Source organism: Bicyclus anynana, chromosome 21, assembly GCF_947172395.1.
Source record: "Bicyclus anynana chromosome 21, ilBicAnyn1.1, whole genome shotgun sequence".
In the NCBI taxonomy this organism is placed as follows: Eukaryota; Metazoa; Arthropoda; class Insecta; order Lepidoptera; family Nymphalidae; genus Bicyclus; species Bicyclus anynana.
The window spans coordinates 2999490-3441340 of NC_069103.1; the positions used below are offsets into that span (position 1 = coordinate 2999490).

General features: G+C 37.1%; 25 protein-coding genes and 2 long non-coding RNA genes across 44 annotated transcripts; 13 read left to right on the forward strand and 14 right to left on the reverse strand.

Moving 5' to 3' along the window:
- Positions 1-19491: 19491 nt before the first annotated feature.
- On the reverse strand, positions 19492-37346 carry LOC112047221 (nose resistant to fluoxetine protein 6-like). 2 transcript variants are annotated; one of them, XM_024084250.2, is made up of 13 exons: positions 36990-37346; positions 34718-34938; positions 33985-34199; positions 32964-33049; positions 30613-30794; positions 28926-29077; positions 28439-28607; positions 26049-26242; positions 24002-24149; positions 22894-23077; positions 21661-21803; positions 20377-20486; positions 19492-19705 (listed from the first exon to the last, which is right to left on the reverse strand). In XM_024084250.2, exons 1-13 carry the CDS (start codon positions 37294-37296, stop codon positions 19567-19569), a joined length of 2250 nt encoding a protein of 749 aa, XP_023940018.2. In that variant the 5' UTR covers positions 37297-37346; the 3' UTR covers positions 19492-19566. The 2 variants fall into 2 exon arrangements, with proteins under 2 accessions (XP_023940018.2, XP_023940019.2); XM_024084251.2 differs by lacking the exons at positions 19492-19705; positions 20377-20486 and having other exon boundaries at positions 21684-21803; positions 22898-23077.
- Positions 37347-44350: 7004 nt separating this feature from the next.
- On the reverse strand, positions 44351-63927 carry LOC112047230 (MDS1 and EVI1 complex locus protein EVI1-A-like). The gene is made up of 5 exons (XM_024084266.2): positions 63788-63927; positions 54988-55706; positions 50767-50961; positions 46536-46784; positions 44351-45895 (listed from the first exon to the last, which is right to left on the reverse strand). Exons 2-5 carry the CDS (start codon positions 55639-55641, stop codon positions 45728-45730), a joined length of 1266 nt encoding a protein of 421 aa, XP_023940034.2. The 5' UTR covers positions 55642-55706; positions 63788-63927; the 3' UTR covers positions 44351-45727.
- Positions 63928-112899: 48972 nt separating this feature from the next.
- LOC112047211 (senecionine N-oxygenase) lies at positions 112900-121206 on the reverse strand. Its single transcript, XM_024084240.2, has 8 exons — positions 121001-121206; positions 118250-118452; positions 116925-117063; positions 116596-116767; positions 115763-116038; positions 115038-115201; positions 114481-114624; positions 112900-113088 (listed from the first exon to the last, which is right to left on the reverse strand). Exons 1-8 carry the CDS (start codon positions 121001-121003, stop codon positions 112900-112902), a joined length of 1290 nt encoding a protein of 429 aa, XP_023940008.2. The 5' UTR covers positions 121004-121206.
- A 22948-nt stretch (positions 121207-144154) lies between these two features.
- On the forward strand, positions 144155-159840 carry LOC112047196 (senecionine N-oxygenase). 3 transcript variants are annotated; one of them, XM_024084214.2, is made up of 8 exons: positions 144155-144420; positions 148839-149041; positions 155542-155680; positions 156244-156415; positions 156879-157154; positions 157531-157694; positions 158394-158537; positions 159222-159840. In XM_024084214.2, exons 1-8 carry the CDS (start codon positions 144343-144345, stop codon positions 159414-159416), a joined length of 1371 nt encoding a protein of 456 aa, XP_023939982.2. In that variant the 5' UTR covers positions 144155-144342; the 3' UTR covers positions 159417-159840. The 3 variants fall into 3 exon arrangements, with proteins under 3 accessions (XP_023939982.2, XP_023939983.2, XP_023939984.2); XM_024084215.2 differs by lacking the exon at positions 144155-144420 and adding an exon at positions 146348-146614; XM_024084216.2 differs by lacking the exons at positions 144155-144420; positions 148839-149041 and adding an exon at positions 149076-149199.
- Positions 159831-182303, reverse strand: LOC112047195 (senecionine N-oxygenase). The gene is made up of 8 exons (XM_024084213.2): positions 182038-182303; positions 167637-167836; positions 166304-166442; positions 163903-164074; positions 162513-162785; positions 161822-161982; positions 161285-161416; positions 159831-160913 (listed from the first exon to the last, which is right to left on the reverse strand). Exons 1-8 carry the CDS (start codon positions 182119-182121, stop codon positions 160701-160703), a joined length of 1374 nt encoding a protein of 457 aa, XP_023939981.2. The 5' UTR covers positions 182122-182303; the 3' UTR covers positions 159831-160700.
- A 2700-nt stretch (positions 182304-185003) lies between these two features.
- Positions 185004-209613, forward strand: LOC112047212 (helicase SKI2W). Its single transcript, XM_024084241.2, has 21 exons — positions 185004-185159; positions 185248-185415; positions 186475-186733; positions 187398-187568; positions 188217-188503; positions 189785-189897; positions 190399-190630; positions 191219-191402; positions 192424-192561; positions 193514-193628; positions 196844-196970; positions 197772-197876; positions 198175-198331; positions 199982-200126; positions 200458-200780; positions 201162-201290; positions 201667-201799; positions 203025-203199; positions 204304-204747; positions 205908-206060; positions 207251-209613. Exons 1-21 carry the CDS (start codon positions 185121-185123, stop codon positions 207395-207397), a joined length of 3744 nt encoding a protein of 1247 aa, XP_023940009.2. The 5' UTR covers positions 185004-185120; the 3' UTR covers positions 207398-209613.
- A 539-nt stretch (positions 209614-210152) lies between these two features.
- LOC112047214 (proteasome activator complex subunit 4B) lies at positions 210153-248775 on the forward strand. 2 transcript variants are annotated; one of them, XM_052888041.1, is made up of 25 exons: positions 210153-210683; positions 214540-214680; positions 215335-215451; positions 217965-218090; positions 222935-222979; positions 223673-223883; positions 224656-224809; positions 225638-225815; positions 225988-227412; positions 227544-227718; positions 228037-228330; positions 229142-229404; positions 230421-230666; positions 231824-232068; positions 232888-233015; positions 233643-233831; positions 236093-236288; positions 237026-237225; positions 238235-238353; positions 239176-239309; positions 240335-240504; positions 241391-241544; positions 242066-242260; positions 243518-243693; positions 245196-248775. In XM_052888041.1, exons 1-25 carry the CDS (start codon positions 210454-210456, stop codon positions 245568-245570), a joined length of 5886 nt encoding a protein of 1961 aa, XP_052744001.1. In that variant the 5' UTR covers positions 210153-210453; the 3' UTR covers positions 245571-248775. The 2 variants fall into 2 exon arrangements, with proteins under 2 accessions (XP_052744001.1, XP_052744002.1); XM_052888042.1 differs by lacking the exon at positions 217965-218090.
- Positions 248776-249570: 795 nt separating this feature from the next.
- Positions 249571-250909, reverse strand: LOC112047229 (transcription initiation factor IIA subunit 2). The gene is made up of 4 exons (XM_024084265.2): positions 250703-250909; positions 250495-250622; positions 250037-250143; positions 249571-249736 (listed from the first exon to the last, which is right to left on the reverse strand). The coding sequence occupies exons 1-4, from the start codon at positions 250775-250777 to the stop codon at positions 249717-249719; spliced, it is 330 nt and encodes a 109-aa protein (XP_023940033.1). The 5' UTR covers positions 250778-250909; the 3' UTR covers positions 249571-249716.
- A 372-nt stretch (positions 250910-251281) lies between these two features.
- On the forward strand, positions 251282-259311 carry LOC112047207 (complex I intermediate-associated protein 30, mitochondrial). Its single transcript, XM_024084234.2, has 5 exons — positions 251282-251725; positions 256644-256861; positions 257264-257449; positions 257962-258106; positions 259191-259311. Exons 1-5 carry the CDS (start codon positions 251431-251433, stop codon positions 259268-259270), a joined length of 924 nt encoding a protein of 307 aa, XP_023940002.1. The 5' UTR covers positions 251282-251430; the 3' UTR covers positions 259271-259311.
- Positions 252919-255488, forward strand: LOC112047206 (uncharacterized). The gene has a single exon (XM_024084233.2). The coding sequence runs from the start codon at positions 253156-253158 to the stop codon at positions 254509-254511; it is 1356 nt and encodes a 451-aa protein (XP_023940001.1). The 5' UTR covers positions 252919-253155; the 3' UTR covers positions 254512-255488.
- Positions 259312-260081: 770 nt separating the features above from the next.
- On the reverse strand, positions 260082-276289 carry LOC112047192 (zinc finger protein 37). Its single transcript, XM_024084211.2, has 15 exons — positions 275959-276289; positions 275355-275526; positions 274921-275013; positions 274535-274669; positions 274014-274227; positions 272601-272852; positions 271333-271655; positions 270082-270212; positions 269483-269557; positions 268668-268803; positions 268011-268111; positions 265653-265770; positions 264841-264966; positions 263516-263716; positions 260082-261392 (listed from the first exon to the last, which is right to left on the reverse strand). The coding sequence occupies exons 1-15, from the start codon at positions 276045-276047 to the stop codon at positions 261219-261221; spliced, it is 2340 nt and encodes a 779-aa protein (XP_023939979.2). The 5' UTR covers positions 276048-276289; the 3' UTR covers positions 260082-261218.
- A 478-nt stretch (positions 276290-276767) lies between these two features.
- LOC112047204 (transforming acidic coiled-coil-containing protein 3) lies at positions 276768-282763 on the forward strand. Its single transcript, XM_024084231.2, has 2 exons — positions 276768-277072; positions 277175-282763. Exon 2 carries the CDS (start codon positions 277264-277266, stop codon positions 278230-278232), a length of 969 nt encoding a protein of 322 aa, XP_023939999.1. The 5' UTR covers positions 276768-277072; positions 277175-277263; the 3' UTR covers positions 278233-282763.
- Positions 282764-284473: 1710 nt separating this feature from the next.
- LOC112047205 (probable cardiolipin synthase (CMP-forming)) lies at positions 284474-289896 on the reverse strand. Its single transcript, XM_024084232.2, has 5 exons — positions 289368-289896; positions 288488-288625; positions 286579-286794; positions 285746-285841; positions 284474-284795 (listed from the first exon to the last, which is right to left on the reverse strand). The coding sequence occupies exons 1-5, from the start codon at positions 289773-289775 to the stop codon at positions 284643-284645; spliced, it is 1011 nt and encodes a 336-aa protein (XP_023940000.2). The 5' UTR covers positions 289776-289896; the 3' UTR covers positions 284474-284642.
- A 343-nt stretch (positions 289897-290239) lies between these two features.
- LOC112047208 (zinc finger FYVE domain-containing protein 26 homolog) lies at positions 290240-318513 on the forward strand. Its single transcript, XM_024084235.2, has 18 exons — positions 290240-290397; positions 293446-293528; positions 294198-295854; positions 296148-296266; positions 301862-303571; positions 303718-303816; positions 304086-304603; positions 305213-305507; positions 306254-306528; positions 308374-308508; positions 309151-309278; positions 309981-310390; positions 310988-311452; positions 312949-313177; positions 313569-313863; positions 314212-314346; positions 315022-315148; positions 317030-318513. The coding sequence occupies exons 2-18, from the start codon at positions 293463-293465 to the stop codon at positions 317198-317200; spliced, it is 6834 nt and encodes a 2277-aa protein (XP_023940003.2). The 5' UTR covers positions 290240-290397; positions 293446-293462; the 3' UTR covers positions 317201-318513.
- Positions 318514-318695: 182 nt separating this feature from the next.
- Positions 318696-320727, reverse strand: LOC112047210 (signal recognition particle 14 kDa protein). Its single transcript, XM_024084239.2, has 3 exons — positions 320507-320727; positions 320349-320421; positions 318696-319742 (listed from the first exon to the last, which is right to left on the reverse strand). Exons 1-3 carry the CDS (start codon positions 320528-320530, stop codon positions 319516-319518), a joined length of 324 nt encoding a protein of 107 aa, XP_023940007.1. The 5' UTR covers positions 320531-320727; the 3' UTR covers positions 318696-319515.
- Positions 320728-320942: 215 nt separating this feature from the next.
- LOC112047209 (mitochondrial amidoxime-reducing component 1) lies at positions 320943-339205 on the forward strand. 2 transcript variants are annotated; one of them, XM_024084237.2, is made up of 8 exons: positions 320943-321141; positions 323372-323603; positions 324268-324427; positions 325661-325755; positions 334441-334552; positions 335447-335652; positions 335968-336042; positions 337038-339205. In XM_024084237.2, the coding sequence occupies exons 1-8, from the start codon at positions 321129-321131 to the stop codon at positions 337165-337167; spliced, it is 1023 nt and encodes a 340-aa protein (XP_023940005.2). In that variant the 5' UTR covers positions 320943-321128; the 3' UTR covers positions 337168-339205. The 2 variants fall into 2 exon arrangements, with proteins under 2 accessions (XP_023940005.2, XP_023940004.2); XM_024084236.2 differs by having other exon boundaries at positions 320944-321141; positions 323369-323603.
- Positions 339149-356186, reverse strand: LOC112047220 (DNA polymerase alpha subunit B). Of its 2 annotated transcripts, XM_024084249.2 has the most exons (12): positions 356029-356186; positions 355672-355885; positions 355428-355473; positions 352370-352443; positions 351036-351206; positions 350599-350722; positions 343807-343931; positions 342789-342937; positions 341569-341803; positions 340197-340400; positions 339532-339709; positions 339149-339348 (listed from the first exon to the last, which is right to left on the reverse strand). In XM_024084249.2, the coding sequence occupies exons 1-12, from the start codon at positions 356102-356104 to the stop codon at positions 339217-339219; spliced, it is 1728 nt and encodes a 575-aa protein (XP_023940017.2). In that variant the 5' UTR covers positions 356105-356186; the 3' UTR covers positions 339149-339216. The 2 variants fall into 2 exon arrangements, with proteins under 2 accessions (XP_023940017.2, XP_052744171.1); XM_052888211.1 differs by lacking the exon at positions 339532-339709.
- Positions 356187-356838: 652 nt separating this feature from the next.
- LOC128199287 (uncharacterized) lies at positions 356839-359620 on the forward strand. Of its 2 annotated transcripts, none has more exons than XR_008251937.1 (3): positions 356839-356973; positions 358166-358261; positions 359062-359620. It is a non-coding gene; the product is annotated as an uncharacterized LOC128199287 (long non-coding RNA). The 2 variants fall into 2 exon arrangements; XR_008251938.1 differs by having other exon boundaries at positions 358175-358261.
- A 7-nt stretch (positions 359621-359627) lies between these two features.
- LOC112047225 (trafficking protein particle complex subunit 6b) lies at positions 359628-362381 on the reverse strand. Its single transcript, XM_024084258.2, has 3 exons — positions 362176-362381; positions 361743-362006; positions 359628-360892 (listed from the first exon to the last, which is right to left on the reverse strand). The coding sequence occupies exons 1-3, from the start codon at positions 362260-362262 to the stop codon at positions 360767-360769; spliced, it is 477 nt and encodes a 158-aa protein (XP_023940026.1). The 5' UTR covers positions 362263-362381; the 3' UTR covers positions 359628-360766.
- Positions 362382-363261: 880 nt separating this feature from the next.
- Positions 363262-368527, forward strand: LOC112047191 (uncharacterized). The gene has a single exon (XM_024084210.2). The coding sequence runs from the start codon at positions 363511-363513 to the stop codon at positions 364519-364521; it is 1011 nt and encodes a 336-aa protein (XP_023939978.1). The 5' UTR covers positions 363262-363510; the 3' UTR covers positions 364522-368527.
- Positions 368528-369039: 512 nt separating this feature from the next.
- Positions 369040-370047, reverse strand: LOC112047190 (tRNA-specific adenosine deaminase 2). The gene has a single exon (XM_024084209.2). The coding sequence runs from the start codon at positions 369751-369753 to the stop codon at positions 369265-369267; it is 489 nt and encodes a 162-aa protein (XP_023939977.2). The 5' UTR covers positions 369754-370047; the 3' UTR covers positions 369040-369264.
- A 1450-nt stretch (positions 370048-371497) lies between these two features.
- On the reverse strand, positions 371498-374862 carry LOC112047222 (single-strand selective monofunctional uracil DNA glycosylase). The gene is made up of 5 exons (XM_024084252.2): positions 374315-374862; positions 373831-373950; positions 373489-373632; positions 373106-373261; positions 371498-373029 (listed from the first exon to the last, which is right to left on the reverse strand). Exons 1-5 carry the CDS (start codon positions 374573-374575, stop codon positions 372922-372924), a joined length of 789 nt encoding a protein of 262 aa, XP_023940020.2. The 5' UTR covers positions 374576-374862; the 3' UTR covers positions 371498-372921.
- A 168-nt stretch (positions 374863-375030) lies between these two features.
- On the forward strand, positions 375031-389367 carry LOC128199288 (uncharacterized). Of its 10 annotated transcripts, none has more exons than XR_008251943.1 (12): positions 375031-376743; positions 376948-377182; positions 378151-378290; positions 381773-382068; positions 382619-382707; positions 383022-383109; positions 383424-383512; positions 383909-383997; positions 384394-384482; positions 384797-384885; positions 386532-386661; positions 387284-389367. It is a non-coding gene; the product is annotated as an uncharacterized LOC128199288 (long non-coding RNA). The 10 variants fall into 10 exon arrangements; XR_008251945.1 differs by having other exon boundaries at positions 375032-376743; positions 377041-377182; XR_008251939.1 differs by lacking the exon at positions 376948-377182 and having other exon boundaries at positions 375037-376743.
- Positions 389368-389763: 396 nt separating this feature from the next.
- Positions 389764-396645, forward strand: LOC112047219 (HSPB1-associated protein 1). Its single transcript, XM_024084248.2, has 6 exons — positions 389764-390191; positions 391265-391401; positions 391665-391789; positions 392614-392738; positions 394050-394160; positions 395824-396645. The coding sequence occupies exons 1-6, from the start codon at positions 389871-389873 to the stop codon at positions 396214-396216; spliced, it is 1212 nt and encodes a 403-aa protein (XP_023940016.2). The 5' UTR covers positions 389764-389870; the 3' UTR covers positions 396217-396645.
- Positions 396646-398845: 2200 nt separating this feature from the next.
- LOC112047224 (elongation of very long chain fatty acids protein) lies at positions 398846-407386 on the reverse strand. 2 transcript variants are annotated; one of them, XM_024084256.2, is made up of 7 exons: positions 407231-407384; positions 404957-405052; positions 403686-403876; positions 401695-401829; positions 400792-400897; positions 400392-400528; positions 398846-399294 (listed from the first exon to the last, which is right to left on the reverse strand). In XM_024084256.2, the coding sequence occupies exons 2-7, from the start codon at positions 405015-405017 to the stop codon at positions 399118-399120; spliced, it is 807 nt and encodes a 268-aa protein (XP_023940024.1). In that variant the 5' UTR covers positions 405018-405052; positions 407231-407384; the 3' UTR covers positions 398846-399117. The 2 variants fall into 2 exon arrangements, with proteins under 2 accessions (XP_023940024.1, XP_023940025.1); XM_024084257.2 differs by lacking the exon at positions 404957-405052 and having other exon boundaries at positions 407231-407386.
- A 1157-nt stretch (positions 407387-408543) lies between these two features.
- Positions 408544-424291, reverse strand: LOC112047213 (aldo-keto reductase family 1 member A1). Its single transcript, XM_024084242.2, has 6 exons — positions 424093-424291; positions 417266-417446; positions 414463-414650; positions 410460-410698; positions 409436-409586; positions 408544-408890 (listed from the first exon to the last, which is right to left on the reverse strand). The coding sequence occupies exons 1-6, from the start codon at positions 424162-424164 to the stop codon at positions 408732-408734; spliced, it is 990 nt and encodes a 329-aa protein (XP_023940010.2). The 5' UTR covers positions 424165-424291; the 3' UTR covers positions 408544-408731.
- A 4529-nt stretch (positions 424292-428820) lies between these two features.
- LOC112047193 (homeobox protein MSX-2-like) lies at positions 428821-433575 on the forward strand. Its single transcript, XM_052888192.1, has 3 exons — positions 428821-429150; positions 431207-431370; positions 432444-433575. The coding sequence occupies exons 1-3, from the start codon at positions 429015-429017 to the stop codon at positions 432792-432794; spliced, it is 651 nt and encodes a 216-aa protein (XP_052744152.1). The 5' UTR covers positions 428821-429014; the 3' UTR covers positions 432795-433575.
- The last annotated feature ends 8276 nt before the right edge of the window (positions 433576-441851 follow it).

Below are 441851 nucleotides of genomic sequence, written 5' to 3' on the forward strand. Positions count from 1 at the left end.
ATGATGATGATGATGATGACTATGATGATAATGACGATGTTGCTCAACGGGAATACTGCCGACAGTCCCTCGATCCTGACCTGATTCATAGATTAAAGCTCATGAGCCTATCAATTCACCAGCAACCATTTCCCATGATACCAACATTGTGAATCTGACAGTGACGAGACGAGCAACAGAGACGAGCAGTCTTGACAGCGACGACGACTAAGATTGAATGTGTTTAATTCCTTTTGAAAATGTCGAAAGAATCAGAAAAAAATATTGGAATTTTTATTTCAAGGGCCGATCAGCTTCGTCTACGTCATGACAATATGGTACATTCCTACAATAGCTCTTACAGAAGCCAATCTAGGTGGTCTAGAATTCGTCGTTTCTAAAATCTAGAAGGTAGTATGTAAGATTATATGTAAAGTAATTTGTTCTTATTATGAAGAAATATACATCACAAGACAGACAAGCTTTTCAGAGGGTTAAGGTTATTTTATTTTTCCGATTAAGTATATGTGAGTGCCGTAGGCTCCTCAATGGGATCTCAGCGGCTTCACCGGTGGTTTTGTGAGCGCAGAAGGGCCCGGAGCCGGGGCCCGGAGGCAGAAGCATAAGAGATAGGAGGAATGACTGTCTACGGGAGTCTCTTCTTATTCTGCACTGTATCTGTATCTTGGAGGAACTCAAAAACGTCTTGAAAGATGAAGGGAAAAGAAAATTACAAAAAACAACTGTCGAAAACTGTGTTTTATTCCCATGTTTCCACGGAAATTAACTGCGAGGTTCTGCTAGACAAATCTTTTATTATCGACTCACAGTCAGAGTAATTTAATAATCTGAGAAATCAAAATGAACTTTCAATGTTTTGAATTTCATTTAACTTTGCCAACAAAACAAATAAATATCTTCATTTTTATGATCCTAACTCGTATCCAATTCCGTGATAGTACCTCCAGCGGATATTTCCATTGAGCAGCTAAATGAATTATTCGGGGTAGTGGAGGCTACCCACGCTTGCTCCGGCGGGGGTTAGATCGATGTCGGCGCACGCGCGAGAGCCTGCGAAGCCTGGAAGCCTGGCTGTGACAAGCTAGCTCTTGTCTGTATTTAGCTTGATTTACAACCTGCATCTATCTTTGCAAGTCCTATGGTCAGGGGTTGCCTGCTAGAGATTGCTTTTAAGAATATAGCTGCCTAAGCATGCTAATTCTTAGTTTAAATTATTAAATTTTAATGTTTTTTTTTTGTATTTTTGTGTGCAATAAAGTATTTCTTCTTCTTCTATCTGTCAACTATGAGTTTGTTTTCTAATATTGTAAGAGGCGTTACATAAAATAAAAAAAAAAACATTTTATTATAATAAAATGTTTCTTCATTTTAAATTCCTTAAATTTGGTATAACCTGTACTTACTAGAAACACTCGTGTGTTTCCTTAAATCCCGTGGGAATTATTCAATTTTCCGGTATAAAAAATAAGCCTATATATTGCTTAATAATTTCTTCTATCTTCAAATGAAATCCCGCTGAAATCAATTCAGCCATTCCAGAGATACAATAGGATTTTTGAAATCAGTAAATGGAAAGGGGCACTTTATAATAGAAAATTTTCAGTATTCATTTTACATCATTGTATCCCGTCTTGGGTTCGATTTTGGGTTTGATTAAGAAAGTTTTAAGTAGAAGCCTAAATCCGAAAGATGACAGTGTGACATTTTTAAACTAGAGAGAAACCTTTAAGTACTTTGTAATAATACTTTTGATATTTATTTTTAGCTCAAAAGGTACCTAGGTCTATAACTCGAAGATCAATCTGTCACTGAAATTCATTAAATTTGGTTCAGTCAGCATCTTATGGGCGATCTAATAAAGATACAGTTACTATCGCAATAACAATGTAACTACGGGTACATTTCTAAACGTTTATAGCACAGTATAGTTCTCTATTTCACTGTGGAGGGGAGGGATGAATACGTAATGGGGGCAACGTAGCTGCAGCGTCAGTTTGAGCTTTGTTGTAACTTACACAATGTGCAGCGGAGGCAATATGTAATGTATTACATAGTATGCGGCTTTACTAGCTCTATAACTTCGCTATTGAATAGGAGGCTGGTTAGGTAATTTTGTTTTTATGTAGTTAATTATTATCGGACGAAACGATGAAGTTATAATGTATCTAGTATATCCCAATTATTTATTCCCAAGTAGAGCATTGTACTTTTTAAGTACAATGCTCGTCACAAGTATTTAACTTAGAACAAAATTGCCAACAACATAATTTCAGGATATGTCACAGTTTTAATATAATGCTCAATTAATGTAGGTGTCCACTTATCCGCATCGTACGTATTGGACGCATCAACCGGATTTTTAATTTTACTGTAGGTAGATAAAATCCGTTCGTTGCGATCCGTACGATGCGGATTAGTGGACACACTTACTTATATGAATATTTATACAAAGAATACTAAAATCCGTTTTTTTTTTATTCTTTACAAGTTAGCCCTTGACGGCAATCTCACCTGATGGTAAGTAACGATGCAATCTAAGATGGAAGCGGGCTAACTTGGTAGGAGGAGGATGAAAATCCACACCTCTTTCGGTTTCTACACGACATCGTGCCGGAACGCTAAATCGCTTGGCGTTACGTCTTTGTCGGTAGGGTGGTAACTAGCCACGGCCGAAGCCTCCCACCAGCCAGACCTGGACCAATTAAGAAAACCTCAATCGGCTCAGCCGAGGATCGAACCCAGGACCTCCGTCTTGTAAATCCACCGCGCTTACCACTGCGTCACGGTGGCCTTCAAAAACTACGATTCTATACAAAGAGAAAGATAGAGGGAAATTCAAAACTCGCACTTGCGAATTATAAACACTGTTACAGAATAGTCTTCCAGGACACAGTATAGATGTAAAGAAAAACACAGTATAGATGTAAAGAAAAACACAGTATAGATGTAAAGAAAAACACAGTATAGATGTAAAGAAAATGTGAAGTAGGTACGTGTAACAATTTTGCGGGCGTATGGCTGGCCTTGCCCTTGTGGAAGCAAAATCGATAAGCGCGCGCTCCCTACAGCTGAGCCTGGGACGAGTGGGTACGACACCCACTTCCCTTACACGAGTCACGGGAACGCGGGATTAGCTACGATGTAACACATTGACTTAGACACACAGACACACACACACGCGTGTTATTTATTGCAATGTCATTTGTGTAATGTCATGTTTGGCACATATTGATGTACACAGGGTGGCAGGACGTGTTCATTGCTTGCCCTGCAAAGTAGGGAGGGTTAGTCATAACACAGATTGTTATGTATTGTAATGTCATGTTTGGCATAAGGCACAACTACGCTTCAAGTTGATGGACACAGTGTGGCATTAAATAGGACGTGTTGCATGCCCTGCGAAGTAGGGAGGGTTAGTCATAACACAGATTGTTATGTATTGCAATGTCATGTTTGGCATAAGGCACACCTACTCTTCAAGTTGATGGACACAGTGTGGCATTATGTAGGACGTGTTGCTTGCCCTGCGAAGTAGGGACGGTTAGTCATAACACAGATTGTTATGTATTGCAATGTCATGTTTGGCATAAGGCACACCTACGCTTCAAGTTGATGAACACAGTGTGGCATTATGTAGGACGTGTTGGTTGCACTGCGAAGTAGGGACGGTTAGTCATAACACAGATTGTTATGTATTGCAATGTCATGTTTGGCATAAGGCACACCTACGCTTCAAGTTGATGGACACAGTGTGGCATTATGTAGGACGTGTTGCATGCCCTGCGAAGTAGGGACGTTTAGTCAACTTTACTCCATATCTATCTATCTATACTTATAATGAAACTGCTCGAATTCTATACATTTGTTCGCAATTTGATTTGATGACTTTATATGTGTGTACACCACAAAATAAAAAAAAAACATAGAATAAACAATACATGGAAGAATCAGTACTTACGTACACAAAGGCTGCCTTCCTTATCGCTACACTGCGATTTCTACAATAATACTCGTACAATTAGAAAATTAATAAAATCGTTTTCGATTCAGTTCTACGATATTTTAACAATCTTGTCTGTAGTGAAGGGTAAAAATAGAGCTATAAAATATTTGTTCTAAATATAAATGGCTATAATGTAATCCAACTTAAACGGAATACGCGCGAGTTTTTTTATTATAAGTATAACAAATGATACTTACGTAGGTACAATAATATACTAAGAGCTAGTCAACGATTCGTTGGTCTATTTTATTTGAATAAAACGCATTGGCACCATCATCTTAAAAATATCGTGTCAAGGTGTTTGTAGTGAAACTTCTCGGTAACGACGAAAACTAATAGATTTTTTTTTAATGGCTTGCGCTTCTAAGTAGAAGTGCGCTTGCCTAGAAGATGCCTATTCACTCTTGCCTTGAATGTATAAGAGACGAAAGGTCATTCCACACTTTTTCTCTGCAGGTGCACTGTAAAAGAGAGGCAATGCAGCTGCTGTACAAACTTTTTTCTGTTATGCTTATGCTTCATCTAAGAGCACGGTAATGCCTCCGCCAAGTCGAGCATAAAAAGCGGCACGGCCGTACTATACTTTTCTCGAAGCAATTCAAGCTATTTTCGACCTCCTGTAACTTCGTAATAGATGAAACCAAAACCCTGAATTTTTAGTACCAAAGTTCTTCAAGTTTTTGAGAATAATATAATAAATCGCATAAGAAGGATCAGAGTCACTCAAGCGATAGAGCGAGTTATGCTTTCTAGGTATTTCCGAGTGATCGAATCGGAAATAAGAAGATCCGCAGAAGAACCAACGTCACTGACAAGTGACACTCAATGAATCGCGATACTGAAGTGGCGATAGGCGGGGCACATAGTTCAAATAACCGATAGGCGTTGGGGTCAAAGGTGTTGGAATGGCGACTCCCACCGGAAAGCCGTGTCGGTCAACCCCAACTAGCTGGACAACATTAAAGATTGTGATGATTGGAAGTCTAGTAATAAGAAAATCAAGCAGTGAACGATCATCTGCTGATAATGATAATGCTTCACTCTGTTTAAGCCAGAGAGAGTTTAAGTTTAAGTGGAGATGTAGAAGTTTTGCATGCTACATGAGTCTATTTAATATAGACTCATGTAGATGAGTAGCAGAAGCCGCGCGGTTTCACGGTTCCCGGAGGAATACGGGGATAAAATATAGCCTATAAAACTCTGGGATAACGTAGCTTTCCAACAGTGAAAGAATTTTTCAAATCGATTCAGCAGTTTCAGAGCCATTCTATCAATGCAAACAAATTTCCTAGGTTTATCCTAGAAGGCAAGATAGTCAGAAAAAGGGCACGAGGACGACAGCGACGCAAATGGGTGGACGATATTAACAGCGCCGAGAGCAGACCGAAGTAAATTTTAAAATGAAGCGAGATCCAATTATGGCGCCTTTCCTGTTTGCTCCTAATGATATGTAGATACCTATATCACCTATACCAAATATACCAAATTATGAGTATAAAGTAAGAATAGAACGCGAAGATCTCGACCATACTCTGGGGTGACCAGTTGAAAATCAGGCGCAGTACCGTCTACGGTTGACTAGGATTATCATTTAGGCGCTCTCTAGCATTTGGCGCCTGAATCGACTGCTCCGTTCGCCGTATGGACGGGCCAGTCCTGGATATTAACGAGTGGACCCAGAGTAATTACAGCCAGCTGAAAAATACGTCTAGTGATCGGAAAAGTTTTCTCCATCTGTGTGCCTAGTGGGAGTTTTCAATATTTTCATACTATTTCTATCGCGTTATGGAATTGAAACAGTTGTGCAATAGTGCCACTTAATGGCACTGTTTCAATTTCTTAGTAATTCGCGTTTACGTTAACGCGATAGTAACAGTATCAAAAATCAGTGAAAAAAAAGGCCCTCTGACCGCCAAAGTTCAGTTTGAAGAGGGCACCTGATGATGATAGAAGTATAGATAACTGGCTCTTGGACTATGTTTCTTACACATGTAAAATGAACGTTCCAACCGGTACGCGCCGAGTCTCGCAAAAAACCAGCACATGCGGACAAAGCATGAATTCAGTTTGGAGGACGCTCACTTGATTGTGCACTGACTCAATGCCGCTGTTTCCAAGCAAGCTAACACTCTATTAGCTACAATACTTTGGCAGCCAATAACTCGATTTAGGGCGAAGATTTTATGCTTTTAGATATGTTAGTAGCGCGTCAAAACTGAAGCGAACAATGGTGACTAATTGTCTTAATTTCATTTAGTCGCATAGTAAAAAGAAAAGTTATTTAAACAAATAATACATTAATATTGTCTACAATGTCGAGTTGTATGTTCAGAAAATGCTAAAACTATTAATACATTAAAGACAAAAACCTTTTAGTGTTTTTTCTAATTTTGTTAATTTTTATTAATTTAGGTTTATGAATTGGACATAGTCAGCGACCAAGTCTCGGATCCGTAGGTTATCATTGGGCTTTATCCATGATAAAGTGGCCATAGAATGGTACTGCCCATAGAATGACCACGCTGGGCATGCGGGTTGGTCATTCGCAGGGCTGGATTTTTCTGTACCGGTGTCACTGCTGCCCGACACCGGCCTGTGCCATTTATAAAAATTAAGCCAGTTAAAAATGCTTATACCGCCATTAGTCGGTCGCCAGAGCCTCGTCGGTCCATCTGCAGGGTGCACCACAAGCAGATGAGGTTGACCGTTGGGAGGCTGACTGGTACTAGCCTCCCCCTTACACCCTTTACACTTGGTCGCTGACTATGGGCCTTATTAGAAGGCTCAAAGTCACTCAGCGGGCGATAGAACGAGCTATCCTTGGAGTTTCTCTGCGTGATCGAATCAGGAATGAGGAGATCCGCAGACGAACCAAAGTCACTGACATAGCTCAGCGAGTAGCGAAGCTAAAGTGGCAATGGGCTGGCCACATAGTTCGAAGAGCCGATGGACGTTGGTTTCCCAAGGTGCTGGAATGGCGACTCCGCGCCGGAAAGCGCAGTGTTGATAGTCCCCCCACTAGGTGGATCGAGCATATCATGCGGGTTGCAGGGAGCCGCTGGATGCTGGCGGCTCGAAACTTGTGCTTGGAGGTCCATGCAAGAGGCCTATGTCCAGCTGTGGACATCTATTGGCTGATAAGGTAAGGTAATTTTAGAATTTAAACTATCGTGAGTGTTATTCATATTAAATGATTATGAAACACGGCTAAAACTCACGTGATATTAGGTCGGAGTATGTCCGACTAGTTTCGAACCCATACGGGGCCCTTAGTCATAAGCTGGCTCTTGCATCGCGGCACGATCCAAACTTTTGGACCAGTTTGGGTACGAAACTAGTCGGGCTTACTCCGGCCTAATATCACGTCGGTTTTAGGCGTGTTTCATAATCAATTAATAAGGTAAGGTAAGGTATGAATTGGATCGTAGTAGCGCAGCACTGTCTATAAGATTAATTGGAAGGGAAGAGATTTATCACATTATTTAAAAAAAAAATACGTGAGGCACTCGGGGACTTATTATATAGACTATAATTATTTATTTATTTTATCTATGCAATATTTTTTTTTCTTTAGAACAGAATAAAAAATAAAAGAATAAATAAATAAAAAATGTCTTTACTTTGAGTTGCAATCGCACTTTGGTTTAATAAGTTTTAGTTTCACACCAGTGAGTCGATATTATAACGTCGAAATGTATTAACTTGATGCACGGCTTGGGTGTTAGGTTTGTTTTCGTTACGGAATTTCTTGATTCGGTCGCCTCGTTCAAAGCCCGCTATAAAAGCTATGCAATAGCTTAAAATTACCGCTAATGTTTTTTATTAAAAAAACAATGTCTCCTGAGACTACGGGTGACTCGTGACTCGTGCATTTTAATCAAAATTCGGTCAGGTTGTTACGTAAAATTAAGAGCAATTATCAAATTAACTCTCAGTATAAACAACCAGTCGACCAATACCAATAACCGCGACTGATCTACAAAATATCGTCAATAATCACGCGATTTGTATCGGAAATTAACATAGTTTTCGATTACAAAATATCTATATTCCATATCGTATAACGCGCGCTAAACGGTGCTTGATAGATAAATCTATCTATATTTGAATAAATTAGGTGTTTTTACAAGTTTTTCTTATATTATGTTGATTTAGTCTATATTACCTACTCTGCGAAAAAACGAGGTATCTAAGCGACAACGTCACCCAACATAACAAACGTAGATCTTACAAACTTAGGTCTATAACAATAAACTTAAATAAAAATAAACACATTAACTGTGAACCTAACCAAACATTCACACTCCAAATCTACTACACTCCTAGATAATAGGGTCAACAAAAAACCAGCTACCTGTCATTTGTAAACCAAAAACCAAGATGGCGTACGTATATCTCTCTCTATATTATGTATATACAACCTCAATCCGCATTAATCATGATTGCAACATAACGTTCACACTCCAAATCTACTACACTCCTAGATAATAGGGTCAACAAAAAACCAGCTACCTGTCATTTGTAAACCAAAAACCAAGATGGCGTACGTATATCTCTCTCTATATTATGTATATACAACCTCAATCCGCATTAATCATGATTGCAACATAACGTTCACACTCCAAATCTACCACACTCCTAGATAAGGTCAACAAAAAACCAGCTACCTGTCATTTGTAAACCAAAAACCAAGATGGCGTCTGTATATCTCTCTCTATATTATGTACAACCTCAATCCGCATTAATCATGATTTTTTTTTTATTGTTTACAAGTTAGGCCTTGACTACAATCACACCTAATGCTAAGTGATGATGCAGTATAAGATGGAAGCGGGCTAACTTGTTAGGAGGAGGATGAAAATCCACACCTCTTACGGTTTCTACACGATATCGTACCGGAACGCTAAATCGCTTGGCGGTACGTCTTTGTCGGTAGGGTAGTAACTAGCCACGGCCGAAGCCTTCCATCAGCAAAAATATATATAAAATATGATTGTAACATAACATTCACACTACAAATCTAAAACACTCCTAGATAAGGTCAACAAAAAACCAGCTACCTGTTATTTGTAAACCAAAAACCAAGATGGCGTCCATGTATCTCCATGTACAGAATCTCAAATCGCATTTACCGTGAAGAGTCAATAAACAATTTTTTATCTGTGGGACGGTAGAGACGGTCGATAACGCCTGCACCCCCACCCGCCTCCCCTGACCTACATAGGGGATGAGAGTACGCAAGCGTACTACGCACACATCTGAAGATTATTGTGTGCTCGGATGAATTATGGCCTGGGCTAGGGGTTCATCTTTGATTGTATGCAATCCAAGTGTTATATAGCAGATCATCAAAATAGCTAGCTGTTTGCTGGATATTTTACTGAATTTGGATTTTAACTATAAGAGAGAATGACACAGAATGAGTCTTTACACGCCGCGCAGTGAAGCTGGTGAAACCCGTAAATAAAAACAAAAGTCACGCGTGCGTCTTGACATCCGTATAATGTTGTTGTCTACCTTATTCAAACTTTTCTCATAATTTGTATTTCGCTAACAATAATAACGAAATTAATATCATAGTAGACTAATAATAATCAATAACCAATACTCCATCTTTTTTAGTTTTTGTTAACGGTTTTTAAAATATTTAAAAACACAAGTAGCCATTTTTCTTGAATAATATTGAATTTATTGATGCGACGTTTTGTGTCGTACTGACTCGAGAATGTATTCGTTTTGAATTTGTATTTGGAATGCCGTCATCACTGCCAGGTTCCGTGCGTTCTATCTGCCTATTATTCTTTAATCTTTGAATGTAACTTACATTACTTCAAGAGTTAAGCTAAGTTACAGTCACAGATTCAGTTAAATTGCTTTACACACGCTTTGACTTGGGTAACCTGGTTACCCAAGGTTTGGTTGGGTAAACTGCGAACGGAAGTTGAGAGGCAGAGCTAAAGAAGTTTTACTTCAGTTGTGTTTTAAGTGTTTTTGAAAGATTTTTTTTTTTTATTTTGACCATTTAAGAAATTCCCCGCCAGTTACTCGGAAAAGACGATACGAAGTGGGTAGGTACGACAATATACCAACTACTTACATAATATATAACATACCCACTATGTAACATAGGTACTATAGCTTAAGATATTATTTATTTATTAACAAATTTTTCAAAATTCTACTCTTTTTATAAGATTTTTTAATATAAATCGTTCATGTTTAGAGTTCTAGTTTTGTAAAATTAGAAGTGAAAATTCTCTGATATGCAGGTTTCCTTACAATCTATCACCGTCTGAGACACGTGAATTAGAACCAACACCCTCCGGAATCGGAGGCAGAGGTCACATCCACTAGGCTATCACGGCTAATTGTCAGTCAGTAACTAAATATTATCCACCGTATACCTACAGTAACTTAATGTGAGTAATTATGAGAGTATCTTTCAGCGTAGTAACCTAAGCCTATTACTCGTACATACATAGAAGCCTACGGTGTTGTGTTACGACCTTCGTCTCGTTACCACTTCCGGATATGATATTATTTATTATCTGTTAACTACACGTTATGTATACTAATATTATAAAGAGGTAAAGTTTGTGGTATTGTATGGGTAATCTCTGAATCTACTGAACCGATTTTGAAAATTCTCCTAATACAAAGCCACGTTATTTTCGAGTATAAGGGGCTATATTTTATCCCCGTATTTCAAGGTGAACAGGAACTACGCGGGTGAAATAGCTGGCGTCGGCTAGTACTCTAAAGTAAGACCGCTACCATCTTACACTAAATCTCTCCTTAGCATGTGAGATCATAATCAAAGACTAACTTGCCTATAAATAAAAATAAATAAAGAAAACCTCGTCTTAGAACTTATAGACCGAGTCGCAATAGTTTAATTTTTGACGGAATTGTTTATTTGAATTGCGATGAATACTTTCTATCTTCTATTTACTTCTATGTCTACGGTCAATTTCAATTCAATCGTTCGAAAAGTGTATACTTTTCGAACGATTAAATAGACAATATAGATTCTCACATAATGATGAGTCACATTAGTCTCATTTTTGAAGAAATGTGATGAATACTTTCTATCTGTCTATTTACTTCTATGTCTACGGTCAATTTAAATACAATCGTTCGAAAAGTATACAGAATAGACAATATAGATTCTCACTTAATGAAGAGTCACATTAGTCTAATTTTTGAAGAAATGCGATGAATACTTTCTATCTGTCTATTTGCTTCTATGTCTACGGTCAATTTAAATTCAATCGTTCGAAAAGTACACAGAATAGACAATATAGATTCTCCAACAGATAATAAATATGCTTATATGGTTTTATTTTCCGCAAATAGAATAACAATTCACTCTATGAATGTCACGTAGCGATAGATACAGTAGAAGATCATTATTATTTGTTTTATTATTCACGTAGTTACAATACTATAGGCCCCAGAGAAGCCAGCCGACCGGTTTCAACGAATATAATAATATGAACAAAAACATTATACCTACTAATGCTATAGCCAACTCTAATTACTTCTAATGTTTATGCGAACGAGCCTGTTGTTTTTTGGAGAACCTTATAGAAACGATTTTCATTTATGGCGACAGATATTATAATTTAATGGGCAGAGAAATTCATTACATTATTAAAAAGCGGGAGACTATGACGTTTAGAGATGTAGGCAGTAAGACATATCCCTTTACATTTAAACAGAATCTAACACAGCTATTTTAGCAAACATAAAATAGACAACTCTGAGTTGCTGAATAGGGTAAAACTTGCTGTGCCGAACAAAAATGCTAGATCTCTCATTAAAAATAAACTAACTTTTAGGCCAGGAATCACAAAAACTAATCTGGGGAGAAATGCTCCTATTGAAAGAATAGTGAGTGAATAGTTTTAGTTTTTTTTAGTGGTAGGAAGATTTAGTTTTTGTTTCTTTTTTTTTAATGGTAAATTATGAATTGTATTAAAATAAACGCATGTTGAGTTAGCCTGTAAGTGGGGTGTACATGTGTGTGTGTAGCATGTTATGTTTAATTAGTCACAAGTTTTTTGTATACAACGTTGGCTTCCGAATAAATAAATAAAATAAACATAACACAAGCTACGCTTCCTTTGGGACTTTTATATAATGATGTGTGTATTGTCCACATACTTATATTTATTTATAGGTATTACCAATACTAGCAGACGCCGCGCGGTTTCACCCGCGTGGTTTCCGTTCTCATATGAATGCGGGGCTAAAATATAGCCTATAGCACTCAGGGATAGTGTAGTGTTTCGAACAGCGAAAGAATTTTCCTAATCGGTTCAGCAGTTTCAAAGCTTATTCAATGCAAACAAACAAACAATCACATCTTTCCTCTTTAAGCTTCTCTCTCTCCTAAACACAGATTTGAGAAATACTTGAAGGTGTATGGCTGGCGTTACGTTACCTGTACGATTTTACTTTGTGATCATTAGTAGGGGATTAAAAGGGGATTTTTGGATATACGTGGCGTGGCAAATGAACTTATGGGAAGATATATTGCATGTTGTTGAGTAATTCCAAGTATGAGTCCTCAAAGTTAGGGCAACTTTGAAAGCTCATACTTGGAATTATTTTATTTTATTTTTATTTTTATTTCATTTTTTTTTTAATTTTTTAATTACTCCGGTTTTTTCCGCTAATTACCGGTACGATGCCTCATAGAAACCAAAAGGGGTGTGGATTTTCATCCTCCTCCTAACAAGTTACCCCGCTTCCATATTAGACTGCATCATCACTTACTATGAGGTTAGATTGTAGTCAAGGGCTAACTTGTAAAGAATAAAAAAAAATTACCCCAACCGTACTACCTAGCTACTTATTTTACTTTATACAAAACTATTTTTTATTATATATTAACGATTAAACCTCAATTACAGCGATGGTATAGAGCTAACCTCAAGGATACTGAAGGCATAACTTAAAATGCTAAATTCTTAATTGACCTAAACTAGTAACCAAATCCAGGAAGTCTTTATTATAAACAAAACATTACCAAATAAAATACTTTAAATAAAAAATATTTATACGTATTTTGTTAAATTATTAATTTTAGTTAAAATCCATGTTTAATGTGTGTAGAGTGACCATTACTTACGAATCAGTCGGATTTGTCCCGTTTCAAATTCTGGTAATTTATATTTTTTTATCCCAACTTTTTCAAGATAATGGTATTATTAATTTTATTATACTATAAATATTATATAGAATCTCAGATTATTTGTTTTCTGAGATATGTATTTTGTCTTTAAGTTCTACAACATTAAAAACATAACAAACTAATAAACCTTGTTCATAGTGCATTAGAAAAGTACACAATTTTAGTCAATCGAAGTGATTGTACATAGCAACTAATAAACACATCAAATCCGTAAGTTTTATAGCCTATTGTTGAAGCCTTCACTGAAGAGTGAAGACCTATAAGTAGGTAGTAAGCAAAAATCAAATAAGAATCCCGTTAAGAGTGACAAACAAAATGAGTATTGCGAAACATTAATAGGTAGTTATATCAAACACTGGTGATAAAAATTATCGACAACACCATGCGGATAGAAAAATAAACATAAGTTTACCATTTAGGTATAAACGGATTATGTCGACATAAATCGCTTACAATTCTTTACGAAAAGTATAATTAGAATACGGTGCCATTTTGTTACTTAATCTTCCAGCCCTGAATCCTTGAACTTCATTGACAAAGGTTACATGCGTTGTGAACCGCCGTTTGTTAGGTAGGTAGGTATTCCATTAACGTATTTATCTTTAATTCCATTACCAGCTTCTAGGTTGGTAAATGGTATTACAGTACATAAAAAAAACACCAAGCAACAAACAAAATTATGCGCAGCTGTTTGTCAGGGTCGATTTTAATAACTTACGTAACATCCTACCTTTGTGCGGAGGCTTAGGTCTTGTGAACACAAGCGGAATCGTTTCAAAAATGTGTTATAGAGCAGTTTGTTTAGGCGATTAACGCTGCCCCTCGGTGCGGTGACGCGAGCCACGTAACACTGACGCAAGGTGAGGCGGCCAATTTTCCAAATGTCCGCCCGTAAATCTGTTTTTTGCAACTATTGCAGGCAAAATAAACATACCAAAACCAGAAGCGCCTTTGTATCCGCTAATCGATCGACGCTTTATCCACCGTGTGTACATACTAAACTTATTTATATATTGCTTACAAACATTGCCCGTTTCGACTGAAATCGGACCAGGGCGAATCGGAAAGGTTATATAGGTGAAATGTTACCTTTTGCGGATGCGGTGGGGTGGTCGTGGGTGCACTCGCGGCGTGTACTGCGCATTTAGCCCTCATAGAAATAGTTTCGATAAAGAGGGCACGCAAGACTTGCCGACGCGGCGGCGCGCGGCAGAATCGCGCGGCCTCGACCTTGGCCGTCAAACCGGCGCATGCGCCCCGCACCGCCCCCCGTCTCTCCTCCGGCAATTATGTCATTATGTTCGCTGCTGTTGTGTTGCCAAACAGAGACGCGCTCCGCTGGACGCTGGATAGATTCCTAACATGTTTCATGTAAAGATTTGGCGTCACTAGATTTTGATATTCGACGCAAATGACTCTCCCTCTGACTCTTTATCACATTTTACTAACTTCGTCACATAGATACACAATTGAAGATAATTCACGATATAAAAATCGACGTCAGAAAACAGGCAATTTGCCCGTGTGCGTAATTTTTTGCAACAAACAATAACTTATAACTGTTGTTGCATTATGGACAATGTATCTTACAGCATGAAAAAACTCATCCGCAGCAATTTCTTTCCGTCAACTTAACAAAACTTATTGTCCACCAAATAAAGAATTCATAAAAAAGATGTTTTACGTTATGTACATTATCTTTCAAGAAGATTTTGTGCACGTGTTTTCTTCAACGACTTAATGCATCGTCCCATACAGGTGATGCAACATAAGTTATGCGTTCATATATAGGTACAATAATATTGTAATTGTCAAGGTCTTCAGTGTATGGTATTGGTACGTGCTAGGTAGGTACACATTACGACCTAACAGGTGGTAGGTAATGTGATGTCAATTGATTATTATTATTGATATTATAAAAGATTTTCCTCTATGGTCCGCTGATATTTATTACTTTTAGTTATAGAATTTATGTTAATTTGCAATGCCAAAATACCTAGTACTCGTAATGCTTAACTCATAGATTTCATTCTGGTCTGATATTTTAAATAGTGTACTTAATTCTATTTGAATAATTAATGTATATTTATAAACGCTACAAATATAGCGACAATCGTCAACACCAGCGACATTACGTTAGTTTCAAAATTATTGGACTGATTTGCAATGCAATCATTTTTTTAATTGATACTTAGTTACGAGTAATTTTAGGGAGAAGGTTCAGTATTCTTATGATATTATTCATCAATTAACAAAAATCATAATCTCAGTTACAATATTGGCAATCTGAATATTTGAAGAATTTAAGAAAACGTCTAAAGATAAAATAAAACTAATTGCTTTACTACCTTTATACCATTACGCAACACGTGAACTTATTTTTAAAGTTTAAGTTGTCAGCTAATTGTCGTGCGTGTGAAGACGCTCTAACTCTGTATAAGGAATGTACACGTGCTAATTCATGACACATATTTTACCTCAAGTGATGTAAAGTGGCTTCGGTAATTAAATATTATGATAAAAGGAAACCTTGTGTATAAAAATCTACATTAAATCTGTTCACAATAACAATTACGTATTTATGATGAAACTTCACAAACGATTTATTGTTCTAGGCACAAATTAATTCCGTAAGAGATCCATTGTTGGAAGCAACTTCGACGATACCCATAGCCATAGATTTATTTATTTGCTAGTAGACGGCTCACCCACGTAGTTTCCGTTCCCGTGGGTATACGGGGATGAAATATAGCCTATGTTACTGATAATGAAGCTTTCCATTAGTAGAAGAAATTTTAAATTCGGTTTTGTGGTTTAGACGTTAAAACGTAATAAACAAATAAACTCGTATTCACATTTATAATAGTAGGTAGTTAGGTACAGTTATATATCACAGCAAGCAAAACACGAATACAACGAAGAAATAGAAAGTCTACAGTTTAAACGTCTAGGAAACAATTTTTTAAATAAATTACATTTTAAGTTTTAAGTCAAAGCCAAAATTCATTTATTTGAAATACTTTTAAAACATTTATTAGTTAATGGTGATAATTAGTTTGAAAAAAATTAAAATTACGAGGGTTCCAAATGCGCCTAACTCAAATTAATCATATTTATATACGAGTAGTGTGCTTAAATATATTTACTTGTATTGTTGATTATGCAAGTATTTTTGTCATGAAAATTTCGGGAAAGTCTCCAAAAATACAGTCAATGTGCTATACCTAATGCATTACCAGGATTTTAAAATCTAAGGGCCGGTTTTACCACCTGGTAAGGATATTGTAACTGGTGTAACTGTTGGACATTTTCTTACTTTAATGTCAAATGTCAAAGATAAAACTTGTGAAACGTGTGAAACTAACTTGTTAACTTTAAAGTTATCAGACAGACATCAGCAAATTAAGCTTATGCTTTGGTGGTAAGAAAATAAAAATATGAAAATTCTAAGAAAGCGTATTATTTGCATTTCCGTTTCATTATCATCATCATCATCATCATCATCATCATTATCATCATCATTATTAACAATCTTTAACGACCCATATTGGGCACACTGTAGAGCAGGAATCTCCTCTGGGAGATTAGGCTAATTGCTAAGGCTAAAACACTCTAGCCCAATGTGGATTAGCAAGTTTTACATAGACGTACGTAGAGAATCGGGAAAATTCTCAGGTAGGTATGCAGATTTCCTCACGATGTTTTTCCTTCACCATGTGAGAAACGTGGAAGTTAATTTCTTAAAATGCATATAACTGAATATTTTGGAGGTGCATGCCCCGGATCTTGACACATAGATACGTGTAAGAATATGAAAAATCGGAAATATGAAATCGTCGTCATCAACCCATATTCGGCTCACTGCTGAGCTCGAGTCTCCTCTCAGAATGGAGGGGTTAGGCCAATAGTCCACCACGCTGACCCAATGCGGATTGGCAGACTTCACACACGCAGAGAATTAAGATAATTCTCTGGTATGCAGGTTTCCTCACGATGTTTCCCTTCACCGATTGAGACACGTGATATTTAATTTCTTAAAATGCACACAACTGAAAAGTTGGAGGTGCATACCCCGGACCGGATTCGAACCCACACCCTCTGGAATCGGAGACAGAGGTCAAATCTCGTCACTGGGCTATCACGGTTCAAATATGAAATATTTGTTAAGAATTACTCGCTTTTACGAAGTCTTAATCTAGACCTACCTATTTCTACTATTGTTATATTACACGACATCCTACCGGAATGCTAAATCAGCGGTACGTCTTTGCCGGTAGGGTGGTAACCCACGGCCGAAGTCTACCACCAGTCAGACCTGGACCAATTAAGAAAACCTCAATCGGCTCAACCGGTGATCGAACCCAAGACCTCCGTCTTGTTCACTACACAGACCACTGAGGCCGTCAAAAATAGAGGCCGGAAAAAATGGGGCGCAAATCGAACCTAGTTCCAGTGTAGAGTCCGGCATCTTTTCCGTGGAGCTACTAAGGCTTCTAAAGGCTTCTTTCTAGTTGAATACAAATGTTATTAAATAAATAAAAATGATCGTTTTAATGAGGTATTAACTATGGTTTGTTACGCTAAAACAAATTGTATGAAAATCTCAGACCAATTATTGAAGGACCTGTATCACACTCATAGTCACGAGCAAAATTGTCTGTCAATTTCTGAGTAAAACGAGCTTATATTTGGTATATATCTTATACTAAACTAGAAGTTTTTGCCCGTTTTTTACACCATTCAACTACACAAAAACATTTTTACGGAGCTCTTCAATCGACGAATACGATTACAACTATTTAACATCGATTCTATAGAGACAGTTTTTATAATCGCATTAGATCGTTGATCATATACTTTGACAGAAAAGTAACGTCTAGCGAGGCAGGTCCTATACAATAATTGGTCTGAGATTAAAATAGATGAACCTTATTTACTTCTTGCGTTTATGTATTTTATGGTCCATATTCGTAGTTTATTCTAAATTCTATTATTAATGCCGCATCACGCCCGCTGGTGACGTCACCCCGTGATAATTGTTAATTTACCTTCAGCTTACGTAGGTAGGTAATGAATTGCGATTATAAACATACTTTTAAAAGAGGATTGCTAAACATATATCGAGAAATTTCCTATAGAGGCCTTACAGACTACTTTAGTATTTTAGTCGAGTACGAACAATTTTTGGATTTACCGCCCAAAAATTGTTCGTACTCGACTAAAATACTAAAGTAGTCCGAACTAGGCCTTACTTCTACTTGAAGAACAGTGAACAAAGTTAATTACTTAACTCTTTCATAAATAGTGCCTAATGGTTTTATTTTCCTATTGTTTTATGATATTTGTAACTGCCCGGGCCCTGGAATCACAGAATAGAATAGGTACATAACAATCCGGAACCAGACCTAAGACACAAGAAATAGTGTTGTCCGGAACTAAATATACGCACACGCCATCTATTGAAAACTACTGTATTTATGATGATATTATGCATTGTAAGGACTGTAACTTGGATGACGTAGTAACAGTGTTTTCAAGTAGATGGCGCTTTTATATAAACGATGGCTATCAAAAAATTTAAAAAAAAATGAAAAATGGATCAGGGCTTTACAAATTTTTAATTTAAAAAATTGTGATATTGGTAGCCTGGATTTTATAGATATTACTGCTTATGGTAGAAGAAAAAAGTGTGTGTCAGCTCCGACGCACGAATGGAGTTTACTCTTTCCGATCGACTGTCTAAAAAAGTGTATGTTGCCCCGCAGCATATCGCTATGTAGCCGCAGCAGCTATGTACGTCTAAAAAACCTACGCTTGAAAAGTGATAGGTGCGCAACCGAGGAGCAGCAGGCCGCGGCAGCGCACGGTGAAAGGTGCGCAGAATAGGTTGCGCTCAAAAAACGTACCGCTGTCATTCGTTCATCGAACTTTACTGCCCATATTTTTTTTGTAGGTACATATGTCTTCTGTGCCGGGGACTCCGGGCTATATGTATATTATGAAAAATCAATGCGTAAGGAGTAAACTCCAAAACAATTACAATACCAAATAACTTAATAATTTATAACATTTAATTATCTGTAGATATAGTTTTTATCGGTAATATTTTTGTTTTTTTTTGCGACTACCCGTCTAATTGGTTTAAGTATATGCTCCTTCAAGTTAAGTAACTTTGAAGATATCACTATTAGCACTGCATTTTATCCTTAGTTCTAAGATTTTGTATGTCTAAAGGTATGTTTGTTGCAATAAAGTCATTTAAATAAATAAATTTATTTATAACATTTAAGTACTTTTATTTCCGTGTTTAACCTAACTTACTATATTTTTTTATAACCTAAATAATAAATCTTAATAATATCTATTACATTTTCGAAGATATAACGTAAACAGTCGACGGTAAATTTTCTTCTAAGTAACCACTTTCTGAAGTTCTCTTGTCAGTAACCTTATTTGTATGATTACTTTCTACGTCTGCTCTTTTTTCTTCCCTTCCACTACTCCTGGAAAAGAAATTAAATCTTTATTTTTCTCATCTGTAAATACACGTACACGACATCTATCGCAAGTAAGTGAATTTGCGTTTATAAATAAAGCGGTCACTTAAACAAGTGGTTGATATCGCAGGGTGACGTAGTTCCAGAATCTTTACATAGATGGCGCTATAACATATACATAAAGACCTCTATTCTGAGTTTTATGGAAACACAATAGACAGTGGCGTAGCTTGCCTTGGAGGGGCACTGTATAAAAGTTAGTTGGGGGGCCCAATAGACAAGTGCCAAACTCCAAAAATCTCTAATTTTTTTTTTCGTGAACCACCAAGTTAAGTGAGTTTGTGGTTTAAATTTTACAAAATTTTTCCTTTTACTCTTAGAGGCCCCTGTAGCTCGGGGGCCCCGTATCATTGATACGGCTGATATGGCGATAGCTACGCCCCTGCATCTAGAGTCCTTTTCGTGAAAGAAGTCCGGCGGCTAAAACTTGGACTAAAATTAAAAAATTGATAACCTCTTACATAAATGACAATAAGACCGCCATTACCAAATGACAATGAGCGCCATTAGCACGGCGTCTGGGGGAATTTTTTCATGAAAAGGACAATAAGTGATTGTCCTTTTTACACAGAAATTACAATATTAGCAGAAAGATTGTAGGTTATGATTGTATTTACCTCGGACTAAGGCAAAGGTTGAGCACGTTTAAGACAGGCGCTTCAATAAACAGTGTGATGAGCAGGGCGGCCATTGTACCCTCGCATATGACTCCAATGCAGGACGTCAACTGAAATGATAATAGAATTACATTTAAAACTAATACAAAGTTATAAAAATATATCTATTTTTAGTAGAAGGCTTCATAAGTGGTTTATAAAAAAAATAAGAAAACCAGACCAAAATAAAACCCTAGAATGACCTTGAGTGAAGTCACGCACTTGTGAACGTTGTGCGTAGCGTTAAAGAATCCTTTGACAGTTAACAAACACTCCCCTTTACCACTCAAGTCACTCTCCCCGCCTATCCCAACTAACCCATAAAGAATTACGTAACAAGAAATGTGGACGGCTCGAACGCCACGAGCATACTGAAGCCGACCGTATGACGAGCGCCTTATATCGCAAATCATTGCCGTTAACCGATTGCTACCACTCTCTAACTCCCTACTCTTTACGGAAACAAGTCGTATTACCTAGCGTAGGCACGAGCAAACACGAGATCGAGCGATGTCGTATCAGTCTCAGACTACTGTTTCCTAAACCATTAGATTTGATGAAATTAACTTTTGTCTAATTTCTAAAGAATTGCAACAGTTGTACAGAAGTGCCACTAGGTGGCGCTGTTTCGATTCCTTAATATCTAGCGCTTACGGTTACGCGATCGTCACAGTATGAAAACATTGAAATCTTCCAGTATGCACACTGGTCCAAGTGAAATACTTTATTTTTTATCTGGCGCAGTCAATAGTGACTACAGTTTTCAACACTTCCACAAAGATGTCCTGGGTAGGATTTTTGGGCTCAAGTCAGATTAGGATTTAATGTATTCTAAACTAGCGGACCCGGTCAAGCTTCGGTTCTCCCGTTTTCCCAACATTTTCCTTCACTGCTCCTATTAATCGTAGCGTGATGAAAAGTATTTTGTTTCTATAACGAACATACAGGCAGACAGACGGACAAAAATTTTACTGATTGCATTTTTGGCATCAGAATCGATCACTAATCACCCTCTGATAGTTATTTTGGAAATACATTTCATGTACAGAATTGACCTCTTTACAGATTTATTGTATTTATTTATTGTATTGATAAGAAGTATCTTGAAAACCGCGGTAGAAAGATGAAATTTGATAGGGACGTAGTTTGTAGTTAGTAGACGTCCGCCAAGGACGTATTTTGCGACAGCGCTGGTATATGGAGATGTAAGGCGTCCGCTGCCCTAATATTAGAAGCAGAACTCACGTTATCAAAGATGTCATTGTGATGCGGATTACGAGTGACGTAAACGTTGCGCGCTATGAGCGTGGTGTGGAACAGGTACAGTCCGTACGTGAGGCGGCTCAGCGGCACCCACGGAGACCAGCTCAGGAAACCGGTGATCAGAGCTGAAGGTGAGAGATTGCATCAAAATCAAAAATCAAAATTCATTTATTTTAAGTAGGCTCAATTTACAAGCACTTTCGACACGTCAGTTGACTATTTGTAAAGATTCTACCACCGGTCCGGAAGGCAGGTTCTGCTGAGAAGATACCGGCAAGAAACTCAACAGTTGCTCTTTTGAAATGAAAAAGTCATACAGTATTATAATTTACAATTGATAACAATTACAATTTCTTATAGTTTTACTTCCTGTGTGAAGGTGGAAGCTGATCCAATGGCCTCCAAGCACCTTTGTCGTTAAGGAACTCATCAATAGTGTAGTAACCTTGACTAAGTAAATGTTTTTTAACACATTGCTTGAAGTTGTGCATTGGCAAGTCCATCACAGTCTTGGGGATCTTGTTATAGAAGAGTACACCCATCAGAACGAGTCACTGACATAGCTCAGCGTGTCGTGAAGCTATGAGCAAGGCATATAGTTCGAAGAGCCGATAGACGTTGGGTCTCAAGGTGCAAGACGACTGTTACCGGAAAGCGCAGTGTTGGCTGATTGAGGTCATAAGCTGGATGCAGGGAGCCGCTGGACGCTGGCGGCTCGAGACCGTTGGCTTGGAAGTCCATGCAAGGGCCTATGTCCAGCATTCGACGTCAATTTGTTCTTAATGCTGATGATGATTGGTTATTGACAGGGGCGAGCACTTAATACATGCATCAAAGTACTGATTATGCATACCCTAAGAGTTGTTTCTTTAGTGCTTACCTTGCTTAAAAAAAAACCTTGGCTGAGTTTGTTGTGGGCTCTTCTTGGACCAAGGAGCGTTTGGAACCCTCGTAACTGTAGTTTTAAGTTTTCGACTATTATTACCGCCATTAAATTAAATTAAATTATGACAAAATCTTGACCTTTCAAAAGTGCTTGTAAACTAAGCCTAATTGAAATAAATTAATTTTGACTTTTTTTTTTTGACTTTGCTTATTATGTGAAAATCTTTCCAGTTTTGTTAATTTTTCTTAATAGTGCATACCCTGTTCGAAAACCTTATGCACGCCACTGGTTATTAAGTATTGAATAAATATCTATAACCGATCACTTACGCACATGTCCCAAAGAGCAGCACATGACGAGCAGCGCGACACTACCCGCCCACACGGGCCGGTTGAGCGCCGCGTACACCGCGCTCTCCAACGCGTTGTAACTACGCCACAGGAATGTCGGGCCGGAGAAAGTCATCATAGTCATCATCAGGAGGCTCAAGGTAGCTCCGAGAATCGACCACTTCTGGAATTGCATTAATTGTTATTATTGTAAAGGACTAGCAGTGCCTAGGATCTAGAATTGTCAATTGTTAGGCGCTTAATCCTACTGGCAGGTTTGCCTGAAGTTTAGGAGCTAACAAAATACGGTGAGGGTGGCCAGAAAGAGTTTTTTTTTTTTAAAAAAAGAATATTCGCCAAATCTTTTTTTTTTTTAAGATGACCAATATTCCCATTTCCCTCCATCGCGGATCGAGCCACCACCCTCAGTGATGAGTACAACCGTTCTTACCGTTGAGCTACTGAGGCTATAAGCTATTGAGGGTTTTCTTGGATAAGTCCTACATAACCCGCCTTCTCGTCCCTCTCCGCTCTCAATAGTCCGAATGATAAAATATTCTCACACACGTTTCACTCCGATACTAGATCATTTTCAGACGACTCGATAGTGATCAATTATGTCGTTAAATATATAAACGCTATATGTTTAAAAAAAAAAAATTAAAATACATCTTTTAGAGCTACAAAAAATTTAAACCAATATTTTGCAATACATTTTTTCTTCCCCACTATTTATTATTTATTATTACTCCGAAACTTTTTCTATAAGCTTGGTAATGTAAGATTAATATGTATTATGTACTAATCGTATATTATTTTATATAATTTTATTATTTAATAATTACTGTTAGCGACGCAGCAAACGTATTTCCGATCGGTCCGTGAGCTCACCCTGGGGTCATGCCTGAAAATCAGCACTACAGCTCTCAACTGTAGTAACGAGCTGAGGCAGCGCCCCAGTCAGCTGAATCTCTTAATTATATTATACTAAGTACAGACAGAGGAAGTTTGTAATTTAAGTAGATATCTTTAGGTACCTTGTAAGCTCTGTTAGTATTAGTTTGTAATTTCTCCTTTTTTTTTAATTTGTTATTATTAAATAACTCACTTTTGAAATCCTCTTCAGATTTCCAGAGGCAGTTATCCGGCTAAATATGTATCCGCTGAGGAAGCCGATGAGGTAGGCGGCGTACCGCGTGTGACTCTTTATGTACGTCAGGTGGAACTGTATCGGTCCGCGAGGATTTGACACGAAACTGAAACAAAAATGTATTAGCTCTTTTTACACGCTTTATATTCACTTGTAACTATGTATGTAAGAAAATCTTGGAATCTTAATTTGACCCACTTCCTTGTTTTCGATTAGGATGAAATTTTGCACACGCTCTGGGTTCTGATGACAGTACATGACCAGCTTAGAAACGTTACGAGTTATGACTTCAAAAACTACAAAAGTCTAAAAGTTAGAAATATCACTGTCATATAAATAAAGCACGCATTTTTGTTTCTTTTGTGAGAAATCTTTACCCTTAATTTAGGCCCCCCAACAAATTTTGATAAAAGGACTTCATTTGCTTAAGCCTATACAGATACTTATTTAATTATTTTTATGATGTAGCTATAGTTTTAAATTCAAAAATAAATCAAAATTCATTTATTTCAAGTAGACTCAGTTTACAAGCACTTTTGATACGTCAGTTGACTAAGTATTTGTACCACCATCTTAGATTTATGACGTAAAGATTCTACCACTTTAAATTTATGACGTAGAATGGTTTGTACGGAACACTAGATAGGTGAGCATGACTCGTTCTATTCCGATTTTTACGTAAACATAGAAACTCAACGGGAAGAAAAAATATACCTTAATTAGATTTGCATCAAGATGAGTACTAATCCGTGTTGGTAATTAAAGTTTCATGAAGAATCAACCATCTACATTGTTACATTAATGACACCTATTAACGCGTCAAGTGATTGGATGATCGATTGTTTATCGTTCTAAATATGCAAATCTACGTATTTACAAGTGATTTACAATAATAAAAATGATTGCATAGAATTTGTTACGTCTTTTAGGATACCTCATGCTCTAAAATGTTAATTCTGTTAATTCTGTTATCGAAAGGTGTTAAAAAAACATATGCACGTATAGTGTACGTAATTTATGTTAAATACCTAGTGGAAGCATGTGACAGACATCACAGGACATCAGACCTCATTTTATGAATGCTGAAAGGAGATGTCAGTAATTGGGTCCACATTTTTAGAACGATACAGAAATGTTAATGTACTAAAAATCTTGTATATTTTACTTAATTACTCCATTAGAATCTTAGCCGAAATAATATTCGCCAACGTGCAGAAAATAAGATTTCATTATTTTCACACCGATCATAGTGATGTAGATATCCTCGTTTATACGTATTCAATGATTAACAATTTAACCCCAATAATTATTGTATACTCAGAGGCACAATAATCGGCCACTTTAATATGACGAGAGTATATGAAAGTGGCCGATAATTGTGCCTCTGAGTATAGAATATTTATTGATGTTAATTTTTTTTCATGTTAACCTCTTCCCCCTCAAAAACGATAGACAATGTAGTTGGTGAATAAAAGTTCATACGTATTTGTATTTTGTATTTTTTGACGACCTCCGTGACGCAGTGGTATGCGCGGTGGATTTACAAGACGGAGGTCCTGGGTTCAATCCCCGGGCCGATTGAGATTTTCTTAATTGGTCCAGGTCTAGCTGGTAGGAGGCTTCGACCGTGGCTAGTTACCACCCTACCGACAAAGACGTACCGCCAAGCGATTTAGCGTTCCGGTACGATGTCGTGTAGAAACCAAAAAGGGGTGTGGATTTTCATCCTCCTCCTAACAAGTTAGCCCGCTTCCATCTTAGACTGCATCATCCCTTACCATTAGGTGAGATTGTAGTCAAGGGCTAACTTGTAAAGAATATAATTGTAGCCTAGCAGACATACCTTGTTTTATAAAGGCTGAATGTTTGTAGGCTCCACAACAATCAGTTCAATAGTTTTAGCCACACACACATCTTTTTTAGTATACAGTAATGACATTATTTTTCACTATGTTGCAATAGTTGGCTTGAGAAGTCTGAGATTGGCTTTTAAATGGTCACTTACTCGTAAGTAAACATCTGTATAGCGGGTAGGGAGTTGAGGTAGTTGATCACGCCCGGGGTAGCCAATGCTGCCAATAGCACCGCCACAGCAGCAGCGCGGCCCACGCGTGGGTGGCGCCGGTACAGCCAATACAGCAATACTGTGACCACGAAGAAATGGTAGTCGCAGGGGATGTACCAGCTTATGACTAGGCACTGGAAATAAAATAAAAAATCCATATACAGTGTAAACTCCATGTACGTTTAAAATCCGTTACTCAATTAAACAAGAAATTCGCTAAAGCGTCGCCATCACATAGTTATGATTGGTTGAGCTTGCCTTCCATACAATTACAATGATACACTGTTTAAAGCATCACGCCCACTCTCAATAACGACAACAATCAATTAGGGCAACTTGAAAGTTTACACACTCACTTGTATGTATTCATATTACATTCACACTCATTTGAATGTATTCGTATTAGCTGTGACGTCACACGGGTCTCAGCCGAATATCAGCGCCGTGTATTATGCTTGTATGTGCACGGCATATGCTGAGCTGTACACCCTTTCTTTTTATTAAAGGTTACACACAGACTATGATAGTCGTTATTATAGAGTTACCTATCTACTTTGTTTACAAGACAGAGGTCCTGGGTTCGATCCCCTACTGGACCGATTGAGGTTTTCTTAATTGGTCCAGGTTTGGCTGGTGGGAGGCTTTAGCCGTGGCTAGTAACCACCCTACCGACAAAAACGTACCGCCAAGTGATTTAGCGTTCCGGTACGACGTCGTGTAGAAACCGAGAGGGGTGTGGATTTCATCCTCCTCCAAGCAAGTTATCCCGATTCCATCTTAGATTGCATCATCACTTACCATCAGGTGAGATTGTAGTCAAGGGCTTGTAAAGAATAAAAAAAAATCTAATCTAATTCAATTTTCTGCACGATTTTCTCGATTTTTCGTGCCGTAAGAATACTTTAAAAGATAAGATACATTCCTTTATTCAAGTCGGTTAAAAAAAACCAGTATTTACGTGAGGTCTTGTAGAATAACGCAATCTTAATAGGTAGATTAATTTGTGATACTAAGATATAGTTTGCGGTTATTCATTTCCGCTATGGCATAACATTGTATGGTGATTTCATAATTGCTACTATTTATATAAAATGAATACTAATGAAGTGAGATTAAATGCAGAATTATTTCTTTGTACACACTATTACAATATACGATAAGGCTTTTTAAGTGTTTTTATCAGCCGCTCTAGCCATGTATAACGATTCTCTATCTACAAATGTTAACGCTTCGAAAATTGGGTAATGTACGGGAATCAGGTATATTCGTTGGCGACCATTATTTAGAAAGTTAAATGAAAAATCGCTGAAGCGGCAGATGCTATTACTTTCAATAAATATAAAATATAGACTAAATTTACGACGTCTATTATAATTAAATCTAATCATATTTTTTCATTTATTTATTGAGATAGAAAACAATACGGTACCCAAGCTTACTTATCTTTATACTGAGTGGGAGAATTTTATTTGGTCAGCGTGCTTTTCTTTTTCATAATATAAAAGCTTTAAGTTTTAAGTTTTTACTGACCAATTAAAAATATTTTTCTTTCTTTCTTTATCTTTTATTAGATTTACAAATCATGCTCATGTACAAAAGTGATCAGAATATGGATTGTATTTCCTCATTGGTACAGTCAGATAAGATGATTTATTCAGATAAGTAGACTATGCTTTGTTCAAAAAATGACACCAGTAGCTGCGTTAAAATGATTCGTAACAAATTTTCGGCACTATGCGACGTGCTACTATAATTCGCTTTTTTTACTTTCCAAAAGGGCCCCCCTTTTAGAAAGTAAAAAAAGCGAATTATAGTAACTTTTTTTAACAAAGTATTTTATTACAGGAAATTAAACACAGTATTAGTAGGTCTTAGAATACTGTTGGTTTTTTAGTTACGATAACGATAACGGTTACATTTGGGATTTTTGTTGAGCAAAATCTTCTATTAGGTCTCAATATGTTGAAAGATATAGTCAGTCCTTCGGGGCCCCCCTGAAAATGGGGTCCCTGGGCCTGTGTGCCCTTATGGTAAAGATGGTATTGCCTGCATCTGATGGCGAAGTTCAGCGCTAACTTGTCAATCTATACTAATATAATAAAGCTGAAGAGTTTGTTTGTTTGTTTGTTTGATTGAACGCGCTAATCTCAGGAACTACTGGTCCGATTTGAAAAATTCTTTCAGTGTTAGATAGCCCATTTATCGAGGAAGGCTATAGGCTATATATTATCCCCGTATTCTTACGGGAACGGGAACCACGCGGGTGAAACCGCGCGGCGTCAGCTAGTAATATAATAAAGAATTAAAACACAACGATTGATAATGCTTACCATATTCTGGCTGTTGATGTAATTGCTGACCATGAGCAGGTTGAGCCACCAGTTCTCGCGGCACGGCTTCGTGTCCTCAGCGATGGCCCTGTTCCACAGCGGGCCGGAGCCAGTGTGGGGAAACACCGCGCAGATGTAGAATATCACCACCGCGTACGTCACGATCAGTCTGTCGAACATTCACAATAGAAACATGCCTTCATTTGTAGAGATTCCGTCCGATCATAACCTACACTAGTGTAGTGTTTGCCCACCGTCTCAAAACGCCCCTTAAGCCGCTCGAAACATTGCAAAACCGATTTCTGCGACAAATCACGAGCGCACCGTGGTTTAGCAGCATAATCAATATGCTGAGCTGGGACCCTTTTCTAGGTTATGCTACTTACCGCAGGGTATTTTCTATTCTAAGATAATTGTGATGTGTGGCATAATGGTAGCAATAAAGATATTTTCTTTCTTTCTTTCGTTCTAACGGAAAATTAAGTACCTCATATAGCGCTTGAAGAAGAGCACGAAGATATTGGGCATCCTCGCTAACTTGCCAAGAGCGGCCGCCGTGAGGAATCCGGACAGCAGGAAGAACGTGTCCACCACTATGTCTTCGTGGAGAATAAACAGTCCGGCCACTGACAGTGCGTCCTAGAATATTGTAGATTTATTGGTTATTTAAGAAATTAAATATCACGTGTCTCAAACGGTGAAGGAAAACATCGTGAGGAAACCTGCATACCAGAGAATCATCTTAATTCTCTGAAGTCTGCCAATCCGCATTGGGCCAGCGTGGTGGACTATTGGCCTAACCCCTCTCATTCTGAGAGGAGACTAGAGCTCAGCAGAGAGCCGTATATGGGTTGATGACGAATGAACGAATAAACGATTGTTTATTTTAGTCATTGGTAAGTATTTGTCTACGATCTCATATTTGACGGCCTCCGTGGCGCATTGGTATGCGCGGTGGATTTACAAGACGGAGGTCCTGGGTTCGATCCCCGGCTGGTCTGGTTGAGGTTTTCTTAATTGGTCCAGGTCTGGCTGGTGGGAGGCTTCGACCGTGGCTAGCTACCACCCTACCGACAAAGACGTACCGCCAAGCGATTTAGCGTACCGATATGATGTCGTGTAGAAACCGAAAGAAGTGTGGATTTCATCCTACTCCTAACAAGTTAGTCGTCACTCACCATCAGGTAAGATTGTAGTCAAGGGCTAACCTGTAGATGTGATGTAGAACCATGTCCCAATAACCAAACCTAGACCAATTATGAAAATTTCAATCGTCGCAGCCAGGAAAGGATCGAACCCAGGAGCTCCGCCTTCGACTAAGATTCTAATGGAGTAATCTTAAAGAATATACAAGATTTTTAGTACACATATCATTTCTGTATAGTTCTGAAAAGTTGACCCAATTTCGGACAGTCGGGAGTCATCGAATGTGTTGAAAATTTCACCATTTCACGACACTCCACCCTCAAGCTTTCTGTACCTGTTCATAAGACAGCAGCTTTTAAGGGAAGCTTTAAGTTTGCTGCTACTAAATGTTGGAACGATTTGCCACCACCAATAAAGTCTGTTAAATCTACTTATGCTTTTAAACATAAATTAAAAAAATATTTAATATCTCAGCAGAAACAGAATTTTTGATCATAAAGTTCCAATATTTAATAGAGCTAAGTAGGCAGTTTTATTTTTTATTTTTAGTTTTATTTTTTAGTTTTTAGTGTAGTGTAGTACTTGATTTTTATTATTTTTAGGCATTGTTTATTTAGTTATATTTTATATTTTTGTAGTTATATTGTTTTATGTCATTTTGTTTGCTTTTACTTATTTTATTATTTTTAATAACAGCGCAAACAACGCCTGTGATGTCACCCCTTTTAAAGGCTTCCACTGAAAACCAGCGCTGCAGCTAGCTGCAGCTTTAAGCTGAGTGGGAGACCTTTATTTGGTCAGTGCGCTTTTACTTTCACTTTTCTTGTTCTTTGTAAAATATAAAAGTTTAGTTTTAAGTTTACTGACCAAATAAAAATATTTTTCTTTCTTCTTTCTTTCTATTTTTGAGGTTATTTTTTGATGTAAGTTCGTCAAACGAAATAATAAACGGATAACGTCATTAAAGTTTAGAAGAATCAAAGGTTTACAAGCAGGCAAAGTGCGCTACATATAGATAAAATTCTCACCTCATCAACTTTGACCCCATTGCTGACGGGTCCACCATTGGTGATCCCGTACTGGTGACCAGACACCACGATACACATGGACAGAAACTTGATGCCGTACATGACGTCCGTGCCTTGGTCTGTTCTGTTCAGTAACTTGTTCGCGTTAGTTTTTAAGTCAAACGCTTTTATTATTTGGTGTTCTGGAAATAATAAGTAAGATTACTAATAGATAATAATTTATTTATTTTGCTATAATCCGCGAAAAGCCGACGAAAGCAAAATAAATAAATTATTATCTATTCATGATGAACTTCCGCAAAATAACGCCTGCTTCTATCCAAGTTCTATTCTTCTATTTAGCTGGAGGCTTCGGCCGTGGCTAGTTACACCATACCGACAAAGACGTCCCGCCAAGCAATTTAGCGTTCCGGTACGATGTCGTGTAGAAACCGAAAGGAGTGTGGATTTTCATCCTCCTCCTAACAAGTTTGTCCGCTTCCATCTTAGATTACATCATCACTTACCATCAGGTGAGATTGTATTCAAGGGCTAACTTGTAAAGAAAAAAAAATAGTAGGATTACGGACAGTAAGCAAAACGCTTATGTAAAAAAAATTTTTTATTAAAGAAATTCAACTGACTTTTGGCTGACTACCTTCTGATTACTTTGTAAACGGTGCCAAGCCAGTGTCGTATTAGTTAAAGCCGTTTCTGAGAGAACCACGGGAAAGAACTGTCTGAAAATCCTAAAACTTTATTATTTAAACGGCATGCGTTAATGCACTGTATTGGCACGGCTTTTTCGCTTTTTAGTTTAATTTTTGTCATTTTGTTGTCGGTTGATTTTTTTTGGAAAGTTTTTATTTTACTGTTTTTAGTGTGTTCTAGCATAGTGAACGAAAGTGCCACAGACGGGCAATTTCGTTATTTTAACACATAATTACTGAACCGATTTACATGAAAAATCAATCAATCAATCAAATCAACCATCCATCCCATTTATTTTTATACTTATACTTATGGAAGTATACTCTTTCAGATAACAAAAAATAATTTTCAAAATTGGTTAAGAAATGACGAAGTTATGAGGTAACAAACATTAAAAAAACATACGCGACGAATTGAGAACCTCATTCTTTTTTTGAAGTCGGTTAATAACTTAAACACGAAAATTGTTTACTAAATAAACTCTTGAATAACATTATATTTTGTGTTTTTTTATGATTTAAGTACAAATTTTTAAAACTATAACTCTAATAATTAAGGACTTTCCATACAAACTTTCAACCCCTATTTCACTCCTTCTATTTTTATTTTAGGATCAAAAAATACCCTATGTTTTGCTCCAATGTATCATTTACGATTATACCAAAATTCATCTTGACCGGTTCAGCCGTTTAGTTGTGAAACAGACAAACATACTTACTTTCGCATATTAGTACCTATAGATGACATCATATACAATAAATGTAGTTCTATGAATAATAAATATGATATTATGTACTCACATAATGGGGATGATGACTAGGTTTGAATATATTGTTTTTTATAATACATTCGGGTAAATAAGGTCAATGTTAACTAATTTATACATAAAAAGCAAAGATTGTCTGGATATTTGCAAAATAAATGAGATTATAAAATTTCAAAATCTATTAAAAATATTTTATCGTAATTAGATGAAAATCATACAGTTTTAGCTTCCTTACATTAAATGTGACATTTTTTAATATATGAACTATAAGCATAAACGCACAAATAACAAAGATATTAGTAATTTTGTTTGAACGCGCATACAAATCTAACAATATCATTACATTGCCTATGACGTCATATTTTCGAGCCATTTTGTATGGGGCGTTTCTCAGGGATCCGCGGCAGCGCCGCAAATCTGACTCTTTAAATCCCTGTAGCTCCGAAAGTAATGATCGCAGATACCCTGTTACTTTTACAAAATTGCTTTACTATTAGTATACTGTTAATTTATATACAATTTAAAAAAACTGTCATCATCCCTATTATGACAATAATAAAATATAGTGTACTTAATGTCTAAATGATACGAGTAGCTTAATGCTCGGTAATGCTTGGTGCTATTCTGTAACACATAGTTACAGAATAGCTGTATCGTACCGGAACGCCATCGTTTGGTGCTACGTCATTGTTGGTAACTAGCCACGGCCGAAACCTCCCACCAGCCAGACCTGTACCAATTAAGAAAACCTCAATCGGCCCAGCCGGGGATCGAACCCAGGACTCATGTTAATCCACCACGCATACACTGCGCCACGGAGGCCCTCAAACATATGGATGGCTGGATGTATAGACATAGTTATTGGACTAAATTATTGAATAACACTATGACTTACTGAAATTGTTTTCAGCTGATCGCTTCCACTTGTAGGTCAGAAATGTACATATCAATGTGATGACCACTGAACAAGCTGCCACAGAGCTAAAATAGAACAGACATAAGGTTTAAGGTTATTGCTATTATTGTTTAATGGCGCAGTGGTATGCGCGGTGGATATACAAGACGGAGGTCCTGGGTTCGATCCCCGGCTGGGCAGATTGAGATTTTCTTAATTTGTCCAGGTCTGGCTGGTGGGTGGCTTCGGCCGTGGCTAGTTACCACCCTACCGGCAAAGACGTACCGCTAAGCGATTTAGCGTTCCGGTACGATGCCGTGTAGAAACCGAAAGGGGTGTGGATTTTCATCCTCCTCCTAACAAGTTAGCCCGCTTCCATCTTAGACTGCATCATCACTTACCATCAGGTGAGATTGTAGTCAAGGGCTAACTAAAAAAAAAACATTACGAGTATAACTAAGAAATGGCACTTTAAAAACAATTGAAAAGAAATATCATAATTATTAGGTACTTACAATCGCTCGTATCGATCATTAATTAAGGATATTTAAAAATGAAATTGTTCTACCATACGAAAACTACAAAGAGGTTCCAGATTAATAGGAAAAAAAGAAAGTCGCCGCGCATACCACTGCGCCACGGAGGTAGTCAGAAGTATAAAAAGAGTTTCTTAGATATATGGTCGGTCGTCGTCATCAACCCATATTCGGCTCACTGCTGAGCTCGAGTCTCCTCTCAGAATGGGAGGCGAAAGGGCAATAGTCCACCACGCTGGCCCAATGCGGATTGGCAGACTTCACACACGCAGAGAATTAAGATAATTCTTCAGGCAGGTTGCCTCACGATGTTTTCCTTCACCGATTGAGACACATGATATTTAATTTCTTAAAATACACACAACTGAAAAGTTGGAGGTGCATGCCTCGGATCGGATTCGAACCCACACCCTCCGGAATCGGAGGTAGAGGTCATATCCACTAGGCTATCACGGCTCTATGGTCGGTAGCGAGCTACAACTTACATGAACGCATAGAAGAGCTCGTCGTAGCGCAGAGGCTCGTCGGCGCGCTGGCAGGAGTCACTGACGGCGATTCTGGCGCGCAGACCCACGGCACCAAGATGGCTTCGCGCCAGCATGACCCCCGCCAGCCGCTCCACAGAGCGCGGCGCGCACACCGCTGGCACGCACACACCCCATGTCAGCCGGTTTAGTGGCCTCTTTATCGGCGATTGGTACTAATAAACCAAAAAGTTAATCAGTATTACCAAATCCGCCATATCGGATTTAGTGATGTCACAATATTTTTCAAGTTAGGCCTTTCATTTGATACCCATATTGCAGAACTGCATATAAAACTTAATCCGCCCTATATAAGAAGTCTGCCATATTGGATTTAGAGAGACGTCACTATAATTTTCGAGTAACTCTCAGCACGCCATTTCATTTGATACCCATATTATAGAAGTGTATAAAAAACTCAGACATTTATAAGAAGTCTACCATATTAAATTTAAAATGAATTAATTTTTTTTCTGATATGCAAAAGAAGCAATCATTATAATGATGACTAGATTCATGACATAAAGCTGGTAAAGCAAATGCCATTAAGTGGGTCTACACGAACGATCCGCATTGGATCGACAATTCCGAGTTTCAGTCGAGTTTCTGTCACATCGCATTAAGTTACATTCTGAAATGTATAATTAAATAACTAAATAAATAACTATTACAAGTTCTCAATGTACGTTCATACCTCTAGCACATTCAGCGCCGACTCATAAGGGTCGAAAGGATCAGTGGCTTTCTTCACAGCCCGATCAGTTCTCTCTAGCACTATATCTGCCAAACAGTACTGGGAGCGCAGCTCTGGATGCTGTCTGTACCACGGAGCTCGCATGCACTCATCGAAGTTACCCAGTTGGAACCTGTTCCCGTAGAGAATACCCTCTGGCTCTGATGATATGGAGTCCCAAGCTGTGACAGAGTTTGTTTGTATTAACGTTTTATGGTACAAAGAAAAACGTGTGAAACATAATGTTTTTTTTTATTTTCTAGCTTAGAGCAGTTAATAAACAAATGTTAATAGGCTAGTTGACTCATGTCGAACGGGAATGGCCATCGGTCTATACAACATCGGCCCAGAGAATTCAGGTATACCCCCGTATAAAAGTATATGAAGATGATTATATGATGAATAAAATTTAATTGTATTTTCCTTAAGAAAAATACATTCTCGGGCAAAATGTTCGCTGGTGTACCAAAGCGGCGAAGTAACATTTGAAGCTGTTTTATTTAATTCTTCAAAAATAACAAGCTTAATAAACAAGAAAACGAACAAAAATACCAATCATAAGTCTTCAAAAAGTATCGTAAAACTCAGGCCGTATGGTCAACAATCTTAGCTTGTCCCTGTTAAAGATGATTTAAAAATGTCGTAAAAAGTAGTAGCATTTTTTATTTGATAAAGTTATGATTTCATTATTATAGTAAAATTATCATTTTTTTTGATAAATAAGTGAGCCGGGTGGTTAGGGTAGGCCTGGGCCGGTGGTGGCCAATTCCCTTTACTATAAACAATATTAATTTAGTGTATGTACTTGGAATAATGGTCCGAAATATACCAAACTTCATTTAAATACATAATAAATATTTATGTAAATTATAATGTTTTCCTTTTCTATAAGACAAAAATTTTTGGGCTAAATGAGATTGGCGAAAGTGGGAGTCACACTCTGAAGTGTCGTACACTCATACATTTGTATTGATTAAAACTATTATTTAGTAACATGCTTGTAAAAAAAATATTGAGATTTTACAGAACGGGAATCAAAAGAAAAAAGTGCATTTTATAAACAAAAAAAGTCGTTTGCAAAAACGCCTTGTCGTATTTACGAAGCAATTGTATGTCAGGGGTGGTGTTTTTCACATTTATGTATAAATAAATTAAGATGTATTTTTTGATATAATTTAACCTTCTAATTTAAGATAATATCTTTTTTCCCTGCTTTTTAAGATTGCTTACCATTAACTTTTTTCTTAGTTTAATCACGATAAACAACTATTGATAGGTTTTTATTAGGCACGCTACTTCTATCAGCTAGTCCCAAAATACATGCAATCTCGCCATTCTCCTTTGCCGCCCTAGGTGTCTCAGCCTACTTAGCCTCCTGGTCAATCCGTCACTGCTGAGAGAAATTCAAATGAATTTCTTTCAAGTTGATTTACAAGCACTTTTAAACGTCAGCTTATGTTATCTATGTAAACCCGAAAACTTAAAATTAAAGTTGCGAGGTTTGGACACGTGCCTTGATCCGAGAAGTGCCCACAACAATAACAGTCACGGTTTTTTGAAAATACAATCATTTACATAATATAATAATAATGATTTTTTGTATAAGCTTACGCCACAGAATACTTACCTAATACTTAGTACAAGCTTACGTTTAATAAAACCTTGAATTTATTAAGAGAGATGCTCGTGGTTATATGAAAAGACGCGGGCGTCCGCTATTCTTAAAATAGTAATGGATAATTTAAATAACAATTCGTATTGACTATCGAATAGTTTTCAATCGATTCAAAATTAACATATAACAATTTTACTTTTAACCAACTTTTAAAAATAAGGAGGTTGGTATGTTCGGCTGTATATGTTCAAATTCAATTTAAATTTCCTTATTTGCAAATTATAAATAAACAGACCTTGATACAAATTTTGAAGCATCAATTTGCTAAAAAAAAGCAAACAAATTTCAAAATCTCAAAACCAAATTAAAAACCATGCGTTTTTATAATTTGTTTAAATATTTTTTTTGTTTGTGAATACATTATTAGCTGCTGTACTATAAGTATTAAACTCAGTTATTGCAATATTTTCACTATAATTTTGAGAATTTACTCCGATGTTTTTAAATTTGGAGGGCGATTTCAGTCTCTACTTTCTCTCTAATTAGCCAAACTCTAATCTCAAACTAAAACTTAATTTGATGATATTGAATTTGAATTTTATCAAGAAGAAAGCTTACCCCAAACAGCCCATAACGTGAAGTTCTGCAAATTGCGCAGCATCAAGAGCGTCCTCTCCAAACATGGCTCTTCATCTGCCGTCCAATTCTGATTCTTCAACACGAACAATACATCGTCCAAATAAACACGACTTTCATTCACATCAAACGTTTTATAGACCTCGTGCTTTTTACTACTTTTAGCTTCCGCAAACTTCTCTTGATTCCCCGATGTCGTGGTTTCATCAGCGTTTTTCGTCGATTTGACGACCGACGAATTTACTACGCAAATACTCGTAATTATTACGAACACTATTATTGTATTCATGTTGATTTACTTCAAGAGTCGTTTGTTTATTGAACGGGAGCTCAATCGAGATGCCGTTTCATTATACTAAGTGGAAAAAAAATTGCATAACCGAGTCAGGCAATCTTAGGAGTCATCGGTAATTAGGTACCTATTGCATCTATTGTGTTGGATTTTTATAATCGCAATACCGTCTTCGTTGAATGAAATGGAATGGAAAATTTGTGTTTAGTATTTATTTTTATTGGTCGTGACAATTTTTGAACATTCAGAGTTAATAATGCGTGTTCCCAGGTAAGTGTATAGTCTACGGTAAGTAGGCAGTAGCTATTCAAGATGATTCTTTCACCATTAGGTATTTTTTTATTTATTAATTATTTTATTATTTGATGATATTATTCATTTTATTTTTATTTTAAATATTTATTTTATTTTACATTTCCAGGCAAACCGCCACGAGGTAGATCTCCAACCCGAAGCCCGCACCTTTTACAGTGCCGTCCATATGGCCAGCGACCGTACTCAATGGAGGAGCATTATATACCCTAAAGATGACTCGCCAAGGTGGTCACGATCCTCAGTCATGAGGGACCGACTAGAGAGAGAGAGATTTCATTTTATTTAATAATAATTGGTACATTTAATAATTTAATTATTACCTTTTTTTTGGTACCTTAATAATTAATATTTGTCATTGAAAATAATTTTTAAACATACCTTCACAAGTTTAAATTAAAGTTAAAGTTTAAGTATTTAATCTATTGTTATTGTTATATTTGTAATTAAACTATACATGTAATTTTTATGAAATTAAAAAATTGCTTTACTTTTTGTCTTTACTATTACACATATAATTAGGTATATCCTACTAATGTTATAAACGCGAAAGTTTGTATGGGTGTCTGGATGTCTGTTACTCTTTAACGCCGCTACTACTGAAGCGGTTTGGCTGAAATTTGGAATGGAAATAGATTTTACTCTGGATTAACACATAGAAAAAAAAATTATAGTCTAATAGATTAAAAAAAATAAAAGTCTAAACAGAACTCAAAATACCAATTTTTTATTTTAGTTTCATTTTAAAATATTTTAAATAAGGTGAAAATATTATAGGGCTCTATAAACGAACATCAATATTTTGTTATAGATCAGTTGTAAGAAACAAAAATCAGTTATGATCAGAGTTTGATGCAGACAAAATCGCGGTTATCTTATAGTCATTTGAATCAAGATTTACGAGTATCGTCATTTTTTCTAATCAATGACAATGTCTGCTCCTCGTGTAGCTGATCAATTTCGTAACTATTTACAATGTCATGTAATGATTTGCGTCCGTACTTCTATTTACTTCCTTCCTTTATAACATGGTACCCAAGCAGAGTAGGGTAGTTCAATAAAATAAAATTTAATATTTGCCTAATAGTTAGCCTGTAAATGGGGTGTACGATGTAGTATATTATTTTTTAATGCATGTTATGTTAAATTAGTCATAAGTTTTTTGTATACCTACAACATTGGCTTCCTAATGAATAAATAAAAAAAAACACTGCTGAGCTTGAGTCTCGTCTCATAATGAGAGTTCTTTAGTAGATCAGTTATTTAGTCGACTAATATGTCAAAATGAAAGCTTAATTAATATTTAATTTAACTGTATTAGGTTGTTTTTGGTCAAGTTCATGGTTTATTAGACTTTGTATGAAAAATGTGCCTGCCCGCAAATTAACTAGGTATTATTTGCATTGTTTCACTGTGAACATTATCTATCGTCTATTTCTTATCACTAATAAATAACAAATGAGGGTATACCGTGTAATAGCCGTGATAGCCCAGTGGATATAACCCCTGCCTTCGATTCCGGAGGGTTCGAATCCGGTCCGGGGCATGCACCTACAACTTTTCAGTTGTGTGCATTTTAAGAAATTAAATATCACATGTCTCAAACGGTGAAGGAGAAACATCGTGAGGAAACTTGCATACCAGAGAATTTTCTTAATTCTCTGCGTGTGTGAAGTCTGCCAATCCGCATTGGGCCAGCGTGGTGGACTAAGGCTTAATCCCTCTCATTCTGAGAGGAGACTCGAGCTCAGCAGTGAGCTGAATATGGGTTGATAATGATGAGAGTATATTTATATTTCTAATGCCGAATCTTAGACCATAGTATCTTGACATACAGTAAGACGATGTAATCTTACGGATCACTTTTACTTTTTAGGTAATCATCAAAATCGTAGTCTACTTGATTTTTAAATAATGCACAACATTTTCATTTAATATCATTTATTGAGTTAATAAGACAATCATTTTCTAATAATTTAAACATATATCTACATTTAAACATATTTGTTTTGCAACACTATAACACCTACTCACTACTTACATAAAATAGTGCATTTTAATTAACTAAGTACCTTACCCTTAATAATTAATTAGTGTGAAATATTAAAAATAATAATTAAACTCTAAAATGACAAATCTTATCTTAAGTTACAATAATTTTTTTATTAAAATGGATGTAAAAAAATGTCTACATTCTAATAAAACCTTGTGGCGTATAAATAGTAAGACAATTTAGGTTATATAAAAAATATTTTTTGTGAAAATAATGAATTCATAAAGTAAAATAATGTCGGAGTGATTATCGTGTTATTAGGTAAAGGTTAATTCTGTTTATAGTGAGGTATATATAACGAAATCCTAATACAAAATTAAGTAATTACCAAAAAAAATATTTGGCTAAATTGTTGAATAAGATAATTTTTTTATATTTAAAAAAAATATTTAAATAATATGTTAAAGTTGACTTATTAACTGATGGCAAAAAACTTTTTTACTCGTAGATGCAATAGAAAATTATTCTCTTAAAGAGAATAGTGCAAAAGGCTACTTTTTTAATATTTACAGGTAATTTACTTAAAAAATCTTAAAATAACTTTTATGATTAAAAAAATTGTTAAAAATATTTACATAAGTAAATTAAAAATAGAATGCATTTATTATATTTATTTTTGTCTTAAATTATAATTCAAACTAATTAAAAATTGGAAAAGCCAATATAAATGTGCAACAAAATATTTTGCAAGCTAATAAGAAAAAAATCTGTGAAAAAAATATTATTACAAAAAAATATAAAAAAAACTCTAAAAATAAATACAATCTACTAGCGCCACTCTATTATATGTACAAATCTTTGGAACGCGTTACGAAGAACACACTGACTAGATTTCCACTCGACTTTTTTATTAAATACTATATTTTTAAATAGAAATACTTTGTATTTTTAATATTTTTAAATAAATTCATCCAATATTTACAAGATCCAATAAGACTGATATGTTATAAGATTAAAAATATTGTTAAAATAGTTAATTCTAAGTTTATCTAAAACATTTCTTGGCATATTATTGTATTAGGTACTTGGATAATTTTACCATAGGTACTGAGGAACCTATTTGTAATTTACCCGAATTGTATTTGCAGAAGATTTTTATTTTTGATATGGTTATAAACGGAACGGTTACGGGAACGTAATAAATAGATCTAATTTTAAGAAGTTGTTTTGAAAAATATTTTTTCAGTTGTATTTAGTAAGAAAACTTGGACACTGGTACCAGTTACGGCAATACAACAATAATTTTACATTTCAAAATAATAAAATTATATGATGACTAAATAAGACTAGAATAAAGTGATAAGACTAGAATAGTTAAAAAGATTTTACAAATTTTTCTTTTTGTTTTATTTGGTGACTCTGACTAGAAATTTATTTTTTATATTATTATTGACTAGATATTAATTTGGTAATAAATAAAAATCCTTAAATAATATTTTATGCATGACTAGTTTACAACTGAGATGAGATCGAGTTAAATGTAGAGATTAATAAGACTAGAATAAACACTATAACGACTAGAATAAAAATCATATTTCAATTATTTGAATTTCTGTAAATTAATTACTTGACTAGATTAGTTGAAATATTTATATTATACTAGGTTTTTTTTAAATTTTTTTGTTTTATTTGGTGACTCTGATTAGAATTTTTTTTTTATTTTATTTATGGACTAGATATTATTTTGGTATAATATTAAATAAAAATTCGTAAATAATATTTTATGCATGACTAGTTTAGAACTGAGATGAGATCGGGTTAAATGTATAGATTGAGTTAAAATTATTAAAAAATAAATTTTGTTGTTTTTGAACTATTATCATAAAATGTGTCTTATAAATAAAAATGACTAGACAATAAAAATGACTACAAATATTGACTAGACACTGTGTATATCATTTTTTTTTTTAAAAATAAAGACTAGAAATGGACTAGAGATACTCGTGTAAAGATGGAGATCATCAAGATAATTTTGTAAAAGTAGACGTATTTTAAATTAAATAAAAAATATAAGGAAAATATTCTTTTAAAATATAAATGACTAATAAATCTGACTAGATTTTGTCTAATAAAAAGATGACAATTTATTTTATTATATTTTAAATACTTTTAATATCGATTTAAATTTTAAAATGACTAGAATACAAAAACTAATTTTACTTAATTTTATACTGGTTAATTTTGGTTTTTGCCGTGATAATTGCTGTATTGCCAATTACTGGTATTATAAGTTTTGGTTATGTGTATCTGTTTGTCAATCCTACAGACTTTTGTACTGATTTTGGATGCGGATTAATTTCAAAGAAATCTAATTTTGGTTCTCAATTATTTACGATATTAACGGATTTTTCTAATTACGTTAAAGCTAATTTCCGACACAGAAATAATTATTTTAGCGAACTTTTGACTGTTGAGGGTTTTCAAAATATCTGATTTAACTTATAAAATGCTATTGTTTTATTAGCATTCTAAAGCTATTGTTGTTGAAGACCATAACCATGATGGTGAAGCTATTTGTAGCTCGTAATTGTGACCTACCTCTACTAGAAAGCTGCTATGCGGTGATGAAAGAATTATGAGATGGCCAGCAAAGCATCTAAAAATATGCTCTACAATCGATCGCTTACGTTAACCGTTCACGACATTCGAATTTAAATTAATCAAGTCTTTGATAACGTGACTTCTTTTTATCCGCCATGTTAATCAAACAAAGAAAAGAGGTAATAATTCGTGATGCATCACGATATAATACCTCTGATGTATCTCATACAATACAACACATCGCAATAAATAATGCACCAAACATATTTCGCAAAAATCTGAATAATCAAAATGCACTTGTGCTGTTTGTTCGTTTAAAGTTTCCGCAAATAACCTCAAAATTATTAGGATATGCAAAACATGCATTGTTTTTCCATAATATATAAAAATTAAGACAATTAGAGTTTTTAGGATGTTAAAGATTCACAATGTAATAAACACGAGGGAAGAAGTTAAAAAGTAATCAATAGTTAAATTAAAGTAAGAGTTTCATAGGCTTCGAAGTTAAATTAAGGTGTCAATCCTTACGGAAGCGGTAAAAATTAATGAGATGGCTCGTTCGGTGCATCTAAAAATATTATGTCGGACGGTCGATCGATTGAGTGACCTACGTCTTTCTACATGCGATCGAAATGCAATTTGCTAAGAAAATTTACTTTACTGAACTAGGTTTGTCTATAGATTGCGTCTTCATTAATGTAGATAGTTTAGAATACAGATATTCAATATTAAACTGTTAAATACAGCAAACTTTTAATACCCATGAAAGATTTTCTAATAATAAAATATTTTTGGACTTGGGCGCTCAAATGTCCCGCAGCGGGGGGGTTAATTTTTTTTTAAGTTTTTAATATGTATTAATAACATTGTTAAAAAATATAAAAAATACGAGTATTCAATGAAGAATAAGAAAGAGAGACCATAAGTACGGAAAGACAATCACGTTCGGAAAAGACAATCCATAAGACAATCAAATCACTTTCCAATTACGATAAAAAATACTAAAATCATCAATGTAGTTAAATTGTGTTGAGAGACTTTCAAAAAAGAGAGACTACGAACGAACAGATTTTTTTAAGTTGTCTAAACAGTGAGTATCTATTTACATATAATATGCCAAAAATGTTCATGTTTATCGCAAGCTGCTACAAACCGTATTTATCCACTTATAAATATTTCATATATATATCTACTGCATGCAAATCTTTTTGCTGATCTAATTCGCACTTTTGCTGCTCATGTGGCCGTGTACGACTAATTTGGGTTAACTTTAATTAATTGAATTTTTATACAGGAAAATTATTTTGTTGATTCGAAATTATGCGTCTATTATTATGTTATCTTGGTAAAAAATTAAAATAAATGATTGATCTATTAATGATGAAACTGTCCGATACAGAAATATCTAAAAAAAAATTGCACAAGAAAAAGTATCTGTTCGTAATTTTTTTGTAAAATAAAATTATTTATTTTGATAAATAAATCAAATCTTTCAGCGCTACTAGCAAAGAAAATAAAATATTCCTTAATTTGAATTTATTAAATTCTATTAATAATTAAGTTTGACGTTGTACATAAAATAACTAGCAATTCTCCACGACTTTGTCTGTGCAGTTTTTTTTAAATATACCGATTTCCATTTTAATTTTTTTTTTTACATGAAGAAATTAGTTGAATGAAGTTCAAATACAACCAATTTATTCAAGCCTTTTCTATTCTAGGAGCGCCTGTAATAAAATATATACAATCATATTACTACAATATTTTATATACCTACTTTAATAAATCATATATCTATCTAATCTCTAACACTACGAAAGATGTTTGACATCTACGTATTTTTTTTTTACTTTTTACATATTTTGGAATGTTGCTGTAGGAGATCCTTTTATTTACAACTACCTTCACTACTTAGTTAAATAATAATTAAATAAAGTTTTACTTAAATTAAATTATATCAAATAAATATTTATATACATTACTACGTGTCTACTGAATGCCAAAGTTATTTTATTAGATGATCTATCCTTATATGAAGTATATATATATCTTTTTTTAAATTTCAACGAACCATTTCACCGCGGCCGGCTAATTGCCTCAACTGACAGAAGGGCTGGCTCATTTTTTGCGCATAGGATCAGCCTGGCTGTCCAGCGCGGAAATGCAGCCAGTATTCTTGCCGCCATTCCACGTGGGCATGATTTGTATAGTTATTAGGATAAGTTAGCTTAAGTTCCATAATGTAAATAAAAAAAAACTTTTTTATGTAATATAAATATTAGCGGCTTTAATTAGTTATTATTATTGAAGAAAACATTTTAAGAAATTAAATATCACGTGTCTCAAACGGTGAAGGAAAACATCGTTCAACATACACCTGAGAGTTTTTTTAATTCTCTGTGTGTGTGAAGTCTGCCATTCCGCATTGGGCCAGCGTGGCCGACTATTGGCCTAACTCTTCTTATTCTGAGAGGTGACTCGAACTCAGCAGTAATCCGAGTATGGGTTTGATAATGATAAAGTCACGCACTTGTGAACGTTGTGTGTAGGGTTAAAAGTACCTTTGACTGTTATCAAACACTCCCCTTTTCCACTCAAGTCACTCTCCCCGCCTATCCCAAGTAACCCATAAAGAAATACACAACAAGAGATGGGGACGGCTCGAACGCCACGTGCACACTGAACTGAAGCCGTCCATACGACGTACGCCTTATATCGCAAGTCGTTGCAACGCGGCGATAACATACCGTGACATGAGTTAGTTAGAGTATTTTATATCATCGACAACAAGCCATATTCGACTCACTGAGCACGAGTATTCTCTCAAAATGAGGGGTTAGACTAATAGTCCACCACGCTGGTCCAATAGTAATTGGCAGACTTCACACACGTAGAGAATTATGAACACTCTGAAGTATGCAGGTTTCCTCACGATGTTTTTATTCACTGTTTGAGACACGTGATATTTAATTTCTTAACATGTTTTCTCCAATAAATAATAACTAATTAAAACAGCTAATATTTATATTACATAAAAATGTTTTTTTTTTAATTGAGAAAGAATTCATTATGGAACATAAGCCAACTTATCCTAATAACTATACGAATCATGCCCACGTGGAATGGTGGCACGAATACTGGCTGCATTTCTGCGCTGGACAGCCAGGCTGATCCTTTGCGCAAAAAATGAGCCAGCCCTTCTGTCACCAGTCGAGGCAATTAAATCTAAACTTTATTTCTTAAAATATAAACTAAAAAGTTAGAAGTGAATGCCTCGGATCGGTATTTTGTGTACACAATTAACTGACTTCCAAAAAGGAGGAAATTCTACGTTCGGCTGTATGTATGTTTTTTGCTGTATACATTTTTAGTGACGTGTAATTTTCAATTATTTTCTGTCTTACTGTGCTTAAGGTATTACGATATCTATGAGAAATACAACGTATTTTCATGGCCATACGTATATGGGTACATGTTGTTGATGGTATAGGGAAACCGCGGCACAGGCCGCAGGATGCGACGTCACCCGTCCGTCCCGCCGCCCCCCTCGTCCTCGGACCCCGTCACGTCCAGACTTCGGGAGTCCTCCGAGGAGTAGGCGGACGGGCAACGTCTGACGTCATCCCAGCTCTGCTCGGTAGGAGGTATCTTGTTCCAGAAGGTATTGAAGTTGGTGTCTCGGATTGGTTCCTGCTGGAGAAAATTTGTTATTATTTATCTAAAAAAAAATTGTTTTTATTATAATTTTTGTATTTTATAATAATTGTAAGTAATGTATTTTTAGGATTATTTCAAAAATTCTAACTGTTATTGTACCTATGTATTCGTACTAGAGAAGTCTTACCTAGTTTAAGGGTCAGGACGTCATTGTAATTTGTGTACCGAGTTTTTTTTTAAATAAACAATTCTTATTCTTATCTATATTTATCTATACTAATATTCTAAAGAGGAAAGATTTGTATTTGTGAATGTAACAAACGCAAAAACAGGACCAATTTGAAAAATTCACCACAACAGAAAGCTACATTATCAGTGAGTAATCAGATCAGATTTGGGAAGTTGATGGTGTGTTGGTCTGCACCATTACATCTGGTAACAATAATTAATGATCGTTAACTATAAATAGTCAAAAACAATATCTCCCTGAGCCTGCCAAGCCTGACAAAGGACACTCGCTTAGTTCCCGTTTCCATTGAAAAAGGTAGGCCTATGTTACTCGCTGATAATATAGCATTCCATTGGTGAAAGAATTTTGAAAATAATTTAAATGGTTAAGGCGTGAAAGCGTATCAAATAAACATTTACATTTATAATATCAGATTACACATACGGGTTGGTAGGGGTACTCGACGTGGACCTGCCGGAACGCGGAGGGTTCCTTCTCCACATCGGTATCTGGTTGTTCGTGGGCTGCCAGGTGCTTCCTCAGGTAGGCCTGTCTCCTGAACATCTTCCCACACTTGTGGCACGGGAAGCGACCGGAGTCAGGAGTTGGAGCTTCGCGTCGCTTGGCTGTGCCTGGGACCCGGGGCTTGTGCCAACGTCGATGTGATGCCAGGTTGGCTGGGCAGTTGAATACCTGCAAGATTATACGGTTAGACTTGGAGGACTAAAGAGAAGCGGGCGATTAAGTGAGTTATGCTCAGAGTTAGAGCCATTATAACCCATTGGATACACCTCTGCCTCCGATTCCGAAAGGTTTGAATCTTGAACGGGGAATGCACCTCCAACTTTTCAGTTGTGTGCGTTTTAAGAAATTAAATATCATGTGTCTCAAATGGTGAAAGAAAAACATCGTGAAGCAACCTGCATACCAGAGAATTTTCTTAATTCTCTGCGTGTGTGAAGTCTGCCAATCGGCATTGGGCCAGCGTAGTGGACTTTTGGCCTAATCCCTCTCATTCTGGGAGGAGACTCGAGCTCAGCAGTGAGTCGAATATGGGTTAATAATGATGATGCTCAGAGTTAGATATGAGGAGGTCTGCAGTAGAACTAAAGCAACCGACATAGCTCAATGAATCGAAGTAGTTTGAAAAGTCAATATACGTTGGGGTACCAATACTTTCGTACCAACCTTCGTCCGTTGCAAGATAGTGCAGTTTTGATCGGTGCCCCCACTATGTGGACGAACGATAAAATGCAGGCAGCAGAAAGTTGCTAGATGCAAACGGCTCAAGAACGTATAGAGTGAGTTTGGCGGGAAAATCATAGGAATCACATGTAGCTCTCGTTTTATTTACATTGATTTTCTGCATTATATTGCATAAAGAAGAATGAATTTTATTTAATACTAGCTGACGCCGCGCGGTTTCAGCCGCGTGGTTACCGTTCCCGTAAGAATACGGGGATAATATATATCCTATAGCCTTCCTCGATAAATGGGCTATCTAACAATGAAAGCATTTTTCAAATCGAACCGCAGTAGTTCCTTAGATTAGCGCATTCAAGCAAACAAACAAACAAACTCTTCAGCTTTATAATATTAGTATAGATTATCAACCTCTGATAGTTCATCATTATCAACCCATATTCGGCTCACTGCCACTGAGAATGAGAGGGGTTAGTTACTCCACAACGCTGGTCCAATGCGGATTGGCAGACTTCACACACGCAGAGAATTAAGAAAATTGTCTGGCAGGTTTACTCAGAATGTTTTTCCTTTATCACTTGAGACACGTGATATTTAATTTCTTAAAATGCACACAACTGAAAAGTTGGAGGATGCCCCAGACCGGATTCGAACCCACACCCTCCGGAATCTGAGGCAGAGGTCATATCCACTGGGCTATCACGACGCGACTACGATTCGACGAATGTTTGAATTTTGACGGCCTCCGCAGTGGAATGCGCGGTGGATTTACAAAACGGAGGTCCTGGGTTCGATCCCCGGCTGGGCAGATTGAGATTTTCTTAATCGGTCCAGGTCTGGCTGGTGGGCTTCAGCCTTGGCTTGTTACCACCCTACCGGCGGCACGTACCGCTAAGCGATTTAGCTTTCCGGTACGATGACGTGTAGAAACTGAACGGGATGTGGATTTTCATCCTCCTAACAATTTAGCCCGCTTCCATCTTAGATTGCATCATCACTTACCATCAGGTGAGATTGTAGTCAAGGGCTGACTTGAAAAGAATAAAAAAAAATGTGACGCAAGATGAAAATGAAAACGCACGTGCGTCCCTTTGTGGTCTCACTGGATGGCGTGTCGCGTGATTGTAAAGTAATTCAACGCTGTAACTGTTAACCTGTTCGCATTACAAAATATTATAAATACTGTTGCACTAAGGTCGCGTTGCATATTCGTGTTAAAATACATCTTTGCTCACTTAAGCTAATTGTTGTGCTGTTAACTTTACTTAAGTTTGTTTCTGGATTAAACATTTAGATAGACATATATTTTTTTTTTCAGCTAGGTACATTGTATTTTTCAATATTATTGATTTATTTTTAAAAACGAAAGATGGCAATGAAATGTGAAAATTAAAGTTCAGAAACCGTACAAAATCTATATTCGTTAGTACACTCAGCATTTAGATAAAGATTAAGTAATTAATTATTATTATTTTGATTAAAAACTGGACATGCTGTGGTAACGTTCGAGAGAGAAAAGTCGTTGCAGATCAGATTGTTTTTTTACATAAATTAAAAGAAACGTAAATAAAAATATTCTTTACGAGTATTAACACTAAAAAATATTTTTGGAGTTTACTCCATAAGAATCGATTTTTCATTTAAAACCCCCGGTATGAAAAAATATGGGCACTAAAATTCGATGAACGATTGACAGCGTTACGTTTTTGTGCGCAACCTATTCTGTGCACATGGTTTTCTTATATTGGCTCTTTTCAGCAGATTCAGCCTTCCAAACCAGAGACAGTCAAAAGTTGCTATAAAATCATCGTTTCAAACAGTACTTTTTTTTCTTTTTCTTTACAAGTTAGCCCTTGACTACAATCTCACCTGATGGTGAGCTAATAGTTTTACACTTAATACGTAAACGTAAAAATGTATGGAGACTTAAAGCAATTTGTTTTTAAATTAGCTAATATATACAAGACGAAAAACCGCGCTCGAATAGCATGGTGGGTCTAAGCCATAATCTCCTGTGAAAAGGGAGGCACGGCCTTAACATGCCGTTAACGTAAGCTGATAAACAAGTTATATACAGACACAAGTCCCATAAAAGTTTCATAACAGTGTCAATAGAACAGATAATAATTACATCGCCCCATCATCGAGATAACCATCAACCGTCACGCACCAACTAAAGTATCAATTAAGGTGCACAAACATTGTGAGGTCATGGCGTAGTACGCAGCAATTCCCATGGAAATACGCAAGTGTTTGCAATCACCATGCCCCCCTGCTGTATACGTGTTCCCACACTGTACGGTACTTATCAAATGCTTTTGTGTCAAAAAATTTAAGTGGAATCGGTAATTAATAAAAATATCGGAGACTATGTGATCCTATATTTATATCATTACGCATTAGTGTTATTTGATACTAGCGGACGCCCTTTACTTCGTCCGCGTGTAATTCAGTTTTTCACAAATTCTACGGGAACCATGGATTTTCCGGGATGAAAAGTAGCCTATGTGTTAATCCAGAGTAAAGTCTATTTCCATTCCAAATTTCAGACAAATTGCTTCAGTAGCCGCAGCGTAAAAGAGGAACAAACATTCATATACACTTACACACAAACTTTCGCCTTAGTTATATTAGTGTGATAGGTATGTACACGTATTATGTATACAGGGTGCTCGGGAGTAATTCCCATAACTTCACGGTATTAACATGACCACTTATAGGAACCGAACTGCATAACTAATATTTTATTAACTACAAAAAAATATGTTTTCCTACAAAGTAATTCAAATAATACCGACTATCCATGTAACACACGCCTTTAGATAACAAAGAGACATTTTACGTTGCATTTTAAAATATAAATACGTATAATATTATAAGGATACATGTTTTGCAAAAGAAATATTAATTACTCCGAAAATATTCATTTTAAAACACATGTTACTTGAACATTTTAAATTATTTTTTGTAAATAATATAACCCTAGTGTTATGGAAAATACTTCCGAGCACCCTGTATAGAATTTTACATCTCAATATACAGGTTGACAGGAAACAAGATACATTCCTTGCACAGGCTTAAAGTAGAGAACATTTGCTACTAATGTAGTCAAATAATATCCCGTCCGAAACAGAAATTTTTGAGTGGAAGATTCAAGGATTTTAAGGCTTTATATTTTGACTAGCCAACGCCCCGCGTAGCTTATGTTTCCTTGAGAATAACGGGATAAAATATAGCGTGAGATACTCACGAATAACCTGGCTAAAAGAATTTTTAAAATCGGTTCAGTAGATCCAGAGATTACCCCCTGCAATATCACGAACTTTACCTATTTATAAATAGATAAAAGTATAGAGTGTTTTTTTTAATTCCGTATTTTTTTCAGTAGCAGCTCAATCTTAGAAACTTAAAGGAGTTGCATCTCGTTCCTTTGGAGGAAGAAAGAATATTTGTCATACTTTAAACATCTTACCTTATCACACTCTGGACATCGGTATTCGATATGCACGATCCTTGAACAACGATGCTGCGCGAGGGCGAACGCGTCGTTGTACAGCCGTCGACACAGCCTGCAGATGTAGCGGCCCAGTCTGTTCTCTATGGTGGCTATCAGAGCTTTCGCTTCGTCCGTCACTTCCACAACGTTGAACGCTGGGTCGATGTCGCCCTGGAGGTTGAAATCGATACTTTAATATAAATTATTAAAAAAAATAGTCTGCATAATAGTAAACGAAAATCCGGGAAGTACTATGTAACTCAGTAAAATGTCTCGAACCAAGGTCCTTGTAAGATGAGATCTGAACCCTTAAGGTCGAGATGGATCATCCACTAAACTAGTTACATACTTATATTCAAGATATAAGAACAAAAATAAACATCTTTCGGCAATCAGACAGAAATTAAGCCTCGTTAAGGCTATCTTCAAGTTTTTGTCCTGCTTTAACGGACAGAGATGTACCTACAATATGAAACAGTTTACTTTAGATGCGTTTGTGTGTTCAGATTCTTGTTATTCAATTGAGAAAAAACGTATTTGAATGTTTTTACAAACAGATAATTGAAAACCATTACGAAGCGCAAAAGTCGTAAGCTCTACAGACATTAAAAACCCATATTCATCAACTGAAAAATAAAATACACTGCAAAAAGTGTAAGCCACGTTTTCTAAATCTTTCTGTACAGTTTATCAAGACCAATTACACAAAAAGAGCAATAAAGTTTTGAACTGGTTTAGCGATAATGAAGAAAAGTGTTAGGTCTGAATTCCTGAAACGGATTTATTTCAAATCTAATGTCCTCAAAGCCCGCCCCCCGCCGGGAGCTTTGCGGTTTGCCCTTACAGCTGTTATTAGCAAAAACACAACACAATAAGCATTAGGCGTCGTTCACAATAGGACTAAATAATAAAAAATAGTAGATTGTTATACAAGGGGCTAAAATGACCGAATATACGAGGTATTTTTAGGGCCTGAAACGTAAGGCGAGAGCCGCTAAATAAAAACCGAGTTTATAATGGGTTTAGCCCCACGTGTTACACTATACTTGTCACTACGATTGCGAGAAAATAAAATAATTCAGTACAGTATTCAATGTTAAAAAACTTTTTACAGACGTAGCTCGCAACTCAATAAAAAATCAAATAAAAAAAATTACACATTCCACAGACAAGAAAGCTGCATTTCCTTCGAATTTCAAATTTTTATCAAACAATCAGGGCCTTACATAATTATGTACTCGTAGTCTCGTACCCAGTACGCACATAAGAGTATTTATTATATTATATATACGAATAAAATCTCCTTCGTTTCATAGAGGTCATTATTTTAGTATTTACGAATTAAACCTTTTTCGTTTTATAGTATGCTAGTACTCGTAACAGTCAAAATAAAAAAAAACATAATTACTTTAGCCCCTAGAGACTGAAATGCTTGTTTAGCCCCGCTGTGGAGTGGTAATATGACAGTGTTTTTGAGCAAGAGTAGTGAAAATACTTTTTTTTATTCTCTATAAGTTGACTACAATCTCACCTGATGGTAAGTGTTGATGCAATCTAAGATGGATGATCTAACTTGTAGAGTAGGATGAAACTTAGATTGGGTGGGATAATGGTTCGAAATACTTTCTGTGTGAATCCCACTCGTAGTTGGCATAGGTTGGATATTGCCTATGGGATATCATGAGGTATCATGTCTCCAGACCTTCATAGCAACTCTCCGCTAGAGACCCTTAAAGTTTGATTTCTATATTTAATTAACTGCCTTTACAGCTCTGAGTTCTAAGTATTTGAGATTCTCAATTTATATAAATGAAAATTATACATAGATAAATAGCTATTAAAGGAGGATGGCGAAAGTGGGAGTCACATTCAGAAGTTTCGTACACTCATACATTTATATTAATTAAAACTATTATTTTATACGATGCGTGTAAAAAAATATCGGGATTTTACAGAACGGGAATCAAGATTACTTCTATACTTAGCATGGTAAAATTGTTCTACTTGTTGCCTGAGACCGAAACGCCTTGTCAAATTTATAAAGCAATCACGCAGTTGTATGTCAGCGGCGGTGTTTTTCAGTATAAAATTCACATTTATTCGTATTCATAGATAGAGTCCCTTCTAATTTTAATGTATATCTTTTTTCTCCCTGCTTTTCAAGATTGGTTACCATTTGCTTTTTTCTAAGTTTAATCACGATTAACAACTACTAATGGGTTTTCATTATGTACGCTACTTCTATCTGCTAATCCTAAAATACATGAAACCTCGACATTCTGCTTTAAAAATTAACTTGCTTGTAAATTTAAAAAAAGTAATAGAATGTATTGACTAAAAGCTGCTACTGTGAGCTTACGCTAAGCGATTCCATAGCGTATAATTGTTATAGCGATAAGGAAAGTCGCTTGAGCCCGCACTAATGGCACGGTTAGAACGTTTAATTAACAGTTCCTGTGCAGCTTTGCCGGTTGTTTTGGCACGAATAAATGATGAGGTTCCATTCTAACGGCTCGAATTATATGCAAGTGGTGTTTTCTTTGTTAATGTTTAGCAGTTTTGCCTAGTTTGACTTTAACTTAAAGGAGATGGTCCATTTTAGGTCCACTCTTGTACCCCGTATCATTAAAATTTAAAAAATACAGGGTATTTGTTAAAATCTAAATAAGTGAATAAATGTAAATAAATAAAAAGAAATAAATATAATTAAAACCCAAGTTTTCGAGATAAATCAAGATGGAGCCCATAAAGCAACAATGACATGACAATTGACAGCAAACGTCAAATCGATTATTGCATTGAAAACGTCATCAATCCGCCATTATTACCCGTATTAGTGTTGCACTTCTTGTGAGAAATTGAATATTATTTCGAAAAATTAAAGTAAATTCGTAGAATTGTATAATAAAAAAAAGTTAAAAAAATATTTTCTTTTATTTCCGCCAGGGTACAATAACTGATCCTGGGCTCCATACAATTTTGGACCATCTCCTTTAAAAACTTTAAGTCAAACTAATACTCTATAATTACATACATCTCTAGTATAAAATATCATTAATACAACCCGTACTCTACAACTATCCTACTTCTAACCTACCCCTACCCTACCCTACCCCTACCCTATGCCTATCCTGCGGCTACTGAAGCGATTTAGCTGAAAGGAATGAAAATAGATTTTAATCTGGATTAACACAAAGGCTACTTTTCATCCCGGAAAATTCATGGTTCCCGCGGGATTTGTGAATAACTGAATTCCACGCGGACGAAGTCGCGGGCGTCCGCTAGTTATATAATAATAATGATTGTCATCAATCATATACGTTATATGTTAATGGAATGATGACTTAACTCATTTAAAATAATAACTATTTGAAATGAGTTCTATGTATTGAATAGAAAATAATGATAAAAAATAATAATGATCTGGTTTTGAATTAAAAAACCGATTAAATCACAGTGAGGAAAATGATAATGAAACTTTTGTAAAAATATACAAAATACAATTTTAAATTATATAAAAAACTAGCTGACGTCGTGCGGTCACCCGCGTGGTTCCCGTTCCCGTAGGAATACAGAATATATAGCCTATAGCCTTCCTCGATAAATGGGCTATCTAACACTTAAAGAATTTTTCAAATCGGACCAGTAGTTCCAGAGATTAACGCGTTCAAGCAAACAAACAAACAAACTCTTCAGCTTTATAATATTAGTATAGATTGGATTTATAGACCAATCAATTAGTTATAGAGAATATAGATATTTCGAAGAGTTAGAGTTATTATTTGTGTGCCAAATTTCATTCAAATCCATTCAACTGTTTTGACGTCTATACACAGTAACGAGAAAACAATATTAATGGGAAAATTACGGTATTGTGTTCATTGACCTCTTATAATAAAAGGACGCACAATCATGTAGAAAATTTCACTTAAAAACTGGCCAATTTTGCTTTGACAGTTTTAGAATTATTGGTATAGAAAATTATACCTAAAGTCTTTTAAATATAGTCCAATATTCAATAAAATCCCAAATTCAGAGCAAAGTTAACCTTAAGGATTTGAATTAAAGGTTGAATTTGCAAATGCGACTACTTGAATTGAGTGCCAAGAAGTTGTGTTTGACACTCATTGAGTGGGGACGTTTTTTGGTCGCTGATTGTGCATTCACTTTTTAATAGGAGATCGACGATAAAAATACCTTTCGAACTACTAGAGTTTCGTCCTCCGCAAGGTCTCGTATGATGGTCCCGCTCACTGGAGATGTTTTGTCTTCATCAAACATCAACCTCCTCACTACTTTACTCTTCTTCAACGGCTGCACAGGCTTCGGCGACTTCTTCGGTCGTTCTTCCACGTCTCTTATTTCTACGATATCAGGGGAACTCCTCTCACTCTTATCACAATCTTCTTTAGGTAAACAACTTCGAAGCTCTTCGAAGAATTGTTTTGTAAATTTCAGTTTCTTCGCCTCCGGTGAATCGCTATCATTGGAAACATCGTCATCAAATTTCCTTTTTTGAATTTTCTCTAGCGATTCGTCGTTAGCATTGTCGTCTGACTCCTCGAAATGTCGGAAAATTTTTGGTTTTTCATTTTTGGTGTCTGCTTTTCGTTTTTGGATAGGCGGTGGGGTGCACGGTGGGGTGATAGGTGAAGGGGCTTTTAATGATAGGTCGAGTGGCACTAACGGTTCGTTGTAGTAGGCTAGATATTGCTGCAATAGTGTCGGGTGTTGCTGGGGGATCAGGTCGTGGAGATAGTTGCTGGATATACGCGACGGTGGTGCATATTGCTGGTAGAAACGCGAGCTAGCTAGCCGATGGAAATGTGGTAGTGCTGCCTCCATTATCATACAAAAGGTTTCGTCGTTTCCTGATTATTTAAAGGCATTGTTCCATTTGTTTGCTTTGTTTGTATCTGTAACAAATGAGAAACATATTGAAATAATATATTAAGGAATATAATAACTAAAAAAAAGTTTAATTAATTAAGTAATATTTATTTTATTAGGCAGATAGGTACTCCTTTATTATCCAACTAGCTGACGCTGGCGGTACCACCCGCGTGGTTCCCGTTCCCGTAGGAATACGTGGATAATATATAGCCTATAGCCTTACTCGATAAATGGGCTATCTAACACTGAAATTTTTTTCAAATCGGACCTGTAGTTCCTGAGATTAGCGCATTCAAACAAACAAGCAAACTCTTCAGGTTTATACTATTGGTATAGATTTCTATGTTTCGTAATTTTATTTAAAGTACAGGATTACTGAAACTCTGTTTTTGCTCTTTTGTTAAAGCGAAGATGTTTAACTTAAACCTCTTTTTATTAACTTCATCTTATTTAACTGTTATAATTAGCTTGATGATCGTTAATTGCTATCCCTACGAAGGCTACATACAATGTAGCCTCACTAAAACTATGTTTTGTGAAAGAAGAATAATAAGAGATAAACATCTTGGACTGAACTTTTAATAATAACTACTAGTGCTTTAATCTTTCAACATTGCTTTTATACCTTTAGCAACAACTGCACAATGCTACTAAATAAATTCAGAAATAAAGTTCGAATAAGAAAAGAACAACACAATTTCTCGACTAGTGTTGAAAGTGTCCATTTTCCTGATTGTAACTGCGCACTTCAAGTAAATAAATTGCTCCTTTTACAAATTGATGTGGCGCACAAAAGAGGGTAAAATTTTTTGATTTTCCGCTAAAGTGATTATTTATTTATTGTTACTGTATCTGTTTACTCATATTAATAATTCAAGATAATAATATAGAAAAGAAAAGAAAAGAAAGGACGGCTTTTAGTATTCGATTTCTTACTGTAAAGAAATGCAATTCAGAAGGCAGCCTATATCTCAGTAATATCTAAGAAACCCTAGGATTAGAAAAATATAATGCCAACAAAATGGTGAGTTATTTTTATAAACATACTACTATAGTATTATGTCTGGTACACAAGTGATTACAATTCATTAAAACCTATTTTAGATAACTAATTAAAATATTCAACGCATAAGCGCTGAATATTTTATTTAGTTTTCGTTAAACTGGCTTGCTTAGTTAAAATTATTCACAAAATACGCAATAACTTTTTTGCATAACTGTAACTTTTTGAAAAGATAACTAATAGGTAATACTAGCTGTTTAGCTTTCATACAAGAAATAACTTAGTTAAGATCACAATCCTCTTTAAATAGTAAATGTTAAAAGTTTTCATATTACCTGTTCAAATAAGTATAAGAAAGCCAATTTCCACGCAGACGAACCTGTGGTTGTCAGCTAGTATTTTACATTTATGGATAAAATAAGCTGGATAATGCAAGGTTAATAGAATGGCGTCTAATTACTGACGCCGAGATCGCTCCCACGCTCCCCTATTTTATGTTACCCCCAAGGGTTTACCCTGCTAAGCTGATACACCCACTGGCTACGGATACGTTATGTATGTATTTCAATATCTCTGAAGCTGTGATCCGTATTTTTTGGATATCTGCAAAACAAGCGCCTTATGGTGGGCGTTCACAGAACCACATCGTACGTATCGGACGCATCGCATCAAACTGATCGTAGTATTCTTTGTATAGAAAGTCATACAAGTACGTCCACTGATCAGCATCGTAAGCATTGAGCGAATCTACAGTAAAATTTTTAATCGCCTTAATGCGATGCGTCCGATACGCATTTGTACGGTGCGGATCTGTAGACGCCTGCCACTCACTCACTCACTCACTAGATTTTCACATTATTCTCATTAGATTTTCATAAGACTTCTTTTTCATAATACTGACAAAATATAAAGCAAAAAAAAAACATTAGGAGCTCATTGAGGTAGAATTCGTCTAAGAAAAAGTATTACCACCTACTAAATAAAAATAAATATTACCATATGCTGGTAAATACTTCAGTTTGAAGTATGTTATTGACTATTGTCGATGTAATTACATACACACACCTTAGATTGACGCAAGGTAGCTGAAGATGTTGGATTGTCAACTTAATGCCGGGAATCGATAGTGACGTTCTAAAAAAAATAAGTTTACATCATAAACTCTAGAAAAGTCTCCGTAATCGGAACTACTATCGATACAAAAGGCAATTGTAGTTTACATGTAACATAAAAAAATACGTATTAAATACAGTCAAAAAATATGACCGGTAGGCAAACAGCTTTAACTTACACACACGACCCTCTTTATTTTTTCGTGTAGTTTAAGCTAAACTAAATAGCGTGAATAAGTTATGTGTATTGGTGGCTTTATGGTGAGGCTGAGATCTCATGGTGCTAATATTTACAATGCTAATATTATGCAAACTAGAGTATAGGGTTCACACTTTAAAGGGTGAACGGAGAGTATATACTTTAACTGCTTCGTTGATTCAACCCATAGAGTTGAATGTTTTTTATTCTTTACAAGTTAGCCCTTTATTACTCATCTGATGGTAAGTGATGATGCAATCTAAAATGGAAGCGAGCAAAATTGTTAGGACTAGGATGACAATCCACGCCCCTTTCCGTTTAAACACGATATCGTACCAGAACGCTTAATCGCTTGGCGGTCGCTTGTCGGTAAGATGGTAAGTAGCCAAAACCGAAGCCTCCCACCATCCAGTCCTGGACCAAATAAGAAAACCTCACTCGGCCCAGCCGGGGATCGAACCCAGGACTCCGTCTTGTAAATCCACAGCACAAACCACTGCGCCACTGAGGCCGTCGAAACAGAGGATCTTATTGTTCCACGTCACAGAAGTAAACTATGTATTAGCATCAAGGTGGTACCTATAGCTTAAGTCCTCATTCGCATGTGAGCTTTTTTAACGGATGTTTAAAAAGGTATCGTGCGAATGAGACTTAAAACAGATCATCTACATCATCATTATTATCAACCCATATTCAGCTCACTGCTGAGCTCGAATCTCCTATCAGAATGAGAGTCCACCATGCTGGCCCAATGCGGATTGGCAGACTTCACACACGCAGTCAATAGTTTTCTGGTATGCACGTTTCCTCACGATGTTTTTCCTTCACCGTTTGGGACACGCGATATTTAATTTCTTAAAATGCACACAACTGAAAAGTTGGAGGTGCATGCCCCGGACCGGATTCAAACCGACACCCTCCGGAATCGGAGGCAGAGGTCATATCCACTGGGCTATCACGGCTCTTTACTTCTAAACTTAACTTACGGCTAAACTATATTCCAAACATATTTTTCCATCCAATAAAAAGTATTCGTAGGTAAGAGAGAAAATGTATGGAACATATTTTTCGACAGGGCGTGGCCGAGCGGAGATAAGCTTGTGGGCGGAGAATAGGGCGGGAATCCCAATTTTATTGTCTTATATTTATACTACGGTTACTACGAAAAGCCGTGATAGCCCAGTGGATATGACCTCTGCCCCCGATTCCGGAGGGCGTGGGGTCGAATCCAGTCCGGGGTATGCACCTTCAACTTTTCAGTTGTGTAAATTTGAAGAAATTAAATGTCTCAAACAGTGAAGGAAAAGCATCGTAAGGAAACCTGCATACCAGAGAATTTTCTTAATTGTCTGCGTGTGTGAAGTCTGCCAATCCGCATTGTGCGAGTGTGGTGGACTATTTTCCGAAACCCTTTCATTCTGAGGAGACTCGTGCTCAGCTGTGAGACAAATATATCTTGATAATGATGATGATGATGATGATGATGATGATGATGATGATGTATAATATTCTTATAATAGCGGTCGCCCGTGACTTTGTCCGCGTGGAAGTCGGCCATTTTCATTTCAAATTTCAGCCAAATCGCTTCAGTGGTAGCGGCGGTGCAAACATCCAAACAAACATACATCCATACAAACTTTCGCGTTTATAATATTAGTAGGATTTACTTTTAAAAATATAATAAAGTTAAAGAAATCGACCGGGACCGGCGGCTTGACGTGCTCTGCAAAGTACCTACGAAGAAGAATGAAAACGGTTTATAGCCCTACCTAGGATTCGAACCCTGGTCTTCGAACCTGAACCAATGATACATTTAGTTAGTTTAGTTACTGTTATCCATTCTGAGGAATAAAACAATTATTTAATCTAACTTTCATATAGGTAACTTCCCAATTTATAATTAACTAACTAATAAATTATTTCTATTGTAAAATATCGTCTTTATTTTAACATATCAATCAAAGGTGTCAATTAACGCCCTGGTATAAATGTGGGTGTGTCTTTATTATAGGGACACCTCATACTGGTTAAGGTTGTAATAAAATATTCAGTATTACTGCTCAACTAGTTATTATAAAGCCTTGGTCTTGTTCTAAGAAAGTTTGTGACGTTAAATCAACGAAATATTAAAAGGATTTTTAAATTTACACCAAAAATACCAATTCAATATTTAATTTATGTTGCGTTTGAATTTCAAAAAATGTTAGTCTTTAAATTTAAAATGAGAGTATTAAGGAGAAACGGTCCTCATAAACAATCTGACGGACGAACAATAAAATAATAAAATTAAACAAAAATAATATAAATCATTAGAAAACATTTTCTCACAAACTTGCAAGCTATGAATTTCTATTCCCTCGTATAAACCCACATACATATCGCTCAAAATCATTTTTTTTTGGTTTTTAAATAAATATAAAAAGATATTTCCTCATAAACAAAAATTGTTATTAGTCTAATTGGTATATATATTCGGAAATGAACCGAGAAATCTGTATATTGGATAAGACGTGGAAACTGGAAGCCTAGAAAAGCTTAACTTCAAATTCACAACCAAGATTTACTATGTTAGTTTTAATAATAATGAGTTTTTTTAGGCCATGTCATATCTGAAATTCAGCTTTCTCGGTACACAAATGCAAATGCATTTCTAACCCGAATTCTCCGACATGATGACTGTAATACAAAGTAATGAAAGAGTCAAAATTCCAAAGTAGTAAAGTATCTTTGAATAAGAAAGTAATGATTGACGGGATGGTCACTTACCATCAAGTAAAATAAGTGAAACAATAAGCTCTACTACGACTAAATAATCTTCATAAAAAAAATATTTGTCCCTAATTTAAAATATATTCACTATTCATATTTCCTATAATGCCCAGCTGTGGGCATCCAGCTCTGGAGACGATGACTCACTATCAACACGCATTAAAAAATAGTACTTAATATAATAGCAAAACTCCCCCAATCTAATAAACGACACTCGTAATACTAGAATAATTTTCACTTTTAAAAATTTTATAATTAAGCAATTTTAAGCATATTTACTTACGTTTGCCGCACGATAAACGATAACCAAATGTCACACAACATTTACCTAAACCGAGGGTGCGATTTCACATTTTTAAACTAGGGTTATTCGTAACTAGCCGTTCCTTTGTCGGCAAGGGGGTAACGTGCGACTAAAAGGGGTAAATCGCACCCATAGTTGGAACGTGTCAAAAATGTTTACGACACGCGCTGTTTCTTATCTATCGCATTCCGGATATCATGACCAACGATATGGTATTTATCAGTATAAAATTATCAAAAGTGAGAAAAATAAAGGCTGGATAGGGTTAATTGTTACTTAACATGCTCTACAACGCTTAGTTGCTCTATCAACTGACTAATTTCAGTACAATTTATTGGTAATTTAGTTTGCGTAGAAGTAAATACAAACGCAATCTGTTATCTTACTTGCAACTTTTTCAATTAGGTACATCCAAACTAATATTAGATGCTAGCCGACGCCTCATTGTTTTAGCCGCATAGTTTCCGTTCCCGTTAGAATACGGGGATAATAATATATACGGGGATATAAATAGTCTATAACACTCACAAATAAAGCTTTTTAGTGGTACTCACAAATAACATGGCGATATAGTGGTAAAAGAATTTTCAAAATCTGTTTTCAGTATATCCAGAGTTTACCCCCTACAATATCACAAACTTTACCTCTTCTAATTATTAGTTTAGATAAAAGCGAAAGGAAATCTGTCTGTCTATTACTTTTCACTAACACTAACTCACGGGTGCTCCACAGTAGCGATTTGATGAAATTTGTTAGGTAAAGAGTTATAGTAGACTCGGAGCCATTTTTTATTCCGAAAAAATCATGGTTACCGCGGGATTTGTGAACTTAATTTCATTTGGATAAATCGCTGGTGAAAGCTAGTTTTCAAAGAAAATTAATATCCGTTGTTACTACAAACTGGTCAAGAACAAGTTAAAGTAAAGTTCATGTATGCAGACAAAACTTCGACCACACTACTAAGTTATTACCGTAATATATACTGTTACACATTCAAAGTTTCCAAACTCGACGCAATCTCCAGTTTGTTGAGACTTGAGAGAGCCACAGCTTCTTCGTAACCGATACTTTAACTTTGTTTTGGTAGTATCTTTGCGGCTTCTCACTCGTATTCCACCAGATGAAGTTAACGCTAAACTATACAGATATGGACAGTGCTTTGTACATGTATTCTGTTATAAAGATAGTAGCCGACGCCCGGCGGTTTCACCCGCCTAGTTCCCATTCCCGTGGGAATACGGGGATAAAATATACTCTATAACACTCACAAATAATGTAGCTTTCCAGTGGTAAAAGAATTTTCAAATTCGGTTCACTTGATCCAGAGATTACAATACAAACTATATCTATGTAAAATATATAAAATTAAAGCGACGTTTGATTGGGCAGGGATTTAAAATTTTATGAGTTTAATTTACCATTAATAATATTTGTATGGCTATAACAGACCCTGTAAACTAAAATAGAATCACTTCGTGACTTTATATTAGATTATACAGATAGTTGCCTATTGGTACCAACGCAATGACACATAGAACTGGTCTGATGATGGAGACAAAAAACCTGAACAACAAGGTAAAGTCATCGAAATTGGGCTTGTTTGTTTTAACAAAAAAAGTTGTGCTACATATTAGAGTATCTATACAAAAGCTTCTGTCTGTCGCGATTAACTCAAAGACTTTAGGTACTAATCATACCTATGGTTTTTGATGCAGTTTTCACCAATAGATAGAGTAATATGAAGAAGAATTTGGTATATAGTTTGTCAAGAAAATAAAAGCAAAAAGAAAAAAATGTAGCAAGTCTCGGAAAAAGTCAAGGGGCCTTGGAGCTTACTAGAAACCTTATCAATTCGAGATACAATAAAAATGATGCTTTGCGGAATATTGTTCTTTTAAAGATCTACAAAAAAGTATGCGTATCTATCTCTTATGGATAACCCATTTTTGTTTTCTGAAAATGAAAGCTTTCTCGTAAATTTTCTCACAGGCCAAGTCCGCTAGTAAAAATAAAATGTAATGAATTTTATACGCTAATAATTATATAATCCAGCTTAGGAAGTGAATCAAAGAACTTCTACATCCCTTAAATACTTTTGACATGGACGCTAGTCCGATTCTTATGTAAAAAAGCTCCGGTACTCTATACTTATCTTATTATTTAAGGATTAGCTTTTATTAGTTTTAACATATGTGTATAATTTGTATGTAAGCACTAGGTTAGGTAATTTTTTTCTAAGTTTTGTATCTTGCCGAAAGTAAAAGAAGACTTTTTTGAAACAGGCATTTGTCCTGTAAGAATCTTATAAGATTTATCCTTTGCTTTTCCAACAACTTCAGTACAAAAACTTTCAATTTTCCATTACATTCAGACAAACTATTTTATAATAATTATTGAAATAAAATAAGTAATAAGTTATTTTTAATTTGATCAGAAATATTTTTAAAAATATAGGTATCTCAAATATAATATTTCTAACGAGGTTTATTCTTATGACGTAATTATTGATCCACATTTTATTTATAGATAAATAATGCGCTGAAAAAAATTATAACAATTAAAACCTTCATGCATTACAGTGCTTAAAAACCTAGAGCTTAAATTCAAACATCGTAATAAATAAAAAAAAAACCCTAGTCCACCTTCTAGCGGGCATTTTACAACATTCGCGAACTCGAGTTTAGGGTGTTACTATGGAAAGATGAGTCATACCATACCTGTGTCGCTGACTCAGCCGGCTCACCCCTGGCACCTCCAACTGGATGTATTAGAAAAACTGTTTGACGTTAGTTTGAATTTGGAACGTGTGGTTTGGATGTGGGTTTTTGTTGGGGTGCGCGGCCGTCCGCTCGGCGGGGCGGTTCGGAGTAGACTGAATGGTCGGGACAGGGTGCGTTCTGTGGCGCGTGCTACGGTACTACGATTCAACCCTCTTACAGGGTGTTCTGATATTAATTGTGTAAAAAGTGTTATAATTTAAGCGATGAGTTTTACTAGCTAACGTTATTTCTTTTTTAAGCTTTACTAAATAAGTTTAAATAATATAGTTATATTTATGCTACTTTTGTATTAACAATAAGGTCTATATGCGATTTAACGAATTTACAAAAATATTGTCCTAAGCAAGTGTGGAGAGATTGGTTTCTTGAATGCCAAGAACTTCGTAATTTAAGCTTTCGACTATTTATTACCATTATTTTATAACATTACCTGACGTTTGAAAAGTTCTTTTGTTGTGTTAAACCTAATTAAAATTAATTAATTGGCTTTCGAAAAATCTTTTCAAATCGGCAATTACAAAGAAAAATCGCCTCCTCTTTTAGTTTAAATCAAAATAAAAATATACCAGTTGTACATAATATAAAGCTTATGTCTATAATATGAATTTATTGACATCTTTTCATCAAAATCGGAAGAATAGTTGAGCCGCGTTTAGAAATACACTTAAATACAAACCTTCAGTCATAGACTGCTAAAATCATAACCCTTCCTTTCGCGACTTTGCCAATCATAATCCTCCCTTTCATTTGGCTTCACCAATCATAACCCTCCGTTTCATTTGACTTTGCCAATCATAACTTTTCCTTTCATTTGATTTTGCCAATCATAACCCTTTCTTTCATTTGACTTTGCCAATCATAACCCTCTCTTTCATTTGGCTTTACCGTAATCGGACAAAAATTGATCACTCTGTAGAGCGCGGTGGAGCATGTCATGTACGCACGAGCCGACAATGTGTTCCGCGACCCCCATACATCGCGGCGTGTTCGCTCAGTTTTGTACTCTTTTACCACTATACCACCTTTAAGATAACAACACAGACTGTGAGTAAATATAGACAGAAAAGCTTTCAAGTATTTAATAATATTCTCCTATTGATTTGGAGCTTTTATTTTACTTGAATTGTTAGTGTGTTAGAATCAGATTTTGTATGCCAAATAGCCTCTATTTTGGTTTGGATTTTTAAACGTCTTCAAAAAAAAGGAGGAAATTCTCTATTTGACAAGTATGTTCATTTTTTATGTTTCTTACCTCATAACATCGTCATTTCATAACCGATTTTGAAAAAAAATTTTCAGAAACGGCTTTAATTAATACGTCACTGGCTAGGCACCGCCTTCAAAGTGATTAGAAGGTAGCACATACGATGTTATTTTTCGCTTTTTAGTTTATTTTTGCGATTTTGAAATCAGTTCAAATTTTTTGTTAAAAATATTTTATTTTAAATATATTTTGTATACTAAACTTTTTCTCCAGTATGTTCTGACGTTCGCGCTAATCTCAGGAACTACTGGTCCGATTTACTTGTATTACTCAACTCCTACCGCCGCATCCATCACTCAGTATTATTCTGAAAATTTCTGAAAAATAACATCGAATGCCTTTTTTTATTGACCTAACCTGGGGCTCAAATCCAGGACTTTATGGTCCACAACCAAACCAGCTAATCACCAAATCAAGGCAGTCGACAGACAACATAATTAATTATTTCTCCATTTTCCGTCTGTTTACTAATAATCCTTGGATAACACCCGCATCTTACATCAGCTACTTGTCAACAATTATACCTGTCCCTGTCCGTAGTTGTAGTTTAGAGCAGGCTGAGGATATTATCATTATGTGAAGCCATGAACTTGGTTACAATCCAAGGTGGTTATCGCTTGTAGATAACACTGTTTTGTTAAGGTTTGTATAGTAATGGCATGCGCGGTAAGTTATTTTAAATCCCTAGTGACAAAACAGGTTAACTGTCTCGTTGCTCAGTGGTTAAAATCAATATCAAAATCAAAAATCATTTATTTCAAGTAGGCTCAGTTTACAAGCACTTTTGACACGTCAGTTGACTATTTGTAAAGATTCTACCACCGGTTCGGAAGGCAGGTTCTGCTGAGAAGAAACCGGCAAGAAACTCAACAGTTGCTAAAACTATGCAGCCATCATGACTGGGGTTCCAGGTTCGAGTTCTAGGCCGATCAATGTAATATTTAATAACATAATTTAATGTTAGAAAAACAATACTGGGCTTTTCTTTCTTTTGAAAATTTTAACTGCAGCTCGGATTTGGAAAATTGTTGGTGTCAGTCATTACGATTTAAATTTGTAGTGCCAAACGTTATTATCCTACGCCCGCCGAACAATCGCCGAAAAACACCAGCTTGGTGGGTCTAAGCTCTAAATCATCATCATCATCATTAACAACCCATATTCGGCTCACTGTTGAGCACGAGTCTCCTTTCAGATGGAGAGGGGTTAGGCCTTAGTCCATCAATTGCGGATTGACAGACTTCACACACGTAGAAAATTTAGAAAAATCTCAGGTATGCAGGTTTCCTCACGATGTTTTTCCTTCACCGTTTGAGACATGTGATATTTAATTTCTTAAAGTGCACATTAACAGAAAAGTTGTATAAAAGAAGATAAAAGCCCTAAATACTCTTCTATAAAGGGGAAGATCTGACCCTTAAATGGTAAAATTGGATGACAATGAGCATGAAACATAAGTTGATTACAAAATGAACGTTGAAGCTTGTAAATATGAATAGCTGATGTTTGTTAGTCTGAAAGAAATTGTGTAATTTATCCAAAATAAACGATGAGCGAAAATCAAATTACTAACCGAAACTTTTGTTCCAAAAAAAAATACGCTTTGTAGTTGCAATTTTGAGGGCACCTTTAGTACCTGCTATCTCCCAAAGCCTTCATGACCCAAAGTCCATGGTTATCATGTTTACCAGTGGCGAAAGATAGAATTTTGACAAAGGTAAGCCGTCCCAAAGAAAAGGAAATTCATACCGCTTGATACAAACTCCGTATTCCTTTTAAAAATCCTTAATATGTATGTGTATACATATTTATTTGATTCAGAGCCCCTCCAAGGCATGCTACGCCACTGCTTAGAGTTTTTAAAACATGTCTGGTCATCATAGTTTCTTACTCTAAACAAAACATCGAATTATTTTCCAAGATCGAGAAATATACTAAGCTCACCAACCAGCATTGAAACAGCGTGATGGATTGAAGCTCCATATTCCATTTCTAATTAAGGAGGCCAGGGCCTGTAGCTAAGTGGCACGACGATTCTTTTTCTATGATCGCAAACGCTTTGAAAACTAGAAAAATGTATGGGAATGACAGATCTTGATCACGTGACCTGTCGATAGTAAATGGCACCCAAGAGAATCGACGTGCCACTTGGCTATAGGTCCTGGCCATTAAAATTACTTGATGGTACAAGATGCCCCAGCTTAGAAGTGGAAAAACATCGCCTTTAACAAAGCAACATTAATTCTCTAACTTTGACGTATGTTATTTTTTTTTAAAAGAATATTTGCCATATCTTTTCAAATATACCTAACCAATATTCCCATTCCCCTCCAACTAGTCGAGAAAGACTGTGCTAAGAGTGGGTACGACAATAAACCAACGGGGCTGGGATTGAACCACCACCTTGTGATGAGTCTGGCCGCTCTTACCGTTGAGCTATTGAGGCTATAGTTGACATTTTAGTATACGAAATTGAGATTCTACGTAACACATGTCATCCGCTGCCTACTGGCAACCCTTCGTGGATATCATACAGTAGGTAGATGTCATTTCTCAGTTGATTTGATGTTTATTTTAAAAGGTCGTTAATATAGACCAAATTAGTGAATAGGCCCGAAGAACTTGTCATAGATCACGTCAAGAGTGAATAGGCACCTTCTAGGCAAGCATGTCCCATCTTAGACTGTATCTACGCTTACCATCAGGTTAGATCATGGTCAAACACGAGCCTATTTGCATTTAAAAAAATGTAATGCACTGTACCGCGCCTGAAAACATAATTAATTATTAAGTTTCACGTGACTGATAACCATAGCCACCATTCAGTTTGTAACAAAGCATTGCCAGTCGGGATTTTTTTCTCTGCAGTTCAGAAAATTCATTCTGAATATGCAATAAAACCTTTCATATTTTACAATGTGTACTAAATAAAAAATTCCTCTCCGCTACAGGGATACGGAACGGCAGATAAAACCAAAAAGCCGGAGACAGCGTGGGCGGGCCCCGCCCAGCGCCGCCCAGCCGAAGCTCCGCCTTCCGCCCGCCCTGGTACAATAATTGGACGTAATCGAATCACCCTGTATTCAATTAATTTGGCTAATTGTGCGATTGTTTGCGCGGATGCTGGTGCAAATGTCTGCATTCAGAGATGTCTTTGCTGTTATTTGGTTATCATAGAGTTGCGAATTCGCTAAGTTAATTTTTCGTTTTCATTCACGTTGATATTGGGAATATTATTTGTATTAAAAAATAAATTAAGAAAAGGAAGTAAAATATGTACCTCGTCATTCTGTGGGTAAATTACTGTATATATCAGGGCTTTTTCTTAAAATATTTTCTTCAACTTCTGTTACTATTAATATTAATTCAACTTCTGTTACTATTAATATTTTAAACACAAAAAGATTAAAAAAAAATTCTACCTTTATAAATATTGTTTGAAAAGCTTTATTTTATTAAGCTTTAAGCTTTATTACTTACATTGTTTTTATTTTCAAAAAGACCCATTTATAAAAACCTCAATCGGCCCAACCGAGGGTCGAACCCAGGTCCTCTGTCTTGTAAATCCACCGCTGAATACCACTGCGCCTAATAAACTAAACTGCGCTAATTGATGGAAACATTATTATTGTCTTATAATACTACTAGCGGCGACTTCGTCGGCGTGGTTTTCTGTTTTTCACAAATCCAGCGGGAACCATGGATTTTTTCAGAATGAAAAGTAGCCTTTGTGTTAATCCAGAGTAAATCTATTTTCATTCCAAATTTCAGCCAAATCGCCGCAAAATCCCTTTGGGGGTAGAATTGATCAAAATCCTTTCTTAGAGGATGCCTACGTCATAACATCTACCTGCATGCCAAATTTCAGCCTGATCCATCCAGTGGTTTGGGCTATGCGCTGATAGATCACTATGTCAGTCAGTCAGTCACCTTTGAGTAATATATATTTAGAGCCGTGATAGCTCAGTGGATATGATCTCTGCCTCCGATTCCGGAAGGCGTGGGTTCGAATCCGAACACCTCCATCTTTTCAGTTGTGTGCATTTTAAGAAATTAAATATCACGTGTCTCAATCGCTGAAGGAAAACATCGTGAGGAAACATGCATACCAGAGAATTATCTTAATTCTCTGCTTGTGTGAAGTCTGCCAATCTGCATTGAGCCAGCGTGGTGGACTATTGGCCTTAACCCTCTCATTCTGAGAGGAGTCTCGAGCTCAGCAGTGAGCCGTATATGGGTTGATAACGACGACCACGACGAATTTTACTCGTGGCTGCCTTACGCTAGTTAATCCTGGTTTACATCTGATAGTATCGGCGCTATACTTCATCAATATTGTAGTTAGAGGGTATAACTATATTAGAAAGTTAAGCGGTCGAACCTGCTCTGAGGCTACGGCTTCTTCATTATCAGAAGTGAAATTAAGTCTGCTCCGCCGATATATATTTAGATGGAGTGGATAGAATAAAAATCGTAATCAGTACATTTCCACCCCGCGACGGTCGCTCACCCCTGTGAGCAGCACATGTGGCGGAACTGGGAAGCCCCACTCGGCACGCGCCGGAAGCCTGCGCCCGCGCATCCTACTCAGTACTTACACCTAATTAAATACAAGTACTCGCTTTGTATCGATTACAGTACGTACGGTAACATACATACTAGATACGTATATATATATCGGGGCATCGACCATATTCCACTTCTGATATCGGCGGAGCCGTACTAAATACTAATTCTGATAACGGAGAAGCCGTAGCCCCAGGGCAGGCTCCAAGCTTTATTTGTCAAGGATGGCAAGATACACAAAGTAACACTATCGGTCATGATTATATAATGATTTATTTATTTTGCTATCATCCGCGAAAATTCGGCGAACCCATGCGACAACGTCACCAACTATCGGTCATTATTGGAACGACTATTTAACTAGCTAATACAGTTCTACCCTCTATATTGATCAAGTACAGCGCTTTTACCATCACATATAAACCAGGGTTATCTATGATAGAGCAAGGAGTCAGCCACCAGCTGATGTCAGACTTGTAACTGATCCAGTTGGGTTAAAGGGCCCTTTTACAGATATCTAATACTCCCCCATTCTCAGTTGGTGTTGGCTCCCAGCTAATTAACTAACAATGCAATGGCCTTACTTCTATTAACTCACCCACTGAAGTTCGGAAACACTATCACTATTTTAACACTGCACCATTACTATTTAACAAATAGAAGACGAGTATCCATTCCAAGAACTTGATTACACTAAACTACTCAACCAACAGGCCACAGAGTGGCAGGCACCTCCACTCCGTAAAACGTCCCGCCTAGGCGCCATTTTAACGCAATACAATTGGACGAGAGTCACGTGATCAATCTTTCACAGTCTTATTTATTTAAACAGTAAATAATTAAATCCAATTCCATGAAACCTGATTCTAATATTATCACAATAATTAACGTAGATTTTGCTAACTGTTTAAATAACTCACTCAGCGACATATACTTTTTTATTCAAAGACAAGATAGCCCTTGACAGCGATCTTGCTTGATATTAAGTGACGATGCAGTCTGTAAGGCTTACGCTTAATTGTTTTATGTTCTGTAGTAAAACCCTTAGTAACATGTTGCTCAATATTGAATTAGAAGTTCAGGTAAGTTGAAAATTACAGCCGAGGCGTAAGAAAGCAGAGGCTGTAATTATCAAAGCGCGCGTATGTCATACGACGTTTTATAACACATTTGCGAGAAAACACACTTTAAGCACACTTTCTGAAAATGAATTTGCATCTTTGCCTGTTTTCCATATGATGCATTTTGATACGCTTGTAATTTTTGCACAGATAGCGAAGTGCGCACACCAGCGTTTGTTTTTTTTAGACAAATGCACCAAAAACAGCCAGTATTTCTAATAAAGTAAATTAATATTTTTGTTAAATGGTTGACATTCATTGTCAAAATTATTAAAATTAAAAAATTACCTGTTTTTTTATTCTTTACAAGTTAGCCCTTGACCACAATCTCACCTGATGGTAAGTGATGACGTAATCTAAGATGGTAGCGGGTTAACTTGTTAGGAGTAGGAAGACAATCCACACCCCTTTCGGTTTCTACACGGTATCGTACCGGAACGCTAAATCGCTTGGCGGTACGTCTTTGCCAGACCTAGAGCAATTAAGAAAACCTCAATCGGCCCAGCCGGGGATCGAACCCAGGACCTCCGTCTTGTAAATCTACCGCGCATACCACTGCGCCACGGAGGCCGTCAAAATAAACATAAATGTTTTTTTATTTAATTTTATCTCACAAATGTAATTTTATTCATAAAATGTTGAGCACTTTTCTATCACTGTTCATTTTTAGACGGATGATTTTTTTTACATAACGGCACATGTGCGTAATGAGATACATTAGGATATTGAAATTGGTGAAATAAGCGATACTTTACAAGCAAATGTGTTATAAAAGATTTGATATTTTCTTTAAAAAAAATGTAAGAGTAGTGTCGATAGGTACCAACCTAAACTATTTTTTCCGTAATAATAGCACGTGTGAAACACTGTGTAATCCAATTGGCACCTCGTTACACCTCGCTTATCCCTAACGCGTAACGAATTACCTGTGCGTTCCCACGATGTCATCACTACTACACACTCATATCAATATCAATAAATACTAATTAAACAATAAAACAACTGCCTTCAGTCGTCGTCATCAACCCATATTCGGCTCACTGCTGAGCTCGAGTCTCCTCTCAGAATGAGAGGGGTTAGGCCAATAGTCCACCACGCTGGCCCAATGCGGATTGGCAGACTTCACACACGCAGAGAATGAAGATAATTCTCTGGTATGCAGGTTTCCTCACGATGTTTTCCTTCACCGATTGAGACACGTGATATTTAATTTCTTAAAATGCACACAACTGAAAAGTTGGAGGTGCATGCCCCGGACCGGATTCGAACCCACACCCTCCGGAATCGGAGGCAGAGGTCATATCCACTGGGCTATCACTGCTCTTAAAAAAAAGCTAAGCTAAGCTAAAAGCTAGCATAAATGGTAGCCTCCTGTTAAACGTATGTGTGACTCACAACATTTTTTTTAAATTATAATAAGTTGATGGACCAAGTGAGTCCGTGATAGCCCAGTTGATATGACCTCTACCTCAGATTCCGGAGGGTGTAGTTTCGAATCCGTTCCAGGGAATACACCTCACTTAATAATTAATTATTATAGAAAAAGTTGTGTGCATTTTAAGAAATTATATATAACGTGTCTCAAACGGTGAAGGAAAAACATCGTGAGGAAACCTGCATGCCTGAGAATTTTCTTAATTCTCTATGTGTGTGAAGTCTGTCAATCCGCATTGGCCCAGCGTGGTAGACTAACCCTCACACATTCTGAGAGGAGATTCGTGCGCAGCATTGAGCCGAATATGGGTTGATAATGATGATGGACCAAGCTGATGGTCTGCCTAAACTTTTGCTTTGTATTCATAGAACAAAGAAAGAACTTCTTAAATCACAGATTTTATTATTATTATTTGGCTATCTGGTTCCTTTCAAGCCCTGCGAAGCCTTGGTCTATTTTTAACCGACTTAAAAAAAGGACTTCTCAATTCGACTATATCGATATATACTGACTTGAACAATCCTTTTTTAACCACAGTTTTCTATTAAACATCAGTTTGGCTACTGTTACTATAAAAAATATACCGCCGAGTACACATAGGAAGCTACCTCAATAATTACAAAAGGTGTTCGCTCACCGTCACCGGCGGCGAGCACTCCGCACTCCACAGTGTCAATAGCACACATCCTTCCGACCGGTGTCGGGTTCCCACGACCGCCGCGCGGGCAATGACAGACGACCCTTAGTTCCCATTCGGTTTTAACCTACTTCGAAAAGTTTGATTTTGTACAAAAATATATGTTTTTCAATATGACTGGATTCCCTTTTCCTGTCCAATAAATCGTAAAGATTGTGATTGGAATAGGAATTGCCTAGTGGGTCCAGTGGTTATCTATGTGTGTTCGGATTAGCTTTTAAGAACTTGATTGGTTTTTGTGTCGGGCTCCTTTTTCTTTCCTAGACCTTTTCCGTACGTACGTCGATTCATTTGGTGCTGGTCCCCGCTGGAGTCACTCCAGCCAACCGAGCACGCTCCAGAAGCTTAGCAGGCCACCCAGGTCGCCGAACGCCTCTTGGAGTGTTGCTGGGGATCCAATGTGTACTGCACGTTGTTCAGATACACCTCTGCATCTAAGCATAACATGTATCGGGGTTTCTTCTTCCTCCATGCATGCTCTGCACGGAGGGCTCTGTCGGTTATACCTACAACTGAAACGTGTTTATTAGTGAGCAGTGCCATGTCATTAGTTCTGTTACTATTTTAAGTTTGCGATTAATTAATTCTTTTAAGAAATTTACAGTGGGGATTGTAAAAGTGGTAATGCTACACCCCTTGACTTCGGTCTCGTGCATTATCATTAACATCTATTAGTGTAGTAGGTAGGTAAAGCTTAGTGTCGCCTTGACCGCCAGTCCACATTATCTCTCTTTTATAGAGGGAGGCTCGTAATATATATTTTTTGGTCCTCTAAAAATAGAATGATAATATTGATTTACTATGCCCTGTGTTAGATAGCCCAGTGATATGAACTCTGCCTTCGATTCATAAGGCGTAAGGTCAAAGAACAACATCTTGAGGTAACTTGCATACCTAAAAATTTTCCGCAGTGGACCAGCGTGGTGGACTAGTCGAATCCCTCTTATTCTGAGAAAAGACACGTGCTCAACCTGGAGCCGAATATGAATTGTTAATGATGAATGATTTACCTACTGTAGTAGATACTAAAATTTGGTCAATTTGTGAGATTCAAACCTGACCTCTTGGTGTGGAGTCCATTTGCCGTAGAGCTACGTTTTTATACACCTTTTTTTTTTTTTTTTTTCGTGGGGAAATCCTCATGGATACCTCCGCGCCACGGGGAGGCGAGGAGGTATCCATGATCCATATCGAGGTATGTCGGACTCTTACCGACTAAAACCCCATGTTCCATCTTTCCGCCATGAGATTGGGCCACGGGTACTTCGACTCTTCCGCGACCCAGTCAGCGTCATCTCAAGGAGAATCTTCACTTAGAGACACATGAGTCTCTTTACGCTATAAAATCGCCGGAGTACCCAGCACGTTATTTATCTTGAGAACAAATGCTCCGTCGGACGATAGGCTCCCCGTGTCTATCGCCCGGAGGTCCTCATCAGGGGTGCAGGCGTCGTTCGTAAGCTCGCTGCCTGCGTCCTGGTCTTCTGCGGCGTATTGTTTGAGACTCTGGGTCATCTTCTCTAGCCCGCTCTGCCATTTCCTTCTGTGATTTATCAACCTCACAGAAATTGACCACTGCTTCCCAAGAGCTCTCGCTGTCAGCCATGGCATTGACGACGGCCGGCAAAGAGAGATCCTGACCTACTACGGCAGATAAATCCACCCGTTGAGCTGCACGTTTTTATACACCTAACCTAACTATTACAACCAAAATCAGAGCCGAATTTTCTTCTTAAAATATTCTATTAATTCTTTATACATATACTAGTGTAATTACCGGTCGAATCTATAAACAATCGCCTACGCATATTTCGAAAACCAATTTTACTGGGGTCCGACTAACTAACCATAAACACGATTCACTGCAAAGGATTCGCCGTTACATGGCATTTCGGTATCGATCACCGAGGAAATCAGTGAGGGTGCGTGCGACCAATCACCGGCGTTACCCAGACAGATGCGCGCGCGCCATTGTCTCGCCATAGAACCATGGGGTGTGCGTGAGAGCTACCATGTGAGTGGAAAGGTGAAATGAGTGGTCCGTTACTCTTTTCGATTTAGGTACTTGGGCCTGTTGTTGCCTAGTCCAGTTGATAGTTGGGCTTAGGATCAGAGGCCTTAGCGGTAACGCTTCGAAAACTAACAATATGTATGGGAATGACAGATCCGATCGACAAGTTGAATCACGTGATCGATAGTGAATGTCATTTTCATACATTTTTTTTAATTTTCGAAGCATTAGTAGTTTGTAGAAAAAGAATCGCCGTGTCATGACTACTTGCCCAGGTCTTTGATTCATCGAATCATTTCGATTCATGTCAAATAAACATCAGATAACATCCATACTGTGTAATCTATAGTTCAAATACTTATATTATAAAGTGTTGTAGGGGGTTATCTCTGCATATACTGAACCGATTTTGAAAAATTTTTTACCACTAGAAAGCCACGTTATTTGTAAGTATAACAGTCTATCTGCGTATTCTCACGGGAACGAGAATCACGCGGGTGAAACCATGGGGCGTCAGCTAGTATTAAATATAAAGATATGTCCCATGGTGTTTGAATGGCGACCCCGCACTCGAAAGCGCAGTGTTGGTTGACCCTCCACCAGGTGGACTGACGACATATTCAAGCGAGTCTCAGGGATTCGCTGGATGCAGGCGGCTCAGGATCGTAATGCTTGGAAGTCCCTACAAAAGGCATATGTCTTGTATTGGACGTCCATCGCTGATACCTTAATAATAAGAGTTAGTTCGTTTGGTTGCGCGCGCTATTTTCAGAAATTTATGTTTCGAACTGAAAAATTATTCGTGTGTTTGCTATTCCATTTATCCAGGAAAGCTATTAGCCTATTTAATTTTAATTACTATTCTTGCATTCTTTTCTATGTTTTATACTGGGTGGGGTAAAATGTGGCGAAAAAAAATTATTGCTTTTGAGAGCTTCCGTTTCGTTCGATAAGCAAACAGTTATAATTGCACAAAAACCATGTACTCGTATGCCGGCATTTTTCCCGGCATTTGACTTTGACCTATCTTTTAAAGTTAACTTTTGTCAAAGCTTTCGACTCGGACGAAGTCGCAGTGGTCCGCTAGTACTCTTAAAACATCAAATAACGCAGTTTAACATTATATTTCAACAACAACTTAATACTGAATAAAAATTAATATGGAAGGTAATCCCATCTTCTCAGGATGCATCAGAAATTGTTAAACTGTTTATCAGTAGCGTTGCCAGGCAACCCCCGGCGCAGGTGCGCGGGATTTAATCAACTGATTGTGACTGACAGCAAAGTCACCCCTACACAACTATTGCACCGTACCTCGTCTAATGTTGTCCAATTAGTTCTTCCACCGAAAGCTATCTCTTTGATAGAATCACACAGAGAACATCGAAAACAAACCTGTGCTAACTAGAAGCTGATGTCGTATGCTTAAGGGTCCTGGGTTCGATACCTGGCTGGGCCGATTGAAATTTTCTTAATTGGTCCAGGTCTGGCTGGTGGGAGGCTTTGGCCGTGGCTAGTTACCACCCTACCGACAAAGACGTACAAGCGATTTAGCGCTCCGGTACGATGTCGTGTAGAAACCGAAAGGAGTGTGGATTTCATCCTACTTCTAACAATTAAGCCCGCTTCCATCTTAGATTGCATCATGACTTACCATCAGGTGAGATTGTAGTCAAGGGCTAACCTGTAGAGAATAAACCGAAAAGCCTTTTATAAAGGCGGGTAATACGATAAAACAAAAAGCCTCCTCTTTTATAAAGTCGGTTAATACAAGAAATAATAATAATACTCAATTATGTTCTCACAGAATTCAATTAACGTCGCAAAAGCAAGCCATACAAAATATGTGATGTAAACACGAAGGAATTCTTCCGAACTCCCCCAGCGATAGCATAATAGTGCAGTTTAGTGAATTCATAGTCGATTAGTTAGAAAATGTGAAAGAGAATAGTGAGCGTACTTTGTACACTGAGAGACCACAGTCGGAAGTATGACCTACATTCGTACTAAATAATTAATAAGACGTGTATAATATAACATATTTACAAAACAAATGAAATCTATTTCGTTTATTTCAAACTAGTGGACGCCGCGCGGTTTCACCCGCGTGGTTCCCGTTCCCGTAAGAATACGGAGATAAAATATAACCTATAGCCTTCATCGATAAATGGGCTATCTAACACTGAAAGAATTTTTCAAATCGGACCAGTAGTTCCTGAGATTAGCGCGTTCAATTAAACAAACAAACTCTTCAGCTTTATAATATTAGTATAGATGGGCATAGAACACGTTAAGCCGTGAAATTAGGTAACAAAAAGTCCACTAACTACAGTGCCAGGAGTCCCTAGCCATTGGTCATTCAAATAATGTGATAATCATTATTATGTGACTATTTTAACTACCTATATTTTAGCTAGGCATTCCTCCTTAGAGAGAGAAAGGATAACGTGTTATCCGAGGCACGGTGGTGTAACACCACAAACCTTCCCTTTTCGGGAGGAAAATTCACTTAAAGTTTCATAAAAGAAAGAAAAATTCCTCATAGTTTAACCCCTGGATTATCGAATCTGATAATGATGATTATTGTTTATTCGGTCTATCAGTGGCTGGCCAGTGGCATTTAGCTGGTGGGAGGCTTCGTCCGTGGCTAGTTACCACCTACCGGCAAAGACGTACCGCCAAGCGATTTAGCGAGCCGGCACGATGTCGTGTTGAAGCCGAAATTTTCATCCTATGCCTAACAAGTCAGCACGCTTCCATCTTAGACTGCATCATCACTTACCTGCATCAGTTGATTTTTTTTTGTCTGATTGCGTAAGTGTCATAGGCTCCTTAATGTGACCTCAGTGGCGTCACTGGGGAGCCCAGAAGCATCGCCTGATGGGGCCCGAAGACAGAAGCAGATAAGATGGGCGGAACAACTCTCTAAGGGTGTCTCCTCTAAGACTCGGACCTCGGTTTAGAGGACCGTTCGGGAAAGGTGTTTTGGCCTGAGTGTATCAGTCCGGTTAAAAATTCCACGTATGGGTGACGTCAGATATTGGAACCTCGTCTACGCCGGCGAAGAGTGATATTGCAGTCAAGGGTTAACTTGTAAAGAATAAAAAATCAGTAATGTCTGTTGTCTCTGAGACTATAGCGTAAAAAATCCTTGTAAAATAAAGAGCACCTGAATGCGTCGGCCATGACAGTGCAGAGCGCCGCGCACGCGCCCGACACGCGACGCACGCGGCTCCCGCTATGCACCTTGCTACCGACTGCAAAAAAAAAATCAAAATATTAAATTAAAAAAAAAACAAAATTATATTTCCCTTACAATGAATAATAATTTAATAATAAAGAATAATTTTTCTTAAAAAAAAAGGTTAAATAGCTATCCAAACTTAAAAAAACCGAAGGTTCGTACATTGCAATATTATTGTACCTGATTTATAACAATAAAACAATAAAGCATTACAATTAATTGCAAAAACTCAAAGTCTTGATCATCGCTGGAAAATTGCCAGACTTCGAAGTTAGTAGGTGAAGTGTATTTCAGATATCATGGATACGGCGACAGTTGCCTTATGACGTTCATAATACATACTTTTTTCGTGAATCGCGGCAAACTTTCAATAGTGAAACAACTGTCACCGTACCCATGCTATCTGAAAAACACTGTACTATAAATCTATCATCATCATCATATCAGCCGATGGACGTCCACTGCAGGACATAGGCCTTTTGTAGGGACTTCCAAACATCACGATACTGAGCCGCCTGCATCCAGCGAATCCCTGCGACTCGCTTGATGTCGTCAGTCCACCTGGTGGGGGGTCGGCCAACACTGCGCTTACTAATGCGGGGTCGCCATTCCAGTACTTTTGGACCCCAACGTCCATCGGCTCTTCGAACTATGTGCCCCGCCCATTGCCACTTCAACTTCGCAACTCGTTGAGCTATGTCGGTTCGCGGACGATGTAGTCATCATGGCAGAGACTCTGGATGACCTTAGTACCATGCTCAATGACCTCAGCAGAGTTTCTCAACAGGTGGGCCTAAAAATGAACATGGCCAAAACGAAAATAATGTGTAATGCTCATGTTTCGCTCCACCCAGTTATAGTTGAGAACGCTGCACTCGAAATTGTAGACGAATACATATACCTAGGACATCTGATCCAGTTAGGTAGGTCCAATTTTGAGAAAGAGGTGAACCGTCGAATCCAACTCGGCTGGGCTGCATTCGGGAAGCTTCGCGACATCTTTTCGTCCGAAATTCCTCAGTGCCTGAAGACAAAAGTCTTCGAACAGTGTGTGATGACCTATGGTTCCGAGACTTGGTCGCTAACTATGGGCCTCATAAGAATGCTCAGAGTCACACAGCGGGCGATGGAACGAGCTATGTTAGGAGTATCTCTGCGTGATCGAATCAGAAATGAGGAGATCCGCAGAAGAACCAAAGTCACCGACATAAATCTATAATTAACACATAATATTATTCGAAATCACACCGTAAAAAGATAAATTGATCTTTTGTATGTCATAAGTGGATGGACAGATATTATTTTAAAGTAAATTTCAAAATAATTTCTTTAAGTAAGTAATTATTTTTCCAACGACTAAAAATGCGTTATTTTGCGAACAGTACCTACATCAAACTTCATACAAAGCATTGGATTATTTTATTGTGTTTTTCGGCGTACGCTACGAGGGGCTTCTGTGCGTGCCCTTCTAATCCACGGACCGTTATTTTCAGATTTTATATACGTACATAACTGTACCGTCGTTAAACTCAATGCTTTCCTATTCGGTATAATTCAATGAAGTGTAGATTTAAGAGTAAGTATAAGTAGCCTCCGATTCATTTTATGAAATTCAATATTACGTGTCTCAAACGGTGAAGGAAAAACATCGTGAGGAAACCTGCATACCTGAGAATTTACTCAGTAAATGCATAAGAATTCACTTTGCGTGTGTGAAGTCTACCAATCTGCATTGGGCCAGCGTGGTGGACTAAGGCCTAACCCTTCGCATTCTGAGAGGAGGCTCGAGCTCAGCAGTGAGCCGAATATAGGTTGATGATGATGATATATTGATATTATAAGTCGATACCTGTATTTACTAAAACATAGATATTATGACATAGTGTCTCGCTGGTGTTCTTTACTAAAATATGACCTGTGTTAGACCAAATTCCAGACCAAAAGTTAAGAATTCAAGTTCAGGTTAAGTTAAGTTACGTCTATATAGTATAGTCATTTGTTTAAAGATAGACGATAGAATCTAACTTTAGATAAACCAGAGCTGGGGTATATTTGGCCCAAAGGCTTAGATTTCATCCAGAAAGGTACCTAATACCCTGCCTATGGATCATGTATCTATATTTGCCTATATATTTACTTAAAAAAAATATACTGTAGTTTCTCATTTAACTAATACAATATACAAATGAGCTTGCACGGGCTCTGAGTCGCGAGGGTGGACTCCGTTTTGCTCGGCTACAAAAAGGGGGAGCAGCTGACAGGGAATCTGCAGCAAAATAGCTCTCGAAGAAATCCTTGAATGATATGATGATATCAGATACATGAATGGCTTATTGCCTATGAGCAGATCGCCATGTCGCAGAAATTACAAAATACAATAGGTGTGGATTCCTTGTTTTGATGTAGTGTACTGTGATTATAATTTAATTTTATTATAATTTATTGTTGTGTTAAAGTATAATCAACTGATACGAATAAATTTTTCGTAGCAACAACATTTTATATATTAAAATTACAAATGTATAAGACAAGAAAGTTACATAATTGTCCATACCAAAAGCTCTAACAAAAACAGTATGCAAATGGGCACTCAGTCAGTAACCGGGCACATTATCTCGCGAATAATGCACGCTTATCTGTGCCCGGGCCCGCATGGCAGCTGCAGTGATATGGCAGGTGGGCCCTGGCTTGGGCGCGCACGATTGGGGTCCGACGATTCAATATTTGAGGGAAAAAATGCTCTTTTATACCGGTTATTTGTAACTTTTTGCTTTGATAAATAAATGTGCTTTTAACACCCATCGTGGCAAAGCTTTAGTTTATTTTTTTAATGGACAATTTACGAGTAAAACAAGCAGTCATAATACAAAGTTATACATAATACAAAGGTTATTGTTGAGGAAATTATCTTAAATGGAGTAACTTCTCCCGTTTTCCAAACATTCCTCTTCACTGCTCTGCTCCTATTGATCGTAGCGTGATGAAAAGTAAACTACAATCTGCCAAGGAGTAGGAAGAATAATTGTAGCAAGTTTCGTTAAAATCCGTCGAGTAGTTTTATTTTTATTTTATTTTATTTTATATATTAGTTTTTGTATTATTAGTTTTTGTTTCTATAACGAACATACAGACCGACAGACAGACAAAAAGATTTATTATAAGTATAGATTAATATTATTCTGTGCCATACATTTAAGACACATCAACACACGTAGTCACAAGTTCAATGAATGTATGTGCTACATGCCAAGTTATAATATTCTAGATCTAGAGACACCCAATATCTAGTTTAATGACGTCATCCATACGTCATCGTAACAATTGTGCTGCAATAATTGTCACTGCAACTCAATAGTGCAGTCCAAAGGGGATGTTCGGCACAGCAGTATTGGGTTACAGCGGTTTTGACAGCCACAGAGCTTAATGTTGGTGGGATTATGTCCCGAATATTGTAATGGGGTTGACATTTGGTGTATTTTAGCATCTACATACTTGGATACACCGTGCTTGGGTATTTGTTTGTGGCATAATCCACATTAGTACATACATTACTTCAATAATATGATTATAAATCTGAATAGTTTGTTTGTTAAATCTTATGTATGAGAGAAAAAAGGAACCGCTATTTGCCATTTTAAGATCCATAACTCTTTAAAATCTGAATGTATTTTAAATTAGGAGACAGTCCCAATTTTTTTATTTTTTTTAATCTCTACAAGTTAGCCCTTGACTACAAACTCACCTGATGGTAAGTAATGTGCTATCTTAGATGGAAGCGGGCTATTTTGTTAGTAGGGTGAAATCGAACTTTCACATGAAATCCTTTCGGTTTCTACACAACATCGTACCGCAATGCTAAGTCGCTTGGCGGTACGTCTTTGTCGATGGGTGGTAACTAGCCACGGCCAAAGCCTCCTACCAGCCAGACCTATACTGAGCCAGACCTATAAATAAATACTGAGAGTATTTTGTCGGACCTGGGTGATGGTTCGTCGACTTTTCGCGGATGATAGCAAAATAAATAAATCATTATATAATCAATTCAGAAAACCTCAATCGGCCCCGGCCGTTATTTTTTTTAGTTCCTATAAATTATAAAATACTCTTCTAGGAAGCATATAGAATATATCTATCTATAATAGACATTTAAGAACCTAAATATTACAACTACTAATTCATTTGAACTCTGACTGTGCTTTTTAACCACAATGAAGTTAAATGTAAAAAAGCTAGCGACTGTATGTAATATAAAAAATACAATAGAATTAAAGAATAAGTTATACAACTATACAACTATTCCCCCTATTCTTTTTGCAAAATAGCATCAAAATGGGTCTCATTACAAGCGCTCTTATAACTCCAGCACGTCGGAACAATAAACTACAATGCAAAGTACCCGTATACATAAAGTACTTACTTACCTACTTGTCAAATACCTATAGTTGCTCAGTGTTTTGTTTCCTTAATACAATGCCTATACAGGATATTTGTACAGGTAATTCGCCATGAAGGCATTTTGAACACTAGGTTTTAAAATTAGGGTCCATTAAAATAGTGTAGTTACCTTAGACATTAATAGGAGCTCAGGATCCTGGTGTTTGGAAGTCCCTTCAAAAGAAAGGCCTATATCCTGCAGTGGACGTCCATCGGCTGACATTATAATGATGATGAGACCTAGATCTCAAGACCAATATCGGGCTAAAAAATAACTATTGGCTTTTTTTACTTAAATTCATGAGGTCTTTGCTTCGATTCCCATAGATTTAATAAGTTCTATTTTCGTACATTAGCGTTTATTTAGATTTTATAGAATAAAAGGAAATATTGATCATAGGTAGGTACCTAAAATTTGTATGTATATCTGTATAAGTATATGTCACTTTTTTGCTGCTACACCGATTTGTCTGGGAATTGAGATAGATTATGATCTGGGTTATCCCGGAAAATTCAAAAGTACGAACGGCTTTGCCCGTTTACACTAGATGAACAAATTTAAAATAAATACTTCAAATTCGGGACTTCCGAAACTGTCCAATTAGGCAGTAAGCTAATAGAACTGATTAGAAATGTCCAAATAACCACCTGACCTTCGATAATATTAATGAAAATATTGTACAATTTGATAAGAATCAAGCCCCTTAAAATCAAAGACGAAGGATATACTCGTGTAAGCACCGCGTCCCCTAATTCCTTACCCCTCGCGAGTTCAAGGAGGGTGCAACAAGTTGAACCTTGACCTATTTCTTACGACATGTGTGCACTTGTTGGTGTCGGCTGAATTAATGAATCAGGTGTCGAGTACTTTTGATGAGGGAAGTTTTCTGTGGGAGTTTCTTGTGATAAGTATAACAGTAAAAGTTTATAAAATGTGTATGACTTATACTTACTTTGTGTCGCCGTGATAGCCCAGTGGATATGACCTCTGCCTCCGATTCCGGAGGGTGTGGGTTCGAATCGGTCCGGGGCATGGACCTCCAACTTTTCAGTTGTATGCATTTTAAGAAATTAAATATCACGTGTCTCAATCGGTGAAGGAAAACATCGTGAGGAAACCTGCATACCAGAGAATTATCTTGATTCTCTGCGTGTGTGAAGTCTGCCAATCCGCATTGGGACAGCGTAGTGGACTATTGGCTTAACCCCTCTCAGAGAGGAGACTCGAACTCAGCAGTGAGCCGAATATGGGTTGATGACGACTACGACGACATATGACTTAGTTTTTCTTTAAATGTCTGCTTTATACTGTACATTAGACAAGATGACATACATCATCATCATCGTTATCAACCGATAGATGTCCACGGCTGGACATGTGCCTCTTTTAAAACCTTAAAACACCACGATCCCTGCGATTTCTTGTTAACCGCTTGATGCCATTGGTCCTACATAGATGGGGATCTACCTACACTGCACTTTTCGGTGCAGTGTTGGTAGATCCCCATCTAGAGACCTATATTTAGCGATAGGTCTCGATTCGGTAAGTGATAACTATTTGATGACTAGCATGCTAGTATTGCCCTACCGATATCTTTATTTCAAGTATGTTTTGAAGATACTGATAAGATACAGAGACTGTATAGACTTTACCACCGGTTCGGAAGGCAAGTTCTGCTAAAACGCTATAAAGCTAACTCTTTTTTGCTCTATTCTAATCATGAGCAGGAGATTTATGGCGGAACCGACGGCTTGGTGTAGTTACACTCTGAGGTACCATACTTCGGAGAATACGTTGAAAATTTACATAAAAATATTTAGGTACATTAACTTTTTGATAATTGAAATGATTTCGTGGAACCATATTATAGACTTTTCTACCCCTAACCTAAATGTTCCGTGAAACCTACTCTAGGAATCGCCTCTTGAATTAACAGTCCCCAATGATTAGATTTCTTGGCAGAATTTTCGTTCGTCGTATTCAAGCTTTTCAAATTCGAATGTGTTTAGGGGTCCGTAATACTCGTACACACATCGGGCTAACAATGGCAGAAACGAATGCGACGCGAACATAAGGCCTCGTCCACGCGCGCGGCGCACGCTCAGATTTATCATCGGCGTATAATTAAAAGGCGGCACATTAGGCGGCGGGTGCGTGCCGCGAGCAGCTGTCGCCTCGCGTGTAGTGAAACCGAACTGGCTTGATACTTTTGTTGGGGTGGTCAGGGAACGCAAGGAATAACGAATTTGTTATATTTATTGTTTAAACGACTTCAAAAAAAGGAGGTGGTTACTTCATAACTTCGCCGGTTATCAACCAATTTTGAAAATATATGTTTTGTTTGAAAGAGTGTAGTTCCAGATAAGCCCCATTTGCCAAATGATTTTTGACAATGACATTTACAAAAATTTAAAAATATTAATTTTTACAAAAATTGGTTCAATAATATAAACAAATAAGTGAATGAAATTGCTAATACCGTGGCGTTTACGGTCACAATGCAAGGACACACTAAAAACAGAAAAATAAAATCTTTTAAACAAAAAAATTTAACCAATCATCATCATCACATCAAAGATGCATTACCCCAAAAAGCGAAAAATAACAACGTACGTATGTCCTTTGTATTGATCGGTTTGAAGGTGGTGCCAAACAAAAACAAAATAAATTTTCAATTTCGCCTTAAACTGAATTTAAACTGAAAAAGCAAGGCAATAAAACCAATAAAAACTACGTGTTTGACGACTCATGAGCTCTTATATTATCACGCAGAAAATATCCCAAAAATCTTCATCATTAATTACCAACCCATATTCGGCTTACTGTTGAGCACGAGTCTCTTCTCAGAATGAGTGGTTAACTATCACCACCAATGCGGATTGGCAGACCTAATTAAGAAAATTCTCAAGTCTGCTCCTCACGATATTCACCGTTTGAGACACGTGATATTTAATTTCTTAAAATACACCCAACCGAAAAATTAGAAGTACATGGCCCGAATGTATTCAAATCTACTGCCTCCGAATCGAAGGCAGAAGTCATATCCACTGGGACCATCACAAAAATACGTTGTCCATGCACGTTAATCGGTCAGTCCCGCACTTAGTATCTGATAATGACCTAAACCCTAGGAAACTAAAGGCAATAAAATAAACAGAGTGACTAAAGTTTCCGTTAAAAACACTTTGAAAGTGTTGACATTAGAATTGATACAAGTATCAAAACGACTGTGCCGAGTACATTTAAATCGCGTGACGTATCGTGATTGTCTAAGCCCTGACAGATGTGTGGCGGAATGTAATTGTTTGCTCGTAACTTTACATTTTATATCAGTCGGTCTCGGTACGCACCCCAGCGGTGGGATTCATTCACCTCGTCAGATGTTCAATGGCCCGAACTTTGGGGTCGGAAGTGGGTAGACGTTTTTGCCAAAAATGTTTACTTTTTTTATAAATTTGATTTATTTTATGATAACGGTCATGGAGCTGTCAGTATTATTATTAGATTTCTATTAAGTATCTATGTATTTATAGATAGAATGCAGAATTATATTATTAGTAAATTAGGCATATGTAGGTAAATATACCTATAAATTTTACCTAGCACCGACACTCGCTCACACATTGTGCTTTAGGCGGCCTATTTACTAATTTGAGCTTTATTCAACCTATTAAAATAAACTTCAAATCAATTAACAAAATATCATCTACCTACGGATAGTAAGCACCGGATGACATCTGTTACCTAGAGTCTCAATTTCGTAAATGTCAACTAGCATACGTCAAAGAAAGTGAATTAGCCAGCTATTTGTCTATAAATTATGACACTTTTAATCACTTTACAGTGCTGCGTTATAAAGAGACATCCTATCAAGTAGATGCCGATTTACGGAAATATTCGATTTGTAGAGGTTAAGATTCTTTATAACTTGTTTTGAGTTAGAGAGGCTAGCTAGGCAAATAATTTAAATTGATTCAGTAGTTAAGTTGTACAATCAAAAAATATTATGTTTTTGATTATATTCGAGATACACAGGTCCTTAGTTTTTCAATTGAAAAGGAATATACGTACCGCAATGATTTGTAGAAATATCAAGAATTAAAATTTCAAGTATAGGTAACTAATGGAGATGATTTTGGAGGGAATAAGCAATTTTCGAGTTGTGACATATAGTGCTTAAACTGTAAAAACATAAATTTTACTACTACTCTTGAGAAGCCGGGAGTCATCGTTCAATTATAAGAAAATTTTCTTCACTCAAGAGTTTTATTACAACGGTTGTCGACAAATTAAAACAACCCTGGCTTCATTAACCCATCCTTGGCGGAGATTTTAATTATAATTACCGTTCAAAGTTAAGATATAATAGAGGGCGATTGCGAGAGTCCTTCAAACTTTTGATCTGTTACACTGTCGGCTGAACGTTTATTGATGGTTTATTAAATAAAATTCTAGCAATATTTTATCAAATTTTAAGACCTTATTATGTCTTAAAATTATGTACATATTACATCATAAAAATTAAAAAGTAATTATGACACTGAGAGCAGAGCAGACTTTTTAAACAATGAGATAATTTAACACTTTCTTATCAATAGACAACACTAACAGTTTTGCTTATTCCAAAAAAAAAACAATCACAACGTTACGGGTTGCAAATAAAAAAAATATAAAATTACCTCAACTCCTAATTACACAGCAGGGGGTGAAAATAATTGCATATAATGAAGTGCACACGAAACCCGACAATTGGGGAGACAGGATTTTGTATTAGGGCTGTGAAATTATTACATAATAGTCGAAAGTCGACTAAAATATGTCCAAATTTAAATACTATATTTTTTTTACTTCAGGTTCGGAGACAAATCTAATGACACATGTGTAATATATTGATGAAATTCAACACACTGGTTAGCTGTCACACCTGACAAAGAAAGTACTAACATGAACTGTGCGAGTAACCAATTTGTTTATGTAATACTTATGGTTTGAAAATTTGACAACAAATAGTATTTTATGTCTCTAATATTAGATTTCTTCGAGTGTATCTTATATTTGACTGCCTCGTTGGGCCAGTGGTTTGCCTATGTGGTTTCGGATTCCGAGGTCCTGGGTTCGAAGATGGGCCAGGCTCCGAGTATATGAGATTCTGAGTTTTTATTTCGTCTATGAAAATTTCAGTTAAAATTCTCAGCCTGGATTCGGAAAGTTGGTGGTGTTACTGCCTCGTATTTCAGTGAGCACGTGTCCGATCACTATCATTAACATCTGATAGTTTCGTTAATTAATTTAACATTATCATCAACCCGCATTGGGGCAGCGTGCTGAATCTAAGCTCTATTTTTTTAATTCTTTACAAGTTAGCCCTTGACTACAATCTCACCTGATAGTAAGTAATGATGCAATCTAAGATGGAAGCGGAACTTGTTAGGAGAAGGATGAAAATCCACACCCCTTTTGGTTTGGAACGCTAAATTTCTTGGTGGTACGTCTTTGCCGGGTGGTAACTAGCCATGGCCAAAGCATCCTACCAGCCAAATAAACTGGACTGTTAAAAATGGGCTAATAATAATGACAGACGCTCAACAATTCTGCTCCAGCAGTTTCACATTTTAATAAAAAGTTAAATCGATCATTTTTCATCGATTCGATTTCTTACATGCAAATAGCCGGCACATCCCTACGAGGGCGGACTCAACACGTGCGGTAATAGCGGTGACATACCGCGCTCATTACGACGCAGGTGCATGTCACATTACTACCTTCGAGTGCAGTGGTAGCTTGGACAGCTGCGGTCTTTGACGACCAAGATTCGATTCTCCATGCTAATCTCGTCTACCACTAATAAGAATACATTTAATGTTTTATAAAAAGATGGAGTTCAAAGTGTAATAAAGATGGTTTGTGTATGTGATATGGTGAAACGGGTCTATAAATGCATTAAATGTTTTTAAACTACCAGCAGGGTTAAGGAAAACATAAAACGCTTAATTGTATGATGATAGATGTTTTGAAGTTTAGATTTGACAAAGCAAAAATGAAGCCTTAGCCCTCATTCGCATGGGAGCTTTTTTAACGGACGTTAAAAAAAGCGTTCAATTGAAGTATGACGTTCAATTATATATATGACGGTCTATTTCCAACGCCTAAAATTGAAAATGCAACACTGCTCGATGAAAAAGAGTATTGTTTTAAAAACGCTGTCGTTTGAACGTATACTTGAAAATGCATTTGTTGTATTTGAACGCTTTTTAACGTTCGTTAAAAAACTCTCGTGCGAATGAGGGCTAAGGCTTCATTTTTGATGACACATGATACATGATGACACATGATATTTAATTTCTTGAAATGCACACAATTGAAAAGTTGGCGGTGCACGGACCGGATTCGAACCCACACCCTACGGAATCGGAGGCAGAGGTCATATCCACTGGGCTATCACGGCTCTATTAAAATATATTATTACCTACCAAATCGAATCTAGGACCTCACATCTAATAAGAAACATACAACTGAAAAGTAATCAAAGATCGAAAATGTCTACAAACAATCACAAAGCTCCTTTGCAAAACAAATATCTCTAAGATAAAAGAAAATGTCAAGAGCATCAAATGGATTTAAAGGTTGGTAAACGTTGCACAGGTTTTATAAGCATTTCACGTGGACCCCTTAAGTAGGTGAAATCATATTTGCGAAGAGGACCACCGACCGGAGCAACTATTAGCTGGAAGACCCCTGGGTCTTGTTGATAGGGCCCGCACACTTTTTCACTCTCTTAAGACAGTCCGGCAGACGTCTGCGATTTCGTTCGAGTGGAAACCCCTGTTCTAATTTCAAATAACAGACTGTCATATAAACATATAAAACTTTTGACGGCCTCCGTGGCGCAGTGGTATTGGTCCATTTGATCCAGGTCTGGCTGGTGGGAAGCTTCAGCCGTGGCTAGTTACCGCTCTACCGGCAAAAACGTACCGCCAAGCGATTTAGCATTCTGGTACGATGTCATGTAGAAACCGAAAGGGGAGTGGGTTTTCATCCAACTCCAAATATTTTACCCCCTTTTCATCTTAGATTGCATTATCACTTACCATCAGGTGAGATTTTAGGCTAACTAATAAATAATCTATATTTATATTATAAAGATGAAGAGTTTGTTTGTTTGAACACGCTAATCTCCGGAACTACAGGTCGGATTTCAAAAATTCTTTCAGTGTTACGTAGACCATTTATCGAGAAAGGCTATAGAATATATATTATCTTCGTATTCCTACGGGAACGGGAATCACGCGGGTGAAACCACGCGGCGTCAGCTAGTAAAAAGTAAAAATAAAAGTAGCGGACTCAAGTGGGGGGTCAACACTACACTTTCCGGTGCGGGGTCACCATTCCAGCACCTTGGGACCCCAACGTCGATCTCTGTACAATATTAGCATAGAAATAAGAGTTTGTAAATATTGTGGTCACCCTACAGTCCATCAAGGAACAAAGTAAAGGACGCCTGCGATTGCGGCTTCCGCCCAGACCGGACATGTAGTCTTTGCTTTGTGATACAGCTACGGTCTACGGATAGTATTACTATTTATTTATTTATTTATTTATTTTTAAGAAAAATCAACAGCGTTACCAAGAATACAATTATACAATATTTCCTGTATGATACAGCCAATTACAGATTTTCCATAGTTAGAACAATTTATAAAAAACACAATCTGAGAATACATTGAAGAAAAGGAAATAATAAAGAAAAAGAGAGAAAATAAAATCACATTAAAACGTATGTATGAGTGAACGTTGGTATAAGAAATTGTGTGTGTGTGTGTGTGGTTGACTGTGGTGTGAGTGTGGTGTGTGTGTGTGTGTGTGCGTGTGAGCGTGTGCGTGTGTGTGTGTGTGTGTGTGAAGACAGTGTGTGCTAAGTAATTAACTATTGGTAGGTAAATATTAAATTTATCACAGCAAGACAATTTTTTTTTATATACGAGTACAAATAATATTTAGGCGGCGCGGCGGTTTTTTTATATAAGATTTCTGATCCACAAAGCCACATACAACCTCTTAGAGGTAATATTACTTTTTTTGGTAATAAATATCTGGGATTTCTATATACTTTTTTTTAGTAAGTTAATAACTGAACAAACAGCTCAATTAATTATTTCACATTTTGTTGCTAACAACGCTTTTAGACTTCTTAGAACCGTTAATCTAGTGGATATAAAGACTCCATAAACCTACTCGTATCATCTAATCTACCAAATGTAACAGGTAGGACCGCGCGAGTAAATCGCATCATGATATCCTCTACTATAAATTGTTATGTCTAATTACAATTTTTAGTTTATATCGTCCTGTCGCACACACAGTGTGTGAAAGCAGAACCAATTGTTCTCATAAAGGAGATGGTCCAAAATTGTATAGAGCCCAGGTCCAGTCATTGTACCCTGGCGGAAATAAAAGAAAATATTTTTTTTAACAAATCTACGAATTTACTTTAATTCTTTCGAAATAATATTCATTATCTCCCAAGAAATGCAACACTACTAAGGGTAATAATGGCGGATTGATGACGTTTTCAATGCAGTAATCGATTTGACGTTTGCTGTCAATTGTCATGTCATAGTTGCTCTAAGGGCGCCATCTTGATATAACTCAAAATCTTGGGTTTTAATTTTATTTATTTCTTTTTATTTAGTTACATTTATTCACTTTAATAAGATCCTTGTATTTTTTTTAAATTTTAATGATACGGGGTACCAGAGTTGACCCGAAATGGACCATCTCCATATTGTTGTTGAGAATTTTATGTTTGTCTATTTTATCAAGCGTCATAAACAAATTTTTCCATGCTGACATCCGCTATCTTAAACTTTTGTTTTAATATTCTTATTTTGCATTTGGACCATGAAATCTTTACAGCCGTTAAATATGTACCCACAGCTAGTTGTAGTACCGTTGATATCCATGGAAACAAACAGACAGGCAAGGTGACAAAGTTCATACACCGGAAGCAAAGCTGCAAAGTGCCCAACGCCCCAAACGTACCATAATGCACGAAGAGTTACACGGAAATAACAACAGCAAATTTATATTTACCTCTGATGAATCACATTTTAGGCTTTATTGCTGGAGAATTAAGGGTGATTTGTATTTTGGGAGATGTAAATGAAATGTTGTTGCTTTTAGGCCATCAATATGACGTAGCACTTTGTTCGTTCCGTTAACATTTGCTTACAATGTTTCGAATATCACATAAGGTATATGAATATTAGAGCCGTGATAGCCCAGTTGACAAGACCTCTGTCAATTCCGGAGGGTGTAGGTTCGAATCCGGTCCAGGGCATGCACCTCCAAATTTCAGTTATGTCCCCTAATAAATTAAATATCACGTGTTCCAAACGGTGAAGGAAAATCATCGTGAGGAAACCTGAGAATTTTCCTAATCTACGTGTGTGAAGTTCGCCAATCCGCATTGAGCCAGTGTGGTTTGCTATTTCGCCTAACCCCTCTCATTCTGAGAGGAGACTCGAGCTCAGCAGTGAGCCTATTCGAATACTTGCATTTGAAAGTCCTATTTCATCGGAGTCGTCGTGTGTATTTAAAAACCTCGATAATCCAGGCCGTATATATATAATGAAAAGAAACCGGAGCCTATTGAAACCTGCCCCCCCAGCCAAGTGGCACGTCGATTCTCTGTCTACGATCGCTAACGCTTCGAAAACTAGAACTTGGCTAGGAGAGTTCAAGCCAGAATCTGTCGATTATAAAGCAAGGCAATCCCAACTACACCCATAAGGTCCTCAAAAATGTACTGCATTGTATTTCAGTATTGTAGCCGTGGGCACATTCGTTAATGCAGTAACTCAACACCATAATGCACGCCGCGAGCGCTGTTTTCCCACAATAACGCATCCAAATAATATAATATTTAAGAGCATCCATACCTGATATACCAGGCCAGGTGCACTCCATGTTTTAGCTAGAAGCTACAACCTATTCTGTAACTGTCCCACAGAATGTAGCGTGAGGAAATCTGCATAGCTGAGAATTTTCTTAATTCTCTACGTATGTGAAGCCTGCCAATCCGCTTTGGGCCAGCGTGGTGAACTATTGGCCTAACCCCTCTCATTCTGAGAGGAGACTTATACTCAGCAGTGAGCCGAATATGTGTTGATAATGATGATGATGATGAATAGCACATAATACATAATAGTCCTGTTGCGTTGGTCCCGTGGCTACACTATGTAGTTTCAGATCCTGGATTCGAATCCTGTGTCGGGCTATTAGATACTGAGTTTTTTTTCTTCTAAGAAATTTTCAGTTAAAAACAGTCTGGTGTTCGGAAGTTAGTGATGTCTTCCGTGGCAGGAATAGTACGTTAAGCCATCGGTATTTCTCTTCAACACCGAGGTCGTTAACGAATTTAACATTGTCACCCTACGCCCGCCAACCCGCATTAGAACTGCGTGGTGGGTCTTACTTTTTAACCGACTTCCAAAAAGGAGGAGGTTCTACGTTCGGCTGTATGTATGTTTTTTTTTTTTTTTTTATGTATGTCCAGCGATAATTCCGTCATTTGTAGACCGATTTTGAAAATTCTTTTTTTGTTTTGAAGGGTTTGATTCCAGGGTGGTCCCATTTTTTTCATGTCAGGATCTGATGATGGCATCCTGGAGAAATCGAGAGGAACTTTCGAAAATCGTAGGGACGGCTAGTGCGTTTGTTAGTGTTTCCATAAGGTATTTTAAACAACTACAATTTTATGAAGGTCTGGAGTTGGTCTGATGATGGAGCCGATACACAGACGATGGAACTCGTCAACGATTTACAGCAGGTACCTTTTGTTTGGGCTTGATTTATTTGTATTGATGAGAACTTTCCACCTAGATGGTTGTGACTGTATTAAGGGTCTGATGATGAAGACGAAGGACAGTGAAGAGAACTCCTCGACGGTTCACAGTAGCTACTTGATAAATTTGTATTGATGAGAACTTTCCACCTAGATGGCTTGTGACTGTATTAGGGGTCTGGTGATGAAGACGAATGATAGTTAAGGGAACTCCTCGACGGTTCACAGTAGCTACCTTGTGTTTTGACTTGATTATTTTGTATTGATGAGAGCTTTCCACCTGGATAGGTTGTGACTGTATTAGAGGTTTGGTGATGAAGATGAAGGATAGTTAAGGGAACTCCTCGACGGTTCACAGTAGCTACCTTGTGTTTGGACTTGATAAATTTTATATTGATGAGAACTTTCCACCCATATGGATTGTGACTGCATAGGGGTCTGGTGATGAAGACGGAGGACAGTCACCTTTCACGTTTTTCTGAATATTCATATTACGTGTGGATAAGGGGGGAGTGAAATTTTGTATATGAGTTAAGGTAGTCTTTATATTTAAATTGGGATTGTAGGCCTTACATACTTATCATACGAAAATAACGTTTCAACTAATTGCTCATTAATTTTTGTTCACACTCAGTTAGGTCTGCTAACACTAAAAATTAAAAAATAAAAATTTTAATAAAAAAAATTCAACCGACTTCCAACTCAAAAATTAACCTAAACTAAAAAGCAAAAAATAACATCTTACCTATGTGCTACCTTCTGATCAGTTTGAAGGCGGTGCCAATCCAGTGTCATGTTTTAATTAAAGCCGTTTCTGAAAGAACCACAGAAATTGTGTTATATAAACGGCTTGAATTAAAACATCACTGGCTTGGCACCGCCTTCAAACTGATCAGAAGGTAGCACATAGGTAAGATGTTATTTTTTGCTTTTTAGTTTAGGTTAATTTTTGAGTTGGAAGTCGGTTGAATTTTTTTTATTAAAATTTTTTTAAGCTCTATATTCCCCTTCCTATAAGAACAGAGACCTGCACGGATATTCTCTATCGATATTTTGTATAACTCGCACATGCGAGTTCCGAATTCACCGCTATCTTTTTCTTTCTATAGTATCGTGTTAAACAGAGAGAGATAGAGGTAAATTTATTATTATTTAAATATCGTTACAAAATAACCTAACAGCACGGCTATTCTCTAACGATGTTTTGTATACCTCGCACGGGCGAGTTTCGTATTCTCCGCTATCTTTTTCATTCTTTAGTATCGTGTTAAACAGAGAGAGGCAGGTGAAATCGAAACTCGCACTTGCGATTTATAAGAATATTGTTACAGAATAGCCTAGCAGTACGGTCATTCTCTAACGATGATTTGTATAACTCGCTCGTGCGAGTTTCGATTTCACCGCTATCTTTTTCATTCTATAGTATCGTGTTAAACAGAGAAAGATAGAGGTGAATTCGAAACTCGCACTTGCGAGTTATAAAAATATCGTTACAGAATAGCCTAGCAGTACGGTCATTCTCTAACGATGGTTTGTATAACTCGCTCGTGTGAGTTTCGAATTCATCGCTATCTTTCTCATTCCACAGTATCGTGTTAAACAGAGAGAGATAGAGGCAAATTCGAAACTCGCACTTGCGATATATAAAAATAACGTTACAGAATAGCCTTGCAGGTGAGATTTTAGTCAATGGCGAATTTGTAAAGAATTAAAAAAAAACTGCTACAAGAGCTACAAGTTTGTTTGAACTCTGTGCTACGAAAAGCTACTTACTGCTACGAGAGCTATTGATGAAACAATATATACCTGTCTAGTTTTTTTTTTAAGAGCCGTGATAGCCTGGTGGATATGACCTCTGCCTCCTTTTCTGGAGAGTGTGGGTCCGAATCCGGTCCGGGGATGCACCTCCAACTTTTTAGTTGCGTGCATTTAAAAAAAATAAAATATCACGTGTCTCAAGGTGAAGGAAAAACATCGTGAGGAAACCTGCATACCAGAGAATTTTCTTAATTCTCCGCGTGTGTGAAGTCTGACAATCCACATTGGGCCAGCTTCCCAACCACTCTCATTCTGAGGGGAGACTCGAGCTCAGCAGTGAGCCGAATATGGGTTGGTAAGGTAGATATATTTTAACAATTACTATGAGCGACAGTATATAATTATTACTTTGCAAAATATATTTTCATACTTATTGTAGGGGATGTAATAAAAACAGAAAGCAATTTGTTAAATTAAAATCGCGGATAATTGATGCTTTTGACGCTTCGAGGGCTTTTTATTAAGAATTGAGCTTAATTTAATTTATTATGCGAGTTAACTTTGACGCCTTGAATTATATTTTCTTAGAAATTACAAGTAGATAACAAAAAATGAATCTTTTAGAAAATGAAAATAAATAAAAAAATACTTTAGTTTTACTTTTTAAAGCTCATTCTACAATGAGCTCGAAAAACGGTTAAAAGCGATCTAAAGTCTACGCTTTTCGGGTATTTTCCTTAACTTCAAGACATAGCTTTTTGTTTGTGACTTACATTTCTAACCTCCTAAGAGGGATAAAATAAAAATCATTACGTTAATAAAAACATACACGTCGTATGACAACCACCTCCTTTTTTTGAAGTCGGTTAAAAAGAGGGACCTCTGTTTGTGTGTCTGAGTATCTTTCTGTCTATTTGACTGTCTGCTTCTAAACGAATCGTATTGCATCACATTATTTATACGAACTCATTTTAAAAGCGACCTTAACTGGCTGATTTACCGAAGCAAAAGAATCTTTCCAAGCAAGTGAGATGAAAACCCTCTACCGTCTCTACATAATTATTTATTCATTTTGTGACGTCACGATGTTATTAATAACTAATAATTTTGTCAAACACTAAGCCATTTGGTTAAGGTGTAGTGTTTACGGGACATTATGAAACAGATAAAACATAGACCATCGATGGCGGATAGATTTTTGGCTCGTATTGACAAAAATATATTTAAATATTAAAAATTTACGTATTCATTATTGTTTTTTTTTCAAAGAACGATAATGAGCTATTTAAGAACCTATAAAAAAGTGCCAAGTAGCCTATTATGGGTAGTAAACAAATACGAAAATTAAAACACATTATAAGAATGTTCTCGACATTGTTTTCAAAATGTTTTTCCCGAGCAAGGCGCTAATTTGCAAGTTTAAAGTGTAATTAGGCAGAGGGAAGCGTCGGCCATAGCTGAGCCAATTATGCGGAACCAATATACAAGGCACAATTAACTCCCTTTAACTCCGGCATTCGCGGGGGCTGTGACGAAGATGTAATTAATTGTGCTCGAATATTTTGCTTTTTGATACAAGCTAACTGACCTGATAGTCTAAGATCCGTATTAGGAACGAACTTCACCCATTTGTTTAATTAGATCAAAAATATTTTATATCAAATTTAGTTGGTACGTTGAAAATAGTAGATTGTTATACAAGGGGCTAAAAAGACCCATTATATACGAGGTTTTTTTACGCCTAAATAGAAACCGAGTTTATAATGGGTTTAGCCCCACGTGTTACACAATACTTTTCACTACGATTGCGAGAAAATAAAATAACTCGGTACAGTATTCAATGTTTTATTTTATTGAAAATCAAAATGTAGGTACAAAATGCTACAACTTCGGATGTTTCGGGGAGATGCTTTTACCCGGTAACTTAATTTCCGACTACAGTGAAGTTGAATAATGAGTATGAGTGGTAAACATGTTAGATAATTGTTTAAAAAATACCATGCGTAAGTTGTATGTAAGAATGCACTTGCACTTGTTGTTCTTTTCTCCACTTATTAAATTTTTCGTAAGTAGGTGTTTAATTTGTAAGTCTTTTTTGATCCATCTCCAAATTAGGGTCACCATTCTCACTAGATGAAGACATAACAACTAATGTTGCAAAACATGTAAATTACGGTCACAAATTCACAATGAATTTATTTAAAAATATCAAGTAATTAGATTATTCACGACAATAATTGTTTTTAAATTCTCGCTTTAATTTTATTTTCTTTATTAATATATTTTTTTCCCATGAAGAAAAGGCAAAGGTATTAATTACACCGTACAACCTTGTCTTCAAATCTCGCTCTATAAATTCGCAACTCAATAAAAATCAAATAAAAAAAAATAACCGCATTAAACAGACAAGAACGCTGCATTTTATTTCAATTCCAAGTTTTATTTTTATCAAACAGTCAGGACCTTACCTCTGGTTCAATCGCTCGACGCGCGGAGCCATATAACCAAAAGAAGAAGAAGAAGAAGGGCCTTACGTACGATGATTCTATTTACGAATAAAACCTCCTTCGTTATAAAGTAGGCTAGTACTTGGCTAGTACTCGTAACATACACAAATTAAAAAACAAAATTACTTTAGCCCCTAGAGGCTAATATGCTTGTTTAGCCCCGCTGTGGAGTGGTAATATGACAATGTTTTTGAGCAAGAGTAGTGAAAAATATATTGCAAGTAGGATGGCTAAAATTTCGTTGCCAAACTATTATTAACTATTATTCATTATCAACCCCTATTCGAACATGCTGAGCTCGAGTCTCGTCGACCCGACGAATGAGAGGGATTAGGTCAATAGTCCACTACACTGGCCCAGTGTGAATTGGCAGATTTCACGTAGAGAGTTAAGAAAGTTCTCTGGTATGCAGGTTTCCTCACGATGTTTTTACTTCACCGTTTAAGACGATTAAGAAGAATAATGATAGTTTGGCCTGGAGATTTTTATGGAACATATTTTTAACGCTTTAGTATATAAAAAAAGCAATGCGATAATAATGTTAGGATTCGTTAATAATAACTTTAAAACGGGATTTAAAATTTTGACGGCCTCCGTAGCGCAGTGGTATGCGCGGTGGATATACAAGACGGAGGTCCTGGGTTCGATCCCCGGCTGGGCAGATTGAGATTTTCTTAATTTGTCCAGGTCTGGCTGGTGGGAGGCTTCGGCCGTGGCTAGTTACCACCCTACCGGCAAAAGACGTACCGCCAAGCGATTTAGCGTTCCGGTACGATGCCGTGTAGAAACCGAAAGGGGTGTGGATTTTCATCCTCCTCCTAACAAGTTAGCCCGCTTCCATCTTAGACTGCATCATCACTTACCATCAGGTGAGATTGTTGTCAAGGGCTAACTTGTAAAGAATAAAAAAAAAATCTTCGTTAAGTTTTAAAACACGAATTTGTAATTTACATCAAGTTTTCCATATGGCAGCACTCACGTTAGCTGACGCAAATTACTGTAAAATGCATCCTTGACTTAACTCCCTTACATTTAATATAAATATTAACTTAAACGAGACCTTTGTTCAGGTCTACTTCATTGGAAATAATAAGCACGAATAGTATGCGCGGTGGATTTAAAAGACGGAGGTCCTGGGTTCAATCCCCGGCTGGGCCCATTGAGGTTTTCTTAACTGGTCCAGGTCTGGCTGGAGGCTTTAGCCGTGGCTTGATACCATCCTGCTGGCAAAGACGTACCGCCAAGCGATTTAGTTTAGGAAACGAAAAGGGTGTGGATTTTCATCCTCCTCCTAACAAATTAGCCCGTTTCTATCTTAGATTGCATCATCACTTACCATCAGGTGAGGTTGTAGTCAAGGGCAATTTATAGAAAATGAAAAAAAAAACACCAACCGAAGTTCTTCATGCTCATACATGTCTCAGTGAGCACGCAAAGCCGCCGTGGGCTCACTATCTTCCCGACTCCAGGCTGTTAATAAAAAATTCTTGAACAAAACCCTCATCATTATCATCATATCAGCCGAGGGACGTCCACCGCTGGACATGCCTTTTGTAGGGACTTCCAAACATCACGACCTGAGCAACTCCCTGTGACTTCGGACCCCAACGTCCATCGGCTCTTCGGTGCCCCGCCCATTTCCACTTCAGCATCGCAACTCGTTGAGCTACGTCAGGACTTGGTTCTTCTGCGGATCTCCTCATTTCTGATTCGATCACGCAGAGATTCTCCGAGCATAGCTCGTTCCATCGCCCGCTGTGTGACTCTGAGCCTCATAAGAAATGAGGCCCATAGTTAGCGACCAAATCTCGGAACAATCACTGGCAACACGCACTGTTCGAAGACTTTCGTCTTCAGGCACTGAGGAATTTCGGAATGCATGAGCATTCTTTCTATTTTTTTAAATTGTTATTTGAATATATTTTAAATTTATTTAAAGGTATTTTAAATTGTTATTGTTATAGAGTTATGTGAACTTCAGCCATCATTATGAGTGTATTTTACTGATGATTTTATACTTACTTAAAGTTATGGCCTCTCTCCTCATAGGAAAATGAATTATCTTATGGTTCGTACAGTTGCTCCAATATGGGCTGAAAGTTTTGGATATAATGTTTGACTTTGTAATAAAATAATCGGGATATATTTTTCAATCCCAATTCCAAGCTTCTAATCAGAACGACTTCGAAGAAACAAAAACCCATTTTTTCATAGACCACTTAGGCTATCCACTTCTCAGGCAATTAATGCTATTTATTTATTGAATTATGAAATACAAAAATTCCTTTTCTATTATTTTTTTTTGCACTTTTGACCGTTGCACGGAACAAATGGTATACTCATACTTCAAAAACTAAACACTCGAAAGCTTTTGTTTATGAACCTCTTAAAAAACAATCACATTTGGCACCCTCGTCACAAAGCTCGCGCCTACAAAATTGGACGCTAAATGGTGAATAAAGTTATTTGCCATGAATGCCTCCGGGCACAAATTTCAATTATTGTCGCATCCGAATACTAACGTGGGGTTTGTGGTACTGTCATCGCCCGAAGATTCAAAGAAGATTATTTATAAAAATTCTTGTTTAATAAAAATTTCATCCCTACGAGGATGAAAATTTAAATTATTGGCACAACCAAATACTAACATGGGGTTCTGTCACTGCCTAAACATTCATCGAAGACGATATAAAATGGTTGTTTTAAAGAATTCATCCCTACGAGGCTGAAATAATACCTAATGAAAATTACAATTGTCGCTAAAACTAACGTGGGGTTTGAAGATTCGTTGAAGATGATATAAAAAGTGTGTTTTAGAAATATTCCTATGGGGTTAATTAGAGACGAAAGTTTCGTTTTTTGAAACCGTTCTCTCGTTTGAAGTCATCTTCATACAAAAAAAAAATAAATTGAAATCGCTACATCAGTTCAGGAGCTATGGTGCCACAGACAGACTGACTGACAGACACGTCAAACTTATAACACCCCTCTTTGCGTCCGGGTTAATAAATGACTAAATATAATTTGTACGCGAGCGTACAGGATAGTGGGCGTATTCGTCTAGTAAAAGGGTCAAAATACTTTATTAGCCTTGCGATTTTAACCGTGTAGCGGGGTGCAAACTAGATTACTGGCAGACTCCGGCACATGCGATTTTAAATCGAGTGTTGCTTGAACAACATTACCCGCGACACTTAAGAGCGCGCAGCGCGTCGGTACGATATGGATAAAATTCGAAGCGCAAACGAGACGCCGAATTATTACTTTAACGTGAGTGAAAAGCACGGAGCGATTGACGCGCGACGCAAATTTTATGGCCAAAACCATTTTTACCTAATTGCAAGTAAATTAAACAACATAACGAAAAACAAAATGGCCATGTTCAAGATATATACCTAATATTCTATACAAAACAAAAATTTAAGAAAATAAGTTTGCTTTTCCTGAGATTGAAAGCAAAATGTGAGCAAAACATGTATTTAAAAAAAAATAAACTATCGAGAAAAGTTTTACAAATTGTGTATTTTGTATAGTCATAACGAAGCTAACACTTAAATATCATTTACCCAAATATCAGGCTCCTAACTTTTCCAGAATCTGAGATCAGAATCACCAAATTACATATTGCACACTCTTAAGCCTCTAACTCTAGGTTAAGAAACTACTAAAATTTGAGAGGGCTTCTCTGAGTTTTTGGGTCCTGATTCCTATTGTATACCTTAGGTACCTACTTAGGTACTCTTTACAAAATTAAGCTTAAGTTTAGCTTTAGTGTCATTATCATCATCATTATTTTTTGCAGGGCTCTACAGTGGAAATAAAAACTATTTGACAATAGCGGATGCCCGTGACTTCATCCGTGCTTAGACCTCCATAACCCGGCCCTGTCGCAAAATCCGTTTTAGCGGACGACTACTAACTATAAACTGCCTAACTAACTATATATGTAGGTCAAACTCGCAATTTACCCGCGTAGTTCGCCTGCCGAACACGAGAAGAAAGAAGGCTGAAAATTCGGCTTTTCATTGATAAAATAATTTTTAATATCGGTACATAGTTTTTGAGTTTATTCTTTACATACAAATACAAATATTTCCTCTTTACAATATTAGTACCTATAGATGTCAAGAATTTGATCATAAATCACACACACAGAGATCCATTGTTCTATTTAAATCTACATACTTCATACTTCTAGAGAAAAATAATAGTCTAGTTTAGAACATAAATTATTATTACTCCTTTAAATCCTAAAAGTACTCGATGTTATAACCTAGCCAATCTGCAAGAATGCTGGTACGCTAATTTACTTGGTATGGCGCTGACTGCAGTAATAGGATGCGGTTTGGAGACGTATTAAAATAGCAGTCCAATAACTTTGGTTATTAAAATAATGATTAAGGTCTCTTATTTTTAGCCGACTTCAAAAAAAGAGGAGGTTCTCAATTCGATGAGTATGTTTTTTAATGTTTGTTGTCTCATAACTTTGTCATTTAATAACCATTGAAAATTCTTTTTTTGTTTGAAAGAGACTCCAGATTGGTCTCATTTCATTTTATGAAAATCGGTTTAGTAATTTTGTGTTAAAATAAAATAACTGAAATACGTCTTTGAAGTCGGTTAAAAAGATGTAAATTGACTGCTAAAGAACGATTTACGACCAGATATTTGTATGTTCTGTTTGTTTATTTTATTTTATTTTATTACTCGTGTGTGGACAAATAAAGATATAATCTATTCTATTCTATATTCTATTTAAGTTGTAGATTCCTAGACCACTTAGGCTATCCACTTCTCAGGCAATTAATGCTATTTATTTATTGAATTATGAAATACAAAAATTCCTTTTCTATTATTTTTTTTTGCACTTTTGACCGTTGCACGGAACAAATGGTATACTCATACTTCAAAAACTAAACACTCGAAAGCTTTTGTTTATGAACCTCTTAAAAAACAATCACATTTGGCACCCTCGTCACAAAGCTCGCGCCTACAAAATTGGACGCTAAATGGTGAATAAAGTTATTTGCCATGAATGCCTCCGGGCACAAATTTCAATTATTGTCGCATCCGAATACTAACGTGGGGTTTGTGGTACTGTCATCGCCCGAAGATTCAAAGAAGATTATTTATAAAAATTCTTGTTTAATAAAAATTTCATCCCTACGAGGATGAAAATTTAAATTATTGGCACAACCAAATACTAACATGGGGTTCTGTCACTGCCTAAACATTCATCGAAGACGATATAAAATGGTTGTTTTAAAGAATTCATCCCTACGAGGCTGAAATAATACCTAATGAAAATTACAATTGTCGCTAAAACTAACGTGGGGTTTGAAGATTCGTTGAAGATGATATAAAAAGTGTGTTTTAGAAATATTCCTATGGGGTTAATTAGAGACGAAAGTTTCGTTTTTTGAAACCGTTCTCTCGTTTGAAGTCATCTTCATACAAAAAAAAAATAAATTGAAATCGCTACATCAGTTCAGGAGCTATGGTGCCACAGACAGACTGACTGACAGACACGTCAAACTTATAACACCCCTCTTTGCGTCCGGGTTAATAAATGACTAAATATAATTTGTACGCGAGCGTACAGGATAGTGGGCGTATTCGTCTAGTAAAAGGGTCAAAATACTTTATTAGCCTTGCGATTTTAACCGTGTAGCGGGGTGCAAACTAGATTACTGGCAGACTCCGGCACATGCGATTTTAAATCGAGTGTTGCTTGAACAACATTACCCGCGACACTTAAGAGCGCGCAGCGCGTCGGTACGATATGGATAAAATTCGAAGCGCAAACGAGACGCCGAATTATTACTTTAACGTGAGTGAAAAGCACGGAGCGATTGACGCGCGACGCAAATTTTATGGCCAAAACCATTTTTACCTAATTGCAAGTAAATTAAACAACATAACGAAAAACAAAATGGCCATGTTCAAGATATATACCTAATATTCTATACAAAACAAAAATTTAAGAAAATAAGTTTGCTTTTCCTGAGATTGAAAGCAAAATGTGAGCAAAACATGTATTTAAAAAAAAATAAACTATCGAGAAAAGTTTTACAAATTGTGTATTTTGTATAGTCATAACGAAGCTAACACTTAAATATCATTTACCCAAATATCAGGCTCCTAACTTTTCCAGAATCTGAGATCAGAATCACCAAATTACATATTGCACACTCTTAAGCCTCTAACTCTAGGTTAAGAAACTACTAAAATTTGAGAGGGCTTCTCTGAGTTTTTGGGTCCTGATTCCTATTGTATACCTTAGGTACCTACTTAGGTACTCTTTACAAAATTAAGCTTAAGTTTAGCTTTAGTGTCATTATCATCATCATTATTTTTTGCAGGGCTCTACAGTGGAAATAAAAACTATTTGACAATAGCGGATGCCCGTGACTTCATCCGTGCTTAGACCTCCATAACCCGGCCCTGTCGCAAAATCCGTTTTAGCGGACGACTACTAACTATAAACTGCCTAACTAACTATATATGTAGGTCAAACTCGCAATTTACCCGCGTAGTTCGCCTGCCGAACACGAGAAGAAAGAAGGCTGAAAATTCGGCTTTTCATTGATAAAATAATTTTTAATATCGGTACATAGTTTTTGAGTTTATTCTTTACATACAAATACAAATATTTCCTCTTTACAATATTAGTACCTATAGATGTCAAGAATTTGATCATAAATCACACACACAGAGATCCATTGTTCTATTTAAATCTACATACTTCATACTTCTAGAGAAAAATAATAGTCTAGTTTAGAACATAAATTATTATTACTCCTTTAAATCCTAAAAGTACTCGATGTTATAACCTAGCCAATCTGCAAGAATGCTGGTACGCTAATTTACTTGGTATGGCGCTGACTGCAGTAATAGGATGCGGTTTGGAGACGTATTAAAATAGCAGTCCAATAACTTTGGTTATTAAAATAATGATTAAGGTCTCTTATTTTTAGCCGACTTCAAAAAAAGAGGAGGTTCTCAATTCGATGAGTATGTTTTTTAATGTTTGTTGTCTCATAACTTTGTCATTTAATAACCATTGAAAATTCTTTTTTTGTTTGAAAGAGACTCCAGATTGGTCTCATTTCATTTTATGAAAATCGGTTTAGTAATTTTGTGTTAAAATAAAATAACTGAAATACGTCTTTGAAGTCGGTTAAAAAGATGTAAATTGACTGCTAAAGAACGATTTACGACCAGATATTTGTATGTTCTGTTTGTTTATTTTATTTTATTTTATTACTCGTGTGTGGACAAATAAAGATATAATCTATTCTATTCTATATTCTATTTAAGTTGTAGATTCCTAAGGAAAGTACTGGAAATCATTTTCTAAACAACCTGTAGTATCTGTAGTTCCTAAATTAATTTCGCGTATTTATACCCATCAGAATGTGTCTAGACCATTCTAGACCACACATTCCATGAAATTCGACAAATAACAATAATTTTATCAAACAACTTAAACAAAAAAGTGAATTAACTTTCTTCGTAACAATACAATAAAAAATATACCATACACAATGTAGAAATTATAAAACCTCTACATTGATTTGAGGTGGAAATAGAACAAGAAAAACAGTCAAAACCAAAGTCACAGTTAAAAGTGTAAAGACTAGTCAGAGATCGTTAACAAGGCGTGCGCCTGACACCGCGCTCTTTGTCGGCATCTCGATTAGCGCTCTAATTATGTGCTGCGTTTGACGTGCCGACAGTGTCGCAGTGTAAAGTATAAGGCTGGTTTTACAGTCACGCTGACAAGACGCTGACCGTCAGCGCTGACGGACGAAATGTATGAACTCCTAGGGAGCGTTTCAGAATAACGCGTAGCTATCAGCGCCTGCGGGACGCTACGCGCTGAGCTGTTAGCACGTAGCGTCCGGTCAGCGTGACTCTAAAACCAGCTTAATAAAAAGAAATCCTTACTATTTAACATCTACTCGTTTATTAATATTATAAATCTGAAGAGTTTCTTTGTCTGCTTGAACGCGCTAATCTCAGGAACTACTGCTCGGATTTGAATAATTCTTTCAGTTTTAGATAGTCCATTTATAGAGGACGGCTATATTAACTCGGGAACGGGAACCACGCGGGTGAAACCGCGTGGCGTCAGCTAGTACTTAATAATAAGCGCGGGTAATCTCTGGATTTACTGAACCGATTTCGAAAATTCTTTTACAAGTAGTAGTTATTTGTGAGTGTAATATATAGCTTCTATTTTTTTTTAATCTTTACAAGTTAGCCCTTGACTACAATCTCATCTCTCCACATTCTCATGAGAAAACGGGGATAATATATAGCCTGCACTGCAATAATTTTTCAAATCAAACCAGTAGTTCCTGAGATTAGCGCGTTCAATCAAACAAACAAACTCTTCAGCTTTATATATTAGTATAGATATGTCGTAAATATCGTAGAGTCATTAATAAAAATATGGACAGAACCACTGACCTAACCTTGGTCATCGGCTCTGCCAATTACAATAGGTATGCTATGCTTAACCTCACTAATCGCTTACACAATAAACTACTCTTAATTTTACTATTTTACCCTGGTAGTTGTGGTAGAGGAAGTACATCGAGCAAGTCCCAGGACTTGTGACCATTGGGTGTGGTTTACAGAACCACTGACCTAACCTTGGTCATCGGCTCTGCCAATTACAATAGGTATGCTATGCTTAACCTCACTAATCGCTTACACAATAAACTACTCTTAATTTTACTATTTTACCCTGGTAGTTGTGGTAGAGGAAGTACATCGAGCAAGTCCCAGGACTTGTGACCATTGGGTGTGGTTTAAAGGCGCCTTTTAATACCAGTAAACACTCACCAACCCTGCCCGACATGCTCTCCATGCCCACAGTAAACAATTTAAGATCAATAATTACGTCATCACGAAACATTATCGAACAAAATCACTAACGCTACAAGCAGCATGACGCCTCAAGCTGCTCAACAAAGAATTGAACCAATTAATAGCCCAAGTCACTAATCACTTTCCTTTTCTTAATAACACTACTTAACACTTCACTATTTCACTATACTTAACAAGTAGAAGACGATTATTCCATCTTAAAAACGCGATTAGAACTGAATTACTAAATCAGCAGACTACGGAGACAGACGGAGGCAGGATGCCTCACTAGAGTGAATACACAGTGACGGAACACGCGTACGCGCCATTTGGGACGCGATGCCATTGGATGAGAGTTACGTGATCTCCTATTGGTCGATCGCCGCCACGTTCGTTATGGTGGTAACGTTTTACAATCTTAATTACTTCAAGAGTAAATAATCAAAACCTAATTACATGAAAACTTGATTCTAAATTTATTAAATTAATTAACGTAGATTTTGCTGACCATTACGACAGCAAAATCTCAACACAGAACCTAAAGAGTTTCTTTTCTACTGCTGTCACCTGTCATCATTACTTGAGAGACTAATTATTAATTAAATCAAAACGGGACAGTATTTTGACTGCAAAATGATCAGACCACTAGATAACAAGTCGATTCGAAATAACCACAGAGCAAACATGACAACTATTAGGTCTGAGGCCATAGAGCCCTCAGTGAGCCAAGCTTCCCCGGCGACAGATATATATTACGAAATAATATGCTTACTTTATTTATTTTTCGTTTTTAAATCAATGAAAATTTGGCTCAATATTTAGTCAATTAAAGCAACGTAGAGGCTTAAATCTTCGTAGGAGTTCGCTGCGACATCCTCGGGGGAATCCTTTCCTTTCAATTTTCCGTGAAAAATTCAATGTGTCCGGAAATGTGGAGACGAGATCTGATGTTAATGTATGTGGATTTATAGAAGCTTTTATTATTTATTATATCACTATAAATATTTCTTTTGTAAACAGATATTTAAATCTCTTCGCCCTAGACAAGTTTTAAGTATTTTAAAATGTAAGGATAGGTAAAGGCGTGTTACATTGATAGCCGGATTTATTTGAATTACTTTGTACGAAAAGTATTTTTATTATTCTATCTATTAGCGAAAACCGCATGAAAATCTGTTCGTTAGTTTTTGAGTTTATCACGAACAGACAGATGCGACAAAATACTAGCCGACAACCCGCGGTTTCATCCGCGTAGTTCTCGTTCCAGTAAGCATACGAGTATGGATACTCACAAATAACGTACCTTTCTATCTAGCTTTTAACAGATCCAGATATTACCCTCGCAATACCACACACTTTATAATATTAGTATAGGTATAGATGTAAGTAAAAAAGTAAAGCTGTGATAGCCCAGTGGATATGACCTCCGGAGGTTGTGGGTTCGAATCCGGTCCGAGGCATGCACCTACAACTATATTCAGTTGTGTGCATTTTAAGAATTTAAATATCATGTGCCTCAAACGGTGAAGGAAAAATATCGTGAGGAAACCTGCATACCAGAGAATTTTCTTAATTCTCTGCGTGTGTGAAGTCTGCCAATCTGTATTGGGCCAGCGTGGTGGACTATTGGCCTAACCCCTGTCATTCTGAGAGGAGACTCGAGCTCAGCAGTGAGCCGAAAGTAAGTACTAAGTTAACATTCGAGAAAAAAAAAAGTCAAGTCAACAACAAGAACAAGGGTTCGTTATTTGGCTGTGGGACCCTAAACAAGGTCTCGATTCCCGTCGCTCCCTTGATAGTTATTTGATATGATTTATTCATACGCGCGTCCTGAGTTTACTTAATACAAAATACTTTCTCGAACGTATTTATAAAGCCATTAAGTATATTGTGAGGTTGCGCGGTATGCTAATGAGGGGTTGCGATGTTTACTCCACTGGCTACGATCGTTTGCACACGCTCGCACTATGTTTCGCAAATGTTATCGAGATGGGAGCATTCGCAACGATTATTGAGTAAACACGGAGCAAAATTAGCTAAATAATGTGCTTACAGACTCCGCGCCACGAAACAAGTCCCGTAGACGCGGTGCTAATGTCTTAATGGCGCTCATTCAAAATCAAAATTCATTTTATTTCAATTAGGCTTATTTTACAAGCACTTTCAAAACGTTAAGTTATGTCACAATTTAATTTGATAGAGATAATTATAGTCCAAAATTTAAAATTATAGTTACGAGTTACATTGTCATTTGTGTAAGAGCCGTCCATTTTAGTTCAGGTTTTAGCCGCGGGGCTTAAAGGGCTGTTCAGGTAGGGTGTTTCAACCTGAGTGTAATAGTCCTGGCGCCCTCAGACTTAAAAAACCCAGTCCGGTTTGGTCTTCACCGGCGAAGACGCTGTGTAACTTGTGTTGGTGTTGCCTGGGTAGTTATTCCGTGCGTTATGTCATCGTCAGGATCGCAAAGGACGTTTTTTGGGTGTCTAAATCTTAGGCGTTGGAGTCACGGTGCAAGCCTATATACAGCTATAGATAAATGTGTATGCTACAAATAAGCCTTTCCTCCATTGTCAAGTGACTGGAATCAATACCAAGAAGTCACGGGTTTGACCCTCACCTGGGTGTATTGCTTGCTTTATGTTCTGTGGTCGTGACGACAGCCCATAAAGCTCTTAAACTCCGCGCCAAGAAAGAATTCCCGTGGCTAAAACCTAAACTAAAATTGACAGCACCTTACACAAATGACAATGTGCCATTAAGACATTAGCACCGTGTCTACGGGACTCTTTTCGTGGCGTGGAGTCTAGGTGTGCTACCAATGACATGCACAAGGTGTTTGACTAGGGTATGCACTAGGTATATGTACAATTTGTACAAAATGGAAAATTCCTTCTCTAATGCAATATCTTAATCACAGCATTTTCGTATCACTGTATGCTACGCATACGCGGGCATATCGTACACATTCCTTGTACGATCTTTCCAAATAATAAAATTTAAGGGAAAATGGAATATTGAAGATATAAAAAAATTATGGACTTTGTTGCATCTCTTAAATAATGTAAGCTTTGCTGGATCTTATCGACTAAAAACCTGTGTTTACTGTAATTACATGTGAAGACTTTTTATGAAATACAGATGGAGCTATAGACACATGACTTCTAAAGCCGGATTTATGTTTGTCTGACTTGTCGTGTTGTGACACATCGAGATTCTCCTTATAAAATCATAGCATACATCAATAATTATTGATATAAAGCAACAGTTTATGGTACTTGAAAACAGAGTCAAATATTACTTTAGCTCCATAAAGCTTATATCCCATCTACCTACATATTCCATCTACCTTGTGGTCCCCGCTTGCAAAGCTTAAAAGTTTATCCATTAACGTATGCTCAGTCAAAGCACAGTGATAAAGTATTCAGTTTTCATTCCGCCCTCGGCGACCGCCACTGGAGGATCGCGTCCCGCCCACTTTACCAGCTTATGTAAAACTTGTGAAACATTGTAATTCAATTTTACTATACTTCACTACATATCTGTAGTACCTAGTATCTATAGTATATCTATAATATTATATCTATAATATCTATACTATCTTCTATGCTTATAATAAACTGGTCGAAATTTATACATGTATTTGCAATTTGACATTTTACTTATACCATTTGTAACAACAAACGTTAGCGTGGCATAACGGACGACAGCGCCATCTAGATAATTTATATAAATACCTAACTCAACAGGCATTCTACAGTGTAAATGAGTATTTAAGTTGATATTATTGTTATTTTCATACATATTTTAATTTTTTTTTATATAGGTTAGGTACATATACAATATTATTTTTTTTCTTCTTCTTCATCTTTTCCTATAATAATTGAATATTACATATTTAAAATATACCTACACACTAACTATTTTTAGTAATATAATTATAAAATGTTTTCTTATAAAATTATTGTAAAGATGTAAATTTTAAATGGCGAAATTGTCATTTGAATCATTAAATACTTAATAAATAATTTGCATGCCAAATTGGCAAGATACATTTACCATCTACATCTACCGACCACCTGTATATGTATATGATGCATGCATCTGCAAATAAATAAATTGATTGATTGATAGAATCTATACTTATAACACGAAACGAATACGAAAAATCTCTGTACATTGAAGATATTTTGTAAATTTTTGTTGGGGGGCATTATATAATCTATACTGAAGCTAAAAAAAAGTTATATTATAGTGTCAATGATTACTTAGGTAAAAATTAAATTAACCATAATATTGACAATTACATTATAATTCTGACTTTTTTTATTATTATTTGTAAATTAATTTGTAGATTAACTATATCTTCCACGCCAAGCATGGCAGGTTATTTGTTTTAATACAATTTATGAGACCTATGTATGAAATTAACTATATACTACATTATATATATATATATATATATATATATATACTCGCACTTTTAGAATTATTGAAACCTAATGCAAAAAAAATCAAGTTTTTGGAAAACAGCTAAACCGATTTGTATAAAATTTTGCAAAGAGAGAAATTTGACCTTTGAGCAGAACTGCTACTTCTTATCCTGGAAAAGTCCATGATTCCCGTGGGATATTTAGAAAGAGAATTTCACACGGGAGTCACAAGCATCTTCTAGTATCCAATAAAACAGATTTAAGTAAATAAGGACTTTGTCATTTGTTGGTGCTGCAGACGCGGTAGGGAGGCACTGGGAGGCGCATGCATATTTGATGCTCTTAATGCTTCCGTAAGCGGATTGTGGCAGCGCTAACCACTCTCCTTGTAAATGCAGTATGTTGCCATAAATAAGCATTATAAATCAGCATGTTTCGCAAATAATAATGATATCTATTAGAACAGATGTGGGTTGTTTACACCATTATACCGCTAAAAAGGGCTGTTTTGTTTAATCAAAAACTTAAAAATTGTTTAGAAAATAAATTTCTTCCCATGTACTACGAAATGGAATGGCTTAACTGTTAATATTTTAAGAAGTTTAATTGCAAACGTCAACGTCCATAAATAAAAGTGAACGTTCTATATGAAAATTCCAAACATAGATACTCGTAGCTTAGCTCTGCAAAATTATTTCTGACCTACTTGTACATATGTTTTCTGTGCCTAAACAAAATTTTAATCAATTGACTTTATTTTAATAAACTTTTTCATTAAAATTACTTCAACATCTCAACAAAACAGATCTAAATATTGCAATTTCAAGAGGCTGCTTTGTTTTTATTTTTTTTTATTTAGTGTTACGACTTCTACTCCTTTGAGTGTACCGAACAGTTTTCTTACGACAGTTAATTTATAAAATGACAAATCACAATATTTTACAGACAGGAATATTTTACGGAGAAATATTAAATATTGTTCTAAGCGGAGAGATTGGACAGTAAATATCTATCATATATCGATGTTGTTATTCTCGGATAAAAACTTGCAAACATACTTTTTTCTAAATTCTTCTCGACACTTCACTTAAGTACTTATTACTTCGATATGGGATCATCTTCAGTAAAAGTTGACAAGATTTGATAAGATATTTTTATATGCTCGATTATAATTCTACGATAATAATATCTTTATGTAACTGAATATTGGCGGTGTAGATTATTATGATTAATATTCTTAATATGATATTAAGATCACGATCTCGGCTGTGACCTCTACCTTCGATTTGGAAGGGGTAGCATCGAATCTGGTCCGGGCATGCACTTCCAACTGTTCAGATATGTATGTGCTTTTTAAGAAATTAAGTATCACGTGTCTTAAATAGCGAAAGAAAAACATCTTGAAGAAACCTACATACCCGAGAATATTCTTAATTCTCTACGTGTGTGAAGTCGGCCCAGCTATTAGCCGAACGCCTCTCAAGGCGTTAGGCTAATAATCCACCTCAGAATAAGTTCTAAGAGGTGACGCGTGCTCAACAGTGAGTAGAAAATGGGTATGGGTTGTTAATGATTAAGATCGTGGTCAAACAAATTTACCAAGGACTGACCAAGATCCCGGGGAGCGTTTGCGGTAACCTGTACAACTAATTACGTAACCAATGAGGCAGTTTAGTTTATTCAAGAGGAAGGTTTATACTCGTATGTGTACATAATTATAGTACAGAATATTAGAAATTTAAAAAGCTGGCGCGGGGTGTGCCATAAAGATATCCTGTGGTATAGACTAATCATAAACTAGCATGTAGTTATGTACATAGCATCTATATATCTAGTGAGAAAATAAAACTCCACAAGACCATTACAGATATGTATTCTCTGTTTCTAAAGTACATGTCACGTTTTCATCATCCACGATAGTGTAAACGTAGTCTCTAAACGTGTAGAGGTCCTGGAACATGGTTCTTAAGAGCATCTTGTGTATCTTGATCATATGCCGCGGGACACGCGCTATGCCGGACTCCGCCGTCAGGCTCGCGTAGTAGTCGTCCTGAACAGAATTATTAACATTTGTCATTGTATCGTAGTCCTAGGGCTCAGGCTTAAAATATTTATTCAAGAATTTCTTGGAAGGAAGAAAAACCAATACTTCTTAACTTAACCCAAGATTTTTCTTTTGAAGTCTGCCAATCCGCATTGGACTACAACGTGTTTCAAGGCGTTAGGTTAATAGTCTACCTCAGAATGAGTTCTGAGAGGAGACTCAACATTGAGCCGAAAATGGGTTTTTAATGATTAAGATCGTAGTGAAACGAATTTACCAAGAACTAATCAAGATCTCGGAACCGTTTGCCGTTTGGGTTTGCCTAAACGGAACCAATAAGGCAATTTTAGTTACAAATGTATTTTTTTTTTTATTTTATACAAGTTAGCCCTTGACTACAATCTCACCTGATAGTAAGTGATGATGCAATCTAAGATGGAAGCGGGCTAACTTGTTAGGAGTAGGATGAAGTACGTACGCCTTTTCGGTTTCTACACGACATTGTATCGGAAAGCTAAATAATCGCTACGTTTTTGCCGCTAGGGTGGTAACTAACTACTGCCGAAGCCTCCCACCTGCCAGACCTGGACCAATTAAGAAAACCTCAATCGGTCCAGCCGGGGATCGAACCTCCGTTTTATAAATACACCGCGCATACCACTGCGCCACGGAGGCCGTCAAAAAGGCCTTTAAGGTTCAGGCTTAAAATATTTATTCACAAATTTCTTGGAAGGAAGAAACACCCAACTTACTCAACCCAATATTCAAAACCAGTTCTCATGATAGCGGAACAAGTTAACCACTTGGCTAGTTACCACATCGGGAACTCAGTATGGTCAGAATAATTTGGATATCCAAGTAACATCTTCGACTGCATAGTTGTTGACCAGTGGCGTGCATAAGGTTGTCGATCAGGATATGCACTAGTTACAAAAATTAACCAAACTGGAAAAATCTCAATTTAATCGTCGTTATCAACCCATATACGGCTCACTGCTGAGCTCGAGTCTCCTCTCAGAATCAGAGGGGTTAGGCCAATAGTCCACCACGCTGGCCCAATGCGGATTGGCAGACTTCACACACGCAGAGAATTAATAAATTCTCTGGCGTGCAGGTTTCCTCACGATGTTTTCCTTCACCGTTTGAGACACGTGATATTTAATTTCTTAAAATGCACACAACTAAAAAGTTGGAGGTGCATGCCCCGGACCGGATTGGAACCCACTCCCTCCGGAATTGGAGGCAGAGGTCATATCACGTATCTGGATATATTATCTGGATATATCTCAATTTAATAAGCATTAAGAAAACAACCCTTAGCGTATGCAGTACTTTAATGCTTCTATGAAGTGCACGCCACTGTTGACAAATATAATCCTAATATTTGGTATTCCTCACCTCCTTGTCACCTAAAACGTGTAGGTCAGCTAGTGGCCGTTCTTTCGACCGAATTTCCTCGACTTGTTTGTTCCACTCCTCCAACATCTTCTCTTTGGTAGGAAGCGTGAAGCGTCCTGCTGCTAACGCCGCAGCATATCTGGCCTGTAACATTGTCAATTCATTTCTAGACTCAGACCAATTATTGTATAGGACCTGCCTCGCTAGACGTTACTTTTCTGTCAATCAACGATCTAATGCGATTATAAAAACTGTCTCTATAGAATCTAAGACGGAAGCGGGCTAACTTGTTAGGAGTAGGATGAAATACACACTCCTTTTCGGTTTTTTCATGACATTGTACCGGAACGCTAAATCGCTTGGCGGTACGTCTTTGTCGGTAGGGTGGTCACTAGCCACGGCCAAAGCCTCCCACCAGCCAGACCTGGACCAATTAATCGGCCCAGCTGGGGATCGAACCCAGGATCAAGTAAATCCACCGCTCATACCACTGCGCCACGGAGGTCGTTAAAATCTATAAATTTAAATTGCATATTTTATAATGAGTATAATGTTACCTGGGCATCCAATGCCACGAATATGCAAGCCTTTACAATGGCACCTAGAAACAGCATCGTGGGCTGGTTGATATTCACCATGCGGTGATGTAGCGGCATCACGCATTCCTGCCTCCACTCCACTTCGCAACTCTTGTCTAGGAACGGGTAGTAATACTGATACCCTAGAACAAAGATACCAAGATGTTGTGGTACCTACCAAATATTGCAAATGAAAACGTACGTGGCTAGATTTTGAATGGATATGCTGGTTGTCTTTGTTAAGTTTTCGCGGAAAAAACAAATTAAATCATTTATTTACCTACTTTTCATAATGAATATCACTAAAGTATCGACAAAGGAATTCCAATTTCGAAGAACTAAACTGCACAATTATCCAAGATCGTAGCGCAATGACTTCTATTGGTCCTACTTTTTCTTTAGACATGACAAAAATTAAAAGAAATATGTAAGTCTAAAGTCCTAAATTAACATAGCTTGGAATCTAATGAAGAAGGCTTAATCGTACGTCTAATTAATTTCCGGACTAATAAGAATATACAATTTATCAAGTTACTGTAAGAATAAAATATATTTAATCGTACGGTTGCTGTATGAATAGTCATTTAAATTAAGAATCTCCTGTTAATAATGGAATCCAAACAAATATTAATTCAAGAAATATTATTAAATAATAAAATATAAAATGAAATTTAATTTAATTTAATTTAAAAAAAAATTCTCACCAGTACAATAAATAACATCATCAATATCTTCGTAACTGCCATCTTCAAACACGACACCGGTAGCATTGAACTCCTTTATATCCGGCTTCTTTTTATAGTTCTCGGGAAAGACAGTCTTAAAAGGGGCTTTGGAGTGGTGACTGTGTATCAAGGCCTTGGAGACATTCGCCACGTCGATGGCTATGTCCAGGCCTGATGGTCCTGCACCCACTATGAGGACGCGACGGTCTTTGTATGTATGGCTTTCCTTAAAGTCGTGACTGTGGATTATTGTACCTGGAAATGTATCACTAGTAAAGATACTTTGGCTATATCAGAGTTCTTTTTGATTTAGCTCGTTTGAAAACTTACTTAATTCTGCTATCAAATTTTATAGAAAGATGTCCTTAACTTTTAATATTTATAGCAGAATCTTTATACAAGTAAATATGTATCGGTCACGTAAGCAACTAGCTACATATTGTTATATTTTAATTTGTACTGAAGAAGCTGAAGTTACAACTACAGAATATGAACTAGAATGATGTGTTACCTGCATTAATAAAATAAGGACCTTTGATTTTCATCTGTAAACGTTTTAGTACATGAACTCTCCTTTCCCTTATTCTACTTAAGTGGGGTCGGAAAAATATGTCAATCTTTTTTTTGATATATTTTTAATGGAATCGACTAGTGATTTTAAGACCGGCCATCTGCCTGACGTCAACCAATCAGTACATGAACTATAATGTTAGTTATTATTTTTATATTTGTAGATTCTTTTGAAATATTAGTCAAATTACAACATATTCCGTGCACATATACTACATTTATTACATTGAAACTAGAAATACCAGTAAACATTTCTTCTCCAGGAATATCCGGGTAGTTTGGCTTATTAAAGTGTCCCGTGCCAACGAAAATGAAATCATACTCGTCTTCAAACTGTTCGCCCGTCACCACGTTTTGGTGTTTCACCTTCCATAGGTTTTCCTCTCTGGATATTAATATCACGTTGTGAAGAAACTGGAAGTATAAATAATAATAATTATTTTTTAAAGAATGTTTGCCATATCTTATGACCAATATTCTCGTTCCGCTTCTGTACTAATACAGACAGACAGACTTTTTTTCGCGATGAACATTGGCTATTAGTTTGGAAGTATGAAAATGAAAAATTTACCTTAATATTCTTTTCTAAGTCAAAGTGCTTAACATAATCCTGAATGTATTTATACACTGTTTCCCATTTCATAAACGAAGGAGCTTCCTTTGGGAGTGGAAAACCATTCAGTTCCATTGTAGGTTTGGGGAGATTTGTTCTGGAAATAATGACTGATCATTTTATTATGATTAAGACGAAATTTTGTGTGTAAGTGTGAATTCTTGTTCTTTTGTCATGCAAAACCTACTTTAGGATTTTGATGAAATGGCACAGACATTGATTAAGGTCTTAAATAGCACATTATACCGGAAAACTTAAAATATATCGCAAAATGTTAAATTTATGCAGACAATAGTTAGTAGCCAGTATTATATCAACTTAAATTACCTTACTATGACTAAGTCGTAACTAACTACTGCTGAAAAGCCTTCATTTATATAAAATTAAAAAGAAAAATTGTTTCTTCCTTGGGCTTAACTAACGCTCTCAACAATTTCCAGCTTCCCATCTATTTGTAAAATGAAAGACATGAACTGACATTTAATACCTATCAAGACGAGACAACTGAAGTTGACTCCTTACCGTTTCTCAAACCGATGCGGCGTATTTTTAATTCAGTCTAGATTATAATTACTGTTAAGGTAAAGTGCCTGTTGAAATTGGTATGCAATTGTTACTCCTACGATAATTTGGTCTTTAAGTGTAACAAGGCGTTTGGCAAAGCTTTTTTTAAAGTTTTCGGAATTATTATTTGTGTAACAAAAAATTATGGCCTCTATAGAATCTCAACGAGTCCTGCAACTGCTACAATTCATAGTTTAATAGAGTTTACGTACTAAACAGAGTGTAGTGTCACCATATCTTGTTCTACTTATAATACGATACTAAAATGTATACATAAATATTTTTAACAGAAAAACATAAGACATTTTACTAGATTTTTTATTAGATAAAGATCATTGCATTTTTATGCATCATTAGCTATAATAATACTTTTATCATTTATGAACTGACAAGCTGTTTAAAACTTGTCTGAACAATAAAGTAGTCGTTATCGTGATACAGTCGATTAGATAACAATATTTGCTATTGAACATATCGCTTACTACTTCAAGATGAAAGTATAGGTTGAGATGAACATTAAACAATTTTTTTTTCAAGTAAAACTTCTTTACACAAGCTTAACTTGGGGAGTAAGCTGGTGAATGCGTTACGAAAAGTGTAATCGGACGAAGCGAACGGACGTGAGAGGCTGAGTTGAAAAAGTATTGATACCATCTACCTCCGGCAGGTATAGCGACGTCAGCCCTGCAATACACACCCGGGGATTCTTGTTAACTAACCTCAAATGTTTATACATGCTGGTGTGCAGAGGCAGGCCGTTCTCGTCGGTGCCGACCCGCGGGTCGTACCGCCATGTGCCGCCCACGTACCGCGTCGCCTCCAGCACCGTGAAGCTGATGCCCTCCTCCTGCAGGTACCGCGCCGACGTCAACCCTGCGACCCCGGCGCCGATGATGCACACGCGGGGATTTGGCACCTGTGTCTGTGATTAATAACAAACCCATGAACTGCAAGTATGCAGGAGATATTATAGTGAATAAGTATGATATTGATAACATACTGATTCACTAATAGGCTATATTATCTACTCTTTCACAAATAGGCTATATTATCGTTACGAGCGCTGAGACTTTTGTATTCTTTTCAGATGTAATACAACACTAATAATATAGTATGTGTGTATATTTGTTCCTCCTTTACACTGCGGCTAATAAAGCGATTTGGCTGAAATTTTAAATGAAAATAGATTTTACTCTGGCTTTTTACTTTTTATCCCGGAAAAATCTATTATTCCTGTGAGATTTGTGAAAAACTCCACGCAGACGAAGTCGCGGGCGTCCACTAGTAATAGTATAAAATGTAGTACAAATGCTTTCGTATTATCTATCTATCTTTAATGAATTTAAAGGTATTCAAAAGGATCCAAAGATACAGTTGCAATTGTTTTGTCTTCAATTATTGTCTTTTAAGTTTTTGTGAAGTAATTTTTATCTATTGAATTTTCGGAATAATGAGAATATCCGGTAACCTAAAATATATGTATTCGTACGGTTGCTGTATGAATAGTCACTTCGAACATTTAAATCAGATGCTCTTTAATTATGTTTACGTATGTTATCTTCCTTTGATTTTCTTTAATAGACGCAGCTAGGTACTAACACATCTATTAGATAACTAAGTAATATATAGGTAATAAGTAAATAGGAAAACAACCGATTATTGCAAACTATTAGCTATTTAAAAGATAGGTGTTACAAAGATGTAAACCGTTGTTCAACGAGTCGTAAAACAAAAGTGGCAATAAACGGGACAAATAGTTTGAAGATCCGATGGACTTTAAGGTTCCAAGGTGTTGGAATAGCAACCCCCGCCGAAGAGGGGTGTGTTGGTCGACAACCGATATTGGGCGGAATGCAGGGTGCAGGCGGTTAAATACCTTGTTTAGAAATCCTCAAGGAAGCCTTTGTTCAGCAGAGGACGTCCATCGGCTGTTAATGTGATGAATAAACTTACTTACTTATTTTAATCTACTAACTAACTGTGTCATAATAATCAAGTATTTTAATAACTTGAGCAAAAAACTTCTTTTGCCTTCACCTCAATCTACACTAATACTCGTATTATAAAGAGGAAAGACTTGTATTTTTGTATATAACGAATAAACACAAACTTTTTTATATCCCAAGTTAAGTTAACCCATGACTACAATCTCACCTGATGGTAAGTGATGATGCAATCTAAGATAGAAGCGGACTAACTTGTTGGGAGGAGGATGAAAATCCACACACCTTTTGGTTTCTACACGGCATCGTACCGGAACGCTAAATCGCTTGGCGGTACATCTTCGCCGGTAGGCTGGTAACTAACCACGGCCGAATCTTCCCACCAGCCAGACCTGGAGCAATTAAGAAAACCTCAATCGGCTCAGCAGGGTATCGAACCCAGGACCTCCGTCTTGTAAATCAACCGCGCATACCAAAAATTCTTTCACTTATAGAAAGCTACATTATCAGGGAGTAACATATATTTTATATTACCACGAGAGTACTATGCGCGGTGACGATTAGTTAATAAAAGTTCAGACTACGCAGTTACGTATTTCTATACTCTTGTAGGTAGTAGCCAGTAGGTATATTTTCTCTCTAAATGCACAGAAAACATATTACAGGTAATCTTTAAAACACTTTAAAAATCGTTAACCGATTCTGGGCCGACGACTACTGCATCTCGTAAATTTTCAATTAGAATCTCAAAAGAACTGAATAAAATACTTACGACCTCGAATATGAAATCTAATTTTGTTGTTTCTCTTGGTGTGAGTCGTCGTGAAAACATAAATTAGCGGACGCCCGTGACTTCGTCAGCGTGGAATTCAGTTTATCACAAATCCCGCGGGAACCATGAATTTTTCCGGGATGAAAAGTAGCCTATGTGTTAATCCAGAGTAAAATCTATTTCCATTCCAAATTGCGGCCAAATCGCTTCAGTAGCCGCAACGTAAAAGAAGAACAAACATACTTACACACTTTCACACTTACACACAAACTTTCGCCTTTATAATATTAGTGTGATATTATTACAAAATAATAAAACTAGCCAACATGTAATTGTACCACCGGCAGGTAAACTGGAAGTACCTGCCTTCCGGTGGCACACACAGTCAAAATTGATGTCTTAAAAGTGCTTATAAACATACTACCTGAATAAAATATATAAATTAAAACTAAGAATTACACAGTACATTAAATTTAAATTTATAATAAATAAAATAATTATAACAAATACACACCATCTAATTGTTCACCCAGAGGCAAGGTACCCAATACACTAGCGCTATTACCCCTCTGGATAGCAAGGCTTAACCTTTGGGCCAAATAAGTTAATAATAAGTTAATAAGTTTTAATTTATATATTTTATTCGTCATTCTATTGTATTGAGTGTTAATGTATATAAATAAAAATCCTACTTGAAATAAACGAATATTATCGACAATATTTTAAAGTAATAACTATAAAATAAAATAACTTACCATTGTTTTGCTTAAAACGATCACTATACACTAACACTGCACGAATGGAAAGTAAATTGACTGGTTTTCATAAGACTATTGTATAACCAACTTATACTTTTTATTATAGAAACTCTTCTAAGTATTATGCAACCAAATTATAATATTTTATATTATAGAAACCAATGTCGGCATTGTACTGAGATGTAGCGAATATATTTACGAGTATTAATACTTTGAACAAGAAAATTGATAATAAACGTTATCTATTACGACTGTAAATTATCTCTTCGCTGCTGACATAATGGACTAGCAGTTTGACAAGATCAGTGCGAAGGTACTTAGCCGCACTGTTCCGGGTTCGATTACCGGATAAACTTTGAATTTTAGGATGAAAAAAATATTAAATTACCTAGAAATGTTATTTCTAGATTATTTAATAACATTATATTATAGAGGTATAGATATCGCAAGCTTAAGCTCAATCGGGTAACGGAAAAGTATTAAATAAAAAATAAAGTTAAAAAACTATAACCCGACTACGTAAAAAGGGGTCTAAAATTACACGAAACAAGAAAATATTTCAGATTGAAATAGATAAATGCTTAGGAACAAAAATGGTCATGGTAGAGCCGTGGTCGCACCCTTATATACCTCACATGTACCTATGTTTATTTTTGGCTGGTGGGAGGCTTCGGTCGTGGCTAGTTACCACCCTACCGGCAAAGACGTACCGCCAAGCGATTTAGCGTTCCGGTACGATGCCGTGTAGAAACCGAAAGGGGTGTGGATTTTCATCCTCCTCCTAACAAGTTAGCCCGCTTCCAAGTAAAAAAAAAAAAAAAATTTACTCTACCTTGTATATATTTTTACTGTGGCTCTGCCATGAACATTTTTGTTCCTATGCATTTATCTATTTCAATCTGATATATTTTCTTGTTTCGTTTGTTGCTTGGTCTAGTATATACTAAAATGTACGTCCAAGAAATATATACAAGAACTTCAGAACGCGTTATAGGTATCTCGCGTCACACGCCGAGGGACTGCGTCTGGATGATAGAGGCACAAATTAGATTCGCGAGGGGCCATTCGCTTCCGACAACTGTATTATATTTTAAATTGACCATGAAAAAGAATTTGAGTGGAGGTTGCCCCTGAATATTACAGGCTATGGAAATATTTTAGATAACTGAATATTTTGTTTAATTTGCCATGCATAGTAATACTGCGGCATAAAGGGCATTATAAAAAAGAATTAATAAAAAATAACATACAAAAATAAATAAGTATACAGTACATATACTAATATAAATACTTATTGGCAAGTATCGACATCCTATGAGTGGACTCGTCAACACCTTAAAACTATGAGAAACACTCCCCAGTACCCTGTATATACACACAATGTACGTAGGTAGCTTCAATTTAACATTGTTTTCAAAACGTTGAAAAGAACAAAAAGCTTTGATACAAAACAATGGAACAAGCATTTATTTTTTAATGATTGGTATTCTTATAATTAAAAAAAACCTGAATTTAATACGGTCGAAATGGTGGTCGACTGCAAATATTCAAATAAATAATTTTCAAGGATCAGATTTATCTAAAGATTTTCCATATCCAATTTGGCACGCCCGCCCCTCCGTAGATTAGCCAGACGAACTTGAGGGTGGCGAATCACAGGCCATTCATACGCGAGATTCCTACTTGATTCATATTTTTTAATCTCTCTTCAATTTGACCTCGTCCTCTTCTTACGCCTATTCATCTTATGAACTAGATTATATTTATTTGCATTTTTTTTCTCTCATTCAGAAAATAATTTAACAAAACACAATTAAAAATATTTTTGGGTTGGATGGCTTAACGAGTAAGAAAGGTCGACGATGAAGCTCCTAGTCCTTACAGAGGAAGCTCCTCACAACAGGTATAAGCTGTCTCAAGGGTTGCCGTCTTCTGTATCCTCATCCTTTAATTACCATTACTGTCTTCTGGGCCCTTGATTCAATAGCCAAGGATGTTCTTCCAAGGGCTTCCTAGGGATGACAACAGTTTTTTAAAATGTATATAAATTAAGAGTATGCTAATAGTAAAGCAATTTTGTAAAAGGAACAGGGTATCTGCGATCATTACTTTCGGAGCTACAGGGATTTAAAGGGTAACATTTGCGCCACTACCACGGGTCCCTAAAAAATGCCCTATTCAAAATGGTACGAATTAACGACGTCAAGGTACATAATGATTGTTAGATTTGTATGGGCGTTCAAACAAAATTACTAATATCTGTGTTATTTGTGTATTATGTTTATAGTTCATATATAATAATAAAATATCATATTTAATGTAAGGAAGCTAAAACTGTATGAATTTTCAACTAAAAGATTTTTACTAGATTTTGATCTTATTTATTTTGCAAATATCCAGACAATCTTTGCTTTTTATGTACAAATTTGTTAACATTGACCTTATTTACCCGAATGTATCATAAAAATCAATATATTCAAACCTAGTCATCATCCCCATTGTAGTGGTAAAACAGACTATAAGCGAAGACGATTGTCACAGCAAAACTATTAAACACACATAGCGCTAAAAAATTAAAGACAACCAGACATACTCTAACTCACACAATATGTGACTTTCCTAACCCGACCCAGAATTTAGTCTCTTCATTATATTTATCAGTACCTAATATTCTTCCCCAAATGCCTCTATAATAAGTTCAGGATTACATAACGAGAAATTCTGCTACAAATTAATAAACCTGACAGTATTCAGGCAAATTTCAGTTTGATTAGCAGTTATCAACGCGGTATGTGCCCATAACTCGACGATGGATGCTCGCTGTATTAAATATCCCGTTAATTGACAAATACTTGACCATTGATGTGAATAATCGAATGTTCACACAGATATCATCTTGCCATCGTACAATAGATCGTGTTCTCTGGTAATTAGGTCTAACTTTGTGTGCATTGTGAGCTCTGTATGGGATGTTCATATCGACAGGTCATCACAGTGAGGCACCTACTGTAATTTGTGAAACAATTTCTATTGAGTTTTGGCTGGTTCTAATATATGTTTCAGATTTTTTATACTCACTAATGTATTATGTACCTACCTACTAAAAACTATCGCATTACACTAGGGTTCATTAACACGTGCGGTAACTCTACCGACGACCGCAGTCGACTGCAGTCAGCGACGTCTCGACGGCAGGCGACGGCGTCGCCAACTGCAGTCAGAGACGTCTCGGCGGCAGCCAAGGGCAGTCGACTGCAGTCAGCGACGTCTCGGCGGCAGCCAAGGGCAGTCGACTGCAGTCAGCGACGTCAGCTAGTGGCGTACTTGTTAAAGCTGTTTCTGATTTAAGCGGCTTCAGTTAATGCATCACTGTATTAGCGCCGCCTTCAAAGATCAGAAGTGAGCTACATACAAACGATGCTATTTTTCTCTTTTCAGTTTATTTTTGTGATTTTGAAGTCGGTTGAATTTTTATGTTAAAAATATTTTATTTTTCTATTTTTAGTGTGACCTAGCATCGTGAACGCGCCACAGTACGAGCAATTTCGACATTTAATTTGAACACAAAATTGTTGAATTGAAATTAAATTATCATGAAAATTAAATGGGTCTAATCTGGAAGTATATTTTTTCAAACAAAAATACTATTTTAAAAATTGTTTAAGAAATTATGTACTAAGTTATGAGGTAACAATACAAACCCTACTATATCCATGCTATCTGAAAAACACTTACAATGAGGAATTGCTGCGACGCGTAAACCAGAAGCGTTACGATGGAGAACGATATTACTGTCCAAATATAATGGCATATAGATTCTCAAACAAAATACACCGCGTTACAAAACCGACTTCAAAACAAACAATTTGACGGTCAAACGCATCTCCAGGAAGCGAATAATATTAACGATCATTAAAATAATAACACTCAAGCGAACTGACACAAAAGTTTGCGCAAAACCGCAGGTGTGTGGTCACCTTTGTGATACCTTTGTCCGAGGTTAGACGAGCGGCACTGAAGTTTATCCATGTGGAAACTTCCCAGCTGTAGAACTTTATCATTATTATGTTCTGGGGTAGAACCTTTATACTGAACACTGAGTGTGAAAATAACGGTACATTTATTACAATAGGGATGATGACAGTTTTTTAAATTGTATATAAATTAAGAGTATACTAGCAAAGCAATTTTGTAAAAGTAACAAGGTATCTGCGATCATTACTTTCGGAGCTACAGGGATTTAAAGGGTCAGATTTGCGGCGCTGCCACGGATCCCTGAACGCTCCATACAAAATTAGGTTTGTATGGGCGTTCAAACAAAATTACTGATATCTTTGTTATTTGTGCGTTTATGTATATAGTTCATTTATTGAAAAATGTCACATTTATTGTAAAGAAGCTAATTGTATGAATTTTCATCTAATTACGATAAAAGATTTTTAATAGATTTTGAAATTTTATTATCTTATTTATTTTTCAAATATCCAGACAATCGTTGGTTTTTATGTATAAATTAGTTAACATTGACCTTATTTACCCAAATGTATCATAAAAATCAATATATTGAAACCTAGTCATTATCCCCGTTACTGCAACATATATGGGTACAGCCATGATAGCCCAGTGGATATGACCTCTGCCTCCGATTCCAGAGGGCGTAGGTTTAAATCCAGTTCGAGGCATGCACCTCCGACTTTTCAGTTACGTTCATTATAAGAAATTAAACATCGCGTGTCTCAAACGGTGAAGGAAAAACATTGTGAGGAAACCTGCATACCAGAGAATTTTCTTAATTCTCTGAGTGTGTGAAGTCTGCCAATCCACATTGGGCCAGCGTGCCCTAACCCCTCTCATTCTGAGAGGAGACTCGTGCTCAGCAGTGAGCCGATTATCGGTTAATAATGAATATGGGTAACCTCATCGACCGTAGATCGTTAGATGGGCCTCAAAGCGAAATTGTCATTGGTTTTGTACATTGAGTACGTCATCACTCGTAACACATTTCTCTTTATTCATGTTGTGGCTTGTGTTTTTACACTTCCAAAATAACAACGAAGGGATTAAAATAAAAAAAAACAGTAAATATATTTTCTTTTGAAAAAGTAAACGTTCTATCTAACATAGTGCCTAAAAGGCTGTTTTTCATGGGCAGATTAAGCCAAGCTTGATTTTTAATTTTAGGCTTTTTACATAGCAATCCACGCCACCTATGCTATCTAGAAAAGAGCTGCTAACAGATTTTCACGGAATTTTCCATTAGATGAACAAATTGCGCTCCCGCTTCCCGTAATGTGCCGACGACAAACCTATTTTTCATTTATTTCTTGTGTGTACTTTATATATGATGTAATATAATATGTTAGTTATTATGTAGGTACTATTTACATCTATAATCTTATAATTCTTATTGTCTCTACTAATATTATAAAGAGGTAAAGTTTGAGATATTGTAGGGGTAATCTCTGGATCTTCTGAACTGATTTAGAAAATTTTTATACCAATATAACACCACGTTATTTGTGAGTGTCATAGGCTACATCTTATTACCATATTCTCACGGACGGGAACTACAAGGGTGAATCTCGGGGCGTCGGCTATAATAAAACTAGCTATAAAACTAGCGGACGCCCGCGACTTCGTCCGCGTGAATTCAATTTTTCACAAATCTTGCGGGAACCGTGGATTTTTCCGGGATGAAAAGGATTCACAAAACAGATCTCCAAATTTCAGCTAAATCGCTTCAGTAGTAGCGGCGTTAAAGAGTAAAACATCGATACTTTTCGCGTTTATAATATAAGTAGGATTATACTTATTTTATAAGGAGTTACTTGTTTAATAGAGAGTAGAGTAGAATACTTATTTTATATAGGTGTATATATTACAATACACCAGTGGCGAAGGATGGAATTTTGACAAAGGTAAGCCGTCCTAAAGAAAAGGAAATTCATATGGCTTGATATATAATCCGGTTTATCATAGTTTATCCATAGATATATATTCACTACATTAATGAGTATGTATATATGGGTTTTTAAAAGATCACCCGGCGGGAATCGGCCTGTATGGGCTCTTCGCCGCTGATATACACCTATATATAACTGTTGTACTAAATGTTTCACCTGAACGAAAATGTAATAAACCGACTTTCCCGACGATTTCCCGCCGCCACCTCATCCCACGTGTTTAACGAGATTACTTTTCTCCTTTAACAAAATAACAAAGCGAAAGGAATTCTTAGACATGTCGCACAATAGTGTCTCGTGCGACAATGTGGGTATTACAGATGCCCTTACAAAGCCAGTACGTCCACAATACCCGGACAAGCCCCGGACAAGCCTCGGACAAGCCCCGGACAAGCCGCGGACACCGGGATTACCGCACAAAGGCATTGTCGGCTTATTGAGGCTTGACTTTTTATATGTCTGTATTAGTTGATAACTTCTTTGTGCTCTGTACAATTATTCTATTGTAGATTTTCGTCTACAAAAAGCATGGTGGAAATAAGCTCTATATAATTATGATGATGATACGGGTGGGTAATACAGTGTTTTGAAACCTCAAACGTCAAACCTTACCAGTTGGTAAGCGACTATATGTATAACAAGAAAAGGCATTTTAATCAGCGCAATGCTAACGAAGCATTTATAATCCAATTACCTGAAATCTGAAAAATATGTAGTGCCATCAGAACACTGATGAATGTAACTCTCACTAAGAAACATAAGCTACATAAATGAGCTACTTACGTAAGGAGCTTGCAGCTTACTACTTAATATAGGTGCAGCATACTCGTAAAATAGATGCCTCATTTGGTGCAGCTTCTTTTTTTTTATTCTTTACAAGTTAGCCCTTGACTACAATATCACCTGATGATGCAATCTAAGATGGAAGCGGGCTAACTTATTAGGAGGAGGATGGAATCCACATTCTTTTGGTTTCTACACGGCATCGTACACGCTAAATCGCTTGGCGGCACGTCTTTGCCGGTATGGTGGTAACTAGCCACGGCCAAAACCTCCCACCAGCCAGACCTGGACTAATTAAGAAAATCTCAATCTGCCCAGCCGGGGATCGAACCCAGGACCTCTGTTTTTTGTAAATCCACCGCGCATACCTGGCTAAGTCTATATCAAATAATTTCGGTGGCTTTTATTTTCTGAAAGCGACAGCTCGTATTATAAAAAAAATCGAGTATAATATTATATCAAAAATACTCGTAACTACCTACCTAAGTTCGAGTAACTCTAATTGAAAAAGATCATCTGATCGCATTGTACTTTTAATAGATAAGTATCAACAATAACTATCAGTTCCGAGTGTTCTACCCTCCGCAACGCGTATTGCCCGCACAAAACATCTCCACCTAATACCCTGTAATTCTTAATGGAATCAAACAGGTGATCGCCTTTACATTTTCGCTACTTACTAGGGATTCTCAAAGTATTCGACCATTTACGAGTAAGTATTTGAAAGTTCCTTGCATTTAATATTATATTAAACGAAGTTTTGTTTGTTCAACTTTGAAAACTCACCTGAACCGTTTTTTATTTAAGGACTACTAATAAGATATTCCTCAAACAGCGCGTGTTGCCAGTACGAGACTTGGTCGCTAACTATACATCATAAGAACTAAGAAAGCTTAAGAGTCACACAGCGGGCGATGGAACGAGCTATGCTCGAAGTATCTCTGCGTGATCGAATCAGAAATGAGGAGATCCGCAGAAGAAGAACCAAAGTAACCGGTATAGGTCAACGAGTTGCGAAGCTAAAATGGCTATGGACGGGGCACATAATTCGAAGAGCCTAGAACGCGCAGTGTTGGTCGACCCCCCACCAAGTGGACTGACGACATCAAGCGAGTCGCAGGGATTCGCTGGATGCAGGCGCAGTATCGTGATGTATGGAAGTCCCAGCAAAAGGCCTATGTCCTGCAGTGGACGTCCATCGGCTGATATGAAGATGACGATGAATTAGATATTTAACTACATTAGGACTATGTTGTTTTCGACTATCATTAAGTAAATAACTAAATTACTATGTGGGTTTTTTTTAACATTTAATAATTAACTACTGTATAGGTTTTAACTTCTAAGTTTAGGTCAATATTTTAAATGAACAGTAGCAAAGAGTAGTTATCTTATCGTTTATTAGTTAAATATTTTCCTAACAACTACATAACGTTAAAACCCATGATTATATAATGATTTATTTATTTTGCTATCATCCGCGAAAAGTCGACGAACCCATGCGACAACGTCACCCAGGTCCGACAAAATACTCTCTACATACGTTTCACCACGCAACCGGAGCATCCTCAGGAGATTTTGACTCTACAACGTGTAATTGCAAAGTCTTTGCGGATGATAGCAAAATAAATAAATCATTATATAATTATGATGAACTTCCGCAAAGTAACGCTTGCTTTTATCCAATAGTTAAAACCCATGTTTTAACTTAGGTACTTAAATAAACATTACCTACTTCGTTCAAATGAAAAAATCTAATACATAATTAAATATTTCTTTCTGATTTTATTTCGATAGACTCTGTACTAACGTACACACGCGGATAAAAAAAAACAGAAAAAAAGATTCCGACGAATTCGGGTTAAAAATCAAATTCTATCTATTAATCCAGGGTAGGTAGGTAGATAGTTTATGAATTCATCTCCAGCTCCAGTTTCTCGTTTTTAAACGACTTCCATATTCTGATTATACAACATACATAAAAAACATACCGTTTTTTTATGTATGTACAGCGATATTTTCATCATTTGTAGACCGATTTTTAAAAATATTTTATATACGCATATATGTGCGTGTGTGAGTGCAAATGCATACAACAAACTTCTTTGATTTGTGACGAAATACGATACGAATACGATTGCATCGACTGCATTTTAAAAGCAAACCAAATCAAATGCTCTATCCACACACTACTAAAACCATATTTATGTACATCCTTTATACTGCATCTGATTAATAACAACATGAACTTTGAGAACCACATTAGCCCCATATAATCGCCAATACTATAGCCTATTATGAGCGCGCATTATGTCATAGAACCCGACCGCGTCTAATGCGCGGAATCGAACGTTCGATCGCATTATTCACTAATACGCTGATGCCTTCAAAGGCGCGGGCGGGGAAAAACGATGAATAGGGCTTATGGAATCTAATAAAGTGGAACATTCTTCGCAGACAGCTCCGTCTCGTCTAATTTCGCTTTGCTCTCCCAATCTTGTTCGAACTCTATCGAGGGTTTTTTTATTCAACACTGCACCCGATCCGATTGGCATCATTCTATAGGTTCTTCACTATGGGCCTCATAAGAAGGCTCAATCAATCACTCAATCAGAGAGTGATGGAGCGAGCTATGCTTGGAGGATATCTGGTACGTCTTTGTCGGTAGGGTGGTAACTAGCTACGGCCGAAACCTCCCACCAGCCAAAAACGTGATGCACCTACTTTTCTAATATGTATAGTAAAATAGTTGAATAGCCTTCCGGTGTCTGTATCTGTTGCTTGTTGCCTTAAATCATCATCAAGGCAAAAGTGAATAGTCCTTTAGAGCTTTAACAATAGGGTGGTTTTAACTTGCCGACTCTAGACCTGCAGACTGATTCACTAACTTTGACGTATCTATGTTAGTTGACATATTCGAAATTAAGATTCTATGTAACAAATGTTTTATAGTGCGTACTGACAACCCGTTCTGGATATCAAAGAGTAGCTAGATGACATTTCTAGCTGATTTTATGTTAATTTTAATAAGTTGATAATAAAGACCAAATTAGTGACATTCTAAATTAAACCAGACTCAAAATTGAACCCAGGAACTTTCTGTTGGATTCCATAACACGACCAACTATGCTTCAAAGATCGGGTAACGCCCTAAAAAGGTACGTGAATAGTTAAATATCTCGGTCTGCATCCACTGCCAGCGTAATGGAAATGACAGCAAATAGCGGTTCCACAATCGGCTTAAGAGATTACATACCGCCTACTTAATAGCCATCAAATATGAATGTGCCCAGTGAGATGTTACCTCTAGAGCTCCGGATATATTAGGGGCCAGTGCCTTTTTATTACTTAACATTTTTGTACTTGTTATATGTAGGTATCTAATAAAGTTAGTGTGAGAGTAAATTCAAAAAAAAAAACATAATAAAGTCCTCGATCCCTAAAATTTTGTAGAAAAATATGCAAAATAAAGCTGATGCCCGACTTATTCATTGCAAGAGTATTGCAACAAAGTAATTAAATAAGTAGCCATTTAGAAAGTAGGACATTTTGAAGATAGAATCTTCTAAATGTCTACTTATTTACTTACTTTTTTGCAATACTCTTGCAAAGGATTTGTAAAGGAAAACAATTGGTTCTAAATACCAAAAGTAAGGTAGGTACTTACCTATTTCTCTCAATTATTTCACCGCGGCTAGTTGCCTCAACTGGTGACAGAAGGGCTGGCTCATTTTTGCGCAAAGGATCAGCCTGGCTGTCCAGCGCGGATAAGCAGCCAGTATTCTTGCCACCATTCCACGTGGGCATGATGTGTATAGTTATTAAGATAAGTCAGCTCAAGTTCCTTATTGTATTTCTCAATAAAAAAAAAGTAAGATTAATAAACTCTAGAACGGATTGAGGCGCAAAAAGTAGGCCTTCTTATGCAATTTTTGACCCATACCATAAAATACACCCATAGCTTTTTGTAAGGGAAATGCTGTAATATAAAGGCATCAGGACGTTTTCATAATTATTATATTACCGTAAAATCTTAACACGAAACTATTATTTGGTTTTTTTAAGTTCGGCACTCGATAGATACCTACGTATAAGGGCTTACTTACTTGGCATAATTGTGATAAATTGTTGTTAAAATGTGTTGACAATTAAGGGATAGGTACAGCACATAAGCACCATAATCTGACAAAGTGGGCGGGGCGCGATCCTCCACTGGCGGTCGTCGTGGGCGGAATGATAACTGAATACATTATCACTGTGCTATGAATGAGCAGAACTTGAATATTTGCCAAAAGCACAGAAAACATATGTACAAGCGAAAGTTAGTAGACACGGAACTAGGTGTATACCTACTGTCGACTTCTGACAGAAGTCTGTTAATCTTTGATCGAGTAAAGTGTACTCGACTGTACTGTGTACTTAATCTTTGATCGAGTAAAGAGAAACGTATGATAGTAAACACCATAACAGACAGCGCGTTCATGTGTAAAACTATAATACTGTAGGCATTCTGATTACAATTTTGAACTCAGAAAAGCATGCAGATTTCCGTATAATTAAAAAAAAGCACTCAGGGACTGCCGCGGCAAATCTATTGCATACATTTTTTTATATATGCAGTATTTTTTCTTTAGAAAAAAATAACACGGCTTGGGTTTTTATTTTCGTTACGGAATTTCTTAATTCGGTCCCCGCGCTCAAAGCCCGCGATAAAAGCTATACAATATTTTGTATAGCTTGAAAATTAATATTACGAAAATATGCTGTGTTGTAGAAATATATAATCGACTGCCTACAGACCCCCTCTTCACGCGAGTTCAACTCACACTTGTCCCGACAATAATAATTTCTATATCTTTTAAGTAAACATAAACAAGAATATTTTCCACATTTAAAAACAAAATTCCCCTCCTCGGAACGACATTCGGAGTACAACAATAGTCCAGCAGACTAGGAATCGAACCCATGGCCGGTGTGGAGCCCGAGCCTCTTTATCGTTGAGCTATTACTCTTACCCTTATTTAACTTTTCTATAACATTATGATTAAAAAACGCATAATGGCCTTATAAATACGTTCAGGAAAGTGTTTTGTATTAAGTAAACTCAGTCGACGCGAGCGTATGAATAAATCATATCAAATAACTATCAGGGGAGAGATGGGACATTGTTTTTTTCTCTTTGCAGTTTTCGTTTCGTGAAGGGCCTATCTGTTTTTAGATGAGTTGGTATCGATAGTTTTTTAATGGGGATTGGTTGAACAGAGCTTTAGCCCTACTTTTACTAGTATTGTCTCGGGTCTTCGCCCGCATTTTAAAGGCCTACAATAGGGAAAGACTTTCGTCAATTATGCTTTTACGGATTTTAAAGTTCTTTGGCCACATCTACACGATTCAATTGCGCGGTTGGTAGTGCAGGGCCAAGTCGAAGGCAAAAGATCCAGAGTCCGATCCCCAACCCGCTGGACGGATTTAGATCACGGTAAAGACGTACTACCAAGCGATTTAGCGTTCCGGTACGATGCCGCATTGAAACCGTCAGAGGTATGGGTAAAACGAACTTGTACATCTTCCAAGTTAGCCCGCTTCCATCTTAGACTACATCGTTACTTATCATCAGGTAACATCACAGTCAAAGGCATAGTCATTGAATAAAAAAAAATACGTAGGTACTTACGTACACCGTGCTTATAGCACGCACTGTAGCAAGGTGCGGGTGACAGTTCAGTTTGCCGCGATTCACGATAGTAGTACGTATTATAAACGTCATACGGCAACTATCACCCGCACCAAGCTACAGCGCATGAACCATGAGTCAAAAGTTAACTTGTAATTGAATAAAAAAAATACATACTTACGTACACAAATAATATAAATTCCGAAAAAATACATACTTACGTACACAGATAATATAAATTCCGAAAAAAATACATACTTACGTACACAGATAATATAAATTCCGAAAAAAATACAAACTTACGTACACAGATAATATAAATTCGGAAAAAAATACATACTTACGTACACAGATAATATAAATTCCGAAAAAAAATACATACATACGTACACAGATAATATAAATTCCGAAAAAATACATACTTAAGGACACAGATAATATAAATTCCGAAAAAAAATACAAACTTACGTACACAGATAATATAAATTCCGAAAAAAATACATACATACGTACACAGATAATATAAATTCCATGTTTACCTATACGCATCTTTCAAAACAATCCATTCACCTAAAACGCGCCGAGTTCCACATTTCGTCGGCTTTACATCAGATCTCGTCTCCACATTTCCGGACACATTGAATTTTTCACGGAAAATTGAAAGGAAAGGATTCCCTCGAGGATGTCGCAGCGAACTCCTACGAAGATTTAAGCCTCTACGTTGCTTTGATTGACTAAAGATCACAAGTAAGGAAATAAAATACACAGAGAGAATTATTATTATTTTTTATTTTATCGTAACTTTCGTCGGTATTCAATATTGTTGGTATAACATTTGAAAATAGAACGACGCTATAACTTTTTTTCGAAAGAAGATAAGTACTCGTGGAAGCTTTGGAATCCAGCTCTTTAGTTTTTTATGAGATAAAAGCCAAGCAGTGTGTTATTGACAAAAATTAGGCTTTCATCCTCACACAAGAAGTACAGAATTATTTTTATGTTGTTATAATTAACATTGCAAATCATGATGTTTTTTTTGATTGATTGATTAAACGCTTGTTTTCTCAGCAGTGTGCCTTACAAACCGGTGGTAATATAGTCTTTACAAATACGTTGAATAATGGCCTAATTTACAAAAACTTGACGTTTTAAGTGTTTGTAAATTAGGCCTACTTAAATTAAATGAATTCTGATTTGAATATTCTGTAATTTAATTGACATTAATACGAAATATCATGAAGTTTTTGAACTATTTGTCATGAATGAACGGTGATTAAGCACATTGGGAAGTAAATCGAGCGTGCGTCTGACGCAGTCATTGTCGACGTTTCATTCTCAAGCCCTCTAATTACTGCGCTGAGTCTGACGTGCTGCGGGAAATACAAAAATATCGAGCAAGTTATCAAATATTCTGTTCCATTTTTGAACAAGCAGTTCTGATAATATTTTGAAAACAGAATTTAAAATATTCTGTTCCATTTTAGAAAAAGTGATTCTTGCGCTTCGATATTTAAAAATGGAATGTAATTTCAAAATGAGAAGTAGCACTTTCATAATTTCTATTCGTAGCGATGAGGCTATAGACTATACAGCTTTGTGATATAACTTGTCCGGGAAAGTACAAGTATAGGTACTATCGTTAATTAATATAATTAGTATTAACTTATCACTTGTGTGGGTGTAAGGGGGAAGCTACCAGTCAGCCTCCCCAACTGCCAACCTCACCTGCTGTGGTGCACCCTTACGATGGTCTGACGACCGATAAATGGCGTTATAACCATTTCAATAGGGTAGTAGGCTCATATCAAATTGAATATAAAAAATATTAATTTCGTGTAGTACATGGAATAAAGGTACCTATCGATATTAATTAACAAAAGTTAAGGATTTCTCATAAAACTTAATTTAAAAATCATGTGGTTTATAAAAAAATCCAAACGTCAAAAACGCTGTCTTCAAATCTGTGACGTCACAATGTTACGTGATGTACTAAACGTCAAACTAATTGTTAACTATTATTTTTGTCAAACGCTTCGTTTGTAAAACAAAAAGCCATTAAATACCAGATTTCAAGCTTATAAAGAGGGCGCCCTGCCTGTCGCGGGAACGAGCTCATGAATATTTTAAATGATTCATTTTATGACAGATTGACTTCATCTGCGACGGCTCGGCAAACACCGGGAGGAAAATTGTTTACATTACCATTATCGGTTTAGGAGTTTTAAAAGTTTTTCAAATAGGGTCCTTAAGTGGTACATATTTTTTATCAACTTAAAGAAAACATTCTTTAAGTTTTATAGACACTACTCATATATCGCCAATCTGTAGGACTCATATTACTTACTTCTAAGTCTCTAAAGGACTAGAACTCATAGCCGTAAAAGCAGTTTAAAAAATATTTCTTCTTGGTAAGGCTTCGCAAGTCGAACGATAGTAGGTACTTATTAACACGGACGGCTTAAACTTAGTTGTACAAAATTACTAGTTGTAGACAATAAAATCGTTGGTTTATGCAAAAACTATTATGATAATATGATGATTGATGATGATGACCTAGCGGCCTTAATCTGAAACTTTTAACAGTTGTAGCAACAGGACGACATTGTCATACAATATCATTGCACCTTGTCAAAATTACTGGAGATGGAATGTGTTGATTTAGTTTTTTTTTAATTTATTATTTACAAGTTTGCCCTTGATTACAATCTCACCTGATGGTAAGTGATCATGCAATCTAAGATGGAAGCGGGCTAACTTGTTACGAAAAGGATGAAACCCACACCCCTTACGGCTTCTACACGACATCGTACCGGAACGCTAAATTGCTTAGCGGTACATCTTTGTCGGTAGGGTGGTAACTAGCCACGGCCAAAGCCTCCCACCAGCCAGACCTGGAGCAATTAAGAAAACCTCAACCGGCCCAGCTGGGGATCGAACCCAGGACCTCCATCTTGTAAAACCGCGCACACCACTGCGCCACGGAGGCCGTCGAAAAAAGTTCAAGTAGAAGTACAAGGTTTGTTTACCTGAAATGTTTTCGGGCAGTTTTCAAAATCTATAAGTTTAATTATTTTTAATACTCCCAGAAAACATTCCAGTAGGCATAAGTAGGCAGTGAAGGTAGAAACCAACACGACAAAATGAATCACCGCTGAACAGTATAGAATTTGGTAGCTACAAGCATAGACTTACAGAATGAGAGTACAGATACTTGTTCCACATTTAAAAATCGAATGGCACAAACAAAGACAATGGCTGTAGGGTGTGAAGCCTTTGCCTTTTCTCTAAGAGAAAGAATTAAGTTAAAAAAACAAAAGTTAGTCAATCTATGTACGTACTTGTTTTGCGCGCCGGTATCCTGGGGCCCGCCAATAATCTAGTTTCTCGCTGGCACCCCCGCTACTCGGTTAAAATCGCAAGGCTAATAAAATATTTTGACCCTTTTACTAGACGAATACGCCCACTACCCTGTACACTCGCGTACAGTTATTGCTCTACAGATTACTATATATTATATACTTTTTTATGATTATACTCGTTGAACAAGCATGATCACCTGATGTTAAGAGAAAAACCATTGCCTAATGGAGCAACCTGCATGCAAATTACAACTTATGCGCTGATCATACTGCATGTAACTTAAGCAATTACCTTATTGATCAAAACGCAGCAATTTCCTTGCAACAGAATAAGTTGTAGCAGGAGTAATTACCTAGACGAGCTCTATCCAAAACCTCAAGACGGCTTTATTTTTTACTACAAGATGTCAGCGACTTCTGTCGAATTAAATACATTTAATTGTTTAACTTTATCGTAAAGAAAGAAAATTGTAAAGAATGCACTGTATGTAACACTAAAATAAGAATAAGGCATTTCTTTTCTTTATATGTTTGTTTTTACAAGAAGGTACGTATATTTTTTTTTTAACATAACAGGTTGTGTTGTTGACAGTACAACAAACCCCACGTTAGTATTCGGATGCGACAATAATTGAAATTTGTGCCCGGAGGCATTCATGGCAAATAACTTTATTCGCCATTTAGCGTTCAATTTTAAAGGCACAAGCTTTTAAACAAGGTGTCAGCATTTTTGTACTAAATCGAAATTATGACCTTTGTTTGAGCTTTTAGTTTCAACGGAGTCATCCCTCGGAACTAGGAATGCATTATTTTACGATATGTAGTATTTCCTAATCTATCTACGTACGTGTGTGAAGTCTGACAATGTGTATTGGGCTTCACAGTGAGCCGATAAGGGTTGTTAACGATGATGATGATGATGATGATGATGATGATAATGATGATGATGATGATGATGATGATGATATAGTATAAATCATAAAGTTAGGTTCTGGGTTGGGTTATTCTTTCTTGCATAAAATCTCTGTTGTATATTTAATTGGCAATTTACTAGTGTTACAAACTCGTATGTCGGCGCATTATTGTAATTCATATACCTCTGGTATGGTCAAAAAGGTTGACACTAAAACAGACCAGCAAAAATTCTATATTTCAAAAATCATTCGAGTCTTAAATGTTGATACAACAACGACATATGTCCGAAGATCTTTGCATCATAATAAAAAAAATCCAACATCTTACGGAAAACCGATCTTCATAGTATATACATCTTGGTTACATCAGCTTTCAAATAAAAATCCCCATCACAGTCGGTGTTTGGAAGCTACATGGAACAATGATAGTTTTATACTATAGATAGATTACGTCCATACAAAATCACCGCAAAAGTGATCTGAATTTACCTGCTACACCACTAAGAGCAAACATGCATAATTTTGTCTTTAATTCCATTATATTTATGTATATAATATAGTTTTTACACTTCCTGAACACACAACTTGACATTGTAGACGATAATAAGGTATTATTTGTTTAAACAACGTTCGTTGTTTATTAAGCGACTAAATTAAATTAAGTCAATTTTCCACATTTTTCCACCTCAGTTTTAATGCGCTAGTGCCCCATCTTTAGTCTAAAATATCATTGTCATGGAAATTATGATCCCTTAGACGGACAGAGACAAGCAGAGAAACTCTTTGAGTAACGTTTTATTTAGTCAAGTATATAGATTTAGATGTGAGTGCAGGGTCCCACAGCGCCCAGGCGCGAGACTGCTGTCGATTTTCCTGGAATTTTTCCATTATCCGGACAAATTGCACTCCCGCCTCCGTAATGTACCTACTCGGGAGCTAGAGCTTATTATTTATTTGACAACTTGATGATAATGTGAGAAAGAATACAATAGGGAACTTAAGCTAACTTATCCTAATAACTATACAAATCATGCCCACGTGGAATGGTGGCAAGAATACTGGCTGCATTTCTGCGCTGGACATCCAGGCTGATCCTTTGCGCAAAAAATGAGCCAGCCCTTCTGTCACCATTCGAGGCAACAAGCCGCGGTGAAATGGTACGGAAAAATTTTTTGGCACTGCGACTCCATGGCCCAAGGGTCTCCACGGCAAAAGGTACAAATATGTAACTCTCTGTCAGAGAGGCATACTTGAGCCACTTATGTTACATTTTGTTTTTTAATACTACGCCGTTTTTAATGAACGAGCTATATCCTGCGGTTTCATCTGTTGATCCAATTCATATAGGAATATAGGAAAAGAAGGTGATAAAGAATAAAAATCAAGTAACATCTGTACCATGGGTATCAAACTGTCATAGTCTGATATAGTAATCAGTTTGATACCCATAGTACAGATGTTACTTGATATTTTTTTGTTTATCTGTATGTCTTCTACTCATACTACTAAACTACTTACTGCTTTCACAGTGCGTCGGAATTTCGAAAAAAAATTAAAAGAAGACGGTTGGATTATGTCAGCTTTCATACAAAATGTTCAAACCCCTTTTATCTATAAAGTTTATTAGGTTTACAAGTTTAATTTACTCGTATCTCCGACTGTTTCTACGCAACATCGTACTGGAACGCTAAATCGTTAAGCGGCACGTCTTTGCCGGTAGGGTGGTAACTAGTCACGGTCTAATGACTACGACCAGACCAGACATGGCCCAATTTAGAAACCATATAATCCTAAACTCGAATCGAACCCAGGACCTCTCTGTAGAGAACCACAACTACCAACTGCGTGAGAGAAGTCGTCGAGTATTCGAGCAATCAACGTATAGGTAATCAAATACCAATTTGATTAGTCTTCGTCATCGTGGTATGTGTCCATGGTTCGGAGGTTCTGTGTATGAAATTTTGTGTTAATTGGTAAATACTTGACCAACTGATGTGTATAATCGAATGTTCATACACTGTTCGTTGTTTATGTAAAATTGATTTATATTGCGTGGTGATAAAGTTCAAATTTGTACTACTAGTATTACTTACCAAGTGATGCAGAACTGAATCTGGGAGGGTCATAGCGATAGGTATCTGTATTACCAGTGGTGTGAACAAGAATTTTAATAACGGTAGTGTTATCGCCGTTTAGTGTTGGAAATAGTAGTCTGTGACGGATATGACGTCGCTCGATCTCGTGTTGACTTCAGTGTGCACGTGGCGTTCGAGCCGTCCACATCTCTTGTTGCGTAATTCTTTATGGGTTACTTGGGATAGGCGGGGAGAGTGACTTGAGTGGAAAAGGGGAGTGTTTGTATACAGTCAAAGGCGCCTTTAACCCTACACACATCGTTCGCAAGTACGTGACTCCACTCAAGGTCATTCTCTGCCATTCTAGGGTCTTATTTTGGTTACAGTTTGATTTGTTAATTAAGCTTTTTTGGTACAGCTTAGCTTTTTTGGTACAGGGCGGAACACCCTCGTTTGCTGCCCTCAGAGCATAAAGGGAGAGATTTGGGTTGTCCCAATGATAGTTTTATACTATAGATCGGTTACGTCCCTACAAAATCACCGCAAAAGCGATCCGGATAATAGGCTAGAAAACCGAGCTCACACATGCACAATTTTTACTTTAATTCTATTATTTACTTATGTATATATAGTTTTTACACTTCCTGAAGACACAACTCAATATCGTAGAAGATAATTAGGTATTATTTGTCGTTGTTGACCACAACTAACTTTGAGTTGTGGAAATTTCCTCTTTTGAGCGCCTCATTTTTCATGACCTAGTAACACATCTAACAGTATTTAACATCTTTGGGTTGTCCGAGGAAATTAGTACTTGCAGTATGCTTTCTAGGAATAGACCATCATAAAACATAGTTACTAAGTTATAGGATGTAGTGGCCTAGTGGGAGCCGTGCCAGCCTAGTGGATAAGACCTCTGCCGTCGATTCGGAGGGTGTAGGTTCGAATCCGGTCCGGGGCATGCACCTCCAACTTTTCAGTTATGTTCATTTTAACAAATTAAATATCACGTGTCTCAAACGGCGAAGGAAAAACATCTTGAGGAAATGAAAGTCATACAAGGAAATGTCATACATGACAATTTTCTTAATTCTTTGTGTAGGTGAAGCCTGTTAATCCGCATTAGGGCAGCGTGGAGAGGAGACTCGTGCTCAACAGTGAGCCGAATATGAATTGTTAAAAAAGATTTTTTTTTATTCTTATTCTTTACAAGTTAGTCCTTGACTACAATCTCAAGCCAGACCTGGACCAATTAAGAAAACCACAACATGCCAAGCCGGGTATCGAACCCAGGACCTCCATCATGTAAATCCACCGCGCAAACCACTGCGCCACGGAGGTTATCAAAGATGATGAAGTTATAGTATAAGTGCGCAGAGCTTCCTCTGGTTGCTCGCATAAATAAGCCTGGGACCAAGCAATATAATTTTACATTACAATTTCAGAATATAGAGTGTTAGGTAAGCCTAAATATAAATATTTCGACTACCTACATAAATATTTATACATGTATTAGGAGTATACGAGTAAGGTCAATAGGCAATCAATAGTGTGGATTTTCAACCCAGCTTTTTGTAAGAGGAAAAAATTTGTATGTACCTACATACCTACATACCTACTACTAGTTGTGTCTTGTACAGCGGGTTCCGTAGAATTAGCTTAGATCTTTAAAGTTAAAAATCACTAAGACACATACCGTCATCGTAAAATAGTAGGTAATATAGATAGATAGATATCGTAGATAAAAGAAATTGGTAAATAAATGCTGTAGCCATAATCAAACAAAAAACAAACAAACTCTTCAGATTTATAGTATAGATTTAGCCTCATTTTATGAAGTCCGAAAGTTGAAAATGGGTTTTCGTTCTATATGTATATAGATACAATAGTAAAACATAAGCTCAAATAGGGATGTGGCATGAAAATTATACTGTTTGCCCAAATTTGATGGGTTTATCTGCCTTAGTTTAGAACTTCTTACAGCCATGTTTCATCAGACCATCTCCATATTAGGACCCAAATTATTGGTTTGACACTGAAGATACTCAAGATGCTAACTCGTATGCTAAACTAGAGGACGCCCGCGATTTCCTTCGCGTGGAAACCCTTGATTACCATAAAAAGGTTACAATGTGTCAACCTTATCAGAATCTATACTAATATAGTTATGTTCCAAACATTTTTTAGAACTTTTAAAGAAGAACACTTCCTTTTCCGTCTCCGTCAGCAACTCTATGACCTTCTGGAGTTGGAGCTGCTGCACACATCGCTCCAAAGTATATCCGCTAAAAACTGACAGACAAGCTACATTGCGAGAGTGGTGTATAGTTTGCAATTTCATGTGTGAATGGTTCATCACCAATGATCCTTTTAGCGCAGCGAAGTATCGCCATTCAAGCCAATCATGAATTCATCAAGCTTATACTTAGCAAACTTGGTCGCTCACTATGGGCCTCATAATAAAAGCTCAGGGACTCACACAGCGGGCGATGGAACGAGCTATGCTAAAAGTATCTTTGCGTGATCGAATTAGAAATGAGGAGATCCGCAGAAGAACCAAAGTTACCGACATAGCTCAACGTGTCGCGAAGCTTAAATGGCAATGGGCGGGGCACATAGTTCGAAAAAGCCGATAGACGTTATGGTCCCAAGGTACTAGAATGCCGACCCCGCACTACAAAGCGCAGTGTGGTCGACTCCCCACCAGGTGGACTGACGACATCAAATGAGTCGCAGGGATTCGCAGGATGCAGCAAAACCATTCAAAAGATGCCTGATAAAGGTTTACAATTTGTTTGGTTGTAAAAAACCTTATTATTCCCAGTTATTTATCGTGGAAAGTGGAAGCCTCCTTGGAGTATATATTCTTTGGTAAAAGCCAAAGAGAAATTATTACAATCGTAACCAACAGCGGCATCTACGGAAAAGTACGAAAACTTTTGTTTTAATCACGTTTACATAGATGGCGACGCTGACGCTATTACACAAAAAATATAACTTTTCTCAAAACGAAGATAATATTCTGTACCACTATTCATTCATCATTTTCATCATTCATTAGCAACGCATATTCGGCTCACTGCTGAGTTCGAGTCCCCTCTTAGAATGAGAGTGGTTAGGCCAATAGTCCACCACGCTGGCCCAATGCGGATAGGAAGACTTCACACACGCAGATAATTGAGAAAATTCTCTAGTATGCAGGTTTCCTCACGATGTTTTCCTTCACCGTTTGAGACAAGTAATATTTGAAATTCATTTAGGCCTCTTTCAAAATCATTTATTTTAAATACGTACTCGTAGGTTTATTAACAAGTCTGTAAGGCCTAGTTCGGACTACTTTAGTATTTTAGTCGAGTACAAACAATTTTTGGGCGGTAAATCCAAAAATTGTTTGTAGGTACTCGACTAAAATGCTAAAGTAGTCTGTACGACCTATATGTGAATACGTAGTGACACTCCCACCGGTTCGGAAAGCAGATTTTTGACTTTTAGTTGCAGAGATAGAGAGAGAGTATACTGCCTATCAGCTTGTAAATAGAATTAAATTGTTACTAAAATATAATTTGTTTCTATATTTTTTTTTTGTGTATTCTAACTGTTTAATAATTATTAATAATTTTTGTGAATTGTTAAATTTTAATTTATTTGAAATACTTAATTTTTAATTTATTTAAATTGATTATTTTTAATTTATTTTGTTTGTATACTCTTTATTATTCATAATAATTCATTTTGTAATTTAATATTTATTGTTATAGTAATTGGGAAACTGTAATGTCTCTCATATTTCATGTAAATAAATAAATAAAGGAGAATTAACGTTACTTTTAAAGTCATAGCTAATTTTCTTCATAAAAAACTGTAAAATAAGCCTACTTTTAGGAAAACAATTGAATTTAAATAAGGGAACCCTAAGACCTTATGTAGGTGCCATCTTATAGATAATATTATCTCACAAAGTCACGGACAAACACTGGCCTACAATGATAATTTTATACTAGATCGGTTACGTCCCTACAAAATCACCGCAAAAAGTGATCCGAATAACAGGCTACATTACTGAGCGCTCATATGCACAATTTTGTCTTTAATTCCATTATATATTTATGTATATATAGTTTTTACACTTCCTGAACACACAACTCGACATTGTAGACGATATTATTTGTTTAAATAACGTTCGTTGTTGACTACAACAAAGATTACAGTGTGGACCACAACTAACATTGAGTTGAATATAAATTTCCTCTTTTGAGCGGCTCATTTTTCATGCGCTAGTAACACATCTAACAGTATTTAATGTCATTGCTGGCCTACGTAGTGTTATATCTGTACATAAAGTATACAAATACGTATTATATTCAGAATAATCTTTAGAGGTCCAGTATTACGTTACAAACTATACAGCTGTCAAGGGCTCTTCTATTATCTGTGACTGACAATTATTACTAATTTAATTAACGTAATTTAAATAACTATACAAATACAATTAATTATTTACTCATATTATTGGCTATTGTCCAGACGTTAATTTAATGAGTTGACATTAACTTTGTGCTAGTGTAGGAATAATGAATTTGTTATACAGTGTTTTGGTTAGTATTTTATTAGTGGATTTTAATAATGCTGTACCGTCTAAAATTAGTAAGGTAAGATTTTAAACAAAAAGATTTATTTGATTTAAATACCTTTGATTTGAACAATTTGCGAGGACTGGATACTAGCAAATTGTTCAATATTAACTTGACCAAAAAAAATTGGTAAATATGTAAAGGGTGCATCTCGAACAGGAGGGGAGGCTTCGCAGATGCACTTCGCTAGGAGACATACTTAGGCATTATAAAATATGGTGATTAATTGTGTCCCTTATGTATTTTATATAACAAATTAACATAATTGTGGACTCGCCGTCCTCACAAAAACGTCAAGTTTATGAGGATGGCTTTTTATGTACCTAATTATATAACACTTTTTGTATTTTGTACAATAAAATAAATAAAAAAAAACCTAGTAGGTTATATTATTTTTCTACGTAGTTTATATTTATGAACATATATATACCTATATATGGAATAAGTAGTTAGAAGATATATAATATACTAGCAGCGCACTGTGGTGTTACCCGCGAAAAATAAATATGTATTTTTTCCGGGATAAAAAGTAGCCTAAGTGTTAATCCAGGCTATAATCTATCTCAATTCCAAACTGCTAATTCGGTTCAGTAGTCACGACGTGAAAGAGTAACAAAAATTCACACTCTCATAACCATCATTTTTCGCAAATCTCGCAAATACCATGGATTTTTCGGGATAAAAGTAACCTATGTATCGTATCTAGGGTATAATTTTCTGTGTTTTAAATTTCAACTAAATCGATCCAGTAGTTGCGGCGTTATAGAGTAACAAACATACAAACTTTCTCGTATAAAATATTAATAGGATTACGTTACTAAAGTATGTATAATCATAGATATAATACTTTTGTACGTTGTTGTAACCAAATATATGTAAATAGGTAGATAGGTCCCTACCTACCTACCTTAAAACAGTTGACGATAAAAAATATATTGAGTCTTTAATTAGCTTAAAAAACATCTTTTAAACGGCTCAATCGATTTTCATCAAACATGTCTAAGAACACTCGCGCATAAGTCACCTTTACAAAAACTAAATTGAAATCACTTCATCCGTTCGGGAGTTATGGTACCACAGACAGACAGAAAGATACGTCAAACTTATAACACCCCACTTTTTGCGTCGGGGGTTAAAAATGGTAGAAAACAAAAATTAAAAAACAAATTAAAAAATATGTAGACAGTATTTTTTTTATATAATTTACTTAGTAATCTTTGTCATTAATTTTGGAACAAATTATAAAATTATCGTCACAACATATATTTTGAATTAGGTAGATACTTAAAAATTAGATCTACCTATCTACATAATAGGTACCTGGGTAAATAATTAATCGACCAATCGAACGGCAGTGGACGCCAGTTTTTTTTTATTACAAATATGACCCCGTTTGTCATCTCGCAAAATTATAAAACAACTTTATGTATATAACTTACCTAACTACTAGTAGACGCCCGCGACTTCGTCCGCGTGAAATTTAGTTTCTTATAAATACCGCGGGAACAGTGTATTTTTCGAGGTAAGTATAAATAAAGGGAAATACTGGGGAGTATTTCCCTTTACTTTTATCTCGGAAAAATCTCTGGGGTTATATTCTTTACCGAAAATTAATTAAAATGTTCAAAAAACATGTTTGTGTTCTAAAATTAATATTTTCGTAGTAAATAATATTTACTACCCAGCACCCTGTATATTGCTCAATAACCTACTCGTACCCAATATTCCAATGAAAGAACCATTAAAATCCAGATCTAGCCGATTCAAAATTACGCTGGACGGACAGACAAAAATTAAAAAAAAAAATAATATCGTGACAAGCACTCAGAAGAATACTTTTGAAATCAAAGACATACACTTCAATTTTACTTATTTATTTATATAATTAACTACAGCAAACCACTAATTCAAACTCACTTCCTAATCAATCGAGATATTATTTACATAATAGATAGCACGTATCATACGTTTGTTTATTACCTATCTACTTATCTACCTAAAATTCGACAAAAAGATCGACTCATCTCAGTGTGTATCGACTAGCGCCTCGATAAAAACATTGTTCGCAGTTCGCAGTAAATATTTTAATTTGCATGTAACGCTACCAAAATAAAATATATATGTACACACCTATGTAGATCTGTATTCTGTAATTGCGCGTTAAAACACCATTGTTTATTGTAGTGACAGTGTCAGCCATATCAAAGGAATGGTAAGATATATAAATGTTAATTAAGTAAAAATTAACCATTAGTTTAATGTAAAGCATAATCTACAATCATCTTAATTCTTCATTCATAAGATTATAGTTCTTTTTACTCTGATTATAAGTAGAATAACTATGACATTAACTTTGTTTTTGTTACTGATAACCTTATCAATAGATGTTGTAACAATTCGGTCATTAAGCTAATTTACATTTTTTTAAATCGTAATGAGTCACTCACACATAAGTAGACATGCAAAAGCAAATAATAACACTAATTAATAAAGTTTCTATATTTTGTAGTGATTATTGACGTAAATGTAAAGTAAGTGACTAATGAGTGAGCTGTTGTTGCTGTTCTGTGGTGCACTCTTTATTGTCTATGTACTAGAAATAGAATACTAAACTGAGAATATTAGCTGTCTCTTACTCTCTAAGTTTTCCGAGGTAGAATAAAAAGAGATCGAGATTCGAGAACATAATGTAAGTTGTTATTCTACTAATTAAGACCGCAGACTAATAATAACGATGTGCATTTACGAAGACAGATAGAATTATTCTTGTTTTATTAATTTATTTTTTAATTTTTTAATTAATATTCCTTTGAACCCATAAATTATTTAAATATTATCATAATAATAGCTAATGATAATTATTATCTATCTACCTCTATATACATAATTATGTATTTACAAAACAAAATATCAACTTCCACAAATCCAGCCATATCAAGGAATAAGGAATTGATAAGTAATAATTGTGAAGATTATATAATCTGTTGACATCTGAACTTTTAGGATTCATGTACCTATACATGGTATACATATGTTCTGTAATATTATAAGTAATAGCGGACACCCGCGATTTCGGGTGGAAATCTTTCTACCCCTATTTCACCTCTTTATATTTTTGCATGTTTTATATTTTATATATGTAAATAGTCCAATAATCATTTGACAAATCTATAACTCAAATCATTAACGATTTATTTTAAAAAAACTTCAACCCTTAGGGGTAGAATTTTGAAAAAACTAGGATTATGTTATTTTTAGTAGGTACACATAGGTACCAATTTTTACAAAAGAAACTTGAAAACTGACTTTCCATACAAATTTTCAACACCTGTTTCACCCCTTCTGATTTAAGTCAGAATTTGACCTGTTACAGTTTTATTATTAGTATAGATTACTAGATGGCGCTGTATTTAAACTAACTCACGCGTACGTTTTACTTCCTGGGGACCATAAGAACTCCGCATCAACGTTTGACATGTGTGAGATTTGCAAGTGCAAAAACTGCAAACCCACACTGGTGAAAAGTGTTATTTTTGTAGACGCATATCGCGAAGCGGTATGTGTTAAGTTTATAATGAAAGATGATGTTTGCCCAACTTTACCTCATAAGGTTTACGATCATAATAATCTCGAATCTCGATTCTCGATGTAATAAGAACTAAGAAGTCCGGCACTCCGGCAATCTATAACTAGTGCGCATTTACTGGGCACCTGGCGACCAAGCATAACCAAAGAAACACAGTAGTATAGTACAAACATCATTCGCGCCAGGTGTCAAGTTAATTCTCACGAGCTGACGCCTGTTACCGAATTTTGCTTTACTTCTCTTTAAGAGACTCGTTACACGTGTTCGGTAAGTTTGAATTATGATGGGTAGATGTGTGTAATGTGCTTACAGAGTTTCCCAAATTTTAGGCGTCGTACACAAAACAACGAACTTCAGGTTAGCACCTTCTTTTAGATAGTATAGACGTTTATTAGCCTCTAAATATAATTTACAAATAATAAAAAAATCATCGTCACATTTTCAAGACTCATTTTCTTTATTTCTGTAAGCAAATATGCCGCCCCCTAAAATCTGCCACCCTAGGCTCCAGCCTACTGGTAAATCTGACCTGTGACTGTATTATTTGGTTGTGAAGCATGTACCTAGTGGAAGACCTACGTAAAAAGCTGGAAACCTTTGAGATGTGAACTTATCGTAGCTCCGCATAATCTGGAAGGCGAAAGTGTCTAACGCTAAGGTTCTTGCCAGAATGCAGAAGAAGACCGAGCTTGTTAAAACCATCAAGCAGCGGAAGATCGTACTTCGGACATATTTTGCCGCACGATAGATACCGTTTGCTTCAAACTATTATGATGGGCAAGATTGAAACAAGTAGGAAGAAACAAACCTAGCGTAAATAAAATAATTAGGTACTTGCTTATCCTAACAGAAAATAGTACCAAATCCCCGCGTGTGCGTCATCGGCGCCGGAGTCGCGGGGCTGACGTCGGCGCGGTACCTGCAGGAGGAGGGCATCAGCTTCACGGTGCTGGAGGCGACGCGGTACGTGGGCGGCACGTGGCGGTACGACCCGCGGGTCGGCACCGACGAGAACGGCCTGCCTCTGCACACCAGCATGTATAAACATTTGAGGTTAGTTAACAAGAATCCCTGCGTGTGCATCGCAGGGCTGAGATCGGCGCAGTACCTGCAGGAGGAAGGCGTTAGCTTTATGGTGCTGAAAGCGACGCGGTACGTGGGCGGCACCGACGAGAACGGCCTCTGCACACCAGCATGTATAAACATTTGAGGTGAGATAACATTATAGTCCACGTGTGTGTACCATTCTCGTTTGCTTAGTTTATTTAGGATGCCAAAGCCTCGATGCATCCCATCATCGTGACAATTCCGAGATCCCGAGATGGGTCTTCTTCGGCGGCTGACGGAGTATGTGATCTTGTGCGTGCGTAATGATCCTTGTCTTAAATTCAATTACGTGTATGTACATACTTATTTTTCGCGGGTACACCGCGGGGCGCAGCTAGTATATAAATAACCGTATTATCTTAACCCGAGAAAATTTTTACACACCTGATTTATTAGCACCAATTTATGGCCCTGTTAACTATTTATAAGGTTCCAACAGTATCTAGATTGTTTCTAGAAATCTTGATAACAGCCACCGGCCACATGTTATAAATACCTGCGTTTGGAAACTCTGCTATTTGGCCCATTATCAATAACTATATCGATAAGATAACGAAAATTGTTATCAGCTACGTGAGGTGTCCATGCATTACTCATGAGAAAATGCATAATAGCCGAAATAAGATGTCTTCTCGGATCTTTTCAGAGATATCACTATTGTTGAAAATGTATCTAGTATCTACCGTTGGGGTTCAAAGGTTCTGAAATGGCGACCCCGCACCAGAAAACGCAGTGCTGGTCGACCCCCCACTAGGTGTATCGAGGATATCAAGCGAGTTGCAGGGAGTCGCTGGGTGCTAGCGGCTCGACACCGTTATGCTTGGAGGTCCATGCAAGAGGCCTATGTCCAGCTCTTCGTCACATATTTTTAACTAGCGGACGCCCGCAACTTCGTCCGCGTGAAACTCGACGTAAACTTTCAATCCCCATTTCACCACCTTCTAATTTTATTTTCGCGACAAAAAGTATTCTATAACCTTCTTCGTATAATGCTCTCAAATGGCGCCAAGTTTCATCTAAATTTATTCAGTAGTTTCAGCGTCAACAAAAAACAATTAAAATGAAAATCTTGAATAATACTGCAACTGATAGAAGAAACTACCTTTCATTCAGCACACTTTGAACTACTGAGACTCTACAAAATTGTGAGCTAATTGTAAATTAGATATTCTACGAAATAGCAAGTGTTAGTTATTATTTGTTTCGTATCAATGTCCGGAATCCATCTTGAGAGAAGCACCTGTCTTTCCTTGCCGGATGTCAGCTAAAATCACCTCTCCGATGGTGGCGCCCCCTTGCCGCAACCTAATACCTATGTACAAGTGACCGTAGCGAGCCGAGTGAATGTTCGCCATTAAGCGTCGTTTTTTCACGCCGTTCACATGTCAGCCATTGTGATCACGGAAAAAACAATTTATACCTACATATTAGGTGCACATTTTATATTTTCTGTGTGAATAAACCTCTCCGAAAATGGAGAACGTAAGTGATTTTGTCAAAAGTGAAATTAAAACGTGCACGTTCTCCATCGTCGAGTTCCAGCGGCAGCGGCGGTAGTGATCCTACGAGAAGTCGCAGAGCAGAGCATGTAAGGCTTTGCAAACCGTGAGTTACGTACAGTTTAAATTTTATTACAACACGTCACATTTTCAACAAATCCTATGAATAGAAATAGTGAAAATACGTGTACAATTACAGACTAAGCGACGGTAGTAACGATTGATCTTGGCTGCAAATTAGTACGAAATTGTTGCAACTTTATAGGAATCTATTTACTAAAGCGAGTCATAAACCTCATGAATTTATTCAAACATCGTTTTAAATACGAGTATTGATAAACTATATATTGTTGATTTTCCCTTTGTTACGACTTTTCTTCACTTAAAAGAAAAATGTGGGTACCCACATTTTATCATTCACACCCGGAGTTAGTATGAAAGAAAACGTTTAAAGGTACATAATTATGAAAGAATTGCATTCAAATATACTGGAATGTTCTTTCGCAGCTTTGTAAAACTTCTTAAGTTGCCAGACTTTAGACTTATTACTCCGAAAGGTCATCTATACATACAAGTACAAAACAATGGTAGGTGAAATGATTTTATCAATTTATTTTTACGTGAAATGAAAATTTTAAATATGATGTTTTGTATAAAATGCCTCCCAAGTGCAAAGCGATTTCAAAACAAGGGGGGGGGGGGGGCTAAAAAACTTACCCTTGATACACTTAGTTCCAGAAACAGAGCAAAACTGTCTTGTCATCATCAAAACTTACCGATAATTCAAGCTAACGTAACGAAAACATTACATTACATTTTAAGACGGATGTTTGATTAAAAAAAAAAAAAAAAAAAATTAGTTTTGAAATATGTGGACCATCAGACATTTTTAAATGGTGTTCATATCTTCAGACCATATCGTATACCTATTTCAGTTTTAGTTTCTACTCATGCAGCGTTTCAGAAATAAAACGTACACTGTGTATGTATACTCAATACCTATTAACTTTTGCTACACAGGTATACGTAATGTTTATTTTAGAACTGGCGCAACACAGCTTTGTCCGTTTTGGTTTTGGTACCAAGACTGAACCAAACATTCCGACCAATCCTAAACTTGACTTAACTGAACGCAACTGATGGAAAGAGAAAAACCGCTTTCGCCTATGCAACCAATTTTGCACCGCATATATCTAAGGCTCGATTAGCACTGAAGTTTAGACAAACAACAGCTACTTCAGCTGGCCTAATTGACATTCGGTCTATAAGCACCTAAAAACCTTTGCAATAACAACGAATTGGGTTGCACGATTCCAAGAAATCGAGGAACAAGTGTACCTTTTCTAGAATACACCCTTTAGACTGTAAGTCGGTCCTGGTACTGACACAATACCTCGGGATTGTCGGCATAACTTGGATACAAGCAATGTAAAGTCTTTGTAGGAGTCGTATGTGCTTAACGCTATGCAAGACACTTGAGCGACATCTTCTTAAACGTAAGAGGTAAAGCAATGCTAATCTCATATGGACTGGACTGACCCTTCCACAATAAGGACTGTAAACATTAGAATGGATAACCAACTCCGAGAAGTCTGTGCTGACTCCGATACTTTGCCTCAAGTTTCTTGGCAAACTGGGACGCAAGACGCAACGCAAAGTCCCCTTGTCGGAGTCGAAGTGCTTAACGCTACGCAACAGCGCTTCAGCAACAGCTTCTTAGTCGTAGGTGGTCTCTCTGACAAATATCAATCTCTTAAAGAGAGGCTGACCTTTGCGACCTGTGTGTGTTGGGCCACAGTCCTTCGAGCAGCTAAGTCAACAGGTTACGTTTACAACACGCCTGTTGCACTGCCTAGGACGGATAAGCAGGCTACACAGTTGGACAATGCAATACTACAACCGACTGCTGCCGATAAGTCAACATAGGTGGAGCAGGGCGACTATTCCTATACCGTTGTGCCCAGATATAGATTAATAGGTCAAGAATACCTATAGAACACATGGCAAAACACCTATTGGCCATGCCAACACACAGTCATATTGGCTTTCAGATGTGGATTGAAAACTCAATTCAATGACATGAAATTCACGATGTCTTGGACGATTGACTCGCATGGTACGCACACCACAAGAAAATGTACTGCGATATTTTACAGCATTGTCGATTGCAAAGTGCTTAGATGCTTCTTCAGATCTATAACCGATACGTGGATTGCTTATATAAACAGAACAGAGTTATCTAGCAGTCACATCAGGTCCTTACAAAATTAGACAAATAAAATATTTATATAATAGCTCAATATTTCCTAAACGGGTTTAATACAGAGTTGTCCTCTCGAGTCAGCAAACTTGGTCAGAATGATTTTTCTTTTTGACGTGCGACAGCTATATTATTTCAAGTGTGAGACACGCCCAAAACAAGCGTCTTGTGTAGGAACTACTCATGCTGAATAACCTTTCGAGAGCAGATGATCAGGACTAGTAAGCCTTATACACAACAACACGTTATGTGTACTAAAGAAGCACAACTGGTTGTCTCTTCCACCAAACCTCATCGTACACGGCCACCGGAATCATTCCAGTCATTTTGAGCGGAAAGCTATTAAATTTTAATTTTTTAAATATGGCGATCACACACACACCACAAAACAAACAGATGCACATGCCCCAGTGATTCAAGATTATAATTACTGAGCCTCACCGATTTTGAGTGACTAGAAATGTTGATCCATTGACCTGATCAAGGGCAGCAGTTATTAATATCCAGCCGGCGCTACAATCATATGATAAAGCCAGTTTGAGACAGATGTAAAGAAATGGTGTATCCCACAAACCATTGAATTTATATTCTACAATGTTGGACATATAGTTTGCTATCTGTCTTGGATGACAAAAGTATGCCAATACGGAAATCGGTACCTAATATAAAAAATTTACTAATTTGACTAGTAGGTGAGATGGGCTTATATTAATGCTTCTTCACGTTGGTATCGATACCCAAAGCTATTTCAGTATCGGAAGAGAAGTTAAATTGGTATCCTAAACTTACCACCGTATTATATAGTTTCACATGATCCTGACAAAATCAATAATTTCTACACCCAGCTTAGCAAGGGCTTCTTCACCGTTGAACATGGATTGTCATAATTTTATCAATCAAGATACTATACTTATAGCATTAACAACTGAGTCTTAGGGCCATAAATCATTTCTCTATATCTATCTCGCTTGCACTTATGGGTCTTATGGAGCCGTCTAGTGAAGGGTGTAACAATGAAAGACATATTATCGATAAGTAAAGTTTATTATCGTATCTTGTTCACAAAATTAAAAAAATTAACAATATTTGATTTAATATAATACATATTTCATATTATATAATTATTAACTAAATAAAATTAATCTTCATCTGAGTCTTCATCATCAGAATCTTCGTCTTCTGCCAAATTTATTATATATTAGTATCCATAGTGCGCAACGAGTAACACATGAATGTATTTATTTAATTGCAGTAAACACATTTATAGCAAAAAAAATACGCAATGCAATTACATTAGAAACCGACCAATCAGAATCGTCCAAATCATTATTGACTCATCATTAGCACGTGCGCAGGTAGCCGTTTATCGATAATTAGGGTGCGCAGGTAGGCGCGCTGCACATTCCTATCTTTTTTGACTTTTATGACCGGACGACTCAGATGATAATGCGCATACTATAGTACAATGAACAGCAGTGACGTGCACCTCATACATGCAAAGGATTCGCTTCTACCGGACTCATTTACCGTCATCATAATCAGCCGGGCCTGCCTACTTATGGGATATGGAGCTTGAATCCACCATGCTGCTACAGTGAGGTCTATTATTTAAATAAAAGTAATTAAAATTCATTTATCGCCAGAATGATGAATCTAATGATATTAAATTACATTTTGATGTGGCACAATCTGTCTGATGGGTTGTGGTAAGTAGATTATTTATAGGTACATATCCTAGTTCCTGGGCGTGTCACTGTTGGCTAACATATTTGGACTCTAAAGTGCAGAGTATCATTAAGAAGCAATTCATATAGAGTTTTGAAATATAATCGGTAAAAAATCCAAGTATGGTTTATGGGTTTAAGCAAACTGCTTTGTATTGCTGTAACTGAATGGCAAAACATAACTAAATTAATAATACTAGGAGCTATGTTACGCATGCATCTTGAACAATAATAGGTTAAATAAAATTGTTTTACAAGATCTGTAAAGCAAATCTTTCATCAGATTCTATCCATTTCTAGAAATTCGGACGGATTTGGAAGTCAGATTTAATTACTAACATCTAGAATTCTAGAAAATCACTGATTATGAATTCCAAAATAGATATACATAACTGGATTACCTAGGCCACTATCAAATTCCTTAACATACATATTAAGAGTATATTTGTTCTTCAAAATTGAGAATTTTCATTTATTCAAAAATACTTTTCAGTATAATTCACATTAAAGCGTCAACCTTGCGAGCACCAGGTGATAACAAACACTTCACTCAAGATGGATTCCGGACATTGATACGAAACAAATAATAGAGAGATTTAACTACCAATAAAACTTACCTATTATTTTTTCATCAATGTCCGGAATCCAGGTAAGGCCTACCTGGTGCATCATGAGTATAATAATGGCGAACATTCACTCGGCTCGCTACGGTCACTTGTACATAGGTATTAGGTTGCGGCAAGGGGGCGCCACCATCGGAGAGGTGATTTTAGCTGACATCCGGCAAGGAAAGACAGGTGCTTCTCTCAAGATGGATTCCGGACATTGATGAAAAAATAATAGGTAAGTTTTATTGGTAGTTAAAACTCTCTATTTTTAATCACTTTCAATGTGTCGCTTCGCACATGGGTATTTCATTAGGTTATGTTGTGTCATTAAGTGTCTATTTCTGTAAACTTTCAGGACAAATCTTCCAAAGCCTACAATGGAATTGAGGGGATTCCCGGTGCCAGAAGACATGCCCTCATTTCCCAGTTGGAAAGTATACTACAAATACATCCAGGATTATGCGAAACATTTCGATTTGGCAAGGCATATCAAGGTAATGGCTTGTATATTCATCGTATATCATTATACCTATTTTATCGGTCCAGAACAAATACCTACCAGTATGTAACTCTCGATCATTATAAAGGCATACTTGTGCCACTTGTCGTTGCAGCTTTTCCTGCTGCGGCTCCCAGTCTTGACTCTGCCTCCCTGATATGACATGGAGCTAATGTGTCAACGCAAGTATATAACGTCTCACATTAGGGCCCGCCCCATTTCCCAGGAAACCAGTGTCAATCCATCAGTTCTCATCAGGCTCGTACAGAGCTTGAAAATTTATGGTGGCAAGAACCCTTTTGTCCTCTTTATCTCACATGGACAGTGGTGTTCCCGATATGAGACTTAGAACCACACTAAAACTTTCATTATCTAATGATGTGCAAAGATTTTTCATGTCGAAAAATGAAGCTAATACCAAGATTCTTATTCTGATAAAGTTAGAAACCTAACTCGGTGATGTAAAGGTGTTCCTTATAGGCGTCTGCGTTTTTATTTTAATGTAAATATACATTGTTCATGTAAACGTTTCATATAAAATTACTTATTGTTCAACAGTTCCTACATAACGTAATATTAGTATCACGAGAAGACAACGTGTGGAAAGTGAAATATCAAAACGTGCTAAGTGGCGAGGAGTTCGAGGAACAGTTTGACTTTGTGATCGTTGGCACGGGACATTACAGCAAACCGAAATACCCGAACATGCCCAATGAAGAGCACTTCACAGGTTGGTCAGAGTGGGAGAGATGCTATCTTTTATTAATGACGACATTCATAAATTGTTTCACAACTGAACCATAACCAGTGAAACACAACAAAATACTGATTGTACCTATAATTTAGATTTATTTCAAAATAAAAGAGGGATACGGTTCCTAAGTGAGAAGAGAAAAAGGAAACCTTCTCACAATTTGCGCCGTCTTAAGGATTCTATCTCCGATCCTTGATCCAGCCGCCAAGCGAAAATTTCTTTGAGTATTAACAATAATTATTAAATAGAAAATGGGGCTAAACCACACATGATTGTTGTCGAAGTATGCCTGTCTAGTTTCACACCAATACGAGGTATTTAGTCATGAGCTAGTTCATGCAACGCGGCATGAGCCAAACTCGAAGTGATAGTCGAAGGTTTTCGCTAAAAGACTTTAAAAGACACCCTAATATATTAATATTAACCTTATTCTTATCAGGTACAGTAATACACAGTCACGACTATAAGGAGCCTGAAATTTACAAAGACCGTCGGGTCCTCATAGTCGGCGCCGGTCCCTCAGGCATGGACATCACCATAGACGTGGCCAACTACGCTAAGACCTTGGTCCACAGTCATCACTCCAAAATCAAATTCAATACAGTATTTCCTAAGAATTACATAAGAAAGCCAGATGTAAAGGAGTTCAACGCTACCGGTGTCATATTCCAAGATGGCAGCTACGAAGATATTGACGATGTTATATATTGTACTGGTGAGTTTATGAATAGTTTGAGGCTATTTTGAGGTTAGCAAGTATTCAAAGAAAAGCAGTTGTCTATTATTTCTGAAGCTTATGCAATGTTAATAAAAAATGGTATACTTGGTATATTGATTATATTGATGGATTGATTGAATTTAAGCTTCACATAACTGGCAGACACCACGCAGTTTCACCCGTGTAGTTCCCGTTTCTGTAGGTATACGGGGATGAAGACGTCATCTAACCTGTGACACTCACAAATCACGTGGCTTTCTAATGATAAGAGAATTTTCAAAAACAGTGTAGTAGATCTAGAGATTACCCCCTACAAACTCACAAAGTTTACCATAGCTCCTGTGTTAGATGATAAGGGAAATATATTTTCCAGGTTTCCAGTACTACTATCCTTTCCTGGACAAGAGTTGCGGCCTGGACCTGAGTCCGAAGAGCGTCACACCGCTGTACAAGTACATGGTGAACATCCGGCAGCCCACCATGGTGGTCATGGGGCTCACCGTGCGCGCCTGTCTGGTCGTCGCTTTAGATGCACAGGTAATTTTGGGAAACTGATTTACAATATCTGCGAGAATATTTTTTCCACAAAATCTTTCTTTTTAGCTCGGATCATAATGAAAAATGTTATCTTTTGTGAAAAGTCTTTTAACTGGATTTTAGGACTGAATGGTCTGTACTATTATTCTATTCTTAATAAATATAACACAGAGGGGATGAGAAGAGAGTCAAACATGACTTTCAAAAACAGATTGATGATACTAGTTTACCAAATCCGCAAGAGAGATCTTCAAAAATTGATGCTCCGATAGCTCCACGGTTAAGGGATTTCAATCGGGAAATCCAAGAGATTCGATTCCATCCCCGCTGGTATACCTATTGTCCCAATACTAGGACAGGCTTTATGCTTAGTAAGTAGTTAAGACTTGGTCACTAGTTAAGGAATTAGGAGATCTGCTAAAGAATGAAAGTCACCAATATAGATCAAAGAATCGCTGCTGAATCTGAAGTGGTATTTGGCGAAACGGAGAGTCGATGAACTTTATTGTCTCAAGGTGCTAGAATGGCGACCCCGCACCGGCACGTACTAAGTAGATCGATCAAACGGGCAACAGGGAGCGTGGTGTTAAGAAGTCCTCACAGTCCATAGGCTTATAATAACGATACTGATAATATTGTTTTACAAAATAATTAACATGATTTCCTCAATAATCTACGATCGAAATACGAAATCCACAGTCCCGCTACGCCACGGCGCTGGTGAAGGGAAACTTCACGCTGCCCTCCCACGACGAAATGATGGAGGAGTGGAACAGACGCGCTGACGTCATCCGCGCAAAGGGGCGGCCATTGTCTGACATACACTTCCTAGCTGAAAAAGAAGTAAGTAAGCATGTTCTAATAGATATATCTACTAGTTACTAGTTAGTATCATATCAGCTGATGGACGTCCACTCCAGGACAAAGTGTTACAAGTTCCTCGATTACAGGTGGTAATAACATTCATTATTTATATTATTTTAGAGAAGGGTATCAGTTGGTATAAATAAGAGGGTATTTGGTGACTTGAGCTTAGTTGTTTGTAAGGCAGCGTAGACACCGTCACGCTGCCAGTCGCGTGTCTGCCAGTGATTTTGTGCAATAACGTTTTGTGTTATAATTATTGTTTATCATAAATTTGTTTAGTGTGGATATGGAGAACATATCGGCCAGGGAAGGTGAGCGTTGATCCCGTAAATCTACTTCCAAGGCCACAAGTCCTGGGACCTGCTCGAGGTGTTTCCTCTACCACAAAATAATGGTACATGGTGGTACAATCACCCTCGCTGCTACCCGTCACGACACAATAAACCTTTTGTAGGGACTTCCAAACATTATGAACCTGAGCCGCTTGCATCCAGCGAATCCCTAGTACTCGATGTCGTCAGCTTGATGATGATGCGCTTTCTAGTGCGGGGTCGCCATTCCAGCACCTTGGGACCCCAACGTCCATCAGCTCTTCGAAGTAAGTGGCCCGGGCAGTGCCACTTTAGCTTCGCGACTTAATGAGACTACGTGTTCTTACAGGACGAATATTACGCCTCTTTGACAGAAGAGTCCGGCATAGAGAGGGTCCCGCCGGTCATGTTCAAAATCCGCTCCGTGGACACTCAGGCCAAGCTGGACGACCTCTACACGTATAGAGACTACGTGTACACCATCATTGATAAGGACACCTTTGTGAGGACGTTAGAAGATAAGGACGTTAATAGAATAAGGTAGATTTTGAAATAGGAAAACAAATAGGGAAATAAGAAAGAAAACCTCATATTGAAATAATTTATCGATATTAAATTAAATTGGTAAAAGTAATTTATTGGTATTAAATTAAATTGATAAAAGTTTATTTTAATTTATTAACAACGCAAAAATGCGAATATGAATTTAAATCAATAAACTTTTAGGGAAATAGAAATATTTAAATTTATTGATTTGATATTTCATTTTTCAAAGAATATTAGTTGATATTTATCGTATGTTGAAAAAAGTTTTTGCAGTTTTTAGTAAATGCCGACCTAAATATATTTTCATAGTAATAATATATTTTGTAACGATAGGCACACCTAAAACTGTCCTTAAAGTAACTACCTAGAACGTAAAATTAATATGTAAGCTTTGTATTAAAATAAAACTGTATTATATGGAGTATTTTTTTTTTAATTTCCTTATTTCCTTAACTAAGATAAAGATTTCTTATTGTATTTTTTACAATTTTTTTACATTTCATACATATAATATCAAATTATAGAGATTCCCCAACTTAATATATTAAACGTTATTAGTAAGTATAAATATAATATAGCTGTGAAACGAATATACGAAAAAAATGGTAACAATAAATCTTTCTGTAACTCTTTAGTCAAATAAATTGAATTTGCGTTTGTCCAGACGGCATCAAATCATAATACCTACTGTTACAAGTTCTTCGATTACAGGTGGTATTAACATTCATTATTTATAATATTGTAGAGGGGAGGTATCGGTGTTGGTATAAATAAGAGGGTATTTGATGACTTGAGCTCAGTTGTTTGTTCGGCAGCGTAGACACTGTCACGCTGCCAGTCTGCCAGTCGCGTTAGTGGTTCTATGCATTAATGTTTTGTGTTGTAATTTGAATTGATCGATTTCTCTTCACGTCGTGGTACCTCTTACAGGTTGTGTTTTGTCTTGAACGCATTTGCCACTTCTTCATAGAAGAACTGTCAAGTTTTACTTACTAAATTACGCACTCTTTTACTAGAATAAAAGAGTACGTAATTCACTAACTTAAACACACCCAACCCAACAGTTCCATATTGTGCGGATTTAAGTCACATTAGTAAATCTACAATTCTATTAAAAAAAATTATAAGCGCACAGATTGTCGACATATATACAAAAAAACATCGTCTATAGTTTGTACATAGGTATACCTACAATATTGATGTATGTTCATACATTGGTGCAATGTGAATACCATTCATTCACCAAATCTTATTCTATTACATATTTATTACTAACACGATGTTAACTTTCCTCTACAGGGCACTCTTCTGCTCTCTTCCCTCCTCCGTTATACCATCGTTTATAAGATCGATTGTCAATGATCTCATAGTCAAAGTCTCTGTAGTTGAACAAATCCTCTAGCCTGTTCTTTGCATTAAAGTCTCTGATGTGAGTTAGCACTGGTGGGTTTCTTGTGATACCGGCCTCTTTTGATAGCTTCGCAAAGTATTGGTCCTGGAAGAAATTAAGACTTGAAATCTATGACATAAAGTATTTGAAAATTAAAAGAGAGTTATGTAAGGGTCATTGTTGGGTCCTTATTCCTTTTTCTTCTATACAAGTGACCTAAGGGTCGATCTTAAAATAATAGCCCTTTTAATTTACAATTTAGGAATATTTAATACAGGAAAATTCTAGAAATTTAAAATTGTTAAAATAAAATCTAAAGCTAAAACTATAAATAGGTAAATATTCAATTATAAATATTATAATTAAGCACAGGAAAAGGGTATTCTTGGAAGAAAGACTTCATTTCAAATATCAAAGCTCAACATTCTAGAACATAATACATTTTCTAACTTAACCTATAATTTCTGAGCACTTACCATCTCTGGCCCTACAGTGTTAATTTCTTTTGCTACTTTGTGTCTGTAGGCGTGATCGAACCAAGCGTCCAGCATCTCTTGCTCTGAAGGTAATTTAAATTTACCCGCTATCAATGAAGCTATGTATGCTGCCTGAAAGAATGGATATAAAAATAGTTAGTAAAATAAATAATGTTGTGAAACGATTTATTTTATTACTTTTTTTTTACTATTTCTGAAGAAAAATTCAGATAGATATTACACATTACAAAATGCACAAACGCTCTTAAAATAATGAATTTTAAAGCCAATTGAACCCAAATGAAAGCAAAGTAAGAGAATATTTTAAGAGTCTTATAGTGTTCGATTACTTTTCACTCTACAAAATTGTGGAGTGAAACGTAATCGAGAACTTGAGAGTTTTTGTTGGGTCCGATTAAACTTGTTTTCGAGGCTCGTCCTCGATCGACAAGGAACTTCCGCAACAAACGCCTGCTTCTATTCCATAATTGTTTTAAGCATATAGCGTAATAAGTAAATGAGAAATGTGAAGTTTACCTGTGCATCCATAACTTTAGTGATAACCTTGTTGACAACACCGATGAAGGTCATGGTGGGGCGCCTCATGTTGACGATGTGTTGGTACAGCGGCATCACGTACTTCCCCGATCTGGTCAAGCCGCTTGTTTCATCGAGGAACGGGTGGTAGTATTCATAGCCTGTAAAGGACGCAAGTATTTGAATAGCATGCTACATTTAGTTGATGAAAAAATATTAATTCTTATTTTGCGCTATAGATTGTTGCTTATTATTATCTAGAAGCAACGCTAATGCAATAAGCGTTCAGATAAATACTGGATACTGCATAAAACATGTGGATAAGTGATCAATTATCGAAGAATAGGACGAAGGGAATAAAGAAACCTATCAGGCCAAAGTAGTATAATTGTTAGAAGTAATAGAACACTCCTGAAAGGTCAGGCAGAGAAATTTACTTGAAACAATATTCAATAAATTTCCAGGATAGCACGTTCCCAAATTAAATTGAAAGTAAACAGTCAAAGATCGTAGAAAGAAATTACAGAGAAAAAATGGTTAATGACTTGACCGTCCTGATGTACTTAATGCACACAAACAGTGATCCCAGAAAGGTAGGCCAAAAGAACCAGGATATAAAATCTTTCAAAGAACTTACAAGTACCCACGCTTTCATTTTAATTTAAGTATACATCAAAATATCAGTACCCACCTGTACAAAATATAATGTCATCCACCTCTTCAAAACTGCCGTCCACGAATATAACACCATTCTCCACGAAACCATGGATATCAGGCTTCTTTACATAACGCTTGGAGAAGTTAGGCTGATTGTACTTCAAGTGATGGCTGTGTACCAGCTTCTCTGTTATGTTGTGAAGCTGCACCGCCAGATCTAAGCCTGAAGCACCAGCGCCTACCAGAAGAACTCTTCTATCAGAATAGGGTTCTGGAGCTTTGTAGTCGTGGCTGTGGTAAATTGATCCTAAAAACAGAAGAATACAATTTTAGAAAAACAAGCCTTTTTCTATAGAAATAAATCAGCAAGACAAAATTTAGGGGAAACAAAGTCAGTTTCTTCTAATTCTAACCGTTGGGTAAAATATTAGAGAAATAAAGACTACTTTATGCTCAGTTTAAAAAAAAGAGGCGGCACAAATTAATGGAAACAAAGCTAAAGCACCACTGTGAATTACACTGTGAACCTCCAATCAACGTCATTTGTGGGAAAGGAACAAACTTCAAAAATGTCGCTATGGGGATTCCAGTTTACTGAAGAGCCCACAATAAACGCCAGAACTGTTCACAAATTTCCATAGAAATATGGATCTGTATTCAAGCCCACTGTCTCTCTGTCTCTTACTCTATAGCCTACTGTCTCGTTTATATATCACCCACGACTCCATTCACAAGAAATTCTGTTTTTACAAATGAAAAAAACAATTTTTTAGGATAAAAGATGTCTATGTTCCATCAAGGTCCAATTTATCTCTATACTAAATTTGATCTAAATCAATTCAGCAGTTTGGCCGTGAAAAGGCTTACTTATAAACAGCTGTCTCTCTGTTCATAATATAAGTATGGATTAAGGTAGATAGTAATAAAGATTTAATTATATAAATATAGGGATTCAAGAGGATTTTGACGGCCGCATGGCGCAGTGGGTAGTGACCCTGCTTTCTGCATCAAGCATGGGTGTTTTCCAATGTCTGTGTGTATTTATGCATTATATAAGTATTTATATGTAGTATATAAATGTATATGAATATTATAATATCAACTATCTTAGTACCCATAACACAAGCTACTCTGTATGCTTACTTTGGGGCTAGATAGTGATGTGTATTGTTTAAGTATATTTAAAAATAAAAAAAGAGGAGGAATTCGTCAGAAGACAAGCTGAATCAAAATACCGAACGTTTGCCAATATTTAACATGGGTAAACTTAAAAAAAATAATCTAGATGCAAAAACAACTAAAACAACATTAAAGGCTTTTTTAGTAGGGATTTTGAACACGTCTATTGGATGCTTTAGACCGAAATAGCAAATATTTTCCAGGACAAACTCACATCATCAAATTCACAGTGAACTCATACCAACCTTGATACTTATCAAGTCCGGGATACATCGGCACAACGGGGCGCACATACTGGCCGTTGGCGACGACCACGAAGTCGCAAGCGACGGTGTGGTCACCACGCTCGTCCGTGCGGAAGTACGTCAGGTTCCAGTGGTCGTCCGCCCACGTCACTGACGTCACCAGGCTGCGGACCTGCATACATTTTTGTGTTAAATAATAATCACCATCAAAATATGTTTTAAGGGAGGGATAGTAGAAGAATGCATGCGAACGAAATGCGTATTTTGAGATGAATGTGTGGTGTGACAAGAATGGATAAAATATGAATGAATGAGTGCCGAAGACTTAAGGAGTAAAGGGTTAGCTTGGTATGGTCATGTAATGTAGAGGGACGAATGTCATATTACCTACCAGAATAACGTTGACATTGCAAGAAGGACAAAAGAGGAGAGTAAGGCTATGGTTGGAGTATGTGAATTGATCATTTTGATATTAAACTTAAATGTATCAAAACCCCACTTAAGCACTTAAGCGGGATTTGATAAAGGAGTTAATGATACAAACGTATAAAGCAATGACCAAGGCCTAACCCCTCTCATTCTGAGAGGAAACTCGTGCTCAACAGTGAGACAAATATGGGTTAATAACGATAGTGCTACAATTAGTTTAAGGCTGCACCCTCCATAAAATTGGCAACTTTCCCTGGCTAATGCCCATAACAAGACAAATAAAGAAGTTAGATAAATCACCCTCTATCCCTGACCGCCAGTTTCCCTCTAACTCTTTCTGTGACTTTATTTTCAGATACGATAAAAAGGTGAGAGATCCATCGTTCAGTTTTAGCCATTAAGGCTTTAGCAAATTGCATCATAAATAAATGTCAGGTAGGTAATTGTAATACTTTATTACTGAACATAAAACCCTAATCAATAACCCTCTTAACTTGCCTTAATATAGAAATCGTAAACTCCCAAAATTGATCCGCATAAAATATACATAATATGTTTACTTTAAAAGCTTACGTAAACGACAGACTTATTTTTTAGAATTATACCTAATTATGTATCTTGTAGTTCGGGGAGACGCATTGGGCAGCTATAATATCTCCGGGTAAATAATTTCTATGAATAAATAAATCATCATATCAACCGATGGACGTCCACTGCAAGACAATACGCCTTTTGTAGGGACTTCCAAACATTACGATCCTGAGCCGCCTGCATCCAGCGAATACCTGCGACTTGCTTGATGTCGTCAGTCCACCAGATGGGGGGTCGACCAACACTGCGCTTTCTGGCGCGAGGCCATTAATAAATAAATAATAGGTTTTATTAGCGAATGTCAGGATTTACCAAGATGTGTCGGTAAAAGACATTTGTAAAAGAAAAAAAAATGTTGGTAAAAGACAGAAATTGGTTGATAAGCCGGGTTTACTAGAAAATCTTGCGAGTTTTCAAAGTTTTACTGTAACATTATGGAAAAAGAGCACTTACTAATCTACACTAATATTATGAAGGGGTAAAGTGTGTGGTTGTTGTTTGTATGTATGTTGATTTTTTAAAATTCTTTTACCACTAGATAGGCAGGCTATTTGTGAGTATCACATTTTATCCCCATATTCTCATAGTAACTGGAACTACTGGTGAAATATTTCAGGGAGTTGGCTAGTTAATGACTAAAATTGTCAGAATACGTTTAAAAGGATTTTTGTGTCTAAATGACCTCTTTGTGATATTTTGACTGACTAATGCTGACTAACATTATTCTCAGAACAACTAACGAAAACAGTCGTAGGATCTCATTATAATACTTGCCACCTATAAAAAATTGTCCTTTGATTTTACATCTATTTATATCATTGTTCAGTTTCTTATTACTGTCGCTTTCAACGGCCTGACAACAATGGTCTAATCTACATCTTCGTCATACATGTTCAGATCACGTCTCAGTATGCTCGTTTAGCGCTTCCGTTTGTTGATATAGCTATAAAAATAGCTTTGCTAATTTTGCTGCAATTTGGACTGTGGTGAATTGATTGAATCGTGAATCTGGAAGTAGGTAGGAAGAGGTAGGTAGGTCTGGTTTTAACGGTCCAGATCTTCAATCGTCCAAGTAAAAAGTGTATTTTGGAAGTGATAACTTCTTATCACTAAAAGGTAAACCGCCTCTGTCTGCAGCGCAGTGCGAGTCTCAAAAGGAATATCTTTCCCACTTTTACCATATCTCTAGACGCTTCGCTTTTATTAGTCACAGCGTGATGCTATTGCCATCGTCTTCCTCGATAAAAGGACAAAAATACAAACACATAAGAATTATTTTTAATTAAAACTAGTAGTTCCTGAGATTAGCGTGTTCAACCAAACAGACTCTTCAGCTTTACAACATTAGTATAGATAAGCATTTGAGGACGTACCTACTTACTTGTATATTGGGCAACAGGTCGAATTTATTGACGAACGACTTGAGGTACTTGAAGAAGCACGGCCCGCTGGGGTAGGAGGGGGTGCTCTCGGGGAAGGGGTACCCGTCGAACTCCATCGTCTGTCTCGGAGTATTCACCCTGAGGGCAATAAACAAATAAAGATTCATCATCATCATCAGCCGATGGACGTCCACTGCAGGACATACATTGTAGGGACTTCCAAACATCACGATCCTGAGCCACATCCAGTGAATCTCTGCGACTCGCTTGATGTCGTCAGTCCACCTGGTGGGGGGGTCGCCATTGCAGCACCTTGGGACCACAACGTCCATCGCTCTCCGAATTATGTGGCCCGCCCATTGCCACATCAGCTTTACAACTCGTTGAGCTATGTAGTGACTTTGGTTTTTCTGCGGATCTCCTCATTTCTGATTCGATCATGCAGAAATACTCTGAGCATAGCTCGTTCTATCGCCCGCTGTGTGACTCTGAGCCTCCTTTTGAAGACCATATTTAGCGACCAAGTCTTGGATTTTTTTATTAAGATTTTTCAAATAATGATTAGAATAATTTGAAAAACCTTACTTAAATATAAGAAAACTTATATATAAGCGACGATTATTTCCATCATCTAAGACGGAAAGAATAATATATTTTTAAAGCATTTTTTGGGTGATAATATAAATTGTGTTTAAAATATTTATAAAATCTGTATACTTTAACATTTAATTTAATAAATACGTATTAGAAAAACCGAATTTGCAATTTGTCTTATTTCCTTGTAACAATCAAGCATGCAATGCCGGTAATGCGGGTAGGAACAAGACTAATAATGCATGTTTGACTTTGCTGACCAAGGTACTTGTGACCAAGGTGAACACGAATTTAAATATACAAACAATTACTTATTTAACTGATTAGGATACTATAGGTATCACTATTAAATGTAAATGATAAAAACAGGGACCGATTTCTTAACATGCTAAAAATGTTCTAATAGAAAGAAAGGCTTCGCTCGCGTTGAGATCTTTTTCAAGATAGAAAAACTTTGAAGTTAGAACTTCAAAAATTTTCGACATTTCCAAGATACCCAATTTACACAAAACCTTGATAAATGTACCCAACTATTGGATTGGATTATTTGTGCCTCATGTATATAAATAGACGAGCCCCGCTTGAGACTGTGAACACACATCATCATCATCATCATGTCAACCGATGGACGTCCACTGCAGGACATAGGCCTAGGTAGGGACTTCCAAACATCACGATATTGAACCATCTGCATCCAGCGAATACCTGCGACTCGATTGATGTCGTCAGTCCACATACCTCAAGTATTTGTACTGGCTGGTGAAGACGGGCGCGCCGTCGGCGTCTCTCCCCACGTGCGGGTCGAAGCGCCAGGTGCCGCCGGGCTCGCGCGCCGCCTCGAACGCCGTAAAGTTAAGCCCCAGCTGTTTGAGGTAGCGCGACACCGCCAACCCTGAGTAGCCCGCGCCGATTACACATGTGTGTGATGATTTTGGCGGCTGAAACAAAATAGGAGATCATGAAATCGTTGTAGATATAGGATATATATCCCGTATCATTCTTTTTTTTTTATTCTTGACGAGTTAGCCCTTGACTACAATCTCACCTGATGGTAAGTGATGATGCAGCCTAAGATGGAAGCGGGCTAACTTGTTAGGAGGAGGATGAAAATCCACACTCCTTTCGGTTTCTACACGACATCGTACCGGAACGCTAAATCGCTTGGCGGTACGTCTTTGCCGGTAGGGTGGTAACGGCCGAAGCCTCCCACCAGCCAGATCTGGACCAATTAAGAAAATCTGCCCAGCTGGGAATCGAACCCAGGACCTCCGTTTTGTAAATCCACCGCGCATACCACTGCGCCACGGAGACCGTCAAAACTCTACTTTATGTCAACTCATGGTAAGGTAGTAGACAAGCTACCAATGGAAGTTAAGAATGTAGATACTTAAACAAATATCTAGACATCGCTGATCGCTAACAAGTAGGAAATTTGTTGTTTTTACTATCCACTCAACTCAACGTACAACTAACTTTATAATTTAATGTTTGCAGATGCCCTTTTTTATGTCTACAAGGATATAATTATGTATAATACATATAAAAATCCCAACAAAAAGTAATACCACTGAGTATTCTCACTGATGTTATGTTTATTTGAGATATTCTCAGAAACAATTAACCTTCAACTAAAAATTGCGGTTTTTCCAATTATGTGATAAACGAACTAATACTAGGAATATTTTGCATAGACGCTTACATCAACTAGGTTAAACAGTTTTACCTTACTCAATTGAGTAAGCTCGAAACAGGTGTTAATATACGTAATTCTGTTTCAAAGGCGAAACTATGTAATGATTTTTGAAGCAAGAGCCCGAGATATGTAATTTTATAAAGCCTGAAGTACGTTATGCTCCTACCTTAGGTACCTACCCTCTACAACCTCCACAAACACAAAAACTTTACCTCTCTTTATTTTAGTATAGAACTTCTTACACGTGTTTGCTTAGTATTACATAAAACAAAATTATCTTGTTATGCACTGAATTGTATTGTTAGAATATTGATCACTTATTATGTTAATAAATAATATATTATTATTTATGTTTATTTTATTACGCTCTGAAGATATAATTTATTTAATTCAAGAACAAATCAATAAACTAGGTAACCTACTTATAATAAAAATGGTAATATATATAGATGTACCTATGCATATTGAACTATTGAACAATACCTACCTAATGTATTTGATTATTTTAATATATCTATATATTTAGCAGACTCAGAAGTGTATTACAAAAATAAGAAAACTAATGTCGAACGATTCACAACATTTGTCAGCACAACTTAATTAACAAATCAAACTGTAACCAAAATAAGACTTTAGAATGGCAGAGAATGACCGTGAGTGGAGTCACGCACTTGTGATCGTTGTATGTAGGGTTAAAGGCACAGTTAATCAACACTCCCTTTTCCACTCAAGTCACTCTCCACTCCCTTTTCCACTTAAGTCACTCTCTCCGCCTATCCCAAGTATCGAATAAAGAGTTACACAACAAGAAATGTGGACGGCTCGAACGCCACGAGCATACTAAAGTACGATGAGCGTCTTATATCGCAAGTCGTTCTCGCCAACTGAACGCTACCCCTCTCTAACTCCCTACTGTTTAGGAAACAAGTCGCGCCACCGTCAGCACGAGCCATCACGATATCTAGCGACATTGTATCCTTCTCAGACTACTATTTCCTACAATATCATAAAATAACTTCATTTTAGTTAAAACAAAATCTGTACATTTAGATAAAACTATGGCTCAATTTTTTGATAATAACTCAAACACTATGTGCTGTGGTAACTTTGAAAAATTATCCCTAAAGAGGAGAAAATTTCCTATCAGAAATTATTATTACTCCTAAAACTCTAACATAATCATGTGCATAATGTGCATTTTGCGATAATATTACGCTGAAAATAGTGTTCCGCACTGTATCCATGTTATATCCGTGTTTTAGCAAACCACGGATATAAAAAGCAGCTTCAGTAAGTAACAGTGGCGAAGGATCAACTTTAGACAAAGGTAAGCCGTCCCAAAGAAAAGGAAATTCATACAAAATTTTTGTCTGTCTCTCTTTCTGTATGTTCGTTATAGAAATAATAGGAGCATTGATAGCCCAGTAAATATGACCTTTGCCTCCGATTTCGGAGGGCGTGGGTTCGAATCCGGTCCGGGGTATGCACCACCTTTTCAGTTGTGTGTATTTTAAGAAATTAAATATCACGTGTCTCAAACGGTGAAGGAAAAACACAATGAGGAAACCTGCACACCGGATAATTGTCTTAATTCTCTGCGTGTGTGAAGTCTCCCAATCCGCATTGGGCCAGCGTGGTGGACTAATGCCCTAACCCCTCTCATTCTGAGAGGAGACTCGAGCTCAGCAGTGAGCCGAGTATAGGTTGATAATGATGAGATTTTTAACAGGTTAATTCGGCAGGAATCGGTCTGTATGGACTTCTTCTAACACAAAACAATTTTGATAAAGAATATTTCAACTTATCTACTAAAAAACAAGCAAGGCGTCATCACAAAATATTCCTATCTACTTATTCCTATTAGATACTTACGAGTTACTACTGGACGTGACTAGAGAGATCATTAACTGGTAATGTTTAAACTAATATAAAACGAGGTTAGCTCGATAGCCAGTTACGTCATTTAAACGGTCACATTCTTGTAAAGCGGTTAAATATTTAAACCTTAACGGCTATAAGTTCACAAAATACCTAAAAAATACAATACTAGTCAAACCGGCAAACGTACCGACATAAAAACACCTTATCCATTATTTGGCTTGTTTTAAGATAAATATACTAAGGTACTGGTATCAATATTCAACCCATAACGGCACTCCTGAATCCTGAAATTAGTATAGGTTAGGTAGGTATCTACTTTCCAAAAAAAACTTGTTTACAGTCCGTAAATCCACAACCTATATCGTACATTGGGACAACACTTTTCTTAATGATGAGCGTTCACAGATCCGCAACGTAGACGCATCGGACGCATTGCATCAAACTGATTTTTAACATTAATTTACTTACATTCTTTATCAACCTTTTATCAACCCATAGTCGGCTCACTGCTGAGCTCGAGTCTCCTCTTAGAATGAGAGGAGTTAGGCCAATAGTCCACCACGCTGGCCCAATGCGGATTAGCAGTCTTCACACACTTCTTTGACTTGCAGGTTTCCTCACGATGGTTTTTCCTTCACCGTTTGAGACACCAATATTTGATTTCTTAAAATGCACACAACTGAAAAGTTGCAGGTGCATGCCCCGGACCGGATTCAAACCCACAACCTCCGGAATCGGAGGCAGAGGTCATATCCACTGGGCACACACGAACTTTTTAACATTAGGGTAGATCAAACCCGTTCGATGCGATCCGTACTTACGTTGTGGATCAGTGGACGTACTTGTATGACTTTCTGTACATATATTTTTTTATACTTTACAAGTTACAAGTTAGTCATTGACTACAATCTCATCTGATAGTAAGAATACTAAATCCGGATCCGTACAATGCGGATCTGTGGACGCCTATCGTAGGGCAAAGTTTATTTAACAGTACGGAATTCTGGGTTCGTGATGTCTACTCGCACTTGACTATTTTTAATCTAATAAGCGAAACCGCGCTACTATCAAAACACCCATTCGATCACATTTTTTTTACATTTTCTATTGTTCTGTCACGAGTTAACATCATGACAGGCAAATTACCAAAATTAGGTTTAGGTTAAGCTCATTAAAACCATCCGGTAAACAACCTACACTGCCTTATTCAATGTTCAATGATTAAGCCATTTCATAGAAGGCAGTACTCGTATGGTACCAGATAGTTTCAGAGAGTTATGACCTCCATGCATATTATCCCGAGTGCTACGATTTATCTATACTTATAATAAAACTGTAATCCAATTCTGTACAATGAAAATATTTTCGAAAATTATAAGGGTACCTACAGGGTTACAGGTTAAGTCGACCTAGATCCTTTAGGGGGTTTTAATTCAAAGAGCCGATGGCCGTTGGGATCCCAAGGTGCTGCAAGGTGTGAAAGTGTTGGTCGACCCCCACAAAGTGGACTGATGACATCAAGCGAGTTGCAGATATTCGTTGTATGCAGGTGGTTCAGTATCGTGATGTTTGGAAGTCCCTAGAAAAGGTCTATGTCCTGCAGTGAACGTCCATCAGCTGATATGATGATGATGATGATGATGATGATGATGATGTGTATAGATGATCTCTACCCCAAACACAAGAATTTTCAAGATAAGGCACATTTAAGATTTTAGAAAAAAAAAATCAACTTTTTGTTCATTATTCAAGCTTTCTGGATTTTGTGTCTATATTTTTTTCCCCGCGATTTTTGCGTTCTAGATGAGTTGTTTCTTTATTCTAATCACTAAAATAGTAGGTATATGAATCAACTTGGCTGTAGTATTTTTTTTTTGTCGAATTAGAGTACGTTCACATCGAGTTTCACGCAGCCGAAGTCGCAGGCTATGCTAGTAGTATCACATAACTAGCATCAGTGGCAATCAGTGCATGCTGTCATTTCATATTGTCCATGACACAGATATTCTCTGTGGAACATCCCATAATGGAGATATTCATTTTAAATTCTGTCATGTATACTTTAATAGTTAGAATTTAATTACTGCGATTCCATTATGTGGTAAGCTCGGCAACCGGTTATGCATACGATGACGGGATAGTTAATTAACATTTATCTGTTAAACGTTATATTTAAAGATCGATTCACGTATTCTGTTTTGTGGAATTACTCACAATCAAAATCATTGACAAGGGAACGCTTAGATGCTATCTAAATGTAGTGCCAAAACCTGCTGGCCTATTCACTATTTTGGTGTTTATTATAAACCTATTAAAAAAATCGGTTGTCTGTAAAGTCGGTTTATTGACGATAGTTCAACGTGACAACGTCATAAGTAAATACTGATGGAATTGGTTGCATTTTAAAAAAAAGAATGTTCTTTTTTCTACAATACTGTTTAATAATCTTCATAGACCAGTATAGGTATACTTTATTTCTTGTACAAAAAGTTGTCAACCCTAGAGCGAGGGAACGACGCATGACGTCATCTTTTTTCGAGTTTGCATCTGGCTTAATCGAATTATAAGCAAAAACAGCAAATCAACTGATAAAATATCATCTACCTACTGATGATATCCACCAGTAAAAACGGAATATCATTTGAAACATATAATCTTATTATGCCAACAAGCATACGTCAAAGATAGTGAATTAGGCTGCTGACAGGATTACCGCTAGTGGCTAAACTAATTATTTGGCCAAGGTACCAACTCGTAGCTACCAACTTTTTGGTAACCGGTAGAATCGATCTCTTTTTTTATAATTCAAAAATAATTGTAATCCCCGGTCTCCACGACCGGTCTCCATCTATCTATGGTATTTAGACCAAAACCAACAGGCTTGCTATTTAAGCATCATTAAAAATTTAAAATAAAATATAATGAAAAATAAATACGCAAAAGGAAAACGGTGCAGTGTAACCTAATGTCGCTTGCTCGCAGCCAATAAATAAGGCAACGAAGACATTCCGATGATAAACATTGCAGTTTATTTAGATTGCGTAAACCCAGCCTCAAATGGACCGGTTTGTTTCCAGTTTATAAAATATTCGGATTTATCTGCGTTCATTGATCGGTCATAACGATAAGAACGACCTTAATAGTTTCATTCTAACTAAAAAGAAATGTTGAAGGCCTTTGACCGCTAGTAAGGCAAATGACAAATGCAGTTGGGAAGCAGTTTTGTTACCTGGAAATGTGCAGTTCGACTAGGTCAGCTTTCTACAGCGGTTTGAGAATAACAGTTGTAAGACCAATGATGATTTTATACTATAGATCGGTTACGTCCCTACAAAATCACCGCAAAAAGTGATCCTAATAATATACATACTACAACACTGAGCAATTTTGCACAATTTTGTCTTCGATTCCGTTATAAATGTATGTACCTATATATACAGATTTAACACACAACTCGACATTGTAGACGATTTTTAGGTATTATTTGTTTAAATATCGTTCGTTGTTGACCACAACTAACATTGAGTTGACTATAAATTTCCCCTTTTGAGTGCCTCATTTTTCAGTAACACATCTAGCAGTATTTAATATCATTGTGTGAGACTAGTACAGTGTTAGAATTTGAATTGTAAATGCATTTGAGACAAACTGAACTATTACTTTCAATCAGTTTGACAAAACATTATAATTAAAAATAAGAAACAGACATACTTTGGCTAGAGCGATTAACTTTGTGTCAGAAATAACAAAAATAATGAATAAATTAATAACAAGAAAATGCTGATGTACTTTTTTTCAAATTGACGTCAATATTCATCGTACATAAGATTACGGAATAGTTTTGAGGTAGCTTTTAAGGGTTAATCTCTGAGTATACCCTAAGTTCTGTGTTTTGAACGTATTTTATTAGATAACTTAGATTGATGTAAAAAAGCGACTGTTGAGTTTCTTACTGGCTCAGTAGGAATTTCTTTTCCTTTTCAGTAGGATTTAAAAATCGGTGGTAGTCAAAGCAAACCACTGGCAAACAGTCAAACTTGTGCTGGTAAACTCAACCTAATTAAAATAAACGAATTATAATTTGAGAAAGCTGCACTAATATTGAATAATTGACTAACTAATTTTGACGGCCTCCGTGGCGCAGTGGTATGCGCGGTGGATTTACAAGACGGAGGTCCTGGATTTGATCCCCGGCTGGGCAGATTGAGATTTTCTTAATTTGTCTAGGTCTGGCTGGTGGGAGGCTTCGGCCGTGGCTAGTTACCACCCTACCGGCAAAGACGTACCGCCAAGCGATTTAGCGTTCCGGTACGATGCCGTGTAGAAACCGAAAGGGGTGTGGATTTTCATCCTCCTCCTAACAAGTTAGCCCGCTTCCATCTTAGACTGCATCATCACTTACCATCAAGTGAGATTGTAGTCAAGGGCTAACTTGTAAAGAAAAAATATTACTGCAGCCTGCAAGAATCCCGTGTTTCATACATTCACATATATCGACTATACAATCATAGACTAGACTAGATAGAGACTAGACTATTATAATCATTGTGGTAAACTAAGTTTATGGAACTCTTAACCTGAAGAATACAAAACCTCGTTACTCTTTGTATTCTTTTTCGTGGTAAGTTAAGTCTTTAGAACTGGTATCGGTCTCACCATACTTTGATACAGTTCTGAACACGAGTCGTATCGTTACGCGGTAAACAAAAACTTATCCCAGTTAATAAGCTACATAGTTGGGCGTGTTTTAATCTTTATTTTTTATTTTTTACAAGTTAGCCCTTGACTACAATCTCACCTGATGGTAAGCGATGATGTAATCTAAGATGGAAGCGGGCTAACTTAGGAAGAGAATGAAAATCCACACTCCTTTCGGTTTCTAACCGACATCGTACCGGAACGCTAAATCGCTTGGCGGTACGTAATCTTAGAACGGACTCGGAGTTTGACTCTATAACCACCTCTTGTTGAAGTCGGTTACAATAACTCGTATAACTTCCTCATGCGATCTATCTAGCACGGACGCAGAATCGTGATGACCGATGAGGCAATAAAGGCCTTTGCACAAACATGGAGAGACACGCGAGCCGGTTACGAAACGCTTCCCGTATCGCCTTGAGCTGTGTGTGACTGTGTGCCGTTCACACCATGTGACTTGTGACTATGTGTTAGACAGGTTCTGCGGAACTGAATATGTGTCACAGTATCGCGCATATGTCTAACTTACGATCCATAAAATTATGATATTTTTCGATTCGAATATCGAAATATTGGCGACAGGGGCAGTATACAGCTATACTTTCGTATCAGCCGTATTAATGATACTGGGCCTCTGGACTACAGGAGTCCCTTACGTGTTAAAGCAATACATACCGCAGGGACCCAACTAAAAACACGTCTTAGACGAGAAAGCGTATTAAACGGGATATGCGTGGGAGATAGTGAAAAATAGAACGACTGATGTACACATAGGTACATAGTTATACAGTTAGTGTATTTGGTGTAAAGACAACCTAATTATGGTACTTGAAGTAATCAACTGTTTTGGTATGAAAAATAGATTTTGATGCATTAGCAATTACAACATTTTCAATTAAATTTTACTTTTGCAGTGCGTCTTTATTTTCAGTTTAGAATCGCATCATGTCTATGGTCGTTTGCTGTCAGGGACGGTTTAAGCGTGCGCCCAAAGCTTGAAACATCTTACATAGGATTTTTGATTGTTTTGTGAGAAATCTTTACCCTTCATTAATTGGGCCCCCCAACTAATATTGATACAAGGCTCCTCCAAGGCACTCTACGCCACTGTTTGGCGATTATTAATAATAATTAATATACGGTTAAATATTTTAAAAATCAGACATTACTAAGTCATCTAACCTGTTAATAACCCTTCTTGGCAACCGGGTAAAAAATATGATCTAAATTAGCACTCCATGACAGAAAGGTCAATAAACTCATAAATTATTTCTTAATTCGATTTATACTTGGTAGGTATTTTAATATTATGTATAACAGTTATATAATATTGTTATGTATTTTGTGTATAATTTTCTCACGAGTTTTAATTGAGCAATTCTTATGCAAAATGGAATTAATAAGTATAATTATTTATAGCAGTAATTTACGGTTCACCGATTATTACCTACCTGCTGGCAACACAAATTATGTGCTGTATGAATTAAAAAAAAATGTTTTAAAGCTATAATCCATTACTGCTCCGGTGGGATCGAAGAAACTATTGTAAGTCTTCTTCTTCCTAGCGTGGTCTTACTATGTGGAAGTGGGGTCCGCTTTCCGGCTAATCTCGCCCACTTTGCCCGATCTTGGGCATCCGACTTCACAAGTTTGTTGGCTCGAAACCATTGTAGGTGATAGGATAAATAACCTACCTGTACCCATTTAAAGTTAACGATTATACCTCGTTTCTTTTTAAAGATTTTTTTTCTACAAGTTAGCCCTTGACTACAATCTCACCTGATGACGATGAAGCAATCTAAGATGGAAGCGGGCGGTGCTTGTTAGAAATCCACACCCCTATCAGTGTCTACACATCATACCGGAACGCTAAACTACAGCTCGGTTGGCCGTACGTCTTTGCCTCCCGCCAATTAAGGACCTCAATCGGCCCAGCCGGGGATCAAACCGAGCACTTCCGTCTTGTAAGTCCGCCGCGCACACCACTGCGCCACGGAGGCTGTCAAAACCCACGACCTGTCGATGTTAAGTCCAGTCACTTTATCATGGAGCTACGTGGAGAGCCATCATTATGATCCATTATCGAATAGAGCCGTCATAGCCCAGTGGATATGACCTCTGCCTCCGATTCCGGAGGGTGTGGGTTCGAATCCGGTCCGGGGCATGCACCTCCAACTTTTCAGTTGTGTGTATTTTAAGAAATTAAATATCATGTGTCTCAAACGGTGAAGGAAAACATTGAGAGGAAACCTGTACACCAGAGAATTTCTTAATTCTCTGCGTGTGTGAAGTCTGCCAATCCGCATTGGGCCAGCGTGGTGGACTATTGGCCTAACCCCTCTCATTCTGAGAGGAGACTCGAGCTCAGCAGTGAGCCGTATATGGGTTGATATCGATCGAATAGAATGTAAGAGATCGAAATATCTATTGTACCAGTATGTTAATAAGAAGCTAAGTGGAGTGATGATTTCTCATGATAAAATTCTAAAGATTCGTATAATGTAAGTAGTCAGTTTACCTGGGTGGTCTAACAACGGAAAGAGCTTTCCGGTATGGAATCGCCGATCTATCATTTTTATTTTCCTATGCCATGTCTAAACATAGCCGATACCTACTCGTAAGTCTCTTTCCTCTACAACTATCTACTAAGAAGAAAAGTCTGCGCTAGCATTTTTCGCAACATTAGATAAATATGCACTTTAGTCGCGTTAGGAGCCCTCGTAACTTTAATTTTATGTTTTCAACTAATTATTAATAACACCATTTGAATTTGAACAGGTAACTTGTTTGATTTGATTTGATTTATTGAATAACATGTCATTGTAACACATGTCGCGTCCAGTAAGCTCTAATCTTTGTTTTATTAAAACTAGTCGTGTATTCTACGTAACAAACATGTAATTTTGAAACTACCCGCATTTTAGCATTTATTTATTTGATTTTTTGTATGTAAAATTCAAATTAGTCTGTACACACGTAATTACCATATTACCTTATTTTTCATATATGCAAATTTAATGTAATTTTTTTGAGAAAATAAAGATCTTAAACCAAGACTACGATTCAGTATTTAACTCAAAACGTCTCGTACATGAGGTTTCTTGAGTGCTTTGCGTGAGAAATATTGATAAACGTTAGGGCTTTAGGATCTCCGATTTCCATTAGTCTTCCTACCTATTTCCATTAGTCTTCCTACCTATTTCCATTAGTCTTCCTACCTAATTACTATTAGTCTTCCTACCTATTTCCATCAATCTTCCACGCTTCCAGCTTCGAACTACTTATGCTATCAACGTATCCGTTGTTTTGTGCCCTGAACGGATCCTGATTTAATCCGGCTTTTATAGCGTACCTAAATATTATTATTTACGCCAGCGTGTAATTCATTTTAATTACAACATTGGAGATATGAGAATCGGATAGTAAAAGTGGTAAAAGCGTGAAAATGTAATGTTGCTGTTCTGCTATAGTCCGAGAGGACATGGATAGTTTCGAGGGGATGTTCAGACTTTTAAAATGTGTTTAATAAATGTATAATTACATGTCCAGTAACGTATGCGCACCACGACATAGATATCTTGAGACTAGAGAGACAATCGTCGAATAATAGCGCCGGAGTCGAAAATAAATAAAAAATATCCTCTCTTTCTTCAGAGGTAGCAATGTTTTTGATTCTGGCGGCATCGTTATTGTGATGAGTATCATAGGCCTAAATGTTCATATACTTTCGGTTTATTAAATGTTGATTTCACGAGTATAAGACCCCGTTCCATATCTACATGTATCGGGAAAAAGTCGTGTAACTCGTATCGTGTAAGTCGTGTAAGATCGAATATATGAAAAGAAAAAGCGATTCTAAAGTTCGCGAGATCAGAATGGAAAACTTAACATTACTTAACATTTAGTCTTAACGCATTCATATCTGAATAAGGTAATATAAACCTATCAAATGCTTTATGACAGGTTTTTGATTTGTAATTTACTCTTAAAATTGCGTTTTATTTCGTTTAAATCACTTGTGATTTAGTTAATAAATTACGAAGACAACAAAACAAAACAACAAATTATACAAAGAGAAAACATACTGTGATAACTGCATAAGTTGCAGCTATAGGTCCGTGAATTACGTAGAGATAAAGCAAATGTTCCATGTGTTCTAACAAAGGGAACAAAAAACAGTTATCACGTAGTACTTATGTATTGTGTATATGGTAAGACCACAGGTAAGACGTAAATGCATTTGCCTGTTTTTGTACAAATGTCTATGTATGCTTTAATGAGATAGATACACATGTGTAAATTACGTGTGAATAGGATAATCACTATTTTATTAAATCCTCCTTTCCTCATAAGATGTGGATTTTCTATAAGATTATTTATAACAAAAAGAGTTTAAAATAAATGTATCTATAAATAAAGAGTTAGCCTATTATAGCTATGAGTTTTATTAAAAAATATTATTATAAGTAATACACATTAATAACATAGTAATAATCATTTTTATTTAACACCCCTTCAAAACTAACGGCGCCCTCTTGGTCAAATGCGTATGGTAGGTATACGGGTGTGAATGCCACTTGGTAATTATCCTTTCATTACAACATTATTATTTCATTTATGTAACAGCACGAGTTAATATACACTCAATATTTTAATAAGTCCTCCTTTCCTCGACGTGACATTTGTCAAAAATTCTTTATAACAAAAAAGTTAAGAACAAAATGCGATCGACTTTTATTCAACACCCCTTCAAAACTAACGGCGTCCTCTTGGTGTAATGCGGGTACACGGGTGTGAATGCCATTTGGTAATTATCCTTTCACTACAACAGACAACAGTATTTCATTTATGTAACACCACGAGTTATTAACACGTTCCGTGATATTTATACTCTAACATAGATATTTTTTTTTTCATTTTAAGGCATAGTTTTTACTGCGAATAGAATAGTTTTGAGACATACATAGACAATTTACGTAGACTTTAGATCTTGACTATCCTTTATAACAGCTAACATACTACATACTAACCTCGGTTTTCATACTATCTCTAAAATAATTTGTCATTTGTATTGATTTGAATGGAACTTAGGTACACAAAATTAACTGCCTCCACTGAATGTTGGTCCAATGGTTAGCCTATAAGGCTTCGGATCACGAGATCCTGCGTTCGAATCCTGGATGGCTTTTATTTTTTCCTAGAAATTCTCAGCCTGAAGGGAAGAAGTTTGCTACACCCCCTTGTCTCGGAGAACACGTTAAGCCGTCGGTCCCGATCATTATCATTAACACCAATGTCAACCACTGACGATCAAGTAATTTCACATGCCTGCCGCGCTAACGGCTTGACAGTCAATAAAATTTTGTGTTGTTCGCGATGTGCATTTTATCATGGCTATCGCGACCACCACACGCGCACAATTTTATTGGCTGTCAAGCCTATGGCCATGAAAGATTACTTGATCGTCAGTGGCTGATATTGTAGAGTTCGTTATAGAGTTCAACATAATAAACCGCCAACCCGCATGGTAGCGTGGGTCTAAGCTGGATCTAAGCTGGATCTAAGCTGGATCTAAGCTGGATCTAAGCTGGGTTTAAGCTGGGTCTAAGCTGGATCTAAGCTAGTATAAACTGGGTCTAAGCGTGAATCTGAGTTCCAACTCCCGTCTAAACAAAAGTGTCCTGGGCCTCGAGTAGGCTGTTTAAATTATTTAATCTAATAATTTTGAGTACACAAAATGATTAATATTATAGGTACTTAGAAAAATAGACAAACCGTCTTATTCATCCATTTAAATTTTTATTCAAACTTATTTTATTAAGAAGTCTAAATGATGATATTCATCTACATGATAAAGTAATGGTGATAAACACAAAGTCGTTCTGTATGTCATAGTCTCTATTTGTTAAATAATACAGGATATAAGTTATTGGTAATTTGGCAATTTTCGATTAAATTAATATCGATAGCTATTAAAGTTACACACGTCACGTCTTGCTTATTGCTAAAACGGACACCAATTTATGCTAGACATTTCCTTTAATTAATTATAATTATTATTACCCGACTGCAAGAAGGGTTATGTTTTTCGCGCGTATCTTGTATGTATGTTTGTAATATTCTTTATTACTTCATATCTTCCAAACTCCAAAAACAAGCTCAGTTCAGAAGTGTAGAAAGCAATTAAAAAACAGTCGGGACCTTAGATATTGGATAGAATAATTTTCTTATTATTAAATAGGACCCGACTGTTTTTTAATTGCTTTCTACACTTCTAGACTGAGCTTGTTTTTTTTTTCAGATTTTTTATACTTTATGCAGTCGGGCTTTTTTATTTGTTTAATTTATTTATTTATTTACAAATATGTTCATTTTTACTTAACAACTTTACGTTCTATATATTAAGTATGGCCTTAGAACGTTATTAATGGTCTAAGAGTATGGCCTAAGTAGGCACTGTTATTATTTTAATAAACCGATTTTTATTTTTTTAGACGCCCTGTAGTTTCCTGTTTCTGTTTCTGTATCAGAATGTACTACAATAGATAGGTACTTATCAACAAAAAAACTGTGCTCTTTGTTTTTTTTTTCTACTTACGATTGTTCTCATGTCAGTTGTAAAATATAGATCTACTCTACGACTGTGATCGATTTAATATGATATATCTGCTATTTACTATATGAATATTTGTAATTTAAGTCATTAAATAATTAATTATTGTTATCATTAGGTAAAGAATTTTTCGAACTTTTCCATTACCTACATGATTTTTTATATTTTTTTGACGTTTTAATAGGATTTTTTACTATAAAATATTTTATCAAGATCTTAAATGAAAAACAGAAAAATTAAAAAAAAAAGCTTACCAAAGACAATCCGTTGGATTTACCAATAAACACAACATTCAAACACAACAATAATATAGTCCGTAAACTTTTTAACAAAAACATTTTGAATTTATTACGTTAGATTTCAAAATATTTATATTTTATTGTTACAAAAAATTAAGACCGCGAAACTTTTGTATTTTTTTTAAATCACGTCGCGTTGTAATCTATGGTCGGAGGCAGCATTCGTTTTTCGAACGGCTCGGCACCGAATGAGGCTGCGAGGGCTGATCGAGGGTCCAGCCAACCTCACCTTGGCGATCAAGGCTCAATGAATCATGTTACGTGTACCGGTTGGTCTCGACGTCAATAAAAAACAATCAACACTCGACTTTTGTATGTGGTTACTTAATTAAATTTTAATCACTTCTTGTTTCTTGCTCATTGGTTTTTTTTTACTCCATGTATCACGTACGTAATGTCGGACAAGCAAATAAGATATCTAGCGAACAATTGATATTTTTATGTGCCTAATGTTCCTTAATGTAACAATTGAATTTTTATTTATTAATTATTAATAAAAATAAATAAGCTCTTCCTAGGTAAGCATAAATAGCAATATAAGTAGATGGAACTTTAGTAACTACTACTCTTGTAAGTAACTACTAACTACGAGGGTTATTTATTTTATCGAAATAAATCCGTAGGTATATAAATGCAAGTATAAAATATAACAACTTTAACATCATGTCTATGATTTCCTACAGGTACCTTTAAACGATAGAAAGCTTGGGAATGAATTGCACTAAGTAACTCGTATATGACTGGGTACCTACTTAGTTTGTACAATATTGTGAAATGATGATAACAAAAAAAAAAGTGTGTGTCAGCTCCAACGCACGAATGGAGTTTACACTTTCAGATTGACTGTCTAAATAATGCCTAAATATGTTGCCCCGCAGCATACACTATCTAAGATTCATTACTACGCCTGAAAAGTGAAAGGTGCGCAACCGAGGAGCAGCAGGCCGCGGCGTGCGCCCGCACGTATGTGTACGTTGTTGGCGGCAGCGCACGGTGAAAGTTGCGCAGAATAGATTGCGCACAAAAGACGTAAAGCTATCATTCGTTCATCGAATTTTACTGCCCATATTTCGATTCTTCGAAACTCCAAAAACTGGCCATATACCTACATAACGGGCCACGCACAGTGTAGGTTGATGACATTGACTTTGACTTTGTTGAAAGGGTTCTTTATGGTAGGCGTCCACTGATCCACATCGTACGTAACGGTAAGTCCGTTACTATGTGTCGCCTACGTTTAGCCTGTAAAAGTAGGTAGTTAAATATTTTATCACACAAAATACTTAATTAAGTTGAATAATAGGTACAAATCGTATTAAATATTTGTTGATTGGATGTATGAAATCCTGATTTCGTTAATTTATTTATCATTTGAACATCATCCTCACAAAATCTTTGATCCTCATAGTATTTTTTTCTAGTTCATTAATTCATTTTGCGTTTCTTTTTTCGACTCGTCCACTCGTCGAGATCTTAGTATCTGTTTCTCTTTGAATGGATGCAAAATTTAACTAAATTTATTAGATTATAACTATACTCAGTGGCAGATTTACAGATTTGCCGATAGTAAAAGCAAAAATTGATAACCAAACTTTTGCCGCCCACATTAACCTCTGAAACTCTAATTTGGAATAATAATATTATGTAATCTACTATATAAAAATAAGTCGGGTTTTCCTTCCTGACGCTATAACTCCAGAACGCACGAACCGATTTCCACGGTTTTGCATTCGTTGGAAACGTCTCAGGCTCCGTGAGGTTTATAGCAAAGAAAATTCAGGAAAAGTTTCAACGTATGGTAGAGGTAGGGTAGGGTACGAGTAGGGTACGGGTAGGGTAGGGGTAGGGTAGGTGTAGGGTAGAGGTAGGGTAGTGGTAGGGTAGGGGTAGGGTAGGGTACGGGTACGGGTAGGGTAGGGGTAGGGTAGGGTAGGGTAGGGTAGGGGTAGGGTGGGGGTAGGGTAGGGTAGGGGTAGGGTAGGGGTAGGGTAGGGTAGAGGTATTTGAAAGTTTACATCGAGTTTCACGCGAACGAAGTCGCGGGCATCCGCTAGTCTACTATATAAAAATAAGTCGGGTTTTCCTTCCTGACGCTATAACTCCAGAACGCACGAACCGATTTCCACGGTTTTACATTCGTTGGAAAGGTCTCGAGCTCCGTGAGGTTTATAGTAAAGAGAATTCAGGAAAAATTTCAACGTAGGGTAGGGGTAGGGTAGGGTAGAGGTAGCTGAAAGTTTACATCGAGTTTCACGCGGACGGAGTCCCGGCGTCCGCTAGTTACGTATACAATTTATTCAGTCCATAAAATATGGAAGCGGACTTACTTGGAAGAGGTACAAGTTTATTGTACCCATACCTCATTTCTACGCGTACCAGAGTGCTAAATCGCTTGGAGATAGGTCTTTACCGGTACTAGGTCTTTACCGGTAAATAGCCACAGTCGATGCCTACCACCAAACTCGACCTCAGTCAATTTAGAAAATATAAAAACCTAAACTAACCCGAGCTGGGTATCGAACCCTCTCTGTTGAGATTCACAGCACTAGCAACTGCGTCAGAGAAGATTTCAATAGCTAGGGCCGTTACGTACGTAAAAGTCATTAATGTTTGTTGTTTTATGCGCAGCAGTATTTCCACGTAATATGAACTCATATTCAACAATTAAAAAAAAAAGAATTTTTCGGTTTGCCCACGATGCCAAAATCCACCACAATTTCACAAAGACGAAACATTAATTATAAGCAAATTATTTATGTATCTAAGGTAAAATTAGAATAATAGAAAAAAAATCGAAATGCGCGCCCTTCCACATTTGGTGTGCATTTACGAAGACAGCCGCTAAGCTTTCGTGTTTAAATTATCTGTGTATCTCAAAAGTCAAACTCAAATCTTTATCTTTCTTTGTCTATGGCTATATGTCAAATGTCACTTGTTATTTGTTTTTAAAATTTCAAGTTCTAATATTTTTTTAATTCAAAGAGCCTTTAGAAATCACATCATTTTTATGGGAAGTAAATAGAATTTATGAACTTAAAATGTCGCGAAATCAAGATACGTTCTTTTCAGATATTAAGGTGAGTTTCTGAAATTACCTTCGTCGTATTTATTGAACACTACGTATGTTAAATTATCATCCAAAATATGTCTCGGTATTTTTTTCAGCCGCCGCCTATTTTTGATGAATTAGGCGACAGAATAAAGGACTATATATTGAAACCTGAAAGTCTGGCCATTCACAAGTGGGAGAGATCACAGACAAACTGGAATAGATCTATCAATTTAGATTCGCTGTTCGAAACAGATGATTTAGTGGTTGACACTACCCTAGAAGTAAGTATAAGTTAACATACTATAGGATTACAAATAATGTGTTTCTCCAGTCCTCCTTACTCCCATGTGAAGGTGATACTGAGAAGGATTTCAATCTACATATCAAAATAAATGAAATAACCTATAAACCCCAAATCAGCTGATTTTGTAGTACCTACATTAGTGACTTGCACAACCTAGCGGTTTCACCCCAGTAGTTCTCATTCCCTTGGCATTATAGGGATAATATACAGCCTGTTATTTGGCAAGGCAGGGAGGGCAAAAGGGGAGTGTTAATTGATTGTCAAGGAATTCCTCAACCCTTCACATCGGGTCCAACAAGTCCGGGACTCTGCTCGGAGTTTTTCTCTCTTCCATGAGATGGACCTGACACCTGCAAGGTGAATCCATGGAATTTTAAGATACCCATCTCACTATCTGAAAATGTTATGAAACCAGTTAAGTAGTTTTTAAGTTAATTCTTTACATACAAAAATATGTAGTGAAAAGTGTAGATTGCAGCTTCAAAACTTATTGTAAAAGGAAATAACTTTTCTATAATATTATAAAGAGGTAAAGTTTGTGGTATTGCAGTGTGTACAATGATTTACTGAACCAATTTTGAAAATCTTTTAATCTTGAAACTTGAAAGCCATTGTACTTGTAAGTTTTTTTTTTGTTTTCTTTGGATCTGCGATCAGTCGTTAGACTTTAAGCAGGTGAGTTGTGAGACGCAACTCAAACGCAACATCCCAATCGTCTAGCTAGCTCATTGGTGGTAGCGCCGCCTGAAGCGAGCTGACATGCTCGATGACTAGGTGACGGCAGAGCTATGGCTCTCCTGTCACCCTAAAGTCTCACAACTCACCTGTACTTGTAAGTGTCGAAGGCTATATTTTATCCCTATATTCTTCTCTTCTTACTGGACTCCATCTATTCGACTTATTGTTGTTTATTGTATAAAAAATATTTTTTTACTTGGTAATTAATGCAGAACTTTTTACACCTGGTTTATTCAGAACTTTACTGTTTAAATTGATGAATTAAAATTTTCCATACTATATTTATAGTAAATTGTAGGTTGTTTATGACCCACTAACTGGTGAAATATCAGGCCTTCAAGAGGTAAGTGTACCAGTAGAAGAAGATGAAGATGGGTTGTCCATGTCCAGAGCTCCGTTACCACCCAGCCAGGCCACCAGGGGCAGCACTATGCAAGATCCATTCCTACCTGCAGGCTTCGAGGAAGAGCTCCAGAAAATGCTTGATGAAGCTACTAAAACTGGTGATATGCTGATTGATTTGGATAATGATGAGCCAGGGAAGTTTCTTGGAGAAGGTATTATCAATACTCCAATCTACAGTAATATTATAAAGCTGAAGAATTTGCTTGAGCATGCTTAGAAACTGTAATGCAGAAAAGCTAGGCTATAAGAGGAAGGTGGAGGATGGTGTTTGATGGTACACTCTCTGAAAGGCCTATTTCAGCATGGATGGATACAGGCTGACAATGATAGGCTATATAACATAACACTAAACAATAATAATTTTACTAGAGTAATAACTTGCGGAGCACTGCTAGTTTTTAAAACTAGTCATGTCTGGTTAAACAAAACTCCTCTTAGGATGCAAAGGCCCCCTATCTCCTCTGTGTTATCCAAATATGTTTGTTTCCAACCTGCTTCAATGATCATATCAGACTTAAAAGGAAATATTATTTAGACTTACTACTATAAACTAAAAACAATGGAGGAGGAGGAGATGTACTCACTGTTAAATACCCAGCAACATTTTCATGAAATATGTCTGTTTAGTTTTTTACTGACACTTTACACTGTTTAGTCATTTGATCGGATTATGGTCCAGAGACTGATCTCCAATAGACCAAGAAACAAGAGAGAAAAAAAAAAAACTTTACACAGATAAACCCAACTATCAAATAATAAATACCCATTGTAAACCAAACTAATGGGTCTTTAAAATCAATGCACTTATTGTTTCAGATTTAATTACAATAGCTCCAGGGGCTAGTGAAAGTGTATTATTTGCTGAGGATGGCTGTACTTTACTCAAGGATATCAACAAAGATGAACCTCTAGAGCTACAGAAGGAAGTGCTTGAACCTATCAATATTAATGTTGAAGAAATGATTGACAGCAATACACATTTAGCAGGTAAGTAGTACAGTTTGTTTCATGTAGGATGGTGCGGGTGACAGTTTGTTTCACTCTTGAAAGTTAGCTGTGATTCATAGTAATAGTACATATTATAAATGTCATACAGGCAACTGTCACCATATGCATGCTATCTGAAAAACACTTTAGTCTCTTATAAATTCTCATCCATAAAGGGCTTTGTTTTATCTATTGACAAGAATTAATTTCTCCTATTTTCAAAATTGATTTACTACTATAGACAACCATAACTATGTTTTGAAGGGATTTGGCAGTGTTTTTGATGAAAGCTCCCAGTTGGCTTGTCATATAACTTACTCTTTGGTGGCTTGGGTTTTCTCAACTTCCACACTTCAAACAATAACTGTCTTATTTTAACTGGCTTACACAAAATTGACAAATTATACTCTTACTTTCCACATAAATCGCTCTATCTATTGGTGAAAAATCAATCTTGGATAATTGGATGAAACAATTATTTCTTAATAAATAATTTGAACCCCTTTTTAATTTCGATTTATACTACATTACAAACTTGTGAGCTCATTCATTTAGTGAGTAGTACTGTCAAAAACTGTGGGTAAATTTTGGGCCTAGATGGCATTGTATATTATCCTAATTTATTAATTTATTTCTAAACATTTAAAGGTCTATGGCAAGACGACAATGAAAAACAGGAAGAACCAAAAAGGCCCAAACCAAAGAAAGTAGAAATAGAAATAGAGAAAGATGACAATTTCCTTGAATGTACCGTCATACACCAACTGCCAGAGATACCAGTGTTGAATATTACAAGTTCAGCAATTAAAATGGGAGTCACATCGACGGAGTGGGCAGAAATGATTGATGTCTCCAAGCCTGTGCCAGAGTTTCATGAGAAAATAACAGAGATGGCGCACAAATATCCTTTTGAGTTGGACACTTTCCAGAAACAGGTAAAGGTTATGAGTGTGACCTTTATTTGTACATCATCTTAAGAAAACTTTTGACTTAATTTAAAATAATCAGATATACTTACTTATATACATAATTATTTAACTGTGAGGTAATCGGTGTAAGAAAAGGACCGCTTCATATCTTCCTGCGGATGTCGTAAAAGGCGACTAAGAGTAAACGTCGCATGTGGGAAACAATATAACACATTACACGGTAATAGTGTTTGTTACCCACATTCCGACAAAGGGCCCACTATCAATGAAGTGTCCATGGAGCCGAAAGGTAGCGGTTATAAACCCACTGAGAATTCCCAAGGAGGGTTGACGTCAGGCAGGCGACAGGTCATAAAATCACTAGCCAAAACCGTTAAAAATATGTCAAAACAAAAGATTGACATATTTTTCCAACACCACATATGGGAAAGGAGATAATGATGATACATAATTATTTAAGTTTCTGTTGATTATATTGATAATAAACATTGCTTTAGAAATAATTGCATTGAAATCATTGCTGAAATTCTAAATCGCTTACAAATGTAAACTATTTTAGGTCAAAGCAAATAGCCTAATAATTTTGCACTTGTAAAATTGTGATGTTAGTCCAGTTGTTAGCCTATGTGTCTTTGGATTGTAAGCTTTCTTTTGTGGATGAGATCACTGATCTTTTTAGGTAATTTGTGGTGTCACCCCGTGCCTTGTAGGGCACATTCTAACTATCAATCTCTTTCATTATTTGATCATCATCATATCAGCCGAAGGACGTCCACTACATGACATAGGTCTTTTGTAGGGACTTCCAAACATCACTATCCTGAGGCGCCTGCATCCAGTGAATCCCTGGGACTCGCTGGATTTCGTCAGTCACCCTGATGGAGGATCTACCAACACTGCACTTTCTATCGCAGTATCGCTGTTCTAGCGCCTCAGGACCCCAACGTCCATCGGCTCTTCAAACTAAATTTCTTGTCCATTGCCACTTCAGCTTCGCGACTCGTTGAGCTATGTAGGTGACTTTGATTCTTCTACGAATCTCCTCATTTTTGATTCGATCAGGCAGAGACACTCCGAGCATACCTCGTTCCATCGCCGGCTGTATGACTGAGCCTTATTATTATTTGATAGAGTTCTTAAAGAGAAACGTTATCAGCCTCAAACTCACCCATCTAAATTGGTACAGCGTAGTGGTCGAAGCTCCATATCCTCTCTCCTATAAGAAGGCAGGTCTGGCCTTGTGGACGTGGTATACATTTAAGCAAGTTTTACACTTAATGTCACCAGGCTATATTGAAGTTAGTGGAAGGACATCACGTATTCGTCGCGGCGCACACTTCAGCGGGGAAAACTGTAGTCGCTGAATATGCGATCGCTTTGTCCAGGAGAAATTGTACCAGGTAAGTGTTTTTAACTATCTATCTGGACTAATTATTATTAACAACACACACCAGTGGCGCAGGGTGGAATTTTGACACAGGTAAGCCGTCTCAATTAAAAAGGAAATTCGTACTGGTAGGTACACACTTGGGTTTCTCATACTTCCATACATGTTTATTATAACCATGAATATGTATAAATAAATTTTTAAGAGGTAACCCCGGCAGGAAACGGCCTGTATGGACTCTTCGTCACTGCTACACACACACACACTCCCACCATTAGTAAGCCCAAGATGCGTCAATGACGCATTTTATGTTCACAAAAAAAGTCGTGAAGCAATAGTGGCGGAGTCGAAAATAGGTTCTCTTTCGTTATTATGGGAGGATGGGACAAATTAATTTTTCTTTTATGGTTGACTTTTAACGCTACGGGGTTTTACGCGTAGGAAGTCGCCTGTGTTCACTAGTTTCTTATAAATTCGTAAATACAATTAGATAAAAACTTATAGTGTATTTCAGGGCGATCTACACGTCGCCAATAAAGGCCCTATCGAACCAGAAGTACAATGACTTCAACAAGACATTTGGGGAGGTGGGCCTGTTGACTGGTGACCTTCAAATCAACGCCACGGCTTCATGCCTGGTCATGACGACTGAGATCCTGCGCTCCATGCTGTACTGCGGCTCTGACGTCACCAGGGACCTGGAGTTCGTCATATTCGACGAGGTCCACTATATCAATAACGCCGAGGTATGAATGTTTATCCAATTATTTTTAGACAAAAAAAAACACTGTGACTTTCAGAAAATATTTATGAGTATGTGTGTATAAAATATAATCAATACAGGATCAAGTGATGGATTTTCTTATTTTTACTATCATCTTGATGAATAATGATGATGATGATGAAAGGAATCTTACTAATCTTACTAATATTATAAACACAGTATGGATGTTTGGATATTTGTTACTCTTTAACGCCACTACTAAATAGTACTGAAGCAATTTGACTAAAATTTGGAATGGAAATAGATTTTACTCTGAATTAACACAAAGGCTACTTTTTATCCCGAAAAAAAACCATGGTTTCCCGAAATTTGCGAAAACTGATGATTTTAATGATATTAATGTTTGTTACTCTTTTATGCCTCGACTACTTAACCGAATTAGCTGAAATTTGGTATTGAGATATATTATAGCATGGATTAACACATAGGCTATTTTTTATTCCGGAAAAATCCATGAATCCCGAGGGATTTGTGAAAAACTAAATTCCACGCGAACGAAGTCGCGGGCGTCCGCTAGTGTGATATAACAGAATTTATATATATATTTCAGCGTGGCTACGTATGGGAAGAGGTGCTGATACTGCTGCCAGCTCACGTCAGCATAGTGATGCTGAGCGCCACCGTGCCCAACACGCTGCAGTTCGCCGACTGGGTGGGCCGCACCAAGAAACGGAAGGTGTACGTTGTTTCCACGCCCAAACGACCCGTGCCACTTTGCCATTATTTATATACAGGTATTTTTCTTAATAAGAGTTCAAAATTAAGGCCTGTTACACCTGTGTGTTCCAAGATTTTTCAAACACTACTAATTGGGGTTTTCAAAAGCATATTATTCACATTATCTATACTAATATTAGTGAGCCGTGATAGCCTAGTGGATATGACCTCTACCTCCGATTTCGGAGGGTGTGGGTTCGAATCCGGTCCGGGGCATGCACCTCTAACTTTTCAGTAGTGTGCATTTTAAGAAAAATGAATATCACGTGTCTCAATCGTTGAAGGAAAACATCGTGAGGAAACCTGCATACCAGAAAATTTCTTAATTCTCTGCGTGTGTGAAGTCTGCCAATCCGCATTGGGCCAGCGTGGTGGACTAATGGCCTAACCCCTCTCATTCTGAGAGGAGACTCGAGCTCAGCAGTGAGCCGTATATGGGTTGATAACGACGATACTAATATTATAAAGCTGAAAAGTTTGTTTGTTTGTTTGTTTGATTGAACGCGCTAATCTCAAGAACTACTGGTCCGATTTGAAAAATTCTTTCAGAGTTAGATAGCCCATTTATCGAGAAAGGCTATAGGCTATATATTATATCCGTATTCCTACGGGAACAGGAACCACGCGGGTGCAACCGCGCGGCGTCAGCTAGTAATTTATAATATGTAGTTGGTTAAGGGTTGGTTTCAGAAGGCAGTATTATCCGTGACTATTACCGCGCGTATTGTAAGGAGATTTCTCGCTCTGTACTCCAACATCCAGTTGCTTGAACACAAATTCACTGTTGAAAACATTGGTTATTTTTTTTTTAATTTTTACAGTGTTTTGTTTTATATTTTCTATTTTATAAAAACGGTTAAAATAAAAAAAAACGTGTGTCTGCTCGACAGTAGTGCTAACCTGCTGCCGTATGTGTGAGAGAAAGGGAAGCCAGACAGAGTGACGCCGTAACGGGTTACGTTACGAAATGGTTCACCCTCTTATAAGAAGTTATCACTTCTAATTTAAAAAAGTATAAATGAATATCAATATTTTCAGGTTCTGGCGGCAAATCGAAAAACGAAAGGTTTTTGGTAATCGATCAAGAGGGCAACTTTCGTCTGCGCGGATACAACGACGCGGTCGCCGCTAAGAAGGCCAGAGAAAACGAATACAAGAAAAGCTTTGGGCCGAAAGGTAATTGAAAACAAATTAATTATTGTTTATTAACTGTTTTTGCCGTGATAGCCCAGTGGCTATGACCTCTGTCTCCGATTCCGGAGGGTGTGGGTTCGAATCCGGTCCGGGGCATGCACCTCCAACTTTTCAGTTGTGTGCATTTTAAGAAATTAAATATCACGTGTCTCAAACGGTGAAGGAAAACATCGTGAGGAAACCTGCATACCAGAGAATTATCTTAATTGACCTAACCCCTCTCATTCTGAGAGGAGACTCGAGCTCAGCAGTGAGCCGAATATGGGTTGATGACGACGAACTGTTTTTGTGATGTTTTTCATTTGTAAATATTTATTTGTATTTAAAAACACATAAGTTTTACCTATTATTTATGAATAAACAGCCTTTTGCCTTCGGTTCTGCATGCCTACAAATTGTAAGACAATGAATTGTTTTATACTGCAAGAGTAACTTTATTATGGCCTGTTGAGAGAGTTTTAAAAAGTAAAACAGATTTATTACAACTTGTTAACAACTTTAATAACTCTGTCTATGAGACCAGGCTCAATTCAGAAAGATCTTAGGTTCACTCTCTGACACTTGGACTATTGTAGAACTAAACTCTATAGCACAGTATTTACGAGTAATTGGAACGAAAAGATAATATTGGTCATTAAAAAATATATATATTTTTACTTTTTATTAGTTTTCTAAAGAAGTAAAATTTGTGGGTAGAAAAGAAGTACTAAAGAAGTAAAATAGGGAATAATCTCTGGATCTAATTAATTGATTTTGAAAATTTCTTAAAACCAATAAATAGAAATCTGCTTTCAGAGAGGAGTTTTTCATTTCGACGACGTTTTTTTTTTATTTTAAAAAACATGCAGTGGCCGTGGGCAAAGGCTTGTTTGTTTATGGGTAGAAATATATTTTTTTTATATACGTATTCTGAGCACATTGGGTGTCTGTACAGGTGGCAAACAGTTCGGAAACTCGAAGGCAGAGCAAACCATGTGGGTAGCTTTTATAGACCACCTTAGGTCCAATGACAAGTTGCCAGTTGTGGCCTTTACTTTGTCCCGAAATAGGTGAGTTCAAATCGCACGCGAAATTTAAAAAAAAAAGCCAAAATCCCGACTGCGTGAAAACATTTCAAACTCAAGGACAAGATAATAAGCTTTATTTATGTATAGGTACTTAGGACCTATGGAAAATGAGAATAGTATAACATTAAATCTTTATAGATCCTGGAAGGTCATTTCAAATCATAAATGTTCACCATTTAAGCCTAATAATGATTTTCAAATATATTCTCGCACAATTATCTATCCAATTTAATATACTCGCGTCATATTAAAGTAGGCGGATAATTGTGCCTCTGAGTATACCATTCATCTGTTCCTCCATTGAACCATACCCCACGTGAAAGTTTGTCAACTTTTTTTTTCTTTATTCACAATATGGTGTCTGGTTCCCGTCATAATGAGTTATGATTGTTATTGTTGTGTTATGTAACATTCGCGAGATTAATACGAATCGATGGAGGTAAAAATCAACAAAATCGGTTCTACCGTTGAGTATTTACAGCGCCACGAAGAAACAAACAAACATACATACTTGTCCTCCGCCGCGTTTGTATGTCTGAATGGGGCGCTGTCTCAGCTCTACGCTCTATATTTGTTAACCGATTTCAAAAAAAGGAACAGGTTCTCAATGAGTCGCGTGTGTTTTTTTATGTTTGTTACCTTATAGCTTCGTCATTTATTAACCAATTTTGAAAAATTTTTTTTTTTTTTTGTTTGAAAGAGTTTAACCACCAGATTTCATTTTCATCGAAATCAATTTAATAAAATAACTGAAATACGTATTTGAAGTCTGTTTCATTTTTATGTTAATAAGATTATTATGACTCCTTTAATAAATCTACAAAAAAGTACTCGAGGACACATATCTATCATTCAAAGATAACTTCTTATATCCATTTACCTTCTAAAAATGGTCATGTACAATGAAAGCTTAGATCAATTTCCTGGAAATTAAATCACATGCAACCGCTAGTAGACTGATAAATACATAACAGTCCTTGGCGTCGCGCAGTCGGGTAAAAATGCTCGCTTTGCTGAAGTGCTAAAAGAAAGTGCCCGTTCACGTATTGACAAATAAACAAGATTTGCTGCCTCTTTTTCTGCACTGCGAATTTGAATTGGATTTCTAGTTAGGGCAAATTAATGCTGCTGCTAATGTATATATAATTTATAATAGTTGTATTATATGTATATTTCAACGAACAATCGTTGTATATTTTAATTAAATTTAGTGGTTATTTTTAAATTACTGCTATATTTAAAGATTATTTTTAAATAATTAAAATTATACACTAAAATTTATATTAGTTACTAGCGGACGCCCGCGACTTCGTCCGCGTGAATCCCTACTACTACTCTACCCTACTCCCACTCTACAGCTACCCTACCATACAGGGGATGAGTAGGGACTCAACCCTACTCTACCCCTACCCTACCCTGTTCTACTCCTACCATACCCCTACCCTACCGCGACGGAAGCTTAAAAAATGGAGTAACTTCTCCCGTTTTCCCAACATTTCCCTTCATTGCTCTGCTCCTATTGATCGTAACGTGATGACTATAACCTGCCCAGGAGTATGAAGAATAATTGTACCAAGTTTCGTTAAAATCTGTCGAGTACTTTTTGTTTCTATAACGAACATACACACAGACAGACAGACAGAAAGACAGACAGACGAAAATTTTACTGATTGGATTTTTGGCATCACTAATCACCCCCTGATAGTTATTTTGGAAATATATTTCATGTACAGAATTGACCTCTCTACAGATTTATTATAAGTATAGATTAGTCGTATATTATTCGTGTCTCAAAAACAGGCACCTGTTACAGTCGAAAAGGTAATTAAATCAAAAAAAAATGTGTATGAAACATTTCTTTTAGGTTTATCCGTTGCTGTGTCTTTACAAACATACATGGTTTTACACAAAATAAAATGATTTTTTTAACGCCATATCTTATAGATTTTAAGTATACTTAAATTTCATTTTCATTTGTCAACTGATGCGTTAAAATTCTAGGTGTCCATACCTACCTACCTAGCTAGCGGACCCGGTCAAACTTCACATTAACTTATGTGCGCTTCTCCCCTACCCTACCCCTACCCCTCTCCTACCCCTACCCCTCTCCTACCCCTACCCCTCTCCTACCCCTAACCTACAGCTACCTTAAAAAGAACTCTCCGTAAAAACCATCGTCGTACTTCAAGGAATATTCTAAAGCCGGTTATAATCTAAAGTTAAAAGTTTGATATTCGGTTCAGCCGTTCTCGAGATTTGCGCTTAGCAACACATTTGATACATTAATTTTTATATTATAGATTTTATAATTTTAGTGATCTAAGAATTTTAGTATAGTAGTGCCATGTTTGGAGAATTCCTTAGAAAATAAACTCAACAGTGCATTTTAGTTTATAGTTTGTCCTCAAATAGGCAAGAAAACGTTTGCTAACTATTATTATTTGAATTTAATTATTTTAAAATGATAAACCAGACCAGTAGCTGGTATTTTCAAATAATTAGAAACTTTATAAGCTGGTTTTATTTAAAGCATGGACTCAAAGTTGATATGTACATACATTTTGGCTTTTTGCTTAAATTGGGATTGATAATTTTAAAAGACGTGACTAACATACATACCTATACTAAAGCCATACTCCATGTACACTGTTTACTAACAAACAAATTAGAAATGAAAGTAGAAAACGCATGTCATTTCATAAATTATTTATTTTATAATAACCATTTAAAACCATAAAACCATTTAATGGAAAAAATGATACATATTATAATTATGTATTGTTTTTTTCATTAAATGGTTTTCAATATAAATATTAACTACTATATCTAATTGCTCTAAAATCAAATTTATTTTCATTAATTTAAGATCAACTTAATTTTATTTATTGTTAAATGACCATCGATTTATACCCTCATTTTTAATTTGTTTGTTGGTATATGTTGCACATTGAGAATGGCATAAGTATACATACATAACACCCTCATTCCCGCAGTGACGTTCATTCCATGTCAATCTATATCTTCCTTGCTTCTTCCATGGGACACCTTGGTTATTCACAAAGGCATGACTAACAGTTATTAACAAAAAAATCTTCTAACTAAGAATTAGACAATTGAACAAGCCTTCAAAGGGTTTCTTACTATTTTAAAATTTAGGAAAAGTAATTTACAATGCTCTGATGTGTCTTGTCCCCAAGATGTGACCAAAACGCCGAGAACTTGATGTCGGTAGACCTCACCACTGCGAGGGAAAAGAGTCACATCAGGTCGTTCTTCAACAAATGCCTGCAACGATTAAAAGCACCAGATCGAAGATTGCCTCAAGTAAGTAGTATTGATTACTATAAATTTCATTTAATTTAAAAGTTATACAAGTTTAGTCTTTGTTGAGTTTGAGTTTCCAGCAATTTGTAGACTATTTGTAATATAATTTATTAGTTTATCTTGATATTGTTGCAGAGACTCTATGTTCAATTGAGATATTTGAGTTTTTAAAATTTTCTTTATACACTTCGATTTCTACTTCGCTTTCATGTGCGCTGTTTTTCTTATAAACAAATCTAATCTCAGCTCATCTAGATAAGCTATTGTATTGCTTACGTCGTACCTACCTACGATGATGTAGATGGGGAGTCCTATGAAATCTTCTTCTTTAAGTGCTTCTCCATTAATGAAGGTCGGCGGTCCGCTATCTAAATTTCTTTATAAATTTAGAAAGTTGACCGCCATTTGGTAGCCAGGACTTCTTCTTTCTTCCTACTCCTCCTGCAATCTTGCCCATCATAATAGTTTGAAGCAAAAAATGCAATTTTTAATATTTTAGTACTTCGCAATCAATTGCAAACCAGGATACTTAGAAATTTCAGAATTCAGTAGGGGCTACAAAAATTTAACAGCCTACTGGCGGCGTAAATCCACCACTGACGGGCCATATGTAACACTGTAGTTTTAGAGAAAGTTGACGACCACAGAGAACTTTCTTCATCTTCATAAAAATGCACGAGCAATCTCTATGCGGACCCGGATGTCAGTGTCACTCTTCCATGAAACTTTTTAGCCTATGATATCGTAATGTTGTACACAATCAAAATGCAATGCCATTCTAACAACGAACAATGTCTGCAGGTAATCCGTCTGCAACGCGTGCTGGAGAACGGCATCGGCGTGCACCACAGCGGTATACTGCCGCTGCTCAAGGAGATCGTTGAGATGCTGTTCCAAACCGGACATGTAAGACTATTATAGTATAGTATACACTAGCTGACACCGCGGTTTCACCCGCGTGGTTCACGTTCCCGTGGAATATGGGGATAATATATAGCCTATAGCCTTCGTCGATAAATGGGCTATCTAACACTGAAAGAATTTTTGAAATCGGACCTGAGATTATCGCGTTCAAACAAACAAACAAACTCTTCAGCTTTATAATATTAGTATAGATGATTATTATATTAATTATATAAGATGTATTATGTATATAAAATGTTAATTGTATAATTAAACGTACCACTTAATTAACGAACATCAGGTGAAGCTCCTGTTCGCAACGGAGACGTTCGCAATGGGCGTGAACATGCCGGCGCGCACCGTCGTGTTCGACGACATCACGAAGTTCGACGGCGTGCAGTCGCGCAGTCTGGCGCCCGCCGAGTACATACAGATGGCGGGCCGCGCCGGCAGACGAGGTAGACGTGTACCCACAGTACCATCAAATCAGGCTGTGGGAGAGATTCCCCCGGGGAGTGATTTCAGTGGACTGTAGTTATATACGAATGTAGGCGCTGGTTGAAGGAGTTTATTCGAAGGTTTCCTCCATTCTAATGGGCAGGCTCCTATCACCAATACGAAGGGTAATTCTAACAAACCACCTACCTTTCGAGGATCTTCTTCTGCCCAGCTGCTGGAGTCCAGCTCCCACGCCAACACGTTGCTGACGCACACACGCACTTTTTACACCGTGTCTTTTTATCACAAGATCGAACAAAGTCAAATATTAAATAATAAATAAAAAAGATTATTGTCACCCGAATTGATCGCCCGTTTCGAGTTAACGGGCAGCGAACAACGAAACGAAAAAAAATGTCCGACGAATAGGCGAAAGGTCGACAATACAATGGCGGGCGACCGACGGCAGGGCGCTCACAGCTCCGAGCGCGGTGAGGCAGTCTGTCGAATACCCTCAAAATCAGCGACAAAAGTACCCACCCAAATTGAGGAATTTTCGAACTCCGAATTAATCGAATATTTACGAACACAGGCCAAAACATGATTAATTAATTTATATCGCCGCGTTGGCCGCTTTTAAATTTACATGTTAATAAATAGTGTAGGAAATAGTAGTCTGTGACGGATATGACGTCGCTTGATCTCGTGTTGGCTTCAGTGTGCTCGTGGCGTTCGAGTCGTCCACATCTCTTGTTGTGTAATTCTTTATGGGTTACTTGGGATAGGCGGGGAGAGTGACTTGAGTGGAAAAGGGGAGTGTTTGTTAACAGTCAAAGGTACCTTTAACCCTACACACATCGTTTACAAGTACGTGACTTCACTCAAGGTCATTCTCTGCCATTCTAGGGTCTTATTTTGGTTACAGTTTGATTTGTTAATTAAGTTGTCCTGACAAGTGTTGTGAAACATAACCTTTGTTCGACATTAGTTTTCTTATATTTGTAATCACTTTTGAGTCCTACAATATTAACAATTTAGTTTTGTTTTGTTGTTTTGGTTTGATCAACCAACAAAGTCCACACCAATCGAGAGAGTGAAATTAGAAAACTTATAGAATATATCGTTTTGTTATCAATCCATATTTGGCTCACTGCTGAGCTCGAGTCTCCTCTCAGAATGAGGGGTTAGGCCAATAGTCCACCACGCTGGCCCAATGCGGGTTGGCAGACTTCACACACGCAGAGAATTAAGAATATTCTCTGGTATGCAGGTTTCCTCACGATGTTTTCCTTCACCGTTTCAGACACGTGATATTTAATTTCTTAAATGCACACAACTGCAAAGTTGGAGGTGCTTGCCCCGGACCGGATTCGAATCCACACCCTCCGGAATCGGAGGCAGAGGTCATATCACGGCTTTTTTACACACATGTAACACACGCCTTTATCTATCCTCGCATTTTATTATACGTAAAACTTGGCTACGTCATAATAATGATTTTAAGCTCTTTTTACAAAAGAAATATTATTTACCCCGACAATATTAATTCAAGAACAGATGTTCCTTGAACTATTTTAATTAATTTTCGGTAAAGAATAAAATCCCAGAGTTATGGGAAATACTCCCGAGTACCCTGTATATATAGGCTAATCCAGGACTGATGTCCACAGGTCTGGACGACACTGGCACGGTGATACTGCTGTGCAAGGAAGGCGTACCCGACCAGGTCACGCTGAAGGGCATGATGCTGGGCACCCCGCAGCAGCTGTCCTCACAGTTCCGGCTCACCTACGCCATGATACTCAGCTTGTTGCGGTGAGCCTTTATACTAATAGCACTTACGTGCGCAAGGTTTTTAACTAGGGTAAGCACTACGTTAAAAATATACAAAACTTCAGGCATTATTGATGGTCCTAAGCCCAATAAAGTATGAAGGAAAAATCGGTACTCAGTTTGATTGATTGAACGCGCTAATCTCAGGAATTACTGGTCCGATTTGAAAAATTCTTTCAGTGTTAGATAGCCCATTTACCGAGGAAGTCTATAGGCTATAATTTGTCCCCGTATTCCCACGGGAACGGGAACAACGCGGGTGAAACCGCGCAGCGTCAGCTAGTAAAGGCATAAAAACTCGGAACTTTTTCAGGGCGGCAACAGTGTCAGTGGAGGGTATGATGCAGCGGTCGTTTCGCGAATTCCACCAATTGTGCCAAGCGGACAATTACCGCAAACAACTGGAACTGGCCGAGCAGGAGTACTCGGAGAAATGTTCAACCCCTCTCTCCTCCCACCTGGCTCCCTTAGCGACGTTCTACGACACCGCGACGGCTTATATAGATGTGCTGAACGAAATTATGCCGATTCTGCTTAACCAGCCCAAAGTTGTCAAGGAGTTTGTGCCGGGGAAGGTGATCATACTCTCTGCGGGGCCTTATATCAACCAATTGGGTGTTTTTTTGATTGGGAACGGTGAGTATTTTTGGTACAATTTTTTGTTTAAGTTCCAGGCGATGTACATGGGGTCCCAATGTATTGGAAGGGCGACCCTGCACTGGACCATTTTGTCCTAACGCAATGATAGAAATATTTTCAATATCGTCGCTATTTGGTAGTCATTAAAGAGGTAGACTTGTTAAATGGTCCAAAAAACACCATAAAACCATTGGGCTTTACGCTTTAGTTAGTATAAGTCCGACATAACCTTGCATGGTAAAAAGTTATCTTTAGATTTCGTCTCGTTATAAGACTTACAAATTATAATTTTATAGAATTCAGCTGTTTTCCCTAAGATCACAAGGTTATTTGTAAAGGGTAAAGTCAACAACCATCAACTTGTATGAATTCGTACAGGGCCCCGTCAGACGCCGTACAAGGTGCTAGTCCTGAACACTGCCAAGGAAGACTCGGTGCGCTACAACTTTGATGTGGATGACAACTGGTATCGGATGCTGAGCTTTTCCGCGAGCTACGATAATATAGGTAAGGTTGAAATATTTGCTGTGTTCGCATATTGTTTGACTAGCCGCATACACGCAATTGTATCTAAATAAGAGGTAAAGTTTGTGATTTTTTTTTTTTGCACAAAGGAGGTTGTCTGGTAAATGAGAATTTATTATAAAAAGGAAATTTAAATAATAATATACCTCGCTTTTAGAACGATAAATCGCATGGCGGTTCGTCTTTTCCCGTAGGGTGGTATGAAAATATTAATTCTTAAACTGACCTGTGCTGGGAATTTACCCTAGGACCTCTGTGTTAGAGAACGACAGCACTACCAACTGAACCAGAGAACCGAACAACTACAAGTTTTATCAGGTGGTATCAAGTTCTCATATTATAATACTTTCGTTTAAAGGTACTGAGGAGAGCACAATGGATCACACAATATTGTGTATAGCGCCAAAGAACATCATCGCTGTCACCAAACTGAATCTCAAAATAGACGCCAACATGGTCATACAAGACTTTGAACAGAGACAAATCCCGAGGTAAATATGGACCGTGCGCAAATTGTTAGAAGCGAATTGACTGAGGACGAAGTTGGCTAGGAATACTTGCACAGACATAATGAAATAGCCAAGGTTATCCACCAACAGCTTGCTCTTCAGTATGGCATTATCGATACTGAGACGCCTTACCCAGCGTCAGTCCTTGAAAATAGCAACGCATTGCTCTACTGGGACCGAAAGATTATCACTGACAGGTATATTGTTGCCAATAGACCTGATAAAGTGATAGTCGATCGGTCGGTGCGCCGTGCAATTGGGGATATCACTGTTCCACATGACGATAATTTGGTTAAAGTTGAAAAGGAAAAAATATCAAAATACTTGGACCTTCGTTTTCCATAGTTCATATTTGGAGTTTCGCATTATATGACCCAGGTATTCCAGTTTCCTCCTTTGAACTTGATGCAGAAACTTGTCTTTCCCATTCTTAGCGGCACAGTGTTATTGCGTACATGATCCCTCCATGATATTCGCAGCGTCTGCATGTAAATGTAGGTAATATTACCCTTAACCCCAGACTAATTACAGGACCTGACTCGCTGGACGTTACTTTTCTGTCAAAGTACATGATCAACGATCTAATGTGATTTTAAAAACTTTGTCTATAGAATCGATGTTTTATAGTTGTAATCGTGTTCGTCGGTTAAAGAGCTCCGTAAAACTACATTTCTGTGTAATTGAATAGTGTAAAAAACTATCAACAACTTCTAGTTTAGTATAAGATATTGTTACGAGGATTTGGAATTAAACACCTGGCGACTCGTATAAGACTATATTCCACTTTATGTGTCCAAGTATCAATACACACTTCCAAACGTAGGCAATTCGTAGTCCAAAATCGTAGCCGAGTTCACTATAGTTTACTTGTATCGCTTGTGTCACTCCGATGTTCACTTCACTTCATTCTAAAGTTAACTGCCATCATTGGCTGCGTGGCGTATTTATACCCACTCAGAACGGCTCCAGATCTTTCTGTTCACGTGTGGCTTTATTCCATGGAGTTCGCCAAATCAAACAATAACAATAGGTAAGCGATCAAAACATCTCGACTTGTAAACAACTCGAAAGGGCGATTATGAACCCTATGTCTGTAGTAATAGGGTTCTCCGTAACAATATATACTAGTAAACTAGAATTTGTTGTAATCTAAGCTCATTTTCCCATAAAAATGACCTGAGCCATAAACGTATAATAATACTTGAAGGTTCAAAGACGCACCAGTAGGATCAAAATGCGCAAGCGCAGTGCAGGAGTTGTCTCGAGTGTCGCACGCGGTGCGCACCGGCGCCACCGCGCTGGACAGGGTCAGCCTCACGCAGTCGCTGGCCGTCTCCACGGGGGACATACTGCACACGCTCGACAAGATGAACAAACTGAAGGTACGTAGCAATCTCGATATCTATATATATGCGTCATTAGGTTTTAACTGCGCAATAACTAAGCTAAAGGCTTGGATCGTGCCGCGATGCAAGAACCAGCTCATGGCTAAGGGCCCCGTATGAGTTCGAAACTAGTCGGGCATACTCCGACATAATATCACGTGAGTTTTAGCTGTGTTTCATAATGAATTAATATGAATAACACTCACGATAGTTTAAATTCTAAAAAAGCTAAAGGCTGCTTTCAAATTTTTTTTTCATCATAATATGAGCCAATCGACGCCTCCAATTGGATATGGGTTTTGTATAGGCACTTATTTTATTTATTTATTTATTATTCTACAAAAACACATCTGAATTGAGCCTAACCATAGTGCAACACAAACCACAGTTGGTTTTACTGTGCAATGGTTATTATTATATAAAACAATATTGAAAAACAAAAATAATTAACAAACAAAAGAGAAGAAAAACCAAGAACATCATTAAAGGGTAGTTAAATAAATATCGTAACAGTATGAGTGAACCGCTGCTGCGACGCTACACAGGCCGTCCCAAAAAGTATTACTTTAGTTTCCGCTTGTGTACGTTCGTAAGTTACTAATATATCTTTTAAAAGATTCTTGACCGTATCCGGAAAATCGTTAAAAATTTTTGGAACAATATATTCCACAATGTCTTCTAACTAGAAAGGCAACTCTTTCACTCTTCCTAGACGTCTACGCAGTATTTATTTCACTTAGCATTTACTCTATATAATTCTGACAATGTTTTAACACGGACGCAAAATAAGTGTTTAAGTTTGCAATCTTTGTCGTCGTAGTTTCAAACAGATAGACCAATTTTCAAGCTTCTAACCGGGCTTTGAAATTTTGAAGTGAAGCTATATACAATGTAGATCGTATAGTGAGCCAAGCTAGTCAGAGGACATCGTTATCATAATATAAGGAGATTTTGAAACAAAAGATACGTAATGGAAGACAATTAAAAAAACTGCTATCAAAATCAATTGGTGTTTTTGTTACGTCCTTATTAATAGAAACACAAAAAGAGCCAGTCTTATTTAAATAAATACTACATAATTAACTTAATTTGATATTCCAGGCTGAATTGGACGCCCAGAAGAAATCAACAGACATAGCGAACTTCAAAAGCGAATTCGCCATTGTCTACGAACGAAAACAAGCTGAAAGGAAGCGTGATAAATATAAACGCCTACTATCATTTGAAAGTCTCGCTTTATACCCTGACTACCAAAGACGACTTCTAGTTTTGCGCGAATTAAACTACATAGATGAACATGATAGTGTAATCATAAAGGGGAGAGTGGCTTGTGGTATGGGGACCAATGAGTTGATAATATCAGAGTTGGTGTTCAGAAATGTCTTCACTGATAAGGATCCGGCGGAGATAGCCGCTTTGCTCAGCTGTTTTGTGTTCCAAGCGAAGACCAGAGTGGATCAAGTTCTGACGGACAAGTTGGCTGCAGGGGTTGCCGCTATACAGAAAATCGATGAAGAGTTGTGTGCTATTGAGTCTAAGTACATGGTGAGTGTTTTGCCTAAATGTTTTACCAAAAAGAACTACACTGCACGATTTCCGTGTCTATTCCTTTGTACAAACTATTATTGGAGTACGTTTTTCTAAATCCGATTAGGCGTTATGTAGATAAATGGTGTTACTAAATTTTACGGATATAATGTGTGAAACTGATATAAAGAAGGGTAGGTAAATGGTTTGAATATGGTAAATAGTTTGTCTATTATAAGTAACCAGAAGTTGTCCTAAAAGACAATACCAGCTGAACATAGAGGCGTGTTCGTGCCAACAATTATTTACAGTAGTAAAGGTTGGATATTGCAGGAGAAGTATAAATAAATGCGGTAGTGAAAAGGGCTAAACTAAAATCGAGGAAGGTTTGCTGAGATGATGCGGGCAAATAGAAAGAATGAATTTAATGAGTCTAGCAAAATGTAATTAGGGAGGCGAGGTTAATAGAAATGTTGAAAGGGAAAGGGCAAGGCGAACGTTCTTGGATTGAATGCAGAATATTCTCAATAAAGGCCAGCCATGTCGGGCAATAGCAGCTAAATCGAAAATATTGCACTCTCTTTCATTGCGATAGGATAAAAGAGAGAGCTATTATCGATTCCGCCAAATAGGTCGACAATATGTCTTTTTTCGAGATATGTCTATGACGCATCCTAGGGACTAAGACTACAAGTCAAGAGTACCCTAAACCGACGAGCTTATGTGAAAAGATTGATAGAAATGGAAGAAGCACTTGGAAAACATGATCTCTGTCTACCCTTAGAATAGGGGCACACGAGCGGTGCGGCGCCGCAACGTTGTTATGTCGCAGAGGCGCCGTAGCAGCGTTGGACAGTCTGTTAATAAAGTTATGTTGTGACGCATAAACAACTGAGCGGTGCCGCTCCGACGTCGCAACGCATTCACCCCTCCCCGCCTCGTCTCGGTGCTTGCAAGTCACTAAAGGTAGACAGAGACTATGTTTCCAAGTGCTTCCATTCTCATCAATCTTTTCTATGTAAGACGACGTAGCGACACCGCTCAGCCGCACCGCCGCTGCAACGCGTCGTGTGTCCCCGTTCTCACTGTGGAGGCGTAATGATATGTATATTTACGAATATTTTGGCAGTCTTGGTTTATAAAATATTGCTAAAGGTATTTTACTTCAAATGATATAGGTGGGTCAGTTCGAGGGTCAGGGCGAGCGGCTGAACTTCGGGCTGGTGCGCGTGGTGTACGAGTGGGCGCTGGAGAAGCCCTTCGCGGAGATCGTCGAGCTGACGGACGTGCAGGAGGGCATCATCGTGAGGTGCATCCAGCAACTGCATGAGGTACTAACTGACTGACGTATGTCAGGTGAAACCGCGAAACGTCTGCTAGTGTGCAATAAAGTAGTTTTAATAAATATGAAAAAAAAAATCTATACGTAATATTATAATGCTGAAGAGCTTGTATATTTGATCGCGCTAATCTCAGGAATTACTGGTCCGATTTGAAAAATTATTTCAATTAGATAGCCCATTTATCGAGGAAGACTATAGGTTATATATTTATTTATTTATTAATAAATTAATTAATTAATTTATTTATTTATTTATTTATTTACTAATTTATTTATTTAATCAATACCCGGGAAGACATTACAGTTGCCCAATTCGTCTTCCCAGGCTATACATACATTAGAATAATACAAACATAATTACAAACTATAACAAAAATAACATAAAAGAGAAAAAAAAAGGAAGAAAACATTAATAATTTAAATACAAAAAACATTAATCAATAACAATAATATACTTAACAATTTAACAAAACATAAACATATTATCCCCGTATTCCTACGGGAACGGGAACCACGCGGGTGAAACCGCGCGGCGTCTGCTAGTAGTTTAATAATGTCAGAATGGACTCAGGGCAGCACTTTGTAGGACGTATACCCTGCGAAGCTTTACTCTCTTTGTAAGCGATAGTTTTTGACTCATCATAATTGACCCAAAATATTTAGTAAATACAAAATTAGATTATACTAGCGGACGCCCGCGACTTCGTGTGGAATTCAGTTTTTCACAAATCCCGCGGGAACTGTGAATTTTTAACAATAAAAAGTAGTCTATACGTTAATCCAGGCTATATAATCTATATCTATTTCAAACTTGAGTTAATTCGGTTTAATAGGTGTGAAAGAGTAACAAACATTCATACCATCAAAATCATCAGATTTTTGCAAATCTCGAAAAACCATGGATTATTTCGTGGCAAAGAGTAGCCTATGTGTTAAGTCAGAGTAAAATCTATTTCAATTCTAAATTTCAGCCAAATCGGTTCAGTAGTTGCGTCCTTAAAGAGTAACAAATATCCAAACATACAAACTTTCGTGTTTCTAATATAAGTAGGATGTTGTTGACTAATAGCGCCGAACCGGAAATATTGTTACTCTTTCTTTGAGTTGGGACAAAAGAGAACGATGTTTCTGGTTCGGCTGGTTTTTACTTTTTTAATCTTATTAAAAAAAAAATTGCAGCTTCTAGTGGACGTGAAGGACGCAGCGGTGGGCATCGGCGACACAATGCTTCAAGCCAAAATGATGGAAGCGTCCACCGCCATCAAGCGCGACATAGTGTTCGCTGCCAGTCTGTACACGACGCCCAGAGATACTATCACTTTATAATTTGATAGCTTTTTTTTCTTCAATATAACCAATATCTCAGTCAGGAAAGACTGTGCTAGGAGTGGGTACGACGATAGCCCAACGGGGCAAGGATCGAACCACCACCCCTCGGTGATGTGATGTGAGTCCAATCGCTTACCGTTGAGCTATTGAGGCTTCAAGCTTTTGCCCTCAACTCCGTCTGTGGAGTAAACAGTTTTTATTATAGGCTAGTTTGACACTTTTTTTTTATTGGTCTTAAATTGTTCATTATCATTTTACTAGATTGAAAAAAAAATATCATATTTTTTATTTTTTTAATGTTTTTTGTCAATGCGAGCAAAAACGCTGTCGACCGTGATGGTCTATAATATGTTCATAACTGTTTCATGACGTGACGTTAACAAATCCTTTACCAATACTTTGACGTTTACATCTAGTAATATTGTGACGTCACAAAATGGACGACAACGTTTTTGACGTTTGGAAAATTTTAAAAAATAACGTGATTTTTAAATTAACTTTCATAAGGAATTTGTTACTTTTATTTATTAATATCGATATATTTCGGACCCTTATTCCATTTACTACTTACTAAACGAAATTCATATTGTTTTTATTAAGTTTGATATTGAGTCAACTACCCTATTTTTCTATTCGACTTTAACGCTAGATTAGTCTTTTAACTGTAAGCCTTAAGTCCGTAGTACAACATCTTTAGACCTAAAATACGTCAAAGATATCTAGTAAAGAGAGAAAGACCAATAACAGCCAAATGAAAATATCGCTCTCCCTTTTCGTCCTATCGCAATGAAAGAGAAAGCGATATTTGAAATCCGCCGTTATTGGTCAACAGGTATTGACAAGATATCTCGTGACGCGCATGATGTACTCACTGTAATGTATTAAAGTAAGTAAACTAGACTCGATGAATACAGAATATTTATCAAGAGATTTGTTATGACATAATTTGTGGTTATAACAAATCTCTTGAAATATATTGACTGTTGATTTTTTTTAAAAACCCTAGTGATTTGTTGATTGCCATGTTGCTAATCTGTTATGCATTTATTTTAGTTTCGTATATTTTTTTATCTTTGTCTCATGACTCATACTACCACGTTCTTGTTCAGTAATCTTTTTTTTTTTAATATCGAACTTAAACCACCTGTATATGTTAATGGATCAATCTCCTATTTAATTATGTAAAACTAATTCGATTGGTTTTGAAATAGAAATTATAAATAAATAGTTATATTTTTTTTAACTTAAATCTGATTAGAAAGAAAAGATTTAGACAACTAGATCCACTATTTATATAAGACATACAAAAAAATGTTACCTAATTGAAATTACTATACCTGCACCATCCTACATTGAACACGCAATATTAAATATTAAAACAAACAATTTGTACTACCCCTACGCATAAAGAATGGCGGTATATCTATTCACTTCTCGCTCGCACATTATTTGTGTCTATACTCCTATCCTACTCATGGGTAACGACTGCCAAAATGACGTTAAGAAACTTGAAGTCGCTCAGAGATCGCGTTTGTGTCACTTGGTAATGTCACAAATTAAAGAATAATTAGCAGTTAGAACGCACGGAACACTACGGTTTCGTAGCCGTTCCAAATAAAAAATATAAAAACAAAGCTTCACATCAGTAATTTTCAAAATTAGGTATTTAATAAAAATGGCGTCGTTTGTTTTAAGTATTTTAAAAACTGTCCACCAAAACTAAAGAAAGAAGATTGAGTATTTATGATTGGTAATTAATTATTATTATTATATTACGTAATTGTTGTTAGTGTTAAATTTTGAAATACAAAGTATAAAAAAGTTTGTATAGACGGATGTCAAGGAGACGTCATGGTTTGCTTTTTTTATGAATTTCACCGGCTTCACCACGCTGCTTGTTAAGACTCATTCTGGACATTCTTTATACTGTGGGTTTGGGCTAAAGATATATTTAATTAACAAATTTAAAATAGTAAGACTGACCGGTGTCAAAAACGCAATCTCTGAGCGGCCGGTGAGCCATTCTTTATCCGCACGCGTAGTATTCACATTAGTGCCTATTACGATGAGCAGTGCTAAGCATGATAACCAAAAGCAATAATAATCCAACCATAGTGTGTATTGTAATAAACATTAAACATAATAGGTATTATTATGTATTGAACCTATTCATTGTTATTGTAAGTAAATAAATATGTCAGTTGATACACATACTTTTTCTTTTATTTTACAAGACTAACCTAAGTATAATAAAAATATTCTGATTATGATACTATGTTACGAAGCGGTTTAGAAGTTATCAATTCAAAAATCCAACTGCTATTTTAAATGGTAACGCTTCGGCTAATGATAAAATTCGCAAGGACACTTCTATACGTTTATAAATATGTCATAGGAAATGAATTGAAACCTTGGATAAATAGATAATATATAATTATTTAGCAAATAGTATATTTTTATAAGCCAAGAGCAAGAGGGTCTTTTAGTGGTACCTTAAAATGAAAGAATATATTACTTCAAGGAGCATTCAAGCAACATTTGGTAAAAAAGTAAATTTCATAAAATATATCATGTAATTGTTTATATTGTAAGAAAAAATCTTTATTAATTAAAATATTATTAAAATAAAAAAGAATTCTAATTTTTTTATAATTATTATAATAGAATGATAATTGTACTATGCGTAAAAATAGTCGCACGGTCAAATCAAATCGACCTTTTCATTTGACATTTTCACTGTAATGACATGACATTGCAATTTGGTCATGATCAGTGATACGTCAATCTAAATCGTAAAAGTGTATAAAAATCGTAAAATGGAACGTTAATATTTTATGAATGAACCTTCAATTGAATAATATATTCGGGTTTCTTTTCTTGCTGTATTTTATTGATGACTTGCTTTAAATTCAATGTTGTTTTTCATGTGGCGGTGACTAGACAAGTGCTTACTAAACAAAGTTCGCGTTCCAAAGTGTGGTGGATAAAAATCTTGGTTCAATCTTGAACTGTATTACTGTAACTGATGTTTCCGTGAATACAAAACGTGCAAAATGTTATTTGACGACGAAAATGAGTCGTTCTTTGCGACCCCAGAGCGGATCCAAGCTCTGGGGTTCAAGCCGCAGAAGGAACTCATCACCAACCATTTGCTGCCCTATGCAGCCAAATTGGATGAAGAGTCAAAAGTATTCCTTGAGCAGGTGAAGACCAACCTGGCCAAGTCGGTCATGCTGCGGGAGATGAAGCCAGCCTGCGGAGTGTGGTCGTCCAGGCTGATGAAGTATGTAAATAATAATGTAGTCATAACAGTTTATAGTCCTATATTTATCCCCAGACTAGCGGACGCCCTGAATTCGTCGGCGTGGAATTCAGTTTCTCACAAATCCCGCAGGAACCTTGGATTTTTCTGGGATGAAAAGTAGCCTATGTGTAAATCCAGATTAAAATGTAATTCCATGTCAGCCAATTCAATTCAGTAGCCACAGCGCAAAAAAGGAACTAACATACACACTCACACTCAAACATTTGCCTTTATAATATTAGTGTGATACACCATAATGTAATGCATGTATGAATATTGCTGACAAACATTACTGAGGAATGATGGTTACTTTGCGTTATTTGACACCTCTGTAGCTTTATAATGGAAATGTTATTGAAAGGTTATATGAACATATAAACTGCTAAGTATAATATATATGCTTAAATTACTGCTATGTGATTTATTTTATTGTAGACTAGCGACATGGTCGAGCTTTGACTTATACACACTTTTTCCCTATTGTTACTCTACACTACTCTACCCCTACCCTACCCCTACCCCTTGACTCTTAAATGTTTGTATGGGAAATAGAAAAGTGTTGTTTTTATGGTTTTCCTGGCAATTTCTAATTTTTCTCAACTTTAAACCTTTCCTATACCTCCACAAACATTTCAAATCTGGTTTTCAACCTGGCTTTGGATCACAAAGTCCTGGTTTGGGCTACTTCAGATAATGGTATGGATAATAAAAGGGCTATGAAACATTGAGCTATTCTTTCTTTCCAGTAGTTTTTGTAAAAATTCTCAGCCAGTAATTTGAAAGTAACTAATCCACCCACCGTCCAATAAGCCCACATGCCTGCAGTGCTAACGTATTGACATCATGTAGATTGCGACCAACACACAATCAGTTCTATGGATGTCAATCTGTTTGCGCTACAAGCATGTGGGCTTATTTGATGATGGATGGCTGGCATGAGTTAAAGTCCTGATAATGATTGTTACAAATATCAAACAATACAGATCTTTGCCTGCCAACCTTCAAAGCAGTAGGATGGTAGGTCTAAACCTCATGTCCACTCTTCTATAAGGAGGGAGGACCGATCCAGTAGTGTGCTGATAATGATGATGAACTCTTAAACATTAACAAACGCTGCACCATTTCAGCAGTGTGGTTCCCGTTCCCAGGATAAAATATAGCATATAGCTCTCAGGGATAGTGTCGCTTTCCAGCAGTGAAGGATTTTTCAAATTGATTCAGTAGATTCAAAGGCAACTACTGAACCAACCAAAAATTCAAGCGCATTTCTTGTAGTAGAATCTGTAGGTCTAATTTTGCTCATACTAACTTTCCCAATTTGATTTTTTTATCTATTGTTTTGTTTTCTTGAAGATTTCCATGTTTAATCCATTACTCCAACTAAGTGGTAGGCAGGCAAAACAGCAGGCATGAATCAAACTTAGAACATTGAGTCTGATCCATAACTGGAACTATTGTATAGGATTTTGATAGCTACTAACAATGTTGGTCTCTTTAAGTCAAGATCAAATAAGCATCTTCTAGACAAGCATGCTTCACTGCTGCTGCAACATTGTTTACTGTCAGTTGTCGTTGCAGATGACAACCACAACTGACGGTACACTTGACTGCGATTTCATCTCATGTTAAGTGACAATGCAGTCTATGAAGAAAGTGGGCTAACTTGGAAGAAATATAAGTTTATTCTACCAATACCTAAATATAGATAACTTCTATCTATCTATCTAGAGAGTATTAGAGATTATGTGTAGTTGTCAATGCTGCTACTTAAATACACTTCATTTAATTTGAAGATGTTCATGTCATCCAAAAGCTATTTTATTGTCATTAATGTACTATGTAAACTTAAAGTCATACTATGCAAGCTCATCTATACTTAACATTATAAACAGGAAATATATGCTCTGAAACTACTGGATTTATTTCAATTCTTTCACCATTGCCATTCTACATTATTTCTGATGAACATAAGTTATATTTTATCCCCATATTCCCACAGGAACTGGAAACCACAGGGCATCTGTGTAGAAAATTACTGATCCAATTTGGATGTGATTTTCCTCAATTTATGCATGTTTGTCAATTTCCTGTGTAGGGTAAAGCAAAATATAAACTATTATTATAAAGAGGAAATGATTTGATTGTTCATTTGTTTGTATTAAATAGGCTCAGGAAAGTCTGTGCTGTTTTAAAATATTCTTTCACCAATCCCATATTGTCCCTAATGAACATAAGCTATATTTTGTACTCTATATTATTCTTATGGGAGTGGAAGACTATGTGGGCTAGTAATACTAATTTTGAAAAAGTTTCTCTTCCAGATTCCTTATTTTTTTTTTAATTCAGTGTTTTAATTTACAGATTTGGCTTCAATAGGATTTCAGTATACTTATAGAATAGTACATTCCATATTATGCCTAAACAATATAAATTTGGCGTCACTCGAACTAACCTTTGGCAGCATACGTTGTTCACAGATCTGGCGTCTTCCCAGAACTTCCTGACCCAGACACTTGGCATTGGAATGCACTATACTATAACATACCTTTGGTTACTATCAATTGAGTTGTAAATGGAAATAAAATAGTTTTAAAATTTTATTTTTTTTACTGTTTTACTAAAGTGTTTTTCAGACAGCATGGGTACGGTGACAGTCGCCAGTATGACGTTCATAATACGTATTATTATCGTGAATCGGGCAAACTTTCAAGAGTGAAACGAACTGTCACCAGCACCATCCTACAAGAAACAAACTGTAAAATTCTATGAAAAAATAATAATTAGTCTATATTCAAAATTATATTTACACAGGATGTCCCATACATTGATGAAACACAAGTGGAAGATACATCAACTATCTAAAACTTACTTAATTGTATTTGTTTTTAATTAACAGTTTTTAGGCCAAAAATTTTTTAAATTTGAATTTTTAAAATTTTTTATCACACGTTTTTTTTTTTTTTTTTATTCTGTACAAGTTAGCCCTTGACTACAATCTCACCTGATGGTAAGTGATGATGCAGTCTAAGATGGAAGTGGGCTAACTTGTTAGGAGGAGGATGAAAATCCACATTCCTTTCGGTTTCTACACGACATCGTACCGGAACGCTAAATCGCTTGGCGGTACGTCTTTGTCGGTAGGGTGGTAACTAGCCACGGCCGAAGCCTCCCACCAGCCAAAAAAAAGCCACGTTTTTTTTATGCTGTAATTAGGACTTATATTTTAATGGATTAAATCACCAATGTAAATTTTTAGGATTCCATACCAAAAGGGTCAATTGTGAGCCTTATTACTAAGACTGTTGTCAGTCAGTCAGCCCGTATGTCCGTAATGAGTATGAAATTTAGACGGCCTCTGTGGCGCAGTGGTATTACAAGACGCAGGTTCTGGGTCCGACCCTCGGCTGCGCCGATTGAGGTTTTCTTAGTTGGTTCAGGTCTGGCCGTTGGGAGCTTTCGGTCGTGGCTAGTTACCAACCTGCTGGCAAAGACGTACCGCCAAACGATTTAGCTTTCCGGTACGATGTCGTGTAGATACCAAAAGGGATGTGGATTTTCATCCTACTCCTAACAAGTTAGCCCGCTTCCATCTTACATTGCATCATCACTTACCATCAGGTGAGATTGTAGTCGAGGGTTAACTTGTAAATAATAAAAAAAGAACCCTTCATGTGCAAATCTGACTCACACTCACACAACATTATAAATAATGTTAATATATACATATAGGTATTATAATATGTGGCTTGGTTTTGTACAAAAAGATATTCAAAGATTTGTGATCATGCAGGCTGTTTAAGTATTTAAATGAATTAAATTTTCTTTATCATTACAGATATGTGCGAATGTATGGCTTGAAGTTTTCAAAGGAAGATCATCTGACGTTTATTAAACTGGCGTATGAACTTGTTCTTATACCTGAGCTGGAGCCGTGCAAAGTCCACAAGTTCGCCACTTTGTTTGTTATGCTCACAAAGTAAGTTTATTACAGTAGTTTAATTATATTTTACTTTAATGACCTTAATATTAAGTATTTTTTATAGACTTATGTAGAAATAATGCATGTTTGTGACTAACAATGACCTATTTTGACAGTATAGTACCATCAATAAATAACTCACCACCCTTGGCCGTGTTCTTTGGATGGGGAAAAAAACTATCACCTTTTTTTTATTTTAGATGGCTTATGAAGTTATGACTTATATGAGATTACAGCCTTGCAATCTGAGGGTTCCCTTAATACCTGGACCCTAGATATATTGCCACTTGTCAGCAATGCCACCCTATAGTACGCAACAGAGTCAAAATATCTTAAATGATGTATTAACTATTTGTGGACTAAACAACTAAATTACTATAGGTGTTTGTAGCTGAAAATTTCCTTATTCGATAACTTTGTTAGGCCTGTTTGAATGGGTACTGTTGACAAATTCTGAGACTGCAGCTAGAAGACCTACCAACTTAATTTCACTGGCTTTCTTTTCTTCATTATAAATAATATTATACTGAATTATTTCGAATAATTTTAAATTGAAAATATAAAATGAATAATAAAAATTAAAACAGCTCATGGACTTTCGCAAAATTCCTTTGTAAAACTTAGCAATTTTAATTTTGTTTTTACTTTTAGAAAAAAATTCCTCATATCACCTGAAGAACTGACACTACAATGGAGGCCACTATACGACCTTGGGATCAGGATTTTTGAGAAGAGTTCGTCAAATATTGGGATGTACCACTACCACGCGTATGTTAACTTTATTAATTTTTTTTAGTTAGTTTAAGTCAGAAAAATCAAAGAAAAAACCTTATCACCGTATTTATCACCTATGTAGTGCTGCCCGCTCTTTTATACCTTATGTCCAGAGGCGTAGCTAGGTAACCAAGGGCCCTGGTGCAAACAAAAAAATGGGGCCCCACTACTATGTAAACTGGTTCGGTATCAATTGAAAATATTAAATATATACAAACTATCGGACGCCCGTGGCTTCGTCTGCTTGGAAGTCGATGTAAACTTCCAACCCCTTTTTCACCACTTCATTTCATATATTTTTTTATGATATGAACAAATTTTTAAAACTGTAACGTACTTCCATACAGACTTTCAACCCCTATTTTACCCCCTTCCCTTTTTAAGCTACATGAAAATCTGTCCATTCATTTTAAAGAACAGACATTCAGACAAAAACCTTTAAACCGCTATGAATATAACGGTAACATGTTTCGAAAATAGTAAGTCGATTTAATTAGGAGTAATGTGTCTAAGGCCGCGTCTATACTAATAAAATATAGTGTGGGAGTCAGTTAATGATAATGAGTCATGACTCTCGTGATTTGACGGCCTTCGTGGCGCAGTGGAATGCGCGGTGGATTTACAAGTTGGAGGTCCTGGGTTTGATCCCCGGCTGGACCGAGGTTTTCTTAATTGGTCGAGGTCTGACTGGTGGGAGGCTTCGGCTGTTAGTTACCACCCTACCGGCAAAGACGTACCGCCAAGCGATTTAGAAACTAAACCGAAAGGGGTGTGGATTTTCATCCTCCTCCTAACAAGTTAGTCCGCTTCCATCTTAGATTGCACCACCACCACCAGGTGAGATTGTAGTCAAGTGTTAATAGAATAAATTGAAAATTTAAAAAAAAATGACCTCGTCTGAAGGATAGTGCAGGTTAAGATAAAAAATTCATGCCCGGTAAAGCGTTTTGGCATCGCGTCCTATCATCTAGACCTAAAGCTCAATTCACATTGGCAGTTGAAGCGAAGCGTTGCGAATTGCGACATGTATTTAAACTCTTATCTCAATATACGAGATTTATCTCGTATTATGACCATTTGCTTGATCCTTCAATCAATATCAAAACTCAAATTCATATAAATAAAATTGAAATGTATTTCTGGAATTTCAAAATAATGTATTTTCTCAATTGCATAAAGTTAAGAATTTTGTCTGTCTTTCTTTTTTTTTATTCTTTACTAGTTTGCCCTTGACTGCAATCTCATTTGATGGTACGTGATGATGCAATCTAAGATGGAAGCGGGCTAACTTGTTAGGAGGAGGATGAAAATCCACACCCTTTCGGTTTCACACGACATCGTACCGGAACGCTAAATCGCTACGTACGTCTTTGTCGGTAGGGTGGTAACTAGCCACGGCTGAAGCCTCCCACCAGCCAGACCTGGACCAAATAAGAAAACCTCAGCCCAGTCGGGGATCGAACCCAGGACCTCCTTGTAAATCCACCGCGCTTACCGCTGCGCCACGGAGGCCGTTTGTTCGTGCTAAACTCTAAAACGAACTTTCACTTTAGGATAGAGGAGATTATTGAGCATCATCCCCGAAAACATCCATGGTTACCGGGGTATTTGTGTAATGCTAAATTTCGCGCAGACATAGCCGTGAGCATCCGCTAGTTAAAAATATAAAAAATCGTACAACACATGAAACTATCACACACGTAATATAATATCACCCACACATACGATGTACTTAAAATAACACGTGGAAGTTTATTTTGTCTCTCAATGATTTCGTTCAATAGGTTTGTAAAAGTACCTAAAGATCGCGGCTGCATACGTGACGTGTGTTATCTCGGACGGGTCAAGGACAAGATTGGAAATAGCGTTTCATTATCATTGTCAACCCATATTCAGCTCACTGATGTGTTCGAGTCTCCTCTCAGAATGAGAACGGTTAGGCCAATAATCCACCACGCTGGCCCAATGCGGATTGGCAGACTTCACACACGTAGAGAATTAAGAAAATACTCTGGTATGCAGGTTTCCTCGCGATGTTTTTCCTTCACCGTTTGTGATAATTAAAAATAATAAATATCTCACCTGATGGTAAGTGATGATGCAGTCTAAGATGGAAGCGGGCTAACTTGTTAGGAGGAGGGTGAAAATCCACACCCCTTTTGGTTTCTACACGGCATCGTACCGGAACGCTAAACTCTCGCTTGGTGGTACGTCTTTGCCGGTAGGGTGGTAACTAGCCACGGCCGAAGCCTCCCACTAGCCAGACCTGGACTAATTAAGAAAGTCTCAATCTGCCCAGCCGGGGATCGAACCCAGGACCTCCGTTTTGTAAATCCACCGCGCATACCACTGCGCCACGGAGGCCGTCAAAACATTTTTATATTAAGATAAGTCAGGGACGAAGAGACAGGACGGCTACTTGGTGATTAGATATAACCACGTACCCATCCTCGTCTGGACGAACCCCGTTCCATATGCAGCAACTTAAGTTAGGCCTATTTGTTCAGGAGCAATAAAGAACCCGAAGCACCGACCGCAGTCGACATGATTCGGAAATTTATCACGTGGAACAGTTTAGACGGTGCTGTCGGTTTGTTTGGACTCGGGTTGGGGGAGGAAAACGAACAACCAACGTAAAAAACTTTTTGAATAATTTGCGCCCGAATACTGAAACGCTGCTTAAACGGAAACATGCATCACTCGTGTATAAGACGTCGTGTATAATGTGTCGTCGACTATAACAGTGGAATTCAGTCGGTCCTGCGCCTGATCTCTCACCGGTCGGTCTGCCGTTCCATCGGATTTCGAGAGTGAGAGAAGAGAGAGTGCACCTGTGCTTGCGCATACACTTGTGCACTATAAAATCTCCTGCGTACATGGTTAATCTCACCATGAGATTAGCCGCCGTGATCGAAAAAGTCGGTCGGAAGCATATTATTATTATTATTATTATTGTATACACGTATAAATCTACATTTACTGAATTTTATTTATTTCCAATATAATACGGTATAATTATATGTATAGTTCTCATAAAAAAAAAATCGAAACAATCCGCCTGATCAGTACTTGCGGAGTGTTTCGATTTTTTTATGAGAAGTACAAGTATATATCATTCGTAAAGTTCTATTATTCTACAGATGTACAGTAAGCTAACGCAGTAAATATATGGGACATATAGGATAAGTGTGGTGTAACTAAGTCTCACATTCTCGAAAAATCGAGAGAATCTGTCTCATTCTTTACGAGTCACGAAAAAGTACGAATAAGTCGTCATTCGATTCGGTAGAAAACGTAGATGATTCAGACTAATCTAAGACCTTACGAATAGGATATTAAATAGGACAATATTAACCGTTACCTTAGAGCACTATTTTTGCTTAACTACGCAGTATATTATTTTGTTGATAACATCTAAAGCGTTTCTGTATTCGGATAAGGGTCGCTTATGTGTTTACTGGTAGTTGGTTCATCTCTCATTGTAATGCACCATAATTTATTCAACGAAAGGCCTCGACACACGGATGCGTATTCAACGCGCGTCAAAGTGCTAGAATGACAGTTGACACCGAGCTATAGACGCAACATTATATTGTATAGTATTTTTTTCCTTACATGGCATAAAAGGTAAACAAAGATCCGTCGTCACGACATTCACATATTTCTCACAAACCGTCCGTTTAAACTAAATCATTTATATACACATCACTTCATTTAACGCGCACACCGCGAATTACATAAAAACTGCTTGTAATTAACTATTATATCACATTTATTTCACTAAAAACGAAATCACAACAAGTTTTATTTCTACAGATTAACGAAAATGTTGCGAATTTGACATTTCGTAATGCTAGATTGTCTATGAATTGAAGAGACGGGAAAGATACATGAAATTATAACTTGTCGATAATTATGTACATAATTTTTAATTTTAATATTTGTGTCCTTTGTGGCTTATAAATAAAATAAATGTGTATCTTTATTAACACAGCACCAAAGAATATATTATACTCCATGGAGAAGAAGTAAATCTACATACATGAAAACTTTGGACATAGCAGCGACATTATTTCCGCATACGAATATTTTTTCATAAAGTCAGTGGCAATTTTAAATGGAGATTTTTGATTTTAAAATAGTTGAAGGACCTAATTGAGAAAAAACAAATAATAATTTTAAAAAATCTGTTGTTATCTTTCCCTTTTTAGTTTCGTGGGTACGTTAACATTTTGAAGTCGGTTGTATTTTTTCATAATATTTTTTTTTTATATTTTTAATATACCTAATAAATAAATCAATCCATATGAAATTCAACCTAAAATCCACCCATCTGAAAGTCGGAATTTTCGGTTAGTTATATTATTGTTAGTCATATAACAACCAAACAACAAATAAATAACAAGACTAACAATTGCAAACGAAACAAATAAGTAATGATGATATGGAACAAACATTGGCACGACCTCACTGTGAGCATGGAAGCGACAATGTGGCACTTTTTGCTCGCAGTTAACTCATCCTAAACCGAGCTTAACCGATCGCGGCGCGAGTGCTCCCGAATGTTTGTAATTATATAGCACGATCAAAAATTATTAAAAAACCGATAAACCGAATCTTCAACCACTTGCAAAATTTTTAAATTAAGAATAAAGAAAACAATACACAAATACGACTTGAATATTATGATTGCTGGATCAGAAAAATAAATAAAAGATTTGAAATACTAATGGAAAAAAAATTATTACTTTTGTTTCGCAACATGGTGAGATTTTTATTTTTCTGGTATACGTAAATCGTGATAGTCAGAGTTATTAGGATATTATATAAAGAAGTTTGAGAGATAGTGATGTACAAGGGGCCGAAACTTTAGTACAAAGGTTTTTGAATATATGACATTATGCGGTAATAAATTTAGTAGGTTCTAGAGCTAGAAAAATGTTACGAATACGAAAAAAGAGACAGACAGTAAGTGTACATTAATTCCAATTATGTTCTACATAGTCATTTGGACTAGTGGTGTATAACCAAGGTAAAAAAAGAAAGAAATAATAATCTTTAATTCAATAGAAAAATATTTTTGTCGCTTTTTTGTTTTTCTCAATTGTTTTCTTCAACAATTTAAAAATTAAAAATTTCCATTATAAATTGCCACTGACTTTATTTCAAAAATATTCGTATGCGGAAATAATGTCGCTACTATATCCAACAAAATGAAATGAAATGTTAATGTTTTTTAACTTTTGTAACTTTTGTATCTTTTGTAATTTTTAAAAATGTAAACTGTAAAATTTTTGTAATTTATGTACTTGGAAATAAAGGCTATATTATTATTATTATTATTATTATTACTATATCCAACATTTTCATGTATTTCATGATTCACTTCTTCTCCTTGGTGTATATATTCTTAAAATGATATTTAATTTCCTAAAATGCACACAACTGAAAAGTTGGAAAACGAAACGAATATGGAACGTATTCGTTTTTTAAGATGACGTATAGTAACGGATATTTTAGTTTAGTTATTTCAGATTTAACGATACCTACTTGATATCGTTACGATGCCCGCGGTTAACTTCTCAACCCTACTGATTGTCTTTGGTTCATAGTCAGCCATTATTGTTGTTTAAAATTGACATCTTAGAAAATTTCAAGTATACATAAACTGTATTTACGTCGTTTGTGCTGTACCTAATGCTGTAGCAAGAGGAAAGCCTGGCTCAGTAATGGGTCCAGGCTGATAATAATGATGATGGTTTTAGCTGTCAAAGAAGCGCTAGAAGTACATATCGTCGTATCTACGCAACGTTCTGTTGTGTTAGGCGTATTTGACAGCTAATATCGTCATACTCCTAGTTGACTCATATCAAATTTAAAGTAAAGAATATTAATTTCGTATCATGGAATGATGAAAAAAATATATCGTTGTTAATATTAATAAAAGTTAAGGATTTCATAGAAAACTAAATATAAAAATTATGTATTTTTCCAAACGTCATAAACACTGTGGTCCATAATTTAGTGACGTCGCAATGTTATTTGATGTACTAAACGAATAAACGTCAAATTAGTTAATAACTAATAATTTTGATAACCACTAAACCGTTTGGTTAAGGTTTAGCGTTTATGTGACGTCATGAAACGATAAAATATAGAGCATCATGGCCGACAGCGTTTTGGCATGTATTGTCAAAAATACATGATTTTTTCAATCTAGCAGAACGAGAATGAACTGTTTAAGAAAATATTTTAATAATAAAGTGTCAACTAGCTTATTACATCACTATTCGACGCTATAGCGCGGTGTAAGACATAGAGCTTAGACGCGCGCTGAATACAGGTTCTGTTTGGCGACGCCTTTACAGCGGAGGGGAGGTGGCTTTACAAACAGGGACGGAGCGTGGTGTTGTTATTTTGGGACATCATTTAAGTATTTGGTGACTGTCCGTTTTTTCTTCTTGTGACGGCTATTCTTTTGAATTTAAAATTGGTTTAATGGTTTGCTATAGGTAAATCGTAAAACTCTTTGTGATCGAGCCCATCTGACGTAGTAGAATAATGATCCCACCAAACAGCATCACATCACTAGGGCACAGTACAGGAACATGTTCCTATAGCTTGGCAAGTTTGTTGATGACACTCCCATGATATGCGGGCGACGGGAGGGGAAAGACTGCGCAGGTATGAGGTCGTGCGTGCGAGGCATCGCTACTTCCCTCCCGGCTCCCGCGGATGATCGGGAGTGTTACGAACGAATTTACCAAGCTATAGTTTGACTTTGATGGCCTCTCCGGCACAGTTGGTAAGGCTGAGTTCTTCATTGCACAAGTACTGGGTTCGACTCCCAGCTCGGTTTAATTCAGGATTTTATATTTTCTGAATTGACTGGTCTGGTGTTAGACATTAGCTGTGCTACCACCCTAACGTCAAAGACGTACCGCCACACGATTTAGCGTTACCATATGACGCCTCTTGTAAAAGACGTATTTTACAGACTGCATCGTCACTTATCATCAAATAAGATCGCAGTCAAGCTGGCCTATTCACTATTCTGGTCTTTATTGTCAACCTATTAAAATCAACATCAAATCAATTGAGAAATGTCATATACCTACTGAATGATGAATGATATCCACAGTAGGTACCTGACCTGATGACATTTGTTACATATCTCAATTTTGTATATGTCAACTAGCTTACGTCAAAAATATCAAATTAACCTGAAGGGTTCGCTATCTTGTCAACTCATATCCAATCGTCATTCTTGGTTGCGTTCAATATTGTTTTCTGCGTCCAATCATTAAATTCGAGTCCTGTGATTGGTCGAATGCAGAAGCGAAACTTGACTTCAACCGCTTTGGTGCGTTTTTATAGTTATGTTTTCTCACCATCATGAATCAAAAGGTGGCAGGTATTGCATGAAGAACTAATATTTTCACTAAAGAAAACGTTACATTTTGAATAATGATTGCAGGTCGCTGGAGTCGTCGTATGTGGCAATGATTAAATGCTCAAAACCGTAAGTACCTATCTACTGTCCTAATTATTTTATGTTGTATCAGCCAACTTTTGGCTGCAATCATGCCTTACGCTAAGCCATAATGCAGCCTATGGTGAACTTACAAGCCTAGAAGGCACTCACTTTTTACTTAAAGTTTCAACTTTGCCCACGTTGGAGGCTGAGAAAACCTAGAATGGCATTCCATAGCTTCGCAGTGCAAATCTGAGAATGGGAGTTAAAACTGACATCTTAATTGTTCAACAATCTGCGACTTTTATTACTGTCCCAAAAATGTTTACTTTTTTTTCGTTTTACAAACCGTTTGTAATCGTTTTAAACACAGAGACTTATCGTTTCAAAAGTGCTTGTAAACTAAGCCTACTTGAAACAATCGAATTTGACATCCATTCGATTTGAGTCCTATCCTTCTACATGTTTTCATTTCAGAGTAAGCTCTGACCATCATTCATTATATTAAAACTTTCAAATAATACAGCTTCAAATGTTACTTCGCGCTTTGGTACACCGACGAACTTTTTAAATAAGAACAGTGATAAAAAAATTATTTAACCAGATCCTTATTTATACATCATATTATCATCTCCATATACTTTTATGCAGGAGTATACTTGAATTTCCGGGGCCGATGGTGGGCATCCTCCTTTGTTTGCTGAGATTGATGTCTTATAACTGCGATACATTCTTTCCAAGGTACTTTGAAGTGGGTGCAACAAAAGAGATGCTAGAGGAACTCCTGCCTCAGATCTGTCCGTGGTCGTCCAACTCTCAGATGATGGGTCCGTTCACGGCGTTCTTGCCGGTGGGCCTGCCAGCTGAGCACGCCGAGCAAGGCCACCTGCTGTGGTTCGACCAGCTCATGGATCTGTGGGACGTGTGCTACAACAACCAGTGTGGTATTTCGGTAAGTATTAAGTAGACATCATCTTCGCATATACAATGGATGTAATGGGGATGACTAGATTTGAATAAAAAAAATGATCTTTATTAACCAAAAATATATACAAAAACCAAGTATTTGATTGCCTGTGGTCTCCATACTAGATTGTGTGGTCTCCATACTGTATTGTGGAGACCAGGTAGGATTTCCTTGTTTTCCCTTTGACTAGGACTTTGAAATACATATATTGATATTTGTGATAAATTCGGGTAAATGAGATCAATGTTATGACATTTTTAATTAAGTTTAAGAAGTATAAACATAATGTAATTTTGTTTAACACCCATACAAATCTAACGATCTCTTAAAGCATTGACGTCATTCCTTCATGCCATTTAGTATGGAACGTTTTTAGGGATTTTTGGCAGCGCCGAAAATATGATACTTTAGATTCCTTTAGCTCCGAAAATTATCATCAAAAAAAACTGTCATCACCTCTAATTACTTAAAAATTACACAAAGACAGTCAAACAACATTCTGCGTAAGTATTGTACGCGACTTTATACATATTTCTGTAGATCATAGTCGTACACAATATCTCCTGTTAAGAATTGTCGGTGTTTCCATATCTCATATAGGCCAAACATTCGTCAACGACTCAACGACATATCCTGTGAAAAAAAAAAGACAAACCTCTTTTAACCCTAAACCATTTCATCTATCTTCAAACTACAAGTTTGCATTTTTCGGCAATTGCAACATGACTATTCAGTATGATTCATTTATTCTTCCCAGGATGTAATGATGCTCTTTGCTGGTCTGGCGAAGAAAAATCCTGGCGCCGTGGACTGGACGCCTCACGTGCCCAAAATGTTCATGAGGTTCCTACACGCACTCAACTTACCCGTGAGCTACAAAGACATGCAATACACCAAGAACCATTCGCTCGGTGAGATGTTAAGCAGTTTGTGTAATAAGCTTAGAAGTGTTATCGTATATAAATGTATAAGTACCCAGTCAAGCTTCGCTTTGACGCATTTCCTACCCCTAACCTATTCTACTCCCACCCTACACCTACCCTACCCCTACCATTTTTAGTTACAGATAGTCTGCATACGAATTTTTAGCTTTCTACCTTGAAAATTGAGGAATGTTCTATACAAACTTCCACCCCCCATTTTAGGGAAGTGAGGAGTTAGAAAGCGACATAAAGTAGCCTATGTCACTCTCTTCGTTTGACGCTTCGTTTTGCCGTGAAAGACGGGCAAACAAACAGACAGACAGACAGACACACACACACACACACTTTCACATTTATAATATAAGTATGGATACAGTTTTTCTCGCTTCGGTAAAAAACTGGACATAATATTAATGAGCATCATGCTCATTAATATTATGTCCAGTTTACAGGAATACTGTGTTAAAACTTGTGGGATACATCAGATGTCAGAACTATGTATCTGTTAGGTGCTAATCACACTAATCTGTACTCTTATGTATAAAACACTCGTGACGCGATGTATTTTCGGGATGTATATCTTAATCATCTATAAGCTTTAAGAATAGTCTTTAATAATTATACTTGTCACTTATGACTTAGAAAGCATTTATGTATTTTTCTTGTCAAACGTGTAACACGACTCAACAAATCGCTATTAGCGATAAGGCCTTCCCTTGCCTGTTATTATTATTTTTGGTGTACAATAAAGTATATTTCATTCATTCAACTTATTGAATAATTTCTATAAACATTTCCTTTGTTTTTTTTCCTTAGACATGAAATTTGTGGCGTTATGGATAGTCTGGACGATAAACCCAGACGGCGTAGTATTGAAGCACTTGAAATCATTCCTGGCGGGAGTCGAGAGCTACTTACAGAGTGCCAACTCCGGCCGGTGGTCCTTCAAACTAAGGGACCTATTGAGGAAATTAGCTAGATTATTCCTTAACAGGTAAGATTTCCATATGCCTGATTTATATGCATTTCATCAGTACGCACTGTAAATTTTGGGCAGCTATTGCACATTGTTATGGAATGAATTCTTGTTATTCTAGTTTCTAACAATATTCGATATTGACAAAGTTAACAAAATGCAGATACAGTAAACTAAAAAATTGTTCTAGGGTGCGTCGCGAGCGCGAAATGAGGTTACAAGAAACTTGGGAGAACAAAACACCCGAAGAGTACAAACTCCGCGACGAAGATGTCGACGAATTCGTGAAAATAGTCCTGCAGCCTACGCTACAAGCCGTCTACAGCAGGAGCGGCTCGATGGACATCTCGGTGGCTCTGCAGAACTTGGCCACTCTGCGGCCTGCCATCGTCATACCTCCTCTGATCGAGAGGTTGAGGACGTCGCTCACTTCTCTGACCGAGCCGCACAGGGTCACGGCGGCCATGACCGCAGTGGCCGCAGTAGCCCGACCGATGATCCGCGGAGCTGACGCGGGCTACCCAGAAGGCCCCACCCACGTGGTACCTTTCCTGTTGGCCGTCCTCCCCGGCCTCGACCCCAACGACATCAAAAAGACCTTGGTCACATTACATTTCATACTCATTTTCACCGTCATGATACCTATCGTCGACTGCAGCTCGGCGCACGAATATCATCCCGACCTCACTGAAGAAGAGTTGTTGGTCTGCGAGTCGACGGCCCAGTTCGAAGACTTCGTACTGATCTTCCTCGACAGACTCTTCATCATCATCGAGTCGAGCGTCACCGAGCACGCGCGCTTGGACACCAAGGACCCCGACTGCGTGCGCAGCAAGACGGACGCGGTCATGGAGACCGCCATCTCCTCCGCGGCGACCGCCGTCTTGATGCAGTGTTCCCCCAAAATTTTCCAGGAGGCTTTGAGAAAATTCAAATCCTTCGCCACAGAAACGACGTTCGAGTCCAACGTCTCGGGGAGCATGGTCGGCGTGCTGTTGAAGGTGTTCAGTCGGGTCGACGCCGTGTCGACGTTGGCTGCGTTCATGCCCAAACTCCTGGACGATCTGAACGAGCTGGTGGCGAGTGACGAAGCGCTGAAAGAGGAGAACCCGCCCCGCGACCTGTGCTACAACCTCGTCCTGTTCAAACAGGTCATAGAGTGCGACGGCGCCGCGCTGCTGAAGTACATCCCTCACATCATAATTCTGCTGGATCGGCTGCTGAAGTTGCACTCGTCGTACGCGCTGATCCGCGCGGCGGACGCCCTCGCACACTTGTTCTATTCCTTTTCTGCTGTTGACGTAAAAGAATGGAGGAGTTCGAGCAAAGACTACGGGAGCGCTCCCAAAACGTGGCTGCCCATCCGGGAATGGGGCAGCGGTTGCCTGATGAAGGACGCCAAGTTGAAGTGGCACGTGCCCAACGCTGCGGAGGTGAAGGCCGCGCAGCTGTTGGCGACCAGATTCGTGAAGCACGAGGTGATCCGCCTGAGGCAGTGGCTGCAGGGCGAGCGCGACATGAGCCGCGAGCGCCGGATGAAGAGCTACTACATATTCAACGCTGTGCTGACGAGCTGCAACTATCTGCCGCCGCCCGATGAGAAGCAGCTCCCTTTGTGAGTATTTATATATTAGCGGGTGTGAAACCCTACTTCTACCTTAAGTATCGTATGTTCGTCTCCCGGTTCTGGCGCCTAGTATGTTTGTATTGAATTTGACAAGCTATAGTATTATTTCTGAACTTCAGGATAGCGTCGCAAGTGCCGGCCACGAACTTGCCGTTCGTCACCGGCGTGCCGCACGAGGTGACGCTGAACGGACACAACACACGGCGCGTGCTCACCAACTTGCTGCTGGACGTGCAGAAGCGCTTGCTCGCGGACAAGACGGACGACACGCGGGGACTGGAGACACTTATCCAGGTATAGTTGAATATATTGGCATAGTGAACTAGGTATTTGACCGCTTTTTATGCCATGCAACTGCAAAAAACCGGCATTTTAGGGGAGGAGAACACGACGAAAACGATAACAACAAAAAAAACATCAATTCTATAGAAACAGTTTTATAAACGCAGTATAATGGGTAAAATGCACCGAACTTCAATATTTTAAGGAGTTTTATACTTGACCACGTGAGTTTCAATTTCGGTCAGAAAACCAATTTCGGTCGGACTCTGTAATCAACGATCAGCTTTAATAGTAGTGTAGGTGGTAAACACAAAATATCTATAATTCCAGGTGTGGGAGCGCATTATAATCGTAAGAAACAACCGGGCGTCACCGGGCGTAGAGGCGCGGCTGCGGTCATACAGCGCGCTGGAGCGGGCGCTGGACGGGCGCGGGGGGCTGACGACCAGCGCGGGCGGCGCGGTGGACGTGGCCGCGTCGGCCAAGCTGCGGATGTTGGTCGCGGATGCGGCGCGGCTGCAGTTGGAGTCGAGGGCGGACCTGACGTGCGACGCGGGCATGACGCCCACTAGCGTCAAGGCGCTGTACGCGCTGTTTGAGCTCTCCATCAATACATATAGCTCGGTGAGTTCGTTACTTACGACTACTTAGTCCTTGTCCAGAAGGGGCGTATTCGTCGCGAACCATTAATTTTTCCAGGACAAAAAGTAGTCTTATGTGTTAGAGTAAAATCTATTTCTATTCCAAATTTCAGCTAAATCGGTTTAAAATTGACAAAGTTTCATACAAACCTTCATCCCCTATTTTATCCCCTTGGAGGTAGAAGTGATCAAAATTCTTTCTTAGCGGATGGGTGAAACCGCGGGGCGTCATTTAGCGGCATTTCTGCGCCTTTTAGAAATTTTGTGTTTTCCCCTAAACTATTTGACTAAGTAACATACTGTAAAAGGCAAATCTTATTTGTATAATATCCACTTGATTATTAAGTAATTTATTTTGATAAGGATTTAAGTTTAGTTGTGTAAATAATGACGTAAACCTTAGTATATGATTTAATTATTCTATTAAAGTACAAAGGTGCTATATCTGCTAAAATATAGAAGATAGATATATGCTGTCGCGACATTTTTTTGTAGAAAATGATGTGTTCTACAAAGTTGTAGTACATTATTTTGTTCTTTCAGCGCACGCCATGTAAACAAAACTTTTGTACACTTTGGGTTTTTATTGGAGTTTCAGGAAGGATCCCTAATTTTTTTTTAAATATAATATAGCCTATAATAGCCTTCCTCGATAAATGGGCTATCTATCACTGAAAGTATTTTTGAAATCGTACCAGTTTAGCACGTTCAATCAAACAAACAAACAAACAAACTCTTCAGCTTTATAATATTAGTATGGATATAGATTTCATGATAATGATGAATTTCCTCAGGTGCGTGTTTTAGCCCAAGCCCGTCTGTACTGGATGCTGAGCCACGTGCCATACTCTTACAAAGCTCTGGTGCCGAAGTTGGTGGATCTCCTGGCCAAGGGGGGCGAAGGGGAGGAGTGGCACGCGCGGCACAAGGGGGCTCTGTACATCATAATGGGCCCTAAAGTTGGGCCCATGATCGCTAAACAAGACTGGGACGTCGTGAGGGCCCTGTGGCCGGCCATTTTGAAAGCGCCGCTGAGTGAGAAGCCTAGCATACTAAGGTAATGTCCCAAACAACACATTTAACATAGTAAATTTTTGTCTATTTTGTGGAATAACTTGGGAACTATTTGTTTTAAAATTACAAAAGAAATGTATTTGTATTCGTATCAAAAGCTCTGACATTTTATATAGCACACAATAATATTTTAGCTAATTTTTTTTATTGTATATTTAATTTTACTTTAATACGATAAACCCACTTTAATACGACCCGAGTATATTAAAGTGGGCTGATAATTGTGCCTTTGAGTATATTACGATCGCACCTGATGTTTTGTGACGATGCGGCCTATAGCTTGGCAAATTAGTTCGTAACACTCCCGATGGTCCGCGGGGGCCAAAACCCCCCGCACAGTCTTTCCCTCTGCAACGCGCGCACGACTTCATACCCGCGCAGTTCTTTACCCCGTCGTCCGCACGTCGACGTTGCTAAATAGTCTTTCCTGGTAACTAACTACAGCCGGTACCATCAGACCTGGGCCTGTAGCCGAGTGGCACGTCGTTTCTTTTTCTACGAACGCTAACGCTTCAAAAATTAAAAATGAATGGGAAAGACATTCACTATCGACAGGTCACGTGACCAAGTTGTCGATCAGATCTGTCATTACCATCCATTTTGTTAGTCTCCAAAGCGTTAGCGAATGTAGAAAGAGACGACGTGCAACATGGCTAGAGGCCCAAACCTAAAATGCGACCGACGACATATCTACACTACTATACTAAATTGGACATAAGTCAACTACCCTATTGTAGATTATTTTGTAAGTTTATTTATTGCTTGTTATTTTTAATTTTTATTTTTGGAGTACAATATAATATGTAGTCTCCTTGGACCAAGGCGTTTGGAAGCCTCGTAACTTTAATTTTAAGTTTTCGACTATTATTACCACCATTATATTAAATTAAATTATGACATATCATTTCAAAACTGCTTGTAATCTAAGCCTAATTGAAATAAATTAATTTTGAATTTTCAAGTTTCATTCATTCATTCATTCATTCATTCACCCAACAGACTAGAACAAGCATTCAGCGACTGCCTGCACCGCCACTTCCCGGCGGTCAACACTCGTCTCACCATGACCGACAGCGCGATACAGTTGGCGAAGAAACTTCTGTCTGAGGAACAACTGCAAGAGCTGGAGACCAGCGGCATGTTGGAGAAGGCTGTGGAGAAAGAAATCGCTACCTCGGATAGAATGGAGCGCACATACTACATGCTGGTAGAGGAACTGGTTGATATCGCTGAGACACCCAATATGTGAGTATGTTTTTATTTTTATAGTAGAATTCGCTTTGTTATTGTTACCATTAAATTTTAAATATCGTTAGTTAATCTATCTCGCGAAATTGTAAACTGTCGATAGATTATAAACTGAACCTATTGCTTACAATTATGTTATTTTGCGTTATATCTATCTATCTATTGAAGTCAAACCGTTAAATTGCAATCTTAAAACGTCAACTGTCCGAACTTGCCCCTGATTGCCTTACAGCAGACCGTTCTGTCTCAATAGAGTTAGGAATGAAACACATATGTCAGTCAAATAAAATACTTCAAGAATTGTGACATCACTATTACATTTATTATAAAGACTGACCGAAGTGCCCGACCGCAGGCCTGAATTTTTATGTTCTAACCTAACCTAACTTTATATTTTGTTAATTATAATTGCCAATAACAATATTTTACTAATGGAAGAACAGTGTTTAAAAAAATTAAGAAACGCACTGGCCACCCCTGCGATTTTCTTACTTTTTCTTTTTTCTTTGATTTGTCCATTGTAGTTTATTACTATTTTTATTAACCCGCTGTAATATTTTTGTAACTCTATGTTTAATTCATCCTGATTAACAATTTAACGGTTTCACTTCGATAGATTATCCCGAAAAATAACACGTTAAATTGTAATCAGTATGTTCAGTTCACAATATATCGACAGATTACAATTTAACGGTGACATACACACAACGAAGTTTGGTTTACATATAAAATTACTTTTAAAATAGTTATCGATCGGTCGGTCGGTCGGATATAATGACTTAGCCTCGGAATCACCTCGAGCAGGTCCCAGGACTTGTGACCTTGAGAGTAGTTTTAATGGTACCCTTTATAATATCAACACTCACCATCCCTGCCCGACATGTTCTCCATACCCACACTAAACAAATTATGATGAACAATAATTACAACACGAAACATAATTGCACAAAATCACCAACACGACTGGCAGCGTAACGGTGTCTGCGCTGCCTAACAAACAACTGAGCTCAAGTCATTGAATACCCTCTTATTTATACCAACACTGATAACTCCTCTCTAAAATAATGAATATTAATACCACATGTAATCGAGGAACTTGTAATATTTATATATACAAAAGTACTTGTGAAATACTCTATATACTCTATACACAGACAATGGCGTCGTCTCGAGCTGGCGATGCAGATGCTGACGTACTGCCCGCTAGTGCAGACGCCGTACACGCCCCGCGCCGTGCGCCTCATGGTGCGCTCGCTGCTGCACGACGACATCGCGGTGCGGCGGACGGCGCAGAAGCTCACGCACTACGCCTTGAAGCAGAGGAAGAACGTCGTAATGAAGATCGAGGTCGACCCGTACGAGATAGCCGGCGTGCCCAGACCTGAGAAACATGTGCCAGGTAATATTACATTCCTACCCGTATCATGTCTACAGTATAAAATATCGTTGGTTTGTGAGGATGTTTTTCTCAAAGTACACTCAGTTTTTAAGTTTTTGTGGAAAATGGGTGAAATCAATTAATGTTATATGTGAAATAAGCTCGAGTTTGGTCATCATCATCATCATCATCCATCATCATCGTCATCGTCATCGTCATCTCCATCGTCATCATCGTCGTCACCGTCGTCGTCGTCGTCCTCGTCGTCATCGTCGTCATCATCATCAATAACCCATATCATCACCATCATCATCAAAAACCCACATCGGCTCACTGCTGAGCTCGGGTCTCCTCTCAGAGTGAGAGGGGTTATTCCAATAGTCCACCACGCTGGCCCAATGCAGATTGGCAGACTTTACACACAAAGAAAATGAAGAAAAAACTCAGGTATGCAGGTTTAATCACGTATCCCTTCACCGTTTGAGACACGTGATATTTAATTATCATAAAATGCACACACTCAATAACTGTAAAATTGGAGGTGCATGCCCCGGACCGGATTCGAAGCCACACCCTCTGGAATCGGAGGCAGAGGTCATATCCACTGGGCTATCACGGCTCTAGGTCATAGGTCTCATAGGTCGTATGCAGTGGCGTGCATGCATTAAATCACTGCATACCCTAACAAATGTTTTGTTAATGCTTATCCAGTGCACATTTTCTCAGTTTGGTTATATTGACTTACTAGTGCATACCCTGACCAACAACCTTATGCACGCCACTAGTCGTATGGAATATATAATTTTTATTTTTGTAATAAAGATAGACATGGTCTCGTAGGTTACAGGAAGGACCTGGAGTGGGCCATGTGGGCGGAGGGCAAAGAGATCACCACCGACGAGGAGTGGGACAAGCCGTGGTTGCGCGACTATACTATTGGGTTCTTCGCGTGGCCCAAAAAGCTCAAGGTAACATTAATGATCCATGTTCTTTCTCCTGTCCAATTAGGACTCCCGCACACGGGCCACTGGCCACAACCACAAAACGCCGCTACCGGAATATTTCCTGTAGTTTTCATACATTTTATATGGACTCGTCGCTCACGGTTGACGTCGGTGGCCGCCACATGCTATACTCGTCGCTGCTCGCTTCTTATGGCCGGCACCGGCCACTAAACGCTGACACTCGCCACTCGCGCAATTATGATACTGCATCATCATATCAGCCGTTGGACGTCCACTGCAGGACATAGGCCTTTTGTAGGGACTTCCAAACATCACGATACTGAGCCTCAGTACTGCCTCAGTACTGAGCCTATCAGTATGATACTGCATGTGTGGGTAAAAAGTAGCAACCACCGACCACAAGTGTCGATCACCGTCCACAAGTGGCTTCAGATACTTTTGTGGTACCTTCTTGCTTCTTGTTGCGACGTTTGTGGCTGTCGCGTGTGACCCGTGTGCGGCGACTCTTAATCAATACAGCCTCTGCTGGAAGTGGTCACGACAATAGGCTAGTTGACATTTTTTTTAATAGTCTTAAATTGTTTATTATCGTTCTATCAACTATTATTATTATTATTATTATTCCTTCAGGTAGCAGCACCAATAAGCGAACAGGAATACTCCTTGGACACTCCCCCAGAAGAGATGGAGGACGGCGAGCGGTACCTGTTCGAGTTCTTCAGCGACGAAGAGTGCGTCGACCGCCTGGTCGCCTTCTACACCGTCGAGGAGAAGAAGGGGAAGGACAAGTTCAATGGGATTCGGTTCACCATGTTTCGGGTAATGGTTGTTCGAAGAAAGAAAGAAAGAAAAAGAAAATAGAAAGAAAATATATTTATTACTACATTATGCCACACATCACAATTATTTAAGAATAATACCTTGCGATATGTGGCATAACTTAGAAAAAAAATCTTTAATAATCGTAACGTAATCTTTTGTAACGTTCCAGGCTATTTTGGACCTGTCAATGCATAAATTTAAAATTATGTATGTGTTTAAAAATGTATTTATATACGATTGATGATTTTCTAAATAATATGCATAAATAATAATAATATTATCTTGATGATTGGTCAGTAACAATTGGATTAGCTTTCATCTTCATACAAGAAGTAGAAGTATTAAGATATTAATCATTTTGACCGACCATACAAATCTAACGATCATTATGTACCTACGACGTCATTAATTCCTACCATTTTGTATGGGGCGTTTTCCAGGGATCCGCGGCAGCGCCGCAAATCTGACCCTTTAAATCCCTGTAGCTCCGAAAGTAATGATCTCAGATACCCTGTTACTTTTACAAAATTGCTTTACTATTAGTATACTCTTAATCTATACTAATATTATAAAGCTGACGAGCTTGTTTGTTTGATTGAACGCGCTAATCTCAGGAAGTACTGGTCCGATTTGAAAAATTCTTTCAGTGTTAGATAGCCCATTTATCGTGGAACGCTATAGGTTATATATTACCCCCATATTCCTACGGGAACGGGAATCACGCTAGTAAAATCGCGCGGCGTCAGCTTTTTTATTTTTTTATTCTTTACAAGTTAGCCCTTGACTACAATCTCACCTGATGGTAAGTGATGATGCAATCTAAGATGGAAGTGGGCTAACTTATTAGGAGGAGGATGAAAATCCCCCCACACCCCTTTCGGTTTCTATACGGCGTCGTACCGGAACGCTAAATCGCTTGGGAGTACGTCTTTGCCGGTAGGGTGGTAACTAGCCACGGCCGAAGCCTCCCACCAGCCAGACATGGACCAATTAAGAAAATCTCAATCTACCCAGCCGGGGATCGAACCCAAGAACTCCGTTTTGTAAATTCACTGCGCATACCACTGTGCCACGGAGGCCGTTCAATTTATTTGATTTGATATAGTATGCGCGTTATCATCTGAGTCGTCCGGTCATAAAAGTCAAAAAAGATAGGAATGTGCAGCGCGCCTACCTGCGCACCCTAATTATCGATAAACGGCTACCTGCGCACGTGCTAATGATGAGTCAATAATGATTTGGACGATTCTGATTGGTCGGTTTCTAATGTAATTGCATTGCGTATTTTTTTTGCTATAAATGTGTTTACTGCAATTAAATAAATACATTCATGTGTTACTCGTTGCGCACTATGGATACTTTATTTTCTAACGTTGATCTGAAGAAATTACATGGCGATATTAGCCCTCAAGCTCGAACACTGATTCACAACGTATTCCTGTTTCTCAATGAATTGAAAAGTGATCCGAATAAAGTGGCTTCTCTAAATTTCAACAAACCACGTGAAATGGCCGCATTTTTTTGTGGTGTGAGCAGAGCGACAGTGGACCGAATCAAGACGGAAGTATTTAGTTAATAATTATATAATATGAAATATGTATTATATTAAATCAAATATTGTTAATTTTTTTAATTTTGTGAACAAGATACGATAATAAACTTTACTTATCGATAATATGTCTTTCATTGTTACACCCTTCACTAGACGGCTCCATAAGACCCATAAGTGCAAGCGAGATAGATATAGAGAAATGATTTATGGCCCTAAGACTCAGTTGTTAACGATAGTAGTATAGTGCGGTCGAGGCCTATGTTTTGCTAGTGTGGACCTGACCTTATAATCAATATTTATTATCTGTGAACATTACTTGTTTTATTTTATTTACAATATTTAATTTATTTATTTTGTCTATGACAAATCTATACTAATAATATAAAGCTGAAGAGTTTGTTTGATTAAACGCGCTAACCTTTGGAACTACTGGTCCGATTTGAAAAATTCTTTCAGTGTTAGATAGCCCATTTATCGAAGAAGGCTATAGGCTATATTTTATCCCCGTATTCTTACGGAAACGGTAACCACGCGGGTGAAACCGCGCGGCGTCAGCTAGTATGTATATATAGAAGAAATTAAAAGCTATCGTTTTTCTTTCTCACCTTTTGTGATCTTGCAAATATATAGAGATCCTGTACTCAGGATTTCATTGTGTCAAATTCACATTCACATAATTTATAAATGGTTATCATCAATTGTCCAGATGGCGTTCGCCCAGTTCGGCGAGCGCGTGTCGGCGCGCCTGCTGCAGCACGCGCTGCGCTGCGCGCGCGAGTCGCAGGAGGCGCCGCAGCGGTTCGCCGCAGAGATCGCCGCCGCCGCCTTGCGCGCGCCGCGCTACTGGCCGCGCGCGCGCGCAATGGCCATGTACGACTCCGCCATGGAAATTATCAAAGCAGGTACTTCATTACCAACATTTTAATTTAGCATTGGACACAAAAGGGAATGCTCTTCCTCCAGGCCATCCGACCAGGCCTACCCTAACCACCCACAAATTTACTTATATGTAAGTTTACTCTTTCAGATCGATCCTCACTAAAGATCGATTCTTAAGGAGTAAACTCCAAAAATCTTGATGATTCAATTTTAATAATCAAGTCATTATTTTATCAAAAAATTGTTTGCTACAACAACATTTTTAATTCATCTTTAATTTGTCCACCATGGGGACAAGCTAAAGTCGTTGAAGAATCGTTTTCTTGTTTCTTAAGTTTGTTGATAACAAAATAAAATAATACAGCTTTAAATATTATTTCGCCACTTTGGTACACCGGCGTACTTTTAAGCAAGAAGAGTGTTGAAATAAAAGTTTTTAATTATCACCGTTAAATCATGACACAACTTGACGAAACTTTGATTTTGACTATATGATACTAGCGGACGCCTGCGACTTCATCCGCGTGGAATTCAGTTTTTCACGAATCCCGCGTCAACCATGGGCTTTTCCGGGTTCATCCCGGAAAAGCCCATGGTTGACGCGGGATTGGTCCCGTTTAAGTATGTGTTAATCCACAGTAAAATCTATTTGCATTCAAAATTTCAGGCAAATCGCTTCAGTAGCCGCAGCGTAAAGGCGGAACAAACATACTTACACACACACAAACTTTCGCCTTTACAATGTTAGTGTGATTTCCAGGTCTGACATCAGTGACGGCGGAGACGATGGAAGACTGGGGCACGTGCGTGGCCACGGGGCTCGAGAAGCTGGACCCCATCCGCGGCGCGTCGGTGCTGAGGGAGCTGCTGCAGCTGTGCGCGCCGCCCCCCGCCGCGGGGGACGCGGATCCCGACCACCACACTTCGTTTGTGGTGTGCGCCAGGCTTTACGCTCTGCAGGTGACCTTTATTATTTTTTTTTTAAATATTTGCAATTTTTTTTTAAATATAACCAATATTCCCATTCCCCTCAAACTAGTCGGGAAAGACTGTATTAGGAGTGGATACGACAATAGACCAACGAGGCGGGGATAAAACTAGGTGATTAGTCCAACCGCTCTTACCATTAAGCTATTGAGGCTCTGATATTGTCAAAGAGTGGACCAAGTTCACCTACACACAACTTAAAAATTATGCATAAGACCAGAAGAGTTTTCTACACATGACTTCAGTTGGATGAAGGCAACCAATGACTCAACCCTACCCCTGCTGTACTCCTACCGTACCGATAACCTACTCGCACTCTATCCCTATCCTACCCTATACCATCAATATCCTATGTCCGTCTCCTGGTTCTAAGCGCTCTCCACCAATTTTCAATCAATCGGTCCAGTCGTTTTTGAGTTATATATAGTTTATTAGGTGCGGGTACGACAATAGTCCAGTGAGCAAGGATCGAACCACCACCTCTTCCACTACTCGGGGATGAGTCTGGCACGTTTACTGTTAAGCTATTGCGGCTTTTGTTTTATTAGAAATTTCACAAAACTTGTTTGTTTGTCTGTTCGCGATATTTCATGCTGTTTTCACCAATAGATAATGTTTTTTATATACTCTATTATATTATCTAGGGCTGTCTTTTTTAGCCAGTCTAAAAGTCTAAAATTCTGGGAAGAGTTATCACTTTGGGAACCTATGGATTCACTACTTTACACTTGGAGATCTACATTTGGCTGGTGGGAGGCTTCGGCCGTGGCTAGCTACCACCCTACCGGCAAAGACGTACCGCCAAGCGATTTAGCATTCCGGTACGATATCGCGTAGAAACCGAAAGTGTAGATTTTCATCCTCGTCGCTAACAAGTTAGCCCGCTTTCATCTATGATTGCAACATCACTTACCAACAGGTGAGATTGCAGTCAAGGGTTAACTTATAAAAAATAAAAATAAAAAAATCTCTTGTACCCCAGGGCGCGCTCGGCTCCATGTCGTGGCGCACCGCCCCGCTGGCCGCTGACCTGCTGCGGCGATTGGACGCTGCCAACTTCATACAGCATCCCTACCAGAACGTGCGGGAAACTGTTGGCAGGTTCGCACTGTGCAACTCTTTATCCTAGAGAACTCATAATCCAGAGCCAGGAATGGATTGGATCCCAAGGTGCTGGAATGTCGATCCCGGAAAGGTGGACTGATGACATCGAGCGAGTCGCAGGTATTCATTGGATGCAGGCGGCTCAAGGTCGTGATGTTTGGAAGTTCCTACAAAAGGCAGGTCCTGCAGTGGACGTCCATCGGCTGACATGATGACTCATAATCACCCTTATAATTTTTGACAAATGAGAAATAGAGACAAATCAGTAATATACTATAACTATTAATATAATTAATGACTCCAACGTCAATGGGCTCTTCGAACTGTGCACTGTGCACTCTATTTTTTTATTATTTATTTAATTAGGGGACTCGTTAGCTTAACGAGTCCCCTAAGTGCCATAAGTCGGTAATGTACCATACAGGGGCGTAACTACCAGCGTATCAGTGAATGGGCGCCCCGGGCTACAGAGGCCCCTAAGGACGATGGGACAGGAATGGCTATCACTATAACAGCTTGTCACTATTTGTTGTTGTTTTTTTCTTAATTTCTGCCTGTTATATATGAGGCAGGTAAAAAAAAAACTAAAATCATCTTTAGCTATAGATGATTTAATAAATCAATTTGCCGAAAAATAGGCTTAGGTTCGAATCCGGTCCAGGACATGCACATCCAACTTTTCAATTAAGTGCATTTAAGAAATTCAATATCACGTTCTCAAACGGTGAAGGAAAAACATCATGAGGAAACCTGCCAATCCTCATTGGGCCAGCGTGGTGGACTATTGGCGTAACCTCTGAGCCTCTTTTCTGCCCGCAGCATCCTGATGACGATCTTCGACACGGAGCTGGTGTTCCCCGGGGGCGCCGGGGGGAGCACGCCCAGCCTGCGCCGCTTCCTGCGCGACGTGAAGCCGCGGCTCGCAGCGCTGTACGACGAGAACGGGGACATTGGTGTGTGTTTACTTATTCTATACTCATATCATCTTAGACTATTTAGACTATGGACCTGTTTCGCACCCAAATTCACCTCAAAAATATTTAACGACGAAGTAAACTCACACATCAAAAATATTTAACACCATTAAATATATTCTGTGTCCACACACTACACACAACTATAAATTTGACTCGTAATACACACACGTGTAATTTTTACACAGCGTAACAAACACGTTGCTTAGACTATTCACAGCATATATACATAGAATATTCGATTACTTGATCGATTTTTTGCTGTTCCACTTTTTTTACGTATTTTACGTAAATTATTATAATAATCAATAATGACCAATAAGAAAATACTCCACCTTATTTCTTTAGTTTTTAGAACAGTTTTTAAACATTTAAAAATATAAGACGCCATTTTTCTTGAATAATATTGAAAATTACTGATTGCTTCGTGTCGTACTGACTCGAGAATGTATTCGGTTTTGAATTTTAGTTTATCACCATTTACCAATAGGTGTATAAGTTAACATTACAATACAATAGGGATAATAACAGTTTATTAATTTGTATATAAATTAAGAGTATGCTAATAGCAAAGCAATTTTGTAAAAGTAACAGGGTATCTGCGATCATTACTTTACTACAGGTATTTAGAGGGTCAGATTTGCGACACTGTCACGGATAACTAGAAAACCGTCCCATACAAAATGGTACGAATTAATGACGTCGTAGGTACATAATCACCGCTAGATTTGTACGTTCAAACAAAATTACTAATATTTTTGTTATTTGTGCGTTTATCTTTATAGTTCATTTATTAAAAAACGTCACATTTTTTAATAACAATAAAAAGTTTTTAGTGTAAGGAAAAAAAATTTAATAGATTTTGAAATTTTATAATCTTATTTATTTTGCAAATATCCGGTCAATCCATGCTTTTATGTATAAATTAGTTAACAATGACCTTATTTACCCGAATGTATCATAAAAATCAATATATTCAAACCTAGCCATCATCCCCATTGTAGTGATCAAGACGACGGCGTCACTGATGAGCGCGTGCGCGGCGCAGCCGGCGTGCGAGGCGCCGTCCCCGCCCGTGGCCGCCGCGCCCGCCGCGCCGCTCGCCGCGCTGCACGCCGTCGCGCCGCACCTGCGGCTGGCCACCGACGCGCCGCACGATAACCGCACGCACCAGGTACGCTCGCCACCTCGCCGTACAGTCACTCAACACTACTCCTACTAATATTATAAACGCGAAAGTTTGTGTGGATGTTTGTTACCCTCTAACGCTGCAACTACTGAACCGATTTGGCTGAAATTAAGAATGGAAATAAATTTTACTCTGGATTAACACATAAGCTACTTTCCATACGGGAAAAATCCATGGTTCCCGAGGGATTTGTAAAAAACTAAATTTCGCGCGGACGAAGTCGCGGGCGTCCGCTAGTGTGTAATACTAAAGGCCTAAGCAAACCGCGTTTTTTAAACGCGCCGTCGACGCCCGTCTGTAGCGATACACTCGCGATACGTACGCGAGTAAGACGCAGCCTGTAGACCTTTGCACACATGTATAAATTCAAACACGCGTTTGAATCCATTCAGCGACGTACCGTTTATACGTCGATACAAATGCAATGCTAACGCGCGTGTGTGTCGATACAAACGACAACAAACTGCTCTGTAGGTAAAAGCGCGTCGTAACGTCTGGCCACAACCAATTAAAACATAGGTATAAATAATTAATATAATTAAATCAATAAGCAAACCAAGGTAATACTACATGTATAGAATAAGTGTTTATATATCACTTTATGCTCCGCGTTTACGGCCTAGAAAATAACACGTCCAATACTTGTAAGCACATTCCATTATGACGTAAATTAATATTGTTAATTGTAAAGAATCATTTAGTATATAAGATCTTGAGTATTGTATATATTTATGCTATTATAGTACACAACCGTTTACCGTGGTTTCATTTCTACCAAAACACGCAAGGTTGGTCTGCCCGAAGACCAATCGTAATATAACGCACGTTTAAAAAACGTGGTGTGCAGAAGCCCTAATGAGTGCGTCCACAGGCGGAGGCGGCGCCCGAGGCGGTGGAGGCGCCGGGCGAGGAGGCGCGCGCGAACAAGCAGCTGGCGGAGCGCCTGCACAGCGCGCTGCGGCTGGCGGGCGACGCGGCGCCGGCGCAGCGACACCACGCGCGCGCCGTCAACCTGCTCACCACCGGTAACGCACACACAATAAAATCTCTTTAACAAAAAAGTTTAACCGACTTTAAAATCACAAACATTAACTAAAAAACGAAAAATAACATTGTATTGTGCTACCTTCTGATCACTTTGAAGGTGGTGCCAAGCCATTGACGTATTAATTAAAGCTGCGAGAAAGAACTGTCTTTAAATCTTCAAACTGTATGACTTAATCGGTTTTAGTTAATGCATCACTGTGTTGGCATTGGATCAGAAGATAGCACAATACAATGTTAATTTTCATTATTATTACAATCGTAGGTAGGTATTAAAAATATTCCATTTTTCTGTTGAGTCAAGTTTTTTTTAAAAAAGAATATTTGCCATATCTTCTTAAATGTGATCAATATTCCCATTTCCCTCCAACTAGTCGGGAAAGACTATATTAAGAGTGAGTACGACAATAGACCAACGGAGCGGGGGTCGAACCACCACTCCTCAGTGATGAATCCCTTACCGTTGAGCTACTGAGGCTCAGTTTGTACCTGTTGCGAGCAGTGCTGCGCGCGAGCATGGGCGTGATCGTGCGCAGCGTGAGCGGCAACACGGCGACGCACTACGAGCTGGTGGGCACGGCGTGCGCGCTGGCCGCGCGCGGCCCGCCGCAGCCGCACGAGGAGCTGCCGCGCGCGGCCGGCGGCTTCCTGGCCACGCTGGCGCTGGCCAACCACTCGTACGACGCCTTCGACAAAGGTACTACACTAATATCTTCATAACTGGCAGTCTCAGACCAATTATAGAAGGACCTGTATCGCACTCACAGTCACGAACAAAATTGACTGTCATTTTCTGAAGAAAACAAGCTTAGATTTGGTATATATTTTATACTAAAGTATGGTTTTTGCCCGTTTTTTACACAACTCAATTGCACAAAAAGGTATTTTTACGGAGCTCTTTAACCGACGAACACGATTACAACTATTAAAGATCGATTCTATAGGGACAGTTTTTATAATCGCATTAGATCGTTGATCATATACTTTGACAGAAAAGTCTAATTAATGTCTAGCGAGGCAGGTCCTATACAATAATTGGTCTGAGCTGGCAGTAGAGTTGCTACAGACGGATAAACTATACTACAGCCTTTCTTCATGAGTACTGCTTACCAACAAACAAATTAGAAATGAAGGTAGAAAACGCGTGTCATTTCACAGCTAAAATTAATTGTAATTAACTTGTTCATAAATTAATGAAATTTTTATTAATAAGCTTAGAACAATTAGATATGATTAATATATTTTATAAAACTTTTTGTATACAAGCCATACATAATTTAAATTAAATAAGTTATGAAATGACATGCGTTTTCTACCTTGATTTCTAATTTACTTGTTGGTAAACAGTATTCATCAAGACATGCTGTAGTATAGACTAACTTATCTGTCTGTAGCGGGGGGAAATCCTCATAGATACCTACACGCCACGGGGAGGTGAGAAGGTTATGTCGGACTTTAACCGACATAACCTTCTGTAGCTCAGTCCACAGGAACATTTCATAAACTACCGCAACTCAAACAGCAAGTAAACTAGACTAACTAAGCCAACTATAATTTAAAAAAAAACGAATGGTAGAGATAAGTAATTAATGATTAAAGGACTTACCTGTAAGTGAAGTTCTATCATAATTATGTGAGTCGCTTCATTCGAAGATATAATTTTACCAAGTAGTTTCCCTTAACTGACAAGCAACAACGCACGTTTCGCAACGCAAATAAATCTCTGAAACGTGCGTTGCGTGCGTGCTTGTAAGTTAAGGGAAACTACTTGGTAAAATTATATCTGAAAATGAAGCGACGAAATATAATTATTATCACTCTTCGCTGAAAAAAAAACTCTCTGAAAAAAAATCGAACTTGTATGTCACAATGCCAAGAAATAGTGAACCTTATAAACCTAGGAGTAAGGTTCATTTCAACAATAACATTACATAATATTCAATCACGCTTGTAGCTCTGGAAGTGCTGGAGTCGCTGTCCTCGGGGCGCTCGTGGTGGGCGCGCCTGGCGTGTCTGGAGTTCGCTCAGCCGCTGCTGTTCTACGGGCTGCCCCTGCTGTGCGCGCGCGCCGAGCGGGCCGAGCGCGCCGAGCGGTTCGCGCTCACGCTCATGAGAGACTCGCGGGTCGAGGTAATAACAACTAGTGTTGTATACTCAGAGGCACAATTATCCGCCCACTTTAATATACTTGCGTCATATTAAAGTGGGTGAATAATGAGGATGATGACTAGGTTTGAATATATTGATTTTTATTATACATTCGATTAAATAAGGTCAATGTTAACTAATATATAATTAAAAAAGCAAAGATTGTCTGGATATTTGCAAAATAAATAAGATTATAAAATTTCAAAATCTATTAAAAATCTTTTATCGTAATTAGATGAAAATTCATACAGTTTCAGCTTCCTTACATTAAATGTGACATTTTTCAATATATGAACTATAATCAAAGATATTAGTAATTTTGTTTGACCGCCCATACAAATGTAACTATCATTATGCACCTACGACGTCATTAGTTCGTACCATTTTGTATGGGGCGTTTTTCAGAGATCCGCGGCAGCGCCGCAAATCTTTTAAATCCTATCGCGCCGAAAGTAATGATCGCAGATACTCTGTTACTTTTACAAAATTGCTTTACTATTAGCATACTCTTAATTTATATACAATTTAAAAAACTGTCATCATCCCTATTTGCATTTACCTCAAGACTATGCCATTATAGTCAGAGATCCGTAGAATTTTTTTTTACAACTGATTACTATCTATTTAATTTTTCGTGCGTAGCTTCACCTCGATGAGACGATCAACTTTTTTATTTACGAAAATGCTTGATTCTGGTAGCTAACTGAGTTACCAGGAAATGAAAATTTCTGAGCGTCGCAACGCAATTTATAGGACATTGTGTATAACTATTAATTAAGCAACAGTAAAAAAAATATCTGGTTAGTCAGAAATTTTGGTAAACTACCCTCCTCCCAGCTTGTATCAATAACAAGTTATTAAAAGTTGTAACTAACCAGCTGTTTTATTTACTGTTGCTTAATTAATAGTTAAACAAATTACCAGCCACAATGTCCTACAAATTGCGTGTTACATTATCTATCTATCATATAAGCTAACTCACAGAAAATTAACTTGATAGTAATCAGTTGTAAAAAAAATTCTACCGATCCCGGAGTCTTACCTCGACTCTCTTGGGGCGCTCGTGGTACAACAATTGTGCTGTCTTAATTCAATTTTATTACGTTTAGACGTTTGCGATTTCGCTGCAAAAGTTACTTTTTATTTACCTTAATACTTTTCTATATTTACTCATGTCGCTTGCGCTGCAAAATATCAAATCTTTTTATTCTTATGATAAAGATTTGATATTTTTTTATTTGATAGTGTAACCACTATTTAAAATAGTTTTATTAACGATAAGCGAATCAGTTGGTATTGACCCATTTTACGTTTTCCCTCAAAATCGTTATTGTTAAAATTGTCACTTACAAAATAAGTGTCGCTTACTATAATTTGACAGTCATGCGTCTATTTGTACCTTCCCCGATATTGATCCTAGGAGAGTTTTTTGAAACCTTTAAAGGGAAAAAGCTTCATTTATATTATTGTTTATTATTCTCCAGGTCCGACAAGCGGCTGCCAAACTACTTACAGGTCTGATGCACTGTCGAGCCTTACCCGATGAGGAGAAGACCTTAAAATCACTTCAACGAAGCTGTAGGTCTAAGGAGTTAGTTGAACGCCATTGCGGAGTCCTTGGCCTGTGTGGCTACTTGTCGTCGAGGCCCTACAGCCTTGGGCCAAGGCTTGGCGATGTTCTGACTGAATTGGCCAGGCACACCAGCGCACCCGACCCAATCCCCGCCACCATAAGGAAGGCATTGGCCGATTTTAGGAGGACGCACCAAGACGATTGGACCAAACATAGGGAGCAGTTGACCGAAGAGGAACTAGATTTGTTGGCAGATTTGACCTCACCGCCAACATATTGCGCCTAAATAGCACTGCACTTTGAAAGCAAATTAACGGTTGTGGAAACTTTCTTAACTGTCGTACAGATCAAAATATTTTGGAATCGACAAATTACGTTAAGCGACTAAGGCCCCTCGCCCACGGCGACTTTTTGTAGAAATGCAGTCGCGCGTTTGACAAATGCGCGACAGACTCTCTTCTAATGCGTGTTAGTCGCGCTACAATAGTAATGCCAACGCATTACTAACGCGCTACTGCATCGCGTTTGTTTAGATACAAACGCGCGACTGCGTCGGACGACATCGGTAGAGAGAACGGAGGGGGGAGGGATTGTCTAATCCAAGGTATTTTTGTGTCGTAACTGCATCGCGACCGAATCGCGTTTGCATCGCGACTGAATCTGTTCCCGTAGGTGAGGGCACACAACTAGCAACAGCTTCGCGTATGTATCGATGCTACGCGCGACAGTATCGCGACTGTATCGCAACAAAAAGTCGCCGTGGGCGAGGGGCCTAATAGTTGCGACTGTTAGTGGTTGAATTTACATACAATTTGCCATAAAAAGTGAGGTGCTTGAAATGTGATCCCACTTCTGATATATGAACAGGCCGTGAGATGTTAGTTATTTAATATGAGTTCTTAAGACTATTAGTTAGGCAATATACACAGGAAAGGAAACTATTTAATTGAATAAAAATGACAATATTTCGCTCGAGAAATTAGATCCGCTGTCAGATTTTGAAAAAAGTTGCCTCGATGTACTGGAAAATTTAATACCAAAAGTTGAAATAGTTACATAGTGACAATTTTTACATTTATACAAATTTACACTATTCTTGCTATAATTATATTTTAGCCAATAGCGATAGCAAATAATTGTGTTCGCAATTATGACATTATGTGTATTATTTCGCACTAGGGATACAATAGAAAACAACGATATACGATCTAAAGACAATAAATTGCGCGCAAGTCGTTGGCGGAATCAATTATTATTTATGCAATAATGTTGCCAGGTGGCGTCCATAAATGCCTCGTATTGTTATATTACAAAACTTTATTGGAATTTTCCATTTTACAGTTTATAGGTATAAATACCTAGTTAAAACCTTACGCACGCCACTGCGTATAAATATTAGATAAACCGTTTGATCGGGACGTCTAATATCCCGATTTAATACTGACCACTTAATTCGACATTAGGAATATATTCATTTACAAGTAGGTAAGTGTTCATTTACACGAGCAACTGCTGCTCGTGTAAATCAACACTTAAATTGTGTAAATCAACACTTAAATTGCGTAAATCAACACTTACCCATTGCCACTTCAACTTCGCCACTCGCTCAGCTATCAGTGACTTTGGTTCTTCTATACTTTCAACCGACTTCAAAAACAGAGGAGAATCTCAATTCGACGCGTTTTTTTTTAATGTTTGTTATCTCATAACGCGCCGTAATAGCCCAGTGGATATGACCTCTGCCTCCGATTCCGGAGGACGAGGGTTCGAATCCGAACCGGGGCATGCAAATTTTCAGTTGTGCATTTTCAGAAATTAAATAACAGGTGTATGAAACGGTGAATAAAATCTGCATACCAGAGAATTTTCGTAATTCTCTGCGTGTGTAAAGTCTGCCAATCCTCATTGGGCCAGCGTGGTGGACTATTGGCCTAACACCTCTCATTTTGAGAGGAGACTTGAGCTCAGCAGTGAGTTGGATATGGGTTGATAACGAACCTCATAACTTTATCATTTATTAACCAATTTTGAAAATTCTTTTTTTATTTGAAAAAGTAAACATCCAGATTGGTCCCATTTCATTTTCAGGTTTAGTAATTTAGTGTTGAAATTAAGATAACTGAAATATGTCTTTGAAGTCGGTTCCATTTTTATGTTAAAAAGATTATATACAATGTTGAAAATTCTGAAACTCCAAGCTAGCAATAGCTCGCCGCCTGCTGAGTGACTTTGAGCTTTCTCATGAGATCCGCGAGTTGGTCGTTAACTATAGGATAGTTAACGACCAACTCGCGGATCCATACAATAGGCTAGTTGACACTTTTTTTAAATGGTCTTAAATAGTTCATTATCGTTCTATTAGACTGATTTTTTTTTTTAATTTTTTTGAGACGTGATTACATAAAAATTTAGTTTTTAAATATGTTTTTGACAATACGAGCTAAAACGCCTGTCGGCCATGACAGTCTTATAACTTGTTTCATGACGTCACTACAAAAAATCGTTTTGCAAAAATATTAACAATTAGTTCGACGTTAGTGACGTCACAGAATGGACAACAGTGATTTTGACGTTTGGAAAATTAAAAAAAATACGTGATATTTAAATTAAGTTTTCTAAGAAATCCTTAACTTTTATTCATTGATATCGATATATTTCGGAATCTTGCTTCATGTACTACACGAAATTAATATTGTTTTTATATAATATAATATGTATTAAATTTGATATGAATCAACTACCTTATTATACAGGATTAGCCTAAAACTTCTCAGTTAATATTCTTTATATCCACTGACTGCTAGTTTTGTAGAAGTATAGTATAGGTATTTATACCTAGCGGTAATTTATTTAAAACAAATTGTTTATTTTATCAAAATTCTTTGGTTGCATTAGGTATTTCTATAAATGGTTGGTAAATGGTTTCAATTACTTAGCATATTGCAATTTATCAGTTGTAAATCAAATGAAACTTTCAACATCGCCAATAATAAAATCATTAGGCCCATCACTTCATATTACGTAAATTCTCTTTGACCTTGAGTTTGTTATAAGTTGGTAAAAAAAACTATATTGATTTAAGAGTAAAATAAAAACAGCATTATTCAAAAGTTAAAAATTACTTACAGTTTATAGGTATAAATACCTAGTTAAAACTCTTGGTATTAGGTTATATTGCATTATACCTCAGGAATATATATATATTTTTATATAGACAATGTATATATTATATTATTATTGTGTATATTTTATACATATACATGACTATAGTTTTATTTTTAATGCATTTGTTTTTGCAAAAATAAGTGTATACATGTTTATTTGTTAGATATAAATTAAATTTGGGTTCTCTTTATAATAATTTTAGTGTTGTGTTTAGTTGTTTTTTTTTTTCTAAAGATCTGTGAAGGTTTTTTAATTAGAAAACAAACGGAAAACTTGGTGTAATAAGATTAAAAAATGTATAATATAATAAAAATTATTACCAAAGATATTGACTTTTATTTTTCAATAATAAATTCTGCTGTAGGATGTTAAGGGCAGTGCCACTGTGATCATAAAATCTGTCGCAGATCTTCTACCACAAAATCCAAAATATACATTTAATGGCAATATGCACACTATGCAATGTATTGGTGTCTCTTGTGTCTGTTCCACGATTTAGCCTGTACCATTATTTGAATTTGGTTACCAGTAAAGACTGCCAAGTGATTTAGCTTTCCGGTATGATGATGTCATGTAGAAACTGAAGGGACTGTGGATAAAATAGCAAGTTACCCTGCTTCCATCTTAGATTGCATCATCACTGCATAACTTGTACAAAATGAAAAAATTCCACCATGAAAAAATCATAAAATCAATCATAAAATTAAGCATGAAAGTAATCATAAAATTTTAAATGTGGCTGCAATGTATAAGACAGACAAGACAGAAAGAATTTTACAGAAGTAACGGTCAGTGTTATATTTTTGGTCCAATATAGTGTTGGTGTTAGGCTTAAACATAAATATGGCATATTTATAATTAAAATCAAAGCAAAGTGGAAGGAAAGAGACCTCAAAGATGTAGCCTTATGCATTGGTCAGATCAAATCCACACCACTCTCTCTCTACTCTTTTAAAAGTACACAAAGCTCTACAAGGTGTAAAAAGCTGAGCCGCATGGCGAGACATTGTGCGGGCAATAGTCGTGAATGTGTGATAAGGGTCACAACTCTATAATAATAACGATGCAGAGAAAAAATATTGGATAACTTGAGGACAATTCTATCTAAAATAAAAGGAGCATTTGACTTAAGCAGTTTTATTTGAATTATCACTCACAAATAAACTGCAACAAAATCAAAGTCACAACACATTGTGTTATACAATTAGATAATAATTTAGCAAAATGGTAATTTACAAAACCTTTCCATTACAATATACAGTAGATATTACCTCCGGTCATCAACATCTGTAAACCAAAAGTCAATAGTTAGAAATGCTTGCACAATCATACACTTGTAAGTTGTTAAAGCAAAATCAACTAGCAGACGCCACACAGTTTCACCCACATAGTTTCCATTTCTGGAAGATTATGGGGATAAAATATAGCCTATAGCACTAATAGTGTAGCTCCTGTACAGTGAAAGAATTTAATAATATATATTGAATATTCAAACCGATTCTGTAGTTTCAAAGCCTATCTAATACAAACAAATAATAAAATTTTTCCCTTTTAATAATATTAGTATAGATATCATAATTTACTTACTTTTACCATCACAGGCTACAATTTTGACTTTATCCACTTTGGCAACTTCTTGGACTTCCCTAAATTCAACGTCGTTTAGCATAAATGTCCACACATTATCACAAAATCTAGAACAAATTAAATTTCAATATACATGGTGTAAAAAATGAGATTTCAACATAAACTTGTGTCGAGTTACAACCATACCAGTTAAATAACATCAATATTCCTTCCCTTCATTAGAACTTGTTAAGTGTTTTTGTATAATTTAGAACCTGCATATCACTTGGACATGCTCTAACTCAGCTTTAAGCTAGATCAAGATTTATATTAATGAACTTAACAAATATTTAAGATTTCAGGATCAACATTTTTTGTATTTGCGTAAATGGTAGCAAAAACAACCAAAACCAAAATATTGAAAGATGCTATTAACAAATTTAATACTTCATTCATTAGTACAAAGAAGATATACCTACCTATAAGTATTTAATTTTCCTGCCTTGAAGGTTAGCCTAGATTTAACCCTGTTTGATAAGGCTTGGTTTATAGATTTGTCAAATTGTAACATCACCTTCACTGCTATATTTGGTGTTATTTGACCGTACTGGAAAAAAAATATTAATTATTACAAGGACACGACAAAGTATTAAGACATGGTATTTTGGATGGTAAATAAATAGTCACTTCAATCAATTCGTCGAGGCTTTCTTGTAACGTGTTCCCAATTGTTGTGTTCCTGTACAGTTGATACGAAGACATAACTGATAAATTAATTAAAAGAACGTTGAAACTGATATTTAATTTACAATTTATAAAAAAATTATACCACCATCAAAATTCTAAAAAACTGAAGGTATTTTTTTGCAGACGTAAGTTTAAGCACAGACAACAAATGTAGATTTTTACCACAGACACTGACTACACAGTAAATTGTCAGTAACTTAGAATATTGTCAAAGTGAAGTTCGAAATTAAAAAAGAACATACATACAGCCGAACGTAGAACCTCCTCCTTTTTGGAAGTCGGTTAAAAATGCGAAGGTAATGAGGTTCAAAAATGAATGAAACTGACTTTTTCGTAGGTTTTTTTAATTCATCCGACCTTTTCCTAGATTTTAGTTTAGAAAATATATATATTTGTTCTTGATTTACAATTTCTTCGCAACCAAAGAATAAAACAGTTATAGAATCTTAAAATGGTGTACATTCTATGTAAACAAAACAACAAAAAGAATTTTTCTCTATGATATTTAACAGCTGATTTTGACAGTAAACAATAAATTTTTAATTTAATAGGTTAGAATTTTGTTTTCAAATGGAAATAAAATAATGGAATTCAAAAAAATACATGTTAAGTACCTACTTTCATAAAGTTTGCAGTCCAATAAGTGATAGATAAGATTTTTTTGCAAAATGGCATTGTGTAGAAATTGGAAAACGTATTCTTTACAAGGATATCGCTCGTTTAGCATCTTGTGTAGACAGTGCGACGCTAGTGCATTGAAGATACACTCCAACGTAAATGTAAGCCCAAAGAGACTTTTATTCTGGGAGAAGGATAGAAAGGGTGGCTATGATGCCAAGGAAAAAGTTTCAACCCTTCAACATATTATGAAAGGTTTTAAGGAAATTAAATCAGAATTTAAATTGCTAGGAGAAGAAGCAAAAGAATTTTTAGCTGCTGACCCCTTACTTATAGCTAGACCAGGTATCTTGTTTTTTATTTCAACTTATTATTATTAATATCCTAATTCTTAACAAATAAGAAAGAGTCCATTTTCTGTAGAACTTTTGTAGACAAATTCTGTATCTTTTCTTGAAATTTGTGATGGAATATTGTTCTTTTATAGATTTGTAAAACTGGCTGCGATGGGATGTATCTATCTTGACTGCATTAGTAAATTTATACAAGTAAGCAGATATTATAATAAATTTTGAAAAAAAAAAACAGTTAGATTGTGAAAACTTTTTTTTCTAGTATTGAAAATTCACCACCTCCACTACATTTTTACCAGCAACTTTGTAACTACAAAAAGTAGACACAAATTTTATACCAATTTAAAAACCTCGATAAGTGTCGAAGTTTTTTAAATGATGGTCCACTTCAGTTCCATACATTGTTCTTTACAGGAATTTATTTTCAAAAGAAAAATAATTGTTGCACTCAAAGCTCCTTCTACAAAACAAATAAAAAAATATTTATAAAAATCCATGGGTAATTTAATCTGTAATATTTAACAAAAATCAGATCTTTCAAATATTTAATACAAGTACAGCATTAAAAAAAACTGATTCAAGATAGAAAAATTTAAAAGATCCAATAAAAAATATATATTGTGGTCATCCTAAGGATTATTTCAATACTAATTATTCCAATTAGGTGGTGTATCTACCATTTGTGTTTTATCCATTGATTAAGGGACACCCTGTATAGTTTATTACAGTATTTAAATTCCAAGGTCTGTCCATCACAGACTTCTGTATTATTACTTGTTATGCTATTATATGACCTCTGCCTCCGATTCTGTGCATTTTAAGAAATTAAATATCACGTTTCAAATGGTGAAGGTCAAAAACATCCTGAGGAAACTTGCATATCAGAGAATTTCCTTAATTCTCTGCGTGTGTGAAGTCTGCCAATCTGACAGGAGCAACCCCTCATAGGAGACTCGAGCTCAGGAGTGAGCCGAATATGGGTTGATAATGATGACGATAAAAGGTTGCCAACCTCTGCTTTATACTATCAATAGTCCTAATCACCCATAATCGTGTCGAAAAATAAAATAAAAAATAATTTAACCATGCATTATTACTTGCCAATGCGCATAGCATAGACAAGTAGACAAGTATAGTGTGTAAATGTCAAATTCTGACGTCTACGCAAAGCACATGACACATGTAGCGCTTGTCAGTTTCAAATCGAAAACATCCGTTAGCTTGTAATTTCAATTTTCGTTGTTCAAGTCCGACGATTCAGGAATATTTTTAAACCTACTGGCTGCTAGTTGCTGTTTTGTGTGATATTTCTCAATTCTCAAATAATGAATACTGTGCGATAATCCTTCTTCCCAACTCGTGTAACGACTCAACCGAGTGATAAAACTTAGTAACTAAAGTTATTGTGCAAAATTGAGAAGCATGGCGTCCGACGAAAGTTTCAGAACACCTTTGTCTTCTACTGTAGATCTAATGACGTTATCTCCAAGAAGAACTGTACTCGATGACCCACACTTGCCGAGCGACTACCTGACTGACGGCGAATTCGACAGCATTTGTGACGTGACGATGCGAGAAGTCCACGACGATAATCTATTTAACGCTACCAGCTTGGACTATCTCGACAAATGCACTGAATCGAAAAAAAACCAGACTTTAATTGACAGAGGAAAGGACAGCTTGTTTGTGAAATTTGACCCCCTGTACGCGAAAACACTGCTAGCCCACTGCGCTCCGCCAGAATCTGTGGCAGACTTGTCAGAGAACGACATAGGCTATGAAACCGCTAGCAACAACTCTATAGTGAACGACGGTGCGGCACATTCTAGATATACTTCATCTGCGGGTTCACTCACCTCCAAATGTGCAAATGATAAGCCAACACAGATGGTGAGTCCCGTTGTAATTGCTGACACTCCGAAAGTTATACTTGGGCCTCCTGCGCCAACCCCGGCTCTGGTGCGCAGCGTATCCGCTATCCTCACGCCAACGCAAGTCGGCCCAGAGAGGTTGATCAACATATTTGGAAACACACCGCCGACAGCGGCACCTCGGAGCCCGCGATTCAAATATGACAATACATTTGCATCTCAAGACTTCAATCATGTCCAATCTTTAAGAGTCGTCCTCCAGAAGCAGGACCAGGAGCTCTCGTTTCTCAGAAGAGAGAACAAGGAACTTAAGTACACATTACAAAAAACAAAAGAAGAAATGGGAATTCAAATTAATAAGCTGGAAGGTCAGGTTGAATCATTGACACAGAAGGAATGCAAACTGGTACAACAGGTTAGTGACAAAACATTGAGTAACAAACAAATGGCTATAGTTATGGAGGAATATGAGAAAACTATATCCCAGCTCATTGACGACCAGGAAAAACTGTCAGCTGAAAAGGACGAGGCCCTTCGCCACCTCACAAGTATGGAGAGCTCATTCAACGATCTGCTCACAAAATATGAAAAGTGTAAGGTTGTTATAAACACATTTAAAGATGATCAAAAATTGTTACTGCAGAAAATAACTGAATACGAAGCTGGAATGAAAAAATACGAGAATTCATACAATGCATTGAAGCAAGCTACCACTGACAGTCTGAACAAAGCCAATGAGACACTAGAGCAAATGAACAAAACACACAACTTAGAGATCACAAAATTAAACGCTAACATTAAGAAACATGAAATCACCGTGTCCTCTCTCCAGGAGACTTTGACACAAAAAAATAGAAACATAGAAGAGTTGACAAGAATTTGTGACCAACTGATTAATAGCAACTGAAGTGGACTTACCCTCTGAAACATGAATAAAGTTTTTTTTTAATTTAATACCTAGTAGAATAAATATGTAACACTTTTGCTACATGTAGGTATTTTTGAAGTCTTGGATTTTAATTTCTTAGTCAAAGAAAGTATGATTTCTATCTAAATTTTTGTAATTTCTGTTTGGTTGAATTTCTATTTAGTTTCCATTGATATTTAAATACACTTCAATCTACATTCAGGATAAGACATCTAAATTCTTGAAAAAAAATACCATTGATTTGTCTGGACATAAATCAAGTGGCAAGTTGGTTAATATTACATGTATTTAGTGGCATGCACTTCATACATGCATTAAAGTATTGCATACTTTAAGTGTGCTTAATTTTATTATTAGTGCATACCCTGATCGACAACCTTATGCACGGCACGGGACTTATGATATTTAATTACTATTACGTCAACCTTTAAAGACATTTCACTTTTCATCTATTATACTTGAATTTATTTTATAGTTAGAATATAGATTTTATGATTATTTTAATTCTAAAACTAAATTGTTCTTTTTATGTAAGAGGTCATTTTTAATTGTTTTTTCCAAAAATGTGGTGCTTTTTATGACATTTTTCATTATATTATGTATGCATGTATTTACTGACCTGTATGTTTGTATATATAGATGTTACTTTGTTTAGCGTTTTGATTTTTCTGAGCTGATTTTGTGTTTCTTATATCCAATATGGCAGCTACAACAGAGCAGAGGATTAAAGGGAGAGAGAAAGCACAGAAAATTGTTGTTATTAAAAAGAATTGTGGGTCTATGGTATTATTATTTTTAATTTTTAGTTTTAGCTCCTTTTATATTATGTTATTCAAAATCATATACCATCTATACTTCTATAGTCAGGTGGCAAGAATCTCATGCTTTGTTAAGTTAATTTAATTTGATTTCTTTGATGACTTTTAATTAGTAACAATAAATTTTCTATAAAAGTTTGAATTTGTTTCATTTATCTAATCTTACCTAAAACATATACTTCTCATAATTAATGGTATGTGATTTATATATATTCTACAAAAGCGAATGCTTCGAAAACTAAAAAAATGGGAATGACAGATCTGATCAATAACTTAATCATGTGACCTGTCCCTTTATTGGACCCTAAACCCGCCAACCAGCAAAGTGGGCCAGTAAAATATGCTGATAATGATGAGGCCTCGATATCCCTCAGTAAAGGGACTGGGCTCAATAGCGAGAAGTCATACGTTTAATACTCGCCCGAGACATCCTGTCCTGTATATATATCTATGTATATATATATACAGGATGTCTCGTAATTAATCGATAAAACGCAAATGGTAGATACCAAGTTATATTAACGATTTTCTTTTATTATTATAAAAGAAAAAAGTGTTATTTACACGACTAATAACTTAGAACGTCTGGACCGATTTGGCTGAAATTAGAACGGAGACGGGCATAGGATACTTTGGGTAGGGGTAAGATAGGTAGAGGTAGGGCTTCACGCGGACTAAGTCGAGGGCGTCGCTCGTTATTCTTATAAAATGGGGATGATGACTAGGTTTGAATATATTGATTTTTATGATACATTCGGGTAAATAAGGTCAATGTTAACTAATTTATACATAAAAAACAAAGATTGTCTGGATATTTGCAAAATAAATAAAATTAAAAAATTTCAAAATCTATTAATTTTTTTTTATCGCAATTAGATGAAAATTCATACAGTTTAAGCTTCATAACATTAAATGTGACATTTTTTAATAAATGAACTATAAACATGAACGCACAAATAACAAAGATATTAGTAATTTTATTTGAACGCCTATACAAACATAACGATCAGCGAGCCAACGACGTCACTAAATCGTGCCATTTTGTATGGAGCGTTTTTCAGGGATCCGCGGTAGCGCCGCAAATCTGACCCTTTAAATCCCTGTAGCTCCGAAAGTAATGATCGCAGATACCCTGTTGCTTTTACAAAATTGCTTTGCTATTAGTATACCCTCAATTTATATACAATTTAAAAAACTGTCATCATCCCTATTTAAAGTAATAAATAATTAATGGTCTTGTTGTCCAATAAAGTTAAGCAATAAAATAAGTAAGTAATAATTAAATGGTTTCAGGCGAAACAGACTTGCTATGGTGTTTCAACGAGCCCAAAGTCCTGGAGCAGTTCGTGACCACGAGCGACAGTGACCACAACCAGGGCTACAGCTCGTGCTCCTTCAGCCCGAGCCCGGCCGGCCGCGCGCTGTTCCACGGGTACCTGGACACCAGGGTGCCGAAGGACGGCAGGGTCAAGAAGGCTGGATACTGCGCCTTGAGGTCACAACGCACACGGGTACGGAATCTTAGTATAAAGATTCGTCAATTTGTTTCATATTTTATTATAGGTAAGTAAGTATAGATATCGTCATCAATCATATTCGGCTCACTGCTGAGCTCGAGTCTCCTCTCAGAATGAGAGGGGTAAGGCCAATAGTCCACCAAGCTGGCCCAATGCGGATTGGCAGACTTCACACACGCAGAGAATTAAGATAATTCTTTGGTATGCAGGTTTCCTCACGATGTTTTCCTTCACCGTTTTTGACGCGCGATATTGAATTTCTTAAAATGCACACAACTGAAAAGTTGGAGGTGTATGTCCGGACAGAATTCGAACCTACACCCAGCAGTGAGCCGAATATAGGTTGATGACGAACGAACGAACGCCACTGGCTGACAATGACACTATTGTCCTCAGAAAGCATTCAAACGCGAGGCGACGTACAACTGGCACCTCTACAACACGCTGGTGGTGAAGCTGCGCGGCGACGGGCGCTCCTACCTGCTCAACATATCGTGCGAGGGCTACTACGACATCACGTGGAACGATATCTACCACTACGTGCTCTTCACTAGGGGCGGACCTTATTGGCAAATCGCTAAGGTGACGAAAATTATATATTTTTTTAAACTTAACACGCGCTTGACACAAACCCCTAGGCTGAAAAGCCTCAATCCCGGGAGGGGATGGAAGAAAACACCGCCCCGTTTACACGAGCCGGAGAAGACCCGTCGTCGTCAAATGATACATACTATGTAATGATAAATATTGATGACTGACCGATAATGATTAGTTATTATTAATAATACACATAACAGACCTACCTTTACCTTTTATTGTTAGCTTTCCTTTTAATTTAATTTTAATTACGTTTAATTTTCTTTTATTGTTTAACCGCTGAAATAATCATTTTTAACCCAAAGGGTTAACTCTAAGTGGAATTCGAGATAAAATATAGCCAATAATCTATCTAGATTATTGAATATATTTATCTCGAATTCATCTAAATCGGTTTAGTACTTATTAATCTACACTTACACAAAGACAAACATTTGCCTTTTTTATATAGTGTGATATACCTATCTACCTAATTACCTAGATTATATTTGTTTCAGATTCCGTTTTCAAAGTTCATTTTAGGCTCAAAGGGGCTGATACAGGACAAGCAGAGTCGCATGCGCCTCGACCGCGTCACGCACTTCGGCATCTCGTGCGGGGATAAGATCGACGGGCCTTTCAATCTTGAACTTGAATATATTGGTAATATTTTATACTTGTACTAGCGGACGCCCGCGACTTCGTCCGCGTGGAAATCAATGTAAACTTTCATTCCTATTTCACCACTTTAATAATTTATTTTATTTATTAGGGTTTAATTTTAAAAATTCTTAAATTACATTATATTTCGTATTTTTTTATGATCTAAGAACAATTTTTTAAAAATAACTCTAAAAGTGAAGGAATTTACCTGCATACAAACTTTCAACCTCTATTTCACTTTTATTTTTTAATTTAGGGTCGTAAAGTACTTACCTACCCTTTGTATTGCTCCTAGGTCCCATTATACCAAAATTTATTTTGATCGGTTCAGACGTTTACCCGTAAAAAGGTAACAGACAGACCGACTTACTTTCGCATTTAGAATATTAGTATAGATTGATATGCTCTGAAGTTGAAACATAGTATAACGTAAAGGAAAAAGGAAGGAAAAGCAGCGACAGTAGAAACATCTCGAGCCCCAGGACTTGTGACCTTGGATGTAGTTTTAAAGGTTTCATGATGCATTAACACTCACCTCCCCGCCTGACTTGTTCCCCATGCCCACACTAAACAATATAATATGTGTAAACGACGCGAATTAATATTATTTATTTGCCACATATTGTTGTTGTACATTACATCTGATCTGATTTTAAATAAAAGGCGAAATGGAACGCGTTTGGTGACAGTAAACGTCACTCACTGATAGTAAAATCAAAACGTCACTCATTGACAACTAATTTGAAATTCAACGACTCTTGCTTCAACCGAGACACGGTCACCACACACGTCTCCAAAGAAATAAGCCGTTTTATAAGAAAAGCTGTTTTATTAAGCCTGGCCCTTACAAAATGATCCTTCGAGCCGGATCAATAATTTCACCACAAAACATACCTTATAATGCACGAAATCACTAACGCGACAAGCAGCGTGACGGTGTGCACGCTGCTTAACAAAGAACTGAACTCAAATCACCAAATACCGTCTTATTTACACAGGCGTCATACACTGTCGTAACAACTATATACAAATACTTCCTTTTTGTAATAAAATAGAACATATTAACAATTACTTTACATTTCAGGTTTAGAATTTGACCCGACACACGACGAAGACTTCGCTTACGAAATGTACAAAACTGATAGATACATAGTTGGAGTGTAATTATTGTATTAGTTTAACTAATTAAATACGTGAGACAATTATTCATAGCGTTTTATTTGCTACCCTTTATTTTATGTGAGTCAACGTTATCTATATTTCGTTTTGTAATCTCAATATATATATGCGAAAGGTTATTCATCACGAAATTTTAAAAACCGCTCTACGTACAAAGATGAAATTTGGCAGGGAGGTAGTTTATAAATAGTAAACGTCCGCTAAGAACGGCCGGATTAAGGTCTAAAGGCGGACGAAGTCGCGGGCGTCCGCTAGTACTATAATGAAGGTTTTATGCGTTAGCTTTAATAGCTCTACGGTTAAAGAACTCCATAGCAAAAGGTAATGCGTTCGAGACCCGCCTCACGCCTGTTTGCCTATTACTTATTACTACTTTAGAGTACTTAAAGTTGAGCATCTAATAGTCTACAACTAATTGGAGGGTAGTTAATATTGATCATTATTTGAAATATATGGTTAATTTACGTCACATATCTACACTAACATTATAAAGATTTTATTGTTCGTTTGTATTGAATGGTCTCTGTATCTGTACTGGGCCAATTTGAAAAATTCTTTCACCAATGGAAGACTACATTAAGGAGTACCTATTATCATAGGCATATATTTCTTTTTTATTTACATTCAGAGTTGGAATGGTACATGGGTAAAACCGCTGGGTTTGCTATTACAAAATATACTCAGAGGCACTATTATCCGCCCACTTTAATAGTACTAACGTCGTATTAAAGAGGGCGGATAATTGTGCCTCTGAGTATAGAAGTACCATTGTACTATGATACAAATAAAACTGCAGTTTTAATTTTCTACTTAATATATTATAACTGGCCACCTTCGCTCTTTGTCCTTACATACGAGGTCATCTCTATAACTTCATTCACATGATTTGTATTGATAATAATATTTACATCTATATTAGTTATTGTAAATTTTTACATTACAAAAATTATAAAAAAGAATGTCAAAAACTGTTCTTTCAGGATGCTATAAAGTTGACAACTTTTAAAATCATGTATGTTTTGTTTTAAAATAAAGCAAAACTGTAAAAATCAATTGATTCATTAAATAAAAATCATTTTCAGAAAATCGGGGTTCCATTGAATCCCCACATTTTGGGGTACTATGAAGCTATCCTGACTATTTTTACTATGGTGTCTGTCTGTGTATTTATATGTATTCAATACCCATTGAAAGTGATGTATTGTATCGTAGTTCGTGAAATTCGCTTTGTGTAAGTAAAATATCAGATTGTGTAAGTGCCGAAGGCTCCTCAGTGGGACCACAGTGGCATCACCGGAGACTTTGGGAGAAGGCAGAAGCACGCCCGGAGACAGAAGCAGAAGAATTCGCGGAACAACTCTCTAAAGAATCCTCTGAGCCTCGGACCTTAGACAGATTGGGAAGGGTGTTCTGGCCTGAGTATACTGACCATACTGATATTGCCTACATCCGGATGACGTTAGAAATCGGGGACATTGTTCGTTCCCACATCTCTACATGGGATTAGCTGAGTGTTCCTGAGTTGATTGTATCGTTAAGCTTTTCCTCAGGGTTCAGTGTACTGAGCGACACTAACACATGGGGTCGGCCAGTATACTGACCATACTGATATTGCCTCCGGATGACGTTAGAAATCGGGGACATTGTTCGTTCCCACATCTCTACATGAGATTAGCTAAGTGTTCCTAAGTTGATTGTATCGTTAAGCTTTTCCTCAGGGTTCAGTCTACTGAGCGACACTAACACATGAGGTCGCCCAGTATACTGACCATCTCTATTTTCCCACTCTCTGGCCTGAGTATACTGACCATACTGATATTGCCTACATCCGGATGACGTTAGAAATCGGGGAACATTGTTTGTTCCCACATCTCTACATGAGATTAGAAGAGATGAGCTATTGATGACCCTCAGGGTTCAGTGTACAGCGACACTAACACATGAGGTCGTCCTGCGGCGCGAGCGGGCGCGGCTTGCCCCGGGGCGCGCGGCTGCGCTTGGGCCACGGCACCTTCATGTGCACGTGCTGCACGTGTATGGAGCGCTCGGGCGCCGTGTTGAAGCTCTTGTCGCAGATCTCGCAGCTGAACTTGATGCCTTTGTGTATCTGTGGGACAAATGATATAAATAAATGTACTTGAACAATAGTCACTCACTCACTCTTATAGTCCGATGGGACGGCAGACCGACACGACCGGCGAAAGATCAGTTGTCAGACCAGTGAATGATTAGTGACCAGACTGGTGAAAGATCATTGATCAGACTGGTGAAAGATCAGTGACTAGACCGGTGAAAGATCAGTGATCAGATTGGTGAAAGATCAGTGATCAGACCGGTGAGAGATCAGTGATCAGACCAGTGAAAGATTAGTGATCAGACCGGTGAAAGATCAGTGACCAGACCGGTGATAGATCAGTGACCAGACCGGTGAAAGATCAGTGACCAGATCGGTGAAGGATCAGTGCTCAGACCGGTGAAATATTAGTGATCAGACGATTGTGATTTGAGGTCAGTTCTTTGTTAGACAGCGTGCATGCCGTCACGCTGCTAGTCGTGTTAGTGATTTTGTGCAATAATCTATTTGTGGTGTAATTATTGATCATAATTGTTTAGTGTGGACATGGAGAACATGCTAAAGGGATCCCTTAAACCTACATCCACGGTCACAAGTCCTGCTCGACATGTTTCCTCTACCACGAAATGATGGTCACTCACTGACGCTGCTACCCGTCACGTTATACTAGTCCTCTAATACTTTAACACTGTTTATTTTTTATTTACAACACAAGCGCGGGCTCACCGTCATGTGCCGGTACTTGTTGGACTGGTAGGCGAAGGTCTTGCCGCAGAAGTCGCAGGCGTAGCTGGGGCGCGAGGCGGTGTGCAGCGAGCTTTAGTCAAGTGTCACCACAACACAAGCGCGGGCTCACCGTCATGTGCCGGTACTTGTTGGACTGGTAGGCGAAGGTCTTGCCGCAGAAGTCGCAGGCGTAGCTGGGGCGCGAGGCGGTGTGCAGCGAGCTTTAGTCAAGTGTCACCACAACACAAGCGCGGGCTCACCGTCATGTGCCGGTACTTGTTGGACTGGTAGGCGAAGGTCTTGCCGCAGAAGTCGCAGGCGTAGCTGGGGCGCGAGGCGGTGTGCAGCGAGCTTTAGTCAAGTGTCACCACAACACAAGCGCGGGCTCACCGTCATGTGCCGGTACTTGTTGGACTGGTAGGCGAAGGTCTTGCCGCAGAAGTCGCAGGCGTAGCTGGGGCGCGAGGCGGTGTGCAGCGAGCTTTAGTCAAGTGTCACCACAACACAAGCGCGGGCTCACCGTCATGTGCCGGTACTTGTTGGACTGGTAGGCGAAGGTCTTGCCGCAGAAGTCGCAGGCGTAGCTGGGGCGCGAGGCGGTGTGCAGCGAGCTTTAGTCAAGTGTCACCACAACACAAGCGCGGGCTCACCGTCATGTGCCGGTACTTGTTGGACTGGTAGGCGAAGGTCTTGCCGCAGAAGTCGCAGGCGTAGCTGGGGCGCGAGGCGGTGTGCAGCGAGCTTTAGTCAAGTGTCACCACAACACAAGCGCGGGCTCACCGTCATGTGCCGGTACTTGTTGGACTGGTAGGCGAAGGTCTTGCCGCAGAAGTCGCAGGCGTAGCTGGGGCGCGAGGCGGTGTGCAGCGAGCTTTAGTCAAGTGTCACCACAACACAAGCGCGGGCTCACCGTCATGTGCCGGTACTTGTTGGACTGGTAGGCGAAGGTCTTGCCGCAGAAGTCGCAGGCGTAGCTGGGGCGCGAGGCGGTGTGCAGCGAGCTTTAGTCAAGTGTCACCACAACACAAGCGCGGGCTCACCGTCATGTGCCGGTACTTGTTGGACTGGTAGGCGAAGGTCTTGCCGCAGAAGTCGCAGGCGTAGCTGGGGCGCGAGGCGGTGTGCAGCGAGCTTTAGTCAAGTGTCACCACAACACAAGCGCGGGCTCACCGTCATGTGCCGGTACTTGTTGGACTGGTAGGCGAAGGTCTTGCCGCAGAAGTCGCAGGCGTAGCTGGGGCGCGAGGCGGTGTGCAGCGAGCTTTAGTCAAGTGTCACCACAACACAAGCGCGGGCTCACCGTCATGTGCCGGTACTTGTTGGACTGGTAGGCGAAGGTCTTGCCGCAGAAGTCGCAGGCGTAGCTGGGGCGCGAGGCGGTGTGCAGCGAGCTTTAGTCAAGTGTCACCACAACACAAGCGCGGGCTCACCGTCATGTGCCGGTACTTGTTGGACTGGTAGGCGAAGGTCTTGCCGCAGAAGTCGCAGGCGTAGCTGGGGCGCGAGGCGCTGTGCAGCGTGGCGTGACTCTTCAGGTTGAGGATGGAGCCGAAGGTCTTGGCGCAGACGGAGCACTTGAACTGCTTGTGCTCCGAGTGCACCGGCATGTGGTAGCGAAGGTGCGCCTCGTTCTGTATCATACAGTAATTAGAACTATAAGTAAAACTATTGTAAATGCATCGCACCCAAATTTACCAACATGATTGTCTGACGAGGTGAACTCACGCATCGAAAATATGTAACACCATTAAATATATTCTGTGTCCTTACCCTATACACTAATATTTTAGCATTCATGGATTCACTGTGTGTGCCAATCCATCGATTGGCAGAGAAAAATCTCTAGAGCAGATCCTGGGAAGTCGAGCGAGAAATTCTCGAATTATGAAATCGTAAAATTAATGTATTTCTATTTATTTATGCTTACTACACTTATCTCTAGAGTAGTAGGCCAATAGCCTACTACTCTAGAGATAAGTGTAACTGATTCCGGATTATGAGTACTTGGGTTTGTGTTGTTGGGTAGTTGTCGTGGGTATTATCAATTACTCCAAATTACCAGCTCTAATGATATATACCATTTTTATTGATGAGCACTTGAAAATCTATAAAATGTATGATAATAACGTATCTTGATGGTCAGCCTATGAAGTATTGAGCTTTTCTTTCTTTAGATATATTCTCCTCAATAGCCTGGTGTTTGGAAACCGCCAGACTTGGCCATATTATTAACATCTGATAATGATCAGGCCAAGTCAAGAGAACACTGAACCGAAGAACTTGTATGAAAGGATTGATGACACTGAAAAAAGCAAGTGAGATATGCAAGGATTTGTAGCAGCCCTAATCGGCATGCCAACTAAACGTTATTTCTAACGCGTGTTGGTCAATGCATTTTGAAGTTAGTCATTCGTTGATTTCGTAACGCAACAGTTCGGTTCACAGTCCGCTATCTCGTTTAGTAACTTTTAACATTATTTCTCATTTGTATTTGTATTGTATCTTGTGTATTCATTAAACAGTGTTTTAACCTCAAGTCTTTATTATTCCAAATCCTTGGCAGTGGCACGCAATAGAAATATGCATATACAGAACTATGACTTCTCTCTCTCTTCACACAATATCATATTACCAGTCAAGTTCCCATATATGCTAAAGATTGTAACAAGAGGAAGGACGAAGGACATGGTCTCTAGTTACCCCTATATGGGAATGAGACATGATAGTATGTATGTATGTATGATGGCAGCCTTACATTGAAAACCTTCCCGCAGAGTTCGCACAGCAGCTTGGGGCGGTGGTACTTGGTGCGGTTCTTGTCGGGGTGCGCCTTCTTGAAGTGCTGCGTGTACATCCAGTAGTCCTTCAGCGGGATGCCGCACTGGGGAGTAAACAGGGTGACCCGTAAGTAATCTAATTTGATTCGTTTTGAAAAAAAAAACCTAGCGACGAAGTTTCCCTCATAATTCGAATTTTAAAAATTTTTCTATAATGAATCAATTTTTTTGTTTCAATAATTAGGATTTCTAAGACCAGACTTTTGTCAGACATTAGGTTTGTAAATTATTTTTTCATTCTTTACAAGTTAACCCTTGACTACAAACTCACCTGAAGGTAAGTGATGATGCAATTTAAGATGTAAGCGGGCTAACTTGTTAGGAGATGGATGAGAATCCACACTCTTTTCGGTTTCTACACGACATCGTAACGGAACACTAAATCGCTTGGCGGTACGTCTTAGTCGGTAGGGTGGTAACTAGCCACTGCCAAAGCCTCCCACCAGCCAGACCTGGACCAATTAAGAAAACCTCAATCGGTCCAGCCGGGGATCGAACACAGGACCTCCGTCTTGTAAATCCACCACAGCGCCACGGAGGCCGTCAAAAACGTTCTATATTGTAACTGTTATGTATTTGACAAAAATCTTCTCTGGAAAATGATACAGAATGAGTCATTCCTGATTGAAGCCTGAATTAAATTTGCAATGCATCACTGCTGTGTTCCGTACGCTCTATCTGCCTATTAATCTTTAATCTGTGGGAAAATCATCAAAATCAATTTGTATACCTGTTCGCACTCTACGGGCTCGCCGTCAGCGTCGGGATACTCTTTCTTGTTCTTGTTCCGCCAGGGCCGCTTGCTCCAGCCCATGGTCTTTATCAGCGGGTCGTTACGTTCGCGTTTCCTTGCAAAAATAACACACACACAAGTTAAAGACACAGGATGACGAGCATAGACTGTCAAGTACATTTTTTTTTTTATTTTATTGATAACACTTAACAATTATTGAACATATAATTATCTATCGTCATCATCAACCCATATTCGGCTCACTGCTGAGCTCGAGTCTACTCTCAGAATGAGAGGGGTGAGGCCAATAGTCCACCACGCTGGCCCAATGCGGATTGGCAGACTTCACACACGCAGAGAATTAAGATAACTCTCTGGTATGCAGGTTTCCTCACGATGTTTTCCTTCACCGATTGAGACACGTGATATTTAATTTCTTAAAATGCACACAACTGAAAAAGTTGGAGGTGCATGCCCTGGACCGGATTCGAACCCACACCCTCCGGAATTGGAGGCAGAGGTCATATCCACTGGGCTATCACGGCCTTATTATTATCGATACTCTCGCCAAACTGTACAGGCAGTTTGTTGGCGAGTTGACGCTCATTATTCTAATAATTATGTAAAAGTAGATAGAAGATACTTAAAACTAAGGTAACCTAAGAATTTAATATAACAAAAGGTGCAAGACAATTTCTATAAAGTAAATCCTTCAGTCAGTGATGGGGTCCCCAAGGAAAACTTTCTTTAATTTCTTCTTGAGGACTCCTTCACAGATCTCCCTTTCTTTTTTGAGCCACTCAATTTTATTATATATTTTGGCCATGGCACCATATAGCCGGTAGTTCTTTCACCATAGTAGTTATTGCCTTTTGGCATGATATATTATTTTTTCCTGTTATTTCTTAGAGATTTTAAGAACATACCAACCTACATACCAACATACCAACGTCACTCAGTTTGTTTTCAAAACACATCACACATGAATAAATTACCACTTTCACACAAAAAGTAAAACTATAAGAAATTGCAATGTTATCATCAATTGTAAATTATAATACTGTATGATTTTTAAAAAGAGCAACTGTTGAGTTTCTTGCCGGTATCTTCTCAGCAGAACCTGCCTTCCGAACCGGTGGTAGAATCTTTACAAATAGTCAACTGACGTGTCAAAAGTACTTGTAAACTGAGCCTACTTGAAATAAATGATTTTTGATATTTTCTTTTTTTACCCAGTCCCTTTGCCAACGTTTTCAGGTGAAGTTACTGACTGGCAACATTTTCAACACAGAACTAAAAATCTATTTCGATCGGGTCAATTTAGTATTTTATGTTTCCTAAATTGGCTCAGCTCTGGTCTGTTGCCAAGTGGCACGTCGATTCTCTTTCTACGATCGCAAACGCTTAAAAAACTATAAACGACAGGTCACGTGATCAAGATCTGCCATTCCCATAGCGTTTGCAATCGTAGAAAGAGAATCGTCGTACCACTTGGCTACGGGAGCAAGTCGGGTGGCAAGCATAGATCACAGCCTAACGGACTATAGCTTAGCAAATTCGTTCATAACACTCCCGATAGTCCGCGGGGGCCGGGAGGGAGTTAGCGATCCTGCGCACGACTTAATACCCGCGCGTGTCTTAACCACTCCTAACACAGTCTTTCCCGACCAACTGGAGGGGAATGGGAATATTGGTCATATTTAAAAAGATATTATGGCAAATATTCTTTTTAATAAATATAATGTTACAAGCGAGTGACAAATGGGACGCAATTAAAATGTATTTAGAAAACGTAATGAAAACAAAGGAGAAGGATGAAAGGGAACTGGGAAAGTGAAAGACGCTGTGACGCCGGTGGTAGGCTAAATGGCAGGTACACTAGCGTTTTTGGAGGTAGGAGGGTTTTTTAGCCGGTAGGAGTCCGGCACTACCCAAACGGGTGTCCATGAGGATTTTCCCCCTACGAAAAAAAAAAAATATTCTTTTAAAAAAAAACAAAGATATGGATCAACTGAAAAGTTGGAGGTGCATGCCCCGGACCGGATTCGAACCCACACCCTCCGGAATCGGAGGCAGAGGTCATATCCACTGGGCTATCACGGCCTTTTCAGTTGTGTGCATTTTAAGAAATTAAATATCACGTGTCTCAATTGGTGAAGGAAAACATCGTGAGGAAACCTTGACACCAAAGAATTATCTTAATTCTCTGCGTGTGTGAAGTCTGCCAATCCGCATTGGGCCAGCGCGGTGGACTATTGGCCTAACCCCTCTCATTCTGAGAGGAGACTCGAGCTCAGCAGTGAGCCGTATATGGGTTGATAACGACCCTATTGGCTATAGCAAAGTGCTACTCACTGGCCAACATTATGCTTGGGCGACACCTTCATGTGCTGGTTGTACGCCATCTCGGACGCGAAGCGGATGTTGCACGGCTTGCACAGCGGCCCGTCGGGGCTCTGCAACATACCACAAGACACTTTATATTGGAGTTCACTCCTTAAGAATCGTTTTTTCATATAACTAGCGGACGCCCGCGACTTCGTCCGCGTGAAACTCGATGTAAACTTTAACTACCTCTACCCTACCCTACCCGTAAAAAAAAGTATTAAAAAAAAAAAGTAAAAAGTATCCTATGTACTTGTCCTGGCTCTAAAAACTACCTCTCTGCCAATTTTCAGCTAAATCGGTTCAGCCGTTCTTGAGTTATAAGTGGAGTAACTAACACGACTTTCTTTTATATATGGAAGCGTGATGATAAGTGATGATGCAGTCTAAGATGGAAACGGGCTAACTTGTTAAGAGGAGAATGAAAATCCACACTCCTTTCGGTTTCTACACAACATCGAACCGGAACGCTAAATCGCTTGCCGGTACGTCTTTGTCGGTAGGGTGGTAACTAGCCACGTCCAAAGCCTCCCACCAGCCAAGACAAAATAAAGAAATATGAAACAAAATAAAGTTATCAGAGAGTGAAGTGTGGCGGAGTATATCTAGTAGTCGCAAGGAACTCACTGGCACGTCGAAGCGGTGTTTCTTGTTCATGTGCAGCTTGATGCCGCGCTCGCCGATGAACGAGAACCCGCAGATGGTGCACGCGTAGTCCGACGGGTGCTTGATGCGTAAGTGCGATAGATACGACGAGCGGATGCTGCAACGATACACAACTCACGTTTGCGCATATCCGCAGATATAGAATTCAAAATTCAAATTCTTTTATTTCAATTAGGCTTGGTTTACAAGCACTTTTGATAGGTCAGGTATATGTCAAAATTTAATTTTATCTAATGGTGGTAATTATAGTCGAAAACTTAAAATTAAAGTTTATTTTATTTATTTAGCATCCATGCACTTACAGACTAATACAAGAGCTTAGCATGCATGTCACATGGGACCCTGTCAGGGCATTGCTAATAATAATAGTATTGCATTCTAATAATAGGAGATAAGATATATTATGTACATTTCATTTGACAAAATTAAAATTAAAATAAAAATAAAATTAAAGTAGAAATTTGAGTGGAACATTCATAAAACTAAATTGGATTGTTCGAAGTTTTAAATAATATAAATGTCAGGTACTCATATAGTAACGTCATAATAATTTATTAATTAAAGCTAATAAAATTAAACAAACATATCCACTCAATTTTAAGTTACGGGGGTTCCAAACGCGCCTTGGTCCGAGAAGAGCCCACAACAAACTCAGCCAAGGTTTATTTTTTTTTTGTTTACCACCATTTTGTATAGTGCAAATATTGGAATAATACTAATAGTATACTATAAGTATTAAACTATATATTGTATATGGGACACCCTGTATCACTTACCCAAACTCCAGATCACACTCCGGGCATTTGAACTTGGACCCCTTGTGCCAGCGCTCGTGGGAATTCGCTGTGCCACTGCGAATTACAATGTAATTTAACAACATCAATGTGGAAGAGGTAAAAATTAATTTATTTGTTATGGACTGACTTAAAATTAGAAATTCTTCCACCAATGGAAGGCTTAATAATCACTAAGTAACTTAGGCTATATTTCATCTATGGAAATGGGAACTATGCAGGTAAAACTTCGGTGGGACCGTCCGCTAATTGGATTTTTCTTTTTGTAATAAAAAGTTGTAAAAGGTAGTTTTAAATTACATGATTTATATTTATTATAAAAACAATACCTAGCCAAAAAAGAAGTGGCAAGATTTTCGCGATAAAAATAAAAAAAATTTTAAGCTTAAAATAAGCTGTTTTTTTTTATAAACTGGCATGAGAGGAGACCCGTGCTCAACAGTGAGCTGAATATGGGTTGATGATGATGATGATGATGATGATGATGATGATGATGATGATGATGATGATGATGATGATGATGATGATGATGATGATGATGATGATGATGATGATGATGATGGTATCACAGACAGACTTACATATGCATGGTGACGAACATGCAGAGCGTGCAGCTGTACCGGATGCTGTGGTTGACGGCGATGTGCCGGCAGAGGTTGTTGCGACTCTTGCTGTGCAGCCCGCAGATGTCGCACTCAAACGGACCATATTTCTGAAAGATAACATTCTTCTTATTGTACTCCTTTTTTTTGTGTATTGGCTTTGAACGTTGAGTAATTGAACCAGGAAAACTTACTGAATAACTTTATGCTCTAATCTTTGTTTTATTAAAACTAGTCGTGTATTCTATGTAACAAGCATGTAAACTATCCGTATTTATAGCAGTTATTTATGTTTTTTGTTTGTAAAATTAAAATCTAATTAGTCTGTACACTCGTAAATAATAATTATCTTAGTTTAGTTAAATGTATCACATAGACCTATCATACAAAAATTTTAAAGAGTAACCTTATTTTTCAATTGTATTTTTTAATTAAGATCACACTGAGTTGTACATTCTCAGACCACTTACTATATAAATTGAAATTTCCATAAAAACAAGTAAGAATAAAATCACCACTCACCAATGAGTGGTCACAGAGTGTACGCTAGTTGAGTGTTCAGAATTACTGAATAAGTAAAAGGTCTGAGAGATTCTCTCTGCCTATTGCACGGCCAAACACTTGGTCATATGTTACATTTACAGAGTTTACTCGATAAATGTAAACACATGTTCACACTAGCGGACGCCCGCGACTTCATCCGCGTGGAACTCAGTTTCTGACAAATCCCGCGGGAACCACGGATTTTTACGGGATGCAAAGTAGCATTATCCATATCCATTCCAAATTTCAGCCAAATCGCTTCAGTGGTGACAAAATTTCATACAAACTGTCATCCCCTATTTTATCCCCTTGGGGGTAGAATTGATCAATATCTTTTCTTAGCGGATGCCTACGTCATAACATCTGCCTGCATGACGAATTACAGCCCGACCCGTCTAGTGGTTTGGGCTGTGCGTTGATAGATCGCTATGTCAGTCAGTCACCTTTGAGTTTTATATATTTAGATTTTCTGAGCACTCAGCGAGAGCACTGTCTCCCAACTCTATTCCGGGAGTAATCAGTAGGCCTTACATGGGCGCCCCGACATATCTCGTTTAGTGAAAAAGTCTGCCAAACCGGAAATCTCTTTCATTTGTTGCAATGGGACAAAGGGGGCGCAATTTTTGGTCTACTGCTATTGTTTGCCTGCACGGTAGTAGTAGTGGAAAATAAAAAAAAAATACTTACATTAGTATGTTTAATCATATGCCCATTATAGGCATCAACATCTATGAAGCCTTTATAACATTTGCTACATTTATATGCAGCATTTAAATAGTTTGCAGTCTCCTTTCTTTGTTGTACGTCGGCTAACTGTTCCTCATACGTCAATGCAGTCTTTTTGAACAACTTTTCAGTTGGTTTTACTTTACTATCATCGCTTTTCACTTCAGATGTACTTTCCTTCTGTTTCTTGAGCTTGAGTATGCCGTTCTTTAATTTAACTTTCAGTTTAGTTCGCTCTTTTGTTGATTTAACTTTAGTTTTATTGTTTATCCTTTTTAATGTACCTGTAATGTGATAAATGTTTTTTTTTGTACAACTTTGCAGTGCTTATTACGAGTATGTACAGCAAATCCACACTAATTTTTTATGTAAGTAAATAGGTCTGTCTGTTACCTTGCTAAGCCACTAAACCACTTTTGATGAATTTTGGTGTGTATATAAACTGACTATTGGAGAACAATATAGGCTATTTTGTCTCGAAAATTTCACCCTTAAAAAAATTGGTAATAACAAAAGTATGTCATTTTTAAGTTTTTTTGGAATGTTGACTACATTTAACTTGTACTAGATTTCCATAAATCTCGTGGGATACATGTATTTTCCTAGATAAAAAGTAACCAATATGTTGCTTAATAACCTCCTCTATCTACCAGTGAAAGTTTTATTTAAATTGGTTTAACCAATCCAGAGCAATTAGCCTGAACAGACAGGCAGACAAAAAATTTAAAAATGTTGATTTTTTTCGGTATTGTGTAAATAACTACATATAAGCACTTCAACTTTATTTTACATTTATTGATTCATGTAAAAAGTGTAAAGTATTGTTCAGATAGCATGGGTACGATGACAGATGCCTGCCAGTTTGGATCGTGCCGCGATGCAAGAAACAGCTCATGACTAAGGGCCCCGTATGGGTTCGAAACTAGTCGGGCATACTCCGACCTAATATCACGTGAGTTTTAGCCGTGTTTCATAATCAATTAATATGAATAACACTCACGATAGCTTAAATTCTAAAAAAAAAAGACAGATGCCTGTATGAAGTTCATAATACGTACTATTACCGTGAATTGAAAAACTTTCAAGTGTGAAACAAACTGTCACCTACATCCTACATGAAACAAACTTTAAATCCCTCACCTTAATCAGTTATCCCTCACCTTAGGCAGTCTCTCCCAGCCCAGCTAAAATCGTAAAACCTAAAAAAAAAATTTTTCAAAAACACAAACCTTTATTCTTAATCCCTTTCACAGAATCCTTACTACCGAGCCTTTTCAGTGAAGGTTTTTTACTCTTTTTGTGTGATTTTGCCTGTATGTCGGGTTTGTCTTCATCACTGTTAGCGAAACCCGTGTCGATGTCGAAGATGGCGTCATCTATGACGTCGACGTAACTGAATTCGTCGTTTATGAACTTCACTTCGTCATTCGAAAATCCGTCGTCATTTTTTATTTCGCTATTTAACGTTTCTTGTTTTGGTTCTGAAACAGGAAATTTACATGAAAAAATAGGAGGGAATACAGAGCACAGTGTTACCGAATTTTTCAGGTATCGATTGAACACTGTCACGCTTCTAGTCATGTTAGTGATTTTGAGCATGTTTTGTGATGTAATTATTTATCATAAATTGTTTAGTGTGGGCATGGAGACAAGCCAATGTCCGCCAGGGGAGATGAGTGTTGATGCTTTTTAACACAATCCTTTAAACCTACACCCAAGGTCACAAGTCCTGGGACCTGCTTGAAGTGTTTCCTTTACCACAAAATGATGGTACAAACACTGTTGCTGCTACCCGTCACATTATATTAGATCTACCACGCTTCTCCTGAACGACGTATTTAGGGAGATAATTATAAATTCTTTAACCACTGTCAGATGTTAATTATAATGTGGCTAACATGCTTTCCCAGTCATGTTTAACACCACCAGTGCCTACTCTGTGCTGATAATTTTTAGTGAAAACTATTAAAAGAAAAATTAAAAACAAAAAGAAAAACTTGAGGATTCCAGGTTATACTATGTGGGGTAGGTGGTGGGGTGTGGCTTTAATCCAAAGCCCCACATAATGTGGGAGCCTCAATAGCTCAACGGTAAGAGTGGTTGGACTCATCACAGATGGGTGGTGGTTCGATCCCCACCCCGTTGGTCTATTGTCGTACCCACTCCTAGCACAGTCTTTCCCGACTAGTTGGGGATGGGAAAATTGGTCATATTGTAAAAAACTATAGTAAATATCTATACTAATATTATAAAGAGGAAAACTTTGTTTGTATATTTGTTTGTTTGTTTGTTTGATTGTAATGAATAGGCTCAAAAACTACTGGACCGATTTTAAAAATTCTTTCACCATTCGAGAGCAACATTATCCACAAGTAACATAGGCTAAATTTTATTTTGGAAAAAATAGGGTTCAGTTTAGGGGAAAAGTAGGGTAGGGGTAGGTAGGAGTAGGGTAGGGGTAGGGGTAGGCTAGGGGTAGGATAGGGGTAGTTTAAAGTTTACATTGAGTCGGCTAGTTCTTTTATAAAGAAAAAAAAGTTGTTTGTTAAAATAAAATCATTTGGAATATATAACCATTGTGTGTTTCATTTGTCTACCCACTACCTTACAACAATAATACCACCAGTACCAGTAATACCTACCTAATTCTCTATTGGCACTTTGAATACTTTTGGATAAGTTGAACTCTTCATTCGCCCCATCCTCATCTTTGACCAGTGGCACATGGTACAGCTTCTCCTCTTGCTCATCAACCAGATGAAGGTCACAGTGGTCTGGTTGGTGCACTCTCTTCACTATGTTGGATGTTAGGCCATGTTTCTCGCGATATACCCTCTTTATTCTATGTGTTGTTAACTGGAAAATACAAAAAGTTGAACAACAATTCAAAATTAATTAAATATTAAAAGGCCAAAAAATTAGATTATGAATGTTAATGTAAATAAATGCAAAATCACAAAAAACTACATACAAAGATGAAGTTTATAGTTATTAGATATTCGCTAAGAACTGGTTTTGTGGTAGGGCCAAATTAAGGCGGTCGAACAGTAGAATTCATAGACTTTGTGGGGGCGGCCCTAGGGGATCGTTCACCCGCTGAGTGTCAAATTTAAACTATATTTATCCGCTCTATGTATCCACTAGTAATTAGTGTAATACTCACAAAGTCATTGCTTTTAACTAAATCCAGCAACAAGGTATGTGCCCGCAGACTCTTGTCTCTGAATGAGTTGCAGTTCACCAGCCTCTGTGCACACTCCACACATAGTTTTGGTGCAATGTTCACTTTATTATACAACTGGAAATAAAATAAATGGTTTTTTTGATGTGTTTCTGATTTTTCAAGGAGTACATATATATCAAAATAAATAAAAAAATTCAATGTTTAAAGTTTCATAATAATTTACATTTTACCCCTTAATTTTGAATTATGTCTTCTGAGTCTCTATTTATATCAGACCGACTGTTAATTTTTAGAACTAATTTTTTGAACTATGTATTAGAATTAAAATGAAAAAAAAAATCCAAATATAATGAAGATATTATTACCGAAATTCCAGTCACATTGATGTAAGCCTCTTCTAAATTAAACTTGCCTAATGGATATAGTTTGCTCGCAGAATCCAGGCATATAAGGCAGATCTGTAAGAGATATGTAATAAAAAATTATATCTAATCATCGATAAATAACCAGTTGTAAGATGGCGGTCACAGATGACTGGATAAGACAGCAATTGCAAAATAAAAAAAAATATCATAATGACACAAATTATTTACTATAGTAGTATGTCTTATAATGTAATGTATATTTGTCTTATATTCTAATTAGTAGACCCTATCAAGCTTCATTTTGATTGACTCTATAGGCTAGTTGACATAACATAAAAACAAGCTTCAAGCTTTAAGTTCAAACATAACATAAAATTCTGATGATTTATAATGATTCAAGTTATTTAATAACAATTCTAAGAATTCCCATTTACCTGTACTGCAGAAGGAACAGCATTGCTTCTCAGTTCAGTGAACCCATTTTTTATATAAAAATCATCTTTTTGGAAATGTTGGGAACAGATGACTGGAGTTTCTGGCAATTGATTTTCTTCTAAGCCAAGAGCTTCCAGCCAAGACAACCTCAAACATTGTTTAGTAGGGACCCTGTAACACAATAATTATATTTTCGATTTAATTACATGGCTGCTACTTTTTTTTTTAATTAAAAAGAATGTTTAGCTGTCCTTTTCAAAAAAGTTATAACTTTGTTCTTTTTTAAACAAATACTTACCTTCTATGTATGCTATTATTCTAAGCTATGTAAGGAGTGGGTAAGACAATACCCTCACCAGTGGAGTTAATTTTGGTGATCTTAGCCAATTGTACTACAATCTTCTAAAAACTTAATAAGAAGTGGCAATAACAAGAAAAAAACCTATTTTAAACACATACAATTTTCAATTCTAAATAGAAAAAATGTTCTCCGAGTTTTCATTTAACTGTAAGGAACTATTTTGTTAATTTAATGGTCCCAATGTTGGTACTTACAAGTGGATAGATGGTGTTTATTGATTATTATTGAAAAACATTACTTACTTATGAAATGTAATTGTTTGTTGTCCTAGGATCTTCGAAGAGAAATGATTGTTTCGTGAATTCTCGCAGAAAGACAAGCAACACTTCATTTTAATAAATTATTTGTAAAATAGGGACACTGGGGTTAATGCTTACAATGAACTTCAAAGAGAAACACATTTCAACACATTCAAAATGCGTCTCTAATACAATTTATACAAAAAACTTCAAATTCAAAATATAAATTGAATTTTTTTATTCAGGAATACTAAAATATAAATTTAAAATACATTACAAAAATTAAAAATAAATATTTAGCAGCACAGCAGCACATAGACAAAACCTTCATTTGTCGTCTGTGGCACAGACCCAAGGAACATATTTATTCAGGCCAGTGATCACCATAGACTTAGAATAGTTATATATCTATGGTGACCACAAATGAAGGTCTGTGGACAAAACAAAGTAAATTTTTCTTAACTGGCTTTAACTTTAATTTAGGGCTCTGAGTTCTAGCTTTTGAAATCAAATTTACGAAGCACAGACCTCAGATCACTATAGGCACAGACTCTAAAATATTTATCAATAGGTCAATGGCATAAATAATTAGGCCTACTTCGGACTACCCTAGTATTTTAGTCGAGTACGAACAATTTTTGGATTTACCGCCCAAAAATCGTACCAAGCCTGGCCAAGTTACCGTAAAAAAAAAGGATTATCTATTAAAAAAAAGAGTACTTATTTTTGTTTTTTTATTTTATTTTAAGATCATAGGATTGTCTATGATTTGTTTTTACTCCATGGTACGGTGACAAATAGGTAAAAAAAATATTATCTGTGCAAAAGATTCTGATGTCATCCTCCCGTCGACCATTTAGATTTTAGCGAAAATCTTAAATTTATTACCGTATTTAGTTAAAATTGCAAAGGAGTGCTTAATTAGGGCATGCAATTTGTCATCGATTTTATAAAACTATTTTGTGATACCTGTGTAGTGTCGTGCTTCTCTAACCCAAAACCCCAAGTGATATTGTTTAATTCGTAATTCCATGCGTGGGATGTTTACAATATTTTTGTAATTTGATTATTTCTATGAGAGTAGGCGAACTTTGTGATGTGTTACATTAATTACAAGGTAATTCAAACAGCCTATTTGATTAAAATTAGTTTTGTGATTCATCTTTAATAACGTCATTGTCCTTGGAAATGCAATTCTTATTTCTTTATATGGTTTTAGGAGACAATGTCCGCAGCAAAAGTTCGCCAAGTATAGAATATATCCGAGAGAGTGCAGTTAAATATTTCGCGTAGATCGTGGAAAGTACCATGTCAGGTACAGAGCAGAATATAGTTAACTCTATCCAACAACTGTCTGTGCAACCAAGCAATAGTGGCCACACAGAGAAGCCAACTCAGGTAGTCACTCCCGCCGTGAACAGAAGTCAACCTGTTACTAGTAAAGTTACACCTGTGAAGGTCAACAGTGTGTCCCCTGCCATAGCAACCATCGACAGACTTCTCAGCCTCGGTGCAAGCGTCCCTCCGCCCCCTCCTGTGATAACAAGGTCTTCAGACATGGATCCACACACGCTGGAACAGTTGCGCGCTGTAAAAGAAATGTTGACTGCACAAGAAGAAGAAGCCCAAAGCTTGAGAGATCTCAACAGAGACTTGCGAGAGCGATTAGAGGATTGCGAGACTAAAATAAAGAAGCTAACTGAACAAAATGATGAATATGCAGAAAAGGAGAAAGTACTGTCACATCGTGTGGCTGAGAAAGTTCGGAATAATAAACAGATGAGTGTTGTTATGGAGGAGTACGAGCGCACCATATCCTCACTCATAGGGGAAAGAGAAACAGAGGCTAAGAGGTGGGCAGAGGAACGCTCCACTCTGCTACGAGAACGTGATGAGGCTGCAGCACATTTGGCGTCCATGGAGCATGCGTTCAACGATGTTCACACTAAATACGAAAGGTGTAAAGTGATTATTCAAGGGTACAAAGGGAATGAAGAAATGTTGAAACGAACTGTCGAAGAAAATAACGATGCAATACAAAAGTTGGAAGCAAGATACGAGACTTTAAGGCAACATGCAATGCAACAGCTGAATAAAGCTAACACAGAACTGGACTCTGTGAAAAAGTCTCATCAAGCCGAAATCCTTAAATTGAATGCAATGCTTAAAAAGAGTGAAGTACATGCCTCATCGCTACAGGAATCTTTGGCGCAGAAAATCAAAGATAACGAGGAGCTCACAGCCATCTGTGATGAGTTGATAAACAAAGTGGGTTAATTAATTAGATGGTTACTCATATTGACTATATTCATAATCATTTTCATTTAACTAACTAACACATAGATTTATGAAAAACAACATTAGAGTACATTAATAAATAAATAATCACAGACTCTAATGTTTTTAATGATTATAAATAACAAGCAAATTGAAGCAAGCGAAGCTGTTACCATTTCATAAATAAAATACATAAGCAATGTATGTTAATTATTATTTATAGATTGTGCAATCAGTGAGTAATTTTTTTATTTTATTTTTGTACACATCTAAAAATAAAGTTTATTTAGTAATTTAAGTTTTTATCATATGACATTTTGATTACTACACAAGCAAAATAAGAATAGACTGAATGAGCCTACAACAATATTATGTGAATAAAAAGTATATATTTTTTGTTCTTTATTTAGATCAAGGCTTATTAAAAGAAATCTATTAAAGTATAAATAAGTATTTTGGGTTGAAACATTCAAATGATTCTTGTAATATTTTTATTTGCATGTATTTTGTGTTTGGTGTCATAATTCATACAGCAATAAAGTCACTTGGTGCTTTGCAATAATCTATTGGTTCTTTCACATTGTTGTTGGTATCATAGAATCATCTCTAAGCAAAAATAGACAGAAAGGTAGTTTTATGTTTCAAATGTGTAGTTGCATTACTTGTACAGCTGTTTAGCAATGAAGTTTATAAGTTATTGTACAAACATTTGCACCATTATCACAAAGAGTTATGGATTTGGACATAAATTCTCTTAGTCCTCATTTGCATGAGAGTTAAAAAAGCGATATGTTAAAACCCAGCATTGGCGGTTTTATTAACATATTTAATTTAATTCATGGTCTATTTCCAATTAAAAATGCTGTTGTGTGAACATATACTTGAGTATGCATTCATTGTATTTGAACGCTTTTTTAACATCTGTTAAAAATACTTGTGCGAATGAGGCCTTATACTAACTCTATTTTGACAACTCTGCATTACTTTGTAGACCAGTCAACTTAGTGCTTTGTGATTGTCACACTTTTGTTATAAAGACTTGAGTTATGTAAATATAATGTGAAGGAACCCAAAGCTTTTTATATTCTCATTAATTTAGTTTACTAAAGTGACTGAAATCTTTTTCTTGTATAAGTATTGTAGCAGATTCTTTTCCAAAGATTTATTTTAGAATGTGCTCCCAGAAACGGTGGTGCGAAGCATTCAGAGATATGTAAGGCCAGAAATAGACTGGCTTAATTGAAGCATTTTAATGAAACAATGGAACGTTTAGTTTATGGTAATTCATTGAAGCACATCAAAAATAAATGCATTCTAGCATAGTGCAATCATGTCTTAACGCTATGGGACAATTTTCAGGTCTGTATTCGTTTGGATATGTTATTTTGGCAGAGGACAGTTGCACATCGAATTATTAATTATTTTAAAATTCTGAAAAAACATTGAAAGGTTTCTAAAATTGCAATTCAAAGGTTTATTAAATATTTACTATTTTTACATTCAATAGTAAAAATAGTTAATATTTGGTAATAAAACTGTAATCCTATCATACATTGTATTTTTAAACTTATGTACTAGTATGCTGATCACTGTCAAAATAACATCCTGTATAATTTAATTTTTACCACAGTCCTGAATTTTGTGAAACTTAAAAGTTTTTAAACTGTAACAACCCTAGCTGCCATATATGTCATTGAATTAAAATATTTTGTATTAATGTATAAAATAATAAGTAATTGATAATATTATAGTGTAAGAGTAGTTGTTATTTTGTGCTTTCTATTTTATTATTAACCTTATTAATATGATTTATTTTTATTTTGTGTTACTATAATTTTAAGTTGAAGTATTTCAAGGTTATATGCCACATATAAAATATAAGTGACATTTTTTTTACGGAAATGTGTAGGAGTCTATGGCACGGATTTGAAGTTCTTTGTGGTCACTTTTATTCTATATGTGCACTTAGTTAAATGTATTCCCGGCCCAAAACTTTGCTTGTTTATTATCAATCTAGTCTTTAAAGCTAATTTTCCGAAGTTATTATGCTTTGCTTATGAGATTATGAACTCAAAATAGATTTTAAAAATGTGTATTAATATTTAGTGAAAATTAGTAATTAAATACCGCTTGGTTAACTCACTACACACCATAGCCAGAACACAATCACAAAGGGCCTAAAGTAGACAAATATATATTCTAAAATTCTGTTCCTATTTCATAGAATCTCCATCTCAGTAAGATAATATGTACAAAAAATTTTCAAACTTATTTCAAAAATTCGAAGGCTATGCGTGTACGAACCGATTCTCGGACATCAAATCGTGAATGTGATTAACATTTAATGTGGATTGCAATGAACATTTTTGACATTTGTAATTACTTTTTACAATAATGTTGATCCAAAACTGATCTCAAAGTTCAAAATTCATGTTGTAAAATAAAATGGTTGATATGTCAGACATTGTTGGACTACTTTTAGTATGAAATAGGTACTCGATATCAGACCATATAAGTCATATAGAAGCTTCAAAAGTACAATAATTGGTATCTGATAGAATCGTTAATAGAAACGAGGGTAGATGATAATAACAAAAAAATAAGATACAAAATTCTGATTGATAATAATATATAATATTATCGAACCGATATTAATATTATCTTAAATTGATAATTTTGTTACTTAATTTACACAACACCATGGAAAAATTATCATGATATGTAATCTAATTTTGATATGAGCCCAATGGTTTTTTACGCACGTAGGCTATTCCGTAAAATAAGCATTGCGTTTGTCGCACGATTAAAAAGTCGCGCGCTTCTTTTAAAGCTTACGAAACTCCATCTACTTTCACAACAAATACTTGGTTTATTGTGGAATTAGTCGACCGAATTGGTCCGTAAATCGGTCCCGTGCCCGTTTAGGCTATTAAAAATTTATTATTAGATTGTTTTGGTTGTATAGTGTGTGTGCCTTTATAAAACAAACTCAGTATCCATCCAGTCCAATGTAACAATACATTACGAAATGTTCTTAAAAGTTATTAAGTGAATTATATACGTTATAGTCTAAGAGATGGATGAAGATTTGTTTGACAATTTATGACGGTTACACGTAAAATGTATTTTAAATACAATATTTTAAAGGCGGTTGATTAATAATAATATGACTTGCGAATGTGTGTAATCTTGTGTGTGTGCGTGTGAACCTTTTCATCTGTCTAATCTTGACTGTCTTAAACGTTTCTTGCTTTATAAAAGAATCTTAAACTAAAACAAATAGAGTGTTCATATAAAACATGAGTATGAGTGATCGAAGTTACTTGTAACTAAATGTAATTCTCGAGATTATTTTTTTTATAAAAGTAAATGTTTATAAACGAATCTTCCGCCATCTCTCCGACTATACCTAATGTCCTGTCCATATGTAATTGTAGTCAGTAGTTTAACGATAACTTTGTTCACGACGCAAATGTATTACAGCTTGTAATATTATGGCACTGATTATTAATTTAGAGACAGTTAGATTGACTTTTAGATGGAAGGCAAATATGTTATCTTTGGATGGTTTAATTAAATTTTATATATTTTTGTCACTTAAATTTTTTTTATATTTTTCTATTTTCATTTTTTAAATTGTTATTAATAAGATAATTCAAATCAAACTAGCAGAAGACTTTCAAACAAGTTAATTTTTTTTTGTTATGGATTGCTTAAATTATAGTAGCTGTCTCTCTGACTAGCCTTAATAAAGTGGTTGACTTATTAATAGTAATGCTTGAGATTTTCCATTATTTAACCGATTCAAACAATTAATGATTGGCTAACAAACCGTAACATCTAATTAAAATCAACATTCCACTGTTTATTTTAAAGTGTGATTTTTTGAAAAATATTTTTTGCCACCCATTTATTTGAAAAAGTCATAGCCTCATTGATGTTATAGAGATAAATGTATTTTTGAAAAACAACCACGTCTCATGTTAATGAAGACCCCCCAAAAATGTTGAGATTTTTTTGTTAATATGGATTTACATTGAGTCAGTTGCTGCCGTACAATTATAATAAGTAGGTAGTCTAGATCAAACCCAGTACAGTAATTTTATTAATAATTATAGCCTATTTATTTTTTGAAATACAAATAAAAATGTATAATATATTAAAAAAATAGACACCTACGTTTTTGGTTAGGTTACATAGGAAATTAATTGTATATTTAACCTGTGAATGCTGCAATTGTCTTCCTCATATTTGTTTTGTTTTTGACTCCATATTTTTAAGCATCTCATATTTTAAATGTCAATTATAAACAACTTCAAATAAAAACAAAACCAAATAATTACAAAAAATATATAGTCAGTCAATATAGCAGAAGATAGTGAGTGGCTCAATGTGAATCTGCCTTTAGTCTAAGTATAATTTTGTACTTTATCATTTTTTATAACAATATAATAATCTATAATACGCATTATGTGCATATTAATTCATGTGAATAGAATGAGGAAATAAAATTATCCCCTATTTTATACAATTATGGCTTTTAATTTTATGAAATATCTAGGGTCTACTCTACTACATACTTGTATGTCTATACTAATATAAAGAAAAAATATTTGATTGTGTGTTTGTTTGATTGCATTGAATCCGAAACTACTAAAGCGATTTGAAAAATCTGTCACTGTTGCGAAGCTACAATACACCCGGGAGCATAGGCTATATTTCATCTCTGTATTCCTAAGTGAATTGGAACTACGCAGGTGAAACCGCGTGGCGTCGTGACGATAAAATATAGCCTGTTACTCGGTGAAGATGCAGATATCCAATGGTGAAAGAATTTTTGAAATCGATCAAGTAGTTTGTCGTCACAAACAGACAATAAATTAAATCTCGTCTATAATATTGTTTTAGATAAAGTAGGTAGGTACATACTAAATGGGATAAAATATAACGTAGCATTTAATCTTCATACTCAAACTGCCCTGCACTTGGAAATGCCATACAATAAAAAAAACTTACTTCAAAATCATAAAAGGTAAACGACTATGTATGTACCTACGTTTCATGTTTTTGAAGTCGGTTGAATTGTTTTTATTTTTCCATTTTTGACTGCAATCATACTAGATATAGATCTAGGCTAGAAACATTTCTTCAGGCCCAGGCGTCTTCGAGTAATCGTGTAACTTACATATATAAAAACATAGATTCGAATTAATATGTTCTTAAAGCTTGCCCTTGTGACTCGTCTTAAATTACTACCCGTGACCCATTTATAACGTAACTAAAGTAGCATTTCGTTTCACATAACCGCACACTGGTGTCTATTTGCCTCTACAGTGGGTCTAACATACCCACGATATTACAACGTTATGGGTAGTAGCGACAGTTATTATACCACCACCTCTTGGCAGAGGAAGCACCCCGAGCAAGTGTCATGACTCCGACTTGCCTCCCTTAAAATGTGCTCCATAACCTCTACCTTCCAGTGAAAGTTCCGTTAAAATCGGTTCAGCCGTTCCAAAGATTAATCCGGTCAAACAGACAGATAGAGAGACAAAAATTTGAAAAAAGTTCGTAATTCATTATCATACTACGGACGCCCGCTACTTATTATATATACTTATACCGCTATGCGCGTGGAGTTCAGTTTTTCACCAATTCCGGAAGTAGCCTGTGTTAATTCAGAGTAAAATCTATTTTCATTTCAAATATCAGCCGAATCGCTTCCGTAGCGACAGCGTGAAGGAGGAACAAACGTACTTACACACAAACTTTCGCCTTTATAATATTAGTGTAATAATTGATTAATCAATGCACTTCAAATCACAAACAGACATCAATTCTACTCACCTATATGTATTGATTAGATTACGGCCTTACCCGGGGTTAGGGGACTCGAGCTCAACACTGAGCCGAATGTGGGTTGACTACGAACGAAGACGGCCTCCGTGGCGCAGTGGTATACACGAATTTACATGACAGAGGTCCTGGGTTCGATCCCCGGAAGTTTTCTTAATTGGTCTTAGTCTGGCTGGTGGGAGGCTTCGGCCGTCTAGTTACCACCCTACCGATAAAGACGTACGGCCAAGCGATATAGCGTTCCGGTACGATGTCGTGTAGAAACCGAAAGGGGTGTGGATTTTCTTCCTCCTCCTAACAAGTTAGGCCGCTTCCATCTCAGATTTCATCATCATATTTACCGTCTGGTGAAGGTTTACTTGTAAAGAAGAAAAAAAAAGATTGATTAGATTAAATAAAAGGAAGATTCAGTTTATTATTAGATCGTTTACTATAATTACAACAATTATATACACAATGGAAATACACACTCAATGATATTCATTTAAAGCTACAAACATACTTATAACACGCCAGTCCGCGTGGCGTGTTACCAGTGTGTGTAATCACATCACTCATAACTTTTTCTTCAGCACTTTATACGTGTCTTTACTAACTAAGTAGCTCAGAGCTGAGACTACGGTGGAGGCGGCGGTGAGCGCGCACAGAGCTTGCAGCGCTGGGTGATCCACGTAGCCGAATACGGGAGACGCTAACGTTGTGCCTACCTGCCGAATTAAATTTATATTAGAACTAGTGGACGCCAGCCAGACCTCTTTAATCCGGCCCTATCGCAAAATACGTTCTTAGTGGATAACTAACTCTAAACTACCTCCCTGCCAAATTTCAGCTTTGTACATTCGGTTTTCGAGATTTCGTGATGAATTAGTCAGGGCTCCGTAGAACATTTTGTACAACTGATTCGTCATCATCATCATCATCAACCAAGGGTTATATGGATTCATTTTAATTTATATAAATATAAATATATATATATTTCATTTATTTGGTTAACCAACAACCTTACATTTCTTACAAGCTATATTTTGAATGACAAGTTATAAACAAACAATAAATAAGTTATGAAATAGCATGCGTTTTCTACCTTCATTTCTAATTTGTTTGTTGGTAAACAGTACACATCAAGTCGGACTGAAGTATAGTAAACTAGCAGATGCCCGCGATTTCGTCCGCCTTTAGATTTCTTTAATCCAGTCCTCTTTCAAAATCCATTCTTGGCGGACCTCTACTAACTATCTACCTCCCAAATTTCATCTTTGTATGTCAACTGATATTCGAGATTCGACCTTTCACATTTATGTAAGACTAGCGGACCCGGTCAAGCTTCGCTTTGACTTATGTGCATTTCTTCCCTATCCCTACACTACACTGTACTGTACCCCTATACTACCCTACCCATATGCTAGCCCTAGCCCTACTCCCACCCTACATCTACCCTTTGAATCTTAAACGTTTGTATGAGAAATAGAAAAGGGTTGTTTTTATAGTTTTCCCGGCAATTTTTCTAATTTCTCTCATATTTTAAACCTTCCCTATACCTCCACGAACATTTCAAGACCAAGATAAGATAAATCTGTAGAGCAGTCTTTCGACTTTTAGCGAGATTAACGAACAGCAATTCATTTTTATATATATATAGAAGATGTATGTTGTTTACCAGTAGCAGTTGTATCGCGGTGTTGATCTTGCTGACGAGCGTGGGCGCGAGCTGCGCCGTCGCGTGAGTCACGTCGAAGTACCTGCTCAGGGTCTTCTGTAATACATATTCACAACTATTAAGATATGACCCGCGTCCGATGAGAATGGTATGGAACCTTGTCAAAGACGCTACGGACGCTACGTCATATTCTATCTAACTTTGCCGACCAGTATGACGCGCAATCGCGAGCTTCTCAGTTCCAAAACGTAGCATCTTAGTATCCAGTGGCGTGCAAAGAGTTTTTGACTAGGGTACAAATTGTACAACGAATTTTTTTTTCGGCAGTGCATTTTTGCATCTATAAAGTGCACGCCATTGCTATAGCTTGGCAAATTCGTTCGTAACCCCGATGGTCTGCGCGGGCCGGAAGGGGGTAGCGATGCCCCGCACGCACGACTTAATACCCGCGTATTCCTTTCCCCCCGTCGCCCGCATATCATGGAGGTGTCATCAACAAACTTGCAAAGCTATAGCACCTGATTGCGCGCGGGTTATACCCACTACCTACCATTAGCAAAGAATGGATGGTTACGATACTAAACGTAAATACTAAAACTAATCTAGCAATTTTTTAATTTTTGTCTAACAGCCTGTTTGTCTCAGCTAAATCGATTTAAACATGACTTTCACTGGTAGATAGAGGAGGCTATTGAACAACCTATAGGCTACTTTTTATCCCAGAAAAATCCAAGGTTACTTTGGGATTTGGGAAAAACTGAATTCCACGCTAAGTTGTAGTTGCTAGTATAAACTAAATATGAAACATGCAAATAAATAAAAGGAAAACGTACAGGCGGTGGCAAACTGATGTATCTGATGACAAAGCCAGCTGCAACCAATGCAATGTCCCGCGCTACAATCAGTAGTGTTAGTGGCAAAGGTATCAAGTTCTGCCATGTGAGGCTAATGAAAAGCGTTGCTATGAGGATTTTGTCTGCCATTGGGTCAAGGAATGAACCCATCTTTGATGATTGCCCTTTCCAGTTTCTGGCAATCCAACCATCTAGCTGAAAATAAACAAAAACATATTATACAAGTATGTTTGACAAGAACATTATCAATGAGGTGCAGGAGGGGCATCTGCCCCCCCTTCCCCCCCTAGAGACAAAAAATGTGGCAAAATCTAAAACTTATTTAATACTAGCTGACACCGCGCGGTTTTACCCGCGTGGTTCCTGTTCCTGTAGGTATATGGATAATATATAACCTATAGCCTTCAGCACTAAATGGGCTCTCTAACACTGAAAGAATTTTTACTAACACAAGTCAGACCAGTAGTTCCTGAGATTAGCATGTTCAAGCAAACAAACATACAAACTCTTCAGCTTTATAATATTAGTACATATTTTCTTTTTAACTGACTTCCAAAAAGGAGGAGGTTCTACGTTCGGCTGTATGTATGTTTTTTTTTTTTGCTGAGTTGTGAATTGTAATAGAGTAATCTATACTGCTTTAACAATAGCTAGATATACTTCATAGTATATAGCTACTTATTTTAAGTTCTTCATATTTCTCAATACATGACTTTTTTCTTAACTCATACAAGTTGATTATGTAATTAAATATATTACTTATATATAAAAAATTTAATAAAAAAAATACAACCGACTTCAAAACCTAAAAACGTACCCACTAAACTAAAAAGCGAAAAATAACATCATAATATGTTCTACCTGCTGATCAGTATGAAGGCGGTGCTAAGCCGGTGATGTATTAATTCAAGCCATGTGAGCATATCTTATAGATTTAGATTTTGCAGACAATGTTGTTTCATGTGGTCCTGTCAGAAATGGCTTAAATTAAGACAACACCGGCTAAGCACCGCCTTCATACTGATCAGCAGGTAGAACATATTATGATGTTATTTTTCGCTTTTTAGTTTAGTGGGTACGTTTTTAGGTTTTGAAGTCAGTTGTATTTTTTTTATTAAATTTTTTATTATTTTTCAATTTTTAGTGTAAAATTTCATCTCAAACGAATACATCAGACCCCTAATGACAGTCACAACCCATCTTGGTACAAAATTCTCAGCAATACAAATTAATCAAGCCCAAGCACAAGGTAGCTACCGTAAACCGTCAAGGGGTTCCCTTCATTGACCTTGGTCTTCATCATCAGACCCCTAATAACAGACACAAGTCATCTAGGTAGAAAGTTCTCAGCAATACGAATTAATCAAGGCCAAACACAAGGTAGTTACTGTAAACTGTTAAGGAGTTCCCTTAATTGTCCTTGGTCTTCATCACCAAACCCCTAAATGACAGTCACAACCTATTTATGTGGAAAGTTCTCATTAAGACAAATTAATCAAGCCCAAACACAAGGTAACTGCTGTAAATCGCCAAGGAGTTCCCTCGTCTGTTTTATGACTCCATCATCAGATCGATTTTAAACCTTCATAATTTTGTATTTCTTAAAGGCACTAAATGGAAAAGTTCACGAACACACTAGACACCCATATAATTTTTGAAAGTTCCCCTCAATTTCTCCAGGATTCCATCATCAGACCTTGTCATGATGGCAATGGGACCAAATGGGGACTATACCGTTTCAAACAAAAAAAGAATTTTTGAAATCGGTCCACGCGTCTTTGAGTAATCGGTGTACATACATATAAAAAAAAAAAAAAAAAAAAAAAAATACCAACCGAATTGAGAACCTCCTCCTTTTTGAAGTCGGTTAAAAACTAACGGAACTTACCACATCTGTAATGCCTGCAAACACTAACAATCCTAGAGCTAGGTTGTAATTGTCTTGTAGTATAACATAACCCAAATAAGGAGACATGGCTATTCTGGTCATGCAAAGTATGTTTGGTATGGTAAATACATTTTCTTTCTGAAACAAGATAAAAAAAACTTAATAACTTCTTTATTCTCATTGGATTAGCTGACAATCTATGAGCAGTGGCATTGTAGATAATTATTATCATTATTCAAATATGTATGATTCTAAGAGAACTTCAATAAGATAATGGATTTGGATAAGGCTTTGCTTTAAAATTAATCTATGTAGTGTGCTTTCTTTAGGAAATACAACAAAAAGGAAAATTAAGGTATTTTTGGCAATCTTATAAATCTAGAGCCAGCCAGACCTGGATTGATTAAGAAAACTTCAATCTGCCCAGCCAGGGATCGAACCCAGGACCTCCGTCTTGTAAATACACAGCGCATGTCACTGCTCCACAGAGGCTGTCAAAAGCTTGAAGCAAGCTGACATGCTTGATGGCTTAAAGCAAGCTTATATTTGCAGCTCTACCACCAGTGAGCTAGAAGATGATAGGAATGTAATTATAGCTTGATAACTTCGTTCATAACACTCCCGGTGGCCAGCATAACCCGGGGAGGTGTGTAGCAGCTCTGAACATGGTGCATCTGGCTCTGTATGAAGTATACGAAAACATCTCAGCTGAGTTATAATCTTTGCCTGGTTGCAATTGCTTTGTTGCAATGTCAGAGCTTAACAAAGCTTAGCAAAGTTTAGCACATCATATACTATCACTTGAAGATTAGGTTGAGGTATACCTAATCTTCAAGTGATAGTATACTACAGTATAACCATAAAAGAATACTTCTCTTACCTCAACTACTTCTTCAAATTTCTCTCGAACTTTAGCTTTTGTTTCTAAAATATCCTTCACTAAATGCTGTTTTTTCTCTTTAAGTATTTGACCTGTGATCTCTTTTTGTTGCTTCAAGTCCCGGACGATCTCCACGCCCTTTTGACGTAGCCTCTGCTCTGTATCTTTAATTTGTATCTTTTTCTGTTCCAAAACATCTTGCAATGCCTCTTTCTGCTTATCTATGTCAAGCAAATGTTTCTTATTGTCTGAAGAGTATACACAAACTATAGACGTAAGTTTTAAAGGTCTTTTCACGAATTGCCGCCGCGCAAATTCAGTATGAGTCGTAAGTGTACTAAATTGGTGGTTTCTTGGGTTACAAAAAGTTTGAATTTGTTTCACAAAGTTGTACGTTCTAAATCTCATGTTTAAGCTATTATCTGAGTTGAGATTTACAAATAGTAATAGTAAATAATAAATATGTTAGTGGTTCTCACATAGCCAAACATAAATAAAAATTATAACCTCAAAAACACCAAAAAAACAGCTGACTTTGACTGTTTAAAATTAAAAAGTTTAAAACGTTTAATTTTTTACGACTAGCTCATTCTAGCCCTTTTGAGCTTTGTAATTTATAAAAATACATACACTACTTATTTGTAGAATATTATATCTTCTTTGATAATAACTTTACTTTACTACGCACAGTACGGCATAATTTTTAGGTACCGATGTTTTTTGTGAATAGGTATTCTGCTAATGGATTGTTATTGGTTAGGCTTAGAAAAGCTAGATTTCAGTCCCATTCAGAGCGTCTATAAAAATCCGATACCGTCAATGTCAACTGTCATTGTGACAGCCTTTGACGTCTGTGATCAGTCATTGTCATTAATGTTTCTGTTTTTTTGTGCTTTTTGTTGGTGTTTGTTCTTGAAATGGGAAATAATTATTAACTAAACATAAAAACAATAAATTTACATGTTTTGCGATTACCGAATACTGTGATGTTTTTTCATTTTACTATGATATAAATTACAACAGGTGTAAGGTATTTAGTCTTCATTTTAATATCATTTTCTAATAATTATGATTTACGATAATCTTATAGGTATATATATTGTAAGTGTGACTTACAAGAATATTATGTGACTCTTAATTTTATACAAAACATACAACATCCACTTTATACGACTTTGTATACTGCTACATGTTCAAAAACATATATTGGATATGGATTTCTTAGTATCCAAAACAAAACGTTTTGGATACTAAGAAAACCATCATAGAATCGGCCTATTTTGTAATTGTTTATTTTTAAGACTAAATTATCTTAACGAATTCGCATAATAATGGCTTATTATGCGAATTCGTTATTCTTAACTCTTGTAATTATTTTTCTTTGTTATAGTACAAGATCAGGCATAAGAAATATATAAACTCATCCGTTATTTAGTCATCAAATATGTCAAATGAAAGCTTGTTTAATGCTTAATTTAACCACGTTACTCTCTTTCATCCAGTGCATAGTTTACTAGATTTTGTATGAAAAATACCTATGTATGGCCGCAATTTAACTGGGCAACCTGTTTGAAATGTGTCACTCTGTCAATATTATCTATTATTTATTTCTTATCATAAATAAATTATAGATGAACTATATATTTCTAGTGCCAGATCTCTGGATTTGCATATCATCTTAATATCATTGTTGTATATATAAATGAAAAAAAAAAGAAAAAAAAAAATATTCATTCATTCATTCAAATATTAAACAAGATAGTATAGTTGATTGGTTTGCCACCTGGTTGACTCATAATTTGTGTTTTATTTAGTATTTTTATCCTCCAATGCAAAAAGGGAGGTGTTATAAGTTAGATGTGTCTGTCTGTCTGTGGCACCATAGCTCCCAAACTGATGAAGCGATCTCAATTTAGTTTTTTTGTATTAAAAGTTACTTAGGTGTGTGTGTTCTTAGACATGTTTGATGAAAATCGGTTGAGTTGTTTAAAAGTTGTGAGATGTGAAAGGGGGAAAAATAACTCAATGTCTGCAAATATACTCGAGTGGGGTCTCAAATGAAAGTGCACTGAAAGAGAATGTTGATGACTTGATTGAGAGTGTAATTAATAATTTCATGACTTTCAGTTTTTTTTAAAAACAATTTTATCTAAATACTCTACAAAATTGCCTTTATTCATCCACACTAATATCACAAATGCAAAAGACAGTACATGTTACCTTTCAGGAATAAACTGATGAACCAATTTTGATGAATTTTGATAAAGAGATAAACTTAACCTTGAAGCAGAACATAGTCTTTCTTTTATTCTATACCAGTTAGACTACGATCTCACCTGATGGTATGTGATTGTGCAATCTAAGATGGAAGCTTTTTACCAGAAGAAGAATTTCACACAAACATCACATATCCAAAGATATTGATGGTCTCTCTAGAACTATATGCTTACAATTAGAAGATCTTAAATTAAATAAATTCTATGCTCAATACGGGAATTTATAATTTCTAAATAAGCTCAGGTAGATATTTCTCATCAGTGTGTGTGTGTGTAAAAATTTTAATAAAAAAAATTCAACCGACTTCCAACTAAAAAAATAACCTAAACTAAAAAGCAAAAAATAACATCTTACCTATGTGCTACCTTCTGATCAGATTGAAGGCGGTGCCAAGTCAGTGATGTTTTAATTTAAGCCCTTTAAATTACAAAATTTCTGTGGTTCTTTCAGAAATGGCTTTAATTAAAACATGACACTGGATTGGCACCGCCTTCAAACTGATCAGAAGGTAGCACATAGGTAAGATGTTATTTTTTGCTTTTTAGTTTAGGTTATTTTTTTAGTTGGAAGTCGGTTGAATTTTTTTTATTAAAATTTTTATTTTTTAATTTTTAGTGTTAGCACACCTACTGAGTGTGAACAAAAATTAATAAGCAATTAGTTGTAACGTTATTTTCTTATGATAAGTATCTAAGTCCTACAATCCCAATTTTAAAAATACTACCTTAACTCATATACAAACTTTCACTCCCCCTTTATCCACACGTAATATGAATATTCAGAAAATCGTGAAAGGTGACTGTCCTCCGTCATCATCACCAGACCCCCTATGCAGTCACATTCTCATCAATATAAAATTTATCAAGTCCAAACACAAGGTAGCTACTGTGAATCGTCGAGGAGTTCCCTTAACTCTCCTTCATCTTCGTCACCAAACCCCTAATACAGTCACAACCCATCTAGGTGGAAAGTTCTCATCAATACAAAATTATCAAGTCAAAACACAAGGTAGCTACTGTGAACCGTTGAGGAGTTCCCTTAACTATCCTTCGTCTTCATCACCAGACCCCTAATACAGTCACAACCCATCTAGGTGGAAAGTTCTCATCAATACAAATTTATCAAGTCCAAACACAAGGTAGCTACTGTGAACCGTTGAGGAGTTCTCTTAACTGTCATTCTTCTTCATCATCAGACCCTTAATACAGTCACAACCGATCTAGGTGGAAAGTTCTCATCAATACAAATAAATCAAGCCCAAACAAAAGGTACCTGCTGTAAATCGTTGACGAGTTCCATCGTCTGTGTTTCGGCTCCATCATCAGACCAACTCCAGACCTTCATAATAGTGTAGTGGTTTAAAATACCTTATGGAAACACTAACAAACGCACTAGCTTTCCCTACAATTTTCGAAAGTTCCCCTCGATTTCTCCAGGATGCCATCATCAGATCCTGACATGAAAAAAATGGGACCACCCTGGAATAAAACCCTTCAAAACAAAAAAAGAATTTTCAAAATCGGTCCACAAATGACGGAATTATCGCTGGACATACATAAAAAAAAAAAAAAAAAAAAAAAAAAAAAAAAAAAAAAAAACATACATACAGCCGAACGTAGAACCTCCTCCTTTTTGGAAGTCGGTTAAAAACTAAAAACCTTTAAAAGTTAAACAGGTTTTGTGGTTTTATTATCTTATAGCAACTTAGGTGTCAAATAACCCAGCTTATCTGGTTTTGTGGTGTTGGTTGTTTAATGTGTACATTTTTTTCATATTCTTTTTAAAATTCTTCCATTTGCAGATTCCAAAACCAGCAAAATGAAGGAGGAAGAGCTAAAATATAATCTCAGATTGCTGGACGAGCTTACTGTCGATATTTTTAAGGTGAGTACTGCAAACTTTTGATATTGATTTCCTATGCTATGAAGTTTCTTATCTATAAAGTTTCTTAACTATAAACTATTAAGTTAATATTATAAAGAGGCAAGATTTGATTATTTGTTTGTATGCTTGCTTTGAATATGCTCTGACTACTGGACTGATTTGAAAAATTCTTTCACCATTAAATTGTATCCTACTTTATTGAATGCCACTTTATGTTTGGCTATATATTTTATCTCCATACATGAATGGGAATTATGTGAGTGAAACTGTGGCGTTGGTAGTACACATAAAATAATAATAGTTATATTTACCTTAAATACTTTATAGAATAAACTGACCGTTAAGATTTGCTATTTTTATTGTTTAGAATGATCAAATGAATTACGAACCAGAAGACCAACTATTTAATTATTTTTATTTATAAGATTATTTATAAGATATTTATTTATAAGATTTAAGTCTTAATATAAGAGACAAATATTTTAGCATTCCATTGATTCAATGTGTGGGTGCTGAGTCTATGGTGTGGTAGAGAGAAAATCTCCGAGCATAGCTCTGTACTTATGACTAATTGATATAGAGTTAAAGAATTCCTTGAAAAGCGATAAACACTCCCCTTCTCTGCTAGCTAAATTTGTCCAATTTTAATAAACAATGTGACTTTCACAGGAGATCCTGCAAATATTCAATGTGACACAGGAATCAAAAGCAATCAATCCACTCTCTAGCCAGACATTAGAGTTCTTTGCAAAAAATTTAAAAAGTAATCCAGTAACAACATCAACTGTTCTAAATTTTCTGCTCTCATGTATAACTGATACAGATGAGTTACATAAATTGCAACTGTTGTATTTAGATGTGTTGAAAACTGAATTAGCCAACAACAATCCAGATAGAGTGATAACTGTTTTGTCATTGTTGAAATGGGTTGATAAGCTGCAGCCTGTGTTTATAAATGAAATATTTAAACATTTCTCTGACGACATATTTAGGCAACATAGAAAACAAATTCTCATAAGCTTAGTCACCCATAGTAAACCTGAACTAATAAACATAGCATCTGACATGATGCATAAAAATGAGTCACAAAAACATTTCAAATTAACAGCTGAGTATATGATAGAGCTCTGCTATCAAGACAAAACCCACTGGCTGTTGAAAGCAGCTCAAATTTACAAACAACAATTGCAAGATATGAAAAATGTTACATTCGAAATAAACAACTTCACAAAGCAGATACTTATAATGGTGCTAATAGATCTGACAAATTCCCCTGAAACATACGATTTGCCTTCATTAGTAAATCAATTAACAAACATATTCTCAATTCTCGACACATATACAACAACTGATCATCAGCTGCAGTTTTACATGACAGAAGTGAAACGAGAGTTAACAGTAATAAAGTTTTGTTTGGAGAACAATTGTAAAATAATGTCAACATCTATATTTAGTCAAGTTTTAAGCCAAAGTGCATTGACAGTCATATCACAGGTCTGCAGACTATCCAAAGTAGATCGATACAAAGTTTCGAGGCTGTTGAATACTAATAACGACTTTATAACAGAGTTGTTAGCATTGAGCAATAAAAGTGAGAAAAATTCTGATCAAATCTGTACTAATTGGGACATTTCGACCTATAATGGTTACTGTGCAATAACCAAAGTTATAGATACAATATTGAATTCGTCCGACAGTATGGATAACACGCAAGAAATGAGCACATCATTGGACGATATCAAACGTTTACTCTTATCAATTCAACCTTTGCAATATTGTATTGAAGTTATAGAAACTATATTCTCTTGTATATTTCTGAGGTATGAATACTTTTCCTGCCACGAACACAATCAAGAATTTCCATGTGGAACTCACTCGGAATGTTCGTATTTTTATTCGAAAAAGCAAAACAAAAATACTTCTAACATTAACAGTACCAGCACTGGATTCATGTGCAATGCAATAACAACACAGATTATTTTGAACACTTTGAAACTTTGTTTGGAAACCCTAAAAGATGGGGAAGTTAAAAATTTAGAATACAATGATCCGAATATGTTTGCCCGTTTCAAAAGGCTAGTTAATGTCGTAAACCATTCAATATGGAAAATGCAGTTAGTGTCAACTCTTTCTCCTGACACAAGTCCTCTGCAACTAAAGTTGTGTCTCGATTATGTTGAAGTCGACGATAGTAGCGAAGATGAAGAACGGGAGTTAGAAGCCAAAGCGTTTAGGAAGAAACCCAAGATGAAACGACGTAACACTAATCCTAAACCAGAAGTTGGACATGTTATGCTTGCTTCTACAGTTTCCGCTTCTATAGATGGTAAGATCATCTCTAATTTAACAACCCATATTCGGCTCATTATTGAGCACGAGGCTCCTCTCAGAATGAGAGGGGTTAGGCCTTAAATCCATCACGCTGGCCCAATGCGGATTGGCAGACTTCACACACATAGAGAATTAATAGACTTCCTCACGATGTTTTTCCTTCACCGTTTGAGACACGTGATATTTATTTTTTTAGAATGCACATAACTAAAAAGTTGGAGGTGCATGGTATCAAATTATATAGGAAAATATTAAGGTTTAAAGTAAAAGTACAATGATTTGTTTCAGCATATTCAGTAAAGAAGAACACGATAGATTTCATCTCGATCATGCTGGCTAAACCAAATTGTCTTGTGGCACTTGCGCTCTACCAAAACGACTTCGCAAAAGCGAATCAGATTTTGGAGGTATGTTTTTTTTTTTATATTTCTTACTAGCGGACGCCTGCGACATCGTCTGCCCTTAGACCTCTTTAATCCAGCCTTTACAGTAGTATCGCTGTAAAAATAGAGTAACTTCTCCCGTTTCCCAACATTTCCCTTCACTGCTCTGATCCTATTGATCGTATCGTGATAAAAAGTATACTATAACCTGCTCAGGAGGATGAAGAATAATTTTACCTAGTTTCGTTAAAATCCGTCGAGTAGTTTTAGTTTCTATAATTAACATACAGACAGACAAAAATTTACTGATTGCATTTTTGGCCACCCCCTGATAGTTATTTTTCAAATATATTTCATGTACAGAATTGACCTCTACAGATTTATTATAAGTATAGATATGTATGTATGTTTGTGTATAAAATGTTATTCAAAATAACAACAAATTAAAATCGATTAAAACTATGTCTAATTGTTCTAATCGATTTTATTTTCATTAATTTAAGAACAAGTTAAATATAATTATTATTAGGTTTGAAATGACTAGTAATTTATACCCTCATTTTTAATTTATTTATTGGTAAACAGTAAACATCGAGTAGAGCTGTAGTATAGGTAACTAAATTTTATTTAAGCTAAATAATTTAATAACAAAAATACACTTAATTATATGGTTCTAATAAGGTGTCCTAATTTTTCGTAACATTCAGTTTCATCGGCTGTCGGTTCGTAAAATACTGTTCCACCCTTTTTGTCTTGAAGAACTCCCGGTGGATTTGCTTCTAGAAACATCTTCGCCTCCTCTATGGTTTGCATTGGTTTAAAGAATTTGCAAAACAGACAGCAACAGCACCATCCTAAAAAGTGATAGTATACTCAAAGGCACAATTATCCGCCCACTTTAATATACTTGCGATATAGATAAGTGGGCGGAGAATTGTGCCTCTGAGTATATATTAGTTTATTTATTTGACCGGTACTTCATTTTATATATTTACTCTCGAAAATTATACTATAAATACTATTAATATACAACTATACCATCTATTTTTAATTTTAACCTTAATGGTTATCTCAATTAAGATTTAAGACGTTTGATGTCAGGACTGCTGGGGCGATGGGTTTGTTGCGAAATATGTTGCCGACAGAATATTTTAGAGTGTCGTTTCAGCCAAAGATATTTTATACTTGAGATATTATATTACTTATACTTGAGATTTATATTTTACACTTTTGTCAAAAAGTGGATAATTGTCTTAATTTCATTTCGTCGTATTGTAAACAACGAAAGTTATTTAAACAAATAATATCTAAATAAAATATTGTCTACAATGTCGAGTTGTGTGTTCAATAACTGTCAAAACTGTATATACATAAATATATTATGGAATTAAACACAAAATTGGGCATGTGTGCTCTCAGTGTAGTAGCTAAATTCGGATCACTTTGCGTGTGATTGTGTGATTTTGTAGGCACCCCTTATTTGTCTTCGAACCCCTCAAACGATGCTTTTGCGCTCGCGCCAAACCCTAGGTGACGCCACTGAGGTCCCATTAAGCCTACGTCACTTTTACAATCAGAAAAAAATAAGGTCTGTCTGGAGCCGCCTGCATCCAGTGGCACTCTGTAACTTTTCTACATTTGGGCATATGGGCTGTGGTGAACAGGAAATTTGGACTAAACGGCGTTTGGCGTTAAACGGTTGATTATGTTTAAACGAGTGTCGGTGAACTCGAACCTTATATCTTGGCAACTTCGTTCGTAACACTCCCGAGGCGGGAGCGGGCCGGGGGGCGTGTAGCGATGAATGAAAAATTCCCGAACGAACGAAGTTGCCAGACTATAGCGTTACATTTTTTAATTGATCTTGAAATAGTATGAAATACCTTTACTACACCATAATGGTAGAGCCACCAACAAATAGATGACGAACCAAACTTTGATGATCTTCCATAAATGTTTTGCGTTTATTTTTTGCTTCTGTGTCCCATATAACATTTTGATAGATTTAAAACTTTTACTTTTTGAATCAGAGCTGTTTGATATAGATACTCGTAGATCCTTTTTATCGTATACTGAAAATAAATAGGCATTTTATAATTTGCTAAAATGATATACTTCCTACTTACATCATTAATATTCATCGTTAGGCTATTTTAGTAGCCCACTGCAGGGACAGGCCTTTAATTTTATAGCTTGCCTCATCATAATCATCATTAATAACCCATATTCGGCTCACTGCTGAGCACGACTCCCCTCTTAAAATGAGAGGGCTAGGCCAACAGTCTACCACTCTGAGCCAATAGACAATTCTCAGGTATGCCGGTTTCCTCATGACGTTTTTCATTCACCGATTGTAACACGTTTCTTGAAATGTCTTAAATGCATTTTACCCAACTGAGGAGAGGATTCAAACCTTATTTATCACCATTACGCCCTCCTCGTAAGGCAGAGGTCATATCCACTGGGCTATCAAGGCTCTTAATAACTTTCCTAGAATTATGCATATTCACTCCTATTTAAAGATACCAATAATGTAGTAGGTAGGAAAAACGGAAGCTGGAAGAACATTCGATATCTTTGCAGTACGTATAATATAAGGAATCCGTGGTTTTATTTGCGTAAAATGATTGCATATATAACCTAACCTAATTTTATAATATGGCTTATACTCGATTAATAAATAGCAACACTGAAAGAATTTTTCAATTCCATCCAGAAGTTCCAGAGATAAATAAGCGCGTTAAAACAATATCTTTATCTTTATTATCAACGCCGCGTGGTTCCCGTTCCCGTAGGAATACAGAGATAAAATATAGTCTATAGCACTCGGGGATAGAGTAGCATCCTAACAGTGAAAGAATTTTTCAAATCGGTTCAGTAGTTTCAAAGTCAAATCCAACAAACAAACAAACAAACAAACAAACAACCAAATATTTCCTCTTTATAATATTAGTATAGATTCTTAGTAAAGATATAAGTCTTACATTCTTCTGATTCATCGCTGTAAGTTACATTTGTTTCAGATTCAATATCATCTATATCTCCATTCAAATATTCGTTAACCAAGTCATCATAATTGTAATTCATATACTCCTTCATTTCCACAACGTCAGTATTTTTGTCATCAAACTAGAATTGAAAGTGAACATTAAAATTCGTATTTAATTTTATTGCCTCTCGAATTTGATCTAATTGGGAAGATGCGAATACTGCTTTAGACAATTATACTACGGACTAGTATAAATATACTTTCGACTGATTTTTTAAAGAATATTTGCTAAGTTTTAAATATGGCCAACTTTTCCGTTCCCTTCCAGTTATTCGGAAAAGCTGTGTTTGGAGTAGGTACGACAATAGTCCACGAAACTAACCTCTCGTTTGCAACAGGTCGCTATTGATGCTTCAAATAATAATTATTATTTGGCTGGGCTGTGATAGCCCAATGGAAGCCGTGATAGCCCAGTGATTATGACCTATGCCTCGGATCCCGGAGAGCGTTGGTTCGAATCCGGTTTGGGGCATGCACCGCAAACTTTTCAGTTTTGTGCATTTTAAGAAATTAAATATCGCGTGTCTCAAACGGTGAAGGAAAAACATCGTGAGGAAAACTGCATACCTGAGAATTATCTTATTCTCTACATGTGTGAAGTCTGCCAATACGCATTGGACCAGCGTGGTAGACTATTTGACCTATCCCCTCTCATTCTGAGAGGAGACTCGAGCTGAGTAGTGAGCTAAATATGGGTTGATAATGTTGATGACGACAGGATACTTTATTTATAATTTTAAGATAACATTGATTTCCGTCATTACGATCCATCGGCGAACTTATATCCATATCAAGTCATTAACCCTCGGCTGAACATAACAACTGTTCACACAATCGATAACGACAATAATAAATTAATGTTAATTATCAATTTGTTATAAACAACGTGGTCGTAGTACATTTACACAACAAAGTTGTTTAAACAGTTGCTAATTGGATATGTTTTGTGTTGGGATCTATTGAAAATTATGAATTATTTTTGTAAATGTTTAAAAATATTTACGAAACAATATTGTGTCAGGAATGTTTGTCAAGTATGTTTGGAGGACGAAGTGTTAAAACAACCGTCATATTTAGGAAAATAGAATTATTTTCTCATCGTTTTAATAGCCTGTTTGAATGGTCTACTACAGGACCAGTTCTCTTCCTTTGTTGAAGAAGGGAACTAGCTCTTAAACTCACTATGCTACTAAAAATCGGGTTGATGGGCTTATGGTGGTTCGTTCCTCATCATCTTACAGCCTGTTTGAATGACCTACTACAGGGCTAGTCTTCCTCCCTTGTTGGAGAAGGGATTAATTCTAAAACCCACCACGCTGTTGCAATACGGGCTGAAGGGCTTATGGTGATTTTTTTCCCATCATCATAATAGTCTGTTATAATGGCCTACTACAGGACCAGTCTTCTTCCTTTGTTGGACAGGGGTTTAATGCTTAAACCCATCACGCTACTGCAATACGGGTTGGCTGGCTTAGGGTGATAATATTTGACTTTGTAATGATCACTATCTGGTTTTAATGATAATGACCGGGAACGACGTCTCTCTCTCTTAGAAACATAAGGGTGTATAACACCACAAACTTCCTAACTCTTGGAAGAATGAAAGGTTTAATATTTCATAGCCCGACCAGGACTCGAATACAGGACCTTATGATCTGAAGTCACATAGGCTAACCAGTGGATCAGCAAGTCAGTTACGTCTTTACTAGTTAGTTGGTCATAATATTTCTGAGTTCTATAAAAGAGGTACACAATTTTTATCATCATCATCACAACCTATACGACTCACTGTTGACTCACTGCTGGCCCAATGCGGATTGACGAACTTCACACACATAAAGAATCAAGAAAATTCCGAGGTGTGCTGGTTTTCTCCTTCACCGTTTGAGACATGTGATATTTAATTTCTTAAAATGTACATAACTGAATAGTTTAGGTGAATACCCTGGGCCGGATTCGTACCTTCGCCCTCTAAATCGAAGACAGAGGTCATATACACTGGGCTATTACGACACAGTTTTTATATGTATTAGTACTAAAAAATATTAAAATTTTAACATAAATAAAATGTCTTTTAGTAATAATTTCGAGATTAATAATAATTAAAATTAATTACCATGTTCTTATCTTTGGGTGCCATGTTATCAGTATAATTTATTTGGTTCTGTGATAAATTGTACGAGCTATCGACAAATGCATTCGCATCTAATGCTATGTGGATATAAAATAAAATATAGATTTTCGTCATAAAAGAGAAAATAGATTCCAAAACCAAACTAAAACATTGAATACTTTAATTTCGTGATGGAACGTCAAGTTGTCAATTGTAAGAATTATTTTTTTCAATTCACCTTGGGTATCTATGATCCCAACATATTCTACCCTACAGTCATACACTCTGTGCTATTTATAGTTTTTGAAAAGCATACAAAAGAAACTTTAAGTATCTTGCGTTTACAAACGAGGAACTAAAACGTTTAATATGTGTCCAAGGCACTTGTTGAGGACTGCGTTGTTACTTGTTGTATATTAATAACACATTACAAAATATGAATTATTTCTTATTTCAGATGTTCGATTTATCAGATTCCGAAATCGCTACAGAAGTAACATTTACGGAGCAATTGCGCCATCTAGTAGCGAAAATAAAAAATATAATTTGCTACAGAGATTGTTCCCGATACCCAACTAAGGAGTTGTCAGCACTCTCTGTCGTGTCCACTGAAGTTATGGGTCTCGTTGAGGGGTTCCTAGCCTCAAACAGACCACCAAATTCCTTCGATATCATTGAGCTAGGCCCCCGACATCCGCATTTGCAACTTTATAATCATCAAAACGCACCATTTATAAACGCTGTCGACATACTTCTGAGCAGCGGACTCAATAGAGAAATAACATACGGGCTAATAAATGTAGTTGAACGCAAACTTGCAGAAGTAAGATGTAGTACGGATGTCACTGCTGTTAAAAAGACCAACTACATCAGATTTGTAGAAGATATAGCCAGTGTTACATTCGAAATTTTCGGAAACACCGAGAAATCTTTTGAATTCGTCGATAATGTTTGCGAATTAATAGCCGATTGTCGCATTCCAATCAAGCATAAAGAATTCTGTAAACTAAACCAGCTATCCAAGGAACTGAGACAATGTTGCTTAGACTTAGCTGACATCGTAAATCCTACCGCAGAATCTAATGTGGATGAAAATTTATTGCAAAAATATCATCAAATTTACATGAATGTTGTGGCTGCTTCTGATAAAGATATATGTAATATAGGAGAGGTGTCCAGACATGGAACAAAGAAAGCTAGAGTGCATTATTTAAGAAAATGTTACATGTACTCGAAATCAGTATATCAACTCGAACAAGAGGACCGCCAAAATGAATCTCCAACTGAAAAACCCTACTTTTCAGTTTTAGAGAGACAGTTGCACGATATATTTGGAAATATGATTAACAATAAAGAAATGCCCGTGAGCTATCTGGAGCCGATATGTAAAAAATTAAACGTCAATTTGATTCCAAAGTTGATTCTGAATTTCTGTCCATCGATAACCTTGGCGGGGTCGTTGAGAGAAGCCAGTGAAGAAAACTTCAACAACCTTCTTCAAGTCGTATTTGATTTCAAGAATTTGGAAGAGAAATTGTTTGTTGAACCTACTGCAGACTTTGCTCCACTCCCGAGAACTCCAGATCCCCAATGCTTGACGTACGTTGTCTTACACAACTGGGTGCTCGCTCATATAATTCGAAAAATTCATTCGAGCTTGAGCGAAAGCACAAGTCAACACAGTATGGACGCTCGAACAAAGTACCTCAACAAATACATGGACTTGGAAAGATTTGATAGTACCAAAGTTTTGTTTGGTAACAATAAATGTTTGGCTTCACTACACACGATCATTGATTTAGACAAATTATTTATTTATCTGCCAAAATTACTAGAGTCAGGTAAAATATTGCAATGCCTGAAAATTATCGACGCACTATCCGAACGGCAATTAATGTGCAGTGCGAATTTAATGAATTTGCGGGATTTAATGTTGTTTAAAATTGCGACGAATCCAAAAGTTCCTAACTGTTGGAAATATTGTCAATACTTGAAATGTTCAGAACTGAAGTTTGATTTGATCTTGAACAATCTAGCTTGCTGGCCCGCGGAAGGTGCTATGGAAGCTATCGATTACCTTCGATTTATTTTGGATGAAACTGCTGCGGAGGAAGGTTTATATGAAAAATGTAATGAATGGAAAGTTAAAATACCTATTTATGAACAGGTGAGCTACAAAATAATCTCTATTTTATTAAACTTGGACTTCGTAAAGATAGCATTTTGTGCGCGACAATAGAATTGTACAAAAATATTCAAACCTAAAATAAGATGAGTGTGCTATTATTAATTAACCGTGGTGTTTAATTTTAGATATCGTCCATAATGGGCACGAACCACTGGTACACGATATACGAGAAATCAATAGAAAATCCTGAAAATATTATTGAAGTGCTTATGGATAGTCAACAAGTAAGTTTTTTAGTGTAAAATTTTCTCTTTTTTTTTAGACTTTCATAAGAAGGCAGTTTTACAGTAGCTACAGCGTTTTCAAAACAGCCATAACAACTTGTTTTGTCTCTTATTACTTTACTTTTAATTTCAATAGTTTTAAACTGATTTATTTAGTATAGCTGTAAATCGATTCCAATGCTGCTATTTCATTGGCTTAATGTACAGTTGATATCAAACTTGAGAAAAACCCGTGAACTTATTGAATTTCTATAACATTTATCTTGCAGTTCAAATTGTGTTTAGAATGGGCAGACAGCCACGACGTGTCGGAGCATATGAAAAACTTGATCGTTATCAATCTTTTACGCCAGTTCTTTGAGTATACAAACCAAGCCACGCCATCTTTAGTCCGAGATCTGCTTACAAGATTACCCAGCAGCCAAGCAGTGGACTTGGTCGCGGATGAAATATCCAAAATCAGAAACATAGAAATACTCCAAGTGTGTATTGACTATCTCGCAGCCAATAGTACAACTTGGAGGTCGTTTGAGAATATCAAAACAGGATTTCAAATCATGCTCGAAATTGAGGCTAATTCAAGACATCTCTTTTGGGATTTGATTGAGAAACCCTTGCTAATGATCGAACAGCTTCTAATGAATGGAAAGTTGGAAATGTTGGCACATATTATTACCAAAATATCATCGAATTTGAAAAACGATCCAAGCGGCGACAACCTCTACTACAATATAAAGACTATCGAGACGTTGTTGATATCTCGGAATGCTGTCGACAGTTTACTGAGGTAATTTATGTTATTTAATATTTTAAATAACAATTAAGTTTAAGTGTTTATTGCTTATTGCAATGTAACTTTCTATTATTTTGTAAATGGCCCAATGTTCATTAAATAATCCGTTTCTTTGTATCCGAACAAATAAATTGATTGGTCGTCTAATATAATTAAGATCGCCAACTATGCTATAACTAAGCACAGTTAGCGATCTCAATTAGTGAGAACCTCCTCATTTTTGATGTCAGTTAATAACAATCTATAATCCAACTCTACTATCTGTTTGTTTAGTTCCGAAATTAAAGGTTGCTGGGGAGTATTTCCCATAACTTCCAAGGTGTTGACAAGTCTATTTGTAGGAAATTAGTATTTTTTTAACTATAAAATAAAAAATTTTTATGCTTTGATACAAAGCAATTCGAATAATTCCAAGTATCCATGTAACACACGCCTTTATTTCCTTGCATTTTAAAAAGAAATATTATTTACGCCGAAAATATGAATTTCAGAACACATGTTCTTTGAACATTTTTAATTAATTTTCGGTAAAGAATATACCCCAGAATTATGGGAATTACTCCCCAGCACCTTGTAAAATCGTGCTTATCGATTCTCTTCTAGATATTACGCGGAAAAAGCTTTGGACATGAAGAATCCTTGGCACAGCAATCCCTCGCCGCTCAAACCTTGGGACGATTCGCTCTTACAATCCATAGATTCTATAAACATAGAAGCTGCGTCGAAACCCTTTGTGATGCCGGAGCATGTGCCTTCGAAGGATAATTGGGTCGAAGACTACACGGTGGACAGATGCATGATGTGCAAAATATCTATATTCTCTATGATCATACGAAGGCATCACTGCAGGCGATGTGGACGATTGGTCTGCCACGCTTGTTCTAGGAGTCGAATGCAGGTAAATCAATTATTTCGAATTAAATGAAGTAGGCCTAGTAGGCAGGCCTAAAGAGAGAGCTATATATTCGACTAGCGGACGCCCGCGACTTTGACCGTGTGAAATTCAGTTTTTGAGAACCATGAACTTTTCTGGGATAAAATAAAGCATATTGCTCGATATGCTGAGACTTTCATTGGAAGATAGAGGAGATCCTCTATCTTCAAATGAAAGTCTCATTGTAATCAGCCTTTCCAAAGATGGACAAACTAACGAACATTTTAAAAATGCTTGTGTTTTGGTGTTGCGTAAATAACTAAAAACACTTAATAAAACACATTTACTTCGAAATCATAGACAGAGACGTCAAGTTTATTTGTATGTTTTAATGAAATGGTTAATCTTGAGCTAAAAAGCTTCATGCTTGTGTACCTACATAAGTTTTCTGTGTTAATCATCATACTTTGAAGTTGTATTGTACTAAGGCCTCCAAAGACACGCTTTGCGTTTGGTGCCCTTGCCTGGGCCTGCACCCATGTCCGTCGATTCTCTTTCTACAAACGCTAACGCTTCAAAAACTGAAAAAATGTTTGGGCATGATAGATCCGATCCGATCGATCGATAACAAATGTCATTCCCATACTTTTTAAATTAAGCGCATTCTATTGTAGACAGAGAATCGATATGGTTACCATACACATGGCCACATGGCTACAGGCCCTGGCCCTCCTGATGACGTCATTGAAGTCATAAATTTATCTTCAAAGGTACCATCATACCCGAGCGGTGTCAAGTTCCGCGTGTGCGACGACTGTTACACCCAGACAATGAACAGGAAGACCAACTCGGAGTACGACAACCTGATGCTGAGCAGCAACTCTGACTCGGGCGGCAGCGGCACCACCTGCATGGACTGGTGCCTCTCCACCAACGCCAAGAAGAACGAGGCAGTGAGAGCGGAGTTCAGTTATGAATTCACGCCCAACGTCACACTGTGCTTGTCTATTATGAAAATGCACACAATAAGCTTGGATTATCCCAGGTTGGTATAGTGTTTTATATAGGGTGTCCCGTAAATAGCACATCATACTCTACAGAGTGATTGACACAACTCTGACTCCGGCAAAAGCTGCACCACCTGCATGGACTGGTGCCTCTCTACCAAAATCAAGGAAAACAAGGCTGTGAGAGTTGAGTTCAGTTATAAGTTTACACCCATTGAAGATTCATACAATAAGTTTGTATTATCACAGATCGGTATATGATTGCGTGAAACTGCTTATTCCATCAGTGGTTAGCCTAAGTTACTTCCTCAGACTAATTAGAGAAAGACCTGCCTCGCAAGACATTATTATTCTGTCAAAGTATGTGATCAACGATCTTATGTGATTATAAACACTGTCTCTATAGAATCGATGTTTTATCGTTTACAATCGTGTCCATCGGTTAAAAACCTCCGTAAAAATACCTTTTTGTGTAGTTAAATGGTGTAAAAAACGAACAAAAACTGCTAGTTTAGTATAAGATATGTATAAAATCTAAGCTCATTTTCCTTACAAAATGGCAGAAAATTTTGTTCGTGAATTTGGGTGCGATACTAGTCCTTATGTATTTAGTCTGAGGTTACTTCAGATAACGACGATTTTTTCAAGAGATTATGATTAAAAATTCTGTATTACACACTGAGCGTCATACTGCACGTTACCAGCCTAGTGGATCTAAGGGTTAATTTTTAAAAAAAAAAAGTGTGTCAGCTCCGTCGCACGAATGGAGTTTACTCTTTTCAATAGCAACGCCTGAAAAGTGAAAGGTGCGCAACCGAGGTGCAGCGCTGCGTGCGCGCCCGCCAACAGCGTGCACGTGCGTGCGCTAGGCATGTGTACGCTATGGCGGCTACGTACGGTGAAAGGTGCGCAGAATAGGTTGCGCACAAAAAACGTACCGAGGGGTATAAATGAAAAATCGATTGTGATGGAGTAAACTCCAATAAGTTATGAAATGACATGCGTTACGTTTTTTGTGCGCAACCTATTCTGCGCACCTTTCACCGTGCACTGTGCCGCCAACAACTTGCACATCGCACCCATGTGTACGCTGTAGGCGGGTGCGCACGCCGCGGCCTGCTGCACCTCGGTTGCGCACCTTTCACTTATAATGCGCGAGTATTGAGACGTGCTTCGAGCTAACTTTTTGTTTTTTTTAACATACACACTTTTTTTTGTTGGTAAACAGTGCACATCGAGTAGGGCTTTAGTAATACTTATGTTAAAGAAGACTAAATGAATAGAATTGTAAAATAGCTAATAGACTTTATAATATACTTCACATTATATATTTTACTCTTACAATGATATAATCATTAAACAAACAAGCCCAATAACATATAGTATATAGGTATAGTCGCCTATACAGCATACCCTATGTACGTCTCAATACACTCACAGCTAAATTAGAAAGTTGCGCACTAAGGGTGCGCACCAAAAACGTGACACTTTTTCGTTAGTTCAGTTGGTTTTACCCCTCGGATTTTTCTCATACCGGGCGCCTTATATATAAAAAATCGATTCTTAAGGAGTAAACTCCAATAAACTCCAATAAATTTGATTTATTTATTTTTTGTAACATGACAAATAAATCATCATAAGTTTTAAGTTTATTTGAAGTGAGTAATTGTAATACACAATTTGAAAATCTGTATATTTATTATGACTTTTGTTACTATTACTAAGAAAGAAATGCAAGAAAAAAGGCGGATATTTTCATAAAAATATTTTTACTTAGAAAACTTTTAATAAACAAATAAAGAGTCCTTATAATTCTTAGATTAATATTGAGAATTAAAAGTAGCTTCTAAAATTGTTTTTTTTTTTTAAATATGTCCCAACAGATTTCTACTAGACCGCAGTGATGAAGTAGCGCGGGAGTTGGCCAACGGAGGCGACTCGGGCTTGTTGGTGCGCGCTCGACGCTCCTTGCTGTTAGCTGCTGCTGAGCTATATTCAAGAGCTCCAAATGAAAAATCGTGAGTATAATGTAATGGGCATTTCACAGTTCACTTTAAACCCAGAGGAGGTAAAACACATCCCAGTCAAGAAACTGCTGCTAGGAGAAATCTAGTCAGAGGCGATCACAATAGATCGGAAGCGTCAAGTCAAGAGTCAAGTCATAGTCATATACCTCATGAAGACCTGCAAAGCCTCTACATCAAGAAGAAGAAAAAGAAGAGTAGGTATAATTTCCATTATCATTGTTTACTAGATTTCATAAAGCATTAGAACGAGATTGTTGTTGGTCGTTTGTGCGGAACGTATTTCTTGTTTTGTTTGTTTTAGTGCCTTATTGTACATAGAAATGTACGCACGAAACAAAACAACGCCGTGAGGCATTTTTTACCTGATGTATTTACATAAGTTTTACTAATAAGCCTTTTGTCATGACTCATAATTACGTATTAGTAATTCCCGTTGTTCTTTGGGTTTAACATCTCTGTATAGCCATCTAAATAAAATTTTCCTAATTATTTAAATGGATAAAACTGTTTTTAAATATGGATATATTATTTATTGACGGACCTGAGACCAAGCAAATGGTCACTAGCAGTAATACTAGAAAATGAAATATGTATTTATGCAATTTATAGTATGAGCCTATATAATTTGTACAGCGGAGGCATGCGCGTGGCGGAGACGGGCGCGGCGCACGCCACGCGCTGCCTGGCGCACGCGGACGCGATGGCGACGCTTGTCAAACATCAGGCGCACCACTTGGTGCCGCACCAGGGCGCGCATCCCAGTACGTATGTCACCTAATTACACGATAAATTTCATGTATAGGAGACATCATCATTAACAACCCATATTCTGGTCACTGTTAACCACGTTAACCACATATTCTGGTCTCTCAGAATGAGAAGGGCTAGGCCTTAGTCCACCGCGCTGGCCCAATGCGGATTGGCAGACTTCACACACGTAGAGAATTAAGAAAATTCTCAGGTATGCAGGTTTCCTAACGATGTTTTTCAGTCACGTGAAATTTCATTTCATAACTCGAAAGTTGAAGGTGCATGCCCGGACCGGATTCGAACCTACGCCCTCCGAATCGAAGGCAGAGGTCATATTCACTAAGTTATCACGTCAACGTCCATTTATAGTAGGATATAGGATATAGGAGTACCTATAAACTACCCAGAGTACCTAACGCTCGAACGAGCTATGTAGATGGCGAACTAATCGTATATATCCAAAACACACATCCTACATCCTAACGTGTAAGAACAACTGCTTTAAAATTATGTCAATAAATAAAGTAAAAAATTTAGAATTAAAACTTTAGTTAATGTAACAAAAAATTGTAATATATTTTGAGTTATGCCTTATTAATATATTTATACCAAATTTTCTCTTTGGAAGCACGAGTGACAACATTCATATTTTTTAATTCTAAAATACGTATCTTAAAAGCACGCAAAACTAAAATTCAAGACATCTTCCACAGGTCAAATAGTCCGTTCTCTTCTGGAAGCGGAAAAATGGGAGTTGGCATTGGAGATAGCAACAAAATCGGGACTTCCCCGAAACAGCGTCCTCGCTGCGTGGGGTAAAGCGTGTCTCAAAGCCGGTTGCTTCAAAGAGGCCCGACGAAAGTTCGCATTGTGTTTCAAAAACACTCCCGTTTGTGTAGACGTCGATGAACTTGAGTACGGAAAAGAAGCTTCCGAGTTCAACTTCGTTAATAGAAGGTTGAATCATATGCGATCCTCCGAGAGGTCTATATCGACTTCCAGCGCGACGTCTGAAGGGCGTGGGAGGACGAATCCTCCCTTGTTGAACGAAATCATAACAATGTTGGAGGACATGAATTATCCGGTTAATCAGCAGTTGTTGGACAAAGCTGAAACTATAAAGGTAAGGTTTACCCTAAAATCTAACCGTAGTTTGGCCACGAACCGCGAATCCACACTCCACTCGAATCATGAGGCATATGTATATTCTAACAACGAACTACAATTTTAGCGCACACTATATACCTAGTGGTCTAAAAATCTGTAAAGACCTTTGTCGTTTTATAAAATCTAAAAATTATTCAGCTACTGTGGCAAGTTTGGACCATGGTGACTTTGAGAGGCAACAAAGTTCCAGCATCTCGACCATCTAAGTAACAACAGTTTGTTTGTATGCGGGTTTCTATGTCTTTCGTTTCTGTATTACTCTAAACAATTTAACAATGTGTTTAAACGCTAACCTTCTTTACTTTACAAAGATCAGATATAGGTGTTTAAGCTGACACTACGTATAATAGCGAGTAATCCAATAAATTCTCACTTGTTTTATTTAGAAAATGCCCCTTTCAGTATGAAACTAGATAAAAGTTTCATGGACAGCTTACAAAACGAAAACCCTCATTTTTTGGTTACGCCAACATGACCCCTGTTGAGTCTCTCGTGGACCCATCAGGACAAATTTGGGAAAAAATGGTTTAAGTATTTTACATATTCTTTCCAGTCAACAAACAAAATGCTATCTACAGCGAATACGAAAAAGAAGATCCAACTAACAGAGCCGGCTCTAAACATAATGCACATGCTAGCGAGCGTCAAGAAGATAAAACAGGGCGATTACAGCGATTTCCAAAAAGCTACAATACAACCGAAGAAAACATTAGCGCAAGAACTGTTACGGAGAAATAACCACAACGAAGTAAAAGTCGACCATACGAACAAAAAACTAGATCCATTCTTCTACAAAGAATGCGTTTATTATCTAAGCAACTATGGATCTCATGTGGCGAATATAATGTTTTATATGAAGCACAGTAATTTGCGCGAGGTCATACGGTACTGTTACGACAATGTGGTGGAAAAGGAGACCTTCACTGATTCCGTTTACATGGAGTGCTTGAAGAAGAACAAAGTGAATGATCTGCTGAAGGCTATGAGTGATATGGACAGCTCTTTGGAAATGTGGTCGGTAAGTAACATTAGTTTCTTTGAACTTGATACAAAGTATTTAGTCATGAAACTATTCCTATGATAGCTATCTAGATTCTGATTTCCGTCATCCGATTTATTTCGAGTATTCTGTGAGAATACCTTGGATATGCCTGGGCTGGAATTCAAATCGGACATATCCACGCAGCGACAGCGGACAGATGCCAAAGAAGTCCTCTGAATAGACTCTGATTTTGATCAGAGATGGGATTTGTGTCGAACCACTTTTAGTGTCACTGACACTTGATTTCAGGGATGTAATAGAAGTAGTTTTATCGGAACCGAAATCGGAATCGGAGTTTTCAAATTTGGTTTATCGGAATCGGAATCAAAATCGGAGGCAGGGTCAGTTTGTTTAAGGACAAATAAAACATGATTTATAGTAAATTCTTTTCATTTTTATTTTTTATTATAAAATAAAAAACAACTGTGAAAAAAAATTGGCATAATTCCAAATAAACAAAAGATAAAATTAATGAATTTAAAGTTTAATTAAAATTAAAACCCAAAGTAGCGTGTTACATTTGGTTACATTACAATAAATGAACAAAAGCTAAAACAAATTAAATCAAAATGGACTCCAAAAGTAATGTATTGTACTTTATGAACAAAACCTTTGATGCTTTGTCTCCATCCAATCTATTTCTTAAAGAGTCGTAAATTAGGCCAGCACCACTAAAAAGTTGTTCGCTAGCTACCGAGCCCGGTGGACATGACAAATATTGCCGGGCAATTGATTGTAGGGGCTGGAATTTTGTATTTCCATTTACTTTCCACCACAATAACGGATCATCACTAATACTTATACGTTTTTGAACATGTATGAACCTGTTCGGCACAGGCCGTCGCGCGCCGCCCGCTTTGTTTCGTTCGACCTCCGATTAACATCCGATACAAAAGTATCGGAACCGAAGTCGGAACCGAAAGTGTAATAATAATCGGAAGTTCCGACTTAACGGAACCGGAATCGAAGCTTCGTTACATCTCTGCTTGATTTCAATAAAACAACACTTAAAATATGCTTAAAAGCTAGTCCAAACTTAGCTTTTTCTATGAAAATCAGTCAATCTTTTTGCAAGCGATCAATGATGCTTGAACGTATAAAATCGCAAAGATGATAATTAACGTGAGTTAGTAGGAATGGATATAGCAAAAAAACGTGAGTAGTAGGAATGGATATCACTTCCTACAATAATCATCTGGCGTCAAACGGAAGGGGTTCTTAGAATCGGAAATAAACGCTGCCAATCTATACTTAACACTCATGACTCAAGGCTGCAGTTCGGAAAAGGGTCGTTAGGAGAAAATTCATTTTAAGCCTATACATCACTTGATTGTTGCTGAAGATGCGCGTCAAGAGAGAACTTGCCTACTTATCGCTCTCTATTGTTCCATCGCAACTAAAGAGAGAACTAATAGCGGTTTCTCTTTCGTTGCTTTTTTGCGACTTGTGATGACTGTTACGTTTCTTGCCAGGAATACATAATGCACATCTGCCGGACACTGGAGGTGGGTAAGAAGCTGGACGCACTGTACGCGCTGCAGTGCGGCACGGGGCAGCACGCGCGCGCGTCGGCGTCGTGCGCGCTGCTGTACTCGCGCCCCGTGCCGCCCGGCAACCCGCCCTTCGCTGTGCTGCTGGCGCGCCAGCACCACCTCACCGCCGCGCTACACCACCTCACCCAGTGCGTGCCGGTCACCAACAGTAAGTGCACACTGTACGTGCGGCACGGGGCACGAAAAAAGTTAAAGATCATGTTGAGGATCTGGACCCTTGAAACTTGAACATTGAAGTAAAACTTCTTTACGCACACTTGACTTTGGGAGTAAGTTGGCAAATGCGTTATGAATAGTGCAATCGGGTGAGGCTTTTAATATACTTGCTGCCATCTACAGGTATAGTGAAACAGTGTTTGTTATTTTAAACTACCAATAGATGGCGTTTTTAGTTCTTAGAACTTTGAAACAATCCCTATTTGTAAACTGCAAGAACCTGTTGCGATGCAGTTATGCCTGTGACTTATAGGTGGCGCTTTGATTTTTATTTTTGTTCTAAGTTTTACTGTGTGTTCTAAACATACTCGTTTTTTTTTCAGAGATCAACGATCCGAAGTCCATCCAATTCCATCTGGACAGAGTGACCATAGACAATCTAATGACAACGATATCTCGACAAATTGAACTAGCCAAATACCTTGCAAATTGTGAAGCGTGCGGCAGACTGACTGAGAAAGTCATCCATGACGTCATTCCTGCGCAGGGGGGGAGAAAAGAAGAGGGCGATCACAGACCCCTGACACTTTTTGGGTCGAATACAGATAAAATAAGGATTGTGGCTTTGGTTTTGGCGTGCGGCCAGACTGTAGAGAGTGGATTGGATTTGGCTTTCAAGTAAGTCGATTTTATGGTTTAGCTATATGATTAGAAGTGACAACACGTGGTTATTTCGGTCAATGTTCATTAATCACATAGTCTATCCTGGAAACTATCTTTAATGTAATTTGGCAGCTTTAACAAGGATATATTTAATGCATTTTTTATACAATTTTAGTTGCCGCACCCATTATTAAAGGTTTAATTATCTATTAAAATTTTATTCGGCAATCATCACTTTTGGATCATTAGTTACTTATTATCAGACTTTTTTAACGACCCCACAGGCCTGCCTCCTTATCCTTTGGGTATTTAATATGGAATATATGAAAACGCAAATTTAAAACCAGAATATTTTCATTGCAGGATAGTGAGCGAGCACAAGCTGGACTCGATGAACATCTACATCCACGTGGCCAAGTACCTCGTCAACGCGGACCGGTTCATGGAGGTCAAGAGTCTCGCCAAGTGCATCCGATCTTCCAACGAGACGGCTGCCAGGTAATATACGGGTACATTCAGATTGGTCATGTTGTGACAGTGCTTGTTGGCAGGCTTATGATAATATGTCTGACCAGTAAGCCTACCGCGACTCACGACATTATAGCGCCGAACAGGTAATATCGCTATCGCTTTTGTTGCTTTGGGACAAAAGAGAGAACGATATTTCCGGTTTGGTCGCATTTAGTCTATACTAAAGCCATACTCGAGGAGTACTGTTTACAAACAAACAAATTAGATATGAGGGTAGACAACGCATATCTTTTCATATTTTTTTTATTTTAAATCATGCATTGTTGTTTTCTAAATTATTATTAAAAATACATTAACTATGTCTAATTGTTTAAAGCTTATTAACAAAATTTATTTTCACTAAGTTAAGACCAAGTTAATTATAATTAGTATTAGGTGTGAAATGACTAGCGATTTATACCCTCATTGCTAATTTGTTTGTTTGTAAACAGTACTTCACGAATATGGCTTTAGTATATGTGTTTTCACGAGGTATGTCTTGGCGCGCATGTTACGCCTAATACGTATGTCTGTAAAAACACACACGCCCTGTAGGACGTTTGTAGATACGAAAATATCTCCTACGTATTAGGATGAGTTGTTTCATTGTAACCAAAATGTTGGTGGCAGGAAACTGTTATAATATATGTTGGATGTTTGCAGTCTGATGAGCGACCAGGTGCTGGAGGCGGGCACGGGCGCGGTGGTGGCTCGCTGTGAGGCGCGCGGGCAGCTGCACGACGAGCAGGCCGAGCTGCTCATACACGACATCACCAGCCACGCCATCAAGGTGAGTGGATGTTCAACTGGTGAGCGACCAGGTGCTGGAGGCGGGCACGGGCGCGGTGGTGGCTCGCTGTGAGGCGCGCGGGCAGCTGCACGACGAGCAGGCCGAGCTGCTCATACACGACATCACCAGCCACGCCATCAAGGTGAGTGGATGTTCAACTGGTGAGCGACCAGGTGCTGGAGGCGGGCACGGGCGCGGTGGTGGCTCGCTGTGAGGCGCGCGGGCAGCTGCATGACGAGCAGGCCGAGCTGCTCATACACGACATCACCAGCCACGCCATCATGGTGAGTGGATGTTCAACTGGTGAGCGACCAGGTGCTGGAGGCGGGCACGGGCGCGGTGGTGGCTCGCTGTGAGGCGCGCGGGCAGCTGCACGACGAGCAGGCCGAGCTGCTCATACACGACATCACCAGCCACGCCATCAAGGTGAGTGGATGTTCAACTGGTGAGCGACCAGGTGCTGGAGGCGGGCACGGGCGCGGTGGTGGCTCGCTGTGAGGCGCGCGGGCAGCTGCACGACGAGCAGGCCGAGCTGCTCATACACGACATCACCAGCCACGCCATCAAGGTGAGTGGATGTTCAACTGGTGAGCGACCAGGTGCTGGAGGCGGGCACGGGCGCGGTGGTGGCTCGCTGTGAGGCGCGCGGGCAGCTGCACGACGAGCAGGCCGAGCTGCTCATACACGACATCACCAGCCACGCCATCAAGGTGAGTGGATGTTCAACTGGTGAGCGACCAGGTGCTGGAGGCGGGCACGGGCGCGGTGGTGGCTCGCTGTGAGGCGCGCGGGCAGCTGCACGACGAGCAGGCCGAGCTGCTCATACACGACATCACCAGCCACGCCATCAAGGTGAGTGGATGTTCAACTGGTGAGCGACCAGGTGCTGGAGGCGGGCACGGGCGCGGTGGTGGCTCGCTGTGAGGCGCGCGGGCAGCTGCACGACGAGCAGGCCGAGCTGCTCATACACGACATCACCAGCCACGCCATCAAGGTGAGTGGATGTTCAACTGGTGAGCGACCAGGTGCTGGAGGCGGGCACGGGCGCGGTGGTGGCTCGCTGTGAGGCGCGCGGGCAGCTGCACGACGAGCAGGCCGAGCTGCTCATACACGACATCACCAGCCACGCCATCAAGGTGAGATTATTTAATGTATTTCACACAGAGTGGGTTAGAGCAATTGGCGTAAGTCACACCAATGGGTGTCAATTTATTATGTGCTGTTTGTCGTGGAACTATTTCAACATGCGTTTAAAAAACTTAATTACTATTAAGGCTTTAGTTTTAACTTTCAAGTTAACGAATATCTACTTTAAATTACTAAAAATAAAATGGGTTTGGAACATAATTGGGAAAGTTAATAACTTAACTTATTGATGAAGTAAAATTAAACCTATTTTACGAGTATTATTTTAAATTTTAGAATAATTGTATAACTATCTACTACAATCGGCATATTTTATACCCGTTCCTAATATTAAATACGTCAGCATAGTACTTTGTATCTCCAATATTTAATAACAATAAGTCTTAACAACAGAGTTTTCTAACTATGTGCAATAACGCCTATGAATGGACATATTATTTTATCATAAATCATAAAAAAGAGTGCTTAAGATTTTCATTTAGATTATATCATACAATTGAAGTGAAACTTGAAGTGTACAAAAAGGGATAGTTTCAAAGTTTTCTAAGAGCGCCATCTACTAGTAGTTTACAATACCAAACACTGTTTCACTCTGCCTGTAGATGGCAGCACTTATCTTGAAAGCCTCGCCCGATTAAACTTTTCATATCACATTCACGGACTCCCCAAGCCAAGCGTGCGTACATCAGTTTTTGTTGTACTTTTAAAAAACTCACGTAGGACTCACGTTGTCAGATATCCTGCTACCTGGTGTGCCGGAACGTGAGCAGCGCCTACATCCTGGCGGCGCGGCACGAGCGCACCAACGACCTGCGCAGAGTGCTGCACGAGGCCGAGCGCCTCGGCAACGACCAAGTGAGGAACGCGTGCCTCAAGCGACTCACCTCCAGGAACGTGCTAGTATAACCTGCCGCCTCCAGGCCTAACCCACTGCACGAGAAGTAGGAACGAAAGTAGGCAGAGACGTCGTATGGTACTTTATCAGCTCATTTATGAGCTGTGTGGGCAGACAGGACATCAACGCGGCAACACGAGAAGCATATTGTGACTGCAGCGAAAGCGATGCGTGCCAAAAGATGAATAATTTGATAATTTTGGCTACATATCATTCTTTTGTTCTATTGTAACATAAGAGATAACTTAAATATCGTTTTGTTTTGTAACGTGACGACCGAGAGAGCGATATGTAGACAAAATTATCTTGTTAGTGTGTAGTAGGCCTAAGATATACTCTTATCTCGAAAAAAACGTTGCGCTGAAACAAAAGAGAGCGCGATATGAATTCCGCTGCTTTAAGTCGATAATATGCCTTTTTCTCTTCACGAAGATGTTGCAGACGCTTACTGGTGTGCCAAATATAATGAATGACATTCTGGCGACGCGGCACGGGAGCATCAATGATTAACGAAATTATAGATTTAGGAGAAAATCATGTTATTTTATGGAAAGTTTAATAGTATTTTTCCGTCACAATACATAGATGAAATTTGGCTATTGTATGTTATTTATTGCATTATTATTTATTAGATTATATCATGGACGAAAATAAGAAATTAAATAAATTGCTACTTTCTTGCATCATAAAATTAGAAGTGCTACCATCAGTTTGTAATAAGTGATGTATTGCAAACATACTGATTAAAATATGCCAGCTTTAGTATTGCTATTTTACCATTTATTTAATTATACTATAAAAAGTTTAATTTGAACTGACAATTGTAATATTATTTGCTCTTCATAGAAAAACCGCTGGGTGCTATTATACTATGATGTGATAATAATTACTACATATAATATGTAAATAAACAATGAATTCATTATATTGAACTGGCGTTGGTAAATTATTAAAAAAAACATGATAGTCTAATAAAATAAAAAGTTAAAATTTAAATTAATTTACTGACACGAAAAAATACGCTAAATGAAATGAAAACTAAGTTTTTGGACTAAAAAAACGCTATTTTGTCTTTTGAATATATGTAATTAATATAAAAAGCTTTATTTAGTTAATTTACTTAGTTACCTAATTATGTTTACATATTTTCAAATACCTAAGGCATGATATTATGTGTGTAATAAAATATCTTCTTGTTATAATTTACTCAAATTTTATCATATATAAGATGTGTATTGCATTGTTAATTTATTGCATTAATTGGTCTCAATCTTGTGATATATAAACTGTTAGTAAGATCAAAGAACAAAACTGTACTGAAAAATGAGTCTTTTTTATTTTAACCCTCAAACAGTAATTTGGCTTTGTGGTAGTTTTATATTAATTTTCTTATGCAATATTTAAACTAGATTACCAAGAAACACACATGGACAGTAAGTATCAAATCTGCCATGTTTTGCAAAAGCTTCTAACTTCACACTCATCAGTTTTAGTAACAAAAACAAATAAGAACCAGTAGTATTTATTTGATAAAATGTATTTACTTTATATAAAAAATGTGGTGCATGGACAGTTAGACCAGTAGAAGCATGTTTCACATCTAGCAACACTCATTTATTTTGTTGGATATTTACATGCAACTGAATCTTGAAACCCTTCAACAGAGAAAACAAGACCTAATAATCATTATATAAAAAAATAAAATAAATAACTCATTGTATTTAGGTCTAAATTCATCAAATTAATCATCTTGCCACAAAAATGGCAACCATAGATTCTTGACATAAATGTTGCTAGATGTAAAATTTCAAAGCATCAGTCGGTCATCACCAGTTACATACAAGACTCCAACTCTTCATCTCACAGAGCGAAGAGCACACTTCAATGGAACTTGACGCACACAGATTTAACTGCACAGGTTGTGTCAAACATCTAATTACCACAGTGTTACCAGTGTTACCAGAAGTAAAAAAGTAATTTCATTGCCTTTTTACATTTGTAAGTTATTATGAAACAAATTTCATTATCAGTTTATAACCTTAAAGCAGATATAGTAGGGAAAGAATCAATAACAATAGACATTAGACATTATTTAAAAATTAATGATAGGATGAAAAGAAACTCTGGGTACAGCCAGCAGTTTCTGCTGCTAAAACCATTCAGTACAAATTCGAGTTTTAAAGGACCTGCTTACTATGAATTTTGTAGGCTTACTTGAAATCTATGTATACTAAATATTTGACACAATCTGTAACACTCACAACACTTCACATCATATAAATACTAATTATATTGCTTCAGTCTCTTATATTGACCATAGATAACATTACTGAGCAGCCATTGCCTTTTTCTTAGGCTTCTTTAAACGTTTGAGCCCATTGACACTAGTTTTCAATAGATTTGAGTAGGCCATAGTGAACTTTTCCACATCTCCCTGCTCTATGACTGTTGATATTTTTTTGCTCCGGGATTGTGCTCTCACAAGACATTTGTACTCTGGGTCTTTGACTGCTGGTGTGCCATCCCGTGGATGAGGTTTCGTTCTACCATCATCTGTAATAAAACAAATGGAAATTTTTGTAATCTCTTACTTCACTTTTATATACTAATATTATAAAGAGTTTTAAAGTTTGTTAGGTTGTAGGTGGTGATCAGATATACTGAACTGATTTTGAAAATTCTTTTTTGAGTTTTTTGAGTGTCTTAAGCTGTTTTATTGTAATTTTAGTCTAGAGCAGTGATAGCCCAGTGCATATGACCTTTGCCTCAGATTCTGGAGGGTGTGGGTTCAAATCTGGTCTATGGTATGCACCTCCAACTTTTCAGTTGTGTGCATTTCAAAAAATTAATTAGCATGTGTCTGAAACAGTGTAGGAAAAACATCATGAGGTAACCTGCATACCAGAGAATTTTCTTAATTCTCTGCGTGTGCGAAGTCTGCCCATCTGCATTGGTCCAGCGTGGTATACTATTGACCTAACCCCAACTCCTGTCTTTCTGAGAGGAGACTCAAGCTCAGTAGCGAGCCGAGTATGGATTGATAACGTTAATAAATAAAAAACGGGACTTAATGCCGTTACTAGCTTCTGAGCATCACCACAGCGTCAGTGTGTCTCAAATCACAAAAATATTGTTGGTTTTAACATAGAAACTACTTACATCTTTTCATAGTCATAGTTACAGATCCCGATGTTCGAGCCTTTTGGAATAGCTTCGATAACTCTGTCAAGAACTGAAATTTAAATAAAATATTTTATTATGGATACCTCAAGTATAAAAAACACAATAAATTATCGAATACATATTCAAAAATATACCTCTTCATTTCCTAACAAAACCATGATTTTGACTTGTGAAATCCAGTTTTAGAATACCATTACAAATGCTATTTACAGTCCAATAAACTTAAACACTTGTTACGATAAAATTCATTACTTTTCACTCATTTTAAAACTCTAAAATTGTCATTTTAAAACTAGAAAATAATTCTTTCGTACGGCTGACGGCTCCACGCAAAAATACACGTTGACGACTTGTTGACATTGACATTTGTCACTGACAGTGTCAATATGTAACTCGCTGACAGTCGTAGACAGAGAATGTGCCAGTAAAAATCAAACAACTGATAATCCTTCTTCATTTTATTGATAACATAGCGTTAAAAAAGCAACCACCCCAATAGATACTGTCACCGTTTGCATACATGATTACATGCTATTGCATGCTATATAACAATATTAAACTATACGATGTAGCACGTATGACATACGTAAAACGCAAATAGAAAGTATTGGCTATGTCAATATAATATTAACAATCTTACCTACCCACACAATGTACCTACTCGTAATTTATGATCATTAATGTCAACACTAATTACAGTCAACATACGAGTGAAGATACAAATACAAGTTCAGACTTCTGAGTAGTGTTTTAAACATGAGTTTTAAAGGTACGTTTATTTTAAGCATTTATTTTATTTTCTTTTCATTTGTTTTAAACATTTCTTTCCACGTATTTATATCTATGTAAGTGTTACACATTCCCAATGAAAACCTTTGATACGCAAGCGTAGAATTACAATTTAAGCACGTAAGTATCTACCTACATAAGTACACTTCATGACATTGATCTTGATGATTTCTATGACCTGCTGTTTAACGTAGGTATAGATAATAAAAAAAAATATTTTGAATTAAATGGTTACCGTTGTGATAAATAGCAGCTATTAAAAATTACTAGAACTATTTTAGGGCGACTTTTTTCAATAGGTAGGTACATACTTACCTCGTATGTAAATAAATTCTGATCGTTCAGAATAGATTTTTAATTTATATAATTAAAATTATCATAGACGTAATAGGTACATATTAACTTAAGTTGGTATTACACTTAATAAAAAGATGAATGCTTGTTTGTGTTGTGTGTGTGATTATTTATTATTCGCAAGTTAGCCCTTAACTACAATTTCAATTGATGGTAAGATGATGCAATCTAAGGTGTAAGCGGGCTAACTTGGATGGAAGGATGAAAATCCACTCTCCTTTTAGTTTCTACACGACACTAAACGGCACTGGTACGCTAAATCGCTTGGCTTGGCGTTGCGTCTTTGCGGGAGGGTGGTAACTACCCACGGCCGAAGCCTGCCACCAGCCAGACCTGGACCAATTCAGAAATCCCCAATCGGCCCAGCCGGGGATCGAACCCGTAAACCAATCAATACCACTACGCCATGTTGGCCGTCAAACGGAGGTTGTTTCTCCTTACGCCGCATTGAGATAGATTTAATCCTCGATTAATTATTATTATAATTGTATGCTTAGAGGCACAATATAATAAAGTGGGCGGATAATTGTGCTCTGAGTATAGTTGGTGGTGTTACTCCCCCGTGCCTAGGAGAGCACGTTAAGCCGTCTGTTAAATATTCAAAAAAATATTACCCCAAGCCCGCCAACCTGCATTGACACAGCGTCCGTCCTAAGCTTTATAATATGGTCTCTTTTATGAAGATAGAAAGGTAGCCAAGTGGCATGTCGATTCTCTATAATGACAAGTGCTATTGACGGGTCACGTGGTCAAGATCTGTCATTCCCATACATTTTTCTAGTTTTCGAAGCGATTGCGATCGTAGAAAGAGAATTGACGTGCCGCTTGGCTACAGGCCCTGGCTATCTAGTGGGCCGTTAAAATAGGCTAATGATGATGATGATGATGGTGATGATGATGATGATGATGATGATGATGATGATGATGATGATGATGATACTACTCTCAATACCTTTTGTCCCGGGAAATTAATGGTTTCCGTGGGATTTTTGAAAAACAGACTTTAAAACATCCGTTTCTTCTTGTTTGTCTGTTCTATAGACTTAATAAACTAGACCGTGTTGCGAGCATTAGACTTTTTGTGGCACGCGTATTCTGTAATCCGCCCGCCACACACTTTCGCAGTGTGGAAAGTAGCGAGGAAAGTTAGCAGAGACGTCGTGTTACTCGTCCTGCCGCATTCATGCCGCTCTTCCTGCCCACCGCTCCCTATTTTGTCGGTGCGAACGAAGGTGTGAACATAGGACACGGTGTAGCGATTATTTGCACGAGTAGAGCAGTGTGTAATGAGCAGACATAACAGGTTTTTTTTTATATATTCTTGACAAGTTAGCCCTTGACTACAATCTCACCGGATGGTAAGTGATGATGCAGTCTAAGATGGAAGCGGGCTAACTTGTTAGGAGGAAGATGAAAATCCACACTCCTTTCGGTTCCGGTTCCGGTACGATGTCGTGTAGAAACCGAAAGGAGTGTGGATTTTCATCTTCCTCCTAACAAGTTAGCCCGCTTCCATCTTAGACTGCATCATCACTTACCATCCGGTAAGATTGTAGTCAAGGGCTAACTTGTCAAAATGCTAATAAAAAAAAAAAGAACGCTAACTCGCTTGGCGGTACGTTTTTGCCGGTAGGGTGGTAACTAGCCACGGCTGAAGCCCACCAGCCAGACCTGGACCAAAATCTCAATCTCAATCTGCCCAGCTGGGGATCGAACCCAGGACCTCCGTTTTGTAAATCCACCGCGCATACCATTGCGCCACGGAGGCCGTCAAAACGAGGCCGTCACGGAGGATGACATTGCGACAGCGCGAGGAGCATTGAATGGCTGCAGCATTCAGTTTTTTTTTTCAGTAGGCACAAGTACGTACGTGACTGCCGCGGTAGTGACGGCGGGTGCTGTGGGGGGCGCGTATTGCGCTTACCACTTGTACAAGAAGTCGCAGAAGCCGAAGTTGCCCACCGAGTGGACGGAAGTGGGCCACCTGAAGGACCTGTACGCGTATCCGATCAAATCCTGCGCTCCCATCATATTGAACCAAGCTGTGGTCACTACGCTTGGCTTGAAGGATGGTTGGATGCGCGACCGGTATGTATTGAGCGAAGATAAATAGAAAATACCTATTGTTTTTTTTTTTGATGATTTTGGAACGGTTGCAATCTTCTAGAAGTTAAACATGCGGTTGTGGCTAATCCACCGAATACATAGTACAAGGTTAAAGTAGGTTAAAGTGACGTGCACTAGGTTTTGAAACAGGGTAAAAATTGGGTATACCCAATACAGGTTTGTAAATAGGCATGCAGTGCATTTTTACCCTCTGCCTTCGATTCCGGAGGGTATAGGTTCGAATTCTGTCCGTGACATGTACCTACAACATTTCTGTTATATGCATTTTATGAAATTAAATATCACATGTCTCAAATGGTGAAGGAAAACATAGTGAGGAAACCTACATAGCTGAATTGATAATTTAATTCTCTTTGTGTGTGAAGTCTGCCAATCCGCATTGGATTAGGAGTAGTATATTTGGCCTAACCCCTCTCATTCCGAGAGAAGACTCGAGCTCAACAGTGAGCCGATTATGGGTTGACATTGATAATGATGTCAATTCAACGGGCTTGGTTTTTTTTTTAATTTATTGCATCTATGTAGCGCACGCCTGTAAGTGGTTGTCAAACTTACAAAAATTGATTGAATTTATATAAATACTAAAAAGTCGATTAAGTACTAATATCGAGTAAATTAATTTCAGTATACTAATGGTAGTAGATGAGAAGAATAACTTTATCACGGCACGGGCTTACCCTGAGATGTTGTTAGTGCAGCCCGAGATACTTACGTCAACCAATCCCAGTCCCATACTCACCCTGAACCACCCTCAAATGGAGCCGGTCAGCGTCAACTTGGCTGAAGTTAGTACGTTTTACTTCTCTGTTCTTATTGTAGGTTGATATAAGCACGCCACCGTACCCCAGTATAATACTCACCCTTACCTTACATTGAGGCGGTCAGCATCAATTTGACTGAAGCAACATATTATGTATTTAAAAGTACCTTAGTCCGTTTTGATTCACTTAGAGCAACCCGAGATACACCTGTTACCCTGACCCAGTCCAATACTTTCGTTTTATTACATTGCTCATAGTGCAGCCTGAGATATGCATATCACCCTATTCCAATCCCATACTCACCCTGAATACTCACCTTCACATGCAGTCGGTCAACGTCAACTTGTAACGTAAGTCTGTTTTAATCACAGAACATAAAGTACTTATGTTGCGCATAAGCGGTTTTAATTCACCCTCACATGGAGTCTGCCGGCGTCAAGTAAGCTAACGTAAGTCCGTTTTATGTCATTGTTTGTAGAGTTGTCGTGTAGACTGAGTTACACACGACACCCTACCCCAGTTCCACACTCACCCAGAAACACCCTTTTATGGAGTCGGCCAGTGTCAACTTGGCTGACTTACGTCTACTAGAACATGGTAAAGTCAACATTTTGAGTAATAGCTTTTATAACAGATCCCTATGACCGCGAAACAGTAATGACAGGACTTATTCTAGTAGGAAATGAATTTTATTTTCAAAGATTTGTTTTAATTACCTACCTACTCGCAAAGATTTTAAACTATTAGATATGTTTCGTGCCTACAAATACACTGCAACACGTGATCCGAATTTACCCAGCGCACACAATATGCACAATTTTGAGTTTGCTTACATTATATATTTATGTATATACCATTTATACATTTCCTGCCCTTGTGGCCAAATGGCCGTCGATTCTCTTTCTACGATTTCAAAGGCTTCAAAAATTGGAAAAATGTATAAGAATGACATTTGCTGTCGACAGGTCACGTGATCAAAATCTGTCATTCCCATACATTTTATTTTTCTAGTTTTCGAAGCGTTTTCGATCGTAGACAGGGAATCGACGTGCCACTTGGCTACAGGGGCCAAATACACAGCTCGAAATGATACTGAGATAATATTTAGGTATTAATTGTTTAAATAACTTTCGTTGCGACTAAATAAAATAAATACAGTTAGCCACCTTTGTTCGCCTCAGTTTTGACGCGCTCGTGACATATCTAATAGTATAAAATCTTTACCTACTCGTATAATATGTACATACATATTTCCAGGTAACAAATACGCAAAAGCCTAAACCGGCGGTAGTTTGGGGAGTTCAGGTGCCGGTGTACGACTGCGGATGGGAGGCGAGCGAATGGTTTTCTAGGTTAGTGTTCCGCAAACATTTTTGTGTTTAAAACACAGCCACAGAATACATTATAGTATGAACAACTCTACGGAATCGAAAAAATAGGTAAAGGTACAACATGAAAATATGTTCATAATTCCTTAATATTTATTTTAATAGATAATTTATTTAAATTTTATTGGATTCCAAATTAATCTATACTTCTATACTAATATTATAAAGAGGTAAAGTTTGTAAGTTTGTCACATTTTTTAAATGGGGTAATCTTCGGAACTACTGGTCTGATTTTGAAAATTCTTTCACCAGTAGAATGCTAAATTATCGGGGAGTGCTATAGGCTATATTTTATATTGGTATCATATATATTAGCCGAGTTATCACAATTTTTGTCATACAGGTCGGACTGAAAATCCTCTTAAACAGACTTATTCGCATGCGCTGCCTTAACTATTGTGTAAAATTGAAATTAATGTATGGAGGCTTTATGTATCTTTAAAAGTTCTACAAAAAAGTCCGCGACACCATATATCTATCTTCTATATATTAGCAAATATAGTACCTTTTGTGTTTTAAAAATTATTAATTTTATATACTTAGGTTTACGTCATTATTTATACAACTAAACTTTAATCCTTATTAAAATAAATTATTTAATAATCACAAGGATATTATGGAGATAAGATTTGCCCTTTACAGTATGTTAATTACTTAAATAGTTTCGGAGATAATACAAAATTTCTAAAAGACGCAGAAATTCCGCTATATGACGCCCGGCGCTTTCATTTACGTAGTTCCCGTTCCCGTGTGAATATGGGAAACAAACATAGACTATGACACTCGCAAATAACATAGCTTTCTATTGGTAAAACAATTTTCCAAATCGGTCCAGTAGATCCAGAGATTACCTCCTACAACCACACGAACTTTACCTCTTTATATTATTAGCTTAGAAGTCTCTATTTCTCTTGGTCATACCACCACTCTCGAAGGACTGGACCGATTTTGCTAAGGGTAGGAGTAAGATAGAGAAGTTACAGGGTAGGGTAGGATACGGGTAGGGAAGCGTAGGGGTAGGGTAGGTTTAGGGCCGGGTTTAGGGTAGTGGTAGGGTAGGGGTAGAGGTAGGGTAGTGGTAGGGTAGGGGTAGAGGTAGGGTAGTGGTAGGGTAGAGGTACGGGTAGAGTAGGGAAGTGGTAGGGTAGGGGTAGGATAGGCGTGAGATAGGGGTACGGGTGGGATAGGGGAAGGAAAGGGACAGGGTACGGGGAGGGTAGGGGTAGGATGGGGGTAGGGTGTAGGTAACGTAGGGGTAGGGTACGAGTAGGTTTGGGGTAGGGTAGGGGTAGGGTGGGGGTAAGGGTAGGGTAGGGTAGGGTAGGGTAAGGGTAGGGTAGATGTAGGGGTTGGGTAGGGTTGGGGTAGGGGTAGGGTAGGGGTCCCGTGTGGGGTTGCTAGTCCTCCATCGGGTGCGTCCCCTGGGTGGTGGATAGGGGAAAGCCTCTCCATAGGAGAGGTATCGGGGTAACCCGGCGTGAACCATACTAGCAAAGGGGGGAGGGTACTTCGGCGCTTCTGCGTGTCACCTGGATGCTCCTGGTACTGCTCTGCTAATCAGAGTAGACTATGGAGCGTCCGGGTTGTAAAACAAGGGGAGAGTACCGGGTCACCGGGTGTTAAAACCCAATCCCAAGGTTAAGCGCCCGCCGAGGGGATGTGTGGCTGTTGGGGATACAGTCTTTAGGGCGCTCCCAATCCTAAGGTTTGATGCCCGCTGATAGGATGAGGCTGTTGGGAGTTCAGTCGCTAGGGTATCCGGGGGGTAGGGGTTTAACTTAAAAAATAAATATGAAAATGCGATCTGAACATAAATCTACCCGGGAGGGTCCCCTTCGGGGGGAATCCCTTGGTGCGTCGGATAGCCGTCGCATCGGCCCCAGCGTATACGGGGGGGCCAACAGACGCATAGAGGCTAGGTTAGAAAGAATGAGGGAGGTAGAGAGAACAGGAAACGCGCAGAGGGGAGAAAGTTTGAGTATGGAGTTGGAGAGAGGTATAAATGTAGTGGAGGATTTAGTAGAAAACAGAATGGACGCAACATCATGTGCTTCTGACTCAGACAGAAGTAGCGTCCGTCCTGCAATTAAACAGTCGTCATCTGTCAAAAGACGGCGCCTCTCCAATGGTGGAGAGTCTACAAGCGAGGCGGAAGAGGTGGCGAGCCAGAATATTTCTTCTCGAAAAAAGGGCCCCTGCACTAAAAAAGAAATGTTTCTCAAACCAGTACGAGCTACTGATGACGGAGAGGAACACATTCAGGAGCTAGCACGTGCCGCGAGAATGGCACGTTCTACTATAGGGCTTCCTACCGTTGCTGATAATGAGGCCCTCATGAAACGGGTGGAAGACGATATAAATATTATCGTAAAGGTAGCTACCAAATCCAAAAATTTGAAGGGCACCTTTCAGAAGGCACTTAAAGACGCGGGGGCTTCAATAAAAGAAACGGTAGAAGCCCTAAAAGACAAAATGTCGAGTGAGGAAGTAACAAGGCTTCAGCTAGAAAACGCCGCACTCCGAAAAGAGTTAAAACAAATTAGGAAGGACATGGCAGAGCTGCGAATGGAGGTGCGGAGAACGAATAGTTGTTATACTCCATCAACCCAAACCTCTGCCCCTGAACAAACTAAAGAACCGGCGCCCTCATCAACGTTTGATTCTCAAGCTGTAGATGAGCTAGCACGGTCCATCATGATCCAAGTTGGCACCATGATAGATGCACGTATACATTCGCTGGAGCAGAGTCTCCCACCAGAGGAAAGGATTCGTCCCCCATTGTCTACGGATCGACGAACCAGTGCAAATGATGCGTCTGCTTCCACTTCTGGTGCTCCGCAGACAAGGCCGGAGCCAAGAGAAGAAGCTACAGCCCCTAAAACCAAGAAGGGCAAAGTGCGAAAGACAGGTACAGGGACAAAACCCGTGGACAAAAGTGAGAGTGCCCCGCAGCCTTCGGGCTCAACGCAAAATGAAGAGGAATGGACAAAGGTTGGAAAGAGTGGCAAAAAGTCCAAAACCAGAGCAAACTCTTCCAAACCTTCTGTAAAGAAACTGCGGTTAGCACGGTCAGCGGCTGTGGTTATAACTTTACAGCCTGGAGCTACTGATAAAGCTGTTACCTACGCCAGTATACTGTCTGAGGCGAAATCTAAAATCGATCTCTCCAGTATAGGTATATCGGCTTTGAGGTTCCGTCGAGCTGCCACTGGCGCCCGTATATTGGAGCTTCCTGGCGAATCTGGTGGAAAGCAGGCCGACACTTTAGCCCAAAGCCTCAGACAGATCTTACCTGACGAAATTGTGAGGGTGACCAGGCCCGAAAAGTGTGTAAATCTTAGATTCACTGGGTTAGACGATTCTGTAAATGAATCTGAAATTGCTGCTGCTGTTTCAGTAAAAGGCGAATGCCCAATCGAGGCAGTGAAAGTAGGAAAAATCCAGTGGACCCCTAAGAGCACAGGCTCAGTTTTGATCAGATGTCCTGTTGCTGCAGCTAAGAAGATGGAAGAAGGCCGGTTACTGGTAGGGTGGGTATCGGCCAATGTTCGATTGCTCGAGCAAAGACCTCTCCGGTGCTTCCGTTGTCTAGAGACTGGACATGTTCGCCCTATGTGTACAGCCGAAATTGACCGCAGTAGTGAATGTTACAACTGCGGTCAACCTGGCCATAAGGCAGCGGACTGCTCGAGCAACTCGAACTGCTCTCTTTGCGCAGCAGCAGGAGGGCCCGCAAATCATAAGCTTGGGAGCGGGCTATGTCAAAACGGAAAGAAAAGCAAAAAGGCCTGGGTACGACCTCAGCGTACCGTGCAGACTGATTGTCCATCTGTGAATACAGGTGAGTCTCTGGGCGATGGTGGGAATAGAATGGCTGAAGACTAACATGACTTTACAAGTCTTGCAGGCGAATATCAATCACTGCGCCAGATCTCAGGATCTATTGATTCAGAGTATGGCGGAACGATCGATTCACCTTGCTGTGATTGCTGAGCCCTATTTTGTTCCTGCCAGGGGCAACTGGATTGGTGACCTAGATGGTTTGGCGGCTCTGGTGACACAAACCTCAATCGGTTCCCCAACCTTTGAGCATCCAGTGAGAGGTAGAGGTTATGTGTCTGCAATGTTGGGCGACATAACAGTAGTCGGCGTGTATTTTTCGCCAAATCGCTGCCTGGCTGAATTTGAACAGTTCCTGTTAGAACTGGGGGCCTTTATTGGCCAGAGTCACTCAAATCGGATGCTCGTCGCTGGGGATTTTAACGCCAAATCTAGGGCGTGGGGATCTCCAAGGACTGATGCACGAGGAGAAGCACTCGAGGAGTGGGCGGTCGTGACGGGCCTGACAGTTCTCAATCGAGGATCTGTAAACACATGCGTGCGGCGACAAGGCGGCTCCATTGTGGACCTCACTTTTGCCAATCCCGCATTGACACGCCAAGTTTATGGTTGGGAAGTGATAGTGAATGAGGAAACACTGTCAGAACATCGATACATACGTTATAATATACGTCAACAAACGTCTGTATCGAGCGACTTAAGTAGGATAACCAACCAAGGTGACAGCCCCCGATGGTCGCTAAAGCGTTTAGATCGGGACATCTTGATTGAGGCAGCTCTTGTTCAGGCGTGGGTTTCAGGGTCAGAAACTATCATAAATGTGGATGAGGAAGCAATCGGCCTTGGTGAATCTATGAAGAATGTATGCGACGCAGCAATGCCTCGGGCGAGACGACTGTCCTCGAAGAGTTCGGTATACTGGTGGTCCGAGGATATAGCGCAACTACGCATTTTATGTGTTGCAGCAAGACGTCAATACACCAGGCAACGGAGGCGGCGTTTGAGGAATGAACCAGAAGAAGAGCGCCTCTATATAATCTATAGGGAAGCTGTTACTTCGTTACAGGTAGCCATAAAGACAGCAAAGGATCTGGCTGAAGATGAAATGCTAGAGAGCCTCAATGGTGACCCATGGGGAAGGCCATATAAAATGGTTAGGTGCAAGCTCAAGCCTCGAGCCCCACCATTAACGCAGACTCTAGAGCCTCAGCTGTTACAGTCAGTTGTGCATACTCTTTTCCCGCTCAGTGTAGAAAACCATTTTCACATGGGATCCTCCTTACCAGACAGTGATGCATCTGATGTGGGTGTTTATGAAGTAGGGGAAGAAGAGCTACGAGCGGCGATGGTTCGGTTGAGGACAAAGAAACCTGCTCCTGGCCCTGATGGTATTCCTGCCCACGCTTGGGTGTTGGCTATGGGTCCGTTAGAACCCCGAGTCAGGTCATTATTCAGTGAGTGCTTAGCACAGGGCAGATTTCCAAGAGTTTGGAAAACTGGAAAGTTAGTCCTGGTACGTAAAGAGGGAAGACCAGCCGAATCTCCGTCTGCATATAGGCCCATAGTTTTGTTGGACGATGTAAGCAAGCTCTTTGAGCGTATTCTAGCAGATCGCATAGTCCTGCACTTGGAAGAAACGGGACCAAACCTAAGTGATAACCAGTTCGGTTTTCGTCGGGGCAGATCCGCAATAGATGCTATCGCTCGGGTAAGGGCTCTTGCGGACGATGCAGTGTCTCATGGCGAGGTTCTGTTGGCGGTATCTCTAGATATAGCCAACGCTTTTAACTCTCTGCCATGGAGTTGTATAAAGGAGGCACTGAGGTTTCACGAACTGCCTTGTTACCTGCGACAAATTGTTCATAACTACCTATCAGATAGATACGTGAAGTATCCTACGCGAAGGGAGTGGGCCAGGAGAGAAATGACGTGTGGTGTCCCACAGGGGTCGGTCCTCGGTCCACTCCTGTGGAACATTGGGTACGACTGGGTACTGCGGGGTGCTAATATTCCAGGTGTCCAAGTGACCTGCTACGCAGACGATACCCTAATTACGGCTCGAGGTGGTACCTTTGCTGAGGCGCGTGTTCTGGTTACTGAAGGAGTAGCCCAAACAGTAGCGCAGATCCGACGGCTAGGACTAGAAGTTGCCCTTAACAAATCTGAGGCTCTGTGTTTTCACGGGCCGAGGATGGCACCTCCGGCTGGAGCGACGCTAGTAGTTGGGGGAATTTCCATCACTATTGAATCAACGATGAAATACCTGGGACTTATTCTGGATAGTAGATGGAAATTCGATGAGCATTTCCGGCGTCTGGCTCCTAAGCTTATTAGAGCTGCTGGGGCTCTAAGTAGACTGCTCCCAAACATTGGTGGTCCTAATTCTGGGTGTCGCCGCCTTTACACAGGCGTTATTCGATCAATGGCCATGTATGGAGCTCCAATTTGGGCAAACGCTCTCACAGTCCGAAATAGACCTTTTTTGCGTAGACCACAAAGGATCATGGCGGTAAGACTGGCAAGGGGGTATCGTACTATATCTTGCGAAGCTGCTTGTGTCCTGGCCGGAACTCCACCATGGGACTTGGACGCGAAACTATTGTCGAGTGTATATTGGAGGAAGGTGGCAGAAAAATCCCGAGGCCATGATATCCTTCCAGAGTTGCTTGGCAGATGGCGACGATTAGCTCAGTCGGAACTCCTCTACCACTGGAGAGAGAGACTTGAGATGCCTGGTGCAGGTCATAGAACGATCGAAGCCATTCGGCCGATCCTTGACAAATGGGTCAATAGAAAGCACGGACAGCTCACCTTCCACCTTACACAGATCCTTTCGGGGCATGGCTGCTTCGGAAGGTACCTGTGTAGGGTGGCTGGTCGTGAACCCACCGAAGTGTGTCACGAATGCGGCTGTGTTTCCGATACTGCGCAACACACACTGGCTGAGTGCTCAAGATGGGCAGCTCAACGGGTGGATTTATCTGCCGTAGTAGGCCAGGATCTCTCTTTGCCAGCCGTCGTCAATGCCATGGCTGACAGCGAGAGCTCATGGGAAGCAGTGGTCAATTTCTGTGAGGTTGTTATATCACAGAAGGAAATGGCAGAGCGGGCTAGAGAAGATGACCCAGAGTCTCAAACAATACGCCGCAGAAGACCAGGACGCAGGCAGCGAGCTTACGAACGACGCCTGCCCCCCTGATGAGGATCTCCGGGCGATAGACACGGGGAGCCTATCGTCCGACGGAGCACTTGTCCTCAAGATAAATAACGTGCTGGGTACTCCGGCGATTTTATAGCGTAAAGAGACTCGTGGGTCTCTAAGTGAAGATTCTCCTTGAGATGACGCTGACTGGGTCGCGGAAGAGTCGAAGTACCCGTGGCCCAATCTCATGGCGGAAAGATGGAACACCGTGGGGTTTTAGTCGGTAAGAGTCCGACATAACCTCCTCGCCTCCCCGTGGCGCGGAGGTATCCATGAGGATTTCCCCACGAAAAAAAAAAAAAAAAAAAAAAAAAAAAAGGGGTAGGGTAGGGGTAGGGTAGGGTAGGGGTAGTAGTAAAGTTGACATCGAAATTTACGCGGACGAAGTCGCGGGCGTCCGCTAGTACAATATAATATTCGAATCCGGTCCGGGGCAAGCACCTTCATCTTTTAAGACACATGATATTTCATGTGTCTCAAACGGTGAAAGAAAAGCGTCGTGAGGAAACCTGCATACCTGAAAATTATCTTAATTCTCTACGCGGGCCAGCGTGGTGGATTAAGGCCTAACCCCTCTCATTCTGAGAGGAGACTCGTGTTCAACAGTGAGCCGAATATGGGTTGTTAATGATGATAATAATGAAAAGATTCATAGTGGAAACTGTGAGCCTGCCTAGCCGAGTTGATTATTAACATTTGGAGCAATCGTTAAATAGACAGCTCTTATCATAGTAGATCGTCCTACTTACACAATCAGCATAGGAACTAATGAGCACGTAACACCGCTGTTTCATGCGCCACCGCCTGATGCTATGCGCCTATTTTAATGGACTACTACTAGGTCAGCAGGGTTAATTATGTATCTCAGTGTACCATTAAAATAATCAGTCACTACATCGTTATACATCGTATTATCATTTTTACTATCATCTAACTTTGTTTTTACATCGAAATTACATAATGGAGAATGTTACTTTAAAATTCAATATCTACGAGAATTAATTAACGTATCGAAATACTTCTTTCGCGAGATTTTTTTTATTATCAACTGACAATACAGAAAGCTTACATTTGAAAATAGTGAACATTCTCCATTATCCTCATTTTACGTAAAGTTACATTAGTATAGTAGTTGTAATAGGAAGTATCTAATAACTCTATTTTAACAAAAAACTGGTAGGTATTTACTTTATTTCGTTGAAATATTCATGAGCAGTGATAGTGGATATGACCTCTGCCTCCAATTCCGGAGGGTGTGGGTTCGAATCCGGTTCGGGGCATGCACCTCCAACTTTTCAGTTGTATGCATTTTAAGAAATTAAATATCACGTGTCTCAATCGGTGAAGGAAAACATCGTGAGGAAACCTGCATACCAGAGAATTATCTTAATTCTCTGCGTGTGTGAAGTCTGCCAATCCGCATTGGGCTAGCGTGGTGGACTATTGGCCTAACCCCTCTCATTCTGAGAGGAGACTCGAGCTCAGCAGTGAGCCGAATATGGGTTGATGACGATTCATGTTAGATTTAATAAGTTTAGTTTATAGTTTAGTAGGTTAAACTTAATTATACCGATTTGTACAATGCTTGTTTATCGACGTGTCCTCAGGTTGTTGGATCGCACAGCGACAAGTTTCAGACTTGTATACTACGCCAGCTCTCAGAGTCGCGCTCTGAGGCCTAGTACTAACGAAATTTATAAGTTCACGAAGGACGATACGGTAAGCTTTTAAATTAATCTATACTTATAATAAATCTGTTAAAAAAAGAGAGGTCTATTCTGTACGTGAAATATATTTCCAAAACAACTATTAGGGGGTGGTTAGTGATCGATACTGATGCCAAAAATACAATCAGTAAAATTTTTGTCTGTCTGTTTGTCTGTATGTTCGTTATAGAAACAAAATCTACTCGACGGATTTTAACGAAATTTAGTACAATTATTCTTCATACTCCTGGGCAGGTTATAGTATACTATTCATCACGCTACAATCAATAGGAGCAGAGCAGTGAAGGTAAATGTTGGAAAAACGGGAGAAGTTACTCCATTTTTACAGCGATAGTATACTGTATTAAACTACTATTTTATTAAAGAGGTATAAGGGCGGACGAAGTCGTGGGCGTCCGATAGTTTACAATAAATTAATATATATATTTTAACATATTCACGTATCGAAACAGTGTTTCCAAAGGTATAGGTTTTTAGTTTTTATTATATACCCAAGTAATATTTTCATTTTGCTCTACTCATTTAGGTTCATTATTCAAGGTTGACAATTTGTTGCAATCTAACTGCTCAAGTAATCGTAAAAAGTTCGTCATTTTGTTGACAGTTTTTCATCTTTAATTTGATACCCATATTTAGATAATCACAGCTTTATATATGGGTATCAAATAAATTAATGTAGCGGCGAACATCATGAATTACACTAAATATATTAAATTGTAATGTCGTTAGAAAGAATGATTGATAACAAATAGGAAATCAATCATTCAAAAGGAAGGAAGAGGTAAATTTGACCCTTACAAACTTTGCAAGCTAATTATAACAGTTTAATAAAAAATATACTTAACTGCATTTGCTCGTATAGCTAACAATAAAAAATATTCCACAGGGTGCATTGCCAGACGAGGTGCCCTACAATCTAATAAACGAGGCGTCCGTGGAGGACCTCGACCATCGAGTGAGCGACTGCCGGGTGCGACCGCAGAACTTCCGCCCGAACTTCGTGCTGGCCGGGGCGAAGGCCTATGACGAAGACTACTGGAAGTTTGTCAAGATTGGAGACAACATCTTTGAGATCATCAAACCTTGCTTCAGGTGGGTCTAAACTCTACATACCCTCTTCTATAAAGAGGGAGTCCAGTCTGTAGTTATGTGACACGTCTATTCTCTTTCTACAAACGCTAACGCTTCGTAAACTAAAAAAATATAAGGGAATGGCAGATCTGATCTAAAACTTGATCACGTGACCTGTCGATAGCGAATGTCATTCTCATACATTTTATGATTTTCGAAGTGATTGCGATTGTAGAAAGAGAATCGAAGGCCACACATTAATATATAGGTATAAGTATTTGCATTTTGTATTAAAGTCGTCGTCGTTTTACGTAGATAAGAAATATTTGTTTACAGATGCATCTTGACCACGATCGACCCTGAAACTGGTGTGCGTCATGAGAAACAGGAGCCATTGGAAACTTTAAAGACGTTAGTATTTTGTTTTCTATTTTTTTATATTGAATTGTTACCTATACATATAATTTTAGTATACGCCTTGAAAGGCCTTTTATGCCAATTGAGAGTACCTATTGAAAACAAATGATTTATATATTTTTTGTCTATAAATTAAGTGAATCGCGAATTTTCAAGACGAATACCTACACATACTTACATACATTACAGATGAAACACATATGAGATTTGTGTTTGACCTGTAAGTAAAAGTGCGGTACGTTATATGTATGTTTTCCTTCCCATTTCGTAATCTACTCAATATAAAACCTCAAATGGTAATGTTCATTGCCATACAGGTAAACCGTGCCACAATAATTTATCTTAATTTTTAAATAGTTCTATTGATTGGCTACAAAAATTCCGGCGTCCAAAGATAAAATAGACTAAATCTTAGAGGCCACGCCAATTTTATATTCTTTTTTATCAAGTTGGTAGAAAAAGTATTGTACGCCATTGCACGTAATTAGCCATTGTAGCACTCGTGCTGTCTATTGTGTAATTCAGCTTCGCCTCATTGCAGGCAGAAAAATCACTCTAGCTACAATGGCCCTCACAACATGACGGTGACATAAACTATTGTCTTTAGGCTCAGTCCAGAAAGGGCAAATTAGCCGCGATTCTCTCGCGCGACCGTTGCGTCTACAAGGCGTGTATTACGCGCGAACATTTGGGGAGGAACTCAGTATAAAACATGGAGTTGAACGCGCACTCGCTCTAGAGTTCGCGCGTTAACTGGACGCTACAAGGCGTCCCTAGTATCTCGACTCGCGCGAGAGTCTGGCCTAGTGCACGCAATTTACGCGCGTATTTCGAATTCGCGCGATGCTTGTGGACGCGATGTATTGATGTCTAGTACATCGACAACGCGCGATACGATTCGCGACGAATTTGCTCCTTCTGGACAAGGACATAGACTTGCCTACAATCGGATGAAAGCGTGTTTTTTTAATATAAATAAATTTTCACAGCTACCGTCAATCAGACGACCCGGCCGCGCGGCGCTCTGCGGGGACCGCGCCGAGGATGGGCCTGCAGATGGCGCTGCGATCTGCGCCCGGCGGAGTCATCGCTAAGAACGACCGCATTTATGTGGCTTAAAGTTTATAATAATAATAATAATGATTTTTAATAAAGGTAAAACACCCAGTATACATATTACATAAAAATTATAAAATAGTGCAAAAAATAATATATAATACTGGGAAGGTTAAAAGATTCTTCCCATTCTTCATTCTAGCCCGGAGTAAAGACTATTTTCTATTATGGTCTTGATGCACAGATAGCCAATATGTAAACTTTATGTTGTGAATTTAATTTTTATAGATAAAATGTTTTTTAAAAAAATACCTATTAATAAAGAAAATATCAAAAAAAAATATCAATTATTGAATTTGACTTGGGTCCAATTGTTATTATAATTTAACCTTAAATGACGGATAAGGATTATGTTATAAATTGTGTTACGTACTGTATCTACAAAGTCCTCAACCGCGCAGTACGGGATAGTGACGACAGAGACTATGCGGACGAGGACCTTACACGGTTTGCCTTGGTTACTTACAATATAGTAGGTACACACTTATGTTTTTAAGATGTGATAGGCCGGGATCCGTAGAACATTTTGTACAACTGATTATATCAAGTTAATTTTTCGTGAGTTTTTATTTACGAAAAATCCTGATTCTGGTAGCTGAGTTAACGCAGGAAATAAAAATATATGAGCTTCGGAACGAGATAATGTACCACCTTAGACCAGTTATTAATGGTCTAAGTGTACCACGCAGTTTGTAGAACATTGGGGTTGTTAAGTTGTATAACTTATAAATTAATCAACAGTAAATAAAAACATCTGGTTAGTAACAACTTTTGATAAACTACCCCTCCTCCCAACTTGTATCAATAACGAGATTATTAAAAGGTGTTTGTAACCTCTTGTTTATAAACTCATTTTGTTGATAAAATGACATGAAGTGATAAAGGCGCGCTACCCAGAGAGATTGGTTCCATTCCCAAACTGTTCTGCAATTTGTGTGTATTTTTAAAAATTTAAAATTCTTCTCTATTGCGTATAACAATATGTATTTAAAGAATGTTACAAACTTACAAACTTTACCTCTTTATAATATTAGTATAGATGTGTGTGCATGGGTGATATATATACATTATATCTATACTTATAATAAAACTATAGCAAATCCAATTCTGTACATTTCCTGCCTTCTCATAAAAGTCACGCAGCGGGCGATGGAGCGAGCTATACTGAGAGTATCTCTGAGTGATCGAATCAGAAATGAGGAGATCCGCAGAAGAACCAAAGCTACTAGTTGAGTTACATAGCTCAACGTGTCGCTGAAGTGGCAATGATCGGAGCACTTCTTAGAAGAGCCGATGGACGTTGGGGTCCCAAGATGCTGGAAAGGCGACCCTGCACTAGAAAGCGCAGTGTTGGTCGACACCCACCAGGTGAACTGACGACCAGCGAATCGCAGGTATTCGCTGGATGATTCGGATCACTTTATGCGGTGAATTTGTAGGCACGTAACATATTATATTCATCATCATTATCATCATATCAGCCGATGGACGTCCACTGCAGGACATAGGCCTTTTGTAGGGACTTCCAAACGTCACGATACTGAGCCGCCTGCATCCAGCGAATCCCTGCGACTCGCTTGATGTCGTCAGTCCACCTGGTGGGGAGTCTCCCAACACTGCGCTTTCTAGTGCGTGGTCGCCATTCCAGCACCTTGGGACCCCAACGTCCATCGGATCGTCGAACTATATGCCCCGCCCATTGCCACTTCAGCTTCGCGACTCGTTGAGTTATGTCGGTGACTTTGGTTCTTCTGCAGATCTCCTTATTTCTGATTCGATCACGCAGAGATACTTCTAACATAGCTCGTTCCGTCGCCCGCTGTGTGACTCTGAGCCTTCTTATGAGGCCCATAGTCATAATCACATATGTATAAAATAATCATTGATTACAACTATGTTAATGTACTGTTAGTACGTATATTAAATGTTATAACGTATGATGTAATTGTAAGAAAATGGTGTTTAAAAATTAAAAAAACAGGTATATTTTGTAACGAATTTTAATTAAAGCTTTTATATCAATAAACGTTTATCATAGTTATTGTTTGTTTATTAAATGCGTACAATTTGCGCCGCTACGTTGATAGCGTCGTTGGTAGGCTCCACCAGTACGCGGGCGAACGTCCCTCCGCCGGCGCCTTTTGTCAAGTGCTCCGGGTTCACCACCACACAGCCATTCACTTCCTGTAATAATAATAGGGACAATGACAGTTTTTTAAATTGAATATAAATTAGGAGTATGCTAATAGTAAAGCAATTTTGTAAAAGTAACAGGGTATTTGCGATCATTACTTTTGGAGCTACAGGAATTTACAGGGTCAGATTTGCGGCGACGATAATTAGACAAAGTATCTGGAGATACGATACCTTGACGAAGTATCGCAAGTTGGAAGGCAGCACGAGGATGTGCGGCGTGGCGGGCAGCTGCGCGTGCGCCGCCCACAGCGCCGCGTCCACCGGCGCCGCAGCGGGCCACAGCGGGTAGTAGCATTGCTGCGCCAGGATGTGACCAGCTAGACGCGCCAGCTTATCACCGCCCATGCCACTGGAAATTGTAACTTCACTGTTTGGTATGGGGACAGTAAAATTAATATCCATACCTGATATTAATAAATGCTAAAGTGAGTCTGTCTGTCTGTCCGTTACCTTTTCACGGCTAGACCTTTGTGCTTCGGCTCGGCTTTTCGAACTATGATGAATGAAGTAAACTTACAGCGAAATGTCCTCTTGACTTATGTACATGAGGACATCAGTGCTAGTGATGAGACGATTGCGTTTGGAAGTCCATGCAAGAGGTACTATGCAGCAGGTCACGTCCATTGGCTGTTAATAATGATGATGATCATTATCATCACCATCATCGACCATCAATGGACGTCCACTGCAGGACATAGGCCTTTTGTAGGGACTTGCAAACATCACGATACTGAGCCACCTGCATCCTGCGAATCCCTGCGACTCGCTTTGTCGTCAGCACCTTGGGACCCCAACATCAATCGGCTCTTCGAGCTATGATGAATGATTAAACTTACAGCGAAATCTCCTCTTGGCTTATGTGCATGAGGACGTCAGTGCTAGTGATGCCCACGAGCACGCCGTCGACGTTCAGAGTGCAGGGGTCCGGTACGAAGTGTATGTTGGGGTGTCTCTTGCGGCTGCTGTATGCGGGTGTGGGGTAGATGTTCACGTGGAACGCGTCCTTTTGACTCGACACTATGTATATTTTGGTGAAGGGGCTGAAAAATAATACAAGATCTTACAATATTTATGAAGAAATTTCATCTGTTCATCGTAAAGATAAGCTACATCTAAATACATAAATCTCAAAGGTGACTGACTGACATAGTGATCTATCAACGCACAGTCCAAATCACTGGACGGATCGGGCTGAAATTTGGCATGCAGGTAGATGTTATGACGTAGGCATCCGCTAAGAAAGGATTTTGACCAATTCCAACCCTCAAAGGAAAAAAATAGGGGATGAAAATTAGTATGGAACTTTGTCAATTTTGTGGCGATATGGCTATAATTTGGAATGAAAATAGATTTTACTCTGGATTAAAACATTACTTTTCATCCCGGAAAAATCCATGATTCCCACGGGATTGGTGAAAAAATAATTACACGCGGACGAAGTCACGGGCGCCCGCTAGTGCTCTATATACATACACTACACAAAATATACGTGTACATATTATATACATAAACACCTAATACCTTGTCTTGGATATTTAATTAGAACCTGACTTTCAATTATACTCAATTTTAGGGATACATATAAATCAAGTGAGAGTTCTGAGTTGATAGTCCAACAGTTCAAAAAAAATATACGGTCGAATTGAGAAACCTCCTCCTTTCGTCGGTTAAAAAAATCAACAAATACAAGGGAGTGGCTAATTAGTCACATGTGAATTTATATTTTTCAATCCTAATGTTTGGCATTTTTATTGTGGTGGAAATAATTTAATTACATTACCCTCTGTTTCAAGACCTACCTTTCCTTACCACCTAGAATGTTGGTATTTTCAAGAGTGAAGCCAACATTCTTCAACAACATCAACAAAGATCTTTTAGGCAAACGCACTTCACCATAAACTGTATCATCGCTTACCACCAGGCGTGATTGCAGCAAAGCGTAAAAAAAATACGCTATATTTGACTAAAAATTTTTTTTATAAAAACTGTTTTTTTTTTATGTACGAGAGGGTAAAATCTTAATTACCGTCACCCAAAAAGCATTTTAGTAATATTAGCCATGTTATTGTTGACCAATAGCGACCAAATCGAAAATATTAAACTCTTTCGTTGCGATGCCGCCGCTATTGGTCGACAATGTGTTTTGTTGTCTTCACGATACATTTCGTCTAGTGTTAGGCTTACTGAAGTATTATAAGTGTCCCTTACCTCGCCGTAGCAATCTCTCCTATATTATCCAAGAGTTTGTCAAAGAACGCCTTGTACGTCTCGGCCATGGAGTGGTCCTTCACCTTAGCGTGGTCGCAGTCCAGCAAGGGGCCCGTCATGAGCAGCAGCTGCGGCTTGTGCGCGCTCACGTACGAGATCAGGTCTTTGAGGGGCTCGTACGCCATGTTGGTGGATGTGGTGTAGGGGCCCGCTGATATCACCATTGAGATTGTACCTTCAATCAACAATAAAACCTCATGCTTTTCTGACGGCCTCCGTGGCGCATTGGTATGCGCAATGGTTTAACAAGACGGGGGTCCTGGGTTCGATCCCCGGCTGGGCCGGTTGAGGTTTTTTTAATTGGTCCAGGTCTTGCTGGTGGAAGGTTTCGGCTTAGCGTTGCGGTACGATGCAGTGTGGATTTTCATCATCCTCTTAACAATACCTAAGCCCGCTTCCATCTTGGATTGCAAGATGGAAGCGGCTTCATGGGCTAACTTGTAGAGAATATAAAAATGTAGGTATCATAGTATAACAGTGCCTCGCTCGTGCTATAGTAGGTACCATGTTCCCATTAATAGATATTAGAAACCTAAGACCAGTATCCATAAGTGTTAATAGAAATGTATGGGTCTAAAATTCCATTTTTATATGACTTTTTTCCGATCCTGACAGTGTCGTAGGCTCCTTAATGGGAACTCAGCGGCGTCATCAGGGACATTGGGCGAGCGCAGAAACATCGCCTGGTGGTGCCCGAAGGTAAAAGTAAAATAGATGGGCGAAACGACTCTGTAAGGGCATCTCCTCTGAGATTTGGACCTCGGCTTAGAGGGCCATTCGGTAAGTTTGTTTAGGCCTGAGAGTAAAGGGATCCCTTAAACCTACACCCAAGGTCACAAGTCCTGGGACCTGCTCGAGATGTTTCCTCTACCACTAAATGATAGCACAATCACTGTCGCTACTACCCGTCACGTCATATGTATCAGTTTTCCAAAAGTAGAAGTAGAGAGACCTCATCTCTGAGACTTGAATCTCGGCTTAAAAGGCCGCTCGGGAAGGGTGTTTTGGTTGTTGTTTTGAATCTCAAAGCATCCCCCCTTAAACCTACACTCAAGGTCACAAGTCCTGGGACCTGCTCGAGGTGTTTCCTCTACCACTAAATGATGGTCGCTGCTATCCGTGACGTCATATGTATCAGTTTTATATGATGATGCTCTAACCTTTGAGCGTGTTCATCAAGTCAGCGTTGGGCGCGGGCGCGGGGCGCGCGGCGTCGGTGACCACTCGCCGCGCGATGAACTTGTCGCCGCGCGGGTTCACGCCCTTCAGCACTACCACTTGCCCGGGGAACAGCGAGTATTGTGCCACACTAAAGAATTTATAATTCAACAATATTTCAATATAATAAACACTTTTTGTCATCACTTTTTTACGTATAAAATTTGAAAAGAACTTATTAGATATTCCAAATATCTTGATTAAATTTTCAACTGTCTTTACTATAGAATATAGGCCAGGTCTCAGTTTTTATAAAAGCGAATTTGGTGCTAAGTCTCGCTACACTGATTTAATGTGGTTTGGTGATCTATAACAATCACTGCTAACTGATAAAACCAAAGCCAACAACTTGTCTTTCATCTTGTAAGGATTAAGAGTTGGGCAAAATATTATAACAAGGTAAGCATTAGCATTTAATCTCATTGCGTGATAACAGCCCATGAAGGTACAAACAAACTTTCGTTTATATTAGTATCAACGATAGTTTGTATTATGGACGTTTGTTTGGATGTCTGTTACTCTTCAACGCCGTAACTATTGATACGATTTGGCTGAAATTTGGAATGGAAATAGATTTTACTCTGGATTAACACATAATTTACTTTTCATCCCGGAAAAATCCATAGTTCCCAAGGGATTTGTGAAAAACTGAATTCCACGCAGATGAAGTCACGGGTGTCCGCTAGTTGGAAATAAAGTTTCCAGGGTTTAATCTATCTCTATGCCTCAGAGAAATCCTATTAACAAACTTTAGCCTTTATGAGTGATAGCCTATTTTAGGGGTTCAATAAAGGGCCAGGTTTCCTTAGCTATGACCTGAATTTGAGCCCAGATGTAAAGCCACAGGTTAACCAGTAGATCCACAATGCAGTTTGTATTCAGTACAGAGACATTAATTAGTTTAATGTATTCAGTACAGATAGGTAGGTACATGAATATGTTTAAAATACTGTTCCTCACTTGTCTAAGTCGACAGGAACAACTAAGCTGAGCGACTCGTCCCATGTTCCCTGCAGAACGACACTTTTGGAGTTGAGCCTTGCGTCTGCGTCGCACTCTATGCGACCCGCTACATATACTTCTGTCTGCAAAAAATACAAATTATGTAATAATTACAAAAAAAACAAATTATCGCTGATCAAGTAATCAGGAATAAGGCTGCCTGTCCACCGGAACGGAGCGAGGCTGCAGAGCGAAGTGACTTTCGAAAGAAACTTGCCCGCTTTGCTTCCCTGCATGTGATTTCCCGCTCCGTTTCCCGGTTTTATGAATTTTTAACTAGCTCGCAAGTCCCTGACCCCATAAGAGGAGCGGAGATTTTGTGCAATCCTATTGGTTAATATTTGCCTCGCTTCGCTTCGGTGGACTGGCAACTAACTGGCAGCCTTGACGCTTATTCCTTGGAAAATGGGGAGAGCCCTAATGTGGGACAAACATTGGCTCCGTGACATATCAGGGACAGGGACAAAACCGGGAGCCGCAGCAGAAAAAACTTAAGCCCGTAAGTGGTTCTCTGACTGAAAAGACATTTTTGTTCTTTTTGCCGTGTAGACCCTTGGGCTATGGAGTCGCAGTGCCCTGACTGATGACAGAAGGGCTGGCTCATTTTTTGCGCAAAGGATCAGCCTGGCTGTCCAGCGCGGAAATGCAGCCAGTATTCTTGCGTGGCCATGATTTATATAGTTATTAAGATAAGTTAACTAAGTTTCCAATTATATACATTTGTATTCAGATTGGGAACACCACTGTGCTTAGAGCACAAAAGTCCATGTGGAAGGGATAAGTTTTGTAATTCACAGGCTGTGAATTACAAAATTCAGTAATGTCAAAGGAGTGCTGGCAAGCTATTTTAGCATTGTTATTAGACCAGGCGCTGTGAGAGTTGAGTGTGCATAATATGGAGACTGCATTCTGTTCACAGTTTTAAACTCAGAAAAGCATGCAGATTATGATTCTGGGCTGTACTAACGCTGTGGGAAATATTATTTGGCGTCTTCTTTTGATACCTACATGTTAACTTGACACACTTAATAATTATGTCATTTATCATCATTATCAACCCATATCTGAGTCTCCTCTCAGAATGAGAGGGGTTAGGCCAATAGTCCACCACGCGGCCAATGCGGATTGGCATACTTCACACACGCAGAGAATGAAGTAAATTCTCAGGTATGCAGGTTTCCTCACGATGTCTTTCCTTCACTGTTTGATACACGTGATATTTAATTTCTTATTAAAATATTGACCGTAACTGGAAGCTTTTATATTGAGAGTAGCATTTCCGTTTCCGTCGATTTCATACCAGTTTTCGTACTTTTATTGACGTCACGTCTGGCTATGTGGCGCCACCTGGCGGTGTCGGGCTCGGGAAGTTTCGTAAATCGCTGAGCGCGACTTTAGCTCATTGGCGTTTTGTTTACCGTCGAAGCAACATCTTGCAATCAGTTGGTACCCGACATTGCAAGATAAAATGTAATAAGTGAAGTGAATTCGCTGTGAGTACTTTATATTTTATTACGTTGTTTCATACGTTAATGTAATTAACGTTAAATTATGTAAAATTTTAAATTTCATTTGAAAATAGTACGTGATCATTATTTTAACGGTTTTTCCGTTCGGATCACTACTTCATGTGTTTGAAAGTCTTGCTTTTTTGCAAATGTTTTCGTACTTGCATGTATATAATAATATTTTCTTTGTAGTAATTTTTCAACAATTAAAATAGTATTAAAAGTGGCGGGGCCCAGCGGGCTTCCTAAAAATGTGAACTCAGAAACCAAAGTGAACGTTCTAGCAATAGACTGTTGTCTAACATATATACTACAAAACGAACGCGTGGCCAGTGGCTTTCGTTTCAAAGGAGTACATAAATTACGAATGCTCGAAGACAAGTTAGACAAAGAGTTTTTGGAAGTTACTCAAACATATTGTTACTTCAATTCAAACCGGCATTGAAAAAAGGTTCACAAATCCCGCCAGAATTTAGCACAGGAATTTTGATTGGATGTAAATTACTGGCCTTATAAATCGCCACCCCACGCAGGGGCAAGGCGTAGACACTGTTAACGTCGCTGGACACATTTGCAGTCAAATATAGGTCTAATAGATTACCGCCCCTCGCGGGGGCAAGGTATACACAGTTTTTTAACGTTCCTGGACGTATTTGCAAAACCAACTTACTGAGTAAGGTATAGAAAGTTTAAATATTCCTAGACGTATTTGCACAGTCAAATACCGGACTAATAGATTACCGCCCCTCATTGGGACGAGGTTATAGAAAGTGTTAACATTCCTAGACGTATTTCCAGTCAAATACTAAGGATCGCCGCCCCTCGCAAGGGCAAGGCACGAATAGTGTTGAAATTTCATCACGTAGAACACACAACACGGAATATACATACAATGCGCAAACGCTCATGCACAGCCATGCTTGCATGATAATTACAACCCACCCTCGCGGGGTGTTTATCTCTTTATATAAATTATTCAAATACCGGTGTCCTTGATCGCCGTCGCAGGCGTATGCATGAAGAGTAATGTTCCATCGCGTGGAACATACAACACGGAATATATCTGTAATGCGCACACGTTCATGCACAGCCTTGCTTGCATGATCAATACAATCCACCCTCGCGGGGTGTTTATCAACGATGTATGGATACGAATATCTTATCTATCTATATAAATTATTCAAATACCCGTGTCGATGTCGTGTGTGTGATCGCCACCCCTCGCGAGGGGAATGCATGAAAAATGTTAAGATTCCATCGCTTGGAACGCTTGCGCAGCCTTGCTTGTATGATCATTATAATCCACTCTCGCGGGGTGTTTATTAGCAATGTACAAGAGATTAATGTCCTAAAGCCCTTGCAGGCTGACTCACTATCTTTTACGTTTGCTAGTTGACATATACAAAATTGAGTTTCTATGTAAAAATGTCATTTATTGCTTACTCGTGAATATCCCACAGTAGGTAAATGACATTTTTCCAATTGATATAGGTTGATAATAAAGACCAAAATAGTGAATAGGCCAACTAGATTTGTAACCAATGGGTGAATTAATTACTTTGTAACAATGGCGTAAAAATCTGATGAACGAAAGCGTCAGATTAAAACATCATGTACATTTTGGTATTGAGGTTAAAGGCAGGAAACTTATTTTTTCGAATACATCAAAGTTTTCTAAAGGTGTTACTGGATGTATACAGTTTATTATTTGCAAAATTTATAACCATACTCCAGGTTTCATAAAACTTAGAAACAAACGAAAAGGTAAAACATATTATGATACCCTCCGTCAAATGTAGAAAAACGCATAAGCGGTAACATAAAAATTTCTATTAAAACAAAGGATTCTAAATGAATCCTTTTTCAGGGGCTCGAGGCCCATCAAGGGTATTATGTATGCTTTAAAGTTTAATGCATCCAGAAAACCTAAAGTATTTTGAGATAGACTTCATTTCAAGCGGTCTTTTTAGCCACCTTTTTCACCACCTTTTTCAATGGGAGAAAATGGTGGCACCAGAAACGTACAGAGGTTAATCTGAGGTTATCTCCTACCGTTCTCTCGAATAACCTCGTGTTTTTCTTAATCTATATGGAACATCGTTCCACACTCCTGTTTTGGAAGAAATACCAACAATTGTCTACTTAATGAAATACAAAGGATCATAAAAGCACCATGCTCTGTTGTTAATACTGAAGCCGGACCAATATTTAACCTCATTTCCACTTGCTAAATACGCACAATACGCACTCGAATCCGGTCCGGGGCATGCACCTCCAACTTTTCAGTTGTGTGCATTTTAAGAAATTAAATATCACGTGTCTCAATCGGTGAAGGAAAACATCGTGAGGAAACCTGCATACCAGAGAATTATCTTAACTCTCTGCGTGTGTGAAGTCTGCCAATCCGCATTGGGCCAGCGTGGTGGACTACTGGCCTAACCCCTCTCATTCTGAGAGGAGACTCGAGCTCAGCAGTGAGCCGAATATGGGTTGATGCCGTAAATACGCACAGCATCAAAAACTCAGTTTGAAGAATAGACACAAGCCTACTTGCATGTGTATGTAATAAAATCCCAAAGGTGCTTCCTACGTTTTGTATACAGGGAATTGTTGGACATTACTTCCTTGTCATTTGAACTATACATGTCTCTTTCTCAAATACTTTCTCAATGCTATCAAATTCGCAGCATGTTTTGTAAGAGATATGTAGAATTAAGAATCGACAATTTTATCATTTACTAAGAAAATAATACGAAGCGTAGATGTAGACTATATCGAAAACTTGCCCGTTACCATTGAATGAATGAATGACCTTGTTTAATATAATCAGACTGCTAGCTACCTACTTCACTGACACCCTCAGCCAGTGTTTTTGTTAGTAGCAGATGCCTTTGACCACGCTTGGTCAGCGTTACTAAACATTCACCCTCTGAGGTATTCATGGTCACGAGAGGAATAGGTACTGCATTCCAATAAAAAGGAAATGTATGTCATACTACTCGTGTATGTCCCTAGAATCAAGCTCACCTCCTAAGCAACATTCAATTGGACAAAATGACTGCCGTTACATATTACGGAGGAAAAGAGAAATGAGTTTAAATATAGAATATAACAGTTAAAATTGCAAGATCTTTATGTCTAGTAACCTTAATTAGACTATCACTAAGTTCACAACAGTACACAATAGTATACGCGGCAGGAACAACAAGCATGCAAATCACTTGTTATACAACATCGCCATCTTCCATACTTGGCGCTTTCATTACTATAGCATAGAAAAAGTGATTGTGAAATAGGGTATGTCGGTGACTGATCTATTCTGATCTGACTCATTAAATAAGGTACACGTAGTCCATGATTACTTGTACGTATCCCGAGATGTAACTTACGCTCAAGTTGTTTTATACGATGTGTACAGTGTGTATAGGGAATTTCCCACTTGCTTTATGGTATCGCCACCACTTACACTGATTCTCAGAGAATCATCAGAATCGGTTGACAGGAATATATTTAATAGCCTTGATAAGAGTAAGTCTTATGTCATTTGGATCTCAGATTCCGAGTGCTAGCAGTACCGATAATTCTATAGAATGAAGACAAATTTATTATAATCACGACAACGGACTTAGCAGTTACAAAACTGTTAGAGGTAGTCTTCAAGAAATATGGAAAAACCTGAAATTATTTTTAATTTCCTGTCAAAACTTAAAAATCGGCTTGTGTAGTGTTAGTCGAAAAGTAAAAGTTTTAGTACATTATATGACCTAATGTCTAAGAACTGACTCAGTTTAAGTTTCTTGAATCTTCAAGTAACCTACTTAAGAGATCAATAACTTTGTAAAGCATATCCTTAAATTCATGCCAAATTGTTAAGAAAGCCTAAAAATTCCATGCCACCAGTTTGGAATGTCAGTAACTTCTTAATTATTTTTTCAATAGTTATATTTTTGTAGGTACACTCTGAAAGGCGTGTATATGACCTAACATTACTTATTATAGGGATAACATAGTATAAAATCTGATGATTTTATTTAATTTTGGCCGCAGTTTGGCTCAAAAACCGATAGAAGTATTTACTCTGGCTGGAAATTATTTGTAAATAAAATAATCACTATCATAATTTTCCTTTAGGAATTAATATTAATTTCTTTGTAATAATTTAAACCGCCTCGCATATGGTTATAGCAGAATGAGTAAAGACGTCACGTAAGAAATCTTCATAACGACTATATCGGTCAGCAGTGTTTTTCCTAAATAATTTAGTGTGAATATCAATTATATGATGAAATCCCTAAAATTAAAAGTATTGAACTCCAATCCAAAAAATGTATGGTATGTTTTTAGTTCATTGATTTATTTTTGAATGTGTTGAGAGAGAGTTGGAGTCGCGAGATGAACGAAAACACGTTAAGCACTGCTAACTGTTCTATTTATTAATATTTGTAAAATATAGTAAATGGCTGATGACATATTATGACACTTGAATGTCAAAGAGTTGACAGTTTGAATAAATAATATCCACAGACAATAGATACTTATTACTGGCTACCATTGTACCGTAGACATGTATTTTTGCTACATTCCAACAAAATGGAATATTGTATTATGCACAGACACAGTAAGTCAAACTTCGTTACTAGCTTGTTCTCTAAATAAAGCCTAATCGAATTAGAGATAATATTGTTATAAAAAATTTTATTTTAATAATCACATTGGCGAAATAATACCATAATGTGGCGTCACCAGGCGAAAACAAACAGGCTCTCAATATAAAAGCTTCCAGTTACGGTCAATATTTTAATAGCAGCGTTTTACCTGAAATAAAACGCATATTAAAATACTTACCTCACTGGAAGCTTTAAGTAATTCCTGCCTGGTGATATATTGAGCCAATGAGCTAAAGTCGCGCTCAGCGATTTACGAAACTTCCCGAGCCCGACACCGCCAGGTGGCGCCACATAGCCAGACGTGACGTCAATAAAAGTACGAAAACTGGTATGAAATCGACGGAAACGGAAATGCTACTCTCAATATAAAAGCTTCCAGTGAGGTAAGTATTTTAATATGCGTTTTATTTCAGGTAAAACGCTGCTAAAATGTTCACAACAGTAAAGTTGGAGGTGCATGCCCCGGACCGGATTCGAACCCACACCCTCCGGAATCGGAGGCAGAGGTCATATCCACTGGGCTATCACGGCTCTCGATAGTTATGTATTTTACCATGTTATTATTTATTCCTTACCTGAGTTTTGTGCCTGACTGAAGACGACTCTGTGATTCCATTTTTCTTCATGATGCACTGCGATATGTACCGGATGTGGTTGTCGAAGGTGCTCGCTTTCTCGTGAAGCAGCTCAAAACCAAACCTAAGTGAATATAATTTTTTTATTGAAAAAAAAAGACTAAACATTTCTGTTCCAGTCGCATCAGTGATTTAGATTCCAACACGTGTTCATCATCATTAACAACCCATATTCGGCTCACTGTTGAGCACGAGTCTCATCTCCTATGCTGGAAGAAGTTAGGCTAATATTCCACCACACTGGCTCAATGCGGATTAGGAGACTTCACACACTAAAAGAACGCCTATGCGCTGGACTATTGGTATATGGTCATACCCACTTCTAACAGTCTTTTAAGAATAATTAAAAGATATGGCAGATATTCTAAAATACTCACATTGCTTTGGTATACAATTCTCCATCATCGTTCCGCACTTGGGAAATATTCAAATCCGTTATATCGCTCGCCGAAGTGGCATTGGCCAGTGTCGCCAGCAGTTTCTCGTCGCCGTACGAATAGACTACTGAACCCTGATTTGTGCGGGAACTGTATTTGCCTGAATGGTCCCTAAAAGTTAACGGATTTTCAGATATTTTTACATGCTATGCGATACCACCCGCGTAAATAATCGTAGCGTAGTTTTATATAGCCTTCCTCAATTGGGCTATCTGAATAAAAGCGTGTTCTGAATACGCAAGGCTATTTGTGATCTTTTGGCTATTATTCATTATCTACTTACATAAGAACTGATGCGTAAAATTAACGTAACATAAAATTGAAAATTTTGAAAAACCCCCGAAGAACCCCGAACTTGATCGAGAGTGTAATAATCTTCGAAATTATTACACTCTCGATCAAGTCATCAATATTCTCTTTCAGTGCGCTTTCATTTGAGACCCCACTCGAGTATATTTGCAGACAATTGGTTATTCTTCCCCACAACTTTTTCATCAAACATGTCTAAGATCACTCGCCCGTAAGTCATCTTTCATACAAAAAAAAAACTAAATTGAAATTGCCTCATCCGTTCGGGAGCTATAGTGCCACAGACAGACAGACAGACAGACACGTCAAATTTATAACCTCTTTTGCGTCGGGGTTAATAATACTGGTTGTTGACCCCAGATATATCAGTGTTCATCAGGCGGTACACGAAGTTTTGGATTAAAAAAAAATAACATAAATATCACGGACTCGAGTGTGTTAATAGACATATGCAGGGTCTCAAGGTTTTTATAATCCTAAGATTAACAGATTTATCAGGATCATCATCTGGAAGACTGCATTCTTCAAGTTTATGTACACATTTTTTGGAGTTGGGTAATAAAGGATTTCGCTCACATCACACCCGTAGATTGTGCGTAGGATGTTGACTTTTTTCGTACGCCTCCAAAAGGGTATCAACATAATGTATAATTTGCAAAAAAGCAAAACATTGTCTATATATTGTTTTATTTGGTGTTGTGTCAATAATTTAAATAAAATGTTTTTTTTTAATATTAGATCCATTGGCTTGTGGCTACGTGGCATGTAACACAGGTCTTACGTGCCGAATAGTGTTCACGAACTTGACGGAACCGCTCCTTGTGTACCACATATGGAACACTAGACTGTTAACGTGTTGAACTGTGAAATTACACCCAATTTTCAATCTACCCTTGTAAGTGAGTACGATTTTTCGACTAAAGACTTCAGACAGTAATTTGTAGACTCTTTAGCTATGTACTTACACACTTGGCGAATATGTGGCCGGTCGCAGTTCAATCTGATTCGAGCTCTGTTCTGTGTGCTCAGTCTTCACCCTCTGAAATGTTAAGTTTTACAATCCTATAGACGAAGTACCACAGATTACTAATTACTTAATATACCGGGCTAAAGCAGGTATGCTTGGTCGGAGTGGACTCTGGTATTTACTCAGCCTAAAACTGATCTTTTGGTTCAATGGCAGCTCAGTAGTTCATATCCAATAAAATATTTGCTTGTAGGAGTATTTTAGATAGATAAGCAATTTTAACTTTTCCTAATCCGTACGAACTCCCTGTCGACAAAAAGTGTGTGTGTGTGTGCGTGTGTGTGAAATGTGAACTGTCATGATTATATTATCAAACGTATAAATTCAAATAAGACAAAAATAAGCATAGAAAAGGTGCTGCTTATACTGTATAATGTATATTTTACAATAATGCAATTAAAATAAATTAAGGGTAATAATAATACCCTAATAGAACAGACCAATCCACACAAAACAATTAAAACTAACAATTTGTAACTTCTCAGGAAAATTACCCACAAGGGAAGTACTTAACAAGTATCTATGATTTCCCCATGTATCTAGTCTATCCATTCACAGGTTCTCTGATAATGGTCTTTTGGATAATTATTAATTACCAGTAAATCAACTGATTTAATTTAATATTTACCCTGTCTAGTTTCAAAATCAATAACAGACAGACAGACATCTCTGAAAAAGCAGGAAATAGCCCTAATCTATAATACAACAGTATTTATAATTTAAGATGCATGTAAAGTGAAATATTTGCCATTGGCTATTTCACTTTATATTTAAGTAAAATATTACTTAATTTAATATTGTATTACATCTAGTAAACCAAATATTTATAAAATAATTATATAAAACATACAACTTTCATTTGTCTTGTTTTCCCTTTCTTCCAAGCTTATGGTGATTGAGTTGATGGCTGCAGACGAGTATGGATCTAGTCATGACGTCAAGAAATACATGAACCAGAAGCAAACTCGCCCACAAATATCATCAAGTCAATGTTCTTCAATGTTTCCTTTACTTCAGATTCTTCATCAAGTTTCAGATTCTTCATCAAGTTTTCGAGTAACGTTGATCATCGTCCAAGCAATCAATGAGTGTAGATCTAGTCACAGGTGAACACTGTGCTACTAGATTTAAACCCCTTGACTGCCGGGAGATATTTTCTATTCCAAGGTAGTCTTTTCTAGTTCTTAGCCTTATCTTCTTTATGTAGATAGATAGATACTTTATTTGTACACCACAAAGACTCTTGTACACACTCTTGACACTTGTACATACAAGTGAAATAAAAACATATTAATAAGAGATCAGCATACAAAAGGCGGCCTTATCGCTAAGTAGCGATTTCTTCCAGGCAACCTTCAGTTTAGGAAACTTGGCGTAAAATAAAAATAAAGTATTAGTAATACACATACAAAACATGTTTGTGAAACAGAACCCTGAATGCCCAAAAACTTGCTGAGCCCTACTTAGTGTGTACTGTTTACCAACAAATGAATAAAAAATGCAGGTATAAATGGCTAGTCATTTCACACTTAATTCTAATTATAATTAACATGTTCTTTAACTATTTAAAATAAATTTAATTAATAAACTTAGAACAATTAGATATAGTTAACATATTTTGAATAACATTTTATAAATAAACAATATACATATATGTGTTTTCTACCTTCACTTCTAATTTGATGTTGGTAAACACTACACGTAGACTAGGTCTGTAATATATCTGTATATATTTTTTTTTTATATCTGTATATAACTCTTAAATATTAACAACACAAACTATTACTAAAAATTTTGTCCCCTATGTGCAAAAGGGATGATGACAGTATTTTAAAGTATTATATTTAAAGTATGTATATTAGGAGTATGCTAATAATAAAGCAAATTTGTACAAGTAACAGGATATCTGCAAACATTACTTTTGGAGCTACAGGGATTTAAAGGGTCGTATTTGGTCCCCGAAGAACGCCCCGTACAAAATGGCACCAATTAATGATGTCGTTGATAATGATCATTAGATTTGTATGGGCGTCCAAACAAAATTACAAATATCTTCATTATTTGTGCATTTATTATTTATTTTGAAAACATCCAATCTTTACTTTTTACTTATAAATTAGAGAGACAAATATCTATGGATAATCCATGGATTCAACATGCGTGCGCCGGGTCCATTGTGGAGCAGAGAAAAACATGTTGACCTTATTTACCCAAAAGTCTAATAAAAATCAATATATTCAAACCTAGTCATCATCCCTATTAACCTTTGATGAAAGGTAAGGATTAAATTTTGTATTTAAATAACTTATCCCTACAGTGTGATATGTAAACTTCATGATGTTTTGGAACACTGAATGTTTCTAAGCTGCACAATACAAGATGTTAGGTATCAGCGGTAACAAAGGAGTGCAGCGGCTGGGCTGCATCACCGCACATGCTTGATTTTGGCGTGTTTTTTGTACTATCTGCAGCCTGTGAGCAGCGACATCTGAACCTTATTTCCAAGACTTCATATAGTTTGCATATGACTAAACCTACTTTATTTGTGTTGTTCAAATTCACTTTAAAATACTAACATTAATTAGTTCAAGTATGATTTTTTACAATCATGAGCCCAGAGAATGGTACAATGGTAAAACATCCCCACCAAGAAATTGCTGCCATACTTAGCGGCAACCATAACCACATTGGAGGGAAAATCTTGTAGTGATCACAACAGAAAATGTTTAAAGTGAACTGGGTATACTGGGTGAATATATGACAATGGATTATAATTTATTTTTGACCCTCATAGGCTCGCAATTTTTTAATGACAATTTTATTTTACACATCAGAACAACTTTTGCTTGGTTAGCTAGTTGCAAATATTATTTTGCAATGTAATCAATTAAAGTATATTCTAATAGCTACAAAACTAGTGATAAGATTACATAAAAAAAATTACATATATTGAGTATGTAACCTATTTATCAGGAATAATTTTTTTGTCCACCTACCTTTGGTGTGTCACTCATGTAATTTGAGAGAACTTCATTTTCTGGTCTGATTGTGAAGAGAGATTATTGCAATAATGATAAAGATTATATAAATCAAAAGATAACAAACATCAAAACAAATAACGTACAATACAAACTTTAAAAAGTTAGAAATTTATTTTGCCGGTTGGCAATTAAGCACTTTTAAATGTGTAAAAGTTGAATACAAGTACTAGACACGTGGGGTTTACTATGAAAAGGATACTGGATAGATGCGGGCGCGCCGTACACTGTCAAACTCGTGCCGGTTGTATCATTTGTGTTTCGAGTTGCCGACCGTTTGGAAAATTCCCTTTTCTCAAGCAGATTTATGTTTTCTAAAGTCGGTCCGGCGCCGTTAAGCGCTGTCAAACTGAATGCCATCCATTGTTCGATAAATGTTTCAGCATCTACATCGTATTCCGCGCACAAACTTACACCTTGAAAAACATGAATAACAGAACAACCTTGAAAACTAATTTTCTTACAACGAACTTTACTTCAACAACTAACTTTCAGAAGAAACTTTCAAGGCCAGGCAATGACTCAGAAACTTTGTTTATAATATATATTGAATACTTACATTTACTTAAAACTTCTTTAGGCACTTCTATGCCTAAAAATTGAAACTGCTCAGTCACCAATTCTTCGGTAGCCATTTTCTGATAAATTGAAAGAGCGGAGCGAATGAAGGAAGCACGAAGTAAAAGAGCGCCAATCAAAAAGTATGCGTCAGAAAGTTTTGAGTTGACCATAGACCAAAGAACCATAGACTCTAAGCGTATTTTTAATTTCATACACAGACTATAATAATTATTATTTGGTCTGAGACTTAGATAAATAGGAGTCAAAGGTCTGAGATGGGTCTATTGCTTAGATAAAGCCTCAGACGAATTCCATGAAGTCCTACACGTAAAACAAAAATATCCTTATTGTTACAGGAGTAAAATAAACTGATATTAAAAATTTGTGAGATTAATGTATCAGATATATTTTTGAATTTTACTTGATCGGCTAGACTTTTTTTGGTACTCTATAACGAGATTCCTTGAATGTTATAATCTTAATTAGGTACTTATCTAAAAACAGTTGCATTTTTTTATGTTTTGCACACGTTTTTTTTTTATTTAACCACTAGCTGACGCCTGCGACTTCATCCGCGTAAATCTTTCCACTCACCTTATCCTGCCCCTACCCTTCCTTACTTCCACCCTACACCTACCCTACCCTACTCGTACGCTACCTTACACCTACCCTACTTGTACCCTACCCTAACTCTACTCTATCCTACTCTACCCCTTCCCTACTTACCCCTACTCTGTAACATAGAATACCAACTCCATTGTTTAATTAAGTTATTTCTAAAATCCTGGCTGTTATAATAATTAATAATATTTCAAACATTTCTGACAAATCTCTTTTTTTCATGAAATATTTCTGACAATAGTCTTGTCATTTTAACAATAATATTGATTGTTCGTTGGCTATACATAGCTGTAAACTCGCTGGAATAATGATTATTTCGATGGTATGCATTTATAACATACTAGCTGACCCGGCAAACGCTGTTTTGCCATATAAATATTTTTTCTCCTCTTTGTGCGACATTCGCTTTTAGGGGAAATGTAGTGCACGCGCTGAAAATAATACAATAATAATAATTATACGATTTTTAATTAACAATAACAATTAGGGGTATAAAAAATAGATGTTGGCCTATTCTCATAGATACCGGATAAGCACAAAAACTTTCATCAAAATCGGTCAAGCCGTTTCGGAGGAGTATGGCAACGAAAACTGTGACACGAGAATTTTATATATTAGATTTTGTAGATAAATTTTAAAACTAAAGAATAAAGAATTCGCTTTAACATAGTAGGTTTATGTACCTGATAACTTACTTTTAATAGATTAACTTAACGGTCCCCAACCAAAAAAAAAATCAATATCTACCCCATTGTTTCCATTTAACATTCTTCCCGCGGGAACCATGTAGGTATTTTTTTGGAATAAAAAGTAGCCTACATATTGCTTCATAACCTTATCCTCATCTATCTTCCATTGAAAATCCCATTAAAATCGGCTCAACCATTGCGTAGATTAGCCCGGACAGGACATACAGAATGACAGACAGACAAGAATATAAAAAAGCTTGTATCATGTAGGTACTCGTAAATCGTTATTTACTGAGCCGTGATAGCCCAGTGGATATGACCTCTGCCTCTGATTCCGGAAGGTGCGGGTTCGAATCCGGTCCAAGGCACGCACCTCCAACTCTCCAGTTGTGTGCATTTTATGTAAATATCACGTGTCTCAAACGTATTATAGTGTATTAAACGTATCACTATCGGACGCCCGCGACTTCGTCCGCGTGAAACCGTACTACTACCCTACCATATAGGGGATGGTTAGGGACTCAACCCTACCACTACGCTACGGCGACGGAAGCTTAACAAATGGAATAACTTCTCCAGTTTTCCCAACATTTCCCTTTACTGCTCTGCTCCTATTGATTGTAGCGAGATGAAAAGTTTCGTTAAAATCCGTCGAGTAGTTTTTGTTTCTGTATTGAACATACCGAAGCTTGAAAAATGGCATCAGTATCGATCACTAATCACCCCCTGATAGTTATTTTGGAAATATATTTCATGTACAGAATTGACCTCTCTACAGATTTATTATAAGTATAGATAACATTTAATTTTCTTCATTAACTCAAGTATTTTCAGCGACAATTCTTGCGAGGTATATGCACAACGAGAGTTAATCGAATTAATTCGCTTAACAAATTAAAGAAACTACAGGCAGACTTTCAAGTAAGTGTCTAAAGATATAGATATCAATCATATTATAATGTAAAATGTATACTAATATTAAAAAGGTAAAGTTTGTGTGTTTGTTGGGGGTAATCAACGTATACTAGTATTATACAGGTAAAGTTTGTGTTTGTTGGTAGTGCAACTGCAATCATCACCCTAGCTAGCGCCTTCTAGTATATATATATAGCCCACGCGGTGAGTGGCGCTCGCATCCCCTGCACTATAAGTAAAGACGCCTCTGTCTGAATCGATTTTAAAAATACATAAATCAGTAAGCTACGTTAACATTGTGTGTGAGGCTATATTATAACAACACGCTACGACTAAAAGCAGTACTTATATTCACAATGAATGAAAAATTAGGCAATAACTCCTTTTGAGTTCCCATTGCGTGTTCGTTAATCGGTTAAATTATGCAAAAATGATACTTGTACGAGAGAATCGTTAACCTTTAAAATGAAGTGACAGAAACATGTTAGCCCAGTGGATATGACCTCTGCCTTCGATTCGGAGGGCGTAGGTTCGAATCCGGTCCGGGGCACACCTTCAACTTTTCAGTTATGTGTAAGAAATTAAATATCACGTGTCGCAAACGGTGAAGGAAAAACATCGTGAGGAAACTGCATACCTGAGAATTTTCTCAATTCTCAACGTGTGTGAAGTCTGTCAATCCGCATTGGGCCAGCGTGGTGGACTAAGGCCTAACCCCTCTTATTCTGAGAGGAGATTCGCGCTCAACAGTGAGCAGAATATGGGTTGTTAATGATGATAATGAAAATGAAATTGTATTATTTCAGGCTGAAGATGGGAAACCGATTTGGCTGAAAGGCGGCGCAAAGGATCGCATTCTTTCTTCGGCTACTTTTTTTTTGAGCTATTTAGGCATTCTAATGACTTTATTGACGATTTACGATAATGGCAAGCCGTCGTCATGGAAGAAAGGCGATCAAACATGTTAATAAATTATAACTAGTAGGCTTAACATGCGCGCCACGACATAATTGTCGACTAATAGGTCCGAACCGGAAATATCGGTCTCTCTTTCATTGCGAAGGGACGAAATAGATAGCTATATTTCCAGTTCGTTGACGACATAAATCATGGCGCGAATGTTAAGATAAAAGATCCTTATCTTCGAACGCCACTACTTATCACTTTTTTCATGAAAATTGACAACCATTTTTTTTAATTTTCCGCATTATTCAGAGCTATTTTTATGGTCAGGCTACAAAAATGAGGGAATTCTAAACAACTAAAAATAATGCTTTGTAATCTAAAAGAAAGCATTAATTTTAATATTTGCAATACTTGACTTTAATCCTATACATATTTTTGTATTGAAATAAAACTGAGAACTGAATACATAATCATATTTTATTATTATATACACAGAACTTATCTTCAGAAAAAATATTGCAGTAATCAAATTACTATTTTAAACAAAATTGATACAAAGAATATATTTTTTTGTATGTCTGAGATGCGCGTCACGTTAAACAAAAAAAATAACGACATTATTGGCTAATAGTAGTATATAAAAAAGTGTGTGTCAGCTCTGACGCACGAATGGAGTTTACTCTTTCAGATCGACTGTCTAAATAGATGTGTTGCCGCGCAGCATATTTATGAAAGTGAAAGGTGCGCAACCGAGGAGCCGCAGGGGCAGCACACGGCGAAAGATGCGCAGAATAGGTAGCGTAAAAAACGTAACGCTGTCATTCGTTTCATCGAATTTTACTGCCCATATTTTTTTCATACCAGGGGCTATATATGAAAAATCGATTCTTAAGGAGTAAACTCCAAAAATGTTACTCTCTAATTCCATTACAACAAAAGAGAAAATAATTTCCTATTCAGCCACTATTGGTCTGGTTTTTTCTTTTTACAAGAAATGTTGTAGAATGCATAATATTCCTAGTCAGACTATAATTCTACGTAATTAAAGTGGATAAAACTGATCAGACCTCAAATGACATCTATACTACAGCTCTATGCTGGGTGTACTACCATAGATTTAAGAGTCGTACAAGTGTACTAATAACAAACAAATTAAAAATTAGGGTATAAATCACTATTCATTTCACACCTAATAATAATTATAAATAACTTGTTCTTAAAAATAATTAAAAGAAATTAAATTTATAAGCTTAGAACAGTAACATATAGTTAATATATTATACTATTATAATACTTTATAAAAAAAAAATCAATACATAATTTCAAATAAATAAGACTTATTGGCATGTGTTTTCTACCTTTATTTCTTATTTGTTTGTTGATAAACAATACACATTGAGTAAGGCTGTAGTACAGATTCTAGAGCTGTTTGTGGGTGGGTCCATTAGCTAGCAGAGCTCATACTCTGAAGACATGCTCTTTGCAACCCTGACATTGAATATTGATTTATTTATTTTATATATATTACAAATACATAATACTTTTTACATAAAACAACATAAGCTATAATAATCCATCCATACTTTAATAACATGATTTATCTATTTAAGTTCTTTGAACATGTATATGGAATTTACACGAAGGCATTGACTGGACTTCTGCTGTCACAATACTATTGATGCACAGATTTGCCAGGCCACCTCGTATCAAGCCACATGTGTAGGCCACGTACTGCAAGAAAAATAAACCAATTTAATATATTAGCCCAAGATGCATGGAACATTTTCACATTCGATTACTAGTAAGTTAATTTTCTGTGAGTAGCTTCATCTTGATGTGACACTCAACTTTTTTGTTTAAAACATTCTTGATTCTGGTAGCTAACTGGGTTACTAGCCCCTGTAGCCAAGTGGCACATTGATTCTCGTTCTATGATCACAAATGCTTCAAAAACTAGAAAAAGTAGAAAAATGACAGATCTTAATTAAGTGACCTGTCGATTAGCAAATTCCCATACATTTCTCTAGTTTTTGAAGCATTTGCAATCGTGGAAAGAAAGTCTATGTGCCACTTGGCTATAGGGGCAGGTAATAAAAATTTCTGAGAGTCGGAACAAGATAATACACCACATAATTTGTAGGACAAGTTAAGTTGTATAACTATTAACAGTAAAAAAAAAACCAGCCAACCACCTGGTTAGTAACATTGGCATTTATGATGATGATGCTGCAACAGTGTGGCCTTCTATAACATGTGCACCTTTTTTACTCAACCCTCGATCATCTTCCCCCTATGCCATTGAGTTAAAATACACTAGCCTACCTCTACATTTTTACACAAATATTATCAAGAAGAAAGATTTGTATTTTTGTATGCAACAAACAAACACCGAAACTACTGGACTGATTTTAAAAATTCTTTCACCAATGCAAAGCTACATTATCAGGCAGTAACATAGGCTATAGTTTGTACCCATATTTCAACGGGAATGGGGACTATGAGGATACAGCTGAGTATTAGTAGAGGTATACAAATTGAGCTGCAAGTAAATATGATTAATAGTAAGTTAGTAATAAAATACCCTTGGTGCATATTCCAAATATTGGTGGCCATTGGAAAAGTTGGTCAAGAATCTGAATGCGTTGTCTTGCAATACATAAACACCTTGATGGTTTGTTCTTAGATTATCAATCTGTTTTTTATAGATACACGTCCAGAAATCTGTGCATATGAACTTCATAGTGTCCAGTTCATCTTTGAATCGGGGCCATTCCCTGGTCAGCCTTTCCATAATTTTGTAACCGGCTGCAAACCCAATGTATTCCACAACTGATAAGTCAACTTCCTGAAAATTTGGAATAAATTAGTGTTATGTTTTACCAGCACATAAATCATGTGAATACAGGTGAAGCAACGTATAGAAACGTCCAGCCGAATTTCTTTTTAATTACTTGTGCCCTAATGTGTCATAATTTACATCAAAGTGTAAGTAAGTAGTTCAGTAGTGAAATTACCTTACTACCGTTTGTGGTTTTAGTTTGTTCTAGAGCGTAATTTATTATTTCAGAATGCAACAAATCAAATACAATATCATCAGCCATTTTATTGATTTATATTTATCAACAATACATCCACTGCTGCTAATGTCCACGATTAAAACAATCGTATAATTTGAATTAAAAAATTAAGCCAAATGCTGCACAATAAATAATATCATTACTTTATCAACGGTAAAAAATAAAATTGAACTTTTTATGAAAAAATAATTTGGTTTTTATGTTATTTTAGTTAACCGTGTTTGACGTTTGTCCAGTGTTACCAACTCTCCAAAATATTTATCCCTAAAATTTGTGTCAAAAACCCCTAAAATCGCCTTAATTATTGAGTTGTTCCTCTAAAAATATTAATTCATAATAATTTAGAAATAATCTGCTGTAATATGTTTCAAAAGTCTATATTACGTCTATACATACTAAATATTACGTCTTTATCTGAAGATTCAGATTTTTTGAAATCATACATGTTGACAATGAATAAAAAACATCGAATAAAAAAAACAATAACAATTTTTTTTATTCGATGAAAATTGCCGCCAGTTGCCTCAGAGTGGTTGTAGAATAACGTATTATATATCGTTATAAGTCGCTAGGTCAAGAAAGAAATATTAAAATTACCATAAATTTAAAAATATTAAAGAGTCAAAAATCCCTGAAAATACCCCTAAAAATTTCAGACCGCTAAAAATCTCATTTTACTTATTTGCCCCCTAAATCTGGGGGGAAAACCCCTAAGTTGGGAACCCTGCGTTTGTCATTTATTATTTATGACCAGGACCACAGACGACAAATGGGCACAAACGGATGTCGGCGACTTCTCGAAATTCGGACAAAAGGACAGAAGTAAATTTTTATTTCTGTAAATCTGTAAATAATAATATCGATATTTCGATAGATATTTTATCTCAGTCCTACTCTCTTGTACCGAATCGTAAATCTATGTACTCTATAGCTTTTCAGTTCATTTTCATTCTATTATCCAATCCCAATCCAATAGAGACAATCCGTACACATTCCAAATTCCAATCCATCCATTCCTTAAAGTTCCATCAGTCCATAGACTTTCAGTCAGTCGTAAAACGAATTTAGTGGACTGTGTACTGGGTCTATCTATCTATGATTCTATTATTAAAAATGGCGAAATATGGTATGTGTTTAATTCAGATACAATTTGTGAAATCAAGATTGCCGTCAACGATACTTTCCTGTTAATGCGGTTTTATTTCATTGTGATCTGAGTGTTCCATTTATAAGGATTTAATTATAGTTTTGTGTACTTTTTGTTTTCTAAATATGGATGTAAATAAGTTAGCCGAAATCAAAGATGGCGATTCGCTGATATTAGTGGAAGCGCCATCTATATTGGATGTGCCAAAACATAAATTGGACAGAAGTGTGAGTGTAAAGAAAAAAAGAAGGCGCGGGAAGACCAAATGGAAAATCTCAAAGCCATTTCTCAAAGTGCCCTGGCAGGATAGGAGGAAGGTCGTCAATACCAAGCGAAATAATCGTTTTCGGAAATTAGCCTTGTCCAAAACGCAGGCCCCTTTCAACAACAATCAGTTTCTTATGGAAATCCACAAACCAGAGCCAGAAAACAACTTGTATCTTTTCCGAACTCCGTCTGCTCGCACCAGAGATTCAAGTTTTAGTGTTGATTCAGAAGAAAACTATTTTTATTCTCTTCCTGAAGACGAAGAAGAATATTTGACAAAGGAATTTTCTAGTGTATATGAAGATGCTCAGTGTGAACGTTTGTCTAATATGTCCAAGAATGAACTCATTCAAGAGTATCTACTCCTTGAAGCCAAATATGACAATCTTGTAAAGAGAAACGAACGCAGCAAGCCCAAAGAACCTGAAGACGAAAAAGATACAAATGCAACTGACAAGGATATGTGTGCCACAGATGCCGACAGCATGGTGACCGACCGGGACACATCTGGTGCTTCTATCAATTCAGGTTCCATGGATGAGATTTCATTATATGATGCTGTGCAACGGTTAATGGAACAAGAGCAGCAAATTCGGGAGCTTAAACTGGCAAATGAAAAGTTGATACTGGAAAATAGCCACCTTAGGCATAACCAAGGCTCGAGTGAGGACTCTGAGAGTGATAGCTCTTCAAGCTCAGATAGTTGCAGCAGTTCTAGCTGCTCCAGTCCCGAGCACGCTCCTGCTGCGGTAGATGGTGCTGGTGACATTCCAAATGGGAATCATGTTCATGAAAATGGGGAGCACACTGCTAACAGTCCAGATGATGAGCAACCAGTTGTCAATGGGTTTCATAGCCCAACTGAATAAATATAACATGATCATTCCATAGTTTTCATAGTAGCAATCTTGTTGCATGTTTTCTGGGTTCAATCCCCACCCCATTGGCGTATTGTACCCACTACGAATACAGTCTTTCCTGACTAGTTGGAGGAGACTGGGAATATTGGTCATATGTATTAAAAAAGATAGGGCAAATTTTTTTAAAAAAGAAATCTGGTAGTCACATTTAACTGGCAGAGGAAAAGAGGGAAGTATGCCCCACACTTTATTTTGTGTACTAGAAATAAATAGTTGTTGAGTTTTACAAAATTATAGACACTTCATGACTTTATATCTTACGTACAACAGCCAAACACAAATGGCCAAGTGCGGAAAAGGCCCAGGAAAGAAGAAGAAGACTTTATATCTATGAAATTTTAGAAGTTAGCTTGTTTATTTCTTAAAAATATGTTTGCTACCGAAAGCTATGGAATATTCATATCAATAATAATTTATGTGATATGTTGTCATTATTTGTCTTAAGCAGCAATTAGTGTTCATACCATTAATATATGATTATAGTATGTAAGTCTGTTTGTTGCTGTACTCTTATATGTCATAGATTGTAAGACTGCTACTGTATTGCAAAACTTGTGATAACATTGTAATTGTTGGCTGAATATATATATTACAGTTAAAATGGATGAAATAACACATTCAGGGAGATGATTTGGGAACATAACTGCAGACAAACATGTAAATAAACATTACAGTCATTTATGTCATGGAAGTTTCATGTCATAGAGTTCGGGTAGATGGCATGTACAGCTTGTGCGGATTAACTTGACACCTGGTTTGAATGATGTTTTTACTGTATTTGTATGTGTTTGGTAGCCAGGTGTCAAGATAATGTTGACAGGTTATAAATAGTAGTCTACTTTTAAATCACACTGGTTACATCAAAGTTTGGCAATAGAGTGGTTTTGGGAATGTAATTGTGAGATCTCATCTTAGATTTAGTGGAACATCTGTGATATCCTTGTGGATGTTTTGTTAGTAGTATAAAATTGGTTGTGCTTTTTGCTTTCAGGATGTTTGGTTATTAATATTTTATGGGAATCTAAAGCCTGACAGTACAAAGTGAATTCAAAAATTTAACTAGGCAATAAATATATCATTTCATAAAGTAAAAGACAAATGTTGCTTGAATGGAATTAATACTGAAATGTTGAATTCATTAGAATGATTTAAACTAAAACTTAATTTCAAATCTTTGATGACTTGATGAGTTTAACTTAATCAGTATTGGTCCAAGAATTCCAAATCACCATTATTTTGTAACTAACTCCCATTTTATGTATAGTTTGTTTGTTTTTAAATTAAATCCCTATTTCTAAGCTCATATAAAACAAAGCCTCTATAAATTTAAATTTTTTATAATATGTATCTTTGTTAATTTTGGAGTTTGGAGATATAGACACAGACAGACAGACCATCCGATCTAGTCATGTTTGAAATTAATATTGTCGATCCAAATAGAAGATACCGACGAATTGAGAACATTCTCCTTTTTTATGTTGGTTATTAATGCTTGGTAATGATGTTTGTTATCGCTAGATCATATTGTGAAGTATTTTTTTCCATTTTTCATTGTTTTAATTTTATTTCATTTATTTGTTTCAATATGGCTTTGCAATACATTTAGCCAGTCATCAAGTAATAATTTTTATCAAATAAATCATTAGTGCGAAAGTGGTCAATATAGTTGTTTGTTTTAATAATCAAAGTAATGGGAATAAAGTTTTAGCAATTGTTGAAAGAAAATAGGTATGTAACATGACTAGAGAACGGAGATAAAAATTGTCTAGTAATTGCTATTAATAGTGTTTCTTATGAAACATTGCAAAATTTATTAAATTAAACTTGCATTAAGTTTTGCAATGAATAAGTAAGGAATAAGAAGATTTCAGACATTGCAACTATTAATGCAATATGCTCGATGTGTCATTAGGTACTAATTTTGCATAATATTTCAAGTGATCTAATTGGGTAAGAGAATGAAAATAAGAGTTTGAAATATTTATTAAAAATTGTTGTATTTCACAATGGGATATGAGAGTATGGAATGGTATAGTTTAAAATAATAGTATAAATGTAATGCGCACTATCCATAAAATGGATCTCACTTTTATATTTACACAGGACAAGGAAAATAGGTACATAGAATATGCTTATATAGATTTATGACTAATATATTATTTGTTTGATTGAAATAATATAATATTTGTTATGTTGTGTCAAAGTGGCATTAAGATGTTAGTATTGTAAAATAGTGTTTAAGTGTAAGTGTCAACACTAATACATGCATAGTTCACAGCACATTGCTAAAAGCTCAAATGTAAAATGATGAGTAAATAACATCATATCTGTAAACAAACTAAGGTGCAGGCCTGGGACTCTTACCAAATAAATGCCTTATCTACTTGTATCATTGACATTTATGTACATGTGATAACTGATAAGTATTTAGTATCTATCAATGATAAGACAAACAAATATACAAGTAAGTGAAGCATGAGGTCCTTTTGGCCTATTCACTGTCCATTATTAACATTGAACTCATTCATTTCTTAATTATTCATGAATTATCATCAGCTGAGAAATGACATCTACCTACTGTATGATAAACATGAAGAGTTGTCAGTAGGCACCTATTGACATTTGTTGCATAGAAACTCAATTTCGTATAAGTCAACTAACATACGTCAAGTTCGTGAATTTGCAGGCTGACCCTTGTTATTTATAAAGGCTGAGGGTTTTTCAGCACATGCTACAAGACAGACTTATCCTGAGTGAGGAAGGGAAGATTCATTATAGTCTTTATAAATAGGCTACCTCCCAAAGCTACCATGATTCAAGCTTAGGCTGACGAACTTTCAACTTTTATAAAATAACGAATGTCTAGCCATCATAGACCAGTATTTTTTATATACTCAGAGGCACAATTATCCGCCCATTTTAGTATACTTGCGCTTATTAAAGTGGGCGGATAATTGTCTCTGAGTATATATGTGTGTGCTTAAACTATGCATTTTATGGCAGTGACACCCATAAGTCGGGGATAATTTTAAGCAGTTTTTTTAGAATTTTAGACAATGCAATAGATTGCATTCATACATTTTAATGTGTAATCGCATAATTCTATGTATAAGTTGTAAGACAGGCACAAGTAAAATATATTTGGATTTATTTTTAAATGTCCTACAACCACACATAATTATACAGCATGATAAGGAAACTGTTATCTGAAAATAGCATAGCAACGTGTTGTAAACATTGTACACATATGTGTTTTGCCACAATTTAATTAAATATGTATGTATACACAAGTATTTGAATAAATGTAGTAGGTACAAGATGCAGTTAATACACGACTTTGATAAACATCTGCTTCAAGGTTTACCTTTTACCATTAACTAGCTGACTTCGCGCGGTTTCATCCGCGTAGTTCCTATGTTGTTCCTAATGGGCTATCTAACACTGAAAGAATTTTTCAAATCGGACCAGTAGTTCCTGAGATTAGCGCGTTCAACCAAACAAACAAGCAAACTCTTCAGCTTTCTAATATTAGTATAGATAATGTGTGCATTTTCAAATATTTTTTTTATCAAGTCAAGTTTTATATGACCTTGGATTCTTAAATGCCAGAATCAGCACCTGGTTTGTTTATTTGCATTTAAATGATAGGTTTTTAAAAGTTTTTAAGCATAAAATTAAATGTAACAGTTTTTTTATCATGTAATTGTTTAGTATAAGATATTTTGGTAGTTTTATAGCATGCTTAAAGTAAAATCGAGGATGAAGTTACAATCCATTTGAATATTAAATTGTGTTGTGTAGTTTTGCTTACCATATTTTATTTATAGAATACCATAATTCATTGAAAGGTTTTTAGAGTGAGTCTATTTTATGTTTAAATATTTTACAACTTACATTAAGTTTATCTTTTCTTGTATATCTTAAAAATAAAGTAGAATATTGATTCTTTTTACAAGATTTTTTACTATGCAAAGAAGTCCATAAAACGCAGTAAATGTTTATACATTTTATTACAATACATGACCCAGTTTTCTTATCAATATGGATCTATGGACCGTGATGTAGGTATCTAAGTAAATACATTTTTTTTTATTTAGTGAGTTTCAGTAAGACCTGAATGTTTTTTTTATTATTTACAAGTTAGCCCTTACGATCTCACCTAGTGGCAAGTGATGATGCAATCTAAGACGGAAGCAGGCCAACTTGTTAGGAGTAGGATAAAAATCCACAACCCTTTCGGATTACTGCAAAGCTATGTAAGCAATCAAAATATAGTTATTTATAAAATAGCCAACCTCTTTAGTTTGATTGTTTGATGGGGATAAAATATTATTTGCTGCTGACGTAGATTTCCATTGGCGAAAGAATTTGTTAAATTGATCCAGCTGTTTCAGAGTGTGACGAAAGATTTTGTGGGGGTTAAAAACAAGATTAAAATTATTTTGATACTTTGTAATGAAACAATAATTGTTTTATTTAGACTTTATTGAATATATTCAATTAATCTTACAATTTGATCTCTGTATATTATACTAAATACACCTTTTGGATTCCAGTCAACTCTTTATCCTTAGAACTATTGGGGCTTATTATTTATAATTTACAAATATAATTACTAATAATTCAGTTTTTCTTTTAAGATTCCAGAAACACCACAAGTAGTTTGCTAGATGATTATTTTAGGTCTTAAGTTTATAATGGCTTTTTTTTCGCCTTAGATTCTGGGGCATTTGGGTTAACACCTTTGTAAAACTGTTTTAACAGAGCCATTGCTTCATCAGCACACAAGTTTCCAGACAGCATATAATGAGGTTCATAAAATTTCCTTACATCTAACACTGTGTAACCACCAAACCTGTCATTTGGGCATCCATAGATAACTTGATTTACTTTCAAAATGTTCAATGCAGCTGCACACATAATACAAGGTTCAACAGTGACATAAACATCAATGTTTCTAAAATAATTTGCATAATCAATATTGTTTTCTTTACAGTAATCTAAAACAGTGTCTATACAGTTCATTTCAGCGTGCCTGGTTGGGTTATGGGTAATATTAACACTGTTCCTAGACTCTGCTACGATGTTCTCGTTGATAGTGAAAACACAACCAACTGGTACTTCCTGAGCTGCTAGAGCTTCGGATGCCAGTTCCAAGGCTCTTTTCATGAACTCTACCATTTTGTATATTTGAAGACAGATAATGGTTTATTGAAAACAATGCATTTTTATGCGTCTAATCTGGTTTAATCTTTTTCCATAACTAAATGCATTTGATTACATATTAACATTAACGATAGGTCTCACGCAGCGCGTTTGGAGTTTGGACTTTGGAACCTCAGTTTACAAGATTGAGATTGAGAATTCTTTCGATCCATAAAAATTAAAAGACTTTCATAAAATAACTTGAGTAGAATAAAAATAATATAAAAAATAAAAATACAGGTTTACAAAGTTTAATTTTAAAAATTCAAAATTTCCCGACTGTCAATGTCAACGTCAAACTGTCAGTCATTGACACATTATTTTTTTAAGGCTCTGAAATCTAGCCTTTAACGTAGTAATTTTAGAATACTCTTTGTTTTGTGTTGTCACAGATTTATCAATAATATACAGATGTAGCGAACGGAACAAGACGGTGTCGAACCATGGAAGGATACGAAATTCAAAAAATAGAATTAAAAAAAAATTATAATAATCTATTAACTTATCATATAACCTCATATTCATATAACCAACCATGTAAATGTATGTTTTCCGGGATGAAAAGTAGGCTATGTGTTAATCCAGAGTAAAATCTATTTCCATTCCAAATTTCAGCCAAATCGCTTCAGTAGCCGCAGCATAAAAGAGGAACAAACATACTTGCACACAAACTTTCTCCTTTCTATTATTAGTGTGATAGCACGTTTATTTTGGTATATCCTTAGATTTAAGAGTCGGTACAAGTACTTAGAATTCTATGGGTATACCTATTTAGGTCCAGCCTCGTTAACTTACAAAGGCTTGGGTTTGAGTCCTGGGGCGGATAAAGAAATTTTGAGACCAATAATTTATCAAACGCCAGTGCCTCAGGTCGGAGAGCAAGAGAACTGAGAAGATGCCGTTTGCGGTTTTATCTGTGCCTACGAGTAGTAACATAACCTAAAAAATAAACCTTGGTTGAGTTTGCTGTGGGATCTTCTGATGGGTCCGAGGCGCTTTAAAACCCTTTTAACTTTGATTATAGGTTTTCGACTTTAATTACCTCCATTAAATCATGACTTACCTTGACGTTTCAAAGGTGCTTTTATACTATGCCTAATTTAAATAAATGATTTTTGGTGACGATCTGACGATGATCGTAGGTATCCAAATGAAGGCATAATTGTCACCCAAATCTCCCCAAGAAGTGGATCCCATACTGGACAAATCCACTTTCAAATAAAAAGAATTTTTGGCAGCCTCCGTAGCGCAGTGGATTTACAAGACAGAGGACCTGGGTTCGATCCCCGACTGGGGCGATTCAGGTTTTCATAATTAGTCTAGGTCTGGCTGGTGAGAGGCTTAGGCCGTGGCTAGTTATCACCCTACCGGCAGACGTACCGCCAAGCGATTTAGCGTTCCGGTACGCTGTCATGTAGAAACCGAAAGGGCTTAGATTGCATCATCTCTTACCATCAGGTAATGAAGGGCTAACTTGTAAAGGAAAAAAAAAGTTTCATAAGTGCTTGTAAAGTAAGCCTAATTGAAATACCATCGGACGATGATCTTAATTAAATGAAAGTATAATTATCACCATAATTTTCCCAAGAAGTGGATCCCATAGTGAACAAATCCACTTTCAAATAAAGATAATTCATGCAAATTCAAATAAAGATAATTCATGGGATGCTGATTCACCATGTCTGTCTTGATTACAAATTACAATGAGAATTACAACCAATTTCAAAAATCAGTTTATTGATATTTCTAATATTATGGCTTGCATAAATGCGAGTAAATATCATAAACACCCATCTTTTCTTTAAGGGATACAAAATACTAATAGTACTCTTATATACTCAGAGGCACAATTATCCGCCCACTTTAATATACTCGCGTCTTATTAAAGGGGGCGAATAATGAAATTGTGCCTCTGAGTATAGTTTAAATTTAAAAAACAAATAAATTATTTCCGTAAAAAAAAGGTATCACAATCAAATTCAAAATTCTTGTTCTTAACATAATAACGTCAAAATTATACTTAATCAATATCACATATCAAATCTCTTAATAGATAAACTTATAATAGAATATATGATTAGAAAATTAAAGATAATCAACACGTAAAACTTAATAATAAGGGATAGTTTATTGATTGTCCATTAATCACGAGACTTGATCTTTGACAAAACACAGAGCAGTCTGGTATCCTAGTAATTTAAGTTTTCGACTTTACTTATCACCATAACAAGAAAGTGCTTGTAAACTGAGCCTATTGAAAATAAATTAATTTTGATTCTGACTTTGCCAACAGCTACACACAACACAATTAACCACCATACTCTTGAAGAAAGTCTTGCTAATTTTCCAGATTATTTGGAGTTTCCAAAAATACATGTGGTTTTGGAGGACTTAAAGTAAAAGGGGCTTAAGTCGCCAAATGGGAGGGTTAAAAGCTTCTGAAAAAACATCACGTGAATAATGGACAATTTATACATGTCAATGATACTTCCTATGTCACAAAAACCCATAAAATTAAAACCAAGGTATGCTTTAGCAGTTGGAAGACCTCAACTAAAGTTGAGTTGGAAGACTATTATAACACAAAGATACTTAAAGTTTGATATTTTAGTATTTTACCATGTCTAAAAATTTATGTATGCCGCGTATTAGTCATACATATTGTTTTCAGAGTGGACTAGAAGTTTGGCAAGATTTAAAAATAACTATAGAATTTTGACCAAGGTGCTTGTAGCCATTTGGTACGTTGATGCTCTTTCTACAATCGTTAACTTTTGGCTTGGGGGAGGCTTTGGCCGTGGCTAGTTACTACTCTACCAACATAGCGTTACTCTACAACTTAGCATTCTGTCATAAAGAAACTGAAAGTTTTCATTTAATAACATTTTCATCCTCCTATTTACAAGTTAGCCATCTTAGATAGCATCATCACTTACCTTTAGACGAGATTGTAGTCAAGGGCTAACTTGTAAAGAATAATAAACCCTTTGAAAATTAAAAAATGTGTTGGAATGACATTTTCAGTTATCAAGTGGATCTACCATTCCCATATATTTGTTTAGTTTTCGGAGAGTGTTTGTAGAAAGCGAATCTATGTGCCATATGGCTACATCCTGGATCTATGACAAGCTCTTAGATCATAACTTAGGTGTAATATTTTAATAAATCATGTTTATTTAATTCTGCCAATGCTTTTTCTTCCCAATTATTATTATTCACACTTCTAGGACTTGGATGGGATAAATACAATATCTGAAAAAAGAAATTGGATTTATTGAGAGTTGTACAATACCATAATACTCAATTGATTATTAGAAGTAGAACAAACCTTAATTGAACTTGAAGGCAAATATTTCTTAATAGCTTTCTGAGCCCTGGTTTCACAGAATTTTCCAATAGCCACCACAATCTCCACTTCATATAGTTTTAATAATTTTACAAAAATTGGGTCACAAATATTATATAAAGGTTCCATTTCAGATACCTGTAAAAACGGTAGGTTTTAAAACACACTCAACACTTCCTTATGATTAAAAATTCACTCTGCATCTATTGAATGTACTTTTAAGAGCATTTATATTAAAATTTTTTATAAAAAATAAATATAAAAAAAACAATAAGTAACTTAATTCTTGACATATCACAACAATTTTTTTTTCTAAATAAAAAAATTAAAATAATAAAATGTCTTGTAAGGGGAGAAATAGGTACCTTAAAATCTCCAGGTGTAAGATTGCAACCATTACTCTTCATCCACTGTTGGTTAATGTAATTATAAACAAAACTTGTAGCAAAAAATTTGTCTGGTGTTTGACAAACTGATTTTATCAATCCCCAAAATCGTTTTCCGCTCACCTATAAATATTTATTTTTCAATATAAATCTACCAATTGACAAACATTTGAATAAAAGAACAGCAAAGCTGGCTTATTAACAATACACACTTAACTTTCATTTCAATATAAGTATTTTGTGAGATTGTCGGAACAGTTGGTTCAATTTATGAACAGTAGGTATATGAATTAATATCAAGTGGTATGTAAATGAATTTACCTCTGTCCTTTTGCAGTTAAAACCATCAACAGGTCGCTCTTTAATCTCATGAGGAGGCTTTCCAACTGGACCTTCAATACCTAACCAATCCCTTACTGAACTGATTTCACCAAACGGTACCTGGAAATGGGTAAGCAAATGTTTTAGAAATCTTTATGAATTCCAGTGTTTGGATTACATGGGTGGGTGGGTAAAGGCAAAAGGTGATCAATACGTAAATAAAAATTAATCGTCAGTTTGTGATTCCAAAATTGTTTGCTCAAGTGCTTAAAGAAATTTACAAAAACAAAATTTTTGCCTGTCTATTTGTTGTCCGGGCTATTCTCTGGAACGGAAAACCGATTTTAATGGAATAGAATACTGGAAAACTATATGGTTATCGCGGGAATTGTAAAAAGTTAATTTTAGGCAGATGACGCGACGTCCGGTAGTTTTACTCAAACTTACAGACATGCTTATTTTTGAAATTTGGATAAATACAAACCCCGGTCTGAGACATACCCCAGGGTCCAGGGTTCATGCCAAAAAACATTATTTTTTTCTTTGTGTTACAATATTTTCGAGCATACATTTCAAATGTATGTCTCGCATAAATGGTTGGATTGTACACGCACTTCACAGCTGTCGGTAATTGGAATAATGTTAGAGCCTCATTTAATTCGTCTACTAATTCAAGAAATTCATCACTCAAATCATCGGATTGGTTCTCAGAAGAAAAAAACGACGATACTACTTCAAATTCCATTGCTCTTTCAGTTTCAGCTTTTCAGCCTAATGCCTATAGCAATGACTCATGCATTCATTAGTGCATCACGTAGGTATTTATTGTTTTAACTTATTTAGTTTAATATTTTTTAGTTTACACTTTACTCTTTGTTTTGAACTATACTGTGACCAATAAAATTAACTAATTTAATTAAAGTGTGTTTTGTTTTGGTGCGTTCACTTGTTCAGTGTTGATTTCTGTTGATTTGTTTTGCTTTTGTTTGTTTGTTAGTTGTGTCAGGACTGTCAGGTGTCAGTTATTGCAAAGAGTATAATAAGTCTAAGGTTATTGTCACAAACGGCTTAAAAGATGTTATTGTTGTTTTGTTTCTTGGTATGTTTACAAACAAGCCTAGCCGCACCGTAGACAAAGAAAGCTAAGGCCTGGTTCGGACTACTTTAGTATTTTAGAGCCCTGGCTCACTTACAACTTTTAGTGGGCCGACTTAGGCCGATTAGATAACAGCAAACAGAAAACAGGTATAGCGATCTAAGACAGCCCGCACATCTGTGCAACTAAATCACACACAATTAAAAAGTCGGCCACCCTTAGTCGAGTACGAACGCTTTTTGGGCGGTAAATCAACAACACTTTTTGGATTTACCCTTAGACCATTAAAAAGAAAGGACCTGCCTCGTAAACCGTTACCCCTCTGTCAAAGATCAAGAATCAATGATCTAACGCGTTTATAAAAACTGTTGCTATAGAATCGATGTTTCATTGTTGTGATCGTTTTCGTCGTTTAAAGAGCTCCCTAAATATGCCGGTATGTGTAGTTGAATGGCATAAAAAACGGCCAAAAACTTGTAGTTTAGTAAAAGATGGAGTAACGTTTCATTTGTAAGTATTTCTACCATAATTTTATCAAATTTGTAATAAAAACGATTTCTAAAAAGAATCGATTCTTTTGACGGAACAGCAAAAAATCGATCAAGTAGGTAATCGAACATTCTATATGTATATTCTGTTAGACACAGAAAATATTTAATTGTGTTAAATGTTTTCGATGTGTGAGTTTACCTCGTCCCCCTCAAAAAACGACACACATTTTTGTTGGTGAATTTGCGTGCAAAACAGGAAAAATGAATGGATTCTTTTTAATGGTCTAAGGATTTACCGCCCAAAAATTGTTCGTACTCTACTAAAATAATATTAAAGTAGGTATAGGAGTCCCAAAGAGTAAATTAATTTAAGAGTAGTCCGAATAAAAAAAAAGCACTTGATATCATACTTGTACCGAATCGTAAATCTATGCTTGATACTGGCTCAATCGCTCGACGCGCGGTGCCATAGAACCAAGAGAAGAAGAAGAAGAAGAAGAACTAAGCCTTACTCTTTGATTTGACATTGACATTGACTGTTTGTGTTTGTCTTTGGTTCAATGTTCACTTCATGTTGTTTTTTGCATTTTTTTTATAGTTTCAATTGAAAAATATAACTTTGTGTAATGGGTGTGACTGTGATGACGAGATGAATCAGGCCGGGTCAACTCTCGAACAAAGTTTGGTTATACCTACGGGGGCTAGACCTGTGGTGTCATCATCCATACGGTTCTACCGTCTGGTAGTTGTAGCAATATTATTATCGTTAGTAGCTCACGCCTGACATAATATTTTGATAAATCTAATACATTTTTAGATTTAAATATGACTTTAATAACTGAATAAATACTTTTCTTCTACAAAAATATAGAGAGACACTCTCGTTGAATATTGTTTTAGTAACGAATATGTAAGATTTTCTAAACGAAGTGTGGCAACCCCAATTACTTAATAAAAAATAAATATGTTATAAAATGAAAATGGCGTCATTTCACCAAATAAAACACGAATTCACGAATAATAAAATAAATGTTTGCCACGGCCTGTTAATATTTATGAAGACCTCTTCATGGATTGGATTTAAGCAACCTGCTGTGTAATATCCTCGCCATTCTTGATGTTGAGAAGATCTATAAATCTTTTGCGTTTCATCTGAGTGTTGTGGTTTTTCATTATGTTAAACATAAGACTTTGTTAGTTCAAGTGTCTCTATAACTATGAAGAAAAACAAAAGAAAATGCTTTGAGTGTGGTTCTTCGCCTGCCGATGATCCAGAGAAGACCCTACAGAGATTACAGAAATTTGATTCTACAAATTTAGTCTCCGGTATGTACCTACTTTAAGTTTTAGCTAATATTAAAATACTTTAATAATAGCTATTGATCAGATAATGATTACATTAGTTAGTTAATTAGGTTTCTTAGTAGTCTTCTCAAGATATGGGAATTATTAAATTCCTACTAATTCTTATGAAACTCGTGCTCAATTATACAACTATGCTGGGTTTACACATTATGGTGATGTTTGTAGATGCAATGCACCCCAAATAACTGTCTGACCTGCAGCTGTCTGAATGTTTACTTCTCTGGATCTACTGAACAGATTTTCATTTGGTTATCACAGGTAGCTTAATCTGGAGCAACATAAGGTTAATTATGAAATGGTAATGAAAATAAACATCTGAGAAAAGCAAATTCCATGAACTAATTTGAAAGTATCTGTTACCAGTTCAATATTAAACCACAGGTATATGTACTAAAGGCAGGTAGAGTAAAATTTAAGTTTTATTTTTGAATCTATAATAAGTAGTTTATAATTAAGTAATGATGAATTAGAACAATTTGTTAATTTGAAACTACAATTACAAGTTTTTATAATTATGTTAGGCACTAGGCAGACTAATGAAGAGTATGTTAGTTTACTTTGTACAAAAATCTGTTCTTTGACATAATTATAGGTATTAACTAGCCAGCCAGACATAGACCAGAAAGAAAACTTCAATCGGCCCAGCCGGGGATAGAACCCAGGACTTTTGCGTAGTTAATCCACTGTGCTACGGAGGCCATTTCAGCAATATTTTTCTTGCCTTGATCTATAAAAGCTTTTGCCAATAATAAGATACATTTTTCATTGAAGATTGTTTGAAAGAAATAGCTTTTAGCTATAAGACCTAAGCTTTGCACATTTTATTTTTTTTTTCTTTTTGACAATGTAGCTTCTGTGAATCTGTTCTATCATCAGATTGCCTCCGGACATTTTAGTTATATTTCTCACCTGGTTCTTGTCAAGATTTTGTAATAAATAATAATAACAAATGAACTAAGTAAAAATGGCTATGTGGTTAGTCTGTCTGCCGTAGAAGTAGCTGCGAGAGGATTACCAACAAAATCTTTCTATAACTTGTTTAAAGACCTTGGCATCTTTAGGACTGCAGCAACTTCTATGTAGAAGAAAGAGAGAAAGAAGAATAAGTATCCAAAGCTGCTCTTAGTAGGATCTTACCAAATTTGGCTAAGCAGGGAGAACAACACAAGTAGGGGAGTTTAATCAATTGTCAAGGAATTCCTTAACCCTACATCCTGTAGTCACAACTCCAGGACTCTGCTCGGAGTATTTCTCTCTACCAGGCGATGGACCTGGCACCTGCACGGAATGTTAAGATATTCATCTGTCTCTTCATGCGTAGTATGTTTATGTATTTTTAATTAAATTTACTCACTCTCTTAATTTCAGTAATGTCCAGATAATCAATGATTAGACTATTGGACTTTTAGAATAAATTTTACATTGAACTATGAATGGTTTGTCATCTACATTTTTAAAAAAGACGAGATGTTTTGCCTGTAAGAACAAGAGAGAGAGAGAATAAGAAGGTAAGTTAAACACCTACTGTAAAATGCACACTGCTCCAATGTGGGTTGATAGGCTTGGGGTAATAAAGTTAAATTATAAAAGGATCACTATCAGGTGTTAATGATAATGACTTATATCCCAGTCATTATCATTAATACCTGATAGTGATCCTTTTATATTTTAACTTTATTACCCCAAGCCTATCAACATAGCATATCATACTCTCTGAGATATAGGGATATAACACCAGCAACAGCTCTCCAGTGATGCAGTAGATAGCATCATTGCTCTTTGCATCTACACGCCACAGCCAGTTGTGGCAATTGAACTCGTCATATTAGTGTGATGAGCATGGATGTATTTCAGTGTCTATGTGGTTGTGAGTGTATGCTATGTTAAATAACAAGTAATGGCCAAAATGTTAAGTAAATGTTGATCAATAATCTTCTCTATCTTCCAGTAAAAGTCCCATTAAAATGACCCTGCTTTTCCAGAGATTAGCTCAAACAAACAGACAGATGAACATTTTAAAGAAGTATGACTGTATGTCAGTATTGTATATAGGCACTTGAGAAAACACAGTTATTTTGAAATCACAGACATACACTTAAATTTTATTTATATGTATTGGTGCTGTTCATAAATATAGCATCAGCTGAAACAAACTAGGCATAGTTAAGTTACATTTTATACAGGGTGCTCGGGACTATTTCTCATAAATTCAAGGTGTTGACAAGTCCACTTATAGGAGCTACCTTAGCTACTAGTTTATATTGAGGAGAACTTTCCACCTAGATGGTTTGTGACTGTATTAGGGGTCTGGTGATGAAGACGAAGGACAGTTAAGAGAACTCCTCAACGGTTCACAGTAGCTACCATGTGTTGATAAATTTGTATTGATGAGAACTTTCCACCTAGATAGGTTGTGACTGTATTAGGGGTCTGGTAATGAAGACGAAGGACGGTTAAGGGAACTCCTCGATTGTTCACAGTAGCTACCATGTGTTGATAAATTTGTATTGATGAGAACTTTCCACCTAGATGGGTTGTGACTGTATTAGGGGTCTGGTAATGAAGACGAAGGACGGTTAAGGGAACTTCTCGATGGTTCACAGTAGTAATTAGTTTGATTCTAAGTCAGAGGCAATCAAATACAATGTTTTATCACGACTCATAGCAACATACCTTTGGCGCTAGATCAATATCTAGGATGATTTCACTAAAAATGGAAAATAAAAATTTTTAATTAAAGAAATTCAACCAACTTCAAAAACATAAAACATACTGGCTAAACTAAAAAGCGAAAAATAATATTATACTAAGTTCATATCATATTATGTTCTAACTGATGATCAGTTTGAAGGCTGTGCTAAACCGGTGTTGTTTTAATTTAAGCTGTTACTGAAAGAACTACATGAAAGAACACTGTCTGAAAAACCTAAATATTTATGATATTCTTACATGGCTTGAATTAATACATCATTGGGCTAGCACCACCTTCAAACTGATCATCAGTTAGAACATAATAATTATGATATATAGAACTTAGTATAATGTTATTTTTCGTTTTTTAGTTTAGTAAGTATGTTTTTGAAGTCGGTTGACTTGTTTTTATTAAAATTTTTTAATACACATGTTCCTTAGACATTTTAAATTAATTTTCCTTATAGAACTTGGAGCTACCCTAGAGTTATGGGAAATACTCCCGAGCACCCTGTAGATGCTACTTAATCCTACTAATCCTTCATTCATCAGTATCGGTTGGTGGGCTTGGAGTTTATATGGGATATTAAGTATATATAATTTATTTATGAACATTCCTCATTCAGTTGAGCTTTTACTATCCATAACACAAGCTAAGCTTACTTTGAGACTAGTTAGTGATGTGTGTAATGTGTTAATATAAATATTAACCAACTTTCTGCAGTTTGAGAATACGCGGATAAAATATAGCCTATGATACTCAGAAATAACGTGGCTTTCTAGTGGTAAAAGAATATTCAAAATTGGTTCAGTAGATCCAGAGTTTACCTGCTTGAACACCACTAACTTTACCTCTTTATAATACATACTAGCGGACGCCCGCGACTTCGTCCGCGTAGAAATCGATGTCAACTTTCAACCCCTATTTCACATTCTATTTTGCAAGTTTTATAACTTATACCTTGTAACTAAAAAAATTAAGGACTTTCCGTACAAACTTTCTACCCCTACTTCACCCAATTCTGATTATGTTTTCACGACAAAAAGTATCCTATTATCCTTCTACGTATTATGGTCTCAAATCGTCTTAAGTATCGTTTGAATTCATTCTGTAGTATCAGCGTGATGCCCGGTCAAAAAAAAAGGCAAATAGACAGACAAAAAATAGAAAATATGAGCGTGGTGCGATGACAAAGGAAAATAGAGACTTCTATGCTAAAATTATAATCTTTGGATCTACTGGACCGATTTGAAAGATTGTTTTATCAATAGAAAGCTACGTTATTTGCGAGTGTCATAGGCTATGTTTGATTCCCATATTCACACAGGAACGGGAACCACGTAATGGAAAGCGCGGGGCGTCATGTAGCGGACTTTCTGCGTCTTTGAGAAATTTTGTATTATCTCCAAAACTAATTAACATACTATAAAGGGCAAATGTTATCTCCATAATATCCTTGTGATTATTAAATAATTTATTTTGATAAGGATTTAAGTTAAGTAGCATAAATAATGACGCAAACCTAAGTATATAAAATTTATAATTTTTAAAACACAAAAGGTACTATATCTGCTAATATATAGAAGATAGATATATGGTGTCGCGGACTTTTTTGTAGAACTTTTAAAGATACATAAAGCCTCCATACATTAATTTCAATTTTACAGGTTAAGGCAGCGCATGCGAATAAGTCTGCTTAAGAGGATTTTCGGTCCGACCTGTATGACAAAAACTGTGTTAACTCGGCGAATATATATAATGCTAATATAAAATATAGCCTATAGCACTCCCCGATAATGTAGCATTCTACTGGTGAAAGAATTTTTGAAATCGGACCAGTAGTTCTGAAAATTACCCCATTTAAAAAATGTGACAAACTTACAAACTTTACCTCTTTATAATATTAGTATAGATTAACAACCCATTTTCGGCTCATTGTTGAGCACGAGTCACTTCTCAGGACGAGAGGGGTTAGGCCTTAGTCCTCCATGCTGGCCTAATGCGGATTGGCAGACTTCACACACCTAGACAATTAAGAAAATTCTCAGTTATGCAGGTTTCTTCACAATGTTTTTGCTTCACCATTTAAGACATTTAATTTAAAAATGGGTTGAATACTTATCAGTATAGATTTTTATTGTGAGTTTCTTGAAAGAAGGAAATGCTCTCAGAAAACTCAGAATTTCATGATAGTTACACTGAACCAATAAAGCAGTTAGAGAGAGAGAGAGAGAGAGAGAGATAAATAAAAAGAGTTTATTATGTATTAAAATTAAAATATATACCTAATGCTTTCAGCAATCCTGCTTCTTCACATGAATTTCACATGAATTTTACCCGCATGACGACGGTTTTTAATATAAAAAATATTTACACAATGTCTCAAAAAGCAATCAAAGCTTTCAAAAATAAACAATGTTCGCAGAAGTTCAGTACCAACAAACTCACAAAAAATGAGCCCAAAATTTAGCATTACTTGCAAGCCAGACTAAGAAATTTCAAGAAGATAATTTAAAAGAAGACAATAGAATAAAATAATATTAAGACACAATGCTTAGCAAATATAGCATTAACAGATGGAAACCAGGCAATAGGTATGTTAAAATAGGTTATGTTTCATAGAAGCTATTTTAATCCTACACATCCATCATTCATTATTGTCTCCATATAGTAGAGGAGGTATGGAGCTGAGACCCACCACACTGCTCCAATGCTGTTGGTGGACTTAGGGTGATAATGTTCAATTCATTAATTACCACTATCTGATGCTAATGTTAATAATCGGGATTAAAGGTTTCCCAACTTCAGGACGAGAATTTAACTGATTTTTTTTTACATTTTTCATAATCTATTCTTCACATTATTCACTTAATAAAATTCTTTTAGTTTTTGTTTGTTTTTAACCTGGTGAAAATATGTGAAATTTTGCTATCGGCTTCCCAACTCCAAGATAAGAATTTGACTGAATTTTTTTTTACTTTTTTAACCGATTTTAAAAAAAGAAGGAGGTTCTCAATTCGAGTCTATGTTTTATTTTCATAATCTATTCTTCACATTTTTCACTTAATAAAATTCTTTTAGTTTTTATTTGTTTTTTAACTGGTGAAAATACATAAAATTTATTCTTTATGTTTAAATTTTCAGGTGTAGAAAAATAGAAGATGAAGGTCTAGCTGTGCCAGTCAGTGCTGAGCCACACAGTTGCTGCTGGCATGTTTGCAAAATAGCACAAGGTAACCTACTTCATCGTTATTATCAACCTATTTTAACAGCAGTACAGGGCCAGGCCTTATAGAAAAGTGATTATGGAGCTGAGACCCACCACACTGCTCCAATGCTGTTGGAGGGCTTAGGGTGATAATGTTCAATTAATTAATAACCACTATCTGATGCTAATGATAATAATCGGGATTGAAGGCTTCCAAACTCCAAGATGAGAATTTAACTGAATTATTTTTAACCGACTTCTATGTTTTTATTTTAGTTTTCATTTGTTTTTTAACTGTTGAAAATACATAAAATTTATTCTTTATGTTGAATTTTTCAGGTTTAGCAAAATAGAAGATGAAGTTCTAGCTGTGCCAGTCAGTGCTGAGCCACACAGTTGCTGCTGGCATGTTTGCAAAGAGCACAAGGTAACCTGCTTCATCGTTATTATCAACCTATTTTTACGGCATTACAGGGCCAGGCCTTATAGAAAAGTGATTATGGAGCTGAGACCCACCACACTGCTCCAATGCTGTTGGAGGGCTTAGGGTGATAATGTTCAATTAATTAATAACCACTATCTGATGCTAATGATAATAATCGGGATTGAAGGCTTCCAAACTCCAAGATGAGAATTTAACTGATTTATTTTTAACCGACTTCTATGTTTTTATTTTAGTTTTCATTTGTTTTTTAACTGGTGAAAATACATAAAATTTATTCTTTATGTTGAATTTTTCAGGTGTAGCAAAATAGAAGATGAAGGTCTAGCTGTGCAAGTCAGTGCTGAGCCACACAGTTGCTGCTGGCATGTTTGCAAAATAGCACAAGGTAACCTGCTTCATCGTTATTATCAACCTATTTTTACGGCATTACAGGGCCAGGCCTTATAGAAAAGTGATTATGGAGCTGAGACCCACCACACTGCTCCAATGCTGTTGGAGGGCTTAGGGTGATAATGTTCAATTAATTAATAACCACTATCTGATGCTAATTATAATAATCGGGATTAAAGGCTTCCCAACTCTAAGATGAGAATTTAACTGAATTTTTTTTCACATTTTTAACCTACTTCAAAAAAAGAAGGAGGTTCTCAATTCGAGTCTATGTTTTTTTTTTTCATAATCTATTCTTCACATTTTTCACTTAATAAAATTATTTTAGTTTTCATTTGTTTTTTAACTGGTGAAAATACATAAAATTTATTCTTTATGTTTAATTTTTCAGGTGTAGCAAAATAGAAGATGAAGGTCTAGCTGTGCCAGTCAGTGCTGAGCCACACAGTTGCTGCTGGCATGTTTGCAAAATAGCACAAGGTAACCTGATTCATCGTTATTATCAACCTATTTTTACGGCATTACAGGGCCAGGCCTTATAGAAAAGTGATTATGGAGCTGAGACCCACCACACTGCTCCAATGCTGTTGGAGGGCTTAGGGTGATAATGTTCAATTAATTAATAACCACTATCTGATGCTAATTATAATAATCGGGATTAAAGGCTTCCCAACTCTAAGATGAGAATTTAACTGAATTTTTTTTCACATTTTTAACCTACTTCAAAAAAAGAAGGAGGTTCTCAATTCGAGTCTATGTTTTTTTTTTTCATAATCTATTCTTCACATTTTTCACTTAATAAAATTATTTTAGTTTTCATTTGTTTTTTAACTGGTGAAAATACATAAAATTTATTCTTTATGTTTAATTTTTCAGGTGTAGCAAAATAGAAGATGAAGGTCTAGCTGTGCCAGTCAGTGCTGAGCCACACAGTTGCTGCTGGCATGTTTGCAAAATAGCACAAGGTAACCTGATTCATCGTTATTATCAACCTATTTTTACGGCATTACAGGGCCAGGCCTTATAGAAAAGTGATTATGGAGCTGAGACCCACCACACTGCTCCAATGCTGTTGGAGGGCTTTGGGTGATAATGTTCAATTAATTAATAACCACTATCTGATGCTAATGATAATAATCGGGATTGAAGGCTTCCAAACTCCAAGATGAGAATTTAACTGATTTATTTTTAACCGACTTCTATGTTTTTATTTTAGTGTTCATTTGTTTTTTAACTGGTGAAAATACATAAAATTTATTCTTTATGTTTAATTTTTCAGGTGTAGGAAAATAGAAGATGAAGGTCTAGCTGTGCCAGTCAGTGCTGAGCCACACAGTTGCTGCTGGCATGTTTGCAAAATAGCACAAGGTAACCTGCTTCATCATCATTATCAGCCTATTTTAACGACACTACAGAGCCAGACCTTATAGAAAAGGGGTTAGGGAGCTTAGACCCACCACACTGCTACAATAAAGGTTGGTGAGATAAGGGAGATAAAGTGAAATTCATTGTAGATCACTATCAGATGTTAATGATAATGACCTGGACGAGGCGCGGGAGTGTAATACAAACAACTTACCAACTCCAGGCTGAGAACTGTAAATTTCTTGGAAGAAAGAAAAACTCAGTATCTGATAGCCTGACCCAGGATTTGAAGCCACGACCTCGTTATCCAAAACCACATTGGCTAACCAATATTATAATACTAGCGGACGCCCGCGATTTCAACCGTGTGATGTTCAGTTTTTGAACATCCAGCGGGAACCATGTTTCTGGGATAAAAAGTAGCCTAAATATTGCTCAATAACTTCCTCTATCTTCCAATGAAAGTCCAATTAAAATCGGTTCAGCCGTTCCAAAGATTATCCCAAAGAAACAGAAACACAGACAGACGAAAAATTTAAAAGACCTTGTTTGCATTTTAGTATTGTGTATATAATTATAATCACTTGAAAAAACTGTTGATAAATTTCACTAAAATTAACTTTTATTCCTGAAAAAATCAAGGGAGATTTGTGAAAAACTGTATTTCACGCGGTCATTGTTGCTTGCCTCACCCTACTCAACTAAATTATTTTAGTGTACAACATGATTTTTTTGAGACGAATATCTTACCAATTCATGGATTCACCATGTGGGTGTCCATCACGTGGCAGAGAAAAACGCTGAGCAGAGCTTGGACTTGTGATCAATGGACGTAAGGTTAAAGAATTCCTTGACAATTGATTAACACTCCCCTTCTCTGCTCGTGTTGTTGTCCCTGCGTAGTAAGGTCTGCCAAATTTGGTAACCCAAATCTGCACTTCTAGAGAGACCAAGGTCTCTAAGCAAATTATAGAGAGATTTTGCTGGTAATCCTCTCGCACCTCTCTACGGCGTACAAACTAACCATACAGCCATTTTAGTTAGTTCATTTGTTAGGTCATAACATTTATTCAGTTTTATACTGTGGTCCTTTGGAATGTTAGTCTCCCACGGGACAGTAAGCTCTACAAGTGCTATGCTAAAGGAAAATGTCTGGTTTAGATCACGAAATAGCAACATCCTCTGGGATTATCCTCTTAACTGGTAACAATAATAATTATGTAAAATGTATACCTTATCAGCCGATAGACGTCCACTGCTGGACATAGGCCTCTTGCATGGATCTTGTTGTGTTGTACTATACATTGCAAGGTAATGCCCGTAAATGACCACGCTGGGCATGCGGGTTGGTCATTCGCAGGCCTAGACTTCTCGCACCGGTATCGCTGCTGCCTGACACCGGTCTGTGGTACTTGTGAAGTCTAGCTGAATCAGAATGGATAAACCGCCATTAGTCGGTCGCCAGAGCCTCGTCGGTCAATCTGCAGGGTTCACCACGTGCAGGTGATGTTGGCAGTTGAAGAGGCTGACTGGTACTAGCCTCCCCCGTACACCCCATAAATGTATACTTCTTATTTATTTATTATTGCAGGTGCAGTGCATGCAATAATAGTTATGTAAAATGTATAACTTCTGATTTATTTTTGCAGGTGCTGTAAAATGAAGATATATTGTTAAATATCATGAGATAGAAATAAAAGATGAATATCTAGCTGTACCCGTCCCGAGCCACACTACTGCAGCCACGTTGCTGCTGGCATTTTTGCAAAATAGCACAAGGTAACTTGCTTTATTCATTCGGCTTAGGTTGATATTATTAGATTGTTTAATGATCACTATCAGAAATGTTAATGATAATGACCGGGTTCGACGGCTTAACATGCTCTCCGAGGCACGGGGGTGTGACACCACCAACTTCCCAACTCCAGACTAAGAATTTGTTAGCAGAAGCAAAAACTCAGTATCTCTTAAAGACAGAACCAGGATCTCGTGATCCAAAACACATGGGCTAGCTACTGAAACAACAAGGTAGTTTTGACCTGCTTAATAACAATGAACTACATGTTTCCTAGATACACTTACAGTTTTGTTTTTAAAAACTGAAATAAACACATTATAATTTCTCTTTAAGTTTGTGTGCAAGTTTGTGAAAAACTGAATTCCACATAAACGAAGTAGCGGGCGTCCGCTTGTAAATAATGTAACAAAATATCCATATTTCTATACTTTTCAAGGTTACAGCTGAGCTTCCTAAAATGATTTTTTGTAAATGGAGCAGAAAATAGACTAAAAATTTGATATGTCCCTGAAGAGAATAGGAATTCTTATTATATATAATTATGTAAATATTTATTTTCAGTGCATTTTAAAAAGTCATGTTAAATGAAATTTTCTATTACAGGTCACAACAATTGATGTAACAAATATAATCAATGGACCAGGCACCTGCACCATGATTCTTTGGAATACTAAAATTCGTCTCTTTATGTCTTACTTACTTACGTACTTCTCATAATGAAAAATGTCACGTTTTTATGAAAGAAATAATGGAATCAAATAATAAATAAAACAAGCATATGCTGGAAGTCCTCAGAAACAGCTCCGACTTTGAGGATTTTTTTTAAAGTCATGTTTTTTATGTTATTTAAAATCAGAAATGTTTTGGTGGACGAAATTATTTAAATTGTTAAAAAATATCTATGCTATTTATACATATTTTTTTTTAAATACAACCGACTTCAAAAATACAAACTTATGCAGAAAAAAAACAAACGAAAGAAAATATTATAATATTTTCTATCTATTGATCACTTTGAAGGCGGTGCCAATGGTCCAATTAATGGGCCGACAATTAGTTATCTATTGTTTACTACCTATAGGGCTCGAATTGCTTTTTCATATCTTTAAAATACTATCTTCGGAATGAACCCTTTATAATAAAAAAGTATTATCAAAATCGGACCACTCAATAAAAAGTTATACTTGGTTGTATACTAAAATTAATGGTTAAACAATCAATCATCCCCTGTTTTCGTAATGTAAAACCAAGAATAACTGTTAACATGAGTAGTCCGATTTTGATAATTCTTTTGATTGATCATTCTTGATTGTTTTAGTTTAAAACCAAGCATGTCTTCGAATTCCGATTTGAATAACTTTGTTTTAAATAGAAAGGGTATATTCCGACAATGGTCCCAAATCATTATAAATTTAAAAAAAACGAAGATGACTGGTTATTTTCCCATTAATTGTATTGTAAAACTATGCGTAACTTATTACGAAGTGATCCGATTTCGTAAATTCTTTATAGATTGTAAAGGTATTTTGATTGTAAAGCTCCCATATAAATTTTAAAAACAATTCCAATCCTAAATGTGCGATTGATTGTTTTCTCATTCATTTTAATGTAAAACCAAGCATAACTTTTTATTGGGTGGTTCGATTTTGATTATTCTTTTTTTGATAGAAAGGGTATATTCCTAAAAGTCTCATAAAATGTTGGAAAACAATTTCAAACCTAATAGTAGGAAAATAGAAGATGATTAATTGTTTTCCCATTTATTGTAATGTTAAGCTATGCGTAACTTTTTACTGAGTGGACCGATTTTGAAAATTCTTTACTTTTTGTAAAGGGTTTATTTCGAAGTAGGTCCCATATAAATCGGAAAACAATTCGAATCCTTAAGGTGGAAAAAAAACTGTACGATTGATTGCCTACCCATTAATTGTACAATTGGCACCGGCTTCAAAGTAATCAGTAGATATAAAATATTATAATGTTTTCTTCAGCTTATTAGTTTACTGCATAACTTTGTGTTTTTGAAGTCGGTAGTGTTTATTTTTTAATTATTTATTATATAAATAGCATAACTATTGTTAAATAGTATAAATCGTTCCATCCTCACTCCAAAAGGTTTCTGATTTCAAATAATATGAAGAAACAAACTGAACAAAAAAATCATCAAAATCAGAGCTGTTTCTGAAGAGGTAGAGGGTAAATGCTCTATTGACTCGCCTAAAAGTAATATTATGTTATCGCATTAGGTTGTAAAGTTTGGCTAATGAAAGTAGAGACTTAAATTGCCCGCCAAATTTAAAAATCATATAAACAAATTAAAAAACATGCGTTTTCATAATTTATTTAAATTAGTTTTTCTTTGTGAATACATTATTACCTATACTATAAGTGTTAAACTCAGTTATTCCAATATTTGCACTATAATTTTGAGAATTTACTCCGATTTTTTAAAATTTGGCGGGTGATTTCAGTTATAATTGACTTGATTTTCCCAAATATCTCAGTGAAGTCAAATACCCAATTGATGCATAGATATATTTTTATTTTGGTTTTCATTTTACTTTAAAGATAAAATTTAGTTTTAGAAGCAAAATGAATATATGTAGATTACATTTTAGGTGCTGATGTTTACTTAGTTATTGATTAAGTGCATAAGATTTTTTATTTGATAATAAAGACATTTCAACTTGAAACTGTTATTCTTTCTATTGTTTAATTTATTATATACAATTACTTGTTACTAAAATATTGTGCTATTATATTGTTTTTTAATTTTCACAGTTCAGCTTTTGGGGACGGAGTGGTTTTAAAATAAATATTTTTAAAAATCTTTTTAAATTAATTAATTAATTGACAGAGTTTATAAATATCTGTTTAAATTAATTAATTAATCGAAATGGTTTTTAAAAATATTTATTTTAAAGCTATTCCGTCTACAAAAGCTGAACTGTGAAAATTTAAAAACAATATATTAGCTTTGAATTTCCCGCGTTGGCAAATTGTTTCAATGGGGGCACTCCACAGATGGCGGTAATTTTAGTGCCACTTTTTTTGTATGAGGTTGGTATTCTTCTCCTGAGTAAATATGTTCCTTGAGATGAATGATGATAGATGATGAGGTCACTGTAGATCGTATCGTTCCGGAACAGTCACCAGTCTGCATGTCGCCAGTTCGCTCTAGGACTTCACGATGGAAGTTACTGACGATGATATTCGGAATTTGACTACAAAAGCGTCTTTACCGCTAGTATTTCGGCGATTTATAAAAGACTGGCCGATTTGCGAATGGGATGAGAACAAGTGGAGTTCAGTTTTTGGTGGTAGAGAAATACCTTTTCGCTGTTTGAGAAAAAATTTTGTTTCCGACGAACCATGTTGGGAGAGACGATGCCAGGTGAAGAAAATGACGTTCCCGACCTTTTTAGGCATGCTGAACACAAGCCAAGAGTGGATGTATTTTGATTACAAATATTTACACCAGTGGTTTGGTAATGAAAGTGAATTGTGCAAGGTTAGTTAATATGCTATACTCTATTTTCTTAGGCTGGCTGCTAATAAGAATTTTTCTGTCTTCCAGTAAAGTTTCTATGCCCACAATAAGGCACTCTGCTCTTTTGGTTGAACCTAAATCCAGTTAAAGTCTGATTAGACATCAGAAAGTTGGAGGCCGCCCTCTCTTTAGACTAAAGCCATAGTCAATGTATTGCATTGTTTATCAACAAACATTAGAAATTAAGGTAGAAAATGCATGTCATTTTGTAACTCATTTATTTTAAATTATGTCATAAAATGTTATTCCAATTATATTTAACTATACCTTATTTTCCTAGCTTACATAATTCAAATTTATTTTCATTAATTTATGAACAAGTCAGTCAATTCTTAAGAAAGGACTAGCAATTTATACTGTTTTTTAACCGTCATGTTTTTTTTTTTAATGTTTGTTACTTCAAACTTTTACATTTACTTACCAATTTTGAAAATTGTTTTTTGAATTTTTTATGAAAATCGGCTTAGTAATTTTGTGTTAATATAAAAATAACTGAAATATGGCTTTGAAGTGTGTTCCATTTTTATATTAAAAAGATTATTTTTATTTTTATTTGTATTGATAAACAGTGCAAATCAAGTATGGCTTTAGTTTAAATATATTGTACATACATTCTACACACAATTAAGGAATTACTTGGCTGAACGGTACAAGGTTTGTGTTGATTGTGCTGCATGGTACTGGCATGCATCAGATATTTACTAAACAAAATATTTTTACTGTCTAACTATATACCGATAGTCCAAATGGGCAGCATGGAAATTTTTACTGGGACCAATGACTAAGTAAAAAATTCATAAGTAAAAAAATTCTAGCCTGGAGTTTGGCTAGAAATTTTTACAGAAAAAAAAAAACAGTTGGTAACCTCATGCCTCTGAATAGTAAGTCATTGGTGCCAGTAAAAATTTCCACCCTGCACATTTGGACAGTCGGTTTATAGTCAGACAACTCCAACTCCAGGCTAAAAATTTTTACTGAAAAAAAAAAACAGTTTACATCCCATCCTAGGAATGTAGAGTAATAATTTGTTATAGGCAATATCATGGAAGAAGTTTGGGTATCCCGACAAAGGGCCCCAAGAGACCACCCTGTGGGTAGGGAGCAAGGGCTGTCACACTCCAGCACATCAGGACACTTATGGTTACAACATAATAGCACAAGTCCATGGAAGGTATATAATTCCTTATTATTTCTAATAGAAACCATTATGTTTTGATTTAAAATTAAACTTTGGTTGCCATGTTTTCAAATAAGGTGTAGCTATAATAGAGTTGTACAATAATTATTGCTAAATTTAGCATTGAAGTTGCTCAGTAAGAAGCTCTTTATATCTTAATCATAAACTACTTAATGCACTGCATTTTTTCTTATACCTCAGGAATAGCATGTGTAAAGAATTGATTTGGTTACTGATTCTATCCCTTTCTGTTGTAGGAAGAGGTGGATTCTCTTTCCACCTGAAGCTGGCGGTTTGAAGCCCACTAGAGTGCCTTACGAGGAGTCCAGTGTTTATAGTGAATTAAATTTCTATTGTCCAAGTGACTTGGATGTGTTTAAAGGTAAGAAAGAGGCTTTAAATAATTCTGGTATTTATTTATGAAGTCTAAACAAGACATGTGTATCTTAAAAGAAATTAGTAATTCTGCTTTTATCAAATCTACCATACCATCTTCGCATGTGCGTTGCGCGGTAGATGGCGCGGTGGCATGTGACTGGGTTGAGTTACTGTGAATGAATTGATTAAGCCTATCGCTTATTGTGAAAAATCGGGACAAAATCGGGTCTTCGAAATCGAAGTGTGACTGTCCTGGCAAAATTAGGATGTGTGGCAACCCTGGGTCGAACGCCACGAGACTACTGAAGCCGACCGTACGTCGAGCGCCTTACTTCTCTCTAACTCCCACCCTTTACGGAAACAAGTCGCGCCACCTAGCGTAGGTACGAGACAGCACGAGATCGAGCGACGCGATATCCGTATCAGACTACTCTTTTATTACAATACTAGCGGACGCCAGTGACTTCGTCCGTGTGGAATTTAGTTTTTCACAAATCCCTCGGGAACCATGGATTTTTCCGGGATAAAAAGTAGCCTATGTGTTAATCCATGCTATAGTATATCTTAATACCAAATTTCAGCTAATTCGGTTCAGTAGTCGAGGCGTGAAAGAGTAACAAACATTCATATCATCAAAATCATCAGTTTTCGCAAATCTCGGGAAACCATGGTTTTTTTCGGGATAAAAGTAGCCTGTGTGTCAATCCAGAGTAAAATCTATTTCCATTCCAAATTTCAGCTAAATCGCTTACATTTAAACATCCATACAAACTTTCGCGTTTATAATATTAGTAGGATAGTAGGATAACCATTGGTTGTCATTGTCAGGTCTTTCGGGTGGACGTATGGTGGAGTTGAACGCAGGCGATGCGCTGCTGGTGCCGCGCGGCTGGTGGCACTATGTGCAGAACGTCTACCCGCTCAACATCGCGCTCAACGTGTGGTTGCCACATGTGAGTCTAGTCTAGTCTAGTCTAGTCTATTGCTGACTGCATGCATACAGACAGATGGATGAAATTGGTTCAGAGACTTTTACTAGCTGCAATTCAGCATGAGTATGTACTATGTACATTAACAACACTCCGACGGCCTCCGTGGCGCAGTGGTGTGAGCGGTGGATTTACTTGGCGGAGGTCCTGGGTTCGATACCCCGCTGGGTGGGAGGCTTCGGCCGTGGCTATTTACCACCCTACCGGCAAAGACGTACCGCCAAGCGATTTAGCGTTCCGGTACGATGTCGTGTAGAAACCGAAAGGGGTGTGGATTTTCATCCTCCTCCTAACAAGTTAGCCCGCTTCCATCTTAGATTGCATCATCACTTATCATCACGTGAGATTGTAGTCAAGGGCTAACTTGTAAAGAATAAAAAAAAAAAAGTAACTACTGCTGTTATAGTCTCGCCATGTCTGTCCGTCTGTTCGTGGACAGACTATTATTACTATAGAAAGCTGCAATTTAGCATGAGTATGTACATTAACAACACTGCCAAAAGTCTACCTCTAACTATAAAAACCTGAAAAAAATATTTTTAAATCTGCTCTGAGTATCTCTTTGTGATCGAATCAGAAATGAGGAGATCCAAAATCACCGATATAGCCCAACGAGTCGCCAAGTTGAAGTGGCAATACGGATGATGAGCTTTTTAAATTGTACATAAATTAAAAATATGCTAATAGTAAAGTATTTTTCTAAAGGTAACAGGATATTTGCGATCATTACTTTCGGATTTTATTACAGCTATTTAAAGAGTCAGATTTCCGACGCTGCCGCGTATCCCTAAAAACGCTCCATACAAAATGGCACGAACTAATGACGTCGTAGGTAATGTAATGATCGTTAGATTTGTATGTGCGTTCAAACCAAATTACTAATATCTTTGTTATTTGTGCGTTTATGTTTATAGTTCATATATTAAAAAATGTCACATTTAATGTAAGGCAGCTAAAACTGTGTGAATTTTCATCTAATTACGATAAAATATTTTTAATAGATTTTGAAATTTTATAATCTCATTTATTTTGCAAATATCCAGACAATCTTCGCTTTTTATGTATAAATTATTTAACATTGACCTTATTTACCCGAATGTATCATAAAAATCAATATATTCAAACCTAGTCATCATCCCCATTGAGCGGGGCACATAATCCGAAGAGCCCATGGACGTTGGGGTCTCAAGGTGCTGGAATGGGGAAACCCCACACTAGAAAAATCTCTGATCTAAAATATTGAGAAATGCTAAGAAATTTTGATTTTTGTTTCAGGAGAAGGACAACTCCACCCAAGTGTCGGAAGCTTTAATCAAAATACTGATAGCTCAGTTGTGTAAGGACCTCCCTCAGGAGACAGCGAGACTCTTGGTTAATCCTAATGAGGTATGACTTATTTTTTTTAATTACTAGTTAGTCTACAGTAATAGGATTAAAAATAATACAAGTAAAAAAGAAACCTTCAAATTGTTTGAGCCTTTTCTGAGGAGTGACAAGATTGTTATATACTATTTGTACTTGTCTTTGTAAATAGATTTTAAATGATTTTTAATAATATTTTAAATGATTTTTAATAATATTTTTAATAAAACTTCAACAAGTATTTTACTTTATTTGTAAGAGTTCAGGACGTGTTAAAAATATAATAAAAATAAAAAAGGCTCTTAACCACTTATTACTATCAAATGCTTTTTTATATATTTTATAGCAAGTGGTTTCTCAGTAGTGATATATTATCGTCAAGGTTATTTGAAAGTTTTATGTGCATGATGTCAGATTTTATGTGTACTGACTCATCTCTGTGACTTGCACAGCTGCAAGATATTACTTTATTACTTAGAACATATTTTCTACTACACTATTACATTCCATAACATATTATGTAATGTTAGTAATTACATTTCTACCTCATTGATCCAGTGTGGATCACCAGGTCCTTCCAGTCTTTGAATAAGATAGAAATTATGGAGTTTAGACCCACCACGCTGCTGTAATGCGAGCTGGGCTTAAGTTGATAATAACTCTGTAACAATAGTCTAGATGACACTTTATTTAAAAGGGTCACAAATTGTTCATTATCGTTTGAAATTATAGTATTATTGAAAATAAATTATAATTTTTTTATTTTCGATATATGTAGTAGAACCATAATGAAATTCCTTTTTTTAAAGTCGGTTGATTAACATATTTTTTCGAGATATGAATGCATAAAAAATATAAATTTTAAATACCTATGTTTTTTTACAATACGAACTAAAACGCTATCAGCTATGTCATGACGTCACGTAAACCCGTAAACGCTATACCGCCGTTCTTGGAGAATAAAATGATAACTCCCATTACACGTGTTTTAGTATTATTTCATTTTTGGGATCTATAGGTATTACTATTAATACATCTGCTCAATGTTTTTCGTAATTTTTATGCAATTATTAACATATTACAATAGTATTCCAAGATATAGTCACTGGCATTAAGGTATGAGTATAAATAAAATGGTAAACAGCCATACAATTGTCTTCCGGTACTCAAAATTTAAGACTTGATTATGATAAAATCAGTAACCTTTTTATTCTCGTTCCAAATCTTCTGGTCGGTGCGCGTAATTCATCAATTCATCAATCACTTGCACTTACCTTCTTATTCTGTAGGTTTTTAACCTACAGGTAAGACGGTAAGAGAGTACAATTTTGGATTCCGGTTAGACTCTTTTTTTTTAAATATACTTAAACAATACACATCACTATCTAGCCCCAAAGTAAGCATACAGAGTAGCTTGTGTTATGGGTGCATGGGTGCATGGGGTATTAATATACAATTATATACTACATATAAATACTTATATAATGTATAAATACACACAGACACTGGAAAACACTCATGCTCATCACACAAATATTTTCCAGTTGTGGGAATCGAACCCACGGCCGCGGCGGCCAGAAAGCAGGGTCTCTACCCACTGCGCCACGCGGCCGTCAAACAAAGCGGTTAGACTCTGGACCAATGAGGCAAATAGAAATTCAGTAACTAAACTAAACCATTGTTACAGGACGACATAGCAGATACACCATTAGCAGTGCTATTCCTACAACTGGAAACAGTGGTCAAGACGTATTTGGACAAAAAACGTAAAAGTCGACGAGTGAAACGACAGAAAACACTAGAAGACAACACAGAGCCGGATGTAGAGGAGTTTGATCTCAAATCAATACTCGACAATGATAATAATAAAATAAATGTAGTACCCACAATAAGTAGTAATGATTTAATAGAATTAATAAAAGGTAATATCAAAGAGTTTGTTAATAGCAAATCGCAGGACGAAGACGAAGTAGATGGCGGGACGAGCAGCCTCTGTCTAACAAAGGCGGTTATAGATTCGTTCAGTCAGAGCAATGTTATTGATCTTGTAAAGCAAAACCTTTTTGCTAAGCTCGGATAGTTTGTGCAATATTGATTTTTAGTCTGTCTCAGACCAATTATAGAAGGACCAGCATTGTACCCAAATTTAGGAACAAATTTTTTTGTCATTTTCTGAGGAATACGAGCTTCGATTTGTTATATTTATTCGTTTTATACTAAGCTGTAAGTTTTTGCCAGTTTTTTGCACCATTCAACTACACAAAAGGGTGTTTTTACGGAGCTCTTTAACCGACAAACACGACAACTATGAAACTTTGATCCTATACAGTTTTTATACATTAGATCATTGATCATATACTTTGACAGAAAAGTAACGTCTAGCGAGGCAGGTCCTATACAATAATTGGTCTGAGGTCATAGTTTATTGTAATGCTCAAAGAGTATTTTGTTTTATTGCGTACTGTGATAAAGTGCTTAAGATTAAAAATAATAAATTATGTGTGAATTCCACGTTATGTTATATTTAGGTTCAAAAGGGCTAAAGCGGTGAATTTAGTTTATGAAAAAAAAAACTGCCGTTTTGTTGAATAGGTATAGTCCGCGAAAGCCTTCTAGTCCGCTCTAAAGTTGCAACACGCCGAATTGGTGAAAATTCACAACCACAGGTTCAAAAGGATTTTAAATCCACAGAACCAGTATTTTTGGGCCTATCAAGATTTGATTCTTAATAAATTTAAAACAAGTACATTGTTTTGAATTTATTACAATTAGAATAATGAGTCATGTAAATATGTTACCGTTAAATTGTAAAATACATTATATAGTTTACTAGCGGACGCCCGCGACTTCGTCCGCGTGGGATTTAGTTTACACAAATCCCTCGGAACGCTTGGATTTTTCGGGGATAAAAAGTAGCCTATGTGTTAATCTATGTTATAATATATCTCAATACCAAAATTCAGCTAATTCTGTTCTGTAGTCGAAGCGTGAAAGAGTAACAAACATTCATATCAGCAAAATCATCAGTTTTCGCAAATCTCGGGAAACCATGGTTTTTTTTCGGGATAAAAAGTAGCTTATAAGTTAATCCCGACTAAAATCTATTTCTATTCAAAATTTCAGCCAAATCGCTTCAGTGGTAGAAGCGTTAAAGAGTATCAAACATCCAAACATCCATACAAGCTTTCGCGTTTATAATATTAGTAGGATCTATATGAATAGAAGTCTCGGTAATTGCCCTAAAACGATTTGACGTTCGTTCTTAGACAATATACAATTACAATGCTTGATTGTATTAGGGAGATTGTGAATCTAAAAAATCATCTTAACCACATGAGTTAATATCAGTTAATATACAACATACATTTTTTTAAAAATGTAGAGTACACATAAATTCAGGACTCACCGTTTGTATGAATGCACTGCAAATGCAATTATGTGAAAAGAAATTTATCGCTGATAATATGATTTAATCAAACCACGTCCAAAATGAATTGACGGCATGAATGACATAACAACGTGCTTGTCCTGTCAACAAAACTTCAAAAAAGTTTCTGTGAAAAAACTTTCTATTGAATTCATTTATGACAAAAAATGTGACAAATGAGGAACCGCTCGACTAAAATAATAAACACAAAGAAATTTATCGCTGATAATATGCTTTAATCGAACCACGTCCAAAATGAACTGACGGCATGAATGACATAACAACGTGCTTGTCCTGTCAACAAAACTTCAAAAAAGTTTCTGTGAAAAAAGTTTCTATTGAATTCATTTATTACAAAAAATGTGACAAATGAGGAACGGCTCGACCGATTTTATGCAAACTTCACATAAACCATCTACTAAATATGCCGACCAAATCCTAAGCATTTGGTTTGGATAGGTGAGCCCGTTCTTGAGTTATGGAATTACAACGAAAAGTGGCATTGATTTTTATATATATAGATAATCTCGCTGGCGATATTGTAATCTGTCGATAAATTGTAAATTGAACTGGAACATACTGATTACAATTTAACGTGTTATTTTTCGGTACCTATATTATAATCTATCGAAGTGAAACTGTTATTATATAATTTAACGGTGACATAATATACTGATAGTTTAGAACCATAGTCAATATACATTTATTTCAATTAGGCTTAGTTCACAAGCACTTTCCAAACGTCAGCTAATAATATTATAAGATAATGGTGATAATAATTAGTTGAAAACTTAAAATTAAAGTTACGAGGGTCTCATAAGAATACGCTCGATATAATATATTAATAGCCGTCAGATTCCGATTCTGCTACTATTAGTACTCCATATACTGAGTTAGTAATTTTGAAGTGCCTTACTGAGAATTTATTCTAAAATTCATACGTATGTATGATTAAAGTGGAATATGGAATCCTTATTGGGATAAAAAAAAATACTTCCTGTTATAGTTTTATTTTAGTAAAATTATTATTTATAATAATATGAAAATGTTGCAAGAAAGTAAGGAATTCCAAGATGATTTAGTATTAAGCTACAAACTTGATTGAAATTAATGTCACAATATAATTTTGAATAAATGTTTTTAAACATGTAATCTTTGTTTTTATTACTAGAAATTAGAGATGCGTAGGTAAACATTAATATATATTAGAAAGAGTATTAATTTAATAAATGCCACATCCAGTAGTTAGGTTACGAGATCCTGGGTCGAGCTATGAGATACCTATCGAGTTTTTCCTTGTAAGAAATTTCAAATTTCTGTGTTTGTTTCTCCTTTTGCTGCGACTTCTGAAGCGATTTGGGTGAAATTTGGAATGATAAAAAAAATACCGACCGAATTGAGAACTCCTCCTTTTTGAAATCGGTTAAAAATAGATTTTATTCTGGGTCGAAGTCGTGGGCGTCCGCTAGTATAGCATAAAAAAAAGTAAGTACCTAATGATGAAATTATGAAAAAGGGAAAAACGAAGTGTTACTAAAATAATAATTTTATTATTTATTTATTTTTGGCGATACTGCTAGACTTGATGTAGGCGCGGTAGTAGAAGTCGCTGAAGAGTATGACCATGAAGAGGTTCTGCGGTATGAGGATGTAAGCCGGCTGTCGCGGGAACGCGCACTCGTCCACTAGCGCCAACGCGGAGAAGTGGAGGAATAGTATTGTAAATTGGAGCTGTAAATAAAAAAGTGTATTATTAATTTATTCAATCAATCAATCAATTTATTTCTTTGCAGATACATGCATTATATATATATATATATATATATATATATATATATATATATATATATGTATATATTTGTGAACTTAACTTAACTTAGAACGTAAAACTTAAACTTAATCAAATCAAAAACACAACTCCACAATGTAGACAATATTTCTTATTACTCCGTTGTTTAAAAAGCCACTAAATAAAAATTACAGACAAATATGCTCATTTGTCCGCCTCAGTTTTGATGCGCTAGTGACCTGTCTCTATTATAAAATATCGTTAGGTGTCCCTCTCCCACCCGAAATCGCCTCGCACGTCGGGACAGCCGTAGCTCATTTCGGAGACGTCATAAAGATTGCATCCGACTCTATACTACAACCCTACTCGACGTACTGTTTACCATCATACAAATTAAAAAAATAACTAAGGTATAAATCGCTAGTCATTACACACCTGATTAATAATTTATAATTAACTTGTTCTTAAATTAATGAAAATAAATTAGATTAATAAGCTTAAAACAATTCGTTAGTTTTTGAATACATTTTATAAACAAACAATACATAATTTAAAATAACTAAGCTATGAAATTACATGCGTTTTCTACCTTCATTTCTAATTTGTTGGTTACAGCTAGTTTCTTCATGTAAAGCTAAAGTAATTGTAAAATAAAGTAGAAAAGAAGACTTTATTTTTCCGTGATTAAGACCGTCACTTTTGCTTTATGACGTTACTTTGACTATATAATGATTTATTTATTTTGCTATCATCTTTTACTTTGCAATTGACGTTGTAGAGTCAACATCTCCTGAGGATGCTCCGGTTTCGGGGTGAAACGTACGTAGAGAGTATTTTGTCGGACCTGGGTGACGTTGTCGCATGGGTTCGTCGACTTTTCGCGGATGATAGCAAAATAAATAAATCATTATATAATCATGATGAACTTTCGTAAAGTAACGCCTGCTTCTATCCAATGTTACTTTGACTGTTACTTACGATGAAGAAACTGGCCATTAGTAAACAGTACAAAATCTATATCTGTAGTATAAAATCTTACGATCTGCAACTGAGTGACGTGCTTCTTCCACCAGAGCGACTGTTTGTAGGCGTCGTCCCACACGGTGAGCAGGTAGTAACTGTACATGACGATGTGAACGAACGAGTTCACTACCACCAAGAACGACGTGTGTCCTCCTAAACACAAAATAAATAACATACAATACTAGAAATAGTTCTTTAGACATAGATATATAACACATAGATAGTGTGTAGTCGCCGGATTCGTAAGTTGTTTTATGTGCCCCGAAATCGGGGCACTTGACGCATCGATACGCTACGTTAAGTGCGCTTGTGTTCGGCGAAGGTAGAGGTAGGTACCTAAGTACAACTTTTTCATCTCAGTTTAATCACAGTATACTTTGTACTGTGGTTTAATAGTCTAAGAAGTAGGTACAAACCTGGCAACCATTTGACCATTGACCACGCAACCGCGACCATGCCACAATGGTGGTAAACGTGTAGGAATGACACTTGGTTTTGTTTCTTTCTCAATACGAAAAATATCTGAAACAAAATGTTTATAAGTAGGTAGGTACTTAATACTTATATAGCTAGGTATAAAATCTATACTTATAATAAATCTATAGAGGTCAATTCTGAACATAAAATATATTTTACGATTGAGGTTTCCTTAATTGATCCAGGTAGGAGGTTGGTAGGAGGTTTCGTCCGTGGCTAGTTACCACCCTACCGGCCAAGACGTGCCACCAAGTGATTTAACTTTCCGGTACAATGTCATGTAGGATATTGTACCGGACCTGGACATGGAGAACTGTTTATATTTTCTTTTTCCGATTAAATGAGATTGTAGATCATATTTTACTAATTTTTGCTTTTAACAAAAGGGGCCCTGTAGCCTGTAGCCCTGTAGTTCGGGGTCGATCAACACTGAGCTCCCCGGTGTGGGATTGCCATTCCAGCACTTTAGCGCCTCTATACCATCGATCGTAGATTGTTAGATGGGCCTCAAAGTGGCGCGGAATTGTCATTGGTTCCGCACATTGAGTACGTATGTCATCACTCAACACATTTCTCTTTATTCATGTTGTAGCTTGTGTTTTTACACTTCCAACATGAACATTTTTACACAAAGGCCTTATTATGGGATTAAAATGAAAAAAAAAACAGTAAATATTTTTTTGAAGTCCACGTCCACTAACAGCATGCGCTTGTTACAAGATAAGATGTGCATGCACGTTTTTGGGTAACGACATAAAATGTTGCGTTCTTTATTATGGAGGGGCCCATCTAACTATTTATATCGATGCCATATACCTATTTTATTATTACATAGTACATACGGTATCGAAGAGATCAGCCAGTTTAATGAAGAAGTAGGTGTAGCAAACTTTCCACGCAAACTCCGTACCCTGCTCTCCGTACTCCATCGGTTGACACAGCAGCGAATAGTGTCGCAGCCACGCCAGCGTCAGACTCTGGGAATAAACGGCTTATGTTGGGCAAATTAAACGCAAGCTTTTAGGAAAGTCTTATTAAAGTGTTATCTATACTTCTATACTTATATTATAAAGAAGAAATCTTTGTTTGTTTGATTGTAATGAATAGGCTCAAAAACTACTGGACCGATTTTGAAAATTCTTTCACCATTCGAAAGCTATATTATCCACAAGTAACATAGGCTAAATTTTATTTTGGAAAAAAATAGGGTTCCGTAAGATATTTGGGTTTTTTGGACACAAGGTGTAAAAAAATAACCAGAAAAGTAGGGTAGGGGTAGGTAGGAGTAGGGTAGGGGTAGGGGTAGGCTAGGGGTAGGGTACGGGTAGGGTAGGGGTAGGATAGGGGTAGTTGAAAGTTTACATCGAGTTTCACGTGGACGAAGTTTAAGTTTTCGACTATTATTACCACCATTAGATTAAATTAAATTATGACATAAACCTGACCTTTCAAAAGTGCTTGTAAACTAAGCTGAACTGAACTGAAAATCCGTGACGTTATATGAGTAAAGAAAATGTTTCACCATTAGGAACACATTATCGGCTCAATGTTAAGTCTTCTCCCAAAATGAGAGGGGTTAGGCCAATGATTGGCAGACTTCACACACGTAGAGAATTAAGAAAATTCTCATGCATGCAGGTCTCCTTACGATGTTTTTCCTTCACCGCTTGATTTTAATTTCTTAAAATGCACTTAACTGAAAAGTTGGAGGTGCATGCCCCGGACCGGATTCGAAGCTACACCCTCCAAATCGAAAGCAGAGGTCATATCCATTGGGCAGTCACGGCACGGTACAAAAAATAAAAATATATATATATTTTTTAATAGAATAATATTTCCATGTCTTTTAAATATGACCAATATTCCCATGGCTGTCGACCATATATGTTTGAAAGTCCATGCAAGAGGCCAATGTCCAGCAGTGGACATCCATCGGCTGATGATGATGATGATGATGAAAATTCCCACTCTCCGGCAACTAGTCGGAAAAGACTGTGTTAAGATACAGAAAACAAGTTTAAGAGTAGATATGTTTTTACAGCGGGCGGAAATCGAACCACCACCTCTAGGTGATTAGTCCGGATCCTTTATCGTTGAGCTATTAGCCTATAGCAGAACAGTCTCTATTTGTCCTGCCTTGAAACATAGTAACAGAAAATATAATAAGCAATACAATCAAAGGCAAAATCGAAGTTTATATAATCAGAGGCACAATTATCCGCCCACTTTAATATACTCGCCTCATATTGTGGTGGATAATTGTGCCTCTGAGTATATTTTGTTTTACATAGGTTTAGTTTACATGCACTTGCAACATCAAGTTTGACTATTTGTAAAGACTACCACCGGTTTCGTTCGCTATCAACCCATATTCGGCTCACTACTGAGCTCGAGTCTCCTCTAAGAATGAGAGAGTTTTTTTTTTATATATAGTTACTAGAGTGTATATAAAATTTATAACGTGGGTCGTTGGTTTCAAACTTAATTAAATTCGTTCATTGGATAAGGTTAATTATGCGATTGGTGTGACTTGCATTCTAAATACAATGAACAGTTGCTTTAACTTTACATAATAGGCATATTGACTACAAAGTTTGGTGTTATATAATATATGCAAGTATTTTTTTAAGTTTAGGTAGGTATCTATCTAATATCTATGTTTTCTCTTCGGCCTCCGTGGCGCAGTGGTATGAGCGCTGGATTTATAATACGGAGATCCTGGGTTTGATCCTCAAAACGATTGAGGTTTTCCTTAATTGGTCGGTAGGAGGTTTCGGCCGCGGCTAGTTACCACCCTACCGGCAAAGACGTGCCACTGCAGGTAACAACATACCTGATAAACAACATAAGAACAAGCGAGGATCTGCACTGCGTTGTAGAGAGCTATCACACTCCGCAGGTTGTAAGCCGGTCTGCTTTCCATGTATTTCGGCAACCACTTGAGCACTGTCAATAAGTATATCGCCAGCAACCCGAGCCCCGGCCAAGGGGTCTTCATTAATGGCCAATCTTGTGTCCTGGGATCTAAACAAAATACAACTAATTGTATCAACATTGCGCTAATATTATAAATGCGAAAGTTTGTGTGTGTGTGTAAGTTTGTTCCTCCTTTATACTGAAGCGATTTGACTGTTTGGAATGGAAATAGATTTTACTCTGGATTAACACATAGGCTACTTTTCATCCCAGTGAAATCCATGGTTCCCGCGGGATTTGTATAAAACTGACTTCCACGCGGATGAAGTCGCGGGCGTCCACTTGTTTACATATAAAATTGTCTGACTTTGATTTCAATAGAACAGTTTTTTTTCAAGTGCTTATAGTTATTTACACAATCCAGCTTTTTTAAAATGTTTTATCTGGCTGTCTGTCTATTTGTCCGTAATAATCTTTGGAACGGCTGAATCGATTTTACTGAGACTTTTACTGGAAGTTAGAAGAGGTTTTTGAGCAACATATAGGCTACTATGTCTATATCCCGTTTTCATGGTTACCGCGGAATTTGTGAAAAACTGAATTTCACGTGTCACGGGCGTCCGCTATTGTAAATAAGTATTTTGGTAGTCGGAAGGAGTTTTCTACAAACTTTCAACCACTGTATCACACTTGTATTTAATTTTTTGAGACAAATTTACTTATGTTCTGCTCCAAGAACCAATTTCTCTATACTAAAATCATCAAAACTGGTGCAACGGCTCAGCCGTAAAAAGGTATCAGACAGAAAGACATCCCGCATTTATAATATTAGTATGGATCAGACATTATGTATAATAATTAATGTTTAATTTTTTTTAAGAATATTTGCCATATCTTTTAAATAAGACCAATATTCCCATTCTCCAACTAGTCGGGAAAGACTGTATTAGGAGTCCGAGTGGGTACGACAATAGTCCAAAGGAGTGGGGATCGAAACACCACCTTTCTATGATGAGTCTGATCGCTTTTACCGTTGAGCTATTGAGGCTCTAAAACATTCGTCCGTATTTGACGAAGCTTTGGTTAGTTATTCAGCTTCGGATTAACGAAGGTTTGGGCCAGGATAAAAAAAGAAAAAAATATGTCCATGGCAACAAATGCCATGTGTATGCCATGGTATGTACTCACCAACAATTTCTTCATTCAGATGGTAATATAGCTTCACCGCACCTCTCAGAATGAGCGCCATGTTGTATGTTGATTAGTTGAACTATTAATTAGTTGCTTAAATAAAAACGTAGTTAGGTACGTATTTATTTAAAGTTTCCACTTAGGTATTTGTATACAACTAATTATTTTATTAACTGCTCAAACCACTTTATTAATTAAAATATTTTGTTTTGTTTAAAACTTAAAACTGTAACTTTGTAGTTGTTACATCTGGTTGAATAATGAACACTGTTTAAGTAGTTATTGTTGGAGACGTTACTGCCAGTAAACCATCGTCAAGGTGCACTGATTGGAAATTTGTGTTTTCATGAATAATCATACCGAACTTACTGACGTACCTACCTGCCTCACGTATACGTAAGTAAGTGGTATCACCTAAAAATAACCTTTTCACTACCCTTGCTCAAAAACACTGTCATATTATCACTCCACAGCGGGGCTAAACAAGCATTTCAGCCTCTAGGGGCTAAAGTAATTTTGTTTTTTTAATTCTTGTCTGTTACGAGTACTAGCCTACTATAAAACGGAGGAGGTTTTATTCGAAAATTGAATCATTATAGGTAAGATCTCTGATTGTTTTGAAAAATAAATAAAAAACTTTAAATTGGAAATAAATGCAGCGTTCTTGTCTGTGGAATGCGTTAATTTTTTTATTTAATTTTTATTGAAGACATGGGACATCCTTTACGGTGTAATACCTTTGCCTTTTTCTCATGTAAAAAAAATTAAATTAAAAAGCGAGAATTTAAAACAAATAATACATACTTGATTTATTTCAGAAAATAATTGTAAATTTGTGACCGTAACTTACATATTTTTCAACAATAATTGTTATTGTTGTCTTCATCTAGTGAGAATGGTGATCCTAATTTTGAGATGGATGAAATTTTCAATCTGTTACCATCAAAGTCGAGACGCATTTACTTAAATACTTACCTTCGTTAAATTTAATAAGTGGAGAAAACAACAACGAATGGATTCACTTACAAAAGGAGTTTTTTAAACTATTATCTCCCAAGTTTATCTCACATACTCATTATTCATGTTCACAGTAGTCGGAAATTATGTTACCGGGTAAAAGCATCTCCCTTAATATCCAAAACTGTAGACTTTGTACATTTAATTTTCAATTAAAATAAATCAATGAATATTGTACTAAGCTATTTTATTTTTTCGCAATCGTAGTGAAAAGCAGAGTGTAACACGTGGGGCCAAACCCATTTTAAACTCGGTTTCTATTTAGGCGGTCCTCGCCTTACGTCTCGGACCCTAAAAATACCTCGTATATAATGGGTCTTTTTAGCCCCTTGTATAACAATCTACTATTGTAATTGTTTTTAACAATGATAATTTTAATACTATACTCTTAGATCGGTTACGTCCTTAAAATATCACCGCAAAAAGTGATCCGAATACTAGGCTACAACACTGAGCGCACACATGCACAATTTTGTCTTTAATTCCATTATATATTTATGTATATATAGTTTTACTCTTCCTGAACACACAACTCGACATTGTAGACGATATTTAGGTATTATTGTTTAAATAACGTTCGTTGTTAACCACAACTAACATTGAGTTGTGTATTTTTGTCTTATGAGCGCCTAATTTTCATCTTATGATCGCCAAAATTTCATGCGCTAGTAACACATCTAACAGTATTTAATATCATTGGTTTCATATTATATTGTGCTGTTACTTATTATGGAAAATTTTACAGACTATCAAAATGAGAAAACTTGAATATCTGGGGCACGCGCTACAGCCTATGATGGCACTAAACTATCTCGTACAGCATCTTCATTGGAAAAATTGCCGGTAGAAGAGACGTTGGCAAAGAGTAAATTAATATATTATAGGATAGGCGTTGGTCGCAGAAGGAAGTCTCGGTTGAAGGCAATGATTTTATTGGTTGAAAGACTAGCCGTGGACCGGGATCTAAGCGAATGCCTAATTCGCTCGCGAAAAGAATAAAGATAATGTACGAAGCTGCCAAACAATGAAAGAAGAAGAAAAAAATTCTTAGTCTTTTTTACATATTAAAAAAAAAATATATTTAAAAATCCCGACCGGTTAATTTTTTTTAAGGATAATTTTTGCCCTGCTTCTCCTCAGCAAGGTCCCCACCTCCCCAGTACTATGTAACATAAGGTAGGTATTAAAGGAGTGGTAGGTACCTACTAATTTCACGTAACACCCAATTTAAAATGAACAAATTCATGAACTTACTTAATTTAAATTTAACCAAATGTCCACTTTTGTATATGTAAGCAATTTTACTTCATTGTCATACGCAATTTTAAATACACGGAAATAGTTAGGTAGGTATAATTAATATGCAGGTATTCTACCTGCCACAACCTTTTTTTTAGCACGCTTATATGTAGGTATATCAGCTTCAATTGTAACTATGTATGTAAGAAAAACAAATCTTGGAATCTTATTTTGACCTACTTCCCGGCCTTCGATTAGGATGAAATTTTGCACACGCTCTGAGTTCTGATGACAATACAACATTACTAGCTAAGAAACGTCATTACAAATGCAATTTGGCGGACTCCCCAAGATGGTGGACTGGCTGTTTGAAATCCACCCCCATGATATGGATATCAAATGAAAGGGTTTGCTGTTAGGAATACTTACTTAAAGCAGGACTTAAATCCACTATTTGTATTTTTTGTGAGTTATTTACTGTCTAGGTAGGTTCTTACTTACCAATTTATATTTTACGATCTCTGTGGCGCACATGGTCATGCTATGGTTTTTAAACGATGGATACTGGCTCAGATCCAATTATTTATTTTAATATTGTCCAAATTGGCTCAAGTCTACCAACCTGACAAAGACATACGTCTTAGGATAGATATACCTTCAATTACACTCATCCCGTCATCACCTTATGTCAGCCACTAACGATCAAGTAAGCTCACACGCCTGCCAGCTCTAACGGCTTGACAGCCGCTAAAACTGATCGCGTGTTGGTCGCGATGTGCATGACATCAAGTAGATCGCCGATAACCAACACACGATCAGTTTTATTAAACGTCAAGCCTTTAGAGCTGCAGGTATGTGAACTTACTTGATAGTCAGTGGCTGAAGGGCTCACCTTTAAGCGCGAGTCTCCTGTCACGCTGGCCCAAAGCTTGATGTGCAGACTTCACACATAGAGAAAATTCTTAGGTATGCAGGTTTCACGATGTTTATCCCCCCCTAAACTATTCAACCCCTAAAGTGGTGAAATAGGGTTTGAAAGTTTACATTGATATCCACACGGACGAAGTCGCGGGTGACCGGTAGTGCATAATAAGCGTTGTGAAATAAAAAATATTTGCCATCTCAAGTAAAAGACATACTCTCCTCATGAACATTAAAGGTTTTCTGATGCCATTAGGTCTATCGATCTAATACAGGATGTTTCCTGAATAACCTCTGAAGATACTTATTCTATGAGCCATTTGTATGTTTTAACTAGACTAACGTTCAACAATCCATTTTTATAACAATTATTTATTTCAAGTCGGTAAAAAAAATAAACAAAGATGTAAATTTGTCAACCAGTAAAATTTATATTAGTAAAATAATATAGATAAATGTTTTCTTCAACGAATTGATTGTCGTAAACAAGTCATTATTACATACATTTGCTTAAATAAGTCACCTACGTAGACATACGTATTATATTGAATTTGTTGTGATGATTGAGTCAACACAAATATGAGATTGGTTTATCTTATTTCGTTTTATTCATATTCTTGAAATGGAATTCAGGATGTGTCTCTACACCCTTAAAGAAACTGAAATCGCAGATGCGCCCGTCCACCCCACGGTCTAGTGCTGATAATTCTTGCATTTCATTTTTGCTTAGCTCGAAGTCCCACAGAGAAATGTTCTGGAAAATACAAAGCATTTAATTAGCGTAATATGATCATCATATCAGCCGATGGACGTCCACTGCAGGACATAGGCCTTTTGGAGGGACTTCCAAACATCACGATACTGAGGCACCTGCATCCAGCGACTCGCTTGGTGTCGTCAGTCCAGCGTCCAGCAGTGGCAGCGCCGCAAATAAGATCCTTTAAATCCCAGTAACACCGAAAGTAACGATCGCAGATATCCTACAAAATTGCTTTACTATTATCAAACTCCTTTAAATACAATTAAAAAAAACTGTCTTCATTCCTATAGTCTCTCACTAACTCAGGAAGTCGGTTTGGTTTTGAGTATTTGATCGAATAAACGCTTTGGTTTGCAGACGTCAGCACAGCATAAACGCGTTGGTAAATTATCTAGAGTAATACAAGAGAAAACACTATGCTTTCTCCTATTGCCTCACGACATAGACACTCCCGTCTACCAACAAACCGTCGCTTACCACCCAAAACATGTTTCAATAGTGAAAAAAATGGCCAAAACGTCTTCAAAAAATCACCATACCTGTTTTATTCTCGTAGGGTCCGTGCTTTTTGGAATGCAAGCTACTCCATGTTGCAGCAAGAATCTCAGAAGCACTTGCGCTGGCGTACGAGAGTGTGCCTTCGCGATGTTCACGACCGCGGGCAGCTCCAGGAGGCTAGGATAGTCTCGCCTGGTTGTGAGGAAAATATATTGCTAAGTACCTCAAATAGATTGCGAAAAGTTTTTATTAACGTTCATGGATATCTATATCTATACTTATAATAAATCTGTAGAGAGGTCAATTCTGTACATGAAACATATTTCCAAAATAACTATCAGGGGGTGATCAGTGATCGATACTGATGCCAAAAATGCAATCAGTAAAATTTTTGTCTGTCTGTCTCTCTGTCTGTCTGTCTGTATGTTCCTTATACAAACAAAAACTACTCGACGGATTTTAACGAAACTTGGTACAATTATTCTTCATACTCCTGGGCAGGTTATAGTACACTTTTCATTGCGCTACAATAAATAGGAGCAGAGCAGTGAAGGGAAATGTTGGGAAAATGGGAGAAGTTCACGCGGACGAAGTCGCGGGCGTCCGCTAGTCATACATAAATGTGCAAGCACAGAACACATATGTGCAAGTAAGCAAGAATATTTTGAGACACAACTATGAATAAAAAAACAGCTGGTTAGTAACAACTTTTGATAAACTACCCTCCTCCCAACTTGTATGAATAACGAGGTTCTTAAAAAATGATACAAACCAGCTGTTGTTTTTACTGTTGCATAATACAGTTCTACACCTTAACATCCACAATGTCCTACAAATTGCGTGGTACATTATCTCGTTCCGACGCTCAGAAATTTTCATTTCCTAGTAGTCCGAAAACTTTAAATTAAGAAAAAGAGCGACTGCCGAGTTTCTTGTAAACTATTCTCACCGGAATCTGCCTTACAAACTAATGGTAGATTCACTAAGCACTGACAGACTAGAATATAGAAATGCTTGTACAAAAGCCCAGGTAGTATTTACTAGAAATAAATGATATTTTAATACCCTGTTTTAGTTGCCAGCATATCTACTAGTCCCTTGGAGCCCAGAGGAGAGTATGCCACGATCGGAATCCCAAGCCGGTTGGCAGCTGCGATCAGTTCTTTCTGCTGGAACAACACGTGGACCTCCACTTGTAAACACTCCGGTTTCCCAATAGCGCTCAATCTGTTCAGTTGCTCCTCGCTCATATTTGACACTCCAACATGGCGGGCTCGACCAGATTCCTTTATTTTGAGCATTTCCTGAAAAATATGTCAGTGCTAGAACATAGAATTAGGACAAAATTGCTGCAGTTATACAAGTTTATACAAGTTTTTTGACGGCCTCCGTGGCGCAGTGGTATGCGCGGTAGATTTACAAGACGGAGTTCCTGGGTTCGATCCCCGGCTGGGCAGATTGAGACTTTCTTAATTTGTCCAGGTCTGGCTGATGGGAGGCTTCGGCCGTAGCTAGTTACCATCCTACCGGCAAAGACGTACCGCCAAGCGATTTAGCGTTCCGGTACGATGCCGTGTAGAAACCGAAAGGGTTGTGGATTTTCGTGCTTCTCCTAACAAGTTAGCCCGCTTCCATCTTAGACTGCATCATCACTTACCATCAGGTTAGATTGTAGTCAAGGGCTAGCTTGTAAAATAATGAAAAAAAAGGAGAGAGTCGCCCTTAGAGAGTCCGCGCATTTCTTTTTTCTTCTGCCTTCGGGCCCCATCAGGCGATGCTTTTTAGCTCGATCAAAACCGCGCTAAGGACACAATCAGATAAAAAATAAGTTGGACAGGTAAAGTTTCAACTAGGCACTAAGTAAGTTCCCGCAAGTAAAAATATTTCTTTAAATGGCTTGTCAAAAGTTAATAACGACGGTTATTGTAAGAAAAGGTAACAAAAATGTCTACTTGGTACCTCATTTGGATCTTGTCTTGAGTTCCTTTAGTATTTTGACTATAGATACGACTGGGTACCTTCATGGAGGTACGTACGCATTCATGCAATTCACATTTCTCTTCATGTCACATCCCAATTTTGAAAGTGTTTGTTTTAAGAAATACATTGCCTGCGGTTGGGAACTCTCCTCTCCCTATGTTTGACTTACATTCTGTTTACATTATTTAAAGTAGGTTATATTAAACTTTAAAAGGAAATCTTGCTGTTGAAAGTAAGATCTTGTTGTCGTCTGTAAATGTAAGTAAAGTTTGCAATGAAGATTATGTTTTACTTGTCCGAAATCAGTCAGGTATTACATTTTCAAACCAACTTCGCCTATACCACATATTTTATTTGGAGGTCTAGTGATCGCTTCAATAGTAGGATAAAACATGCTTTCTGACGGGTTTTCTATTTTTACGAATGTTTTACTGATTTTTGTAGATAACATGGAACACGTCTCTGAACTATATTGCTTATACACTCGAAGTACAACAACAGTGTCTTGCTTAGAGTTTCTATTATAAGGTTTCCTTAGTTTAAATTTGTTCGTTAAATTGAAGAACTTCCGTTGAAAAACTGCAGGCTTTTCTTCTATAGGAAATCGTGGTCTCAAATTTAAACTAAAATTACTTTCAGATGTTGGAATTTGTGAATTTGATATTTGTAAACCGCATGAAAATATGTCAAACTCTTGCTTAGAATTGGGATTGTATGGACTGTCAATCTGGGTATTACATACAGAAGAGTTCTTAGTGGGCCTTGATGTTTTTGAGTTTTGCAAAGTTTCTCCCTGGTTTTCATTTATCCTGAAGCAGCAAAAAAGATTTGAGAGAGTAAATTTTTTTTCTCTTTTCTTTTGCTGCGGTATGTTTTCCAGAGGTTTTTGCAATGAACTTTTTGAATTTTGGTCTAGCGATTTTGCTTTAACTCTTCTTTCACAACAATCGTCATTTTTCTGGTTTATGTCGATACTGTAACTAGATTGGTCATGTATTGCAGATATTGGATTGGCTGGTTGAACATTTTTATTTAAGTCATTGTATAATTGTAGCGAATATGGTTTCGACGTTGATATTTTCTGCTGTGAATTCATAGCAATATACTGCATTGTTGTGGGTATTACGTTACAATAGTAGGTTTGCAGTTCGTTATTTTTATTAAAAGTTCGTACATCATCCATTCTATTCTTGGACCCTTTGCCTCGTCTTGTATATTCAACATCACGGACACTTCTCGTTATTTTTGATGGCCTTGTACTACGATTTTTGTTTTTACAACACCCACAGCAGAATACATACTTGCAAAAACCGCAAAATTTAGCGCAGCATCCTTTTCGTCTTCGAGATGGAGCTCCGGATGTCATTCGACTATATTCACATCCTCTACATACACTGGTTGCCTGTCTTAAAACGGTTGTCGTTGTTACCATGGCTATTTATCCCAAATTTTTCAAGTTGATCTAGAATATACTAGAATGTATTCACCCAAAAATATACATTATGAGAGTTTTGTAATTTCTGTTACTTTTTACTCTATTTTATGTTTCTCGTATAAAATATATAATTATGATTACCAAAGGACATCATGGTTAATTTTGATTGAAATATTCGACATTGACATTGAATGGTGGATGCTTTGTCAATACGTCAAAGCTTTATTTTTCTGCTACAATCCTGCTAGAGTTTAATTGGGAGCGAAAGGTACAAGTTTATGTGAGGAAAAGTTCGTTAGCCACTTTGGTTAGAGATATTATAATTTATAAGCTCTTTTAATGTTATAGCAGTTAAAATTTTTGGGTATATTTTAGGATTTTTGTTTTGGTTAGTGTTTCTCTGTAAGTATATAAGACTCATAAGCGAAGCATCTAAATCGAGAGAAAGAGGTGAGATATTAGGTCGCAGTTCAATACTTTCGTAGGAATCTGCTGTATTGTGTCTATTATATGGCACATTATTATCTTCCACTTGATCATCTCCACCTGTACAACATGGACATAATAACTTGGGCATTATTTTAGAACACATCTTTAACTTAAATTTTGGTATTGTTGTTATTGATGTTTGTAAGTTAGCTTGTGTAGGTGTCGATTGATCGATGACTGCTTCTATTTTTTCTAGTGGCGTTTCATTAGAAGCATTTGAAATGATGTTATCAAACTGTGATAAATAATCATTGCTGCTGATTTTCGCTGTCAATATTGGGGATCGATAAATCTTTGTCCATGAAAATTTGTCACGTTTTGTTATATGTTCGCTTTTAACGTTTGAGCTGGTCTTATCTTTGTTGGATGCTGTAGTTTTTGCAGGATGATTAGGGTAACTACATGCCTTGTATATAGCATCAGTGTGATATCCACGACTTTGGACTTTCCTTTTTTGCGTTTTGTCTTCAACTTTCGAAATTTCATTTTTTAGGAAAGACACACCCATGATTGTTGGTTTCAGTTTTGGTCTTTAATAAGCAGTAAATTTTATTAATAATATTTCTATAATTTGAATTGGTTTCACATCATTAACTTGATTTAGTCCACAGATTAGTAATCACAGACAGAGTATCTACATTTTTGGTCTGTATTTAAAAAATCAAAAATAATTTCTGTAAGTAAATGCCATAGATTTCCGCCCTACACCAAAGAGGATATTTTGAAAAATATTTTCAATATTTTGAATCAAGAGTATAATAAATAGAAACAAATAGAGACTGTGGGGTTTAGAAAGAGTACTCGGAATATATCTATGAACGGAAGATAAACAACAAACAAAAAAATATGAAGAAGAAGAAATACTTTCGATCGGAGGGCGTAGGTTCGAATCCGGTCTGGGGCATGCACCTCCAACATTTCAGTTATGTGCATTTTAAGAAATTAAATATCACGCGTCTCAAACGGTGAAGGAAAATCTTCGTGAGGGAACCTGCATACCTGAGAATTTTCTTAATTCTCTACGTGTGTGAAGTCTGCCAATCCACATTGTACCAGCGTTGTAACCCCTCTCTTTTTGAGAGGAGACTCGTGCTCAATAGTGAGCCAAATGTGGTTTGATTTAATGATGATGATTAAATGTTGTAGTAGGTAGTAAGAACTAACTTTCCACACTGCGACAAGATCTGTTGAATAGTCCACCTTCATACTTCCATCGGGGTTCGTGGGATGCAGGTCCCCCGGCACGTGTTCGAAGCCGAACGGTACATGTATCAGGTACAGGTCGATGTAGTCTAAGGCAAGGTCGCGGAGTGACGCCTCGAAGTACTGTTCCACTAACTCAGCCTTATTGCCTGGAAACATACAAATTCTTTAAATAAACTTTTTTAGTCACTCAACCGTGCCTCAAGTTCAACTCAACTCAACTCAAGAGCCGTGATAGCCCAGTGGATATGACCTGAGCCTCAGATTCCGGAGGGCGTAGGTTCGAATCCTGTCCGGGGCATGCACCTCCAACTTTTCAGTTGTGTGCATTTTAAGAAATTAAATATCACGATTCACGTGTCTCAAACGGTGAAGGTGAGGAAACCTGCACACCAAATAATTTTCTTAATTCTCTGCGTGTGTAAAGTCTGCCAATCCGCATTGGGCCGTGCGTGGTGGATTACACCCTCTCATTCTGAGAGAAGACTCGAGCTCAGCAGTGAGCGGAATATAGGTTGATAATGATGATAATGATGAGTAGATACTCGATACCTTGAGCATAGCTGATACCTTGCCTAGTTCATTACGTATATAAACAATTTGTAAGTGCATGGATGCTAAGTAAATAAATATCTCAAATATCTCAAATATTATATTACCTACCTACTGGTTTTATGATTGTCTTAACTAGCGGACGCCCGCGACTTCGTCCGCGTGAAACTCGATGTAAACTTTCAACTACCCCTATCCTACCCCTACCCCTTGAAAATTTTTAAATAAAAAAATGGTTGTTGTGTCTCACACGACATAAATAGGTATAGTGTGTCGCAGACTTTTTTGTAGATATTTATAAGATCTACAATTGATTACAAAATTTTATGGTTCCTTTTTTTTTAGTTTAGGCAGCGTACGCAATATAAGTAACTTTTCTGGTTGATTTTTTTACACCTTGTGTACGAAAAATGCAAATATCTTACGGAACCCTATTTTTTTCCAAAATAAAATTTAGCCTGTGTTACTTGTGGATAATGTAGCTTTCGAAGGGTGAAAGAATTTTCAAAATCAGTCCAGTAGTTTTTAAGCCTATTCACTACATACAAACATACAAACAAAGTTTTCCTATTTATAATAATATTAGTATAGATGAAATTAGTCTCGTCATTGAAACTTGGCCTGAAGTTGTGAACAGACAGCCTTGCAAATGCAAACAATTGATTTGATTTCCGGATTTTGTCGGCTGGTAAAATTGCTTGCTTGTGTAAAAAGTTTGGTCACGTGTACCATTTGCTATATAAATAGTAGTTAGTATGATAGCAATAAAAAACAAGGTTAGGTCTTAAGGTCAAGCTACTTTGTCGAATTAACGACGGCCTCCGTGGCGCAGTGGTATGCGCGGTGAATTTACAAGACGGAGGTCCTTGGTTCGATCCCCGGCTGGGCAGATTGAGGTTTTATTAATTGGTCCAGGTCTGGCTGGTGGTAGGCTTTGGCCGTGGCTAGTTACCACCCTACCGGCAAAGACGTACCGCCAAGCGATTTAGCGTTCCGGTACTATGTCGTGTAGAAACCAAAAGGGGTGTGGATTTTTATTCTCCTCCTCACAAGTTAGCTCGGTTCCATCATCACTTACCATCAGGTGAGATTGTAATCAAGGGTTAACTTGTAAAGAATAAAAAAAAAATCAATCTTCGCAATCGCAGTAACGCAAGTTACGTATGTTATTTTATACTATAGACATGTTACGTGCCTACAAAATCACCGCAAAAAATAATCTGAATTTAGCGACTTCTTTGAGTGTACACATATGTATAATTTTGTGTTTACTTATATTATAAAATAAAGGGGAATGCCCATCCCAGACCCAGGCTTACCCTAACCACCCAGCAGTTTACTTATATGCAAAAAATCTGAATAATACTACTTTCATAATGAAATCATTATTTAATCAAATAAATAAATTAATTAAACTAAAAAACCCGACTGCATAAAATATAAAAAACTGAAAAGGAAAAAAACAAGCTCAGTCCAGAAGTGTAGAAAGAAATTAGAAAACAGTCGGGACCTATTAAATAATGTAGAAGAAAATCATTGTATCCAATATCTAAGGTCCACAGACAGAAATTCTGTGAAACGGGATACTGCGGGATTTATGTAAACAGAATTTCACGTGGATCAATTTCAGAGTGTCTGATAGTATATACGTACCTGCCTACTACATAAAAAGAAAAGCTAAGTACGCAGTTTAGAAAAAGAAATAAAAACACCTCACCATAGTAGTATAGTAATAAAATTTGACTTCACCCATCCAAAAAGTGTCTAAAGCGCACAGCACACTGCGCGTCTTCTACCACGCAGTCTTAAGTATGTCGGTGACGCGAACACAAGATTTCCCCCCCAAAAAAGTGCTCAACGTGGGTAAAGAAGTGTTCACTTTAATTGGTATAAAAATCGTAACAGCACGGCACGGTTTAAACCATAGAATTATGAATCGTAAATCTATGGTTTAAACGGTGTAGTTTAATTTTGCTTCCAACCATAACATAATGGCATATTTTATTTACTTTGTCCAATCTAAAGTATTTTTACGCAATATGACCATTCTGTTAATTTTCGGATAGTGTACCTAATATTGGTACCTTTGCCCACTTTGACTATTTAGGAACTGCGAAGACGTCGTGTCGCTATTGATTGTGTTGCCAGTGGTCTAAGACGCGTGCCACGCAATGATAATTTTATACTATAGATCAGTTACGTATAGGCATACCTGGTGGTGGCAGTTTAGTGACGACAAACAACTCCTTCCTCTTGGCGGGATCTCCTCCGATCCACCGGTTGAGCGCGCGCCCGAGAGCATCCTCGTTCTCGTAAGCGCGAGCTGAGTCGAAGTGCCGGTAGCCAGCCTCTAGTGCTGCCTCCACTGCTTTCTCTAGGACATCCCCTGGAGCCTGTACATGAAAAGGATGTAGGAGTCAAATCGATTTTTTTTTAATTTCAAGTAGGCTTAGATTACAGCCATTTTTGAGACGTCAGGTTACCTTTCTAAGTTTACTAGCTGATACCCGCGATATGGTTTCCACATTTATTTTCCAAATAACAGCCAAATTCAGTCAGTAATTTTGCGTGAAGGAATTCGAAAATCTCGCAGGAACCATTTCTTTCAGGAAAACTTATGTGGTAATCTATTTTCAATACAAATTTCAGGTACCTAAATTGGTTAAATAATCGCGGCGTTACAGAGTAACAATCTCGGGAAACCATTAATTATTCGGGGCAAAGAGTAGTCTATGTGTTAATCCATGATATTATCTATGTTCGAATTGAGAATTTTAATTTTCAGTCATATCGGTTTGGTAGTTGCGGCGTTAAAGAGTAACAAACACCCATAAAATCTTTCGCCTTTAAGACATTAGTAAGATGTCACAGCCAGATTTAGGTTCTGGCTATGCGGCTGCACCTAGTTTCTAGCCTAGAATTAGATGTAGTCATTTACTCTTGCTTAAATCTAGTAGATATGTCCGCTTAGAACTGATTTTTATGGGCCAGATTATGGAGATCTAAGGGGCGGACGAAAACGCGCCTTGGTCGGAGAAGATACACGATATAAAATTCGAGACTAATTCATATACTAAACCCACCAATATACTCAAAAACACGAAGGTATCCTTCCTTTATATATCTGCGATCACAAGTACCTTAATTTGAAAATATCTTTGGCTCCCTTACTATAATATATGGACCCTGTTTGCTATTAGCATTCGGGACATTGACTATCATAGATTTACGAGTCGGTACAAGTACCTATAATTCTATGATGATTATAATGATATTTCATAAAAGAGGATACACTAGAATAGAGTAATAGAGAAAATAAATGATCCTTGCTAGTGACTGAGTCAATGACAGTGTACTAAAAATATCCGCATTTTTTTTATAATAGAGACAATTGTATCAGTAAACAAAATTACTAAACAATGTTTTAATAGGTAAACTAAAATGGGGTGTGAGGTAGAGAGTTTTCTTGGCGGCCGAATTTTTGGCTTTTGTATAAAATATGTCGTCCCCGAACAATTGCTGCGAAAACATAAACAGCACTAGTAGGAAATGGTCCCAGGGGAGTGTGTGCTTTGCTTCCACATCCAGGGGACTCTCGCCCTTCAGTGGGGACCATGACACAAGCGAAACATACTCCTACTGCAGCGGCAAATGCTCATGTTGCTCCGACAGCAAATACGTTTCGTCACATTGCGAGCGACCCTGCGTCATCGCGGATTCAGCTACAAAACTCAACAAATCCAAGTGGAGAAATTTCAAAAACTACGTAAAAAAACACATGAAGATGAGGAAAATAAAATGTGAGAGGTTCAAAAAACCCAAAAAGGAAATCGTAGAGTGTTCTAATAAAAACGATGTTGAAATGAATCAGTGCTGTCCAAAGGTAGTAGAATCTTGTCGTTCAGTTTGTAAAATAAAGCCTTAATTAAAAAAACCTCGTTTCCGTAAGTATATGTAAGTAAATAGCAGTCCACGTGATATTCAGTTTATTAGTACCTACTTATCTCAATCCATTGGTTCAATCCATCCTATAACGTTGGGGGAACGAAAACGATGGATATTTTCGCCGGCCCAGGATAACTAGGTAGATATACCCACGTATAACAGTACCTAAGTACTCGTTAAGGAGATGTTATTATAAATACGGATCTGGCGAAATAATTATTTAACCAGATCCGTATTTATACCTACATCATATTATCATATTTGGCTAAAAAAAAATAAAAGTATGTTTCTAGAAGAGAAAATATTTTTATCACTCTTCTAGGGCAAAATGTTCGCCGCGAAATTTAGCGAAAGTAACATTTGATGCTGTACCTATTATTTTGTATGTAGCTTTGATTATTCTATATAATCAAAGGTAACAAGCTTAACAAACAAGAAAACGATCAAAAGCCTTCAAAAACTTCGGGCTGTATGGTCAACAATTTTAGCTTTTTCCCGTTGTGGACAAATTAAAAATGTCGTTAAACGTTGTAGCAAACATTTATTTGATAAAGTAGGTAATGATTAATTATTATTAAAGTAGAATTATCAAGTTTTTTTAGATATAAGTAAATTGCCGGATGGTTAGGGTAGGCCTGTGCAGGGGATAGGTATTCCCCTCAGACCAATTATAGAAGGACCTGCATCGCACTCATAGTCACGAACAAAATTGTCTGTCATTTTCTGAGGAAAACGAGCTTAGATTTTGTGTATATCTCATACTAAACTAGAATTTTTTGCCCGTTTTTTACACAATTCAATTACACATAAAGGTATTTTTACGGAGCTCTATAACCGACGAACACGATCACACCTATTTAACATCGATTCTATAGAGACAGTTAAAATCGCATTAGATCGTTGATCATATAGGTACTTTGACAGAAAAGTAACATCTAGCGAGGCAGGTCCTATACAATAATTGGTCTGAGGTATTCCCTCAGCCAAATCTGTGCAGGAGTTTTGGCGTAAAAGATTAACAAACGTGAGGTAGTAGATACGATAGGTTAGTATAATTAATTTGTATTGTACTAGCGTTTGAAAACATCTTTTATTCATGAAGGTTACGGTAGTTAGGTATTTATACCTATTATCTCCGTAACATCGAGATACAAGTCAATCGCTATGTACTTACTTATTTATAAAGTATGAGTTGGCACATACCTAGTAGTTAAACTATTTTTCTAATTATAATCAAGATTTTCAGAATTTTTGCCTCTGTATTGCAAAGGGATTAAAAAGTTACTTTCAAAGATTTTATGCTATTAGATATGTCACTAACGCTTCGAAACAGGCGAACAAAGGTGGCCAATATTGTTCTAATTTCATTCAGTCGCATATAATAACAACGAAAGATATTTAAACAAATAATACCTAAATATTGACTCTCTACCTACCGACTCGTAAATCTATATGTTGTCTACAATGTCGAGTTGTGTGTTCAGGAAGTGTAAAAAACTAAAAAGTAATTAATATTTATAATGTAAGTAAACAATAGGGATGATGACAATTTTTTAAATTATATATAAATTAAGAGTATACTAATAGCAAAGCAATTTTGTTAAAAGTAACAGGGTATCTGCGATCATTACTTTCGGAGCTACAGGGATTTAAAGGGTCAGATTTGCGGCGCTGCCGCGGATCTCTGAAAAACGCCCCATACAAAATGGCACGATTTAGTGACGTCGTTGGCTCGCTGATCGTTAGGTTTGTATGGGCGTTCAAACAAAATTACTTTGTAATTTGTGCGTTTATGTTTATAGTTCATTTATGGAAAAATGTCACATTTAATGAAAGGAAGCTAAAACTGTATGAATTTTCATCTAATTACGATAAAAAAAGTAATAGATTTTGAAATTTTATAATCTTATTTGTTTTGCAAATATCCAGGCAATCTTTGCTTTTTATGTATAAATTAGTTAACATTGACCTTATTTACTCGAATGTATCATAAAAATCAATATATTCAAACCTAGTCATCATCCCCATTGTGCATGTGCGCGCTCAATGGAGTAGCTAAATTCGGATCACTTTTTGCGGGGGTTTTGTAGACACGTAACATCTGTATTATACATATAATAAACGTTGGTTAATTTTAACCAACGATTGTAGGTATGCTGTATAATCTTTAAAATTAAAATCAAATCTGTTCTTAGCAATATCAGCGAAATCATGAACAGGTACCTACCTAACCGCACTTAGTTAAACGAGATATGTACCTACATGATAACTTTTGACTGGACACAATGCAATTTACTTAAGTAAACGCTGATTACCGACCTAAGTAGGTAACCTAGGGTTTTCACGTGAACTAAATACACAGAACATGAATACTTAGATCGTTTAAGCTAATAATAAATAGTTAAGGTAATAATATAATATAGGTTGTATGTTAATCCATTCAATAAACAATCATCGTCATCTGTATAATATAATTTCAATGTCCTTTGGCAATAGCGTTGCTAACCGTACTATAATATATGGTATTGTACTGTATTTTAGGTATGCGTACGTTGAAAAAATATATAGTACGCAAAAATACTATATTTTCAACGTTGATAACTAACAAACAAACTTTTCATTTTAAATCTATATGATTCGACAGATGCAATAGCGATTAGCGTTCCAACATTAAACAATAAAATAAAAAAAAAATAGTATTTGGTTTTCAAAAATATAAAAATCAGATGTGATAAAGCAATTGACACGCTTATTCAAGACAAATAAATCATTAAAAATACACCATGAGTAGGTAAATAATTAATATTATTTTTTTTAAAAGTAAATATTGATTTTTGCTTATTCCATATGATACTATTATTTTTAAGCGTAAGTACTATATTTTTTTATAAAAGTAGTACGAATTTAGATCACTTTTTGCGGTGATTTTAGGCACTTAACACATCTATAGTATAAAACATTTTTGGTAATAGTTAATTGAATAACCATCGATGTATAAATTAGATTGTAAATACCGTTCAAAATTAATGTGTTACTATTTTTTGTTATATATTTCACAAAAATATATTAAGTAGGTATTTGTGTCCCTACCTATATTTGTTTTTATAAAGAAACCTACAGTTTGTCTCGAAAATCGTGATAACCCTACGCGAGACCTCGTTGCTGAGTGGTTATTACATAGGTTCATTGAAGTTGAACAGGTAGGTTATCTACTTAGCGTTTATGTTTATGTTTGCGATTTTAGATAACAGTTATTAAAGTTATTAAAGGTAGTTTTGTATTACTTATGTAATAAGAAACCGGTTTAAAAACAGATAACTCGGGTTTTTAATTAAGGATTAGGTAAACAATCGGAAAAGTCAATTAGATAGACAAACGCCGTGAAGTCACACGATTGCCTCCTCACCTAAGTAAATGCAAGACGGAATCACGGACAATTAATTTTTCTACCTACTTGTTTTTTTAAGGGCTTGTGAGTTTTCTCACGAGTTCATTTATTTACTTACCCATGTAAGTAATATTAATTGCCATAATTACCGAAAATTTCCATTTTCAACCGACTTCAAAAAAAGGAAGAGTTTCTCAATTCAGCGCGTATTGTGAGATTGTTGCATTTACCATTAAATACTACCTTTTCCATAAGCATATACCTATTATATTTTTACAGTCTGAAAAATACTATTTTTCCCTACAGAAAAATGTTGACAAAGTTATCTCAGGATACAGAATTCTATTCTATACGGGTGTACGAGTACTATACTATATAGATACATATAGACTTACAGAGTTATTGTTTGTGGTATTGTAGAGGGTAATCTCTGGGTCCACCGAACTGATTTTTAAAACTCTTTTACCACTAGATCTAGACAGCCACGTTATTTGTGAGTGTATTAGATAAGAAAGATTTTATAATAGAGACTAGCTGACGCCGCACGGTTTTACCTGCGTGGTTCCCGTTCCCCGTTACGGGAATAATATATAGCCTATCTCGATATCGATAAATGGGTTATCTAACACTGAAAGAATTTTTCAAATCGGACCAGTAGTTCCTGAGATTAGCGCGTTCCAAACAAACAAACAAACTCTTCAGCTTTATAATATTAGTATAGATATGTCACTAACGCGTCAAAACTGTGGCGAACAAAAGCAGCTAATTGACCCCATTTTATTAAGTCCTTTCATTTCATAAACAATGAAAGTTATTTAAATAAATAATACCTAAATATACATATACAATGTCGAGCTGTCTATTTAGGAACTTTACAAACTGTATATACATAAAATATTAAATAATTGTATAATGGTATTAAACACAAAATTGTGCATGTGTGGAGTATTAGCTACGTACTCAACTGAGCGCACTGCGGCTCACTTTTTGCGGTGATTTTGCAGGCACATAACATGTCTGTAGTATAAAAATCGTTGGCTATATTTTAATCACGTATTTTACGGGAACGGGAACTAAGCGGGTGAAACCGCGGGATGTCGGCTAGTTTTATATATTTTCGTATATTATTTTTCATGTTCGCATGTCTATTGACAGTAGGGTTGCCAAATTTTTTTCAAGAAAAATATAGTATTTTTCGGATTTAGCTATAAAAAATATAGTACGCGGAAGTAAAATACAGTAGGTATTTTATGGAATAAGCAAAAATCGATATTTATTTTTAAAAAACTATATTTATTTCTGAAAATATAATAAATAAATTTTTCAAAACCAAAAGAGTTTTGGTTTTCAAAAATTTTTGGTTTTAAATCAATATGGTAAACAAGTTCGGATAGACTAAACGCATTTGTCAAAAACTCATGTTTATAAAGCTCTAAGTGGAAATTTTATTCGTTAGATTTCAGTATTGAAAATATAGTATTTTTGCGTACTATATACCTATTTCTTCAAGAGTATATAGTACGCAGACCCGAAACATAGTACAATACTTTATAATATAATATTATATAATATTTTAATACGGTTGGCAACCCTAATTGACGGTAAGACATTGTACTTAATGCATAATCAATATAACGAGAAGATATTATCAATTGTTTCGCGCAAATAAACTTTTAATACTGATTTAAGATGATACAAATATTTACCTGCCAAGTTCCAAATCCTATGCGCGGCATACGATCTCCACCTTCCAACTCGAAGTATTTCGGTACCGACATATTTATATGTTTACGAATTATTGAGCTTTTAATTTAATTAATCAAACGCAGCACTATGTTTCTTTTGAACAACGCAGACTGGTTTGAAAGGTTCGACCAACTACCGGCGCGTTGTACAATGTACTACGAACGAAGTACAAGTATGCTGCCAGCAATAATACCGTTAGCTTTAACTTCGCAATACAACCTTGATATAAAGGCTTAAGTTTAACTTTCAACCTTATAAACCACGTAAGAGGGTATAATCTTAATGATTCACGATTATTTACTGTTTCAATTACATAGGTAATCCGAATAAGATAAATGTCGCAGTTTGTTGATAAAATAATTGTTATCGCCGTTTAAAAATATTGCCATTGCAGAAATACTTTGCGACACAATCGGCACAGTATAAATATATATTTTATTTCGGATACCTAACTTATCAGTTACGAGTAAGTACGTACCTATCAGAATGTCAACAACCTTGAACTTATATGGGAACGAGAACCATTGATTTTAAGTTTATTCATTAATAGCGAACGCATGCGACTTAGTCCGCGTGGAATTCAGTTTACCAAAAATCCCGCGGGAACCATAGATTTTTCCAAGATGAAAAGTAGCCTAGGTATGTTGTTAATACAAAGTAAAATCTATTTCTATTCCAAATTTCAGCTAAATCGTACACACACTTACACATAAACTTTTGCCTTTATATTAATAGTGTTAATGTGTTTATTTTCTTAAATTTCTTGTAAAATGTAAGTTAATTAACATAAATCATCGTGTGGCAAGTTGGCAATAAGAAAATGTGCAACCTAATAACGCCATCTATCGACATATCGTAATAAATACAACACGAATCATTGCGAGTCCTAACTCACGCTATTGAAGTTTTTAACGATGCCACGCTATATATACAGCGAATTGACATAGTCTCTCGGGATCATCTCCCTCGAGGTAAGCCAGTCTAGCCAAGCTGGTCTAAATTGGCGATCAATCAGATGAGACTCTCACAGGTCTAAATATATAAATCAAGGTACTTATACCTACAACGATGCACGTCGAAACGGCGGAGTAACATGTATGGTTACTTGTGACCATACATATTTAACACCTCGAGGCGAGGGTGGAGCAGATAATGCTGACTTGATCCCTTTTGTAAACAATGAATACAATTAATTGATTTATTTTGCTAATTTTCACAATAACCCAATGAAAGAGCGCGATAACACTAGTCAGACAACAAAATAAAAAAAAATAAAAAATTTAGCCGACTTCCAAGCAAAAACTAATATCGTATCTATGTGCTACCTTCTGATCAGTTTAAAGGCTAAAAATACTTCATATTTAATGGGTCTTTTTAGCCCTTTGAGTAACTATCTACTATCCCCGTATTCTTGCGTATTGCCGATACCGATGCCGATTGTGATCACCGGCTACAAAGCGAGTGTCAAATCAAAGGCTACAGGCATAGCATATGACACTCACAAATGCGTGGCTTTCTAATGGTAAAAAAATTTTCAAAATCGGCTTAGAAGATCAATAGATTACCCCTACAACACCACAAACAATACCTCTTTTAAAATATTAGTCCATAGATATAGATTTTTTTTCAATCCAACGACAGCGATAAAGTAAGTTGATAAAACACGAGACCTCTTCGAGTTGAGCCTGACTCTTTTACCGCGGAGTTATTGAGATTTAAGTAATACAATCGCTTGGCGGTACGTCTTTGCCGGTAGGGTGGTAACTAGCCAAGGCTGAAGCCTCGGCCAATGATCGAACCCAGGACCTCCTCATGCCAAACCATTGCGCCACCGATGCCGTCAAATATATTTGTATAGATTTTCAGCTCAACGATAGCGTTAGATTAGGCTGATAAAACAGGAAACCTCTTCGTTTTGAGCCCGGCCTTAACCGCGGTTAAGGTAATTAACCACAACAGAGACATCTACTGTACTTATAGTTAAACTACAATACGGGTTTAAACATTCAAGTGCCTTTATTTGGTTCTCAAACCGGACCGTAAGCACTTGAAGGTAACAAAGAGGATTGTAAGCCAATAATTGTTACGGTTGGACAACAAAGGCAGTGGAGATTGTCACAATAAGATAACAATAAATAACTGACGATTGCAGATGTTTGCAGTAAACACGGACGACTACTCCGGTAGGTAATTTATTTAAGCTAAGCAGTGAAATCCCACTGGATATAACAACCTCTGCCTTCAGAGGGCGTATGGTCCAATCCGGTCCAAGGCACCTCCAATTTTTCAGTTAAGTATTTTAAAAATCCCGCGTTTCAAACGGTGAAGAAAAAATATCGTGTGGACACCTGCTCTGAGATTAATTTTCTTATTTTTGTTCGTATATGAAGTCTGCCAATAATGGGCCAGCGACCCAGTGGCCTATGGTGGACTATTTAATTTAGCCTCATTCTAAGAGGAGATTCGTGCTCGGAATTTGGCTTGTTAATAATGATGATCAAGTCTAGTCGCCAGTGGTGTAAGAAACCGCGGGGAGTCTATTAGTAATAAAGAGGTAAAGTTTGCGGTCTGTAGGGGTAATCTCTGGATCCACTAAACTCATTTAGGAAAATCTTTTACCACTACAAAGCCACGTTATTTGTGAGTGTCTACTAATATTTTATAGCTGAAGAGTTTGTTTGTTTGCTTGAACGCTTAATCTCAGGAACGTCCGATTTGAATTCCTTCAGTGTTAGATATCAAGGAAGGCTGTAGGCTAATTATCCCCGTATTTCTAAGGAAATGAGAACCACGCGGGTAAAACCGCGCGGCGGCAGCTAGTAGGTTATATTTTATCCCCGTATACTCTCACGGGAGCAGGAACTACGCGGGTGAAACCGCAGAGCCTCGGCTAGTATACAATATTTTACCAATAAGTGCGCTGTGAAGCGCGTCGTCGAATTTTTTTGTCAATGTTAACAATAACAATACGAGTTTGAAACGGACTGCAAATACCTACTTCCTGTTAATTTTAATAGACATTGATTCGAAGTCAAGGTTTCTCTTATGCAGCCGGGACGAAACGTACGACCTTGCAGCCGCTGTTCCTTCGCTTTACAGTTGTCAGTTACTAGGTACCTATGTTTTACTAGAAGATTACTGCAATTTATAAACTGTCTATACCTATGTGCAGAGTATTATTCAAATAATAGATATGTTCAGTAGTTTTTGAGAGATAAAGTAAAATTCAAACATACACATTTTTATCTTAGTTTAAATTTCCACCGGTTGTTCTATAGAAATTATTAGAAATGTTGACTTAATATGCAGTAGCCCATTTTCACTATCAGTGCTATCGGCATGATGTCATGCGCGTAGCGACCAACACACAATCAGTTTTATCGCCTGTCAAGCCGTTAGAGCGCTGCGGGCATGTAAGCTTACTTGATCGTCAGTGGCGACTTTGTTTAATACTATATGATAATGATAATAACATTATCATATAGTATAAAACAAAGTCGCTTTCTCTGTCCCTATGTCCCTATGTATGCTTAAATCTTTAAAACTGCGCAACGGATTTTGATGCGGTTTTTTTAATAACTAAAGTGAAGAAGAAGGTTAATGTATAACTAGGGACCCGCCCTGGCTTCGCACGTGTATTACATCACACTAATATTATAAAGGCAAAAGTTTGTGTGTAAATGTGTGTGTATGTTTGTTCCTTTTATACGCTGCGGCTACTGAAGCGATTTAGCTGAAATTTGGAATGGACATAGATTTCACTCTGGATTAACACACAGGCTACTTTTCATCCCGAAAAAATCCATGGTTTCCGTGGGATTTGTGAAAATCTGAATTCCACGCAGACGAAGTCGCGGGCGTCCACTAGTAAACTATTAAGGAAGGGAGCTACGGCACGACAAAATTAAGTAGATTATATTAAGTACCGACCACATGCTCATAATCGATGGCAAAAGTTAACAACATTTTAATTAGCAATCACAATTCAATATCACATTACGTTATTTATCATAATTCCCCAACAATAGGTAACACAATACAAATTGCAAATTAATTTTCCCACATACCCTTAAAGTAATAACATCCTTTTGTGTGCAAACAGTATCAGTTTCCCATTCAATTCTAAGCGAATGAATGAACCACTGTCACAACACTTGCGAACCAATTGGTCCGTGAAACCTCCGATAAGAATCACTAACTGTTAACAAATTAGGGCAGCCATACTCAAAGTGTGTTCCGCGGAACCCTGGGGTTAAGCGAAGCCCCTGTAGGGGTTCCGCGAGAGTTTAGAATAAAATAAACAAAACACCTCTCTCAGGTCGGATCTCAGTTTTACAAGTTGATAAAAAAAAGTTGTGGTCATGGTTTTTACGCGTCGAATCATGAATCAAAAAACAGTTTCATACCTCCCATTTTTGTTTCATTTTTTAATATCTTCTATTATTATACTTGTTATGTAGTAACTTACTAAGTGTGTAATAAGTAGTAACTGTTACATTGTACTTCAATTTTTTTTTCCGGGAATTTTTCCGGGATGAAAAGTAGCCTATGTGTTAATCTAGAGTAAAAACTATTTCTATTCCAAATTTCAGCCAAATCGCTTCAGTAGCCGCAGCGTAAAAGAGGAACAAACACACTTACACACAAACTTTCGCCTTTATAATATTAGTAGGATTAATAAAGAATACATTTACAAAAACAATTGTTTTATTGTTGTCAAGTATTTCGCCATCAAAGAGGGTTCCGTCACCAAAAAAGTTTGAGAACCGCTGAATTAGGGGATGCATTCCAACCCCATAAGGCGTGGCTTATTGCTACCCATCCCTCTATTGTGTAAGCTTTTATAAACCGTAGCATAATCTCAGTTTTACAAATTATAGTCATGGATCTGTCTCCAGTATCCGGTGCAAAGTGCGGTTCAGATTTTAGTATTGAGAGGATATTGAGTGATGATTCTAGTCGGGAACAAACTCCAAGTTGGTTGTGTTGCACGAGGTATCAGCCGCCGAGACTTCCACGTGTGTACATTTTTTTTATACTTAAATAATTGCATAAAAATAGGGTAACTAGTTCATCGTCATCAGTACCTAGTGGATTTACTAGTAGGCTAAGTAGGTTGGAGGGCGGCAAATTTGGCCCAAAAATCTTTCCCTTCTACAGAAATAAAAAAAACGTAACGATAATTTTAATATTTTAATCCTGGACGTCCTGTAAGCCCTGTGCAGTCCTACTAAACTATTAAAACTTACAATTTTATTGACCAATTTAACGTATTGATTCGATACCTATCGAATTTCAGAGATCAATAAGGGCTTCAACAATAATTCAATAGCCTACTGGCGGCAAATTTGTAAATCTGCCACTGGTCATCATCATCAATCTCTGGGATCTGCATGTACTTTCACTTTTGTACTGTGTGTTGTTTAATCCAAAATCTCCTGTGTATCTGAAGGAGAAATTTACGTTTCAGGGAGTGCAGTCTGAACTGAGACAGTGTCGATTACTAACTCTATGTTTACCCGTGCATAAGACGAAATTTTATAAACATTCTTTCGTTGTGCAAGCCGTTAAGTTATGGAATGCTCTCCCTTTAAATATACGGCAATCAAAGACACTGGTCATTTTTAAAAATGCCGTAAAGTCTCATTATCTGGTGCAGTAAAGACGATCTGTATATATTATTTCTTATCAATATAAGGTATTTATTAGTATATTTTGATATGTATTTTATTCAATATTGTTGGTATTTGTGTAATATTGTTTATGTATTAGGATGTAAATTATTTGTATGTATGTGTATTACTAATACTATGGTTATTTTTGTTTTACGCCACCTGCTGATGTCCTTAAGTTTTCCTAAACCGAAGGTTGCCTGGAAGAAATCGCTACTTAGCGATAAGGCCGCCTTTTGTATGCTGATCTCTTCCTAATTTGTTTTTTATTTCACTTGTTTTTGTCTTTGTGGTGTGCAAATAAAGTATATTTATCTTATCTTATCTTATCAATCAGCCGCGTCTACAGCATGACATAGGTAAACCTTTTGTAGGGACTTCCAAACATCACGATCCTGAGCCGCATGCATCCAGTGAATCCCTGCGACTCGCTTTACGTCGCATCGTCAGTCCACCTGGTGGGAGGTCGACCAACACTGCGCTTTCTAGGTCGCCATTGGGACCCCAACGTACATCGGTTCTGCGAACTATGTAATGAAGTGGCCAATGCCACTTCAGCTTCGCGACTAGTTGAGCTATGTCGGCGACTTTGGTTCTTCTGCGGATCTCCTCACTTCTGATTCGATCACGCAGAGATACTCCTAACATAGCTCATTCCATCGCCCGCTGTGTGACTCTGAGCCTTCTTATGAGGCCCATTGCCCATATAGTTAGCGACTAAGTTTTGGAACTAACTACTCTATCTACTCGGAAATAACTACTTTTAATTTATGTAGACAATCCTGGAATCCTGGCCGCATGCCGGGATGCCTCATTAGTGGTAGGAATGAAACTTTGTATCCTTACTGACCTTATGTTTTATGATAAATTATTTTATTGCTAGATGATACAATTAATCGTAGTCCGTAGGTAATGTTTATAATCGAATGAAATGTTTGTTACATTTGTTGAAAGTAGATGACGTAAGTAGGTATTATCATCATCATGTAGGATATAATGTCATCATCATCATCATATTTAACCCATATTCCGCTCGCTATTGAGCGCGAATCAGGATGAGAGGGGTTAGGCTAACCACTATAAACTATATAGTCACCACGCTGGCCCAATGCGGTTTGGCAAACTTCACCTACATTAAGATTACCGCCAAGCGATTTAGCGTTCCGGTACGATGTCGTGTAGAAACCGAAAGGAGTGTGAACTTTCATCCTCCTCCTAACAAGTTAAGTTAAGTTTCGATTCCATCTTAGATTTTATCATCACTTACCATCATATGAGATCAAGGGTTAAAGAATATAAGAAAATTCTCAGGACCTCGTGCTCACATAGGCTAACCAATGGACCAACGAGACTGTTGGACAATCATACAGTTACGTGAAATAGGATCCCTTGTATTGCGTAGGAGCACCGAACGCCTGCCGCGCGCGCCGCTCGGGCAGACACGCGCGGGTGCCGTTCTCGGGCGCGCAGGCGGCGGCGCTGGAGGCGGCGTACGCGCGCGCGCCCTACCTCGCGCCGCCCGCCCTGCGCGCGCTCGCTGCTGCGCTGCAACTGCGAGATGATCGGGTAAGACTAGGAGCACCGAACGCCTACCGCGCGCGCCGCTCGGGCAGACACGCGCGGCGCAGCAGCGCTGAAGATAGTCAATGATAGCCCAGTGGATGTGACCTCTGCCCCCGATTCCGGAGGGTGTGGGTTCGAATCCGATCCGGGCATGCACCTCCAACTTTGTGTGGATTTGAAGAAATTAAGTATCACGTAGGAAACCTGCATACCAGAGAATTTTCTTCATTCTCTGCGTGTGTGAAGTCTGCCAATCCGCATTGGGCCAGCATGGTGGACTATTGGCCTAACCCCTCTCATTCTGAGAGGAGACTCGAGCTCATCAGTGAGCGAATATGAGTTGATAACGACGAAGATAGTCCACTCTAGTAATAACTATAACTTGTACCGCGATTAAGGTCTTTGAAACGTTGTCGCCGACGAGATTAAAAGTAAACTTTTATTGTTCCATAATCTCCTGACGACCTACCTGAAACAGGTGTAATGATATATTTGGGTACATCTAAATGTGTTAAATTAATGCGAAAGGTTCGCTCTTCACGAAATATCGAAAACTGCTACTAAACTGAAAGTAATGGATACTTTATACTTCCACTAATAACTTATTTTGCGACAGGGCCGGATTAAGGATGTATTAGGGCGGACGAAGTCGCGGGCGTCCGCTAGTATAGTATCATAAATTGATAGGAAAATAATCTATACCTACTTATAATAAATCTGTAGAGAGATCAATTATGTAAGTGAAATATATTTCCAAAATAACTATCAGTGATTAGTGATTGATACTGATGCTGTCTGTCTGTCTGTCTGTATGTTTGTTATAGAAACAAAAACTACTCGACGGATTTTAACGAAACTTTTTACAATTATTCTTCATACTCCTTGGCAGGTTATAGTATACTTTCATCACGCTACGATCAATAGAAGCAGAACAATGAATGGAAATGTTGTGAAAACGGGAGAAGTTACTCCATTTTTACAGCGATACTACTGTAAGGGCTGGATTAAAGAGGTCTAAGGGCGGACGAAATCGCGAGCGTCCGCTAGTTAATAGTAATATTTTTTTTTCTTTACAGATTAAAATATGGTTCCAAAACAGAAGAGCGCGGGAAAGAAGAGAAAAGTCCGGATCTATTACCCCTCCTCGCGCCGTGTCTTTACCATCGACAGCTTCTCACACCTCTTCAAATTATCTATGGATGCCGATTAACGATCAATCTTTACAAACTCCATTGAACGTCAGACAAGGAAGCAATAGCTTCAGTGAACAAATGGCCAACAATTCGATAAGTGAAATCAATAGTTATGTAGAAAGTACAACCTCAAGCGAATCCAGTAGGCATCTTAGTCAGTCCTATAGAAGTTTGTCAGATGACTCGAATGGGAGTAGATCTGATTCCTCATTAGAGGTAGAGATAGTTGATTAAAATTAAAACAATCTAGTGGCGTAGCGTGCCTTGGAGGGGTCCTGTATCAAAATTAGTTGAGGGGCCCACATAAAGGGCAACATGTTTGTACCTACAAAAGAAACAAATATGCTTCCCTAAAATAAAACATGACAGCGACGCTTAAAATCAGGAGAAAAAAGAAATAGCTTTTTTTGACTTTTGTAATTTCTAAAGTGAATTGGCCACGTCTTTGGGTAATGACATAAAATTGTGCGTTGTTTAGTATGAAGGGGCCCATCTAACGATATACAACGTGTCCCAAAATTCAACGATAAGCGGGCGCCAAAAGATTGACCTGCTCATGAGCACTTAAGGAAAAATAATAAAAAAAATATACCTAAATTTTTTTTTTAGTTACAAAATAAATTTTAAAATTCTTTGAAAATTTACACCTTGTATGATATTTTGAACTACCGCAGCTACAATTTCTTAAATATGCTTAAGATTTTTTTTGTATCGGAACCTAAGTAGTACTACTATTCACCACAACTCTTAAAAACACCACAATGCCCGCAGTTTTTACACAAAAAAATATCAAAATATTTTTTTTAAAGATTTTTACTTTCAGTCTACTTTGACTCATGGTCTTGCAAAAAAAAGTATGAACACCGCTATGGCAAGTTATTTTCAAAGTTGACGCAACTAATCAAGATTTCAAAATAGTATAATACCCTAGGATAACTAGTCGCAAAAAAAAAATATGCGTACCATTTGTAAACAAGAACTAAATTTCTAAAATGTTTTTGCTCCTAGAAATCACTTTTACTTTATGCACAAAATGATGTGAGTCATACGTTGCAATTTCCTAGAATTTTAATGGAACGAACGATAACATTTAAAAATAAGAGAGAGAGAGAGAGAGAAAGATAGCGATAAGTATACGTTAGAGAGGGATAGACAGATGTTCTTTGTTGAATGACAATGATGCAGGTAAAGAAAATCCTGTTCCCAGCAAGTCAGTACGCTCTGCTCCTTTGTTTACTGCGCAACTTTCCGTATTCAATTGACGTGGCTCTCGTACTAACGACTTTTGGCTTTGCATTTTGGACTGGACTTAAGTGATCTGCAAACTGAACTGACCTGGCATTATTTTGGACTGTGCCTGTGTTTTGTGAATTGGACTTTTGGTGTATTTTGGACTGTTTAGCGTTATCATGCCGCAACCATACACGCCGATGGAATACGCTAACATGCATCTCATTTATGGAGAATGTCGGTGCAATGCTAACGCTGCTAGCAGATTGTATCGAGAAAGGTACCCAAACGCTCAAAGATATCCAGATTATCGGGTATTTATGAATGTGCATCAAGCGTTTTCGGAGGGTCGTTTGCCGTCAGCTAGAAGAAACGCTGGAAGACCTAGATCGGAATGCGATGAAGAAGTTCTCAATGAAATAAACATTGATTCAACTACCTCAGTGCGTGCCATAGAAGCAGCTACGGGAATCCCAAAAAGTTCAGCACATCGAATACTAAAACGTCATCGGCTACACCCATATCATTACAGACGTGTACAAACGTTACTATCACGGGACTATCCACTGCGGATCGCATTTTGCCGAGTGATGCTTCAAAAGCATCGGGAAGATCCTCAGTTCTTGGATAAAGTACTATGGTCGGATGAAACAACCTGCAAGAAAGATGGCTATTTAAATCTTCACAACCTACACAGCTGGAGCAATGAGAATCCGCACCTGATGAGAGAAGACAAATCCCAATATCAATTTAAGGTCAACTTATGGACGGGCATTTTAAATGGAAAAGTGATTGGGCCTTTTGAATTACAAGGAAACTTAGATGGGGACAGTTATTTGAACTTTTTACAAAATGATTTGCAAGAATTACTAGAAGACGTCCCCCTAAGCGACCTTCAAAATATGTGATATCAAAATGATGGTTGCCCAGCTCACTACGCTCGTCCTGTGAGACAATACCTAGACCACGAGTATCCGGGGCGTTGGATCGGGCGACTTGGTCCTATCCTATGGCCACCCCGATCACCCGACCTAAACCCCCTGGATTTCTTTTATTGGGGTTGTCTCAAAGACAGGATCTACGCAAAACCGATTACGACATTGGACGAGCTTCGGCAAAAAATCACTCAGGCTGCGGCACATATCAATGCTAGAAGATATGCGCGAAAAATAAAACGGTCGTTTTTAAGGCGATGTCGTGCCTGTATTAATGCCGGTGGAAAACAATTCGAACATTTACTTTAATGTTGTGTAATTAAAATAACAAACACATTTTTGGAACATAGTAAAATTTATTACTAACAACAAGAACAATTAAGAAATTTGGTTCTTGTTTACAAATGGTACGCATATTTTTTTTTGTGACTAGTTATCCTAGGGTATTATACTATTTTGAAATCTTGATTAGTTGCGTCAACTTTGAAAATAACTTGCCATAGCGGTGTTCATACTTTTTTTTGCAAGACCATGAGTCAAAGTAGACTGAAAGTAAAAATCTTTAAAAATTTGAGGGAAAAAAAATATTTTGATTTTTTTTTGTGTAAAAACTGCGGGCATTGTGGTGTTTTTAAGAGTTGTGGTGAATAGTAGTACTACTTAGGTTCCGATACAAAAAAAATCTTAAGCATATTTAAGAAATTGTAGCTGCGGTAGTTCAAAATATCATACAAGGTGTAAATTTTCAAAGAATTTTAAAATTTATTTTGTAACTAAAAAAAAAATTTAGGTATATTTTTTTTATTATTTTTCCTTAAGTGCTCATGAGCAGGTCAATCTTTTGGCGCCCGCTTATCGTTGAATTTTGGGACACGTTGTATATCGATGGTTAAACACCATTAACTTTCAGTCCATCCGCAATCCGATGTTTCCAATAAAGTACTTAGATTTATTTATAGTCTTTTCCATAAAAACTTATGTGTATTAAGTTTAATGTTTTATATTAGGAAAAATTATGTCCCTATTCAGACAAAAGGGATCAAGTCAGCATTACTGCTTTAGCCTCTTCCTCGAGGTGTTAAGTATGTATTGGTCACTAGTAACCATACACAATTCCGCCGTTTCGTTATAGACTAACCTTGAATGATTTGTTATTTAGACCCGTGAGTCTCATCTGAATGATCGCCAACTTAGACCAGCTTGGCTAGACTGGTTTACCTCGAGGGAGATGATCCCGAGAGAATATGTCAATTCGATGTATATATAGCGTGGCATCGTTAAAAACTTCAATAGCGTGAGTTAGGACTCTAGACTCGAGATGTATTTATTACAATCTGTCGACAGGTACGCCACCTATCGACAGATTGTAATAACTCTAAAATTATGTGATCTAACTAGTCTGTTAGATCACACAATTTTAATTTTATTTATTACCTTTCGCTTAAGTTATGTTTAAAAAAAGAAAAATAATGAGGCACGATAAAAATAAAATGTGTAACAATTTAAGAGATTAAGGAAAGCCTAAATAGACATAGGTATAATGTAGGTAGGTAGTTATATAACATTAAATATTACGTGTCTCAAACGGTGAAGGAAAAAGCAGTGAGAAAACCTGCATACCAGAGAATTTCCTTAATTCTGTGCGTGTGTGAAGTCTGCCAATCCGCATTGGGCCAGCGTGGTGGACTATTGGCTTAACCTATCTCATTCTGAGAGAAGAGCTCAGCAGTGAGCCGAACATGGGTTGATAACGAACGAAATATAACATTATGTATAATGTATTATTTTATGATTTTTAGTACGTAAGTACAAACTTATGTTGTTAAGTTTTTATTTCAAGTATTGTCTCGACTCCGTGGCGATTCACAAAGATCATGAAGAAATTTCAATACTTTCAGTTCAAATTTTTTTTTATGGCGGACCTACCTACATAATGATTTAAATTATGTAAGATGTGCTAAGATAAAAATATAATGTAGTTGTAATCAAATATTGTACAATTTCAGTGGGTGTAATATTATACTAAATTAATAAATTAAATAAGGTTTTATAAAGTTTCACTTTCCCCTAGCTTCTTGTTTCCGTCACCGTAAAAATCATCGTAGTGATTAAGCTGTTTATAGTACGTATTGACGACCTCCGTGGCGTAGTGGAATGCGAGGATTTACTAGACGCAGGTCTTGGGTTCGATTCCCAGCTGAGGCGATTGAGGTTTTTTAATTGGTCCAGGTCTGGCTCGTGGGAGGCTTCGGCCGTTGCTAGTTACCACCCTACCGGCGGTTTAGCATTCCGGTAAGATGTCGTGTAGAAATCTTTTAAATATGACCAATATTCCCATTCCCCTCCAACTAGTCGGGAAAGACTGTGCTAGGAGTGGGTACCACAAAAGACCAATGGGCGGGGATCGAACCACCACCCCTTGGTGATGAGTCCGACCGCTCTTACCGTTGAGCTATTGAGGCTATGTATTCTATATCTACAACGTATATAATATCAAGGTTAGGTAAACATTTGCGTTTACCATCTTTCAGTCAGTTGGTATGAATGTGCAGGCTAATTCCAAAAAACAGTTTCTGGTTTTTACATATATTTATTTAAAAAAAAAAGGGATTCCCAATATTTTCACACCTAGTACGATTTCCTTAAGTTCCCGTTTTCCTCATTCGTTTATCTCGACGTTAGATCGATTACGTTGACATTAGTTAGTTAGTGCGTATTTGTTTATGTTTTGTTTTCCGGTTCGCATGGCGAGTGATCTTTCATGTTGGCGACCTCTTTGGCTTAGTTGGGATTGCCCAGAGGTCCTTGGTGCATTTTACAATTTTATATTAAACTAGCGGACGCGTGAGACTACGGGGGTAAAATAAAGTTCATTTCATATTACTCTCTGATGATGTATTTTTCTCTTGTTTGAAAATTGGTTATAATTGGTCCAGTTGTCTCGGAGAGATTGCGCAACTAACATAAAGTCATTATTAAGGGATTAAAATAAGAAAAAACAGTAAATATTTTTTTAAGTCCACGTCCACTCACAGCATGCGCTTGTTACGCACTAAGATAAGATGTGCGTGCACGTCTTTGGGTAATGACATAAAATTGTGCGTTCTTTAATATATGTAGAGGGGACAATCTAACGATTTATATCGATGCTCTGTATGGTTTGGTAGAGTACAGAGGCGTAGCTACCGCCGTATCAGCCGTATCAATGATACGGGGCCTCCGGACTACAGAGGCCCCTTACGTGTGAAAGCAAAAATTAGTATTTTAAGTATAATCTACAATCTCACTTAATTTGGTGCTTCCCGGGAAAAATCATAAAAAAAAACTATAGTTTCAAAAGCAAATCCCGTTTCTTCCCAGATTAAGCGTGCACCCAAGACAGGGATAAAATAAAGCCTAAACTCAGGATAATGTAGGATTCATATGGTGTAAGAATTTTTCAAACCGACCCAGCCTATCAAATCTTTCCTCTATATCATTGGTTCCCAAAGTGGGACAGGTGGACCTCCAAGGGTCCACGGAAGAACAGGGGTCTACGTTGTCGTAACAAAAAATGGGGGTTCACGGTTCGTAAGCGGGGGTCCATGAAATTGTATCTAGTTTCATATGGAATGCGGCGTTTTCTAAATAAAACAAGTGAGAATTTTTCGAGTCGTTGTGCTGTTATGTTAAAAAGTAAGGTTTTTTAATTGGCCAATTTTGCTGTTTTACATCCACTCATAGCACATTTAATTAATTTAATTCAGCAATCAATTCTCGCTTTTTTTAAAACTGATAATTTTGTTGTTAAATTGATTGGAAGTGAGCCGCAATGCAAATTTCCATAGTTAGATATACTATATTTTTTCGAAATTTGGAAAATTGTAAAAATGTGGCTCCACTGGAACCAGCTAGATTTCGAAAGTGGTCTATGAGAAAAAATAGTTTGGGAACCTCTGCTCCATATAATATTAGTAAAGAATATAAGCAATATAATATGTTATACCTAACAGTGTTGCACAAGCATAAAGCGTGCTAAATAACTACTAAATTGATTTCTGATGTGAATTTAATATGCATTTCAGTAACTCATTATCTGTTTCCGACTACGCGTATAGTCTTGGGTTTGATCGAGAAACAGGATGACTATTTCGATTATGACAGGAATCAGACAAGGAACTTTTCATCAACAACCTTTTTTCGGCTCACTGTTGAGCACGAGTCTCCTCACAGTATGAGAGGGGCTAGAGGCTAAAATTCTTGTTTGACCTGCTGTGAAGTGGTAATATGACGGTGTTTTTGAGCAAGAGTAGTAAAAAATATATATTTTTTGTACAGAAAATACTGTTATTGTTCATGGAAGTAAAAAAATTGAATTTAAATTTAATCATAAGAAAAAGAAAATCTTTAGTAAGGTTGTTCTTTTTCTACTTTCATACATAATATTATTGAGAAAATAAAATTGAGAAATACCTATATATAAAATAAAAAGCCGATCTAGTCTAGTCGGCGTTTTTATTGCCGACTAGTCGTCGACTAGACGCCGGCTACGATAGTTATCGTATCGCATCTCTAATATTTTTTTTTTTTTAGAATTAAGTAAACTGCCGGGTGGTTAGGTTAGGTCTGGGCCGGGGATGAGCATTCCCCTTTACAGTTTTAATGCATTTACGGCAATCAGATCCGCAAATAACGAAATCTTTAGACGCGAATAAAGGAATTGGGCCGCAAATTTTTGATCCGTGAACAGTGAAAACTCGAATAAGTGTAGGTACTAAAAGCATACATAGTAATTCAATGACTAAAAGCGACAAAGATTTTATTTTATAATATTGTTGAAAACTGCGACAACAGCGACCTCATCGGACCAGAGTTTTGTAGCACTATTAAATACCAATTCTGCGACGCAAACTTAAGTAATTGACGTGCGTCAATGATTGATTTGTTCATTATTTTTCTTTTTCATAGATGTACATAACTACATAGGCAAAATATAAAATTAAAATAAAACCCAAAAAGTCTGACCTAATAACGCCATCTATCGACATAATTATTGTAATAAATACAACACGAACCATCCGAAGTCCGAACCCTCGAAGCCCGTACTCCCGCTCCTTTCTTACGGGAAGACCCACACATATACGAGTCCTAACTCACGCTATTGAAGTTTTTAACGATGCCGCGGTATATATACATCGAATTGACATAGTCTTTCGGGATCATCTCCCTCGAGGTAAACCAGTCTAGCCAAGCTGGTCTAAGTTGGCGATCATTCAGATGAGACTCTCACGGGTCTAAACATTGATAAATCATCAAGGGTTATTATAGCCTGAAGAGCGGTAGCTTAAAACGAAATTTACAGAAATGTGTATGGTTACTTGTGACCAATACATACTTAACACCTCGAGGAGAGGCTAAAGCAGTGATGCTGACTTGATCCCTTTTGTCTGAATAATAAATGTCATTTTTTATCGTTTCAAAAAGAAATAGCATTTCACTTATTTATAATCTAAATTACAATTTATATATTTTTTGTATATTTATAAGCGCGCATGCGGGTAGTCTTGTGCTTTAATAACGAAATCTATGGCTACGGACCAGAAAACTTATAAACACGTACATAAGGTAACAGTAGGTTGTTTTTTTTTTTTTTTTTTTTTTTTTATTTTTTTTTATTTTTTTTTTATTATTTACAAGTTAGCCCTTGACTACAATTTCACCTGATGGTAAGTGATGATGTAGTCTTAGATGGAAGCGCGGGCTAACTTGTAAGGAGGAGGATGAAAATCCACACCCCTTTCGGTTTCTACACGGCATCGTACCGGAACGCTAAATCGCTTGGCGGTACGTCTTTGCCGGTAGGGTGGTAACTAGCCACGGCCGAAGCCTTCCACCAGCCAGACCTGGACCAATTAAGAAAATCTCAATCTGCTAAGCCGGGGATCGAACCCAGGACCTCCGTTTTGTAAATCCACCGCGCATACCATTGCGCCACGGAGGCCGTCCGTTGTAGTCGGAATCGGATGCAATCTCAGGCCTAGTTCGTACTACTTTAGTATTTTAGTCTAATACTTATACTAAAGTAGTCCAAACTAGACATAAATGACGTTTCGGAAATTAGCCGCGCCTGACGCTTTGCGCAATTTATACATAAAGTCAATACGCATGCAGGGTGCCACCGCGCCACTACGTTACCGCTGATACCTAAAATCTTGAATGGTACACGATGTCTCGAAACGTCAAGAAGTTTGCACGTGGATGGATGATTCGAGTTTGTATGATATACGGCATAAGAAATATATGTTCCTATACCCTCATCTGTTATTTATTTGAGAAAATAAATAAATGATAGTAGATATTTGTTCGGTCCATACAAAGTCACCGACATAGCTCAACGAGTTGCGAAGCTGAAGTGGCAATGGGCGGGGCACATAGTGCGAAGAGCCGATGGACGTTGGGGTCCCAAAGTGCTGGAATGGCGACCCCGCACTAGTAAGCGCAGTGTTGGTCGACCCCCCACCAGGTGGACTGACGACATCAAGCGAGTCGCAGGGATTCGCTGGATGCAGGCGGCTCAGTATCGTGATGTTTGGAAGTCCCTACAAAAGGCCTATGTCCCTACAAAGGTCCATCGGCTGATATGATGATGATGATGATGATAGTAGATATTCACATTGACACAATGCAAATATGTATGTATGCAAATATTCTATATATATATAAGAGCTGTAATGAGATGCTTAAACAAATTGAGTTTCCCCAAGAGCTTAGTCAATGCTGTGATAATTTGTGTGATAATGTTAGCTTGGAACATAGAGCCATTATAGATAATTTATATAATAGTATTGTTAATTGTCTAACGAAGGCGGCTTCTTACAGTCACAAGCATAGCAATTGTCAGTTGAAGAGGAAAGGTAAGGGCGAGCGATGCGTCATCGGGTGGAACAAACACGTACGCGAAGCTCACTGGGATGCCAGACAAAAGTTTTTAAATTGGGTCTGGTATGGCAAGCCGAGGCAAGGTCATATTTATGAATTAATGATTGCGTCGAGAAAAACTTTTAAGCAGAAATTAAAATATTGTCAAAATCACCAAGACCAAATTAAAATGGACATTATAGCGACACGTCATAAAAATAAAGACTTT

Bases quoted from the DNA above. Each gene is read 5' to 3' on its own strand.
- LOC112047211 (XM_024084240.2), bottom strand. The intron at 116,039-116,595 runs GTATTTCTAGTT...ATACATTTCCAG, and splicing joins TGGAGAAGAAATGTTTACTG to GTACAATAATCCACAGTCAC. The intron at 113,089-114,480 runs GTGAGGAATACC...AATTCTGTTCAG, and splicing joins ACGTTTTAGGTGACAAGGAG to GACGACTACTACGCGAGCCT.
- LOC112047190 (XM_024084209.2), bottom strand. From the start codon at position 369,753: ATGGTAGAGTTCATGAAAAGAGCCTTGGAACTGGCATCCGAAGCTCTA.
- LOC112047222 (XM_024084252.2), bottom strand. From the start codon at position 374,575: ATGGAATTTGAAGTAGTATCGTCGTTTTTTTCTTCTGAGAACCAATCC. The intron at 373,262-373,488 runs GTACCTATTTCT...CCGTTTTTACAG, and splicing joins TTACACCTGGAGATTTTAAG to GTATCTGAAATGGAACCTTT. The intron at 373,030-373,105 runs GTTTGTTCTACT...TTCTTTTTTCAG, and splicing joins TGCCTTCAAGTTCAATTAAG to ATATTGTATTTATCCCATCC.
- LOC112047192 (XM_024084211.2), bottom strand. From the start codon at position 276,047: ATGAAGTGTTGCTTGTCTTTCTGCGAGAATTCACGAAACAATCATTTC. The intron at 274,228-274,534 runs GTGAGTATTACA...TGTATTTTCCAG, and splicing joins TAGTTAAAAGCAATGACTTT to TTAACAACACATAGAATAAA. The intron at 272,853-274,013 runs GTAGGTATTACT...TTCCTGTTTCAG, and splicing joins AAGTGCCAATAGAGAATTAG to AACCAAAACAAGAAACGTTA.
- LOC112047229 (XM_024084265.2), bottom strand. From the start codon at position 250,777: ATGTCTTCGTATCAACTGTACAGGAACACAACAATTGGGAACACGTTA. The intron at 250,623-250,702 runs GTGACTATTTAT...TTTTTTTTCCAG, and splicing joins GCCTCGACGAATTGATTGAA to TACGGTCAAATAACACCAAA. The intron at 249,737-250,036 runs GTAAGTAAATTA...TTTGGTTTACAG, and splicing joins TGTAGCCTGTGATGGTAAAA to ATGTTGATGACCGGAGGTAA.
- LOC112047219 (XM_024084248.2), top strand. From the start codon at position 389,871: ATGGAAGTTACTGACGATGATATTCGGAATTTGACTACAAAAGCGTCT. The intron at 390,192-391,264 runs GTTAGTTAATAT...AATTTGTTATAG, and splicing joins ATGAAAGTGAATTGTGCAAG to GCAATATCATGGAAGAAGTT. The intron at 392,739-394,049 runs GTGAGTCTAGTC...TTTTTGTTTCAG, and splicing joins TCAACGTGTGGTTGCCACAT to GAGAAGGACAACTCCACCCA.
- LOC112047193 (XM_052888192.1), top strand. From the start codon at position 429,015: ATGGATCTGTCTCCAGTATCCGGTGCAAAGTGCGGTTCAGATTTTAGT. The intron at 429,151-431,206 runs GTGTGTACATTT...TGTATTGCGTAG, and splicing joins TCAGCCGCCGAGACTTCCAC to GAGCACCGAACGCCTGCCGC. The intron at 431,371-432,443 runs GTAAGACTAGGA...TTTTCTTTACAG, and splicing joins TGCAACTGCGAGATGATCGG to ATTAAAATATGGTTCCAAAA.
- LOC112047225 (XM_024084258.2), bottom strand. From the start codon at position 362,262: ATGGCTGATGATATTGTATTTGATTTGTTGCATTCTGAAATAATAAAT. The intron at 362,007-362,175 runs GTAATTTCACTA...CCAAATTTTCAG, and splicing joins AAACCACAAACGGTAGTAAG to GAAGTTGACTTATCAGTTGT. The intron at 360,893-361,742 runs GTATTTTATTAC...TTTTTCTTGCAG, and splicing joins ATTTGGAATATGCACCAAGG to TACGTGGCCTACACATGTGG.
- LOC112047208 (XM_024084235.2), top strand. From the start codon at position 293,463: ATGAAGGAGGAAGAGCTAAAATATAATCTCAGATTGCTGGACGAGCTT. The intron at 303,572-303,717 runs GTGAGCTACAAA...GTTTAATTTTAG, and splicing joins AAATACCTATTTATGAACAG to ATATCGTCCATAATGGGCAC. The intron at 313,178-313,568 runs GTAAGTGCACAC...TTTTTTTTTCAG, and splicing joins GTGCGTGCCGGTCACCAACA to AGATCAACGATCCGAAGTCC.
- LOC112047224 (XM_024084256.2), bottom strand. From the start codon at position 405,017: ATGGCGCTCATTCTGAGAGGTGCGGTGAAGCTATATTACCATCTGAAT. The intron at 403,877-404,956 runs GTGAGTACATAC...TATTTTGTTTAG, and splicing joins TCTGAATGAAGAAATTGTTG to ATCCCAGGACACAAGATTGG. The intron at 399,295-400,391 runs GTAAGATTTTAT...TTTTATTTACAG, and splicing joins ACGTCACTCAGTTGCAGATC to CTCCAATTTACAATACTATT.
- LOC112047195 (XM_024084213.2), bottom strand. From the start codon at position 182,121: ATGTTTTTGTTAAAAAGTTTACGGACTATATTATTGTTGTGTTTGAAT. The intron at 167,837-182,037 runs GTAAGCTTTTTT...ATTTTGTTTCAG, and splicing joins AATCCAACGGATTGTCTTTG to CCGCCAAAATCATCACACAC. The intron at 161,417-161,821 runs GTAAACTTCACA...CCATTCTTTCAG, and splicing joins CTAAAGTTATGGATGCACAG to GCAGCATACATAGCTTCATT.
- LOC112047209 (XM_024084236.2), top strand. The intron at 323,604-324,267 runs GTATGTATTGAG...AATTAATTTCAG, and splicing joins GATGGTTGGATGCGCGACCG to TATACTAATGGTAGTAGATG. The intron at 325,756-334,440 runs GTTAGTGTTCCG...ACGTGTCCTCAG, and splicing joins GCGAGCGAATGGTTTTCTAG to GTTGTTGGATCGCACAGCGA.
- LOC112047205 (XM_024084232.2), bottom strand. From the start codon at position 289,775: ATGAGATTTAGAACGTACAACTTTGTGAAACAAATTCAAACTTTTTGT. The intron at 286,795-288,487 runs GTAAGTTCCGTT...GTTTATTTTCAG, and splicing joins TTGCAGGCATTACAGATGTG to CTAGATGGTTGGATTGCCAG. The intron at 285,842-286,578 runs GTACGTTTTCCT...TATGTATTACAG, and splicing joins ACATCAGTTTGCCACCGCCT to AAGACCCTGAGCAGGTACTT.
- LOC112047221 (XM_024084250.2), bottom strand. From the start codon at position 37,296: ATGAATACAATAATAGTGTTCGTAATAATTACGAGTATTTGCGTAGTA. The intron at 24,150-26,048 runs GTAAGTGACCAT...TTTTTGTTTCAG, and splicing joins ATACAGATGTTTACTTACGA to TTTCGTGTCAAATCCTCGCG. The intron at 21,804-22,893 runs GTAAGTGATCGG...TCTCACCTTCAG, and splicing joins CTGCTCTTTGGGACATGTGC to CTCTGATCACCGGTTTCCTG.
- LOC112047196 (XM_024084214.2), top strand. From the start codon at position 144,343: ATGAATTTGTTATACAGTGTTTTGGTTAGTATTTTATTAGTGGATTTT. The intron at 144,421-148,838 runs GTAAGATTTTAA...TTATCCTAACAG, and splicing joins TACCGTCTAAAATTAGTAAG to AAAATAGTACCAAATCCCCG. The intron at 158,538-159,221 runs GTAAGTAAGCAT...GTGTTCTTACAG, and splicing joins ACTTCCTAGCTGAAAAAGAA to GACGAATATTACGCCTCTTT.
- LOC112047191 (XM_024084210.2), top strand. From the start codon at position 363,511: ATGGATGTAAATAAGTTAGCCGAAATCAAAGATGGCGATTCGCTGATA.
- LOC112047210 (XM_024084239.2), bottom strand. From the start codon at position 320,530: ATGGTTTTGTTAGGAAATGAAGAG. The intron at 320,422-320,506 runs GTATATTTTTGA...TTTAAATTTCAG, and splicing joins TTTTGTTAGGAAATGAAGAG to TTCTTGACAGAGTTATCGAA. The intron at 319,743-320,348 runs GTAAGTAGTTTC...GTTTTATTACAG, and splicing joins AACTATGACTATGAAAAGAT to ATGATGGTAGAACGAAACCT.
- LOC112047204 (XM_024084231.2), top strand. From the start codon at position 277,264: ATGTCAGGTACAGAGCAGAATATAGTTAACTCTATCCAACAACTGTCT.
- LOC112047214 (XM_052888041.1), top strand. From the start codon at position 210,454: ATGTTATTTGACGACGAAAATGAGTCGTTCTTTGCGACCCCAGAGCGG. The intron at 218,091-222,934 runs GTAAAAAACTTT...TAATGATTGCAG, and splicing joins GAGGAAAACGAACAACCAAC to GTCGCTGGAGTCGTCGTATG. The intron at 227,719-228,036 runs GTATAGTTGAAT...CTATAATTCCAG, and splicing joins GACTGGAGACACTTATCCAG to GTGTGGGAGCGCATTATAAT.
- LOC112047220 (XM_024084249.2), bottom strand. From the start codon at position 356,104: ATGGCTACCGAAGAATTGGTGACTGAGCAGTTTCAATTTTTAGGCATA. The intron at 355,886-356,028 runs GTAAGTATTCAA...ATGTTTTTCAAG, and splicing joins TAAAGAAGTTTTAAGTAAAT to GTGTAAGTTTGTGCGCGGAA. The intron at 355,474-355,671 runs GTATCCTTTTCA...CTTCACAATCAG, and splicing joins GGCGCGCCCGCATCTATCCA to ACCAGAAAATGAAGTTCTCT.
- LOC112047213 (XM_024084242.2), bottom strand. From the start codon at position 424,164: ATGTCGGTACCGAAATACTTCGAGTTGGAAGGTGGAGATCGTATGCCG. The intron at 417,447-424,092 runs GTAAATATTTGT...TTTCATGTACAG, and splicing joins TAGGATTTGGAACTTGGCAG to GCTCCAGGGGATGTCCTAGA. The intron at 410,699-414,462 runs GTTAGTTCTTAC...CATATTTTTCAG, and splicing joins ATCTTGTCGCAGTGTGGAAA to GAAATGCTCAAAATAAAGGA.
- LOC112047207 (XM_024084234.2), top strand. From the start codon at position 251,431: ATGGCATTGTGTAGAAATTGGAAAACGTATTCTTTACAAGGATATCGC. The intron at 251,726-256,643 runs GTATCTTGTTTT...AAATGGTTTCAG, and splicing joins CTTACTTATAGCTAGACCAG to GCGAAACAGACTTGCTATGG. The intron at 257,450-257,961 runs GTGACGAAAATT...TATTTGTTTCAG, and splicing joins CTTATTGGCAAATCGCTAAG to ATTCCGTTTTCAAAGTTCAT.
- LOC112047212 (XM_024084241.2), top strand. From the start codon at position 185,121: ATGTCGCGAAATCAAGATACGTTCTTTTCAGATATTAAG. The intron at 189,898-190,398 runs GTAAGTGTTTTT...AGTGTATTTCAG, and splicing joins TCCAGGAGAAATTGTACCAG to GGCGATCTACACGTCGCCAA. The intron at 191,403-192,423 runs GTATTTTTCTTA...CAATATTTTCAG, and splicing joins TTGCCATTATTTATATACAG to GTTCTGGCGGCAAATCGAAA.
- LOC112047206 (XM_024084233.2), top strand. From the start codon at position 253,156: ATGGCGTCCGACGAAAGTTTCAGAACACCTTTGTCTTCTACTGTAGAT.
- LOC112047230 (XM_024084266.2), bottom strand. From the start codon at position 55,641: ATGATAATGGAGGCAGCACTACCACATTTCCATCGGCTAGCTAGCTCG. The intron at 46,785-50,766 runs GTAAGATGTTTA...ATAATCTTGCAG, and splicing joins GATGTCCAGAGTGTGATAAG to GTATTCAACTGCCCAGCCAA. The intron at 45,896-46,535 runs GTATGTGTAATC...TTTCTCCAGCAG, and splicing joins TCGAGTACCCCTACCAACCC to GAACCAATCCGAGACACCAA.